The sequence below is a fragment of the Macaca thibetana genome, chromosome 13 (genome assembly GCF_024542745.1).
Source record: "Macaca thibetana thibetana isolate TM-01 chromosome 13, ASM2454274v1, whole genome shotgun sequence".
Classification (NCBI taxonomy): Eukaryota; Metazoa; Chordata; class Mammalia; order Primates; family Cercopithecidae; genus Macaca; species Macaca thibetana.
Genome location: NC_065590.1, coordinates 83,185,051 through 83,730,499, shown reverse-complemented (window position 1 = coordinate 83,730,499; position 545,449 = coordinate 83,185,051). Strand labels below are relative to the sequence as shown.

Sequence of the window (545,449 nt, the reverse complement as noted above, 5' to 3'; positions counted from 1 at the left end):
CCAGACTGCAAGTGATTTTATCCAAAGACTGTTGCTTTCTCCATGAACAAGAGTTGTGATTTGCCTTGTGATAAATTATCAGGGAACAATAATGCATTGTGAGATAACACAACCTGTGCACTTTAGTACTGAGCTAATGGATTTTGCCTGTACCTTAAGTTGCAGTTACAGTTTGATCATGTATTCATTGACTTAAAACCTACCTGTCAGTCACAAAGTGTGTACAAAATTGAAATGTCATGATTTCCAAAGCACCCATTTCAAAGCCTGCAGTTTGGGCTGAGTGGTCCGAACTTAAATTTCTGATTAAGGAGGCAAAAAGAGGGAAGAAGATGTATTTTGCCACATTTGTAAGAGACAAGCCTTAGTCTGGGCAAAAAAGGTCCATACATGGATTCCAAAATAAAGATATCCAAAGACTGCATTGACTGGAGCCAGTTGTGTGTGTAAGTTAGCTTTTGCTGCTTGATAATACCCCCAAAACCTGGTGTTTTAAAGCCATAACAGTTCTGTGGTTTGACTGGTCAATACTGGTCTGGGCTGGCTCAGCTGATCTCTGCTGGGCTGTCTCATTTATCTGTGGTCTGCTGTAGATTGGCTAGTGGCTGGGTGATCAGGGATGGTCTCACACACCTGTGATTGGCCAACTGTTGGCCAAGGTGCCTCAGTCCTTTGTGGCCTGTCATCCTCCATCCAGCTATCTCAGGCTCATTCACACGGTGGTCTCGGGGGACCAAGAGCAGCAAGAGAGCAAGGTTAATGCACAGATGTTTTTCCAACCTCTTCCTGGGGCATGTTTGCTAAAATCCCATTGGCCAAAGCAGGAGGCATGGCCAAGCCAGATTCAAGGAGTGGGCAAAGAGACCCCGCTTCTTGATGGGAGATACCGCAACACCACATTGCAAAGGGACAGGCATCTAAGGTTGGAAAGAATTGTGATCATTTTTGCAATCTACCCACGGAGTGTTCCCAGCATGTTTGTTTAGGCACAGTCATTCACCCTTCAGTTCTGGCCAAGGCTGGCATGCCTCAGGCAGAAAGGATTACTCTCTCATATGGCCTGATATAGATGTGGGACACTTAGGACCCATGCACATCTATCTACTCAAAGAACTGGCTAATGAGGTTGAAAAGAAGACACGCGGCAAGGATTATGCTGCTAGGGAATGGACTGTCCGGTTGGCTCTCAGGGGACCTCGCAGGTACACTGACCTTGGCTTCTAAGTTCAGAAGTGCCAATGCTTGATCCTGTCGCTGCTCCCGGGTTGGTGGGACTGGAACACTGCTGTCCCCAGGACATGCACAAGGACAGATAGATGCTAACCTATTGATTTGGAATTTAAAAATCACCCCAAGGAGGCCACCTTCATGGACTTTGACCAGAGGCTTTCTCCCTGTGAAAATCTACTTGGGAAAACAAATTCTGGTAGGGAGACTTCCTGATGAGTCTGAAATCAGGAAAGGGAGCCTGTTGCATGATGCAGTATTCATTAACCACAGATTCGGATAGCCCAGTGCCTGTTTCTCCTAATAGGATAAATCCTGTGCAGTTCCCCAAAAGCCCTTAGAAGGACCTCTTCTTAAATTAAATTAGGTTTTCTGCAAAGAGCATCACTCAAGATGAACATAAATCTACTTCTTATTCAGTTCTAATGGTTTTCTCTGTTTTGTTTAATTACTCATGTTGCAATTAAACAGTTTTTTTCCCTTGAGGAAGGACAGTATTTTAGCTACTGTATTTTAGCCTATTATGGGTTAAATAGGCTTTGGAGAACTAGCCTGGGAGTCTCATCACCATTTATAACATTGTTTTTTTATAGGGAAAGTATGTTCTAAAATCTAAACAGCCAAATTACAAATGAACTTTCAGAACCCAACCCATTTGTTAACTAGGAACTGTCTGTAATGCTAAAAATAACTTGGGGAAATAAACATAAAAAGGAGAGCTTAATGCATCTCAGTATCATTTATCTACCATCAGCCCCTACACAGTTAGTTTAATTTCATTGAGGGAATGTCCTCCAAACCCAGACTGACCCTATCCCTGTTCTTCTTACTTTCATGGTACAGCCAGCCACACTGGCCTGAGACTTCCAAAAGTGCAATGCCATGGGGAAGAGGCATTGTGGAAGTCTCTGCAGAGAAGAGCTGATGTAACTTAATGGATTACCAATCAGTTTCAACACTCCGTTTGTTGCCCTAAAAGGAAGGTTTAGGAGAATTCCGTGTACTGCTCTGGCTGCAGTCTCAACTAGTCGTGGCATATTAATTTGCATTGTGAATCTGCCTCTCTAGAACCCGTAGGCAAGAAACCTCATTTTCCTCTGGTAAATAAAGAGCCCTGAGAATTGAGCAGAGTGAGTGGGCCAGGCATCTGTATGCACTCAGAGACTGCTGTCACACGCCTTTCCTATTGATGGCAGCAAAATTCTGCATGCCCAGCTTCCCCTCCTCTGCTTCCCGGAAAAGGTGGGTGAATACTTTGTACCCTTCTGGAACTGTAAAAAGGAGTCCCGGGAGCTGGGGAATGGTGTGAGGTGCACGTCTCAATAGCAGAAGGCCAGTTGTCCGCACCTCTGTCCCTTGACTTAAATTGTTGGCTGCTGTTCCCTGCAGTCCCTTAAGAAAACACCCCTCAGCCACCCACGGGGCCACCCTTGCTAGACCTGCTCCCCAAGGCTCAAGTGTCAAGGTTAGGTTTGTGGTTCTCTGTCCCCCACTCCTGCCTTCCTTTGCCCTTAGAGGGCCACACAGTTTCCCCCTGGCCCCGCAACCCCAGGCTGCCAGCAGGTAGGGCTCTTGCCCGGCCCAGATGGAGCTGTGGATGGATAGAGAAAGTCACTCACATTCCACGTTCTTATTTTTTTTCACACCTGGAGGGGTGGAGACTCAAAACCCACCTGGGCCCCCCTTGTCTAAGGCAGTCGGCTAGGGTAGGGAATGGGGGGATCCTGTTGGGGTATCCCGGTGGCTCATGCTTTCAGATTTGATTGCTTTATTTTAAAAACATGGATTTGAATGACCGAGAGTCACCTGGGGCAGAAAGGACAAACCTTTGAGTCCAGCTTCATGGATGGCCAGATCCATCCGGAGCATCCTGAACTCGTTCTCTTCCCGCTGGCCGTGAGGTCAGGTCCTCCCAGTGTGACGCTTCTCTCCTTTGTCCAGAGTGGATCTGCCCAGCTCTCCCAGCATTCGGGCCAGCCCTGGGCCATGGCTCTGGTGTCTCTGTGATTATCTTTGCAATTCTAGAACAGCACTGGCCTTGAGGCTGCCCTCAGGAGGCTTCTCTGGCACGACAAAGGGACTCAGTATAGGACAGCCTCTTTACGAAAACACACCCAGTCGAGGGCCAGACTGATGGTGAACACGACCCAGATTCTTCACCTACTACTTAAAGTATCCCTAGTTCAGGTTAGAAGTGGCCCTCAGGCTGGAGGGTGGCAGGGGATGGAGGTAGGAATGGGGGCATGGGCTGAGCCTGCCTGGTGAGTTGGTTATGCCAGCTGCAGGCAGAGCTGGAGAATGAGCCAGGCCTGACAAAGTGACCTCGTGGTCTGTAATGGGCATTGCTGCCCATTTGTCCGACATTCATTTTCTCTCCTTCTCCCTTCCCAGTGGAACCCCCATTCTGCTTAGGTATCCACCACCTCGCATGCTCAAAGAAAAGTGAATCCCAGCCCCTGGTGAGAATATGATTCTGGCCAGGCACGGTGATGGCGCTTCCCCTCCCCGTCGTTAGTTTAGGAAAGGGTCATGTGAGGCAGTTCTGGAATAGAATATGAGGATAATCCCGCCTGGGGTTTCTGGAAAAGGTTTCCTTGCTTTTAAGGAAGAGTCACAAGAAAAAAAGTCATCCTTCGCCCTCCAGACATTGTCATGACTGGAATATGGTGCCTTGAACTGTTGTAACCTTCCTGCTACAAGCCTGAGGATGAAGCCAGCACATGAGCAGAGAGAAAGCAAGAGGAGAAAACATGAGGAGAAAACAGGAGAGTTCCAGATATACAAGAGAGTTCTCACATGAGGAGAAAACAAGAGAGTTCCAGATGTACCAAACCAGAGCCCTGGTTGCTCTGGGCTTCTTGTTGTGTGAGCCAATACATTTTCTAGTTGTGTGAAAAAGAAATAAAAAACAACCGCCTCCATTGCACAGACGGCTCCCAAGCGACAGCCGTGGGTGCCTCCTCTCTCTCCTAGACCTCACCAGGCGTGTCGGTTTGCTAAAAGCAGCTGCAGTGACCTTCGTGAGTACCCTCTCCTATTACTCATTCATCCCAGCACTCGCCGCTGCATACGGGGTTGCTGCTATCTGTTGCTTCCCTGAATGTCAATACCAGGACACAGCTTACTATCGCCACACTCCTATGTGTCAGTGGGTCTGTGTTTCTGTCTGAGGGAAATCCACTAACACACTGGTACGTGAGCCAGGAGGTCACTGGAGAGCGTCACCCCACCACCCGCTTTAGCCACCCTGAAATTCCCAAACATAGGAAGATCTCTCATGCCCCAGGGCCTTTGCACCTGCCACTCCGTCTTCCTAGCATTGTCATTTCCTCTCTTTCCTGCCCAGAAAAAGTTCACCCTACAACTGAGAACCTAAAGGTTACCACCCCCTATGATGGGGAAACATTTTTTGCTATTATTTCTCTTGTTCCTATAACACTTTTGTTTACGTTCCTATTATAATACCTCAATATTATGTGAAGCTTACCCATTTATTTATTTGTCTCCTTATGAGGCAGCGAACTCTGTAAAAATCAGCGGCTCATGATGCCCAGTCTATAGAGGCTCTCAGTATGTGTTGGAGGACAGAATGAATGGATTAATGTACATGAATATTTATTAATGTATTTAACCACTATTGTTGAGTTAGGGAAGTCGAATCCTTTGACATCATCTCAACTTGCCTACTAACTGAGAGAAGATAGTGGAGCAGCCTCCAAAAACAGTAATTTCTGTGGGTGCCATGATGAGGATGATGAAGACGTAACCCTGTGGTGAGCTAGCATGAAGCCCTCATGGGTTCATAGTTGGGGCCTGAGCCCGGATGATAAAGCTGTGTTGGGGGCGCAGATTTTACATCATCGGGGCTTTTGCTGTAGTTACTGTGCCCTTCCCATCTCTCGTAGAGCATTTGGAGTCACAGTATCACAACCCTTTCCTTCAAATATTTGCATCTTCTCAAGATTTTACTCTGACTTTCTTGTAATCCTCTGCAGCTTTTTGCATTTATTTATTTTATTTAAGGCACTCATCTAGTAATTACTTTGTTGCAGGCACTGTTGTAAGTACTTTACCAATGTGAACTTTTTTAATCCTCATTATAACTCTCCGAGTAATTATTATTAGCACCACTTCAGAGATGAGAAAGACTAAGAAACTTGCCCCAGATCACTCAGCAGAGTGGGATTCATCACCTAGAGCTGCTCTGGGTAGGCCCAGCCCAGGACAACCCTGGTGAAACTGGTTGGATGAGCAGCTGGATGCATACAGGTTCAAGGCACATCCTTCCCCAGTGCTGGCGACACCACCTGAAGGTGCAACCACACACTCCCCACAGGAACAGTTTTGCTCATAACGGTTTGAAACAACCAACAAATGTCAGGACCAAAAGGCACAAGGATTGCATGGTCGAGCCCCAGACCTCATAGACAGCCAGCTGCAGTCCTCTTCCTTTTGTCTGATCAGGCGACCTTTTTTCCTTAACAGCCAGGTGGGGTGGTACAGATAGCACTCACGTGCAGGATGCTTGGGCCTTAGAGCTCTGGCCTCTCTTTCTTTCTGAGGGTTTCTTGTTTTGCCCCCAAGACATAGTGCATGGCCAGTGTTTGCGCTCCAGTCCCCGCTTTCAGAGGCGTTGGCCCAGTTCCGTCGCAGAAGGGCAGTCACAGCCATCAAGACCGTCCGCAGGTGTTGCTGGGCAGGCCTTGAATATATCCAAGCTCAGGAAAGCAGCTGCCTCTCGCTGGTCCCTCAGTCGTTCTTGGTGGATTTGAACCTGGGCTGGGAATGGGAGGTACAGCAGAATCATTGGCAGGACGTTTGTGTATGTCGGGGGCAGGGCAGCCACAATTTGCCGCTGTCTTCCCTGTGAGCTCAGCACCACTTTGGAGGAGGAGAGGGAAGAAGGAAAAGGTCACTGTGGTTATGGCTTTCGTCTCAAGCCCTGTTTCCATGAGATCTTTCCTGGGATGGGGAAGGAGAGACCCTATTTGAGGAGGCTGCTCAGAGTGATGAAAAGCACCCTAGGCTGGGGTCAGGAGGTGGCAGTCAGGACCCATGTTCATACTTGACCGACTGAGTGACTTTAAGGTGCAACGCTGAAGCTCTCTGAGACTGTTTCCATATCTATAAGCTGTGCACAAGAATGTCCACCTCACCGGGCTGTTGTGGGGTCTAAGTGAAACAGCTGGGTGAAAGCGCTTTATTAAAATAAATGCCCTGGTTCGCGGAGACAAAAGGTAGATTAGAGGTTACCAGGGGCTAGTGTGGAGGGAAGGGACAGGGAGTTTTTGCTTAACGGGTAGAGTTTCTGTTTGGGATGATGCAAAAGCTTTGGAAATAGTGGTGACAGTCACATGGCACTGCGACTGCAGTGAATGCCACTAAACTGTATGCTTGAAAATGGGGAAAATGGCAAATTTTATGTTAGCACATTTTGCCACAGTGAAAAAAAGAAAACTCAAACCTAAAGAATAATGAATGAATGAATACCCACCATGGGAAGAGAGAAGCAATGTCTGAGCATAAATTCAGGGACAGCTGATGCACCACGCCATTTCCTTGATGAAGAGAAATAGGGTGTCGGTCACAGGGAGCAGAATGGAAGCCCATCAGATGACGGGTCTTCAGGCAGACCAGCGTGCGCTTGACTGAATATGAGGAAGGGCTTTTGAGGAATGGGCGGGGGGGTGGCCCAGCCCCCAGGGAAGGTTCCTGGGAAAATGTGGGATTGGCATGACTGAGGATCCCCATCAGGACTCACCAGGTAACCTGATCTGGGTAGAAAGGCTCTCCACTCTCCTATTTGCTCCTCCCCCAACAGCAGCAGCTCCGCAGGCTCAGAGCTACCCGGCCACAGGGTTACTGCCAAGCACAGTGGGCAGGCCCTTAAGAAAGAGAGTTATGGTGGACACCAGAGCTGTGGAGGAGCATCTTTGTGGTCCATTTCTCTAGCACCCCAGAAAGCGGGGCCGAAGGTGAGGCCTCAGCTATGCGTATTCAGAGGCAGGTTATATGTCTCACTAGCATCAAGCCCACCAGAGCCCAGCTCTGGGCTTGAAATATGCACCTGGCACAAGTGTGCGCTTTAACCCTGTGTACTCAGCAACCTTTCTAAGAAGCAAGTCTGGGCTGCCAGCCAGCCAGGACCTGAGATGTGTCCTTGGGGTTGCCGCCAGCATCATCATTGTCATTGTCACCATCACTGACATTTACTGAGTGCTCACTGGGAGCCAGCCACTGCTGCAAGTGTTTTTGCCTGTGAACCTCTCCACTCTCACAATTGCATGAGGTTGGGGCCATAACTGTCCTCATTAAATAACCTCGGGAGGTGGTATCATGTCCAGGGTCACAGAGCCCCAGAACCGGGTTCACGGCCTCTTTATGATGCTGCCGGTAATGTGGAGACACAGGCCTGCCTCAGGGCAGAAACAGCCCCTGCTTTGAAGATGAGTCTGATCCTGAGAAGAAAGTGACAGAGGAGGAGAGAGAGAGGGGAAAAGATGCAGGCCCCAGCAGCTCACCCACCGGAGCTCCGGAACCTGCCCACTCCACCCGGTGCAGGAACCTCCACCCAGCCAGTTGCTCAGAGCGTGGCAGATAGAGTCCCTGGTGGACGCCGGAGCCATGGAGGGGCATGTTTGTGGTCAATTCCTCTCGCACCCCCAAGAGCTGGGCTGAAAGTGAAGCCTCAGCTATACCGCGTCACCATCGCCTCTTCCATTGTAAATATGCTGAGAGGACTGGGCGCGGTGGCTCATGCCTGTAGTCCCAGCACCTTGGGAGGCCGAGGCAGGTGGATCACCTGAGGTCAGGAGTTGGAGACCAGCCTGACCAACAGTGAAACCCCGTCTCTAGTAAAAATTAGCTGGGCGTGGTGGTGGGCACCTGTACTCTCAGCTGCTTGGGAGGCTGAGGCAGGAGAATTGCTTGAACCCAGGAGGCGGAGGTTGCCGTGAGCCAAGATAGTGCCATTGTGCTCCAGCCTGGGCAACAGAGCAAGACTCTATCTCAAAACAACAACAACAACAAAAAAAACCCAGAAATATGCTGAGCGTGTAAGTTTTATTCTTCCACAATATTAGGCTGAGGAGATGATATTGAGCAAAATATATTATACCCATAACTCATATTAATGGGAATTCAATAGTGGCAACTTGTCATCTGCTGAGACTAGAAGGGAATATTATGAATATTGCATTATAATGGCGTTAAAAAGGCGTTATGAATTAGGTTCTATGTATCACATCGGGTTCCTTGTAAATAACTGAGGAAGAAACTGGTACTTGGAATTTGGGGTTATCCATTTTTGAGACCCCAGCAGTTCCCTCACCGAGCTGATGGGGCCCCATTGATCTGACCACTCACTGGGCCACAGGGGAAGTCTGCACCTGTCATGAGCGATGGCTTTGTAAAATGAGCACCGAGCAGAAATGAGTAACCGCCGCGTCCAGCAACGGACTGTGCGTTTTTCCTCCAAAATCTTCCCAAGTCCGGATATTCTGTGTCCCTCGCCTTCAGTCACTAGAACTCTGGTGGCATCTGAGTTGGCAGCAGCCTCCCCACCACCACTCACACCCGCCTCTGGCCCCCTCAGTGGCAAAGACTTGAGCCTTGATATACCCACGGTCAGACAGTCAGTCAGGCACCAGCATCTTTGTCCCTGGTGGAAGAGCCAGGGTGTCCAGCCACCACCCATCTTCACGTGGGCTTCTCTGTCCTGCTATTCTGTCCTGAAGGACTCCACCACCTGCTGGCTGTGCCTCCAGATCCTCAAGGCCCCGGGATGGAAGGCAGCCAGGAGCTTCACAGGCAGCTCCAGTGTAGTGCGTCTTCTTTAGTTCAGAACTGGTATCTCCACATGGTCCCATGAAAGATCAGTAGGAGCCGGTGCAGTGGCTCACGCCTATAATCCCAGCACTTTGGGAGGCCAAGGTGGGCGGATCACCTGAGGTTAGGAGTTCAAGACCAGCCTGGCCAACATGGTGAAACCCCCATCTCTACTAAAAATACACAAATTAGCTAGGCATGTTGGCATGAGTCTTTAATCTCAGCTCCTCGGGAGGCTGAGGCAGGAGAATTGCTTGAACCAAGGAGGCGGAGGTTGCAGTGAGCTGAGATCGCTCCATTGCACTCCAGCCTGGGCAATAGAGCAAGACTTTGTCTAAAAAAAGGGGGGCGGGCATGCACAGTGGCTCACACTGTAATCCCAACACTTTGGGAGGCCGAGGCAGGTGGATCACCTGTGATCAGGAGTTCAAGACCAGCCTGGCAAACATGACAAAACCCCCGTCTCTACTAAAAATACAAAAATTAGCTGGGTGTGGTGGTGGGCGCCTGTAATCCCAGCTACTCTGGAGGCTGAGGCAAGAGAATTGCTTGAACCTGGGAAGCAGAGGTTGCAATGAGCCAAGATCGCGCCATTGCACTCCTGCCTGGGCGACTAGGCGAAACTTCATCTCAAAAAAAAAAAGAAAAGAAAGATCAGTAGGGCTTCCTGGCTAGTCAGGTCTGTCATTTAGTTATCAAAGCCCAGAACTTGGCTTGGAGCAGGGGAGTGGCTGCCTCCAAGGAAAATCTGAAAGGAGAGTAGGGGAAGAGCAGGCAGACACTCATCTTGTCTCTCTTCGGAATGCCCTTGAGATCTGACCCTGTGCCATGGAGGGACTCCAGGAGCAGAAGAAAGCTTCCTGTGACCGTGGCCGACCCTGTGGGCCATTCTGAAGCCACTGAGCATCGGTAAATGATGTGATTCCTCCCTGTCATTGGGGTGTTGTTTGTCCCTGGATTTTCAGTTTGACTTCTGTCCTATGGCGTGCCTGAGGGTGCCAAGAGACAGGAAGAAGCTGCTGTGGTTTGAGAGGCAGTCAGGGCCAAAAGGTTTCTTTGCCTGCAGGTGAAACCGTCAGTCGCTTAGCCAACCACATTAATCCTAGCTGGGATACCACTGCACGCCAGCAACATAAGTTCTTAACATACCTCTTGGCCTGCACAGCGATGGGATTAGGAGCCCAGACTCTAGATTCAGACTACCCAAGATTGCATCCGGACTCTCCCACTTTCTGTGTGACCTTAGCAAGTTGCTTACCCTCTCCGAACATTGGTTTCCTCTTCTATAAAATGAGATCATAATACTATCCATTTCATTGGGTTGTGGGAAAGATTAAATGAGTTAATGATACAAAGCACTTACATCAGTGTCTGCATCCAGAACAGACTCCGTAAGTGTGATCCGTTATTATTACCCTGGTCTTCATTGGGTGACCTCCTCCTCTCTGCCTGTCTCTTTCCCTCCAGAATGAAGGTCCTTCAGACAAAAGACCTGTCCTCTTAGGTTCTGCATTGCTGGCACCTCCCGCTTGCCTGTCATGTGCTCAGTAAATATGTGTTGAATTATCAAGTTGAATTGTGGGTAGAAGGGGTAGTCATGGAAATCCACTCGCTTTACTGAAAAATAGCTGTGCACTTTTGAAAATTATGTTTCTTTTCCACGGTTGTATATTCTCATTTCAGAGGAGCCCTGTGGCCGCCTCTCGTCCTTTGTGTGGCTGGCATCTCGGCGACAGTGCTCAACAGTCTACAGATCAATTAGGCATGTATTGGCATGCATGTAGCGCCTCGCTAATTAAAGGAATCCCAAAGTCAGGCATTTTGCAGAGCACTTGCTGTGCCTGCATGAAATGGGAAATCATCACCTCTATCTGATGTTCTCAAACCCAGCACCGTGCCCCCCGTAGTCCTGGGCTCTGGCTCCCGTTCTGTTTGTTGGTGGTTGTAGTTATGGTTGTTTTTGTTGTCATTGTTCTTTTGTTTTGTTTTTTAAGCCATTTGTGGAGGGCCAGGCCCTGTGCCAAGAGCTTTATATGTTTTGTCTCCATTCTTAAAGCAACCCCATGTGGTAAGTCTATAGTTCTGCCCATTTACACAGAAGGAAACTGAGTTTTGAAAAGCCTGAGAACTTGCTCCATGTGCTAGCTCATACGTGGTATTACAGAAATGGGGCTTGAACTCAGACCTTTTTTACTTTGAAGCCTATGACTCTAACTCGCAATTCCTTTCCCCAGATGTCTGCCCTTAGGTATCTGCCCGAACCTCAAATATTAAATTCCCAGAACAGAGCTTCCTATCCTCAGCCTCAAAGCTGTGCCTTCTTCTGCACGCCTGGCTCAGGGCTCAGGCTTCCCGCCCACCCAACAGGTGCGGCCACATGACTTTTCCCTCCCTCGCCATCCTCATTACTGCCCATCAGTGAGCCGAGGTCCACCTTCGGAGATTTCTGGAATCCATCCTTTTCCCTCCAGTCCCCACTCCACTGCCATAGTCCAGGCCCATCATATCTCACTTGGGACAGAGATGGCCTCTCCTAGCTTCCTGCCTCCAATCTGCCCACTCTGTCACATCCATTCTTTTTTTTATTTTTTTGAAACAGAGTCTCGCTCTGTTGCCCAGGCTGGAGTGCAGTGGCGCCATCTCGGATCACTGCAAGCTCCGCCTCCCGGGTACACACTGTTCTCCTGCCTCAGCCTCCCGAGTAGCTGGGACTACAAGCACCCGCCACCACGCCCGGCTAATTTTTTGTATTTTTAGTAGAGGCGGGGTTTCACCGAGTTGGCCAGAATGGTCTCAATCTCCTGACCCTGTGATCTGCCCGCCTCAGCCTCCCAAAGTGCTGGGATTACAGGTGTGAGCCACTACGCCCAGCCCATCCTTTTTTTTCAAGTTTGCAGTTACTCCATATTTGCCCTGAAGGAAAAGTGGCTTAAGACCCTTGGCAATCCCACCTCTTCCAGCTTCACCAAGCCTCATCTGTCACTTCTGCACCCCCACCCCCGTTGGGTCTGACATTTCAGACCCATTTCAGACCCCTGACGTGGGTGAGTTCAACTGGCGCGTGTGTGAGTGACTCCTGGTCCTGTGTCAGGCAGAACACAAATCAGAAAGAACACTGTCCTTAAAGACAGGCAGCCTCGGGTTCATTCCACTGGTAAGCTGCTTAACCATTGTGTGGCCTCATTTTCCTCATCTATAAAATGGAGATAATAACAGTACTACCTTAAAAGAAGTTCCACATAAAAAATCTAGCCCAGGCCGGGCGCGGTGGCTCACACCTGTAATCCCAGCACTCTGGGAGGCCGAGGCGGGCGGATCACAAGGTCAGGAGATCAAGACCATCCTGTCTAACACAGTGAAACCTGGTCTCTACTAAAAATACAAAAAAAATTAGCCAGGCATGGTGGCAGGCGGCTATAGTCCCAGCTACTCGGGAGGCCAAGGCAGGAGAATGGCGTGAACCCAGGAGGCAGAACTTGCAGTGAGCCGAAATCACGCCACTGCACTCCAGCCTGGGCGACAGAGTGAGACTCCGTCTCAAAAAACAAACAAACAAAAAAAATATAGCCCATTAGGCTGGGCGCAGTGGCTCACACCTGTAATCCCGGTGCTTTGGGAGGCCAAGGCAGGCAGATCACGAGGTCAGGAGATCGAGACCATTCTGGCCAACATGGTGAAACCTCGTCTCTACTAAAAATACAAAAAATTAGCTTGGCGTGGTGGCACACACCTGTAGTGCCAGCTGCTCGGGAGGCTGAGGTGGGAGGATTGCTTGAACCCAGGAGGCGGAGGTTGCAGTGAGCCGAGATCGTGCCATTACACTCTAGCCTGGTGACAGAGCAACACTCCATCTCAAAAAAGAAAAAAAATTCTAGCCCATTACTAAGCAAACGATAAGTGTCCAATAAATGCTGGTGATCGTAGTGAAATACAAATTTTGTCTTAAGAATAAATTCCTGGAGGCTCATTTTTTTTTTTAAGAAATGGACTCACATCCGAGAAAATAAGGAGTGTAGCATTTAAACAATGACATCTTGCTGGTTTCTTCTGGGAGGAAGATATTTGTCTGTTCTTCTGAGGAAGTCAGACACCCCTTGCACCGTGGCACAGCTCGAGTACACTGCGGCATCTCCATGTATATGATTGGTCCTCCCTTCTGGTCCCCACTCCCCACCCTGCCTTCCTTCCCACCATTCTGAACATCACATGGATTCTCTTTCATGTATTCATTCAACAAACACTCATGCTTTGTTAACTTAGGAGGTTCTGTGGCTCAGCTGGTTGAGGATGAACTTCTGGGAAGGCAGCTTCCCTAATGTCAATGACTCCACTTGTGATACAGGGTGCGCTGAGTCCCAGGCAGTGACTCCTGATCCACCTTCCACTGTGGCCACACACACCTGGTACTGCATTGTGCTGGGGCTTTTTAAAAACTTTTAGGCTGGAGGCAGTGGCTCACGCCTATAATCCCAGCACTTTGGGAGGCCAAGGTGGGCGGATCACCTGAGGTCAGGACTTTGAGATCAGCCTGCCTAACATGGTGAAACCCCGTCTCTACTAAAAATACAAAAAAAATTAGCCGGGCGTGGTGATGCGTACCTATAATCCCAGGTAGTTGGGAGGCTGAGGCAGGAGAATCACTTGAACCTGGGAGGTGGAGGTTGCCGTGAGCCGAGACCACGCCATTGCACTCCAGCAACAAGAACGAAACTCTGCCTCAAAAAAATAAAAATAAAAAATAAAAAAAACATTTATTTGAGGTTCAGGGCTCGTTGTGCCGTTTTTAAGTGCTGGTGTTCACCTTCCAAGCTCCACCTTTGAAAAACTCTCCCACAAGACATCCACTGATCTAGTGGGTTGCATTCTGATTACCTGGAGGGTAGCTTGTCCTCCAGCCTTCTCCATCCAAGTCCAACCCTCTGGCTGCTCCAGCTTTGTGGCCTCAGACGCCATGCCAGGGTCTAGGAGCAAAGGCAGTGCTCAGGGGCAAAACGGCTCCTATCAGCCTCACGCCTGTAGTGACTCCCAGCGCCAACAGTTTTCTCATCAGGGCAGGCCACAAAATGAAGAAGAAAAATCTTTTTCGAATGGAAAAATAGGGCTGCTGCTGTGTTATGGTGGTGTGCTTTATGGTTTTCAAACATTTTAATTAGTTTCATTTTTTAATATAAATGCACCCTGATGTTTTGTGCAGGAAGGGCTCCGTTCTTAAAATCTCAGAAATAAAGTAGGAAAATGACAGATTGGCTATTAAAGCGTCACACTCAGATGTGTTATTATTATTATTGTTATTTAACATTTCTGAACGCCAACACTGAGCCAGGAGTGGGGGTGGAGGATGGGGGTGCTGAGAAGATCTGGAGACCCTATGACTCAGGGTGGTGGTGTCAGGGGTCCCCGGGGGCTTGGCAGTTGCTTTCTCAGCCACCTGAGATTGTTCTGCCCCTCCAGGAACTTCACAAGATGCCAGTCATCTGGTTTATAGGCTGAAGAGACAACTGGGTAGCCTAGGCTTTGTCTTCCAACCCTGTTCTTGGCTTACCTGTGAGCTTGCTACAATTTCCCAGTTCCACTCCCCATCACATCCAGGTAGGGATTTAAGCTATATTTTAGGGTGGTAAGGTGGGCCATTTCTAAAGGAACCCATCTCTTCTTGAAAACATTCAAATTGATGAGAAAGCAGAATTTTACTTTCAGGGCACTCCCCATGTAGCAGGTTAAATAGCGCCCCACCCCCAGCCAAATACATGTCCACCCAGCATCTCTAAATGTGACCTTGTTTGGAAATAGGGTCTTTGCAGAGGTAACTAAGGTAAGGCTCAAGATGAGCCCATCTAGATTGGGGTGGGCCCTAAATCCAATGACGAATGTCTATATAAGAGAACAGGGGGAGATTTGACAACACAGAGAAGGCCACGTGAAGACGGAGCAGAGAGGAATGATGCCACCACAAAGCAAGGAATGCCTGGAGCCACCAGAACTGGAAGAGGCAAAGGACCCTCCCCTGGAGCATCCAGAGGGGCTGTGGCCCTGCTGACAGCTTCACTTCAGACTTCAGACCTCCAGAACGGTGCGAAGGGACCTTTCTGTCCTGTAAACCACCCACTGTGTGGTCGTTTGTCGCCGCAGCCCCAGAAGAATCATACATCCCGTGGACACCCCATGGAAGTGTCTCTTCCTAGCATCTCCTTCAAGAAGGTCCATCTGAGTGGGGCTGGATTTTTGCAGAAGATGCTCTTGATGCTGTGAGTTTAATCCAGGAGCAGCGGGCTGACCTGCTGACCTCATCTCTGCTGGGTTGAAATGAAACTCCATCACACCTTCTTCCTCGGTGTCGAAAAATGTTTCTACAAGCTTCCTAATGACCACCTGCCTGCTTCCTATAACATATGGACTCCAATTTGGAAAAGTTTCAAAGGGCAATTAAAGCGAGAAGCTCTGGTACTCCCACATCCCTCTCAGAAGGGAAGGCGCTGGGTGCGTCGTTTACGTGCAGTGGTGTCTCCAAGGAGGGGCAGACGTCTGAGTGGGATCAGACGCTCATTGTGGCCTCCATTTAAAAGGAGCCGACATCGGGACTCTTATGTAGCTGGAGTAAGAAAATGGAAACAGACGTGCTGTACTGGTTATTCCCCTCGCAGAAAGCTCTTGATCAGACTCAGAGAGCATCAGGGAAATACTTTAAATCAAAAAACCGCATAAGCCAAATAAAAGCTCTGAGCCCCAACCACTCCCCTCTTCTCACAGACTTTAATTCAGAAGAAAATTCTCTTTGCTGCCATCTCTGCTCCTCTTTATCTCACTGTAATTGAAAGGAGAAAAAGTGGGCAGATTCATGGACTGGGACACTCCTTCCTGTTAAGGTCTGTGCTTTGACTGTGTTGTTGCCAGCAGGTCATTTTATAGAATTCCAGGAAGGAACGGCTTCCAGTGATCCACGGTGGGCCTTCTAGAAACAGAAGGCCTCCACAAACCCACACACCTGCCTGGAGGAAACTGAACCCAAATGTCAGCCAAGGCTTATGGGCCTATTTTAGAAGACAAGCGATCCCCAGGCAGGCTCCAGCCGGCCTCCTGGGTCTGCGCCATGTTCTTCTCCAGCTGCTCCCCTGGGCCTGGGTATGAAATTAGATGGCAGCCCACTGTTTACCCAGCTGTTGCTGGTGCCCAGAGCCCATACCAGGGCAGGCGGCAGTGCTGCTCAAAGGATATTTGTTCTTTAACCGACCAGGGATTGGGGGCAGAGCTGTGTACCCTGCTCCTGGAAACAGGCACCCTCCTCCGAGCTTCGCCCTCTGGGGATTAAGAACGGCAGAAACTCTGAGACTCGGGAGGATCCAAATTTGGAAAGTGTTGGCTCTGCCCAGCGGTGTTCATGCTGGTAATTTACGTCTTGGAAGTGATTTAATAACTTGAGTTTAATTTCTTTGGAGAAATATGGCAACAGCCTGAGCTCATCACGTCCTTCCAAGCCTTTGGCGACATTGTAATCCCAAACTGGCAGTGCTGGAGAAAGTGCCTAGACTTACTCTGGGCACAGAGGCTGGGGCAGGGGGGCGGTGCCCATGAGGGACAGAGGAAGTCAAGGGGCACAGCACTTGGTCTAGGAAGTTTTATTCAGCCTTTATTTTATTTTATTTTATTTTATTTATTATTGTTTCTTGTTTTGAGACAGAGTCTTGCTATGTTGCCCAGGCCGGAGTGCAATGGCACGATTTCGGCTCTCTGCAACCTCCGCCTCCAGGGTTCAAGTGATTCTCCCACATCAGCCTCCTAACTGGGATTACAGGTGCACGCCACCACACCTGGCTAATTTTTGTATTTTTAATAGAGATGAGGTTTCACCACATTGGCCGGGCTGGTCTCAAACACCTGATCTCAGGTGATCCACCTGCCTCAGCCTCCCAAAGTGCTGGGATTACAGGTATGAGCCACTGCAGCCAGCCTACTCAGCCTTTAAAACAAGGAGATTATGCAGAAGACCCAGACGGTAGCACCAGACCCCAAGAGCAGGAAACGGCCGTCAGAGCGCGTACACACCCGAGTGGGCTGAATGATCAGGCTCCGTCGGCCTAATCTGCAAGTGACTGCTCCCCAAGAAACCACGCCTGTAAAGGTTAGGACAGCTCTCCCACGTGCTCGGCAACATGGCAGCTGAAATCGGTATAAGAAAGGAGATGGATTACAGGAGGAGGAATCCGTTACTGAAAGATTCTTGGAGTCTAGCGGCGATAGCTGCAGCTCACTGCTAACTGGGAGATTTATGTGACAAGATTATCGATGGTATTAAGACATTTAGAAGAGAGGATTATACCTACTCCTGGGTCAGTTCTGTGCCACCAGGCCCTGTTCTGGCCAGCGTGTTAACAGATGGACTGCCGGCTGCACGAAGGTGAAGCTAAACATTTGCAGAGTCACGAGAAGAGGGGAGGCTCAGATGATGAGTTCATTGCTGGGTGGCTAAGTTCAAATCCAAGGGAAGGATCTGGTTTTGGGTCTCTGCCAAATCCTAGGAAAGCTCTGTTTTCACCTCCTCCTTTTCTGCTCCCCAAGCTCCCCACCACCATGCCCACCCCTGCCAGCCTGCCCGGATTTTTGGCTTGGTGAACTCCCTCACCAAGGGGAAGGGACCCGTATGTAACTAGAAGCAGGAGGGCGGTGTCAGAGGCTCTGAGGGGTGATAGGAAGGAAACAGTGCCAAGCCCACCAGCCACCCTCCCAGAAATGAACTTCTAAGCAATAGCAGACTCTCCTCCAGAGAAGGAGAAACACTTTATTTGCTTTACCACCAGGGAGAGTTTAAAATTAGACCAGGCAAAGCTCAGGAGGATATGCTGTTGGGAGCAGTTCTGGTGGCCTTTGGAAGGGTTGGCTGGGATGTGGCTTTTTTCATTCCCGATGTTTAAGCCTAGCCTGGAGCCAGGACTATGCAGAACAAGAGCACACAGAAGGCCTCTGGGGAGGCTTAACTATCTAGGGACACCCCTCAGCCCTGTCTCAGGAATTGTTGCAGAACCCTTGAAGTTGTAAGCAGAGCTTAAATGGAGTGTGACCTCCGAAAATGCTACTTAAAAAACCTGTGGTAAGCTATACATAACATAAAAGTTGTCATTTTAAAGTGTACAATTCAGGGGCGTTTCGTACGTTCCCAAGGCTGTGGGACCATCACCACTATCTAGTTCCGGAATGTCTTTATCACCCCAACAGGGATCCCCATACCCATTAAGCAGCCTCCCCCCATTCCCTCTATCTAAAAGCATTATTTTATTTTATTATTATTATTTTTTGAGACGGACTCTTGTTGTCCAGGCTGGAGTGCAATGGCATAGTCTTGGCTCACTGCAACCTCCATGTCCTGGGTTCAAGCAATCCTCCTGCCTCAGCCTCCAAGTTGCTGGGATTACAGGCACCTGCCACCATGCCCGGCTAATTTTTGTATTTTTTAGTAGAGATGGGATTTCACCATATTGGTCAGGCTGGTCTTGAACTCCTGACCTCAGGTGATCCATCTGCCTGGGCCTCCCAAAGTGCTGGGATTACAGGCATGAGCCACCGTGCCCAGCCAGCATTACTTTTTAAAGTAAGGGTCAGGGGATGACCTCAGGAAACGTCCATTTAGCTGATATAGGGGAGGGAGAAGCCCTTGTGCTTGAGCTGATCCCCTCCTTGGTGCCCCTCAGCCTCGAGAGGGCTGCTGCCCCTCTCCCTTGGCACACACCACATTGTAGTTAGTTGTCTAAATTCTCTCTTTCCCCTACGGGCACTGCCAGCGTCTGATTCCTCTCTGTGACCTCAGCTCCTAAAACAGCAGGGAGTACCTCGCAAGCCTCAGCGACATTCGTTGGCCGGAAGGATATAAAAACCAGTCATCCAGTAGCTGGTGTGCTCCGTCTTATTGTTGGGGGATGTAACTCTTTGTCCCAGAGTTGTCATACTTTTGATCCCTGCACAGAAAGAAGCAAACCCAGAGTAGGAAGAACAGGCCTTTCATGTTGCTCCTTTTAATTAGACGCCCTGTTAAATTGCAGCAATTTTGCACTGTGGTTCCCTCTCAGCATGTCGAGAAGCTCTGAAGAAGCTCTTAACCAGGAAAGCCAGGAGTTCATTTTATTCTTTTCCTCCTTATTTTCTTCCAAAGGCCAATTTACTTTTTTTTTTAGACGTTTTGCTTTTCGCCAGTGCTGTTCGTTGATATTTGTGTATATAACAATGCTCCTTTCATAAAGGAGGTGAGTGTGGTGGAGCGGAATCCTCAGGGCCCCCCACTAATCACTTTTGATGGAGTAAGACTTGGAGAATCAATGATTTTGCCTTAGAGTAGGAGGAAATTTGCTGTTCTCAAGCCCTCTTACATGGAAATATAAGCCACCAGGAGAGCCCAGCCTCCCCCGGGCTACCCAAGTCCCCCCTCCACTGCCTGGCAGGAGCTGGAAAGATCAAAGGGACAGATGACAGTGCTTGGCGCCCATTTGTCACTCCATTGGAGGGAACCAGTTGCAGTGTTAACAGTCAGGCCTGGTCCCATGTTTCATGAATATTTGAGAATGTTTGCTGGCAGAATTCTAACTGCGCTGTGTCCTCCACGGCGTACGTGTCACCCATATTCCAGAGCCTAATCGGAGCTCTGGGGGACGGAAGCACCACTTCTCCATTAGATTCCTTTATTATCCTAAAACATGCCTGCTAAGCGGTTCCGTGTCTGGGGTCTAAAGCCCGTGTGGTCCTTCTCATTCTTGCTCCTCCAAGAATCCTAACGCATAGGCAGGGAAAGTGTTTTATTTTTATGGACTAATAATTTAGAGGCTAGGGAAGGAATGGCCTTGTGTGCTGGCCTCGATGCAACAATTTTTCTCATGTGCCCTCCAGCCTGTTCATCTGTGGCGTTTGTTTCTGAAAAGTCCTCTCACCTGCCCTCTGCTCACACCAACCCCACCTGTCTTCTAATCCCATCCACGGCCCTCACCTCCCTCATCCTCTGTAACCTCTGACAATTCTGGATGGCCTGGTCCCCACCATGTACTCTGGGCTTGCCGCTGCCCCTATGAGTAGCCTGATGACCCTGCATGTGCCCCTGGGGTGGTGGCAGGGCCTGCTCCTCCTCCTGGCCTCCCTGCCACCCAGCCCAGCATGAAGCCGAACATGGAGTGGGCCCCAGGAGAGAGGCTGAGTTGGTATGGCCAGGACTCTCCCTTGGCCCAGTGGGAAGGTGCACCTGCCCACTTGGGAGCAGGCCTCAGCACCTCTCACCAGTTTCAGGTCGCCTCCTCTCAACAGCAGCTAAGCCAGAGCTCCGAGGGCTGCTCCCCACCCACCCTCGGCCTCCCAGTCCTCCCCTTACCCACCTGGGCCCTGGAGACGCATACTTCAGCCACAGGCGAGTCTGTTTCCCTTCCACGGGGTTTTCTCCACACCACGGCAGTGGTACCTCTGGGCTTCTCTCCCTGGCCCCTGCCCCAAGGAGCCCAGATCCAGTGTGGTGCTTCTCAGACTGTGGTCTGAGGCCTCCTGCTTGTAGAACAGGCAGATTCCCAGACATCGCCTCTTCCCCAACCAAAGTTTATTGATTCTGAGTCTCTAGGGCTGTGGCCTAGATTTGCATTTTTAGCAATCTCCCTCGGGACTTTTTATGCACTGAGATTTGAGCCCAGGGTTGTTCTAGGCCGTACCGGCAGGTGGACTGGAGGCCACGGAGAAGAGGCAGAGTGAAATTGTGCTGGGCCTGGCTTGGAGCACCCACCAGCCCCCAGAGGACACATCTCACCTGGAGCTCTCCGGTTAAGCCTGCCGAGAGCGAGGCGCCAGGAGGCTATCTCCACACTCTCAGACACCAGCTGTACCCAAAGATTGATGGTTTCAGACACCGGGCCTCCCGGCCGCATCCTCACTGCCTCACTCACGCGTCACACCATAGCTCTTGGTTTATGTGTTTGTCTCCTGGTTACACGTGTGTTCCTCAAGGCCCAGGATGCGTCTTATTCATTCTTCTCTCCACCCGCCCACTGGGGTTTGATATGTTGAAGTTGCTCAATAAATGTCTGTTGAATTTAATATAATCAAATGGCTGAATTGAGGCAGAGATGAGCCAGGCAGCGTTTGTGCCCCATCCCTGGGCTTGCGCCTTGCCTGCAGGAATGGAGAAAGGCCTGGCCTGCCTACACCTCCCCTGGTGAAGGAAATATTGATTTTGCTGTTTGTTTTGCAAGGAAGCTGTCCCCACTGGGACAGCCAGATCTAGAGCACATGAAATGGAAACTGAAGAAGGCAGGGCTCTTGCAGCTGGTCTATTAATAGGGCGGCCTGGGTGTGTCCAGGCAGAGGCAGCCCTGGGCCTGTGGGGCACCCTTGGAGCTGTGGACTTGGGGACCAGGGTTATCCTGGAATCCTGCCACCCACCCACCTCGGTTTAGCTCCACTCCACACTGCTGTGGAGATGTGAAACGTGGCAAAGTCATTTGCAGGTTGCCTTTTCAGTGGGAGCCAAGTTGAGCAGCCTTGGCCCCAGGACCCCAGAGAAGATCTCCTGCCACCCCTGTTGGTTGGAACACAAGGGTCAGCAGACAGAAAGCCAATTTGGGACCTGCAGAGAAGTAGGCTTTTCCTCTCTGCCTCAGGGGAAAGTTTGAGTTGAGCAAACAGTCCACCTCAGCAGCCATCTGGATGTTACATGGTCCAGAAGCTAAATCCAGCACTCTCGTTACTCAGAACAATTCTCTGAGGAGCCTTCCCAAAATTTGGAACTCAGTGACCTTTAAAGGGGGTGCTAGATCTGTAAGCACAGGGTAGGTGAGGCTGCCATGTACAGCTGTACAAGCTGTGCACTGAACAACTGTCAACATCTATTCTGGGTCCTGCCATATTATGATAACTTGCAAAGGCACACAGCTGGCATCCTGGGAGAGTCCAGCCAGCCCTTCCAAAGGGAGGCTGCCTAAAGACCAGGAAATGGAGTAGCCAACTGAGCTGGAAGGCCTAGTGTTCAGACCCCTCACTTTAGACAAAAGCAGAGGGCTAGAGAGGGAAGAGAGATGTTCAAGGTCACACAGCATCTATGGAAGAGCCAACTGCGAGGCTGGGCTTCCTGGCCCCAAGCCCGCTCCTGCCTCTTGCCGCCTTTTCTGTTGTATTGCTCTGATACTCTCCCTGCCCTGGGACCAGGAAGGGATACAGCTTTGAGGGAAGCACACATTCTGGAGTTTTTGGTTTTTTGCCTCTGCCTAAGCGGTGTTCTAGCTTCTGGTTTTTCTCGAAGGCCCTCGGTCGGGCAGGCCCTTCTCCCTACTGTTTGTTCCGGCTCAGGCCCATATGTTTTGTCCATTTCACTCTCCACTTCCTGCTCTCCCCAGATTGTTTCTTGTAGGTTTTATTTTTGCATCTGCCCCTGCCAAAGTATGTGGGTTGGCGTTGAAGACCTGAACACTCTGGGAGCCTTTGGAGCAAGTATGGATTTATTCCGTTCAGGCAGCGGACGCCCTGCCCAGGCCCTGGTTCTGCTCCAGACCTGTGCGAGGCCCCGGGCATGGCCCAGTGCATGCTAAAATCCCCGCCACACAGAGGCTGCGGATCCGTCCCCGAACTTCAGGGGCAGCTTCTGAAGTCCAGGCCACATAGAGCCAGGGTCCCCAGCACCCTTCTGGAACCCAATCCCTTCCACGGCCCAGGCCCCAAGCAAGGCTGGGAGAGTGCACTGTGAGACAGCAGCAGACCAAGTGGTCTTTATTCAGGGGCGATGACAGCCAGAGGCCCGCATCCATTCATTCACTACATACATAAGTGTTTATTTAGGATTTATTGTGTGCCTGTGCTGAAGTGAGAGTCCCTGATCGCCACGAACATCCCTGCCGCTGGGAGCTCGCATGCTAATGGTTGAAAACAGATGACAAAATAAGTCAGGAAATCTCAGATGGGCTAACGACACCCCGAGGAATAAAGCAGGAAAAGAAGTCCCAGAGTGCCAGGTCGGAAGGTGGGGAGCGTGCGACTTTAAACGGCACATTTAGGGGACTCTGAGCAAAGACCTGGCAAGGTGAGGGGCAGCCACCTGGGTATCTGGACAAGCATGTTGAGGCCAGGGGTGTAAAGGAGCAACGGCCCTGAGGGAGGGGTGAGGAACAGACAGGAGGCCGGTGCCCTTGGGGCAATTTAGCTGTATCCCTCTGGCTGCCTTGCAGACTGAACAGGACAAGGAATGAGCCTGGACACAGTCCGCAGGCTCGTGTGTCCTGTCCCATCCCAGGCCAGCCCTGTCTGTGCTCCCGAGCCGCACGACAGCAGCTTCCTGGGCCGAGTCTTGGGCGTCCACAGCACTTCAGACTCACTTCTTCCCCCACGTGACTCTTCCCATCTCAGCCCCTCCCCCTGGGTTTCCTGATGTGGATCCCACAATCCAACTCCCATGTTCCCACCCACGTGTCCCTGACTCCTCCTGCACCTTACCCAACTCCAGCCAGTGACTACTCTAGGTTCGTCCATTCTGTTGTTAAACCTGTCCACCGTCGATCCCGTCACTGCATCTGCTCAGCCACCGTGCTGGCCAAGGTCCTCGCCCAGTCTCCCCTGGACCGCTGTAAAGCCTCCCATGGGTCTCCCAGCATTCCATCCTGCCCCTCCAGCCTGCCCTCTCCACCCTCCAGAGACCCCCGCCCACAATCAAGATAGAACTCGCCTTTCTCGTGGCGTTCCAGCCTCATCTGCTGCCCCCCCACCTGCCCCTCAGGGCTGCCCCCTGGGAGTGGCGCACATTCCCATGCTGCCCATTTCAGCCTTTGCCCTCACTCCTTCCTCTTTCTTCATCTCCAGAAACCTGGTCCTAACCATCTCTTCCCTGAAGTCGTTCTTGTCAAGCCCGTTTAGCCTTGGAGCAGCTCCCCTTGGGACTGCCAAACAAGCATCTGCCATGACTGGGGAGCACAGAAGGTTTTCAGCAAACGTTTGTTGAATGAGTGAATGATGGGCTTTTCCTGAGCACCTACTGGAAGCACGCTGCACCCACTCACTGCTGTGGAAAGAAAGAAATTAGAGACCCTCTGGAGAGGGGCCCATCCTCATCAGTGGATGGCAGTCCCAGCTGGCCTGCGGAGCAGTGGCATTCACAAAGGGAGCCAGCCAAGGGCGCAGGAGCATGTCAGAAGCACAGCAGGCTGCATGACCCCAGCTCCAGGGCCCCATTAGTCCTGAGGGTGCTGATTCCTATCCTGAGCCCCTGGTTGCCCACCCAAAGCTCCGGGCCACTCTGACCCTAAGACCCAGGAGTCCTGGAAGCTGAGCCCCGCTGTCTCTGAGCTCTGCTTCCTGGAGCTGTCATTTGTGTCCTGGGGCAGCTGCTCGGGAACATACTGACCTGGGGGAACCAAGCAGGGACCTAGCAGTTGAGCTGCCCAGAGAGAGGCCCAGGGTCCACGTGGCCGCAGGCCAGGGGCCTCTCCAGGAGCACAGAGACGTGTGCAGGCCCTGCCAGGCCGGCTGCGGCCTGGGTTTCCTCTGAAGTCAGCCCTGCTTTGGGGTCACATGGAATTTGTAGTGGGAAGGAAGAATCCATCCTCTTTCCGTAGTAGACATGACAGGGTTGTGGCTTATCTGCCCAAAAGAGAGGGAAGAACTGAGAGCTTGCAATGCCCTTGCTCCTTCTCAGGGACAGCCAAGAGGACATGATTCTTTATGAATCTGTTGGAGCAAACAGACTGTCTCCTGGCCCCCAAAGGGGAATGGGAGTCCCCGTGACCTTCTGCAGGTAAGCTGGTGTCCCCTCCCTGCAGGCACGTTGGTCCAGGAGCTTTACGCTTGACCCGAAAGTCTTTCTTGGGAGATTTTCACCATTTGGTTATGCAGGTCTTTAAGACTTCCCAGCTACCCCACTGGTCTTCTCAGGGCTTCATTGTTCTCTGCTCAAGCCCTGTGGTTTGTGTCCACCATGGAGTCACATGGAAATTAGCAAGCAGGAGCGGGTGGGGATATCGACGTCCTAGATGAGTTGGAGCAGAGTAGAGTTGTCCTTTGGAAAGGGGGCTGCCCCTGCTTCCGGGAGTCCTTGGGCTGGAGGTTGTCAAGCAGGCTGGAGAAACAACATCTTCGTCACCAGGGTGCCTCCTCTGGTGGCTTGTTGACTGTCCAGGACTTCCAGTGTGATCCTGAGGCTCAAAAATGAAGAAAATCAGTCACTGATCCCAATGTTTTCTTTACTAACCCTGTGGATACTTGGGAGCGTTCAGACACTGGAGGGTGTGCGTTGGATTTTTCCCATGCTGTCCTGTGTGGAAGAGTGGGGGTGGTCATACAAGAAGGGTGAAAACAGGGCCTGCGTGAATAGATGCACAGCCCTTCTACTCTCCCCAAGCCCAGTCTCCAGGCCCGTGTGTCTAATAGATGCTTCTATTCAGTGCATCTGTTTGGTGCTGGTGCTTCTGGGTCCCCTTGGACAGCAGAATGTATGGGGGTCCCCCTTTCCTGTGGGGTGGTTCCTCTCACCACTCCTTTGGGGCAGTGGTGAGGGGAAGAAGTGATGGAAGGACGTCAGACCCCTTGGTCAGGACCAGGGTGGTCCAGGGAGCCTGCTCCCATCTACTATGCCTTGACCCCTAAAACTCAGCGTGAAATGCAGCGTCTGCACCTCAGAAAGGCCTCCCAGGGGCTGCTCTTACAGTTTCGGTATCTCAGCCTGCACAACTCCAAGGCAGTGAATTCTAAGGGAGGACCCTCATTTTACACATAAGAGGTGGGAGGACCAGGGCACCTTTTGGCCAGGCATGTCGCTTACGTGCTCCTTGTCCACAAGCTTTTCCTTCAGAGCCCCTCCCTCCCTGATTACACAGAGCACCGGCCTGGGAGAAGGGTCTGATCATTTCCCGGCCACGTCTTCTCTGTGAGCCCTTGTGCCTCAGTGTCCCTACCTGTCAAACAGGAATAACCGTGTCTTCCTCGTCCACTTCACAAGGTAGTTATGAGACTGAAATTAAAGGCTGTGTGTGGCAGCCCTTGGAGGAAGGGATTTAATGAAAAGGGTGTCTAGGAGTTGATTATACAGCAGAGGTGGGAAGGTTCTGGTTTCTCTGCCTGGCGCGTTACCCTGTGGTTTACCAGACTGGCCTTATTTGGGAGCGCTCCGGGGAGCCGCCGCCTTCATGGAACATGCAGCGATTTCATGGTAAAGCCGGGCACTGGGAGGTGGAGGTGTCACCATCTGGAACCAATTCGCATTTTCCTGAAGTCTGAGGCTGCCCGCAGACTTCCTGGCCGGCTCCTCCGGGCCCTGGAATGGCTCCCACCTGGACCCAAGACCAGGGACATTTCGTTCCTCCTGGATTGGTCAAATCCCAGACACTCAAGAGCTCACCCCCAGCCAACACCAGTGCCCTTCTTCGCTGACTTCTTTTCACCGTGTTTCTGTAAACACATTAAAAATGGCCTTCCTGCGTTTCAGTTCTCCGCCTCTCCTGCCGTTTTCTCTGTCTCCTGATTTCAGCCTCCAGGATTGAAATTCTTTCTCCTGGTCTCCATGAGGAATTGGTGAAACAGAAAAAGCAGGAAATTAATGTCCCAGCCTCCAGGCTCCACACAGCATTAGATGGAATTAAAGTAGAATAATGAGTCAATGCACACACAACTCTGTTGTTCTTTGATTTTTCCTTTCAAAATTCATGTAGTGAACACTGCTCCCATTCTACATCATCTTGGGCTGAGAGACGCACTAGTGTCCTGAATGAATTTACATACCAAATGGGTTTTAATTTTATATTTTTGCTTAAGGTCAGGACATTTATTTATTATCATTATTTATTACTGAAGCACGAGTGGTTTTAATTATTTTAGTGTTCCTCCTACAAAGCAGGATAGCTGCTGGCTACGGACCATTTTCCGTTTCCGCTCACATAAATAATATAGTTTTTAATTTCATGAAGATTTAGCATTCGTCTGCTTTGTAAATTAAAGTCATCGTTTACCACAACAGAGATGGAGTGTTTGGAATGTCTGGGTGGACTTCTCTGTCAGTTTCTGGAGGATCACTTTTCCTAACTTTGATTTCCTGATGCAGGTGCCCAGAAAGAGGCACCCACAGAGGGCCTGGGAAGGGAAGGGGCTGTGGGGTGTGGAAAGGAGAGGGGAAGGAACCCTTCTTTCCTGCAATGTCATTTGCCTTTCCATGTATTATTCTATCTCATTTCTCCCACAAAACCCTACCGAAGCCAGCATTTTTGTCTCTATTTTATGGATAAGGAAACTGAGGTCCCAGCATGTTAACTAACTTGCCCAAGGTCACTCAAATCCAAGTGACAGGTTCAAATGCTAATATTCCTGACCCAAGGCATAGCCCTTTGTTCTCCTACCTGCCCTCTCTGTGCCAAGGCTTGGGAAGGTTGGCAGGTGTCTCTACACAGGCCTGGATCTAGACGCTGGCAGAGGTGCAGTCAGCGGTAGAAGGATGAGAGATGGACGCAGAGAAGGAGTGGGCAGGAAGGGTGGCAGGCAGCGGGCACTGCCAGGCTGTGGTGTGACTGTGTGGATGCAAGTAGAGGGGAGCAGTGTCCTGGTCACTTGGGGGGCAGAGGACGTGACCTCCTAGGAGGCAGTGTCCCCAACACACAGCCAGGGGACTCCGTCTGGACACCCTAGAGCCACCAAATCTTGCAGACTCCCCTCTGCAGGTCCTTCTCCATCCCTTCCCACGCTCTCTCTCCACTGGGATCCCAGCTGTCCCAGGGTGGTTGCCAGGCCAGTGAATTGTGAGCTCCCTAGCGCAAGGAGCCTGCCCCTTCCGGACACTGTGACTCTCTGTCTGTAAATCACTCTCCTGCATCCCAGTCCCATCCCCAGCTATCCCTGGGCCGGCCTCTTCCTCAGAAGCATTCCAGAAGGTTTTCACACTCCCCGTGGTTTGTCAGGAGGACACCGTTTTGTGGCATTGGGTCCACGTTTGCTGCCAGCATAGCCTCTGGAATGCACAGGCTGCTTGGGGTTGCCATGGAGAAGCTGGGTCCGTTGGTGGTTTGAACTGAGCCGCATACAATAGAGGACCCTCGGCAGCCAGCCGGATGGGCAGGCCTGGGGCGGGGCGGGGCAGCAGCCTCGCACCCTGCTGCCATCTGCTTTGACCCTGCCAGGCAGCTGCAGCCCTATCCCTTAGGGTTGTTAGCAGATTAAAAACGTAATGGATTTAAATCATGCCCATCTCATTTTGCAAGGGTTTTCTTGAGTTCTCCTCCAGGCTCCAGCTACCAGTCTGCCCCTATGAGTCTCTGTCTCCAAGCAGAGGTCTTGGTGTCCTGGTGGCTGCATCCCAGGGGAGAGGAAGGAACCCGTTTCATAAGCGCACTCACGTTGGAGCAGAACAGAGTCGCTAGGAGGCTCGCTGTGATTTATCAGGGGCCATGCCACACTGTCCTTGCGCACAACGTGGCTTAAGTCTAAACAGAAAATAGACCTCACGCTGAGTCATCTTTCTCCATCATGGAAGATGAGATTGTGCTGGCGGGAACACATCGTGTCTGGGGACGCACGCTGCCGTCATGGGAATGTGCCTCTTTAGAACGCCTTTAATCCCTCTCCTGCGAGCATCTCCCTCTAAAACGAGGGCGATAGGAAGACTCCGACGCTGGGGCAGAGCCGTCTCTTACACACAACGGCGAAATTATTTTCTTCATCTCAGAAACAGGCTCCCCCAGGAGGACATAAATAAATAAGAGATTCCTGGTACATACTTTACCCATTTTTCAGATTTTCTTCCTTCTTACTCATGGAACTAATGTAAGTGCTACTTCTGGAGTGGTCCCAGCCAGATAGGTGCCTAGGGATACAGGAAAGCTCAGGGCTGCGTTTAGAATCAAACAGAGCTAATAGTGAAGTCTCTTCCCGCTGAAAAGAGAAGCAAAATACTTCTCAGCGCTGGATCGCTTGCTGCTTTATATAGAGGGCTCTGCTTTGGGGGGACGAGCTGTCTCTGAAACCCAGACCCACATATTTTTAAAGTCTTCAGGGAAGGCTGTCTTTTAAAAAGGTGCAATTAGGCAGGCATTTGCTTATCGTTTTTCCAATATAATAGGTGGAGAGATTGAGGTCACATCTCTGGGAAGAGTCTGGTGAGGGCACTGTTTCCTCTGGGCCAGGTTGCAGACTTGCTGCGTGTCTGTTCACCTCTCTCTCTCTCTCTCTCTCTCTCTCTCTCTCTCTCTATATATATATATATATATATATATATATATATATATATGTATATATGGATTTTTTTCCAAGTCAGAGTCTCGCTGTGTCACCCAGGCTGGAGTGCAGTGGCGCGATCTTGGCTCACTGCAACCTCTGCCTCCCAGGTTCAAGCGATTCTCCTGCCTCAGCCTCCCAAGTAGCTGGGATTATAGGCATGCGCCACCATGCTTAGCTAACTTTTGTATTTTTAGTAGAGATGGGGTTTCACAGTGTCGGCCAGACTGGTCTTGAACTCCTGGCCTCAAGTGATCTGCCCACCTTGGCCTCGCAAAGTGATGGGATTACAGGCGTGAGCCACCGCGCCCAGCCCTGTTCACCCATCTCTAAAATGAGTCTCTGTAAGGTTCCTTCCAGCCCTGACATGCTCTCAGTCTAGAGAAGGAGATGGGGAGCTCTTGTAGGTTCTTCTGCAGAGAAGATGCGTCTTCCTGGTCTCCATCCCCGACCTATGGTCTTTCCGCAACCCTGCCCATTCATGGCCTCTGGGCTGGTCCCCCTCACTCCTCCATCTCAGTGGGAGAGATGCACAGGATGCCTCTGGAGCTGGTGCCACGAGTAAGGCCTCTTCCCATGCAGGGAGCACTTGGTTCTGCAGGGCTTGGAGGCATCCGAAAGTCAGTGAGAGATGAGGCTGGGTCGCTCTGAAGTTCAAGGGTTTGGAAACGGTGTCCTGGGTACAAATAATAACCAGCCTGAGTACCTAAGAGGTTGGTAATAAGAGGCACAGTAATAATGCCTGGCATGTATTAAATCTTTACTACCTGCTAGGCATGAGTAAGTGCCTTGCACACATTTTGCATCAAATCCTGTAGGGCAGGTATTATCATCCCTATTTTAAGATGAAAAAACCGAGGGTTAGGGAAGTTCATTTACCAAGATCATTTGCAAAGTAAGTGACCTTGCAGGATGTTGAAGTCAGGTCCATCTGACTTCAGGACAGAGTGGAAGAGTTTAACATCCTTGTGTTTGCCTCAAGCAAAAAGGAAAATTCAGATGACGTTCATTGTACTGCATGTGCGCACAGTCACATATACGCTGTGCACAAGCACATACATGCCTGCCCTGGCTGTTCCCTGCCAGTCACGTTCCCTGGTGCACAGTGCCTGCTACAGCCATGGACAGCTGTGCGGAAGTCATCACTACACGGTCACAAAAAGAGTTGATCACCTCTCTCCAAGGACTGATCACAAATTCACAAGCACAGTGGGGTCTGCCGCAGAGAAGACTTCCAGGCTGCTCATCCAGAGCACCTGTCTGCAGCCCGTGGTGGCCCAGGGCAGGGCGTTAGCGGAGTCCGAGGCTCCCTGTGTTTTGCTTATGACTGCGAGTGTTCATCATGCGTGGCCCCTGGGCTGTCTTTCTTCCAATAATGGGATGCAGCCTGATAGCGCCGAGCGGCTAGCATTGAGATTAGGCTGGAGGGTCTAGAACTGCAGTGTCTGTGTCCCCCAAATCACAGGGGTGGACCTCTTCAGGCCCAGAAGGCTGGGGGTAGAGCGGTGTGGGCAAGGGAAAGCCAGGCTTGGCCTGGAGCCCCATGGAGCTGCCATCCCCCAGCCCAGCTTGCATGAAAGAAGGGTCATGGGAAACTCCAGGATTCCCATCCCAGGCATTCTTTCCTATTTAAGGAGTATTTTTTACTTAAGCAGCCACTTTGGAGCAGACAGGGGCAAAAGAAGTAGAAAATGTTGGGTTTCTCAGCCTCAGAGGATGATGAAGATAAATGCATATCCCACAGAATCATCTGACGCCGGCGGCAAGGACTCTGGGCTGAGCTCCAAGATGTGGGTTCAAGGCCCGTGTTGCCCCCAGCCTTGCCTAAGTTCTTGGCGTGCCCTGGTCCCTGTTTCTTCATTTATCAAGTAGGGAAAGTAAAACAGCCCTGAGAAATCAATGTAGAAAATGTCGGCCGGGCGCGGTGGCTCAAGCCTGTAATCCCAGCACTTTGGGAGGCCGAGGCGGGCGGATCACGAGGTCAGGAGATCGAGACCATCCTGGCTGACACGGTGGAACCCCGTCTCTACTAAAAAATACAAAAACCTAGCCGGGCGAGGTGGCGGGCGCCTGTAGTCCCAGCTACTGGGGAGGCTGAGGCAGGAGAATGGCGTGAACCCGGGAGGCGGAGCTTGCAGTGAGCTGAGATCCGGCCACTGCACTCCAGCCTGGGCGACAGAGCGAGACTCCGTCTCAAAAAAAAAAAAAAAAAAAAGAAATGTCAAGGAGCTCTCCCAATGAGGAAACCAGGGCTTTTCTCATCCGTAATAACAAGAAGAAAAATTATAGAAGGAAACGTCTGTTTATTTAGTCATCTTTTCAATTATCATTGACTCCTAAAGTAGTGAAATATCTTTGAATAGGTATTTTAAAAATATATACCTAATCTAATGAAATATAATTTTCTATATTGCATTCTATATAAATATTTCTATATTTAATAATTTATCATATTATGATATGTAAATATTTACATATATAAATATTTATATACTTTAGTCCATGTGTGTACATATACACAGACACAGACACATATGCATATGTATTTTGGAAAAGTCAGAACAAGAAGAATTATAAATGAAGATATTGGCATTCTTAATAGCATGCATAGTTTTTTTCCTCCAGCATTTTCTGTTCCGTGGATAGGGAGTGTGTGCGTTACTGTTTGTAATTTAAAGACAAAGGAAACATGAGCCCAGCTTCTTTGTGTGGTGCCCACTGGATGCCACATCCCTCCTCCTGTGCCTCCATCCATGTGCTGGTTTACACAGAACAGCTCTGGGTCAGCCATGGCTGCCCGGGTTCCTCATACCAGGGTCCTCCTTAGGATGTACCCCAAAGGCCCAAACCCCCGATTCACTTCTTTCATTCTGCAGGGTGTGCATATGCATGTGCAGGAGATACGCCACACTAACCAGAAACTTGCTCCGTGTTTCAACTTGAGGCTAGGCTAGGAGGGAAGAGGACATGTGTCCCCGTGTGTTAGCTAGAATGCAGCCCAAGCTGGAGGTTGGTGACACTGCAGTAATTGGAGGTAAGAGCTCTGAAGCCATTCAGATAAATTTTTGACATAAAAATGTAGGCTGGTTCATAAAAGGTTGCAGTGACAATAGGTTATAGTGACAGCTTTTCAACAATTGTCTAAGCTGCCAGATGGAAGGGGATTCAGCATAAGGAATTATGGGTGGTCTGGACAACACAGTATCCTTTCATAGGGATGGATCTAAGGGAAGAATAAAGTTATCCAGGATGGCCCACATTGAATAACACTATTGTTAAAACATGGACTGGAGAAGGAGAAAAAAGATTAGACGCTTGAAAGACTCAGTGACTGTAGCTGCAAGGCCTTGGTCTTGCGACCTGAGCACTGGGTGTTCGCAGCTCCCATCCTCTGGTGTAATGAACGCTTTATCTGCCAGATTCCAGGTTGAACATCACGCCTGTCTGGCAGGGCTCCCGGGCTTTCCTGCAAAGGGGGCGTTGTTCCTCTACCAGCGCAGCTGTTTGTGCGGTTTTGCCCTTTTGATTAAATTGCCTCTCTCAGCTCCTGGATGGGACTTGTGGGACCCTTCCTAAGTGGATGTCTTCTGGAGGGGAGACTTTGCCAGAAGGAGGGGGGCTCAAAGAAGGAGTGGGATCCATCAGGTTGGGAGAGGGGGAAAGCCCTGGCTCCCACAGAGTCCTCTCTGCCAGAATCCACCCTTGGCCTCTGATCAGGTACCGGCTGCTCGGTCGGAGAGCAGAAGCAGCCACCTTTGATCCTGTCTTTACTTAGGTGAGAATAATAACAGCCGCTGTGATAACATAATGACAACCATCACTTACTGAGTGCCTACAGTGTATGTGAAACTAAGCACTTGCATCATCTCATTTAAACTGAACTCACAACAACCCTGTGATGTAGGTATTACCATTCCCATTTCATAGATAAGAAAACTGAGGCCTAGGGAAGCTAATCTGTATCTCACAGATGTTCAAATCGTTTGGAGGTGAAACTGGGGTCTGTCCTGCCCCCAGGTTTGCGCTCCTGGCCACTCATTGTGCTGTACTAACTCCTGAACACTCACGCTCCAAGACTAAACAAAAAGGCCTCGTCAAAAGCGGAGAGGAGTTTGTGAGTGCCTCCTAGGACCATTGAGGGGGTTCGGCAAGTAGGGGTACGAGATTTGCTCAGCAGAGAAAATTCATTTTAAATGGGTTTTGGCTGGGAGTAAAGCGTCCTTGGGAGTGAAATGTCTGCATTCAGTGACTTCAAGCTGGGCTTGTGAATTTACATGAATAATTTGTTAATGGCAGTTTCAGGAGATGAAGTAATTTACGTGGTCATAAAGGAGTAAAATTCTGCCCTGGAATGCGCATGTGTATTCAAGCCTCCCGCTCTGTGGTTTGCCACGGGAAAGCATGGCAGGTCTGAGGTTTTTTGAAGCCTTGCTCGTGATTGCAAACGAGACCAGGCCACGGTCTATGAGAGCTTAGCCATGCATCCAACCTCATCATGATGTCCTGCCATCTTCTAGACTCTAAACATCAACATGTTCCTTTAGGCAAGACCCGTGGGGTGAGAGGGTTACTCTTAGCTCTGAGGTACCCAGTGAGAAGCGTGAGGGCACCTCCCCCACTCAATAGTGCATCTGAGGTTGGTAGGTTCCCAGGCTAGCCCACCACACTGGCTGACATGATCTTGTCTGATGGGGACCCAGGGGTTTCCATCCCACATCCTAGCATGTTGTTATTCATGCCCCAGCCTCTGCACAGGGCCGTGCTGTTGGCACACCAAGCCCTCTGCAGTGTTGGGCACGTGGTGGGGGTTGGGGGTGGCAGTGGAGGGCTCAGTTAATAGCTGCTGCTTTGATATCAGGCTGTGAAGGACACTCTTGGGGCGCTGGGGCCAGGGGAGGACAATTGGCTGGGGCTGAGGCAGGGCAGAGGGAGCAGAATCCAGTGGCTATGGCAGTCACTGCCCTGGAGAAACTCACGCAGGGGCAGGGGCCACAGCAAGGGTCCCCCAGTGCATCCCTGGTCCCCTTGTGCCAAGATGAGCACAGAGCATCCACTGCTCATTTTCCCCAGAATTTGGAGACAACCAGAGTGTGGGGCCTTTTCATCCTAACACACCAGAGACAGCCCGTGCCCATCGGCAAGACATGACATCGTTCCTGTGCCTCCCGGAGCATCTCCTGAGTCATCCGTCCCACCCCGCTTGCCCCAGGGCCTGCCCAAAGCAGGCGTGTTGTGTTACCCTTTCTCCTTGCACTTTTCTTAGTAACAGCATTGGCTGTGGCTCCTGCACAGAGGCCTCCTGGAGACATTCTGTCCTGGTCGGCCCCAAAGGCTGGCTTTGAGTCAGCACGTCCATCCCCACCCTGCAAGCTCTTCCTCACTCTGCCCAGAGTCCTTTGTGAGGCCAGTGGGGAACTTTCAGGAAACCACAACGGGGGTCGGGGGTCAGGAAAGCTGTGACTGTGGCTTAAAAGCAGGTGAATGTCCCTCCTGGCCAAGGGGCAGTTCCAGGCAGCTGCTCTATATCTCTATGTGAATTTTCTTTTTTTTTTTTTTTTTTTTTTTTTTTTTTTTTTTAGCAACCCGGTCTTGCCGTATTGTCCAGACTGGTCTCGAACTCCTGGGCTCCAAGCAGTCCACCCATCTCAGCCTCCAAAAGTGCCGGGATTACAGGCATCAGGCACCACTCCTGACCTCTACATGGGAGAGTTCTGTCCTGAGGGTCTGAATCCCGGGTCGAGGGAAGGCCTGGAAGTGTGTGAGGTTGGATCTCAGGTGCTACTCAGGCCAAGCCCAGGGGAGCCATACCCCATTGGCTCAGAGAGATCAGGAAGCAGGAGAGGGTCTGCCCAGCCTGGGCCAACTTGGACTTGCCAGCAATTCTGGGGCTTCATAGATCCCTCAGATTTCTTAGGAAAAGACATCACAGCTCTTGCCAATCCATGAGTCACTGAGTATGGTGTGAGCCACCCTCTGTGCCCGGCCCAATGGTGGGCAGTCGGGTGAGGTCAGGACAGTGCCTCTCTTCAGGGTAGGTCAAAGTCAGGGAAGTGACCCCCCCCCCACCCCAGGGCAAACAAGGGCTCGAGAAAGCAGGTTTGAGGTCAGAGGTGAAGTTGGACAGCCTTCCCCGGACCCTGGAACTGTGAGGAATGCCCACCCTGTGGGAGTTTCTGTAGTTGCTGGAGCCAGAAAAGGCAACCAGAAGTAGGGCCTCAACCCAGAAACCCTGTTCATCCCACGTGGCTGGATCCCACCTCCAACCAGCAGTCAAGGCATTTCCTGGGCCGGAAGATGAAGGCTGCAGCGTGGGGGGAGTGGGAGGGGTAGTCAGGGTCTGACAGCAGGATAGTGCATGTCTTCTGAGTTCTAGGGGGACCTCTGCTGGGCCCTGAGCTCTGTGTCTCAGGACAAAAATCCCAGATTCCAGAACTGATGGCGCTTCCCAGGTCTCCTACCCAGCCACTTGCTTTCCAGGTGGGGTCTGAGGCCCAGGCCTTTTGAAAGGCCTTGGCATGTTTGGAATAAGAATTCTGAAAGTACTGATTTTCTAAAAGAGGGAGATTGAGGAGGCTGGCCGGGAAAGCATACCGTTCCTCAGGTGCTGGAGCCCAGGAAAGCCGTAAACACTGTGAGTCCACACCCTACCCCTTCCCTGTCTCCAGACCAGCCAGCATTGTGCCCAGCCCTGGGGAGCAGGCCAGGCCAAGGAGCCCTGGTGGACTCCATCAGAGGCCCTGGTGCAGCTGCATTCACGGTCCAGTGGGAAAGGGAGGCTGCACTCAGCCCATCCCCGAGCTCAGTGCAGGAACAGCTCTTACGGGGTCCCCCCCGGCCACGCAATGTTGCCCTGTCTCCTCCTGAGGGACTGTGCCCAGAGGAGGTGCCTGGATTTGTGGCAAGGTTAACCACAGCACCATGAAGTCAGTTCTGTGAGCTCAGGCCTGGGTACTGGGTGCACAGTTCTAGTGTGGGTCTGGTCTTCAGTGCCCAGGGTCTAGGGCAGCCCCCGAGGGGACCGTGTTACTATCCAGCATGAAGCATCTAGACAAAGGACCATTAGACAACAGTAAGATCATTTCTTTTTTTTTTTTTTTTTTGAGACAGAGTCTCACTCTCTTGCCCAGGCTGGAGTGCAGTGGTGCAATCTTGGCCTCCTGAGTAGCTGGGACTACAGGCGCCCACCACCACCCCCGGCTAATTTTTTTTTTGTATTTTTAGTAGAGACGGGGTTTCACCATGTTAGCCAAGGTGATCTCAATCTCCTGACCTCGTGATCCGCCCACCTCGGCCTCCCAAAGTGCTGGGATTACAGGCGTGAGCCACCGTGCCCAGCCTGGAAGATCATTTCTGTTCTCTATAACTGAGGCAGTTGCTGCTGGTTACAGGGCTTGCTGATAAATGGCCCCATTGGGATGCAGGTGTCACAGGGGGAAACACTGGACAGGGATGAAAATGACTGATTTCCTGGGAGACCGCATCCCCTTCAGCAGCAGCAGGAGCCCCGGAGGTGGCCTTGGGGGACTTTTCCTTCTGGTTCTGACACTAACCATGTCCTGAGAGCTCAGGCCCCTGGAGCACTGAGTGCCCATCTGCAAAATGGAGAGACCAAGTCACTTTGAGTCATTTTAGACCATCGTAGATGTAAGCAAGAGGCAGGGTGAGAACAGAAAGGACACTCTGAGGTTAGAGGGGACCCCTTCCCTGGAGGTGGTATCCTCCCACGCCTCTCCAGTGCCTCCTCCGCTCTGCTCCTTGCTGCCTGTTGGCCTGAGGTTCCCATCCTGACCCATGCTTCCTGCCCCTCAGCCATGGGCTGCAGCCAAGGCCAGGGAAGCAGTTGTCCTCTCAGCCATTTGCAGTACAAGGGCCAGGCCCCTCTGATGGGGAAACAGGAAGGGCTGTTGGGAGGGTCCGCTGAGTGCCCCAACTCCACCTGGCCCTGCCTGCTAGATCAGGCCTGATCCGACCCGCCACCGCCTTCCCTGGAGCAAGGCCTCAGCCACTGGGGGGACAGCATGGCCTGTTCCTTTTCCTTTATTATTTTTTTTTTTTTTGGAGACAAGGGTCACTCTGTCACCCAGATTGCAGTGCAGTGGCACCGTCTCAGCTCACTACAACCTCCGCTTCCCAGGCTCAAGGGATCTTCCCACCTCAGCCTCCTAAGTAGCTGGGACTACACAGCCAGCTAATTTTTTAATTTTTTGAAGAGACGAAGTCTCACTGTACTGCTCAGGCTGGTCTTGAACTCCTGGGCTCAAGCAATCCTCCCACCTCAACCTCCCAAAGTACTGGGATTACAGGCGTGAGCCACCACGCCCCACCTGCCTGCCCCTTATGGAACGATTTCCACGCGACTCTTGTGTCACAGCTGAAGGAGGCTCCACGGGGCCCAGACCAGGCCTTCCACAGAACACAGCCCCTGGTGCCCCAGGAACTGCGCACAGTGAAGGACCATAAGAAGCCCTCGCCATTCATCTTCTCTCAGTATTTTTTGAGCTATAAAGTCGATTTGGTCATATTTCAGAACATGTAACTCCTTAGTGATTAGACTGCCCATGAAAATAGACACATATCCTAGCCTCTGGGCCCAAAAGAAAGAGGAACTATAATAAAAGCAAAGAAGTCATTCAAGCCCTCCTCCTTCTCAGATGCTTAGCACACATGAAATCCAAATCCTTAGGAATGGGGAAAACCTTTTTATTTATTTATTTATTTATTTATTTTGAGACGGAGTCTCACTCTGTTGCCCAGGCTGGAGTGCAGTGGTATGATCTTGGCTTACTGCAAGCTCCGCCTCCTGGGTTCAAGTGATTCTCGTGCCTCAGCCTCCCAAGTAGCTGGGATTATAGGCGCCTGCCAACACGCCCGGTCAATTTTTGTATTTTTAGTAGAGACAGGGTTTTGCCATGTTGGCCAGGCTGGTCACGAATTCCTGACCTCGGGAGATCCACTGGCCTCGGCCTCCCAAAGTGCTGGGATTACAGGCATGAACCACAGCACCTGGCCAAGGGAAAACCTTTCTTAAAGGAAGAGTGGCAGTATGGGAGTTTCAGGTAGGGGGTCAATCTGTGGGCGAGTGTGTGTGTGTGTGTGTATATGTGTGTTTGTGTGTGAGAGAGAGAGAGGGAGAGAGACAGAGAAAGGAGAGAGGGAAGAATGGAAAGAGATGATTGATTCCAGAACATTCCCAGGCCTTGCACACAGTTTGCTCAGGAAGGCTGGAAGGTCCTCCTCCCAGCTGCTCTGCTGCTGGGTGCAGGGGTCTCTGGCCTCGTTTGTTTCATGTCCCTTGTGTGATTGCAAGGTGCCCTTCCTGTGACTCACTGTGTCCTTGCCTTTCCTGATTTCCAACTCAGTTTAGCCAAGGGATCTAAGGCACGGGGTTAGGCACTGCCTCATAGCATCTTAAGGAATCTGCCCAAAATTTCCTGTTCATCCTGACCGATTTAACAATTAAAGGATCACTTTATGAAATTCCTTGTCTTATAAATGCAATTAGCAGTTTTAATCTCCTGAGGGAACAAATCATTCACTACTTGATGGGAGTTGGTTTTATCGGAGAATTTTGCTTCTAAAGTTAAACTGAAATAAAAGCAGAGGGGAAGAGGAGAGTCATTTATGGGGCATCTGAGGGCACTTGTGGGCAGCTCAGGGAGAGCAGAAGGGAGTTTGATGCTTGCAGAACCCACACTTAATGGCAGACAGTGTCCTAGTCCCTTAGACACCCTTAACTAGGGCTTATCTTAGCCCATTCAGGCTGCCATAACAAAATACTGTAAACAGCATGGCTTAGAAACAACATAAATGTATTTCTCATAGTCTTGGAAGATGAGAATTCTATGATCAAGGCACTGGCCAATGTGGTGCCTGGTAAGGGCTGGGACTGGCTTATGGACAGCACCTTCTCACTATCCTCCATGGTGGAAGGGGCAAGCTCTGGTCTCATGAACCCCATACGAGGGCACTAACCCATTGGTGAGGGCCCCACCCTCATGACCTAATCACTTCCCTAAGGCTTCCCCTTTTCACACCATCACACCAGGGGTTAGGTTTCAACATGGATTTTGAGGAGACACAAATATTCAGAGCACAGCAGGGCTCTGCCACCCACAGACCAGGAGGTGGTGATTCTGAGAGGGCCTGCAAACTGCCCAGACTACACAGAAGCTCAGAGATCAGCTGGGGATTTGAAAGGAGGTCACTCTGACCCCAGAGAAGAATCTCTTCCCACTGTCCCAAGCTGGGAACACCAAAAGGAAGATGGGATTGAGAAAGGTTTGAGAAGCAGAGGGGATGCAGACAAGGCCGCAGGAGACCATCAGCAATCCATTTTGGTTTTTTAGTCTTGAGCCAAATGGAAAAGTTACTTTTAATGAAATATCTGAAATCCAGTCATACCCTATCTTTTACATATTTGGGACTACATTCTTTAGAGCAGGGGTCACCCACCCCCACAAACTGGTACAGTCCATGGCCTGTTAGGAACCAGCTACATAGCAGGTGAGTGGCAGGCAAGCCAGCATGACCGCCCAAGATCCACCTCCTGTCAGATCAGCAATGACAATAGATTCTCATAGGAGCGCAAACCCTATTGTGAACTGTGCATGTGAGGGATCTAGGTTGCATGCTCCTTGTGAGAATCTAATGCCTAATGATCTGAGGTGGAGCAGTTTCATCCCAGAACCATCTCCCCACACCCCCAGCCCCGTCCATGGAAAAACTGTCATCCATAAAAGTGGTGCCTGCTGCCAAAAAGTTTGGGGACCGCTGCTTTAGAGAGCTCTGAACTTGTTTCTTTTGTGAGCAAGCCTCTGTCATGTGAAGTGCTGTTCCCCCAACTTATATGTTTAGTCACTTTAGATTCTCTCACACTCATCTCTTTCTAGGGACCCTGGAATTGTCCCAGGATGAGGAAGGAGGGAGGGCGGGAGGGTGATTCTCCAGCCTACAGGTTGTCAGTAGTTGACCCAAAATGTCACCTTTTGGTGTCCACACAAGGACAGTAATTTCCGTCTCCATTCCCAGCATGATGGGAGGGAAAAAGGAATGCACAGAAGTCATTTGGAGGAAGTTCCCACATACAGAAGAGAGTAAAACTGTGTCTGTAAACGTGAAAATAACAGCATCTGCTGGTGAAGTTTTGGTCTTTTATTTTGTTTTCTCCCAAACATGTCTATAGCTTACTGTCTGCACCAGGAACTCCCACACGCCCATGAGGTCTCTTGCCTGTTGCCCTGACTTACAGTTGAATATTTCGTTTTTGTGTTCATCCTTCTTCCCCCGCAAGACTGCAGTCTCCTTGGAGGTAGGGCCCAGTCTTTTTTTTTTTTCCTCTGTCTTATCTTCTATGCCTAGAATATCATAAGAGCTCAGAAAATGTTTGTTGTTTTGTTTTTATTCAAAGTTAGAGCTATAATTCACAAAATACACACCTCACATTTACTCTGTTAAATTCTTCCTTTAATTGAAATGCATTCATTTGGAGAAAGCGATGCTGATAGGAACCAGATAACTGGAGAACTGATGATTTTCTAAGTGCTGTGGGCCCCTTAGGATGTGAATTACAATATGGAGCGTTTAGATACCAAACCCACTGGGGGAGGCACTGAGGATTATCCATTCTCGCACAGAGCACTCAATACAAACCCCAATTCATATTAATTAAAAATTCTAAATCACACAATTGTTTTTTTCTGCAAATCCTTATATGCTCTGTTTTATTTATCACCATTAATAATAACAATAAAGATAATAATAATAATATAACTACTATGTGATTAAGGTGCAGATAAGCAATTAGGAAACAAAATATTTACAGGTTTTTAGGGAGCCCTGTGCTCAGAATGGGAATAGGATAATTACAACGGAGGTTTAGTATGAGAGCTCGTTCCAGAAGATTCTCCACTGAGAGTTGAAGTCAGTCACTGGGTTCTATTTTGTCTGTGATTCTATCAACCTGTTCCCCTGATATCAATCATGTAGTCACTCATTCATTTGACACAAATGTATTAAGTGTCTCGAGCATGCCAGGCAGCGTGCTAGATGCTGGAACACAAGGGTAAACAGAACATTCCCCACTCCTGTGGTCTGGGGGTGCTTATGTCATTACAGCCAGGAGGGAGATGGCCGGCAGTGGCAGGGCACTATGTCTAAGCCCAGTCCTGTAGGATGAGTTGGAGATCTCCAGGAGAAAGTGTGGGAGAGAGAATTCCCTGGAGAGACCTGGTGAAGAGTTGCAAGCTTGGTACTTGTGAGGACTGAAAAGTCATTGAGCCCTTTTGCTGGAGAAGGCAGCAATCAGAGATGAGCTGGAGAGGTCAGCTGGGACCACATTCTGAGGGCTGTGGGGAGCCACAGATGGGTTTTTGTGAAATAGAGAGCAGGTGTGCTCTTCAGAATGCCTGCCCCTCCCCGCACCTCGGCTGATTGTGGAGTGAGGGAATAGGAATCAAGGATGCCTGTGTGGAGCCGGGCACAGAATTTCATGATAGCTGTGGCCTAGAGATAGGTAATAGTGAGAAAAGGGGGAATGGGAGAATTTCAGAAATTCAGGACAGATGATGGTAGTAATGATGAAAAATACATAATACGCACTTACCATGTGCCAGAGCCTATTGCAAGCACTTTGCATGTTTGTTTGGTTCAACCTTCCAACAAAACCTATGAGGTAGTGACTGTTATCCCCATTGTATGGGCGAGGAGACTGAGACACAAAGAGATTAAATAGTTGGTGCAAGACTACACTACTAATCTAAGTAGCAAATGGGAATCAGACTCCTGTTTGAATGTGAACCCATCCCCCACCCCCCATTTATTTCCAGAACCCATGGTCCACACTACTGTCGTCAGTGACCTGGGGCGATGTGAAGTCTGCTACTCAGGTAGGGAGGGTGGGCTGAGCAGATGAGTTGCTTTTGTGACACATACCCCCGACAGTCCCTCGGGGATCACGTGGTATCAGAAGCAGTGGAGAGTCCTCATCCCTGGCTGGCCATCTCCCTCCCCACAAAGCCCTTCTTCCCAACACTTGGAAATCAAGCCTTTGAACTAGATGCTAGTAGTCAGGGACTGTCTTGGGGCGGCGTGAGGGGATACTGCTGCTGGGCCTGTTGGGCCCATGGCCAGTCCTCAGCTCCAAACCCAACTCTTGCTGGCCTCTCGGTACTGAATTGCACCTTGCTGTATTCGTTCTGGTGTGCTTTGGAGAACCAATTGATTTCCCAGCTCCCTAACTTGTCACTATCTGAGTGAGCTTTTATGGAGAATCTGCTACTTTTTGAGAAGTTTCATGGACATTTTCTTCATCTTTTGCCTGGAATGAAGTTCATAAATTGGTGCTTTAAGAGGTTTGGTCTGGAATGAGCTGCAGGGAATGGCTAAAGACGTGGTCATCTCTCCTCAGTTCCCCACTTCCCCATAGGCCCTCTGTCTGCATTTTCACCGTGGGACTTATGTGGTTTCTGACTCTGAAATTTTTGGTTTCATCCGCCATCTGATCAGCAGATTGCCTCTTGCCATCACTCCAGCCTTGTCCTTTGTAAGGCTTGGTCCTGGGATAAGAAATAGCCCTGTGGGGTGGGGCAGGTGCCCTGAAATGCTATGCAGGAAGCCTGGGTCCTAACTGTGTCTCAATTCACTACAGAAACTTGGCCCAGATCACCTTCCATTCTCGACCTCACTTGCCTCTGCAAAAGTAGAAATGCAAGTTCATGTTGTTGAGTAAATATTTGCAGCAGTAAAGTCAGATAATAGATTCATGTATTTATTCACCATTTATTGATCACTTATTCTGTGCCAAGCACAGTTTCAGGTGCTTTGGTTAGAGTAATAATTAGCAAGATAAACAGAAATTACTGCCCACATGGAGCTTACCTTCAAGTGGATGGAAAGACAACGAATAAGTAACAAAAATATCTAGTATGTTAGATGTTAGTAAGTTTTGGCAAGTTCCATGTTCAAAATGATCAACTAGGAAATGCTGAGCAAGCCTTGTGTTGAAGACAGTTAGAAAAGCAGGCAATGTCTAATAACCATTGTCTTGAAGGTACTGGAGAGGTAACAAGACACAGTGAGCTGCTATTCGATTAGGGTCTGGGAAGGATAGAGGCCTGTGGAGGTGAGCCTTATGCTTACAGCCAGTTTTCCTCTAGGAGTATTTGGCAGTTCTGAAGGGACAGATGATAGCTGAGCAGGGTGCTCAACAGCAGGCTTGCAGGGTCAGAGGACCAGGATTGGAACCCAGAGTCTGCCAAGGGGACTAGCAGGTTTCACTGACCCCTCCACTTTCTTTGGCCTGGGACTCTGAAGGGCTGTACACTGGGCCCTCTGAGGAGCTGCCTCTCTGCTTCAAATCCTCTGGGTTCTCCAAAATGAATTAAGGTGATCCCATATTGCTAGTATCCCTAGGTGCCCAGCAGAAGCAGACAAATAATCTTAGGAGAAAGATACCATCTTGACCTCAAATTATTTCTAAAAACAATGTGCAAAGGTAGAATCTGTAACATAATTTTAAAAATAACCAGATACAAGGAGACCACATTAACAAATATCAGTAGAAACAACAGAAAATAGAGAGACCCATAGGGGTTCCAGATACATTGGAATTCTCAGACACAGACTTTAAAATAACTCTGCCTTACTATGTTCCAGATGTGAAAAGATCAAAATTGTAATTTTCATTAGAGAACCAGAAACTATATATCTTTTTTCAAAGCCAAATGTAAATAACCACATAATACCCCAAATGAAGAATTCAATGACAAGTTTAACAGATGCAACCAAAAAAAAAAGAATTATGAACTGAAAGATTGATTAGAAAAAAAATCCGCATTAAGTACAGAGAGACCAGAGAAAAAATGCAAAAAAAAGGCAGGGAGGTGGGGCAGTAGGAGTTACAGTGAAAATGTCTAACACACGTATAACTGGAATTCCAGAAAGAGAGGAGGAGGAAACTGTGTCAGAAGCAGTATTTCAAGAAAATGGGTGAGAACATTTCTCAACTGTTGAAAGATATCAAGTCATAGATTCAAGAAACACTCTAAACTACAAGCAGGATAAATGAAATCTACACCAAGGCACTCAGAGTAAAACTGCTGAAAATTAAAGACAACGAAAAATCTAAAAAGTAGGTGGAAGGGAAAGACAGATTACTTTGAAAGGTACAGTGATGAAATATATAACTGACTTCTCAATAAAACATTGAAAGTCAGAAGTCAGTGGTGTGATATCTTTAAAGTGCTGAAAGAAATTGCCAGCTCAGAATTCTATACCCGGTGAAAATGCCCTTAGAAGAAAGAACAAAGATGAGATTTTTTAAAAGTTCAGACAAACCGTGAAATAATTTGTCACCAAAAAGCCTGGCTGGGTGTGGTGGCTCATGCCTGTAATCCCAGCACTTTGGGAGGCCAAAGCGGGTCGATCACCTGAGGTCAGGAGTTGGAGACCAGCCTGGCCAACATGGGGAAACCATGTCTCTACTGCAAATACAAAAATTAGGTGGTCATGGTGGCGAACACCTGTAATACCAGCTACTCAGTAGGTTGAGGCAGGAGAACTGCTTGAACCCAGGAGGCAGAGATTGCAGTGAGCCAAGGTCGCACCATTGCACACCAGCCTGGGCAACAGAGCAAGACTCCATCTCAAAAAAGAAAAGAAAAGGGAAAAAAGCCTGCACTGAAGGAAATCCAAAAGTATGTTTTTCAGGCAGATGAAATTAATTCAAAAGAAAGGTTAGAGTTTCAGGAAGCAATGAAAAAGCAACAAAAAAATGTAAAAATAAGGCTATATCAATTGTACACAAAGATAAAAAAACTCTCATGAAACAACATGTATAGAGAGAAATAAAATAAATGAAAAAAAGGTTTAGAAATGGGGTGGGAAACAAATGAAATGAAATTATTTTAAGGCCCTTGAATTATTTTAAGGCCAAGGAAGAGAGTATAAGTATCTACATTACACTTCAATAAGTCAAGGATGAGGGATGTAATATCTATGGATATTACAATGAAATACAAAATACCTAATCCAAAAGAAGACAAAGGAGAAAAGAAACAAGGAACATAGAGCAAGTGAGACACAGAAAGCATTTAGCAAAATGATCAATTTAAACCCGAGTACATCAGTAATTACGTCAAATGTATATGCTCTAACCAAAAGATAAAGCTTTCCAGACTGAAATTTTAAATTCTCACTCTATGCTATTTATAAAAAACACATTAAAAGAGAAAAGGTATAGAAAGATTAAAGGGAAAAGGATGAAGGAAGGCAAAAAGATACACTGTGCATAAAAGCAGGTGTAGCTACATCAGTATCACACAAAATTGTCTAAGACAAGAAGCAATACTTCATAATTACTATTTTTTAAAAACCCACCCTTGGCCGGGCACAGTGGCTCATGCCTGTAATCCCAGCACTTTGGGAGGCTGAGGTGGATGGATCACAAGGTCAGGAGTTCAAGACCAGCCTGGTCAACATGGTGAAATCCCATCTCTATTAAAAATACAAAAATTAGCTGGGTGTGGTGACGCGCGCCTGTAATCCCAGCTACTCAGGAGGCTGAAGCAGGAGAATGGTTTGAACCCGGGAGGTGGAGGTTGCAGTGAGCCAAGATCGCACCACTGCACTCCAGCCTGGACAACAAGGCGAGACTCCATCTCAAAAAAAAAAAAAAAAAAAAAAAAAAAAAAAAACACCACCCTCAGCTCACCAGGAAGATGCAACAATTGTGTGCATCTAAGAACTGCGAAAGGAAAATAAATCTTGGGACCCCAAAATCACTAAGCTGAAAGGAAAAGTCAAGCTTAGAGCCAACCTGCCTCTCATTCTATCCCTTTAAAAAAGATAACTACTAAGATTTTAAAAACAAGCTACAGCTGGGCACGGTGGCTCACACCTGTAATCTCAGCACTTTGGGAGGCCAAGGCAGGTGGATCACGAGGTCAGGAGTTCAAGACCAGCCTGGCCAAGATGGTGAAACCCTGTCTCTACTAAAAATACAAAAAATTAGCCGGGCGTGGTGGCAGGTGCCTGTAATCCCAGCTACTTGGGAGGCTGAGGCAGAGAATTCCTTGAACCCAGAAGGCAGAGGTTGCAGTGAGCCAAGACCGTACCACTGCACTCCAGCCTGGGCGACAGAGTGAGACTCTGTCTCAAAAAAAATAAATAAATAAAAATAAAAATGAAAAAATAAAAACAGGCTTCATACCTCCCTCACAAAGAATTTCCTTGTGGACAAAGGACAGATAGAACTCAAAGTCACCCCTCTGCTCACTGAGATAGATGCATATCTGACTGCCTCCTTTGGAAAGGCTAATCAGAAACTCAAAAGAATGCACCCATTTGTCGCTTACCTACCTATGACTTGGAAGCCCCCTTCCCGCTTGGAGTTGTCCCACCCCTTTCCAGGCAGAACCAATGTACATCTTACATGTATTGATTGATGTCTCATGTCTCCCTAAAATGTATAAAACCAACCTGTGCCCCGACCACCCTGGACACATGCCATCAGGACCTCCTGAGGCTGTGTCACTGGCATGCGTCCTTAACTTTGGCAAAATAAATTTCCTAAATTGAGACACGTCTCAGATACCCAAAGGGTTCACAGAACATAGAACATAGCCTCAAAATATAAAAGGCAGAAATTGACAGAACTAGAAGGGAAAAAATAAATTCACAGTCACATTTAACACATTCTCTAAATAACAAGACAAACAGACAAAAATAATGATAAAAATAAAGGTATAGAAGATTTGCAAACACAATTAGTAAACATGACAATGGCATAGAGAATATTGTACATAAAATCTAGAGAATATACATTCTTCAGAATCACACACATAATGTTGATAAGTGCAATGGAGAAAAATGAACACGGAGTGTTAGCTGTGAGATTTGAAATAGCAGCGTTTGGAAGGAGCTCTCTGTGTTTGCCTTTGGGCAGAGGCCTGAGGAGGTAAGAAAGGAGGTCACTCAGGTCGCTGATGGCTGAGGGAGGAACATTGCAGGCTCCAGGCTGAGGCAGGGTGGGCTGGTGTATTCAGGAAATAGCAGGGACCGCAAAGCCATCGGGGGATGGGAAGATGTGGGCTGTAAGCCCCCCAGGTGAGGGACGCCCTGGGATCTGGGCATTGATGATGGGAATGGAGCCTGCTGCTCACTGTAGCCCCAGGCCAGCTCCGCCTCCAGCAAAACAAGACTCCTCGAAAGCCCATTCCAGCCATCAGGTCCCTCTCTCTCTGTCTGCTTGGCCCCTCCCTAGAACCTGCACTACCTTTCACAGCTCCGCGCTTCTTCCATGTCTTATCCAGTCGCCTTTTCAGGAAAGACACTAAACCTGTTGCCTGGGGAGCAGCACTGCGGGTCTGCAGTGAGCCAGGCCTTCCCCAGGGCTTCAGCTCGTCCTCACAAGCCCAGGGGCAGGCTTTGTTATTAGCATTTTGCAGATGAGAAAACTGCTGCCTCGACTTCTGCTCTTGTATAAATGCAACCTCCTCTTAGAGGCTCACTCTCACTTCCATTTTCACTGAACCAGGTGCTGCTGGGGACCCCACTTCCAGAGGAGGTTGCTGCCCTCCATCCACCCTGGACCATCCAACCTGGGATCCTGAGACCCTGGGTCATATCTCTGGGACCAGAGAATAAGTCAGGACCCTCAGAGCGTCTCCTGTGTGTCTCCGCTGCAGGGAGCTCTGAGTCAGCCTGTAGAAAGGGGTGCAGTGGCCAGGGAGGCGTGTCCGGGCTCTGTGCGAGCCCCGCTGCCTCTCACCGTGGACCCGCGAGCCAGGCTGGAGCAGGTGCTCTGGGTGGAGGGAAGTTGCTGGAGTTGCACCTTCTGCGAGCTGCCCACCCCAGCTCCTGGGGCCCTTTGAGAAATCCCATTATTCCAGTCTAGGGGGCTTCACATCCATAGACCCCTTGTTTGCTGCCTGATGGTTATGCACCTGTTAGAGTCACTGCGTGGACACAGCCTGTGCTGAGAATGTCAGATTAGAGTGAAGTGACCGTGACCTGGTTCAGCTGCGCCAGCCTTCTTGCATGTCAGCATCACTGTTCCTTTCTGATCAGCGTAGCCAGTGCCTGTGTCTGTCCCCTGTCAGATGAAAGATGGCAGATATTCCCTCCCCAGACCCCCTCTGCTTCTCTTTTGGGAATCAGGCTTGCTGTGGCCTCTGGGCTTCCAGTCCTGGTGGCCTTGATCCCTCCTCCTAAGGGATCCAGGGGTCAGTCCCCTTGGAGCTCTCAGCAAGGAAGACCTCGCTGGGCCTATGGGTCCTGGCCTGGAGGGTGGACCTCTCTGCTTCTGGCCACTGAGCCAGGTCTGCTTCTGCCATGCCCCCCGAGTGGCAGCCTGACCACGAGGTTGCACCCCCTACCCTGCCCTCCCACACTCCAAGTCTGCCCCTCCCTCCTCAGCTTGGGGTTCTGTTCTCTTGAGCCCTACAAAAAGTTCATACTCAGCCTGGGGTTCATTCTGCTCTTCGAGCCTGTGACAGAAAGGCTGCGGAGGTTGTGGGAGCCTTGTAATGCTCATTTTACCTAAACTAACCTTTCTTAAATTGAGGGAGCGAGGGAAAGATGAAAGGAGAAAAACACGCACACACACGGCAATGTAAGTGAAAGAAGAAAACATTTACCAAGTCTCTAAATATTGTCTTCACCCCGCGTCCTATTCTGCTGAATAAAAAAAACAGAGGTGCCTTCGGGCTTTTTAAAATCAAGATTTTATTAAAAAGAAACAAGTTTCAATCAAGCAAACAATTCACAAAGATATTTTCTAGAATAATGAGAATAATAAAAACCATCATTTTTGGAAAGGCTGATTCCTTTCCAGGGCCTGGGGTGGTGGGCTTGGCACCCATCGTTCTTGCCCACCCCCTGAACTGTCAGAGAGATCTTACCCCTTCCTGGAAATGAGCAAACGGGTTCAGAGAAGTCTAGTGACCTGTCCAAAGACACAGGGCCCCTGAAAGGGAGCTCTGTGGTCCGCACCAAGTCTGCGTGGCTCTGGCACTGTTCCCAGGGTCATTCACAGCAGGGCCCGGCTCAGACCTCAGCGGGCGGCGAGAAGAACACACGGGGTGTCTGACTTCCAGCACGAAGGGGCATCCTGCCTTGCGTTTCTATTTCCCATTTCTGAGCATTCTCTCTGGATTATAGCCGTGACCGCCGTATCGCAGCGTGTTTGCCCAGCCCGGTTTGAGTTGTAAGCTGGTGAAATAGAAAAATCCTTGTGAAAATATGAACACACTTTTATTTACCAAAGGTAAATGAAACCTTTCACTGTTCTGAAGGGTTTCCATTTTTCTGTCTTTTGTCTCCTCCCTTTGATTACCCATAACATTAACCTTCAAACAACCTGGCAAATTCAAGTCTCTGATTTCCCGGCAGCCTCCTCCTTCAGCCAGTCAGGGCACCTGTTGCCGGTCCTCTTGGGATCACCAGGCAGAGAAGCCTCCCCGTGCCTCACACCCACCCACACCTGTCCCCCCGTCCTGGGGGAAGGCAGTTCCTGGCTGGCCCATGGTCACTGTGAAGCGCTCCTACTTAACAATGCAAGTAGCCATTCCTCTGTCCAGCTGGCTTTGACGAGGCTCCGCTGCCACAGCTTCTTGCCTGTGGCTCTGTGGTGGGGAAAAACGGAAGGAAAAATGCGTTCCATGCAGGGCCTGTCACTGCTGTAGAAACAGCAGTATTATTTTCAGGGATGTTGCGTTAATAGGGGAAGGCTATTTCTTGGAAAATACTGCCTTCAAGTACTGTGACTCTTTTCAGGTTATATAAAAGGGCATTAGGCAAACACTCAGAAATTCAGCAGCTTCCCTGGTTGGGAGTGTGGAGGGTGGGTGGACCAGCTCCTGTGCACCTCCAGCGGCAGCCACGCAGAATACGAATTGGCTGCAGTCACCGTCCTCATCAGCCCGCAGTCTGGATAGTATCAGCAATAGGAAAGGTTACAGCTTTTCCTGTGATGTATTGCTTCTTCAGAGAGTATTAAAGATGTTTTGAATCTATTTTTTTAGGAATCTTGAAACCACCAGTGGAACATTTTTGCTGTTGTGGGTAATGCACAACGTAGCAGCGTAGGAAGGCCGGGCCGCGAGGAGGACCCGAGGGTGTTGGAAGCACTGAAGACAGCGCCCGTTGTCATTTTAACAGTGAGGAAGCAAGCGAGGCAGAGCATATGCTGAGGTGTGGAGCAGCTGCGACTGGGAAGCGTGTTATTTCTTTTATTTGCTGGGGGGCGGAGAAGAGGCAGACACCGCATCTCCTGGGAGTGGGCAGGATTTATTTATTGGGAAGGGAGTGCCAGAGGAAAAGTTCCGTCATCATGGAAGGAATTCTCCAGCCCTGCTTAGTGTTCTTACTGTTTGGGCTTTTTTTTTTTTTTCCCCCTGCCTGGACGCTCCCTGCCCAAAGGACAGATTCAAAGAAAAATTGTAGCCAGAGCCGACGTCTTTGTAGTAGATGGTGGGACAGTGAATTTTACACGTCAACTTGACCAGTCCACAAGGTGCCCAGATATTTGGGCCAAAGATGATTCTGGGTGTGTCCGTGACGGGGTTTCTGGATGAGATTAAGATTCGAATCAGTAGACTGAGTAAAGCAGCTCGCCGTCCCCGGTGTGGGAGGGCCTCATCCAATCAGTCAGTCGGCCTGAATAGAACAAAAGCTGACCCTGCTGTAAGTAAGAGGGGTTTCTCCCGACCGCCTTTGAGTCGGGCCATTGGTCTTTTGCTGCCTTCGGACTGGAACTGAAACATCCGCCCTTCTTGGGTCTCCAGCCTGCAGGCTTTTGGACTGGAACTATACCAGTTCCCGCTCCTGGGTCTCCAGCTTGCTAACTGCAGATCTCAGGACTTCTCGGCCTCCATGATTACAGGAGCTGATTCCTTATAATAAATCCTACATTATATATATAATTTATGTCCTATTAGTTCTGTTTCTCTGGAGAACCCTGGCTGACATAGAAGGCATCCATTAAGGCAGGAGTTGAAATCTTAACATCCTTCCTGAACCCATAGCTTGATCAGGCTACCTGTGTCCTCTAGGAGAAGAAAGGGTGACTGAATCCCAAAGTATTTGGAAGGAGGCCAGAGAAAAGCTCTGCAGCCACCACTTCTCTCTGCTGAGAACATCAGAGGCCATGAACTGTATGAATGGAAATGAGGATGCTTTGCCAGAGATCCCCCTTTACAGGCAAATGCTGGTCCTTCCCCTCTAGGAGACCAAGGCTTGGAGCACCCTGGTCCCTCCTCCAAGGCAGCCAGATACAAGCCTGGCAGCCACAGGCCCCTCGGCCCAGGGAAAGGCAGCCTCTCTGTTGCAGGAGGCTCCAGCTACAGCCTCCAGCCATTGCTCCCTAGACATGGTGTCCACTCCTTGCTCACCCCCTGCTAGAAGGTAAAGGAAAGCATACATGAAATGGTTTTAAGCAGCAGGTTTGTGACTGTTCCTGCAGCAGGTGAGGCTCTGAGCTGAATACGTCACACCTGGGGTCTTCTGTGGGCCTGGATCGAGAGCTGGCTTCTCCTGCAGTGTTAAGGGTCTGGTTCCAGCCTGGGCTGTTGGGGAAATCTTGAGGCTGGTGGGTGTTCTCGGAGGGGTCTGGTGCCTCACAGTGATTGGCAGTGATAGGAGAGCGGGAAGAAATGGGTGAGGGAAATGGGTCCACTCATGAAGGCCTTAGCTGTGATTCCTCTTGAAATCTGAGCATCCCAGGGATGGGGGCACTGACACTGATGTGAGGAAATTAGGCCCCAGGGCAGCTGAAGCAGGCCGTGCCCATGATAATAGGAGAGACTGCAGCCTAAAAATCTGAATTGACTGCTGGGGTGCAGAACACAGAGGGGAAGCCTCCTCCCCTTTGGCGAAAAATCAATGCCTGATGTCAGGACTCCCCTATTGACAGCTTGATTAGAAAGGACTCAGAAGTTCCTTTGCCCTGGAATTGCATCAGGAAAAGAGAGATGGAAGCATGTGTGGGGTGCTGGTAAAGTTAACAAGGATGTTGATGGAAGCATGTCTGGGGTAGTGATAAAGCTAGCAAGGGTGTTAAGTCCAGACTGCCTCTTCCCAGCCTGTTAGTGCCTAGTTCACACTCCCAACTTTTACTGACCACCTACTATGTACCAGGCCTTATCCTGGAAATAAGGCATGGTTTGTCCTTCAAGGAATTCATAGTGTAAAGTATGGGGATAAGCAAATAGGACTTTGAGTCCAGTAGCTCATACAGGCTCCAGGGATCCCCATGGGGTGTGCTGGGGAACCAGGGGAAATGCATCCGACCCAGATAAAGGGAGGCCAGAGAAGGGAGCTGTCGGGGGAGGCTTCTCCGAGGGGAGGCCACTGAGCTGAGTCCCTGAGGATAAGACAGAGCGAGCCTCGGTGAGGGGGCCCAGTGGACACACAGAGGCCAGGCTTAGGCTGATGTGTGGAGACAGGACGCAGCAGACCACATGAGGGTGCTGGCAGAGCATGAAGTGCCAGCCCAGGAGTGGTGAGAGGGGGCACCAGGAGGCCAGTGGGGCCCATCAGGGGGTTGGCACTTGATCCCTTTGACTATGGGATTGGAAGCTGTTAGGGAGGAGGGTGACATGGTCATATTTACATTTTAGGAAAAGAACTGCCTTGCCACACCAAGGACAGCTTCCGGTAGACCCCCCAGCTGACACCTCTTGGAGGTCAGGAGAAGGCAGAGGTGAGGGTCAGGGAGGTCAGGGCTGCTAGAAGAAATATTAAGGAGGGCATCAGCAAGGCTGCTGGGGCGAGGGGCGGGGGAGACAGTTAAAGCCAAGTCCTGAATTCCTGCCTTGGGAACAGGGTGGTGAGGCCAGCTCTGGGACAGAGCATACAGTGGAGGGAGCTGACCCAGGGTGGGGAGGGAGAGAGCAGAGGCCAGTCCCAGACGCACAGAGTGTGAGGTGCAGGCACGACGTCCCGGACGCACAGAGTGTGAAGTACAGGCAGGACGTCACAGATACACAGAGTGTGAGGTGCAGGCAGGACGTCCCAGACACACAGAGCGTGAGGTGCAGGCAGGACGTCCCGGACACACACAGTGTGAGGTGCAGGTACAGGCAGGACGTCCTGGACACACAAAGTGTGAGGTGCAGGCAGGACATCCCGGACACACAGAGTGTGAGCTGCAGGTGCAGGCAGGATGTCCCGGACACACAGAGTGTGAGGTGCAGGCAGGACATCCCGGACACACAGTGTGCGCAGTGCAGGCAGGACGTCCCAGACACACAGAGTGTGAGGTGCAGGCAGGACGTCCCGGACACACAGAGTGTGCGGTGCAGGCAGGACGTCCCGGACACACAGAGCGTGAGGTGCAGGCAGTACGTCCCGGACACACAGAGTGTGAGGTGCAGGTGCAGGCAGGACGTCCTGGACACACAGAGTGTGAGGTGCAGGCAGGACATCCCGGACACACAGAGTGTGAGCTGCAGGTGCAGGCAGGACGTCCCAGACCCACAGAGTGTGAGGTGCAGGCAGGACGTCCCAGACACACAGTGTGCGCGGTGCAGGCAGGACGTCCCAGACACACAGAGCGTGAAGTGCAGGCAGGACGTCCCGGACACACAGAGTGTGAGGTGCAGGCAGGACATCCCGGACACACAGAGCGTGAGGTGGAAGTGCAGGTAGGATGTCCCAAACACACAGAGTGTGAGGTGCAGGTGCAGGCAGGATGTCCCAGACGCACAGAGTGTGAGGTGCAGGCAGGACATCCCGGACACACAGAGTGTGAGGTGCAGGCAGGACGTCCCAGACACACAGAGTATGAAGTGCAGGCAGGATGTCCCAGACACACAGAGTGTGAGGTGGAAGTGCAGGTAGGATGTCCCAGACACACAGAGTGTGAGGTGCAGGTGCAGGCAGGACGTCCCAGACGCACAGAGTGTGAGGTGCAGGCAGGACGTCCCGGATGCACAGAGTGTGAGGTGCAGGCAGGACATCCCGGACACACAGAGTGTGAGGTGCAGGTGCAGGCAGGACGTCCTGGACACACAGAGTGTGAATTGCAGGTGCAAGCAGGACGTCCTGGACACACAGAGTGTGAGGTGCAGGTGCAGGCAGGACGTCCTGGACGCACAGAGTGTGAGGTGCAGGCAGGATGTCCCGGACACACAAGAGTGTGAGGTGGAGGTGCAGGCAGGACGTCCCGGACGCACAGAGTGTGAGGTGCAGGCAGCACGTCCCGGACGCACAGAGTGTGAGGTGCAGGCAGCACGTCCCGGACGCACAGAGTGTGAGGTGCAGGCAGGATGTCCCGGACACACAAGAGTGTGAGGTGGAGGTGCAGGCAGGATGTCCCGGACACACAGAGTGTGAGGTGCAGGTATAGCCAGGACGTCTCGGACACACAGAGTGTGAGGTGCAGGTCCAGGCAGGACGTCCCGGACGCACAGAGTGTGAGGTGCAGGCAGCACGTCCCGGACGCACAGAGTGTGAGGTGCAGGCAGCACGTCCCGGACGCACAGAGTGTGAGGTGCAGGCAGGACGTCCCGGACGCACAGAGTGTGAGGTGCAGGCAGGACGTCCCGGACACACACAGTGTGAGGTGCAGGCAGCACGTCCCGGAACCACAGGGTGTGAGCTGCAGGTCCAGGCAGGACGTCCCGGACGCACAGAGTGTGAGGTGCAGGCAGGACGTCCCAGACACACAGAGTGTGAGGTGCAGGCAGGACGTCCTGGATGCACAGAGTGTGAGGTGCAGGCAGGACGTCCCAGACACACAGAGTGTGAGGTGCAGGCAGGACGTCCTGGATGCACAGAGTGTGAGGTGCAGGCAGGACGTCCCGGACACACACAGTGTGAGCTGCAGGTGCAGGCAGGACGTCCCGGACACACACAGTGTGAGGTGCAGGCAGGATGTCCCGGACACACACAGTGTGAGGTGCAGGCAGGACGTCCCGGACACACACAGTGTGAGGTGCAGGCAGGACGTCCCGGACACACACAGTGTGAGGTGCAGGCAGGACGTCCCGGACACACACAGTGTGAGGTGCAGGCAGGATGTCCCGGACACACACAGTGTGAGGTGCAGGCAGGACGTCCCAGACACACAGAGTGTGAGGTGCAGGCAGGACATCCCGGACACACAGAGTGTGAGGTGCAGGTGCAGGCAGGATGTCCTGGACACACAGAGTGTGAGGTGCAGGTGCAGGCAGGACGTCCCGGACGCACAGAGTGTGAGCTACAGGTGCAGGCAGGACGTCCAAGCGGAGGCGTTGAGTGGGCTTGTGAGCATCTGGAAAGGTGACAGTGATGTGGCAATTAGGCAACAAGACCAGACACAGGAACAGGGTCCCTGTCCAGAGGTGGGAGAGGGAGGCAGGAGAAGAACGTTACAGAACGCAGATAAACATCATTGAAAGAGAAAAGGCCAAGCCTGCAGAGCCGGGTGTATAAACAGGCCAGCGTGTGCCGCTGTGATGGGAACTCAGCATCCTGCTGGCCGGAGCGCTGCTGCCACTCTGACCAGTGCCTTCTACCCACAGGGATGACCCTGCACGGGAAGCCGGACTCCCGTCATGAAACCAGTGTTCAGGGAGCCGGGGGAAGGTCTTTCTCGTTGCTCAGGCTGGCAGCTTGAGGCACACACTTCCACTGCAGAAACACCTTTGGCTGGGGGACTGCAGTGCTCCAAGCCCTGGTCCCCTGGCGGGGAAGCATTTGCCTGTGAAGGGGACTTGTATTGGAAAGCGTCCAGTCTGTGGGGCCCAGTTCTCACCCAGCAGCAGCAGCAGCAGCAGCAGCAACTGAGGAACTCTGCAGCAGAGTCCCGGGTCCCACCTGCAGCCTGCCTGAGCCAGACCTCCCAGGGAAGACTGGGGAAGCCCAGCCGGGTTAAGACCTGCTGCCGACTTCCATCTGCTGATTCTCACGTGAGACCCAGCAGGGAAAAGCCTCTTGTCCAGGTTAGCTCAGGCCTCCCAAGTCCCTGCCCTCCTGAGCACGTTTGGCAATGGCCTTGGCAGGGGCTGAAGCAGCAGTAACTGCAGTTAGGAGCACCTAGGGAGAAAAAAGGAAGAGAGGAGGGTGAGGAGAGGTAAGGGAGGAGAAGACACGGAGGAAGAGGAAGAGCTGAGGAGGAGGAAGAGGAGGAGATAAGGAGGAGGGGAGCTGGAGGAGGAGGAGTTGAGGAGGATGGAGAGGAAATGGGGAGATGAGGAGGGGAGATGGGGAGGAGGGGGAAGAGATGAGGAGGAGAGAAGGAGGAGGAGGAGGGGAGGTGAGGGAGGAGGAGATGAGTGGGAGGGGAGGTGAGGGAGGAGGAGATGAGTGGGAGGGGAGATGGGGAGGAGATGAGGATGGGAGAAGTGGGGAGGAGGAGGAGAGAAGGAGGAGGAAGAGGAGAGGAGGGGAGGAGCACGCTCACGCCCTGGTGCTAACGGGACAGACCCACCAGACAGGAAATGCAGACTGGAGAGAATGGAGATGCTGAGCCCCCAGGAGAATAAGTGAGGGCATCAGTATATTTCAAGATGAAGAAAAGGCACTGCCAAAATGAAATGCAGCAGAAAGCTGCCCCTCTCCACTTTGGGAGTGCCTAGACAAGCTGCTGTGCACATTGGCATCAAGTAGGCACCAAGGGGGGTCTGGCATACCCTTCTCCCTGTGGTGGTTAAATGCAGCTTGCTGTATCCAGGAGTCCAAATAGGGGCAGCTACTGCATATCCCTGGGAGCATAAAGGTGGGGACACTGTGGCCACTGGCACGACAGCTTGTGTGTAAATGTATGTAAGAACAGGACACATGAGAGAGAAAGTCTGGTCCAAAAGGCAGGTGCACAGTGGCCCCTGCATTGATCCCCTTGGGACATGCTGGGAGCCAGCTGGGTACCTGCGATGCACATCCTTCCAACACCCCCTCATCAGGCCTGGGACACAGGGAACTGTGATTCTCATTGTGTGGATGAGGAAACTGAGGCTCAGAGACATTAAATCCTTGCCTGGGGCACTCAAGTAATGAAGGAACATGGACTCAAACCCCTCACCCTTGATGCCCTGTTGTTCTGGCCCCCAAAGGCATCACACTCCCTGTGCCCAGCACAATGCATCATGCTCTCTGTTCATGCCCACACCCCTTGTCCTGAAGTCAGGACTCAGCCCCCTCCTCCAGGCAGCTTTCCTGGACTCACAAGGCCAGGATAGGCCACCACCACCCCACTCACATCACAGCATGTAATTTCTCTGGGTTGCACCTGTTTTCTTACCTGACTCCACCCATCTGATCTGCTGGAGAGCAGAGCCTTTGTCCTACCTAATCACAAAGGATGGACAAATGCAAACGGTGGTTCCCAAGAGGGAAGGAGCATGGAAAACTCCCACTCAGGACCCCGGACCCTGGCCATCTCTCCTGGACTCTCCCAACAACAGGGGTGACTCCTCCCAGCCCTGAAGTCAGTGCAGGGCTTCCTCTGCCTGGAATGCTCAGTCTTTCCTTCATGGCCCAGCCTAAGGCCTGCCCCTCATCCCTGCACTCGGGGGCCTTTAGGACGCCTGCTGAGCATTCAACGAGACGCTGGACATCTGCATGGGTAGTAACACTGGGAGCTTCCACATATAGCACCCGCGTGTTCTGGGCATGGTTCTAAGTCCTTTGTGCGTATTAATTCATAATTCTATGGTGTAGATACTTGAATTATCTCTGTTTTAGAGGTGAGAAAAGGAGGGCACGGAGTGGTCTGTGAGCTTGCTTGGCTTTCCTTACTTGAAAGTAGCAGAGGCCGGGCACGGTGGCTCACGCCTATAATCCCAGCACTTTGGGAAGCCGAGGAGGGTGGATCACGAGGTCAGGAGATCGAGACCATCCTGGCTAACATGGTGAAACCCCGTCTCTACTAAAAATACAAAAAAATTAGCCAGGCGTGGTGGCGGGTGCCTGTAGTCCTAGCTGCTGGGGAGACTGAGGCAGGAGAATGACGTGAACCCAGGAGGCGGAGCTTGCAGTGAGCCGAGATTGCGCCACTGCACTCCAGCCTGGGTGATAGAGCGAGACTCCGTCTCAAAAAAAAAAAGAAAGTGGTAGAACTTGGATTTGAACCAGGCAGCCAGGCTCCAGAGTCCTACTCCTATCCACCACCCTGAGTGAGAAACCTCGTCCTGCCCTCAGGAGCTCACAGTCCTGGGTGAGACAGGCTTCTGCACAGTGACATGAGGAGGTGACAAGAGCTGGTTACAGGTGGACCCAGTGTGCAGAGGAAGAAGCTGTCCCACCCTGATCTCGGGTCTTGGATGTGGCATGTCTCATGTGAGGTGGCCTGGGATGTGCTGGAATGTCTTTCCTTCCCCACCCTGGGGACCTGGCAGGTCCCAGGTTCCAGTGGACCCGCCTGGTGGTGCCCAGCATCGCTCATGGACCCTACAGTGCTGGCCTATCCCCTGCAGTGGCGATGAGCCCTGGGAGCCTTGCACCCAGGTTTACACATTAGTGGCAGGAGGACAGTCCGCTGTCTGGGGAACAATATGTTTGCCTGCCCCTTGTAGAGGGAGCAAGCTCTGTTTTCTCCCTCCTGTAATTGTTACCATCTGTTTCCCTCCATCATGTTTGTTGATGTTTTCTTGTTTTAAAACTGAAATGAGTCAGATTGGAAGCTGATTTAGGAAAAAGTATCTGGGAGGAAAGCTCAAAGTGGCCATGGGGGACTCTGTGTTCTGGAGCCATTGGAAAAGAAAAGATTCTGTGGGGCCAGCAGCTAGGGTGTCTGCCAGCTACTCCTGCCCTGTGGGGGCCGGAGTCCCCCCGCAGCCCAAGAAGGCTGGGGCTGTGTGGGTTTGTGTGGAATGCATGTGTGTGGGCTCAGTTATGTAAGTAGGTGAGTGGACATGTGCACACTTGTGCACCTGTGTGATAGTGTGTGTATATGTGAATGTGAATATCATCCCGGGAGTGGGGTTGTACAGCATGGACTGTGTGAGAGGTTGGAGTCTTGTATTCAGAAGGAGGCAGACGCAGAAGGAGAGAGCTGCCAGCTAGCTGTGACCAAGGTCTGGGTTTGGAGGGTCCCCCATTTCTGCAGCTGACTTAAATGTGACCTCAAGTGAATCCATGAACTAACTCCCCATGAATAACCAATAGAAGAGAATTTTGATGCCAGTGCTAACTCCAGATGAAGATGAGTGGGTTGGCTGGGCTTACTTGGAGGTATTTATAGATGTGTCTCCAGGGAGAATGGCCCCTGGAGGTGATCCCCAGGCGTCTCACAAGGGGCCATTGGTATTCCACATGAGCTGCGCATGGCTGGAAGTCTAGCAATTACTACCTGGACTGTTGATCTCTGGGGCAGTTATGACCCAAAATATTTGACCTGCACTCCCCTGCCTGCCCCACCCAGCCCCAGATGTACGCTTAGGGTTCCTCTGTGGTACAGGAGGTTTCAGGGTCCTAGAAGGACCAGGTACCAGATAGGAACTGGCTTCCTGAGCCATTAAAACAGGGTTTCAACTGCCTTCTTCTCAGGGATTTTACATCTCTGCCACACCCCTTCCCAATCCCATGCTGGTATCCACCAATTACCTGGACTCTTGCTTCTTCATTGTCATTATTTAGCCAAAGAAAGATGCCCTGAGGCATTGCCCCTCACTGTCTATATCTATGAGCCTGGCTCAGCTGTTTCTTGACCTGCAATTCAGACCACCCACCACCAGAGGTCGTGATGCTTTGGTCTCACAGCCAACCGCTACATTTCCCATAGATGTGGTTTTGAATCAGCATCCAGCCTGCTTTCCAGTCCTTTGCTTTTGTTTCTTGATAATCCACAGCCTGTGGAGGAGTCTCTGGCTGCAGCGACCCAGAGAAAACTGATGGAGAAAGACTGTGCCTCTGGCACAGCATCCTTCTTATAAAAGGCTACTTAATATTCCTGCATTCTCGGGTCCCCTAAAAGTAATAATAGCTGCCATTTGCTGAGCCCCTGCCTTGTCCCAGGTACTTCGCTAGGTCCTGGAAGTAGAAGATTCCCACTGCTTGTTGAAATCAGCCTTTCAAAGGAGGGATTGTCCTGCCTACTTTATAGATGAAGGAGAGAAGCAGGGGCTCAGAGAGGTGGAGTGACTTGTGCAAGGTCACAAGGCCAGTTAGGAGTGGGCCAGGTCTCAAATCCAGACCTGCTGAATGCTGGCCACAGCTCTGATCATTATGAAGAAGGGAGGCAAGTCCAGGAGAGCCAGGGTGCTGTCAATTGGGAAATATGAGCTATGGTCATCCAGGCTGGTTGGGTTTTCACCAGAAGTTCTCAGATCCTGCTCCTGCCCTTGAGCCTTTGATCCAGAGTTTCTCCTTCCTGGGAAGCCACATGGTCTGCGCTCAGCCTTATAGCAGGACATGGGGTATAACTCATTCCACTTACTGTGATGTTTAGGAGCAAGCTAAGGAAACTTCTCGTGTCTGCATATTTAAATGCTTTTATTAAGTGGAACAAGCTATTTCTGAACACGAGAGTGGCCAACAGCCTTAGAGGAAATTAAAATGAACCATGACAATGGAAAATTGCACAGGGGCACGGTGGATTCTCCGGAGATAAATACAACAAGCCTTTCAACAGCATTCGGGAAAGACTAGAGATCATGGAGATTATGTCGTGAGAGGAAAAAAGCAAACCATCAGAAAATTAGAGCTCAGGCTGGTAGGAGGACCAACTGGCATGCTAGTCAGGTCTGTGGGTGTCTGTCTCCATTCAACACTCCCTGGGGTCTAGTGGGCAAGGTGGAGCCAGAGAAACAACAGGCGGATTGATCTCCACTCGATTTGGCCAGCATTTCTGAACACCTACTTTGTGCAGGCTGCGTGGATCTTATGGACTGAATTGTGCCCCCAGCAAAATTCACAGGTTGAAGCCCTAATTACCGTTGTGATGGCATTTGGAGATGGGGCCTTTGGGAGATAATTAGGTTTTGGTGAGATTGTGAGGGTGGGGCCCTCCTGATGGGATTAGTACTCTTGTAAGATGAACAAGAGACACCAGAGCTCACTGCCCAGTGAGGACACAGCAAGAAGGCAGCAGTCTGCAAGCCAGGAAGAGAGCCATCCCCAGAACCTGCCCATGCTAGTCCCCCCACCCTGATCTCAGAGGTCCCAGCCTCCTTGACTGTGAGGAATGCATTTCTGTTGTTTAAGCCAGTGGTCCCCAACCTTTTTGGCACCAGGGACCGGTTTCATGGAAGACAATATTTCCATGCACAGGGGTAGGAGGGCGGGGGGCAGTTTCTGGATGAAACTGTTCCACCTCTGATCATCAGGCATTAGATTCTCATAAGGAGTACACAACCTGGATCCCTCGCATGCACAGTTCACAACAGGGTTCGTGCTCCTATGGGAATCTAATGCTGCAACTGATCTGACAGGAGGCACAGCTCAGGCAGTAATGCCAGCAATGGGGAGCAGTTGCAAATACAGATGAAGCTTCACTCACTTGCCCATCACTCGCCTCCTGCTGTGTGGCCTAGTTCCTAAGAGGCCACAGGGTGGTACTGGTCTGTGGCCCAGAGGTTGGGGACCCCTGGTTTAAGCCATCCAGTGATATTTTGTTTTGGCAGCCTGAGCTGACTAATGTAGTGAGGAGCAGAGCTGGGCCCTTAGATCTTGGCCTCAGAGAACTGCCAGGCCTCGAGGGGCTGTCAACTGGACCATCTAAAGTTTCCATAGATATCAGCTGTTGTAATTATGATCCTGACTCTCCTACTAGCCTGTGCACTCCCCTAGGCCAGAGACTATTGATAGCTGTGTCTGCAGAACAGGATTGCCTCTCAGTAAGTGTGGGGTGGGAGGGGGACTGGATGGATGGATGACGCCCCTGCAGGCGATGGGCCCCAGCACTGAGGGAGTGGAGCTGTGGTAGCCGGACCACAGTGCACATGCAGACAGAAGCCCTCCCTTGGACATGAAGGGAGGAAACCTTGGCCTAGGCAGTCCGGGTTCCTGCTGAGGAGGGGACATCAGTGGAGGGCATTTGTCTGGGATCCCATCTCCAAGGGTGGGCCAGGCCCAGCCTCTTGAGGAGTTGGCACCGTGGCTACCCAGCCTCTTGCAGAGAAGACCAGAGCCTCATGCTGCCCTGGTTACCCACAGCCCCTGTGTGCAATGCCCATCCCCGCCCCGCTACTCCCCAGCACCACACCCAGGGAAGGGAAGTATCTGTCTGTCTGCCCCAAGAGGGCTGTTTCTGTGTCCCCTGCCTCTTCCACCGCTGCTTAAGATCTCTCCGCCGTGCCTCTTGCTGTGGGCCTCCAGTGAATGTAGATGGCATCTGGCTGCCCCCGTGTTTCCTGAAGGCTGAAGAGCTGGACTGCTGCTAAATACCAGTTCTTTTTAAACATCACTTTAACCACCTCAATTCTGAACCAAGATGGGGCCAAAGAGAATGCCTCTGCCTCAAGACCCTGCCTGGCCACACGTGGCTCTCATTACAGACAGCCTAAGCAGGCACAAAGCAGCCAGCACCCAGGAGCTGGAGGAAGGCACGCCGAGGCCCTCGCTGCGTCTTCTGGAACATTCCCACCGAAGAGCGGTCATTTCTGCCCAGCTCCGACCCCTATACCATGTCAGAATCTAGGCTTCCGTCCTGAGACCCGCACTCAGGTGCTGACTTGCTTGGGTGAGTCTTGAAGTCCCCACAATAAAACTGCTGTATCTCCTTCGGCGCGCCTTGCGTCTGAGGAGCCGCCTCCGAGGTCGTGTGTGCTGCCCTGTTTGTCTCTTTGTCTCGCTGCCCCTCGGTGTGACTCTGCCGCGTTCCCTCTCTTGTTAGGCCTCTAATGAGGTCGCTGAGGATGTCGTGTCAGGACTGTTGTTTGGCGTCAAGAGTCGAGCTCTCCGTCGACTCCGTGCTCTGGGTGTCAGTGCCGCGAGTCACACAGCAGAGGTTTTAGAACGTGGAGCTGTTCCCTCTTCCCAGTGAGTGTGTTTGCAATTAAAAAAAAAAAAAAAAAAAAAAAAGAGGAACGCTCTGCCCCCGACTAGAAGGGAGGAGGCCAGGAGTCTTTTTTCTTTTTTTTTTTTTTTTTTTTTGAGATGGAGTCTCGCTCTTGTCACCCAGGCTGGAGTACAATGGCACGATCTCAGCTCACCGCAACCTCCACCTCCCAGGGAGCAGGGCAGCAATTCTCCTGCCTCAGCCTCCTGAGTAGCTGGGATTACAGGCACCTGCCACTGTGCCCGGCTAATTTTTGTATTTTTAGTAGAGATGAGGTTTCGCCATCTTGGCCAGGCTGGTCTTGAACTCCTGACCTCGTGATCCACCCGCATAGGCCTCCCAAAGGGCTGGAATTACAGACATAAGCCACCGCACCCAGCGCGAGCCCAGCAGTCTTAATGAGTGTGTTAAGCGACTACTGAGGAAGGTCACAAAGGGAGTCACAGACAATGGGGACTTGGTCTTGGGGTTTTTCTGGCTCTGGGAGGTCCTGCACACAAGAGGGCTTAGTTAATCCTAGAATGCCCTCTGGGGAGGCACTGGGAAGGCCCTGGGGGTGGGGCAGAGGGGCCAGGGCAGCCCCTAGCCAAGCCGTTGGAAACAGCCTGCTGCTTCTTCTGGGGTCATTGCGAGTCATCTCCATGCAGGCCCAAGTAGCTGGGCTCACAATTAATGTTGAGGCCAGGCATGGTGGCTCACACCTGTAATCCCAGTGTTTTGGGAGGCCAAGGTAGGAGGATCGCTTTAGCCCAGGAGTTCGAGGCTGCACTAAGCTGTGATGGCACCACCACACTCCAGCCTGGATGACAGATCCAGACCCTGTATCAAAAATAGTAATAATAATGTTGGCTGTTCAGACTGTAGTCTCTGAGGGCCAGGCCCCATCCACAAATGGTTCAGTAAGGGAGTCCACCTGTGGCCCCACACCGGCCCATAGCCCTGTACAGCGGACTTTTCCTCACCACCTTCACTACGGATTTCAAATCTGAAAATAACAAAGGCTCCCGGAAATGGGCGTTGTGTGATGTGCGTCTGCGAGTCTGCAGCTGACCCTGGGGAGGGCGGGGGGTGGGCCCGGAGTCACTGCCCACAGGGCCGGCAGTTGGAAAATGTCCTATCAAAGGCCAGAGCGGGGGCTGCCCCTGCCGTGCCCACCTCCCCGCCCACTCTGGCGACACGAATGGAGAGGGTCGCCGTGCTCAGGAGGGCGCTGCCTTGTCACCAATGCCACGGTGACCAGAAACAGGCAGGGCGGCGGGGCCTCTGAGCAGGCCGGACCGCTACAAGGAACGCGGCTGTTGGGGGAGCGGTGCGGCCTGATTGAACGGGGATGAAAGGCCCGGCCCTGCTCTGTGAGAGGTGCCCCTCGCGCTCCTCCGCGTCCCTGTCTGTCCGTCTGGGCCACTGGCTCCCGCACATCACAGGCATCTGCTGAGGGCCAGGCCTGCCCTGCACCTTTCCGCAGAATGAAAGGGAAACTGGTATCAGAGGGGAGCTGAAGCACAGGAAAGGGCCTCTTTCTTTTCAAAGACTTCCGTTTGTGATGGGCTTTTTTTTTCTAGGTGATCTTATTTCAAAGCCCCTTTGAAAATTTTGTGGGTTTTGTAATGGATGAAAAGTTACTTGGAAATGGGACTAAGAAGTTTTCGGTTGAAAGTTGTTAGAGGAAAGTTGAAAGCTTTTGAGTTGTAAGGTTCTGCCAGATTTATCATTTCCTTTGTCCACAAGGCCCATCCACTGGGAGGGGGGCTTGGAGGAAGGGGCTGGGGGCCCGGACAGGGCACATTCCAGAGCACGGTGCAAAAACCAGCCCCATCTGTGGTTGCTTTATGTGTGCAAGGGAGGCCATCTGTGCTGCACTTTCAGCAAAAGTGTCTCCAAGGTATAGACTTTGATGTTGGAAAAGGGAAAAGCAAACATACTTCCAGGATACTATAGAAAGCTGGGTTCTATCAAAGATGCGGGCTACCACACAGGTGTTTCACATCAGAAACATCATTAAGAAAGAAGACAGGGCCCCAACAATCCTGAGAGAGGCCTGGCACGAGCCTGGAGCACGTCCATGCTTGAGATCCGAGGAGAGGAGACACCGGCGAACAGCACCGGGAGGAGGCGCTGGGAAGAGGTTTAGGTCAAGAACCAGGAAAAGCATTGTTGCTGAAAATGGAGGGGCAGGGAGCTTCCAGAAGGAAGGAGGAGGAAGCCATTGTTAGGGATCAGAGAAAGAGGATGTGAAATGCTCCCATATTTGGCATCAGAAGGTGATTGTTCATTTAAAGGGGGTGGTTTCACTGAAGTACAGAGGTGGGCGGCACCAGGAGTGCAACCCAGGGAGATAACAGATAGCCCCAGTGGGCTGGCAGAGTCACAGCAGGAGGCCCCATCGGGCTGACACAGTGTGGGAAGGAGAGGCCGTGGCCCGTGTGCTTGCAGGTACCTAGGGTGGGCTTTAGTATTATCCTGACAGAATGGCGTGGGCACAGCCTTAATATGGCTGAGTCTGTTTATGGGGCTACCGGCCACAGCCGGGGAGGCTGGGGAAGAGGTAGCCTGGGAACGTTCCAGCCATCCTAGAGCACCTCTGAAGGTCTTGTGATAAAATAGTAGACATGGGTTAGAGTCCCAGGCTTGCCATGCCTTGAGTTTTTTGTTTGGTTTTGTTTTTGAAATGGAGTCTCTCTTTGTCACCCAGGCTGGAGGGCAATGGTGCTATTTTGGCTCACTGCAACCTCCACCTCCCAGGTTCAAGTGATTCTCCTGCCTCAGTCTCCCAAGTAGCTAGGACTACAGGTGCACACCACCATGCCCAGCAGATTTTTTTGTATTTTTAGTAAAGATGGGGTTTCAGCATGTTGGCCAGGCTGGTCTCGAACTCCCGACCTCCAGTGACCCACCTGCCTCAACCTCCCAAAGTACTGAGATTATAGGCATGAGCCACCACACCTGGCTGCCCTGAGTACTTTTGAGCTTCTCTGGGCCTTATTACTCTCATCTGTGAAATGAAGGTAAGAACGCAGAATTCGTCATGGAAGGAAATCAGCACATGCTGGCACCTGGCATGGAAGAGGCTGTTAGGACAGTGGCTGGCCAGGGAGGACCAGTTCATCTGTGCCTGGCATCCGTTTATGGCTTGGGTCTTCACGGTGATCCAGTGAGAAAGGGCATAGGAAGTGACTGGTGGTTTCCACTTAAAGTATTTACAGATGACCCTCGGGGCTGGACACCAAGCCCAGGATCACAGGGCAAGGACAGGGCCAGGCCTGGGGCCCAGACGGGATCTGCAGTTGTAGCTCCCAGCCCAGCACGTGGCTGCCCTCACCAAGCCTGTCCTCTGTCTCTCACTTGCTACTCAGCCCCTCATACCACCTGCCCCATCACGTCCTCTGTCCCCACCTAGGCTCTCAGCAGGACCATTTAGCCTCCAAAGACATCATCATATTCTGTAATATGATTGGAATCTGAATATATATTTTAAATGACAAGATTGAAATTAAAATTTAAATAAAGAATTACTTTTCTGTAAGTTGCTCCAAAAGCAGTAATTTAGCAGCAAATTGATAGAGAAAGGTAAGCACTGGTCCTTTAAACCATCATGCAGTTTCCGGCATGCGAGCCAGAAGTGTCTCAATTTAACACATCATTGGTTAGTATTATTAGAAATTTCATCAGGCACCGGAGCGCATTATGGCAGGGCTCTGAAGGGGAGGCCGAGGGTGCAGACCTGGGGCCAGGGGGCCAGAGAGGGCAGCCTCATTAATGAGGGCAGGTGGGGCTCGGGAGACCCTCCCCTGGCCCCACGTAGGGATTTGACTGCGATTATCTTCTCATTTGTAGTTCAGTAGCAATCAGGAAATGAGAATGAAGAGAACCGTAAATGTCATTTGCACTTCCCGGAGACCACAGATTTCCAGCTTTGGCGGCTCTCAACATGTCCTTCTGACCCCCTGAAACCTAGGCTCAGAACAGAAGTCCTCAGACGTGGCCTCGTGAAGGAGCTGGTTCCCATGAGCCACATAAGCAAGACCCAGAACTCTCCCAGTCAGGACCTGATGAGCAGCATCAACCCTGCGGTCCCCATGCACAGGCCCAAGAACTTAAACGCGAAGACTTTCATTGATCCCCAGAGCGAGTCCATGGACTACCTGCCGAGCATCCCCTGTAGGTTTATTAAAGGGGCACATTTTGGGGTCCCTCACCCCACACCAACTGAATCAGAACCTTCAGGGTAGGGTCCAGAAACTTCCATTCCTCTAGTCTTCCAGATGCTGCTTTTGTGCACTCACATTGGAGATCCCCGTGGTGGTGGTCGGAAGCCCTCCCTAAGTGATCTTGGAATCAGTGTTCTCAGTGATAACCTGCCAACACTAGAAAGCCTAACAGCCCAGCTATAAACCTATGAACTGTCATCTGAAAGATCCCAGACACCAAGATATCTCCCTAAGCCTGACTTTCTACCATTGGAACGTAATTCCTTTCAAGTAAGAACTGTCTTCCTGGGGCTTCACCTTTGTAGTGCAAGAGCCCCTGAGAGGCCCACATGCTCAGTCCCCAACACCCTGGTCTGAATATGTTTGCCAAAAGCTGGATGCCATCATTCCCCACAGGTGGACCTGGCACCATGAAGACCTCAAGTGCCCTGCAGAGGGAGGGAAGCTGAAAGAAAGTGAAATATCCACTCTTTGCAGGGAATGGCCTGCCCAGCGATGCCCCCTCCTGGAGCTCATATCTGGTGTGATATGATTCCCCCCAGGGCAAGCCAGGGCCCGGTGGTCAGAGGTGCCTGCAACAAATGCACTTCTGCTAGGAGCACTGTGCAAATTTGCTCTTGCTATTCTCAGAAGAGCCCTGGGAATAACCCTGCAGAGTGAGAAGAAAAAGGAAATGACAGCATTCACCCCCCAGTGCTGGGCTGAGGACACTAGAGCCTCCCCCACCCATGTGCTCCCAAATCCCTGTTCCTCTGCCACCAGCCTCTGCAGAGCATGGATTCTGAGCAGTGCTGGCCTCCTCATGTCACCCAGCTTTCCAGACTGCAGTCTCACCTAAGTGGGTTTGAGTTACAGGTCACATGCCATGCCCTAGCTGCAAGGGAAGCTGGTAGAGCAAGTTTTCTGATGTAGGGAGTTCCAAACACGTGGGGCAATCAGAACCATGCCAGAGTTGCAGGGAGGGCCAGCGCATGTGAGCATCCCTTGCCAGAAGGAGCCATCAGAACTCAGAGCCAGGTGGGTGGGATGGGCACACCAAAGCTTGTCTTCCCCAAATGAGCTGGGTGTTGTGGGGAGTCCAGAGATGCAAACAAGGCTCCAGATGAAGCTCCGGGTACAGGGAACTCCAGGCTACTCCCGGCATTGTCCTCCCTGGGGCTCCTCAAGTTTTCATCCAAGACCACTTCACACCCACCACCCAGCTGGGCTGTGTAGGGAAATGCTGCACTAACTTTAGTTTTGGCATTTATGTAATTAGAGTCCCACTATATTTATGCTGCCCCCAATCCTCTACAGAACGCAAAGAGATGCATGTAACACTATGCATTTTTATGTCCAGGATAAGGCACAAATGACTTTACCCTTTACTATTTTGCAATACATACAAAATAGTAAGATACACACACAGTAGACTGTGTATCCTTTTTTTTTTTTTTTTACCTGTTTCTTTTTTAGTGGCTGTAAATGACACATTTTATAATATCTCCCAAATTTGTGCACAGGAATTCTGAGAGAGCTTGGCTGAACAGTTCTGCTGAGCCCATGATGTTGACTAGTAACCCTTGGTGATGTTCAGCTGATTTGCTGATGGTCTGGAGGGTCTAAGATACCAAGGCAGAAGCTTCAAGCCTCTTAAAAACATAGGCCCAGGACTGTCATAGTGTCGCATCTGACATATTATGTCAAGAGTCACAGGACTGTGTGTGTGTGCATGTGTGTGTGTGTGTGTGTGTGTGTGTTTTAATTTGGCTACATGGAAGCTCCGTGCTATGCTGAAGGCTCCACTGTAGCAGTTCCAGGAGCCCCGTGGCCTGCATGTGTGCAGTGTTCTCTCTCCCCATGTTCCCTGGTCTGGTCTCCCCTTTGCATTTCGTCGTGATTTTACTGTACCTTTTCTTAACGGTAGCACCAGTCTCTCTGTTAACAGGGGTGGGAGTGAGACAACATCATGGGTCTGTTCCTTGGGGTCTCTCTCCAAGCCTGTGTCACCCCCACGGCTCCCTGGTGCAGGTGTCCCATTATACTGGTTGTAAATTCCTCCAGGGCAGGACTTTGCCCAGTACGGATCCCTGGTACCTGATGGTGCCTCTGGCCCAGAGAGGGTGCTCAGTGATGCTCAGCAGAAGGCCGCCCTGCCAGCCGTGTCTGCACCACATGGTACAGGGCATTGTGGCCTGCAGGTTCCGGTCTGGGAGACAGTTTCCTTGGCAGGAGAGAGCTGTGGGTGCTGGCATCATCATCCCTCCAGAAAAGGCCCATGTGTACCCCGGAAGTGGACTCTGAAGCCTGTCTCTGCCAGATGTATCTAGGCTGAAAGTGCACTGTTTGCTGTGGGGTCCTTTGGTGACTTGGGTCCCAATCCATCTGCCAGATTGAATCCTGCCTAGCTTTTGTGGCCCAGCCCCAGCCCATCTCTTCTGGAAGCTTCTTCTCGAGGCTTCATTGATTCACCCTCTTCTGACATCCTTGGGCAAATAGTGGAGGGTGCTGTGTTCTGTTTTCTCCAGGAGACTCCCCCAGGTCCCCCCAGCTCAACAGAGGCAGTAGTCACCCCTCAGTGTCCATGCCTTGATTGTATCCAGGCATCCGGAGGGGCTGACGGGTTCTGCTGGTCAGTGGATTGGGCCATCCAGGGCTCCAGCAGCATCCAGGACAACGGTGTTAAGGGCCCCAGCATACACAGCCCCCATGATATGGAAACCTCAGCCCCCCAGTGAGGGAACCGTGCTGTTTCACTGCTCTGCTCTGTGACTCGTGTCATTCACTCTCCCTGGAGTCCACCCTGTGTATTCATTCATTCATCGAGCCAACAGTGATGCATGCTTCTTCCATTGGCCAACACTGTAGCTCAGAGACCCTGCCCTCTTGGAGTTATGGAGCTTTGCCTGCAAAGATGGGGCAGAAACAAGGTCCTGGGGGTAGTGCGCTAAGTACTGTGGTCATTGGGTGCACAGAGAGTAGAAGTGAGAACAAGTGAGGCCTGGGAGGACCCCAGGGGAGTCCCTGCCATCTCTCAAACCTCAAACCTCCCTTGCCACGCAGGACACTGCTAGTCTATGCGGTACCTTTCTGCAAAGTAGAAAAAGGGGTTTCCTCTGGGCGGACAAATTAGCAAAAGCATCTCAGGGCTACGTGTCACAGACTCCTGGGTCCACAGCCTGCTGAGCAAAGGGTACTCCATGGGCATCCACTGCTCCTGCCTCCCCGGGTGAGTGTCAGCCCCTCGCCCTCTACTAGGCATCTTTCATTGCACACCACCTACGGCCCTACACACTTTTCCCTAAATTAAGCAGGTCCCTCAGAGCAGCTCTGTGGGCCGTGCACGGCTGGTTCCCCCCAAGCTGGTGGAGTGAACCCACGTGTCCTCTGAGACTGCTGCAATGTGGAGGCCCCCAGCCCCCATGGTCAGCAGGTGCCTCCCGCTCTGCACTGCCTCACAGAGAGCTTCAACCACACAGGCCCTGGGTCTTTAGTGTTCTTCAGTTGCTGAAAGAAGCAGGATGCTGTCAGCTGCCATAAAACTGTGACCTTTGAAAATTTACAAGAGCTCAGGGTTTAAAAAGCGTCTGCGTTAATGATGCATCCCATTAGCATCTCATTAAAGGAAAGCCAAGAGAAGCCTGCTCAGGCCCGATGATGGGCAGATAGGGCCACTCCGTGGGGCCAGGCACGGAGAGGCTCTCCTGGTCTGCCTCTCTCTGCCAAGTGCCATCATGTCACTGGAGCAGAAGGCATGGCAAGGAACACTGGGGAACGGCCAAAGGTCTGGGTGGCTTCACTGGTGTCCCAGATGATGGCAGTGGGAGGGCATGAGGTGAGGCTTGCTCAACTCTGCCTTCCTCCCTGCTGCCCAGGCTAAGTTCTCCTGGTTGGTTTTCATGGCATTCTTGTGTCGTCAGCACCCCCCGACCAGGAGGCATGGAAATCAGGGTGGCCTGGGCTTGCGGGGATTGTGAACCATGGGAGGCAAGAGTTAGCAGGAGCTCGGCTCAGAGCTGGACCCACGGACCTGAACATGGTCCCCTAGAAGCTTCCAGAACCCAGGGACCATGTGGCTTTACTGAGGGCCTGGAACTCATTGCAAGAGGGGGCTGTGGTCAGGCTGCGCTGACGCACATCACCAGTGGCTCTGCATGTCACCCACCCGGGGGCCCAGGCTCCTCGGCAAAGGGCACACCCCGTGTCCAGGTTTTTTCTGGAGAAAGTGGAGGAAGGAATGTCATTGCATTATTTTAATAAAATAAATAAAATTCCTGAACTACAGGTTGCTTGTAGCTTCAGATGTTGTGAGTGCTTAGTAGAAAATGGGTAGCCTTGTGTATCTTTCCTAAAGAAGAAAAAAAAAAGACTTTTGGTTCTCACCACAGAGCTGCTTTCTTATACATAAGAAATTGCTTGTAGTATTCATGAACGACACAGCCAAATAGCAGGCCGGTTGTAGCCCACTTCGCCTGCTCACAGCCCATCTGGGCCCGCCTCTGCACACCCGGGACACCCCAGCGTCTTTGCCTCAAGCTGTTCATGTATCGAGTCCTCCCACTGTGACGCAGCAGCCACTTGAGGGCAGGGCTGAGTCTCGGTCATCCGCATCCCCAGTGCCTAGAGCGGTGCCCGATATAGACCTAAGGCAGAAGAAACAAACTAAATGAATGAGCGGCAGGAGTGCTCTGAAGCCAAGGGGCTGAGCAATCTGTGTTGGAAAAGTGAGATTTTTTCAAGTTCAGAAACTCCAACAATTTTAGGGTGACCGTTGGAACTCCTGAAGTTTTAGTGCTCAGAACATGAGGACCCAAACTTGAGGAGACCCCAACCTCCTCTCCTGGAGGCAGGGGCTATTCCAGGGCAAGTTTCCAGATGCTTCCCTTCCCTGTCAAGTTGCCAGGCCGGAGCGTGATTCAAGAGGGGAGAAGAGTGTCTGTCGGAGGATGTTGAAAACCTCAACAGCCTCTTGCCTGGGACACCTCCAGGATCGCGCACGGCGGAGAGGGGCTGCAGCACCTCCTCCAGGCAGGAGGGGCTTCTGTGCTGTCCGTGAAGGGAGTGCTGGTCATGAGGCTGGGATCTTAGCATTCACACTTTGCTGCCGGGGACGGCATTGGACTTGGCATAGGCTCCTTCTCCCTCGGATGCCTCTGATTCCGAGGAAAGCAGTCTCCCCACCTCTGAGCCACCAGGACCTGAGAGCCTGGAAATACAACGAAAGCTGCAGAGTGGACAGATCCTTCAGACAGGGCACACGTTAAAAGCTGTCTATTTGGAGAATGCTGGAAAAACCATGCTATTGTTCCCTAAGACTATTAGTGAGTGCAGCGAAGTCCCCAGCCCCCTCTCCTCCCAGCTTCTGCCTGTCCCACAGATAGAAATGGGGCAGGCCCTCTGATAAGGAAGCTTGTCCCTTGAATTGTTCTTTTCTCAGGAGATTCACCCTTTTCCTTTGTTTCTTGCTCTGTTCACAGAAGCAAAGCATCTGAAATGCAGGCCAGAGATAAAGTGCAGCCTGATGCAATTAGCAGAGCGCAGCCCACAGGTCCTAATGGGATACGGCTCCCGCTCCTCCAGCAGGCCCTTATGGAGGCGCTGTGTGTCGTCTGCACTATGCGTCAAAGCCCCAAGTGTTGCCCAGCCTCCCTATCCACACCCCCTCTCTGTGCCTGGCACAGAACCCAGGAGAGCCACTCTGGTCAGAGGGGCTCAGCAGCAGGCCCTGCCTCCCACCAGCTGGGTTCCTGGGTCAGGTTTCATCAGAAGTCACGGTAAGGACCATGGTCGTCACCTGAGAGGCCTGCAGATGCCCCTGGAGGCTCCTGTGTTCTTCTGTGGCTGTTCCCGGTGGGCTTCCGTGTCCACCCCTCATCCCACACCTGGTTGGGCTCTGGCTGTGCTCTGGGGAACTGTGCTCACTCTTCCCAGGGCCACCTGTCCTGACACCCACACCCCCGCATATCCCAGGTATCTTATCCCAACCTCTCCAGCATGTTTCCAGGAGTATTTTCATTTGTTTGTTTGTTTTTTGCCTATATATATAATGGCCATAGTAAAAAAAAAAAAAAAAAAAAAAGGAAAATACGGAAAAGTATAGATAATAAAATAAGTTACCCATAATCCCCTCACCCAAGAATAACATCCCTGTTAACATTTTGGTCATTTCCCTCCTACATATATTGTCTGACACAGGCGTGTTTGCATAGGGAGGCCATTTGTGTGTCATTCTGGGGCCTGTTTTTCTCATTAAACATTATAGTGTAAGCATTTTGTCATCAAGAATTCTTCACACATGATTTTTGATAGCTATATAATATTCCGTTATAAGGCTGTGGCTCAGGGAGACAAATGCTGTCCTGGTGGTTTTGGTTTTTGTTTTTGTTTTTTCACTCTGAGGTTTATTTTTTCATTCATCTGCAAATCTGAGCTAGAGAGTGGGCTCACAGAGCGGAAAGCCTGCCTCCTTCCTGCACAGAGGAGCTGAGGGTCCCACCGTCCACCTAGGAGCAGTATCTGAGCTGTCCCCGCCATGGGCCTCAGCTCCCACCTTCCCCACGCCTCCTCCATAGGACGACTGGGCCTCAGAGGCTGGAGTGGGGGCAGGATGGGAAAGGTATAAAGTCCCTCACCTGCTGCCTGCCGGTGGCCCCTTGGAAAGCTGTCCTCTCCCGTGTCCAAGAGCCAGCCAGTGGTGACACAGAGGCTGGGCTGGGCACACAGTGCTCAGCACATGCCCTGATAAGTTGGTAGCATCTGTGTGCCTGTGGTTTGTGGATGGTCCGAGGGCCGGAGATCCCATCTCATAGCTCAGAATGCTCTTCGCATTGTGATAGGGCTGGTAGAGTGAGTGGCCACGGAGGGTGTCCAGGGAGGCACTAGCCTGGGTGTTCTTAGAGGCAGGAGCTTAGCAGAGGTCCCAGCTGCTACTACTATGGCAGAACCATAGTAGGCTCTGTCTCTGACCCTGTGCTCAGTGGGCGAAGCTTAGGCAACGGGAGGCTTGTTTCGGAGGCTAGGTCCCTCCTAGGGAGTCTTGTTCTGGAGAATGGTCCCTGGCCAGGCCATGCTCACCTCCTCATCTGCTTCCCACAGGCTCCTGGCATCTCCAAGGCAGACAGTCAGTCCCAGGGACTGGCGACCAGCATCCGGTGGGGGCAGACGCCTATCAATCAGTCCACACCCTGGGACACTGATGAGCCACCCTCCAAACAGATGAGGGAGAGTGACAATCCAGGTACGTCCCTCGTCAGCAGATAGAAACGACTGAGCCCAGGGCTTGGTGGGAAGCTAGGGGCTTCCTGGGGACCCCAACTCCTGCACAGCAGGTCTTGACCCCAGGGCCTTCAGAAGCCCCCTCGTCAGGTTCGGGGGAAAGGCACTGTGTGTAATTCCCTGTGAAGGAGCTGTCTCTCTACTTCTTTCTCTGCTACTCAAGGACTCCAGAGAGCAAAGGGAGTGAGAATGACATTATCGGGGTGACTTTGAATTGGCTCCGGATTCTTTTGAATCATCGTTCCCAAACCTGGGTACTCTGATTCATAACAAATTTCTCGAGACATGCCTTCCAGTAAGGTTTTTCCTTGCTAATGGTTGTATGACAACTGGGGTGTTCTACCCTCGGGAACTGGGAATTAACTCACCAGCTCGTACAACATCCCAGCCCTTCTTTGGACAGCTCCAGCCATAATGAATGCCCTCTCTTTTATCTCCCGTTGGCCCCAGAGCCCCCCCTTAGGATCCACAGAACACCTCAGTTTGCCCCTCCACACAACAGCCCCACAGGTGCCAGGAGACCCCTTTCATGCCCCTCTCAAAGTCTTAGGATAAACACCCCAGGCCATTCAGCCATGCCCCACAGCCCATAGATTCCAGGCCCTTTGCCTTCCAGGGCTTTGCTCTGCCCCCTGCATCCCTCTTGAAGTGCAGCGTCCAGAACTCAATGCAAATAGCCCATGAGTGCTCTGCCCGGCACGTGCTTCCTTCAGCACCTCTGGTCTCATCACTGCTCAGCTAGTAGCCCCGTCACATGCTGCCTCAACAGTACCCCAAGATGCCCCAGCAGCTACAGTTACCCCTGTTCATATCCTCACAGTTGGGCTTAGGCAGCTGGGTTTGGGGACCCGATAGCAAGCCCTCATCAGTGTCCCCCTGTTTGCTGTTAGGATCTCTTAGACACCAGCCTCTGTTGCTGACCCCACCCCTCCCAAGTATGTTCCCTGCAGACGTGGTCCTGTCTTCCACGTCAGGACCAAGTCACGGATTAAAATGCTGGGAGCTTGCCACATATAACTAGAGGCTTCTCTTTAGGTCTCTTGTACCCTTGGACCATTCACCACATCATAAGTAAATCACCTCCATGGCACTGTGTCTCTGTGTCTCCGCCACAGAGTCCCCTGGGGCCCCGCCCATTGTGCTCTGAAGTTGTGACGCATTTTTCCAGGCTCCCTGGCTAATCCTGGAAAGAGCAGAGCTTGGGATGACATGCCTCGTGCCTAAGACACCCAGGCTGGCTCATAATGACACCACCTCCCCTCTTCAGGTTTGGGGACAGTTCTCATCAGCAGCCCGTTCTGGAATCTTGCCATGACTTCACTGAAGTTTCTTGGCTTCCAGTTCTCCCTGACCTCTCTCATTATCAAAATCATAAATATGTGTTGCACATGTATCGCGTGTCCTGTTCTGTGCATCATCGCAATGCTTACGGAACTGGCTCGGGAAAAGCTTGGGCCTACGGTCCCTCGGCTGGGAAGGGGCGACCCAGGCCTCGTACCGTGGTCTATGTGACTCTGAGCCTCGCTCCTCACCACCAGCCAGTGGCTCTCCCTTGGACAGTGGTCTGGTAGTGACCCGCCATCTTAGCTCCTGCCCCACGTTGGCGCCATTTTCTTTCTGAGAGGGAGCTCCCAGCTCCACATTCTATCCTGTGGGGCTTGTGGTGCTGAGTGGCCCTCTGCCCCCTACTCCCTCTCTCTCCCCATCCTCAGTCTACACTGCCACCCCAGAGCAGCTGTGAAAGCCAAGGTAGCATTTGGGCCATGGAGACCTGGACCCAGGCCCATTCAGTCAGAGGCAGCCCAGATTGGCCTCCCCTGTCATGGTATCTCCCAGTTTCCCTCACAAGCCCCCTTAGGTCACCCCGCCTGGCACAGCTGACCTCGCCTCTGTGTCGGCTCTCAAGAGGTGTATCTGGACCCCACCTTGTTCAGCCAAAGTTCTCTTAAGGACTAAAGTGGAGTTCTCTTGTTTCCCCCAGGGCTGGCCGTGCCTACATTGCCTAGCACAAGGCCCGCCCTCCCCAGCAAGGCCTGGCCAGCCTTTCCACACGTCCCCCACCCGGGCCCCTCCCTTCCTGCGAGGACCAGGCTCCAGTGCCCTCACCTGAGGGCCCAGCGAACACCCCCGTCTCCACCATCCCCTTCCCCTGCCTCCCTCAGAGGCGAGCTTGCAGAAAGGGAGGAGAAACCCCAGCATTTATGGAGAATTCACCACCTGCCAGACACTCTGCTAGTTTTGTTTTGTTTTGTTCTGAATACATCTTCCTCATTCAGTTCTTCCCAGTAGTCCCCCGAGGTAGGTATTGCTAATGGCATTTAATAGATGAGAAGAATGAGGCTCAGAGGAAATAAGAACTTGCTGAGGTCAGGCGCGGTGGCTCATACCTGTAGTCCCAGCACTTTGGGAAGCTGAGGTGGGCAGATCACCTGAGCTCAGGAGTTCGAGACTAGCCCGGCCAACATGGAAAAATCCCGTCTCTACTAAAAATACAAAAATTAAGCAGGCATGGTGGTGCACACCTGTAATCCCAGCTACTCAGGAGGCTGAGGCAGGAGAATCACTTGAACCTAGAAGGTGGAGGTTGCAGTGAGCTGAGATCACACCACTGTACTCCAGCCTGGGCAACAGAGTGAGACTCTGTCTCAAAAAATAAAATAAAAAAGAACTTGCTCCTGAGGCTCTTAACTACTAAATGGCAGAGCTGAGAGTGGAACCCAAGTCCCCAAGTCTCTCAAAGGGCTCTGCTTCCTTCTCTCTGCTCTGCTGCCTCGCACCTCTCCCAGGCATGCCTTGCTTCCTCCTCTGAGCCCCAATAGCTGTTTGTTCATAGACCCCCAGCACACTTATCCTGGGCTGCCACGATCACAGATTCCTAATCGGTCAGTTCCTGTTCGCAGGTGTCTCATTCACCTCTGTGACCCAGCACCCAGTGCAGGGCCTGGGGTGGTCAGTGTTTGTTGAGTGAATATGTAACCGGCAGATGACGTTTCTTCCATCTCCCTTGCAGGCACAGGGCCATGGGTGACCACGGTGGCCGCCGGGAACCAGCCCACCCTGATCGCACACTCCTATGGAGTGGCCCAGCCTCCCACCTTCAGCCCGGCTGTGAACGTCCAGGCCCCGGTCATTGGGGTGACCCCCTCACTGCCTCCCCACGTGGGGCCCCAACTCCCGCTGATGCCAGGCCACTACTCGCTCCCTCAGCCGCCCTCTCAGCCACTGAGCAGCGTGGTGGTGAACATGCCCGCCCAGGCCCTGTATGCCAGCCCTCAGCCCCTGGCCGTGTCCACACTGCCCGGTGTGGGGCAGGTGGCCCGCCCAGGACCCACCGCTGTGGGCAACGGCCACATGGCAGGGCCCCTGCTGCCTCCACCGCCGCCAGCCCAGCCGTCCGCCACTCTCCCCAGTGGTGCCCCTGCCACCAATGGGCCCCCCACAACTGACTCGGCCCACGGGCTGCAGATGCTGCGGACCATTGGCGTGGGGAAGTATGAGTTCACCGACCCAGGGCACCCCAGAGGTAAGTCCTGCTGCCACGTGCCTGCCCACAGGCCTGCGTCTGCACCTCCCTGCGCGGTCACTGCAACACCACCAGGACAGGAGTGTGCTTCATGCCAGCTCCTTCACTGGCCTCCCCAACCCAGAGGCTGCAGTGGAGCCTCTGCCTGCCCAAGACAACTGGCCTGAGATGGGGGAAGGAGGGGAAAAGTGTGGAGGGCGGGACAAGGAAGGTGGGGAAATGCGCCTGGGTAAGAAGAGGGAGCCTGGGAAGAGGAAGGAAGGGAGAGCCTGCAAAGCCCAGAGCCCGCCCCCTCCAGCCCAAGCCCTGGCCATTCTCACCTCCAACCCCCAAGGTCAGGCCAAGATGCAAAAGGGTGAGAGTCATCCACTCTTAGGGCACCACAGAACAGTCCCTTTTGGGGCCTTCTCCATGTTCCCACGAGGAAATTCAGAGCATGAACTGTGTCCTTCCCAGGGAAAGCACCCTCGGTCATGCCATCAGATGAGAGCAGTGCCCAAGGCAATTTAGTTAGGCCCAGGAGACGTTCCCAGACCATCTTGAGGCACTTGAATGTTTCGTTTCAAGGATCCAGGGGTGACTTTGTGAGACCTTGGGAAAGAGCACCTCCAGCCTCAGCCTTCAGTTAACCCTCTTCCCCCAGCCTCAGAGGAGTTTCACTCCAGGGAACTTGAAGGTAAAGCCTTCAGAACAGAGCCTCTGGAAGGATGCATGCTGGACTTGGTCCTAGCTGGAGTTCCCAGTCTCAGGATTACGGTTCTTGATGTCTGTATGAGGGATCAGTCCAGACTGGAAGGCAGAAGGGGACAGGAGGACCAGGGCACACATATGAGGCTTGCTGGGTTCCTCTGCTATATGTTTGCCTAGCCCTTAGCGCCCCAGACAAGCCAAGTCCCTGCTCCTGCTGGATGCGGTGGGGAAGGCTGCTGGGCCACTGCCAGGTACAGGCAGCTCCCTAGCGGGAGGGGGCAGGAGAGTCCGCGGCAAGCAGTCTGCCCCAGTGGGGTATCTACATCTCCTTTGAAAGAGGAGACTAGACGGTCCTAGAAAGTATGCATCTCTGGGCACAGCTTCCCAGCCTTCCCACATAAAACCCCTCGAGATAGCATTTTGGGGGGCTCTGCCTCTCAGCAGAGCAAGGAACCCCACTGGCCACTCTCCTGTGTTCTCTCCCAAGTCTCTTCCTTTGTCATTTTAAGCAATTTTCAGGCCTTGTCAAGCATCCCAACAATAAAGCTCGTGTCTGGTTGCGGTCGGGTTTAATTCCCAATCTGACTGAGCCCTGACTGCTTTTGTTTTGGAAATCAGCACTAGTTTTAAATGACGAAATTATAGAAAATTACCTCTAAATTCTGGTAAACTCTTGCTTTAAGATCTTTTTTAAAAAATGACTAAATTGATTTTTTGTTTGAATTGTTTTGGTTAAGCTCCGTCTCCCTTTAAAAAAAGAAAAAGAAAGAAAGAAAGAAACTTACTCCCAGCTCCAGTTCATGAGTCACCAACTCTGACAACTGGGCAGTGGGAATCCTGCTTCCAAGGCTATGCCAAAGCCCAAGGCACCAGGAGGCATATTCTCTCCCCACATCGCCCCTCTGGGGTCTTCTAGGGCTAATGCAAGATCTTGCTGGCTTGCCACGTTCCAGGCATGCATCTAGGAAAAGGAGCTGTTTTGTGCAAAAAGATAACTAGCTGAGATAGGACTGGAGTCCCTAGTTTGGGGCTCAGCACCAAGCTGGGATCCACCCCACTGAAGCTGCTGGGTGCAGGCAGCTAAACATTGTCAGCCCTGAGCCCATGAGATCAGAAAGACGCAGGTGGCAGGGACAGGACCTTGTAGGACTTCTGTGCCCACGGGGTCCATGACCATTGCAGAGCTGTTCCTGTAACCTCTGTGTGGGGGTCTGAGGGTGTGAACCATCCTCTGTGGTCCTGAGCCAATAGACAGGAGGGGACAAGAAATAGGGGCCCTGCTAATATTCCCTCTGCCAGGCCCCACTGGGCAGACTGAGGGCCAGGTGAGGGTCAGGGATGGGGTGGACCTAGAAAGTGTGGTGCAGCCCTGCCTTCTGGTGAGCCAGCGAGACCCACCAGTCAGTGACAACAACTGACCCGTCCATCACCCTGATTTCCAGAGGTTGCCAGCACACTGGCTCTTTCCTTGAAATTCCATGTGACTCGCTTCTCTATTTACGGCCTCATCAGTTGATTTATCCCCTTGTATTTGTGGGGAAGAAAGAGTGATGCATGCGCCTACAAATGCCTCCAAACTCAAGCCTGGGTGGGTTTTGTTTTGTTTTTTTTTTAAATGTATAAGTAAATCTCTTTTCATTTCTAATCTTAAAAGCCTTTATTGCTGAAGCTATAATTTGTCTGTCAGACCTAATGTCAAACAACTGCATATTTTTTAAAATAAGAAACCCGAATTTTGAAACTAAATCTTTGAAACTTGCCGTGTGAGAGTCATGCTCCTAACAGGACCACGTGGGCTTGGATTTGGGTCACTTTTAATTTTGCCCCTTAGGATTTTACATCTCTGAAGCCCAATTGATTTCACACTCCTAAATGACAGACAGCTGGCTCCAGGCGGGAACAGGAGGCTCTGCGTGATGGCGTCAACACAAGTCAGAACTCCACTTTGGAAAAGAAAAGAACTTTCCTTTTCTCCTGTTCTCTGTTTGAAACCTTGCCCAGCATTATAATAAGATCCACCATGCAACGCCTTGAGATCTAGCTCATTAAAGTCCCTGATTTTCCCGGCGATTGTTTGACGTGACAACCTGGCCTCTCCCAGGGTTGAGTAATTATGGGGAGATTCCCCTCCATGAAGAACAGGTCTTGCTAGCCAGAGGGATGGGCCACTGGTATTTTTAGACTTCATTAGTGCCCTGATTTAAAATTTCACATTTTGTTTCTTGTAATTATCTTCCGATCCACTGAGCTAAAATTTCAGTTGGGGTCCTACTAGTCTGCTTTTCCAAAAAGGGCATTGGGACTTTAATTTAAAACTTAACCAGTTGAAAAATAAAGGTGGCGTGGAAATGCTTTTTGATTTGCAATAGGTCAAGCGATTGTCTCTCATCTGTGACTAGAGAAGCCAGCTTGTGCGCCGTTCACTTTAATGAGTGTTATTTAAATGCATTGAGCACATATAGATTTTCTTAAGAAACGTACAAGACAAATCTTTCTCTAAGAACAATTTGGGGGTGGGAGCAAGCTGTAGGATTTTTTTTTAGATGATATATTGAAAGCTAATTAAAAATAGATTTCATGTGTGCAAAGTGATAAGGGAGGAAAAAAGAATTCGTTCCATTTGAATCCTGTTATGAAGTACCTAAGACATTTGTCTCGTCGTTGGATTGGAACCGCTGAGCTAACACGTGGGGAGAGGTGTGGCCAAGCTCAGGCCTGGGTGAGACCTGGAGTCAGTGTTACTACGCCTGGGACCCCGTGAACCCAGCTGTGCGTGCCTGATGCCATAGCACGGGCTATGAATGTAGCTATTTCTACCCCTGCCGCCTTTGGCAGACAGTTTTTGGTGGCTCAGAGGATGCATGGGGACCTTTTAAAGTACCAGGCTCCAGGCCTAGTGGAGCGTCGCAGAAAGGCTATTGTGTCTTCACCTGCCTGGCTTGGAGTGAAAGGCCAGGCTGCACCTGCTCCCACCTGCTTCTAGACCAGAAAGCAAAGCCCGTGTCAACCTGAGCAGGGAAAGGTATCTCTTCTTACTTTATATTTTGCAGGCCTAGGGTGAGGGGTCATGAGGATCCATCTACAGGCTTGGCCTCCCTTCTGGGAAGCCGTACTGGAAGAGAGGGATGGCTCAGCCCCTTCCTTTGGTTCTCCAGCTCCTCCCTTCCCATGTTGGCACTGGACCTCCACCCCATGGCACGGTGTTCATCCTCGCTGCCACATTCGCCCCTGTCTTCACAGGTAACAGTGATGAGATCTTGTGAAAATACTCTGAGGCACAGGGAATAGCCGTGTGACTGGGACAAGCCTCCTCACTTCTCTGATCCTTTCTTTCCTCGTCTTTAGAGTGGGGGTGACAGTACCACCCTCATAGGGCCTCGGGGAGGATTGAGTGAGATTGTGGACATGACCGTACGTAGCACTGTGCCTGCTTACCACCAAAAGCAGCTCTGACTGTTGCCTCTGGCCCAGGATCTAGAGAGTTCAGCAGAGAAGGAGGCTAGGGAAGGGGCAGAAGGCCAGGCCCTCCCCAGCGCAGAGGAGATGGAAGAAGCCCATGCTTGTTCACAGGGCTGGCAATCCCTGTCAAGCCATTTAACTTAGGGATGGGGACCCCTTCCCTAAAAGGGAGGTTGGATGCATCCCTTTTCTGGCAGGAGGACTCAGGATGGCTTTCCCCAGGCATGAGGCCTGGCACTGATCTCATCTCTCCTTGCCCCACACTCTGACATGTCCAGGGCACATTGTTCTTCCGCAGCCTCCATAAATATTCTGGAAGAAGCTGGGAATGCATGATAAAGCTGTTCGCCTACACTCAGGCCAGAGGCACAGAATGTTATCCAGACGGAAATTGTCTTCCCACAGACCTATTCTTCCTGTGTCTGTGCCTTAGAAGTGCCAACATGAATTCATCCAGGGTTCAAACTCAAGGCCTGCGTCGTCTGTGGCCAGCCCTGTGTCCACCTCTAGCACTAAGTCTGAAAACTCAATTAATTCAGGTTTCTACGTATCTCTCCTCTGCTCTTCTGTTCCCTCACCAGCCCACCATCAGGCCATCGTCACCTCTGGCCTGCACGCTGGCCTCCCAGCCCACAGTACATTCCTTCCAGTCCGGCTCTATGGTGCAGCCAGAGTGATTTTTCAAAATGCAGGTCTGGCCCTGCCACACGCTGTCCAACGACCCAGCTGCTCTGGGGATGATGACCAGTGCTGACTCGTCCTTTGCTGTTCTGCTCGCAGGCTGCCTACAGCACCCCAGGCCTTGGCTCTCCAGTCTAGCTGTGCGCTAGCTGTGCGCTTGGTCGAGTGCCTGTGAGACTGTTCGACTGTGAGCCCCTGAGGTCAGGGGCAGCAAGGACGCTATCTCATCCCCACTCCCCGCTCAGCATCCGAGCCAGTGCTCGCACTCAGAGATGCCCCAGAAGCATCTGATGAATGTGAGCACAAAGCACTGGGCTGAGAATTACCCACCAGGGTTCTGTGACTTCCCACTTCCCTTCACATGAAAGCAGGTCAGTGCTCAGGGCCCCAGGCATACGAGGATGGAAAGTGCCCTTAGGAGAGCTTGTTCTGCAACCCGTCACCCACCTACACCTGACCCACACCTCTAGGAACAGAAGTCCATCTGTTTCAGACTTCCTTCTGTACCCAAGCACCTCCACTACATCCTGCCCCAGACCGTACAGGCTCTGGAACTCTGCCTCAGTTTCCTCATCTGTAAAGGGGGGAGAAGAATAGAACCCACTTCTTACAGTTGTGAGGATTGAGTTATTTTACGTACTCCTAGGCTTAGTATATTGCCTAGCATGCAGGAATCACTATAAAACTGTTCACTGTGATTATTTTACTGGTACCAGGGCCATCTTTCAGTGTCCATGGCCTTTTAGCATCCCAGGTTGATGAGTCCCAGGAGATATCATGATATTTAAAGCATCTAGCTCCCAGGGCATCCACCGTGAACAGAAGAAAATCCCCTTCTCCCATTGTAATGTTTGACAATCCTCCACTGGCCATAACAACCAGCAGGAAGCAGCCTGTTGCTAGGAGCTTCTCCCTAATTCTGGGAGCTATCTGTCTTGAGAGAGCTCCTCCTACCTCCACCCAGGGGCTCTCAGTATCCCGTGGCATTCAGCTTGATAATCAGGGTTCCAGGGACCCCGCCGGGGCCAGGTCCTCCATGGCCACATCAATAGATGGGACCAAAAGAATTCTCTGGCTCCTCCAGACCAAACAGCCAAAGCTGCAGGCAGAGAGAGTTGAATAGGAGGGTGTGGCTGGCAGCATGGATGGTGGTTGAGAGCCCAGATTCTGCAGCAGACTGCTTGGGTAGAATTCAAACTCCACTTCCCACTAACCCCATGAACTTCTGCTAGAAAATGGGTGTTTCTAAGCCTCAGTTTCCACATCTATAACTTGGAGGTAATAGTGCCATCCTCATAGACATGCTTTGAGGATTTAATAATGTATGTAAAGTCTTAGCCCAGTGCCTGGCACACAGTAGGCTCAAATAATATTAGCCGTTGTTATGACCACTACTGTAAATCCTAAAGACTTCTGGAGAAGAAAGCAGGTCTGGAGCACCTTAACCTCAGGACCACCACTGCTTTTAAAGCAGGGTTGTCCAAAATAATCTCCAAGTCTGACTAAATGGCTCACAACATGGATCTGAAACCAAACTGCCATCCCACCCTTGCCCTGACTTTCCAGCCCCGACCCCTGACACACACACCCTCCTGCAGGCAGTGTGTGTCTCAGAGCCTGTGGAATTCAAAACTCCATCTGCACAAGGCTCTTCGTCCTCGCCTGAGCTGTACCTGCCCCAGCCCTGCTCAGGAAGCCTCCCCTCCTCGCGGGGCTCTGTCCTCACGGGGCTTGTTCATCAGTAATTGGAGAGTTGTCCAGGGCTTAACAGTTTTGTTAACAGATCATTTGACTATGAGTGAACCAGGCAAGCGGAAAGATGCCGCAAAGGCCGCTGGACCACCCAGGAACAGTGTCATCCTGGGAGCAGGAGGTGACCCCTGGCTGCCCCAGCCTGCTCAGCAGGGCACAGGCAGAGCGAGGCACCCAGGGCCCGCTCTCTATGGGGCTGCGGGAGCATATGGCCTTTCAGCCCCAAATCTCTACTGAGTATCTTCAAGGTCAGAAGCCCTGCTCTGGCCCCAGTTGTCTGACAGGGCCAGAGGTCACGCTGCCCATGGGGATGAGAGGGCTCTTCCGACGGGAGCCAAGGGCGGGGACATTTCCTTCCTGGGGGCTTCAGGTGATGGTGCTGACCCGCGGCAGGAAGCCAGCTGCCCTGATCCTAGACACTGTCTTCCCTCAGGAGCAGCAGGCCCCAGCAGACACCGGCAGGGTAACCCGTGAGGTTCCAGGTCAGTGACACGCAGAGGCCACTCAGGAGCTTGAGTCCTGTCCCCTCCCTCCCTGCTGCACCACCAAGTTTTTACTGAGCCATCACGTTGTGGTCTTAGGCACCTCCTGTGCACAGAGCCCACACGTGGCTTCTCTCCTGAGCCAGGCAAAAGAAACAGGCAGGGTGCCAGCTGCATGCCCCAGGCAGTCTGCGCTCCTGTGCACATGAGCCCTGTGGCCATGCCAGGCCCTGGGAGAGAGGTGCAAGTCTGCCCTGGGGGAGCTGGGGAGACCAGGGGGTGCCAGCAATAAGGGCTCAGGGGCTGGAGAAAAGAGGGGCCAGGTTAGACAGAGCCTGCAGGAAAGTTAAGGGGACAGTGAGTGGTTCTACAAATGCCCGATCTTAGGAAAGAATGCTTGAGGGAAGTGCCAGAGACACAGAATTATGATTTTCCAATAGATCCATCTATCATAGAGTCACACACACACGTGTGTGCACACAGTTTGCAGGGCCTGTCCTGATTTGAGACAGGGTCAGCTAGTGAGTTAAGCACAAAGGCCCAAGCCATCCCTTTCTCTGAATGCTTGGCACGCCAAGCCCAGGGAGCCTGCTCGGGCTACTTGGCTGACTTCTTAGCCTCATCAGTCAGTGTTTGCTGGGGTAACAACCCAAGATCTTGCACAAGAGTCCATCGTCTCCGAGGCCATCCTGGTCTTGCAAGGTGAAGACCTCCTTGATCCTCAGGGGCTTTGAGCTGGGTAGAAAACACTGGGGGCCATTAACCCCCGACAGGGAAATCAGGTGCATATCCATGGGCAGCAAGTTCTCTGTGCACCCCGCTCTCTCCTGTCATGACAGGGGTTTAATGGCGAGTTTCCCATTGCCTAACCACTATTTAAATATCTGGCATCTGCTGTCTGTGCCAGGAAAAGCATGCCATGCTGGACTGAGCCCTAGAGTTTTCTAGAGGTTGGGAGGAGTTTTGCGAGAAGGTGAGCTGGGCCACGGCGTGGGATGTGTGCTGCTTGTCCCCGTGTGATGGGGAGGGAAGGACATCATGGCACCCCAAATAGGAAACAAAACTGGAGAAAACATGGCACAAAACTGGTTCAATGAGAAACGATCTGGTTGAAATTACATTCCATTCAGGAGAACACTCACTATTCTAGAAATATAAGGGGTAAAAATAATACAAGCAGAGTATTTTAGGAGCACAAAACATTGTGTAAATTGCTTGAAGAAAAAATGGCTGAAAGGTCGCCATCCATTGAAATCGTTGTCATTGCCTGTTTTCTTCGTGTAACTCTCTTCTTTGAAAAAGAATATATGTTTATATTTTTAAACCATTTGTATTATGTCTGTGTTCAAGGGAAGCCCAAGTGTTTTCAGTACACCACAAGGCAAATGCTCCTTCCTTTTACAGTGTCCTGGCAGCCTCTTGGATGACTAAGCACAGCACTGTGAACAGTCTGGTTCTGCCCACAGGCCTCTCACTACCTTGCCCTCCCCTCCTCCAAATGACCTCTCAGTGTCATTGCTTAATGCCCTAGATCCAGGGCTACACACAATGCCAGTGTATATTCATTTTCACCAACATCAGCAAAGTCAACACCATGGCTACATCTTAGTCTGCTAAGGTGTGTCTTCCCTGGTCATGCTCCAGCCTGTCAAGTGCCTTTTAAAGGGACACGAGGAGACAGGCTAGGTGGCCTAGGGAGAGGGACTATCACCTCCTTGGTCTTGAGCATCACACTGCAGATATTCTAACTTTTCATTTTGTGCTGCCATCACAAAATACCACAAATTGGGTGGCTTAAACAACAGAAATGTATTTTCTCACAGTTCTGCAGGCTGGAAGTCCAACATGAAGGCGCGGGCAGGGTTGGCTTCTGGTGAGGCCTCGATTCTTGGCTTGCAAACAGCCGCCTTCTCGCTGTATCCTCACATGGCCTTTCCTCTGTGCATGAGCACTCCTGGTGTCTCTTCCTGGTCTTAGAAGGACACCAGTCCGACTGGGTAGGGACCCACCCTATGACCTCATTTAACCTTAATTTCCTCTTTAAAGGCTCTTTCTCCAGACACAGTCACACTGGGGATTAGGGCTTTGACATAGGAATTTGGGATGGGAGGGTACACGTTTCAGTCCATAACAGTCTACGAGTCTGTCTAGCTGGTGGATGGAAAGGGTAGCCCCTCACAAGGCACAGTTCCCATGTAGTTACAATGTCTGACTTCTACCTGTGGGTGTTTTCAGTGGTTAGCTTGAACCTTTTCATAAGTGCACTTTTGCCATTTTTATCCTGGTTTAGCTACAGGCTGCTCCCTCTGCTTTGTTAACTAAGCATTGAATATATTTCCCATGATTAGAATCATCCACACTTGGGGTTAATTGTTTTTCCATAGAACTTTCATGCTGGGAGGGAATCTACCGTCACCACTGGGAACTAAGCAGGAACCACCGATTGCTAGACAGTCTGTCCTGTTAAATGGTTAAGAGCTGTCTCTTCCTGTCACTCCATGGCCCTGCCCTCTGGAGCCATCCAGAGCAAAGCTGGTTCCTGTTCTACATGACAGCCCTTCAGCTTTGGGAGGATGGCAGAATTTCCTTCTCTCCAGACCAAAAATCTCCAGTGGCCTCAGCTGCCCATCCTGCGAAGGACCCATTTACCATGTGCATGTCCTCCCTGGTCATGCTCCAGCCTGTCAAGTGCCTCTTAAAGGGATACCAGGCGACAGTTGAGGTGGCCCAGGGAGAGGGACTGTCACTTCCTTGGTCTTGAGCATCACACTGCAGATATTCTAACTTTTCTCTAATAATTGTGGCTTATTTGGTTAAAACACACATTTATACACACAGAGATATACAAATACACACTTAAACTTCCAAATGAAATGAAAAGAGAAAAAATTCTCTCCAAAGTCCTGCTGTCCACTCTGCTGGTTTCTTCGGTGTCCCCACCTCCTCCTTTTTATCAGGATCGAGACACCCCCAACCCCACCTTCATTCCAGCAGCTTTTTGCCCCTAACTTGGGAGCAAGCGAACTTTCCCTCTGAATTTTTGAATTATTTCCTTTTGAAGTCTAGGAGGTAGGTGTGTCTCAGCCCACCTACCCTACTCCCATGCTCCAGCTGTGCACACTGAAGCAACTCACCACCTTCCTCTCTGCTGATGGGAGTTTACTCCTGAGCAGCAACACATCTGCTCCGTTCAAACCCTTCTACCTCCGTCCTTCACCACCATAGTGCGTGTCAGAGTAGGATGCTACCCACGGTCATCCAGGAAAACCTCACTTTACAGGTGAGGAAACTGAGGCTCAGAAGTATCACCTAGCTGTCACATTTCCCCCAGAATCTGTCACTGGAAAGCTCCCTGTGAAACCACCCCTATGCCATGGTGCCCTGTGGAATTGCTTCATTTGCTGCTAGGAGTTGTCCATCTGAGACCCCTTCTCTCCTCCCACAGACCGAGAACTCCACAGGGACAAGCCCCGCATCTGCATGGGCCGCACTGGGCCAGCTCTTGAGCCTCTCCAAGCTTGCCCATGTGGTGCACACTGCCAGCCGCTGGGATCAGAGCAGCGCATCCCACCGGGAGCCCTCTGTACTCACTGGCAGCTCCACAAGGAATGAATGGGAGGAAGAGCAGGGACAAGACACGCACGACTCACAGGGGCCAAGTCACACATGACGCCACATGGGCAAGGTCAGCCAGGGCCGCAGAGGATGATTTGATGAGGGAGGAGACATCGTCCCAAAAGGAGAGGAAAAGGTGACAAGGGCAAACTCTCACTCGAGAATACGGGAGCCCCCACCTCATCACTTCCCATGTCAGCGGCTTCTCTGGAATTCCTGCCTGGCGAACTCTCCTGGGCGGATTCCCACCCTCCAGGTCTCTACAAATATCAGATGAGTGTTTTTTGTGGCGACAGTGGTTTCCAAAAACGGCCCTTATATCCTGGTTAAATTGCCCAGCTTCGGCCGGGTGCGGTGGTTTGCAACCTGTAATCCCAGCACTTTGGGAGGCTGAGGCGGGTAGATTGCTTGAGGTCAGGAGTTCAAGACCAGCCTGGCCAACATGGCAAAACCCCATCTCTACTAAAAATACAAAAATTAGCCGGGTATGGTGACAGGTTCCTGTAATCCCAGCTACCTGGGAGGCTGAGACACGAGAATCGCTTGAACCCAGGAGGTAGAGGTTGCAGTGAGCCAAGATTGCACCACTGCACTCTGGCCTGAGTAACAGAGTGAGACTCTAACTCAAAATATAAATTTAAAAAAAACTAAATCACCCAGCTCCTTCCTGGGAGCCATGTTTCTCCAGTGGAGGCCAGAGCACCTTCAAGAGCCAGGCCCTGGCCCAGTTAGCATCCCCGGCTTGCCTTGCTTTCTTTTCAGACCCCAAATAGAACCTGTTGCTGCAGACCTCACACGCCCCTCAGTTTAGGAATTGCCATGGTGATTCTGAAGGCTCCTGATCCATCTGCTCATGTGAACAGGCAGGTTTCAGAAATTCTGATTGATCCAAAAATAATTTCTATGTTTTCAGTCTTTCTTTTGTATGGAGATATTCATTACCTTCAAGATTCCTAGTTGATGGCACTGATCCCAGAAAGCAGAGACGTGGACATGTGGCCTCCCCCTGGGTCTTTGTAGTAGTGATGCCGCCTGAGGATTTGAAGTGATGCCGCCTGAGGAACCCTGCTGTTGGTCTCAGGCTGGGGTCGGGAGTGCCGTTCCAGGGAAGCTGGTGGGCAGAGCTGGGAGATGCAGCCTTATCTTCCGGAAGGGAACAGAGGTGGGGGTGGATGTTTTGTAGGTGCCTACCACTTTATATTACTTGTATATTCACCCCGTATTTATGTATTCCTTGCTTCTGCCCTGTGAGGCAGAGTCATGGATGCAAAACCAAGGCCTGGCTTAAGACCCTGCCCAGGTATAGCTGGTAACGTGGGTCAGCCTCAAGGCTGCCTGCCTCCAGTGCCCATACCCTATCCACCTCACCACACCTTGAGGCTTACTGTTGTAGCCTGTGTGGTCACCAGGCATGTCTGGGCTAAGGACGGGCAAGTCCCACAAGTGGCTGTTTCACGTCTCCTACAGTCTCGTGGCTGATATTTCTCTGTATAAGCTGGCGATTCTCGGGCTCTTTCCTCATCTCCAAAACTGTTGTTGGAATGGTTGGGTGGATGGATGGGTGGGTAGGTAGATGGAATTCCCAAAGTAGCACAGGGGGCATTGGGCCATTTGAGGAAGCTGCAGACAGAGCACTGGCCACCGCCAAAGCCACTGGAGCTTGGGAGTCCGGCGGCCCTGGGGAGTCCTTGCTGTTGCTCCGTCTCCCACGCCTTAATCAGAGCGTCGCCAATGCAGTAAAGTTAATGGAGCCAGTCATCCTGTGAAGGAGCCAATTCCGTGCAAAGATGATACGTCTTTGAAGTTGATGAGGCCTATTAATTGAGCTTATGCCCTTTAAAATGAATTGAATTCTTGAAATCTACCAGACAGCAGTACATCCATTTAGTGTTCCTGTCACCGATGAATGAGGAGCCACCAGCACAGAGCTCTAGGAACTGGCTTCCCGCCGACATCTAGCACAGCCTACGGCTCCTTGGGAGCTCCACAGATGTCTTGCCTGGCCAGCCATTCTTGTTCTTAGCAAGGTCCCCAAATCGGCATAAATAGCTCCAGGAAGAAAGTGATACCAATGGTCCGTGGGCCTCTGGAAGAGCATCCACCCAGCCCTCAGCCTTTAGCCCCTACCTCAGGATCAGCTAGCAGAGCTGCACAAGAGTACAGCTAGACTGCCAGCACTTCAGAAATGGCCACTGCACAGGCGGAACTGGTGCGGGGCGGTCCCCGGGCTCTGGTAGGGTAAGCAGACATGGTTTCCAGGAAGTGTGTAGACCTGGAACTGCCTGAGCAGAGACGTGAGATCTGACTGCAGCCTGAACGGGAATCGTCATGCGACAGCCCCTAGACCCCCAAAGATGCACCAAAGCTCTGCCCAGTCTCAGACTCCTCCCGGTTACCACCACTCGCAGTTGCTTAAGAGCACAAAGTGGCACTTGTTGTGCCCACAGAACATCTGCTGAAGACAAAACTTGTGTTTATAGCTCTTCACTTCAAAAGACTGGCCGTGTTATAAAAAGAAAGGGACCATCTGTCCCTCTTCTGGACCCCAGCGCCTCTTGGAAGAGATTTCTGTGCAAGAAGGCAGTGAGAAGTCAGCGTCGACTTCAGGGAACTATTTTGGGGCCGGAAAAGAATAGTGCCTACCCGCCAAGGGGACCGTCACCGGCAGATGAAAGCCGGCTTTGAGGAGGCCACGCGATGGGAGATGCTGGCCCGGAGGAGGTGGGCTGTGCTCCAGTGATGCTGCCCAGATGTTGCAGCAGAGCAGAGGCCCTGGAGCAGAGGGCCAACTGGTAGGACCGAAGGATGTGAGGGAAGGTGAAGGGGAAGGGCTGTGAGGCACTGCAGCTCCCCGGAGCAGGAATGAGAAATGTCAGCAGCAGCTTGCTGCCACGCAGAGTCAGATATCATGTTCGCATCATCCATGTGCGTTCCTCCACCCAACTTCTGGGGCCATTCTTGTCTGCAGAGCCCCTTAGGACAGTTCTGCCTCTTTGGAACACCTTAGGCTGAGTGATCGCCTTCCCATGGCTGACAGCTGAGAAGTTCTTCCAGACTGCACAGGTGTCCAGTCTGTCTGCGATGCCCGCTTAAGACTCGTCTGCCTTAAGCTCCTGGGCACCAATATAGAAAAGTCATGTGAGTCCAGGAGAAGCTGGGCGGAGGTGAGGTGGAGCCAGGATTAGCACGGGGTGGGGCTTGCAGAGGGGAGGAATTTCCCAGGCTTTCTGGCTGGCATCTCCCAGGCTGAGCATCTTCCACACTGAAACTCCCTAAGAAGGGCTTGGCCCTCCCCACCTGCATGGTGTTTCATCAGTTTGGAGCAGTCCTGTTTCCTTCCCCTCCGCTCGTCCCCAACAGGAAAAAAAATTAAAAACTGGTTTCTACCATCCTCCGTGAACATTCCAGAAATCTTTGGTCTATGAACCTCTAGTCTTAGGGCTTACTTTGTTTCAGATCAAAACCTGCTTCTGTCCTAGGGTGGAAATGGGGGTTTGGGGAGTAGAGGCCAGAAGTGGGGTCCTCTGAGGACACCCCTTACTCCCTTTTCCTGCTTGTCTCTGACAAGGCACCCCTGCCAGCTCTTCCTGGGCTGAACAAATTTGAGGCTTCCTGAGGAAGGTTTACAAGTTTTCAGCATCATCCTTAAATGTACTGAATTCCCCCAACCCGGGCACATGCATTTAGATTCTCAGGACAAAGGCAGTTTGCGGTGTAGCATATTCAGGGCTCTCCGTATCCTAAAAGGGCACAGTCCTTTTATTCTTGCCTCTTTTCACTTCTTTACTGTTCTTATTGATTTCTCCTGGCACATAAGAAAACACAGTAGGCAAAGCCCACTACTTCTATTGAAATAAAGTATTCTGCAGTCAAACCACACACCATAAAGAAATAATTGCCGTCTGTATATATTGCTAATGGACATCTCTCAGCAATTCTCTGTCTCATAAGCTTTAAACACAGACATTAGTATAAATATGCAGAAATCCCCATTCGGGCAAATTACTCTGCATTTCTGAACGGAAGGAAGATTAACCATGTGCTGATAGCTTTGAAGGAGCCCAGTAGAGCAGGAAGAACTCACTGGCGCTCTCTGGGAGGGAGGTTGGGACTCCCTGAGAGAGTCCTGGCTGCCATCTCCTCACCCCCTGGGCCCGGTGCTCCCCCGGAGCACTGAGAGCTATGCCTCGGGAGTAGGGGACCAGTCTCGCCTGAGAAGGCTGGTTGGTCACCGGGGTGTCCTTGCTGAGCCTTCCAGGCTTCTGAGGCTCTGACAGCAGCAGGAGCAAGAAGGCTAAAGGTGGATGCTTTGGCCTGGTCTCTCAGCTGCCTAACAGAAGCCGTTAGGGTTGGTCCAGGCCTCTGAGACCAATGGGCCTTGAGGAGCCATGGGGCAGTGTAGCCAGCTGGCTGTGCATCTCGGCCCCTCAAGCTCCACGGCACCCAGAACAGCCTGTGAGCTCCCTTTCTGTGTGCCCTGTCCACACTTGGCCCTCCTCCCTCCTCCCCCTCCTGCCCACTCATCCGCCTCTTCCCATCCTTCCTCTACCCTCCTCCCCATCGTCCTCCCCAACCCTACTCACTCCCTTCAAGGGTTCCACCCTCCCCCACCAAGGCCAGCTCCAGGATGGGGGTCTGCATCTTCCAGAGCTCCCCGCCTGTGCCACCAGAGCCAAAGCCCTGCCTGAGCGTCAGAGGCTGGTGAGGAAAAGCCCCTGAGCCCTGGACACCAGGGTGGGGAAGATGCCCCCGTCAGCACAGGCTGCTGAGTCTGTGGGTGACAGAGTGACAAGGTCTGGCCTCGCCGATTGCTGGGGGGCAGCAGATTAGAGGGCAAGCAGCCTCACTCTGGCTCCCCACAAGGCTCACAGAAGCGCCTCCCAGGTGCTCAGCACAGGCCCCACGTCCCCTTGACACCGGCCGAGGCTCCTCTGCGCAGAGCCACGAGGTTCCGTTCTCCTGGGCTGAAGCAGCCTGGAGGGGCAGGGGAGGTGGCCGTCCATGAGGGGCCGTCCCGTTGTCCGTCATGGGAGGTGAATGATGAGCCATTCAGGGGCCGCCGCTGCTGAGAGGCCTTCCGGTTGTTGAGTTTGTGTCCGCCTGCCTCTCCCACGGCGGAACTGAGTGCAGAGGCGGAGGAACTGAGTGCAGAGGCGGAGGAACTGAGTGCAGAGGCGGAGGAACTGAGTGCAGAGGCGGAGGAACTGAGTGCAGAGGCGGAGGAACTCACACTGACACGCTGACACAGAGGAAAGGGGACTTCAGCCTCTGGGAACTGAAGCCACAGCCTCACGGCCTGGCCCCGCTCAAATTGCTGGGCCGGTCGGAGGGCCTGGGAACCAGGTCTCCTCAGGAGAGACCTGTGAGGCCCAGGGTGTCTGTGACATCCCGGTTTTCTGGTCAGAATTGAGAGGCCCCAGCCTCAGCGTGGAAGAGTAAGCCTCTCCTCAGCTCACCCCAGCGCAGCGCAGCCTTCACTCATCCTCCCCACCAGCCAGCATCTTGATGGTCTATTTTCATGTCTGTCTCCCCCACTCAACTGAGTGACTTTAGAACACCCCCGCCGCTGACCAATTTAGCAACTGTGTATGAAATGTAAAAAGGTACCCTTTTCTAGGACCCTTGCCTGCCACCTACCAGAAAATTGTCATGATAACGAAGGAAACCTAGGATGTGGGTGAGCTGAATGGCACCCCCTGGAGTTGTGCAGTGTGTAACTTGAGCAACCCGTCGGCAGTGGCGCTGGGGGACTTACTGAGCTTATTACCTTCCAGACACTCTTCTAGCATGTTCCATGTGTTGACCCATTTAATTCTTACAACTCTGAAGTGGGTACGTTCATGACCTCCGTTTACAGGGGAGGAAACTTCGGTTCAGAAATGTCAGATAACTTTCCCATGCTTACCCAGTGGGTCAGCGGGTGGACACCAGGCAGTTGAGTGACAGCAGGGCCCTCACCCCAGAGCCTTGTCCTCAACCCCATATTCACTGTTCCATTCTCAGCGCTGAGTCCCAGGTCTGGTCATTTGGGTAGTTGGCAGGTGCATGTCCGGTGTGAGGACAGAGGGGCCTGGCTTCGGCTCAGTTCAGCTCCTGCTTCCCTTCCCCATTTGGAAAATGAGCAGCTGGTCCCAGATCAGAGGCGGTGCCCTCACTCGTGCCCAACTGTGCCTGGTGCTAAAGAGCCCTGAGCCTCCCATGAGATCATCCAGCCCACCAGGCTTCCTCCCCAGGGCCTCCTGCAGCCAGGCCCTCCTCCAGGCCTGGCCAGCCTCTGTGGTCTCAGTTCTCCCTCCCACCTCTCAGGGTTCCCTGAGTGGCGTGCTGCCTCCTCATTTCCTCCAGCCTCCGTGGTCGGAGCAATCCTCCTAATGCGCCACTGGCCAGGCCCTCCCCTGATTGGAGCCCTTCAGGGGTCCTCCTTTCTCACTAAGCCCCTCACCTGTTGCTCAGGCCACCTGTGCGCCGCAGCGCTGCACCTGCTCACAGGGCCCCTCACATCACTCCTATCTAGACCTGTGTTTAGCCTGTTCCTCCTCCAGAAAGCTTCCCTGGACCCTCACACCATGTGGAAGCCCCCAGGCCCAAGTGCCAGCCTAGGGCAGACAGGTCTTTTCTCTGTGACTCACTCTTCTCTCCCAGGTGGAGGGTCCTGGGGACATGGCCTGGGCCAGAGACCAGGCAGGCATGGACCACCCCCTGCCTCACCAACTGAGAGACAGTATGCTGACATCACATCTGGCTTTACCCAAGGTGGCTCAGGTCACCTCAGCTCCCTGCCGCCTCCCCCTCAGCCCGTCTCTTCTGATTTACACAGGTGCTCCCACCCGAGCCAAGGCAGCTTGTCCTCCCTGGGAAAGTCGGGTGTGGGCTCATCAGGGTTCCCAGCCACCATCCCCGGAACCCCTGCAGCTGCCAAACAGAAACCAGAGCTTCCACATGAGGAGCTGCCAAAAACAAGTGTTCAAGCCCCACCAGAGAGGCCTGGGGAGGCAGGAGAATTCCAGGAAGGCGAACACTCCATCCCAACAAGAGCTGGTTCTCATAGCCCAAAAGGGACAAGGGGCACAGGTTACTGTCCCCACAATCCCCAGCTCATCAGGCTCCAGCCTTCTGGGAGTCCAGCCCCTCCCCTGTGGCAGGTGGCAGTTGGGGCTCACGTGGAAGCTGGGGGTTCCACAGCCTCTTCCCAGGTCAGTAAGGAGAGAAGCTGGCCGGGCATGGTGGCTCATGCCTGTAATCCCAGCACTTTGGGAGGCCGAGGTGGGTGGATCACTTGAGATCAGGAGTTCAAGATCAGCCTGGCCACCATGGTGAAACCCACCTCTACTAAAAATACAAAAAAAAAAAAAAAATAGCCAGGCGTGGTGGCAGGCGCTTGTAATCCCAGCTACTTGGGAGGCTGAGGCAGGAGAATCACTTGGACTTGGGAGGTGGAGGTTGCAGTAAGCTGAGATCAAGCCATTGCACTCCAGCCTAGGCAACAAGAGCAAAACTCTATCTCAGAAAAAAAAAAAAAAAAAAAAAAAAGAGAGAGAGAAAAGAGAAGCCAGGCATGATGTCTCACACCTGTCATGCCAGCACTTTGGGAGGCTGAGGTGGGAGGATCACTTGAAGCCAGGAGTTTAAGACCAGCCTGGGCAACATAGCAAGACCCCATCTCTACAAAAAACTTAAACATTTAGCTGGGTATGGTGGCATGCATCTGTAGTCCCAACTACTTGGGAAGCTGAAGTGGAAGTATTGCCTGAGCCGAGGAGTTTGAGGTTACAGTGAGCTATGATCACACTATTGCACTCCAGTCTGGGTGACAGAACAAGACCCTGTCTCAAAAAAAAAAAAAAAACATGAAAAATGTTTCAACAGGAGAGAAGCCCAACCTCAGAAGGTCCCACACGCCTGATAAGGGGCCCGCTGTATCCCCACCCGCAGACAGACTGCACCTGCACACCTGGCATGGCCTCGCCCTGCGTGCGTTCATCACAGGGCCAGGCCCCTGCCCTGCTGAGCTGCACCTGGGGCTGGGCCTGAATCCCTCCTGGCATGGGCAGTGGCAGAAGGACAATGAGTGTGTAATCCTGCTCCTGGGACTAGGTCAGTTTTCTGGAAGGACATGGCCTTACTCGTGGTGGAGTAGAGGTGCCCCCACAGTGCCCCCCGGGCACTTGTCCTGGGAAGGATCTCCAAACCCATGAGCAACCCCCAGGCCCACTAGGAAGAGGGAAAGAGAGATGATGAGTCACTGACGCTTGAGACCCTGAAAAGCTATTTACTGGGAGCTCTGGAACCAACTGCCCCCAAATGCATGCTCGAGGGCCTCTCTCTGCCTGGCTGCCCTGCGCTTCTGAGCCAGCCGAACTGTGCCTGCCCTTGTATAGGACGAGACCTTGGGCAGGTCGCCAGGTATCCTCTAGAATCCAAGCTCCAAGGGGACAGCCAGTTGCTGTATCCAGTGCTTGGCACATGACAGATGCTCAGTAAACACTTGTTGAGTGTATGAGTGAATGAATGCCTCCAGCTGAAAGGATCAGTGCTGCCCACAGTACTGAAGCACAAGCTCCAGGTGCTCTGTAGGCACCAGAGCAGGGAGGGTAGAACCCAGGAGGAGGGGACAGCTTCAGCAAGGGTGCAGAGGGGGCTCTCTGGGCCCTTAGGGGGTCTTTCAGCAAAAGTCATCCTGAAAAAATTTGACTTTCAGTCATCAGCTTCAATGGTCTTAACACAAAGTTAATTCAGTTTTTCTGCCCTCTCACATTGTCTCGTCCAGATATTTTTGTAGGATTTAACCTCACTGTCTTACTATCACCCACTGACCATAGGAAATTCCCTTTTTGATGGATCTTCGCTCTGTGCAGGGCCACATCGTGCTCTGAGCAGTGATCAGTGTTCCTCTTTCTCCTGGAGGCATTTGTTGTTTGTTGATCGATCGATCGATAGATGGTGGGGGCTTTGGCCAAGATAAGCCCTTGGCCATGTGAGGCCTTGACAGTTTCTAGGACTGCAGCTTCTCATCTCTGGCGGTTGAGTTCACCAGCCCCTCCTGGGGTTCCAGCGCCTCCTGGTAGGTGCTTCTGGCCTTCCCTCCCTCCCAAAGGCAAGAGGCCCCCTTACCACCTAAGGACAGAGCCCTGCCCTGTCCCCACTTCCAGATCCCCCTGGGTTTTGCCTTGGCTCCTCCATCCAGCTTCTGCTCCTTCCAGGGGTCCCACCCAGCTCGCCTCCCGAGCCACCTCTCCTCAGCCTGGACCCACCTACAGACTGTCGGTGGTGCTCCTTGGACTTGGGCTTCACCTTCCCAAGGGACCCCTAAATCTTCCTGGGGCCCGAGCTTGCCTTCCCGGGGCAGGGTGAGCAGGAAGCAGGGAAACACAGTGGTGGGTTGAAAGCCATACATGCAGGGCTTTGAATTAAGCAGAACCTGATTCAAATCTCCGCTCTGCCACTCACTTGCTGTGTGGCCTGGGACCAGTGACACTCTGCGCCTCATTTTCCTGGCCTGTACCATGGGGGCAATCTGTCATAGAGCTGCCCTGAGGATTCCAAGAGTGGATCTCATCAGCAGTCTGGTCTCTGAGAGGGTGGCAGGTGGGAGGAAGCGTTTCAAAGTGCTGGGCTTCCCCTGCCCCGCCCTGCTCCTGACCACTCCCAGTCCCCAAACTCCCCAGCTGAGGACGAATGCTATGGAGTGAGATAGATGGTTGCAGGCACGAGGCGGGGGTCATCAAAGCGCCCCTTTGGACCATTAGCAAGCAACCAGAAGTGTGCTTGTTATCTTGAGCTTATTGGGGTTTCCAAGTAGGGGTCCCCTCCTCGCCTGCCTTACGCCCCAGTCCTAGACCCGCGGGCTGGGGCGGGGTTGCTTGTGCCCGGCAGGAGAAGGAGGTGGTGACGAGTCCACTCGGGCCGCCCCGCCCCGCGGCGCCCCGCCCCGCGGCCCCGCCGTCACGTGCGCCGGGGAGGGGACCACCGGGAGGTTCCCGGGCGCGCGGAGGTGGCGCGTCTGTGAGCGCCTATTTGCATATGCGCACCCTGGATATTTATAACTTCTCTTCAGCCAGTTCCAAGTTATTGATGTCTTAAAGTGACTTTAATCTGAGCCTTCTTTTCTCCAAATGGGCTTTTGATTTCCGGAGTGATATTATACATGGCTGTAAGCTATTGACTGAGCGATTGCCGTTGTGTTCTCAATGTGCTGATGCTGAAAATCTGCGATATAAATAAACTTCCTCTGGTAGAATCATTATAAAGCACAAGCAGCAGAAATTTATGGAAAGAACAGATTAAATGCTTAGACTTAAATTCTTCAGTGTGCTGGTTGCCCTAAACTGCTGTGTCTGGAGTTTGGGCTGCTGATTCAGGTGGAAAAAATCAAACGGACACATCGCTTGTCGGTGCATTTTTACTATGATGTATTGTGTTGCCAAAAGAGAAAGCTCAAAAGCTGCCATTGATAATCCTGGTTAAAACTTGGAACATAAATTATTAAGACGTGTAGTTTCTTTTCCGAGTGGTTGGGGACTGAGGCACATAGCACACTAAAGAAATATAACATCAATATGCGCTTATGCATTGTAATGCGGGACATTTTTATGCTCATAATAAAACATTGCGCCTACAACTATGTTTATGAAAGCAACAGATAGAAAGATCCATAATGCCACTTAATAGAGTTAATCACCTCCCATCGGAACGTTTTAAAAAGCTTTTTATTGCATGTTGAAAAGCTCTGACCATAATTAATACAATGCACACTGTCAGGTGCCAGTCAGAGGGCTCAAGGCAGCAAAAGGAACTTTCCAGCACACTGGGGCAGGGAGGGTTTTCGGGACTCTGTCCAGGTGTCTCAGCGCCAGGATTTTAGGTCGACTTTAGCCTCTGGTTGAACTGTGTCACACATTGGGCTCTGGCTGGGCCTTTGGGTTCTAAATTTTAAGCTCTGAGCTGTAGATGTAAATTCTGAGTTTGCTTCTGTTTCTGGCTTCTGGGCTTTGGACTGGATCCTGGGTGCGCCCCCCCCTCGGTCCCTGGGTCCTGAGCAAGATCGCCACACAGAACATGTTTACCCAGGGCCAGGAGGCAGGGATAGATGTTTCCTAACAGTCTTGGGTTTGTTTGCCATCGATTTGATGAGTCCGGTTGACCATAAAAAAGGATCCAGTGGGCCCTCCCTGCACCTCTCCCCTTCCAGCCAGTTTTCCACAAAGGGGAGGGCAGCACCCGCTGTGCCCAGGGCTGGCATGTGGGTGAGGGCCAGTCCCTCAAGACAGTAGCCTGCCATGGGACAGACCCCAGAGTCACTGGCAGGGCCAACCTCACCAACCAGCCAGGAGGCTCCGGGGCCAATCACTCCCCTTCCCCTCCAAAGGAGATGCTTTATCTCCTTTTTCCCTTTTCCCACAACCATGGAGTGACAGGAGCCACTGGGAATCTCCCAAACAGCCCAGAAAAGCTGAGGAGGTAAAGGGCCAGCCTGAGGTAATAAAATAATAAAATGGTCTTTTAAAAGTGCACGGAGAGGGCCAGATGCGGTGGCTCACGCTTGTAATCCCAGCACTTTGGGAGGCCGAGGCAGGCAGGTCACGAGGTCAGGAGACCGAGACCATCCTGGCTAACATGGTGAAACCCCGTCTCTACTAAAACTACAAAAAAATTAGCCAGGCGTGGTGGTGGGCACCTGTAGTCCCAGCTACTCAGGAGACTGAGGCAGGAGAATGGCATGAACCTGGGAGGTGGAGCTTGCAGTGAGCCAAGATTGCGCTGCTGGACTCCAGCCTGGGCGACAGAGCGAGACTCTGTCTCAAAAAAAAAAAAAAAAAAAAGTACACGGAGATAGTGCTCCCCATGGCCTGGGCCTCGCTCCCATGCCTGGGTGGTGACTCGGGTGGCTGGTGGCTGAGCTAGGGCCTCTGGTACTCAGACAGGGAATGTTCTGAGTGTGAGAGCTCTTTTTCTTCCTGAAAAGTTGGACCAACAAGAACTGGGAGTGAGGACAGTGAGGCCAGGCTTGTCTCCCAACACCACGTGGCGGATTTCTCTCCACTGGACTGGAATCCACCGTGTGTTACAACTCGAAGGGCTGGGTTGCCACCAGGGGCCCAGGGTTTGGAGGGATGTGTTGTCACCAGGGCCCAGAGATTTCTATGCTTGAAAAGTTGCTGTCACAGGCCTTTGGTGAGACAGAGTCATACCTGAACTGACTTCTGGTGCCCAATAGGACACTAGTCACTGAATTTCCATCATGGCCTGAAGGGTTTGACACCCCTCTGCCATCTCCCTACCACCAGTACCCCTGCCAAAAGTGAGACCCATGCTGAAATGAACTTACCTTTTCAACTAGGGAACTATCTTGGTCCATTTTGCATTGCTATAAAGGAAGACCTAAGGCTGGGTAATTTATAAAGAAAAGAGGTTGATTTGGCTCATGGTTCTGCAGGCTGTACGGAAGCGTGACACCAGCATCTGCTTCTTTAGAGGCCTCAGGGAGAGGCCTCTAAAGGGGTTGCAGATGAGTGCTGGATATGCAAGAAGCGTCCATTGAGGAAATAGGCATGGGGCACTCACCTCTGATCATGACTGGGTGAGTTTCCTTCTGAAGTCCAGTGCCTCCTGCTTTATGAAAGTGAGCCATAGGGTGTGGTCAGGCTCCCCTCATGGTGGAGAGCACAGGGGAGCAGGCATCACAAGGTGAGGGTGGACGGAAGAGAGAGGGAAGGAGCACCATGCTTCTTTAAACAACCAGGCCTAGCATGAACTAATAGAGGGAGAGGCCTCTCAAGACAGTGAGAGGTGCACCAAGCTATTCACCAGGGGTCCGCACCCATAACCCAGACACCTCCCACCAGGCCCCACCTCCAACACATTTCCACGTGAGATTTGGAGGGGACAAATATCCAAACCATATCAATAACCTTTTCCAAATCGAGCTGTATACTGGGTCCATGGGGGACACTGTCCATTCTTGCCCTCTTGGAGGTGAGTACCATGGTGGGACAGGCCCACACCTCACCCCAAGTTGTGCATGAAGTCACAAGGACAACTGGAGAAAATATTGAGGCATAGGTGTTGCAGAGGAAAAACTCATTCTATGCATCAGTCAACAAAACTGTACTGAGCACCTACCCTGCATAACAAGCCAACCTCCCTGCCCTCAGGGGGCTCACATTCGAGCTCCCCAGAGCCTCCCAAATGATGACGGCAACCACATCCCAGATGCAGCAACTAGAGAAATAACAAGTTGCATGTGCCTTTTCCAAGGCTGCCTAAGACAGGCTGAGCTACAATCCCCGAAACCAGGGCAGGGGTCTCGGGTGGATCTTCAGAGCCACATCCCAACCCCCTTGCCAAGCTCCCTCCGCCCCAGGCAGCAACTAGAGAAGTGTGCCCAGCCTCGGCTCAGGAAGGACAGTGTGTGGTGACCCTGTGGGAAGAGAGCAGTTCCTCTCAGTCTTTCTCGGGGACCAAGGCCAAAAGCCAGAAGGTTGCAGAAGTTGCTTATCCTGGAGGCAACAAAGCGAGGGTGCCTTGAAGTTATGCAGATCATGACTGTTCCACAAAGCCTGGCAGAAGGGGTTGCAAATGAGTGCTGGATATGCAAGGAGCGTCCATTGAGGAAATAGGCATGGGGCACTCACCTCTGATCGTGACTGGGTGAGTTTCCTTCTGAAGTCCAGCGCCTCCTGCTTTATGAAAGTGAGCCGTAGGGTGTGGTCAGGCAGACAGCGCATGTGGAGCACCCAAGACCAAGTGCTCAACCACAAGCTGGCCCACCCAGACTGGCACAGAGGTAAAGGCAGCCCGACCCTCAGTAGTCACAGCTGTCCTCCCAGCAGCGATCAGGCACCTGGCAGTTGCCAGGGCCCCTCTCTCTCTGCCCAGCCCTGGTGGCCTTGGAGTGCCTGCTGGACAGTTGCTCCCAATTCCTCCCTGGCCAGTGGCCTTGAAAGAGTCCTGAGTCCTGAGTGAGTAGGGGAGGCGGTTGTAGTGGGCAGAGCCAGGCTCAATGAGGTTCCCTGGGGGACTTCTGGGATGAGTTTGCTAATAGAGACGTCTGTTCTGGGAGGTCGTGATACCACCTGTCATTAACCCAGGCACTCCGCCCGGGGTTCTCAACCAAGAATTCGTAGGTGGCTGCTTGCAGGCGGGTGAGTGATTTGCAAGGACCACAAGAATATTTGCATAAACATATGTATGGAAGTGTGTATTTATTTGCATTCATTTGCATAAATTGCTGGCTCTTTGAGCTGTTGTTCCTTAATTTTATATTTTTTAGTAAATTTCTTTGAGCTCTGAGCACAGATCCAGACACTTCAGGAGTGAGAATAAAAAGGCAAAAACATACTTGTGAATCAGAAACTTGGGGGGTGAAGCCTGAGCCTCTGTATATTTTTAAAGCCTTCAGGTGAGCCCAGTACACTGGCCAGGAACCAACGCGAGACAGGACAGGCCTATGTCAGATCAGATCAGCCTCCCTCCACTGGGCAGGTCACCTCACCTCTCCCAAAACTCAAAAGCAATGAGGAGTGTGAAGTGCCAGTGCCATGCCAGCCCGCGGCGATCACCCAGCAAGCACTCACTGGGCCCTGCTCAGCATCACCACCACTGCACGGTGCCATCCTGTGTAGACCCGGCTGCTCCTCCTGGCCCTGCCACCCAGTGGCCCTGGACTCCACCCCTAGGACCCTGAGCTCTTGGGTAGTGAGTGCTCCACGCTGAGGCCTGGGGTCTGTTCTGTCTGAGGCACACGGTCATTTCTCCTTCGAGGTGACTTCCAGGCTGACAATTCCATCACTGCCCAGATGCCTGGGAAATGTATGCTTGTGATCAGGAGACCACCCAGCCCTGCTGGCCTCCCTCTGTTCCTCTTTCCAGGCCAGGAGAGGGCCAGGCACTGAACGACCCTGAAGCTTGCAGGCTTTTGCTTTCCCTTGCAGGCGCTGCCCAGGGGAGAAGAACACTGGATTTCTGGAAATGTCTAAAGCACTTCAGTGCAATTGTTGCCAGGGTCCTGCCCCTCTCTGCGTAATTTTTTTCTCCTCCTCCCTGTTCGACATCTTCCCTCCATCGTCCCCCACCCAGCTGGCCCAGCTGTAGCATCCCTGGTCACTCTGTGCTTCTCTACCTTGAGTCTCTGCTTGTGGACAGCCCTTCCTCCATGGCTGATGGCTCAAACCCTGTCCATTCAAGACCCAACTCAGTGCCTTCTATCCCACAGCACCTTCTCCAAGCCAGCACCTGTTTCCCTCAATCACTCATTCAAACCTTACCTGAAACCTGCTTGAGGCCAGAAGCTATGCTAGGCACTGGGGTGCAGAGACCGGTCAGATGCAGGCTTTGCTTTTGAGAGCTTTCCTGAGGAGTGAGAGCTTTTCGGAGTGGTGAGCAAGTCCATGACTTCCCCTGCCCCAGCGCCTACCTGTGCACCCCTGTCGAACAGGTGCACCACATTGGAGGTTGCTGCTCAGAGCAATGCTGCAGACCTTGCTAACGGGAGACAGAGCAGTCATACCTTGGCCTGCAAAAGTCCACGGAGGAGGGAAGTGGTTTCAGAAGCTCCAGGGGCAGAGGGGAACAGATAGGAGCTGAAGGGGCAGCTTCTGGTGGCAGCCGAGGTGGCCAAGCCCACTCCTCTCTTGGATCCACCTTTGCTGGGACAGGCGGGGTTCTTCCTAGAACCTCAAGGAGTCCCAGAGCTTGATTCGCAGACCCTCCTGATCCCCCAGGCCAGCCAGGCTGGGGAAAAGGCTGTCCCCAGCCTGCCCCAGGCCTGGCTGCAGCCCCCACTTACCCAGACCCTCAGATGTGCGTGGTCCCCACTGCTGCTCCAGCAAGGCCCCTCAGGGCCATCCTTAGTCCCTTCCCCTCACCTCCACCCTCCAGAGGCAGCACCCACCCTGAGAGGGAGCCAGCCTGGGCCTCCGCAGCAGAGCGTGGGAGCCCAGAGAGCCCGGAAGTGGCACAGCAGGGGCAGCGTGATTCACCACCAAGGCTGAGCTGAGCAGGAAGGCCGTGGCCCATGGTGGGCAGCGGCCACTCCCATGTCAGGCCGAGCAGCACCTTCCTCATCCCCGGGCTGGCGACTGTGGAGTCTAGGAGGACCTGGTCCTGTGTGACCACAGGGGACTGCAGACTCAGCTGGTGACGACCCCCACACGGCCAGCCTGCAGCGTCTCAGTGCCCCCAGGCCAGGAAGGCCCCTGTCTTCCCATTTGGTCAGGGTCGTTCACTCAGCCAGCAGATACCTCTCTGCCCCTGCTGGGTGCTCAGTGCTGGAAGTCCCTGTCCATGAGCCACCCCCGGTCCAGAGAGAAGCAAACGGACTCAGCAGAGTGCTGAGCCAAGCGTGGTGGGACCACAGAGTGGCAGCCGATCTTACCGAATGGGCAGATGTTTTCTGAACGAGGACGAAGGAATTCCCAGGCGGAGGGAATAGCCTAGGTGCCACCCTCGTCTTCCAGGCTCCCACGCAGCCTCCGTTTCCCTTCTGCACAGTCCTGCCCCCCTGAATGGATAACCGTACATGCAGAGAAGGCTCCGAGAGGGCAGAAAGCCAGGTTGTTGCGTCCCTTCTGCCCCCTGCACAGGGCCTGGCGCACAGCGGGGGCCCTGCCCCGTGAGCCGCGCCCGTGGCCGGTGCTAGACGCAGCCTGCTGGGGACACTGGTCCTTCTCAGCGTTTGTGTTCACGCAGGGGGTGGTCCCCCCACCGTGTGGCTGCCCTGCCACCCCCGGTCAGCCTCTGAGCACAGTGGCCGGTGCCCGGCTCACTTAGAGCTGAGGCCCCCAGAACCCGGGGCTGCAACCGAGTACACCGGCCTGGCCACGCCAGTGCAGGACAGCAACTCTTGGGTAACTGTGTCCAATGGATTTGTAAAAACAGGGCCGTGGTATTATCACAGAATCTGGTAGGTTCTGCTTCCCAAGAAAAACAGACTGTCACGTTAAATACATATGGGGAGGGACCCAGGCAGAGACGGGTGTCAGTAAAACCGGAAGCTCAGCTGAAATGGTAGGGACACATGAATGGTCCCAGGCGGGGAGAATTGAGCCAGAAGGCCGTGGAGCATGGGCCGTGTGCCCAGTCAGGCCTCTCCTTCCTGCATCTGGGGTATCAGTCGTGTTGATCGTCACGTGGAGCCCAGTGAGTGTCAGAGGCTGCAGAGGGCTCTGGGAGTATCGGGGGAGGGAAAGGCGGCGGCTCCACCTGCCTGAGCTGGCAGGCTAACTGGAAGATAGGATTCAGCAGGCAGAGATTACACACCCAGGAGGAGGGATTGGCCTGGGACGAGGGGAGACCAGGCACAACCTGGGGGTTGGGAGGAGGGGGGTGTCAGTACAGCCCATCTGTTGGTTCTTTCTGGGACCTCATGGAACCAGGCCGGGTGCCTCCTCACAGGCTGGGGAACAACATGGACTCGCCGACCGGTGTGATGGGCAGGGGGCATGCTGGGCACTGTGTCTGCTACATGGGGGCACTGCAGCAGCGTGTCACCCTTGGCAGGATGAGGGGCTGACTCCCCGCCGTTGCATGATCCCCCCGGCCCCTAGGCCTGACATAGGCCTTCTAAGGCAGACCTGACGCCCTGACTCTGCGCCAGGGCCTGCGGCAGGGGGCGGATCACCTGGAGGGCACAATTCCACTTTCCTCTTTCATGCCTGTAAAGATTTTCTAATATTCCTATAATGATGTGGAGATTACTTGTATCGTCTTAAAAGGTCGTTAGAAATATGAAAAACTAGAAATGACTCTTGGGCTTTTACCGCCCCCTGAAATGGCAGGAGGCAGGTGTATTGTCCTAAACTGACCCGGGCCAGGATGGGCAGGAGGGGTGGGCACAGAGAACCAGGGGCAGACACTCCTCCTGGAAGACCATGAAGGGCACAGGGTGGGCAGCGAGGGGAGGGGTCTCTACACACACACACTCACACACTCACACACACACACTCTCTCTTCTCCCCTCTCTCCTAACCCCACATCCTCTCAGCTGTGACTCCTCCCTGGATGGGATTCACAGTGTGACATGAGCTGACATTAGCTCCTGGCATCTGGGGTTTCCATCTCATTTCCCTCTTTACCTAGGTAACTAAACTGATTGTACTCCTGGCTCTGGTTCACTAATTCTTGCAAATCCTTTAAAACTATTGATTTATTTACTGGGACTATGGCTCTCAGAATTCTTGGGAAATAATGGCTTTTACTGAAGCAGGAGGAGGAGACCCATGTTTTCCCGTCTCCTGTGACTCTCTCCTGCCTGCCCCTATCCCCAGTTCTCCCTGAATCTCTTTCCACTCCTTCTCTAAACCGGCCTGTCACCTGGCGCAGGTGGCTGACTTTCCCAAAGCCGTAGCTGGCCAGATCTTGGAAAGATTAGGTCTCCAGGAAGAATACAACAAAGTGAGGTTTCATGAGCACATGAGAATTTAGGCTTTGGGTTTGCATCTGTGGCTGTCGGGCTCCTCATCCCTTATGGAGGAATACCATTTCCTCGTCCAGGTCCCTGTGGCCCTTCTATTTCCAAAGTACACCATTCTTGTGGGTCTGCAGCTTTGGATGCCAAAGTCCTGAGGCTGCTCACTCGGCCTCTTCCCAGCCAGCCCCTCCCCACACCCCACAACAGCTGTTCACCCAGCTCCCCAGGACCCCCAGTGGAGGCCAGTCAGCCAGGGCCTCTGAATGGATAGAGAGTAGGGGGTGGTCTCATGGTAGCTGCAGAGCCACGCACTCCTGGAACCCAGGGCTGCCCGCTGGCTGGGAATGGAGGGCAGCAGGCTCCCGGGGGAGACTGTGCCTGTATAGGACCCCAGGGGGACTGTCTCTGTGACAGACCTGGCTGCACTGCCTCAATTCCTGCCCCAATTCCCAGCCTCGTTCACCAGCCTCCAATATATACCTTTCTGCTTCGCTGTCAGAACTGGGTCCTGTGGTTGGCATCCCAGGCCCTGACTGGGACAGATGCATGGATATGTCAGGCCTATGATAAATGCCACTTATGGCAGAGCCTGCCCAGGTCCTGGGGGAGCATAGCTTTGCAAGTTCATCACAGCCAACATGGTCATCGCTGTCTTTGCACTCCTGAAGGAACTTCGAAGTCTGGGGCCGGAGCACCCAACCGGCCAAGCCCAGGCCTCATGACCACACGCCAGCTACCAGGGAGCTACCTCCCCTGGGCCCCACAGTGACGGGGCCCAGATCCCCACATCTTGGGATTGTCCCCAGTAGGAAGGGGTTCCAGCGCTGAGCAGCCAAACTCACCTCTGTCTACTCCAGTGGCTCCTTTCCTATCAGATTTGAGCTCCTTGGGGACAGAAGGTGGCTTCCTCTCCATGGTCCAGGCCTGGCATGAAGGAGGCCTGTAAACACGCACTGAGGTGTTGAGCTAGTTGATTCGGAGTGACTCACCCCTCTCACGTGTCCGGTTCTCCACTGGAGACAGCCAGCGGTTGCCCCGCAGTCCTGCGCTTCCTGGCCCCACTCCTGGCCCCCCGGTCCTGGCCACCCACCCCTCTTTCCTCAGAAGGCTTCTAGCACCACAGCTGACCATCCTGCAGCTCTCTCATCCAGCTCCTCACTGTGGGCACCTGTGTCTGCACTGAGCTGCGTCCTCCCCCGGGACAGGAGCTGTCTTGCTCACCTCTTGCCCCCTCTTCCTCCGAAGCTCTCACCCCACCCCAGCTCCAGGTGTCGGCCTGGGGCCCTGTGCCTGTGGCACCTGATGATATGCTTTGGGTGCTTGCCTAAGGCCTGGGAAATTCAGAGGAGGGGTCAGAATGGGCTGGAATGGCAGGGGCAGCCCGGAAGAAGGGAGCTCATGATGGTGTGAGAAAGAAAGCCCCAGGCCAGGGGAGCGTGGGGAGGTGGGCCCGCACGTGCAGGGGCAGGCCACTCGCAGCTGCTTCCCAGCAACCTTTCCAGTGTCAGAGACAAACCTGACGCTCTCAGCCTCCCTCGTGAAATCCACCAGTGGCCCCCAGCCTCCTGTGGGAAAAAGAAGATGGGTTGGTTTGCTTGGTTCACTGTCAGATACGGGTTTGCCTTGATCTGCAACTTTTCCCTCTGCTTCTCATATGCAGAGGCCTCATGCTCACACACACATATACAAGGGCGTAGACACGCACCCATGCCACATGCTGTCTCCCACACACAACTACACAGACACAGGCACAGACACACACCCACACCACGTGCTCACATGCACTATGCACACGAGGACACACATACACCCATCCTCACACACACAGACACAGACACATACACAGGGGTGCGTGCATGCTTGCATGTACATACCACATGCTTGCATGTACATATACATACAGGCACGTGCTGTCTCACACACACACACATACACACACGGGCATATTCACAGGGGTGCATACAGATCCCCATACCACATACTTACATACACACACACACACACACACCCCTACATGGGCAATACACAGGGGTGCGTACACACACCCATACCACATGCTCACACACACACCCCTATATGGGCACATACACAGGGGTGCGTACACAGACCCATACCACATCCTCTCTCACACACACACACCTACACAGGCACATACACAGGGGTGCATACACACACCCATACCACATGCTCACATGCACAACACACCCCTACACAGGCACATACACAGGGGTGCATGCACACACCCACACAACATGCTCTCACACACACACACACACACATTGGCACACATGGCTGCATACACACGCCCACCCACGGGCTTGCACACACCATATGTTCACACCCACATCTTTGTACCCACCACATGCTTGAACACACATGTAGATACACATGCGTGCACACACACAGCCATGTGTGCACACAGCACATGCCAGCCATACCAGTGACCTTCAGTCCCTAACGTGGCCCTCTCACACCTCAGCCTGTGTGTTCACATCTCGCCCCTGCAGCTAGCTGGGGCGCTCCTGCTCACCTTTTGAGTCTTCCCTTGACTGTCACCTTCCCTGTGGACACTCTCCTCAGCTCCGTCGGGTAGAACCAGCCATCCCCTCCTCGTTGCCACATCCGCCCAGCACTTGCCCCAGTCAGACTCCTCTTGCAGGGCATTCCAGGCAGACACACACTCTGTGAGTGTGTCTCCTGTTAAACTGTGAGCTCCCCCAGCTCTGCACACGTGCCGATTTCCATGTGACCCCAGCACCCCCTTCTCCCCCAACCAGTGCCCGGCACACAGGAAACAGCAGTTTAATGAATAAACGAAGGGGCCAAACAGACACAAGCCATCTGAGGTTCCCAGAACTCGGGGTCTGAGTCTGCCTCTGAAGGAGGATGTCAGGGCCCCAGCCCCACTCAGCGGTGGACGTCGTCAGCTGCTCCAGGGCACCCTCTAACCTCTATAGAGTTCCCCTGTCGTTCTGGCCTGACCCCAGGGCACTCAGAGCTCTCCAAAGTGCTGAACTTGGCTCTTGCATTTGGCCCCAACTATCTATCCTGGCTTCTTCAATCCCTCCAGCCAAGAACCACCCCATCTTCCAAGAGCCCACCCTCCAATGGAAAAGAAGCAGTACCTCTAAATAAATAACGCTGTAGACAGAACACAGTTCTTCCACATGAAGACGTGGAGAGCTATGAGCACGGGGGAGGAGTGAGACCCACCCACCCTCACCCCCACCCCAGACATTGGATTCAGTTCAGTTTCTGAGGCCAGATTCGAGTCTTTTCCTCTTCTGGCCCTGAGGACCAAGGCACCTCAGGATACCTCGCTTCCTGGTAACAAGTTCTAACCCCTGGTGGGGCCAGCTACCTCACAAAAGGATGGTAGGGCCACCCTGCCCCTAAATGCCTGCCCCTCTGTCTGCTCCCATCTGCCTTGGCCCCTCACCTGGCCCTCCCCCAGCCCACCTTCAGGCTTCCAGGCCCCACAGAGCTCTTCCAGGTCCTGCCTTGAATCCCCTGGATGTTTAATTCCCCACACAAAGTCCCCTCCACCTCCAGCTCTGGCCACTCTAGAACTCTTCACACTACTGGCCTTGACCCTATTTCTCACCCAAGTCTCCTGAGCCCTGGCCTTCTCCCAAGGTCTCTCAGCCCTGCCCTCACCCCATGACATGTTCCTTCTCTCCTGCTCGGAATATTCCCATCATCCCTCGGCCTCCATCCTCCAAGCAGGGGAAGGAGCCAAGCGGCAGCCTTTTTGCTGGAGGCAGGAGGGACTACATGCTGCTAGTGTCAACCAAACCAGGCACTTGCTCCAGCGGCAGCCACAGAATTTGCCCATGGCCTTCCCTGCTTAGCTCAGGACCCACCCCCACCTCTGCAGTGCCCACCCTCTGGCCAGGTTCCTTGGGCTGGGGATGGGATCCTGACACTCTGCCCCCGTCCTCCTCCATTCCTTCCTAAACAAGAGACCATACCCTTTGACTCCTACTCTGAGCCCACAAGGCACGAGTTGTCCAGGAAGATTATCTGTTTTTGGCTTTCTTTTTTTTTGGGGGGGGGGTCGAGGGGTAGATCTTATGATCCAGGCAGCTAGGACCCAAAGCCTGGAGAGAACCCTGTTCTGCAGAGTGGCCTCAAGGGCTCCAGGCTGCACCTGTATTCGGCGGCTGCTGGGGTGGTCATTTCTTCCCAGGAAGACCATTTAAGGCTCTTCAAAGCCATTGGAGCTGAACAGATAATTAAATCTCTCCCCAAGGAGGACCTAAATAATTAATGTGCCAATGCTTTAGCAACTGTAGATTGCATACGAATTGCAGGGTTATCGCCGTTATTAGCACCAATGTTGCCTGAAGTTAGAGGGGCTTGACTTTTACATTCTGTCCATCCAATTCCACACAACTGTGGTATTTCAAATAGTTCCAGTAGATCACATTTGAGGGAATGTCATCTAACTCCCTAGCACACATCTGCATGTGGTCTGTAACCCACAATGAATTCCAATCGGAAAGGAACTTTTTGTGCAAAACATGGTGCCAGGTGTTCAGGGGGCCAGAGAGACAAGCCCTCCAGAAGATCAAAAACTAGAAAGGAGATGGACAGACAGACAGACATTCCTCCGTAATAAGGCAGCCAAAGGTCTCTACTCCAATGAAGGTACCAGGTCTCATGGGACCACAGGAGAGGGTGAAGTTAATGGCAACTGGAGAATTCTGTAAGAATTTTTGGAGGATGGGATTTTAAGCGAGGCTTACAGCCAGGCATGGTGGCTCACACCTGTAATCCCAATGCTTTGAGAAGCCGAGCCAGGAGAATCACTTGAGGTCAGGAGTTTGAGACCAGCCTGTGCAACATGGCGAGACCCTGTCTCTACAAAATAATAATAATAATAGAGTGAGGCTTAAGGAATGGATGGGACCCTAGGAAGCAAGTGTAGGAGAAACCTTGGCCAAGGCAGAAAGAGAAACATTCAAAGTGAAGGAACAGGATGAACTGGGTGTGAACTTAGAGTGAGGGATGTGTGGAACATGATAGAATATGAAGCTGTGAGCACAGATCAGGTCAGGTCATAGAAGCCTACAGGAGCCCACAGTACAGAGTTTGGAAGTAAGGGATCCAGGCAGTCGTTGGTCTGGTGGACCCTAGATGAAGAAAGAGCTCCCACTCAAGGTCACAGGAGGATTGAGGTGAATCTGTGACTAGATCTAGGTCTCCCAGTCGCACTACCCACGGCCCAAGCTGGCAGCTGCCTCTGTTCAGTCCTTGGACCTAAGGGTCAAGGGCACAAACCCAGGGAAAGAGAAGGGAATATTTCTGTTAGTTTTATGATGATTTCAAAAAATGTTAAGGAGAAAAATAGAAGTGAATTTTCTATCATCTTAGAGGACATGAGAATGTTCCAGCTGGAAGGCAGTCTTCAGTCCCACCCACACCCACGGGTGTGCAGCCCTGGGTCAGGGGCTGTAGGCACAGAGGGGACCTCTGGGGCCAGCTATCACTGCTCAGTAAATAGGCCTTGTCATCCAGTGTCATCAGTTTGGAAACGGCAGGCTAGTGGGAGAGGTTGTGACTGTTCCTAGGACTTTGGCTCCCTTTTAGACAAATGGCAGAAATTCCCATTTAGACAACAGGAAAGCCAGAAGGGCTCCTCACTAAAACCCTAAGTCCAGGCAAGAAGTCAGAGTGTTTCACGGTTCCTAGGAGGGTTTGCCTGCGTGGGGCCTCAGGTGTCACACGTCCGACTCAGGCTGGATGAGGGATCCACAGGTACCGCCCACAGGTGGTTTCATTCTGTCTCATCTGGAAGCTGGAGCCTGCTCTTGGCCTCCAAGGTTCATTCTGAGGCCAACTCTTCTTTGGAAAAGAAGTAGGGGAAGAAATGCATATCTGATCAGACGGGGGAGGGAGGGCAACGTTCCGCTCGGGAGGCGCGTGGAGCAGCAGTGGGATGCTCTGTTTGCGTAAAGCCTCCATTTGTCCCCACAGTGTCAGCATGCGTCGGCCTCACTGCTGCTGGATGAATTGCCCTATGGGCCCGCCTGACACTGTCTTCGCTGGGCCTTCTCAGTATATTTCACAACTGCTCTGAGTTTATGATTTTTTCAGGTCCTTTATCAAATATGTGTCATACATACCAATGGGATGGGAAGCATTTATCACCTAGCTGGGTTCTTACTTGAGCTCTGAAAAAAATGATTTGGCCACACAACCTTTCTCAAGGCTCTGATTTAATGGACTTCTCTGTGGCAAAGCCACTGAAATTCTTTGCCTTTTAATATTGACATCTCTTCCTCTTTATTACCATCTCACACAGCTCTTGTAGTCCAGCCGGAACGAGCCCATTAGTCTCTGACAAATAACTTATGTCGTTTGGTGAAAAATATGCAGAAGTTTGGCTGCAACTTCATCTCCAGCCTTGGTTCTGTTTGTGGCTTCACTCTCCTCTAGGCAAAGCATCCAGCCCCAGGCAGAGCCTCCTCAAGTCCCCATTCCCTCATGCCCATTGCTGCTGCATCCACAGAGCCATTTCATACTAACCACTTAGAATGAACGGGGTTCGAGATGGGTCGCGAGAGGGGATATCTGGTCCGTAACTCGGGGGTGAGAACTGAACGTGAGCCATGGCCTCAAGAAGCTTTGCTCACTTTCACTCACTCTCCAGGGACCCCTGGCACCACCACCATAGAAACGAGCCTGGGCTAGCCTGTTGGAGCATGAGAGACTGCGTGGAGGAGAAATGAGCTGTCCCAGATGAGACATTTAGACCAGCCAGTCTCTGCCAATATCAGCCAGGCCTGACCTAGATCTGCTGAATGTAGCCCAAACTGCCAAACCAGAATCACAATCTAAATAAGTGCCCATAGCAGCATTGTTTACAACAGCAAAATGGTGGCAGCAACCCAAGTGTCCATCAAAGGATGAATGTTAAACAGTATGTGGTATCTACATACAGTGGAATATTAGCCAGCCTTAAAAAGGAGGGAAATCCTGATGCATGCTACCATGTGGGTGAACCTTAAGGACATTATGCTAGGTGAAATAAAGCCACTCACAGAAGGACAAATATTGCATAATTTCACTTATAAGAGGGTCTAAAATAGTCAAACTCATAGAGACAGGAAGTAGAATGATGGTTGCCAGGGCTGGGTGGAGGGGAGGTGGGGAGTGGTTGTTTAATGGGTGTGGAGTTTCTGTTCGTGAAGATGAAAAGGATTCCAGTGGTTTGCCCAACAGTGTGAATATACTTAACACTACTGAGCTGGACACTTTAAAATGGGTACATTTTACCAAAACTTAAAAAAAAAAAAAAGAATTAGCCTCAAACTGTACTAGCAAAGGTGAAACCAACACAGGGAAAGTTCCCTGAGCACTGGAGTCCATCATCTATTCATGCTTTGTGTATCAGTTAGCTCTTGCTGTTTAACGAACAATTCTAAATTGAGTGACTTAAAATTGAGTGTTTCAACAACAGCCACTTACTTAGACTGTGATCCTGGCCTGGCAGTTTGGGATACACTCAGCCGATCTAGGTCAGCCTGGCTGATACTGGCAGAGACTGGCTGGTCTAAATGTCTCATCTGGGACCGCTCGTTTCTGCTCCATGTGGTCTCTCATGCTCCAACAGGTTAGCCCAGGCTCGCTCCTATGGTGGTGGTGCCAGGGGGCCCTGGAGAGTGAGTGAAAGTGAGCAAAGCTTCTTGAGGCCATGGCTCACATTTACACAGGGTCAACTTCCACCACTTTCTGTGGTCCAAAGCAAATCACAAAGCCAGCCAAGATTCAAAGGGTGGGGAAATCATCTCCACCTCTTGACGGGGGAAGCTACAAAGAATTTTTGCTATCCATCACACCAGCTATATATATGCCAGGCCCTGTGCTGAGTGTTGAAGATAAAAATATAAATAAAACACAGTCTAGTGCAGGAGGCAGACATGTAAATAAATAATTACAACTCCTAGTATCTATAAAGAAGTGAGCACAGGTTGCTCTGCCAGCCTGCGAAAGGGGGTGGAGGGCAGGGGTATGGGAGGAAGAGGGGAAGGAGGCAAAGAGGCCCAGGACAAAATAACACTTTCCCTGGTGGTGAAGGATAAATACTGTTTGGCCAGATGGAGGAAGGGGATGGAAGATCCAGGCAGAGAGGAGTGGGGACATGTGTGGGGTGCATGGAAGCTTTGTTGGGGAGCAAAGGGCCCCCTGGGAGTGGAGGAGGAGCTGAGGGAACGGGGAGACCCCCAGAGAGCCGTGCTGCCCCTGCTCAGCCCCGAAGGATTTGTGCGGCCGGAGGCTGTGAGGAGCTGCAGTGTGGAGGTGGCCTGGAGGGGGACAGGCTGGAAACAGGGAGACGTCCTCAGAGGCTGTTGCAGTGACTCAGGTGAAAGATGAGGGCAGCTCACTCAGGGTGCTGAAGGGCCTGGGGCAGGGGCGGCTGGATCCTGAGAATTCTAGGAGGTGAAAAGATGGGACTTGGTGTGATGAGGGGTGGGAGGAGTCCGGGGAAGGCCTGCAGCATGCGGGCGGTGGACTGTCTTCTGCGGGAAGAGAAGCTCCATGCTGAGTCGGGCATCTTGGGCGTGCGGGAGGAAGTGGGAAAAGGGGCAAAGAGGCCTGGGACAAAAATCTGAGCCTGGGGGCAGCCACTTCAGTGAGCAGCACCAGGGTGTGCAGTCCCACAGGCGCAGGTGGGCGGCCCACTCGAAGCCGAGGAGACCCAAAAACAACCCCTGGGGCTGGCCAACAGGGACGGATGCTGAGGCCAAGTCTTCACCCCACCTGGTAGGCTCAGCTGCCAGCACTCCGCTCGCCAGACCCCAACGAGCCTCCATCCAGGGAAGGCCATAGCGTCTCTGGGCCATCTTCTCCCGCGGAAACCTGGAGCAGCAGAATAGTGCAGGGTGCCAGGTGCTTCTGGAAGTCTGCTCTGAAGGCCCAGCCCTGAGGCCTGCAGACCTCCCCACACCTGGGAACAGGCCTGGTTGCTGGAGGCCTCCTCACAGCGCCCCACACACCTCACTGGGAAGCTCCTCAGAAATCAGGGAGTGTCCTTTGCCAAAACATGGGGCAGGGAGGAGGGCAGCCTGTGCCCGGCGGGTCCTGGTGCCCCCTTGTGGATTCTGGGTCTGCCGCCCCCCAAAAGGCACAGCCTGAGAGCCTGCTTTGCCAGCTGGGCAGGCGATGGGCAGCAGCCCGCACACACCAGCCGATCGATACCTGGAATGCACTTGGGGCCTGCTGGGAAAAGGAGTCCCCTGGTGAGCACTTTCATAAATTGACAAATTCTTCTGAAAGTGAATAAATAATCTTCCCCAACTATTAAATCCAGATTTCCACCAAGTGAGATTCAGAGAGAACAGAAAGCACCTACATTAGGAGGGGGACACCTGAACCTCCAAGCGCCTTCCAGGTCTGGCTGCAGAATTCCTGGAGCAGCAGGTGTCACGGCCGGGGCTGGGGCTGCTGATAGAATCACTGCCGGGACCTCGATTTGAAGGGAAGGTCTTCAGAAACCCTCGGGATGCCTCGGGCCCAGAAGGAGTAGGCATGTGTGTGCTGCTGTGTTTTCCAGGCCCCTAAGCACTGATTAACTCAGCAGGCATGTGGGGCCACATCTGTCACTCTCTGCAGTGTGACACCCAGGGGGTTACCGAGCAGTTATCTCTGCCCTCCTGTGCTAGAGGAAATGGAGGCCCAGAAAGCTGGGGTGGCTGGCCCAGGGTCACACACCAATTAGTGGCAATGCTGGAACAAGAACCAGGATCCAGGTCTTCAGAATCCCAGCCCAGAATTCTCTCCCCTCCCCTACCACTTCACTCAAAAAGGTGACATCATCTACCTCGCTTCACTCAAAAAGGTGATGTCATCTACCTGGCTCGTGGTTTGGGCATTAATTCAGCTGGTGACTTTCTGGAGACGCGTGTGAGTGCGGCAGCTGAGCCTTATCCAGCCTGGCCCTACAACTGGCCCTGTGCTGTCTCCCCTGCGCCCCGGCTGTCTGAGGCACCGCCAGGCTCTCTCCAGCCCAGGCCTCTATCCACTGCCTCCTACCCCAAACCCCGGGTGTCCCACAGGCCCCACCCCACAACTGATCTTCTAGTTCCCTCCCTTCCTGATGTCCCACCACCATCCCCTCCAAAATCCTGTCAATGGTCTCCACGCCTCCCCCTCCCCGCTTCCTTCCTGCACTGAGCCCCACGGGGTCCACACACTCCTGTTTCTCTGTCGTGCTGCTGCTGTGTAATTCCGGCCTTCTCACCTCTCCCTTGGAAAGACCGTCACCGTCACCAGCACTGCACTCGCCCCCACGCTGAGCTCCCTGTGTGCCCGCCACATGCTGTCTTACGGAACCTTCAACAAGGGCGGACCCCGAGGCTCTGAGAATGTAGGTCCCCTTTCTCAAGGTCACACAGCTGATAGGAGGCCCAGTGCAGGTTCACCCTCAGGTCTGGCTTCGAGGCTCAACTCTCCGCACGTCACTTTCTTGCCTCCCATTGGCTTCCTAAGCCACTCCCCATCCTGCCTCTGTGTGGATTTGTCTGAAACCCAAGTCTAACCTCACCACTTCCTATCCAGAATCCCCTGTGGCTCCCTGGTGCCCTGGATGAAGCTGGAGCTCCCAGGCAAGACTGCTGCGATCTGGCCCCACCCAGCGCCTCATTGTGTTCCCTGTTGCCTGTGGCCCTTTTGGCCACCAGCACCTGCCCCCTCGTGCTTCTGCGCCCTCCCGCACCCTCCCGCTGGTGATCTGAGCCTGTTGGTCTCTGTCTTAGCTCCCACCCTCTTTGCTCCGGGTCTGAGCTCACCCCATGTAGATCCTTCCTGAAGTCCCAGCCAGAGCCCCCTTCCGCACCCCTGGAGATGCTCTGCTACGACTCCAGACTCAGTGTGACTTGGGGTTGGCAGGGTCAGTGATTCGGCCTTGCCCATGGCTCCCAGAAGGCAGGGCCCCAGACCCCACTCCCTGAACATGCATGTGGCATGTTCTCCAGGAGCCCCTCCCACTGTCTTCCTTGGTCTTCAGCAGAGCCCAGTGTGTCCTCACCAAAAGGGCCTGCCTGGCAGTCAGGGAGCAGAAGCAGGATCCTCAATCCCCATGTTATAGATACAGAAGTAGAGGCTAAGAGAAACAAAGGGGCTTGGCCAAGTGTCAGAAGCAGGACTGGGGCCAAGAAGAAGTCCTGGCGGGCAGCCAGCCCTGGCCCATGTGGACAGCGATAGCCAATGAGGCTGGAGCATGGGCGATGGCAGGGGGTGCTGAAGAGCAGGGCTCAGCTCTGCAGGCCACCCTCTCCCATACATCTGCTAAGGGAAATCGCCTGGCCTGAAGACAGGTCATTCTGGCCCAAAGATCAGGGGCCTTAGGCACAGCTACCAGCAACATTAAGGGCAGTCCTGGAGGCAGGCAGATGAGGCAAGGCTGTGGGAAGCAGTGGTCACATGAAGGCCCTAACTTTGGCCAGTGAAAGAGAGTGTGCAACCCCAACAGGGTGGCTGGCAGGCTCTTCCCTCCTTCTCCTTTCTAAGCCTTGGGGTGGGTCTGGGAGAAGCTTCTGACATCCCCAGGTCTGGAGCCCATGGGCCCGGGCACTGTCTGTGCCAGCCCCAGGTCCGAGACACCGGGCACAGGTAGGTGCGCAGCACAGTGGGAGCCTCCGAGGCCACTTCCTGGGACCTGCTGGGCTGTAAAGCAGGCTCTGCCCAATGTCAAAGCCCCAGGAGAGGGTGGGCGTCCTGAGAGACTCGCCTGGGACATGGGAGGAGGCGCAGAGGGTCCCTGTCCCTTGCTTGCTTGCTTTCCCGAAAAGTCCCCACAAATGTGAAACAGAAGGAGGTGTTTGCCAGTTCTCCCATGGCCCCCTCCTTTCTCGGGGTCCGCTGCCATGCCATGGCTGTGAGTGTCTAACATAAGGGACGCTGTTTTTGCAGGTTTTGTGGTTGTGATTCCTTTGAACCATATCCAGCCCATCTTACATCACAATGCCATGCTTGACTTGGTCTCCAATACATCGGCACCCATTGGCATTTGGAGAACTTGCTCCGTGGTTATTTAACAGTTTTTAGTTGTCTGTGATAATGTATTCTCTATGTTTCCAATCGTCAGTATGGGAATCTCTCCCCCAACCTTTCAATTTCTGGGTTTGATTTTTTGTATCATATTTGGTTTTTTTGCTTTTTGAAGTTGTGATGCCTTTGGTTATTAGCCCCTCCCAGTGGCTGCTTGTTTATGCATTATGTTTGTGACTTCTTTTGACTGTCAGTGTTGAGCCAGTCTTGCCAAGAAACAATATCAAGTATTTCCTATTTCTCTACTTCTTGAAAGAAAAAAAAAATACTTTTTTTAATTTAAAAAAAAAAAAAAAACTCTTAATGGGAACCTGGCCCTGTCTGTCTTCTCTGTTCTGCAGAAATGTTGAAGGAATTGAACCAGCAACGCAGAGCGAAAGCGTTTACAGACCTGAAAATTGTTGTTGAAGGCAGAGAGTTTGAAGTCCACCAAAATGTTCTAGCTTCCTGCAGCTTGTATTTCAAGGACCTGATTCAAAGGTTTGCCTTCCTTCCAGCTGTGGTCGGGTCTGTTCCTTTGTAGGACGCTTTTGTGTCGCTTTTCTCTTCCCCTCTCTTGCAGGTTCCTGAAGCGTGACTCCCTGTCACAGAGCCAGTAGCCATCTCTCCTCCTCCTCCTCCCCAGTACCCTCTCACACACAGCCTCAGAGCAGCCACTGCCCCCAGCATCTGCCCCCACCCACAGCTTTGCTGGTCACCAGGGGCCTCTGCCAGCAGTAGACAACACCCCGCCCCACCCCTGAGATCCCAGGTTCTCAGTGGCTCACAAGCCCTCCCTGAGATTAGGGGGACTGTAGGCTCCATTTTAAGGGATCACTGCACACTGCCCCCACTGGACCAGAGCAGGATCCCCAGTGCCATCGTCCCTGCTGTCAGTGATGACTAATGCCAGGAAAGCACATCGATCAGGCCATCCCTGCTGAGGAGCACAGGGTGCCCCCGGGGCCGCTTTTCCCCAGCCCAAGTCGGGGAGAAGAGACTTGTAGCAAAGCCTGGGCAACACTGCATGTCTGATCCTTGTGCACTGAGCCTAAACCGGCGCTGTGGAGCATAGACCAGGTGTGTCCTAAACACGGTCTCTCTCAACCCTTGCTCCCTCCCTCCTGCCCTCTGCCCTGGCTATTTCTACCTGAATGAGTCTTATTGGTGCATGAGCATCTTTTTTTTTTTTTTCTCCATTATGTTGATTTTTTTAATTTGTCTGCTTCATACCTTTGCAAAGAAGTCAGGGGCCACCTTCCAGCTCCGTAGTAAGGGAGAGCAGCCAAGGGGCCAGCCCAGGGTAACGCTCACATTTCTCTCAGCCCTCAGCAGATTAACGCCGCTGCTCCTCTTGCCTTGCAGCCTCTCCGGGGCAGACGCTGAGCCAGGACTGTGCTCAGAGGGAGGACAGGACCTCTGCTTCCCAATGCCGTGTTTGGACTTGCCAACTAACCCCGGAGTGACTGTGTTTTGTTTCAGGATGGATCCCTGGCTGGCATCTCCTCTCCGATCCGTCCTTTCACATAGAGCCCAGCTGCCCTGTGGGCGGGCTCCGCCTGGCCCCATGCCGGCCCTCAGCCTCGCAGGAAGGGGCAGGCTCTTTGGGACTTCCCATCTCATGGACACCTCGGGTCTCCTGCCCCCGGTGCTTGGGCTCTCTCTGTCCAAGCACAGGGGTTAGGGGCATGTGGTCTGGGGTGAAGGGATATGTCTAGTGCCCTCACCAGGCCAGGGACGACTTTGTGCTTCCACTCTTGACAAATCCTGGAAGCAGGGGCCCGCATCTGGCTGCTGGATCACGGATGAGCGTCCTAGGGTCTTGGGCCTGGCTCCAAACCAGCTGGAGAGGACAGAAAGGGGGCAGGTCAGTGCTGAGCGGCAGCCTCATCCCCAGCTAGAACGTGGTGGGCGAGAGGAGCACAGCGCCCTCCGATGGCTTTCAGAGACCACACATGGAAAGCCAGACTTGCACGCAACAGAGAAGAACACGTGCTAGGTGGGAACCCAAAGTAGTGAAGGCTTCTTGGGCTGATAAGAGGGAGGAAGAGCATTCCAGGCCAGGGGTGGGGCATGAGTGGGGAAGGGCAGGGTGGGGCAGATGGCCCTCCCAGAGTGGGCTGCGCTGGGGCAGGCAAGCCCTGACCCCATGCTAGGACCTGGGCATGGTCTGAGGTGGGTAATGTCAAGAGCAGTGAGGAAGGGACACCCACCTGAAGGCGGGAGAACAGTAGGATGTGTCTCGGTGGCCCTGATCAGAAAGGATGGGGCTGGAGGAGAGAGGACATCCACGCCTTGGCAGGTCGGAGACCTGGGTCCTACACCTGACTCTGCCACTTGTCCTGTGACCTCAGACTGGTCACTTCCTCTCCTGCACCCTGGGCTTTCTCATCTATAAATCAGAATTGGTTCACGTGATGCCCAGGTCTCCTGCAGCTCTGACACCTCAGAGTGATGGGCAGAGGATGGGCAGGACCAGGACAGAGAGGCTTCCCACGTGCAAGCACCAGGACCCAAGAAGCTGAGGTGTCATGGGCATCAGAGGTCACAGGGAGGAGAGCAGGTCCACAGGCCAGCGTTGGGAAAGCTGGGGAGATGAGCAGTTGAGCATCTGGCGTGTCAAGCTGAGCAGCCTGATGGACGCCCAGGTCCCCAGGTTGGGCCGCCTGTAGGCAGCCAGGTGCATGGATCTGAACCCAGAGCGGTCTGAGGTTTGTAGAGTCGGGGCTGGGGGGCCTTCAGCATACAGGAGGGTCACACGGGAAAAAGGAGGGAAGCCAAAGCCAAGCCCCAGGGTGCCCTGTGACGGAAGGTCGCCGTGTGAGTTTGCAGCCACAGAGCACACGTTACCATTGGTGCTGATGAGTGCAAACAAGTGCCTTCTCAGGAGGAAAGCCAGGTCTTTACAGGAAGATGGTTTCCTTTCCCGCCGTGTAAAATCACAGAGAATTTCACATTCTTGGTGGTCAAGAGAGAAGCTGATGTCACCATGTCTTTTCAGTCCCCTTCACATCCGTGACCCTGGAGACTTACTGTGCAGCAGCCGGACTGGCCCAGTGCGGAGCTGTGGCCCTGCCCTTTAACCCCAAGCAGTGGCTCCCCCCTCAGGCAGCTGCACTCTTGTAAGGGAGGGAGTAGGGACCATTTCTGGGACCTCTGCTCTGTGGGGATCAACATTGGCCCTCCCTGGGTGAGCCCTGCCAGGGGCAGGTGACCCCTCCCTGCTGTCCCAGCATCCCTGAGCCTCCTGTCTGGAGGCTCAGGCTAGACTCCCACCCCCAGCCTGGGACAGGTGATGTGTCTACCACTCCAGCCCCAGGGAGGACAATGACCCAGCACCCGAGCCTGGCAAGGACAGTGCCTGCCAGACCCAACCCCAGTGCAGACACCCTGCCCTGGAGCCACAGGACAGAATGTGGGAATCCAAGTCATTCACTCGCTGGTCACTCAGCAAACACACGGGAGCCCCTCCTGGGGCCAGGACTCACACCAAACACCAGCAGAGCCCACAGTCTGGTGGGGACACGCTGCAGACAGGCAAGGAGACGAGCGGAGATGACACTTCAGAGACTCGTGGGCCAAGGGCCTGGCTGTGGGGGAGGGGCATTCAGGGAGGCACCTTGGAGAGGTGGCATCTGATGTGGGTTATGAAGAACAGGCATCGGCCGGGCAGACACGTGGGGGAGAGCAAGGTCGAAAGGCAGGAGGGGGTCTCAGGTCCCACAGGTGACTCCACGTTGCTGCAGGGCCAGGCATGACGGTGGCTTGCAGGGGACACGGCTGGAGGGAGGCTGGACCTGGGTCACAGGAGCCTGGGGGTGTTGCGACCAGATGTGTGTTTTGTAGAGATGACGGGCAGACCGTGACTGAGAGCGCTGGATCTCAGTGTCCTCTCCCAGGGTGCGGCCAAGTCCCTTTGGGCTTGGCTGCCCCCCATGGCCATGCAGAAGGGTCCCAGCAAAGTCCTGCCCAGAGCCCCACACCCTTCACCCTCTTCCCTGAGCATGTGTGGGTGGCAGCGCCTGCCACCTTGCTTGGTAGACAGGTGTGGCTTGGAAGCCAGATAACGAGACTCCCATGTCTCACTTTGGATGCTGGCACAATGGCATGACCCACACCTGTCACCAAGTTACCAAGGGTGGGCCTGAGCCACACAAATCCCCAAGACCCAGGGAAACTCGTGCATGCCCATGCATGTGTCCTGCAGCTGAGGACATGCCCAGGTGTTCATTCACGGGCAGAGTCCTCTCTTCTGAGCAGAGCTGGGTACCAGCCACCTGCCCCATGCCTGTGCCTCACCCGCCGCTGCCCACGGATTCTGCCCATCGCTCCAGACGGTGCCCAGTTCCACCTTGCAAAATGAACATCTGACCTCCGAGGTGCGTGAGGGTGGATGAGGGCCTCCAACCTGGTGTCTGAAAGGAAGGGCATTTCTAATCCTGGATGAGTCCATGGCTAATGGTGGGATTGCAAACATCCCGGTAGTTGGACCTAGCCATTCCTCTGCTAAGCAGAGGCTTCATCTCGAACTCTGGCCTCTCCTGGGCATCCCCAACCTGAGAAGGAAGTGACTCTAGGAAGCTCTGGTCTTCTGACAGACCCCATGGGGCCCGTGTGGCTGGGCAGCACCAGCCTGCCCCTCACTCTGCACCCCAGCCCCTTTGTCAGCTTCATAGAGAAGGTTAGTGCTGCCCGTCTGCCCTGCTGCAGTCCCTCCAAAGCCACGTCGTGACCTGGCGGGCCAGCAGCACCCCACACCGTTCACTCCATGGAGCCCAGTAGGACAGGACAAGAAATGGCTCAGGGCAGGGACGGAACAGCCACCTGTACCCCCCCTCAGGGACCAGGGTCACCCATCACAGGGGTGTCCCTCTGGGGTCCCTGCTCAGAGGGAAGAGGCCTAAGGAGCGCTGGGGTCCAGTCCCAAGACCGTCTGGGGTTCAGGGATAGAGAGGCGCCCCCACCCCCTCACAGCTCTCCAGGCCACGCACAAAGGCCTGTGTGGATGAGAACCATGTGTGTTGGTAAGAGGCACAGGCCTCGCCCTTTGAGGCCTCATCTCCTCCTTGAACTCAGATTCTGACAGAGCCCCCATCACATTCCCCTGTGCCTCTATGGCCATTCCCTGCAGATCATCTGCCCAGCACCCCCTCCACCCCATAGGTGGCCCTCACAAGGGGCCAGGAGGAACAGAGCCACAGCCATGCCTCCTGTGGTCAAGGGTCCTCCTCAGTCTAGACAGCACCTGCGATGCTCTACGGCACCTGGTGCCCCTCCTCCTGCGCCTGGCGGCCAGGACCCACTCCCTAGCTCAGACTGTGGGCAAGACAGGCAGCACCCCTCAGCAGCCATGTGGGTCCCATCGCACCTGTCACTCAGCCATGGACTGTCCATCTGCCCAGCACCCCTCCCCACAGTGCATCTGTGTGCGTGTGTGCTCACACATCCTGAAGTCCCCTGGGCTCAGCCCTTCACTGGCTTTGAGCTCCTCCACCTGAGGACTCCTGGGTAGACAAGTGAGCTGGCCAGAGGTGAAGGCAGCAGTGACTGGGGGCCTCGGGAGCAGGCTGTGGCCCCGTGTGACCGCCACAGGGCAGAGGAGAGGCCAGGCAGCAGCTTGCAGGAATGAAGGCCCGGGCAGCAAAGACAGGAGTATGAGGTTGACCAGATGGCTCTGGGGCTGGGGGTGTTAAGGATTTCTGTGGTTTCAAGTGATCACGTAGTAGATTACTTTTACACTTAACAAAGCCACCGAGGTATGGAAATCCATCCCAACAGCAGAAGACTAGGTGTGTGAAGTCACTTTAGGAGTCACTCTGTGTTGCAGGGGTTTGGAGGGGCCTCTGTGGAGCCCACACCTTGCCCCCTCTGCCTTCTGGGCTGGCCCAGGGCTTGGAGGCAGAGGCCCCTTGGGGTCCTGGTGAGATGAGCCGTTGTGTGGGGACGGCCTACCGTGGCCGCCCTGGGAGGGAGCCTGGACGCCGGCTCTGTGGCAGGATTGCATCTCCCCCTCTCCTCCTGGCCATGCCTTCGCTGAGGCTCTGGGAGGGCAGTGCCTGACCTGAGAGAATGTCGCTCTAATGATGGAGTTTCAGGTACTGCCACATAGAGAAGAGTCTCATGGGGAACGGCATTTTCCAGCCTCTGCCACAAAATCTCCACGGGAGTTCAGACCTCATCTAGGTCCACCCTCTTGTTTTGCAGAAGAGGAGGCTGAGGGCCTGGGAGGCCAAGGCTGCCCACCTGTTGGTGGCAGAGCCCGGGCACCCAGCGCCCCCAGCTCTCTGCCCTGTGCTCTTTCCGCTCACCCACACACCCAGCAGCTGGTCTGTCTGCAGCCAGCCTGCCCGCTTGCTGGACACCTCGACAGCCCCACCGCCAGCCACAGGTGCACGCAAGGGACCCATCACAAGCATCTTGCCCTGTGGCCTCCTCGGAAGCTAGTGAGTGGACCACAGAGGTCATTTCCCAGCCATGTGGCCAAGCCCAGCCCCAGGCAGGACCGGGCTCTGGGCAGGAAGCAAGGCTGCTCGGAGGAGCCAGGACAGGGCAGCCAAGCCGACGGCCTACGAGGCCTCCAGACTCCCGACGCGCCGGGTGTTTTTACTCCTGCTGTCACTTATGCATCGGTGTCACTCTTGCTTCATCTTATCTGTTTCCTTCCAGGTCCAGCTTTAGGGGCGGCTGCCAGGCCTTAGGAGCCTTTGCAATGGTTTTGTATTCCTGTAGACACCAGATATAAACAGATTGATATATTTGTGTCCCTCCCCTGCTCCCCCCAGTTCCCAAGCCCGATGCACACTCTACACGCAGGCCACTCTGACCTCTGACCCCGTGTTCCATGTGGCAGGAGGGCCCCGCCCCGGGCCAGGCCCCAGGTCATGGCTGCTGGCTGTCTGTGGCGGAAGTCCTTGGTTGTTTCCTCTCCCCTCCTCCCGGCTCTGACCATTCTGTCCGTCTATCTCGTCTTGTCCTCAGTTTCAAAGCAATGTCATGAAGGGCTTCCTTTCCATGCCTAAAAGGAAACAATATGTTTTTGGAAAGAGGTGGGGTTGGAGAAGGTTCTGGGGCAACTTGGGGCCCTCGGTCTTGGGGCGATCAGAGGATATCTCTGGATTGGCTGGGATCACAGCCAGTTGGGAGCCTCCCAAGCCTGGGTCACATTGGAGAATCTGCCACCCAAGGCAGGCAAGGCCGGGCTGGGATGCATCGGCCTGCTTTGGTGGAGATGCCAGGGCCTGCAGTGGGCTGAACCGTATTGTTTCCCTTTGAGGCCAGTCCTGGTCCTCGTCCCCATCCATAGCTCATGCTTTTTGATTTGCATCTTTTTTTGCATGGACATGCCGAGTAGTGATAAGCAGGGTTTTCTGTTCTTTTGGGCGTCTCTGGTCAGACTCTTCTCTTTCAGATCCCGTGTCAGAGCATTAGGTTCAGGTGTGTCATTGCTGTGTCCTTTGAGTCCTAAAACCAAGGGCGTGACCAAGGTGTGCAGGGAGATCTAGCCCTGTGAGGAAGCGGCACGATGGCCGCGGGGCAGCAGGTAAGGACACCCTGGTCTCTGTGCCTAGGTCCGTGCAAGACAGCGGCCAGGGTGGCCGGGAGAAGTTGGAGCTCGTCCTGTCGAACCTGCAAGCAGACGTCCTGGAGTTGCTGCTGGAGTTTGTCTACACGGGCTCCCTGGTCATCGACTCGGCCAACGCCAAGACACTGCTGGAGGCGGCCAGCAAGTTCCAGTTCCACACCTTCTGCAAAGTCTGTGTGTCCTTTCTCGGTGAGCCCGGAGGCCATGTGTGTCACTTGCAGGGAGGAGTGCAGATGGGCAGACAACTCCATAAACAGGAAGGACTGAGCAGGGAGGACTGAGCAGGGAGGGCTGTGTGTGCACACCCGAAGCTCCCTCACATGTGGCTGGGTTTGGCAGGGCTGTTTTAAGATGGTAATTTGGATACACATGCAAAGACTCTTTCCCTGGCATGAAATGAAGGGGATTCCGTGTCATTTCTCTGTAGGTGGGAGAGGCACACTGTGCCCCGCCAGGCCTTGTGGGAACAAATGGTACCATGAGGGCTGTGCACGTGCTCTGCTTGTGGGGAGAGGCTGTGGCCCTGGCCTCACCGCCCTGTTCTCTAGACCCGGAACAAAGCAGCCCAAACTTGCTTTCCCTTTACCTTATTCATACCTGGGCTGCCCCAGATGTCTGCCCAGGCCTAGACATCTGAACTGTCCCTTGAGTACCCATGTCTGCTGCCCAGGATGGGGACTGAGTGTCAGGAGCTCCCGGGGGGTCCCTGAGCCAAACAACATGCTGCCTTTACACTTGATGCTGCCCCGCATGGGCGACGGCAAGGTGAGGGAGGGACAAAGACGAAAGCCCCCAAAGAACCAGTGGCCTGGGGTATGGAGTGCAGAGAGAAAGCCAGAGCCCAGCCTAGCGATGGGGCAGATCCGTGAGGACAGAGGGGGACCAGGCAGTCTCGAAGTGCCGGGAACCACGGCAGCGATGAGGCTCGCACACAGATAGGCCTCCAAGAACCCAGACACACCTAGGCTGGAAGAACTACTAGTATGAAGGGGGGAAGAGTGTGAGGTCCTGGGAGGGACAGTATTGGGTAAACAGGGTATGGAGATGGCTCCCACCCTGGACCTAGCCACTGAGCCCAGGAGAGCTGGCCAGATGGACCCCAGAGCCTAGCCGGCCAGATTGGGTGGGGCAGAAGCCTATGCAAGAAGCTGGGAGGTGGACAAGGGGCACTACAGCTGACACAGCTTAACGAAGGAGTCTGGGACCGCAGACATGCCTGGCATGGAAGACATACAACATGGAAGATGCTGTAAGCCTCAGTGCTACCCTCAACCTCAGCGACAGTGTGACTCCTGGCCCCAGCCCAGGCCCAGGCTCTGAGCAGGACTCACACTCCATGCCTCCCAGTCTCGGTCCTTCTGCCAGGACCTGTACACACAGAGGGAGGCCCCTGGGAATCAGCATGAGATGGGATAAGGGAGAACCCAGGAGAAGGATCGAAGGCTCCAGACACCCAGGAAGGGGGCCTGCAGGGACTCTGAATGCTGGGTCCCCAGGATGTGGATTCAGAGAAGGATCCAGGGTGACAGCGATGGGAACAGGTGGAAACTGCTTCCAAGGCCCTTGGCTCAGTGGTCCTGTGCTCTTGCCCCCAGAGAAGCAGCTGACGGCCAGCAACTGCCTGGGTGTGCTGGCCATGGCCGAGGCCATGCAGTGCAGCGAGCTCTACCACATGGCCAAGGCCTTCGCACTGCAGATCTTCCCCGAAGTGGCCGCCCAGGAGGAGATCCTCAGCATCTCCAAGGACGACTTCATTGCCTACGTCTCTAACGACAGCCTCAACACCAAGGCCGAGGAGCTGGTGTATGAGACGGTCATCAAGTGGATCAAGAAGGACCCCGCGACACGCACACAGGTGGGGCCTGCCCTGCCCCCGCCCCTTCTCTCTGGGTTTGGGCTCCCGCTGCAGCAATGGGGTCTGCATCAAGGGTGAAGGAAGTGAACTTTCCTTGTCCTGCTCCCCCTGAGTGGCAGAGAGGAGAAGGGAGGGCAGAGAGATGAGAACCCAGTCACCAAAGGATCCTCAAGGGCTGGCATTCCACCCCAAAGGAGACCCAAGTGGGCCAAGAGCCGCAGCACCTGCACTCTGCAGGGAGAAGTGGGTGCCTGAGCCAGGGGGCTCTGGGGCTCCCAGGAACACGGACCCAGCTGGAGGAGCCCACACCTGCTCCAGTTGTTGAGGGGACGGACAGCCCCTGATGGACCAAATGGAAACCTCTGTACTCAGGAAGGGGGAGAATGCGAGGTCCTGGGGAGACTGTGTTGGATAAACAGAGGATACAGAGAGGGCTCCTGCCCCAGACCTAGCCACTGAGCCCCGGAGAAAGGGGTCCTCAGATCAGGTGGGAAAGCAGGGTTTCTTTTCAGAGGTAGGAAGTTAGATGGGGCAGCTAATAACAGTGACGGCCACAATTCCCTATGACCCCCAGATCTGTGTCTCGGGCTCAGAACCCTCTCCTGAGCTCCAGACCCCTCTGCTCAGTGGCCTTCTGGGCCTCTCCAGCAGAATGTCCCGCAGATCCATCTAATTCACCAAGCCCAAAGCCTACACTTCTTCCTGTGCTCCTGATTTCAGCCACGCCTGGTCCCCAAAACTGAAGCCTGTCTTCTTCCCATGTCTCCCACAGCCATTTGGCTACACAGCGCGCGTTCCTGCCTCCTTCCTCCCCTTTAAGTGAATCGACTTCCCTCTCCCCATCGAGACCTTCCTCCTCTCGCCAGGATTACTGCAGCACCTCCTAAGTGGTTTCCCTGCCTCTGTCTTGCTCCCTCCAAATCCATTTTCCACCCTCCAGCCTGAGCGGTCTCTCTAAAAGCACACTGAACATCTCATCCGTCTGCTCAAAACCCTCGTCAGTTGCCTGATCGACTCCGCAGGGGAAACTGTGCCGTCCTTGTTGAGCATGAGCCGGCCTCCCCAGCCTCTCTCCTCTCACTTCTCCCTGTCTCCCTAAATGCCTCCTCAACAAAATCCTGTTGCATCTCGTAAGAATAAACCCCATACAATTCTCCAGACGCACCATTCTCTTTCACTCTCTGACACCTCTACACAGGCTTCAAATGTCCGCCCTCCCCTCCACCTTGTGCCTGGCAGAAGTCTGCCCATTTTGCATACCCCATCCAGACGCCACTCCCTCTGCAAAACCTCTTACTCCTGCATCCACTACAAACCCTCACTACACCCTCCTCTTGCCCCCCGTGAATTTTTTGTAGCAGATCCCCTCCCTTTAAACTGTGTACCCCTTGAGGTCAGAGACTGGGTCGCATTGGTCCTTGTACCCCCAGTGATGAGCTTCATGCCTGGCCTATGGTGGTCGCCAGTTACTCATGGGATAAAACGAAAGGGGAGTGATGAGCAGAGTCTGTTAGGAGGGGAGATTCAAGTGAGCCTCTGAAACCTCCTCGGTGCAGGGCGACAGTTTGAGGCCGTGGGACGTGGGACACCACTGAAACAGTTTTCGGTGCTGGGGAGACACAGGCTTCCACGGTTGGAACTTGGCAAGCTCAACAGTCGCCATCTTCTTGAAGCTTTCGTGGGTCCTCCCACCTGTTCCTGAGTCCTTGCCATACTCACGGCTCTTTAATAATCGTGTCTTCCTCATTTTAACCACCCCGCCCCTACCCCCAGTGGCCTGATCTGCAGCGGGGGTCCACGGCCCAGGGTGGAGTGCGAGAATGGGGTGCTGGGGGGATGAACAGGTGCTCCCACTCCTGCAGGGCTGGCTGCTGCCTGCCAGCCTCCCCTCCCCATCCCTGTGCTCCCTGCCCTCCCCTCCACACCTCCAGCTAACAGTACCTGCCTTTACCTCTGTCTAGGCTAGCAGAACATCTACACTCCCAAGCCCGACACAGCCTGGAATTACGCGTTCTTGTGCAGCCACACACCGTTTCTTTCCTTCCAGGAGGTGGCTCTCTCTTGCTAGTCTAAGAAGATTCCATGTCTCCTTTACCCTGCAGTATGCAGCCGAGCTTCTGGCCGTGGTCCGCCTCCCCTTCATCCACCCCAGCTATCTGCTCAATGTGGTTGACAATGAAGAGCTGATCAAGTCATCAGAAGCCTGCCGGGACCTGGTGAACGAGGCCAAACGCTACCATATGCTGCCCCATGCCCGCCAGGAGATGCAGACGCCCAGAACCCGGCCACGCCTCTCCGCAGGTTTGAAGGGGCACGCCCCGAACCTCCCCAGAAGCAGTGTCTTAGGCTCAGTGGTCCCAGTGAGGTGCCAGGCACAGATGCCGACAGTCTTCGGGTGTGTCCCAAGGGCGCCCATCCATGTCCCTGCAGGTGTGGCTGAGGTCATCGTCCTGGTTGGGGGCCGTCAGATGGTGGGGATGACCCAGCGCTCGCTGGTGGCCGTCACCTGCTGGAACCCGCAGAACAACAAGTGGTACCCCTTAGCCTCGCTGCCCTTCTACGACCGCGAGTTCTTCAGTGTAGTGAGTGCCGGGGACAACATCTACCTCTCAGGTGAGGCCCCCCGGGGCTGGGGCGGGACCAGGCATGGGGATCCCAAGGAGACTGCTCCCCATGTCAGGGCCGAGGAAGGCTGCAGCCCAGAAGTGTCTACTTTGCAGATGAAGGCTTCCTCTGCCCCTGGGGCTGGGCTTGCTGACCCCAGGCCCCTCCTCACCCCGCCTGCTCTCTCTGCCTCCCACACTGCCTCCAGGTGGGATGGAATCAGGGGTGACGCTGGCTGATGTCTGGTGCTACATGTCCCTGCTTGATAACTGGAACCTCGTCTCCAGAATGACAGTCCCCCGCTGTCGGCACAATAGCCTCGTCTACGATGGGAAGATTTACACCCTCGGGGGACTTGGCGTGGCGGGCAACGTGGACCACGTGGAGAGGTAACGAGGCCATGGTCAGGACAGGGGCATGCTCTATGCTCACCAAGAACTGAAATCACATCACTGTACCTCCTGACACCCACTCAGTGGCGATGGAGCACAGCCTGGACCATTCATAAGGGCAGTCATCCCAGGCTCTTCAATCATAGCACCAGGGGGCACCAGGGTGTGGGGTACAAGCAGGCGGGAGGACATCTGTGTCACCTTTGCAGTCGCTGAGATGGGAGATGGGGCGCTTCTGTCCCGACAGCCCATTTAGGTGTCAGACAAGCTGGAGGCCCAAGATCCAGTTGCAGAAGGCCTGGGATGAGCCAGACCCTCCCGGCCAGGCAGTCAGGGAACACCCTGCACATGAGCACCAGCCCAGAGACCACTGGGGTTTCGGGCAAAGCTGGAAGCAATGTTTAAAATGAGGGTCATGCCGGTGGCAGTGCCTCCTTGTCCTGCCAAGCGGGGGTCCTACACCAGGGAGCTCCCTTCCTCCCTCTAGCCACACACATACTAGGACATCTGTTCATAATACAGGGAAAGGCCACTGCACACAAACTAAGCAATTTAGGGAGCACATTCTTGCCAACCCTCTAGAACTTTCCAGAAGAAAAAAGCCAAAGGACCACGTGTGTGAACCTGCCCTCTGCTGGGAGTCCCCGGCTGGCTTCCTCCCGAGGCCATTGTGGAGGGTTAGATACAGGCATGAGGGGTGTGGGCTGAAGCGCGTGCTTCCAGGTGAGAATACAAAATCCTTTTCCCTTGAGCCAGGGAGACTGTTCTTACACAGAACGGACGCCTGGGGGAAGAGCTCAGGAAGCTTCGTCAGGCAGCAGAATGGAAGCTTAGTCCTGCTTTTGGAGAAACTAGTGCCTGGAGGGTAACCCATCAGGCTGACCTGGCCCAAAGCACAACACAGGGGAGACAGCTAAGATCGCCAGAGCCCTTCCTGCACCTGAGCCCACCACCCCCACCGCCACGTGCCACCAGAAAGCACATCTTCCCGTGGGACATTATGTTGCCTATGAAGCCACACATACCCCTCAATTTGTATTTTTCCCCCTTGGTGGCTAATTGGACACTTGACAAATGTTACAGCAAAGATGGCTTACAGAGTGAGACAGGCTCTGAATGCTCATTGTGGGCTTTTAACTCCCCCAAGTGGAGCCCAGAGACAGCTCAGTAACAACATTTAATTGTCCTATTGATCTGGCAATCGTGGGCATTCCTGGGTGATGATGAGGATATTAGCGCTGTTGCTGGACCTGGGTTGGCCCCGGTGCTGGCGGCCTTCAGTGTGACCCACTGCCCAGCTATGCATACCCCAAGCATTCTGGAAGCATCCGCTTCCGATCATTTGTCATCCAATAATAAATACATGAAAAAGGAGACATTTTCTCTGTAGGAGTAAACTGAGCTGGATCCGTCATTCTGTCTTGCTTTTGTCAGCTATTTTTAATCTCCTAAGACACTGATTACTCATTTTGCAAACTTATACTTGTTGATAAATATAGAGATTTGTTCAAGGATCAAATGTACCAACTAAGCAGTGAGACAAGCTCAGCTTTTCTGGGGTCCTGGAGCAGTCTGCAAGGCCCAGGGGTTGCCTGTTAGGGCCTTCCCTGGGGGGCGAGGCCTTACTTCTGGCCGTGAAAGGTCAGCATGGGCACAGTGTGAGCAAGACCACCCCGGGAGCCCCAAGAGATGATGGAGCCATCCAGGACGAAAGGGTGCCCTGAAGGGCCCTGAGCCCTTCCTCAGCCCACCGGACTCTGCCAGCTATCCTTGCAGGGGTAGTGCAGGCTTGAAGACCCCTGGGCAGTGTGCATGCAAGTTGGTTGGAGGGTGCAGGCAAAGGAGCACTCACTGCTTTCCAAGAAGTGTAGCTAGACCCCCTTCGGGTGAGTTGCTTTCTGTGGCACACAGTGGCAATGATGAGAATTCAGGGTGACAGGAAGGTCAGGGTAATGGGGATAGACACGAGGGTGCTTTGTTCCCCAGGAAGCACTAATGGTACAAATGGCTATTATATTGATAATGAATGAGATATATGGTGCATTATAATTATATTACATTACGGTATTACAGAAATAGAGCAAGATTATATAATTATAGATTAAGACAACAGCGCAATAGACAAACCTGTATTATATCATTATATAAATAACTGGGTCTAATATTTTATAGCAATATATTGCAGTCGCTGTGGTTACTGGATAAATGATAGCAGAGCGCCTCACTCGGCGGGGTCATTTGCATGTCATTAGCATATCCTTCTCAAGCAGGAAGCTGACAGATTGAGCTGACGGGAGGGCTCATGGCTTGGCAATCAGCCACCTGGAATAACAAGCTCTCAGGAAATTCACATTTGGTGCAATGTGCCATCATACTGAAAGACTGAGGACTAACAGCCACATAATCTTCCACTGTCTCCCAGCTCCTTCTGCAGGAGCTCTTTGGAGCCCTGCCATATTGGCTTAAAAAGCAGATATCTGAACTTCTGACACTGTCCAAAAAGACACTTACTCCATTGCATATAAGCCACATGTCATTCGTCTGGGGCTTAATTGAATCTGCCCCACTGCTGCCCTTTGAGACATTCCAGCCTCTTCTCAAATCCAAGTACAGAACTGGACGTCATATCACCCTCGCTTGGAGGCAGACGCACGGGCTCTGGGAGGCCAGCTTCCTGGGGCTCTGGGCTGTGACCGAGGCTCACAGAAAGAAAGCAGGCCCCGTGTGCCTCCCAGGAAAGATGTGCTGGGGACAGACCCAACCCTGGTGGCACAGCACGCCATGCCCAGGCCTCAAGTTGCATCCAGGCACTCACCGAACAGTGAGCAGCGTGGTGGGTGGTAGATGTGTCCCCTGCTGGGAGGGCCTAAGTATGGAGGCAACTGGAGTTGGGAGAGCAGCCCCCAAGGAACCCAACAGAAACACTGAGGACCAATATTCCAGCTTCCCCATGAAGTAAGACCTCAAACCTCCCAGTGACCTGGCTAGGCTGCTGAACCTCAAGTCTGCTTTTCCCAGCAGCTGCCTCCTGTTGTCCTTTCTCCCATCTTGTCTGGAACTCATGTTGTCATTTCATCCTCTTCCTCTGCTGCTTTGTCCTGCACCCCACATCAGCAGATCTGTTCAATCCAACCGTTTGCATTCTCGGCGCCCAGCCTTGGGGGCTGAATGGTGATGGAGGAAATCCCACTCCACAACACACTGGCCCCACCACGCGGGAAGGGAAGGCCCCCATCTGCTACTGGCTCCTTCACGCTACAAGGCAGCCTTTCTGGGTTTCCTTCTTTAGCACTTTCTCCCACTCTCAAGAGCAGTTATTTCTTGTCTTGACCTCTCTCCTCAGAGAGCTGACCCTACAGACTCCTCCACTACTTTGGTCAACCCTGACTCCTGCTTCACAAAGAAAATGGAGCCATCAGTCAAGAACTTGCTCACCTTCCTGTGGTCACTCCTGCAAATACAGCTACACTCATGCCATCCTTGACTTCCTTTCTCCTGTGCAAATGGACTCCACATTCCCTCCACACTTTGGATTCCATTTGCATCCACCTCCTGAAAGCTTCCATCATCAGCTCTCCCCTCTCTTTCATATACACTTAATCTTTCACTATCCAGTTGGACTCCTTCCTATTTTAGCACGTACATACACACAAGTAAACATTCCCCTTAAAAGTTAAAACAAGACCTGTTTTTCACTGGCTCGTGAGATCTGAATGTTAAAATTACAGGAACTCTGAGCCAGTTGTTAACCACAAAAATTTAACAATTTCTAATTATTAAAAATTATGTACACAATATTAAAAACAAAGGTAATTCATACAATTCATCACTTCCTAATTTTTTACTACATTTTACTGCTCTCTTGGGCCTTGAGGTTTATATATGCCCATTGCACCTCTCCAGGGAGGAGATTCCAGAGAATGGTGGCCACAGCACATCTCTTTCCAACTCCATGTTCAGCAACATCCCTATGGTAGCTTGAAATCAACCAAGTGGGAGGAGTGACATCACAGAAACCAGCAAATGCTGCAAACCATGACGTTTTCCCTAGAGAGCTGGCTGTTAAACATTCATCAGCATTCCATTGACCCCTCTCAGCTCCGGATTCTTTTCTAGGTCCTACCTTCTGTGCCTCTTCATAGCTAAGTTTCTTCCAAAAGAAGTCTACACCCACGGTCTCCACTGACACAAATGGCTTCTGCACCTCTTGTTCCAGTTGAAGTGCCCTTGACTACAGAGCAGTGGCCTGCTGGAGATTCCATCCTCCATCCTTGAAGCCCTCGCCTTTGGGGGCATAGCCACTCACTCGCTGTTGGGACCTTGGCTGCCCTCCGAGGATACCTCTCAGCTCCCCTCTTAAAGGCTGCATTTCCCCAGTTTGTCCTCAGCCCCCACGCACTTCACATCTCCCCAACGCACTCCTGAGCTTCCATTTCCAGCTTTGTGCCAGAGATCCCACAGCTGAATATTTAATCCACACCCAAATATCTGACTGTCTGCTGCACATCCCCAGTCTGTTGCCCACAAATACTGTAAATTTCCTGTGAAAAAAACTGAAATCACCCTCCTCCCTCAACCTCCCCATCCCACCAGTAGTGTCACCATCCACCAGTCTCCCAAGCCAGACCCTGAACCATTCTTGGCAACTGTCTCCTTTAGCACCAGCATCTCATCAATGAGCAGCCACACCCATTCGCCTCTCCTTCTGTTCCTGTGTCCTCATACTCTTGTCATCCCTTGGTCCCAGGCACTGTCGCATCTCACCAAATTTCTTTTTTTTTTTTTTTTTTTGAGACGGAGTCTTGCTCTGTCGCCCAGGCTGGGGTGCAGTGGCCGGATCTCAGCTCACTTCAAGCTCCACCTCCTGGGTTTACGCCATTCTCCTGCCTCAGCCTCCTGAGTAGCTGGGACTACAGGCGCCCGCCACCTCGCCCGGCTAGTTTTTTTTGTATTTTTTAGTAGAGATGGGGTTTCACCATGTTAGCCAGGATGGTCTCGATCTCCTGACCTCGTGATCCACCCGTCTCGGCCTCCCAAAGTGCTGGGATTACAGGCTTGAGCCACCGCGCCCGGCCCCCAAATTTCTTATGCAGATTAGTCTAACTAGTCTCCCTGCTTCTGACCTCCTCACTCCAGGACATACTCCACCCTGCAGACACAGTGATCTCTCTAGAGGCCAAATTTGATCACATTATTTCCCTGCTTAAAACCTTCAGGACAGCCAGGCACTGTGGCTCACATCTGTAATCCCAGCACTTTAGGAGGCCAAGGTGGGAGGATTGCTTAAGCTCAAGGGTTAAAGACCAGCCTGGGCAACATAGGGAGACCTCATCTCTATGAAAAATCAAAAAATTAGCCAGGCATGATGCTGCACACCTGTAGTCCCAGCTACTCAGGAGGCTGAGGTGGGAGAATTGCTTAAGACCAGAAGATCAAGGCTGCAGTGAGCTGTGACCATGCTGCTGCATTCTAGCCTGGGCGACAGAGCAAGACCCTGTCTCAAACAAACAAACCTTCACCCACTGCACTCTAGATAAAGCCCAACTCCCTTAGCTTTGCACACATGGCCATTTTGTTTTTGTTTTTGTTTTTTTGAGACAGAGTTTTGCTCTTGTTGCCCAGGCTGGAGTGTAATGGCGCAACCTTGGTTCACCGCAGCCTCTGCCTCCCAGGTTTCAGCAGTTCTCCTGCCTCAGCCTCTGGAGTAGCTGGGATTACAGGCATGTGCCACCACGCCCAGCTAATTTTTTTTTTTTTTTTTTTTTTTTTTTTTTTTGGATTTTTAGTAGAGACGGTGTTTCTCCATGTTGGTCAGGCTGGTCTCAAACTCTCGACTCAACTCAGGTGATCAAACTCAGGTGATCCACCCGCCTCGGCCTCTCAAAGTGCTGGGATTACAGGCATGAGCCACCGCACCTGGCCCTTTTTAACTTTTTAACTAACCCCCACTTCTAACTTTTAACTTTTTAACTAACCCCTGGCCCTTTTTAACTAACCCCCACTTCCAGCCATTCCATACTATGGAAGCACCTTGACTGACGATGGGGTTATTTCCTGATAAACTCATTAAAAGTTGAAAATATTCTAAATCAAAAATACATCTAATACACCTGCCCTACTGAACATCATAGTTTAGCCAGCTTACCTTAAACATGCTCTGAACACTTACATTAACCTACAGCTGGGCAAGAGCATCTAACACAAAGCCTATTTTATAATAAAATGTCAAATATCTCATGGATTTTACTGAACACTGCACATTACATCAAAATTGCAATCGTTTTGCACCATCATAAAGTTGAAAAATCGAAAGTCGGGGACTGTCTGTACTCTAAATTCTCCCAAAATGCCACCTTTGCCTACTGCTCTCCCTTCACCTGTAATGCTTTCCCTGTGCCCGCTCAGCCCTGCTTCCCATCCACCTAGCTAGTAGCTTATTCACCCTTCAAGGCCCAGCCTGGTTATCGGCACCTCTAGGAAGCTAATATGACCTATTGGAGCTGCTGGGTGCTCCCTGCCATGTGCACCTTGGGTTTCTCGCCTTCAGACCACTCAGCATCCTGCATGTAATTGTTCTTTGTGTGTTTTATTTGGCTTGCCTTCTTCATGAGGCCATAAGCGCCTTGAGGGCAGGAATGGTACTTCATCCAGCACATTTCTCCAGTTTCCAGCCCAGGGCCTAGCTATAAAGCACATGCTCAGTGCAGCATTGCCAAATGCAAGGGCAGGATTGAGCTGGATAGAGAGGAGGGGAGCACTGTGTGAGCAACGGGATGGTGACAGGAATTCTGCAGAGGCTGCCACAGGCAGAAAGAGCCCACTGATGTTCCAGAGGAAGGCTGAGAGGGCTAATTTGGACCAGACCCTACAAGGCCTTGAGTGTCTCATCGCAGTACCTCCCATCGCTGTGTGATCTCAGGCTATGCTGGCCATGCTGAGGGCAAGGAGCAAATGGTAGTCTGCTGCCCTTGCCTGTGACCTCTGCCCCGCGCAAGGTCCATCTTGACCCTGGGCTCTTTTTCTCCTCTCCTGCAGGTATGACACCATCACAAACCAATGGGAGGCCGTGGCCCCTCTGCCCAAGGCAGTGCACTCTGCTGCAGCCACAGTGTGTGGTGGCAAGATCTACGTGTTTGGTGGGGTGAATGAGGCAGGCCGAGCTGCCGGTGTCCTCCAGTCTTACGTTCCTCAGACCAACACGTGGAGCTTCATCGAGTCCCCAATGATTGGTGAGAACCAGTGGTGTCCTCAGCCCAGGGCCAGGGTCGCACCCCTGCCTCGCTGATTTGTTCAGTATCCATGCCCAGAAGTCAGGCTAAGCCCGACAGCTCTGCAGACCCAGATCTAGAGGGTGGCAGGAGTTGCTGAGCCCCCAGTTCAGGTGTCTGGAGAAGGGCAAGTGAGTCAAGGCTCCAGGTTCCCCTGGGCCCCAGACCTGTCTCCAGGCCAGTCAGTCACTTGTTGGAAGTCTTTCCAGCTTCCTTCCCTGGAGGGTCTGCTGGGAAAGAAAAGGAGAGGGAAGTCCAAGACAAGATGCCGTGACCTGCCTGCTCTGCTCTCCTCACAGACAACAAGTATGCCCCCGCTGTCACACTCAATGGCTTCGTTTTCATCCTGGGCGGGGCTTATGCCAGAGCCACCACCATCTACGACCCTGAGAAAGGAAACATTAAGGCGGGCCCAAACATGAACCACTCTCGCCAGTTTTGCAGGTGAGAGGCTGTGGCACCTTGGTTAGGGCTGGGACGGAGGAGCGGGAGGAGGAGGGGTGTGACCACAATGATTTCCCACCATTCAGTGACCATAATGATTCCCAGGCCCAGAGCAGTGGCCCTCCCCATCCAACCACAGGAGTGGGCATTAGCCCAGACCAGTAGGGTGGAGCACCCAAAGCAGCCCACAGCAGCCTCTGGCCCAGGAGCCTATCCCCAGGGCTCCAGCTGACCCCAGCTCCAGCAGAAAGGAACTATTTCCTGAAGGCATCAAGGCTACCCTGTTCTCAGTGAGAGGTGAGGTCTGCTTCCCCCAGGACCACCTGCCCCATCACAGACGGGAGGCAGTGCCAGGCCAGAGCAGTGCCAGGCCAGTGTGATGCCCTACAGGGACAAGTGATTTCTTGGGGGAATGCTCTGACAGCATGAATGACAGCATGAATGATCCTGATGGCCTTGGGAGCTGTGCTTGGGGCTCAGAGTCCCAAAGGCTGACTGGGTAAAAGCACACACAAACCTGCCCCTGCAGGCAGAGAAGGTAGAGGGCCAAGTGTGGCTCGGTCCCCAGGCTTCCTGGCCCTGTGGCAATGAGACACCAGTCCCTGCTCTTCCAACCCCATCCTTTCCTGGACTAAGAGGAACAAGGAATAAGAAGGGGCCCCAAGGCCGGGCACAGTGGCTCACGTCTATAATCCCAGCACTTTGGGAGGCCGAGGTAGGTGGATAACTTGAGATCAGGAGTTCGAGACCAGCCTGACCAACATGGTAAAACCCCGACTCTACTAAAAATACAAAAATTTGCCAAGCGTGGTGGTGTGTGCCTGTAATCCTAGCTACTCAGGAGGCTGAGGCAGGAGAATCGCTTGAACCCGGGAGGCGGAGGTTGCAGTGAGCCGAGATCATGCCACAGCACTCCAGCCTGGGTGACAGAACGAGACACCGTCTAAAAAAAGAAAAAGGGGGGCCTCAGAAACCCCATTGTCAGGACTCCCATAGCAGATGCTTCCTGAAGATATCTTGTGCCTGTGCAGAGGTAACTGCAGAATCTTCAGTGTGGGAATAGCATGAAGTACTTACTGAGTGCCCATTGTCTGTGTAGCATAGCTAGAAAAGATACAACCTACTAGCACGTCAGTGACCTTGGACACATCCCTTCCCCTCTCTGGGGAAGTTCTGTCTATAAAACAGGCAGTTGGACCAGACAACTGCTAAGCTCCTGTTGGACTGAGATTTTACAATTCCTGAGCCATACTTCCATGTCACATACCCTAATGGTGGCAGTGTGCAGAGCACAGTCTGACTGCCCTGTCCACTGATGCAGACAACTGGAGCATTACGCTTCACTTGGGAGGATGCCCGCACCTCCTCTGAGACTAGAAATGAATGGGAAACGGCCAGGTATGGTGGCTCATGCCTGTAATCCCAGCACTTTGGGAGGCTGAGGTGGACGATTCACAAGGTCAGGAGTTTGAGACCAGCCTGGCCAACATGGTGAAACCCCATCTCTAATAACAATACAAAAATTAGCTGGGGTGGTGACACATGCCTGTAATCCCAGCTACTTGGGAGGCTAAGGCAGGAGAATCGCTTGAACCCAGGAGGTGGAGGTTGCAGTGAGATTGCACCATTGCACTCCAGCCTGAGCAACAAGAGCGAAACTCCATATTAAAAAAAAAAAAAAAACAAAAAACACAGAGGCTGGGTGCGGTGGCTCATGCCTGTAATCCCAGCACTTTGGGAGGCCAAGGTGGATGGATCACAAGGTCAGGAGTTCAAGACCAGCCTGACCAACATGGTGAAACCCCGTCTCTACTAAAAATACAAAAATTAGCCAGGTGTGGTGGCAGTCACCTGTAATCCCAGCTACTCAGGAGGCTGAGGCAGGAGAATTGCTTGAACCCGGCAGGCAGAGGTTGTAGTGAGCCAAGATCACACCACTACACTCCAGCCAGAGTGACACAGCATGACTCTATGTCAAAAAAAAAAAAAAAAAAAAATGGGAAAGACTTAATGGCAAATGGGAGAGTTAAGCTAGGTCTTGCAAGAGAATCAGGGAATAGGTGCACCACAGAAGGAAAATATGAGGGCCCCAGATGGCAGGAAACTAAGGGAGAGAAGACTAGAAGCTCCAGGGTCTGGTAAGAAGTCCCTCTTTAAGACATTTCAGAAACGGGTGGAGCCTTTGAAAAGGTATATGTCCAATGTCAGGGAATAGCCAAGAAGAAATGGCCCTTAGCTAAAAGAGATTCAGGGCCAGTAACAAGATGTGGATGTCAGTGCAAAGAGGTAGCTGAAATGCATTAAGGAATTCCGTCAGTGCAGAGAGGGGCCAGATGCTGAGCCCTCATGATGAAACTGACTGAGACAACAGGAGCAAGCCAGTGAGTGTCACACAGGGAAGGGGTCCAGGCACAACCATCGGTCACCCTGCAGAGCATGCTCGGCCCTTGCAATCCTGGGTGGGCAGCAGCACCAGGTCACACAGGAGCACCTTGGCAGGTGGAGCTCCCAGTCAAGTGGCTGACGTTCAATTCCAGCTGAGCTCCTTATTATTCTCTCCCGTCATTCTTGTGAGTCATGTTCCCAATTTGATTTGAGCAGTAGGAAGGCTGCGTGTGCCACACACAAGAGACTCCAGAAAGCCTCAGTGACCTGAGCTGAGTGCCTGCACAGAGATCTTTCCTCTCCCAGCCATGGTTAGTCACTCTGGCGGGGCAGGGAGGGAGCGCCTTCTGCCGCTCGCAGGGTGGCATAGCACAGCTTCCTGACTGGCCCTAGAGGACAGGTGTTTTTCATGTCAGCCCGGGTCAGAGGGCAAAGAAGGGCAGCAAGATCCCAGATGACTTTTGCAAAAGGCACAGGCAACCTACAACAGGACACGATGTTGAGAACCTATCTCCAGGGCCAAGTTGGAAGTGAAATGCCTAACTCTGTCCTTGCTTTCCCCCAACAGTGCCGTGGTGCTTGATGGCAAGATTTATGCAACTGGAGGCATTGTCAGCAGTGAGGGGCCCGCACTGGGCAACATGGAGGCCTATGAGCCCACAACCAACACCTGGACCCTCCTCCCCCACATGCCCTGCCCTGTCTTCAGACACGGCTGCGTCGTGATAAAGAAATATATTCAAAGCGGCTGACATCAGCAGAAAGCCCATGATAAGACTGTGGACAAGTCTGGTGAGGCAAGTGCCACGCAATGATAATTTTCCAGCGACACCAACAAGAGGCCAACAAAACACAATCAAGGAACTCACTGCGCTCAACATGTTGAATATTCTCTACACTGAATGTAGAAAATCATCCTCACCTTTGGGTGAAACCGAGGCACCATGCATGGAGCCGCAGGAACCACAATCCCACTGTGGGGCTGGCTGCCTCCTGACCAGGCGCCCGCCCTGAACAGGGGCACCCGCTCTGCCAGGTGCAATAGAGTTTCACATATTTTTCAACTGGGAGAGAGAAGCCGTCTTTTCCTTCCTGCAGAGCAAGCTTGATCCCTAAACAACCATAGATCAGTTATCTTATGACGACATTAGGCATCAGGCTCTCTTGGAATAAGATCAAAGTGTCCTTATCACTTTGATTCCTACTTTTGTTTTTTAACCAATCTACACTTTCAGTGGCCGACAGAAAACAAGGGACAATACTGTGCATCACAAGGCCTAGGAGGCTGCTGGTCCCCACTGGGGCCGAAGACAAGCCCAGCTGCCCACGCTGAGCCAGGGGTGGCAGCCGTGGGAGAGCCGGGGAGCGAGGACAGTGGTCTGTCCTTCACAGGTTTTTCTATTGTGTTTTTGCTGGAGAAGGACAAAGTGATTGCGCTAGCTTTCTCTTACCCAGTATGAATTATTTAGATTTCTGAGGCATTTTCTTGATAAACAAAAGGCTATTTTTAAGTACTGAGAGGAGAAGCAGGCCACAAGAGGGATAATGTTGTGGGAATTCCCAAAGCTCTTTGTAGGTAGTGCCAGAGGGGGGCTTTTGCTCTCATTTTTCTATGTGCAGAATAGAGGATCTCTCCTGGGGTGGGCAATGCCCCCATTTTATTTTTAGAAAAAGTAACTCCCAGACAGCCCCATAAAAGCTGTGCCCAAGGAAGAAGAGTCTGCTCTAGAAGGAGCCCGGTTCTGGCTCAGGACACCGGCCCAGCTCCCTCCATGAGGTCAAGCTGAGGACCCAGGCCAGTGGGAAGGGAAGGAGGGAGAATAAGCATCTATAAAGCACAGGAGACTATTTTTGATATTCATAGCTATATATTAAGGCACCTGCCGCAAGAGCTCTCAGGATGGGGACAGCCTTCTTAGTGGAGCCATGGCAGCAAGGCCTGAGGGCATGAGCAGAACCACTCTTCTTGTCACATATGAACCTGAGAAAAGGGAAGCCAGGAGGGAGGTCACACCGTGGCTCAAAAGGGAAAGGCCTTCCCGCTAGTCCTTAGCCCCTCAAACCTCACACAGTCAACAGTTTCCATTCCAGGGCAGGAAGAATGCTGCCGCCACCACCGCCACCACTGCGCTGTTGAGTTGAAGTTGGTACCAAATACACATTTACCACTTTTATATCTGGGAAGTCAACTTGCCATCGTTTCATGATGATAACCATTTATAAGAGAAAAAGACAGGACATGCTTTCCATCTTTTAGTATTTGATGACACAAAATTCCAGTTCTAATGCTGGGCATCAACTTCTAGCACTACGAGTGTGGCTCCCACTTGGACAAGATACCGAGCTTCGTTATGCAGTTTTTAATATTATTTATTATTTTAAAAAGTAATAAGCACAAAACTACATACATTGTATGTCATTTAAAGTATTTATGTCAAACAGGGTGCAAGTGTGAACCCAAGGACTGGAGCACAAATTCCTAACTGCCTGGGGCAGGGCTAATGTTAGCATTGGTGTGCGTCTGCCTCCAAAGGAGGTTCTAGTGGTCAGCGAGACTCAACACAGATGACATTGAAATTCCGTTTCTCTCCTCATCTATCACACTGGAGCAAAACTGGCTATTTCTGTGAATGATATAAAACAGGGTTCTCTGTAATGGTATTGTACATAGTATATGTTTATTGTTAAGTTCTTGTTATATTATAATAAATATATTTATAGATCTAGACTTGGAAGCCAGCGTAATCTTTGTGTGCCATCATCCTGCCACAGGGATGCAAAACCTGTTCTACCCCTCATATATCAGCTGTACGGGTTCTCTTATAGACTTTAGTGCAGATCTTGATGATTAGAAAGGATAGGACTCCATATTGAGGGAAGGTTTAGAGTTGAAAAGCCAAGAAGAAAAGACAATTGAAGGTCAAAGTTGAAAGGGACTTGCAAACACGCTGACACTGACTCTGAGGCTCTTTCTTTCATTGAAGTGCTCTTCTTATTACACCTGTGCAACTGAAAGCTTCAAAACTGTTAGCTTCCCACTGGTATCACTCCTGTGCTGGGGACCGACTTAGAGCCACATGGCAATTCCAGCTCATGAGCCTAAGAAGAGACGCAACACACTTTCTCTAGGAAGAGGAATACAGGGTGATTTCTTTTCTTTTCTTTTTTTTTTTTTTTTTTGAGATGGAGTTTCACTCTTGTTGCCCAAGCTGGAGTGCAATGGCGCAATCTCAGGCTCACCACAACCTCTGCCTCCCAGGTTCAAGCGATTCTCCTGCCTCAGCTTCCTGAGTAGCTGGGATTACAAGCCTGTGCCACCACACCCGGCTAATTTTGTATTTTTAGTAGAGACAGGGGTTTCTCCATGTTGGTCAGGGTGGTCTCAAACTCCCAACCTCAGGTGATCCGCCCGCCTCAGCCTCCCAAAGTGCTGGGCTTACAGGCATGAGCCACTGCGCCCAGCCAGGGTGATTTCCATCCTATCCTAAAATCCAGTCAGGGGGCCTCACTGCCTTCTTCAGTCATGGCTGGGGCTGCTCTCTAGGCTGCTGTATAGACCTGTCTTGCTATGCTAAGGACTCCATGCCAGGCTCCCCAGGAAGAAAAGGTAGAGCACCAGATGGGAGTGCCTATCCTCTGGCAAGGAAAGAAGTTTAGATTTCACAGATTCACAGAAGGCAGATTGGCCAGCTTTGTCATCCCTGTGAAGAGCCTCACACCATTAATCCACAAATCTCACCAAGACTAAGGGTCTCCTTGCCACAAAAAAAAAAAAAAAAAAAAAATCGGAAGGCAGTGGTCAGGGTAGGTGAGAGAGGGAGATGTTGAGAGAACTTGGCCGAGGCTTTATGATGAGTGGACCATACTCTTGTCAAATAAATATTTGCAGTGATACCTTCAGTCCTAAAGGATGGAGAATGTCTAGAGGATGCCAGTCATGAAGAGCTGAAATTATAACTTGAGACAAAAATCAAGCAATCGTCCTGTTAACTCCTTTCCTGTCTACCTCATTTCCCTAAATCAAGAGAAACATGTTCTCTGAGTCTATGAAGAGTCTGTGTATTTCAGACTTAACTCAGGGACGGGGGGTGGGTGAATAAACTGCATTTTGCCATAAAAGCCATGTATGTCCACTATATCAGGAGTCTGTGAGAAAAGGGGAGGGTCCAGGTGCAACCATCAGAGCTGACATGGATAGTGAAAAAGTTCACTGTGGTGGCTACAAACAGGACATGGTTCACATTATGCATCTGTATGATTTTTTTAAAACCCAGAGCCAAAGTAAGAAGAGAACAGTCAAGAAAAATATTTGCAGTCTATATGACAAAGGATTTGTATCTTTATTAAAGAACCCATGTAATTCAATAAGAAAAGGCTAAGTGATTCCAACAGTTGAAGAGAATAGGTCTTAAACAGACCTAACAAAGAAGAAACGTTACCAGTAAACATACAACAAAAAAGCTCAACAATGGTAGTTGTTAAATATGAAAATCATAACAATGAGGTAGTAACATCTTTTAGCTACTAGATTAGCTCCCCAAACCTCAGACAAATGAGGGGGAGAGAGACTCCAAGTGCTCATGAGCTGTGAACCCCGTGAGCAGTGAAGGGTTCTGTCAACCAAAACAGCACTTTTAGAGAGCAGTGAGGCAGGGGCCAGGTATCAGGAGCCACAGGAGCATTCACACCTGACCTGGTGAATCCACTCTGAGCATCCATGAGGAAATCATAAAACTATGAGAAAAGTCATACACAGCTGCCCTCCGTATCCACAGGTTTCCCATCCAGATTCAACCAACCATGCATGGAAAAACTTGGGGGGCAAAAAACCAATACAGACTAATACAAATGAAAAAACAGTATAGTGTAACAACCATCTACATTGCCTTTACGTTGTATTAGGTATTATAAGTAATCTAGAGATGATTTAACGTACACTGGAGGATGTGCAGAGGTTATATGCAAATACTACCCAATTTAATATCAGGGACTTGAGCATCCAGGGTTTTGGTATCCCTGGGGGTCCAGGAACCAATCCCCTGTGGATGCTGAGGGATAACCATCACAATAACTTGCTCTCATTTACTGACACTAACAACATGCCCGACACTGTGCTAAGCACTGGCAGCATGAAGTGCTGTGTCCGTGAGACAGGTAATACTAAAGACATGCCACCATATGGAAAACACTTAGAAAAGGGAAAACAATGTATATTTTTATATGATTGTGGGTATGTGATATATGTATATAAAGATATATAAGATACACATCTAAAGATAGGTAAGATATGTATATTTTTAATGACCAGATTTGCAGTCAGAAAAAAAAACTATTAGTTGTATTCATGGAATTGTGGGCAATTTTTCTTCTTTCTCGTCCAGAATTTCTATAATGACATTATTTTTATTATAAAGACATATATTTAAAAAAATGGGTAGTGAGGGACAGAGAGTAATCTTTCCCCAGAATTTTTTTTCTTTTTTTTTTTTTTTTTTTTTTTTTTTGGAGACAGAGTCTCGCTCTGTCGCCCAAGCTGGAGTGCAATGGCATGATCTTGGCTCATTGCAACCTCCGCCTCCCGGGTTCAAGCGATTCTCCTGCCTCAGCCTCCCACGTTTACAAGCCCCTGCCACCACGTCTGGCTAATTTTTGTATTTTTAGTAGAGATGGGGGTTTTACTATGTTGGCCAGACTGGTCTTGAACTCCTGACCTCAGGTGATTCACCCACCTCACAATCCCAAAATGCTGGGATTACAGGAGTGAGCCACTGCGTCTGGCCCTTTCCCCAGAATTTCAGTCTGAGATTCTCTTTTGTGAAGATCACCTCCTATTTTGGGTACCACAAGCAATGGAGAAGTTGGAGAGGGTTCACTATCAAGTAGCAAAGAGAATTACAAATAAAAAATATGCTGCCATGTATTCGTGCTAAAACTCTGGAATGGGTTATTAAGATCCCTGTACGTCTCCTCTAATTGAACCTTAATGTATGTATATAACATAATTACACACATTAACTCATTCTATCCTCTCAACTACCCTAAAAGGCATAGGGCCTCTTCACCCTTTAAGAAGAGGAAACAGTCTCAGAAAAGTGGCTTGCCCGGTTATAGTTAGGCCGTGCCCCAAGTGCTCTATGTACACTGTTGAGTTTCATGCTCATTACAGTCTTGCACAGGATGGTCATCCCCACTGCAGGCATGAGGCCGCGGAGCCCTGAGACCTTAAGCAGAGAGCAGGTTTACAGCATCTCAGCCTTCAAACCCAGCTCAGTGAGACTCCAGGAGCTCACACTACACAGCCCCTCCAAATCTGCCTGGAGTTTTTAAGGCACAATCCTCTTCCCCAAGCTACCTCAAAAATCCGTAATAAGGAAACAGAGAACTCTGTGAATGGGATAGACATTCAGCTCTGTTAAAAAGTCCTCTTTATAAGTGCTTTTAAAAACACCTGGTAAGAGTCTCAGCAACATAATGAAGGCTTTGACTTTAAACAGAAAACCTGGGACTGAGGTAAGGAAAGAGTCCACTCACTGAGATGTCAGACCATCCACTGCCGCCTCATTAGAAACTCCTGCTGTGAGCCTGCACTGTGTGATGGACTCTCAAGGAGTTCCTCACATTCTTGTGGAACCACAACCCCGGCCTGGGAGAGCAGAGGAGAGGAGAGAACAGCGTGACCACAGCAGCCTTGGTCCCAAAGGGAATATCATGACTTTGGCATCCAAGGATACAGAAAGTTTTCCCAGCTGGGTCAAGGAGCTGAATAACATAAGGACTCAACTCCAAGAAGCCTGCTGTTTTCATACAATGGTAAAAAGAGTGAGATGTGCTGTTGGGAGGAGACACAGAGGAATCCCATGGATCTCTTTACAAAAAAAAATAAGACTCCAAGAATGTGTGTTTACCATCCAAACTTGCCATGCATATGCTCTGCTGCCCACTCTGGAACATATGCAGGTCATTTGGGTGTGTTTCCTCCTAGAAAATGAGCACAGCCTTTGAGTGGCTCATAGTAGGTCGAAAAGACTGCCTTTTCCACCTCCCACCGTGGGCCGCCTCACCCCGGTGCGCAGCGCCAGCCAGATTACCCCAACTCCATTGGCGACAGCACCTGAAAAAGTATAAGCAAGTGTGCTGCTGTAGCCAGCCCTGCAGTCTACAGATGACTGAAGAAGTATTAGGTTTGTGCACAAGTAGTGGCATTTTTTGCCATAAGAAGTTTTAGTTAAAGGGTTTTCATTCACTCTGTGTACGGAATTCCTTCATTCTCGGTGAAGCTGGCCACTGCTCAAATGCAAACCTGGGCACCAGAGGACCCATGAGCACTGTCTCCTTAGGGTGTTAGCCCTGGGACTTTACATTCCTGTGAGTATAAATCAGTCACTGATGCTCTTCAAGTCACCCCCTAAATTCTCCAGTCCCTTTCTATCACCACTGCCTTATTTTTAAACCCTTATCACTTCTTGCCCTAATTGTTGCTATAACCCCTTTTTTATGGATTTTTTTAAGTAACAGCTTTATTGACATATAATTCACATACCATACACTTCACCCTTTTAAAGTGATTTTTCAGTATATTCACTAATTGAGCAACAATAACCACTAATTGCAGAACACTTTCATTACCCCAAAAAGAAACCTGTACCCATTAGCATACTCCTCATTCTCCCTCACCCCTAACCCTGAACAACCACTAATTTACTTTCTGTCTCTGTGGATTGCCCACTGCAAATGTTTCATAAAAATTGAATCATACAATACTTGGCCTTGTGTTTCTGGCTTCTTTCACTTAACAAAGTGTTCTCAAGGTTCATCCATGCTGGAACATATGTCAGCATTTCATTCTTTTATGGCTCCATACTATTCCACTATACAGATACACACAATGGATATATACAAAAATGAATACATTTTGTTTATCCATTAATCAGTTATTGAACATTTGGGTTATTTCTACATTTTGGGTATTATTAATAATGCTGCTACGAACAGTGATATACAAGGTTTTGAGATTAAATAAATTTGGGAAATGCTGGGTTTATCAAGGTTAAATAGGTTTTTTTACTGCAGATTTCTCAGAATCAAAAACAGACTAACAGTCACTCTAACTTTACTAAACTGGATAGAAAAGGCAGAGTTTTCCCAATGTATCTGGCCATTATCCCCAACCCGAAGTTTTCTTCTCTTCTAAATTATGACACAAGCTCAAATAATCATGGAATTCTGAGGTCAACACATTCTGCCCTCATTCCTGAAAGAAGCAAAACAGAAAGTAATTGTAATCTTGTGAAGACTCAGAAGCAAATTCTAATTTAGAATTCTCAAAATATTTCTTAAGAAAAATTGATAGAGGGTCCAGGCACAGTGGCTCACACCTATAATCCCAGCACTTTGGGAGGTCAAGGCAGGTGAATCACTTGAGGTCAGGAGTTCAAGACCAGCTTGGCCAACATGGTGAAACCTGTCTCTACTAAAAATGCAAAAATTAGCCAGGCGTGGTAATACATGCTTGTAATCCCAGCTACTCAGGAGGCTGAGGCAGGAGAATCACTTAAACCCAGGAGGCGGAGCTACAGTGAGCCAAGATTGTACCACTGTACTCCAGCCTGAGTGACAGAGCAAGACTCTGTCTCAAAAATGTTTCATAGGAATCATCTGTCCAGAAGACTTCAGTCTCTCTCTACTCATACTGTAATATTTTTAATTGAAAAAATTCCAATACACACACCTACAATAACTACTCTACATATAAACTAAAACACCCAACCCACATATCCAATGACAGCTGCAAAAGTGTGACCCGACAATTTCTGGAAAAGGCTCTTAGATATTTTATATTTTGTTAATTTTGAACATGACAATCTTTTTAAGTCACCTGCAGCAAAGAATAGAGAAATCAGTCATTTGTCCCACCTATATTTAAGCATTGAAAACTTTCACGTTAACTCCAGTATTATCATTAAAATATCATATTAAAGGCCAGGCATGGTGGCTTATGCCTGTAATCCCAGCACTTTGGGAGGCCAAGGTGGGCATATCACAAGGTCAGGAGATCGAGACCATCCTGGTTGACATGGTGAAATCCCATCTCGACTAAAAATACAAAAAATTAGCCCGGCGTGGTGGTGGGTGTCTGTAGTCCCAGCTACTCAAGAGGCTGAGGCAGAAGAATGGCATGAACCCAGAGGGCAGAGCTTGCAGTGAGCCGAGATCACGCCAGTGCACTCCAGCCTGGGTGACAGAGCAAGACTTTGTCTCAAAAAAAAAAAAAAAAAAAAAAAAAACCATATTAAAGCATAAATTTTTTTTTAATATTTGTATTTAGATTAACATTGGTAGTAATAGACAGCCAAAGTCGCATCCAATTCTAGCCATAAAATCTTGAGAACGTAGGGTTGATTTTCTGTTTCTGTGGTTAAACACTGAAGTTCAAACAATGTGGAAATTAGTGTAAAGAAACATTCCAAAGATCTGTAACTGATTTTTTACAGTGTGATAGGCAATTACTCCTTTCTTTGCTCCATTTTAAACATAATCTGTTAAATTTCTTTATTAAAGTATGATAAACTACAGAACTGACAGCTTACTGATGTTTCCATTAAATATGTGACATAAGTTGAGACTCCCCACCACAAATAGCCTTTATTTCAGTAACATACTAAGTATAATGTTACTGCATATTGTCACATTTCTTTCTAAAGGGATGTTCTGTTTGCAAAGTCTTGTTAAAATACTTGCACTCATTAAAAGGCTAAAATAGAAATTTGTAATTAATTTCCAACACTTTCTCAAGAAATGTTCAGCTATAAGGGTAACCATACACAATGTTTAGAAAGAGTATTATCTCATATCAAAATTAACTTTGCTTTGTTGCCACAGTGAAAATGTTAGAAAAGCTCTGTGCTCTATGTAGATACCATATTATAGACATATGACTAGGGCTATTTATGTATTTTCAGGAATACTTGCAAAGTTTCTTGAGCCTATGATCTTCTTTGTGGCTCTTAAACTGCTGTGATGATACACAGGCAAGGTTTACTGATTTACCATTTGCTGAGAAATTGGAAATTCCAGGGCATCTAATAATTTACAGAGATCAGGTATATTAGCCCGCACCTAACGTGGGACCTTTTGTTGTTGTTGCTGTTGTTGTTACCCACGAAATCTCTGGCAGGCCTCCATCCAGCACGTTCACAAGGTCTACGACTACATTTGCTCTTTAGTTTCATTAGAGACATTCAGTTTCTTGATCCTTTCCATTGCCTCCGAATTTAGCAGCCCCACCCTGGTTTCACTTCCCAAGAATGGAATTCTTCTCCCCTAAATTATCTGACTTTCCTAACATTGTCGTCTTTCTGTTGGATAAACAAGACAAAACTTCAATACTAACTTAATTCAACTTTCAGCCTCCTCTGATGTTTCATTTGGGGTGACAGTTGCAAGCAGGGGGAAAAGCCCATATTCACACAGACTGGTGCTGGTGCCACCATGAATACATGGCCCCCACCCCCAACTGTGCCCTCGCCTTACTCTCAGATAGCTCTTTTTCCTATTTCCATCAGTGACTGTGCTAATCTTCACTTCTCTCCCGTGAGTTTCCTACCTAGAACCTGTGCTTGGCAGAAGAACACACTTTTTCACCAAAATAACTTAGGAGGATGGAGGCAGTGGCCACGCAGTGTTTTTAATCGTCCAGAATTGCCCATTAAAAACAGAGAAACCAGGATGAAAAAGACTCCTGGACAACATTGAAAACAAAATTAAATAGTAAAGACTCCCTGGAACTCCAAATCCCAAGTGAGTAGGAACGCGCCACTGATACCTGTGAGACTCTGTGGTACACCTGTGTGAGGAAGAAAGTAGAGACAAGTAATTGGCATGGAATGGAACTGAGAACCTAACAGGGACTCACGGGAATGCTCAGGGGCCACGCTGAGGAGGGCAGCGGGCAGTGAGAGGAGCTTTGTGCCCCAGCACTCAGGGTAGTGCAAGGGTTCCATGGCAAGGATGAGCCTTGTGAATCCTCAAAACTAACCAGCTCAAGCCTTCTTCCAGGACAGAGCCTAGATTAAGGAAAAACTACCAGGGAGAGAATCTGAATTGAACAGCATGGGGACAGAAGAAACAAAGAAAAAAGAAGTCCAAATAGAAGGAGGCAAGGGGAGCAAAGTGAGATTTCAGAAAGTCAGCAGCCATGTATTTCAACACTTCACAAAAATAACAGGAGAGAGAGCTCCAGAGCCTTGAAATCCAGGCTTCCTTCTAAAAGTTCAAGAAACATAATTCCATGTAAAAATAAGCAACAAAAGGATTGAGAGGAAATACTATATAAATATAAGAAAAGACTTCAAAAGGAGAAGGCTACCCCATAGGCAATAAAAGCACTGCAGAAAGACATGGCTACAAAAGGAAACGATAACCTAATATCTTCAACACAAGCAAAAGGGCATATGACAATAATCTAGGAAATGAAAGAACAATATAACCCCAAAATTGGAAAAACTCACAAATGAAGTAAAACAGCTCAGGGAGAATTAGCAAAAAAAATATTTTAGAAATGCAGGCTAAACTAGAAAGGACACAACCGTGAATAAAAAAACAAATAATGCCTTAAGACAGAAGGGGAAAAAGAAGGGCAGGAAGTAACAAAGAAATGAAGAAACTTCTGGTTCTGGTTAAGATGTTATAGGTACATTCTACTGCATCTTTCCCATTGATTACAGCTAAAAATCTTGAACAGAAGATAGAAAACAATTATCAATGGGCTCTGAGAAATTTTTTTTTAAAAAGCCAATAAACTGGGTAGGAAAATGAAGTCAAAGAATGACCCACATGGTGGTGACTTCCCTGGGTTTGCCTTTTACTCCTTATCTCCTAGTTTATTCTCTAGGGCAGCCAGAACCCCAGAAGAAAAACGCTCTCTCATTAGACTCTCCAGACCCAGACCCAGATGAGCCCTAGGAAAGCATTCATCTCCTCACAGCAGCAGTGGCCATGATAGCAGAAGTATCCCTAAGAGTTCTTGTCTCTCTGGCCAAACCACCAGGAAAGGGGTCTTGTAGGAGCCTGAGAGTCAGGGGAAGATCATAGAGAGTAAGGAGCTGGAGAAAGAGGTCCTTTCAATTATGACACAAAATCCTGAGCTGCACATGTGTAGAACTGACCAGGACCGAGACGGAAAAGGCTGTGAGATCTGAACTATGATGTAAGCCACCACCAGGTTCTTAGACTTACCCCTGCGTGGTGCACATGGAGAACTGTATTAGTTTCCTAGGATTGCTATAAAGAAAATCACCGCAAACTTAGTGGCTTTAAGACAACACATTTATTATCTTACGATTTGGGAGGTCAGAAGTCTAAAATGGGACTTAGGAGCTAAAACCAAGGTGTTGGCAGACCTGTGTTCTGGAGGCTCTAGGAAAGAATCCACTTGCCTTTTCTAACTTCCAGAGGCTGCATGCACTCCATGGCTCCTGGCCCCTTCTTCCATCGTCAGATCACATCACGCCAACCTCTGCTTTGGCCATCACATCTCCGTTTCCTCATTCTCCTGTCTCTCTCCTATGAGGATCCTTGTGATTACACTGGGTCCACACACTAATCCACAATAATCTCCCATATTAAGATCCTTTATCACATCTGCAAGGTCCCCTTTACCACTAAGACAACATATTCACAGGTTCTGGGGATTCGGCCATGGACACCTTTGGGGAACCATTATTCAGCCTAACACAGAGACTGAACATAAAGGCACTATACAGTTTTGGAAACTAAACTGACAATGGAAACACCGCCCACAGGAACTAGGCCAGGACTTTTGGTCTGAACCTAGCCGGGTTGACTGCTAAAACAAAAAAGGTCAGCCTTCTCCCCAAGACTGTAACAGGGCCCAGAACAGTATAAAAAATATTCAAAATGTTCAGGACACAATCCAAAATGACTTGACATGCAAGGAACTAGGAATACATTAAACAACCCTCAAGAGGAAAAGCAATCAACAAAGCTAACCACAAGACTGCTCAGATGCTGAAATAATTAAAAACTTTAAAAGAAATTCTCAGCTCCAAAATGGCAGCATAGAAGCAAGCTTGTTTCACTTCCCCCACTCCATCCAGAAAACCAAAAACAAATATACACTGCCAAGACCATCACCAGAAATATCCCAGAACTCATATATGAAAATGAGACAGTTCCCAGGGTTGCAGAGAAGGGAAAAAACTCCAAGCAGATGGTAAGAGAATAGGACTTCCACATCCATGACACCCTTTCCCCCATTCTGCCTGGCACCAAGCATGTGGAAAACTTCCCCCCAACTCACTGTTTCTACACCAGGAAAAGTGAGATTAAGGTAGACAACCAGCTTCCCCACCATCCTGGGTTCCTGGCAGGAGTCCTGTCCTTATCTTAACCCACAGAAAGCATCACAAGTACCTACAGGGAGGAATATCCCTGAGGACTGGCAGAGACAAAGTGGGAAGGCAGGACATCCCCAGCCCTGGAAACTGCTCTGTAACTCTGTCAAATGAGACACCAAAGCAAATGTCTGTTAAGCAGCGCCATGCTGTAGGAGGTTTTTCCCACACGTCCCCTGGGCATGAGTTCTTAGCCAACCTTCCCACACGTCCTGGATATCCCCTTTAGGACCTCCCTCATTTGAAAGGGCAGCTCTCCAATCATTTACTAGGGCTGAGGTAAACCTGGGCTTAAGGTGCTACCAAAAGCCAGAAAGGAGGCAGTGACCTAGCAGCAAAAAACCTCTGAGCTCAGGAGCAAAATGACTGACTAGAGATATCTGGCATTCATTCTTCCCATAAGAAAGGGCAAAAACAACAAATAAACAGCTAAGAATTGACTGGAGTGTCAAAGGGAGAGTGCTGGAGTACAACAGGGGAGTGTAGACCTACCTATGGTGATCAAAAGTCCAGGAGGGCAGGCCAGGCATGGTGGCTCATGCCTGTAATCCCAGCACTTTGGGAGGCTGAGGCGGGTGAATCAGCTGAGGTCAGGAGTTTGAGACCAGCCCAGCCAACATAGTGAAACCCCATCCCTATTAAAAGTGCAAAAATTAGCTGGACATGATGGCACATGACTGTAATCCCAGCTATTCAGGAGGCTGAAGCAGGAGAATCACTTGAACCCAGGAGACAGAGGTTGCAAGATCTCTACAAGAGATTGCCCCACTGCACTCCGGCCTAGGCGACAGAGTAAGACTCTGTCTCAAAAAAAAAAAAAAAAAAAAAGTTTAGAGGGCAGCATGGTGGCACCCAGTGTCTGCAGCCCTGTCTCCCATGCCCAAATCAGATCTGCCTGGAGTCAGGAGGGACTTCCCATCACAGAGAAAAGGTAAGCAGAAGATCCCCATCAACCCCACTGCCACTGTTGATGCCTACAGTCCTTAGAAAAAGAGAATCCCATGGTCTCCCAGTTTGGAGAGCTGCCAGGAATTCATCCAGTTGCACTGCCCCGGATTAGGAACACAAAGTGTGCCATCCATACCCCCAACCCCACCCGCTGTGAGCCAAGCTACTGCAGCACTCTACTATCTTGAGACCAGAGCCACCTCTGAAGTGCACCCTCCTCTGCAGGCCAGTAGCCACTGCACCTCTCCAGCACCAGGGCTCCATCTTCATTCCACCAATCCCACACTGGCGGCTTAACACCACATCCCAGCAGCATAAAGCCCCAGTATCAGCTGTAACACTGGTCCTGCACAATAGGAAACTGACTCCCACCACCCTCATTTCCAGCCAGAGGAACAGTGTGGGAGTCCTGCCCAGGGTGAACATGCTCTTGAGCCAGCCAAACTGCTACGTGCCCTACCCCTCAAGCCTCCAAGCAACTGACATACTTCTAGGCCAGAAGAGCAGCTAAACTTTTAGCCTGTACCCAGGGCCAATGTAATAGCCCTGAGGTGCCCCACCCCATGCAGACAAGTCCTTGATCTGCTCAACAATCAGAACATGAGAAGCAGCTCCACAGATTACCCCTGGCAGAAATGGCCCCAGGCCAGCTGAGCAGCTATGTGCCCATACCCAGGACTAAGAAACAGCTCCACAGGCTGCTCCTGGAGGTTAAGCCCCAAGGCCAGCCGAGTAGCTGTGCACCAATGTTCCTGGCCTAAGAAACAGCCCAATGGGTCACCCCCTGCAGACACATCCCCAGGCCAGCTGAACCTATGTGCCTGTGTACCTACATCCCAGGCCTAAGAAATAGCCCCACGAGCGGCCGCAGGCAGACATACCCCCAGGTCAGCCAAGCAGCTGTGCAACCATATTCTACCATATCCTAGACCTGAGAAGCATCCCTCTGGGCCACTACCCACTAGACACACTCCAGGCCAACCAAGCAGCTATATGCCCACACGCTAAGCCAGAGAAACAGTCCCACGGGCCACGCTCAGCAGACATGTCTCCAGGCCAACTGAGCAGTCATGCAGCTGTGTCCCAAGCCTGAAAAACAGCCTTGTGGGCCTGCCCCCAGGCCAGCCAAGTGACCAATAACAGGGAGCCCGACCCCAAGCTGGCTGACCCACCATGTGCACACACACACCCTCAATCTGAGAAACAGGCTGGTAAGCCCATCCCTGGCAAGGCTGGGCCACTATTGCCACAAACTCTCTCGGCCTAGGCCACTGAGAAATTTGCAAACACCACTAGTGTGGACTGCAGCTGAAGAAACTATATGGAGACTACACTACTGTGTCCACCTAGAACCAAGGCCAAGGACCCTCACCAAACTGATAAGAACCCATTCATACAAATAAATCTTTCCCTGTGAAACCTACTCCATAAAATTGGAAGAGGCAACTTGTCTACCAGATCCATAGAAATCAGCATAAGGACACATCAACCATGAAAATGCAAGGAAACATGTAACCTCCAAAGAAAACAATAATTCTATAGGAACAGACCCCAATTATAAGGAAATATATACATATGAAATGCCAGAAAAAGAATTCAAAATAATCTTAAGGAAACTCAGTGAGATACAAGAAAATAAAGATAGATAACAAAATCAGAAAAACAATTCATTATTTGAATGAGAAGTTTAATAAAGAGGTAGTTAACACAAAGAACCAAACAGAAATCCTAGAGCTGAAGATTTCAGTGAATGAAAAAATACAACTGAGAGCTTTAACAACAAACTAGACCAAGCAGAATTTCTGAACTTGAAGACAGGTCTTTTGAAATAACACAGACAAAATAAATAATAATAAAGAACAAAAAAGAATGAAGAAGATTTATAGGACACCATTAAGCAAACAAATATTCACATCATGGGCATTCCAGAAGATAAAAAGGGAAAAGTTGAGTAAAATGTATTTAATGAAATAATAGCAGAAAACTTTCCAAGTCTTGGGAGAAAGATGGACATTTAGGCCCAGGAAGCTCAAAGAAATTCAAACAGATTCAACGCAAACAGGTCCTCACCAAGACACATTATAATAAAATTGACAGGCCGGGTGCAGTGGCTCAAGCCTGTAATCCCAGCACTTTGGGAGGCCGAGATGGGCGGATCACGAGGTCAGGAGATCGAGACCATCCTGGCTAACCTGGTGAAACCCCGTCTCTACTAAAAAATACAAAAAAACTAGCCAGGCGAGGTGGCGGGCACCTGTAGTCCCAGCTACTCAGGAGGCTGAGGCAGGAGAATGGCGTAAACCCAGGAGGCGGAGCTTGCAGTGAGCTGAGATCCGGCCACTGCACTCCAGCCTGGGCGACAGAGCGAGACTCCGTCTCAAAATAAATAAATAAATAAATAAATAAATAAATAAATAAATAAATAAATAAAATTGACAAACTTTAAAAAAGAAAAAATTTTTAAAAGCGGCAAGAGAAAACTGTCAAGTCACAAAAAAGGGAATCTCCGTTAGACTAACAGCAGATTTCTTAGAAGAAACCTTACAGGCTTTGCGAACTACTCATCTGACAGGGGATTAATATCTAGAATATACAAGGAACTGAAATATCTTAACAGGAAAAAGACAAACTATCTGATTTAAAATTGGGCAAACAGCCAGGCACAGTGGCTCACACCTGTAATCCCAGCACTTTGGGAGGCTGAGGTGGGTGGATCATGAGGTCAGGAGATCGAGACCATCCTGGCTAACACAGTGAAACCCCGTCTCTACTAAAAATACAAAAAATTAGCTGGGCGTGGTGGCAGGCACCTGTAGTCCCAGCTACTCGGGAGGCTGAGGCAGGAGAATGGCGTGAACCCAGGAGGCAGAGCTTGCAGTGAGCTGAGACCATGCCACTGCACTCCAGCCTGGGCGACAGAGTGAGACTCCATCTCAAAAAAAAAAAAACGGGCAAATAGCCAGGTACAGGGGCTCATATCTGTAATCTCATCACTTTGGGAGGCCAAGGTGGGAGGATCACATGAGCCCAGGAGTTTGAGACAAGCCTGGGCAACATAGCGAAACCCCACCTCTACAAAAAGTACAAAAAATTAGCCAGACATGGTGGCATGTGCCTAGAGTCCCAGCTCCCCAGAGGGCTGAGATGGGAGAATCACCTGAGGCCAGGAAGCTGAGACTGTGGTGAGCTATGACTGCACCACTGCATTCCAGCCTGGGTGACAGAGTGAGAGAACCTGTCTCAACCAAAAAACAACAACAACAACAACAAAGGAAAGAGAAGAAGAGAAAGGAAAGGAAGAGGAAGGAATGGGAGGAGAGGGGAAGGGAAGGGCAGAAGGATAGGGAGGGGAGGGGCAGGGAGAGGAGAGGCAGGGAGAGGAGGGGAGAGGAGGAAAAGGAGGAAGGAGGGAAGGAGGGAAGGAGAAAGGGAGGGAGGGAGGGAAAGGGAAGGAAGAAAGGGAGAAGAAGAGGCAGGGAGGGAGGGAGGGAATCTGAACAGATGTTTTTCAAAATAACACATACAAATGGCCAACAAATATATGAAAAAATGCTCAACATCCGTAATCCTCAGGAAAATACAAATCAAAACCACAGTGAGGATGTAAAGAAAAGGGAATTCTTATACACCATTGGTGGGAATGCAAACTAGTACAGTCACAATGGAGAATAGTATGGAGGGTCCTCACTGAAAATGAATTACCATATGATCCAGGAATCCCACTACTGGGAATTTACTTAAAGGAAAGGAAATCATTATATTGGAAAGACATCTGCACTCCCATATTTACTGCAGCACTATTGACAATAACCAAGATACAGAATCAGATACAGAATCAATCCAAATGTCCAACAACAGATGAACAAATAAAGAAAATGTGGTATATACACACCATGGAATATTATTCAGCCATAATAAAGAATGAAATCCTGCCATTTGCAGCAACATGGATGGAATTTGGAATTTGAGGACATTATGTTAAGTGAAGTAAGCCAGGAACAAAAAGTTAAACACCACATATTCTCCTGTATCTGTGGAAGTTAAAAAAAAAAAGTTTATCTCATGAAAACGAAAAGTAGAATAGCAGATACTACAGACTGGGAAGGGTAGAGGGAAGGGAGGAATAGGGAGAGATTTGTTAAGGATTCAAAATCACAGCTAGATAGGAGGAACAGGTTCTAGTGTTCTATACCAGTTCAGGATGACTATAGATGTAACAATAATATATAGTTTCAAATAGCTAGAAGAATATTGAATGTTCCCAACATAAAAAAAGATAAATGTCTGATACGATGAATATATTAATTATCCTGATCTGATCACCATACATTGTATGTGCTGAAACATCCCCATGTACCCAATGAATATGTACAATTATTGCCAATTTAAAATAAATAAATAAAAAATAAAAGTAAAAAGAAAATTCTGTATTCTGAATAACAGAGAAAGATATATAAGGCCGGGCGCGGTGGCTCAAGCCTGTAATCCCAGCACTTTGGGAGGCCGAGACGGGCGGATCACGAGGTCAGGAGATCGAGACCATCCTGGCTAACACGGTGAAACCCCGTCTCTACTAAAAATACAAAAAACTAGCCGGGCGAGGTGGCGGGCACCTGTAGTCCCAGCTACTCAGGAGGCTGAGGCAGGAGAATGGCGCAAACCCGGGAGGCGGAGCTTGCAGTGAGCTGAGATCCGGCCACTGCACTCCAGCCCGGGCTACAGAGCAAGACTCCGTCTCAAAAAAAAAAAAAAGATATATATATTTTTTAAATTGAAAAGAGCCTCAGAGACCTGCAAGACAATACTGAAAGGTCTAACATTCATGTCACTGAAATTACAACAGGAAAGGAGAAAGATATTGGTACAGACAGAGGATTTAAAGAAATGATGACTGAAAACTTCCCAAGCTTGGTAGAATGTATTAACTTATAGATTTACAAAGATCAACAAATCCCAAACAGGTTAAACTCAAAGAAATCTATGCCTAGATACATCATAATCAAGTGGCTGAATATCAAGATAGAAAAAAAAAATCTTTAAAAGCAGCCAGAGGAAAACAATGCATTATATGTAAATCATAATTCAAATGACTGTGAATTTCTCATTAGAAACCATGAAGGCTAGAAGGCCATGAAATAACATTTTAAAGTGCTGACAGGGCAGAATTGTCAACCCAGAATTCTAGATCCAGTGAACATATTATTCGGAAATAAAGGCAAAATAAAGAAATTCTCAAATGAAGGAAAACTAAGAATTTGTCACTACTAGACCTTCTCCAAAAGAAATGCTAAAGGAAATTCTTTAGGTGGAAGGAGAATAAAACCTGGACTTCAGCAACAAAGGAAGAGCAACACAAACAATAAATGTCTGTGTAAATATAACGGATTATGTCTTACCCTTTAAGTTCTTAAAAATATTTGTGGCTATTGGAAGCAAAAATTATAACCTTGTCTAGTAGAGTTTTCAATGTATGTAAATGTAATTCATATGTCAATTATAACATATGGCTGGAAGATTTCCACATATTACTTAAGGTAGAAAAATATTAACTTTAGGTATATTGTGAAAAGTTAGGTATATATATTGTAAGCCCCAGAGAAACCCCTAAAAGCTATATGAAGAAATATAGCCAAAAAGTCAATAAAGAAATAAAAGGAAATACTACAACTTTAAATAATTTGAAAGAATCCAGAGGAATAAGAAACAGATGAGACGAACAGAAAACCTACAATACAATGGTAGAGTTAAATCTAAACACATAAATAATTACATTAAATGTAAACATGGAAACCACCTAACAACCATTAGGATGGCTGCTATATGAAACACACACACAAACAAAACTCCAGAAAATAAGTATCAGTGAGATTATGGAGAAATTAGAACCTTGTGCACTGTTGGTGGGAAAGTAAAATGACACAGCTGCTATGGAAAACAGCATGACAATTCCTTAAAAAAATAAAATGGGAGTGACACTACACACACACACCCAAAAAAACTAAAAATGGAAATACTCTATGATCCATAAAAATGGAATTCCATTTCTGGGATATACACACAAAAGAAATGAAAGTGGGAACTTCACACTCATGCACACTCATGTTATATTTGTATACTCATGTTCATAGCATTATTTCCAACAGCCAAAAACTGGAAGCAACCCAAGCGTCCATCAAAGGATGAGTGGATAAACAAAATTTGTTATATACAGCTGACTCTTCCACAACATGAGGTTTAAGGGTACTGACTCGTGTGTAGTCAAAAAATCTATGTGTAACTTTTGACTCCCCCAAAATTACTAATAGCCTGCTGTTGACTGATAGCCTTACTGATAGCATAAACAGTTGATTAGTACATTTTGTGTGTTAATATCTGAATATACTGTATTCTTACAATAAAGTAAGCTAGAGAAAAGAAAGTACTATTAAGAAAATGATAATGAAGAGAAAATGTATTTACTTTTCATTAGCTGAAGTATCATCCTTGTCATCTTCATGTTGAGCAGGCTGAGGGTGAGAGGCAGGAGGAACGGGTTGGTCTTGCTGTCTCAGGGGTGGCAGTGGTGAAAGAAACTCCACATAATAAGTGGAAATGCATGATTCAAACGCATGTTGTTCAAGGGTCAACTATACATAAAATGAAATATTATTCAACCTTAAAAAGGAAGGAAATTCTGACATGTGCTACAACATAGATGAAACCTAAGGACACTATGCTAAATTAAATAAGCCGGACACAAAAGGAAAAATACTACCTGAGTCCACTTACATGAAGGTCAAATGGACAGTTTTTGTGTAATGAGTACAAAGCTTCAGTTTTACAAGATGAAAAGTGTTCCGGAGACAGATGCTGCTGATGGCTGCACAACAATGTGAATGTCCTTAATGCCACTGAACTATACACTTAAAAATGGTTAAGATGGTAAATTTTATGCTATGTGTATTTTACCAAAAACTTTAAAAAATACATTAAATGTAAATTATCTAAACACCAATTAAAAAGCAGATTGTTAGATTTAAAAAAAAAGAAGATCAAGGTTTCTTTCTAAAAGCAATCTACTTGAAATACAATAATATAGATAAGCTAAAAAGTAAAAGTAAAATGACAAAGACTGCAAAGAGAATGAAAAGACGAGCCCCAGACTGGCAGAAAATATCTGCAAAATACATATGTGATAAAAAGACTAATATCCAAAACAAAGAACTCTAAAAACTCAACAAATGCCACAATTTAAAAATAGGTAAAAGATCTAACCAGACACCTTACCATCCACAGACAGCAAGTAAGCATATGAGAACATGCTCAACATCATATATCATTAGAGAATTACAAACTAAAACAACAAAACACTACCTCACACCTATTAGAATGGCCAAAATCCAAACCACACATAGCACCAACTGCTGATAAGAATGTGGGACAAACGAGAACACTGTTGGTGGGAATGCAAAATGGCACAGCAACTTTGGAAGGCAGTTTGGCTCTTATGAAACTAAACCTACCCTTTCCAAATAACCCAGCAATCATGATACTTGAGTTGAAAACATGCCCACACACACACACAAAAAAAAACCTGCACATGTGTAGCAGCTTTATTCATAATTGACAAAACCTGGAAACAACCAAGATATGCTTCAACAGGTGAATGGATAACAGACTCTGGCATATCCATACAATGGAATATTACTCAGTGCTAAAAAAAAAATGAGCTATCAAGCCACAAAAAGACATGAAGGAACCTTAAATGCATATTGCTAAGTGAATGAACAAATCTGAAAAGCCTACATACTCTATGATTCTAACTATACAACATTCTGGAAAGACAAAACTATGATGACAGTAAAAATATTAGTGGTTGTCAGGGGCAGGAAGGGAGGAACGAATAGGTGGAAAACAAGGGATTTTTAGGGCAGCAAAACTATTCTGAATGATACTGCAATAATGGTACATGGTATCAAACATTTGTCAAAGCCCACAGAATGTAAAACACAGAGTGAGCCCTAATGCAAACTATGGGCCTTAGTTAATAATGATGTATGAATATTTGCTTATCAATTGTAACAAATGCATCACACTAATGCAAGATGTTAATAATAGGGGAAATAGGGCAGGGGGTGGAGCAGGAGACGAGATATAAGGGAACTTTCAGTATGTTATGTTCAATTTTTCTGTAAATCTAAAACTGCTTTTAAAAAGGTCTATTAAGTTTTTTTGAAACTATGCAAAGGAGTATCTATATAATAGTTCCATTTTGTATAAACAAAGCGGGGAAATAAAATATGCATGTACAACACTTGTTTATTTTCACAAAAGAAACATCAGGTAGATAAACTAATGAGACTGGTACATGGTAGAGGGGTTGGGACACTGACACTTCTCTGGATCTAACTTGTTGGCATAGTTATGACTTTTGTGACTATGTTAATATTTTACATACTACAAAAAAAATCAACAAAGATAGGAGGAACATTAAAACCTAACATGAACTAAAACAAAAGTAAACTAAATTTTGTTTCAAAGAATAACATAATCAGAGTAAATGGTGCTGGAGAGGGAGACTAAGCCAAGTAACTTTTGAAAACAATATTTACACTATATGTCCTCGGACTAAAGACAAAAAACACTAACTAGAGTTCAAATTTTGAACTCGTTAGTAGGGGGCGTTCTTTGTTCCTTTGTTTGTTTTGGTGATATGGGTTAATTCTTATTTAGTACTTCATATGTATTTGGGGAATTAAAAAATTCCAAAATATATATGAAGGATAATAAGAGACATAATTATCCTTGTTGAAGAAGGAAATTGTATTAGTTCATTCTTGCACTGCTATAAAGAAATACCTGAGACTGGGTAATTTATAAAGAAAAGAGGTTTTAATTGGCTTATGGTTATGCAAACATGGCTCGGGAGGCCTCAGGAAACTTACAATCATGGCGGAAGGTGAAGAGGAAGCAGGCATGTCTTACATGGCAGGAGTAGGAGGAAGAAAAAGCAAGGGGAGGTGCTATACACTTTTACACAACCAAATATTGTGAGAACTCACTATCACAAGAACAGTGAGGGGGATGTCTGTCCCCATGACCCAATCACCTCTCACCAGGTCCTTCCTCCAACATTGGGGATTAAAATTCAACATGAGATTTGGGTGGGGACACAAATCCAAACCATATCAGAAATTAAATATGCTAAATGAATTTTGTGGGACGCTATTGTTTTGGACTGAGCTCCTGTCCAAAGATCAGACTAAACCAGAATGGAGTCACTCATATTAAGTGCAAGGTAATCACAGTGAACTTTGAAATGAGCCAATTAAAACAAAATGAAACAGGAGACTCACAGCAACTAATCAGAAGGGGACTCAGCTTGTCTGAACTAGCATAAGGAAGTCCCCCTCTGTTTTTACCGTGTAAGAAAGTAACCTGAAGTAACTGATGCTAATAATCCCCTTTTGTTCCATTTCTGCTTTCTGCAGCCCTTTTCTGCTTGTAAAGCCAGCCTCCTCTGCGCAACTCATCAGAATATCCATTCTGTTTTATGGAATAAGATGTTGCCCCATTCTAGAATTGCCAATAAAAGCGAATTAAGTATTTGCACTAAATTTGTTGTAATTTTGACTTCTGACACATATATGGAAAGATGAAAGTCTAGAGGGGAAAAAAGCAAAATGATGGGGAAAGCTGTATCATCCAAATATTCATTGTTTAAAAAAGAATGAGGTAGCTATATTAGTAACAAAGTAGAATCTGAACAAGGACAATTACCAGGGATAAAGAATATTACATTATAATAAAATGTTCAATTCACCAAGAACTCATAACAATCCAAAATGTGATACAACTAACAACAGAGCTTCAAGATATATGAAGCAAAAACTGATAGAACTGAAAACAGAAACAGACAAATCCACAATTATACTTGGAGATTTCGATACTTCTCTCTCAGTAACTGGTATAAGTAGACAGAAAATCAGCAAGGATATGGAAGACCTGAACAACACGAGCAATCAATGCGATATAACTGCTACTAAAAGAACACTCCACTCAATGACAACAGAATACACAGTTTTTTTTCAAGTGCATGTAAAACATTCACCAAGACAGATTGCATTCTGGGTAACAAAACAAACCAGAATAAATTTAAATTAATTAAAATAATACATAGTATATTCTTTGACTATCACATAATTAAATGAGAAATTGGTAACACAATATCTGAGAAATCCTAAATATTTAAAAATTAAACAATACACATCTAAATTTTTCAGAGGTCAAAGAAGAAATCTCAAGGGAAAGTAGAAAATAATCTGAACTGAATGAAAATGAAAATACAACATGTCAGGCCAGGTGCGGTGGCTCACGGCCTGTAATCCCAGCACTTTGGGAGGCAGAGGCAGCTGGATCACAAGGTCAGGAGATCGAGACCATCCTAGCCAACACGGTGAAACCCCGTCTCTACTAAAAATACAAAAAATTAGCCGGGTGTGGTAGTGGGCACCTGTAGTCCCAGCTACTTGGGAGGCTGAGGCAGGAAAATGGCGTGAACCCAAGAGGCGGAGCTTGCAGTGAGCCGAAATCGTGCCACTGCACTCCAGCCTGGGCAACAGAGTGAGACTCCGTCTCAAAAAAAAAAAAAAAAAAACCATGTCAAAATGTATGGAATACAGGTAAAGCAGTGTTTAGAAATTTTCAACATTAAATGTTTACATTAGAAAAGATGAAAGGTCTCAAACCAATAATCTAATCTTTCAGCTTAAGAATCTAAGCATAAAGCAAGCAGAAGTGTAGAAATCAGAAAACGAAAGAAACAATACCAAAAAAATTCATGAAATCAAAAACTAGGTTTTTTTTTTTTAAAAAAAAAAAAGATAAATAAAAAGAGACCAATCAAGGAAAAAAAAAAAAGAGAGAGAGAGAGAAGAGATACAAATTGCCAATATCAGGAACAAAAGAGGGGATATCACTACAGATGAAACAGAGATTACAAACTTACAAAGATTACTAGAGTTGTGTCAATAGGACTCGGGGCAATTTGAAAAGACTCTGAGAGGCCAAAAATGGTACCATTTTAGCAGTAATAAGCATCATAATAGCGATGCATTGTAATACATCAAATATATTTAAATCTATGAATTCATAATGATACCGAAGAAACTAACTCATCACCTTTGGATTGGTAAGGAAATAATTCATTAAATTCATTGAAAACTAGTTAATGAAGGCAAAGAATCTTTCATTAATCCTACCTTTCCTATATGACTTGCACTATTAGATAAGCAGATAATAAACATTTCTTTGTAGCATTTTCCACTAATAAATGAGTAAGGAATAAGATTACTTTAGAACTCACCATTCTGCAGGTTCTAATGAATTTGGGCATCAAGTATCAATCACTGATGACATCACAATAAGGAGGATAGCCAGACTTTATGTGCCTCCTAATGAGAACACACAACCACTTATGAAGTAGTCTTACAAAAACCAATAATAAAACCAGAGTTAAGTCTCTAGATAAGTGCTATCCAATAGAAATACAATGCCAGCTACACATATATTTAAATCTTCTAGTAGCTGCATTATTAATAGTAAAAATAACAAGGTGGAAATTATTTTTAATAAATGTAACCCAATATATCCAAAATATTATTTCAATGCAATCAATAAAGAAACTATTAAGGGCAGGGTGCAGTTGTTCATGCATATAATCCTTCTGGGCTCAAGCACTTTGGGATTGAGGCCAGAAGTTCAAGACCAGTTTGGGCAATACAGTAAGACCCCACCTCTGTGAAAAATTTAAAAATTAGCTGGGCATTGGTGGCATGTGCCTTTAGTCCTAGCCACTTGGGAGGCTGAGGCAGGAAAATCATTTGAGCCCAGGAGTTTCAGGTTACAGTGAGCTACGATTGTACAACTACACTCCAGTATGGGTGACAAAGCAAGACTGTCTCCTAGGACGGGGAAAAAAAACTATTAATGAGATATTTCATATTATTTTTTGTAATGAATCTTCAAAATTAGTGTGCATTTTGACACAGCACATCTCAATTTGTACTAGCCACATTTCGAGTGCTCAGTAGCTACCATATGAAACAGCACAGCTCTAGATCCAAGTACCAGTTTATGAGAAATACAAAAGATAAATGAATATAGCCTCACCATAGGGATTCAATCAGTAAAATCCAGACTGTGGGAAATTCAATAAGTCAAAACCTGGTTTCCTCAACAAATTAATAGCAAAGAAAAAGGAGAGATTGAGGAGGAATTTGTAGATTAAGAGATTTAAATGATAAAGGAGAAAAAAATTGAAATGTGTTTAGAAATGCACACAGGTGATAAAACTATTAAGAAAAGCAAAAAAGTCATTACCATAACTGTTAGGATAGTGGTTACATTTGGAGGAAAAAAGATTTCAATTGGAGTAGAGCACAGGCAGCACTTTTGGATTGTCTAACAATGTTATTTTCTGTACCTGAGTAGTGGTTACATCTTATAAATTCATGATTAACCTATACATTTGTTTCAAGCAGTTTTCCAGGTATGTGTTACATTTTATAATAAAAAGGTGTTAATTCATAAATATTTGATGGAAAAAATTGATGTCATTACATATAAATTTCCTAAACTTCACAATATCCCACTGTACCCCCAAACTTACCATCTCTATCTATACCCCCAGTTTCTGATCTTCTGGAATAAAATACTCTTACTCTTTCTTATTCAAGACCAACACTCCTTCTGGACTCTTTTGGAATCTTGACTCATTAATATCACTCCTCTTTCCCATCTTCAATCTCCATCTTTCTATCAAGGCAATATAGGACAGCGGTAAATAACTAGGCTCTTTCGTCAGAATCCCAGGGTTCAAATCCTGGTTACGCTGTTTAACTAGCTGTCTCATCTTCAGCAAGTAAAAATCGCTCTGTGACTAGCTCTCCTCATTAGCAGAAGGGTGATAACAGTATCTAATTCACAGGGCCGATATCAAAATTAAAAGAGTTAACAGATGCAAAGCCCTTTAAAGAAGGCCTGGACATTTTCACTAAGTATTAGTTGCTATCATTATTCTCACCAACCCTAGCATCTCCATTCTCTCAGTGTATGAACATGCTCAGTTTTTTCACTTTTATCAAAATCTTTTCCTCAACCCTGTGTCCCTGTCTAGTTATGTGCTCACTCCTTCCCTTTTTCCTCAAAGCAACAAAGATCACCCAACTGCCACACCTCCTGGCAGCATTTTAGTACCTCTAATATCTTACTGACCTGCACTGGAGCATTTGACACTGTTGTCCATTTTGAACATAAAATCATCTCCTCGAGTTCTGTGACCCCACTCTTTTGGCTGTCCCACTTTTGAGAAGGTATGATTAGTCTCAATTGTTAGACATCCTCTACCTGCTGCTTAAACTTTGCTGTTTCTCTACTTGCCATTTTCATTTCATTTCAAAAGCTGCCTAAGTGATCTGATTTGCACTCATGGTTTGAACAATCATTTATAAGTAGCTAACCTGAAAAGTCTCCAGTTCTGAACCTCTCAAGCTTTAGATATATTTATCTAAATGTGTGCTGAACCTGGATGCCAAAATGCCTAATACTGTATTCACTACAGACTGGGTCCTCCCTCTCATTCATTCTCAGTTAACATCTAATCACCCAGGCAGAAACCTAAGAGCAATTCCAGGCCCTTTCTTTATCCTCATCCCCAACATCCAATTGCTGAGTCCTACTGATTCTACCTCTAAATTTCCTAGAAATGATCTTTTTCTCACCATCCCTACTATACCTTCCCCAGTCCCGGCCTACAGCATCTCTCACCTGGAATACAGGAACAATATATAAAGTCTTTACTGACCTCTAATGCTACTTTCTTCCTTACTTTGCTTTATTCTAAAGTAAACTAGAAACACCCATAGTTGCCTAAACTTGTTTGCCTGTTTCTACGCCTTTCTACTGTTTCCCCTGCCTGGAGTGTTCTTCCCTGATTTTTACTGCATTCTTTCATTTTTTGAGATGCTGTTAAGATAACTTATCCACAGGGGGGAAAAAAAGCCTTCCATGAATTACTAGGTTGGGTTAAGTTCCTGTATTAGTCTGTTTACACACTGCTATAAGAGAACTACCAGATACTGGGTAACTCACTTATTTTTGAGACAGAGTCTTACTCGTCACCCAGGCTGGACTGCAGTGGCATGATCTCAGCTCACTGCAACCTCCACCTCCCAGGTTCAAGTGATTCTCCTGCCTCAGTCTCCTGAGTAGCTGGGACTACAGGCTCATGTCACCACGCCCGGCTAATTCTTTTTTGTATTTTTTAATAGAGACGGGGTTTCACCATGTTGGCCAGGCTGGTCTCGAACTCCTGACCTCAAGTGATCTGCCCACCTTGGCCTCCCAAAGTGCTGGGATTACATGCATGAGCCACTGCACCCAGTCAATACTGGGTAATTTATAAAGAAAAGAGGTTTGATTGACTCACAGTTCCACAGGCTATACAGGAAGCATGGCTGGGGAGGCCTCAGGAAACTTACAATCATGGCAAAGATGCAGGAGAAGCAGGCACGTCTTACATGGCCAGAGAAGGAGGAAGAGAGAAAGTGGGAGGTGCTACACACTTTTAAAACCATCAGATCTTGTGGGAATCCCTTCACTATCATGAGAACAGCAGGGGGAAGTCGGCCTCCATGTTCCAATCGCCTCCCGCCAGGTCCCTCCTCCAACACTGGAGATTACAATTCAACATGAGATTTGGGTGGGGACACAGACCCAAACCATATCAGTTCTTTTCCTCTATGCTCCCACAGCACCTCACCCAAACCATTATCATTGTATTTAACCAAATTTATTCATAATTTTTCTTAATATGTCTTTTACTGAACAGTTATTTCCAAGGGCAGACACTGTGTTTTACTTAGCTTTGTAACTTCAGTGTCTATCATACTTGGCAAATGGTAGGTAGTTACTATATCTTGTTGAAAGGAAGTCATTACTTTCCATTTCATATATTACTGCCAAATTAATATTTCTAAAATTATATTTTCATCATGTCATGGTGCTGTTCAAAAACACTGTCACACGATAAAGTACAAATATATTTACACTTGTCCTCCATAATAAGACCCCAAACTACCTATACAGCATTATCTTCCACCATAATCCCTTGTATTTACTCTTGATTCTAAACTGGTCTACTCAGTTTTCCAAACTGAGTTTTTTACCTCTAACTCTTCAAACCATTACAACTCATAAAAATGTTGGCCCTTTAAATTCAATACTTACTTAGCAACTTACTAGCAATTAATCTATGATGCTGTGTGATATTAAAAGCATTGTTGTGATGCACACCTAAATGGAATGGTCACTAGTAACTTCCATATCATCAGCAGATGAGTGGTACGAAAAAGGCCTAGATAACTTTTTGTTCAACTTATAAAATACATCACAAACGCAAGAAAAACATTAAACTTTTATTTTCCATTTTACCCACCTCTTTTTCCTCCAATCTCGCCTTCCTTTACCTTCCATGGCTTGAAGCTCATCAGAGAAGAGAAGGACTAGCTGACACAGAATTTCTTTCCCTAAAGCAAAGAGATGAAGTTTGCTTCATCTGTTAATCAAAATACTACCTTGAAAAGATTCTAGACAACCAGAATTCCAGTAAGGAGGAGAAATTTCAGTAGGAAAATCAGGATGTCTTATGACCCAAGTGGTCCTACACAGACCAATCATTTGTTTCTGGAACAAGAGGAGCTGTCAGGAAAACACATGGCATTAAGTCAAGGAAAGGTGAAAGAAAGCCCGACTCCATCACCTCCAAGCACTCTGAAGGTAACTCTTGCTCCTATAGACTAGGAGGATGGGACCATCTGTGTAAAATCTTGCAAAGAACTCTTTAATTCCCTGTGAGTTCTTCTATCTAATATACTGGCCTAATGGAAGGAAAATAAGGGTAGGAGGGCAAAGGTGGGAGAGAACAAAAGGATTACATCTAAGTATTCAAAAATCTCAAAATCATTTGTAAAAATAATACGACACTAAGCATTCCCACTGAGAGGCTTCTATTGTGATAATCAAGCAAACTACCAAGTTTCAGGGTCAGTTCTTAAAACAGAGAATACTATTAAAGTAGCCAATATTTATGCAACTTTGCATAAATTATTTCTCATCTATACAACTCTGTCAGCTGATCGCTATAGCTGAACAGTTCCATAAAGGAACCCCCTCAATGTTACTATCTTCAGCATTCTTCTCTTGGGCTGGTTTTATTTCCCAGGGAAGACTCTGCTACTCTCCTGTCTGGAGAATTTTGCCTTCTGAAAGCAGCTTTTCAGTCCCCAACTCTTAAATAGGAGCAGAAAGCAAAGAATTACCAAATATTTGAGGAAAACTTGTAATACTAAACAGGAACCAAAACAAACAAGAAAAGCAACTTGGAGGAAAAAGGGACTATGCAAGGAAAAGAAAACCAAAGAAAAAATCATCATGAATACCCTCAGAGAGATTAGCTGATCTTGCACCCATGAAACAAAATCAAAATGCTACTTAAAAAATCAAGAGAACTCCAAATGGCTCTTAAAACCTAATACCGAAGTAAAAATTAGGAAGGAATAATAGAACAGTGTAGAAGGGCCAAGATCTGAATAACAGTAGTTCTAGAAATGAAAAATTAACTCAAGAAAATTTCTCAGAATAAAAGGCATGATTTTCCAGAGTAGAGAGGCCCAAGAAAAGTGTAACATTTAGACACACACCCAGACAGGTCTGTGAAATTCCAGAGCATCAGAGGAAAACTGAAAATTACAAAAGCCTTAGAAGGAAACAAATCAGGAAAATGAAACACTAAGCAGAAAAGCACCAACTTCTCAGCAGCAATATAGGATATAAATGAGAAAAGTCCAGATACAGGATTCAGTATAAGAGAAAGGTGAAGGATGTTAGTCCCCCCTCCAAAAACAAAAAAAAAAATGGCTATGCAAGACCTTGGTATACACCAATGCAAAATTGGAAAGGGTTAGAATGTTCCAGGAGACATCTTCTCAAGAAAAAGAAATGCTAGAATACCTTACACGTTTGGTGATACTAAGAAGAGGGTTGGGGCCAGGCGCAGTGGCTCATGCCTGTAATCTCAGCACTCTGGGAGGCTGAGAGAGGTGGATCATTTGAGGTCAGGAGTTCGAGACCAGCCTGATCAACATGGTGAAATTCCACCTCTACGAAATGAAAATAAATAAATAATAGCTGAGTGTGGTGGCACATGCCTGTAATGCCAGCTACTTGGGAGGCTGAGGCAGGAGAATCGCTCGAACCCGGGAGGTGGAGGTTACAGTGAGCCGATACTGCGCCACTGCACTCCAGCCTGGGCAATAGAGCGAAAATTCGTCTCAAAAAAAAAAAAGAGAAAGAGAGAGAGAGTTGGATTGCTGGGGATGAACTGAGGAACAAACTAGTTTTTAAAATTATTTTTTTGAGACAGAGTCTCACTCTGTCACTCAGGCTGGAGTGCAGGTGCTGCGATCTTGGGTCACTGGAGCCTCAAACTCCCGAGTTCAAGTGGTCCTCCCACCTTAGCCTCCTAAGTGGCTGAAACTACAGGTGCATGCCACCAAGCCCGGCTAATTTTTTAATTTTTCTGTAGAGACAAGGTCTCATTATGTTACCCAGGCTGGTCTTGAACTCCTGGGCTCAAGGATCCTTCTGCCTCTGCCTCCCAAAGTGCTGGGAATAAAGGCGTTCTTGGCTCAAACTCATGATTATACATAAAAAAACAGGTAAATAAATACAATGAAGACTATTATTAACAAAAAGGTGTACAAGAAAGGAAACATCATCATAGTATACTAAATAGTTCCACTGTCAATAATTTTTACATAGTCATAATCATGCAAATACTGAATAATGATCTGACCAAAATTATAACCAACTGGGAGGATGAGAGGACAAGAAGTGTGAAATGTGTGGTGAAGGCAGACATGACTATATTTTAAATGGTAGGAAATCAAAAGAAAATGACTAAAACTGGAAAATAAAAAGTAGCCATCTAAGAATAGTATTTAGAAACATCAAATAATCAGTTACAGGTGTTGAAAACAGCTCCTGGGAGAATATGTCTTTTTTTTTTTTTTTTTTTTTTTTTTGGAGAAGGAATGTTCTAGAATCAGGGAACTGCTGGTTTTTATAACAAGCCTTCTAGAACTACTTCATTCTTTATATACATGTGTTTCTGACTTTAAAATATATAAATTTTAAAGATGTTAATTAATCCCATGTATAGACATTTTTAAACCCACAAAACAATGTTTATAGACACATACAAATGTTTAGAATGATGACTGAAATTTCTTGAACACTTACTATGTGCCTGGTACTGCTCTAAGTGCTTTACCTATATTCACTCATATATGTAATCATTGCAGTAACCACCATGGAGTTGGTGCTATCACTGTGTCCCATCTTATGGATAAGTACACTGACCTGCAGAGGGGTGAAATAATTTGTCACATGTTGCACAGCCAAGAAAGAACATAACCAGGATTCAAACTCAGACAGTCTGGCTCCAGCTGCATACTATTACCTTCTCAAATAAAAGAATTTAAAACACAGACAGGATATTCATCAAAATCATCACAGTGGCTGCCACTAGTAAAGAAAGAAAATGAATGGGATTGGGAATGGGTAGAAAGTAGACTTAAATCTTCTCTGAAAGTTTTTCTTTTCAAAAAAGAACTAAAACGAGTATGACAAATTGTTAACATTTAACACTGGGTGGTAGGAACATGTATGTTACATTATTCTCTGTGGTATTCTACTATTTAAAAACGCTCATTCATAGAAAAACTTGAGGCCAGGCGCGGTGGCTTACGCTTGTAATCCCAGCACTCTGGAAGGCCAAGGCGGACCTGAGGCCAGGAGTTCAAGACCAACCTGGCCAACATGGTGAAACCCAGTCCCTACAAAAAGTATGAAAATTAGCCAGGGGTGGCGGCACATGCCTCTAATCCTAGCTACCCAGGAAGCTGAGGCAGGAGAATCGCTGGAACCTGGGAGGCAGAGGTTGCAGTGAGTCGAGATCATGCCACTGCACTTCAGTCTGGGCAACAGAGCCAGACTCCATCTCAAGAAAAAAAAAAAAAAAAACAAAGAAAACTTGAATAAGGGCAAAGGAATTTATCATTCACCTTAATGATTGAGGGGTTAAGAATTCAAGCTCTAAAGCCACACCACAAGATAAGACCCCCCAACCTGATGTTAGCTGTGTAACCTTGGGCAAGTTGCCTAAGCATTCTCTATTTCAGTTTCCCCTTCTGTTAAACGGGACCAACAACAGTACCTACCTCCCACAGTTGCTGTGATAATTAAATGGTTAATGCCTGTAATAATACCTGGCACTCAGTTGTCTGCTGCTACTAATACTACTGCTGTATTTATTGTCATCCAAGCATTTACCACTGTTAGGTAACATGTTGCTTGTTTACTCTTTGATGACTAGATTGTAAGCTCCAAAAAGCAAGGACCTTGCTGTCCTGTCCTCAGCTGTAAGTCCCTTGCCAAGAATGGTGCTTTGGCAAATGGCAGTTGCTCAAATAAATTTGTGAAACAGATGTTGACCTGTGATGACAGAGAACTGCCTGTACTTTCCCCTGCAGCTGTCATGCTATTTCACTTCTCAGCCTAGGCTTCTGTTGTTCCTTCTGCCTGGAAGTCCTTTCCCATCCTGATGCCTCAGCTCAGGCAAGGAACCAGAAAGGCTTCCTTGAGGTTAGGCTACATCCTCCCGCTTTGTATACCTACAGTGCCTAACACAAAATTCAATCTTAACACATGCCATATTAGACTGAAATTATGTTTGTGTATCTGTCTACCCCCACAAGAAGCAGTCAAGCATAGTGATTAAAAGCATCAACTCTGGAGCCAAACTGCTTACATTTGAATCCTGGATGTGTGACCTTGAGCAAATTAATCTATAACTCAGTTTCCTGGTCTATAAAATGGGGATAATAATAGCACCTATCTCATAAGGTTCTTGTAAGGATTAAAAGAATTTGCATTTGTGTCTGTACAGCACTCAGAATAGTCTCCAGCACCTAGTAAACATGATATAAGTATGTTAAATTACATTATAAAAATCTCCTTGAAGACAGACACAATGTCTTGCTCATCTTTATGCTCCCTCAATGCCTAGCACTCTGTAGGCACTGAATAAATGCTTAAATGTTTACTGAACTGACAGCTATTACACTAGTCCAGACAAAAGGATTAGTGCCCAAACTAAGATAACAGCAATGGAGAAAGGGTGATAGGTATGAGACATGCTGAGGGGGAAAATAAATCAACAAAATGTACTGCATGATTAGAATGAGATGGGTCACAAAGAAGATAAAGTTCAGGTTGACAGCTAGGTTTCTCACCAAGATAGGGAATATAAGGGAAGCAAGAAGGAAAAAGCAGAGTTCCTGGCAAGTTTTTAATAACAAAGTGCTTCATTCACTGCTTAATGAAATTTAAAAGTGCTTTAAGAGTGTTTAAGAGCACCACACTTTTAAAAAATAATGTGAACTCTGATCAACCATGACAGAAACCTGGCACACAACATCAGAAAGAATTTAAGCTCCATGAAGACAAGGACTTTTTCTGTTTAGTTTGCTGCTTTATTTCTAGCACCTGCAACAGTGCCTGGTACATGGTAGGCACTCACTATGTATTTTATAAATGAATGAAAAAATGATTAAGGTAACTTTGAGCCTTCTATGTCATGAAAATCAAAAGGAATTAAATAAGTATCTACTGAATCCTGCACTGCTTCAAATTCCTATAGGGAATACAGAAGAAATATAATACTTTTCTATCTCCCCTTCCCTCATGAATAAACTACTAAGTTTTATATATTATATTTACATAGTAACTTACTATGTAATGCAGTACAAAACATAGCTAATTTCTGAAGATCAGCATATGCCATATATATACATATATGTGTGTAATACATATATCACACACATATATATATGTATATTATATATATAATACTATACAGCCCTGAAATATGCGCAGGGTTTAGATTCTATAATAATACATCTGATGTAATATGAAAGGTCACACACATAAAAAAACAAGAACAAATTTTGGTGAAGCGGGGATAAGAGTCTAGAAAAGCCAGAGAGAGATGAAGAGCAAATATAATACCAACTTTCTCTGAAGTCTTTCCTTATTTTCCCCATTCCTAAACATAATTAATTGGTTCCCTTCTCAGAACTCTGAACATTGTGTCCCTTCTGTTAAAGCACTTATTCCGTGGAATCATTACTATTGGTATATACACCAACTCCCTGGCAGACTCTAAGCTACCTGAGGACAGGAATACATTATTTGTGTATCCCACATGCCTGGCATAATGCTAGGCACATAACAAACATATGAATGTGGGGGTAAAAGAGGGAATGTATATGTTTTTAAATAGTCACTAGATAACTTTGTAGGTGTCAGGGTACAGGGATAACATGAAATAGATTTAAAGATTTGCCTCCGATTTTACTGTAGTTTTGAGTCTTATGGAAACTAAAACTGGATAAATAAAACTTAACTTCATCTCCAAAGTCCAAAAAACTTGATTGAGCCTCAAATTATAAGCTCTTTATCTAAACATTCAGTGTTAAAAATATGTTTTGCAGGTTTATTATTACCAATCTTTTGATACAGATAAAAGTTGAAATTACAGAATCTGAGAAATCAAGCAAAACAAGGTCTTAAAAATCCATCTTTTTTACTGTGATTCAAAAAACAAAAGTAAGGATTTATATTGAGGAAGATCAGTGTACTACAGGAACATGAAAAGGTATCTCAAGGCACACAGGAAAAATAGGTATTCTGAAGCCAAGAACATTCTATTCACTTGAAGTAAGCCCTTCAAAACTCTGGTATGAAATCTCTGTCCATATTATGTGCTATACTGTACAAAGTATGCTGATAACAACCCGATAAAAAGGAAAACATTTTAAACTAAATGAACCATATAACCTGATTATATGTTATCGTATAGTCTTCCAGTTAGAAAAACAAATCTCAGAAGTAATCCATTTGCTTCTACACAATGTATTTTAGACAATCTTCAACTAAAAGTAAAACCATACTTTCTCAACATAAAAAGCTTTCAGCTAAAAAATCGTGAGGGGTACTTAAAATCTAAAAGGAACATATAACACGACTTTGTGGGTGCTTAATAAACAGCAATATGCCTCTCTGTAAAACAGTCTAAATCGGCTAGAAAAGTAGCACTGCATTTGTAGCCAACAGTGATCATAATTAAGCTAAAGAAAGACATGTTTTTCTTGTCATCTTTATTCAAGTATTTCACAGCAGTTATATTACAAATTACAGTAAATGTTCAAATTCCAGAATTCAAAAATTAAATAATTTACTTCAACTAACGTAAAATGAAGTCAAATGCAAAACATCAATTTAACACAATTCTAAATTAAAACTACAAACCCAAAATAGACCATAGTTGATGAAGTCTACTTAAACTACAAAGTAGACATACATGACTGAAACCAAATGGGACTCCCAAAGTCTAAGTAACCAGATGTACAGAATACAAAAGATGCAGGTACAAGCCCAAATTCAAGCTTACAATGTGATTACAAATAATAATTATAATAACAATGGCATTCAGCTACGGGACCTGACACTGAAGATACCTACTGAATAGCACCATAGCTGAACCAACTTAATCAAAAATGGGAAGAAATTACCCACTCCCTAAAAATAAAATCCAGTAAACCTACAAATACATTGGCTTATGAGAAAAATCAAGTCATGAAACAACATTAAAAAAAAAAAATCACAGGTGAGATTCAAGCTCGAAAACACAATTAACTCCACAGCCATCAGTTTCAACCCTAGTGCGGTTCCATCATCTTCAAAAAGCTCCCAGGGTCCTCACAGCTGAGCATGAACTATTGCTGAGCTATGCTGTGATACATATTTTACTCATCTGAGAGCAAGGTTTTACATAGGAGCTTATCATTTATAATGCTCACAATAGGAAATAAGAACAGAGGTCAATTTGTACATATTTTTGCCAATGCTATACAGCAAAAATGAAGAACTTACAGAAAGGTAAACAAAATTGAGTCCACTTAGATAATTTCACAAGCTGCTTTAAACTATAGAACCACCAGATATCTGTAAAATAAGCAAAACTGGTAAGTGTGTTTTTTTAATTGAGGGAAAGAGGGCCAGAGGAGTTGGTACAATTTCAGCTCATTGTTCTCCCCTTGGCATTAGACTGACTTTTTCTTTAAGAACTAAACTGTTCAAAGTGGCAGTTCCTATACTGAGGTTGCCTCCGATTTCTGCAACTACATTACAGTTAAAAAAACAAACAAAAGCAACTTGATCTTTTGGAAGCATTTTAATGCTGAAAATAAATACATTTCCCTTGTCAAACTCACTGATGGCTAAAATCTTAATTAATTGTACAAATTTAGTAACCTAATAAGAAACGTGTGCGTTTTTTTTCCTTTCACAAGTGCTGCTGTTACTTGAAAAGAATGCTTCTGAATTAGAATAACTGGAATAAATATTTAAAAAAAAATAGTGCAGCAAGAACCTGAGACTTGCAAAAAACCCTTTTACCAGAAACTTGCTACAAAAAATCTGCTACATCTTATTTCATCAAATCTTTAAATTCTGTAACAATTTCCATCAAAATACAAAATGCTAATGTATTAGACAATAAAATAGTCTGAATCGGTATGATGGTAATAAATACTAAAGAAAGCATGAAAATCCTCCCAATAATCAAATTAGAGGTTTCAAATAACCTCCCCTTTAAAATTGTTCATCGTTAATCGCACTTGCCCACCTTAAAAATACAGTGTGTCTACATGGGTAGCATCTTGACTTACATGACTAACTGGATATTACGGAAACTTCACAGACTAGGTACAAAGAAAACACGTGGCATTTAAAAAAAAATTAAGCTAGAATTAGAAGGCATTAGATGTAAATGTAAATGCAAAGAAGCACTTTGGATTACTGCAGTAGGCTACGGCCAAAGTATGCTTTCTGCACACTACAAACAGCCAGAGACAAGGAGACAAGTACCTTAGCTTCAGGATGTAAACGGTGGCAAAGTGATTACAGGACTCTGTAAACACTGTTGGTAACTAAAATACAAAAAGCTGAGGTAGCTCAGAATCTCTGCAGTAGTCCAAGACCATTTGCCCTAATTAAAACCCAAACTACATGTGTTGCATATATTGGAAAGACACACCTGCAGCTAACGGCTACAATGAATGAAGCTATCAAGCCAACTTGTCGGCAAAATTTTCTTTTTGTTTAAAAATCATCTGATAAAAAAAGTCACTGCACCCTTTGCCTCTTCGCAACTGCCTAGACTGTGTCTCCAAATCTGTAGAAAGTTTTTTGTAAAACTAGTAACCCATAATTAATTTCGGATACGTACAATTCACAGAAATCACTCAACAAGATTCAAAATGGTTTCCAATCAAAATGAAGAGTTGTGAAGGTAAGCTTAGGAGATGGGATTTAAACATTAATACTGTTATTCAAGGACCATACCAGAGCTCACTTGCAATTAAGCATACAGAAAATGAATTTTATGGAGCTTCTGACGAATTCCTCTCTTTTCTGTCCATTTGGCAAGTCCTGGCTTTAAAACAAAAATAACAATTTACTACATATGAAAACCATTTTTCTCTGGGAACTCAAACATGAGTAACTATTAAATTGCCACTGACAGAAGAAAGAATGGCCACTATCTATTTATTTTCTACTCATCATTGTCAGCAATACCAAAATGTGTGGAGTTTTGTTTTTTGTTTTTTTGTGTGTGGACTGTGTATTATTCATTGTTGTTATTACATGTTTCTTAAACCAAAACAGATCTTACAAGAAAACTTACCATTTTAGTATATTATGTGGCTTACTGGGTGTCTTGATTGAGCTTTGAGAATAAGACAGGCATTTCATACCTAAACACTGGTTGTCTCTTAATGACATACAGTATCAAAACTTATTTTCAAGGTGGTGACCAAAGAAAGATTTCTAATTTATTTGCTTCAAACAGCCCATCCTTTTAGCCTTATCTTCCTCAAATGAATAAAAAGGCACGTTAAAGGCAGTTCTAAAGAGCCTGACCTAATTTCATCCAGTTTCTTCAGCTTCCCACCAGAATAGACCATAGCCAACTCTAAAACAGGTTTCAGTCCATTACCCAGATGGGGGAAAAATATGATTAAAGGGATAAAATGGAGGGGAAAAAAAAAAGTTGCCCACTGTTTAAACAATTCAACACAGTTAGAACTGCCCCATCCAGTTTCCTCCTGTTTGCTGGTCTGCTCCCTAAGAGAGGAGTCTCCAAAAGAGAGTGCACAAAAAGAGGAGCAGAAGCGAGAGCAGTTTCTGTAGCACCAAAATCTCCAAGCTGTGGGGTTGTATTTTTTATTTGTGGAAAATACAACATGTTTCTGAAGTTCTGTTTGGTTCTTGTAGGCTGGTTGGTTTCAGGTACCTGAGACAATAGCACCAAATTCAACAGAGAAAAAGAATGAGTGAGAGAGCACTTTACACCAAGGCTCTGCACGTAATTGGTGCAATTTGAAATTGAATGGCTCAGAAGACTGCTCTGTCAGGAGCAGATTGGAGAGGATAAACCACTCATCTTGAAAAGTTCATAGGAATGTCTCAAACATATGAACTGTTCTTTCCATCTCCTATAAAAGGAAAAAAAATGCATGTTATCTATTAAGGGAAAGACAAAAGTGTTCCTCATTATGGAAGAATTCACTTTAAATTTTTAGGGAATGAATTTGAGATACAGGTTAAACTTTGAATATTTCCCTGATTACAATACCATAGCTAATTAAGACTATCTCCCCTAGACACTTCCAAGTACCTCCTATTTTATATTTAGGCCAATAAGGATGATGATGATGGTCACACTCAACAAATAACTAACTTATTATGCCAGCAGTATCAGTATGAGGTAGGATATGAATAATATGAATATAAGGATGATGATAGCAACACTCGATGAGTAACTTATTACACCAGATACTTACTAAGAAATTTCTATATATAAAATACATAAATATAAGTAAATATTTGTATTTATATGTATGCATATATATATATATATAATTTATATATATAGTTTTAACTCCCATAACATTGAAGGTTGAACATAGGTATTACTATGAGGCCCATTTTACAGACAAAGAAACAGAGGCACAGAGGGGATAAATAATTTGACAGCTAACAGGTGGCAGTCAGGATTTGAATACAGGCAGCCTCACTCCAGAGACTGAGCCCTTCCTTCCTCATTATATTTCACTAACTCCCAAAGCAAAATGAACGCATTCAGTATTAGTGAAACTTATGGCAAAAATTCACTCCAACCAGAGCTGAAAAGACAGGGTTAAAAAAAAAGCCAGAATGAGTGGCTTCCATCACCACCACCATGAAAGCCACTCACTGCTGATTCTGTTATCAATCCCTTCCCTCCCTAAACTAGGCCTCTAGATTATTAGGGTTCCACACTGAGATGTTTCACTGGTGACGAGTATTTAATGCATTCAAGCTAATAAAACTGCAACCATATGAACAAAGAAGTTCTAGAATTTTAAAAAATTGTGAAGAACTCTACCCCGCACATTTTACTCAGGTGGGCAAATGTCAAATACATCTAAGACACTTGCACTTTTTCCTTCCCTTTAAACATCTCCAAAGAAATTCTATTCTACATCTCTGAAGAACTAATAGGCTGTATTAACAGATCATCATCTGATCAACACGTTCTTCCATGTGGTCAACAAAAATCACTCCTGCTAAATGTTTTATCATATACTGCCAAATAAGAAAAGAAAATTACACATGAGAAATAACTATATCCTTTACATATACATCTTTAATATACTAAAAGTATTCTTTGAGAGCAGAGACTTTGTCTTACTCATTTTTTGCATTCGAAACACCCAGCACAGCATCTGGCACTGCAGGTACTCGATAAACATTTAATAGATAGACCCCCCAGATAAACAAACAAACAGGAAAATCAACAAAGAGAGCTGAATTAAGTCATTTAGCCATTTTGTGAGTAGATGAGTGATTACATTTGCTCAGATGACCTGAAAAGGCAGAAGTATGGTTTAATGATGGAACTTATATAAACAAAGATATAAGCTCATACTTATATGGGAAGAAGTTCCCTTGGTTCAGAGTTGTCTAGAAAGGGAATGCCTCATCTCTAAAAGTATCTAAGCAAAAGGACAGTCACTTCTTCATATGGCTAATTTACAGGACTAGATTTAACTAAAATAAGATGACTTTTGAGTTATCTTCCAACCATTAATGGCAAATAGGTCTCACTGCCCATGCCAATGCCTTTACATTGGCAGTGGCTACCTAGAAAGCAGTGATAAGGAGTGTGTGGCCATGACCACATCCAACAAGCCCAAGTGATAGGCTCAGTTGGCATGTCAGTTATAAGCAAGTAGGGAAAGAACTGTGATATACTACTTCTCCATATTTACCAACCCAGAACCATGGATGTCTGTGTTTTGACCAAAAAAAAAAAAAGGAACCCCAGATTACTTCTTTCCAGAGACAAAATGGTACAGAAAGGCTTTATTCTTCAAACTGTAACTCTTAAAGATTCTTGTCTTAAATCTTCAAAACATTTTTCAGTTACTTGGTGAAAGACATAGATGTAGGCAAAATAACTTTTTTTTCTCTTTTCTTTGGAACAAGTAAAAGCAAATATTTGTTTATTCTACTGATAAACTGAACACTTACCTCTACAAGTTGTGATTTGTCATAATCTTTACGATGACGGTAGATGCACTGACTAAGAAGAGAATATAGTCTCTCAAGCTGATCAACTGCCAGATTGTTGCTTTTATCCACCAACAAATCAAGCAATTTCTAAGAAAAAATAGAAGAGAATAAAATGTAATTTGATTTCACTGGTCAAACTGAAATTGTATATGCAAATGGCCGGTCAATAAACACCATAAAGCTAGGATGTAACAGTGAACATGAAATTAAAAGATTCGAGGGCTTAAAATTATTCCCTTAGAATATCCTGGACTATTCCCGTATCTTTCAACTCCTTAAAATACACGTAACTCTTTTTTACTAGAAGCTCTGAGGCATTTATATTTCAGGGTTAAAGCAGGAAAACTAGTTTTATTCAATTGCCTACAAATACATTCAAATCTCCGTCCATTCATTTAAAACTGACTGGGAATAGCTAAGCTTACCTTCAATCTCTCACGATCAACTATAAGAGGAGGCACAGGCTCAGATGGCTCTTCTGGAACCAGTTCCAGACTTGTCGTTTTTGCCTGCTCTAAAATTAATTTACGGTATTTCTTTACTTTAGAAGCACCTACAATTGAGACAAAAAATATACTGCAGCAAGTAAAAGTTAAGAAAAATCAGTCTTGAGCAGCTATAAATTCTTTTACCTACCACAAATCCCTTTTGGAATGAGGAAGGGTGTATTCTTAAGTGATGTTTTTTAAAGCAACCCAATGTGGTAGATTTTTTTTTATTGGTAAGACTAAGTAAGCCAAATTAAAGAAAACTAAGCTACAACTTAAAAAGTCAAGTCATACTAGAATACCACTTAATAAGCATATCCATGAAAAGGAAGATAAAAGCAATCTTCACCTCTAAGCACTGACTTACAAACAGCCTTCACTCTACGACAGCTATCATTTTACAATTGGGAGCTTTCAGAACCAGAAGAAGGGAAGCAACCTAGAAAAGTAGATACTAACAAAAGTGGGGCCCACCTGTCTACATATTTGCCTCCCAACCTAAAACATTGCCTGAAATTTCTTATATGTTACACTGCCTAAAATTCTATTAGAAATTGATCCAAAGTTTACCATTTTTTTCTTAAAAATATAAACCCATTAAAAGTGTAAAAGGGCTGGTGTTCTTTCCTACCTTAGAGTAAATCAGTATAATCTAATTACTTTCCTTCTAACATTTTGCTGAGACCAGCCACACTAAACAAACAGAAATTTTAAGGTGGCTAAGCATAATTTCATGGACCAAGGCACTCTGAGGGGTAGACCATGGAGCCCTGTGCTCCCCTAAGTAGGACTACTCTTAAGAGGAGGGTGAGGGAGGGGAAGGAACACAAAGACAAACTTGGACTGTTTCAGAATTTCATACAGGATGCGGCCCATGTCAGGGACACTAAGGAGAACGTATTTATTAAGTGTCCCAATGCAGGGACCTGCCTCCATCCTACATTAGTCCTCTTATTTCTTACACCCAAGTCTTTAAACTCCTCCTCCTTCTCAATGCCTGCTTTATAAAACAAACAGCAAAAGAACCAAAGTATTACCTTCAAAAACATGTATCATGATATATCAGAGAAATTTTATATTTCAGGCTGCCTTTAATGTGAAAGACTTTATAGTTCAATTACCATATGCTAGGAGTTTTGTTAAAATCATATTGATCCTCATTACTACATCCATGGACTTCTAGAGGCCTGAAAACTCAGATTAGGATACTGTCCTGATAATTCCAAATGAAAGTTTCAGGTCAAACTTTTACACAATTATCTTTACAGTTTTTAGATCACCAACTGAACACAATGTTAATTTAAGCCTTTTTCAGCACGCTTATGGAAATCTCATAGAAATCAGCATTAAAAAAGACTCCTCTATCCTCACCCATTTGGTCTCATACCAGATTCCTTCTCTACTTTTCCCATGCTGTTATATTCATTACTTAACCCTAGCTTTAACATATTTTTAAAGTTCTGTCTATCTGATAGCCCAGAATGAATACCACTCTGAAAACTATTTTAGTATTAAATATTGAAGAATAAGATAAATGTTTAACAGGTGGCATTTAAGAACAGTAAATTTCTCTTTATCCATTAAAGGAATTCTTAGACTTTGAATATTTTCCTGCTTCCTAACTCTGCGAAAGGACTTAAAATACTGGCAGAAAAAAAAAAAAAAACCTTTCCCACATAGCCCAAATCCCAGGCTGTAGCTGTGCACTTCACTCCACACAATTTAGAGAAAATAATACAATTTCAAGATAGCCTCCTATAATAGTACCTATCCAGGAAGGAAATGTATATTGAGCAGGTTAGATAGCAACTCACCCCAGACCCTGCTATGGGCTAAAGAATAATGATAAACAAAGACAGGCTAGAAAACCTTAACTCCCTCTTTCTGCTGCTTCTTAAATGAATCATGTAGCCATAAGAAGTCAGAAGCTGGGAGAGCACTCTGATTCCCTGAGAACAAGGTAAACTTGACAATGGTGCTCTGCTTCTTTATTCCACTACTGGACTTATAAAGCAATGAAGGCTTTTAGACTGAACAGCCCTTGGATTCAACTAACAATGACTGCCTGGAATGAATATACCTTAGTATGTGCCAGTTACCACGAGAGGCAATTAAAATACACGATTTATTTAATCCCTGCAACACCACCATTCTAAAGTTGAATAAATAGGCTTGGAGAGTGTAAATAATGAGCTCAAAGTCACATGATTATAATGAACAAAAGTGGTAATTTAATCTAGGTCTATATTACTCCTCCGAATATATCATACTGCTATTATGACCAAGTCTTCTCTGCCCACACCCAGCCCATGCCAATAATTCTTCTTGGAATTCCATCTTCTTAACACCTGTGGATTTACGTAGCTTTCAGTCATAAATCCCTGAGGCTAGGGGTGATAATCAGGCAGGAGGCAGAAGAGTAAGTGGCCAGTAAAGCAATGCATTCGAAACGATACACCCTCTGAAACTTACAGTGAAATTTGGTGCATGCCTCTGTGTGTGTGTGTGTGTGTGTGTGTGTGTGTGTGTGCACGCGCGCGCTTTTCTAGAGAACAGGATGAAAACTTTAACAGATTCTCAGAGGGGTATAATTATTCATCAACTATTACTACTGGGAACTAGATAAAATACGCAATGAATTAACTCTGGAGTTTAAACCTTCAGAAGATTTTTCAAATATTAGCTCTACCTTCTTTATCCAGTTCTGCATCTTTAACCTCCACATCAGGGCCAGGTTCTAACTTCTCATTATTGCTACATTCCAGTGCCTCTAGTTTCTCAGGATCATCTCCATGATTTTCAATCGAAGTTTCTGGTTTTTCTTTTGACTGGTCCTCCAGAAGAATCTTTTGTTCAGAACTACATTTATCTCCACTATCACAGAAAGAAACTACTTCAAGCTTGCCATTCTGACATTCCAGAACTGGTATTCCTTCAAAACTGTCAGTGGAAGCCTCACCATTTAGACAATTTCCTTTAAGGAAAGTCTCTTTCCTGGAGGTCTGCTCCGGGTTTAAGGAACTGCTGCTGTTGACGAGTAGAGATTCATTTGAACTTTCCTCCTCAGTAGAGGCAAAGTTCTCTTTTGTGCCTGCTCCATTGTTAAGCCTCTGCCCCTGGTCCATGTCCATGATGTCACAGGATGATTCGTCATTGGTCATAGATAAGTCTCCAGTCTCTTCTCCATTTTCCTCATGGCAGTCAGTGCTTACCTCAAACTCTCCATTCTCTAATAATTTCCTGTCCTCCGCATGGTTCTCATAGTCTGCAAATTTGGTGTCTTCTTCATCTTTTTTTAAATTATTAACTTTCCTTTTCTTAATAATTCCTTTACCCCACTGTGATCGCCGCCTTGATTTTCTCCGAACCCGAACTGTTTTACAAGGAAGGAAAAAAGATATGTAGAACTTGGAATGCAATACCAATTTTACATACGTTTATTAAACAGGACCCAAAAGAAAGTAAACCCATGCTGATGAACTTACAAACAAAAACTACTTAGCTCTTAACATTCATGCTGACTAATCCTTGCAACCTACAAATGGAATGGATATGAAGTCAGGGATGAACTCTACAGAATAAAACATTTTTGAATGTATTTCCTGTTATGAGTTTATTCAGCACTAATCTATTCTACTATCCTAGATCCTACTTTACAATTGTTCCTAATTTTCAACATCCAGAAGCCATACATGTAATATACACATTTAAAGAATGACCACATTACCAGGCTGCCAGAAAGTATGGGGTCAAAGCCCTGGATTTCCACCAGGAAGGTGGATGTTTTTGCTAGCAAAAGGTAGCTCCTAAATCATGAAAGAAAATAAAGACATGATTCAATACAGCATAAGAGAACAGTTAAAGGTATCCTCACAAAGAAACCTCTCCTTTCAGAAAAAGGAATCACTCAAAGTAAAGTATGACCATGGACAGATGCCTTATGAAGGTTATTTGGACAATTTGGTGAACCAACTGTTAATCTCTTCTAGCACAAACAGTTCACCCAGCGGCATCAATTTCTTGCAAAGTTATTTGAGAATATGTAGGAAAACTAAGCCCTTTGCTATCAAGGCAACAAGAACAACATAAACAAAACATTGAAAATAAATACTTGGTCACTTATGTGAAAAGGGAGGCCTACAAAAGTTGTAAGGACTATACACTTAGATGCTCGAAACTATCCTGAGCTTTATGAGTAGGCAGCTGGGGCCTCCAGGTGTTAATGGACCCTGGAATTTTTAATTTCTCACATGTATCAAATTGAGGTAGATGGTTAAGCAAGTCTAGCTCATTGTCCCTTAAATAAACAAAAAGTTAACTTTTATTTTATAATTTGGGACACTTGCATATACAGTTAAGTGTTCTTCAGAACACTTAAATATAAAAATTATTAAAGCACACCACTTAAGCTAGAGCTGAATCACTTCTGGTATCGCACCCCAAATTCTAAATACTAGTTTGTTGAAAGTATCAGAGAATAAAAATATTCACTTTTTCTGTGGTTATGAACGTAATAATTTTAACTTTAAAAAAAGACTATATATGTTTAATACATCAAAGCTGAAAAGCTTCCTGGGCAAAGATATTTTTTAAAGAAAATATAAATATGAAATCATTAACTGTAGGCTGTTTAATCTGTAATTTAAAAATTGCTTTATAGAGACAGAAAGGAATATAGTCTTTTAATGACAACCCTTGTTTCTTATATTCACACTGCTTAATATGAATTTAGAATCTATCAACAGTATATAGCATATTTACATACTACTTTTATCCTTTCATCTTTAATCCCTGCTGCATCTTTGTAAATTCACAAGAAATGGATAAATTTATTTATAAATATTACTCCTTTCTTACCTAAGAATGTATCTTCTAAAGGTTTCTCTTATTTAGTCATTTGGCTCAACATGTATTTTTCCTTCAAAACTGTAATCCTGTTAGCACTAACTCTTCATTCTTTTCCCCTATTTATTTCTATTTATATAATTTAAAGTTACAGGGTAATTATCATAGAGAAGAAAATTTCTGTATTAATCTACTGTTAAAATCCGGTACACAGGCTCAGATGATAGGCATTTGTAAACATCCCATTAGCTAGAAGAAAAACTAATCTAGTCCATATAAAAAATAAAAAGCATTCAGCTTGCTCTGACTCTGAAAGTTAAGAGTATTAGGTTTTTACCACCTGATAGGCCATTCCTGACACTGTAACCTCTCTTATTCTCCAACCATGTAACTGAAAGTACAATAGGTCCCCTTTTTCTTTCCTAAGCCATGAAACTAGAGCAAAATGAAGCTGAACTCTGCTCAATCAAGAGTCACCTCAACTACCTGACATGCAGTACATAAGCAAAGGCTGGGAGCCCCACTGAAGCAAGTTACTCCAGGATGCTTTCATCCTGGCTAATATGTAAGAGAAAATGTTCTTAATCTTTGGGAAGTAGGACTAGAGGTATTTTTCTCTTCCTTACATAATTATTTCTAATGGTTGGTATAATTTTAGCAAAATAAGAGAAACAGATCACATTAGCTCCACAAGAAGAGATTTTTGTTTTAGTCACTGATGTATCTTCACAGTACCTGGCATGTGGCAAGAGTATATACGAGTATTTGTGGACCTAATGCTTAATATATCATTTCCAGCTAGGCACGGTGGCTCACGCCTGTACTCCCAGAGCTTTGGGAGGCCAAGGCAGGCGGATCACTTGAAGTCTGGAGTTTGAGACCTGCCTGACCAACATGGTGAAACCCCATCTCTACTAAAAATACAAAAAATAAGCCAGGCGTGGTGATGGGTGCCTGTAGTCCCAGTCGCTTGGGAAGCTGAGGTGGGAGAATTGCTTGAACCCAAGGAGGCGGAGGTTGCAGTGAGGTAAGACTGTGCCACTGCACTCCAGCCAGGGCAACAGAGAGAGACTCTGTCTCAAGAAAAAACAAATAATTATATATATATACATAAACACACACACACACACACACATCCACACACATCCACACACATCCACACCCACTTCCTTCATCAGGGTGCTCTGTGTGAAAAGTCCATTTAGAGACACGATCTTTAGAGTCAATTTTTTATAGCATCACTGAGTTTGTTTCCAAAACCAAGGCCTTAGGAAAGCAACTATGCCTTAGGGACATTCAGATTTATTATTTAAGTTAATGTAAAACAGAAAAATGATGGGTCACATATGCCATCTACTGGTAAGAAAAAACAAAACTCATATTTGTAGATTCAAACAGTTTTTAAAATATTTAAAGGCACTTAAAACTTCTTAAAGTGAATATTCAATGCATTTTCATTCATCAATATTTATAGCAGATGCATAGAATGCAAAGAATTTCAAAGTTTAAAGAGAGTAAGTACTATGCTACACAATCCAAGTCATGATCTGAAATACAACTAGGCCAAACAGGCTTAATCAGTTTCATGGCATCGTTAAGTCCTTTCTCAAACTTTCTCACATACAAATGCCACTTACCAAAAGGGGACAAGCTTTAAAAAGACGGGTATAGTTTATTCATTCAAATTCAATGCCACATATTATAGCTAGCTTTACTGACATAGTACAGGTTGCGTATCCAAAATCCAACACTTTTTGAGCACTGACATGTCGTTCAAAGTAACTGCTCATTAGAGCATTTCAGATATCTGATTTTTGGATTAGGGATGCTGAACCGGTTAAGTACAATGCAAATATTCCAAAATCCAAAAAAATACAAAATCCAAAACGCTTGTGGGTCCCAAGCATTTTGGATAAGGGAACTTAACCTGGATTATCACCTTTATACCAGAATAACAGCATGTATCTTCCAAGGAAGGCTATCTTCAGTGAAACAGAAGGACGCTATTAGAAAGACGCTGAATGAGTACAAAAAATCTCCGAATTTTCCCGTTAAATACATCTCACAAAAACTACAAAGAAGGCTGTGCCAATTTTTCACACTGAACACAAAGTAGTCTCTCAGAAAAATCAATTTCCTGCTGCCAGATAAGACACACCCACACGCAGGAGTGTCCATTTCCCACCCTAAGGAGAACATCCTGCATTGTGTACAAGAAGGAGTGGAGGGGCCAGGTGCGGTGGCTCACGCCTGTAATCCCAGCACTTTGGGAGGCCGAGGCAGGCGGATTACGAGGTCAGGAGATCAAGACCATCCTGGCGAGCACGGTGAAACCCCGTCTCTACTAAAAATACAAAAAAATTAGCCGGGCGTGGTGGCAGGCGCCTGTAGTCCCAGCTTCTAGGGAGGCTGAGGCAGGAGAATGGCATGAACCCAGGAGGCGGCGGAGCTTGCAGTGAGCCGAGATCGCGCCACTGCACTCCAGCCTGGGCGACAGAGCCAGACTCCATCTCAAAGTAAAAAGGAGGAGTGGAGGATAAGGACAGGGGCGGATAAAAATTCTACTGGCTCCACATAGCTATCCGAAAACTAAAGTTTAAAACTGAAAATATTCAAGCCTAGTCCAACTGTCATAGCAAATAATATTGAATAGGGATAGAAAACATCAAATAGAGTTAAAGAAATATATTTCTGATTCAGCATTTACCCCACAAGCTCTTCTTCACCTCTGAAAAGAGATTAAAAGAGCTGTGGGAAAACAGCAGCACTTTGGTTTGTACCAAATTCCTAACATATCTACATCATTCTCAGTTGTTCTCACTACTGGATAACATGAGCTCAAATACTCACATGCACATTTATTTGCAGAGTTGTGCCAGACATCCATTGGATTTCTTTGTTTGTGCCGAAATGCCTCTTCAACTCTAGTTTCTGTCTTCCGAGCTCCAGTACTATGAGGATTTATTTGTTCTGATGTTACTGATAAGCCTGCAAGCAGAAGATAAGCAATACCTCTTTAAATATTCCCAGCTACATAAACCAAAAGGTTTTTTAAAAATCTCAAATACAAAACTGAGTTTTAAAGTCATTAGTTATACTTGGGCAGTTTGCAATTCCAATGAAAGCAGTGTCTTTTGTTTTAAGATGGGTAAGAAAGTTAGATACAAAATCATAAAAATCAAACAATCTGGCAGGCCATGTTTACCCTTAATGCCCAAAGGGGCCCTATTTTCATTCATTTTAATTCACAAAGGGGCACATTTTACATTATTATGACTGTAGAACAATAAGATTATACATTATCCAAAAACATGATCTCTGCCATCTTAGAATGTACAACAGTCTACTGGGCCACTAAACCCCATTCCCACGAACTGTTTCAAAATGCTATTTGCTTCCTGTCGCACCACACAGCAGTCAGTTTGGTTGACCTGCATTATAATCCTAAGACTAATCATTCTATCTTAATTTTCTTCACTAGAGATTTATTTCTTCTATGTGGTCCTTAAGTTGGTTTTTCTTCAGGTTCTCTCTGTAACCACTTTTCTTCTTACTCTAATCTACACGTTCCCCAACAAAGTATCGTGTTCAGGTTCGATTACTATTATACAATAATTCTCAAATCTGTATCTTTAGCCCAAACATTTCTGATCCATATATACAACTTCTGATCTATATATACAACTCCTTAGTTAATATCTCCAACTGAATTTCCTAAAGATAGATCAAATTAAAGATAACTGGTTTATCTTTCCCTACAAAACAAAACAGTTCATTCCTATATATTCCCTATCTAGATTGGGAGTATTAGCATCTACTAAGTCACTCAACCAGCAATATCACAGCCAGTTTTTACTCTTCCTTCACTTCACAGTGCTCTCCATCCCTGCAGCTACATATCACTTACATTAATCTCTTCTATCTCCCTTCCTACTTCATTTTTGTTCCCCAACAGCTTTACTGAGATACAATTTATATAACATAAAAATCACCTGTTTTAACTGTACAGTAAATAGTTTTTAGTAGATGTACAGAGTTGTAAAATTACCACAGCAATCCAATTTTAGATAACTGTCCCAGGCAACCACTACTCCACTTTTTGTCTCTGTAAACTTGCCTTTTCTGGACATTTTATATAAAAGAAATCATACAATATGTAGTCTTCTGGGTCTGGCTATTTTTATTTAGCATAATGTTTTGGGGTTTTTTTTGTTGAGACAACATCTTGCTCTGTCACCCAGGATGGACTGCAGTGGCATGAACATGGCTCACTGCAGCCTCAACCTTCTGGGCTCAAGCAATCCTCCCAACTCGGCCTTCCAAATGGCTGGGATCACAAGTGTACACCACCACACCCAGCTAATATTTTTCATTTTTTGTAGAGATGGTATCTCGCCATGTTGCCCAGGCCGGTCTCAAACTCCTTGGCTCAAGCGATTCTCCAACCTCTGCCACCGAAAATGCTGGGATTACAGGCATGAGCCACCATGTTCAGCCAGCATGTTTTTGAAATTTGTCCATGTTGTACTGTGTATCAGTACTTTGTTCCCTTTTATTACTAAGTAGTACGCACTCATATGGGTATCCTGTGCTTTCCTTACCCATTCACCAGCTGACAGACATCTGGGATGTTTCCAGTTTGTGGTTATTATAAACAATGGTCCTATGAACATACAAGTGTTTGTGTGGACATGTATTTTCATTTTTCTTGGGTAGATTCCTAAGAGTAGAATCACTGGGTCATATAGTAAATCCATGTTTAATTTTTTAGAAATTGCCAAACCCTTTTCAAATGGGCTCCAACAGCTTTTAAACTGATCTCTCATCTTCCTACTCTGGCACATTGGAACTATGCTACTTCTTCCCACCAAGGCAATTCGACCAATTCATTTCACTGCTTAAAATCCTTCAATTATTTCTATTGCCTATGGCTATCAAACTGTAGTGTACATAAAATCTCTTAGGTAGTTTGTTCAAATAAAGATTTCTTGGCCTTAATATTCTCAGAGAATCTAATTCATAGGTCTAAGCTAATGGTAATAGGCAGACATTTTTGAAAACACTGATCTACAAGATAAAGTACAAACTCCTTAGCATGGCATTGATTTATTCAAATATTTACCAAAAACCTGTTTTATATCAGACTGGGTTCTAGGGATTGAAGTAAAGCTATAAACAAGACATCTGAAGTGCTGATACCCTAAATAAGGAGGACATGACAAAAAATAATAATAATAATATAATGCCAAATGCTACCAAAGCCTCTATTAGATTAGGTGGTCAGGGAAAAGCTCTCTAAAAAGGTAGAAGAAAAGTTTCTTCATAATCTTTGTGTCCTGGACCCCGCACCTCTTGAGCCCTATTTCCAGCATTCTGTATATCTTTAGCAATACCAGTTTAAAGATCTTCTAACACACATCAAGCTATTTCACACCTGTGTGCCTTTACATATGCTATTGTTTTCTCTGTTTGCAATACACCTCCTCCTCCTCTGTCACTGCCTCCCTAGTCCATTAAAAAGAACACTTCTATATTCACTCCTTACTCTGGTTCCCTACTAGGAGGTCTCTCGTCTCTGTGATCTGAACATGCTTCAACTAGTGCATACAACACACTGTACTTGATTTGTTTTACATTTCTCTCTCTCCTACTAAAACGTGAGTTCCTCAAGGACAAGATTATAAACTGAATCAACAAACCACAATTGCTAATTCTGTGTTTCTAATAACAAAATTGCATATAAATTTCACTAGAGTGGGAAAAACAGTATTCCTAAACATGTTTTTAAAGTACCAGAAAGTAAACTGATGAAAAATAAAACCTTTCCATATCTAATATCTAAATCCATTTAGAAATCAATTCTTAAAAAAGATATGCTCCTACAAAACAAATTTCACTAAGAAACACTTCATTTCTGTAATACTCACCATCACACTAAAACTTTCACAGTAGGTAAAGTTGGAAAGTATCTTTGAGAATTTACATAACACATTAGTATCAGAAATTAAATACATACATTAAATACGTTACTTTCATAATACCAGCAACCCTAAAGAAACATCATTGAAGGACTCTTGGCCTGAACAGAGCACACGAGGCTTCAGTGCCAAGTTTATTTCTACAACTTACCTCTTTTTATTCTTGCTTCCTTAATTTCCTCACAAAGTTTATTAAATTCTGGATCTAATTCAGCCGCAATGATAGCATGTGCAGTGTCCTTCAGGGTACAAGCCCTGTGCCTAATTATTTTATCTGTTAAAACAGTTGGCATACATTTATTATAGAAACAAAATAACATTAACAAAGGACATCTTAAAAAGTAAAAGAATACAAACAAAATTATAAAAAGCATTGCTAGGTGAGAAAAAGTTCATTTAAAGTATGGGTAAAAAATAAATATACTAAGCTACTCAGTCAGGTTAGTAATTCTCTGAAAATTATACTTGAAGAACCTGGAAGGACTAAACCTATTACCATTTCTGAAGCAGTGTGGAGAATTACAAGAAAAAGATACCTACGGCTTTTAAATTTCTGAAAACAGAAATATGTGATTTTCAGTAAAAATTTAAAAAGTTTAGAGGATATTCACTAAATGCCCAGCCCCAGAGTTGTCAGAGATTAATATTAAGAATTCAAAAAATCTTAAATTTCTCCTAAGTTGACATTGGTCAAAACTATGATAAAGAATGCAATATATCCTAAAGGTGACTTATTTTTTTAAATGTGACAAAAACAGAGACATACAGAAAGACTTTCTAAGCTAAAGGGCGCAAGATGGTATATACATTGTAGGCAATCCAGGAGAGAAGCATAAACACAGTTCCAGGCAAACTATACCTAAAAATGGTACTAAAAGAAGAGTCTCTGCTTCACACTAATCCAGAAGTTCCCATTCATAAACAATACAATATAAACAGTGCCCCCTATGCCTGCGCAACTCAGAAATATGAAAAGGCAAGTAATATATCAAGTAACTAATATTCTAACAGTATCAAGAGCAAGAATCCAAAGTTCCAAAACATCATTTGCTTTTTCCTCTCTAGTAAAGGCAAACAGTATACACAAAGTTACAGAGATACTTTATAACTTTTCTGATTTGAAAGTGATTATGGCTCACTGTGGTAATCTTACAAAACCAAACATGCACCACTCAAAGGCAACCACTGATATATTTACTTCCAACACATTTTCTCTAAACATTCACTCAACAAATGTTGATTGCACCAGGGAAAGCTGGATGGTGGCCACCCGCAGCAGTGAACAAAACATACATGATATCAACTTTCAAGGACTTTTTCAGACCACTACAGGAACAAATAATCTCCCATACATCCAACTTAACACCTCCTCCCTCCAAAAAAGAAAAAACCCAGAAGCAAAACACCCTGAATAACAGCTATGAAGAAAACCTACAGGGTACTGGTGTGGGTTCCAATCTAGATTGAGCAAGTCAGGAAGAAGTCTCTCTGAAGAAGAGGCATTTAAACTGACACTTGAAGCACAGACTGAAGTAGCTACTGAAAGATTAAGCGAGGAAAAAAAAATACTAGTGCAGGTTCAGAAAATACCATGTGAGAAAATCCTGTAGTAAAAAGAGTTTGGAGATTTCAAGAAACTGAAATGCAGCCAGTGTAGTATTATGAGTTCTAAATTTCTTTTCAAAGAATCAGTATGTCAGCATGTTCAATTCTCTGCCTTCTACTTACATACTTAACTTCCTCATAAAGCAAGCTTTTTCATTACCTGCTCCACCCTGACTCATTCTGATTATCTACTCCACTCTGACTCATTCCGATTACCTGATCCACCCTGACTCATTCCAGTTACCTACTCCATCCTGACTCATTTTGATTACCTGCTCTGTCATACCCATTTTTCCCGCCAAACCACTTACCCGGTCATTCTCCTTAGCCAATCAGAATTAGTTTAGCCTGTGCGGTCTAACCCTAGCCAATAAGGGAACAACACAGAAGCAGGGGCTACATGCATCAGGAATAAGAACCCCTTCCCCTCCCTTGTCCAAGTGGGTGCCCACCATTGCTCCATTTATAAGGGCGCACCCTTCTATAGAAGTACCTTGCCTTGCTGAGAATTAAAAAGAAAATTTTATATTTGAGTGCTATTTTTTTTGCAGCACTGAAACTTTATTTATAACAGTAGTCAGAACATAATAAGCAAGAGGAAAAGAGGAACTGATCATATTAAAATGATTTTAGATTGTATCCTAAGAGCAATGCAAATCGTTGAAAAGATCTGCTGTGGCTGTTTTCTGATCACTGGATTGAGGGGAGTCAAGAATAACACCAAGGGGCTTTTAGTGAGAGGATGATGACTTGAACTGGGGTAATGGTAGTGGTGAAAGACGAGATTACAAATTTGAAATGTGCTCTCAATGACACAACTTGGTGATAAAGTAGATAAGAGGTTAACATAAATATCAAAGATGATTTCCTAGCTTCTTGCATGAAAAACGGGGAGATGGGCATACTATTTATAAAGATGCAAAAAAAAAAAAAAAAACCCACAAGAAAACAAAACCAGAATAGAGAGGAAAGGAGGAAAAGAAGTTAGAGATTAATTTTAAAGAGTTTAGCTTCAGGGATTTCAGTGTGGAGATGCCTAAAAAATATCCCACTGGAGATACCATGTAGGCACATGAATATGTGTCTCAACAATTCTCTTTATGAACAAAAAACACAATGATTTTGTAATCTGATTTAGTACACATTGTACTTCCCTAAGTTTGCTTAAAAATAGATCTATTGAAGCATAATAGACATATAAGTTGCTCATACTTGAAGTATATAATTTGATACATTTTGACATAAGCACACATCCATAACATTACCACAACAATAAAGATAACAAATGGGCCAGGGAGGTGGTAGTTCCTGTAGTCAAAGTACTTTGGGAGGGAAAGGCAGGAGGACTGCTTAAGCCCAGGAGTTTGAGACCAGCCTGGGCAACATGGCGAGCCACCATGTCTACAAAAACTACAAAACTTAGGCAAGCATGGTGGTGCATGGCTGTGGTCCCAGCTACTTGAGAGGCTGAAGCATGAGGATCGCTTGAGCCCAAGGAAGTCGAGGCTGCAGTGAGTCACGTTCATACCACTGCACTCCAACCTGGGCAACAAGGCAAGATCCTGTCTCATGAAAAAAAAAAAAAAAAAGGCCAATGAGCATATCTATCATCACCAAAAGTTTCCTGGGACCCTTGGTCTTCCTCCCTTTGCCCTTCCCCATAGCCCTCTATTCCCAAGCAATGAAGGATCTGCTTTCTCTTGCTATAGATCAGTTTATATTTTCTAGAATTATATATACGAGTGGAATCACAAAGATTATTTTTAATCAGGATTCTTTCACTCAGCATAATTATTTAAGCACAAAAATAATTATTTGTCCCTATTTTTGCATGTATCTGTACTTCATTATTTGTTAGTGCTGAATACTAATCCATTATATGGGTATAACACAATTTGTTTATCCATTCACATGCTGGTGGACATTAGGGATAATTCTGGGTTTTGGCTATTATAAACAAAGTCACTATAAACACTGATGAACAAACCTTTGTATGGAAATATACATGTTAATTTTCCTTGTGTTAATACTAAGGGGTGGAATGGCTAGGTCAAATGATAAGTACGGCTCTCCAGCAACCGCAGGGGATTGGTTCCAGGACTCCATCTCCCCTTGGATATCAAATTCCCAGACGCTTACATCTCTCATATAAAATGAGGTAGTGGCCGGGCACAGGGGCTCATGCCTATAATCCCAGCACTTTGGGAGGCTGAGATGGGTGGATCACGAGGTCAGGAGTTCAAGACCAGCCTGGACAATTTGGTGAAACCCCATCTCTACTAAAAATGCAAAAAAATTAGCCGGACATGGAGGCAGGCACCTGTAATCCCAGCTACTCAGGAGGCTGAGGCAGAGAATTGCCTGAACCTGGGAGGCGGAGGTTGTAGTGAGCCGAGATCACGCCACTGCACTCCAGCCTGGGTGAAAGCAAAACAGAATCTCTAAATAAATAAATAAATAAATAAAAAGAGGTAGTACAGTCAGCCCTTTGTATCCACAGGTTCCAAAGCAGATATGGAGAGACGACTATAATGCATGTTAAACGTTCTAAGAAACTTCTAGATTGTTTTCCAAGTCAGTTGTACCATTTTACATTCCTACCACAGTGCATCACAGTTCCAGTTACTCCATATCCTTGATTATATTTGATATGGTCTTCTCAGTTTCAGACGATCCTTAGAGGTGTTTAATGGTGTCTCATTCTGTTGCCCAGGATGGAGTACAGTGGCACAATCTCAGCTCACTGCATCCTCTGCCTCCTGAGTAGCTGGGATTACAAGTGTGTGCCACCCCACCCAGCTAATTTTTGTATATTTAGTAGAGACAGGGATTCACCATGTTGTCCAGGCTGGTCTTGAACCCCTGACCTCAGCTGATCCGCCCACCTTGGCCTCCCAAAGTGCTAGGATTACAGGCATGAGCAACCGCACCCGGCCTCATTGTGGTCTTAATTTGCATTTCACTAAAGATTAATGAGGTCAGCTGGGTGAGGTAGCTCACACCTGTAATCCCAGCACTTTGGAAGACCAAGGCGGGTGGATCACCCGAGGTCAGGAGTTTGAGACCAGCCTGGCCAAAACGGTGAAACCCCATCTCTACTAAAAATATATTTTAAAAAAGCCGGGCATGGTGGTGTGTGCCTGTAATCTCAGCTACTTGGGAGGCTGAGGCAGGAGAATCGCTTGAACCCAGGAGGTGGAGGTTGCTGTGAGCTGAGATCACACCACTGCACTCCAGCCTAGGTGACAGAGTGAGACTCCGTCTCCATAAATAAATAAATAAGATTAATGAGGTTGAGTATCTTTTCATGTGTATATTTGTCTTCTGTATATCTTCTTTGGTAAAGTGTCTTCAGCTCTTATGTCCATTATTTAAATTGGGTTATTATTAAATTCTGAGACTTAATATTCTGGCTATAGGTTTTAAGCTCTTGTATTTAGGTATGTGATCCATTGTGAGTCAACTTTTGTATACAAAGGTCTTTTTTTGCATGCTGATATCCAATTGTTCCAACACTATCTGTTGAAATTAATCTACTTTCTTAATTGAACTGACTTTATATCTTTGTTAAAAAGCAATTGATCCTCTATGTGTGCATCTATTTCAGGACTCTATGCTATTTCATTGACCTACTTGTCAAACTTCATGCCAATATACACTGTCTAGATTAGTGTAACTTTGTGAGTCTTACAATAAAGTAGTATTAAGTCTTCCAACTGTTTTTATTTTTCAAAGTTGTTTTGACTATTCTAGGTCCTTTTCATCTTTATATGAATTTTAGAATCAGTTTGTCAATTTCTATCAAATGCCTGCTGGAATTCTGATTGGATGGTGTTGAACCTGTGGTTCAATCTGGGGAGAAATTACATCTTCATAATGGTTAGTCTTCCAATCCATAAGCCATGACATATATCTCCATTTATTTGGGTCTTCTTTAATTTTTCTCATCAAAGTTTTATAGTTTTTAATGTATAAGTCTTACTTACATGCCTTTTGTCAGATTTATCTATATTTCATGTTATTGTTTGATGTTATTTCAATTTTCTGTTTGTTGCTAGTATATAGAAAAACAAGTGTTTTACATACTGATCCTGTCTCCTGCAACCCTAACTTCACTTATATGTTCTAATAGCTTCTTTAAATATTCCATAGGATTTTCTATGTAGACATCATATGTCTACAAACAACAGTTTTACTTCTTTCTTTCTGGAAGTAGGGATGCCTTTATTTCTTTTTCTTACCTTATTGCATTGGCTGAAAGCTCCGGTTTAATGTTGGATAGAATTGGTAAAAGCAGACATCCTGGTCATGCTTCTGATCTTAAGGAGAAAGTACTTACTCTTTCATCACTAGTATGATGAGAACTGTAGGCTTTTTGTAGACATCATTTATCATTGAACTGAAAAGCGGGGATGGGGGAAAAATTTTGTTCCAGTAAAAACATTTGACTTACAAATACAGGCTGTCAGCTTGATGATAGTCTGCTGACCCCTGGTTTAGAGCATTTACTTTTAATGTGATATATGTGATTGTTGATATGGTCGCTATTTATTTTCTACTCGTCTTATATGTTCTTTGTTCCCCTTTTCCTCTTTTTCTCACTTCTCTTGGAATTACTATATACCTTTTTATTATTCCATTTTATCTCCTTGTTGATTTATTAGCTCTAACTCTATTGCAGCCCCTGTGTGAACTTCAAGGAATATTCCCTCTCCTTTTCTGGCCTCAGATAGGTTTCTCACACATATGCACTAACCAGTACTTAGTTAAACACTAGGGTAGGACCTCCTGGAGATAGCCGCAGTGTTCTCTCTGTGCAGCTTTCTTCTTTCTGGTAATCTTCCCTACAAACGCAAACCACCGTGGCCTCTTCAGATTCCCAGGTCTGGCTCCTCAATTCAGAGGATCTCCAGAATATGCCTGGGTTGCTCCTCCTGGGGCTGGTATCTGGAAATTGTCTCCAGGCAACCACACTGCTCCTCTTACTTGTTTCTATCTTTTGGGAATCACTGTCCTGTGTTGCCTGGTGTCTAATGCTTTCCAAAGAGTTTTTCTTTAAATATATTTTGTTCATTTTTTTTTTTCATTGTTTCATGTGAGGGGGTAAATAAATCGAATCCCTTTTACTCCATCTTGGCCTGAAGAAGAAAAGAAGAAGTCTCCTGGTGTCTTTTAAATACTCTTTGAAAACCAAACTTTAATAGTTGTCCAACAATCCAAAGTAGGATGTGCTTTAATTTTTCAAAAGTATTGTTCTCTTTTTGGAAGTTTTAAATTACTTCTAATTCTAGCTACTATAAATAAAAAAACTACAATGAACGTCAACATCCTTAGAAGTAGCTATACTTTCAAGTAGACAATACAATGTGTGTAGACTATGCAATACCACAACTTTCCACCACTGGCTTTCTACCTCGGCTTGAATGAAGAGAAACTAAAAAAGAGGTAAGATTAAATCTAAAGGCATGGATCTGGCATATTATCTCTAAAATAACTCAATGATTGGTCTTTCTGCTTTTTATAAAGTATATCTTCTATCCCAACACTACCCTAAATTAAGCAAGAAAAAAGAATAAATGAAGGAAAAAAAAATTCCATAAAAATTTCCCACTAGTATGGAAGACAAGGAATATATTCTTTTAAAAAAATCTGCATTTGAGAGGGGACACTCCTTTTTTGGGGAGATGGGGGTGGAGGTACAAGGTCTCACTCTGTTACCCAAGCTAGAATGCAGTGGAACGATCATGGCTTATAGCAGCATCAACCTCCTGGGCTCAAACAATCCTCTCTGCCTTAGTGCCCCGAGCAGCTATTAATAGGACCACAGGCATGCGCCACCACGCCCGGCTAATTTTTGTATTTTTTGTAGAGATGGTGTCTGGCCATGTTGCCCAGGTCACATGCTGGTCTCACATTCCTGGGCTCAAGCGATCTGCCCACCTCGGTCTCCCAAAGTGCTGGGATTACAGGTGTGGGCCACTGCGCCTGGCCAGGGCATTGCTTTTTCATGTGCCTATCATTACAGTTTTCAATCATTGTTTAGAAGAGTGTCTAAGATTACACATAGCATATAATCACAAACTTAAAGAATATTAAAACTAGAAGGGATGTCTATGATAATCCTAGGTTCTTAATCTTTTTGACCTGGATCCTTATAAGAACAGAATATGGCTGGGCATCATGGCTCACATCTGTAATCTCAACACTTTAGGAAACTGAGGCAGGAGGATTGCTTGAGGCCAGGAGTTTGAGACCAGCCTGGGCAACATATGGAGACTCCATCTCTACAAAAAATTAAAAAGTTAGCCAGTATTGGTGGCTCATATGGTCCCAGCTATTCAGGAGGCTGAAGTGGGAAGATAACTTGAGCCAGGGAGGTCGGTGGCTCAAGTCAGCTATGATGGCTACAGTGAGCGATGATCGCACCACTGCACTCCAGACTAGGCAACAGAGTGAGACCCCATCTTGGGGGAGGGAAAAAAAAGAAGAGAATAAAAGTTGAAAACTGCACATGAATATAATTTTGTTTGCGGATTCAAAGACTCATTCATCATTTAAAACTCTAGGTTTAAAATCATGTGGGAATAGAAACTACATATTTATGAGTTTCTACTCTGTCTCATACTTTAAGATTTTAAGATTGTACAAATCCATGAAATTTGCAAGTTACATGAGCACAGCAAAAAAAACCCACATATTGGCTTTGAAGTCAAGACAGCTCTCAATCCATTCAGTTGTGCCATATAACATCTGTGGGTTTGCACACGGATTATATAACCTTTCTGAGCCCCAATCTCCTCATCTATAAAATAAAGATATTACCACTTACATTTGTCTTCAGCAAAAAGTAATTGCTACTTAGGACATATAGATGAGTATCTATAAAATTAACAGAAGCACTACTTTAATGAAAGTAACAGCAATTTCACTGTGTTGATGTTTCTTTTGTAATTGGTAAACTTTTACTTTTAGTTCATTATGAAGAAAAAAAAAATCCCAGAAGTACATTAGCTGAGGTTTTGTTCAATAAAATTATTAAGAGTAACCATATTTTTAAGAAAAGCTAATTTTCATGTTATGATTTTTCATCCCAAATAATTTCATAAATAAGAAATTTGGCTGGGCATGGTGGCTCACACCTGTAATCTCAACACTTTGGGAGGATGCAGCAAGAGGATCACTTGAAGAGTTTGAGACCAGCATAGTCAACATAGCAAGACCCCATCTATACAAAAATATTTTAAAATTAGCCAGGCATGGTGGTAAGTCCTGTAGCTGTAGTCCTAGCTACTCGAGGGGGCTGAGGTGGGAGGATCACTGGTGCCCAGGAGGTCAAGGCTGCAGTGAACCAAGATCATGCCATTGCACTCAGGTCCAGGCAACAGCGTGAGACCTTGTCTCCAAAAAAACAAAAAATAAAAAAAAATTTAACTATATTTACTGGTTCGGGTCATATTTACATATTATTAGCATTTGTGCATATTTCTACATAATGTTACCATGTCTCCATTTTATAATTTCTACCTAATCTGAGATTCCTTGAGTTAGTATCTAAAAATAGAGGTTAGGCACAGAGGCTCACATCTGTAATCTCAACACTTTGGAAGGCCGAGGCGGGTGGATCACCTGAGGACCGGAGTTCGAGACCAGCCTGACCAACATGGTGAAATCCCATCTCTACTAAAAATACAAAAATTAGCCGGACATGGTGGCGCATGCCTATAATCCCAGGTACTCAGGAGGTTGAGGCAGGAGAACTGCTTGAACCTGGGAGGTGGGGATTGCAGTGAGCTGAGATCGTGCCACTGTGCTCCAGCCTGGGCAACAAGAGCAAAACTCTGTCTCAAATAAGTAAATAAAATAAAAATAGAATAATGAATAACATTTACTCATTGGCCACATTTATTAAGAATATGCTCTACACAAGATGCCTATATAGATCCTGTTCTCAATAGGCTTTGAGTCTAAAACAAGGGGTAAGGATACGTAAACAAATAACTATGGGTAAAAAAGGAATAAACGTCTCAGAAAAGTTACATTATGAGATTCAGAGATGAAGGGGTTACTTACAACTGGAAGGAAATCAGAAAAATCTTTCATGAACTTAGCATTTTAGTATTCCTTGAAAGGTAGGTGAATTTTTTTTTTTTTTTTAAGACGGAGTCTTGCTCTGTCGCCAGGCTGGAGGGCAATCTTGGCTAACTGCAACCTCCGCCTCCTGGATTCAAGCGATTCTCCTGCCTCAGCAGGAGTACAGGCACACACCACCACACCCAGCTAATTTTTGTATTTTTAGTAGATATGCGATTTCACCATGTTAGCCAGGATGGTCTCGACCTCTTGCCCTCATGATCCGCCCGCCTTGAGCTCCCAAACTGCTGGGCGTGAGCCACCGCGCCCGGCCAGGTAGGTGAAATTTAAAAAATATAGGTGCTTTCAAAAGCTACGTGCTTTTCAAAAGTACATTTTCTTGTATGTTACTTATACCTCAATAAAACTGATTTAAAAAGAAAAACATGTAAATACTCCCAGTAGAGGGGACACATTTGACAAAAGTACTGAAAGAATAAGACTGGGACTTACACTGGGCAAGAACTGGGACCCATATTTCCCAGAAAAGGGGCCCTCCTGGGCGCCTCTCTCTTCTCATTCTACACACTGTCTATGAAATCTCATTCACTCCTCCTCAATGATGACTCCCAACTATACCTCCTGCCCACTTCTTTTAACCTCCAGAACCACATATACAACTAGTAATCTCAGCAGTTTGGGAAGCCAAGACGGGCGGATCACGAGGTCAAGAGATCGAGACCATCCTGGCCAACATGGTGAAACCCCATCTCTACTAAAAATACAAAAATTAGCTAGGCATGGCAGTACACGCCTGTAGTCCCAGCTACTGGGGAGGCTGAGGCAGGAGAATTACTTGAACCCAGGAGGCAGAGGGTGCAGTCAGCCAAGATCGCACCACTGTACTCCAGCCTGGCAACAGAACAAGACTCTGTCTCATAAATAAATAAATAAATAAATAAATAAATAAATAAATAAAGTCTGCATTTTGTCTGGGTGTACCAAATATAACTCATACTAACACGTCCCAAATTGAATTTCACATCCTGCCCATAAATCTGTTCCTCCATTGGTTTACCTTCCCAGATTTCCTCTATCCAGACCAAAACCTCAAGGATCATTCTAGGTTTTTGTCCGCCATATTTAAATGGTTGATCACTAAGACCTCTACATTCAATCCCTGCAGCCACTGCAATTAAATCTTAACTGATGTTCCAACCTCCATCAAGTGGTAACTCCCTTGACCTCTACCCCAAATTTGATACTAAAAGGTCAAGGCTGTGTCTTAACCATCTGTATATCTCTAGCCTTAAATAGGATTTATACACAGAGAATATTTAATAAATAGAGGCTCAATAAATGTTGAGTCAGTGAGTAGAGAAGTAAATTAGTTTCCCACTACTCCTCCATGGAGGCACTCTATTCTCCAGATTTGTTGTTTTCATACCTTTGTTTCCTCAGCCTGGAATCAATGCCCTTCCCAATCTTGCTAATCTCCAAGTAGTGTCTTCTCTTCTGTGCTCCACTAACCCAGTAACATATTTCTAATAAAGTCCTTATGATACTGTCTTATAATTATCTGCTGGCACCTTAAGACATTATTCATGATTGCCACCTCTATGATATCCCTTTATCTTAATATTTATTACAATCACCAATAATTTGATTAGTGTATTTATCATCTCTAAAAATTGATGACTTTCTATATAGTAGGGATTGTGTTTCATATATCTGTTACAGGCTGAACTGCGTCTCCTCAAAATTTATATGTGGAAAGCTTAACTCCCAGTACCTTAAAATATGACTGTATTTGGAGACAAGGCCTTTAAAAAGATAATTAAAATAAAATGAGGACATATGGGTGGGTTCCAATCTGACTGATGTCCTTATAAGGAGAGAAAATTTGGATACACCAAGAGACACCAAGGGCACACAGGCATAGGGAAAAGGCCATGTAAGGACAAAGAGAGAAGGAGGCCGCCATCTGCAAGCCAAGAAAAGAGGCCTCAGGAGAAACCAAACTTGCTGACACTTTTATTTTGAATTGATAACCTCCAGAACTGTGAGAAAATTAATTTCTGTTATATTTTGTTATGGTAGCGCTAGTAAGCTAATACAATTACATACAGAATAAAGCCTGCCACATAGTAGTTATCCAGTAGGCATTATGGATCTACCATAACACTGATTTTATATATATATAAATATATATATATAAATAAATATATATATAAATATATATATATATATATATAAAAATCTTTATATATATATAAATAAAATCTTGGTCTCAAAAGGCAAGAATTGTCATAGTCATCTTTGTAGTCTAGGCATCCAGCTCAGTAATTAGCAGATAGTATTCATAAACACTAATGGAAAAATGAATGAGTTTGGTTGAAACAACTCATGAAATAGAACTATGGCAGATAAATTTAGAAATGTATTAAGAGCAGAACACAGAGGGCTCCAAAATTTTGGGTGAATCTGGGGGCTTTAATCCTATGCAATTGGTACAACACAGAAGATTCTGAGGAAACTAAAAGATTAGGGCCAAAATTTCAGCAAAACTTGTCAAATGATGGTATGTAGCATATGAACAGGCCTGGGGAATATAGGAGGGGTACACTGCAAGACCAAAAACGGGGATGAGCCAAACATAATATATCATGTATCTATGTATCTATAGTGTAGTAATTAGGGCCAAATATCTGATACTGGTCACATTTAGAACACAGGTCAATTTCTCCTTGTTCCCATCATTTAATTTCTGTTCCCATCATCCTCAAGGGAGAGAATCTGGGTCAATAGTTAGGCAACATGTATATCTTTCAAAATGTTGGCTTCTGTCTTCTATGTATATGTTAGTTTTTCCCCCAAATGGCCAAGTGTTCTGCAAAAGAGAACACTATAAGCTTCCAAATACTCATGAGAACTTGTAAACGTAATACAACATTCATGTAATTTCCACTTGCTATACAACACACCCTGAGGATGTTTTTCTGGAATATAACAAGTGGTTCTGTTGCTAAGAAAAAAAAAAAAAGAGGTTGCTTGATGAAAGATATGAAAAAAATCTAAACACAGCCAAAATAATACCTTTGAACTATACCACTTTTTATATCAGAACAAGTGAAGGAAGAAAGTTACAAGTGTACCGTGTTAACTCTGTGAGACAGAGCCATATTCTTTCATTGTGGAACTGCATTTTGTAGCAGAATGTTATTATGCACCAGAAATCATTACTTCTTCCTTAAAATATTAATATCAACATGGTTATAACTAATTACTTAGGGGGGGAAAATATGGATTGATCTTCTCAACTGGCTTTTTCTAAGCACTTAAATTCATTTTCACTACCAGCTCTTAGATTTGTTTCAAAATGAACTAAATTTAAAGTATGGTCCAGGGAATGTAATAAGGACAAAGTATAGAGGGTCATTCTAGAGCAAATACGTAGGTACCTGCTAAGAAATCAACTTATAAAAAAATTAAAGCACAATTTAAATAATTATGATCATAAGAATACAAATACCAACAGCTAACCTTTATGGAACTCTTACCATGTCCCAGCTACCCCACTCAAGGCTTAAGATATTTAGGATGAACCATATGAAAACAGCAATTTCATAAGGTTCAACCTAATACACTTTCTCATTTAATTCTTACAACTACCCCAATTAAAGAATGTTGTTATCATCCCCATTTTACAGATGAGGAAACTAAAATTTAGAGGGCTTAACTTGATCAAAGTTAAAGAGCTAGGAAATAGGAGAAATGGGACTAAAACCTAGGTCTGAATCCAAAGCCCACATTCTCATTACATATTACACAATAACAGCAGTCTCTGTGTCTTGAAAACCAGGCTGAAGGTGTAGGTACACACTGCCCAAAGCCACTACATAGACAGTTGTGCGGGCTGTACCCTCACAAAGGACCCCAGCAAGGGAAGGGAGTGAAATGGGGCTGACATCCAGCCCATGCTTCACTATCCATCCTGTTACAGGATGGCATCCAACTGAAGAATGAGGTTCTCTCACTTACCAAAAATTGCTACATTGGCTTACAGTGGCCCTGATGCTGTTGGTATAATTTTTCTTTTTCTTTTTTTGGAGACAGAGTCTCGCTCTGTCGCCCAGGCCAGAGTGCAGTGGCGCAATCTCAGCTCACTGCAAGCTCCGCCTCCCAGGTTCATGCTATTCTCCTGCCTCAGCCTCCCGAGTAGCTGTGACTACAGGTGCCCACCACCACGCCCAGCTAATTTTTTGCATTTTTAGTAGAGGTGTGGTTTCACAGTGTTAGCCAGGATGGTCTCGATCTCCTGACCTCGTGATCTGCCTGCCTCGGCCTCCCAAAGTGCTGGGATTACAGGTGTGAGCCACCGCACCCAGTCTGCTGCTGGTATAATTTTTTTAATTTTTAGAGAAAATTTTAATAGTACAGATTAAAAGCCTTAAAAGATATATATTCTTTGATCCAGAAATTTCACTTTAAGGAACTTATTCTAAGGAAATAATTAAGAATCAACACAAAATTTGCATTACAAAGATATTTATCAGTGTTTATAAAAGAGGAAAAAACTAAAAAATCTAATATGTCCAACAATAGGGTATTAGCTGTTATATGAGATCTAATACGATTAAAATAATGTTGGAGAAATACATTCATTAACTAATAAGCTTTTCACAAAATATTATGGGAATGACAAAATTTACAAAAATCCTAGTCATTTTAGTAAAACTAAGATGCATGTATATATTCTACATGCACTATATCCGTGGATGGGGAAGGAAACAGAGGAAAAACACTAAGTGATGGAATTATACGTTTTTAATGTTCTTCTTTGTTCTACTTTCATATATTTTTCTATAAGATATATATAAGCCAGGTGCACTGGCTCACATGGGTAATACCAGCACTTCGGGAGGCCGAGGTGGGCAGATCACTTGAACCCAGGAGTTTGAGACCAGCCTGGGCAACATGGCGAGACCTCTTCTCTACAAACAAAAATACAAAAATTAGCCAGGTGTGGTGGTGTGTGCCTGTATTACCCAGCTACTGAGAGGCTAAGGTGGGAGGATCGCTCGAGCCCAGGAGGCAGAGGTTGCAGTGAGCTGAGGTCACACAGCTGCATTCCAGCCTGAGCAACAGAACAAGATGCTGTGTCCAAATAAAAAGTGTGTATGTGTGTGTGTGTGTGTGTTATATAAAATAACTCGAAAACAGGTAAAGTAAACAAACAACAAAAACTACAAGAGGTAAATAACATAAAGCTGAAAAACTGTTACATACAAAGTCCAGCCACACAAAATTTTATTCTGCCTCCTAACTTGGAAATTACTGGATTGGTGCAAAAGAAATTGCAGTTTTTCCCATTATAGAATCTGTGATATATTATGGTTGAAACTGAAGCAAAAAATACCTAATTTCATGTGAAACTGAGAAATCTAAGTCATTTTACCATATGGCCTGGGTTGAGAAGCTCTGCCTCAAAATACAGATACAAAACAAAGCACAGGCCAGGTGCCGTAGCTCACACCTATAATTCCAGCACTCTGGGAGGTCGAGAGGGGCAGATTACCTGGGGTCAGGACTTCAAGACCAGCCTGGCCAACATGACAAAATCCCATCTCTACTAAAAATACAAAAATTAGCTGGATGTAGTGGCACGTGCCTGTAGTCCCAGCTACTTGGGAGGGTGAGGCACGAGAATCACTTGAATCCAGGAGGCGGAGGTTACACTGAGCTGCTATCACGCCACTGCACTCCAGCCTGGGTGACACAATGAGACTCTGTCTCAAACAAAAAACAAAACAAAGCAAAAATTGTATTCTAACTATCTTTAGATAACAAAAACTTAAATGAATGTTTTAAAAACAAGAAGCATTTTATTTTTAGTATTACTTATCAAATAAATAGAATTCTCAATAGAGTAAAAAAGCAAAAAGTGGCTCCTGATAGCCAGGAGTTGGCCTGGCACTATCAGCTACGCCTCAGGGTACTACAATTAAACATAAACAATTTCACAGAACACTAATATCAGACAAGGCCACAATGTGCCCATGACGGGTCAAGAGAAAAATTAGACCACTCTGTCTAATCATGTCTAAACACAGACAAAACATGAACATTGTCCTGACCACCAAAAAAAACAATAATCAGGCTGGGCGTGGTGGCCCAGGCCTGTAATCCCAGCACTTTGAGAGACTGAGGCAGGTAGACCACTTGAGATTACAAGTTTGAGACCAGCCTGGCCAACATGGTGAAACCCCGTGTCTACTAAAAACACAAAAAATCAGCTGGATATGGTGGCAGGCACCTGTAATCCCAGCTACTCGGGAGGCTGAGCTAGGATAATCACTTGAACCCAGGAGGTGGAGGTTGCAGGAAGCAGAGATCATGCCACTGTACTCCAACTTGGGCAACAGAGGGAGATTCCATTTCAAAAAAGTAAAAATAAATAATAATAGCCAATGACCAAACACAATCCTGACTAATATGAATGACTGCTGTTTCTTTCTTTTTTTTTTTTTTTTTTCTTTTTTCTTTTTTTTCCTTTTATTTCCTTTTTATTTTGAGAAAGGCTATCACTCTGTTTCCCAGGCTGGAGTACAGTGGCATGATCACAGCTCACTGCAGCCTCAACCTCCAGGGCTCAAGTGATCCTCCCATCTCAGCCTCTCAAGTAGCTAGGACTACAGGTGTGCAACCACCACACACAGCTGATTTTTGTAATTTTTTGTAGAGAGGGGGTTTTGCCATGTTACTCAGGCTGGCCTGCAAACTCCTGAGCTCAAGTGATCTACTCGCCCCAGTCTCCCAAAGTGCTGGGATTACAGGCATGAGCCACCACACCCAGCCAACTGCTGTTTCTTTATCAATCATAGCTTTAGCCTTGCTCCATTTTCTTGCCTTCTAGGTTCTTAAAATTATTCCTACTTTCCAATAGCATCTAATCCACTGCAAAGCCCCACTTCCTTATACTCTAACCAAAATCACCTAACACAAGCCCAAATCTTGTATGGTTCCCTATGACACATATTCTCCCTCAGTATAATAAATCACCTCATCTTGTTTCACTGCAGATATACTCCTGGTGGTCTTCCAGGATATATCTGTTATCAACCAGATAACAAAAGTTGGGACTATACACTTGAATACAGGATGGATTAGGAATAAAATAATTACATAAAAATACCAATAATCAAAAGAACAGATAACATTCTACATAAAAGGATCTTTTGACACATAAACTTATCCTATCATGGATTTCCATGAATTCGAAATTCCCAGTGTTTATCAGCACTGTGATTGTTGACTAATAAATTTTCAATTAAATTCGCAAATCACAATGTAAATATAAAAAGTAGAATGTAAATGAAGAAACGAACCCCTGAAAATAATATCTGTAACCATACAATTCTCTACTTTAAACACATTATTTTTATGTAGACTATGAGTTTCTTATTAACAAGTTTTGAAAAACAACAGGTCGTGAAAATTAATCTATCTAGAACACAGGCATGAGTTAGTATTTAAATGGTAAACTGCCTTCTGACTGATTTTCAAGGGAAACCTTGCCCTATGCATCCTTACCTCCTGGGTCCTTGTCTGGATTATACTCTAAAGCATTGCTACAGATGAGGTCAATATCTTTCAGGAAATCCTTTGCAGTTAGGTAATTATGTTTATCAATTTTAGTTATTACTGTTGATAAGTCCATTGGTTCCTTGATTACTTCAAGATAATCTGAAACCTAAAACAAATAAGATATTTTAATAAAAATTAGTTCTGGTTTTTCATATCATCTCAGTTCGTAAAAACACAAAATAAAAACAAAGTTCTTTAAAAATTAAATCTAAATATCAAATAAATAATTTATAAAGATAAAACTGCAGTGCTGTTTATGCTACCAAAGTTACTATCTGCCATACTTTCCATGAAAGCTTCAGTTTCCAAGTCATACCTAAATCAACTCTGAAATGTTTCTGTTCTTAAAATTTGAAACTATGTCTGTTTTGTTTTTTTTTTTTAACCCTTTGGGCATATCTGAGAAGAGAATGTATGGACAAAAATACCCAATGAGCATCAATAAATGTGACCTCAAGAAAAAGAAAAGGAAAATAAAAAGCAAAGACTTTTCATACTATGAGATAAGTTATTCTGATAAATCTCTTTAAATTTTCAACAAAAATTTTCTTTTTCAGTTTTCTAGAGTGAACTATTTCATGGAAAGTATTTTCCACTCCTTTGGAGTCATCACAAACATTTAGAGTCAATTACATAAGAAAATTAAGTATAGTTTTCCTAACCAGTATGAGATTTGCTGGATTTGTCCCTAGGTATAAAGAAATCTACAAACAAACAAACAAAAACAAACATGCTGCTTTCTGTGCTGATTTTCTGTGAGATAACCCTAAACAAGAGATATTAAGTCTTGATTTGCCCAATAAATTGTGTATCCCCGACCAATAAGAAAGTGCTAGCAACTTATGTATCTACTGCCTTCCCCAATGCAAATCTCAAATCAAGTAAATAGGTTTGCTATAAAAGCAGTCTTAGCAGTAATGTCTAAAATTAGTCCAGGAAAGATTTCTAGGGAGATGGTTAAGTTCTACTCTATGATCGTAGGGTTAGTTTTCTCACAGTTTCAGAGGGCATCTATACCATTATTTTTAAATTTACACATTCACACACACGCATGCACATATACATAATTTATATGTTTTTTAATGTTTAGGATTACGTATAAAAAATATTAAGTAGAAGTGTATGTGTGTTTTAATTCATTTTTCACCCTTTAGGAGCTGAAAAACCAGTCAATCTCCCTATAAGAGAAGTAGCAGAGTTATACTGAAACAAACTACCTCAGAAGATATTAGCTGGATTCCTAGTTCTGGTATTTGACACAAATGCCTGTGTACAAGTGGAAACTGTTTTATAAACTAAAAAGCACTCTAAAATGTATATTATTAAAGACTATAAATGTGACCACCCTATGCTTAATTTTAAATTTAACATTTGTTTTCTAAAGTTTTGTTTTCTCTGCAGTCTGCTTTGGAATTTGATAAAGTTTTCAGACACTTTAAATTCATTAGTTAAATAAAAACTTTAGTTTTAGGTTATCTTATTTCCCCCTCTCGATCCTTCCCAGAGACTCCTATGTTTTCAGCTTAAGAGCTGAATGAACCTGAGAAGAAAAACAAAGGAGAAAACAAGAGAAACATAAGCCTAAATAAAATATTTATCTGACCAACATTTTCTGTCCCTTTGTACTATCTTACCATCATTTATAAAACTATTACAGATGGGATTTGAAAATCTGACAAATCTTTTCTGATTGGAAAGAAAAGAGTTTTCCTGAGCAAAAGCAAAACTGGTTTACTCTCAGCATGGGAGGCTGAGTTGGGGGCAAGCCCTTATCCTTTAAGAAGTGTTAAGAGTCCAAATATACCAAATAGGGGAGTGGAAGGAAGGGCACGCACACATATCACATTTATTTAAAATAATTTTTTAATCAGCTGATAGTTTTAAGATTATCTAAAAACACTATGGGGGGGGGGAAATTCCCACAAATATAAACGGATATTTATTAATTAAAAAAGCAAATTAGGCATGTCCTGTTATCCTGTTGGAAAGATATAAAGTAGCTATGATAATGAACGTGGGCTTTGAATTTTAAAAAACTTTCAAGTCTTGGCTATGTCACTTGCCAACAAGTCTGTTTCCTCAGCTGCAAAGTAAGAATAATAATAATGATCCTACAAGGTTGATAAGAGGACCAAATGGAAAAAACAGTGTATTGTGGATAAAGGTACAAATAAAATCAGTCTCTTTATTCCAAAAAGGGGGGAAAGTATTTATTTTCAGACTTGCCGGGGGCGGGCGGAATGTAAATGCTAGCTCATTCTTCCCAGCAACAGATGAGGTAATGGTTTCAAAGGAATCCACTCAGGTCCAAAAGCACAGATTTCACAATTAGGATACAACATTAAATTCTGAATCACTCATAATTCAATTTTTTTTTAAAAAAAGAAATGAATAAAAAACTAAAAACACCAAAGCTGTTCAAACATGGAGTCTGAACTATAAGAAGGAGGCCAGTAAAGATTACACTGTGTTCATCCACACACTACATTATCCCAGGATAAAACAAAAACCAAAAATGTAGTTGACAGTATTGGATTCCCAAATGGAAAATTTCTTTTCTCATCATCACAAACCATGCTCCCACAAGCACACAAAATAATACACATATAAAGTGAGAAATTTTCCACTGGGAGCAGAGAAAACCCTTAGAAAGAAAAATAATTTAGTTGCACAGGATGTTTTAACTTCAAACAGCATTCCAGCCACAGGCATTCTCAAAATATGAAAGACAAAGAAACTTCAGGTTTTTAGCTACCTCTTTTGATGAGGTAAACATAATTTGGGAAATGCCAGTATTAACTGGTATTGATTGGTTAACACCAATATACTCTTTGAGAGCAGAATTTATCCTGGAATAAAAATAGTCTAGTATGGATATTTGACTAAGGCAACTTTTAATCCTCTTCTTAAATCGAAGAGTAAGAGACCACAAAGATTAATAATAATTAAGAGGACATATATAAATTGGTTGCTAATTTCATCCAAAAGTCACCAGATATTTGCTGATGACATAGGTAGTTATCACATGGATTAAAATTTTATAGGCTAGGGGTAATATTCATCCATGCCTTTGCTTTTTTTTCCTTCCAAAAAAAGATGTCAATATTTTTTTCTTTTAGCCAGTTCAACTTCACTGTTTGCACACTACTGAAACAAGACCTCTTCAATATCCACCGGTTTGCTGAAGATGTTAAAGCGTTTATCTGTGGCCAGCCTCTTGGTTACATCCCTGAGAAACAACCGCAATTCTCTTAAAGTATTTTCCTCCTGGTCCTCCATTCGATTTTTTTCTGATTCTGATAATTGACGAGGTGGAGAAGGTAGTGCAAGAGGAAGCACTTCCATAGCACAAAGAGCTAGAGAAAACAGAAGAAAATGTTAAGATTCCAACATGATGGGCCAGGATCCTTTTTTGGCATTCTCTCAAAATGTTCTTTAAAGAAAAGAATTACAAATACAGTCATGTGTTGCTTAACAACAGGGATACATTCTAAGAAATGTGCAGTTAGGCAATTCTGTCATTGTGTGAACATCATACGAGTATACCTGCACAAACCTAGATGGTATAGCCTATGACATACCTAGGCTATACGGTAAAGTCTATTACTCCTAGGCTATCAACCTGGACAGCATGCGACTATACTGAATACTGTAGGCAATTGTAGCACAGTCATATTTGTGTATCTAAACATAGAAAAGGTATAGTAAAAATACAGTATTATAATTTTACGAGGCCACCATCATACATGCAGTCCATCGTTGACCAAAATGTCATTATGCAGCGCATGACTATATGTGTGAAACATGCAAATCCAGCAAGTAAAAATTTGCATAGAAACAAAAAGGAAATAGCTTCACTTTATAAAATAACTCACAACAGGACCCCTTTAAAAAACAAAATCATTTGATTTTGAAATATTATTTACATATAACTTACAAGAAATAATTCAAATCAACACAAATATCTCCAAGTAAAAAAGTATTGCATACTGATTTTCTCAAGTCAACCTTGTTTAAAAACTGCTTCTTAAAATGAGATTGCCTTATATGCATAAAAAGTATAATGGGCAAGTAATATTTGATCCTTCCTATCCCCAAAAGAATTCTGATTTTAGGCAGGTCTCCTGCCCTCATATTCTGAGTACAACAGAGTAGGGACAGTGAATGGCACCTGCAGGAAGGGAGGGAAAAAAAAAAAAAAGAACAAAAAAAGGAATTCCACGGTCATGAAGGAGATGGAAAACCAGTCCTAAGTGTTATATGTAAAATCCATGGTACTCACTACCTATCCTAAGAAAAACCAAAAATCTTCTTAAAAGGTAAAGTATTAACTTTCCTAATTATAATGTTCTCTAATTTTAAAAGACTTCCCTGATATCACACTAAAGCTCAGAATTAAAATTCTAAGTATTTTTCTCTGATTTCTAAATAGCTCCTAAGATGAAAACTGAAAGTCAACAGAAACAACTGAAAAAGAATATCAATGGTAAACACAGAAAATTCAAATCTATGAGATTAAAATATATCTAGAAGCATGAAAGACTGAAATAAATCATTTTCATAATGAAATATTTAGATTAACAGGAAGCAACAAAATAAACCATAATTTACATATTAAACTTCCCAAGGTTTTGGGAGGGAAAAAACCAAAACTACAGCAATTTGATAGGTGTTCATTTTTAAAACACCAATAAAATTTGGAAAGGAGCCACTAAAGAACAATAAAATTACTAAAATGTTACATAATATAACCAGTGAAAAACAAAGCAAAAAGAATATGGAAAAATAAGGACTTGGCAGGGATGGGGAATGTATTGAGTGTCCTCCAAGAAGGGCTCTAAGAAACATAAAAGATGGAACGAGGGTAAAGAGGCTTAAAAATTTTTACCAAACAGGATTGTTACTTCCTAGAAGAGGCTAAAAGATTAAGCGAGTAGATCTTATCCTTTACGCATCTTTAAGATTAGGAAAATAAAACCTCTTTCGAATGACTTAGAATGCAGCCCTTACTATGTCAAGGAACTGAAATCTGACAAATTCTTGAGGTACCTCGTAAAGCTCAATTCTAGAGTCTAAAATTATTGAGTCCAAACCCAAGAAAAATCTAACACTTAAAACAAAGCCAGAATAGATTTTCAAATGGCTAGAATAAAATGTTAAATGTAATGGGTCCTAACTAAGTCTCTGAAAAGTCAATCAATAAATAAACTAGAAATGGCAAATGTTCTAACCAGCCCATCAAATCTACCATGGCCCAACAAGGAATGAGCACAACACCTGGTGTTCACAACCTGCCAGTTCAAGTCCTGGGTACTTACTGTGACTAAAGCATAGGAGAACTGAAGACTTTTTTTCTATGACTTTTTGAGCCCCATAATGTGAAATCTACCAGAGGAAGTGGTTGAAGTCATAAGAAGAAGTCCTATTTAGTAAAGCTTTAACAAGGCTATACTTCCCAATCTCAAGTCAGATGAACACAATGGACACTTCCACATGTCATCTAAAGATAAACAGAAACTGACAAACTCTCCTCACTTCCATGAAGAAAGGGCTAAAATAAACTGACTCCAAGAAAGGGCATTTCTTAACTCCATCCCCCCCCATTTTCCTAAAGGCTTTACAAACTTTACCAGCATGTTTCCTTCGTGGTGGAGCCATTGATGCCTGATTGAGAATCAATTCTTGAAAAAATTTTCTTCTGTCTTCTTCAATAGGCCTTTGAATATACAAGACCTCTTCATACTGTATTCTAAAGATACATTTAACCTACACATATACACACACACAAAGACATTAAATATATAAAGAATTAAAAGCTTACATATCATACCAAATTGCAATGTCTTCATCTTCCAGTATCATGTTCAATATTCATAGACCATTCACATGGGGTTATAGTTAACCTAGTCCTAGGCTATGCTGTTGAAGGGTTCAACCTCATGGGCCAAACAGGAATGGTAGAATGTCCAGTTGCCCAAGTCATTAATGAATGATACTATATATCGAGTAAGAGTCATCAGACAATAGCAAAAAGGATAGCTGGTTGTAACAGATGGCAACAATCTCAAAGGGCTTTTACATAAGAGCTGAAAAGTAATTACTTAGAATCTATAATAGAGAGCTGGAAGAATGTTAACACTGCCATCTATTATCCTCATATTTCTTTGTATTCCCTATTCATTGACTTCCCTTCCTGTGCTCTTTCCCTACAAAGTCTATTTCACTGTAATCTCTGGAATCCTGGTTCCACTGCAAATAAACTATACCTCTGGTCTAGTTTATGTTCCATGACACACTCCAAAAAGATTAAGCCAATTATTCTCATATCTTTCAGCTCCATCCACTTGGTGATTACTCACCTCTTCTGTTTACCTACTCAGACTTTGACCCCAGGTGTCCACCTTCCAAGATATGCTGTTTAAATCCTCTTTACCTCATCCAAATTTGTCTACTATGACATTAAACACTGTATTTAATTTTTATGGTTTTTCTAGAATGTCTACTTTCTACCTTCTAGACACCACACTCCCTGAGAACAGAGATCACTTCTTATTCATCTGTTTTCCTACACCTATCCCAGTGCCTGGTATTTAGCATGCCTAATAAGCATGTACTGAAAGAGTTAACCTTGTGATTTTTGTTACCCAGCCCAAATCAAATTGGAAACTGCAAATAAAAAAAGGGAGGTGGTCACTAGTATGGAAAGATATACCAACCATGATACTGAGAAAATATGGATTAGAATCGAAGACATCATATTCTTGCCCATTTAGCCACACGTTTGTGGTCTAAATTTGAATAATTCATTGAATTTGTCATTTCTAACCACTTACTGGATTAAGCCTATGAACTGAACCCTTAAAAATTCCATAAATATTATGTCATTCAATCTTTATAACAATGAGGTAAGTATTATTTCCTCATTTTACAGATGAGGAAACTGGGGCTTAGAAAGATTTAAGTAATTGGCTTAAGGTAATAAAGTGAATAAAGAAAACTAGATTATATAAACTCTAAATGCCTTTTCCAGCTCTGAAATTCTAAGAGAAGAAACAATGAAAAGTAAACATCAGAATTCAAAAACTGGATGGGGAATTATTTATCTCAACCTAAAGTCAAATCATTTAAGTTTATAAAATTTCACCTTGTGTCCTGCCAGTGCTTTTGTAGACTACCTTCATGCACGGTTCCCTCCAACTCTTTAATCTACGCTTTGCTGGCCTTTCTTTGAAAATTCTGGAAGTAAGTTTACTACTGAACATATTTTGTATGCCAAACATCATGCCAGACACTGCAGTTATAAAACTAAAGAAAATGTGTTTGTTCTCTGCTGTCACAGATCTTAAGAGTCTCAGAAGAAAAGCATTATGATACTATGCTGGGAGTACTATAACAGAGGTAGCAAAACACAGAGAAGAGACCTTGCAAGGGATGAAAAGACTCTAGGTAAGATGTAGCAGAAATCACTTACATCAACTGGGTCTTGAAAAATAGTAGAACTTAATATCCTAGACATACCATGATTTCGTTCAAGAATGGCAAAACATTTCATTTTAACTATTCTCTCTGATAACTTTCAAAACTATGTTAACACTTTATGAATACAAAAGCATACCAAGGACAGGCCTACAATAATCCATGGATATTCTTACCAGGTTACTACCAACACCTCTGAATCCAACATTTTATAAGTGGGATAAATTATACTTCTCTAAGTTCACTCCTAACCTTATCTTCTGACAGTCCTAGCCTCAAACCTTATGCTGTACCAAAGACAAGTCTTCCATAATTCCCAGAACAAATCACGCTGTCTTTCACATTGGTTCACACTGGTTGTGATAGATACTATTCACTCATTTCTGACCACTTCTTTAATGCACCACTCAAGCTGATGCTTTCTGTGTGATGCCTTCCCTAACTTTCCTAGACACACTTAGGCACACCTTCCAGTATTTATCATTAAACTTTTTTTTGAAAAAACAGTTCAATAAAGTTCAGTAAATTTTTACAGTTGTGCAGCCATCACAAGCACACTTTAGAACATTTCCATTACCCCAAAAAGTTTCCTCATGCCTACCTGCAGTCAATCCCCACTCCCACTCCCATGTCCCAGCCTAACAACCACTGATAATGCTTTCTGTCTCTAGAGAATTGCCTCTTCTAGACATTTCGTATCATACAACTGATAGTCTTTTATGCCTGGCATTTGTCAATTAATACTTCAGGTTTTTCCAAGTTGTAGTATGTATTAGTATTTCATTCCATTTATTGTTGAATAGTATTTCATCACATTTTGTTTAACCATTCACCAATTAAAGAACATTTGGATTGCTTCCACTTTTTACTAGAATTAGTACAACAACTAGAAACATTCCCATACAAATGTCTTTCTGTGAACGTATGTTTTCATTTCTTTTGTGTAGATAACTAGGAGTGGAATTGCTGAGTCAAACCATAAATTTATGTTTAACTTTGGAAAGTGGCTGCACCATTTACAATCCCACCAGCAGTATATAAGGACTCCAGCTTCTATATCCTATCCAATACTTGGTATTGTGTATTTTTGATTATAGCTATTAGGTTGGTGTAAAAGCACTTTTTTTTTTTTTTTTTTTTTTTGGGCAGCTTTTAATGGCAAAAAACTCTTGCCCCAACCTACACTTTAGTAGGTTGCAGTGGTATTTCATTCCTGAATGACTGATAATGAGCATCTTTTCATATGCTTATCATCCATTTACACATACTCTAAGGAACCTCATATAAAAGGAATTATACAAAATTTGTCCTATGACTAATTTAGCCTAATGTCTTCAAGCTTCATCCATGTTGCAACATGCATCAAAATTTCCTTCTTTTTAAGGCTAAATAATGTTCCATTGTATATGCTACATTTTGTTTATCCTTTCAACTATCGATGGACACTGAGGATGTTTCCACCTTTTGGTTAATGTGAATGATGCTATTGTGAACATGGTGTACAAATACCTGTTCGAGTCCTGCTTTCGATTCTTTTGAGTAAATGCCTAGAACTTGATTTGCTGGATCATATGGCAATTATATATTTAAGATAATGTCATACTGTTTTCCACAGTGGCTATACAATTTTACATTCCCACCAGCAATGCAAAAAGGCTCCCATTTTTCCACATCCTCATCAACATTTGTTAATTTCTGTTTTTTTAATAATAGCCATCTTTTTTTTTTTTTGAGACTGAGTCTTGCTATGTCGCCCAGGCTGGAGTACAGTGGCGCGATTTCGGCTCACTGCAAGTCTCCGCCTCCTGGGTTCCCGCCATTCCCTTGCCTCAGCCTCCTGAGTAGCTGGGACTACAGGCGCCCACCACCACGCCCGGCTAATTTTTGTATTTGTAGTAGAGACGGGATTTCACAGTGTTGGCCAGGATGGTCTCGATCTCCTGACCTCGTGATCCGCCTGCCTTGGCCTCCCAAAGTGCTGGGATTACAGGAGTGAGCCACCACGCCCAACCTAATCTGAGTTTTCAACGCCCTTACTTGATTTTTCTACTTGAAGTTACTGATTTTCCTCTCCCAGGTCCTACTATAAACCTAAAGACACAACTACATGAAACAAGTTGACAGAATGCTATATGTAATCTTATTTTCATCAGCAGAGTTGAGGAATATTTCTTTAAATAAAATTAATTTCCAATATACTGAATTATATAATCTGAAACTTGCTCATAATAATTTAATAACAAAGCAGATACTGTGAATGTCTTCAGAAACAGAAGTACAATTCTGGCCAAGGTTTATAATCCTTCCTACAAATATCTCTACTTTATCTGCTTCCTCCCTTAAGAGTCTTTTTTCTGTGCTCAACCTTAAATTAGCTCTCTTCTCTAATTCTCCATAAATATCTTGCAATTCCCATATATCTCAACTAAAATTCTCCAAGTATCTTCAGAAAGGGTTTATAAAAGTAAATTTACTTACACTACAATTCTGCATGGTTCTCAAGTGGTCAAAAATTTAAAGAAAAAATATTTTAAAAGAAAAAGAATTCTGCAGAAAGGGAGTGAGGCTGGGCAAAGGTTATTTGAATTCTATGTGATGATTCAACTCTTAGTTCCTTTTTTCATGCAGTAAACTTTTACTGAGTAATTCCCATGTGTTAGCACTGTGCTAGGAATGGGAGAAGTGATGGGTAGTAACACCTTAAAGAGCTAGTGGTCTAGAGACCAGAGGTTCACAAAGTTTTGGTCTCAGGACCCCAAAAAAGCTTTTATGTATGTGAGCTATATGCATCAATATTTACATATTTTAAATAAACCCATTACATATTAACATTAAAAGAATAAAACATACATTATTTTGAAAAATATGTTTTTCCAAAATATAGAGAGAACATAAAACACACAAAATATAAAACAAAATTTAGTGAGAAAAGTGGCACTGTTTAATCTTACTTTTTTGAGACAGAGTCTCACTCTGTCACCCAGGCTGGAGTGCAGTGGTGCAGTCTTGGCTCACTGCATCCTCCACCTCCCAGGCTTAAGCAATCCTCCCACCTCAGCTTCCTGAATAGCTGGGACTACAGGCACGCGCCACCATACCTAACTGATCTTTGTATTTTTTGTAGAGATGGGTGTTTCGCCATGTTGCCTAGGCTGGTCTTGTACTCCTAGGCTCAAGTGATCCGCTTGCCTTAGCCTTTCAAAGTGCTGGGATTACAGGCATGAGCCACCACACCCAGCCAGCACTGCTTTAAATGTTTTCAATTCTCTTTTGTGTCTGGCTTAATGGAAGACCACTGGATTCTCATTTCTGCTTCTGTATTCAATCTGTTACAATATGTTGTTTGACTGAAGTATATGATGAAAACCCAGACTCAGCAGATATGTAGTTGGAAATGAAACTTGATAATCCCCTGCAAAAGTCTTGGGGACTCCTCAGGGGTCCTTGGACCACACTTTGATAACAGCTGGTCTGGTGCAATGATTTCTGACATTTCTTGATCAAACACCTCATCAGTAAAAAATCTGAAAATATTCCCATCACTATATGCATATTTATTTAAATATACTATTTTGCTAATATACTACTCGGAAATAATATATTATAAACCATATACACATGAAATATACTGTACTATTAAATATACTATTTTGCTATACTATTATTAAATATACTATTAGCAAAACAGTATATTTAAGAGTACGGTATATTTTTTGTGTATATGGTTTATAGTATTATTTATTACAAACCAATACACATGAAATATTTAATACGAAAAATAAAAATGAACAGAAATGCTAATGTTTTTCCCAGGATACTAACGCACTGAGTACAAACTCATTGTGGGGACTATTGAACTACGAGAGACAGATACATACAAAGAGACGCAAGAGAATGTCAAAGAGGTTCTAAAAGATGAACTTGTCACTTTGTCCCCCTAATAAGACACAAATCATGGAAGGACTAATTATTTTGGGGTTTTCTTCTATTTTAAAAATAAGGTAGGGAAACTTCCTTTCTCCTTCATCTGTGAATAATGGGGTTTATTTTCTGATTATAATGGTATTTATTATGGAAGATACAGAAAATAAGACAATAAAAAACTAAAATGACTACAACCTTTATATCCACAGATAATTACTATTAACATTTCTATGTATATCCTTCCAGTTGTATATTTATAAACTGGAATAATATCATACATATTGATTTATTACCTGCATTTTTTAAAACAATACATTTAAACATATTTTCATGACATTAAATTTTCTTTTGTTTTTTGAGACAGGGCCTCACTCTGCTGCCCAGGCTGGAGTACAGTAGCACAACTGTGGTAATAGGCTATTTTTTTCTCTGAGAATTGGTTTTGTACTGCCCACTCTCTACCTCATTTCTTCCATAGATCTGGCAACTTGCTAACCTACAGCTACTTGGTCTACAACTCTCTGTGCTGCTCATTCATTCACCAAATATTTATCAATATGTGCTAAATATTAGAGACTACTATCTTAGCTTGTGACCTAAAGAAAGCAAGCAGGCTAGGTGCAGTGGCTCATGCCTGTAATCCTAGTACTTTGGGAGGCCAAGATGGGCAGATCACCTGAGGTCAGGAGTTCAAGACCACCTGAGGTCAGGAGTTCAGTCTGGCCAACGTGGTGAAACCCCGTCTCTACCAAAATACAAAAATTAGCTGGGTATGATGGCAGGTGTCTGTAATCCCAGCTACTCGGGAGGCTGAGACGGGAGAATCGCTTGAACCTGGGAGACAGTGGTTGCAGTGAGCCAAGATCATGCCACTGCACTCAAGCCTGGGCGGCTAAGTGAGACTCCGTCTCAAAAAAAAGAAAAAAGAAAAAAGAAAAAAGAAAGCAAGCATTCTAATGGTAGACTTGAAATTAAAATGAAAGGCTTAGCTGGACATGGTGGCTCACACCTATAATCCCAGCATTTTGGGAGGCTGAGGCAGGAGGATCGCTTGAGACCAGGAGTCAAGACCAGCCTGGGCAACATAATGAGACTTCGTCTCTACAAAAATAAGTAAACAAATAAAATAAAATGTAAGACTTGGGAACAGAGGAGAATTTCCTACAAGCTATTAGTATAAAACATGTTATATAATCAAAAGAGAATTCCCATAATCTTCAGCCCACAAATATGATATCCATGATAGCTTTAATAACTACTTATAAAGACAAAAGCGAGAGGGAAAGGAGCTGAAATTTCAGAATTCAATGCTGGCAAATTTCTACTATTTTAGATAGTAATTAAGGGTATTGGTAAATAAATACTGAAAAAGTTTACTAGTCAGTAGGCTTTCTGAATCCATTAAAAGTTATGACAACAGTATAACATTGAAAATGTATATGATATAATGTTAGCTTTAAAATACTAAACCAACAGTAAAATTACACTTGCATATGGGCAACAGAAGTAGGCAACATAAAAACTGCTTATCAAGAAGTCAGACTCATAGAACATTTATTTAAAAATTTTTCAACCAATATAGAGGGAAATTTTCAGGGAATATTCTCTATATATTCCCAACTAGAATCCTTATTTATCCCACATTTTAACTCTTTTCTTTCTTTTCATAAAATTATAATAAAACTGAGAAAGAGGATCTAACTTGTAAAGTGGCTCCTAGGTTATATCCAGGTTCAGGCCATTCTTCTAAATCAACTTCAGCTGCATTCCTATTTTATAATACTAATACCAAACATTTAACAGCTCCATAATTTCAAAAGAAATTCACATATACTGTCTCACACCAATGACCCTGTCTGTTATTATCCACATGTCATAGATGAAAATGAAGCAATTATAGGTTAAGTACTTATCTAAGATCAAAAGACTAGTAAGTCAATACCCTGGTTTTTCTAACTCTTGCTACATACAGCATTCTGTTAAACTTTATTGGACTCTATCACAAACATTGTGATTAGTGGTCTTCATATTCTATCAGATACTGAATAATCAAAAATGAATTACTCTACATTTAACGTATTTTCCTTACAAAAAGCAGTAAATTATACAAATCTATTTTAGCAAGATAATGAAAGCTGACACATAAAAGAACTCAGTAAACAAACACTTTAATCATAAAATTCTAAATAATCAAGATTTATATTATAGCATTTAAAACATGTAAATCTTTCATATAAACATCATTCCTACTTTGTCTCCTGGGAAAAATATTTCTAAGCATTTCTAAAGGAGAGTATTTCAAGACCTCGTAAGCTCGGGGTATTAAAACAATTTTTAAAAAATCAATTTCACTCAAGTAAGATGATCTACTAATTTTTTCTGAATCGACTGTGATTTTACCTTAGATATGAACTCAAAGTTAGATTTCTGATTTGAAAAATACGCATATTAGAAATAACGTTCAAGTTAACATGATGCTATCAATGAAAGAGCTGAAAGGTCAAATCTCATCAAATGACCTCACAGATGATAAGGATGAGAAGGATATAACTGATAGTGATATAGCCACAATTGTCTTAGAAAGCTGAGTAACCCTTTTCCAAAATGCTTGAGACTAGATGTGTTTCAGATTTCAAACGTTTTCAGATTTTAAAATATATGCACATATATAATGAGATTATCTTGGGGATGGGACCCAAGTCTAAACAAAATTCATTTAAGTTTCATAAAAACCTTACACACATAACCTGAAGGTAATTTTATACATTTTTAATAATTTTGTGCATGAAACAAAGTTTTGACTGCAACCCATCGAGTGAGGTCAGGTGTCAAATTTTCCATTTGTGGCTTCATGTCAGTACTCAAAGAAGTTTCAGGTTTTGAATTTTTTAATTAGAGATGCTGAATCTGTATATATACATGTCAGGTTCTGTTCTAAGCATAAATTATCTCAATCTTTATAACAACACTGTGGAATACCACTATACCCAAAAAGAAACTAAAACTTAAAACAATAAATAATTTACCTACATCACACAGCTAATAGGCAGTTACACGCAGGATATAAACCCTGACAGTATTGATTTTATAATAATTAAAAGGTATCCAATTTACAGGGTCAACTATTTTAGAACAATAAGGAAAGATAAATACTTAATCAGTTCTTACCTCTTCAGGCAGTTCACTGTACATGGTTTCAGAGGTAGACAATAAAAATATAGGTGAAAATGATGGTATATCTTGTAGCAATGTCAGAAAAGTTGCTCTCACAGTTTCACTGACAGCTTCCCACCAATCTCCAATGTGAGGCATGTAAACAATACTAGGTACTGTTCTTCGAGCTTCACGAAAAATCTGATTAAGGAAAAAAACCAGCATTAAACAACTCAAATTGATTATTCTAAAGTCTACCCAGTAATCTCCAAATATATGAAATGTGTCAGGCCTATTACAGTCATTAGTTTCAGCCTCAAAATTTAAGTTCAAGAAATGATACACAAGCCTTACACAGCTTCAGTCTACCCTTGCTCCACCAAAAAAAAGTACGTTTTGCCCTTTAATTATTCTTATTCAGTATATATTAACAGTGGAAGGTATCAAATTGCTCCACTTATCTAGCATGTAAAGATAATAAAGCAAAATACCACTGTAAAATATGCTGCAAATAAAGAGATAAATATACACCTATGGCACTCATGCGATATCCATAAACTTTACACAAAGAATAACAACACAGCTTACGTTTTTGAGCACCTTGACTAAAATCATACAATATATAAATTAATCATTTTAACCAAGATGTACCACCCTAGAGCTTAAAATTAATGAACTACCTGCTGAACCAGTCATTCACCTCCTCCCATTATCTTAGTTCAATATTTTATAAAATAGTCACAAAATACTCTAACTTACCTAAAGAGCAAATGATTAGCAAAGAGCTCTGGGACACTTCCATTGTTGGAAAATACAAAATGAAGTTTTCCCCAGGTGTTAAAAAGAGTCTTAACCATAGTTTCAATCACGCTCTACCAACACACACCAGTAGGGACCAGCTTGGCTATTAGTAAGCTGCCAAGCTGAATTAATGCCCCTTACTTATTAAGTCGACAGTTTAATATCACACCAACAAATTCTGACATGTTAATAGGACATTTCTCATTATCTTTAACAAGTTGAATTATAAAAATCTTTCTTCCATTTTGAGAATTCTATTCCTAAAATGCTCTACTTATTTTCCCTTATTTTTAACACATTTCAATTAGCCTATGTAATATACAAGATACAGAAATAAGAATTAAGCTGGGCACCGTGGCTCACACCTGTAATCCCAGCACTTTGGGAGGCTGAGACAGGCAGATCACTTGAGGTCAGGAGTTCAAGACCAGCCTGTCCAACATGGTGAAATTCCATCTCTACTAAAAATCCAAAAATTAGCCAGGTGTGGTGGCGCACGCCTGTAGTCCCAGCTACTCAGGAGGCTGAGGCAGGAGAATCGCTTGAACCCAGGAGGCGGAGGTCACAGTGAGCCGAGATCGCACCACTGCACTCTAGCCTGGGAGACAGTGAAACTCCATCTCAAAAAAAAAAAAAAAAAGAAAGAAGAATTTAATATTTAAAATTATTGGGATTATCGGAAACTATCCTAAGAATCAAAAGTATTATTTTTCTTTAATGAGTAAGCTTACCACTTACATACATTTCTTAAATAGTGTATTTTATACAGCTTTCAACCTTCTGTGTAAAATAAAAGATACTGCCAATTGAATAATAAACCAGTTGAAAGAGGCTCAAATAGTAATTGGAAAAAATGTAGATGTTATGATCACTCACATCAAAAGTAATATTTGCTCCTTCCCTTCCTTAATATTTGCATATCCACCAATCCAGAACAGTTGTACAGTACAACTCCTTCAGGACTCTCAAATTTTGACCTTTTCTGCAAACACGTACCCTCCTATCCTGGATCTTGGAAATCCAAGGATTATTTTTTTCCAAAGTTCTTGTAGAAAATTCATAAGAGAAAAACAAGCATAAATATTGGCAAAAGGAAAGCACCATGCAGAAGCACAAAGGCAACTGAGGCATTTATTTAAAAAAAAAAAAATTACATGCCACCCAAATCAGGCATGGTTACATGGAAGACAGTGACCAACTCCTTTTGTCACTTTACAGTTCCCCACTCTGTGCTGGTAAAACAAGAGACAGTCAGCAAAGAAAGAAAGGTGATCATATGAAAGACTAACCAACTATAGGTTACTAAGAAACCTCACAAAGCCAATCACTTAATTCGGCCATGCAAGCTACCACATACATGCCCAGGGTATGAGAGAAGACAGGAAAACATGCCTTTAAAAAAAATGAAATTTTGCCTTTGATTTTAGTACTTCTAGGTTAGATTTTCCAGGAACATGTGCTGAGAACATCTAGCCATTAAAAAATATCAAAGAGGATGAGCAAAGCAACAGAAGGTTAAGTGATAATAATTTGACAGACTCAGAGGTTAACTACAGGTATCTTAACTGTATTTGCAAGGGTGAACTGCATACAATCATCACCAGCTCTAAGAGGTGAGGTTTGTTTTTTCTATTTCTTTTTTTCCTCCAATTGTCTCAAAATTAACATGATACTGAACTCAAATTGAACATGATAGCGTATTGACCCCATTTAAAAATTTAGAAATTTTTCCACATTTCCAAAAAATTTCTTATTTTCATCTCATCTTCTCAAAATCAACAAATTGAACGTGACATCCTACTAGTCCAATAAAAAAAATCTGGAGGCTTTTTACTTCCAAAGCTTTTAGGAAAATGTCCTTCTTGACAAAAAAATTTTTAAACTATATTTGAAAACTTACTGGGGAAAAAAAATCAGGCAAGTCTAAGATGAACATGGAAAAATAAAAAGGCTTCGCCTTTCTGATCTATGAGTGTATAATTACATGAATTGAGAATTAACCTAACTACATGAAATACCACCATCTATGAAATATTTTTGTAATTTTTCTCCTAAGCCTTTAGAGGAAAACCATCCTTAATTTCTAGAAATACTAAAAAGCACTATTAAAACAAGCTTTCTTTTTAATTCCTTGTTCTATGTCATCTCAGAATATTAAAATAAACTTTTATATTTTCTTTAGATCTATAACCAGTCTGTTCTAATTCCCATTTTGTAATAAAAATTCAAAAAGAACAGAGTTTGAGAATAGCATTTAAAAATTCTTAGCATATAAGCAATAGGAAAAAAAAAAGTTTAATCCTAGTATGATTTTTTTCTGCAACATAAAAACAGCTCTTGAGCAGTTTGCTGGTAACTTTTAAAGTGTGGAGTAAAATACACTCTGTGAAATCAAATACCAGATAATTCAGAGTAGAAAAATATAGCCTAGTTTCAATGAAGCGGCAACTGGCTTGGGAACAAGTGATGCCATTTGAGAACTAGAAAAATACTCACCTATAGGGTGTCTTGGATTGGTGGATGTGCAAGGTGTAGTAGAAAACAGAAAAACTGTTATAGAAAAAAAAAAAAAAGACAGTAGGCCAAATTACTGAACCAACCGTTTCAAAATACCTCTGACATGACCAGCACTCTTGCACAAGTAAAATGAACAAACACCAGCATATGTGAACTGTTCATTTTGATTCTTTATTACATTATACTGCATTTCCTTCTGACCTCCTTCTTGCCACAGACATTATAAGGACCTTAGATAACAAATTTTTTAAAAACTTTCTTTATTTAAAAAAAAATCACAAACTACTTCCTCTAAATATTAAAGATATTAAAGGCAAAAATCAGGCCACCGAAGTTAGAAGTAGCCATCCAAGGAAGCAGTCATGATATAAATTGCACTTATAGTTACAAGAGTTCTAATCATCTCAAAAGCTAAACTTTGAAGTCAGCATTTTAGCCATCAAATTAAAATGTTCCATCCATGAAAATTTAGTGTATTTTTAAGAATTTGTAGTCCCACAACAAGCCATTTCCTTTAGAAAGTGAAAACTATACAATTTTTAAACCCAAATGTGAATGAAGCAGAAAGCTCAAAGCCAGTATCACTTTTACCTGCCTAAAGAGGGCAATATAGAAAAGAAACAACTTTAGTCATCAAGAAACTTCCAGAACTTGTCTCAGTCACTTAATAGTATTATAAATATATTAAAATTATAAAACACAGGTAAAAGAAAAATGTTGGGACCTACAACATCCTCAATGTTTATAAAAATTAAAAGGCACTAATAAGTTTAATTCTTTGTGCCATGCTATCAGAAATTATTAAAATAAATAATATCTTTGCATTGCTGGTGGCTTTATTCCATTTTTATCCCTTTACTCTATCTATTTATATTCCCTTTATCTAAGATTTATTGAGAATCTCTTGTGAAAAGAAAGCACTGTCTGGATTCTAAAGATTCAGGATTCAATAAATAAGGTACAAATGTCTTTACATGCACACAAAATAAGCCTGTTATAAAACACATCTGTACTAGTTACTGAACTATGGTAGTAACACAAATTAGCATTTTATGAAAATTAAATCACTTAAATTCTTTTTCTTTTTCTAATATTTTCATTCCCTAAGGACTTCAAGAATTTCAGTAAGTATGATACACTCCAGGTCAGGATAATTTAACTTGTCTACAACTCAAAAAAAAAATCATTTTTTAAGTGTTGCTATGGAAAAACTCAGATACCCATGTGAGCAAACACAAAAGCATCCAAAGTACACACAGACTCCTACAGAGAAATCCAGAAATCTATAAGCACAAACACAAGAGCAACCAAAGTATACACACAGGTAAGTACATTAATGCCTTCAAGCTATTCAACCAAAAAGAATTTCCCCTGGGAAATTCTAGATAACAATTTCTCTCTGGGGAAATAAATGCATTTAAATTTTCATCAAGAAAAGACCTTATTCACCTTTTGAAATTATTCCCAACACCACACAGTACCTAAACTCCAAAGCTTTTCAGACCATATATAAATGCATTAATTGAATCAAACCTGTCTAATAATTAAAAAGATAAAATACAGCACACTTATCAGTCCCTTTTTTCTAAACCAACAATAGAAATATACAGGAGGCAAAAAATTATATTTGAGGATGTCAGAAAAGGAGAATCATAGTTTTGTTTTGTTTTTTAAGAGTGTTAATACCAAAGGTCTTTTACTACCAATATTAACATCTCCTGCCTTGCTGTAGGACTCAATAATTACTTGTGAACTTAAGGGGGCAACCATAAATTTTCCAGGCTATACCAAGGGTTCTCATTCTCCTTCCAAAGCCCTTGGAAGACTGTGAAATGCTCAGTGACATATGTGTGAACACACACACACACACGCACATGCGTGCACATTTGTTTCAGTAATAAATGTTGGACTAATGTCTAGTGACCAGCTAAAGTACTATAGCTCAAAGTGAGAGCTACTGAAAACCTAGAATAGTAATATCTGAGATGCATTTTTACAAAGTACAGATTCCTGGGACTCATTCCAAATTGAGTGAATCACAATCTATGGGCGTGGAGCCAGAAAATCAGAAATTTGTATAAGTACACTCAGGTGATTCTTATGCACACTAAATCTTAAGAAACAATAAGAAAAACATTGCTTTTAATATAGTAGACACTAACTCTGTCATTTTTTACTCCAACTGATGATATTAATCAATAGCTGAGTCCGTCAGAAGGAGAAAAGAAAGTTCTGTCACGTATATTCCTGTGCATGTATGTTTTAAAGGACAGACATAAAATGAAACATGATCCCCACAATACAAAAAATACCAAGTAGGGGTCTCCCACCTTACCACATATATACATACGGCCCTTTAAAAGTGATTTAAGATTCCCTTTAAGACTGCCTTTCATGTTCATGTTACACTACTAAATACCAAACTTAATTGATATTAGGTATTTTAGAGCCTGGGGAAAAGAGAAAATATGCAAGAATAACTTACCAGACTAAACCCTTATATTACACATCGATCTAGAGAGAGAACTCTGAGTACAGGAGGACTAGCTCCCAAGAAAGGTGAAGCAAAAAGGAAGAAATGAAAAGGAATACAGAAGAAAAGATAATCTTTTTCAATCTTTCCAGTGTTTCACCACCTGACTCATGCACTCTCTTTCCTACAGCTTTTGTACCCACTTATAACCTGGTTTGCCAACCTCTACCAATTATTTTAAAATTCCTCTTACATTACATAACAGCTTCTTTTTGCAGAATTTGTTAGCAAAGACAGTGTTATATTTATGAATGTAAAATAATTTTAAATATGCACTTAAGACACATATAATCACAGATTAGCCAAGACATCCGGTCTCTGGCCAGTGTTGCAGATAGAGTGTGGGTGTCTGCTACCACGACTGCACTTCATTGCTCAGGTCCTGGCAGACTGACTATCCAGGAGGAGTCACTCTAGAGTAAGCTCGACTTCTAACCCAGAAGCTCTTAGGTATACACTGAAAAGATGAGAAGCCTTAATGTACTAGAGAAAGTGAAATACGACCAAAATGATAGTGAGTTTTTGTTGTTTTTCACTATCAAGTGACACCTCTCTCCTTCCCACCAAAACAAAACAGTAGTAAAAGACAAGAAGTGTACAAGAGACCAGAGGATGTAGAATTCAAAGTTGGCCAAGCAGGATTCTGAAAGACGCCATGAAAAACATCAGAAAAAAGAAAAGAAAAAAAAAAAAAAAAAAAACCCTGTAACATCAATATATAGTTCACTACAATGCTTCCTAAGTGTTTCCTTACCTTTACTTAAATAACATTAAACCAGTAATGTTTGTGAATATATATACAAATTAGCCATAAGGAACAACTATAAACAAAAATAAAAAAACCTTTCTCACTTTGAAAATATTTCTCTTGGCCGGGCTCAGAGGCGCACGCCTAGATTACAACCAGCACTTTGGGAGGCAAAGGCAGGTGGATCACCTGAGGTCAGGAGTTCGAAACTAGCCTGACCAACATGGTGAAACCCCGTCTGTACTAAAAATACAAAAATTAGCTGGGCATGGTGGCGGGTGCCTATAATCCCACCTACTAGGGAGGCTTAGGCAGGAGAATCGCTTGAACCTGGAAGGTGGAGGTTGCAGTGAGCCGAGATCACGCCATTGTACTCCAGCCCAGACAACAAGAGCAAAACCCTGTCCCAAAAAAAAAAGAAAGAAAAAAAAGAAAGAAAAGAAAATATTTCTCTTTTAAAGTGATTTTTCTCATCTTTAGTTTGCTTGATATAGTCAAATAAAAACTTCAAAAAAGAGAATTTTCAAAACAATATAGCATAAACTAAAAAGGCAAAGTTCACACATTTTCCAATCTTCCAGAGTCCTTCTCCCCAAGTCAAAGCAACCATATTAACATTTTTGGGGGATACTTGCTTTTTTCACTAATGTCATCTTCATTTTTCCGAATCAGCCCATGTAAATCTACATCATTCGTGTTAACGGCTAGACAGTATTCCTCTGTATGTCAAGATACACCATAACTAATTTTAGCTGGTCCCACGTGAAGGGATATTCAGTTTGTTTGCCTTTGTGTTTTGTGTGGCAATTACACATGACACCGTGATAAATATACTTGTTCATTTAGCATTGAATACTTGTAGCTAACATATCTTTAGGAAAAATTCCTAAACATAGAATTTCTGGGTCAAAGGGTATATGTACTTGAAATGTTATTTTCTTTTCTCACACTACACCAATGTGGTACTTGAAATTTTAAAAGACGGTGCCAGATTACACTCCAAAAACATCAAATAAATTTACATTTCCACTAAGTAAGTATGAGCATTCCACATCTCCAACGGGGCATTATCAAGCTTTTAAAAAAACACACACACAAATCTGATACTTTATTTTCACTTAAGTGAAGCTTAGAATCTTTTCACATTTGTTATTGGTTGCTTTTTCTTTTCCCCCATAAATATCATGTTTCTACTTTGCCAATTTTTATATTAGATTGCTATTCTTTCTTCTTACTGATTTTAAGGCATTTGTCCATATTTAGGAAACCTGTTCTCAACATACCTGCTACAAATATACTTTTTCCCAGACTATATCTATTAATTTAAGGAATGCTTTCTGTCATGTGTAATTTAAAATTTTATATAATCAAATTCCTTCATATCTTTATGTTTTCTAGCTTTTGTGCATTGCTTAGAAATTACTTTCACACATAAGATAATAAATACACTGACCTTGTGAATTTTTCCAGTACTTTTATAGTTCCACTGACCAAGTCGAGTTCATTTTGGGCTATAGAAAAAGGTAGGAAATCCTAGTTTTATTTTGTTTTGCTTTTTCCCCTATTGGAGGAACTTGCTAGTTTTCCAAGACCATTTGGTAAATAATCCATTTCTTCCATCTACTGATATGAAATGTCATCGCCATTGTGGTCATCACCATTAAATTCTACTTATACAAAAGTCTAAGCATGAATTGTCTCTTCTAATACTTTTGTCTATTCTTGCACAGGCACACATTCTTTATTACTGTAACTCTATTACACCCTTAAAATTTTGGTAGGGCCCCCAATGACACTTTTTCCTCTAGAATTCTCCTTGCTAGTCTCATACTTATTTTCTAGAAGAAACACAGAACTCTTTTTTTTAACTTCTCTCCCTAAGTCTTGAGGAGATTATAATTGGAACTTAATTTATACATTAATTTAGGAAAAAAACCTCACAGTCTTTGAATTTAAAGCCTTACCATTTAGTTGTAAGCAGTAGCAGTGGCAGCAACGGTAGTAGAAATAAGCATGAATATAACTAACTTTCATTGAGGACTATATGTCAAGCGTATTTGATAACCTCATGGTGTCATCTCTGTTTCACAGATGAGAAAATTAAGGCTCAGAGTGTTAAGCTACTTGCCCAAGGTCACAACCACAACTGAGATTTTAGTCTGCATAATTTGACTTGAGTCTACACTCTGAATTAAATAAGTTTAACACAGTAATTACACACAAGGTGTGCTTCTTCCTCTAAAGCTCCACATATTAACACATTATCATTAGTATGAAAACACCATAAGTATTCTAGCCAGGCATGGCTCTCTCTACGAAGATGGCACTGTGAAGTATTCACTGAGATATGCCCATCCCAAATCCCCAGACTTTCTTGTTCCTATATAGTGGTTCACTCCCAATGCAGAGATCTGCAGCAATGATCAGATCATGGGAGCTGAGAGTAAGAGGTGATGAGAATATTGACATTTAATTGATATCTTAAGCAGAGAAACCATCTAAACTTTGCTATTTCTTAATATAAAGATTAATAGTAGTGTGTACACACACATGCACACACATACACACACTAGAAGTACATTCACATATGGAGTTGAATGCTCAACAGGTTTTTAACTGCCCAAATACATTTGAAATTTATCTATGTAGAACATTCCAACCCTCCTGCCTCAAAAGAGTCGATCAGAAGACTGAAGATAACAAACAGAATTCTTGGCTTTTGGTTTACCAAATAAGCTTCTGAGTTCTCAAGGTAGAGATTTTAGTTTGAGACAACCAAATTTTGAAGTCTACAAGCTTGGTTTGAGACCGAAATGCCAAATCTCTACAGCTATATTTACGTCTTTGGGAGGCCAAGGAGGGCGGATCACGAGGTCAGCAGATCGAGGCCATCCTGGCTAACATGGTGAAACACCGTCTCTACTAAAAATACAAAAAATTAGCTGGGCATGGTGGCACGTGCCTGTAGTCTGAGCTACTCGGGGGGCTTAGGCAGGAGAATCGCTTGAACCCTGGAGGCGGAGGTTGCAGTGAGCTGAAATGGCGCCACTGCACTCCAGCCTGGGCAACAGAGTGTGACTCCGTCTCAAAAAACAAACAAACAAACAAACATATATTTACTTTAGGGATATGGGAAGAATACAAGAGACTAGCCCACCTCTGGCCTCCTTAATAAAGATGGCTTCCTCCCCCCGCCAAGAAGAAGACTGATGATACTATGAAAGGCAGAGAGCATTCCTAGCGGGAGGCTTCTCTGGCCTTTGGGTTGGCAAACAAACAAACAAGCTATGTCTTTCATATAGTCAACTGTCCCCCTCAGCAACTTTTAGTTTTCTTCTCATAGTCCCTTCATACTGTTTCTGCTAATTCTTAGGTAAACTTAGTTGCTATTTTAATTGGGACCTCTTCTTCTATTATATTTCTAACATTATAGTATTTATAAGAGAAAAGTATCATTTTAAAACATTAACTTTGAAAGTGTCCACCTTACGGAATTCCTTTATTGTCTTTCATCATTCTTTAGTTGACACTGTAAGTTTTCCATATAATTAATCATATCATAGGCAAATGCTTACAAATTCAATGTATCCTTTCCAATACTTGTATCTCTCAATGTCTAACTGAATTAATCTTACATGCTTTAGTAATGTTATATTACTCTTTTGTTGCGCTACTAGATTTCATTTGTAATAGTTTCTTTGTGATCATTGCTTAAATGAGATTGGCCTACAGTTTTATTTTGTATTTCCCTGAAAGATGTGATATTGTTGGTTTTGCCAATTTCATAGCTTTCCTCCTATTCCTATGCCTTGGAACAGTTCGACTAGCATTAAAATGATCTTATCCTTTAAGATTAAAATAATTCACCTGTGAAACCATCTATGTTTAATGGCTTTAAGATACGTGCTGAATTTCTTCTTCCACAGTGATTTTAGATTCTCTCCTCTCTGGGGTCAATTTTGTTGATTTATATTTTTCTACTAAATCATTTGGGTTTATTTTAAATGGTACTGAGTAATTCTCTTACTTGCATACAACCTGCAGTAATTTTGTCTCTCTAAAAAGAAAAATACGAGTAAATATATAAATCAACATTATTGGAAAACACATCCAGGATGAGTTAAATGTGTCAAACTGGGAGCAAAATACTGGAGGATAGCATTTAATTCAGGGGTTTTGGAAAGAAACCTTTAAATAGGGCTTTAAAAGTGATAAAGTGCTGGTAGGGTGTTCATATCCAGAGACTGTGAGTAAAAGACAAACTAAATCAATACTACTATGAATTGTTTAAAAAATGCATATTTCTTGCTACAATGTAGGAAATGGCCAATTATAGTATATGTATTATTTGGAAAACGTAACTGGGAAAAAAACAACAAAATTGTGTGAAATGTTTTAAGTGTTACTACTCCAGTTATCTAACTCTAAAAGTAGGCTAAGTAGCAAACTACAAAGTGGCATTCCTTTCTCTAATTTATTTATTTGAAACACTATTATTCAAACATTTAATGACCACTATCAGCTGGACACCGTGTCAGAGTTACAGAAATGGCTTAGATATGGTTCCTTAGCTCAAAAAATGTATTACCCTCATCCCTAGTTTCAATATGATATAATATATCCATGGTTATATATAACAACCTCAAGAAATATAAACAGCCCCACTAGAACTTTGCTTCACAAACCAGTAAATATAAAATAATTGAAAGTCAAATATCAAACACACAACTATCAACACAAATATCTATAATTTTTGAACAGCTATCACTATTCTAATATGAATATTAAATTCTGATATCTCAAACTGGATATCATTTCCCTTTCTGTGATAAGGCTCTAAGAAAAGACAAAAGTCTGAAACTGCTGTGAGACCACAGCTTTGAACAGAGGGTCAGAAAAAGGCAAAATAAACTCCCTTTCTACATACAATGCATAATGAAACAGGGTATTAAAATTTCAGTAAGGAAGATCATGAGAAAGACAATGAGCTCACCTAAAAAACTGTATGCATCAAAAGGATCCTTTACACTAATACTAGAATGCTAATGAATAACCAACAAAAAGTTAATATTCATACCATACTCTGAAAAATCTTATCTGTAAACACTACACACTAGAAATATTACCAAAATATAAGCAATAAGAAAGTCAGAAGTGCTCTGATGTGATACAAACCTACCTGTGCACATGATTCCTCAGGTGTTTTGGCACTAACTGAATAAAGTGCTGGGAGATCTAGTCTATGCACAGAGAATCTTTCTAGAGTGTGCAAAAGTGCTGGAGCAAGGTGAGAAGTTTGACCTGAGCCCCGTTCTCCAGATAGCAGTAAGCGTGGCCTGTATGAGGTTGGCTGATGATACGGTGACCTGTAATACATGTAAGACACAATTATTTCAAAATCATACATTCTGAAGATAAATATGAAATATCAGGCAAAATTTTTACATTAAAACAATTTAACTCAAAATTAACAGAACTTTCCTATATTATTTTAGTACAGTGATTTATTTTTTCATTAATTATGGTTTTAAAATGTTGGTATCTCTGACCATATTAATAACCAAGATATAAAGGTATAAAATCCACTTTACGGGCCCGGTGTGGCAGCTCACGCCTGTAATCCTAGTGCTTTGGGAGGCCAAGGCTGGCAGATCACCTGAGGTCAGGAGTTCAAGACCAGCCTGGCCAACATGGTAAAACCCTGTCTCTACTAAAAATACAAAAATTAGCTGGTTGTGGTGGGAGGCATCTGTAATCCCAGCTACTTGGGAGGCTGAGGCAGGAGAATCACTTGAACCCGGGAGGCGGAGGTTGCAGTGTGTTGAGATTGCACCACTGCACTCCAGCCTGGGCAACAAGAGCAAAACTCTACCTAAACAAACAAACAAATAATGAAATAAATCCACTTGGTATTCCTGCTATCATACCATATATATTAACTTGAAGATGCATTAAACTCCAGTATCATTTGGTTATTAATTATTCAAGGTTAAATGTTAGGAATCTCACTTTTTGACAAAGAGGTAGATCTGAAGATTATTCCAAATGCAGGACTCAATTAATAGGCAGGGCCTTTAGGAGGTGATTAAGTCATGAGCGGTCAGCCCTCATGAATGGATTAGTTATATTATCAAAGGGCTTGATAATAAAACTAGCTAGCTAGTCCCTTCAATCCCTTCTGCCATGTGAAGACATTACTGGTCACCTCCAGAGGAAGCAGTGCTCAAGGTATCATCTTAGAGGCAGAAACCAAGCCCTCACCAGACACCAAATCTGCCAGAGCCTTGATCTTAGACTTTCAGCCTCCATAACTGTGTATAAATTTATGTTGTTATGTTCTCACTCATAAGTGGGAGCTGAACAATGAGAACACATGGACACAGGGAGGGGAACATCACACACCGGGGCCTGTCTCGGGGTGGGAGACCAGGGGAGGGATAGATAGCATCAGGAGAAATACCTAATGCAGATAATGGGTTGATGGGTGCTGCAAACCACCTTGGTAGGTGTATACCTACGTAACAAACCTGCACATTCTGCACATGTATCCCAAAACTTAAAGTATAATAAAAATAACTAAATAAATTTAGGTTGTTTATAAATTACTCTGTTTAAGGTATTTTGTTATAGCAGCAGGAACAAACTAAAACAATCACAATTTTTAAAATAACAAATATATATAAACTTCTTCCAACACATATTATTTCTGTAACAACAAAAACTAACTGTTCCTACCCTGACAGATGACATCTAAAGCCCCATACCAGAGAAGGAAAATATATTAAACCAAACTTGAACTTGTCATTTCGAGATTCTACAGCACCATTAAAATAACAAATGAAACAAAGTTTACTCTCACTGTGGGTAGTCCTAGACATTCTAAGGCAATACAATAAGAATAAAGCAAATCTAAAATGGAACGAATAGAAAGCAATAAAGGAAAAAATTGACACCTCTAAAGCATATGATTATGTAGTAGCAAATCCAAGAAATCAACCAAAAACTGTCAGAATCTACAAGCAAAGTAACAAGACAGAAGAAATAGAAAAATCAATAGATTTCCTAAACACCATCAATAACCAATGTAAAAAAGGAAAGGAGATCCTATTCACTGCAAAAAAATAAAAAAATTAAAAGGTAAAACAAGCATTATCAAATTATAGTCTTAGCAAGAAAAGAGTAAAACTGAGCCTGAACACAAAGACTAACTATATAAAGACCTCAATTCTTCCTAATCCATTTACTTTTTCATTTTATACGCATAGGATTTTCAAGTTGAAATCCCAAAAGAATTTTTGGGAGGAGGGGAGTTTCAACTTATTCACAACTTTAACTGAAAGAATAATCAAGTAAGAACATCGAGAAAACTTTTTAAAAACATGCTACCACCTGGGCGAGGTGGTTCACGCCTGTAATCCCAGCACTTTGGGCGGCTGAGGCTGGTAGATCACGAGGTCAGGAGATTGAGGCCATCTTGGCTAATACAGTGAAACCCCGTCTCTACTAAAAATACAAAAAATTAGCTGAGCATGGTGGCACGTGCCTGTAGTCCCAGCTACTCAGAAGGCTGAGGCAGGAGAATCATTTGAACCTGGGAGGCAGAGGTTGCAGTGAGCCGAGATCGCGCCACTGCGACAGAGCGAGACTCAGTCTCAAAAAAAAAAGCTTCCAATTTTAATGCATTCAAACATGTTTTAGTAACAAGCACTTCACAGAGATTTCTTGTTCAATTTTCTTAACAATTCTGTGAAACACATAGTTTCATTTTATTAAACAGATAAGAAACCAGGGTGCGTGGAGGTTAGCTATAAAGTTGTATAACCAGATAGAAGAGTTCAAATTGTCATTCAAGCCCATTTGACAGCAAAGCCCAGGTTCTGAACTCATTATGTTAAGATGTGTCCTACTTTATACTGAAACACATTATAGAATAACAATTAATAGAATGTAGAATACACCAAAGAAACAGAATTAAACATAAAAGGCAGCCTAGGAAATGATTAATCGTAATCATTATATGAAGGAATTTCATATAAAATGAAATAATGTATATGCATATAAATGTATAATACTTTATATGAATAAAATAGTTATGATTCATAGTATAATTCATATAAAATATTTTATTATTTTATACTATAAGATAATATGAATTATAATATATAATATATACATTTATAGTAATATAAATTTATAAAATTTATAAGAATTTGTATTTTCTTATATGAAATAATTTCATATAAGAAAAGAATCATAAAAAACAAATGAGGGCAACACAGTGGCTCACACCTGTAATCCCAGCACTTGGGAGATTCAGGTAGGCAGATCATTTGAGCCCAGGTGTTCTGAGACAAGCCTGGGCAACATGGCAAAACCCCATCTCTACAAAAAATTTAAAAACAAAAAAATCAGCCAGGCTTGGTGGTGTGCACCTGTAGTCCCAGCCACCAGGAGGCTGAGGTGGGAGGATCACATGTGTCCAGGAAGTCAAGGCTGCGGTGAGCCATGATGGTGCAACTGCACCCCAGCCAGGGTGACAGAGTGAGACCTTATCTCGAAAAATAAAATAAAAAGAACAGAAATGGATGATAAAATAAACGTTTAAAAACGGAGGAGTCAGGTCATTTCATAGCATAAGCAAAATGAATTCTAACACAAAATTTAAATTAAAAGATTCACATATTTTTAATTCATAATAATCTAAAAACGTCTGTAGCTCAAAAATTATAATCTGAACCAAACAGTAAACAACCAAATGGCATAAAGAATTTGTCATACAGCAGGGCACGGTAGCACGTGCCTGTAATCCCAGCTACTTGGGAGGCTGAGTTGGGAGGATGACTTGAGCTCAGGAGTTCAAGACGCCTGGGCAACACAGAGATCCCATCTGAAAAAAAAAAATTGATAGAGAAAGCATAAAAAGAAAATTTAATAAAAAGAATTTGTCATAAACAGGAATGGTTCTTAATGTATAAAGAGTTTATATGCATAGTTTTTTTAAAAAACCTCCATGGGCAAAGGACGAAAACAGACAATTCAAAAAGAAAATAGAAACAGGAAACTTTTTAAAATGTTTATTTAATTATATAACTATAGAATGTCTCCCATGCTGAATGCCTTAGCCCTAAGTATCAAACAATACCAGTGTTGTCATAGAGCATATAATTGAGTGGTATTTAGTAAAAAAGTTAATACACAAATTACCATAATTCAATGTGATTAGTAAGTGGTACTGTTTAAGTACACAGTGCTATGGAAGATACCAATTAGAGACTCATAGAAGGCATTCCTGGAAAACTGTTACCAAGACAGAAACCCAACAGACTGGAGGTACAAGAGATGAATTCCAAGACTGCAAAACAGGATGCGCAAAGGACCAAAGGTTAAAAAGAACATGGCTCTTTGGGGTAACTGATACAGTTCATATAGCCAGTTTTGGTTTTGTTTGTTTGTTTGTTTATTTTGAAGTACTGGGGACAAGTTGTGGAGGGTGCGGTAAAGGTACTAGGGTGGGGAGAGAAAAAGGAAGGTAAGTTAGACTACGAAGGGCTACAAGGGTTTTGTAAGCCATGTTAAAAGTTTGGAATGTGGCCGGGCACGGTGGCTTACGCCCGTAATCCCAACACTTTGGGAGGCCAAGGCGGGCAGATCACGAGGTCAAGAGATCGAGACCATCCTGGCCAACATGGTGAAACCCCGTCTCTACTAAAAATACAAAAAAATTAGCCAGGCGTGGTAGCAGACACCTGTAGTACCAGCTACTCGGGAGGCTGAGGCAGGAGAATGGTGTGAACCCGGGAGACACAGCTTGCAGTGAGCCAAGATCGCGCCACTGCACTCCACCCTGGGCAACAGAGCAAGACTCCGTCTCAAAAAAATAAAAATAAAAGTTTGGAATGTGTACTGAAGACAATGGGGAAGCACTAAGATACTTTAGAGCAGCAAGATAATCATATACAAGTTTAGGGCAGATAACTCTATCTCAGCATGTCAGTATGGGAAAGGGTTTTGAAAGAAGGCAAATGAGAGAAAAGATAATCAGGCATCTGCTATAGTAACCCAAGCATGAGATGTGAATGACAGTTCAACAAGAATAGTGTTAGAGGAAGAAGGAATAGCCTGCAATGAGACTTATTTAGTAAGAAAAATAAAAAAGACTTGGTCATTGACTAGACAAAGAAAGAAATAAAAGGAAAGAAGTTGGGAATGATGTCAAATTCTAGCTGAGACAACTGAATGAATGGTGACTCATAGGAGTCACAGGGAGAGAAGGAGCGATATAGTCCAGCTATGTATGAAAAGATCCATGGTACAACCAAGGGGAGATGGGTCACTGGTCAGGGTCTGAAGATCAAGAGCAATCTAGGCTTGAGAACGAAACGGTAGTCATCAACACAGAGATTAAAAAATTGAGAAAACAGAAATGAAAATAATGATAGACATCTTTTATCTGTTAGATGAATAAACCAAAAATTAATTTCAACACCCATTATCAATGAGAGGATGGGAAAATTGATATCCTCATAACCAGTAGAAGAAAAGCACAACTTTTCTGAAATTATATGTGATAGATCTAAAGATGCCAAAATGTATGCCCAAAAGTATTCAGTAACTCACTCCACTCCTAGGGACTCCCCAACCTCTTACTATCTTCTGCATTTTTTCCCATAGTACTTATCTTCTAACATTTTATCTATCTAGCAAGCTATTACATTTATTGTTTTACTGTCCATCTCCTCTATTTAAAAATATAAGTTCAATGAGGGCCAGGATCTTACCCTATTTTGTTCACTGCCCTATCCCAAGTACCAAAGACAATGTCTGGAACGTGATGGGCACTTTCACAAAACATTTGAATGAGTGAATGAATATATGAAAGAACAAATGAACAATTCAACCAAACAAAAAGGTACTATATTCATCTATCTGGTTTGTAAAGCTTTTAAAAGACAGTGCTCAGAACTGACAATGGTATAAGAAAAATACCACTCTCATACATTAGTATGAAAAATGTAAACTAGTACAAGCCTTCTGGAACGCAATTTAACAATCTGTGTCAACATGTTAAATGTATACGCTCTGACACAGCAATTGCAGTTCTTAAAAATTTATCTTACACTTTGAATCAGATAGTGGTGTAAAGATGTATACTTAGAAACAAGTCTATTGTTTATAAAAGAAGCTTGAAACCTTCAAATTTTACCAATAAGGGTCTATAAATTGTGGAATATCCAAAGTGTAAGATAATATGCAGCTATCTTAAAATAGTGGTATCAAACATATGCTGATATGAAATAATATTCCCAACATAGTGAAAAAGTAAGTTATATTAACAACTTAGAGAAGGATATAATCCAGATAATGTATGGGTCTATACATTATACATGCATAGAGAGAACATGGAAGTGTGGTCACCAAAACTTTAACAAATATTACCTGCAGGTGCTGGGGCTTTAATTTTTACTTTCTTCTTTATGCTCTTCTTTATTACTTGAATTTTCTACAGTGTATATCATCTTTCTAATCAGAAAAAACAAAGCTATTTTCATTTGAAAAACCTCAGAAAGCTCTGTTTCTAATCACCCTTATGGTAATATAAAGTAAGAAAGAAAATTTATTTTCCATCACAAGGCTTCTCTACCAGATTGGTAAACCTTAACTATCTTGACTTCTCCTTTATATCAAATGTAAAAAAAAAAGAAAAGGTTTCAACACTGTTTCAGGAGACTATTTCCAGAAATCCACCAGCAATACCCAGGCTAGTGTGACTAAAAACCAGCACTAAAGTTACATTTTCTTCTGGCCAAGCAGTTTTTTTTCTGCATTCATCTGTAATACTAATACATCTTGCTCAAACAGAAAACTAAACCAACCAAACAAAAAAGACCACATGTTGCCCATCTTAAAGGCCTTAATTCTACAGTGTATGCTTCTTGGAGAGTGTGAAATATATTGCTCAACTTACCTAAAGAAGCAATGCAATTCCCTAGCTACTTACTAAGCTCAGAAATAATTTGGAAAAATATGATCTTAGGAAACAAACAGCACAGAGTCTGGCTCTGCCACCTGCTAGCAACATGATCATGGGCAACTTATTTAACTTCTGTGTGCTTCAGTTTCCTCATCTATAAAATGAAGATACCACAAATGCAGTATGATTGTTGAGAGGCCTATATATATTACTGAATATGAAGCACAGATCTTTACATACCAAACGTGTATCTAATTTGTAAAAAGCACTCAGATGCAAACTCCTAACCCTTCTTAATGAAAAGGACAGCAAATATCACTTTCTCCTGTGAGAACTTCCCAGACTTTCAGCAGAATTAGTTCTGCTTTCATAGCACTTTCACAGTATTGAAATGTTTGTCACCCCCAATAGTGAGACCTTCTCCAAAGAAAGAACTATGTTATATCTTATTCATGCTTAGGTTTTCAGTATCTCATACAATGCCTGGCATAGGGTAAAAAAAGAAAAATTGGACAAATGGGTAGGTGAACAAAGAAATAAGTGAATAAATATTACTAAAACATCTAAAAAATGCTTATTCTAGAATATAGTTGTCTCATTACTTAATGAAAGTCAAATCAATGAACTCGAAAAGCTTACGTAAAGGAAGCTAAAATTAAACCAATTCTTTCAGAAAAGCTAAAACAAAATGAGCCATACCAATGTCTCACATTAAATCAGTGGCAGGAAATGTCCTCAATAAAAAGTTAAAACTTAACACTGGACATGATACTTTCTAATATCAAAATCTATTTCTGTATTCCTTTATTGACAATAATTATCTTATAAAATTAAACACGTCTTTTGATAGTTTCTTTGTTTCTGCTACTACATAACACAAATTCAAATAACTATAACTGTCAAACACACATACACACACACAGAGAGAGAGAGGGAGGGATAGAGAAGGAGGGAGGGAAGAAGAGAGGGAGAGGGAGAGAGAAGGAAGGAGAGAGAATGAGGGAGGGAAGGAGAGAGAATGAGGGAGGGAAGGAGAGAGGGAGGGAGAGGGAGGGGGAGAGAGAGAGAGAGAGAGACAGGCTAGCCAGGTGAAAGGCAAAAAAAAAAAAAAAATGGCTTTCCCATAACTATCGATAAAACAAATTTGTAAAATGGTGAAATAGCCTATAAAAAAACTTCCCCGAGAGCATAAAAGGAAGGATCTGGAGAAGAAGAAAAAAACTTACAAAGAGTTTGCTATTAAAGAACATATGAAGAAAAAAAGAGAAGATGAAAGTAATTTAGCCTCATTTTAAAATACGAAAAACAAGAAAGGGTTATCAATGCAAATAATCAACATTTCACCAAAATCTACACAGGAAAACTTCAAGTTGGAGACTTAAATTTGTTCAAAATATTAAAAGTACACACAATCCAGCCTCTTCTAATAGAAGTGCTATTAGATCTACCTAACGGAAGCTTTATGGTTCTTCAACTATGGGCTAATTATGTAAATGCAAGTAAAGATGCTGTTAGTGTTTGAACACTACTTGGCCTCTTAATTTAAAATCAGATTTGCACTAAAAGTGTTTACCTAGCATAGCGCACAGCAAAAGTTGCTTTAACACAGATAATAAAAGGATAAATGTAAATTGAAAAACCATGAAATCCAAATTATAAAAGTATGTTTCTAGAAAATCAAAAAGTTATTTAATTACTGAACAATTTCTAAATCAAAATCTCTTTTAGTAGCCTTAGAGACCTAAATGATCATCTAAAGTTTATTACAAATTAAAGTACTCCAGATCATGGCTAATATTTCATTTCTGCCCATTAAATAAAAAGCAATAAAGTTGGGGCTCATGACTTGACTTTCTAAGGGTAAGCCTTCCTCTGCCTCCATGGGGGAAAAAAAATTCACACCATCACTTTTAAAAAAAGTAAACTTGGCTGAGTGCAGTGGCGTATGCCTATAATCCCAGCACTTCAGGAGGCCGAAGCAGGCAGAGCACCCGAGGTTTGAGACCAGCCTGGACAACATAGTGAAACCCCATCTCTACTAAAAATACAAAAATTAGCTGGGCATGGTAGCGCACACCTGTAATCCCAGCTACAGAGGAGGCTGAGGCACAAGAATAGCTTAAACTCAGGAGGCAGAGGTTGCAGCGAGCTGAGATCGTGCCACTGCACTCTACGCTAGGCGACAGAGTGAGACTCTTGTCTCAAAAAAAAAAAAAAAAGAAAAAAAAAAAGAAAAGTAGCAGGAAAGATTCTTCTAGTTGGAGGAAAAAAACACCTAAGTACTTAACCAACAAGCTATTACCACATGAATAAGAATACATAGTAAAAGTTTTCCAGAATTGTGTCCAAACAACAGAAAAACAATATCCTCACAGTTACAACCATAAGTAAAAATATACTATAATTCTAATCATAAAGTATCAAAAATCGCTCTAAATACAAAGAAATTTGATATAAATCACTCACATTGTAAAATGAAGGTAGGGTTTATGTATAGCAGCAGCTGATGACTGTTTCTTTGGTGATCCTGAGTGACAATGGGTCTCAAAAATTGATAAAGCATTTTCATCTTCACTATCCTCTAAAATTAAAGTTTCTATATCTGTTTAAAAAAATCACAATGTTATGAGGCTCATAAAGTCATTTAATATTAGTGCCTTACCAAAGCTAAGAAAAATTGGGTTAAAAAATCAAATGACATTAATAAGTGATCTATCAAATAATACAGGCAAATTGACAAACTGCAGCTTTTAAAATAACCTATAAACAAAATTAATAAAACATTTTCACCTTTACAGACTATTTACTTAAGTATTATGAGAGATAATTTGGAAGAACTCACTGACTGGCTTAAAAAAAAAAAACAAGTCTGGAAAAGAAGTGGCACTCTCATAAAATCCCACCCTATTTAACTAAAAATCTCTGAGTTAATTATGACCAAAACCAGTCCATTTCATATTTGGTTTAATTAGTAGGTTAGCTGAATCAAGGCCAGTTCTTATAAAAGCAACAAGGAACAAACTGACCCTTATTTTTTAAAGAGGATACACCTTTTCAAGGAAGACTTAGTCTAGTTAAGATGGAGTCAGAAATTCCATCCAAGCTAATCTTAAAAATATACTCATTCATACAGCATTATTCTCTCTATGGGCCTTCAGTTACCACTCAGGGAACTAACTAGAACTAAAATCTCTACTGGGAATGCAACACTTAAAGCCTCACCTGGACTACCAACAGCTATACTTCAAACATGCCTAATCAGAAGTGACAATTCATTCAATAAAAAGTAATGCTACATGTGTACGGGATATGAGAGAGAATTAAGATTAAGAGAAATCATACCCTTTCAAAACAAAAAATATGCAGATGCATTCTAAAATTAGATACTAAATTATGCTGGCAGATAGAGATCTCACGTGGCTTTTAAAAGCTAAATATTTAATCGAGACCATCCTGGCTAACACAGTGAAACCCCATCTCTACTAAAAATACAAAAAAAAATTAGCCGGGCATGGTGGCAGGCGCCTATAGTCCCAGCTACTAGGGAGGCTGAGACAGAAGAATGGTGTGAACCCAGGAGGCAGAGCTTGCAGTGAGCTGAGATAGCACCACTGCACTCCAGCCTGGGTGACAGAGCGAAGACTCTGTCTCAAAAAAAACAAAAAAAAAGCTAAATATTTAGTACAAGTCATATTTTAATCTGGGAAATAACTGAGTATCTTTTGAGTGATAATTTCATACACAAAGAAATGATATTTATCTAAGAAAAACATTAAAGGTCAAAACAAGCCAGAATAAATAATATGACTAAATAGCTAAAAACCAATTACTGATAATCAAATAAAATTTGGTTGCTCTTCTGCACTGGTCATGTCAACTAGTTCTACCAACTGAAACTAAAGCATACTTTACATTTACACACAAAAAAGCTATAAGAAAACATAGATAATAATACTATAAAATGGTAATTCACAAATGGAGATAAAAAGCTATGATGAAAGAAAAGGTTTTTATGATTTTCTAAAGGTGATGTAAGTTTTTTGGGAAGTTTTGGTACATAAAATACATATGAAATACATTTCCAGTTATAAAATTCAGAAATAAAAAATACACAAATCATGGTATGGTGCCTGGCTCACAGATATTCAGTAAAATATTCATTCCCCTCTGCCAAATTTAAGAAATCAGGTATTCCATGTGATATCTTATGTGACTCTGTCACTAAACAATTAAAGTTTCTGAAAAATATATTTATGACAGAAAAATTCATTGAACATTCATAATTTTTACTATTTTTTTTAATGTTAGTGTAATTCTCTGAATAATTTTCTATTTGGTGCGGACTGCACTCCAGACAAAGTGCTAGGAACTGGAGAAATTAAGATAATCAAAAGACATTACTTTCCCTTCAAAGTTTATGAGCTTTATACTCTGATTAGAATGTTAATCTAATTTTAAAATTTTTTTCCTGTAAATGAGTGATGTTTTTAATTTGATTTATTTATTTATTTATTTGTTTTTTAAAGAGACAGGGTTTCACCATGTTGGCCAGGCTGGTCTCGAACTCCTAACCTCAGGTGATCCGCCTGCCTTGGCCTCCCAAAATGCTGGGATTACACAGGCGTGACTCACCGCATCCAACCATGAGTGATGTTTTTCAAAGTAGTGTTCTGTTTTTATCTCAGGTGCAAAGTACTATCTAGAGGCTTGATAAAACTCAAGACCCTCTACAACGGGGTTCTCATTTACTCCCTTATCAATACCTTACACTCCTATGAGCACTGCACACTGCAGAATGCCCCACCAATAACAACAAAATGATTAGTTTAATCCAAAGAAGCAGTATAGCAACATAGGTAAAAGCAAGGGCTGTCATCAGGCTCCCTGGGTTGGAGCAGGCCCCAGAACTTATTCAATGACCTTATATTAACTAAATTACCAGGCTGGGCACGGTGACTCAAGTCTCCAATCCCAGCACTTTGGGAGGCCAAGGTGGGTGGATCACCTGAGGTCAGAAGTTCGAGACCAGCCTGACCAATATGGTGAAACCCCATATCTATTAAACAAACAAACAAATACAAAAATTAGCTGGGCGTGGTGGCACACACCTGCTATCCCAGCTACTTGGGGGGCTGAGGCAGGAGAATTGCTTGAACCTGGGAGGCAGATGCTGCAGTGAGCTGAGATCAGGCCACTGCATTCCAACCTGGGTGACAGAGACACTGTCTCAAAAAAAATAAATTACCAGCCTGTATCTCCCACTCCCCCGCTCTATATAATCAGAGTGCTTACCTGCAAGCCTGTTAAGAGGATTAATAAGCCGGGCACGGTGGCTCACACCTGTAATCCCAGCACTTTGGGAGTTCGAGGCCGGTGTATCATCTGAGGTCAGGAGTTGGAAACCAGCCTGGCCAACATGGTGAAACCCTGTCTCTACTAAAAATATTTTAAAAATTAGCCGGGCATGGTGGCAGGCACCTGAAATCCCAGCTACTCGGGAGGCTGAGGCAGGAGAATCGCTTGTACCCGGAAGGCGGAGGTTGCAGTGATCCAAGACAGCACCATTACACTCCAGCCTGGGCAACAAGCGCAAAACTCCATCTCAAATAAAAAAAAATAAAATAAAAAAGGATTAATAGGTGACAATTTGGGGCTTTAAAGGTTAACCTATTATTATAGTCAACTTTCTAAAGATAGTAATAGCACTACATTAAGATGATCAGAACGTCCCAAAAGTGAACATTCACTCATTTGTCTTACAAACATTCACCAGGCAACTACCATATGCCAGGTAATATGCCAGGCCTGGAATATACAGTACTGAATAAACAGATATATTACAAAAGTGACACATAAATAATCTTGTGAGGAAACTATATTTATTTATTCCTGTATTTGTTTCATCTTAATAATATGAAAAAGTAGTTTAGAGTACCTTCTTTTTTGTCACTCTGGCTAATTTCAGCATGAGGAAACACTTTTTGCAAGACCGCTAGGATGTTGTTGAAGCTTCTTTCCAGCAGTGGCCTTATGATGGGAGATAGTGCATGCCCTGAAGACATCACAGCACGTTGCGAAGCAGGCACAATATTCTGCATTGCATGGTAAAAGTCTTGAGCACTAAGCACTATTGAGGAAACATCCAGCTGCAGTTTATGACTGCTAGCATAGATCTGGGGATAACGCCTCCGCAGCGCAATCAGGGCGGCTTCAGTGCACAGGGCCTTGATATCAGCTCCACAGTAGCCTAATGCACAAAAGGAGAAGGACAGCAAAGGTACATTCATTATTCCATGCACCAACTTTAGCTAACGTCATCATCAATACTAAATCAATAACTATGTGCAATTTTACCAGCAAAATGAAAACTAGCCATTTAAAATCACCAAACAAAACTGCTGAATAAAGGGCTGAATGCTTACATTAAGATTAAAAATGTTTTGAATATTTTTAATTAACAAAAACATAAGCTAACAATATTAAAACAAGCTATGTATCTTAAGTATGTCCTCGATATAAGCTTTAAAACAAAAGCCGTGTATTATGTGATTAACTGATTACAATGTACAACTTTTTTTTTTTTTTAAGAGACAGGGTCTCATAAAAATAAATAGATAAGAGACAGGGTCTCACTCTGTTGCCCACCCAGGCTGGAGTGCAGTGGTGCAATCCGGCTCACTGCAGCCTCTACCTCCCACCCTCAAGCGGTCCTCCCACTTCAGCCTTCTGAGTAGCTGGGACTACAGGCATGTGCCACCACACTTGTGTAATTTTTTTCTTTTCTTTTATTTATTTTGTAGCGATGAGGTCTCACTATATTGCCTAGGCTGGTCTCAAACTCCTGGGCTCAAGTGATCCACCCGCCTCGGCACCCTGAAATGCTGGGATTACAGGCATGAGCCACCACAGCTGGCCTACAACATACAACTTTCTTTAGAAAAAAAGTTTTAAAAGAATAATAGTTTCATTTCAGTCCTTCATCAATATTCACAATCATTAGGTTAGTCCTCATGACATTATACTTACTTATAAATGATTTTTTCTAATATTAACTTCCAAACACGTATAAAATAGTATATAAAAAGAAACTTCAAAAACAAAGCTATTCTACTACCAACTCTGAGTGCAACCAACTATTAACATTCAGTTACTCCCATAATTATCATTTAAAATTGTAATTCATCTGATAGTTCCAAATATATTAAAGTAAATAAGAACATTAAAAAATATTTCCATTGATGTTCCACATTAATTTTCTTTGTTTAGTTTAAAATGACTGATAATCTAATTCTAAGCGTTATACCAACATGGGGTATTATTACCCATGTTTAATGGATGATACAATCAAACAACAGATCAAGCCCCAGTGTTTTTAAGTCATTTCATTCATCTGAGTAACAAATACATACAAAAACACATGCTCTGTTGCATCCTCGTCACAAAAAGGAAGAAAAGCTCAAACTAGCCACACTGTTTTTCCTGTTAGCAATTAAACTTGCATTTGGCCACAATTATCAGTTATGCCAGTAGGGGGAACCATTCGAATAGTTATAGAATATTAGACCCTAACTAAGCTCCTCAACAAACAATACCAGGTTTATTTTTATTTTATTTTTGGGAGACAGCATATCGCTCTGTTGCCCAGGCTGAAGTGCAGTGGATGATCATGGCTCACTGCAGCCTTGAGTTCCTGAGCTCAAGAAATCCTTCTGCCTCAGCCTGCTGAGTAGCTGAGACTACAGTGTGTACCATCACATCAGGCTAATTTTTTTATTTTTTTTTTTTGTAGAGATAGGGGTCTCACTTTGCCCAGGCTGGTCTCGAACTCCTGGCCTCAAGCAATCCTCCTGCCTCACCCTCCCAAAGTGCTGGTGTTATAGGCATGAGCCATCACATCTGAACTATTTATCTTTTTACACCTCACAATGACCTTACAGAACATTTAAATACTCAACTAAAAATGGTGATTACAAAGGAAAACTTATTAAAAGTTAGGGAAAAACTTAATATGACCTAGAAGAACTTAATTCAGAAGACTATAAGCAGATTAAGCACTAACATTGTTCCATGACAGCAATCTGTCTCACAAATAATTCTCTGGATAACCAAATTTACCACTAGTGTCTCATTTTATTTTCTATTTCTCAAAGAATAAACCTGGAAAAAAATTACCTTTTCCTTTTGCATATATACCTGTTTCATTAATTCAATAATGTATAGAACACTAGCTCAAAGTTATAAACAGTTAATAAAATAATCCAAGGATCTGATTATAGAATGTGAATTCTGTCTTCCATTTCAGAGGAAATAAGGAATATACTACCATCTTCAAACAATATAAACAATTACGTTTCTATTTCTTCCTTAAAAGGATATACACAGTTAATGAACATACTATATGGTCCTATTTTAAGTGCAAAAGCCTAAGTTTAAAAAAATTAAAACTCAGAAACTATTAAGGCAAAACAAATAATTAGCCACTAGAAGGTATTTTACATAGTAAATGTTACCCATAACATTTATGTTTGCCATAACATGTTAATTACATATATAACAGCAATGTATTATTGTTCATCTTTCCCTCATTTATTCCAGACAAAGAAATGATCAATAGACCCCATTTAATGAGGTAGATTTTCACATTAATTATTATAACCAACAGACTTATAAAGGAGGAAATTTTTTTACATTAGCTTATAAGTAAGAATTACCAGTTTATATCTGTGGTTCTCACCTTGATTATCCACCTGAATAAACACTGAAACTTAAACAAAAAAACGGATTCCCAAGCCCCACAATAAACCTAGTGAATCAGAATCTCTGGGGGCTTGATGATATGTGCATTTCAAGAAAGCTTTAGAAGTGATTCTGATACACACAAAATTGAGAACTACTGATTTAACATACTTCCTTCTAAAACTTTAAAAGTGCATCATAACCATGGCTAAATGGGTTACACTTAGGGTAACCACATGTGCTGGTTAAGCCTCTTGTTCTGCCATAATTAATAGCACACCTTTTCACTCTCAAAGAGTCCTTGTTTAGACAATAAATAATATGATCATTCTAGTAATACTGAAAATATACTACAGCCTTTTAGGAGTTAAAAGTTAATATTTTAAAAAGTATAAACATCCCTTTCATAACCATACTAAATCTACCATTACAATTCTAATACTCTGTGAACACATTTAGATATCAAATAAAGAGCATTCCTGAATACTGCTATTAAGATAGAAATTGTCCTGAAAGACTGAAAACACAGCTACTAAAGAGGTTAGACTAGAAACAAGGTCATAACAAAATTTTATGAAGTTTTAAGTACAGCATCACACATAATGAAGGCCCACAAGACAGATACTTCATTGAGACTCTTTCATTGTTTTAGCCCTCTCATTGAAAATGGAATAGAAAAATATGATTAGAGTGTTTCATTAATCGTAAGTTCCTACTATTTATGCAAATGTTCCTGATATCAATGTATATTGAGTTTTTCACTATGCAAAAATCACACCCAATATGCATGCAAAAACCTCTAAGAACTTGGGAATTTCAAGGTAAAAGTTACCAAATCCATAACCTCTAACAAAAGGTCAGCTATCTTCACAGATGTTCATCAAGACTACACACTCTTTTATTAGGCATAAATGTCAATGAACTGAACCTATTCATGTTAAAACATGTTTGGCATACATACACTAAGTGAGTTTGTAATGGATTTAAAATTACTATTTCACTCCCGTTTGATGATCTGAATTTTTTTTTTTTTTTTTTTTTTTTTTAATGTGAACCGGTTTCTCAGATGGAATGAATGTCTTAACAAAAAACAGAAGTCATTTAATTATAATGGATTTTTATGTCACTGTCCAGGAAGAAAATGGTATATAAGCAGAGTCTGCAGACATACTACCACCCCACAGAGGGGAAGAAAAACAAGGTAAGAGAAATTTATCAGTCTTGTAAGAAATTATACCATGAAAATTTAAAAACTTAAGAAACTGCCTAAAAGTTAAAAAAAATCACTTGGAAAAATGAGAAGTATTGTCTTTGGAAATGCAAAAGGAAACTAAGATTCTATTATTTGGGATGAAGAATTAAACTAGAGTGTATAATATTTCAGATGGTAGACAGGATAATAGAAAGTAATTTAGAATACCTATCTCTTAGGGAATTTCCAAAATGATTTGACAACTTGACTTCTGCTTATTTCAGTTAAGGATCATTCTGTGACAAATTTACAGAAAAATCGACAGATTTCCCAGTCTGATCTGAACTCTAGTAAAATATCATCATAAATAAAAGGGGTCTATTTTCAAAAAGGGAAAAGACTGGATTTTATACCAAATACCACCCTCTCCCATAAAGCAGCACAAGGCTTTGCAAAGGTCAAGCCAAATTAACATGAAATGTGTTTGGCGCATGCTCTCTTATACCAGGCAAAGCTTAAACTGAAGTAGTGCTGGAGAGATTTACGTTTTCTCCTCACCAGAAGATGTCGAGGTCTTTGTGGTTCAAAAGCTGAGGGATGCTGCTTCGGAGATGGAAGTCCCTGTGGATGAAGAGGATAATTTGGATGTAGCTAACTGAATGGACTAATGTTCTATTTAAGTTTTAATTATTTGATGGTGGATCACAATGATTTTTTAAATTAAGTTGTTCTTTTTGGCTTTGGTAACTTTAAAGTTTTCCCAAGTAAGTTATTGTCAGTGGACTTATTTGGGGGATTTCTTCACAATGCTTAAAAAGTTCATGAAGATTGGTTTTTTTTTTTTTAATTTATATTTTTCAGAGTATGAGAGGAAAACAGACAAAAGACGGGGAAAGAATGAAGGAGAAATACCTGTGTGTATTTTCAGCTGCCTAATATTGTATGCCTTTTTATTTCAGACCTAATTAGAGTCAAAACCCTGAATTCCATCTCCTATGTGTGATCATCTGTGCAGATAAAACACTCTCACCACGTCCTAGCAGGACAGTAGCGTTCATTCACTCTGTGGAGAGATCTTCCACTCTGTGAAAAATTTAAAGTTAAATTGGAAAGTTTTATATTTGGGGAAATACTACCAAATACCATTAACTATTTTCTTTGAAGACCTCTCCCACCCAACTTCTTTTTAGACCACAGGAATGAAAATGAGCCCATTGTGTAATCTGCAAAGTAAAAGTAAAAGGCTGCAGTCCTGCTTTGACATGGACTTTTCTCTCTCAAGTTTAAGCTATTCTTCTTAGTAAAATTTCTAAGAGGGAATGATATTCAAAAGGAGACCCTGTATTAATATTATAGATACCCAGCACTCAGTGAAAGGCATGTTATTATTGAGCTTTGTTAACTAAACACCTAATGGCAGTTAAAATTCTTATTTACAAGTACTCAAACTTTTAAGTGAAACAGTTAAAATAACTCTAAAATATAAAGGCAGAGCCAATCTACCCCACAATCAAAAACATAACTATGCTTATTCATACTCCAAACATAAGGGGAAAGGGAGGTTGAGCAGAATAAACAATGACAATCAAATAATTCAAACAGTAACACTCACCAACACATTTTTCAGCCAGTTCACCTAAAAATGCATCTGACAATTTTGGATTCCAGTCCCTGGTATGGATCTGTAAGATGTGTTTTCTTGCCTAAGATGAAAAGCACAGATATATAAAATCTTGCCCAAGAAGAAAAGTACAGATAAAATATTATCAATCCTTCAAATACGTTAGGTGGAACAAATTTTGACTAACCATATCTCATTAAAACTTTTATTTTTAAAAAATTTAAACACCTTAGCATCTATCTACATCAACTCTGATTCCAACAATAAATCTGGGAGACATGTAGTAGAGATCTTTTCTGTGTTTCACAACCTAAGACATTTAATGTTGTGATAGGTGAAGAAAATTGACTGGCAGCATATAACAACTAAGTGACTCATGTGGGACTAGAATTCAAAATTATATTTCACTTTTCCACCATACCACTTTTACCATTTGAAAATATATGAACAAAAAACTTTCATGTTATAAAAGTTATAGTCATAATTTTAAACAAACTTTACATTTCATAGAATTTGTGGTATTATGATCAACAATGAGCAAAATAACAAGTAACTTAAACTTGAAAAAAGCTTTTAATTTGAAAAGTATTCAAGTTTAAGTAAATATCATGCATGCCAGTTGTGGTGGCTCACACCTGCAATCTTAGCACTTTGGGATGCTGAGGCGGGAGGATCGCTTGTGTCCAGGAGTTCAAGACTAGCCTGGACAACATAGTGACATCCTGTCTCTGCAAAAAAATTGTTTTTCAATTAATTGGGCATGGTGGTGCACGCCTGTGGTCCCAGGTACTCAGGAAGCTGAGGTGGGAAGAGTCCCTTGAGCCTGAGAGGTCGAGGCCTGCAGTGTGCTGTGATCACGCCACTGCACTCCAGCCTGGGTGGTAAGAGTGAGATCCTGTCTCAAAGGGAGAAAAGAATATATATATATATCATGCATATTATTACTTTGTCAGTTAGTTGATGCTTTGGCATTTAATACATGGTACTTCAATAAATTTCAATTAAATTCATTGAAAGATCAAAGTGTTATAAACAATTTTACACTGATTTCAACATTCTCTAGCTTAAATCTACAATCAAAATTTTAACGTCTTGCTTTCAAAACAAACAGAAATTCATTTTTCTAAAATAGTTTTTTTGTTTTTGAGACTGAGTCTCGCTCTGTCGCCCAGGCTGAAGTGCAGTGGCGTGATCTCACTCACTGCAACCTCAGCCTCCAAGGTTCAAGTGATTCTCGTGCCTCAGCCTCCTGAGCAGCTGGGATTACAGGCACTCGCCACCACACCTGGCTAATTTTTGTATGTTTAGTGAGACAGAGTTTCACCATATTGGCCAGGCTGGTTTTGAACTCCTGACCTCAAGTGATCCACCCGCCTCGGCCTCCCAAAGTGCTGGGATTACAGGTGTGAGCCACCGTGCCCAGCCTAAAATAGTTTTCTTAAAAAAACACTAACATATAAAAAATCTATAATCAGCTGATACTAACCACCACCAACAGTCAGATCAGAATTTTGTTTTCACATCTGCCTTCTTTGGAGAAAATTACAACACTTTTTAAAAACTGAATATGCTTGTTCCCTCAACACTGCTATCTAAGCTTCTTGAGATATGAAAAAGCAAATTATAACCAAGATGATAACATCTTACTGACTTGATGAGGAATTTGGGGACCAGCAACAAAACAGAACAACTACAAAGTCATCAAGATAAATCTTGCTCAAAAAGTTAACAAAATCTGGAATCAATCGCTACAGTTTCAATTCCAAGTTCTAAGTTAGGCATTCAGCTATGAAAGTTAAAGCAATGATATGACACTTATTTTCTTCCAACGTGAAGTATCTGTTTGAAGAGATACTAAAAAAAAAAAAAGTCCAAAAGAAATATCAACCTAACAGCATATATATTCTGTAAGATGACATTAAGAATCTATACAAACTTCATTAGCAGCACAGGTACTGTGCTGCTAAGGGTGATTACAAGACCCTTAAAATATTAAGAACATGTAAAAAAAAATTATGCTGGAAGATATCCCAAAAAGAGATCCATTCTTATCCTCTCATTTCCCTAAAAAGAGGTTTAAAGTAATGAAATTAATTATCAAAGGTTAGCAAGTTATTTTCAGGTCCCTAATAATGCTCTTTCCCTATATAATCCAATCAAAGTCACCTTCCTTTTGTCACACTAAAAACAAGACATGGAATGAAGAAAAAATTATTTAAATGTAGAAATCAAGAAATGTTCATTATGTATTTTACTCTATACGGCATACCAAATAGTAAGTCAAAGGGCTTCCTCTAATAGAAAGTAACTTCTATTAAACATCAAAGGCAAATTCAAGCCCCTCATTTTTCAGAATCTACAAGTACACATACAAATATATATTACTTATAACAATCATAAAAATGATGATAAAGGAAAATAAAAGAAATTAAAAAGCATTACTGCATATGGAAGGTGTGTACTATTTTATGCAAATAATTAACAAAATTATAAAAATTTGAAAACAAGATTTAGTTTTATTAATCTTTTACTTAATCAAATAGCAAGAGTCATGATATTCTACTGGCCAAACCACAGGACTGAGACACTGACCGGTATCACTTTAAATTAATGACCCAAATGGGTCCTTATTACTACTACCCTTAATACTTCCCTAGGTCATTCATTATGCCTTTCTCCTAGCAGACTATTTCACAGCACATCTTCGCATTCCACTGATGACCGTGCCTCCCAATTCACTGAGAAAATTGAAGCAATCAGAAAAAAACTTCCATAGATTCCCCACATCCTAATCACCAAAGATGTCCACCCATCAGCATGTGTGCCAACAATATTCTGTCTTCTCTCTATTGTCACAGATGAACTAGCCAGCTCCTATCTAAAGTCATTCATGCCACTTTTATGCTAAATCCTATCACTTTTTGCCTACTGACATCTCTCAATTTCACATAAAAATTTCCTTTTCTACTAGATTTCTTCCATCTTGAAAACAATGAAACACATTATCTTGCCCTGCTTCCTTCAATATCATATCACCTAAATTCTTTGCTTCCCTTTGCAGAAAAACTCTTTTTAAAACATATCTATATTCACTCCCTCCAATTCCTTCCCATTTTCTCTTGAACTAACACACTCCAATTAAGCTTTTGCACCCACTACTAACTGAAACTGTTCTCATCAGATTCACTGACGACCTACATAATGATAAATACAATGACCAATTTTCTGTCCTTAGCTGAATGGACTTGGCAACATGTGACATGGTTAATCACACCCTCCTCATTGATACATTTTCTTCACTTGGCTATCAGAACACCCCACTCTCTTAGTTTTCCTCTTATCTTACTGACTGCTCTGTAAGAGAGAAGACTTGGTAATCTCATCTAGTCTCAGGACCTTAAAAACTATTTAAGGGAAAAAGGTAAACAGCCAGCATAGGCCTTTCCACAGACCCAGGCCTGAGAATAACGACCTTATATTTCAGTCTCACAAAACTGTTTGCTCGAAATGTTAGAAAGAGAAAGTTAATGTGGAAAACTATGTTCAAGATCCATGCTGTGCAATATAGTAAGTCATGAGCCACACAATGCTATTTTATTTAAATTTTAAATTAACTAATACTAAACAAAATTTTAAATGCAGTTCTTTAGCCACACTAGCCACATTTTAAGTGTTCAATAGCTACATGTGGCTAGTGGCTACCACAATGCATACTGCCCAAAGAACAATGCCAAAATAGAACACTTCCATCATCACAGAAAATTATATTAGACAGTGCTGTTCTAAACTTTGTTTACTGTTAAACCCTTGATTTGCGTGAACTGAACCTGGACTGTGAGGGCTGTGATTGGCAATATAGACTCTGAAGCCTACTTAGCTAAGATAGTACAGAAGACAATTGGGAAATCAAGGAAATGGCTTTCCTGTGCTGTGTCTCAGAACTAAGCACATTTCCCCATGTACTGAAGAGTATAAAAGCTGTGCTTGGACTGTTGTTAGATGTCCCAAACAAAAAAGTTGATGCTTCCCCACAGTGAAGTAGACTGTACCTACTTCAGCCCTATCTGCTACAAATAAACACACCAATATGCACTCATACATTCCTGAAGGTTGCACTTGTGCAATGAAAATAATGCTGTATATGCTATGTTTCCTGTTCTGACAAAGCTAAATAAATCTGGTGCCAATTTAAAGCTTGTAAATTAGATTGTCAATCCAAATCTGAGTCAACTACTGGTGATTGTAGAGACTGATGTCAAACTGAGGAACGAACTGCTCTACACAGGGAAGCCATTGCCTTTGTTACTCTATGGTCTTCCATACAGTCCAAATCACTAAGACTTTCACATCTAGGTATATAAACCAGGCATTTCACATAGAGATCTAAGAATAAAGCTATACATATTCACATACAATATATCCTTTGCATGTATCTCTTCCTCTCAGATTTGAGTTTCTAATGAAAAGCCAGTCAGATTATACTAGTCAAACCAAGAATAACATTAAAAGTTTCAAGCTGAATTGCGGAAAAAAAAACGTCGTATATCATATTATATACTATTTACATAATCAATGATAAACATTGCCCTGTATTATTAATACATTCTTTTAAAAAAAACTTTATACCATAATGAGTAACGTTTGTTGTTTTTAATTAAATACAGCAATTTCTATGAAAATTTGGATACTGGGTCCTTATTCATAAACCCACTAATACTCTATAAAAACATTATTTTACGAGAATAAAGTTACATTGGCTAACTAGGGACACATAAACTGCCATACAGGACAACTACTACAACCTGGAGGACTAAAGCACAAGTAAGTATCTACAGTGACCTATCAAGAGCTTTCCTCTTACTATCTAAAAATCATAAACTTTCTTATAATTGTTAATAGAAAAAAACTGCTCCATAATTACATAGGTTTTTAAAGTATTAAGTAAGATATCCTATAAGCACAAAATCTGAACAATGAAAATTCATAAAATATCACCCTCAGAACATATGCCTTATAGTAGAATTACATATAAATATTAACATATTGAAAACAAAAACTCTTACCTTTTGATCAGGCAGGTTGAAGAGGAATTCTCTGTCAAAACGACCAGGTCTCCTGAGTGCAGGATCTATAGAGTCAAGTCTGTTTGTAGCACCAATAACAACAATTTCACCCCTATTATCTAATCCATCCATAAGAGCAAGGAGGGTTGATACTATAGAGCTGTAAAATAATTTTCAGGCAAAATTTTAAAAAAGAATTGTAAACACTGCTGCTTATGATAACTTTTATCAGTCTTTTTTTTTTTTTTTTTTTTTTTTTTTTGAAATGGAGTGTCACTCTGTTGCCCAGGCTGGAGTGCAGTGGTGCGATCTTGGCTTACTGCAACCTCTGCCTCCTGGGTTCAAGTGATTCTCCTGCCTCAGCCTCCCAAGTAGCTGGGACTACAGGCGCACTCTACCATGCCCAGCTGATTTTTGTATTTTTAGTAGAGATGGGGTTTCACCATATTGGTCAGGCTGGTCTCGAACTCCTGACCTCAGGCAATCCACCTGCCTCGGCCTCCCAAAGTGCTGGGATTACAGACATGAGCCACAGTGCCCGGCTTATCAGTCTTTAATGATAACAAAATAACTGCAGCATGATTATATTTTAATGCAGGATCAAGTTATTTACAAAAATTATTTTCAAAGGCATTCAGAAAATACAGTAGACACCTAAACCTTGGCAACCAAAAAAAAAAAAAAAAATGAACTTCATCAAAATTAAAAACTTTTCTGCTTCAAAGGATACTATTAAGAAAGTAAAAATATAACCTAAGAATATTTGTAAATCATACATTTGATAAAATATATAATAAACAATTACAACTGAACAACTAAACAATACAAAGACAAATAATAAAATTTTAAAGTAGGCAAAAGGGCCAGGCGCAGTGGTGCAATGCCTATAATCCCAGCACTTTGGGAGGCCAAGGTGGGCGGATTGCTTGAGCCCAGGAGTTTGAGATCAGCCTGGGAAACACAGCGAGACCCCATCTCTAAATAAGAAAAATATTTTTTAATAATTAGGCAAAAAATTTGTATAGACATTTCTCCAAAGACGATATACAAAACCACATCAATAGTCATTAAGCATAAGCAAATTAAACCAAATGAGATGCCACTTCAAAACCACCAGGATGACTATAATCAGACAGACAGATAATTAACAGCTTTTGATGAGGATGTAGAGAAGTTGGAACACTCATACACTGACTGATTGGTGGGAATGTAAAATGATGTTCCTCTTTGGAAAAAGAGTATTGCAGTTCCTCTGTTAAACATAAGAGTTATCAAATGATCCAGCAATGTCCACAAAAAAAACTTTTACACGAATGTTCACAACAACACTTTTCATAATAGCCAAAAAAGTGGAAGAAACCCAAATGCCCATCAACTGATAAATAAGTAGAATAAATGTGGTATATCCATACAATGGAATAGTATTCCTCAATAAAAATAAATGAAGTACGAACAGCTAAAACAACATGGATGAATCTTGAAATCACTTTGCTAAAGAAGCTAGACACAAAAGGCCACGTATTGTATGATTCCATGTATACAAGATATCCCAAACAGGCAAATCTATAAAAAACAAAGTATATTAGAAGTTGCCTAGAGCTTGGAAGGATGAGGGGAAGGTTGGGAGTGATGGCTAAAGGGTTTAAGGTTTCTGGGTGATGAAAACGTTCTAAAATTTATTGTAGTGATGGTTACACAACTTTGTAAATATACTGAAAGTCATTGAACTATGCAGTTTAAATGAGTGAACTAAGCTGGGCACGGTGGCTCACGCATATAATCCCAACACTTTGGGAGGCTGAGGCGGGTGGATTATCTGAAGTCAGGAATTCGAGACCAGCCTGGCCAACATGGTGAAACCCCATCTCTACTAAAAATACAAAAATTAGCTAGGCGCAGTGACAAGCACCTGTAATCCAGCTACTTGGGAGGCTGAGGCAGGAGAATCACTTGAACCCCGGAGACAGAGGTTGCAGCGAGCTGAGGTCGCACCATTGTACTCCAGACTGGGTGACAAGAGCGAAACTCCATCTCGGAAAAAAAAAAAAAAAAATGAGTGCACTGTACAGCTGTTATTATGGAGCCCTTGTGGGGGTCGCTTTTCTGGCTGGAAACCTGTGGCTGGTGGCACCTCTGCCTCAGTTTTGCTTAGACCTGCTGGGCTCATTCTGTCCACTCAACCTGACTGCGCTCGGCTCACACTACCAGCCTATATCCCATGCCTGCCAGGGGCAAGCCAGGCATGGGGCAGCAAGGGGTGTTTGAGTGAGCAAGTGTGAGGTCCAGCCACTGCGCACAGTCTGGCATGCCAGCTACTGCAGCAGGGCAGGCAGCTCCAGGTATTGGCACAGGTGCTGGCTCTCTGTGAGGCTGTGGCTGGACCAGGCACACTGCAAGCAGCTTCTATGGCTGCCACTGGGGAACGTGGCGGTTCCTGGAAGCTTGCAGACTCCAGGGACCACAGGGCCCCAAAGTCACAGCCCTGGCTCGGGGAGCTCCCAAGTCTCAGCTCCCTGAAGAGTTGCAGCTCTTCTCTCCTCTTCACCCACAAAATGGCGAGCAAGGGGCATGTTTCAGCCCTGTTTGTATTACAGCTTTTTCAGCCCTGTCATTTGACAGGTCCCAAGTTCTTGTCCTGCATCCAGGAAGAACAAGGTATGCAGACAAGTGGAGGGTGAGCAAGGCGAAAAGGAGCTTTATTGAGTGACAGAATAGTTCAGAAGAGATCCTGGAGTGGGCAGCTCCTCTCCACAGGCAGGTCGTCATGTTGAGTGTTCAGCTCTCAGCACAGAGGAGGTCCTGGAGTGGGTAGCTCCTCTCTGCGGTTGGTCATCCCGACATCTGCAGCTCTCAGCAGAGAGGTGGCCCTGGAGGGGGTAGCTCCTAACTGCAGTTGGTCTTCCTGATGTCCATTTAGCTCTAGCTGAGCCGGGGCTTTTCTGGGACTCAGAGGGAAAGAAGTGCACACCAACTGGTCCACGGGTGGCCATGGGCAGGCCCAGAAAAGGCATCACAACTTCCCACTCCAGTCTGTGGGACTGGCAGCCCAGCCCCCAACCTTCAGGCTCTCCCTAGCCTGAAGGTGGGTCTCACCAGGGACCCGCCCCCTTCTGCCCAGGAACCTTGTCTGCCTCCTGCTGCCATTCATGGTGTCCAAGCTGTTCGTGCCAAGGGGTGCCTGCAGGCCACTGCCAAGCTGCCCTCAGCCACCCCCTCAGTTTCCCTCCCATGCTCATCAGCACCCAAAGTCTGGAGGGGGCTGAGGCAGCAGGGGGTTGGCATGCAGCACTAACCCCAAGAGTGCACACAACCATCCAGACTGCAACAACGCCCAGGCTTGGCCCCAACCTTGCTCCAAGATCAGAGCAGGCGCCGGAGTGGGGAGAGGCCAGGCAGTGGAAGCAGACACTTCTGGGCCTGCGGGGACAAGGGAGGCCTTCCCAGACCCCCAGAGTGCAGGAATGCCAGGCTCCACAGTCATGACTTGGGCAGCTGTAGCTGCACCCAGAGGGCAGGACTCCTGCCTGCTCCCAGGCCCCTGCAAGAGCACAAGGAAGCCCAGGTCCACAGCCACAACTTGCAGCTGCACCCAGGGAGCTCCCATCCCACCAACTCAAAAGGGGTGGGATTCCCATTTGTCCCCAGCTTCCACCAGCTCTGTGGAATGTGCAGCCCCGGCTACACCTCCCCACTACAGCAGGTATGATGACAGTGGCCACTCCAGATGGGCTGCTGCTGCCATCACTGTGAACTGTATCTCAATAAACCTGTTTTTCTTAAAAGAAAAAAATACAATAATTTGTTTTTAATAGATAGCAATCTAGCGGGGGTTTAAATGTCTGGAAATGCATATGACATTTAGTTTCTTTTATATTAGATTTGCATTATCGTTATACTTTTGGACAAATTCTTTAGAATGGCTACCACTTTATGTTCAACTCAAAATTATTTTCTACGTATTTTAGAGTAGTTTTTGAAAAGTATGACTTAAACATTTCTGAATATAAGCGTTTCATGTCTAATTATAACAGAAACTGTAGTTCTAGTAACAATGTTCTTTCTAGTGTTTTCCAACTGCTCTCATTTCTATTCCTTTACTCTTATTGCTAACACCTGCCTGAAATAACTTCTCCAATATGTTCAACATGTTAAAGAAATCATTCTCCTTCCCAAACATACTGCTCTAGCTGTGTCTCCAAAATCTATAAGTGGAATCAAAACGCTAGATATCCAGTGTATGTTTGAAGGAAGGATGTGTGATTCTTCTTTTCAAATTGAATAACTGAAAATTAGTGACCTAGGTTTCCCATTCAAGATATAAAGGGGGTGAGGAGTATAAGTAGCCTCAAATATAAATTCATATTTAACCTCCAATTTTTCCTTAGTAGCTTCCAATTACAGACTGGCATTTCAAGTGTTTGTTGGAATTTACCTGCATTTTTAAGTGTCTTGAAACTGAAAAGTCATCAGATGATAGTCTCAGGCATGGCCAGAAACAGAATTACAATCTAACTTAAATTATACCAAAAGTTGTCTTTAAAAGAAAAAAAAAAAAACTGAATGGCCAACCCTTGGATCAAAATCCTTTAGCAACTCCTATGATGTAGGGAAATTAAAAGTCCAAACTATTTGACACGATATTCAAGGCCTACTTGCTTGTCCCAAATTCTCTTTCCTACATTATCTTCTAAAAGTGTTGTTTCACCTTTCAAATATAGATCTAAAATCCAATGAAATTAATTGTACTGTATGGTGTGTAGAGGAATCCAGGTTTTTTTCCCACCAAAAAGATATCCAATTTTCCCAGCATTATTTATAGAAAAGGTCATCTTTTCCTAACAGCATCTGCACTGCCTCTTTTACCATAAATTAGGCATCCATATGTGTGTGCATTTATTTATGGCTCTGGGCTCCGTTCCATTCATCTATTTGTCTAGTCTTCTGCCAATATCAAATTTTCTTAACCCTAAGAGGCCTTAATGACTAGTAGAGCAAGTGTTCCCACCTTATAGAAGAAAAGGTAATTGGAAAATATTTCTTTCCATTTATTTAATCTTTAATGTTTGCCAATCAAGTTTTAATATTTTCTGCATACACGTAACATGAGACTTCTTAGACTTACTCATAGAAACTTTTTGCTAATGAGATTGCAAATAGTAACTTTTCATTTTTACACAATTACTAGCAACAAAAATACAAAATTTGTTTATATTGATTGGTCTAAACTTCCTAACATCTATCTACAGATTGCTTTGCAATTCCTACATACATAATTGCATCATCTACAAATGATAAGAGTATTGTTTTTCCCTCTTCAATACGCATACCTCGTATAGCTTTGTCTGCAACAACGCCCAGGCTTGGCCCCAACCTTGCTCCAAGATCAGAGCAGGTGCCGGAGTGGGGAGAGGCCAGGCAGTGAAGCAGACACTTCTGGGCCTGGAGGGAAAAGGGAGGCCTTCCCAGACCCCCAGAGTGCAGGAATGCCAGGCTCCACAGTCATGACTTGGGCAGCTGTACTGCACCCAGAGGGCAGGACTCCTGCCTGCTCCCAGGCCCCTGCAAGAGCACAGGGAGGCCCAGGTCCACAGCCACAACTTGGGCGATCTATAGAACAGTATAGATATATACTGTGATCTATAGAATGTATTGGTCAGAAGTGTTCATAGCAAAACAAACACACTTGTCATATTCCCCATGTTATAAGAAAAGGTTTCATGTTTGAACATTAAGTCTGTTTGTTGTAAGTTTTTCTGTAGCTACCTTTAAGGAAACACTTTATATTCCTTGTTCTCTAAGATGAAGAGTTTATTATGACTAAGTATTGAATTGTATCAAACATTTCTTCCACATCTATTGAGGTGATCCTCTTGATTTTTCTATAATATGAAAATGTGATAAATTAACATTAACTGACTTCTCTCATATTAAATAAACCTTGTATATTTGAAATAAAATCAATTTAATCATAATATATTATCCTTTTTATATCTTCCTGATGTAAAGCTCTACCAATCTGTTTAGGATTTTTATATACATGTTCACAAGTGAGACTGGGTTCCAATGAATTTTCTCATACCAAGTTTTATGAAGGTATAATTGACATACAAAACCCCGCACATATTTAAAGTATACATTTTGTTAAGTGTTGAAGTATGTATACCCTGTGGAACCATCACCACAACTAAAATAAGTTAACATATCCATTATGTTCTTCCTCATACTCCTTAGTTCTCCATCCATACTGACCCTCCTTGTCCTCTTTTACCCAACCCCTGGGGAACCATTCATCTGTATTCTGTCACTACAGATTACTTTGCATTACTTAAAATTTTATATACATGGGATCATACAGTAAGTACTCTTTTTATTCCTGGATTCTTACATTCGGCATATTCTGAGATTCATCTATGTTACTGGTATGATAATAGTTTATTCTTTTTAATTGCTAAGTAATATTCCATTATGTGGATATACCACAATTTATTTATCCATTCATATGTTGATGGCCACCTGGATTGTTTTCAGTTCTGGGATATTACCAAAAACCTGCTATAAACATTGACATACAAGTCACAGAGATTTTCCCCTATGTTTTTTCTAAAAGATCTCCTTTCACCTCTTAAGCTTAGGCCTTTATGCTCTTAATCTTTGATGTCTTAAAAAACCAAAACATTACATTTTGCATTCCTAATATTGCTTATCTGTCTTCTTTTTATCATGACCAAGCATGCCAGAGGTTTGTCAGTTTTTTCAAAGAACCAACTTTATTAGTTTTTTTCAAAGAACCAACTTTTGGCCTCCTTGATTTCTACTATATCTTTGTTTTCAGTTCATATTGTTGGGTATGATTTTTGTCTTTACAACACAGGTCATTTAGACTTTGGAGCTATAGTTCTTAATTATGAACATAAAATTATCTGTTTTTTTGTTATTTTTCTGTTTTGCATATTACCAAACTTTAGAAAATTAGTTAAAATGTGCTTTAAGGCACAATATAGGATCAGTTTTCATAAACCTGGTATATGTTTGAAAAGAGTGTCCATTCTATATGTCTTAGATAAGAATGTCCATTAGATCAGATTCCTGAAATGTGGTGGTTCAAATTAATCTATAGAGCATTAAATCATTTTTTTGCTCAGCCTGATCTATCAATTACTGACAGATGCACAGGATCTCTCCCACAATGATTATCAATTTGACTCTTCTACCTCGTAGTTCTGTCAATTTTTGTTTTACATAGTTTGAACTATAGTTATTAGGGAATTACAGATTTTAAATTGTTACTTTTAAGACAGGGTCTCACTCTGTCATCCAGGATGGAGTGCAGTGGCACGATCATGGTTCACTGCAGCTTCGACCACCCAGGCTCAAGCAATCCTCCTACTCAGCCTCCTGAGTAGCTAGGACTACAGGCATGCACTACCAAGTATGGCTATTTTTTTTTCTTTTTGTATATATGGGTTCTCATTATGTTGCCCAGGCTGGTCTTGAACTCCTGGGCTCAAATGATCCTCCTACCCTTAGCCTCCCAGAGTGCTGGGATTATAGGCATGAGCCACCATGCCTGGCCTAATTGTTATATCTTCTAGTAAACTGAAACTTTTATCATTATAAGATTTCCTTTTTATATGCACAGTAATGCTTTCTGATTTATGGTCTATTTTGTCTAAAATTAATGTAGCAACACCAACTGTTAGTATTTATGTGATATAATTTTATACTATTTAATGGATTTAACTATTGTGGACATTTCATATAAACAGAATCATACAATGTGTGGCCTTTTGTGTCTGGCTTATTCCACATAGTATAACATCTTCAAGATTCATCCATGGTGTGGCATGTGCCAGAATTTTTCTTTTCTTTTCTTTGTGGAGGGATGGGGTCTCACTCTGTTGCCCAGGCTGGAGTACGGTAGTATCATCACAACACACTACTGCCTTGACCTTCTAGGCTCAAGCAATCCTCCCATCTCAGCCTCCCAAGTAGATGGGACCAGAGATAAAGGTCACAACACCCAGCTAATTTTTTTTAGTATTTGTAGAGACACTACCTCGTTATGCTGCCCAGGCTGATCTCAAACTTCTAGGCTCAAGCAATTCTCCCACCTTGGCTTCCCAAACTGCTGGAATTACAAGTGTGAGCCACCACACCCATCCAGAAGTGCATTCCTTTTTAAGGCTGAATAATATTTCATTGTATGGATATACCACATTTCATTTACCTATTCATTGGTTGATGGACATTTGGGTTATTTCTACTTTTTGGCTAGTGTGAGTAATGCTGCTATGAATATTTGTTTTTGTGCTATTTCTTTCCACTATTTTACTTCGAACCTTTTTGTATCCTCACATGTAGATGTCTTGATTATAAACAAAACATCATTATTATTTTGTTTTTTTGCCAATCTGACAATCTTTGTCTTTTAACAAGAACATTTACTCCCCTTATATTTCAGGTCATTATTGATATATTTGGGTTTAAATCTATAATCATATTTTGTGCTATTTTCCCCATTGGTTATATAATTTCCCTCACTTCTCTTCTTGATTGCTTTTGGATTGACTTTTAAAAATTATTCTATTTTCCCCCACTAACCGTTTTGGAATTACACATTATGTTTCTATTTTACCAATGATTACTCTAGAAATTCAAACCTGCATACTGGATACCCAAGAGTTCTACTTGCAGGTTATAATAAAGACCCAATCAGAGCATCCCTCAGAAAACAACTACAAAGCCTATGTATTATAATACAGGAACATACACCTGACGTTTCTGGTGAGTAAAGAGACAGATGGGTTCTGGTGGGAGTTCATGGTCACTCAGAGAATGGAAACATGGTGGGAGTTCTTAGTCACTTGGAGAAGAAAAAGTACGTTCCCTTCTCTCTAGCTTTTAGTCTGGGGACTAACTGCAGTGAGGGGGAGAGAGAATATGCAGTAGAGGTTCAGGGGGGTGCCTTATTAACTTTTCAGCATGAGAGTCTAGAAAAGAGAAGGTAGGAAGTTATTAATATTAAAGAATAAGGGTGATCACACAAGGGCAAGAGCTAGTAAGGACACTCCAAACTCAGTTTTCCCAGATTTCTAGCTGGTCCTGAACAACAAAGCAGGGAGCAGACTCAAAGATCTAGCTAAAGACAAAAGGTCTCAAAGGAGATCAAAGCTCCCAGTCAAGAAACTGAATGCATTCCAAGCCTAACTCAGAAAATTGTCTCCTAAGAAAATGTGGCTCATAAAATAAAAATAACAGAATCCAGAGTCTCCAAAAACTAACAATAACAATATCCAGGACACAATCCAAAACTGCCCAACAAATTAAGAATCAATAAAAGAACACGTTCTCAGGAGAAAAGAAAACCAAGTGGGTCTAACAGTGAGATAAACCAGATGTTGAAGCTAACACAAGATAATTTTAAAGCAACTACTGTAACTAAGCTCAATGAAATAAAATAAAACATGCTTAAATGCATGAAAATCACATTGGAAAAACAGAAACAATGAAAAACAAATGTAAGTCCTAGACCTGAAAAATACAATTTCCGAAATAAAAAAAATGTGTTGGATGAACATCACAAAATGGACATGACAAAGCAAAAATAAGTGAAGATTGACTAAAGACAGACAAATAAAAATTATCCAAGGTGAAAACAGAAAAGACTGAAAAATGACAAATTTGTAGATACAAAATGACAAGCACCATCAGAAAGAAAGCCACACAGAGGCATGTCATGGCTAAACTGTTGAAAGTAAAAGATATAGAGCAAGATATTGAAAGCAGCAAGAAAAAACCCAAGTATTACAAAATGTGGAAACAACAATCTAATTAATGGCTCTCCAATTATACGCTATGATGCAGGCAGATGGAATCCTGGCAGAGGCCAGCTAACTCACTAAGTGCAAGAGTTGGAGTTGAGATTCCAGGGAGAACAAGATGACTAGAGTCTACAGAAAGAGTACCACAGAGGAGACTGCTCCACAGAAAGAAAACTCAGGAAATGTGCAGAAAACTCCTCAGCTCTTCAATCAAATATAAATCAGTATATACATGTGATGAAACTACCCAAGGCTTGGGGGAAAAAAAACACTCAGAAGAACTAAAAGTAAGAGTACTCTACACTCACAGAGAACCAGGAATAGTGCCAGTTCCCACCCACCGAACTGGTAAACCTCATGACTCACAGGTCATTGCCCGTGAATACACAAAAGGATACTGCATCAGTAGCAGGGAACAATTAGTCCTACACTGAGGGCTACTCAAGATCCATATCACAAATCTTGTTTTTGTTTTTGTTTTTTTGAGATAGAGTCTCACTCTGTCAACCAGGCTGGAGTGCAGTGGTGCCATCTCAGCTCACCGCAACCTCCACTTCCTGGGTTCAAGTGATTTTCCTGCTTCAGCCTACCAAGTAGCGGGGATTACAGGCACCCGCTACCATGCCCGGCTAATTTTTTGTACTTTTAGTAGAGACAGCGTTTCACCATGTTGGCCAGGCTGGTCTCAAACTCCTGACCTCAGGTGATACAATCGCCTCGGCCTTCCAAAGTGCTGGGATTACTGGTGTGAGCCACTGCGCCCAGCCGACAAATCTTAAAAGCAAGACTCCAAAGAATCAAACTGTTTTCAAGTAGATTAACTGTGTCTCAAAAGGAAAAAAACAAAACAAAACACAACAAAACCACTTCAAGAATATCTACTTACAGAAACATAGCTAGCACTCAACAAGGTAAAATTTATATCTGGCATCCAATAAAAATTGCAAAGCATGCAATGAAACAGGAAAACACAATCCATGAGAAAAATCAATAAAATAAAACTAACCCAGAACTACAATATTAGAATTGGCAGACAAAGACATTAAAGTAGGCATTATAACTATATTCCAGATATTGAAAAGTTCTATATATATAGATGAAAACAGAAACATGAGGCAAAAACATAATGAATGGGATTAATAGCAGATTAGACATTTCAAAAGAAAAGATTAGTGAACTAAAAGTCACAGCAACAGAAACCAACCAAAATGAAACACAGAAAAGATAATTTAAAGCAAAATTAACAAAGTTTCAGCAAACTATGGGACAACATCAAGAAACTTAACATATGTGTAGTTAGAGGCCCAAAAGGAAAGAGGAGACAGGAGGTGGGGAGGACAGAAAAAATAATGAAGAAATAGCGGCCAAAAACTTCACAAGTTTGATGAAAAACACACCCAAGAAGTTCAATCCAAGAATGGGAAAAAGGGAGAAAACTCCACCAACATATATCATTAAATTGCACAAAACCAGTGAAGAAGGAAAAAAAAAATTAAATGTAACCAGAAAAAAGATACATACAAAGAAACACAAATAGAAATAAAAGCAGAATTCATTACCGAAGCAACACAAATGAAAAGAAGGAAGATCATCTTCAAAGTATGGAAAGAAAAAGAAAAAAGTGTCAACTTCAAATTCTATACCCAGAGAAAATACTCTTCAAAAACAAAGCCTAAGTTCTCAAAAAGTCAAACATAAAACTACCATACTGCCTAGCAGTTTCACTCCTTATCTCCACCCAAGAGCGATAAAAAATATATGTACTACACAAACACTTCCACTGAACATTCACAGTAATATTCATAATAGCCCAAACTGGAAACAACCTAAATGTCCATCCAGTGTGTTGTATAGTCATACAATAAGAATATTGTTCATCAATAAAAAAAGAACAAGGCCGGGCGCGGTGGCTCACGCCTGTAATCCCAGCACTTTGGGAGGCCGAGGCGGGCAGATCGTGAGGTCAGGAGATTGAGACCATCCTGGCTAACACGGTGAAACCCTGTCTCTACTAAAAATACAAAAAATTAGCCGGGCCTAGTGGCAGGTGCCTGTAGTCCCCGCTACTCGGGAGACTGAGGCAGGAGAATGGCGTGAACCCGGGAGGCGGAGCTTGCAGTGAGCCGAGATCACGCCACTACACTCCAGCCTGGGCAACACAGTGAGACTCCATCTCAAAAAGAAAAAAAAAAAGGAAAGAAAGAACAAAATACTGACCCATACTATATCATGGATGTTCCTCAAAACCATTATACTTAGCAAAAAAAGCCAGACACAAGAAACCATAGTATATGATTTTAATAACACAAAATGTCTAGAAAAGGCCAATCTATACAGAGATTAGATTAGTGGCTGGCTGTGGGCAGGAAAAGGAATTTACTGTAAACGGGCATGCTGGATTTTTTTTTTTTTTTCTGAGACAGGATCTCACTCTCTCACCCAGGCTAGAGTGCAGCGGTACAATCAAAGCACACTGCAGCCTTGACCTCCCGGGCTCAAGCAATCCTCCCATCTCAGCCTCCCCAGTAGTTGAGACCACAGGCGTGCACCACCACACCCAGCTAATTTTTGTAGTTTTTGTAGAGACCAGATTTCACAGTGTTGGCCAGGCTGGTCTCAAATTCCTGGGCTCAAGCGATCTGCCTGCCTCAGCCTCTCAAAGTGCTGGAATTACAAGCATGAGTCACCACACCCAAACTCATGCTGGATCTTATTAGGGGTAGAAAGATGTTCTAAAATTGATTTATATCAATAGTATTACCACTTCGTTGAGGTACTCTAAAAATTACTATAACTATACACTTGAAATGAGTAAATTTTATAACATAAATATACCTCAATAAAGCTGTTTTGGCCAGACGCAGGGGGTTATGCGGGCAGATCACTTAAGCCCAGGAGTTTGAGACTAGCCTGGGCAACCTGGTGAAACCTTATCACTACTAAAAATTCAAAAAGTGGCCGGGCACAGTGGTTCACGCCTGTAATCCCAGAACTTTGGGAGGCTGAGGCAGGTGGATCACAAGGTCAGGAGTTCGAGACTAGCCTGACCAATATGATGAAACCCTGTCTCTACTAAAAAATAAAAAAATTAGCCAGGCGTAGTGGTGCATGCCTGTAGTCCCAGCTACTTGGGAGGCTGAGGCAGGAGAATCACTTGAACCTGGGAGGCGGAGGTTGCCATGAGCAGAGATTGTGCCACTGCACTCCAGCCTGGGCAACAGAGCAAGACTCCATTTCCAAAAAAAAAAAGTTAGGTGGGTACAGTGGCACACATACCTGTGGCCCCAGCTATTTGGGAGGCTAAGGTGGGGGGATCAGTCGAGGCTACAGTGAGCCATGATTATGCCACTGCACTACAGCCTTGGTGAAGGGAATGAGATCCTGTCTCAAAAACAAAACTGTTTTTTCGTTTTTTTGTTTTTTGTTTTTTAATGTGTTTTCGGCCAGATGCGGTGGTTCACACCTGTAACCCCAGCACTTTGGGAGGCCGAGGCGGGTGGATCACGAGGTCAGGAGTTCGAGACCAACCTGGCCAATATGGTGAAACTGCATCTCTACTTAAAAAAATGCAAAAATTAGCCAGGTGTGGTGGCACGCACCTGTAGTACCAGCTACTCAGGAGGCTGAGGCAGGAGAATTGCTTGAAACCGGGAGGCACAGGTTGCAGTGAGCCGAGATCGCACTACTGCACTCTGACCTGGGCAACACAGTGAGACTTCATCCCAAAAAAAAAAGTGTTTTCAGATATGGAAAAGCCAAAAGAACTTGTCACTTGCAGGCCCACACTGTAAGAAACATATGCATAAAGAAACTGATACCAAATGGAAATATGAACATCTACAAAAGAATACAGAGCACCAGAAATGGTAAGTATAATAAATATTTAAGACATTTTCATTTACCTTTCTTCAAAAGTTTTTTTTTTTTTTTTTTTTGAGACGGAGTCTCGTTCATCACCCAGGCTGGAGTGCAGTGGCGCGAACCCAGCTCACTGCAAGCTCCACTTCCCAGGTTCACGCCATTCTCCTGCCTCAGACTTCTAAGTAGCTGGGACTACAAGCGTCCGCCACCACGCCCGGCTAAGTTTTTGTATTTTTTTTTTTAGTAGAGACGGGGTTTCACCATGTTAGCCAGGATGGTCTCGATCTCCTGACCTCATGATCCGCCCGCCTCAGCCTCCCAAAGTGCTGGGATTACAAGTGTGAGCCACCGCACCCGGCCTACATTTCTTCAAAAGGTTTTAAAGTTTTAAAAATAAAATGTATGAGGCCGGGCACAATGGCTCACGCCTGTAATCCCAGTACTTTGGTAGGCCAAGGCAGGCAGATCACTTGAGCTCAGGAGCTCAAGACCCTGTCACTACTAAAAATACAAAAATTAGCCGGGCATGGCGGCGTACACCTGTAATTCCAGCTACACAGGAGGCTCAGGCAGGAGAATCGCTTAAACCCAGGAGGTGGAGATGGCAGTGAGCCGAGACTGCGCCAATGCACTCCAGCCTGGGTGCCACAGCAAGACTCTGTCTCAAAAAATAAAAATGTATGACAATAGCACAAACCTCAGGAGAAGAAAAATGCAAGTATACTATTTCAAGGTTCCCATATTGTATATGAAATGGTCTATCATCAATTAAAGGTAGATGGTTACCAGTTAAAGACATATACCATAAACTCTAAAGTTACTACGAAAATAATAAACAGTAATGGCTAATAAGCCAGCAATGGAAACAAACTGGAATCATAAAAAATACTCAACTAATCCAAAGGTGGAACAATAGGAAAAGGGAAACAAGAATCAGATAGCCTAATAGAAAATCATCTAGATGATAAATTTAAACCTAACCATATCAACGATCACAATAAATGTGTAAGTGTCCATTTTGAAGGAAACGGTATTTTCATTGTGTTGATTGTAGTTATGGCTTCACAAGTACATATGTATGTTAAAGTCTTCCAAGTTTTACTCTTTATCAATGTCAGTATTGTGTACATATGTATCATATATATTTCATGTCAATTATACCTCAATAAAGCTCTTTTTAAAAATCAATAGCAAAATTGAGACCCTAAAAAAAAACTTTCAAAGTTTCAAAGTGTTTTTTAAAAAGGCAAAAAAGAAACAGAAAAAGAGCAGACACAAATAGAAAATGCAAATGCAATGATCCCCAATTCAAATATATTAATAATTACATTAAACACTGACTAAACAAATTAAAATTAAGAGACAGTGCAATTAAGAAAATAAGACCCAACTTTATACAGTCTATGAACAAGACAGGTTGAAAGCAAGTTAATGGCAAAAAATATACCACACAAACAGCATGAAGTCTAGAATAGGTGAATTATTATCTGATAAAAATAGATTTCAAAATTAAGTGCATTATGAGATAAACATGGACATTTCATAATACAGGAAAGCAACATCAACATAAAGACGCAATAAATGTGTATGAAACTAATATAGAATTTCAAAATATATGAGACAAAAACTGGCAGAATTAAAGGGACAAAGAAACAATTCATCATAGCTGGACATTTTAACATACTTGTCTCTGCAATCAATAGAATTAGACCAAAACATCTGTAAGAACACAGAAGAGGCCAGGTGCAGTGGCTCAGGCCTGTAATCCCAGCACTTTGGGAGGTCGAGTCAGGCAGATCACTTGAAGTCAGGAGTTCAAGACCAGCCTGGCCAACATGGTGAAACCTCATCTCTACAAAACTACAAAAATTAGCTGGGCATGGTGGTGCATGCCTGTAATCCCAGCTACTCAGGAGGCTGAGGCAGGAGAATCACTTGAACCTGGGAGATGGAGGTTGCAGTGAGCCAGACAGAGCCACTGCACTCGAGCCTGGGCGACAGAGTGAGACTCTATCTCAAAAAAACAAAAAAAACAAAAAACAAACAAGGAAAAAAACCCACAAAAGAGTCTGCATGACACTATTAACACCTTGTCTTATTTTATAATTATAGAAACTATGCCATAAATAGCAGAATACAAATTCACAGGACACACTGGGACATAAAAGAGAATGCAATAAATTTAAAAATGATTTTAATACAAAAAAAATTAGCCAGGCATGGTGGCATGCACCTGTAGTCCCAGCTACTCAGGAGGCTGAGGCAGGAGACTGGCATGAACCCTGGAGGCGGAGCTTACAGTGAGCTGAGATCATGCCACTGCACTCCGGCCTGGGCGACAGAGCAAGACTGTCTCAAAAAAAAAAAAAAAAGAAAAGACTTTTTAAGAGTTATGATCTCTAGATCACAATAAAACTAAACTAGAATAACAATAAAATAATCAGGAAAAATAACCACAGCTATTTGTATATTAAATACACATCTAAATTAAATACACAATGATTGCGTCAAAGAAAAAATGACAAGAGAAACTGGAAATTATTTTGAACTGAATGACAGTGAATACATGTCAAAAACTGTGGGATATAGCTAAAGCATTGCTTAGAGGGAAATTTTACAGGTTTCAATGCCTATATTAGAAAAAAAGAAAAGTTTCAATCAATTCCTAAGCTTCCATCTTAATCTGAAAAAGGGAGTTAAATTAAAAATAAACAAAAGACTTGGAAGACCTGAAATACGTATTGCTATATAAAAGAAGCCAATGTGAAAAAACTACATACTGTTTGATTCCAACTATATGACATTGTGGAAAAGGCAAAATTATGGAGATAGTAAAAAGATCAGTGGTTGCTGGGGAGAGAGGGATGGCTCTGCAGGGCACAAGAGAAGGAGGGATGAATGAATAGATAGAGCACAAAGGATTTGGGGGAAGTGAAAATATTTTGCATGATACTGTAAGAGCCGATACATGTCATTACACATTTGTTGAAACCCTAAAACTGCCTGCTATGAGTGGAATGTTTCTATTCCCCTAAAATTCATACATTGAAACCTAATCACCAAAGTAATGTTGTTAAGAGGTATTAAGAGTTAAGAGCTAAGGTGTTAAGAGTGTTAAGAGGTGGAACCTTTGGAAGGTAATTAGGTCATAAGGGCAAAACTCTCATAAAGAGGATTCCTTCCTTCATAAAAGAGACCTGAAAAAGCTAGCTGGTCTTTTCTACCATTTAAGGACACAAGAGAAGTCATCAGAACCAGAAAGCAGGTCCTCACCAGACACTAAATCTGCTGGCACCCTGATCTTGGACATCCCAGCCTCCAGAAATATGACAAATAATGTTCTGCTATTTCTAAGCTACCTAGTTTATAGAGATTTTTTGTTTTCCGAGACAGGGTCTCACTCTGTTACCTAGGCTGTAGTGCAGTGGCACGATCATGGCTCACTGCAGCCTTGACCTCCCCAGGCTCAAGTAATCCTCTCACCTCAGGCTCCCAAGTAGCTGGGACCAGAAGCACACCACACCCTACTAATTTTTGTACTTTTAGTAGAGACAGGGTTTCACCATGTTGCTCAGGCTGGTCTCAAACTGCTGAGCTCAAGAGATCCACTGTCCTTGGCCTCCCAAAGTGTTGGAACTACAGGTGTGAGCCACTGTGCCCAGTAATGAATAGTCTATTTTTAAGACCGTTTGTTAGAGCAGTTTAGGTTAACAGCCGAATTGAGAAGGAAATACAGAGAAATATAGAGACTTTTCATATGCCCCCCACCTGCCCCTTGATATGTATACACATGCCTCAACAAAGTGGTGCACTTATTTCAACTGATGAACCTACAATGACACATCACAATCTACAAAGTCCACAGTTTACATTAAGGTTCATGCTTGATGATAAGGTTCTGTGAGTCTGGACAAAGATATAATGACATGGATTCACTCTTACAATATAACACAGACTATTTTCACTGCCCTAAAAATCTTTTATACTCTGCCTATAAGTCTTCCTCAGTCTACTAATTTTTAAAAACATAAGGAAAAAGGTAGTATAAAATTGGAAACAAAAATAATAGTGGAAAATCTATGAAAACAGAAGCTGTCTCTTTGGGAGGGAAAGGACCAATAAAATTGATAATCCTCTAGCCAGAATAATCAAGGAAAAAAAAAAAAGGAGGGCCGGGTGCGGTGGCTCAAGTCTGTAATCCCAGCACTTTGGGAGGCCCAGGCGGGCGGATCATGAGGTCAGGAGCTCGAGACCATCCTGGCTAACATGGTGAAACCCCGTCTCTACTAAAAATACAAAAAAATTAGCTGGGCGTGGTGGCGGGCGCCTATAGTCCCAGCTACTCAGGAGGCTGAGGCAGGAGAATGGTGTGAACCTGGGAGGCGGAGCTTGCAGTGAGCCGAGATTGTGCCACTGCACTCCAGCCTGGGTGACAGAGCAAGACTCTGTCTCAAAAAAAAAAAAAAAAAAAAGGAGAAAACACACAGGTTATCACCATCAGGAATGAAAAGAATATTACCACAGACTATTTAGGCATTAAGGAAATAACAGAATAGTAGGAAAAAATGTATATAAATTTCATGACTTAGATGAAATGAACAAATTCCTTTAAAGATAAACTATCAAACTACCAAAACTGACCTAAGTGAAAATAGAAAACTTGAACAGCCCTGGATCAACTGAAGAAATTTAACTTGTAATCAAAAACCTTTCCATAAAGAAAACTCCATGCCCAGGTATTTTCACTGGTGAATTCTCTCAAATACTTAAGAAATGAATAACATCAAACTTACACAAACACTTTCAGAAAATATACAAAGAGAGAATGCCATCTCATCTAATTTTTTTAAGAGACAGGGTCTCATTATGTTGCCCAGGCTACTCTTGCACTCCTAGACTCAAGAGATCCTGCTGCCTCAGCCTCTCAAAGTGGTGGAATTACAGGCATGCACCATCACACCCAGTGTATATCTCGTCTAATACACATCAAAATTACCTGATTCCAAAACCAGATGCAGATATTTTAAGAGTAATTACAGATCAAAATCTCATTAATGTGGATAATAAAATACTTTTTATAATAGCAAGTTGAATCCAATAATTTTTTAGAAAGACAATATATTATGAGCAAGTGGGGTTTATTCTAAGAATACAAAGTTAGTTGTGATTCAGGCCAGGCGCAGTGGCTCACACTTGTAATCCCAGCACTTTGGGAGGCCAAGGCAGGTGGCTCACCTGAGGTCAGGAGTTCAACACAAGCCTAATCAACATGGTGAAACTCTGTCTCTACTAAAAACACAAAAATTAGCTGGGCATGGTGGCAGGCGCCTGTAATCCCAGGTACTCAGGAGGCTGAGACAAGAGAATCGCTTGAACCCAGGGGGTGGAGGTTGCAGTGAGCCGAGATCACGCCATTGCACTCCAGCATGGGTGACAGAGTAAGACTCCATCTCCAAAAAACCAAAAAACAAAAAATTCTAAAATTCAATCAAAATAATGTTCTACCTTAATAGAACACAGGAGAAATGCCATATGATCAATTCAAAAGAGACAGAAAAAAAGTATATGTATGTTACAAAGTTCAGTACTCTATCCCAGTAAAATAAACTCTCACAGCAAACTAGGAATGTAGTGGAAATCCCTCAATGTAATAAAGGGCATTGATGAAAAACTTAGTTAAAATCACATTCAACGGTAAAAGTCTCAATGTTTTATAGCCAATGAAGAAACCAGGCAGTTATATCCATTATCACCATTATTATTTAACTCTGAATTCTAGCCAAAGTAAGAAAGAGAAATAAAAGACATAGATTGGAAAGGAAGAAGTAAAAGTATCTTTATGTGCAGATAAGGTATATGTATAAAACCGTAAGGAAACCACAAAATAGCTAACAGAACTAACAAATGAATTTAGCAAGGTTGTGGAAACAAAGTCTATAAACTCAATTGTATTTTTATAAATCAGCAGTAATCAATTAGAAAATAAATTTTCTTTTAAAACTCCATTCACATTAAATGAACAATAAAGTATTTAGGGATGCATTAGATAAAAGATGCCTAAGATCCTTAGGCGAAAAACCATAAGACACAGGAAAAGGAAATTAAAGAATACCTAAATAAATGAACAGAATTACCATGTTCATAGACTGAAAGACGAATAAGGATGCAATTCTTCCCAAATAGATTGAAGGACTAAATGCAATCCCAAATAAATCCCAACAGTCTTTTCTAAAGAAACTGACAAGAGGCTTTAGAAATGTATATGGAAAGATAATAGATGACTACAACAATTTTGAAAAAGAACAAGGTTGGAAGACTTACATTAAAACGAACTAATGTAATGCAACATTAATCAAGACAGTGGTATAAGGATACACCTGTGGATCAATGGCATCAACTAACAAATCTAGGAATAGACACACATTTATATGGTCAATTTTTGACAAAGACGTGCCAAGAAGTTTAACAAAGTAAACTCTTCAATATATGGTTCTGGAACAAATGAGTATCTGTATAAAAAAACAGACTGGGCGTGGTGGCTCACGCCTGTAATATCAGCACTTTGGGAGGCTGAGGCAGGAGAATCACCTCAGGTCAGGAGTTGAAGACCAGCCTGGCTAACATGGTGAAAGATCATCTCTACTAAAAACACAAAAATTCGTCAGGCGTGGTGGCGCACACCTGTAATCCCAGCTACTCAGGAGGCTGAGGCACAATAATTGCTTGAACCTGGGAGGTGGAGGCTGCAGTGAGCTGAGATCGCACGACTGCACTCCAGCTTGGGCAACAGAGTGACACTCCATCTCAAAGAAAAAAAAAAAAGGCCGGGCACGGTGGGTCATGCATGTAATCACAGCACTTTGGGAGGCCGAGGCGGGCAGATCATGAGGTCAGGAGATCGAGACCATTCTGGCTAACACAGTGAAAACGTGTCTCTACTAAAAAATACAAAAAAATTAGCCGGGCATGGTGGCGGGCACCTGTAGTCCCAGCTACTCCAGAGGCTAAGGCAGAAGAATGTCGTGAACCCAGGAGGCGGAGCAAGCAGTGAGAGCATTTCCTTTGAGCCGAGATCGCGCCACTACACTCCAGCCTGGGCGACAGAGCGAGACACTGTCTCAAAAAAAAAAAAAAAAAAAAAAAGAATATCTGTATAAAAAAATAAACTTCAGTCCACACCTTAAACTATCTACAAAAATTAACTCAAACATTCACCTATCATTGATACATAAACTTAAAATGAATCATTAACTTAAATATTAAGAGCTAACACTGGCTGGGCATGGTGGCTCACGCCTGTAAGCCCAGCACTTTGGGAGGCCGAGGTGGGTGGATCACCTGAGGTCAGGAGTTCTAGACCAGCCTGGCCAACATGGTGAAACCCTATCTCTACTAAAAATACAAAAATTAGCCAGGTGTGGTGGCAAGCACCTGTAATCCCAGCTACTCAGGAAGCCGAGGCAGGAGAATGGCTTGAACCTGGGAGGTGGAGGTTGCAATGAGCCAAGATCATGCCATCGCACTCCAGATGGGGGACAAGAGCGAGACTTCATCTCAAAAAAAAAAAAAAAAAGGCTAATACTATTAATATTTTCAAAGACAATATCCAATAAAAATTATTGCCACACTTATTTAGGCAATTTTTCTCAAGCAGAACACAAAAGGCACAGATATATTTTTTAAATCTACATGGTGGCTTTATCAAAATTAAAATCCTTGACTCTTCAAAAGTCCTAACTAAGCAAACAAAGATACAAAGCACGACACTGGAAAAAAATTTCAAAACAAAGACTGGGCCAGGGTTGGTGTCTCATGCCTGTAATCCCAGCACTTTGGGAGGCCAAGGCAGGCGGGTCACTTGAGGTCAGGAGTTCAACACCAGTCTGATCAACATGGCAAAACCCTGTCTCTACTAAAAATACAAAATTAGCCGGGCATGGTGGCGCATGCCTGTAATCCCAGCTACTCGGGAGGCTGAGCCAGGAGAATCGCTTCAACCTGGGGCATGGAGGTTGCAGTGAGCCGAGATTGCACCACTGCACTCCAACAGGGCAAAAGAGCAAGACTCTGTCTCAAAAAAAAAAAAAATACAAGGACAACAAGACACACAATCTAATTTCTGGTCTCAAAAAGTGGGGCAAAAGATTTTAACAGACATTTCACAAATGAAAATATATAAACGGGCAATAAACACAAAGATGCTCAATATCACTGGATGAATATTAAAGCTTAATATTATTTGTATTACTATTAATGCAAATTAAATCCATTACTGTACACCCACTAGGATGGCTAAAGTTAAAGACAGTTAACAACATCAATTGTTGGCAAGGATGAGGAACAACTCAAATTATCATACATTTTAGGAAAATAAAAATGGTAAAACCACTTTGGAAAACAATACAGTGTTACCTTACAAACTTAAACACCCATTTACCATAGGCTCCAGAAATTCCTCTCTTAGGGATTTACTCAACAGAAAAGAAAACATGTCCACACAAAAACTTGTAAAGATGCTTTGAGAGGCCAAGATGGAGGGCTCGCTTGAGACTAGGTGTCAGAAATCAACCAGGGCAACATAGCAAGACTCCATCTCTACAAAAAATACAAAAATTAGCCAGGTGGGGTAATGCATGCCTGTAGTTCTAGCTACTCAGGAGGCTGAGGCAGTAGGATCACTTGGGCCTAGAAGTTTGAGGTTACAGTGAGGTATGATCACACCATTGCACTCCAGCCCAGGTAAAAGAACGAGACCCAGTCTCTTAAAAACGCTTGGGGCACAGCGGCTCATGCCTGTAATCCCAGCACTTCGGGAGCCTGAGGCGGGTGGATCACAACGTCAGGAGTTCGCGACCAGCCTGGCCAATATGGTGAAACCCCGTCTCTACTAAAAATACAAAAAATTCACCAGGCATGGTGGCGTGTGCCTGTAATCCCAGCTACTTGGGAGGCTGAGACAGGAGAACTGCTTGAACTCGGGAGGCGGAGGTTGCAGTGAGCCGAGATTGCACCACTGCACTCTAGCCTGGGTGACAGAGTGAGACTCCGTCTCAAAAAAAAAAAACAAAAAAAACAAAAAAACTTCAGACCAGAATTATTTCAATTTGGGATCTTTTTCAGATTTTGGGATATTTGCATTATATTTACCAGTGGAGCTTCCCAAATCCCAAAATCTAAAACTGAAAAAGCTTCAATGAGCATTTCCTTTGAGTGTCATGTGAGCATTCAAAAAGTTTCAAATGTTGGAACATTTCAGATTTCAGATTTTTGGATTTAGGATGCCCAACCTGTAGTAGCATTATCATAATAGCTAAAAATAAAAGCAAAACAAATCTCCCATCAGATGGTACATTGAAAAATAGAGGTATACACACACACATATACATTAAGGAATACTACTGAGGAGTGAAGAAGAATAAAATATTAGCATACATGACATGGAGGCCAGGCACAGTAGCTCACACCTATAACCCCAGCACTTTGAGAGGCTGAGGTGGGCGGATCATTTGAGGTCAGGAGTTCAAGACCAGCCTGGTCAACATGGTGAAACCCATCTCTACTAAAAATACAAAAATTAGCCGGGCGTGGTGGTGGGTGCCTATAGTCCCAGCTACTCAGTAGGCTGAGGCAGGAGAATCACTTGAGCCCAGGAGGCAGAGGTTGCAGTGATCAAGCCACCGCACTCCAGCCTGGATGACACAGTGAGACTCCATCTCAAAAAAAAAAAAAAAAAAAAAAAAAAAAAAAAAAAAAAGCATACATGACACGGAGAAATGTATTTTTTTTCTTTTGAGACGGAGTCTCGCTCTGTCACCCAGGCTGGAGTGCAGTGGTACAATCTCGGCTCACTGCAAGCTACGCCTCCCAGGTTCATACCATTCTCCTGCCTCAACCTCCTGAGTAGCTGGGGCTACAGGCGCCTGCCACCATGCCCGGCTAATTTTTTGTATTTTTAGTAGAGACGGAGTTTCACTGTGTTAGCCAGGATGGTCTTGATCTCCTGACCTCGTGATCCGCCCACCTAGGCCTCCCAAAGTGCTGGGATTACAAGTGTGAGCCACCACGCCCATGTATGGAGAAATTTCAAAGCATTATGCTACTGCCACGCACAGTGGCTCAGGCATATAATCCCAGCACTTTGGGAGGCGGAGGCAGGCAGATCACTTCAGGCCAGGAGTTAAAGACCAGCCTGGCCAATATGGCGAAACCCCACCTCTACTAAAAACACAAAAATTAGTCAGACGTGGCAGCACATGCCTGTAATCCCAGCTGCTTGGGAGGCTGAGGAACCAGAATCACTTGAACCCAGGAGGTGGAGGTTGCAGTGAGCCGCGACTGTGCCACTGCACTCCAGCCTGGGTGACAGGGTGAGACTGTGTCTCCAAAAACACCCAAAAAATTATGCTAAATTAGGATCAGACAACTTTTTCTGTAAAAGGTCAGATAGGCTGGACACAGTGGCTCATGCCTGTAATCTCAGCACTTCAGGAGGCTGATTGAGGAGGATGGTTTGAGGACAGGAGTTCAAAACCAGCCTAGGCAAGAGAGTAAGACCTCGTCTCTAAAATAAATTAAAAAAAAAAAAATTAAAAGCCCACATAGTAAATGTTTTAAACTTTGCAAGGCATTCGGTCTCTCTCTCACAGTTGCTCAACTCTACTCTTGTAGCACAAAAGAAACCACATACAATGCTTAAGGAATGAACATGGTTGTATTCCAATATAACTTCATTTACCAAAACACACCGAGGCCTGAATTTGGCTCACAGGCTGTGGTGTGCTGACCCCTGTACTAAGAGAAAGAAGTAGTCCTCACAGACACAGATTATGTTTTAAATTTCTTTGTAAGCCTCACAGCACTTAGCTAAGGGCTAAGGCTAACTGCCAAGTCAATGGGTAAAAAAGAACTCAAGATAATCAGATAAGGAAAAATTACCTGTGGATCTGATCTTGTCTGCTAGAGCGAACTGGAGCTAATCCATCTATTTCATCAAAAAATATTATAGAAGGTCTCATCAAATATGCCTAGTAAAAAGAAAACAAATGATATTTATTATATTTGTTTTCATTTTTAAAATTTATTATATTTTCTTAATAGGTAATAAAAGCAAATGGTACAACGTGCAGCAAGTATGAAGGAATATATAGCAAAGAGGAAATCTTACCACCCAGTCTCCAACAACCATGTCTCCCCCAGTAAGCAACCACTGTTTTCAGTTTGTTTATTCTTCCATACATACTTATACACAAACCAAAGTGTATTTTTTAAACACACATGATAGCACACTATACACATTCTTTTTATTTATTTATTTTAGGTTTTATTTTTGTTTTTTGGGTTTGTTTTTTTTTTTTTTTTTGAGACAGTCTTTCTCTGTCGCCCAGGCTAGAGTACAGTGGTGTAATATTGGCTCACTGTGACCTCCGCCTCCCAGGTTCAAGTGATTCTCCTGCCTCAGCCTCCCGAGTAGCTGGGATTACAGGCATGCCCCAGCATACCTGGCTAATTTTTGTATTTTTAGTAGAGATGGGGTTTCATCATGTTGGCCAGGCTGGTCTCAAACACCTGACCTCAGGTAATCCACCCACTTCAGCCTCCCAAAGTGCTGAGATTACAGGCGTGAACCACCGCACTCAGCCTACATATTCTTTTTATATAACAGTGTATGTTAAGTAATTTCCATATAAGTACATAAAGACCTGTCTCATTTGTTTTTTTTTTTTCTTTCCTCCAGACAGGGTCTTACTCTGTCACCCAGGCTTGAGTTCAGTGGAATGATCACAGCTCACTACAACCTCAAATGCAAGCAATCCTCTTGCTTCAGCCTCCAGAGTACCTGGGACTACAGGCAGGGACCAACATGCCCAGCTAATTTTTAAATATTTGGAGAGATGGGTTTTCGCTATGTTGCCCAGGATGGTCTCAAACTCTTGGGCTCAAGTGACCCACCTCGGCCTGCCAATGTGCTGGGATTATAGGCCTGAGATACTGCGCCCAGCCTGTCTCATTCTTTTTCAACAGCTACATGATGTCCCACTGTATGGATATGCCATAGTTAAACCTGTCCCCTTCTTATGGATACTTAGGCTGTTTTCAATATTTTCCTATTAGCAACAATATTGTAATAAACAATAGTAAAGAAATAACTGTATTTACCATTTCATATGAGTATAAACATATTAATATAATAAATCCTAAAAGTAGAACTACTGGCTCAGAAGGCATGTGCCATTTCTAATCTGGTTAGATATTTGCAAACTGCCATCCACTGAAGTACCATTTTACCCTCTAACCAGCAATACTTAAGGGTGCTCACCAGCAATGTATTATCAAACTTACTGACCTTTGCTAATTTTTTAGGATAAAGAATGCTATCTCATTTTATTTTCAGTTCTTATTTACAAGATGAATATGTTATATATCCATAAAAGTCATTTATATTGCTTTTCCTATGTTGCCCATCACTTCACAAGACCACTAGTCTTTTGCTTAGTGAGTTCTAGAAGCTATTTATTTATTTATTTATTTATTTTTAATTTTTGAGACAGGGTCTCACTCTCTTACCCAGGCTGGAGTGCAGTGATGTAATCACATCTTACCTCAGCCTCCACCCGCTAGCTCAATCAATTCTCCCGCCTCAGCCTCCTAAGTAGCTAGGACTACAGGTCCATGCCAACACACCTGGCTAATTTCTGTATTTTTATAGAGACAGGGTTTCACCATGTTGCCCAGGCTTATTTATTTATTTTAAAGGTGAATGCTCTGTCTGTAAAAGGAAATGCAAATATTTTTCTGAAAAGAGTATCATTAATCTTTTGAATTAGTATTGCTATGGTTTGAGTATGTCCCCTCCAAAACTCATGTTGAAATTTAATTGCCGGCCGGGCCTGGTGGCTCATGCCTGTAATCCCAGCACTTTGGGAGGTCGAGGCAGGCAGATCACTTGAGGTCAGGAGTTCGAGACCAGCCTGGCCAATATGGTGAAACCCCGTCTCTACTAAAAACACAAAAATGAGCCAAGCCTGGAGGTAGGCACCTGTAATCCCAGCTACTCGGGAGGCTGAGGCATGAGAATTGCTTGAACCCAGGAGGCAGAAGTTCCAGTCAGCCGAGATTGTGCCACTGTACTCCAGCCTGGGTGACAGAACGAGACTCAGTCTCAAAAAAAAAAAAAAGAAACAAAGAAAGAAAGAAAGAAATTTAATTGCCATTGTGATGGGTACTGGGAGGTAGGACCTTTAAAAATTATGTAGATCTTGAGACCTCCACCCTCATGAACGGACTAATGTGGCTGACATCAAAGGAGTAGATTCATTATTGTGAGAGTGGGTTCGACCCCATCTTGTGCATTCTCTCTCTCTCTCTCTCTTTGCCCTTCCGCTATGTGATGCTGTCTTCTGTCATGTTATGACACAGCAAGGCACTGACCAGATGCCTTGATATTGGACTTCCTTGTCTCCAGAACTATGAGTCAATAAATTACTGTTCATTCTAAATTACACAGTCTGTGATCTTCTAACAGCACAAAACAAAAGTAGGTATTTTGTTGCCAAGCAGAATCTTAAAATTTTTTTTATGTGCTAGATCTTTCCTTACATAGTTAGACCTCCCTACTCTGAGATTATAAACAAAATTCTCCCATGTTTTCATCTGGCACATTTACAGTGTCATTTTTCTCACTTAAGTATTAGATCTAGAAAGAATTTGATTTAAGGTGAATGAATATTAGATAACAAATGAGAAGTTTTTATCATATAATTTACTCAAATTTATGTGGCTTATGTTTCAAAATTAAAGCAAACTTTCAGTTCACAGGAAGGTCAGTTTGCTAAGGAAGACATACGAATTTTCCATTTCTCCTGACTAATTGCACTAAACTTTAATGTTTCCTAATAATTTGAAATGAAAGACAATTCAGGCTGGGCATGGTAGCTCATGCCTGTAATCCCAGCACTTTGGGAAACCAAGGCAGGTGGATCACCTGAGGTCAGGAGTTCCAGACTAGCCTGGCCAACATGGTGAAACCCCGTCTGTACTAAAAATACAAAAATTAGCTAGGCATGGTGGCACATGCTACGTAATCCCAGCTACGTGGGAGGCTGAGGCAGGAGAATCACTTGAACCCAGGAGGCAGAGGTTGCAGTGAGCCAAGATCGCGCCATTGCACTCCAGCCCGGGCAACAAGAGTGAAACTCTGTCTCAAAAAAATAAAAGATAATTCAATCACAAGATGGGGGTTTTGGGGGAAAAAAGTTTAAGGAACTGGAATTATGGCCCATTGCAATGGCTCACACCTGTAATCCCAGTGCTTTAGGAGTGTTGATCATTATTTTTATATACATGAAAACATGAAACAAACAGCTGGCTTTTTTTTTTTTTTTTTTTTTTTTTTTTTTATAGCTACACCCTCACAGAATTGCAAAAAGGAGGTAGGGCATATTACTTCAAATATTTTGTGTCCTCTCAGTGAAATCTCATAATAGTCTAGTAAGATAGGTATTCTTTCTACCATTGCACAAAAAAGGCCACTAAAGATTAAATGTTTTGATTTACTTAATGTTATATTCAATGGTAAAGATAAATATAAACATTTCTGTGACACAGAAGGCCACTCTCTTAGCCAATACACGGTAGTGCCTTCATTTCACTTCATGCATAGACCATATCCTTAACTTAGGAATGCAGAATCTTTCATAAAAAAAAAAAATCAGGAATACCAGCAATTTTCTTAAAAAATAAAGCAAACATTTCGACTATTCCTACCCACCAAGAAAACTACGAAACAGAAATAAAATAAATTTAGACAAAAGGAGTAGTATGATTTATGCTATGGTTTTAAATAAAACCAAGAGGTATCCCTAGTCCCAGTATGAAATGACTAAAAAGTATAACTTTAAAATTTTTAAATTAATTCACTGAGTAATATGCCAGCATTGCCAAGCCAATTTTTCCTTCATCTATAAATGTTTATTTTTTATTGTTTAATTATTAATGAATTCTCTTGAAGCATTCAGACTGCATGTTTGACTTGCCATTAGACACTGGACACTTTCAAGGTAAAAATCTTACTTACTCCTTTTTCTAAATCCATTACCTAGCAGTTTTTGATACTATTAATAATTTTAAAATAGTATTGGGCCAGACACAGAGGCTCATGCCTATAATCCCAACACTTTGGGAGGCCAAGGCGGGAGGATGGCTTAAGGCCAGGAGTTCAAGACCAGCCTAGGCAATAACTTGAGACCCTGTCTTTCCAAAAAGTTAAAAATTAGGCAAGTGTGGCAGTGCACACCTGTAGTTCTACCTAGAGAGGCCAAAGCCAGAAGATCACTTGAGCCCAGGAGTTTGAGGTTGCAGTGACCTATAATCACATCCCTGCACTCTAGCCTGGGTGGCAAAGCGCAACCCTTTCAAAAAAAAAAAGTGAAGTACTTTAGCAATTACAAAGGACTTTCACACACACCATCTTAGTAATGGGTGCTCAATGCTTGAAGTTATTTTTTATTTCATATGTATTTCCTCAGACATAATCAAATATATGCTGCATTGCCAAATATGAATGGCATCCTTCACTAACTCAATCAATCAAAAGTGAATTTATATAGGGACTGATTTTTAATTTTTTTTTTTTTTTTGAGAGACAGAGTCTCACTCTATCGCCCAGACTGTAGTACAGTGGTGTCATAATTGCTCACTGCGGCCTTGAACTCCTGGTCTCATGCAATCCATTTGCCGTGGCCTCTTAAAACACTGGGATTACAGGTGTGAGTCACTGTGCCCAGCTGGAATAATTCTTAAAATGTATAGGAAATAACATCTTTAAAGTTTTTGTTACAAATAAATAGTAGACATAGTCTACATGATATTTATTGACCTTACTCTGCCTTTTAAAAGCATTCACTCATGTCTGAATTCTTGTAGTACCGTATTTACAACTCATGAAAATAACACACTGCTTTGTGAGATTTCCTGCACAGACACTTAGGTTTTTATGCCTGTTGTAGTTCCTCAATTGGATTATAATCTAGCAATATATATGTTACATCCTGTGTTCTCTAAAGCACCTAACTTGGTATTATATACCAGGTAGGGACCTCAATAAATGTTTTATGAGCCATCATAAATATTCAAAAGTATCAGTGAAACTGCCATCAAATACTTCTAAGGCATACAATCACAGATTACTGATCCTAAATATAACATATTGGATGGAAAATATGCTTCCTCGTAAACAGTCTGTATATGCAGATTAAATGTATTAAACATTCTGAAGAAAATATTCTCAGCAGGCAGACTGCTTAAGCCCAGGAGTTCGAGACCAGCCTGGCCAACGTGGTGAAACCCCACCTCTATAAAAAATACAAAAATTAGCCAGGCATGGTGACACACACTTGTAATTCAGGCTACTGGGGTAGGGACTGATGCAGGAGAATTGCCAGAGCCCTGGATGTCGAGACTATAGTGAGACGAGATCACACTATTGTACTGACTCCAGCCTGGGTAAAAGAGAGAGGCCCTGTCTCTAAAAAGAAAAAAAGAAAGAAAAGAACAGAATAGAACAGAATAGGAAAGACTCTTGAATTAGATAATTTCTCTTACCTGATCAAAAAGAAGCCTAAGTTGCCTTTCAGATTCACCAACCCACTTGCTCAAACAATCTGCTCCTTTTCGCATAAAAAAAGCCACTTTTTTGTCTCCTTGGCTGCATTCATTAGCTAATGCTCTGGCAACCAAGGTTTTACCTGTGCCAGGAGGGCCATAAAACAAACAGCCCCTAGAAGAATAAAAAAAAATAAAAAAATCAAGAAGTGTAAATTATATTATCAATGCTGATAACCAATTTTAAAAAATGTCCCTCCCTCCCATAAAATTTTGTATTGAAGTATAATTATTAGACATTGATATAGCTTTTTCCAGTATATAGACAAAAGTTTTACTTTGCTAAGTCCTTAAATCACCAAGCTTTGGCAGACAAGAAATAAAGTACAGAGTAATTTGGCAAGATATACAGAAATTTTAAATGTGTTTCCCTATGACCCAGAAATTTCACATCTTTAGAATAAATAATGTAGAAATACTCAAAAGGAATGTATATAGATTTAAATGACTCTTTAATAAGATTTTCCATATCCTTAAAAACAAGAAAAATAAACTACAACCAAATCTGAAAAAGTGCCTCCTTAAAGAAAACAGACATTTATCAGTTTAAATCTAACAGCCTAGATGTGTATCTTCAGAATATTCTTTTTTTTTTTTTTTTTTTTTTTGAGATGGAGTCTCACTCTGTTACCCAGGCAAGATCTCGGCTCACTACAACCTCTGCTTCCTGGGTTCAAATGGTTCTGATGCCTCAGCCTCCCGAGTAGCTGGGATTCCAGGTGCACGACACCACCCCCAGCTAATTTTTGTATTTTCAGTAGAGACGAGGTTTCACCATGTTGGCCAGGCTGGTCTCGAATTCCTGATCTCAGGTGATCCACCCGCCTCGGCATCCCAAAGTACTGGGATTACAGGATTGAACCACTGTGCCCAGCCAGAATATTCTATTCTGCACAATCTTCTTTAACATAATTTGTCAGTCTTTTCTAATAGTTCACCAGCTATCCACCTCATGATCACACACAATCTGTTCCTAAAAATAAATTATCAAGCTCACCCTATTTCAAAAATACTCCATCATCAAGTCAAAGAAACACATCAATAAAACTGTGCTTCCAAGAGTAAATAACATACAGCATCAAACTCGATGCATTGGGAGCCAAATTCAGAAAAATCCATCTGGGCAATCTGGTTGTGTATTTAGGGCTCACAGAAAGAATCTTATCGAGTACCTGACTCAAATTCTAAGATATAAACTTCAAGAACATACTTAGTTCCATGGCCTCTGGACCCTAAACAATAACATTTCATTTCTAACTGTCATTGCTAGGACACATCAAATAAATATATATCAAATATTTGTATTTATAGTAATTTACTCAATTAACATTTGAGAAAGTAACGGTAATAACAATAATAAACATCTATGACACTGCTTACCTTGGAGGCTGAATTTTAAACTTTTCAAAAATTTCTGGATATAAAAGTGGGAATACTACCATTTCCTTTAGTGCATGAATATGATGGCTCAATCCACCTATGCTATCAAACCGTACCTTGGAAAGAAGGGGAAAAATTTTATATAAAACAGTTTTATGTGTTTTATAAAATTTTTAAAATTTATAAAAGAGTCTTACGATTCAGAAATATATGCCTTTAGCAGAAGCTTTTAAACGTAACCATAAATAACTGTAGAAAAATAAGGCTAACAATAAAATCCAAGTTTACATTTCAGTTCAGGCAAATTAAGCTACCATTATTTAATCTAGTAACTCAGAACCAGGATTAATTCCCAACCTAAAACTTTAATAGGTATCTATAAGAGATTTTTTATATTACACTAACACATACAATTTTTATATCATACCAGGTTCTAATGGGCCAGGCACAGTGGCTCACACCTGTAATCCCAGCACTTTGGGAGCCCGAGGTGGGCAGATCACCTGAGGTCAGGAGTTTGAGACCAGTCTGATCAACATGGTGAAGCCCTGTCTCTACTAAAAATACAAAAATTAGCTGGGCATGGTGGCGCATGCCTGTAATCCCAGCTACTTGGGAGGCTGAGGCAGGAGAATCACTTGCTCCCGGGAGGCGGGGGTTGCAGTGAGCCAAGATCGCACCATTGCACTATAACCTGGGCAACAAGAGTAAAACTCTGCCTCAAAAAAAAAAAAAAAAAAGTTTAAATGGCTTTAAAAATATATAATTATTTTGTACATATATTCTCAGAAGGGGGCAATATTGTCCTCACAGGGGCAAAAATTGGTTCAGGGATAGGGCAAGAAATAATCTTAGCTATTTACAATAGTTTGTAGCCCTCCCAAGGTCAATGTTACCTGACAAAATGTTATTCTTTAATATTTAATTTCTCTAGTCAGAAAGAAATTTACTTTTTTTCTTCTTTATGGGACAATGATGAAAAAATGATTTTAGAAACACTGATCTATCACAAGAAGCAGCAAAGACTGTTCCTCCCACCCATAATAGTTTAAATAGCTAGAAGGCTTTGTAAGAAAAAAAGTGTACAGAAAAAAATGCTTGAAGAAAATTTTGCCCAAAATGTTAACTGTGACCGCCTCTTCCTTGCTTCTTCATTCTGTTACGGTACTCGAAAATGTTTTACAATGGAAGTATTACTATGATAGAAAAAGTGAAAGTAAACTATTAACAGAAAAATAAAAACAGAAGTTAAATAACAGAAACATTCTAAGAGAAGCTAAATTTTAAAGAAATAAGTGGTCTGGCGTGGTAGCTCACACCTGTAATCCCAGCACTTTGGAAGGCCGAGGCAGGCGGATCACCTGAGCTTGGGAGTTCGAGACTAGCCTGACCAACATGGAGAAACTCCATCTCTACTAAAAAAAATACAAAATTAGCCAGGCATGGTGGCGCATGCTTGTAATCCCAGCTACTCGGGAGGCTAAGGCAGGAGAATTGCTTGAACCCAGGAGGTGGAGGTTGCAGTAAGCTGAGATCACACCATTGTATTCCAGCCTGGGCAACAAGAGCAAAACTAAGTCTCAAAAAAAAAAAAAAAAAAAAAAAAGAGAGAAAAGAATTCACTCTGCTTTGGCAGAGACATCTAAAGTTTACTAGATTCATCTGTAAATGGATAGATGAAAATAAATGAAAGGAAAATAAAAATGAAGAAAAAATTTTTTAAAAGACAAAAAAGAAATAAAACTAACTAGATTCAAAAGAGTAAAGTGCTGGTAAGCCAAATACGCAAAGATCATTAGGTAAGGTCTTCTGAGAAGATGCACTATTAGAAATGGGATTCTGGTCATATGTAATACTCTAAATATTTCCTTAGGGCCTGGTTAATAAAGTAAGACAAGCATTTTCCTCTATGACTTCAGATTAGAGATAGTTAAAATTTCATCTTCAAGTATATATGCAATTCTATTTGATAACTTATTTTAAATCCCTCTATGAAAATCACTTAAATTACATTGTATAGAGAGATTTTTAGGAACAAAAAAAAATACATCAAGTAAGCTCTTGGTTATGCAGTAACCTTATTTCAAAATATCCCCCCAAAATAAGATACTACTCACAATGAGAAAGAATCTACCATGTCCTCCGAGTCTTATGTCTGTTTTTGTCATCCATTTCCCAAAGTGACTTCACCACCACTCTTTATATTGATGACCCATATCTGAATTTCTAGTCCAGATATTTCTCCTTAATGCCAAACCTAAATAACCAATTACCTACAAGGTGCTTTCACTTGTAGTATACCTCAGATACCTAAACATGTATTAGTTAAATACAACTAATTAAATCATCTTCCTGCCTCAAACATTTATTCCTCTTCTTATGTTCCCTACTCAGAGAATCAAGCCATTTTCCACCCAGACCATCCATTATCTACCTAGTCACCTAAGCTAGAAACCTGGGTAATACTCTCAAGTTGTACCTTTCCCTCATTCCCAAAAAGGAATTAATTCACCAAATTCTGTCATTTCTGAATTCAATCCTCAATTCTTTCAAAACCATTTACTTCTTCAAATTGTTATCCTACTTTCTACCATGACCATTACCCCAGATTACTAGACTACAGGAACATCCAGTCTCCCTAATGCCAGCCTTGCTTACCCCAAATTCATTAACTATATCACAGCCAGAGTGATCTACCCAAAATACAAAATCATGAAACTAGGCAATTTCAACAATAGCCCATTGTTCATCATGGTTTATGAAGCGTTGCCCCTTATAACCTTCTCAGCCCCATTTCCTACCTGTTACATATTCCAGTAACACTGACATGAAAACACGTGACTAAGCACCACATGTGGCTAGGGTTCTTAGGTTTCAAAATATATACATCGAAACATTAACACTGTCATATCTGAATTTTCTAGTTCTACTATGTGCTGCTTTAGAAACAAGAAAAAAGCTTAAAAAAAAGAAAACTTCTAGAAAAACATTTACAAAACTTACTGATTTATCAATGTTCATTGGATCAACATCAGCCAAGCTTGCACCCACTTTCACTCGTTCTCGGAGAATACCGCTAGCTAAGTCCTCTGCTCTGAAGTTCATAGGCAAACACCTGAAATTTATAAAAGTGCAAGTGAAGTTGCATTAAAAGTTTCACATTTTTAATGTTAAAATAAGTTTACATTCCTTGATGTCTTCATCTTTCTCCTTTTTCTCATAACCCAGAAAATAATAGCAAAGAATTTCATTCTTTTACTCTACTTTTCTTACATTCTTGTCAAAGGCCAAAAATTAAGTTACTCACTAGATAAAGCAAACAAGATTGTTAATCTATTTGCCCAAAGAGCCCAATCTATTCCATTTTAGGAAAATATCTTAACATAACTGATTATCCCATGTCATACAACTATAAAAATAAACCTATATGTACTATAATATATGGGATTAAAATAAAATCAAGCTATTGACTGACTAAGGCAAGGTCTCACTCTGTTGCCCAGCATGGAGTGCAGTGGTGCAATCATAGCTCACTACAGCCTCAACCTCCTGGGCTCAAGTGATCCTCCCACCCCAGCCTTCCAAATAGCTGGAACTACAGACAGGCACCACTACACCTGGCTGAACTTTTATACAGACAAGGTCTCACTATGTTGCCTAGGCTGGTCTCAAATTCCTAGGCTCAGCCTCCCAAAATGCTGGGATTACAGGCATAAGCCACCAGCCCAACCTTTATTATAATATTTAAATCTATCCTCAGATATTACATGAATATGTCTACTCAGTTATATGATTGAAAAAACTGTCTTCCCCTTTTGTTCGAAAAAAATCAATTAGCGATCACATCTTGAATACTAAGCTTCATCTTTTGTGTAACTACCTTAAGAGAGATCTCTATACTACATTATTTAACACATTATTTAATATATTACATTATTTAATTTCCATAAATTAATATACTCAACTTCCTCTTTTAACCTTGGGTAAACACCAAACAGTGGCATTAACAGCCTCAAAAAAGTCTAGTATCTATAAGGAATGTAACTTCATTGATACTTCTGAACCCTAATTTATAAAAATATATTATCAAAGGAGATTATCAGAATAGTTCGGATTAAATAAGCATAAATTCTTTTATTTAAACTTGGGTTTTTCTCATTTTCTTTCCATCATTCACATGAGAAATTCTTTTTTAGTATACAATCTAATCAATCCAAACTTGTTTCCAAGACCTGCTAACTGAAAACTTGGTATTTCTACAATAAATAATAATTTGACACTTCAATTATTTACTCCTCCAATGAAAATTCTTTGAGGTTTTAGTGAGCCCAACAGTGATCAGTTAGTTACCCTAGTTAGGCAAAGATCACCATAGGCACTTGTTCAACCAACAACAAAAACAAAATAAATTTTTCCAATAAAAATCCAAGGTCTCCTGAGATACTTCTATTAGAAACCATGTCTTAACCTGACTGCTATAATACTGTAATCATTATAAGTACCTAAAATCAACCTCATTAAATGGATTTAGATTAGAGAGGAGGTACAGAGGAAAAGACAGATACTGCCATATAGGCTGGCCTGTTTCCCTTAGCTCTCCTTACTTTCCCTCTCCACAAATTATTTTATCATAAGTACTTTCAGACTAAGTAATTTGAGACTAAATTTCCCAAGGTTAGATTTCTATTGGAAGAAAAACTAATTAGAAACCAAGTCAACGTCTTCATCTAGTCTAAAATATGTGTTGAATATCAATGTTAGCAAAATGCCAGTATAGATAAGAAAATCATTCAAAAAAAAACTTATTTTTCCTTTTTTCTACCATGGAAATAGCACTAAAAATTTTACTAACCTATTTCTTGCTCTTGCCATGCTCTTTGATTTCCTTCTTTCAAAGCGTTCCTCATCAGAAGAAGTTGTGTCACTACTATGAATGGCATGCTTCTTTCTCCTATTTAAAGAGAATAAAATGCTTAAAACCATTATAATAGCAAACAACTTTTTAAAACACACTGTAATAGCTCAGAGGAAATTCAATCAGCAAATATTTATTAAGATTTGTATCCTCATACAGTTTACATGACGTATAAGTTCTTCATGTAGTAATTACATGAAGCAATAAGTTCTGCAGAAAAAAAAGAAAAAAAAAAAAGGCCTGCAATCCCAGCACTTTGGGCAGTCGAGGTGGGCGGATCATGAGGTCAGGAGTTCGAGACCAGCCTGGCCAACATGGTGAAACCTCATCTCTACTAAAAATACAAAAATTAGCCAGGCACGGGGTAGGCACCTGTAATCCCAGCTACTCGGGAGGCTGAGGAAGGAGAATTGCTTGAACCGGGGAGGCGGAGGTTGCAGTGAGCTGAGATTGCACCACTGCACTCCAGCCTGGGTAACAGAGCAAGACTCCTCCTCGGGAAAAAAAAAAAAAAAGGAGAATAGGAAAGCTAAAATTTTTTTGAAAGAAAAAATCAGGAAGGGAGTCAGTAACCAACTTTTTTTTTTTTTTTTTTGAGACAGTGTCTCACTCTGTCACCCAGGACGGAGTGCAGTGGCAAGGTCAGGGTTCACTACAGCCTCAACCTCCAGGGCTCAAGCGATCCTCCCACCTCAAACCCCTGAGTAAATGGGACTATAGGCACCCGCCACCACACTGGCTAGTTTTTGTACTTTTTGTAAAGAGGGGGTTTTACCATGTTGCCCAAGGTGGTCTCAAACTCCTGAGCTCAAGTGATCTACTCGCCTTGGACTCCCAAAGTGCTGGGGTTACAGACATTAGCCACCGCATGGGGCCAGCAACCAATTTAAATTACATCCAAATTTAGTGAATATCTGTCACTGTTTGATAAATAACATTAGAATCTCAGGAAAAAAAAAAGTTTATCTTTTTTTTTTTTTTAATTTTATCTTTCCCAAATAGTCACAGTCCAGACATTTAAAGAACAAAAGAAAAATAATACACTGGATTACAGAGAACAAGGGCTTTAACTTTCCACTTAAGATAGTTCCATCCTATTTGAACTTCTTATAAAATACATAAAATATTTTGAAGAAAAAAGTAGTTTATAATCAGAACTACTATGGAGAGATTAGGTAATATGCCAGGCTAAAGTCATCACAAAGGAGAAACAATATTTACTGAATGCCAGATTATTAGTATAACTCATGACATCTCTAAGAAACCTAAAAAAATACTATAATAAAACCACAACAAAACTATGTGCTCACAAAGTGTTCCAACTGAGTTCATCATATCCAAATCAAATGCTTCAACCACTTCTCTTAAACTGTACATTCAGTTAGCAATTCCACTAACCAGTAATTTGCCAAAAAAAAAAAAAAAAAAAAAAACCTCAAAAATCATCCTAAATCCCTTTTTGCCCACCACATAATCATTGCCATTGAGTCCTAGCCACACTCCCTGTAAATGTCCCTCATATCGTCTTTTTCTCCACCCCTACCTAGGTTTCACTTACCACCTGCCTAGCCATTTAATCACCCTCAGCTCTGCTTTACTGCAAAAAAAAAAAATTTGCCATGATCTTACCTCGGATCTTGTTACCGCATGAACTGCTCTCCACCTCTGCAATTTTAAAATGTAATGGCCTACTTTTTGAACATAACCTCCTAACATACCAACTTTCAACTCATCAAGGCCTACTATACCTGAGCACCCACTGACTCAGAGTCAACTCCCTTCGAAGCTTAATTTTCTGTCAAGACTCACAGGAAAAGCTATTACTTCAGTTTTTAATCCTCCTACCTGACTCTGTCTCCTTTTCCTTCCATTATACTTGCTAAATTTCAACTCTGTACCAATCCAAGTAATAAAAGTAGAATGCTGAACGGACTAATGAAAATCCACACAACCAGCCGGGCGTGGTGGCTCATGCCTGTAATCCCAGCACTTTGGGAGGCCGAGGCGGGCGGATCACAAGGTCAGGAGATCAAGACCATCCTGGCTAACATGGTGAAACCCCATCTCTACTAAAAATACAAAAAATTAGCCAGGTGTGGTGGCAGGCGCCTGTAGTCCCAGCTACTTGGGAGGCTGAGGCAGGAGAATGGTGTGAACCCAGCAGGCAGAGGTTGCAGCAAGCCGAGATCGTGCCACCGCACTCCAGCCTGGGCAACAGTGCAAGACTCTGTCTCAAAAAAAAAAATCCACACAACCATACAAGCTGGAATCATTGTCAGTAATTTTCTCCAAGCACAAGTAGCCTTCAAAGATGTCCCAAAATCTGTGCATCAGTACTCCACTTCAATGCCCACATGTCCCATTAGCAACCCAGATTTTCTCAACTTCTCCTTAAGATCTTTAGCCCACCTCCTACTCCTTCTCTACTAATCGGAATCCTTTCATTACCTTCTACACCTATTTTTTGTGGGGGAAGAGGGAATTGGTTTTGTTTTTTTTGTTTTTGCTTTCTTTTTTTTTGAGACGGAATCTCGCACTGCCGCCCAAGCTGGATGGAGGGCAATGGCGCGATCTCGGCTCACCGCAACCACCATCTCCCGGGTTCATGCGATTCTCTTGCCTCAATTTCCCAAGTAGCTGGGATTACAGGCACACACCACCATGCCCAGCTAATTTTTACATTTTTAGTAGAGACAGGGTTTCACTGTGTTGGCCAGACTGGTCTCCAACTCCTGACCTCATGATTCGCCTATCTCAGCCTCCCAAATTGCTGGGATTACAAGCATGAGCCACTGTGCCCAGCCTGTTTCTGTTTTCCTGTTTTTAGACAGAAGGTCTCACTCTGTCACCCAGGCTGAAGTGTAGTGGCATGATCATAGCTAATAGCAGGGAGCCACAGCATCCATAGCTTTACGCACAGTCTTTCACCCCCCAGGAACTGCATGCACCTGATGGTCTTCAAGTTCTTGTCAAATTCACAGACAATGGGAATACCAGTCGGCAGGTTCAGCTCCATGACAGCCTCTTCAGAGAGACCCTCCAAATGTTTCACAATGCCCTGAAGGCTGTTGCCATGGGCCACAATCAGTGCCCTTTTCCCTTCCTTTAGGAGGGGAACTATTTCTTCATTCCAAAAGGGTAGAGCTCTGGCTTCGAGAGTCCTTCAGACTCTCACAGGAGGGTAGCTGATCCTCTCTGAGGTCTGCATACCTGCGATCCTTACTAATGTTGCTGTAGAAAGGATGGTCAGGCTCCACTGGAGGTGGTGGAACATCATAGGAGAGCCTCCAGATCTTCACCTGGGCCTCACCATGCTTTGCAGCAGTTTCTGCTTTATTGAGACCAATCAGACCCCCATAGTGCTGCTCAATGAGGCACCAAGTCCTCACTACAGGCAACCACATCTGATCAATGGCATCTGGCACTGTCCAGAGGGTCCAGATTGCTCTCTTCTGCACTGAAGTGAAACAGATGTCAAACTCATAGCCAGCATCTCGCAGCGCCTGCCTGCAACTCTTCACCTCCTCATGGCCCATCGAGCTCAGGTTGGTGTTGTACCAGCCGCTGAAGCAGTTCTCCAGGTTCCAGGTGCTCTTGCTGGGCCGGATCAGCACCAGTTTGTAGGCGGCCATGCCAGTAGGCTGGGGAGGCCCTGCATCAATTTTTGATACTTCCCAATTCTCCAGGAAGATAGTTGCAAAAATTATCTACTTACTCTTTGCAATTTTGGTATTTATCCTCTCCTCTACTTCTTCCTCCCCATCAGGAAAGTTCCCAAGTTAATGTGTGTATTGGGTCTATAATTTATAGAAATGTAATTAATTTGCCAATAACAGCACAGAAGGAAGTTGGTGGGAGAAAAGTTGTATTGGTCTAAGAAAATGACTTCAGATAGTAAACTGAATGCATAAGAAAAAATAAAGAGAACCAAAAATGGTAAATAAATTTAGAAGTTAACAATACCTATAAATATATACAGTCATCCCTTAGTATCTACAGGGGAATGGTTCCAGGACCCTTGTGAGTACCAAATTCCAAGTATGCTTAAGTCCCTTACATAAAAATGGTATAGTGTTTGCACATTGCAAATGGCCTACACACATCCTCCCATATACTTTATTTGAAAATTTATCAAAGACTTAATTTAAGAGTTACCTCCTGTATACTTCAAATCATCTCTAAATTAATTATAATACCTAATACAACACATATGCTATGTAAATAGTCATCAAGCTGTATTTTTTGTTGTTGTATTGTTGGGGTTTTTTCTCAAATATTTTTGAGGCGTGGTTGGTTGCATTCACAGATACAGAACCTGTGGCTAAAGAGGGCCAACTGTACTTGCTAATATTTCTTCTCGTAGCTTCAGTAAAAGCCATTAAATCATATAAAGTAATAATTCCAACAATGTATTGTTAGATCTGTAACACTGTTAGGTGTTATACAAATAACAATAACACAACAAAAAGAGTTGTATACATAATTTCCCAATAAATAACTGAAAAGCCAAAATTCTAGTTGGGACTGGGCACAGTGGCTCATGCCTGTAATCCCAGCACTTTGGGAGGCTGAGGCAGGCAGATCACTTGAGGTCAGGAGTTGGAGACCAGCCTGGCCAACATGGTGAAACCCCGTATCTACTAAAAATACAAAAATTAGCCAGGCGTGGTGGTGCATGCCTGTAATCTCAGCTACTGAGGAGGCTGAGCCAGGAGAACTGCTTCAACTCAGGAGGCAGAGGTTGCAGTGAGCTGAGATCACATCACTGCGCTCCAGCCTGGGCGACTGAGTAAGGCTCTGTCTCAAAAAAAAAAAAAAAGAAAAAAGAGCTTAAAAGCCAAGGAGTATATATACAAAACTATACAAAACGAACTCAAATCATATACAAAAATTAACTAAGTAAATCAATGACCTAAACATAAGAGCTAAAACTATGAACTATTAGAGGAAACCACAGGAACAAATCTTCATGATCTCTGAGTTGGCAATGGATTCTTAGATAAAACAGTAAAAGCATAAGCACAAAACAAAAAATAGGTAACCTGAACTTCATAAAAATTAAAAGTTTGGCCGGGCACAGTGGCTCAGGCCTGTAATCCCAGCACTTTGGGATCACTTGAGCCCAGGAGTTCAAGACCAGCCTGGGCAAGGTGGCAAAATCCCATCTCTACAAACAATATAAAAATTAGCTGGGCATAGTGGCATGTGTCTGTAGTCCCAGTTACTCGGGAGGCTGACATGGGAGGATTGTTTGAGTCCAGGAGACTGAGGCTGCAATGAGCCATGATCATGCCACTGCACTCCAGCCTGGATGACAGAGCAAGACCCTGTCTCAAAAATAAAAAATAAACTTTTAAAAGTAGAAACCTTCCTTTATTTCTATTTTCTTCTACATGTAAAAGAAAGGATAATTAGGGCCAGGCGCAGTGGCTCATGACTGTAATCCCAGCACTTTGGGAGGCCAAGGTGGGCAGATCACAAGGTCAGGAGATCAAGACCATCCTGGCTAACACGGTGAAACCCCATCTCTACTAAAAATACGAAAAATTAGCCAGGTGTGGTGGTGGGTGCCTGTAGTCCCAGCTACTTGGGAGGCTGAGGCAGGAGAATGGCATGAATCCAGGAGGCAGAGCTTGCAGTGACCTAAGATTGCGCCACTGCACTCCAGCCTGGGCGACCTGAAATCCCAGCTACTCGGGAGGCTAAGACAGCAGAATTGGTTGAACCCAGGAGAAGAGGTTGCAGGGAGCCGAGATTGTGCCACTGCCCTCCAGCCTCCAGTCTGGGCGACAAAGCAAGACTCCACTTCAAAAAAAAAAAAAGTGGAAACCCTCCTTTGTACCTACATGTAAAAGAAAGGATAATTAGGGGGGAAAAATATTAAAGATTAACTCGAATCAATGCTTCAAATGAAAGCAATATGGGTCGCTTAGATTCAACTCTGCTAAGAGACCAAAGAGCTGTGTAGCTTCAGTGAACATAATTGTTAAAACGACAAACATTCCAGGCAAACTGTGAATCAGGAAGATAACAGTAGCATGTAGGATGACAACTACTAGTCACTAATTAAATAAAAAAAGACACAATTAGTCTCTTATTGACAAATGCAAATGTTTCCTTTCAAAAACAAACCTTACCTAATATGGCTTCTTCTTGCTGGAGATCTATGAATATCAAACAGCGTGTTTTCCCTCTTTTTTTGATGAGCTGGTACTAAAAGGGAAGAAAAGGATATAAAGAAATAATAAATTGATAAATTAATGTATTAAAGGAGTAGAAATGACTTCAGCTCACTTTTTTTTTGTTGTTATTTGACACGGAGTCTCGCTCTGCAGTGGCGTGATCTCTCGTTCACTGCAACCTCCCCCTCCTAAGTTCAAGCAATTCTCCTACCTCAGCCTCCCAAGCAGCTAAGACTACAAGTGCGTGCCACCACACCCAGCTAATTTTTGTATTTTTGGTAGAGACAGGTTTTCACCATGTTGGCCAGGATGGTCTCGATCTCCTGACCTCGTGATCTGCCCACTTTAGCCTCCCAAAATGCTGGGATTACAGGATAAGCCACCGCACGTAGCCCTGTTAACTTTTTTTTTGATATGGAGTCTCACTCTGTCTCCCAGACTGGAATGCAGTGGTGCGATCTCAGCTCACTGCAACCTCTGCCTCACAGGTCCAAGCGATTCTCCTGCCTCAGCCTCCTGGGTAGCTGGGATTACAGGCACCCGCAGTCATGCCCGACTAATTTTTGTATTTTTAGTATAAATGGGGTTTCACCATGTGGGCCAAGATGGTCTCAAACTCCTGACCTCATGATCTGCCCACCTAGGCCTCCCAAATTGCTGGGATTACAGGCGTGAGCCACTGTGCCTGGCCCCTGTTAACTTTTTAAATAAAACCTAGTCATGTGCCTTCAACTACCAAATGCTGTCTAGAAGCAAAACAAAAATAAAAATTTTGTGGCAATACTATGAAGTTGCAAATAAATATTCTAAACAGATGTTAACGTAATCTTTGTGACTATGAGTTACACAAAGATTTCTTAGGTACATGATCCATTTTTTAAAATGTAGCTGGGTGCGGGGGCTCACGCCTGTAATCCTAGCACTTTGGGAGGCCAAGGCGGGCGGATCACCTGAGGTGAGGAGTTCAAGACCAGCCTGACCAACATGGAGAAACCCTGTCTGTACTTAAAATACAAAATTAGCTGGGCATAGTGGCGCATGTCTGTAACCCCAGCTACTCGGGAGGCTGAGGCAGAAGAATCGCTTGAACCTGGGAGGCAGAGGCTGCAGTGAGCCAAGATCGCTCCATTGAACTCCAGCCTGGGCAACAAGAGCGAAACTCAGTCTCAAAAAAAAAAAAAAGAAAGAAAAAAAGAAATTTAGCACAATCCATTTAAGAAATGATTCATTAAAAAAAAAAATTGTTATAGGCTGGGCATGGTCCCGGGCCTTTGGAAGGCCAAGTCAGAGCATTGCTTTGAGCCCAGGAGTTCCAGACCAGCCTGGGCAACACGGTAAGAACCCAACTCTAGTTTGAGGCACGGCGGATCACTTAAGATCAGAAGTTTGAGACCAGCCTGACCAACATGGTTAAACCTCGTCTCTCTAAAAAATATATATATACAAAAATTAGCCAGGCATGTAGCATGCGCCTGTAATCCCAGCTACTCAAGAGGGTAAGGCAGGAGAATCACCTGATTCCGGGAGGCAGAGGTTAGAGTGAGCTGAGATCACACCACTGCACTCCAGCCTAGGTGACAGAGCAAGACTTTGTCACAAAAGAAGGAAGGAAGGAAGGGAGGGAGGGAGGGAGGGAGGGACAGACGGAGGGAGGAAGGGAGGAAGGAGAAAGGGAGAGAGAAAAAGAGAAAGGAAATAAGGGGTGAGGGGAGAGAGGGAAGGAGGGAAGGAGGGAGGGAAGGGCCGGGCGTGGTGGCTCACAACTTGTAATCCCAGCACTTTGGGAGGCTAAGGCAGGTGGATCAAGAGGTCAGGAGTTCAAGACCAGCCTGGCCAAGATAGTGAAACCCCGTCTCTAATAAAAATACAAAAATTAGCCAGGCACAGTGGCAGGTGCCTGTAATCCCAGCTACTCGGGAGGCTGAGGCAGGAGAATCACTTGAACCAGGGCAGCAGAGGCTGCAATGAGCCAAGAGCGCCACTGCACTCCAGCTTGGGTGACAGAGTGAGACTATCTCCAAAAAAAAAAAAAAAAAAAAAAAGAGAGAAAAAGAAAAGAAAAAAAGAACCCAACTCTACACAAATATTTTTTTAAATTAGCCAAGCATGGTGACATGCATCTCAGCAGGCTGAAGCAGGAGAAGGCTGCAGTGAGCCATGTTTGTGCCCCTGCACTCCAGCCTGGATGACCCTATCTCAAAAAAAAAAAAAAAAAAAAAAAAAAAAGCAAAATGTATAAATTGGAGTTCATTAAAAATTACAAATGGGCCAGGCATGGTGGCTCACACCTGTAATCACAGCATTTTAGGAGGCCAACACGGGTGGACCACCTAAGGGCAGGAGTTCGAGACCAGTCTGGCCAACATGGTAAAGCCCGTCTCTACTAAAAATACAAAAATTAGCTAGGTGTAGTAGCGCATGCCTGCAGTCCCAGCTACTTGGGAGGCTGAGGCAGGAGAATCGCTTGAACCCACGAGGTGGAGGTTGCGGTGAGCCAAGACTGCACCAATGCATTCCAGCCTGGGCAACAGAGTGAGACTCTGTCTCAAAAAATAAATAAACAGGCTGGTGCAGTGGCTCATACCTGTAATCCCAGTACTCTGGGAGGCCAAGGTGGGCAGATCACGAGGTCAGGAGATCGAGACCATCCTGGCCAACACGGAGAAACACCATCTCTACTAAAAATACAAAAAATTAGCCAGGTGTGCTGGTGGACACCTGTAGTCTCAGCTACTCAGGAGGCTGAGGCAGGAGAATGGCAGGAACCCAGGAGGAGGAGCTTGCAGTGAGCAGAGATTGCACCACTACACTCACTTCTGCTTTTCAAAAGATACTATTGAGAGAATAAAAAAGACAAGTAACAGACTGTCTTGTCTTAAAAATATTTGCAAATGACATATCTGTTAAAGGTCTAATATCCAGAACCTATAAGGAATCTCAAAACTCAATAATAAGAAAACAAACAACCCAATTGAAAAAATGGCAAGATATCTAAACAGACATTTTACCCAAGATTTACCACTGTCAAAAAAAACAAAAACAAAAACAAAAACACATGAAAAGATGCTCCAACACCATTAGGGAAATGCAAACTAAAACTATAATAGATACCTGTTAAAATTAATTAAATACTCTGAGTATAGCAAGTGTTGACAAGAATACAGAGCAACTACAGCTCTCATACACTCTTAGTGAAAGTGGTATAACCACTTTAAAAAGAGTTTGGTAACTTCTTATATCTCATCATAAAACCCAGCCTTTCTACTCCCTGGTATTTGTTAGAAATATACAAACGTATGTCCACACAAAGACCTGTTCATCACAACTTTATTTGTAATAGCCAAAAACTGGAATGGATCATAATGTCAAGTAACAAACGAATGGATAAACAAATTGTGATATATCCACACCACAGAATGCTATTCAGCAAAAAAAAAAAAAAGGAATACACAGCTGGGTACAGTGGTTCAAGCCATCACAGTGCTTTGGGAGGCAAAGGCAGGAGAATCCCTTGAGGCCAGGAGTTCAAAACCAACCTGGGCAACATAGCAAGAGCCTGTTTCTACAAAAAAAATTAATTAGCTAGGCATGGTGGTGTACACCTGTAGTTCTAGTTACACAAGGAATTGAGATAGGAGGATAGCTTGAGCTCAGGAGTTTGAGGCTGCAGTATGTTATATTTGTGCTTCCGAACAGCCACTACATCGCACCATGAACAACACAGTGAGATCCCTTCTCTAAAAGATAAACTTTTAATTTTTTCCTTCTCTCAGCAAAAAAAGAAAAAGAAAAAAAGAAAACAACTAAGTTATTGGCCAAGCTGCAGCCACATACTATTTTTGTGACCTCAGGTAAGTCGCTTAATCTCTTGGACCATAAAGATACTTTCCCTAGGCCGTGTACAGTGGCTCACACCTGTAATCCCAGCACTTTGGGAGGCCGAGGTGGGCCGATCACCTGAGGTCAGGAGTTCAGGACCAGCCTGGCCAGCATGGCGAAACCCTGTCTCTACTGAAAAAATACAAAAATTAGCCAGGTGTGGTTGCAAGCACCTATAATCCCAGCTACTCAGGAGGCTGAGGCAGGAGAACTGCTTGAACCCAGGAGATGGAGGCTGCAGTGCACTGAGATAATGCCACTGTACTACAGCCTGGGTGACTGCAGACTCTGTCTCAAAAAAAAAAAAAAAAAAAAAAAGAGAGAGATACTTTCCCTGAAGAATTGCTGTAAATTAAAGTGCTCAGTAAACTATACAGTGTAATACATTAATATGAGCAGTATTACTAAATACAAGGTTCTATAAATAAAATGTACATGCTGTATGTAAATCAATACTGCTACCACATACTTTGACTTTCTTTCAGTTGCATCTGTGTGCACAGAAGTATATGTAGTAAAAGATACAGTATATAAAACCCATAAGAGATTTCCTTCTTTTAAATTTGGCAATACTAATTTTTTAAAAAGCAGTGGCACATTTTTAGTAGAGACAGGGTTTCACCGTGTTAGCCAGGATAGTCTTGATCTCCCGACCTCGTGGTGGCAGGCACCTGTAGTCCCAGCTACTTGGGAGGCTGAAGCAGGAGAATGGGGTGAACTTGGGAGGCAGAGCTTGCAGTGAGCTGGGATCGTGCCACTGCACTCCAGCCTGGGCAACAGAGGAGTTGCCAAAAAAAAGCAGTGGGGCAGAATAAGTTACTCAACTAACAAAAATAAAAAAGTTATTTACAGTTGCCTACCTATTGGAGGTGCTTGGTATCGATCCACTGTTTTTCTCTGTCTCAAATTATATGGTCTATCATTTTCTTCTCCTTCTGCCTCTTCAACTTCTATATCTCCATCCTCCTCTTGAGATTCTAGTTTCCCACACACAAAAACAAAAGAAAAAAGCATTGTTTTAATCCAAAAGGATTAGTCTACTCTAGAACTGAATATTTACACTTTATCCATTACTCTTTTTGCACAGGTGACATTTAAGTGCCAACATACTATGTAAAGCATATGTAATTAAAAATCAACCTAAATGGATGTAAAAGAAAATACTTTCCCTGCCAGTGATCAATACAATTATCTGCTAAATAAATTAATGTGATCATATTTTATCTCTTGATTTACTTAGGAACTTTGATTCGCTTTGGTCATACAACGCAATAATAGAAAACAGACTTAAAATTTTATCCAACTACAGCAAACCTCAATCAATGCTCAATTAACCACTAAATTAGTATTCAAATACCCTTGGTAATTCAAAAAAATATGCTTATAGGTAATTACTAATGTTACAGCAAGAGCAACTTATGTTGGGAGTGTAATGATTTGTTAGACCTGTTGATCACAATTAAGCATGGATTAGTTACATTTTGGTAGCAAAGTGCATGTACGCATTGAGATGGAGCATGAAACAGACTTCTAGGGTATTGGTAATAGTTTATTTCTTGACATAAGTGATCATTTTATAATTCTTTTTTTTTTTTTTTTTTGAGACAGAGTCTTGCTGTGTCGCCAGGCTGGAGTACAGTGGCGTGATCTGGGCTCACTGCAACCTCTGCCTCCCGGGTTCAAGCAATTCTCCTGCCTCAGCCTCCCAAATATGTAGCTGGGACTACAGGCATGTATCACCATGCTTGGTTAATTTTATATTTTCAGTAGAGATGGGGTTTCGTCACACTGACCAAGCGGGTCTTGAACTCCTGACGTCAGGTGATCTGCCCGCCTCGGCCTCCCAAAGTGCTGGGATTACAGGCATGAGCCGAAATACTATTTTTTAAAAATGATTTGGCTATAGCTACAATGTAACATCTAAGTCCAGTTAAAATAAGAGTCTAGCTGGATGCTAAGGCACCTGCCTGTAGTCTCAATTACTTAGGAGGCTAAGGCAGGAGGATGGCTTGAGCCCAGGAGTTTGAGTTCAGTCTGGGATAACACAGCAAGACTCCATCTCTAATTTTTTTACTTTTTATTTTTTTGAGACAGAATCTCGCTCTGTCACCCAGGCTGGAGTGCATGATCTTGGCTCACTGAAACCTCTGCCTCCCGGGTTCAACCGATTCTCATATCTCAGCCTCCCAAGTAGCTGGGATTACAGGCATGCACCACAATGCCCAACTAATTTTTGTATTGTTGGTAGAGACAGGGTTTCACTATGTTGGCCAGGCTGGTCTCAAACTCCTGACCTCAAGTGATCCACCCGCCTCAGCCTCCCAAAGTGCTGGGATTACAGGGGTGAGCCACCACACCCGGCCTCTATTTAAAAAAAAAAAATTTTTGATGAAAATTAATAAGCATATGAACCCCCAAATGCAATATGTAACTTTTTAACCACAAGAACTGTCAATATAACACAATCATATTAAAGCATAGAAAAAAATATAAAGCTGGCAGTGATACTTAGGGAAGCAGAAGACTAAAATTGCAAAGGGCTGGACGTGGTGGTTTATGCCTATAAACCCAACACTTTGGGAGGCTGAGGCAGGAAGACTATTTGAGCTCAGGCGATTAAGACCAGCCTGCGCAACAAACATATTGACACCCCATCTCTATAAAAATTACAAACAATTTAGCCGAGCATGATGGCATGTGCTTATGGTCCCAGCTACTCAGGAGGCTGAGGTAGGAGGATTGCTTGAGCCTGGGAGGTCAAGGCTGCAGTGAACTGTGATTGTGACAATGCGCTCCAGCCTGGGTGACAGAGTGAAAAACTGTCCCAAAAAAAAAAATAAAGAACCTGCCAAGGACTTTATATTTTACTCATGACATCAGAAAGCATTATTTGAAAAATTTTTATTGTTAGGTTGTACAGAAAAATCAACACACACAGTATTTATCTAAATAATACTATAAAATACTTGTACCTAAATAAGTTATCTAAATATCCAAAACATTACTTTTTGAAAAATGTCTGTACCATAACACAATATTACAGGCAAAAATTCTAAATATGGCATATCTACTTTGGAAACTCTACAAAGATATTCAGTTAATGAAAAGGCAAAAATCACATTATAAATCTGTCTCACCTATACTGATTTTCTCCAAAGGAAGCAATTTAGAGGTTCTAGCTGTAACAACAATAATATTTGCTCAATAAAGTGCCTTCATTAGAAATATCACCTCTTCAAAACTGGCTAACAAAATATTAACTACAGAATTTTTTTAAAAAACACAGTCTTCTCAATCTAAACTACACAAATAATGGGAACTAGTAAGATTCCCCTATAAAGTACTACTAATTTGCATTTACAATACACCAAATCTTCTGAAAATCCAATTCAATAAAGATTAATGCCAGGCCGGGCGCGGTGGCTCACGCCGGTAATGCTAGCACTTTGGGAGGCCAAGGGAGGCGGATCACCTGAGGTCAGGAGTTCAACACAAGCCTGGACAACAAGGCGAAACCGCGTCTCTACTAAAAATACAAAAATTAGCCAGACGTGGTGGTGCACGCCTGTAATGCCAGGTATTCGAAAGGCTGAGGCAGGAGAATCGCTTGAGCCGGGAGGCAGTCTGCAGCGAGCCGAGATCGCGCTACTGCACCCTAGCCTGAGCAACAAGAACAAGACTCTGTCTCAAAAAAAAAAAGATTAATGCCTACAGAATTAAATCCTATAGGTATACTCTTCATCAATTTATAATCCACGGGGCCAATGTGCTGCTATCATGTTCCCAACTCCGGCCCTACAAATTCAGTCTGGGTTCTTCAGTTCAGAACCCACGAAGGCCTCAGAAAAGAATAGTATAGTCCCCTTCCACTGGTATTAGAAGTCTCTCTCTAAACTTTACTCTTTATTTCTCAGACCATACCTAAATTCAAGATCCACATAATCAGAGATTTAGAGGCCATGGATAACAAAGTAACCATCCAGTTAGAAGGTGCCTAAGTACAAAAAAGTCCTCATCTAAGAAGCAAATGAGCCCAAAGCAAATCCCATACCAGATCACTGAAGGACTACCAATGGCTACTAATGAAATACATTACATAATGTACAATGTGCACTTAAAAGGATTTTTCCAAATGAAGGAAATGAAACTCAGATTGCCAACTAAATTTAAATTATTTCAAATTATACAATATAGACCTAAAAATCCATTGTAGACTTGGTAATAGTCTACAAATATTACTTGTATATTTTATTTTTCCTCCCTCCCACCTGAACTTTCTAGAATTTCAAAAGATGCTTTACAAACCTTCTTCTTCACCCTCAGTAGAAACTTCATGATGATTTTGTATCCCATAACTATTTCTCCTTAGTGACTTTCTTCGCCTTTTCACTCTTGAATACATATCCATGTTTTCCTTTTAAAGAAAGAAATCTGTCAAATAGTAACATGACATTTATTCTCCACTATAAAAAAACAACCCAATGGGACACACCTGCTCAACAAAATTTATTGAGCACCTATTTGCATGCCATAGATTTGTGAAAATGGAGCTTCCTAAATTAAATAAACGTAAGAAATAAAAAGGAAAAAAACTTATAACAAACTTATAAAAATGTAAAACACATAATGCCAGCAACATACTTTCTCCCTCAAGCAAATTACAGCCTAGTAGGAGGGAAATAAGACAATCACAGGTAATTATAAAAGAAAGTAAAATAAGTTAAATGCCACAAAGAGAGGTATAAAGTACTCTAGAATTCAAAGAGAAGACCCTCCTTTTGTTATGGGGTAAAGGGAAGGGAGGCAGTGTCTGAAATGAACCTTGAAACAAAGATAGAACTGCATCAGTCACTAACTAGAAGTATTAACAAGAGTAAAGGTTATAGGAACAAGAATCATTTGTTTACACTTAGGCAATGGTATGTGAGAAAACAAAGTTGAAGCCAGATCATAAACATCAAGGTGTTTTTAATAAATTCAGTGCACAACAAAAAACCATTAATGGTTCAAATCAGAAGAGTAACAGAATCACAGTTGCACTTTAAGGTGACTCATACAGCAAAAATGAAGAGGGTTTTCTTGGGAAGGTTATAGCAAGAGGAGAATGAAGAAAAGAAGCAAGCAAGCAATAAAATCCCAAATAAGTTGGAAATGAAGAGGAAGGAATACTCGTGCTAATTCAAAAACATCCAACTGTTGCATTCTCCCTTTAAATTCCTCAATTAAAATAAAACGTATTTACAAAGATTGCTACAGCTAATATACTCACAAATTCTGTATCTGTCCACATTCGAAGTCGTTCTACTTCTCCTGATCGACGATTCCGTCGGATATTAATGTTGTCCATTTCCTGTAGCACAGCTTCAGCAGTGCTACAATCATATAATAAAATCAGGATTTAGACAATGGTGGCACCATATACATAAAAGAGCTCTTTGTGAAAGCGTAATCAAATCATCTCTGATGTGTAATTATACACAACTTTTTTTTCTTTTTTGTTTTTTTTAGATAGTGTCCCTCTGTCACCCAGGCTGGAGTACAGTGGCCTGTTCGTGGCTCACTGCAGCCTCAACCTCCTGGACTCAAATGATCCTCCCACCTCAGCCTCCCGAGTAGCTGAGACTACAGGCATGCACTACCATGCCCAGCTAATTTTTATATTTTTTTGTGGAGATAGGGTTTCACCATGTTGCCCAGGCTGTTCTTGAACTCCTGGGCTCAAGCGATTCATTCATCTCAGCTCCCAAAGTGCTGCAATTACAGTGGTGTGCCCCACTACATCCCAATTAAATACCTCTTTCATAACCAGCATCCATTATCAGAATACAGTGCCCAATAAGAAAAGCAAAACCAGGACATCTTCTACCTTAATATACACATTAAAATAAAACTTTTTAAATATAAGGCTTTTGTTAATAAGGTCCCAATAAAAAAATCCATAATGCCTCTATGAATAATTATCAGATATATGACACTGAAAAAATACTAATTCAATCTTTTTATTGAAGATGGTGTTAAGAATAACTTGTATAAAATAAGTGTATAAAATTATTTTATTTTTATTTGTATAAAAATAAGTAATTGTATAAAATAAAACAATTTGTAAAAAGTTTAAAGCCTTATAAAGTTTACTGGACTCTTTCAGAAATTCAAGTAAAACACTGACATTCAAGAAAAACATGCAAACATCTTAGCAATTTTTTTTTTTCTTTTTTAAGAGATGGGCTGCTGGGCACGGTGGCTCATGCCTGAAATCCCAGCACTTTGGGAGGCCGAGGCAGGTGGATCACGAGGTCAGGAGATTGAGACCATCCTGGCTAACATGGTGAAACCCCGTCTTTACTAAAAATACAATTAATCAGGCATGGTAGTACACGCCTATAGTTCCAGCTGCTCGGGAGGCTGGGGCAGGAGAATCGCTTGAACCCAGGAAGCAGAGGTTGCAGTGAGCCAAGATTGCATCACTGCACTCCAGCCTGGGCGAGAGATTGGGGTCTCACTATGTTGCCATGACTGGTCTTGAACTCCTAGGCTCAGGATCTTCCCACTTTAGCCTCCTGAGCAGCTATGACTACAGTCTCCAGTCACCACACTTGGCTATCTTGGCAATTTTTATTTTGTATTTTAAACAAATACTTACATAACAATTACTATGCATCTAGATACTGATCTAAGCATTTAACAATACTTAAGTTTTAATAATAACTTAAGCGCAAATATGATGTTACCACTGTAGAATATAATTTCCTCTCTTGTCAAATAGGGATTGTACTGACCACCCTCTCCAGGCTGTTGTAAGGATTAAGTAGGATGACATATTATCTGAGAAGAGTCAAGTTTTACAGATGCAGACGTTGAACGGACAGTCAGCTCACTGACTAGCTAAGAGACTCAATCCCACATACTCAGTCTCAAAACATCTTCAATTCAAACTCTTGAATTGACCCACCACACCCAGCTTCAAGTTAAGTTTTAAAAGAACTGTACTGATTGCTAAGTCGTTTCTTAAGCTATTTTTTTAAAATGTAACTGTCTTAAAAAGCAAATAATTAAATGAAATTGCTTAATACATAGCATTCATACCTATTTACTAGTTGATCAAATAACAAACTCTGGTTCACACTTTCAAATCTGTTTTTCCTGGAACGACAACTTTTTCTGACTTCCATGTCACCATTTATACAAGAAAGGTCCCCATCTCCCTTCTTTTCCCCTCGAAGGGGATGGCTTCGAAGGGCTACAAGAAGAGAGTTATTTACATTTCAAAGTACAGAATACAGAAAGAAAGAAAAGGAAAAAAAATGAAAAAATTACTTTTAAAAGACTACAAAAAGTTTAATATAACCTTTTAAAGGCTTTAATATTCAATAATCTAAAATTTCGATAAATTTTACAATGTCATAAATAATTTAAATTATTTCAGGTACGCTGATTTCCCAAAGTTTAACAATTACATATATTTTTTTACTATGACTGAAATTCAGCCATTTCCAACTGTATGCTCAGCACACTATTAAATCACTCTATTTTTCCCCACTTTACTGCCTTCTCTAACATTGCAAGAATTTTAATACTAACCAGTTTTATAATAGAATACTCACATAAACTACTATGTCCGTTTGGTAATGTAGCACCAGGCTGAGAAGTTAACCTAGAACACAATTATATTTAATATGCAAACACATCAACATTTGTTTATATAAGCAAGAAATGCAATACTGTTGGAATTATTTTAATCTTTAAAATGTTACTTTAATCTTTAAAACTTTTTTAAAAGATAACTTTTTTACTGTAAGATTGGTAATATGCCAATTAATAAAATATACTAGCTTAGTTAAAAGCCATTTTATTACTTCAAGAAAAGCTTTAATAACAGATTATAAACTAAGTTTACTCTGCCATCAACTTTACAAATTAAAACCCAAAAAAAAGGCTTAAGCTTAATATGGACCATAAAATTAACTGAGACCATAAGTAGCAGGGGTCACAGGCATTAACTATTGGTTTTGGTTGTTGAAATAAAATTGAAACAATGATAAATTTATTAACACAATAAACAGTAAGAAAAAAGTGCTTGCATACCTGTATCATTTAATAATTTCTTCAAAGTATGTTATTACACATCTAAACTGACAAATGAAAACAGCTGATTTATCAAAAGAGCCATTTTACAATTCTCCCTTTTGGGTGGAAGAAGAGAAACGTAAATCGCTGGAAAGTTACTAACAAGGCCATCAAAACATGAGGACTAGGAAAAAGTCACAGTACTTCTTAGTATAGTCAGAAAGTTCAAAAGTAAAAACTAAATTGCTGCATAATAAAAGAGTTGTCAATGCAAACTAAGATATTTTTGAAATATCCAACAATTATTAGTTTCGAAGATTAAAAAACTAGGGAAAGGACAGCCAGAAAATCACAAATATATGTGACTGTCTTTTTTTTTTTTTTTCCTCGAGACAGAGTCTTGCTCTGTCACCCAGGCTGGAGGTACAGTGGCACGATCTCGGCTCACTGCAACCTCCGCCTCCTGGGTTCAAGCGATTCTCCTGCCTCAGCCTCCCAAGTAGCTGGGATTACAGGCATGCACCACCATGCCTGGCTAATTTTTGTATTCTTAGTAGAGATGGGGTTTCACCATGTTCATCAGGCTGGTCTCGAACACCTGACCTCAGGTGATCTGCCCGCCTCTGCCTCCCAAAGTGCTGGGATTACAGGCGTGAGCCACCACGCCCGGCCCCTGTGACTGCCTTCTATGTGGTGTGCACAAACTTTTAATCAAAATAATCTAACATTTTTGGTTACTCTAGTACTCTTCATGTTAAATTATAAATATATTGTATATCACAATACCCCTGCCCAGCAAAGGTCACAGTTAAGATAACTAAAGGTTATAAACAGAAACGCAAGCCAGGCACAATGGCTCACGTGAGCCTGTAATCCCAGCACTTTGCGAGGCCGAGGCGGGTGGATCACCTGAGGTCAGGAGTTCGAGACCAGCCTGGCCAACATGGTGAAACCCCCTCTTTACTAAAAATATAAAAATTAGCTAGGCGTGGTGGTGGGCACCTGTAATCCCAGCTACTCAGGAGGCTGAGGCAGGAGAATTGCTTGAACCCAGGAGGCAGAAGTTGCAGTAAGTGGAGATCACACCACTGCACTCCAGCCTGGGTGACAGAGCAAGGATCCATCTTAAAAAAAAAAAAACAAAAAACAAAAAAAAACCTCTAACTACTATGCATCTTCAGATTGTCAAAAAACAACAACAAAAAATCTAGCCCCCCCTTTCCCCTAGAAAACAACAACAAAAAAACACCTTTTCCTAGTATACTGTCTTAGAGAAAATTTCATTTTTAGCACCATTGTATACAATGCACGATTCTCCAGGTATATGAGTGTGACTATAAAGTAACAAAATGGATGTAATACAGGTATTCTTAAAATGTTGTCACTGCACAATGCGTTTCTGGAATTCTTGAGAATCACTCTCAAAATCCACTTAAAACCACACAAAAAAACCAACTTTATTACTTCATAAATATACTTTGTCTTTAGACCCAACAAAGCATTAACTCAGCTTGATCAGTTTATTCACAAGTCTTGGCACCAACTGAATTCTGACTGTACACAAAGCCAAATGGTTGGAATTTCACATCACTTGAATTGTTCAAAAGAATAACATGCAGACCCTAAAGTCATTCCACAAAAGAAATCTAAAACTTTTTGGAACAATGGCAACATCATTGGGGAAAAAAGCACAACAAGCTTTTTGTCTGCTCTAAAGAAGACAATGCTTACTTGGCTTTTATTACTAATGAAAGATCTGTTTTAAGAAAAAATTTCAAAAAACTTGTTCTTCAATTGATCCAATTACCTTATAGTCACAGATTATTGTCATCATGATCTTTATAAAAGGGAGAGAGAGTGAAAAAGGAGACATGACATGAAATACATGAGTATATTAAGAGATTTAATATACTGAGATTTTTTTTTTTTTTTTTGAGACGGAGTCTTAGCCACCCAGGCTGGAGTGCAATGGTGCGATCTTGGCTCACTGCAACTACCGTCTCCCAGGTTCAACTGATTCTCTCGTCTCAGCCTCCCGAGTAGATGGGATTACAGGCACCCGCCATGATATCCAGCTAATTTTTGTATTTTAGTAGAGACAGAGTTTCACCATGTTGGTCAGGCTGATCTTGAACTCCTGACCTCAGATGATCCGCTCGCCTTGGCCTCCCAAAGTGCTATGATTACAGGTGTAAGCCACCATGCCCAGCCTATACTGAGATTTTGTAAGGGTTAGCCTGCTTAAACATATGTGCCTAAAAGTTTCCATATGTATCAATGTTCCCAAAAGTTGGTCACTTAAATTGAGTGTGTAGCTTTATTCTTTTGTTTATTTTATGAAAAGAAGGAAGGTGCGTTGGAGATTTTTTCCCTGTATCACTGTTTCCTGAATTTTTATTTATCATTTATTATTTTTTGAGGGGACAAAGCCTCACTCTGTCACCCAGGGTAGAATGCAGTGGCCCTACTTTGGCTCATTGCAACCTCTGCCTCCCCGATTCAAGCAATTCTCATGCCTCAGTCTCCCAAGTAGCTGGATTACAGGCGTGCACCACCATACCTGGCTAATTTTTGTATTTTTAGTGGTGACAAGGTTTCACCAGGTTGGCCAGGCTGGTCTCGAACTCCTAACCTCAGGTGATCCCCGCCAACCCCCGCCTCAGACTCCCAAAGTGCTGGGATTACAGGTGTGAGCTGCTGCGCCTAACCCTATTTCCTCAATTTTTAAATGGAAACTGTTTCACTTTGCATTAGGTGATTATTACATTAGAATTTTCTAGGCCGGGCGCGGTGGCTCAAACCTGTAATCCCAGCACTTTGGGAGGCCGAGACGGGCGGATCACGAGGTCAGGAGATCGACACCATCCTGGCTAACATGGTGAAACCCCGTCTCTACTAAAAAATACAAAAAACTAGCCGGGTGAGGTGGTGGGCGCCTGTAGTCCCAGCTACTCGGGAGGCTGAGGCAGGAGAATGGCATAAACCCGGGAGGCGGAGCTTGCAGTGAGCTGAGATCCGGCCACTGCACTCCAGCCTGGGCGACCGAGCGAGACTCCGTCTCAAAAAAAAAAAAAGAATTTTCTACAGCTTTAATTATCTGGGGCATAACCATTGCAATATCAGACTTAAAAATCATACTCATTCTCCCTTTCCCATATAAACTCAAGGCATTTAATGGTTTATGAGGGTTATAAACCTCAATTCAAAAAAGCCCCAGTTCTGACAGACCTCACTTAACCACTGCCACTCCTCAATTCTAATATGCCTCAGCAGTCCACATAAGTTTTATTACTAATGAAAGATCTGTTTTAAGAAAAAATTTCATATATTTCTGCCTCACCTCACTACTTCCTCATTACCTAATCACAAAAGGAAACTTTCAAGCATGCTACTACTTTTGAGTATACAGCAAATCTTTTTTTTTTTTTTTTTTTAAGACAGAGTCTCACTCTGTCGCCCAGGCTAGAGTGCAATGGTGCGATCTCGGCTCACTGCAACCTCCATCTCCTGGGTTCAAGCAATTCTCATGCCTCAGCCTCCCAACTAGCTGGGTACAGGCATGCACCGCCATGCTTGGCTAATTTTTGTATTTTTAGTAGAGATCAGATTTCACCATGTTGGCCAGACTGGTCTCGAACTTCTGGCCTCAGGTGATCCACGCCCCTTGGCCTCCCAAAGTGCTGGAATTACAGGCATGAGTCACCGCACCCAGCCAAGTGTACAGTAAGTCTTAGGAAAATTTCAATTTGTCTGTATCTTAGAGTATGACTATTATTCTAGATATACATCAGGTTAAATAAATGACTATTAGCTAAATAAATAACCGCTGACCAAAAAAGTCAATAAAATAGCATTCTCTACTCAAAGTATTTGTAAGCTACAACATCTGTCTATGTTAGTATGTATATTTGGGAATTTCTATATACAATATAAAAAATATATATTAAAAATATTTTTGACCAAAAACATCCTATTTTACTAAAAGTATCAATCATTAAAATTATGTTGATACACTTGGGCCTTAAACCCAGGTTTTAGCCCAAAAGAAAACTCATAATCTATCTCAAATCACTTATGAAGATTCAGAAGTTCTAGGTCCACTTTTATCTCTATCTTCATCCAATTATCTAACTCTAAAATGGAAATTTATTTTGCCAATTAACAGTAATTTCTTTGACCTTAGTGGTCTTTGCAAAGTTCTTTAGAATTCCTTGTTTTTCATAGCTAATACTAATTCTTATCTGTATTCAATTTTCCTCCATATGAATTATTACTTCTAACAAATTATTTTTTGTGAAAGCACTTTAATAAGTTTACCTTACATGCTTATAAGAGTTTAGATTACCAAAATAAAGGAATCAAGATTCTCAGGTTCATGACATACAAATACAAGTCTCCAAGTAATTCTTAATTTTTTGTACTTATATTATCTCAAAATCTGAAATATTTTTAACTACAAGTTTTCCTTAAAATTAAATTCTATTGAATCTAATAGGTCAAACTGCATTTTATTTTCAGGTCATCTGAAACATCAAAAGATTTTAATTCTAAAAGTTTAACTGTTACTCAGACTCCTAGATGAATAAACTAAAAAAAAAAAACTTTTTTTTTTTTTCCAGGAAGACAGGTCTCACTCTGCCACCCGGGGTGGAGTGCAATGGCGTGATCACAGCTCACTGTAGCCTCAAACTCCTGGGTTCACGGCATCCTCCAGCCTTAGCCTTTCGAGTAGATGGTACTACAAGCACATGCCACTGTAGCTAATTTTTTAATATTTCATAGAGATGAGGTCTCACTATGTTGCCCAGGCTGTTCTTGAACTCCTGGGCTCAAGCAATCCTCCCACCTTGGCCTACCAAAGTTCTGGGATTACAGCCATGAGCCACCATGCCTGGCCTCAAAAATCTTTTTAAATTCTGTGAGCTAGGCCGGGCGCGGTGGCTCAAGCCTGTAATCCCAGCACTTTGGGAGGCCGAGGCGGGCGGATCACAAGGTCAGGAGATCGAGACCACAGTGAAACCCCGTCTCTACTAAAAATACAAAAAATTAGCTGGGCGTGGTGGCGAGCGCCTGTAGTCCCAGCTACTCAGGAGGCTGAGGGAGGAGAATGGCGTGAACCCAGGAGGCGGAGCTTGCAGTGAGCCGAGATCGCGCCACTGCACTCCAGCCTGGGCAACAGCGAGAGACTCCGTCTCAAAAAAAAAAAAAAAAAAAAAAAAAAAATTCTGTGAGCTACTAAACATTGTCCTTTTGCCAAAACAGAAACAGTAAATGTATTAGTATTCATTATTTAAGTTTTTTACTTAAAATATATTTAGTATTTTTTTAAAGAAATACCTCACTCTAAGGTACCTAAATGATTCCTAAATGGAAGCATATCTTTCACATGCTCTCTTAAAATTTTTGAGGCCTTTTTATATGAAAGATTTCTATATGAAATATCGGCCAGGCGCGGTGGTTCATGCCTGTAATCCCAGCATTTTGGGAGGTCAAGGCGGGTGGATCACCTGAGGTCCAGAGTTCGAGACCAGCCTGGCCAACGTGGTGGAACCCTGTCTCTACTAAAACTAGAAAAATTAGGCCAGGCGTGGTGGCTCATGTCTGTAATCCCAGTACTTTGGGAGGCCGAGGCGGGTGGATCACCTGAGGTCAGGAGTTCAAGACTAGCCTGACCAACATGGAGAAACCCTGTCTCTACTAAAAATACAGAATTAGGTGGGCATGGTGGCGCATGCCTGTAACCCCAAGTATTTGGAAGGCTGAGGCAGGAGAATCACTTGAACCTGGGAGGCAGAGGTTGCAGTGAGCCAAGATAGCGTCATTGCACTCCAGCAAAACTCCATCTCAAAAAAAAAAGAAAAGAAATATCAAGATCAATTTATATAAAGGCCTGCTGGGTGGATAAAATAAGAGAAATCTAGTATATTACTTGCACTTGAATAAACTGTTAAAATCATCTTAAAAGTCCAATTTTAACACTAAAAGAACATTGTTAGGAATATTTATCTGGAAGATATTTGATTCACTCATTTAATAAATGCAAGATAGAGATTATAACAGGTAGATCAAGTCTAAAAGTATAATTACATGGCAGTACTAAAGTAACATCATCATAATGATCCAGACCTGTTTCATCTCACAGATGTATGGGTGTGGGAAAGAAAAATAAAAATAAAACTCAACAGACTATGATTCATGTATTTTTCTACTTAGCCCCCATATAATGCAAATTACAAAACATAAAATAAACTGGTACATCTTATGGAGTATATTTTAGTAAGTATAGAGACTCCTTAGGGACTAATAAATGTACGCAGCCTGTCAAAGTCTATATAACCCCAAAGATTTTTTTCCCTAGAGAATAAAAGTATCCAGAATTTACCTACACATATAAAATCAAAATATTTTTAAATACTTGAAGAATAAAAACAAAGGACTTCCCTTTTACTTCTGTTCAGTCACACATCATCAGCACTTCTACTTTAAAGAGTTTAAAGAACCCTTTAGTTCCCAGACCGATGTAAAAAAAAAATTGTTTTTAATTAGAAAAAAATAAAAATAAAGACTTTTAAGCTAACAAATCTGATTTCAATGTTTAAATCTTTTCTATGTGGGTGCCTAACCTAACTACCATTTGGGAGTAAATTAAACTTAATTTTAGTCAGTTTCAAAGTAAATGTTGGTAATTTACTCTGAAACTGACGAAAATTGTTTTCCTGATACATACTGAACCAGATACAAGCAAATTTAAGTTTAAAACAGGGTAAACAGATGAAAAGATGTCTTTAAAAATTAATTTAAATGTCATTATATCTTCATATATCAAGTGAAATAGTCAATAATCTTAAAAAAAGGGAGATTTTATTTTCAAGTAAAAATATAATTCTGACCATATGTTTTATTTAAATTTTCAGCACTATAAATACATATGCATACTCAAGAGTCATCAAAATCCTTATTGTTTTACTTATGGTAGTTTCTGTTACATACCATATATCTTTATAAAACAAATATATTTTAGAGTATTATCAGGAGAAAATAAAATTACATACAAAAATTATAAATAAGTTTAATTCAATTTACTTATAAGTATTTATAAGATACTTATTTTATAAGCTAAAAAAATTAGCATTAGTATCAGCCCTGAATCACATTCAGTAATTTAAGAAAAAACAATCAATGAGTTCTCCTTTCTCACCTGGCCTGTCCAGTTGATAAATTCCATTCCTCTCGCTGACCAGTACTTCGTGATTTTGATTTGTCTTTGCAAACAGAATCAGGTTGTTTCAAAGTGCGTTTGGCTGGAGGAGATACGTGGCTATCACTTAAACTACCATCAACTTCAGCTTTCTGAAAGACAATGTTAAAAATGTATTTATTATTCCTATTAAGACAAGTAAAATTGTTAATATTAGGGGCCAGGCTCAGTGGCTCACTCCTGTAATGCCAGCACTTTGGGTGGCTGAGGCAGGTAGATCACTTGAGGTCAGGAGTTTAAGACCACACTGGCCAACACGGCGAAACCCCGTCTCTACCAAAAAACAAAAAAAATTAGCTGGGTGTGGTGGCAGGCGCCTGTAATTCCAGCTACTTGGGAGGCTGAAGCAGGAGAATCGCTTTAACCCAGGAGGCGGAGGCTGCAGAGAGCCAAGATCCAGCCTGAATGACAGAGCAAGACTGTTTCAAAAAAAAAAGAATTGTTAATATTCTTGGAAAATCAAGCACAGTATTTTGTCAACCAATAAATATTTACTGAATTATACTACAAATATAGCAAAATGTATAATCTGTAAATATAAAAGCAAGAAAGATTACATTTATAATCAAAAAAATGTTGTTTTTTTGTTTTTATTTTGAAAAACGTTCAAGAAAGGGTGTGTGTTCTTAAACGTCTGGTGTGTATATGTATCTTTTTTGTATTGACACAATCCCTCAGACCCTCCTAAATACTCCAGTATATACCTCCCCAAACAAGGGCACTTTGCTACATTACCACCATACAACCCCCCCAATCAGTAAATGAACACTGGTATAATACAAAGTCAAACCACAGACATATTCAAATTTTACCAAATGTCCCACAACGCCTCTCTTTCTAAAGACAGGATACTAAACACATATTGCATTTAGTTAATGGACCTCCTCAGTCTCCCTTAATCAGTCTTTCCTTCTTTCCCTATCTTTCATGTCCTTGACTGTCAAGAGCATAGGCGAGCCAGGCGCAGTGGCTCATGCATGTAATCCCAACACTTTGGGAGGCCAAGGCGGGGCAAATCGCCCGAGGTCAGGAGTTCCAGACAAGCCTGGTGAACCCATCTCTACCAAAAATATATTTTTTTAAAGCCAGGTGTGGTGGTACACGCCTATAATCCCAGCTACTCGGGAGGCTGAAGCACAAGAATCCCTCAAACCCAGGAGGTGGAGGTTGCAGTGAGCAACCACTGCACTCCAGACTGGGTGACAGACCGAGACTCCGTCTAAAAAAAAAATAAAAGAGTACAGGCCTTTTATTCTCTAGGATGACCCCCAATCTGGGCCCAGCTGATGTTCCTAATGATCAGATTCAGGACACATATTCTTAAAAAGAATAGACAGATGTGATGCTGTGCATATTATACCTATCCTTCCCATCCCTAGGGATAACCCTCATCACTTGGTCAACCTGGTGTCTGCCAGGTTTCTTCACTGTAAAGTAACTATGTTTTCCTTTGTATTTGACTTATATATTACGGGGAATTATTTTGATAATTCACCAATATCCTGTTCCTCATCAAATCTCTACCAACCAGCCTTAGTATTCATTGACTACTCTTGCCATTATCAAATACCACAAAGATGGTGATTATCTAATTCCACCATTCCTTCTACATTTGTAGTTGGCATTTTAAGAAAGTTTACCCTGTCTCCATAAATTCATTTATTCATTTATATTTTTATCAGTATCATGGATTCCTATTTTATTCTACAAATTGTAATTCCCTACTCTATTTATTTTGCTGCTCAAATTATGTGAGATTTAGCCAGCATGAGCCCCTTCAAAGTAATTCCTGTGTCTTTTGACACATTCTCATCATTTTGAGTACTTCCTTACTTTCTGGAACAACTGAATGTAGACTCATTTTATACTTTCCCTCTGTGGCCCTAGATTAGCATTTCTCCAAGGAGCCTTGGTTCCTCTTAGTCAATGATAGTATTTAGGAACCAAAAGTTGGGCACTACATGTGCTCACTGTTACTGAGGTTTCACTGCAATTAAGTGCTCTCAGCAGAGGGAGCTAAGGAATGTATAAACATATAAACATAAACATGGTAAAACTCTAGCCGGGTGTGGTGGTACATGCCTGTAATCCCAGCTACTTGGGAGGCTGAGGCAGGAGAATCACTTGAACCTGGGAGGTGGAGGTTGCAGCGAGCCGAGATCATGCCATTGCACTCCAGCCGGGTGACAGAGCAAGACTCCGTCTCAAAAAAAAAAAAAAAAAAAACAGAAAATCTTTGAATCCACCTATCAGTTGTAAGCCCCCTATCTTTCCCGTCTTTCCAGATTGAACCGATGTATATCTCACATGTACTGATTGATGTCTTATGTCTTCCTAAAATGTATACAACAAAGCTATAACTCAACCACTTTGGGCACATGTTCTCAGGACCTCTTGAGACTGTGTCTTGGTCCATGGCCACTCATATTTGGCTCAGAATAAATCTCTTTAAATATTTTACTGAGTTTGACTCTTTTTGTCAACAAATATCTATAATCCTTTTCAATATGCTACCATATAGAAATATCTGTGGCCAGGCACAGTGGCTCACACATGAAATCCCAAAACTTTGGGAGGTCAAGGCAGGATGACTGCTTGAGGCCAGGAGTGCCAGACCAGCCTGGGCAACATAATGAGACCTTATCTCTACAAAAAAATTAAAAATAAAAATTAGTTAGGTCAGGCATGGTGGCTCATGCCTATAATCCCAGCACTTTGGGAGGCCGAGGCGGGTGGATCACCTGAGGTCAGGCGTTCCAGACCAGCCTGACCAACATGGTGAAACCCCATCTCTACTAAAAATACAAAAATCAGCCAGGCATAGTGGCACATGCCTGTAATCCCAGATACTGGGGAGGCTGAGGCAGAAGAATCGCTTGAACCCAGGAGGCAGAGGTTGCAGTGAGCCGAGATCATGCCATTGCACTCCAGCCTGGGCAACAAGAGGAAAACTCTGTCTCAAAAGAAAAATAATAATTAGTTGGGCATGGAGGTATGCACCAGTGGTTCCAGCTACTCAGAGAGAGTGAGGTGGGAAGATTGCTTGAGCACAGGCGGTCAAAGCTGCAGTGAGCTGTGATCACATCACAACGTGGGCAAAAGAGCAATACCCCATCTCAAAAAAAAAAAGCCACAAGGCCACACTGGTACTAAAAGGCACAAAAGAAAAAATACTTGAAATTCAAATATGAGCATGTATACAATTAAGATGGTATATTAGTTTCATAATACACCATCACTTATTAGGTTAAGTTCCCAAGAAAAGTTAGTTAGCTACTTCCAAACTATATTCAGTACAGGGTGGAAAATAATTTAAGAAATACTTCAATCTTATAATAATCCTTTGTTAGTCAACATACTATACTCAAATGAGTGTTTCTTAATTTAGTCCTTTCATTTTTTTTTTTTTCTGTGAGACGGAGTCTCGCTCTGTCACCCAAGCTGGAGTGCAGTGGCACGATCTTGGCTCACTACAAGCTCTGCCTCCCGGGTTCAGGCAATTCTCCTGCCTCAGCCTCCTGAGTAGCTGGGACTACAGGCGCCCGCCACCACGCCCAGCTAATTTTTGCATTTTTAGTAGAGATGGGGTTTCATCATATTGGCCAGGCTGGTCTCCAACTCCTGACCTCGAGATCCACCCACCTCAGCCTCCCAAAGTGCTGAGATTACAGGCGTCAGCCACTGCGCCCAACAGTCCTTTCATTTCTAATACAGTTTTCTGTTTTTTTTTTTTTTTTTTTTTTTTGAGACGTAGTCTAGCTCTGTCACCCAGGCTGGAGTGCAGTGGTCTTGGCTCACTGCAACCTCTACCTCCTGGTTCAAGCAATTCTCCTGCCTCAGCCTCCTGAGTAGCTGGGATTACAGGTGCATGCCACCTGCCTCAGCCTCCTGAGTAGCTGGGATTACAGGTGCATGCCACCATGCCCAGCTAAGTTTTGTATTTTTAGTAGAGACAACATTTCACTGTGTTGGCCAGGCTGGTCTCGAACTCCTGACCTCGTGATCTGCCCGCCTCGGCCTCCCAAAGTGCTGGGATTACAAGCATGAGCCACCGCGCCCGACCTCTTACTTTTTATTTCATATTTTTATTGTTTTATTTTATTTGAGACAGGGTCTCATTGCCAGGTTGTTCTCAAACTCCTGACCTCAGGAGATCCTCCCGCCTCGGCCCCACAAAGCACTGGGATTACAACCATGAGCCACTACGCCTAGCTTTAGTTTTTATACTATCTCACCCACTCCAACCTGGGATATTTACAGACTCCCAAGGTTAAAATGTGCATTAAAAGTCATCTAACTGAACTACAAATCCAAGACATCCTTTACTCCAAATCTGGTCTGTGAACCAACAACATGGGCATCATCTATTTGGGAGCTCCTTAGAAATGTAGAATCTCAGGCTCCACCCTCAGACCCACTGAATCAGAAACCATTTTAAAAAGATCCCCAGGTGATTCATGTGCACATTAGAGTTTGAAAAGCATTATTACACAACATATTCAAGACATTGTCACTGGACCGCCTGATTGCCACCATCATGAGTCGCATGCACACTCCTGGGAAGGGCCTGTCTCAATCGGCTCTGCCCCGTCACTGCAAGGTTCCCACTTGGCTGAAGTTGACATCTGATGACATGAAGGAGCAGACTTACAAACTGACCAAGAAGGGTCTGCCTCCCTCACAAATCAGTGTGATCCTGAGGCTCATACGGTGTTACACAAGTATGTTTTGTGACAGGCAATACAATCTTAAGAATCCTTAAGTCCAAAAGACTCGCTCCTGATCTCCCAGAGGATCACTACTGTTTAATTAAGCAAGCAGTTGCTATTCAAAAGCATCTTGAGAGGAACAGAAAGGATAAGGATGCCAAATTCCATCTGATTCTGATAGACGAATTCACCGACTGGCTCAATATTACTAATACATGACCAAGCAAATCCTCCCTCCCAACTGGAAATATGAGTCATCCACAGCCTCTGCCCTGGTTGCATAAGTTTGTCTATGTACTCAAGTAATAAAATGATTGTTCACTGAAAAAAAAGTAGTCACTGAGGAAGCAACATCATGTGTTTTAAGCTAGAGTATATCTGTGATACAGAAACTAGCACCTATAAACTACTATGCCAATTTAGATAGCCCAGGCCAGCATTACTCCTTCTAATCAAATTTGATCACTCACCTCAAGACCCATCTCAGGACCCTTTTTTTTTTTCCTTCATGAAATCTCCCTGAAGAATCTAGCCTAAATTAAGCTTATCTCCCCTGCTAGCTGCAGCCCTACCATACATTTGGGCACTTGATTATTTCAACTTAGCATTATATATTTATCATCTTTAAAGTGCCATGTCCAAGTCTTGAAATTCTAGCAAGATTTTAAGCTCCTGAATTATAAAAACATACCCTATTTTTTAAAATTCCACAGTAACAATGAAAAACAACAAACAAAATTTCTGGAAATTTGTTCACAAATTATTAATAGAAATTATTAGGGGAAAGAAAGGAGGGCTCATGGTGAATGAAGTTTGGGAAACAATGAGGTCCAAGGCTTTTTGCTGCGAAACTTCTAAGAGTATTATCATAACATGCAAAGTAAATCTCTAAGGATGGAATAAAGTATATAACATTTCACAAACTTATTAGATCAAGCTCTCTTTTTTCATGAAACATCTGCAGGTACTAGTTTCCCAAATATACTCTGGAAATAAGTACTATGTACCACTGAAATGAAGACAAAAAAAAAAAAAAGTAAAATATTTGAATTTTAAAAGAATCTGAGTATACAGTTACTTGAATATCAATTTAAGTGAGTTTTGCACATTTATTTATTGGCCATCTGCATATTCTACGGGCTTTCTTCAATTCCACTCAGAAGTATTACTCAAACTGTTGTTTACATACTACCTGAATCAAAAATCACCTGCATTACTCATTAAAAAATACAACCGGCTGGACTGGAATCTCTGGAGGTGAAACATTTTTAATGAGGGCTTCCAAATGATTCTTAGTACACGGAAGTCTGAGGACCTCTGGCATATAACATACTTCAAGTATAATACAAAGCACATCATCCTAACTGCTACAATGTTCTGGTATATTTACTTTTTTGTCACGGGAGGTTTCAATCTTGATTTGGCTCTAAGACAGAGACCTCAGAATAAAGAGCATTACCAAAGACTCCTTCTCTCCAAAGAAATCTGGGGATTTAAGTTAAGCAAGCAACCACAATGTAAACAGGTACAAAATAATTACTTCAGCACCATTTAATTAACTTCAAGCTTTGGGAAAGCTTCTATCTACAAACCTGATGCTAACAATTCATCCTTAATAGGATGATCATAATGCTCAACCTTAACTTCTTCATCTTCAAAGCCTTTTACTAGCTAATGATAACCTAACCCTTTGAGAGAAGGCGTTACCAGTTTCATGACAAAGATATTTAAAAGATTATGCAATCTACCCACAGCCATTTAGCAATCTGTGTCAGAGTGATTATAATCCATGAGTAGGAAAGTATCTCAGGCATAAGGGAAATAATTTCAATTAACTAACATTTATTGAGGACCTACTATGTACATAAGATGTGGAAGGCAGTGGTAAAAAAGATGAGTAAGAACTACTTGAGGCCAAGCACAGTGGTTCACATCTGTAATCCCAACATTTTGGGAGACCCAGGCAGGAGGATCCTTGTGGCCACGAGTTTGAAACCAGTCTGAGTAACACAGCAAGACCCATTTCTTAAAAAAAAAAAAAAAGATTATAGTAATACCTAATTCTGTGAAAGCAAAAAACAAAAAAACTATAACTGCTAGCAGAGACGAAGGAAGACATCATAAATGATGTGGACTTTAAAGGATGTTTTTGGCCAGGCATGGTGGCTCACACCTGTAATCTCAACACTGAGAGGCTGAGGGGGGCAGATTGTTTGAGCTCAGGAGTTCGAGCCCAGCCTGGGCAAAATGGCAAGACCTTGTCTCTACAGAAAAATAGAAAAATTAGCCAGGTGTGCTGCTCCACGCCTGCAGTCCCAGCAACTTGGGAGGCTGAAGTGGGAGAATCACCTGAGCCCCAGCAGTTGAGGCTGCAGTGAGCCATAATTTTGCATCACTGCACTCTAGTCTGGGCAACAGAGCAAGACCCTGTCTCAAAAATAAATAAATAAATAAATAAAGTTTTCAAGTTTTCTATAGAAATGGGAATATGTATTCCAACAACTTAATAATGGGGCACATAAAATACCAGAACACAATCCAAGGATGAGATAACTTCCAATAGAAGTATAATAATAATAATGTAAAATCCTACAGAAATTACATAAAAAAAGATACAGTCATCCCCACTTAAGTAACTTTTTAGTTTAATTCTAATCTCTTTAAATAGATAATTTTTTTCAATTTGTAAAAACCATTTTCTCCTTGACTTTTATAGTCCCTTAAACCATACTCATCAGCTACCATAAATAGTGACTATTATTGTCATAAATCTTATAAAGTGAGGCAAAAGAACTTGAGAATAACAGAAATGAATAGATGTTGCTCTGGTTTTCAAGGAAGGCTTCGTGCCCAGATCCAAATTTGTCAGAAATCTAAAAGCTGGATTTTAATCTAATGACAAAAAAGAATGAAGTCAAGTATAGCATTTTAAAATGAGAGATGCATGGAAATAAGTGAATTAGCAGACCACTAGATTAAATCAAAACTTGATGATGGCCTCATTTAGAATTGGGAAAATCAGAAAGAGGAAATTTAGTCCAGAAAACAAAATAACTAGATTAGTGATATCAGTGCTGTATTCAAAATAAATACAGTAAGGGCAAGTATAAAAAATGCTGCTTGTTGGTGGTGGTGGTGGTGGTAGTGGTGATGGTGGTGGTGGTGGTATGGGGAGCCAGGGAACAGGTGATGACAGGAGAAGTATAATGCTAAATTAAAAGTGGAAAGTTAGTTTGGAATTATAGCCAGAAATCTAGGGAGAGGTCTATCAGGCTATGGGAAATACACCTCTGAGATGAAGTGAGTTAAGGAGCAGATATGAAACATGGTCATAAAAGAAAATGATCACAGGTAATGTACAGAATATAAAAACAGAAGGGCAGAAGTCAAAACTTTTAAAAAAAGTCTAATTAATGGGGATAAGCACAAGAGATGTCATAAAAATCAAAGACAAATATAGTCTCTCACTAAAACAAGGGGAGTTAAACTGCTCCAAAAAGACTTAACAGAAGAAAGCTGATAAACCTGAGGATTTGTAAGTAAGAGATCATTGTAACTTCTGACAGGGCAATGTCTGTGAAATGAAGAGTGGAAATCACTAGGTGAATAATGGAGCAAGTGGTGAGCAAGTACAGGTAATGACTACAGAGCTAGTCTTACAAAAGTGTCAGAATTAAAAAAGAAAGAATAGTTTAGAGTTGGAGGAAAGGATTTTCTTTTTTTTTTTTTTTTTTAAGAAAAGACAACCCGGCTTCTTATAGAAAAAAAGGAAACCGTAAGAGAGAATAAAACAAATTATTTAAAGAGTAAGTAAATGATGAGAGAAAAAGCCTCAAAGAGACAAGAAAGAAAAAAACAGAATAGGAACATTTTCCCCCAAGTTAGATCAGAAAGTGTATGGGTGCAATCAATCTTTTCCGATTTCCTTATAGGACAGGCTTTTTGTATACTTTTTTTTTTAACAAGTAATCCTGTTTTCACAAGGAAAGCTTAGAAGTGCAGTCGATTTCTTTTTCTTTCATTTACAAAAAGAATGCACAGAGGCAGTGGTTACCATGACTGCAAAAAACAAACTCTGCACTGCTATTTGTTTATTTAGGGCCAACACTATTCTACAAAGTCCTGAAATGGCAAGCATACAAAATGTTCTAAATTTTCCTCAAATATTCCAAGAACAAGGGCTTACTAGTTTAGTATTTCTAAGCAATCATCATGAAAGAATACAAAAAGAAAAAAATACATACAAGCGACCTGTTAGTTTAGAAGATACAGAAAGATTAAAAAACAGTCTATAATAATTTAAAATGCACTTTTCTTCCAGATAAAAATTTCTAAAAGGTAGTTTCTAAAAATCTGAAAATTTTACATTATTTAAAATAAGAAAGAGATAATGTGGGTACTGAAAAATGCCACATGGTCAGGCATGGTGGCTCCTATCTATAATCCCAACACTTTGGGAGGCTGAAGTAAAAGGATCGCTTGAGCCCATGAGTTCAAGAACAACCTGGCCAACAAAGTAAGACTCTGAGACTTGTCTCTATAAAAACTTTAAAAATTAGCCATGGGGTAGTGGTACATGACTGTGACCCCAGATACTCAGGAGGCTGAGGTAGGTGGATCGCTCGAGCCAAGGAGGTCCAGGATGCAGTGAGCCATGATTACACCACTGCACTCCAGCTTGGGTGACAGAGTGAAACCCTGTTTCAAAAAAGAAAAAGAAAAGAAACGAAACGAAACATGCCACAGACTTTGAAGTTATACAAACAGGACCAATCTTACATTGCAGCACTACCACTATAACTCAGAAACTACCATTTACCTCATAAGATGGTTAGAAGAATCAAGGAGGTAGTATAAGTAACAAATTTTATACCTACTGCCTCACAGTAGATACAATCTCAAGTATGAATACTTGTTTGGCTTTATAGAGCTAATGTAACTTCATAAGCTTATTAATTATTTTCAATAATTCATTCCTTCCACAAACAAAATTTATTAAGTGCCTGTTTTTGTGTTAGATACTAAAGATACTTAGCGCTAAGGCAGTACCTGCCTTTCACGGAAGTTAAAATTTAACTCTTTAAATTAGCTGGTAAAGGTATACGAAAATAGTGCTGATAGTACTGGGGAATGGGGCACAAACTGGTTTAGTCTCAGTGTAAAGCAATTTGAGAAAATCTATGAAAATTTAAAATACACATTATCATTTGACCGAGTAATTCTACTTTATCTAAAAGAGAAAGGTCGGCTGGGTGTGGTGGCTCATGCCTGTAATCCCAACTTTGGGAAGCAGAGGCGGGAGAATCACTTGAGGTCAGGAGTTCAAGACCAGCCTCACTAACATGAGTATTCTCTACTAAAAATACAAAAAAAAACTGGCCGGGCATGGTGGTGGGCGCCTGTAATCCCAGCTACTCGGGAGGCTGAGACAGGAGAATCGCTTGAATCTGGGAGGCAGAGGTTGCATTGAGCCGAGATTGTGCCACCGCACTCCAGCCTGGGCAACAGAGGAAGACTGTCTCAAAAAAAAAAAAAAAGAAAGGTCATTTTCTGCTACACTATAAAGTTAAAAGTATGGAGAAAGCCTGTGTGCCAATAGGTTAAATATGTAGCAGTATAATGATACAAAGAAATATCAGAAATATTAGAAAGGCTCCTAGTCAACAGTGTGAGGAAAAAAAAGAAATATTAGAAAGCCATCAAGAAAAATGAAATAAGCCAGGTGTGGTGGCTCACACCTGTTATCTCAGCATTTTGGGAGACCTAAAGCATGGTGGCACATGCCTGTAGTCCCAGCTACTCAGGAGGCTGAGGTGGGAGATCACTTGAGTCTAGGAGGTCAAGGCTGCAGTGAGCCATGACTGCACCACTGCACTCTAGCCTGGGTGACAAAGTGAGACACTGTCTCCAAAAAATAAATTTTTTATATATATATATATATATACACACACACACACACACACACACACAAATATAAACACATATATATTATACATACACACATATTGCACATGTACCTATGGGTACAACCTATGGGTTGTTTATATGTGTGTATGTGTGTGTTATATGTGTGTGACACACATATAAACCCATGGTATACATGCAATGGTCAGAAGGATGTACAGCAGCTTTAACAGTGGTTATTCCTCAGAAGAACAAACTGGAGAAATTAGGGGAGCAGGGAAAGGCCCTTTTTTTCTGTGTATGTCCATATTATTTGAAATATTTATTTCATCATAACGTGTAGAAAATAAAACAAAACAAAGTAATATTTATTTCATACTTTTTAAGTAAGAATAAAATATTTCTCCAAACAGCTGAGGTTGAGTCTTGCGTAAGTTTCGGTTGCTTTTTTTTTTTTTTTTGGTTTTTAAGAGATGAGATTTCATCAGGCTGGAGTGCAGTGGTATGATCATAACTCGCTACAGCCTCAAACTCCTGGGCTCAAGTGATCCTCTCACCTTAGCTTCCCAAGTAGCTGGGACTAAAGGCACACACGACCATACCAGGTTAATTTTTTGTTTTTTTTTTTTTTTTTAATAGAGGTGAGGTCTCACTTTGTTTCCCAGACTGGTATCAAACTCCTGGCCTCAAGTGATCCTCCGACCTTCGCCTCCCAAAATGCTGGGATTACAGGTGTGAGCCACTGTCCACTCTTGCATACTTTTTTTTTTTTTTTTTTTGGAGACAGAGTTTTGCTCTTGTTGCCCAGGCTGGAATGCAATGGCGCAATCTCAGCTCACTGCAACCTCTACCTCCTGGGTTCAAGAGATTCTCCTGCCTCAACCTCCCGAATAGCTGGGATTACAAGCATGCACCACCACGCTTGGCTAATTTTGTATTTTTAGTACAGACGGGGTTTCTCCACGTTGGTCAGGGTGCTCTCGAACTCCTAACCTCAGGTGATCCACCTGCCTAGGCCTCCCAAAGTGCTGAGATTACAGGTGTGAGACACAGTGCCCAACCTGCAAACTCTCTTATCTTCATTGTCTGGTCACTCAATTGCAGCAATTAAAGAAAGGCACTTCCATTTCCAGTTGAAATGCTATGAATATTTTTTAAAGAGATGGTGTCGGCTGGGTGCAGTGGCTCACACCTGTAATCCCAGCAGTTTGGGAGGCCAAGGCAGGTGGATCATCTGAGGTCAGGAGTTTGAGACCAGCCTGACCAATATGATGAAACCCTGTCTCTACTAAAAATACAAAAATTAGCTGGGCATGGGGGAGCATGCCTGTAGTTCCAGCTACTTGGGAGGCTGAGGTACAATAATCGCTTGAACCTAGGAGGCAGAGGTTGCAGTGAGCCGAGGTCGCACCACTGCACTCCAGCCTGGACAACAGAGCAAGACTCTGTCTCAAAAAAATACACAGGGTAAGAAGAAGGGAAGAACCGTGGAGGAGCGTGTTAAAAAGTCTGCAGTAAAAGGTAACATAGGCCAGGCACGGTGGCTCACACCTGTAATCCCAGCACCTTGGGAGGCCGAGGTGGGCGGATCACCTGAGGTCAGGAGTTCAAGACCAGCCTGACCAACATGGAGAAACCCCATCTCTACTAAAAATACAAAATTAGTCGGTCATAGTGGTGCACGCCTGTAATCCCAGCTACTCAGGAGGCTGAGGCAGGAGAACTGTTTGAACCCAGGAGGCAGAGGTTGTGGTGAGCCGAGATTGCACCATTGCACTCCAGCCTGGGCAACAAGAGCGAAACTCCGTCTCAAAAAAAAAAAAAAAAGAGGTAACAATACTTTTTTAAAGAAAAAATGAGAGTTAATTCGCCAGGCACAGTGATTTACACCAGAGGCTGAGGTGGGAGGATCACCTGAGCCCAGGAGGTCAAGGCTGCAGTTAGCCTTGATCGTGCCTCTTCACTCCAGCCTGGATGACAGGGTGAGATCCTATCCCAAAAAGAAACAAGAAGAAGAGGAGGAGAAGAAGAGGAGAGGAGAGAAGAAGAGAAGAGAAGAGAAGAGGAGAGGAGAGGAGAGGAGAGGAGAGGAGAGGAGAGGAGAGGAGAGGAGAGGAGAGGAGAAGAAGAGGAGAAGAGGAGAAGAGGAGAAGAGGAGAAGAGGAGAAGAGAGAAGAAGAGAGAAGTGAGCAAATAAATACAAGTATAAGTCTTAAGAGCAATCACACATACACACACAAAGCAAAACATATAAGCTAAAACCAGCAGAAGGTCCAGGCACAGTGACTCAGTGACTCATGCTTGTAATCCCAGCACTTTAGGAGGCCAAGGCAGGTGGATCACCTGAGGTCAGGAGTTTGAATGCAGCCTGGCCAACATGGTGAAATCTCGTCTCTACTAAAAATACAAAAATTAGCCAGGTGTGGTGGTGCGTGCCTGTAACTCCAGCTACTCAGGAGGCTGGGGCAGGAGAATTGCTCTAACCTGGGAGGCGGCGGTTGCAGTAAGCCAAAATCGCGCCATTGCATACTCCAACCTGAGTGACAGAACAAGACTTCATCTCAAAAAAAGAAAAAAAGTAGAAGATGCACAAATTTGACTTAGTGAATATCTACAATCCTGCACCCCTAACTGCAGAATACATATTCTTTTCCAGTGTTCATGAAACATTTACCAAAATAACCATAAACAATGTTCTGACAAAATAAGTCAGAACAAATTTCAAAAGACTGAAATCATATGTAGTATGTTCTCTGAGCACAATGGAATTAAGCTAGAAGTAATTAATAAAACTATAAACAGAAAATAGGCCAGGTACAGTGGCTCATACCTGTGATTCAAGCACTTACGAAGGCCAAGGTGGGAGGATCGCTTGAGTCTAGGAATTTGAGGCCAGACTGGGCAACAAAGGGAGATAACAAGACCCTCTCTAACAAAAAAAAAAAATTTCAAATTACCCAGGCCTGGTGGCACACACCTGTAGTCCTAGCTATTTGGGAGGCTGAGACAGAAGGATCACTTGAGTCCAAGAGTTCAAGGCTACAGTGGGCTACAATCATGCCACTGTACTCCAGCCTGGGTGAGAGAGTAAGACCCCATCTCAAAAAAAAATGCAAGGAAAAGAAATGCCCAACTGTTTGGAAAGTAAGCAACATACTTCCAGATAACCAATGGATGAAAGAAGAAAGCAAATAGGAAATTAAAATATATTCTAAAATAAAAATTTACTTAAAAAAATACACCAGGAGAATTTGAAAAATAACAAAAATAATTTCAACAACAACAAAAACTAGGTAGAATCTTAATATGGGGCCGGGCACAGTGGCTCACATCTGTAATCCCAGCACTTTGGGAGGCTGAAGTAGGCGGATCACCTGAGGTCAAGAGTTCGAGACCAGCCTGGCCAACACAGTAAAACCCCCATCCCTACTAAAAATACAAAAATTAGCCAAGCATGCATGCTGGCCCATGCCTGTAATCTCAGCTACTCAGGAGGCTGAGACAGGAGAATCACTGGAAGCCGTAAGACGTAGGTTGTAGTGAGCCGAGATGGAGCCATTGCACTCTAGCCTAGGTGACACAGAAAGACTCTGTCTCAAAAATAAATAAATAAATAATAAAAAGAATCTTAACGTGGAACAAGAGATTTCTGAGTATCTGACTAATCAATAAGTTCACACTACAATATATCCCATCTCTTAATGTTTTCCATCACACATTTTTATTTTTCTACATTTAACAGAAAATACACATTTATCCCCAGTACACAATAAACATTTACCAAAACTGACAATATATTAGGCCACAAAGAAAGCATCCAATCCTACAAGAGAAATATAAAAACTATGTTAAGTGAGAGATGTTCCATGCTGTTAGGCTAACAATTTGAAGCTGTCAATTCTCTACAAATTAATCTATGAATTCAATATATTACTAATCAAAATTCTAGTTGGGGCCAGGCACGGTGGCTCACTCACGCCTGTAATCCCAGCACTTTGGGAAGTCAAGGCGGGCAGATCATTTGAGGTCAGGGGTTTGAGACCAGCCTGGCCAACATGGTGAAATCCCATCTCTACTAAAAATACAAAAATTAGCTAGGTATGGGTGCACATGCCTATAATCCCAGCTACTTGGGAGGCTGAAGCAGAAGTATCGCTTGAACCTGGGAGGTGGAGGTTGTAGTGAGCCGAGATCATGCCACTGCACTCCAGCCTGGGCAACAGAGCAAGATTCCGTCTCAAGGGAAAAAAAAAAAAAAAAAAATCTAGTTGGATCTTCTAAGTAACTCTATAATCATAGTTGAAATTAAAATTGAAAAACAACCCCCAGACATCTAAGTCAACCTTGAAAAATAACAAAGAGGAGAAACTTGTCCTTTAAGATATTAAGACATAACTCAAAACCATAGTATGAAAAATAGTATTGGCCTGGTAGAATGGCTCATGCCTGTAATCTCAACACTCTGGGAGGCTGACGCAAGAGGATTGCTTGAGCCTAGGTGGTCGAGGCTTCAGTGAGCTGTGATCACGCCAGGGCACTCTAGCCTGGGTGACACAGCAGGACCCTGGACAAAAAAAAAAACCACACCAGTATGGGCCAGGCATGGTGGCTTACACCTGTAATCCCAACACTTCAGGAGGCCAGGGCAGGAGGATTGCTTGACCCCAGGAGTTCAAGACTACCTGGGCAACACAGCAATAATCCTGTCTCTACAAAAAATTTAAAAAAACAATAAAACAGTATAGTATTTCCATAAGCATAAACAGACCAACAGAAAATAACAGAGATCAGAACACAACACACATGAGAACTTAATGTATTACAAAGTGGCACCACAAAGGACAAGTTGTCTAGCAGAATGAACAAAATGAATTAAAGGCCTAAATAGTAAAATTGTATGTATGTATAAAGTCACAATGTAAACAGTATCCTTTAGTGTGGGACCAAAAAAAGTCAAAAGTCACAAATCTCTAATTACTCTTGAAAAACAATAATAAAATAGCAACTCCAGTAGAAAATAGTGAAATGGGCAAAAACAAATCTTAACAGGCATTTCAGAGAGGAGGAAAGCAAAAAAAGTTAGCATGGACATAAAGAGTTACCCAAACTCATTAGTAACTAATGAAAGGCTATTAAAAAGGTAGCTGATGCCAAATATTGGCAGGGAAGTGGAGATACAAGAACTCTCATACGCTATACTCCTACCAATGGACACTACAGCAGCATATCTAGAGGTGATATTTATTTTAAGTACACATACACTCTTCCACTCTTGGTGTCTATCTCAAAGAAATTCCCACACCAAGTCCACGAGGGACATTGCATCAGGGTATTAACTGCAGCAATATTTGCAGTAGCAGAGAATAGGAAACAATTTAGGTACCTATCTCTTGAGGGTGAATAGTTAAAATGCAATGAATTGACCCTACAAAGTACTATGTAGCAGGTGGGAGTAGTGACTGTATGTATACAGAGTTACCACACAGATGAAAATATAATGGTTAAAAGAAAATAATAAAATAAGCTCTATAGCTAAATACCACTTATGAAAACTTAAAAGACATACATATAAACCAAAACAGTAACCAGGTATGCTATCATCTAAACATGTTAAATAGAGGGTTGAGGGCATTAGTAATTTTTTTGGGACAAGCATAAACTGTGCATGTGCCAGGCAGGTCAGTACTATCCTAGGTTAATGCAGACATATGGTCACCCTACATATTAACCACTATCCTCTGTAACCTAGGAAAACAAAGTCATCATTAAAAAAAAAAAATCCAACTCACCATGTAAAAAAAAAAAAAAAAGAGTACTGCTATGTTGTACAGGCTGGACTCAAACTCCTGGGCTCAAGCCATCCTTCCCTGCTTAGCCTCTAGAGTAGCTGGGATTACAGGTGTAAACAACCATGTCTGGCTACCAATTCTGTTTTGTTTGTTTTTTGAAACGGAGTCTTGCTCTGTCACCAGGTTAGAGTGCAGTGGCGCGATCTCAGCTCACTGCAACCTCCACCTCCTGGGTTCAAGCGATTCCCCTGCCTCAGTCTCCCAAGTAGCTGGGATTACAGGCACGCGCCACCACACTCAGCTAATTTTTTTGTATTTTAGTAGAGACGGGGTTTCACCATATTAGTCAGTCTGCTCTCGAACTCTTGACCTCATGATCCGCCTGCCTCAGCCTCCCAAAGTGCTGAGATTACAGGCATGAGCCACCACGCCCAGCCTCAATTCATTATTTTGCTTTTAACTATGCTGACTTCCCACACTTCAGAACATCAATGAAACATAAACCACAAAAATATGCTAAAACCCTTACATAACTTATTTGGAGGTTATGATCACTCATCAACATGGATACTTACAAACTAATTACATTAATAAGTAAAATTTTGTAACGTAATTTTATACCTTGTGTTACAATCTCAACCTAAGATCTCTCACAGAAAAATTCTTCCAAAAGTACATAATGCCCAAACATAAAGAGTTCAAATCCAAAGGGTCAGTATTCCACACAGTTGTAAAACAGGGAATAGTTTTAGGGTAGTCTAAAAGAGTTCACTATTCTTGGCCAGGCACGGCGGCTCACATCTGTAATCCCAGCACTTTGGGCGGCCGAGGCAGGCAGATCACGAGGTCAGGAGATCCAGACCATCCTGGCCAACATGGTGAAATCCCATATCTACTAAAAATGCAAACAAATTAGCTAGGCGTGGTGGCAGGCGCCTGTAGTCCCAGCTACTTGGGAGGCTAAGGCAGGAGAATGGCGTGAACTTGGTAGGCGGAGCTTGCAGTGAGCCAACAGGGCACCACTGCACTCCAGCCTGGGCGACAGAGCGAGACTCCATCTTAAAAAAAAAAAAAAAAAAAAAGAGTTCACTATTCTTTCATTATCTTTTTTTTTTTTTTTTTTTTTTTTTTTGAGGCAGAGTCTGGCTCTGTCACCCAGGCTGGAGTGCAGTGGCCGGATCTCAGCTCACTGCAAGCTCCGCCTCCCGGGTTTATGCCATTCTCCTGCCTCAGCCTCCCGAGTAGCTGGGACTACAGGCACCTGCCACCACGCCCGGCTAGCTTTTTGTATTTTTTAGTAGAGACGGGGTTTCACCGTGTTAGCCAGGATGGTCTCGATCTCCTGACCTAGTGATCCGCCCGTTTCGGCCTCCCAAAGTGCTGGGATTACAGGCTTGAGCCACCGCGCCCGGCCTTTCTTTCATTATCTTTTCAAGGGTCAAATTTATTCCATAACTGATTCATCTTCACCACTTTTAGAGGAAAAAGTTTCTTAACACTAAAAGTTTTAAATAACACATCAAAGTTTTAATCCAAGAAGTCTAATTTTCTACATTTCTCTGAAATTAGATTCCTACCAAAAACAAAACACAATGGTTGACAATTGCTTTAAGCAACTTCTAAATTTAAGTTCAAAAATAATGGCTGACAAGTTTTTAAAGTAACTTCTAAATTCAAGTCCAAAAATATCAGACCACTTCAATCATCCTAATTCTCCAAACCCTAATCACAAAACCAAATCTGAGTAAAGTCACTAACCACATAATATGCAAGAAAGTTGTTTGGCACATAAGAATAATTCCCTCTAACCATAGGTTTCTGCCAAATCTCTAAAATAATATCCTATTTCTTCACTTAATTCTAAATTTGCCACAAAAATATAGTGTTAGACCTTAAAGGCCCAAAAGGAGACAAGAATGGGTATAAACTTCAGATATAATGATTAAACAAAAGTAACTTTAGGGTGCTTTTGGCCCCTCTCTAAAACCCACACAGGAAGTGAGCCTGGAAACAGCAGCCCCTAGGCAGGCTGCTAAGTCACCTGAACAAATGTAGATGAAAGGGCACTAGACCTGAGGGAAGGGCTATTTTTTTACGGCATGTATTTGTCTCCTCCACTAGACTTTAAGTACATCCCATGAAGCAGGGACTGTGCTTCATTCTCTACCTTACTGAATGAATGAATGAATGAACGAACAAAGGAACAAGCAAGCCTCACCATCAAAAACTAGGCTCTGGATTACCTCCAAATTTCTGTCTGGCAAGACTAGAGAACATACTTTGTGGGTATTTTAAGCACCATTTCTTTCAGGATTCCAATTTGGGTCCTAGAATACAGATATAAACTAACAATGCTAAAGATGTTTAATTTACTAATGCAAATCTTCATATATAAATATGCTATATAATGTCTTTTCAAGAGGCTTAAAGTATGAAACATTTTTTCAAATGGAAAACACTTTAGTCCCCCTAGAGATAGTTTCCCAGAGCATAAAAGCAAATGTATACACTATAAATTAATATCACCAAGTAGAGGGAAAGATAGCAGCACAAGTATACCTCTAATAGAGACCACAAGGCCCAGACTTTCAGTCTGCTTACAGGGATTTACTTTTTCCCAAAGCCAACTTAAAAATACTGAGAAGAGCCAGGTGCAGTGGCTCATACCTGTAATCCCAGCTACTCAGCAGGCTGAGTCAGGAGAATTGGTTGAGGCCAGTAGTCCAAAACCAGCCTGGGCAACACAGTGAGACTCCTGTCTTGAAAAATAAAAATACAGCCGGGCACGGTGGCTCACGCCTGTAATCCCACCACTTTGGGAGGCCAAGGCGGGCGGATTACCTGAGGTCAGGAGTTCAAGACCAGCCTGACCAATATTGAGAAACCCCGTCTCTACTAAAAAAATACAAAATTAGCCATGCGTGGTGGTGGGCTCCTGTAATCACAGCTACTCGGGAGGCTGAGGGAGAAGAATCGCTTGAACCTGGGAGGTGGAGGTTGCAGTGAGCTGAGATCACGCCATTGCGCTCCAGCCTGGGCAACAAGAGTGAAACTCCATCTCAAAAAAAAAAGAAAGAAAAACTAAAATATAGGCCAGGAGCAGTAGCTCACTCCTGTAATCCCAGCACTTTAGGAAGCCAAGGCAGGAGGATTTCTTGAGCCCAAGAGTTTGAGATCAGCTTTGGCAACATAGCAAAACCTTGTCTCTACAAAAAAAAAAAAAAAAAAGCCAGGTGTGGTAACACATGCCTATAGTCCCAGCTGCTCAGAGGCTGTGGTGGGAGAATTCATTGAACTCAGGAGGTCAAGGTTGCAGTGAGCTGTGATTGCACTACTGCACTTCAGCCTGGGCAACAGAGCAAGATCCTGTCTCAAAAAATATATATATACTACATATATGCCTACTATGTACCCACAAAAAAAATTTTTAAATAAAAAATGCAACAAAAAATATAAATATACACATATATAATAAAATATTAAGGAAAAATATTGCAAAAACAATCTCTGCACAATATGCCTGCTCCTCTCCTTCCATACTGCCTCCTGAAATCAGGCTGCAGGAAATTACTGAAAATTATTGTCCTATATTTCATATCCCTATATGCTACTATTCCCACTTTCAGTCCCAATACACTTCTAGACACCACAATTCCAGACAGCCAGGTAGAAACTGTCTATAAACGGTAGGTACACTTACAGTATACAACAGCCGCTACCTTCACTTTTTCAGATGTTGGTGGAAACTACTGATTGAACAACATCAAAGAGTAATAAGTGAGGTAAAGAAATACAGATGAAATAAGATATACAAGTAGAGAAGACAGAACTAGATTTAAATATTACCTTTAGCCTTCCACAGGCCACTTAACTCTTAGGCAACTCAATTTCCTCAGTTGTAAAATGGGGGTACCATCACTTGCTTTATAGAGTTGTTACAAGGATTGAATGAGACAGCATTAAACAACACCTGGCATGTATAAGATGCTAAATAAACCTTGGTTTACTCTTCTCCTTATTAGGGTAAAATGCAACAAGTGAGTATAGCGAAAAAGAAAGATTGTCGGCTAGGCATGGTGGTGCACACCTGTAACCCTAACACTTTGGGAGGCCAAAGCGGGAGAACTGCTTGAGGCCAGTAGTTCAAGACTAGCCTGGGCAACAAAAGAAGACCCCCATCTCTATTTAAAAAAAAAAAAAAAGAGAGAGAGAGAGATTGTCAATGTGAAAATAATTTAAAATGAGTCATACTTTCCATTAATTCATTCAAAAAGTATTAATTGGCCAGGCACAGTGGCTGTAATCCCAGCACTTTGGGAGGCCAGGGTGGGCGGACTGCTCAAGCCCAGGAGTTCAAGACCAGCCTGGGCAATGTGGCAAAACCCCATCTCTACAAAAAATACAAAAATTAGCTGACTGTGGTGGCTTATGCCTGCAGGTATTCGGGAGGCTGAGGTGGCAGGATCACTTGAGCACAAGAGGCAAAGACTGCAGCAAGTCAAGATCATGCCACTGCACTCCAGCCTCGGAGACAAAGTGAGAGCTTCTCAAAAAAAAAAAAAAAGTATTAGGGGCCCAGTGCAGTGGCTCACGCCTGTAATCCCAGCACTTTGGGAGGCCGAGATGGGCGAATCACCTGAGGTCAGGAGTTCCAGACCAGCCTGTTCAACACAGTAAAACCCCATCTCTTCTAAAAATACAAAAATTAGCTGGGTGACGTGGCGCCTGTCTGTAATCCCAGCTACTCAGGAGGCTGACGCAGGAGAATCACTTGAATCCGGAAAGCGGGGGTTGCAGTGAGCTGAGGTGGCACCACTGTACTCCAGCCCGGGCAACAAGAGGGAAACTGTCTCAAAAAAAAAAAGTCTTAGGCCAGGCGCAGTAGCTCACGCCTGTAATCCCAGAACTTTCGGAGGCCAAGACAGGCAGATCTCCCGAGGTCAGGATTTCAAGACCAGCCTGGTCAACATGGCAAAACCTCGTCTCTACTAAAAATACAAAAATTAGCTGGACGTGGTGGCTCATGTCTGTAATCCTGGCTACTCAGGAGACTGAGGCAGGAGAATCGCTGGAACCCAGGAAGCGGAGGTTGCAGTGAGCCGAGATGGAGCCACTGTACTCCAGCCTTGGCAACAGAGTGAGACTCTGCCTTAAAAAAAAAAAGAAGTATTAATTGGGCACTGACTGACACATGCTGTTCTAGGCACTCAGAATACAGGTGTCAACATAATGGTCTCTGTCTTTAAAGCACACACACAAAAAAAGAGTTCCACCAAAACATTCAGTGAGTAGAGGACTAGAAGTCTTACCACACTAAGTACCTATGCCATTCATTTGGCACTTACTTTGAACGAATTTACCTTGTTAATAACTTCTCATTAGCATATCATGTGCACATTTACAGTACTGAGGGTTAAAACTGTGTTTTATTTATCCTCTATTCTCAAAGTTCTATAACCATGATATTCTCAAAATGGGTCAGCTCCCTGAAATGCTATTCATTCATTCATTCATTCACTCATTTAACAGATATTTATTGAGCATTTCCAACATCGTGTCAGGCACTGTATTTAGGCCCTGGGAATACAGCATTCAGGGGAAAAATAAAATATAGTGCCTGCCCTTGTGGCACTTACGGTCTACTCTAATAGAAGAGTTTAGGGGAGAAAGACTTTAGCCAAAGGTATATATCCTATCTCCAGATAAAACTACAAAACTTACTGCTCAAAAAAAAAAACTAACTTATATTTAAATAAAGTTAACACACATATATGATTTTCCCCCAAATATGTACTTCCATATAACTTTTTATCCAAAAATTCCCACTGCTTTTTACTCAGTAACTCATTGTTCATAGAATCCCCCTCCAGAGAGGAGGCATAAAAGAAGTATAAAATATTCCTACTGCAAGACCAAAAACCTAAGTACAAAGAAATCCACTTGGGCCAGGTACAGTGGTTCACACCTGTAACCTCAGAACTTTGGGAGACTGAGGCGGGCAGGTCGCCTGAGGTCAGGAGTTCAAGACCAGCCTGACCAACATGATGAAACCCCGTCTCTAATAAAAAATACAAAAATTAACCAGGTGTGGTGGCAGGCACCTGTAATGCCAGCTACTTGGGAGGCTGAGGCAGGAGAATTGCTTGAACCTGGGAGGCAGAGGTTGCAGTGAGCCGAGATTGTACCACTATACTCCAGCCTGAGCTACAGAATGAGACTCCATCTCAAAAAAAAAAAAGAAGAAAAGAAATCCACTCAAGTTGATTATGCACACAAACAAAACGGATAATGCACCCAAATGAAACTTCATTGTGTAAGTACTAAAAGAAATGCCGTGCTCGCTTCGGCAGCACATATACTAAAATTGGAACAACACAGAGAAGATTGGCATGGCCCCTGCGCAAGGATGACACGCAAATTCGTGAAGCGTTCCATATTTTAGGCCGGGCGCGGTGGCTCAAGCCTGTAATCCCAGCACTTTGGGAGGCTGAGACGAGCGGATCACGAGGTCAGGAGATCGAGACCATCCTGGCTAACCCGGTGAAACCCTGTCTCTACTAAAAAATATTTAAAAAAAAAAAAAAAAAAAAAAAAAAACTAGCTGGGCACGGTGGCAGGCGCCTGTAGTCCCACCTACTCGGGAGGCTGAGGCAGGAGAATGGCATAAACCCGGGAGGCGGAGCTTGCAGTGAGCTGAGATCCGGCCACTGCACTCCAGCCTGGGTGACAGAGCAAGACTACGTCTCAAAAAAAAAAAAAAAAAAGAAATGCCAAACATATCATTCAAAGTAATATGGTACTTAGATCCTTGAATAGACAGGATCACTCAACATTCAGGTGCAAACACTGGTTGGGCTTCTCAGTTCTCCTAACAGTAGTAATTCTACCACTTGTCCAGCTGGATTCCAAAAGTTATGAGTTTATCTATAATTGGGTATTTAGGAGACATGCAATAAAACATCTACCAAAGGATGGTTTAAAAGACTTATTGCCAGGGAAAATGATTTAAGGAATTAGTATGCATTCACTTCTATAGGCTTTATAAGTTTCATTCATGACCTAAACAACAGAATGTGTGTATATGTGGACTACAAAAATAGCCAGTAACTGAATTTAAGCTGCATTTTCACTTGGCTACCAGAGACAATCCTATGAACTCCACCATTGCTTTGGTTCGAAATTGTGGCAGGGAACATTGTCACGTTACAATATTACCTATATTGTACTCCATGTGAATCTGATACAGTATAAGGAAAAACTTGCTCTGTTCTGAGGAACTTATAGTTTCCCCTGCTCATCTGAGAGTTACATACATTATGAGATTTCCCCCTCAGACTTCTTTTACCTCTTTAACCCTCAACTTTGACCACTCTGCTTTGTTATGTTGGCAAATGCATGAGTGTTGGAAAGGGAAAAGCACAGGGTGATAAAAGTATACTAAAGAAGGACCTAGGGATTTTTTTAATTAAATAAAAATAAAGTAATACAGCATTTTACTTCTAAAGTTACTCAAAATATTTATTTTGATCTCACAAGATGGGGATTCACAGTCAATGATTATCTCAAAAATCCCAAAAAGCTAGCGAAAAAGTCAGAAATACCAGCAAACAGACCTAACAAGGAGAGGTAGAAAAAAGAGTTCAAATATTTTTCAAAGATTGCTGTCCAGTTTTGTGAATACAGTATTAGATTGTTTACTAGGAGTGACACCTAGGTGCAGCAAATAAACGCTAATGACTGAGGGCCAGATTAACCGACCTAAAAGAGGTCAAGCTTTATGAAAGCTTGGAGAAAAAAAAAAAGCCACAGTGTATAGGAGTAATTACATCTAACTGCATAGCACTAAAAGACAGCCTGACATTTTAAAAGTGTGGGCATTGTGGGTAATGATAAGGGAGGAAAAAAAAAATAAGAAAATTTAAAAGTGTGGGCACAAAGGCAATCTACAGAATGGGAGAAAAATCTGCAAACCATGTATCTGATAAGCAGTTAATTTCCAAAATACATAGGGTAGTCCTGCGACTCCACAGGAAGAAAACATTTGTTAATGGGCAAAGCAGGATTTTAAGGCTGCAGTGAACCACTCCTAAGACCCTGTCCCAAAAAAAATTAAAAAAAAAAGGTCCTAACTAAATAGACACTTCTCAAGTATATAAAAAGGGTGCTCAACATTACTAATCATCAGGGAAATGCAATTCAAAACCGCAATGATATATCACCTCACACCTGTCAAAATGGCTCTTGTCAAAAAGACAAGAGACAACAAATATTGGGGAGATGTGGAAAAAAGGGAATCCTGGTACATGTCAGTAGAAATGGAAAATGGTGCAGCCACTATGGAAAACAGTATGAAAGTTCCTCAAAAAAATTAAAAATAGAACTACCATATGATCCGGCAATCCCACTTCTGGGTATTTATCCAAAGGAATTGAAATCAGGATTTCGACGGACATCTGCACTCCCATGTTCGCAGTAGCATTATTCATAATAGCTAAGATATGGAAACAATCTAAATGTCCAACAAGAGATGAATGTAGTAAACGTGGTGTATATGTGTGCATGCCCAGTGGAATACTATTAAGCCTAAGAAGGAAATCCTGCCATTCACAACAACACAAATGCACCTAGATGACGTTACACTAAATCATATAAGCCAGTCCCAGAAACACAAATACTGTATGATCTCATTTATATGTGGAATCTAAACTAGCAAATTCACAGAAGCAGAGAGTAGAAGGGTGATTGCCAGGGTCTTGCGGGGAGGCAATCAAGTTTCACTTATGCCAGATAAATAAGTTCTGGAGATTTATATAGCATAGTGCCTACATCTAAGAATACTGCATTGCATACTTAAAATTGTCTAAGAGGGCAGATTTTATATCAAGTGTTCTTACCACAAAAATAATACTAATAATACATTCATAATAAAAGGGACAGGGAAACTTTAGGAATGATGGACATGTCTGTGGTGTTGATGGTGGTGGTGGTTTCACAAATATATACTTATCTCTAAACTCACAGAGTTATATACACTAACTACCACCTTTTACATGTCAAAAAAGAAATAAAGGCTTTTCATACTGAAAAAAAGAAAAAGAAAATAATTCCAATAATCTGCAGAATGCATATTTTCCCCCATCCTATGCATACACCACTTGGGAAGAAGACAAAACTATAAGAAAAGCTCATAGTGCTATGACTTTTTAAAGCAAATAAAATGTCTCTGGACACAGTGAAAGAAATAATCTAAAAACAGAGGGAAAAGAGGGGGAAATAGGCATCAAGTGTAGTTAGTTAAAAACATGGCACAAAAGCAGAAAAAGGAGAAACTCCTCAATTACAAACAGGAATATTATGTTACAAACAAGACTACATTTCTTTTTACAAAAATAAGGGTCTGCTAAAGCAACAACATGGGCAACCCCATTTTGCATCAAATAAGACTTTACAGACACTGGCAAATGTCTATTATAGATCCCACAGACATAGAGGGTGCCTTTAAGTACTTCACAAAGGGTGAACCAGGAGTGCTCAATTCCTACAAAACTAGAGAAGAGCTAACCATAAATATACAACCTGCTTCATAAATATGTAGTCCATAATCTTAACAAATTCAGAATTATAATTTATCCTCTTCTAAAGGTCCAATCGCTATGTAAGAGTAGTAAGTCTCTAAAAAACCTTTCAGAGAAAGCAATTAGATCACTCTATCATCTCCTAGAGCCATAACATAAATCTTCTTAAGACTGAAAAACAAATATTTCAAAGTAAATCTTTAGTAGCCTGTTATTTATGGTGCTTCAAAACATTTTAAAAGGATCTTTGAAACAAAGTTTCATTAGTACCCTTCTACAAAGAGCTCTCATATCTTTCATTCTTTTAGCAATTTAAAAGCTACCAAACGTTCATTTCCTCATTAGATTATTGATTCCTAGCCTTTTAACATCTCTATAACAGCTGCTTGACAAATTACCTCACCTTATTCCTCAGGGGGTAAGGACAGCATGATAGCCATGAATTCAAAAATGGGACCACAAACTGATGAGTGAAGATGAGCTAATTGCTGCAGATGAGTTAGACACTGCTCTAATAGACTAGGCACTCACATAGCATGATACAATTAAATGCTTACACCCTAAATATTTTCTTTGTCCTTAAATGTAGAGAAAAGATATTTTCTTAAATTGAGTTTTATTTTAAAATGTGATAGCCTCAGTAGGTCAAGAAGCTGGAACATGTTTGGAATAGTTTCTACCGAAAGCCTCGTCTTCAAAGTACTTATTCTCAATAGTTTGCACAACTTTCAGATTTAACCTTATTTCAACCTAAGAGATTCGTAAGCCCCCGAAATAGTCTATTACATAGGACAGTTATAATGCCCAAAATTTTATCAAATAAAAGCTAAGACGATTTTCAAAGATATAATAAAAATATTTCAGAGTAGTATCGTAAAATATTCCTGTTGTCTCTGCCTAGATCCGTTCTGTTAGTGTCAAAACAGTTTAAGACACAAAGAGAAAAAGCACACACAAACCGCGATCTTGTAGACCCCTAGAACATAAAATATTGCTTCCCCCCAGTAAGAACCACAAAATGGTATGGAATTAAAGAAGCATTTTAAATGAACAGCATTTTCCAGCCAAATTACTTAGCAAGTCAGTCTCTTTCAGACAGAAGCAATACACTCTTCTCTGAATTCAGAAACAATTTCATAGTAAAATAAACGTGTCAATTCCTTTTTAAAGCAATAAATATCTGTGCTTAGCTTTATACTGTAGGTAATAAAATTTCAAGATCTTTCAATCATTTTTTTAATTCAATCACCAGGGTCTTCAAATGTCATTTTTGCAACTGCATGACAACACTGGTGTTCATTCAACTTTTGTAATATAGTCCCATAACGAAAATGTAGACACCCAAGAAACCACACAGTTTTGGCACGATAGTGCTGACTATCCGAAACATTCCACTTGTTTCTTTCGACGTGCTCCTTCTGTGACCTGAAAGCTCTGGTTCCTACTAGCACCTTGGTGAGCTAGCTGGCTGGTTCCCCAGCCATAATATCATGTTTGATCTCTCCTGCCTGGAGAGGCGATAGCGTTGATTTTGTTTTTAAAGTTGGTGTCAGAGCAGCTACAAACTTTTTTCAGCATCCCTGCCTGGCTGCCAACTGGAGCTCTCTGTTCACTTCCTCACCAACTTGAACCACCCCCAAACTGAGAGTAAGCTGGAGTTAGACAGCGGCAGGAACTGACACACTTTCAAGAAGGGTTTGACACCGCAGAAAACTTTCACTTCTCCAACCCTTCCACCCAGGGGTTCTGGCCCTTCGCTCTTGCTTCCCCGCTAGAATTCCCCTCTGGGGCAGGACAAGGACAAGGACAGCAGATCGTTCGAATGACCCCGAAAGGGACCCCCAAAGCCCTCTCCCCTGGACTCATGGGTTGTTCTTTACACAAAAGAGCCGGGCCAGCTTGAAAAGCAAAGGGGACAGCGTCGCGGCCCTTCTCCTGGGTGCCACCCTCCACCGCGCCCGCAGACCCTGTCTCCAGCCGCCCGAGCAGTCTCCACTGGAGGCTTCCTGCCCCCAACCTGGCCAGACAAAGCCTCGGCAGCCGGGCCGGCACTTCCGAGCCTCCGGACTCGGGACGCCGCGCTCTTACCCTGGCCTCATCCAGAGTGACGCCGGCGCCACCGCTTCCACCGGCCTTGGCGGCGGGGCAGCTGGCGGCGCGGGTCTTGGAGGAGCGGGTCCGAGAGGAGATGAAATGGCTGCTGCCTCCGGTCGCCCCAGGCTCTGCTCCGGCCCCAGGCCCAGGCCCGGGACCAGGAGACTTGGACCCGAGAAGGCGGAGAGAGCTCTTCCGGGTGTTCACCATGGTCCAGCCAGGGGGACGGAGTCCACGCCGCGCCCGGGAGAGCCGAGCAAGGCCGGCCCGCCGGCCGGTCAGTCAGGGCCAGCGGAGCCGAGCCGGGCAGTGAGAGACGAGCCGGTCCGGAGCGTGCAGAGCGCAGACGAGCACAAGAGAGAGCCGGGCAGAGGAAGGGGAGTCGGCGTGAGCAAGCGGCGAGCGGGAAGCGGGGGCGGTGCTGCAGGCGGCAGCACAGACACTCCGCCGGCTTCGCCCTCCTCAGCGGGAGCTGAGCGGAGCCGCCATTTCTACCCCTTTCTCTCCCGTTCTCGCTCTCGAGCTCCGTGCGTCAGGGCTCCAGCGCCGCAGGGCCAACGAGACCGCTTCCGGCCGCAGCCGCGGCGGGGCGCTGCGAGGCCAGCCAGCCCTTCCCGGCAGCTCTCTCCTCTCCCCGCGGCCTCCAGCTGCCCCGCCCCCGGCGCGGCGTCAGCGCTCGGCGGCCGGGGAGCGACGCTCTGGGCTGTCAGCTCGATGGTTTCCAGGTCTCCGCTACCGCAAGGCTGGGGGGACCAGAAAAGCCAGACTGATCAGGACGAGTTCGGGCGTGGACTTGGGCCAGAAGCTCTCGTGCCCAGCCAGGCCTGGACGGCCGCAGACCCCACCGTCTCCCCCGTGGCCTGGATGGAGCAGGGGACGGCCGGCGAAGGCGCGGGGTGGAAGGGGAGCGGCGACGAAGTCGCGAGGAGCTGACTGGGAATCCCCGAGCTACCCGAGGCAAGACACTGAACTTGAGTCGCACTTTTCATGCCTGTAAAAATGAGAATGACAGCTGTGATAAAAAATTGATCTGGGCGGTATCTGGAACGTGGTAAGCTTAAGACGAAAAGGGTGGGGGGCGGGAAACACCACGCTAGAACCCTGCGTCTTTAAACAAAGCGAGGCAGGGTCGTTTTCTATCCCCTTAGCCAGATCTAAGGCGGAGTCAAAGAATGAGTTCCCTCTAAGAGCCGCCTCTATCACCGCCCCCTGCCCCTGGCCCGCTGAAGAATTAGAATTCAAAAAGCTGAGCCCAAAGATATAACATTTGCAATTTAACTTCCAAAGAAAAAAAAATTAAGCCACACAATTCATATGAAAAGCTCTGCTGCAGGCCGGGTGCGGCTGCTCACGCCTGTAATCCCAGCACTTTGGGAGGCCGGGGTGGGTGGATCACCTGAGGTCAGGAGTTCGAGGCCAACCTGACCAACATGGTGAAACCCTGTCTCTACTAAAAATACAAAAAAATAGACGGGTGTTGTGGCGGGCACCAGTAATCCCAGCTGCTCGGGAAGCTGAGGCATGAGAATCACTTGAACCCAGAAGACGGAGGTTGCAGTGAGCCGAAATGACGCCACTGCGCTCCAGCCTGAACGATAGAGCCAGACCCTGTCTCAAAAAAAAAAAAAAAAGAAAGAAAAGGAAGAAACGGAAGGAAGGAAAAAGAAAGGAAGAAAGGAAGGAGAGAAAAAACTTTGCTGTAAAGTAGGAATTAGGTTCATTTCAAAAATTCACAATACAGGTCGGGAGCAGTGGCTGAGGCCTGTAATCCCAGCACTTTGGGAGGCCGAGGCAGGTGGATCACTTGAGATCAGGAGTTCGAGACCAACCTGACCAACATGGTGAAACCCCATGTACTAAAAATACAAAAAATTAGCCAGGTGTGGTGCCACATGCCTGTAATCCCAACTACTTAGGAGGCTGAGGCAGGAGAATCGCTTGAACCCCGGAGGCAGAGGTTGCAGTGAGCCGAGATCGTGCCTCCAGCCTGGGTGACAGAATGAGACTCCGTCTCAAAAAAAAAAAAAAAAAAATTCACAGTACATTAGACATAGCCTACTGGTTATTGGGCAGAAGTTTATTAAACTCTTTATTAAACTAAGAAAAATTGAAGACTCAAGAACCGTCCTGAAAATGACCAAATGGCATCAAACTTAGAGCATTCTGGCCATCTAAGCTCCCAGTCATTCCAAAAAACTGTACGACACTGGGAATGAGAATGTTTTTTTCTGTTTGGGAACCAGTATGGATTCCAGAATAGATAAATCCTTCTGACACAATTTGCATGCCACATCCTCTCCTGGATACTTCACCTGCCACTTAGAGCTGGCATCTTAATGGGTGTGGATTCCTCATAATGGAACCATACCTGGATTTTCCTGGGTCAGGTAGCCATCACATCCATGAGCAGAATAAACAAGTATCAATTCCTGTGGAAAGAGACTGGTTTCGGCCAGGCACTGTAACTCGCACCTGTATTCTCAGCACTTAGAGGCCAAGGTGGGAGGATGGCTTGAGACCAGCCTGGGCGACATAGTGAGATCCTCTCTCTACCAAAAAGAGAGAGAGACAGGGTCTCACTCTGTCACCCAGGCTAGAGTGCAGTGGCACAACCTCAGCTCACTACAGCCTCGACCTCCCAGGCTCAAGCGATCCCCCTGCCTCAGCCTCCCCAGTCGCTGAGACTACTGGGTGTGGTGCCTGTGGTCCCAGCCACTCCTGAGGCTGAGGCGCCATCAATCACTTGAGCCCAGGATGACCAGGCGACAATGAGCCAAGTTCATGCCACTGTACTTTAGCCTGGGTGACAGAGTAACACCCTGTCTCAGAAAAGATTTTTTAAAAAGGGTAGGGTGCAGTGGCTGATGCCTGTAATCTCAGCACTTTGGGAGGCCAAGGCTGGCGGATCACTTGAGGTCAGGAGTTCGAGACCAGCCTGACCAACATGGTGAAACCCCATTTCTACTAAAATTACAAAAAATTAACTGGGCATGGTGGCAGATGCCTGTAATGTCAGCTATTCGGGAGGCTGAGGCAGAATAATCGCTTGAACCCAGGAGGTGGAGGTTGCAGTGAGCTGAGATTGCACCACTGCACTCCAGTCTGGGCAACAGTGCAAAACTCCATCTCAAAAAAAAAAAAAAAACAGGCTAGTGTCCTGCAGAGGTGTGTGGTATGCAAATTATATACAAAGGATTTGTGTGCTTTCCTCCTTTGTTTTTGTTTGTTTGTTTTTGTAGTCCTAAATTGGGAAGACCAAGTTACCATAACCTATACCATTTACTATCAACAAATGTTAACCTTATTTATTTATTTGAGATGGAGTCTTGCTCTGTCACTCAGGCTGGAGTGCAGTGGTTCGATCTGGGCTCACTGCAACCTCCACCTCCTGGGTTCAAGCGATTCTCCTGCCTCAGCCTCCCAAGTAGCTGGGGCTACAGGCGTGTGCCACCACACCCGGCTAATTTTTTGTAGTTTTTAATAGAGATGGGGTTTCACCGTGTTTGCCAGGATGGTCTTATCTCCTGACCTCGTGATCTGGCTGCCTCCGCCTCCCAAAGTGCTGGGATTACAGGCGTGAGCCACTGCGCCTGGAGGTAACAAAAGTTAATTTTAAATCCAACTAAGCTTGAGCCTAGGAGTTTGAGACCAGCCTGGGCAACATAGTGAGAACCTGTCTCTAGAAAATACGTAAGTAAATAAATAAATCCAACTGGTATTAGGTACTCTGCTAGGCCAGGAAATACACAGATTTTTAAAAATCAAGAACATTTAAACATTCTCAAAGAGGCGGGCGCGGTGGCTCACGCCTGTAATCCCAGCACTTTGGGAGGCCGAGGCGGGCGGATCATGAGATCAGGAGTTCAAGAGCAAGATCAGGAGTCAAGAGCTTGCTGTGAGCTAAGATAGCCTCACTGCACTCCAGCCTGGACAACAGAGCGAGACTCCGTCTCAAAAAAAAAAAAAAATCCTCAAAGAACACACAGACATAGAGGGAATGAATAAGATAGGGAAGAAACCGGTAAACTGCAATACAATGTGATAAGAATGAGGCAGAGGCCATTAATTCCAGCAGGGATTTTAGGGAAAACCTCTGAGAGATAATGAACCCTGAGATATGTGTTGAACCCCAAAATTGTAGATAAAAGAAAGAAAGACTTGAAAAAGATATGGCCAAGCAAGGTGACTCAGGCCTATAAATCCTAGCACTTTGGGAGGCTGAGGTGGGAGGATGGCTTGAGCTCAGGCGTTCAAGACCAGCCTGGGCAACATAGTGAGACCCCATCTCTATAAATTAAAATAAAATTTAAAAAGAAAGAAAAAGGGCTGGTTGCAGTGGCTCATGCCTGTAATCCCAGAATTTAGGGAGGCTGAGGTAGGAGAATCTCCTGAGCTCAGGATTTCAAGACTAGGCTGGGCAACATAGTGAGACCCCATCTCTATAAATTAAAATAAATTTTTTTTTAAAAAGGAGGCCAGGCGCAGTGGCTCACGCCTGTAATTCCAGCACTTTGGGAGGTTGAGGCAGGTGGATCATGAGATCAGGAGTTCAAGACCAACCTGGCCAAGATGGTGAAACCCTGTCTCTACTAAAAATACAAAAAAAAATTAGCTGGGTTTGGTGGTGGGCACCTGTAATCTCAGCTACTCTGGAGACTAAGGCAAGGAATTGCCTCAGATTGCAATGAGCCAAGATCACACCACTGCACTCCAGCCTGGGCGACAGAGTGAGATTGCATCTCAAAAAAAAGGGGGGCTGGGCGCAGTGGCTCTTGCCTGTAACCCCAGCACTTTGTGAGTCCAAGGCAGGCAGATCACTTGAGGCCAGGAGTTCAAGGTCAGCCTGGCCAACATGGCGAAACCCCATCTCTACTAAAAATACAAAAATGAGCTGGGCATGGTGGTGCATAACCTATAATGTAATCCCAGATACTCAGGAGGCTAAGGCATGAGAATCACTTGAACCCGAAAGGTGGAGGCTGCAGTAAGCCAAGACCTCATCACTGCACTCCAACCTAGGCAACAGAGTGAGACCCTGTCTCAGAAAGAAAATTAAGAAAAGAAAAGAGATATGGAAGAGTTGCCTGTTTTCTACAGTACATACTAGAGGAAATAACTAAAACGCTGGTTAAATATTTTTTGAACTTTAAAAAAAAAACCCTGCAGTACATGTAAGAGGTGGCAAGATACTAAGAAATGCTCAGATCAAAAGCTAAGTCACAGCAGGAACCCAGGACAAGTAAGCAAGGCTCTGAAGACAGCTTTCATTTCCAATGCATTTGCTCAACCCCAGAGAATTTGACCTATTTTCTCTGCTTTAAGAAATGCAAGGCCGGGCACAGTGGCTCACGCCTGTAATCCCAGCACTTTGGGAGGCTGAGGTGGGTGGATCATGAGGTCAGGATTTCGAGACCAGCCTGACCAACATAGTGAAACCCCGTCTCTACTACAAATACAAAAATTAGCCAGGCATTATGGCAGGCGACTGTAATCCCAGCTACTCAGGAGGCTGAGGCAGGAGAATCACTTGAACCCGGGAGGCAGAGGTTGCAGTGAGCCGAGATCACGCCATTGCACTCCAGCCTGGATGACAGAGCGAGACTCCGCCTCAAAAAAAAAAAGAAAAAAAAAAGCAGGCCAGGTGTGGTAGCTCATGCCTGTAATCCCAGAACTTTAGGAGGCTGAGGCAGGCGGATCAAGAGGTCAAGAGTTCGAGACCAGCCTGCCAACATGGTGAAACCCCATCTCTACTAAAAATACAAAAATTAGCGAGGCGTGGTGGCGGGCACCTGTAGTCCCAGCTACACGGGAGGCTGAGGCAGGAGAACTGATTGAACCCTGGAGGTGGAGGTTGCAGTGAGCTGAGAATATGCCACTGCACTCTAGCCTGGGTGACAGAGCAAGACTCCACCTCGGGGGTGGGGGGGAAGAAATACAAAAGACAGTAGTAAGGCCTAAAATCTGCTAAATATATGGAATCTAATGCAATCATCCTACCAAATCTGCTAAAATAAGGATATAGCTAAGTATGAGTAAATTAGAAATAAACCCACCAACCTTCCCATCACTCATCTCCAGGAGGACTGCCCACCTTTCCCAACACTGACACTAAGAGTGGGGAGTGAGGGGGCAGGGTGTGGGGGTGGGGGTCCCTTGAAAATTAATAACGACACACTGATCAACAGGTTTACAGCCCGAATTCACTAAGGCTAGGTATGAAGATCCTCACAACAATAATTCAGGTTAAATAGATTTGAGTCAACAGTGATCCTAAGCATAAAGCAGAAGCAAACATAAATCATCTCAGACAGAATATACCTTCAACAGAAGGCACAAAAATAAAGTCCCATGAATATGATTCACAGTAAAAACAGAAAATCACAAAAGAATCATCATGACAGCCAGCAAAAAAAACAGACAACAGAATGAGACCCACAGATTTATATTCAGATAAGTAATATAAATAAAGAGGATGGAAGGAATTATATCTAGTACTACTGAGCACTAGATATAATTATTAATATGCAATAACATGTATTAATACACAATAACTTACTGTATATTTCAAAATAAAAGAGTGGGTTTGGAATATTACTAATACAAAGAAACAAGACTTAAGGTGATGGATATCCTAATTACCTTGATTTGATCATTACACATTGTATGTTTGTATAAAAATATCACATGTGCTCCCTAAATACAAACAGCTAGGCTGGACACACCGGCTCACACCTGTAATCCCAGCACTTGGGAGGCTGAGGTAGGAAGATCACTTGAGCCCAGGAGTTCAAGACCAGCCTGGGCAACATAGTAAGACCCTGACTCTACAAAAACTTAAAAAAACAATTAGCCAGGCATGGTGGTGCATGTCTGTGTTCCCAGCTACTCAGGAGGCTGAGGTAGGAGGATCATGAGCCTGAGAGGTAGAGGCTGCAGTGAGCCATGATAGTGCCACTGCACTCCAGCCTGAGAGACAGAGGGAAACCCAGACTGGAAAAAAAAAAAAAAAAAAAAACCTGTTATGTAACTAATAATTTAAAATTAAATAAAGGAGAAATGGCTGGGCGTGGTGGCTCACGCCTGTAATCCCAGCACTTTGGGAGGCCAAGGCAGGTGGATCACAAGGTCAGGAGATAGAGACTATCCTGGCTAACAGTGAAACCCTGTCTCTACTACAAATACAAAAAAATTAGCTGGGCATGGTGGCACATGCCTGTAGTCCCAGCTACTCAGGAGGCTGAGGCAGGAGAATTGCTTGAACTCAGGAGGTGGAGGTTGCAGGAAGCCAAGATCCCATCACTGCCCTCCAGCCTGAGTGACAGAGCGAGACTCCATCTCAAAAAAATAAAATTAAATTAAAAAATAAAGGAGAGATTAAAAAGAACTAATGAGCAAAAAGTGACAAAACAAATTTTAAAAGAATGAAATAGATCTTAGAAAAATAATAGGCCGAGCGTGGGGGCTCACGCCTGTAATCCCAGCACTTTGGGAGGCCGAGGCAGGTGGATCACCTGAGGTCAGGAGCTCAAGACCAGCCTGACCAACATGGATAAACCCCGTCTCTACTAAAAACACAAAATTAGCTGGGCCTAGTGGTGCATGCCTATAATCCCAGCTACTCGGAAGGCTGAGGCAGAAGAATCACTTGAACCCAGGAGGCAGAGGTTGCGGTGAGCTGAGATCGTGCCATTGCACTCCAGCCTGGGCAACAAGAGCAAAACTCCGTCTCAAATAAATAAATAAATAATAAAAACAATAAAGTATTCTTAAACATGACATCAAAGCAAGAGCCATAAATTAGTTGGGCATGATGTAAGTACCTGTAGTCCCAGCCACTCAGGAGGCTGAGGCAGGAGGATCATTTGGGCCCAGGAGTCTGAGGCTGTAGTGAGCCTTGGTCACTCCACTGCACTCCAGCCTTGGCAGCAGGGCAAGACCCTGTCTCAAAAGAGAAAAAAAAAAAAAAAAAAAAAGCTGTACTTCCAATGGAGCTAAAGTGAGACACTGCAAGTCTATAGGGAGGCCATCAGTGAAGAGATGGTCCTGATTTGGGAGGTGTAGGATGCAATCCATGGGACTGCATCTTTAAGATCCATGAAACATTTGAGAAACACTTGAAATCAAGAGGCAAAATCAGAACTGTTGACATTAGGCCAGGAGTGGTGGCTCATGCCTATAATCCCAGCGCTTAGGGAGGCCGAGAGGGGCAGATCACCTGAGGTCAGGAGATTGAGACCAGCCTAGCTAACATGGTGAAACCCTGGCTCTACTAAAAATACAAAAATTAGCTGGGTGTGGTGGTGCGCTCCTGTAATCCCAGCTACTCAGAAGGCTGAGGCAAGAGAATCGCTTGAATGGGGGAGGTGGAGGTTGCAGTGAGCCAAGATCACACCACTGGACTCCAGCCTAGGCAACAGAACAAGACTCTGTGTAAAAAAAAAAAAAAAAAAAAAGAATTGTTTACATTAGAATTGTGCACTGTTCAGTGTGATTACTAGCACATGTAGTTATTTAAATTTCAAAAATTAAAAATTCATTTCCAGCCAGGCACAGTGGCTCATACCTGTAATCCCAGCACTTTGGGAGGCCGAGGCGAGCAGATCACGAGGTCAGGAGACCGACACCATCCTGGCTAACACGGTAAAACCCCATCTCTACTAAAAATACAAAAAATTAGCCGGGCATGGTGGCGGGCGCCTGTAGTCCCAGCTACTCGGGAGGCTGAGGCAGGAGAATGGCGTGAACCTGGGAGGCGGAGCTTGCAGTGAGCCGAGATCGCACCACTGCACTCCAGCCTGGGCGATGGAGTAAGACTCCGTCGCAAAAAAAAAAAAAAAAAACAAATTCATTTCCTCAGTTACACTACCACATTTCAAATATTCAATAAGCAAATGTTGCTAGTAGCCAATGTGTTGGATGATGCAGAAAGAGTTCCATCATCACAGAAAGTTCTACTGGACAGTGCTGACCTAGATATTCATCTCAAGGGAAGGAAATGCTCAAAGATGCTCACTTGGTTTCTGTCCTGAACTGGATGGTTGGCAGGGCTACCAATTGGTAAAGAGGACGCAGGATGAGGAGCAGATTGCTGAGTACCACCCATCATCCTTCTATGTCAATTCAAAAAGCATTCACTGAACTCTATTATGTACCTGTGAAATAGCTACTGTGAAAAGTACTTTGGAAAGTATCTAATAAACAAATTACTCAGTCTGTACCCTTAAGGAGCTTACAGTCCTGTTTGAGTGTTTGCACTTCTAACTAAAAAGTCAACAGAGAAAGAAATTAGAAAAAGAGCAAACTAAACCCAAGCCAACAGAAGGAAATAAAGAATAGAGTGGAGATAAATAGAGAATAGAAAAACAAGGCTGGGTGTGGTAGCTCATGCCTGTAATCCCAGCACTTTGGGAGCCCAAGGTGGGCAGATCACCTAAGGTCAGGAGTTCAAGACCAGCCTGGCCAACATGGTGAAACCCTGTCTCTGCTAAAAATACAAAAATTAGCTGGGTGTGGCGGTGCATACCCGTAATACCAGCTACTTGGGAGGCTGAGGCAGGAGAACCGCTTGAACCTGGGAGGCAGAGGTTGCAGTGAGCTGAGATGGTGCCACTGCACTCCAGCCCAGCCCGAGCAACAAAGCAAAACTCTGTCTCAAAACAACAACAACAACAACAACAAAAACTAAAATGGAGCAAACACCTAAATGTCAGAGCTAAAGTTATAAAATGCTTAGAAAAAAACAGAGAACTCTTCATGACATTGGATTTGGCAATAATTTCTTGGATATGACACCAAAAGTACAGGCAAAACAAGAATAAATTAATTTGACCGAAATTTTAAACTTTTGTGTATCAAAGGATACTGACCCCAGAGTGAAAAGACAATTCACAGGATCAGAGGAAAGATTCGCAAATCACATATCTGATAAGGGATTACTATCCATAATATATATTTTTTAAAACCCAAAAACTCCTGTAACTCAACAACAAAAAAAAACTATTTGAAAATTTGCAAGGAGTTAAATAGGCATTTCTCCAAAGAAAAATATACAAATAGCCAATAGGCACATGAAAAGATACTCAACATCACTAGTCAGCAGGGAAATGCAAATCAAAACCACAGTGAGATACACTTCATACTCATTAGGGCGGGGTGGTTATAAACACACATACACATACACACACACACACACACACAATAACAAGTGTTGGGAGGATGTAGAGAAATTGGAACATTGGTACATTGCTGGTAGGAATGTAAGATGGTGCTGCCATTTGGAAAACAATATGACTGTTCCTTGAAAAGTTAAACACAGAAGTACCGTATTCTACTTCTAGGTACATACTCAAAAAAAAATTGAAAGGGCCAGGCGCGGTGGCTCACACCTGTAATCCTAGCACTTTGGGAAGCGAAGGTGAGTGGATCGCCAGAGGTCAGGAGTTCAAGACCAGCCTGGTCAACATGGCAAAACCCCATCTCTACTCAAAATACAAAAATTAGCTGAACATGGTCGGGGGGCACCTTTAATCCCAGCTACTCAGAAAAGCTGAGGTGAGAGAATCACTTGAACCCAGGAGGGGCAGGTTGCAGTGAGCCAAGATTTCACCACTGCACTCCAGCCTGGGCAACAGAGGGAGGCTGTCTCAAAAATTAAATAAATAAATAAATATTCTTACCACAATAAAACAAAAATTTAAAAAAATTGAAAGTAAGGAGTCAGATACTTGTATACTAAAGTCCATACCAGCATTATTCAAGATAGCAGAAAGGTGGAAGCAACCCAAATGGCCATCAACATACGAGTGGATAAGCAAAATGTCATATGTACATACAATGGAATCTTATTCAACCATAAATGGGAATGATAATACTGACATATGCTATAACATGGATGAACTTGAAAATAATTATGCTAAGTGAAATAAGCCAGACACAAAAGAATAAATATTGTAGGAGTCCATGTATATGAGGTATCTAGAATAGGCAAATTCATAGAGACAGAAAGTAGAATAGGCTGTGCGTGGTAGCTGAGACCTGTAATCATAGGACTTTGGGAGGCCAAGGTGGGAGGATGGCTTTGAGTCCAGGAGTCTGAGACTGAGACTGGCCTGGGCAACCTGGTGAAAATCCCATCTCAAAAAAAAAAAATGAAAAAAAGAAAAAGAAAGTAGAATAGAGGTTACCATGGGCTGCAGGGATGGAGGGAGGCTCTGTCTCAAAGAAAAAAAAAAAGAAAAAGAAAAACATATAGCTAACATCATACTCAATGGTGAAAGACTGAAAGCTTTTTCTCTAAAATTAGGAACAAGACAAAGAAACCCACTCATCATTTTTTGAGACGGAGTCTTGCTCTGTCATCCAGACTAGAGTGCAGTGGCGTGATGTCGGCTCACTGCAACCTCCGCTGCCCGGGTTCAAGCAATTCTCCTGCCTCAGCCTCCTGAGTAGATGGGATTACAGGTGCCTGCCACCATGCCTGGCTAATTTTTGTATTTTTAGTAGAGACGGGGTTTCACCATGTTGGCCAGGCTGGTCTCAAACTCCTGGCCTCAAGTGATTCACCTGCCTAAGCCTCCCAAAGGCCTGGGATTAAAGGCGTGAGCCACCTTGCCTGGCCTCACCATTTCTTTTCTTTTTTTTTTTTTTTTTTTTTTGAGACGGAGTCTCGCTCTGTTGCCCAGGCTGGAGTGCAGTGGCCGGATCTCAGCTCACTGCAAGCTCTGCCTCCCGGGTTCACGCCATTCTCCTGCCTCAGCCTCCCGAGTAGCTGGGACTACAGGCGCCCGCCACCTCGCCTGGCTAGTTTTTTGTATTTTTTAGTAGAGACGGGGTTTCACCATGTTAGCCAGGATGGTCTCGATCTCCTGACCTCGTGATCCGCCCGTCTCGGCCTCCCAAAGTGCTGGGATTACAGGCTTGAGCCACCGCGCCCGGCCCATCATTCCTTTAAAAAAAAAAAAAAAAAAATAAGTCTAGTAACGGAGTCTCACTATGCTGCCCCAGGTTGGTCTCAAATTCCTGGGCTCAAGTAATTCTCCTGACTCAGCCTCCCAAAGTGCTGAGATTACAGGTGTAAGCCACCACACTCAGCCTCTTCATTTCTATTCAACATTGTACTGGGAAGTTCTAGCTAGATCAGTTAGATAACAAAAAGAAATAAAAGGCATCCACATTAGAAAGAAAGAAAGAAAACTGAGGCCAAGTGTGTTATCTCACACCTGTAATCTCAGTGCTTTGGGAAGCCCAAGCAGGAGGATAGTTTGAGGCCAGGGGTTTGAGACCAGCCTGGGCAACACAGTGAAAGTCCATCTCTACAAAAAAAAAAAAATTTTTTTTTTAATTGGTTGGGCATGGTGGCACACATCTGTGGTTCTAGCTACTCAGGACACTGTGGTGGAAGGATCACTTGAGCCCAGGAGTTCGATATTAACCTGGGTAACATAAGGAGACCCCATCTCTAGCAAATGATTAGAGCTAATAAATGAATTCAACAAAGTTGTTAGATATAAGGTCAATACACAAAATCAGTGGTATTTCCAAATACTGGCGATAAAAAAATCTAAAAAGGAAATAAACTCCTTTACAATAGCATTAAAAACAATAAAATACTTTGAAATATATTTAACCAAAGAGGTATGAGACTTGTACATGGAAAATTATAAAACACTGCTGAAAGAAATTAAAGAAGGTCTAAGTATGGTCATGTATTGCTTAACGATGGGAGTACTTTCTGAGAAATGTGTCGTGTAAGTGATTTTGTTGTTGTGTGAACATCACAGAGTGCACTTACATAAACCTGGATGGTATAGTGTACTACACATCTAGGCAACATGGCATAGCCTTGCTCCCGGGCTACAAACCTGGACAGCATGTTACTGTATTGAATACTGTAGACAATTGTAACACGATGGTTTTTGTGTATCTAAATATAGAAAAGATACAGGAAAAATATGGCCTTATAATCGTATGTGACCACCATCATATATGCTGTAAGTCATGGACCAAAATGTTATGTGGCACATGACTGTAAATGGAAAAATATTCATGCTTAAGGATTTGAAGACTTTATTTATATATATATAATATATATAATATATTATGTATATTTTTTGAGTTAGGGTCTCGCTTTGCGGCCCAGGCTGGAGTGCAATGGTGCTATCTTGGCTCACTGCAACATCTGCCTCCCAAGTTCAAGTGATTCTCCTGCCTCAGCCTCCTGAGTAGCTGGGATTACAGGCACGCACCACCATGCCCAGCTAATTTTTTTGTATTTTCAGTAGAGATAGGGTTTCACCATGTTGGTCAGGCTGGTCTCGAATTCCTGATCTCGTGATCCGTTTGCCTCAGCCTCCCAAAGTGCTGAGATTACAGGCGAGAGTCATCGCACCAGGTAGAAGACTTAATATTGTTAAGATATCAATACTCCGGCCGGGTGTGGTGGCTCACACCTGTAATCCCAGCACTTTGGGAAGTCGAGGCGGGCAGATCATCTAAGGTTGGGAGTTTGAGACCAGCCTGACCAACATGGTGAAACCCCGTCTCTATTAAAAATACAAAAATTAGCTGGGCATGGTGGTGCATATCTGTAATCCAGCTACTCTGGAGGCTGAGGCAGGCGAATTGCTAGAACTTGGGAGGCGGAGGTTGCAGTGAGCTGAGATCGTGCCATTGCACTCCAGTGTGGGCAACAAGAGCGAAACTCCATCTCAAAAAAAAAAAAAAATGAAGATATCAATACTCCTCCATTTCAAAGCAGTCCCTGTCAAAATCCCAGTGGCCCCCCTCCCTTTTTTTTTTTTTTTTTTAACAGCAGTGGAAAAGCTGAGCTAAAATTAATATGGAATTGCAAGGGACAAAACAATCTTGAAAAAGAAGAGCAAGTTGGAAGACTCGTAGTTCCTGATTTCAAAACCCACTACAAAGCTACAGTAATCAAAATAGTATGGTAGTAGCATAAAGATAAGATATATAATCAATGGAATCGAATTGAGAGTACAGAAATAAATTTATACATCCAAGGTCAATTGATTTTTGACAAGGGAAGAATCCTGTCTTCATTAAATGGTGCGGGGACCAAAAAATCGGAAGAGCTCTCGCAGAAGGGTCAAAGAAAAGTCTCTTTGCCCAAAGGGATCAATTTAACTCCTTATGCTTCAACAGACTCGGTCTCAGGAGCAGTGAGATTTGAACTCACCACGGGCTCCCAAAATTGCTGAACAGGAGATGAAGGAGGTGGTGGTGGGGGAAACGGCATGAGTCTGTAGGTGAGGATCAATCTCTGATTCCCAGCGCTAAAGACTTACAAATAAATCCCGATTTAGGCAAACCGAGACTTTATTCAGAAAGGATTATTGCAACAGGGGGGAAAAGGACTATTGCAATAAGGGCGGAGAACTATTGCAATAGGAAGGACTGTTGCAATAGGGAGAATGCTGGACTATAAAATAAAAAACAAATCTGGATATACGTAAGGAGAGAGTTCAGTGGAAGATATCCAAGAAAAGGGAAAGAAACTATTGCAACTGAGAGTGGGGGTTGTGGGAGGCTACCGCAACCGGGAGAACTCTCCAACCATGAGATCTGCAGCGATCTCCTGGGTCAGGCAGAAAAGGGCTTTCCTTTTACAGAGATGAGTGAACAGGGCTAGAAAGACCCGGGTGTGGGGAAGTGGGGAGAAGAATGGAGGTGGCAGCGATGAGACTACACAGATAATGTTTTCCCTGGGGTCCGTCCATTTTCGGATGAGGAGGGATGCGCGCTGGCTGCGGCTGAGGCTCGGTCACCGTGTAGAGAGGCCGGGTGGGGGAGAGCTGCTTCACTCAAGTCCTGTCAAGTCAAGGCAGCCGGGATTTGTCCACATTGTGAGTACAGACAGGTCAGCTAACCATTTGTGAGGCGAAGAACTGGAATTTAGAGGGTCTGGGCCTGACCTTGTCACAGCTAACCACGGGGGCATCCTTGAGTCGTGACTAAGTCACATGCGGAAGGGCGTTTGCGTGTAGTAAGTCCTTTTAGGAACACAAAGCGGCCGGGCGCGGTGGCTCACGCCTGTAATCCCAACACTTTGGGAGGCCGAGGTGTGCGGATCACCTGAGGTCAGGAGTTCGAGACCAGCCTGGAAAACATGGTGAAACCCCATCTCTACTAAAAACAAAAATTAGCCAGGCGTGGTGGCGGGCGCCTGTAGTCCCAGCTACTCAGGAGGCTGAGGCACGACAATCGCTTGAACCCGGGAGGCGGAGGTTGCGGTGAGCCAAGATCGCGCCGTTGCACTCCAGCCTGGGGGATAAGAGCGAGACTTCGTCTCAAAAAAAAAAAAGAAAGAAAGAAAGAAAGAAGGAAAGAACAAAGGTGGGTGAGGGTTTCTTCAACGTCGCTGTTAAGGGCCACAGGGCTCAGGTCAAGTTCAACATTGTCAGAATGCAGGGACGTCTCTCCACGGCTTCAGAGTCTGAGGAAGTACCTGGGTAAGCACACGCTGGGTTCTCTGGTGAGCACACACGGAGCTGCCTGCTTCTCACCAGTCCAGGGGGGTAGCCAGCCGCCGGGCCCGTGGCGGGAAGGGGAGGCCGCCATTACCGCAGTTCCCGCCGGGACCTGAAGCGCCCGGCAGGAACAAGCCCCGCCCCTCGGCGCGCTCCCGCGCCCGCTCGCCCTCTTCGGGTCTGCGCGAAGTCGGCGTCGGCGCGCGCTTGGGCGCCTGGAGAAGACCGAGAGAGGCTGGCGGGATCTCAGCGGCGCGGCCGCGGAACCTGAGACGGTCTGGGGCGGCGGCGCTCCGGATCTGAAGGGCTCCAGCCAAACGGAGCCCGCGGCCAAACGGTGCCCGCGGTGCCTAAGCTGAGTGAGGCCGAGGCCGGGAGGCCGTGCCCGGAGGTGAGCGTCCTGGGGCCGCACCGCGTCCAGTGGGGTGAGGGCGGGACGGGGCGGCCGCCTGCCGAGTGGGGCCGAGGGGTCGCGGCCTGTGGCCGGGTCGCCGCGGATCGTCGGTGTCGGGGGAGTCTCGCTCCGGAGGGCCGCGCGTTTGCGATTCGGGAAGTGGCACGGGCGGCGGAGCCCGGGCCAGGCTCCTGCCCAGTCCAGGTGAGCAGCGACCCCGAGCCCCTGCGGCTTGACTCGCCAGCTAGCTGAAGGCACAGCTCCCGGTTCTCTCGCAGGGCGTTCCGAAACTTGGAGTTATGCGCTACACAATGTTTCTATTTTCAAAGGCGAACGCTGCACGATTGCGGTCCAGTGATACAAAGTATGCCTATTAGTGACTTCAGCCGTCTCCCACAACTCACTTTCTCTGATGTTTTGAAGGCCTGCTGTTCGCTGATTTCACATTTCCTTATTTTCTTCTTTGTGCCTTTTTTTTCCCTTTTCGCTGCCTGTAATAAAAAAGTTTATTACTTGTCAGCAATGATGAATGTTCGTGTGGAGTCCAGCGTTGGTTCCTATGTACGTAATTTGAGATAAGTAAAGATAGGAAACTGCGGATTTGTTTTGATGCGAATGCAGAAAAGAATGTGGTAGTATGAAGTCTGCCCGGTTGTAGTTTGTTTTTAGGGGGGAAACTCTTTAAAAATTCATGTTGTGTCTTCTGTCTAAATATGCTGAAAGTCGGATTTATTTAAAAGGCAGTTAAATTCAGTGAATTAAGAGTATCTTTGTATAATACTAACGTTAGTGCTAGGCACTGACGGAGTCCAAAAATGTGTAAAAAATGTGTGCGGGAAGAGGGAGTGGTTAAGCACACTAACGATATGAGGCTGACTGCAGCGCGATATTAAGCTCACACACACTGAGCAGTTGTTTTCAGCTGGACACTGTGGAGGGTGCTTTACTTGCATTTTAATTTAATAATGTATAATAATAATTAGCATAGACTTGATTTAATATTTTTTCATTCAAAAAAATTTAGTACCTACTGTGTACTGAGTGCTAAGGATTTGATAGTGACAATTACAGACTCTGCCTTTAGACTATACAGTGTCGTTGGGCAAAACAAATATTAAGAAAATAATCAGGGCCCTGAGCGATGGCTCAGGCCTGTAATCCCAGCACTTGGAAAGGCTGAGGTGGGCGGATCACCTGAGGTCAGGAGTTACAGAGCAGCCTGGCCAACATGGTAAAACTCCATCTCTCTCTACTAAAAATACAAAAATTAGCTGGGCGTAGTGGGAGGCACCTGTAATCCCAGCTACTCAGAAAAAAACTAAGGCAGGAGAATCGCTTGAACCCGAGAGGCGGAGGTTGCAGTGAGCCGAGATGGTGCCACTGCACTCCAGCCTGGGTGACAGAGCGGGACTCCATCTCAAAAAATAAAATAAAATAAAATAAAATAAATAGTCACGCAAATAAATGCCAATAAGCCAAGACAGAGGCTAAAACAAAGAATGTAAGTTGTTTGTGAGAGAAGGTAACAGGGGGACTTATCCCAGCTGGGAAGGTTTTCCTAGGAAAGTAATCTTTGAGCTCAGATATTAGGGATAAATAGGAATTAGGGGAAGATGATTCCCAAAGGAGAGAAGAAAGGCTCAGGCAAAGGAAATAGATGGCATGGAGGCTAGGGAAGATGGTCATTTCAGGAACTTCAGCAGTTGGTGTGTGGGAAGCAAAAGGGTGCTGTGATAAAGTAGGTTAGGGCCAGAGAGATGATGCAGGGCTTTTTTTTTTTTTTTTTTTTTTTTTTTTTTTTTTTTTTTTTGATACAGAGTCTCACTCTGTCGCCCAGGCTAGAGTGGAGTGCAGTGGCACGATCTCTGCTCACTGCAACCTCTCTCGGGTTCAAGCGATTCTCCTGCCTCAGCCTCCCGAGTAGCTGGAACTATAGCACGCCACCATGCCCGGCTAATTTTTGTATTTTTAGTAGAGACGGGGTTTCACCATGTTTGCGAGACTGGTCTTGAAATCCTGACCTCTGGTGATCCACCCTCCTTGGCCTCCCGGAGTGCTGGGATTACAGATGTGAGCCACCACGTCCAGCTGATACAGGGCCTTTTAAGCAATGTTAAGGATTTGGGATCAGCTTTTTCTGTTTCTTTTTCTTTTTTTTTTTTTTTTAGCTTTCATAGAAAAATTTTCAAACCCCTCAAATGTAGGGAGAAAACAGTACAATGAACTCTCCTGTAATATTACCCAAATGACTTGGACATTTTTCTAACTAATAGGAAGTCATTTAAAGGTTTAACTTAGAAAAAAAAAAATTACAGCAGGATAAGTCCTACAAACAACTTTTTCTTTTCTTTTTTTTCTTTTTTTTTTTTTTGAGACGGAGTCTCGCACTGTCACTCAGGCAGGAGTGCAATGGTGCAATCTCTGCTCACTGCAACCCTGCCTCCCAGGTTCAGGCAATTCTCCTGCCTCAGCCTCCTGAGTAGCTGGATTACAGGCATGCACCACCATGCCTGGCTAAATTTTTTGTATTTTTGGTAGAGACGGGGTTTCAGCTGGTCTTGAACTCCTGACCTCAAGTGATCCGCCCACCTCGGCCTCCCAAAGTGCTGGGATTACAGGCATGAGCCACCCTACCTGGCCAACTTTTTATTTCAAAAAGTCGTCCTGACTACTGTGTAGAAACTGGATTGCATGGGGACAAGAATGGAAATGAGGAGACCACCTAGAGTTGATGGTGGTTGGGACTAGAGTTGTGGCAATGAAGGCATTGCAAATTTAAGAGTACCTAACTGATCTCTTCTCATGTTAATAATTTTATATTCACACCTATTGGAGAAATCATGGAAGGTTTTCAAAAGGAGTCGTATTTATTTATTTATTTGAGATGGAGTTTTGTTCTTGCCACCCAGATTGGAGTGCAATGACTCAATATTGGCTCATGGCAACTTCTGCCTCCCGGGTTCAAGCAATTCTCCTGCTTCAGCCTCGCAAGTATTTGAGATTAGAGGTATGCACCACCATGCCCATCTAATTTTGTATTTTTAGTAGAGAGAGACAGGGTTTCACCATGTTGGTCATGCTGGTCTCAAACTCCCGACCTCAGGTGACTGCCTGCCTTGGCCTCCCAAAGTGCTGGGATTACAGGTGTAAACCACCATGCCCAGCTAAGGGAGATTGTATTTAAAATGGGCTTTGCACTTCCATCCAGACCGGAACCCAAGATGGCTGCACTCTTGCTGAGACATGTTGGGGTCATCATTGCCTCTGAGCCTGCTTTAGCCCTCAGCTCTGTATAAGAAACGCTGCCCCTTTGGGAACCACGGCCAAAGAAGAGATGGAGTGGTTCTGGAATAAGAACACGGGTTCAAACCATCCCGTATCTCCCCACGTCACTATCTGCAGTTGGTCTCTTCCCACAGCAATGTCCATCTGCCACCATGGCACTGGTATTGCTTTGAGTGCAGGCATCTCTTTTTCTTCGCATGTCGACCTTGTTACTCCCTGGGAACTTTGAGTCTTATTTGGAACTCATTGGTCCCTGTGTCTGGGGCCAGTACTGATCGACACAACTAAGTTTGCACTCGTCTTCCCTCTCATGTATCATACCTGGAATGGGATCCAACACTTGATATGGGACCTAGGAAAAGGCCTGAAGATTCTCCAGCTATACCAGTCTGGAGTGGTTGTCCTGGTTCTTACTGTGTTATTTGTAGGGCTGGCAGCTGTGTGAAGAGCTGAGGTTTCCAGCATCATCTTCCTACATATTATATTCACCCGTCTTTCTGTTTGTCACTCTTGTCTCCAGCCTGGGAAAAGTTCTCCTTATTTATTTAGATCCTTTTGTGCTTTCAGGTCCCCTTGGAACAGTAGAGTACCTTCTATACCATAATAGTGGAAAAGGGTCTAGTTTTCCCCTTGTTTCTAAAGATGGGGTGGCTGCAAAAACTCCCCTTTTCTTGCCCACAGCTTGCCTAATCTGGGCCTAGAAGCAGTTATTCTCTCTCCATATTGGGCTTTGATTTGTGCTGAAGGTCAGCTTTTGGCTCCTTCCTGGGATATTGGAAACAATGCCAGCTCTGTGGCTTCGGCCCTGGGGACTGGGGGTGAGGCTTTGGGTGGCACTGCCTGTGAGTTGCTGGCTTAAAGGACAATTCTGTTCATTGGTGAGAGCCAGGCCATTAACACCTACACAGTGTTACTGAAAGAAGAGAGGTGGGAGTGGAGCGGAATTAGTCTATCCCAGCTAGAGAGAGATAAAGAGGGCTAGTTAGTTCTTGGAGCAGCTGCTTTGCGGGGAAAATATGTAGCTTTTGACACAAGAGGAAGATCCAGAAAATTATTGAATATATTAAAGGTTATTTCTTTTTCTTGCGTTTCCAGAAAAGCCTCTTAATTTTATGCTTTCTCATCCAAGTCATGTACCATTTTTTTCTGAAATTGAATTAAAATACTTATTTAAAAAAACGGGGTGGGGGGGCCCTTTGTGACATAACATAACATTTCAGTATGGAGCCCTGGAATGAGAATGTCCTGGAATGAGAATGTCTTGGTCAGCCCTGGAATGACTCAGTAAGTAACCTTGCCAGTCTCTGCCTAAGTGTCACCTTTCCCATAGGATTTTCTCATTTAAATTACTGTTGTCACTACCACTTTGGTCCTTGGAGTATTTAACTATCCCATTAAAAATTTCTAGGAAAGGACAAAAATATATTTGTTTCATTACTATGATTACAGCTAAAATAAGCTGAAACTTTCCAAAAGATTTCATTTTCTATCACTTAGTATGTTGTAAACCAGAATTCACAAAATATACAAATGAACTGTCTTTTAAGTATTTGGTTCTGATGCTATCATAGTTAGTTGCTCTTGGAGGCTTGGGGGTTTAATCACATTTCATAGAAGATCTAAGTAAAAGGACCCCAACACGGAAATGTGATCCATTGGTTTCTTTTCCCTCATATTTAATAGCTGGAATGGCCTTATCTTTAAAAAGAAACTTAAGCTTCTGTATAAAGATAGCATGTCTGGTTGTATAATACCTTGATACAAATCCATAATCTTAAAAAAAAGTGGCCAGTTTTTTGTTTTTACATTTTTTCCTCCTCAGATTCCTTTTGACCATTAAATATATGTTTAAAAAAATAAAATTGTAATATGCAATTTTTAATTTTTAATTATCCATTTAATTTTTTTTTTTTTTTTTTTTTTTTTTTTTTTTTTGAGACAGAGTCTCACTCTGTCACCCAGGCTGGGCTGGAGTGCAGTGACATGATCTCAGCTCACTGCAACCTCTGCCTCCCAGGTTCAAGCAATTTTCGTGCCTCAGCCTCCCGAGTAGCTAGGGATTACAGGTGTGTGTTCCCATACCCGGCTAGTTTTTGTATTTTTAGTAGACACAGGGTTTTGCCAGGTTGGCCAGTCTGGTCTCAAACTCCTGACCTCAAGTGATTCACTCCCTGGGCCTCCCAAAGTGCCGGGATTACAGGCATGAGCCACTGTGTCCAGGCACATTTAATTCTTTTTTTTTTTTTTTAAGACAGAGTTTCACTTTGACACTCAGGCTGGAGTGCAGTGGTGCAATCTCAGCTCACTGCAACCTTCGCTTCTGGGTTCAAGCAATTCTCCTGCCTCAGCCTCCTGAGTAGCTGGGACTACAGGCGTGCGCCATCATGCCTGGCTAATTTTTTTATTTATTTTTTATTTATTTTTTTTAGACATAGTCTCACTCTGTCTCCAGGCTGGAGTGCAGTGGCGCGATCTCGGCTTACTGCAACATCCGCCTCCCGGGTTCAAGTGATTTCCCTGCCTCAGCCTCCTGAGTAGCTGGGACTACGGGCGCGCATCGCCACACCTGGCTAATTTTTTTTGTATTTTAGTAGAAACGGGGTTTCACCATGTTGGCCAGGATGGTCTCCATCTCCTGACCTTGTGATCCACCTGCCTTAACCTCCCAAAGAGCTGGGATTATAGGCATGAGCCACCGCGCCCGGCCAATTTTTGTATTTTTAGTAGAGATGGAGTTTCTCCGTATTGGCCAGGCTGGTCTTGAACTCCTGACCTCAAGTGATCCACCTGCCTCGGCCTCCCCAAGTGCTGGGATTCAGGCGGGAGCCACCGCACCCAGCCCTATTTAGTTCTTAATATGCAGTTTTTGTATTTAGATTCTTATATACTTACTTAAAATTTTTGTTTATTGATTTTAAAAAGAAATCAGTCTCCCGAGCCAGAATAGTCTCAAACTCCCAATTTATTGATTTTTTTTTTTTTTTTTTTTTTTTTTTTTTTGAGACAGGGTCTCACTTTTACCCAGGCTGAAATTCAGTGGCACAGGTATAGTTCACTGCAGCCTTAAACTCCTGGACTCAGGCAACTCTCCTGCCTCAGCATCCTGAGTAGCCAGGACTACAGCCGTGTGCCATGATGCCCGGCTAATGTTTTTATTGGTAGTAGAGACAGGGTCTCGCTGTGTTGTAGGCTGATCTTGAACTCCTAGCATCAAGTGATTCCCACCACCTGAACCTCCTCAAGTGCTGAGGTTACAGGCGTGCGCCACTGTGCCTGGCCTAATATAAGCATTTTAAAATACCACATTCTTAGTAGTCCAAATCTATTTTGACTGGATTTTCCTGTTAGTGGACACGTTCCATAAAACTCAGTTTTCTCTGTCTCCTGACTGATTTCATCACTGTACTTTTTGGGATAATATTTGAGAAGATGTTTGGTAAACTGTGATATACTATATCAATGTAAGATGATGGTGATAGTTGGAAGTAGACTGAAGAAAAACGAAGGCAGTTCTTTTCATCTATTCATTCTTGTGCCAACTTTATGCTGATAACTTGGGTATTTGTCAGATGGCTCTTTTTATTCTCTGCAGTATAGTAGGTGACTTAGGTTCATTCATGTCATATGACTGTGATACATTTGTGGCAGCTCACTCAATTGATATAAATAAATTTTACCTGGTTCATTTGCATATTACTAAATTTATTGTAGAAAATGCCTGTGGTAATGGTGACTTTGGTGTCTCCATGTTAAAATTAATTTTTACTTCATAATTCTATGCCATGTTTACATTTAGTAATTCAGTATATTTTTTCCTTATAAGTCCATAAAATTGTGCTAATAGAAACTGTGTCTGTCATACTGATACTGACACTTTTATCATTAGTTTTAAATCAATGCCTTGCACACCTTGATGAGTGGTTCAATAAGTATATAAAAAAATTTTTTTAAGGTTTTTTTTTTTTGAGATGAAGTTTTGCTCTTGTTGCCCAGGCTTGAGTGCAATGGCACAGGCTTAGCTCACTGCAACCTCCTCCTCCCAGGTTCAAGTGATTCTCCTGCCTCAGCCTCCCAAGTAGCCAAGATTACAGGCACCCACCACCATGCCCGGCTAATTTTTGTATTTTTAGTAGAGACAGGGTTTGACCATGTTGGCCAGGCTAGTGTGGAACTCCTGGCCTCAGGTGATCTGCCTGCCTCGGCCTCCCGAAGTGCTGGGATTACAGGCATGAGCCACTGTACCAGGCTTTTAAAAAGTTTAATTCATGAAATCAGAAGTAAAATTTCACAATCATGTCAAAATCAGGACTTTTTAGATTAAGTCTGAAGATGTTTCTTTTTCTTTTTTTTTTTTTGAGGCAGTGTCTCACTCTTGTTGCCCAGGCTAGAGTGGTGCAGTGGCGCGATCTCGGCTCACTGCACCCTCCACCTCCCGGTTCAAGTGATTCTCCTGCCTCAGCCTCCCCAGCAGCTGGGATTACAGGCGCCTGCCACCATGCCTGGCTTATTTTTGTATTTTTAGTAGAGATGGGGTTTCACCATGTTGGCCAGGCTGGTCTTGAACTCCTGACCTCAGGCGATCCGCCCACCTCGGCCTCCCAAAGTGCTGGAATTACAGGCGTGAGCTTGAAGATGTTTCTTACCAATCTTTATAACAAATTATGATGGGGGATGAGGAAAGAGAAAGGAGCATAACGCTATTGTATTCTTAGTATCTTCTTTAGTCCTCAGAACAACCGGAGGGGGATAATTATGTCCATGCTATAAGTTAGGCAGCTGGGACTCAGAGAAGCTAAATGACGTATGTAAGGTTACCTAGCTCAAAAGTGATGTAGCCATTATTCCGGTAAAACTCAGTTTGAATTCAAGGTCTATTCTATCTTCATTCTCTTTTGCTGTCATAAAACAAGTAAAAACAATTTGTCAGTAGCTTATAATTGTAAAATGATGGAAAAAAGTATTTGTAATTTCCTAGACAACAGTAACCTATTATTGGAAACTTCGTGAATCCTTTAAGGAAGACTACTCTTGTAGCTTTTTTTTTTTTTTTTTTTTTTCAGACAGAATCTCTCTCTGTCACCCAGGCTAGAGCACATTGGCACTATCTCCCCTCCTGCAACCTCTGCCTCCCAGGTTCAAGTGATTCTCCTGCCTCAGCCTCCTGAGTAGCTGGGACTACAGGCGTGCGCCACCACGCCTGGCTAATTTTTTTTGTAGAGACGGGGTTTCACCACGTTGGCCAGGCTGGTCTCAAACTCCTGACCTCAGGTGATCCACCCCCCTCAGCCTCCCAAAGTGCTGGGATTACAGGCATGAGCCACCACGCCCAACCCTCTTGTAGCTTTTAAAAAAAAATTTATTTGCCAGGCGTGGTGGCTCATGCCTGTAATCCCAGCACTGTGGGAGGCCGAGGTGGGCAGATCATGAGGTCAGGAGATCGAGACCATCCTAGCTAACACAGTGAAACCCTGTCTCTACTAAAAATACAAAATATTAGCCGGGCATGATGGTACGCACCTGTAGTCCCAGCTACTCGGGAGGCTGAGGCAGCAGAATCACTTGAACCCAGGAGGTAGAGGTTACACTCCAGCCTGGGCAACAGAGCGAGACTTCGTCTCAAAAATAAATAAATAAATAAATAATAATAATAAAAATAAATGTATCTGTAGCTGGGTACGGTTACCCATGCCTATAATTCTAGCACTTTGGGAGGCCAAGGCAGGCGGATCACCTGAGGTCAGGAGTTCAAGACTAGCCCGGCCAATGTGGCGAAACCCCGTCTCTACTAAAAATACAAAAATTAGCCAGGTGTGGTGGCATATGCCAGTAATCCCAGCTACTCGAGAGGCTGAGGCAGAAGAATCGCTTGAACCCAGGAGGCGGAGGTTGCAGTGAGCCGAGATCTCGCCTGGGCGACAGAGCAAGACTCTATCTCAAAAAAAAAAATATATATATATATATATGTATGTATAAATTTGTAGGGTACAAGTATAATTTTGTTACATGGATATATTGTATAGTAGTAAAGTCAGGGCTTTTTAATGTATCCATCACTGGAATAATTTCTCATCATCCCCCCACCCCCACCCCAAGGATGGCTACTCTTTGCTTTGCACTTGCTGCACACTGTGAGGGATACAGGAAATGTGTAAGTCATGGTACTTATCCTCAGTGATGTTAGATCTGGTAAAGAGAGTGAAAAGAAACAATAATAAGCAGTATCAGACAATATGATTTAAATGCCAAAAATCTAAATGCTTAGGAGAAGACTATTACTAAGGGTCTAATATTTCATCTTTATGGTGGAAATGGATCTTGAGCTAGGACTTAAAGGATAGTTAGGATTTGAATGCCTAGGAGGATGATGACAATGTGAACAAAGTAGTAGAATGAACATGTTATACTTTTGAGATAATAAAGACCAGATCTAAATTATGGAATTATTTTATTTTATTTTATTTTATTTTATTTTATTTTATTTTTTGAGACAGAATCTCGCTCTGTCACCCAGGCTGGAGTGCAGTGGCATGATCTTGGCTCACTGCAACCTCCGACTCCTAGGTTCCAGTGATTCTCCCACCTCAGCCTCCTGGTAGCTGGGATGACAGGCACCTGCCACCGTGCCCGGCTAATTTTTTGTATTTTTAGTAGAGACAGGGTTTCATCATGTTGGCCGGGCTGGTCTCGAACTCCTGACCTCAAGTGATCCACCCACCTCGGTCTTCCAATGTGCTGGCATTACAGGCGTGAGCCACTGCACCTGGCCTATTTTGTTTTATTTTTTATTATTTTTTGAGACGAAGTTTTGCTCTTACGCCCAGGCTGGAGTGAAGTGGCACGATCTTGGCTCACTGCAATCTCTGCCCCCCGGGTTCAAGCGATTCTCCTGCCTCAGACTCCCAAGTAGTTGGGATTACAGGCATGCACCACCATGCCTGGCTAATTTTTGTATTTTTAGTAGAGACAGGTTTCACCATGTTGGCCAGGCTGGTTTCGAACTCCTGACCTGAGGTGATCCACCCACCGTGGCCTCCCAAAGTGCTAGGATTACAGGCATGAGCCACCACGCCCAGCCTATTCATTATTTTTTAATTGACAATAATTTTATATATTTATGGGATACATTGTGATGTTTCAGTACATATGTACATTATGGAATGGTCAAATCAGGCTAATTACCATGTCCCTCAGCTCAAATACGTACCATTTCTTTGTTGTGAGAACATTTAAAACCCATTCCTTTTGCTTTTTTGAAGTATACATTATTATTAACTGTAGGAGATTATTTTGAACTAGTTGAAAATGTTGGAGAACTGCCAAGTCAAAAACAAACAGCCCCACCAGATTGTAATGTCCAAAAGAGCTGGAATCTTTATCTATTTTGTTCAACATGTATCCCAAGCACCTAGAATCATTCATGCCTGATATATAGTAGGTGCTGAATAAGTATGCACTTTAGTTATTTTTAACAACTTTACATAGTTATAATTGATATACAGTAAGATGCATATACATGTATATTGTTTTCTTTTGTTTTGTTTTGAAACAGAGTTTTGCTCTTGTCACCCAGGCTGAAGTGCAGTGGTGCGAGCTTGGCTCACCGGAACCTCTGCCTCCCAGGTTCAAGTGATTCTCCTGCCTCAGCCTCTGGAGTACCTGGGATTACAGGTACCCGCCACCACGCTCAGCCAATTTTTGTGTTTTTAGTAGAGACGGGGTTTCACCGTGTTGGCCAGGCTGGTCTCAAACTCCTGACCTCAGGTGATCTGTGAGCCTCAACCTCCCAAAGTGTCATGATTAGAGGTGTAAGCCACCATGCCAGCCTAAAATGCACATATTTAAAGCATGCCATTTAATTTTTTGTGTGTATGATGGGCTCAGTTTATCACCCAGGCTGGAGTACAGTGGCACAATCTTGGCTCACTGTAGCCTCAACCTCCCAGGTTAAAGCAGTTCTCCTACCTCAACCCCCAAGTAGCTGGGACTACAGGCATGTGCCACCAGCTAATTTTGTATTTTTTTGTAGAGACAGGGTTTCTCCATGTTGCTCAGGCTGGTCTCCAACTCCTGAGGTCAAGGGATCCACCTGCCTCCCAAAGTGCTGGCATTATAAGCGTGAGCCGCTACCACTACACCCAGCCCATTTAATATTTTTAAATGAAATAATATTCAACTATGGTTGTTTTTTTTTTTTTTTTTTTTGAGACAGGGTTTCACTCTTGTTGCCCAGGCTGGAGTGCAATGGTGCAATCTTGGCTTACCGCAACCTATGCCTCCCGGGTTCAAGCTATTCTTCTGCCTCAGCCTCCTGAGTAGCTGGGATTACAGGCATGTGCCACCACGCCTGGCTAATTTTGTATTTTTAGTAGAGATGGGGTTTCTTCATGTTGGTCAGGCTGGTCTTGAACTCCTGACCTAAGGTGGTCTGTCCACCTCAGCCTCCCAAAGTGCTGGTATTACAGGTGTGAGCTACTGTGCCTGGCCATATTCAACTATCTTAATAATGCTTGCTTTTTTGTTGTTGTTGTTCTGAGACAGGGTCTCACCCAGGCTGGAGCACAGTGGCGTGATCGTGGCTTACTGCAGCCTCGACCTCCTGGGCTCAAGCGATCCTCCTGCCTCAGCCTCCCAAGTAGCTGGGACTACAGTTACATGCCATCACGCCTGGCTAATTTTTCAATTTTTTTTGTTGACACAAGATCTCACTATGTTGACCAAGCTAGTCTGGAACTCCTGGCCTGAAGTAATCCTCCTGCCTGGGCCTCCCAGAGAGCCGGGATTACAGGCATGAGCCACTGTACCACTTTATTTCTTAAAAAAGAAACAAATGAATCAAAATGTAAACATTTCTTAAATCTGAATGGTCAGGGTGGGTGTTTATATTTTTCTCTTTTCCTTTGTGTATGTTTGAAATATGTAGACATTTTTAAAGTGAAGCAATTAATATTAGGAATACTAGGTTTGAAGGAAGAAATCTTATGAGAAAATGTTAGTGGGCATAGAGTTATGATTTCCTGGATTTTTTGTTTTTTGTTTTTTGTTTTTGAGATGGAGTCTCACTGTGTCACCCAGGCTGGAGTGCAGTGGTACGATCTCGGCTTACTGCAACCTCCGCCTCCCGTGTTCAAGCAATTCTCCTGCCTCAGCCTCTCAAGTAGCTGAGACTACAGGCACTCGCCATCACACCGCCTAATTTTTGTATTTTTAGTAGAGATGGGGTTTGACTATGTTGTCCAGGCTGGTCTCAAACTCCTGACCTCAGGTGATGCACCTGCCTTGGCCTCCCAAAGTGCTGGGATTACAGGAGTGAGCCATCATACCAGGCTGCTGGGTTTTTTAAGACGGGGTATCCCTCTGTTGCCCAAGCTGGAATGTAGTGGAATGATCACAGGTCGCTGCAGCCTCAACTTCCTGGGCTCAAGCGATCATCCCATCTCAGCCTCTGGAGTAGCTGGGACTACAGCATATGCCACCATGCCTGGCTAAGTTGTCTTTTGTTTTGTTTTGTTTTGTTTTGTTTGAGACAGAGTCTTGCCCTGTCACCCAGGCTGGAGTGCAATGGCGCAATGTCAGCTGCTCACCGCAACCTCTGCCTCCCGGGTTAAAGCAATTCTCCTGCCTCAGCCTGCTGAGTAGCTGGGATTACAGGCGCGTGCTACCATGCGTAGCTAATTTTTTGTGTCTTTAGTAGAGACAGGTTTTACCATGTTGGCCAGGCTAGTCTCGAACTCCTGACCTCGTGATCTACCTGCCTCGGCCTCCCAAAGTGTTGGAATTACAGGCGTGAGCTACCACGCCCAGCCAAATTTTTGTATTTTTTAGAGAGATGAGGTCTGCCTGTGTTGCCAAGGCTGGTTTGGCACTCCTGGCCTCAAGCAATCCTCCCACTTTGACATCCCAAAGTGCTGAGATTACAGGTGTAAGCCACCATGCCTAGCCTGTTTATTTCATTTTAAAATTGTGAAAAAGTCATTGATTTTTTTTTTCAAGCCATAAATCAACCAAATGTCATATGAAGCTCTTTTGTTTTTTTTTTTTTACAAAGTAATCTTTATTGTGGTCATAATACATCTTTTCATAGTCATTAGTTTAAATGTGGATTTGCATTACTTTTCACAGCTTCAAATTTTTGGTTTGGAGAGTAAGAGGCAAGTTATATTTCATAAGGATTCAAATCTTTGAAATTACTGGTACTCTTAGGTTATTAAGAGTAATTTTATGATAGAGCAAAAGTACTGCCTTTTAAAAAAAAACGAATGAAATGGCGGTATAGCACTCTAGGTGTATATATTTTTAGGGTATAGTTTTTCATTCCAATTTTTATTATGAAAATTTTCAAGTGTGTATAAAAATGGAGAGAACAGTAAACTCTCATGTCTACTTATTACCCAGCTTGATGATTATCAAGTCGTGGCCATTTTCATTTTAATTATGTTCCATCCACTCCTCAATCCACTTGATTGTTTGAAGCAATTTCCAGTTATAGTATTCATCAGTCAGTATTTCAGTATGTATCTAAAGCAGTGACTTAAAAAAACTTACAGCTACAGTCCCATCGTCACACCCTAAAAATTAATCATCACTCCAAAATAACATCAGATATCCCATCACTATTCAGATGTTACTGATTCTTTTATAAGTTTTTTTACAGTTGATTTGTTTAAATCAAAATCTAAATATGGTCCATACATTGTAATACATTGATATGTTTCTGAAATATTTAAGGAATCTACTGTCATCTCTTTTTTCTCCCTAGTAATACATGTATTGAAGAAAATGGATCATTTTTCCTAAAGAATTTCCCACATTCTGGACTTTGTTGATTGCATTCTTGCGATATCATCTGATTATGCTCCTTTGTGCCCTATATTTCCTGTAATCTGGTAGTTAGATCTAGGGACTTGAATGGATTCAGATTCACATTTTTGGCAAGAATAGATGGTGGTACCAGCTTTTACACTGAGGCATGTTTTTTTGTCTGGTTATCTCTGTGATTTTAGCAGCCATTGATATCATTGCCTAGATTCATTATTGCATTAGAAGTTGCAAATTGAAGACATTCTAATTTTTTTTTTTTCTTTTTGTTTTGAGACTGAGTTTCACTCTTGTTGCCCAGGCTGGAGTGCAATGGCATGGTCTCAGCCCACTGCAACCTCCGCCTCCTGGGTACAAGTGATTCTCCTGCCTCAGCCTCCCGAGTAGCTGGGACTACCCATTAAATAACTGGTCCTTCCCCATTCATCTCAATCCCTAGTAACCTCTGTCCTACTTTCTGTCTTTATCAATCATCTATTCTAGATATTTTATATGTTTGGAATCATAAAGTATTTGTCCTTTTGTATCTGAGTTTTTTATTCATGTAGCATCATGTTTTCAGCATTCATCCATGTTATAGTATGTATCAGAATTTCACTCCTTCTATGACTGAATAATATTCCATTGCTTGTGTACACCTCATTTTGTTTATCCATTCATCTGTTGATGGATACTTGGGTTGTTTCCACCTTTTAGCTCTCATGAATATTGCTGTAGCCACCAAACTGTTTTCCTCAGAACTGTGGTATTTCACATTCCCACCAGCAGTGTACCAGGGTTTCAATTTCTTTACAACCTTGCCAACACTTGTTTTCTGCTTTTTGTTTTCTTTTTAATAGCCGTCCTAATGGGTGTGAAGTAGTATCTCATTATGGTTTTGATTTGTGTTTTCTAGGAACTATTGATTTTGAGCATCTTTTCATGTGCTTATTGGCCATTTTTATTTCTTCTTTGGAAAAATGTCTATTCACACAAGTCCTTTGCCCATTTTTGCATATCTTTTTTTTTTTTTTTTTTTTTTTTTTTTTTTTTTTTTAAAGAGACAGATTCTTGGTCTGTTTGCTCAGGCTGGAGCATGCTGACATGATCATGGCTCACTGCAGCCTCAAATTCCCTGGCTCAAATGATCTCCTGCCTCTCAGCCTCCCAAGTAGCTGGGGATACAGGGGTGTGCCACTGTGCCCAGCTTGCCTACCTTTTTTTTGAGACGGAGTCTAGCTTTGTCGCCAGACTGGAGTACAGTGGCTCAATTTCGGCTCACTGCAACCTCCACCTCCCAGGTTCAAGCAATTCTCCTGCCTCAGCCTCCCGAGTAGCTGGGATTACAGGCACGCGCCGCCACACGCAGCTAATTTTTGTATTTTTAGTAGAGACAGGGTTTCACCATGTCCAGGATGGTCTCGATCTCCTGACCTCGTGATTCACCCACCTCTGCCTCCCAAAGTGCTGGGATTACAGACGTGAGCCATCGCGCCCGGCCACTTGCCTACCATTTTTAAGTTGCCATTTTCTTGATTCAGCATTCCCTTGGTTGCTGTAACCCTTCTTTGACTATTTTCTAGAGTTTTGACAAAGTTGGTTCTAAGAGTTTCTGCTTGTCTTTCGATATTTCTGTAGAGGGGACAGGTGTCTGGACCTACCTATTCTTCCATTTTGCTGATGTCACCCTCAAGAGTTTAATTTTCCTTTTTCTTTTTCTCTCACTTTCTTTCAATAAGGAGTTTAAACATTTTAAATCTGTATATATAATCATGTGTCACTTAATGGAGGGGGTACATATTGAAAAGTGTGTCATTAGGCAGTTTTGTCATTGTGTGAATGTCATACAACGTATTTTCACAAACCTGATGGTACAGCCAACTGTACACATAGGCTGTATGGTGTAATATTGCTCCTAGGCTACAAACCTGTACAGCATGTTACTGTACCAAATACTGTAGGCAGTTATGATATAATGGTAAAGTATCATAACATATGGTATGTATGATATAATATTTGCATATCTAAACGTATCTCAACATAGAAAAGGCACAGTAAAGTATACTATTATAATCTTACGGGACCACCATTGTATATGCAGTCCGTCATTAACCAAAATGTTGTTACACAGTGTATTACTGTATTTGGAATGTATTTTGGTTATGGTAATGTCACATTACTGTTGAGTTTATTAAAGAGTTCATCTCAGGCTGGAGTGCTGTGGTGCAGTCTTAGCTTACTTCAACCTCTGCCTCCTGGGTTCAAGTAATTCTCGTGCCTCAGCCTCCCGAGTAGCAGGGATTACGGATATGTGTCATCATGCCAAGCTGATGTTTTTTTTTTTTTTTGGAGATGGAGTCTCACTCTGTCACCCAGGCTGGAGTGCAGTGGCGTGATCTCCGCTCACTGCAAGCTCCGCCTCCCAGGTTCACACCATTCTCCTGTCTCAGCCTCCCGAGTAGCTACAGGCACCCGCCACCATGCCCGGCTAATTTTTTATATTTTCTAGTAGAGACAGGGTTTCACTGTGTTAGCCAGGATGGTCTCTGTCTCTTGACCTCGTGATCTGCCTGCCTCGGCCTCCCAAAGGGCTGGGATTACAGGTGCGAGCCACTGCGCCTGGCCGCCAAGCTGATTTTTGTATTTTTAGTAGAGATGGGGTTTTCCCATGTTGGACAGGCTGGTCTCGAACTCCTGGCCTAAAGTAATCCAACTGCCTCGGCCTCCCAAAGTACTGGGAGTACAGGCATGAGCCACCATACCTGGCCTCATCTTTTTTATTTAAAAAAAAAAAAATCTAGTAGTATAGACTCACATATTTTTATTTTATTCAATGGAGCATAATCCACTAGTATTGTTATTTTTTTAGATGTTCAGTTTACCAGATTTACCCAATGGGAGCCCCTTCAGAGTGGCTTTGGAGTCACTTTTTCTTTTCATTTTTTCTTTTTAATTTATTATTTGTTTATTTTTTGAGACAGAGTCTCATTCACTCTGTTACGAGAGCTGGAGTGCAGTGGCGCAGTCTCGGCTCACTGCAAGCTCTGCCTCCAGGGTTGAAGTGATTCTCCTGCCTCAGCCTCCCAAGTAGCTGGGATTACTTGCGCCTGCCACCACGCCCGGCTAATTTTTATATTTTTAGTGGAGATGGGTTTTCACCGTGTTGGCCAGACTGGTCTCAAACTCCTGACCTCAGGTGATCCGCCCGCCTTGGCCTCCCAAATTTCTGGGATTACAGACATAACCCACCACGCCTGGCCTTGTCCTTATCATTCTTTGGGTACCTTTACTGGGGCAAAAGTGTTCTATGTTCATGTTTCTCTGCCCCCTCCTGAAGTTATCCTTTTCTCGAAGGAGCCATTTAGGAAAAACATTCTCCTTACACAGTAGAATATGTAGAAACCAAGATAAAGACACTTGGTGTGCTCATTGCTTCTGGTCTGTCTTTGCTTCCAGGCCTTCTCAGCAGACCAGTGGTTTGGACTACAGCTGTCACTTGGTGTCCCAGATTGGTTCCAGGACCCCCATAGATACCCAAATCTGCTGATGCTCAAGTCCCTTGCATAAAATAGCATATTATTTGCAGATAACGTATGCACATCCTCCTGTATACTGTAAATCACCTTTAAATTACTTATAATACCTAATACTATGTAAATAATGGTTATGTAATTTTTAAATTTGTATTAGTTTTTGCTGTATTGTTTTTCTTATTTTTTTTCCCTGAATATTTTTGATCCATGATTGGTTGAGCCTGCAGATGCATAGGGCTGTTGTCCAGGCTGGAGCACAGTGGCATGATGATGGCCCACTGCAGCCTTGAACTCCTGGGCTCAAGTGATCCTCTCACCTCAGCACCTCAACCTCCTGAGCAGCTGGAACCACAGGTGCACCATAATGCCTGGCTAATTTTTTTTTTTTTCTGAGACGGAGTCTTGTTCTGTTGCCCAGGCTGGAGTGCAGTGGTGTGATTTCAGCACACTGCAACCTCTGCCTCCCAGGTTCAAGTGATTCTCCTGCCTCAGCCTCCTGAATAACTGGGACTACAGGTGCATACCACCACACTCGGCTAATTTTTATATTTTTTAGAGGAGACAGGGTTTCACCACGTTGGCCAGGCTGATCTCTAACTCCTGGCCTCAAGTGATCCACCCACGGCCAGGCATGGTGGCTCACACCTGTAATCCCAGCACTTTGAGAGGCCGAGGCAGGCGGATCACCTGAGGTCAGGAGTTCGAGACCAGCCTGACCAACATGGAGAAACCCCGACTCTACTAAAAATACAAAATTAGCCAGGCATGGTGGTGCATGCCTGTAATCCCAGCTACTCGGGAGGCTGAGGCAGGAGAATCTCTGGAACTCGGGAGGCGGAGGTTGTGGTGAGCCAAGATTGTGCCATTGCAGTCCAGCCTGAGCAACAAGAGCGAAACTCCATCTCAAAAAAAAAAAAAGTGACCCACCCAACTTGGCCTTCCAAAGTGCTGGGATTACAGGTATGAGCCACTGCACCCAGCCATTTTTTATAGAGACAGTCTCACTATTTTACCCAGGCTAGTCTTGAACTCCTTGGCTTAAGCAATCCTCCTACCTTGGCCTCTCAAAGTGCTGGAATTACAGATGTGAGCCATACGCCCAGTTCATTGGCTAAGTCAAATGGTATATTATACTTTTTTTCATCATAAGTTTTAAGAAGTCTTTCTTTTTTCAGATTATCAGACTTGAAAATATATTTTCTATCATTGCTTTATTTTGTAGATGGAAATGACAGCTTTGAGTTTGCTCACTTTTTCTTTAGACCCTTTTAAGTAACATTTTAGGACTACATGGTAACTTACATATTAAGCTTCTTACTTTTTTTTTACTTACTTTCTTTTTACTTTTACAGTAAGGCAAAAGAGAATGAAAGACGTAGATAACCTCAAAAGTGTAAAACAAGAATGGTAAGTTAATTCAAACTGAATTGCTTTGTTAATGCCTTTGTTAATATCATTCTGTGTTTTTGTTACATTTCACTGGCAGAGATAGTAGATTAAGTTTTAACTATGTATGACTACTTCATTGTCATCTATTATGTTGAAGTAATTTTTTTACCATAGCTGCATTAAACAAATTTTATTGAAGTTACTGAATGTTTTTTGTTATTAATTTTAAAAAGTTAAATTATCTGTGTTCATACATTACTTCTGTTATTTGACAAATTAAATAACTGTTTACCTCATTAGCCTCTTGTGATAGATATACTATTTTAGTGTCATGGTGGAAATATGGCTTTGGAGTCAGATAAACCTAGGCTTGAATCCCATCTCTGCCTTGTATTATCTCTCTGGCCTTCAGGCAGCTTAGGTAAATTCTTTGAGCCTCAATATCTCATCTATAAAATGAGGATATAAATACCTACCTATCTGAAAGGTTTATGTGTGTATCTTTTTTTCTTTTTTCTTTTTTTTCTTTTCTTTTCTTTTTACAGACAAGTTGTCTGTTGCCCAGGCTAGAGTGCAGTGGTACAATCATAGCGTATTGAAGCCTTGAATTCCTGGGGTCAAGTGATCATCTCACCTTGACTTCCTGAGTAGCTAGGACCACAGGCTTATACCACTGCACCCAGTTAATTTTTAAATTTCTTGTAGCAGTGTGGTCTCACTATATTGCTCAGAACTCCTGGCTTCAAGCGATCCTCCTGCCACAGCCTCTCAAAATGCTGGGATTATAAGCGTGAGCCACCATGCTTGGCCTATTATTTATTTTTTCACTCAGGTGTTTATAGGCTTACATAAATATTTGATGCTAATTATATAATTGTGAGGTTGTTGGCCGGGCACAGTGGCTCACGCCTATAATCCCAGCACTTTGGGAGGCCGAGGCAGGTGGATCATCTGAGGTCAGGAGTTCAAGACCAGCCTGGACAACATGGCAAAATCCCATCTCTACTAAAAATACAAAAATTAGCTAGGCGTGGTGGTGGGAGCCAGTAATCCCAGCTACTCGGGAGGCTGAGGAAGGAGAATTGCTTGAACCTTAGAGGCAGAGGTTGCAGTGAGCCAAGATCACACCACTGCACTCCAGCCTGGGTGACAGAGCAAGACTCCTCCGTCTCAAAAAATAAATAAATAAATAATTGTGAAGTTGTGTCAGAGGTCTCCAAGACCACCCCTAGTTTTGATGATTTACTAGAAGAATTTGTAAGATTTAGCATGTAGTTATGCTCCTGATTATAATTTATTACAGTGAAGGGTTACAAAGCAAAATCAGCAAAGGGAAAAAGTGCATGGGGAAAACCAGGCACAAGCTTCCAGGGGTCCTCACCCAGTGGAGTCGCCCAGGATGTACTTAATTCCCCCAGTAACAAGTTGTGACAAATACATGTGAAATACTGTCTACCGGGAAAGTTCATTGGAGATGAGCCTAGAGTTTATAGTGGGAGCTAGTCACATCCTAAAATTTCAGACTCTCATAAGGAAAGTAGGAGTTCAATATAAATCACATTGTTTATACAAACTGTACATTGAGCCATCCTTACAAATTTAGGATGATGGGAACCTTCTAGAAATTCAAGTTTGCAGATGTGGCCAGGTGCGGTGGCTCATGCCTATAATCCCAGCACTTTGGGAGGCCAAGGTGGGTGGATCATGATGTCAGGAGATCGAGACCATCCTGGCTAACACGGTGAAACCCCGTCTCTAGTAAAAATACAAAAAAAAATTAGCCAGGCGTGGTGGCAGGCGCCTGTAGTCCCAGCTACTTGGGAGGCTGAGGCGGGAGAATGGCGTGAACCCGGGAGGCAGAGCTTGCACTGAGCCGAGATCGCACCACTGCACTCCAACCTGGCTGACAGAGCGAGACTCCGTCTTAAAAAAAAAAAAAAAAAAAAAAAAAATCCAAGTTTGCAGATGCCAGCCCAGGACTAACCTTGTAAGCAAGTCTTTCAAAAGATAGCAATCAGATCTGCTATATTAACTCATTTCTGCACAGCGATAAATTGAATGATTTGAAATGGTAAAATTAACTTAGAACAGGCCTGTTTTAAAATGGCTTTATTGAAATATAATTCACATACCATATAATTCATTCACTTAAAATATATAGTTCAATAGTTTTTAGTATGCTCACAGATTTGTGCAGTCATTACCATAGTCAATTTTAACGCGTTTATATTACCCCAAAGAGAAACCCCATATACGTTAGCAATCCCACCCATTGTCCTATGCCTTGCCCCTGACAACCATGAAACTGCTTTCTTTTTTTGAGACGGAATCTCACTTTTTGCTCAGGCTGGAGTGCAATGGCATGATCTCAGCTCACTGCAACCTCCACCTCCCAGGTTTAAGCAGTTCCCCTGCCTCAGCCTCCTGAGTAGCTGGGATTACAGGCACGCCCCACCATGCCCAGCTAATTTTTTTTGTATTGTTAATGGAGATGGGGTTTTACCATATTGGCCAGTCTGCTCTCAAACTCCTGACCTCAGGTGTTCTGCCCACCTCAGCCTGCCAGAGTTCTGGGATTACAAGTGTGAGCCACTGCGCCTGGCCCATCTGCTTTCTATTTCTACAGATTTACCTGTTCTGGACATTTCATATAAATGCAGTTATACAATATGTGGTCTTTCGTGACTGACTGCTTTCACTTAGCATAATGTTTTCAAGGTTCACCTATGTTGTAGAGCATGTATCAGTACTTTGAAATTTTTTTGATTTTGTTTTTTTTGAGATGGAGTTTTGCTCTTGTCACCTAAGCTGTGGTGCAGTGGCACACTCTTGGCTCACTGCAACCTCCACCTTCCAGGTTCAAGCGATTCTCCCGCCTCAGCCTCCCAAGTAGCTGGGACTGTAGGTGCTAACTTCTGTATTTTTAGTAGAGATGGGGTTTTACCATGTTGACCAGGATGGTCTTGATCTCTTGACCTCGTGATCTGCCCACCTCGGACTCCCATAGTGCTGGGATTACAGGCATGAATTACTGCACCCAGCCTCTTTTTTTTTTTTTTTTTTTTTTTTGAGACGGAGTCTTGCTCTGTCACCCAGACTGGAGAGCAGTGGCATGATCTCGGCTCACTGCAACCTCTGCCTCCCAGGTTCAAGCAATTCTCCTACCTAAAGTCTCCCGAGTAGTTGGGATTACAAGCGCCTGCCACCATGCCTGGCTAATTTTTGTACTTTTAGTAGAGATGGGGTTTCATCATGCTGTCCAAACTGGTCTTGGACTCCTGACCTCAGGTGATCTGTCCGCCTCGGCCTCCCAAAGTGCTGGGGTTACAGGCATGAGCCACCATGCCCGGCCAAAAAGTGCTTTTGGACTTACAGTTCCACATGGCTGGGGAAGCCTCACAATCCTGGCAGAAGGCAAGCAAGAGCAAGTTACGTCTTAAGATGGATGGCAGCAGGCAAAGAGAGAGAGTTTGTGCAGGGGAACTCCTCTTTTTAAAACCATCACATCTTGTGAGACTTATTCATTATCATGAGAACAGCATGGGAAAGACTTGCTCCCATGATTCAGTTACCTCCCACTGGTCCCTCCCACAACACATGGGAATTCAAGATGAGATTTGGGTGGGGACACAGCCAAACCATATCAATGACCCAACTGAAAAATGGAAGAAAATGCCAGGTTCAGTGGCTCACACCTGTAATCCCCGCACTTTGGGAGGCTGAGGCGGGCAGATCACGAGGTCAGAAGTTCAAGACCAGCCTGACCAACATGGTGAAACCCCATCTCTACTAAAAATACAAAAATAAGCTGGGCATGGTGGCGCATGCCTGTAATCCCAACTACTTGGGAGGCAGAGGCAAGATTGCGCCACTGCACTCCGGCCTGGGTGAAAAAGCGAGACAGTGTCTCAGAAAAAAAAAAAAAAGAAAGAAAGAAAAATGGAAGAAAACGTCTGAATAGACATTTCTCCAAAGAAGACATACAAATGATCAACAGGTGTGTATGTTCAATGTCACTGGTAATCATCAGGGAAATGCAAATCAAAATAAGAGTAATCACCTCACACCTATCAGGGTGGCTATTATCAAAAAACAAAAGAGTTAGTCCTGGTGAGGATATGGAGAAAAGAGAACCCTTGTCCACTGTTGATGGGGATGCAAAATGGTGCATCTACTATGAAAAACAATATGGAGATTCCTCAAAAAATTAAAAATAGAATTGCCACAGAATGGATTACTGAATAGATCCAGGAATCCCACCTCTGGATATTATCCAAAGGAGTTAGAATCAGGATCTTGAAGAGGCTGGGTGCAGTGGCTCACATCTATAATGCCAACACTTTGGAAAGCCAAGGCAGGAGGATCCCTTGAGGGAAGGACTTTGAAACCAGCCTGGTTCACATAGTGAGACCTCATCTCTACAAAAGAAAAATTAAAAAACTAGCCAGCTTGGTGACACATACCTGTAGACCCAGCTATTGAGGAGGCTGAGACAGGAGGATCATTTGAGCCTAGGAGTTTGAGGCTGCAGTGAGCCATGATCATGTCACTGCACTTCTCCATTCTGGGTGACAGAGCCAGATCCTGTCTCAAAAAAAAAAAAAAATCACGAAAAGAGATGAATGGGTAAAGAATATATAATACAGGCCGGGCGCGGTGGCTCAAGCCTGTAATCCCAGCACTTTGGGAGGCCGAGGCGGGCGGATCACAATGTCAGGTGATCGAGACCACAGTGAAACCCCGTCTCTACTAAAAATACAAAAAATTAGCCGGGCGCGGTGGCGGGCGCCTGTAGTCCCAGCTACTCAGGAGGCTGAGGCAGGAGAATGGCGGGAACCCGGGAGGCGGAGCTTGCAGTGAGCCGAGATCGCGCCACTGCACTCCAGCCTGGGCAACAGCGTGAGACTCCGTCTCAAAAAAAAAAAAAAAAAAAAAAAAAAAATATATAATACATACCCCAAATGGAATATTATCCAGTCTTTTTTTTTTTTTTGAGATAGAGTTTCGCTCTTCTTGCCTGGGCTGGAGTGCAATGGCACAATTTCAGCTCACTGCAACCTCTGCCTCCCAGGTTCAAGTGATTCTCCTGCCTCAGCCTCCCAAGTAGCTGGCATTACAATTGTGTGCAACCACGCCCGGCTAATTTTCTATTTTTAGTAGACACAGGGTTTCACCATGTTGGTCAGACTGGTCTCAAACTCCTGACCTCAAGTGATCTGCCCGCCTCGACCTCCCAAAGTACTGGGATTACAGGCGTGAGCCACCATGCCCGGCTATTCAGTCTTGAGAAAGAAGGAAATTCTGCAGTATGCAACAACATAGATGAACCTTGAGGATATAATGGTGGTTGCCAGGGGCTAGGGGAAAGTGAAAATGAGGAGTTGCTAATCAGTGGGCATAAAGTTTCAGTTAAGCAAGATGAATAGATCCTAGAGATATGCTGAGCAACATAGTACCTATAGTTAACCACACTTTATTGTTCACTTAAAAATATGTTAAGAGGTTAGGTCTCATTTTAAGTGTTCTTTTAGAAAGTCCCTCACCTGAAACTTCTGTACTTTTAGTGTTATGGGAACTCCTGACATTTTAAGACGTGTTTACTGGCTGAGCACAGTGGCTCACACCTGTAATCCTAGCACTTTGGGAGGCCAAGGCAGGCAGATTTCTTGACCCCAGGAGTTCAAGACTAGCCTGGGGCACATGGTAAACCCTCATCTCTACAAAATACAAAAATTAGCTATTGGAGAGACTGGAACTATAGGCATGTGCCACCATGCCTGGCTGATTTTTCTTATTTTTTTTTTATAGAGATGGGGTCTCCCTATGTTGCCCAGGCTGGTCTCAAACTCCTGGGCTCAAGGGATCCTCCCACCTCGGCCTCCTAAAGTGCTGGGATTATAGGCGTGAGCCACTGCACCCAGCCTTCTTTCCAATCTGTATACATTTTATTTCCTTTCTTTATCTTACTGGATTAGCTAGGACTTCCAGTACAACACTGATGAGGAATGGTGAGATGCAACATCCTTGTCTTGTTCCTGATCTTAGTGGGAAAGTGTCTAGTTTCTCGTGATTAAATATGATGTTAGATGGAGGCTTTTGCAGACATTCTTTACCAAGTTGAGGAAGTTCCCTTTCTATTCCTAGTTTGTGGGGGTTTTATTATGAATGGTTGTTAGATATTGTCTAATGCTGTTTCTGCATATGTTGATATGATTATATTATTTTTCTTCTTTAAGACTGGTGATGTGATAGATTACATGAATTGATTTTCAGTGTTAACCCACTGCAGCCTCACATACCTAGGATAAATCCTGCACGGTTGTGGTGTTTACTTTTTTTTTTATACATAGTTGTATTCTGTTTGGTAATACTTTGTTGAGTATTTTTGCATATATGTTCATGATAAATTTTCTGTAGCTTTCCTTTCTTGTAATGTCTTTGGTTTTAGTATTAGCATAGTGTTATCCTTGTAGCATGAGTTAAAAGTTCCCTCTGCGGCCGGGCGTGGTGGCTCAAGCCTGTAATCCCAGCACTTTGGGAGGCCGAGACGGGCGGATCACGAGGTCAGGAGATCGAGACCATCCTGGCGAACACGGTGAAACCCCGTCTCTACTAAAAAATAAAAAAAAAACTAGCCGGGCGAGGTGGCGGGCGCCTGTAGTCCCAGCTACTCGGGAGGGTGAGGCAGGAGAATGGTGTAAACCCGGGAGGCGGAGCTTGCAGTGAGCTGAGATCCGGCCACTGCACTCCAGCCTGGGCGACAGAGCGAGACTCTGTCTCAAAAAAAAAAAAAAAAAAAGTTCCCTCTGCTTCTATTTTCTGGAAGAGGTTATAGAGAATTGGTATTATTTCTTTCTTAAATTTTTGGTAGAATACTTCAGTGACATCATCCAGGCCCAGTGCTTCTGTTTTGGAAGGTTACATATTATTGATTTAATTCCCTTAGTATCCATAAGCCTGTTCATATTATCTGTTCCTTCTTGTGTGTGTTTTGATAGAGTGTGCCTTATAAAAAATTGGTTCATTTCATCTAAGTTATCAATTTTAGGGGCATAAATCAGTTCTTAATGCCTTTGCTACTGTTTCTTCCTGTGCGTATACACTCAAAAGTGAAACAAACCCATTACCACCTGTTCAATGGAGCCAGAGCGCCCCAGTTTTCTGAACTGTATTTTATATCTCTTATTGTAGTTATTTTCTTTCTTTTTTTTTTAAAGACGGACTCTCGCTCTGTTGCCAGGCTGGAGTGCAGTGGCGTGATCTTGGCTCACTACAACCTCTGCCTCCCAGGTTCAAGCATTTCTCCTGCCTCAGCCTCCCAAGCAGCTGGGACTACAGGCGCCTGCCACCATGCCCGGCTAATTTTTGTATTTTTAGTAGAGATAGAGTTTCACCATGTTGGCCAGATGGTCTTGATCTCTTAACCTCATGATCCGCCCACGTTGGCCTCCCAAAGTGCTGGGATTACAGGCATGAGCCACCGCACCCGGCCTACCAGTTATTTTCTCTCTCTCTCTCTCTTTTTTTTTTTTTTTTTAATGTTTTTGTTTTTCTTTAGAGACAGGGTCTTACTCTGTTGCCCAGGCCTGGAGTACATTGACATGATCTCAGTTCACTGCAACCTTGGCCTCCTGGGCTCAGCCTCCCAAGTCGCTGGGGCTACAGGCTGCACCACCATGCCCAGCTAATTATTTTCTTTTTTTATAGAGATGGGGTTTCGCCATGTTGCCCAGGCCGGTCTCCAATTCCTGGGCTCAAGCAATTCTCCCACTTTGACCTCCCAAAATGCTGGGATTACAGGCATGAGCCATTGTGCCTGGCTGTATTTTCTATTATAACTATTTCCTACTATACATCTCCACTCCACTCTACTGTACTCTGAACCTCTTATAAACATAGACTGTTTCTTACTCATCTTCATATCTCCCTGTCACCTAGCATGTAGTAGATACTCAATAAATATTTGAGTAATTTGAATTCACATGATGAAGTTTAATAGAATTTACACATTAAATAAATAACATGAAGGAATAAAATTTCAGCTACTCTGGATGCTCAGCTTTGTTGGCTTTGTATTTAGTAATTACTGATGGAGCACCAACTACCATCTGAACAGAAGAAACAGTTAAATACCAGAAAACATAAAATGGTTATAATGATATTACTAATATTTGAGAGTGTACTGTGTGCCAGTGTGTATACTGGTACTTACTATATACCATGTAAAGGCTTTTATATATGTTTTCATTTAATCTTCACAACAACCATGTGAAATAAGTGGTGGTATCTGTATTTTGCAAGCAAAGCAAATCACATAGAAGTTAAGTTTCTTACCCATTGTCAGTGTGACTAAATGAAGGCACTTAAATACAAACAGCAATGCCCAGACTTTTAGACAGTGTGCTATACTGCTATGTGACTATGCTGATTAAAGGGAGGGGAAAATCACTAGTGTTATAAGAAACCATCTTAGGGTGTAACTATTTCTGTGTAAGAGGTATCATGTCATTGCTTTGGAAAAGGCATAATACTTTGTGATAATGTGGAGTGTTTTAAGAGTATATACAAGAGGACTACCTAGGGAAGGAAAAAAATGTATACCTAAGTTAAAGCACTGCCCTGAGTATCAGCATTTTAGTAACAATATAGTGATGGCCTTTTTTTTTTTTTTTTAAGAGACAAGGTCTCACTATGTTGCCCAGGATAAAATGCAGTGGTTAGTCACTGCATTCTAGTGGGCTCAGTCAGAGCACACTACAGCCTCAAACTCCTGGCCTCAAGTGATGCTCCTCAAGTGACTACAGACGTGCACCACCACGCCAAGGCTCAGTGATGGCTGTTTTCCATGACAGTCTAGCATAGTGATTAAGAGCAGAGGCACTGGTAGCTTGAGTTCAGTTCCTAGCACTGCCTCCTAATAGCTTTGTGGTCTCTGGCAAATTACTTAAGCTTTTTCTTCATCTATTAAATGGGGATAAAAATAATACCTACCTTTTAGGGTCATTGTGAGGATTTGAATGAGTTGGCACACGTAAGGTACTTAGAATAGTTCTTTATAAGATGTCATGGTTAGGATCACAGACTTGGGAGACAGAGTAGTATGGTGGTAAGTTAACAGTTTCTAACTTATATTTCCTGGCACAGTATAAGAGGTATAAAAGTGTGATTGTTATTATTTATAGAATTTGAGAAATCATATTTCTGTACTTTTATAAAATTTCCTGTGTGATTTCAAAAGAGAACAACCAGAAACCATCTTTTCTAGCAAACAGAATCTTAGATAATGTTTCTTTTTTTTTTTTTTTTTTTTTTTTGAGACGGAGTGTCACTCTGTCGCCAGGCTGGAATGCCGTGGCATGATCTCGGCTCACTGCAGCCTCCGCCTCCCAGGTTCAAGCGATTCTTCTGCCTCAGCCTCCTGAGTAGCTGGGACTACAGGTATGCGCCACCACGCCTAGCTAATTTTTGTATTTTTAGTAGAGATGGGGTTTCATCACGTTGTCCAGGATGGTCTCGATCTCTTGACCCTGTGATCCACCCGCCTCAGCCTCCCAAAGTGCTGGGATTACAGGCAGGAGCCACTGTGCCCAGCCTCTCCAAAACATTCTTAAAACTCAGCCAGCTGTGGCAATGTGCGCCTATAGAACCAGCTACTTGGGGGAGAATCACTTGAGCCCAGGAGGTTGAGGCAGCAGTGAGCTGTAATCATGCACTCCATCCTGGGTGACAGAATGAGACTCTGTCTCAAAAATAAACAAATAAATCACTATAAATAAAGTCTTCAGTGGGAAATATTCTGAAGTGTGCAAAGGAGCAAAAATGCAATTGTTGCTGATGCATTATCCCCTTTAGTTCAAGAGTGTTTTCTGTTACCAAAAAATGCATAGTAATCCCTTTTAAACCCATTTTGAACCCTTTAAAAATAACACATTTTGGCCAGGAGCAATGGCTCACACCTGTAATCCCAGTACTTTGGGTGGCCAAGACAGGCGTATCACTGAAGCCCAGGAGTTTGAGAGCAGCCTGGGCAACATGGTGAAATCCCATCTCTACAAAAATTAGCTGGACATGGTGGTGCAAGCCTGTAGTCCCAGCTACTTGGGGGTCTGAAGTGGGAAGACTGGTTGAGCCCTGGAGGTTGCGACTGTAGTGAGCTGAAATCGCGCCACTACACTCCAGCCTGCGTGACAGAGAGGGACCTTGTCTCAAAAAAACCTGAAAAAACAAAGAAAACACCACACATTTTTTACTCCAGACCAGTGGTTTTTAACCTGGAGAGATTTTGCACCTAGACACATTTGGCAATGTGAAGAGATGTTTTTGGTTGTTACAACACTGGGGATTGGGGATGGGCCAGGGATGAGGATCCTACTTGTTGTATCTCATGGGTAAAGGCCAAGGATACTGTTAAACATCTGCAACAGTGATCCCCAACTTTTTTGGCACCAGCGACTGGTTTTGTGGAAGACAGTTTTTCCACCGACCTGTGGGGGGAGAAGAGGAGATGATTTTGGAATGATTCAAGCACATTACATTTATTTGCACTTTATTTCTATTATTATTACATTGTAATGTATAATGAAATAATTATACAGCTCACCATAATGTAGAATTAGTGGGAGCCCTAAGCTTGTTTTCCTGCAACTAGATGGTCCCATTTGGGGGCGATGGGAAACAGCGACAGATCATGAGGCATTAGAGTCTCATAAGGAGCATGCAGCCTAGATCCCTTGGATGCTCAGTTCACAGGTTCATGCTCCTATGGGAATCTAATGCCACCACTGATCTGACAGGAGGCAGAGCTCAGGTGGTAATGTGAGCGATGGGAGTGACAGTAAATACAGATGAAGCTTTGCTTGCTCGCCTGTCACTCACCACCTGCTGTACGACCTGGTTCCTGACAGGCCATGGGCCTAGGGATTGGGGATCCCAATCTCCAAGGCACAGGACACCTCAAACAGCAAAGCCTTATTCATTTCTAAATGTTAATAGAGCTGAAGTTGAGAAAACTCTGCTCTGAACTAAAAAGGGGTTAATGACTTCCCCAAGATTATATTAACTTAGAAGAGGGCCTGAACTACAGACATGCACATAGCATCTAAGTTCAATATCCTTAACTAGAACAAAGTAAGTAAATTTTTAGAGACCTAATAGTTAATAGTGCCTGTTTTTCTTTATCTTATTTAGGGTTTGTGAAACAGGATCTGATAATCAACCTCTTAGTAATAATCAACAATCAAATTGTGAATATTTTGTTGATAGCCTTTTTGAGGAAGCTCAGAAGGTTGGTTCCAAATGCGTGTCTCCCACTGAACAGAAGAAACAGGTAAATAAATGTCTATTACTTTTCTTTTTCTTCCAGTGTTTCTCAATATATGGATCTGTTAGAGGGTCCCTAAGGTCAAAATTGTTTTGTTTGACTGAGACAAGGTCTTTCTCTGTCACCAAGACTGGAGTGCAGTGGCTCGATCCGATCTTGGCCCACGGCAGCCTCAAGCTCCTGGGTTCAAGCAGTCCTCCTGCCTCGGCTTTCCTGGGTAGCCTGCAGCTCAGGCACACACCACCATGCCCAGCTAATTGTTTTGTTCTTTTGTAGAGACTGGGTCTTGCTTTGTTGCCCAGGCTGGTCTCAAATTCCTGGGCTCAAGTAGTTCTCCTGCCTTGGTTTCCCAAAGTGCTGGGATTATAGGTATGAGGCCAAAACTGTTTTCATAATAGATATTATTTCCCTTTTTCACTATGTTCACAAGCTAGGGACACCTATAATCCCAGCACTTTAGGAGGCTGAGGCAGAAGGATCACTTGAGCCTAGGAGTTAAAAACCAGTCTGGGCAATAAAGCAAGACCCATCTCTACAAAAGAATAAAAAAATTAACTGGGCATGGTGGCATGTGCCTGTAGTCCCAGGTTCTTGTGAGACTGAGTTGGGAGGATTGCTTGAGCTCAGGAGTTTGAGGCTGCAGTGAGCCATGACCGTACCACTGTACTCCAGCCTGGGTGACAGAGTGAGACCCTGACTGGTAAGGTAAGGGTAAGGTAAAGTAAAAAACTAACTGTTCATTTTGCACTGATACTGCAAAAGTAGTGGTGGGTAAAACTGCAACACCTTAGCAGGAATCAAGGCAGTGGCAACAAACTGCTGGCAGTTACAGGTTAACATCCCAAACCCACCGAATCCAAAAATCCAAAATGCTTCAAAATCCAAAATTTTTTTAGTGCTGACATGATGCTCAAAGGAGATGCTCATTGGGGGCATTTCAGATTTTGAGTTTTGAATTTGGAAAGCTCAACCAGCAAATATTTCAGAATCTGAAATTCAAAACCCTTCTGGTCCCAAGCATTTCAGATAAGGGATATTCAACCTGTACTTTATTCTTTGCATATACTTCCAAGGGGGAAAAAAAACTAATTTTAATTAAGAATGTCCTTGATGAAGCAGTAGAATTTATAAATTTTGTATCTCGGCCAGGCTTGGTGGCTCATGCCTGTAATCCCAGCACTTTGGAAGGCTGAGGCGGGCAGATCATGAGGTCAGGAGTTCAAGATCAGCCTAATCAACATGATGAAACCCGGTCTCTACTAAAAGTACAAAAATTAGCCAGGCATGGTGGCGCATGCCTATAGGCCCAGCTACTCAGGAGGCTGAGGCAGGAGAATTGCGTGAATCTGGGAGGTGGAGGTTGCAGTGAGCCAAGATTGCACCACTGCACTCCACCCTGGGCGACAGAGCTAGACTTGGTCTCAAAATAAATAAATAAATAATGTAATTAATTAATTATGTATCTCAAACCTTGAATATACATCTTAACATTCTGTGTGACAAAATGCAAAGTATACATAAAGTATTTCTATAATACACAGAAGTGTCTCAAGGAAAGGTGCAGTTATTTGAGATCAACAAACTGTCTGCTTTTTCATGGCATATTGTTTCTGCAAGAAAGAATGGTTTACATACAGACTATGGATATTCCAACTTGCTCTGTCACCCAGGCTGGAGTGCAATGGCAAGATCTCGGCTCATTGCAACCTCCGCCTCCCAGGTTCAAGCAATTCTTCTGCCTCAGCCTCCCTAGTAGCTGGGATTATAGGTGCGCACCACCATGCCTGGCTAATGATTTGTGTTTTTAGTAGAGATGGGGTTTCACCATGTTGGTAAGGTTGGTCTCGAACTCCTGACCTTGTGATCTGCCCACCTTGACTTCCCAAAGTTCTGGGATTACAGGCGTAAGCCACCACACCTGGCCTAGCAGATATTTTCTTTTTTTTTTTTTTGAGACAGAGTGTCGCTCCGTCACCCAAGCTGGAGTGCAGTGGTGCGATCTCGGCTCACTGCAAGCTCCGCCTTCCAGGTTCACGCCATTCTCCTGCCTCAGCCTCCCAAGTAGCTGGGACTATGGGCGCCCGCCACCACGCCTGGCTAATTTTTTGTATTTTTAGTAGAGACAGGGTTTCACAGTGTTAGCCAGGATGGTCTCGCTCTCCTGACCTTGCGATCCACCTGCCTTGGCCTCCCAAAGTGCTGGGATTACAGGTGTGAGCCTCCACGTCTGGCTTTTTTTTTATTTTTATTTTTTAAATTTTTTTATTTTTTGAGACAGAGTCTTGCTCTGTCACCCAGGATGGAGTGCAGTGGCACAATCGGCTCACTGCAACCTCCACCTCCTGGGTTCAAGCCATTCTCCTGCTTCAGCCTCCCCAGTAGCTGGGATTACAGGCATGCACCACCATGCCTAGCTAATTTTTACATTTTAGTAGAGATGGGGTTTCACCATGTTGGACAGGCTGGTCTCGAATTCCTGACCTTGTGATCCACCCGCCTCAGCCTCCCAAAGTACTGGGATTACAGGCATGAGCCACCGCGCCCAGCCCTGCCTGATAGATAGTTTCTAATAATGAATGAAGTGAGCCTGACACTTCAAGGAAAACAACTTACAGTAGCTGTTGAAAATGATAAATTTTTATTTAACCAACTTTTGTTTTTTGAGACGGAGTCGCGCTCTGTCGCCCAGGCTGGAGTGCAGTGGCATGATCTCGGCTAACTGCAAGCTTCGCCTCCCGGGTTCACACCATTCTCCTGCCTCAGCCTCCCCAGTAGCTGGGACTACAGGTGCCCGCCACCACACCTGGTTAATTTTTTTGTATTTTTAGTAGAGACAGGGTTTCACCGTGTTAGCCAGGATGGTCTCGATCTCTTGACCTTGTGATCTGCCCTCCTCGGCCTCCCAAAGTGCTGTGATTACAGGCATGAGCCACCGCGCCTGGCCTTAACCAACTTTTTAAGTGAAAATAACACTTTTAGAAAATTGCCACTATAGGCTGTGCTTGGTGGCTCACGCCTGTAATCCCACCACTTTGGGAGGCCAAGGTGGGTGAATCACTTGAGGCCAGGAGTTCAAGACTAGCCTGGCTAACATGGCGAAACTCTTTCTCTACTAAAAAATACAAAAAATTAGCTGGGCTTGGTGATGCACACCTGTAATCTCAGCTACTCAGGAGGTTAAGGCATGAGAATCACTTGAACCTGGGAGGCAGAGGTTGCAGTGAACCAAAATCGTGTCACTGCTCTCTAGCCTGGGTAACACAGCAAGACTGTCTCAAAAAAAAAAAAGAAAAGAAAAAGCCACCATACCTTGACAGTTTCTCAAAACTTAAGGAATTTCCTAGTGAGATTAGTGTCATTTTGATAAATATAAATTTTATTATGTAATTAAATGTGTCAGCAGTTGGAAGATCTGCATAATTAAGAAAACCAGTATTTTCCAAATGACCAATATATGATGTTATAAAGTGATGCATGAGTAAAAGAGCCAAAGAATCACATATACTAAAAGATTTTAATGTAACAAGTATATGAAAAGATGGTTGGTAAGTTTCAGATTCCACATTCAGATTCTCAACTAACTTTTGAGATACTACTACTACTTATTAAATTTTGATGAAGTGTCAAAGAATATCCTGGGAAGGCTATTAAAATACTTCTTTTTCTAACTGCATAACTGTAAGAGGTTTGGTTTTTTAAAAAAACATTTCAGCCAGGCATGGTGGCTCAAGCCTATAATCCTAGCACTTTGGTCAGGAGATCGAAACCATCCTGCCTAACCCGGTGAAACCCCGTCTCTACTAAAAAATACAAAAAACTAGCCGGGCGAAGTGGCGGGTGCCTGTAGTCCCAGCTACTCGAGAGGCTGAGGTAGGAGAATGGTGTAAACCTGGGAGGCGGAGCTTGCAGTGAGCTGAGATCTGGCCACTGCACTCCAGCCTGGGGGACAGAGCGAGACTCCGTCTCAAAAAAAAAAAAAAGAGAAAGAAAAAAAAAATTTTCAATCAAAATAACATGTCAAAGCAGACTGCGAATGGTACCAATTACGAGACCCCAGCTGATTTTTTGACTTGAGACATTTAAAAAAGTATTTATGAAAAATCCCTTCACTCTGATTTGGTTTTCAAATTAAAACTTAATCTATTAGTTGTAAAAGGCTTATGTTGAAAAGTAGCAGACTTGTTACTCCTTGGCCCTAGCATCTACTTTCTTTTTTCTTTTTTAAGTTGGCATTTCACTCCTGTTGCCCAGACTGGAGTGCAATGGTGCGACCTTGTCTCACCGCAGCTTCCGCCTCCCGGGTTCAAGCGATTCTCCTACCTCAGCCTGGGATTACAGGCATGCACCACCACGTCTGGCTAATTTGTATTTTTAGTAGAGACGGCGTTTCTCCATGTTGGTCAGGCTGGTCTTGAACTCCTGACCTCAGGTGATCCGCCTGCCTTGGCCTCCCAAAGTGCTAGGATTATAGGCATGAGCCACTGCATCCAGCCACATCTACTTTCCAGAGGCAACAAGTTATAACTCTTAGGTATTTCTACTGACACGAGCTTTCTGTTTCTGATAATATGCTAATAGTGATAGTTCTTGACTTTTCAGATTTTTGAATTATGTATTCACTTTGTATTATAGATAATAAGGATTTAACTCTTTTTCTACCTTCCCCCTCTCCCCAAATCACCTCTTCCCATTCTTTTTTTTTTTTTTTTTTTTTTTTTTTTTTTTTGAGACGGAGTCTCGCTCTGTCGCCCAGGCTGGAGGGCAGTGGCCGGATCTCAGCTCACTGCAAGCTCCGCCTCCCGGGTTCACGCCATTCTCCTGCCTCAGCCTCCCGAGTAGCTGGGACTACAGGCGCCCACCACCTCGCCCGGCTAGTTTTTTGTATTTTTTTAGTAGAGACGGGGTTTCACCGTGTTAGCCAGGATGGTCTCGATCTCCTGACCTCGTGATCCGCCTGTCTCGGCCTCCCAAAGTGCTGGGATTACAGGCTTGAGCCACCGCGCCCGGCCCCCATTCTTCTAACATAGTTATGTTACAATTGGGGATTAAATCAATTGTTATTTGTATCTGTAAAAGTATAAATACCATACAACTGTACAGCATAAGCGAAAGCCACCATGCCTGGCCCACAAGTTAAAATTTTTCTAAGAGAAGACTGTGGTGAAACCCTCCTTCCTTCAGCGGACTGGTTGTCCACTGGGGAACTCTACTGCTCTTGCTCTGGAATCTATAATCCTGAGTATTCTCCTCTCTCCTGATTACTCAATTCTATGCCTCGCCCAACATCACCTCCTCCTTATATTTTAATGTTTATGAAACCAGTTGTATTAGTCCATGTTTACGCTGCTGATAAAGACATACCCGAGACTGGGAAGAAAGGAAGTTTAATTTGACTTACAGTTCCACATGGCTGGGAGGTCTCATGATCATGGCACCAGCAGCAGAAAATGAGCAAGAAGCGAAAGTGGAAACTCCTCATAAACCCTCCAGATCTTGTGAGACTTACTCACTATCACAAGAATTGCATGAGAAAGATGGGCCCCCATGATTTAATTATCTCCCCCTTGGTCCCTCCCACAACACATGGGAATTCTGGGAGATACAATTCAGCTTGAGATTTTGGTGGGGACACAGCAAAACCATATCAATGATTTTAATTTTTTGTAGAAACTGGGTCTTGCTATGTTGCCAGGGCTGGTGTCCAACTCCTAGGCTCAAGCAGTCGTGCCTTGGCCTCCCAAAGTGCCCAAAGTGCTGGGATTACAGGAGTGAACCACCCTACCCAGCTTGAATAGTGATAGAAGAAATTTTCAAAGAACATTCAATCCTACTACATTTTATTAACATGATGCATTTTGTTTCCTACTGTTTTGCAGGTAGATGTAAATATAAAATTATGGAAAAACGGATTCACCGTCAACGATGATTTCAGAAGTTATTCCGATGGTGCCAGTCAGCAGTTTTTGAACTCCATCAAAAAAGGGTGAGTAGCCAGGTGTGGTGGCTCAAGCCTGTAATCCCAAAACTTTGGCAGGCTATGGCGAGAGGATTGCTTGAGCTCAGGAGTTCAAGGCCAGCCTGGGTAGTAACATAGCCAGACCTTATCTCTACTTAAAAAAAACATTACCCAGCCAGCCCAGCTACTCAGGATTGCTTGCACGTGGGAGATTGAGGCTACAGTGAGACATACTTGCATCCTGCACTCCAGCCTGGGCAACAGCACGAGGCCCTGTCTCCAAAAAAAAAAAAAAGGCAGGGGATGGGGGGCAGCGGGCATGGTGGCTCGTGCCTGTGATCCCAGCACTTTGGGAGGCCGAGGCGGGCAGATCACCTGAGGTTGGGAGTTCCAGACCAGCCTGACCAACATGGAGAAACCCCATCTCTACTAAAAATACAAAATTAGCCAAGTGTGGTGGCACATGCCTGTAATCCCAGCTACTCGGGAGGCTGAGGCAGGAGAATGGCTGAAATCCAAGAGGCGGAGGTTGCAGTGAGCCAAGATTGCACCATTGCACTCTAGCCTAGGCAACAAGAGCAAAACTCCATCTCAAAAACAAAACAAAACAAAAACAAGGTGGGGTAAGTAATCTTTGTAATAGGAAGATACTTTAGGCTTTTTTTTTTTTTTTTGGTGAAAGAATCTATGTTAATGTTCACACACCCCCTACACATTCACAGATACACTTTTTCTTTTGTACATTTACATTTTTATAAGATGAATTTTCTTAAGAGAACCACAACTACAGGTTTTTTTTCAAGATGGTGTCTCGCTCTTTCACTCAGGCTGGAGTACGGTGGCATGATCTCAGCTCAATGCAGCCTCCGCATTCTGGGGTCAAGTGATTCTCGTGCCTCAGCCTCCCGAGTAGGTGAGATTACAGGTGCCTGCCACGGTGCCCGTCTAATTTTTATATTTTTAGTAAAGAACAGGGTTTTACCATGTTGGCCAGGCTAGTCTCGAACTCCTTACCTCAAGTGATGATCTGCCTGCTCTGCCTCCCAAAGTGCTGAGATTACAGGCGTGAGCCACTACGCCCAGCCAACAACTATAATTTTGAAGAAAGTTTAGGAACTTGAATTCTGATCAACTCAAATCTTACTTAAACTAATTTACTAAGTATTTTCTAATACCTCATTTTCTTTATTATTTAATATTTATGTTTAAATATCTTTAAAGTCTTTAAAATAATCATGGTAGAACTCTCTCTGACCCTTCTCTGGCTTGGCAGGCTGCCCGATTAATGAATAAAAATTTTAAAAGAAAAAAAATTGTTGCCAGACACACTGGCTCACATCTGTAATCCCAGCACTTTGGGAGGCTGAGGCCGGTAGATCACAAGGTCAGGAGTTCGAGACCAGCCTGGCCAACATAGTGAAACCCCATCTCTACTAAAAATACAAAAATTAGCCGTGCATGTTGGCACATGCCTGTTAGTCCCAGCTACTCGGGAGGCTGAGGCAGGAGAATCGCTTGAACCCGCGAGGCAGAGGCTGTGGTGAGCCAAGATCATACCACTGCACCCTGGCCTGGGCAACAGAGCCAGACTCCATCTCAAAAAAAAAAAATTGTAATGTTTACTATATATTTATGAATCTTAAGTATTATACATGCTTGGTCTAGAAAATTTTTTTAAGTATTAAGAACTCAAAAATCAGCCAGGCGTTGTGGCTCATGCCTGTAATCGCAGCACTTTGGGAGGCCGAGGTGGGTGGATCACCTGTGGTCAGGAGTTCAAGACCAGCCTCGCCAACATGGCGAAACCCCATCTCTACTAAAATATACTAAAATTAGCCGGGCAAAGTAGCAGGTGCCTGTAATCTCAGCTACTTCAGAGGCTGAGGCAGGGAGAATTGCTTGAACCCAGGAGGCGGAGGTTGCAGTGAGCCAAGATGGTGCCACTGCGCTTCAGCCTGGGTGACAGAGCGAGATTCTGTCTCAAAAAAAAAGAACTTAAAAATCACTTATAATTTAACCACTCACAAGTAACTATTGTTAACATTTTTGTTGAATTTCATTCTATCATTTCTGTCCATAGATGCATATATATACTACATATATATTTATGTTTAAAACAATTTTAAAATCATCATCAAATATTTCAATATATCTGAATATTATTTTATCACAACAGTGCCCCATAATTTTTATATATACTTAAATGTTCTTGGCAGCATAGATTTTTTTGTTTTTATGTTTTTTGAGGCTGGAGTGCAGTGGCATGATCATAGCTCACTGCAGCTTCAAACTCCCCATCTCAAGTGGTCCTCCTACCTCGGCCTCCCAAATAACTGGAACTATAGGTGTGTGTCACCATGCCCAGCTAATTTTTTTAAAATTTTTAGTAGAGATGAAATCTTGCTATGTTACCCAGGCTGGTCTCAAACTCCCGAGCTCAAGCGATCCTCCTGCCTCGACCTGCCAAAGTGCTGGGATTACCAGCGTGAGCCACCATGCCCAGCCAAGTATTTTAAACTTTGCCACTATGAAAAATATTTTTGACTATTTTCTTGTACTTATGTAAAAAAAAAAAAAAACCCAGCTTTGTTTAGATATAATTAACCTACCATAAAATTCATCCCTTTGAAGTATATAGTTCAGTATTTTTAATACGTCTACAGAGTTTTACAGTCATCAGCACAGTCTAATTTCAGAATATCATTATCACCCCCAAAAGCCAAATATATTGCTGAAAGAAAAAAAAAATCAGATACTAGAAGTCACTCTCCATTTTTCCCTTCACTGCAGCCCTAACATAACCATGAATCCACTTTGTGTCTATCTCTATGGATTTCCGTCTCTATGTATTTGCCTGTTCAACTCATTTTCACATTTTGGGCTATTATGAATAATGCTACTATGAACATTTATATACAAGTTTTTGTGTGGTCATATGGTTTCATTTCTCTCAGGTATAAATCTAGGAGTGGAATTATTAACTCTTATGTTGACTTTATGAAGAACTGCCCAAATGTATTCCAAAGTGGCTGTACCATTTAACATTCCTACCAGCCATGTATGAGGGTTCCAATTTTCCACATCCTAATACATGTTAGCTTCTGTTTTTTTAAATTATAGCCATTTTAGTGGTTGTGAAGGGGTATGTCATTCTGGTTTTGATTTACATTTCTCTAATGACCAGTGATGTTGAGTGTCTTTTCATGTGCTTATTGGCCATTTGTACATCTTCTTTGGAGAAATGTCTGTTCAAATCCTCTGTCCAGTTTTTTGCTTCTTTTTTTTTTTTTTTTTTTTTTTTTTGAGACAGAGTCTTACTCTGTCGGCCAGGCTGGAGTGCAATGGCATGATCTCGGCTCACTGCAACCTCCACCTCCCAGGTTCAAGTGATTCTCCTGCCTCAGCCTCCCAAGTAGCTGGGATTACAGGCATGTACCACCACACCCGGCTAGGGTTTTACCATGTTGGCCAGGCTGGTCTTGAACTCCTGACCTCTGGTGATCCACCTGCCTGGGCCTTTCACATTGCTGGGATTAGAGGCGTGAGCCACTGTGCTTAGCCTGTTTATATTTTCAGGTGGGTTATTTGCCTTTTTGTTGTAAGAATTCTTCATTTTTTCTGAATACAAATTCCTTATCAGATACATGATTTGCGAATATTTTATCTCATTCTTTGAGTGCCTTTTAACTCAAACAGAAAAAAATAAAACAATTACATAGAATTGCGGTATGTATAGAGTGGTATTTATTCACTAAAATATTTTTTAAACTTTCTTATTGAAGTATGGCTTATCTACACAAAAATAAAGGCCAGGTAGGCCAGGTGCAGTGGCTAATGCCTGTAATCTCAGCACTTTGGGAGGCGAAGGCAGGAGGATTATTTGAGCCCAGGAATTAAACCAGCCCTGGCAACATAGCGAGAACCTTTCTCTACAAAAAAAAACCAAAAAAATCACCTGGGTGGCGCACGCCTGTAGTCTTGGCTACTCAGGCAGCTAAGATGGGACAATTGCTTGAGCCCAAGAGGTCGCAGCTACAGTGAGCCATGTTGGTGCCACTGGACTCCAGCCTGGGCAACAGAGTGAGTTCCTATCTCAAAAAAAAAAGAAAGAAAAAGAAAAAAGAAAAGTACAGAAATCATAAATATATACTAAATGAATTTGTGTTATTTCTGTTATCAGAATAAATCAACTACTTTATTAGAATTTGTTAAAATTTGTCCTTTGGCCAGGCGTGGTGGCTCACACCTGGAATCCCAACACTTTGGGAGGCTGAGGTGGGCAGATCACTTGAGCCTAGGAGTTCAGGACCAGCCTGGACAACATGGTGAAACCCCATCTTTACAAAAAATACAAAAATTAGCTGGGCATGGTGGCCTATAGTCCCAACTACTCAGGAGTCTGAGGCAGGAGGATCGCTTCAGCCCAGGAGGTCATGCAGTGAGCCATGATTGCACCTCTGCACTCCAGCCTGGGCAACAGAATGAGACCCTGTCCACCCCACCCCCACCAAAAACAAAAACAAAAAACTCAAATTGCTTAGTTAACAGCGATGTCCAGTCTTTTGGCTTCCTGGGTTACATTGGAAGAAGAAGAATGGTCTTGGGGCACACATAAAATACGAAAATACACTAATACTAACGATAGCCAATAAGCTTAAAAAAATTGCAAAAAAATCTCATAAATCTCATAATGTTTTAAGAAAGTTTACAAATTTTTGTTGGGTCATATTCAAAGCCATCCCAAGCCACCGGTTGGACAAGCTTGGTATAGTATATAGTCATCAAGTATTTCATGACTTTAGTACTATTCTAGGTACTGCTATAAAACTCATGCTGGTTGCGGGGCGGTGGTTCACGCCTATAATCCCAGCACTTTGGGAGGCTGAGGGAGGAAGATCGCTTGAGCCCAGGAGTTCAAGACCAGCCTGGACAAGATCCTGTCTCTACAGAAAATTTTAAAAATATATGTTTTCACAATAAAAAATAATAATAATTAAAACTCATGCTATTCATGAGCTTATGGTCTTAAAAATTATATTGTTCTTATGGGTTTTTGGTGTTGTTCATATTATTTAACTACATTGTTTTGAATATATTTGGTTATTTCATTGTAGGGAATATTATATATCTTATTTCTGTATATTTCTACGTATTATTCATTTTTTGTATGTACAGAATGTTTTTCAGAGAAATAAAATACCCGGGGAGCTTTATCATTTTATTTCTTTGTTTTCCAAGGGAATTACCTTCAGAATTACAGGGAATTTTTGATAAAGAGGAGGTGGACGTTAAAGTTGAAGACAAGAAAAATGAAATATGTTTGTCTACAAAGCCTGTGTTCCAGCCCTTTTCAGGACAGGGTCACAGACTAGGAAGGTAAGTATGCCTATTGTCTTGTTTTCCATAGATCAAGGCTTAACTAATATTCTGTCTATCATTATTTTACCCATGTAGACCACATGAATAGAGCTTATCATTTCTCCCATTGGAAATTAGATTTTTTTTAATGTTAATTTTTATGAGGACTCCTAAGTCATAGTTACCTAAGTGTATATTCACAATGCCTGGCCGGGTGCAATGGCTCATGCCTGTAATCCCAGCACTTTGGGAGGCCAAGGTGGGCGGATCACCTGAGGTCAGGAGTTCGAGACCAGCCAGACAAACATGGAGAAACCCTGTCTCTACTAAAAATACAAAAAAATTAGCCAGTCATGGTGGCACATGTCTGTAATCCCAGCTCCTCAGGAGGCTAAGGCAGGAGAATCGCTTGAACCCAGGAGGCAGAGGTTGCAGTGAGCCAAGATCGTGCCATTGCTCTCCAGTCTAGGCAACAAGAGTGAAACTCCATTTCAAAAAAAAAAAAAAAAATGCCAGCACCACACTAAAAAATCTTGGAGGTTTTTTTGGTTTTTTCAAATCAGAAGGGCTTGGCTCTTTATGGACAGAATTCAATTGGTAAGTTCTTTTCTCTCTCTTTCACTCACTACTATAGAGTACATGTGCTAGCTTTTGAATATTATTGTTCTTTTTTTTTTTCTTTTCTTTTTTTTTGAGACAGAGTCTCACTCTGTTGCCCAGGCTGGAGTGTAGCAGCATGATCTTGGCTCACTGCAACTTCTGCCTCCCTGGTTCAAGCAATCCTTCTGCCTCAGCCCTTCTAGTAGCTGGGATTACAGGCACACACCCCCATGCCCAGCCAATTTTTGTATTTTTAGTAGAGACAGGGTTTCGCCATGTTGGCCAGGCTGGTCTTGAACTCCTACCCTCAGGTGATCCACCCACCTCGGCCTCCCAAAGTGCTGGGATTACAGATGTGAGCCACCACGCCCAGCCTATTATTCTCTTTTATGGTTACCACTGCCTGCAACATTTTGTTCTATGATCTATGTATGAATTTTGAGGTAATAAAAATGAAAATCAGTGTCAGTATCAAAGCCTTAAATTATTTTCAAGTTTTACAGTTTCCATCCTATCTAACAGAATATGCAGAGAGATTAGATAGATATGGGAGCTCTTTGATTTTTATAAATTCTCATATTTTTAATTATCAAGATTGGTAAGGTGCATACATATTCATCCACATGTACAAATATATCTGGATGCACCCTTCAGAATGATCAGGAAGTACTTTATTTAGTTTCTTTTTCATTATAACCTAAGGACTAAGCTCAATAAAGAATTTATCATTTATTTTAGAAATTTAACCTGGGCAGTAGGTAAAGGTAAAGTCCATAGATCTGTGAACCTTCTTTAAAATTATCCATTCTGTAAAGCACTACTCAATAAATACCAGTAATAATATATGTAGCTTACAAATTACTTGGATATGTATAGTTTCATCAGATTATTAGAACCATCATACCATCATATATTGTGGACATAAATAATATATCTTTCGTTATTATTGAAGAAACAGATATAACTTAGAAAAATCTTCCTAAAAGCTATACTTGCTGTAATATTTTTATAGTAATTATTTAATGATAAAGGTTTATTGAATGGAAAAACATGTCTAACTTTGTTGTCTGGATTTCCTTAGTGCCACACCAAAAATTGTTTCTAAAGCAAAGAATATTGAAGTTGAAAATAAAAATAATTTGTCTGCTGTTCCGCTGAACAACTTGGAACCCATTACTAATATACAGATCTGGTTAGCCAATGGGAAAAGGATTGTTCAGAAATTTAACATTTCTCATAGGTGAGTCTTCAATTTCAGTATATGATTTTTTTTCACCAAGTTTAAATTTCATTTCTTCTTTTCAGTTTGGTCAACAGTTTAATTTTAGAGATAGAATCTTTGTTGCCCAGGCCAGAGTGCAGTAGCACAGTCATAGCCCACTGCAGTCTTGAAGTCCTGGATTCAAGCAGTCCTCCCACCTCAACCTCCTGAGTTATAGAACTACAGCCACATGCCACCATGCCCCGCTAACTTTTATTTTTTTTTATTTATGTATTGCCAGCTAATTTTAAAAACTGTTTTGTAGAAAGGGGGTCTCACTCTGTTGCCCAGATTGGTCTCAAACTCCTGGACTGAATTCATCCTCCTGCCTTAGCCTGGGCTTACAGGCATGAGCCATTGCATCCTGCCAAGCATTCTATCTATCTATCCAACTATCTATCTATCTATCTATCTATTTATTTATTTATTTTTGAGACAGAGTCTCGCTCTGTTGCCCAGGCTAGAGTGCAGTGGCGCAATATAGTGAGACCTCATCTCTACAAAAAAAAACTTTTTTAATTAGCTGAACATGGTGGTGCACATCCGCAGTCCCAGCTACTTGGGAGGAGAATCGCTTGAGCCTAAGAGGTAGACACTGCAGTGAGACGAATTGCACCACCACACTGCAAGTCTGGGTGACAGTGAGAACCTATCTCAAAAAATAATAATAATAACAATGAAGTATTTTCAGTCTGTTTTGGGATTTTGATTCTCATCATTTGATTCATTTTTCTGTTTAACTAGACACATAATTATAAAAGAATTATTTTTAATGTTTTAAATTAGTCATTAGCATTATATGCATACCCTTCTGTTAATTGTAGTGAAAGAATGAAAATACAGAAAAGCATTAAAAGAAATTGAAGTTCATATGAATTCCACTGCTCAGAGATAATCATTATCATCAGTTTGATGCAGTCTTTTATTTCTTCTTAAAAGCTTTTTTTTTTTTTTTTTTTGAGACAGAGTGTTCTCCAGGCTGGAGTGCAGTGGCACGATCTCGGCTCACTGCAACCTCCATCCCCCGAGTTCAAGTGATTATCCTGCCTCAGCCTCCTGAGTAGCTGGGATTACAGGCATGTGCCACCATGCCTGGCTAATTTTTGTATTTTTAGTAGAGATAGGGTTTCACCATGTTGCCCAAGCTGGTCTCAAACTCCTGACCTCAGGTGATCCGCCCACCTCAGCCTCCCAAAGTGCTGGGATTACAAGCATGAGCCACCATGCCCAGCCTTCTTAAAAGCTTTTTTTGGCTGGGTGTCGTGGCTCCTGCTTGTAGTCCCAGCAATTTGGGAGGCTAGGGACTATTCAGGAGGCTGAGATGGCAGAATCACCTGAGCCCAGGAGGTTGAGGCTGCAATGAGTCATGATCTCACCACTGTACTCCAGCCTGGGTGACAGAGCAAGACCCTGTCTCAAAAGGAAGAAAAAAAAAAGTTTGTTTTGTTTTAATTAAAAATAGAAACATACCATATATAGCATATGTCGTTTTTCCTTTTGTAAAAATTATTTATTTTTCAGGAAATGTAGCACAGATAAATAACAAATATACAGAGAAACTTAAAAGAATAAGAATAAAATACATATGTACCACCTACCTCAGAACATAGATTCTTATCAGTATACCTTATGTGTCTTTCTGTGATCATGTCTCTTTTCTTCTGGGGAAGAGAGAAATAACCACTGTCCTAAATTTGTGTTGATAATTTGCTGCTTTTATTTATAGCTTTACCTAGTATATACGTATTCCTAAAATATACTAAATTGTTTTTCTTATTTTCAAATAATTACTCCAAATTTCAAACCAGCAAAAACTTACAGAAAAGGTGGTCACGCCTATAATCCCAGCACTTTGGGAGGCTGAGATGGGCGGATCACGGGGTTAGGAGATCGAGACCATCCTGGCTAGCACAGTGAAACCCTGTCTCTACTGAAAGTACAAAAAATTAGCCAGGCGTGGTAGCGGCCGCCTGTAGTCCCAGCTACTCGGGAGGCTGAGACAGGAGAATGGCATGAACCTGGGAGGCGGAGCTTGCAGTGAGCCAAGATCACGCCATTGCACTCCAGCCTGGGTGACAGAGCGAGCCATCTCAAAAAAAAAAAAATAATAAATAAAAAATCACAGAAAAGGTTCAAGAACAATATAAAGAACTTTTCTTGACTGGGCTCAGTGACTCCTGCCTGTAATCCCAGCATTTTAGGAGGCCAAGGCAGGCAGATCACAAGGTCAGGAGTTTGAGACCAGCCTGACCAAAATGGCAAAACCCCTTCTCTACTAAAAAGACAAAAATTAGCCAGCTGTGGTGGCACATGTCTGTAATCCCAGCTATTCAGAAGGCTAAGGCAGGAGAATCACTTGAACCTGGGAGGCAGAGGTTAGGCTCCATCTCAAAAAAATAAAGCAACTTTTCTCCCTAAGCATTCAAGAATTAGTGCCAGTCTGATGACCCATCACTTGAAATACTTAGGTATAGATTATCTATAAACAAGGACCTTCTCCCACATAACCACAATACAGCCATTTAAATCAGGAAACTTAACCTTAATATGCTTGTGTCGACTAATAGACCCTAATTCAAGATCTTCCATTTTATCTAATAACTTCCTTTATAGCAAAAGGCCATTCAGAATTACACATTGCACTTAGTTGTGATATGTCAGCTTGAAATAGTTCCTTGTCTTCCTTTGATTTTTATAACCTTGACTTTTTTTTTTTTTTTTGAGATGGAGTCTCGCTCTGTCGCCCAGGCTGGAGTGCAGTGGCCAGATCTCAGCTCACTGCAAGCTCTGCCTCCCGAGTTCACACCATTCTGCTGCCTCAGCCTCACAAGTAGCTGGGACCACAGGCCTCCGCCACCACGCCTGGCTAGTTTTTTGTATTTTTTAGTAGAGACGGGGTTTCACCGTATTAGCCAGGATGGTCTCGATCTCCTGACCTCGTGATCCACCCGTCTCGGCCTCCCAAAGTGCTGGGATTACAGGCTTGAGCCACCGCGCCCGGCCAACCTTGACTTTTTAAAGTATTACAAGCCAATTTATCTTGTTTGATGCTTCCTTATATTTAGGTCACTAATTTTGGCAGGGTGTGACAGAACTAATGCTTTGTACGTCTCATTGTATTCCAACAGGTGGCATCATTTACATTTGTCCCATTATGATGATGTTAAATTTGACACTTGATTAAAGTAGTCTCTACCAGAGTTCTTTACTGTAAAGTTATTCATTTTCCCTTTGTAATTAATCTGTATTTTGTGGGGAAGGACTTTGAAATAGGATACTTATGTTCCTCACAAGACCTCAGATCGATTGATTGATTGATTGATTTATATCTATATCTACTCATAGTTTCCTATTTTATTCAACAGTTTATGAACTCTTACCATCATTATTTATTTTGATATGCACATTGTCTCAGGTAGTTTGTGAGACCTCCTTTAAACTGGTTCCTGTGTTATTTTGAAATGCTCCCATAATTCTTGAACATTTCCTTGTTTTCAGCACAAAATTTTTTTTCAAGTTCATTCTATGCTTTTCCAGGAATCCCTTGTTCTTTTTAGTGGACAGTGATATTGACAATCTAGGATCTGGGTAGTACTAGATACACTTATTGGGATACCACTGCTTCCAGGCCCTCGGTGTGGAAAGAATTGTGTGTGTGTGTGTGTGTGTGTGAGCGCGTGCACACACACACACACACACACACACGCAAAAAAGAAAACTATTTCAAAAATTGAAGAGGGGATACTTCCAAACTCATTCTGTGAGGCCAGCATTACCCTGATAGCAAAATCAACAAAGACACACACAAAAAAACCTATACATACACATACGTGTATGTGTGTGTGTATATATATGTATATATATGCACTTATGTTTGTATCTGTATTTATTCCTGGTTTTTTTTTTTGAGACAGGGTCTCACTCTGTCACCCAGGTTGGAGTGCAGTGATATAATTAGAGATCACTGCAGCCTCCACCTCCCCAGACTCAGGTGATCCTCCTTAGTTTTTGTACTTTTAGTAGTGATGGGGTTTCACCCTCTTGCCCAGGCTAGTCTCGAACTCCTGGACTCAAGCAATCCACCTGCCTCGGCCTCCCAAAGTGCTAGGATTACAGGCATGAGCCACCACACCCGGCCTTATTTCTGTATTTTTATATATCAAAAACCATGAGTCCACGTAGATACCTCCAATTTTAGTCTGGTAGGGCCAGGCATGGTGGCTTATACCTGTAATCCCAGCACTTTGGGAGGCCTAGGCAGACAGACCACTTGCGCCTAGGAGTTCAAAACCAGTCTTGGCGACATAGTGAAACTCTATCTCTACAAAAAACACAAAAAGTAGCCAGATGTGGTGGCACTCACCTGCGGTCTCAGGTACTCAGGAGACTGAAGTAGGAGGATCACCTGTGCCCTGGGGAGGTCAAGCACTTTGGGAGCTGTGATTGCACTACTGTACTCCAGCCTAGGCAACAGAACCAGACCTTGTCTCAAAAAAAAAAAACCATAAGGTTTGTTCTAATTTTCTCCTTTCCATATTTGTAACTAACTTCTACAGTGCAAGGCCTGGCTCCAGTTATAGTTAACATATTTATGTATGTAATCAGTTTTCCTATATGTGGCCAATGTCCTTTTTCCACTGCTGCCTCCTACCCCACATGTAAGCCCTCGTCACCCTGCTTGGGCTTTGACTCTCCTTGTTGAATTCCAATATGGGTTCCCTCCTCTTCCTACTAGACTCTCTGACACATCATCACCCCAGGGCCCCCCTTCATTGGAATGCCTTCTCACACTGCATGACTTCAGGACTCCATGCCAATGACCTCCTCCCCTTGGTAGACTGACACTCTGGGCTGCCTCTCCTCAGATGCTCTCCTCACCACTGTCTGGATCTGACACACTGCAGTCAACTGCTCTTCCATATGAATGCTTTTTTACTCTGCTTGGGACAACCTGCTCTGTTTTGATTTTTACTGGGCAATGGCTGACTGATAGAGCCATGTAAACTTGCACTGTTACCAATAAAGATAGACTGAATAATTATTTTCATGTAATGGAAGACAGTAATCAAAAAATATTTGCAGCTGGGCGCGGTGGTTCAGGCCTGAAATCCCAGCACTTTGGGAGGCCGAGGTGGGCAGATCACTTGAGGTCAGGAGTTCAAGACCAGCCTGGCCAACATGGTGAAACCCCGTCTCTACAAAAAATACAAAAATTAGCTGAGTGTGGTGGCCCGCTCCTGTAATCCCAGCTACTTGGGAGGCTGAAGCAGGAAAATGGCTTGAACCCAGGAGGTGGAGGTTGCAGTGAGCTGAGATTACACCACTGCACTCCAGTCTGGGTGATAGAGCAAGACTCCATCTCAGAAGGAAAAAAAGTATTTGCTATGGCTGCACCCATCAACATGAATGAGTCCCAAAAACATAATGTGGAGATTAAAAAGCTATAGAACACATACACTATGATTCCATTCATGTCAAGTTGAAAAAAGCAAAACTGTTCTTAAAAGCTACTAAGCCATGACCCTTCTTCTCCTACCCGCCAGCTTGGATATTTTCCTCACCCTACTTGGACTCTGACACCCTGCACTAGACAGCTCTTATATGGCCACCACAACCCCCAGCATTTCTGAAACACATGTCTTCCGTGTTCTGTCCTACTGATGGCTTGGTGGCTTTCGGACTCAATCATTTAAAAAATTGTGTTTTTCTTCCGTTTTTTCTGCTTATTTTATTAGTTACCAAGAGAATTGTGCTAAAATCTCCAACTTTGATTATGTATGGATTTGTCTATTTCTTATGTACTTCTGTTAACGTTTGCTTTATATATTTTAAAGTTATATAATTAGGTCCAGCAGAGATGAAATTGTGTTTTTCTGATTAATTGACCTTGTTGGGGAGAAAAGATTTTCTTCAACCATTGCCTAGATTCATGGCTGAGACCCCTTTAACAAAAGACAGATTAACAAAAGAAATGCATGCAATTTTATATTTTATTTTATACACACACGCACACACACACACATACATACATACATATATGTATGTGTGTATTTATATATATATATGGTTTGTTTTTTTTTTGAGACAGAGTCTCGCTCTGTCGCCCAGGCTGGAGTGCAGTGGTGCCATCTTGGCTCACTACAAGCTCCGCCTCCCAGGTTCACACCATTCTCCCTGCCCCAGGCTCCCAAGTAGCTGGGATCACAGGCACCTACCACCACACCTGGCTAATTTTTTTATATTTTTAGTAGAGAAAGGGTTTGGCCATGTTTGCCAGTCTGATCTGGAACTGCTGACCTCAGGTGATCCGCCCACCTTGACCTCCCAAAGTGCTAGGATTACAGGCATGAGCCACAGCGCCCGGCCTCCTTTGTTTTTGTTTTATTTTGTTTTATTTGTTTGTTTTCTTTGAGACAGTCTCTCTCTGTTGCCTAGGCTGGAGTGTAGTGGCATGATCTCGGCTCTGGGTTCAAGGGATTCTCGTGCCTCAGCCTCCCAAGTAGTTGGGATTATAGGCACCCGCCACCACGCCTGGCTAATTTTTGGTGTTTTTGTTTTGTTTTGTTTTATGAGATGGAGTCTCACTCTGTCCCCAGGCTGGAGTGCAGTGGAGAGATCTCAGCTCACTGCAGTCTCTGCCTCCCAGGTTCAAGCGATTCTCCTGCCTCAGCCTCCTGAGTAGCTGGGACTACAGGTGTGTGCCAACACGCCCAGCTAGATGAAAGGTGACATGATCTCAGCTCACTGCACCTTCGTCTCCCAGGCTCAATGTTCGTCTCCCACCTCAGCCTCCTGAGCAGCTGGACCTGTCTTTTAAGTCCACACTCCAATCCTTCCACCTCCAGAAATCTTTCCCTAGTTCTTTTAACCTTTGTTTTCTTGCTTTTTATGTTTATGTTCTTTGACATAAGCTTTAACCTTTGGTTATCCAATTTTTGGTACCCAAATGAATACACAGGACTGGGTCTTAGACTTTTTTGGTAGCCCTTTCAGGTTTAGTAAAGTGGCACGTAGTGAATTTTAGTGAATTGATTGAATGAGAGAATTATTTCTTACGTAATATGCGTATTTCATTAATTGTAAGTTGCATATTTTTTCACATTTTAGCATCTGTGAAATGAGGATGCGTTCTATAATCCATGGCTACATGACCATCATGTTACAATTGTGACAGCCTCTCTAAAACATAGCCATAATTCCTTTGTCTTACCTAAGATAATTAACAGTAGTAATTCCTTATTGTCATCAAATTTCTGGGAGTCAGACTTTAAAAGATAGTCCAAATAATCAGTTATATCACAATTCAGTTATTCTCTGTATTAACATATCCAGAGTCTGGGTGTTGTGGCTCATGCCTATAATCTCAGCACTTTGGGAGGCTGAGGCAGGAGGATCAGTTGAGCCCAGGAGTTATGATGGCACCACTGCATTCCATCCTGGATGACAAAGCAAGACACTATCTCTAAAAATAACAATAATAACATATCCAGATACTTTTACCAGTTGTTATTACTATAAATTAGCTAATTCAAATTTTCATAAAATTATATTAATAGTTTTTGCTGTTTTACAGAGTAAGCCATATCAAAGACTTCATTGAAAAATACCAAGGATCTCAAAGAAGTCCTCCGTTTTCCCTGGCAACAGCTCTTCCTGTCCTCAGGTTGCTAGATGAGACACTCACACTGGAAGAAGCAGATTTACAGAATGCCGTCATCATTCAGAGACTCCAAAAAACTGCTGCACCTTTTAGAGAACTTTCAGAGCACTGATTTTTGATAGACTAAGTGGAAACTTTGCAAAGAAATGATGGTTGTAAGTGGACATGCAAACCAAAATTGGGGACTGGAGAAGTCAGACTCACTAGACTTTTGGTTTGAGTACTGTTGAACTCTCTCCTAATGAGAAGATGTTTAGATAAGTACAAGTTAAGAAAGTAGCATACGACTGGAAACTATATTCAGTGCACTTTCTCCAAAAGGCTACTCAGAAAAATAGACTTATTTTCAAATACCAGTTATCAATATATATTAAGTAGCTGTATTATTTAGAGTCTTAATATGGTATAAATTAGCGAATGTGTTCACAATATTCGTTCAAACATCATTCCTGGACAGCAGGGATTTATTTAAATGTTAGCTGCCTCAGAGTTTTTAAAGAGCTAAATACGACTGGGCGCGGTGGCTCACACCTGTAATCCCAGCACTTTGGGAGGCCAAGACAGGCAGATCACAAGGTCAAGAGATTGAGACCATCCTGGCCAACATGGTGAAACCCCATCTCTACTAAAAATACAAAAATTACCTGGGCGTAGTGGTGCACATCTGTAGTCCCAGCTACTCGGGAGGCTGAGGCAGGAGAATCGCTTGAACTCAGGAGGGGTAGGTTGCAGTGAGCTGAGATTGAGCAACTGCACTCCAGCCTGGCGACAGAGCAAGACCCCCTCTCAAAAATAAATAAAATAAAATAAAATAAAATAAAATTGTGGCCGGGCGCAATGGCTCATGCATGTAATCCCAACACTTTGGGAGACTGAGTTGGGAGGATCACTTGAAGCCAGGAGTTTAAAATCAGAATGGTCACCAGAGTGAGACCCCTGTCTATATATTTTTTTAATTTAAAAAATAAAAATAAAATTGTGTAGCTTAGTATAGTGTCAAGGTTAATCTGCCTACTCACATTTCTACACTTTCTAAAAATGTAATAAAAGAAAATTCTTTCTAGAAAACCTATTCCCTTTCCATTTTATTTTCTTTCAAAAATTACAGATTTGTTTTTGGCTAACATTTGGGATTAGCCATTCATTTGCCACCACTCAGAATCTAATGCCTATATGTGTCACATTACTAATATTTTTTAAATGAATCACATAAAATATGGTTTTCTGTTTCTTTGTTTGTTTGTTTGTTTGTTTGAGACGGAGTTTCGCTCTTATTGCCCAGGCTGGAGTGCAGTGGTGCAATCTCGGCTCACCACAACCTCCGCCTCCTGGGTTTAAGCGATTGTCCTCCCTCAGCCTCCCAAGTAGCTGGGATTACAGGCATACGCCACCATGCTTGGCTAATTTTGTATTTTTAGTAGACACAGGGTTTCACCATGTTGGTCAGGCTGGTCTCGAACTCCTGACCTCAGGTGATCTTCCCGCCTAGGCCTCCCAAAGTGCTGGGATTACAGGTGTGAGCCACTGTGCCCAGCTGGTTTTCTGTTTCATACATCACAGTCAACTTGTGAATACATTTAAAGATTATTTCATTTTGATATCACGAAGAAAAACATGCTTTATATCTTAGACTTTTAACTAAATCCAGTTAGACCTCAATTTTTCACTGTCAGATTAAATCCCCATACCTGAAAATAAGTTTAACATTTTTTTTTGCAAATGATCTGTTGAATCAGATTCAAAATGAAGTATGCATTGAGTGTGCCAAGGAACTAAGTGGTCCATAGCAGCAGTAATGTTCATAGGGTGCGAGATGCATGCCATGAAGCAGCAATTCTCAAACATTTTTATCTCAAGACCATTTGTTTATGTGAGCTGTATATATTACCATATTAAATATTAAATGCTTAAAATAGTTATTTATGGGCTGGGCACAGTGGCTCACGCCTGTAATCCCAGCACTTTGGGAGGTTGAGGCGAGTGGATCACAAGATCAGGTGATCGAAACCATCCTGTCCAACGTGATGAAACCGCATCTCTACTAAAAATACAAAAAAAAATAGCTGGGTGTGGTGGCGTGTGCCTGTAATCCCAACTACATGGGAGGCTGAGGCAGGAGAATCACTTGAACCCAGGAGGCAGAGGTTTCAGTGAGCCGAGATTGCACCACTGCACTCCAGCCTGGCAACAGAGCGAGACTCTGTCTCAAAAAAAAAAAAAAAAAAAAAAAAAAATTCATTTAAAAATAATAACTTCTGGCTGGACGTGGTGGCTCACACCTGTAATCCCAGCACTTTGGGAGGCCAAGACAGGTGGATCACTTGAGCCCAGGAGTTTGAGACCAGCCTGGGCAATAAGGCAAAACCCCATCTATAAAAATTACAAAAATTAGTCCGATGTGGTGGCTCACACCTGTAATCCCAGCACTTTGGGAGACTAAAGCAGGCAGATCACCTGACGTCAGGAGTTCGAGACCAGCCTGGTCAATGTGGTAAAACCATATCTGTACTAAAAATAAAAAAATTAGCTGGGCGTGGTGGCATGCGCCTGTAATCTTAGCTACTAGGGAGGCTGAGGGAGGAGAATTGCTTGAACTCAGGAGGCAGGGGTTGTAGTGAGCTGAGATTGTGCCACTGCACTCTAGCTTAGGCAATAGAGTAAAACCCTGCCATAATAATTTTTTTTTTTTTTTTTTGAGATAGAGTTTTGCCCTTTCACCCAGGCTGGAGTGCCATGGCGCAATCTCGGCTCACTGCAACTTGCGCCCCCCAGGTTCAAGCAATTCTTCTGCCTCCCGAGTAGCTGGGATTATAGGCACCCACTACCACGCCTGGCTAATTTTTGTATTTTTAGTAGAGATGGGGTTTCGCCATTTGGCCTGGCTGGCCTCTTAACTCCTAACCTCAGGTGATCCACCCGCCTCAGCCTCCCAAAATGCTAGGATTATAGGCATGAGCCATTGTGCCCAGCCAATAATAACTTATAAAACATGAAACAATTTAGTGGGAAAAGCGGCCGGCTTTTTTTGGGGAATTACTTTCTGTCATAAAGAAGATAGATGGGTTCTCATGTCTTCTACATTCAGTCTGTTATGCAGTCACATATCATGTAGACTCTGGAAAAAACCACTGTACACTTGTGAAAGAGTGAAAAGGAGCAAATAACGCCTTAGTATGATTATGAAAAACATTTTGACTTCACAGTGCCCTGAATGGGTCTCGGGAACCTCCAGGGATCCCTCAGGCACACTTTGAGAACCAATCTATATAAAGTGATGGTTCACAATGATTCTCAAGCCTTAGTTTCAGAATCATTTGGGGCAGCTTTTCAAAAATGCTATTCCTGCCACCTACCACAAGGATTCTGATTCATTGTGTCTGTGATGGGTCTCAGATCTCTGCATTTTTAATCTTACGTGATTCTTAAGTATGAGGTAGAAGTACCTTTCTTCAGGAAATTCTGTTCTAAGCTTTTACCCTGAGAAAATAAAACCTGCCTGCTTTCACCAGGGACAGTGGAAGACTCCACTGAAACAGATCTGCTAGACCACTAAGTTTATCCTTGTCACCCAGTTTGCTCTTGGAAAGAGTCTGTTACCTTTTGTCGCTGAACCAATCGTGACATAAACTTGTGCTTTACCTCCTGTAGCACAGCCAAGACAAGGCTGGAACATTTAATTAAGGTTTTTACTAAGGACTCAGGAATAGCAACAGGGAAATATCTATGTAACTAAATGACCTGACATAAAATCTATCTTCTGATTGCAGTCTATTGTGAGAATGCTGCTTTTCCTAGCTCCCAGCCTGCCTTAGGGCAGAAGGCTGTCTTTTTATTAGGAAAAGAGGGGAGGACAAAGGAGAGCCTTTTCCTTTTGTCCGTTACTCTTAGAAATGAATAGGTACATAATAGAAAATAAATATTTATTGTTGGTAATGTTTACACAGCAATGTTAGAGCCTCTCTGTAGTGAAACAAAAATAATATTCTTACCAAAAATTAAAAATTAAAAAATGAGGCAATGGTAAAAATCAATGAACTTATCTTTCTGATATAGAAAATAACACGATGATTGTTAATACATGTTCAGGAATCTAAGAAAATGTTTCATATAGGCCTATCATGTAGCATTTTTATTTGCATAATTATGGTCAACATATGATTCTCCATGTAGGGGTCTCTCATTGAGAATGTTTCTTGTGTACCAATAGAAAAGCCTCTTTGGTAGATTTTCCGGTTTATAATTATTTAACCAGAAGATACACAGGAGGTTCTATTGTATGTACCTGTAGAATACATCCCAGTAAGGGTCCTATGGAGAAAGACCTGTTGTCAGCAATAACCTTCATTATTCTAACTGTGAAACGTTCATTAATGTGAATAATATTCTCAAAGGTTCTCTACAATGAGAATCATCCAGTAAAGCTTTTTACCTGACAATTTAAAAGTTGTAAAGTTGTTAGTTAAATATGTAGAATTATCAAAAGAGATTGACTTTGGAAAACAAACTGAATTTGCTAAGGGAAGGAAAACTTGAAAATAATCATCTTAGATGTGGAATACAATTTGACCTAAGCAATTGTTTCAAAACTGTCTTCAGTTTCTTGAAAAAAATAGTTAGGGATGATATACAGAAATACATATCTAGGCCAGGCACGGTGGCTCATGCCTGCAATCCCAGCCCTTTGGGAGGCCGAAGTGGATGGATCACGAGGTCAAGAGATCGAGACCATCCTGGTCAACATGGTGAAACCCTGTCTCTACTAAAAATACAAAAATCAGCTGGGCGTAGTGGTGCGTGCCTGTAGTCCCAGCTACTCAGGAGGCTGAGGCAGGAGAATCACTTGAGCGCCGGAGGCAGAGGGTGCAGTGAGCCGAGATCGCGCCACTGCACTCCAGCCTGGGCAACAGAGCGAGACTCGTCGCAAAAAAAAAGAAAAAAGAAATACATATCTAATGTTACAGATTCTGGTTTATTGGTTAATTACTATGCATTTTTTTCCGTTTAAAAAATAATCTTATTTTATATACTTCTCTCAGTATAATTTTTCATGACATTTCAGCATGTTGATAATATGTGTGCATCTATTTCAGTGCCTTAAAGTATTTTGAGAGCAATCTTTTGCTGACAGTTAAAGAACTGTTAAGAATGAAATACTGTTCATTAAAAGGATCTGTGAAATCATTTACCCTTGTTATAAAATAGTTATATGCAAATACACTTGTCATTTTATTTGGCAGAGTCATTCAGTTTGATAATCAAACATTTATTAGGTGCCTTTGCTTTAACCAACATTACTTTCATTTAATACTCAGAAATGTAAAGATGTGATATTTTTGAATACTAACTCAATGGCGTGTTTAATTTTTCAACTATTCTTTGTGTCATGAGCTGAACTAGCATGAAGACTCTTTAGTAGGGTTTACTCCTTTGTTCCTTCTTTTCCTAAGTACAAACCATTTTATGAAAAAATTGCTCATTGCACTAAATCTTCAAATGGAAATGGCTTATTCAGTAGACCAATATTTGGCTCTTTGTCATTTGTTTTAATGTATTTTTTGCACAGATAATTTATATTCATTATAGAAAATTATAATATGCAGATATGCTAAAATGATCCTTAAATCACCTATTATTCTGCCTTTCACATACAACCACTGCCAGTTCTAGTGGTGCGTGCCTGTTGTCCCAGCTACTCGGGAGACTGAGGCAGCAGGATCGCTTGAGCCCAGAAGTTCTGGGGTGTAGTGTGCTCTGCCAGTCGGTCAGGTGTCTGCACTAAGTTTGGCATCAATTTGGTGATCTCACTGGAACTGGGGACCACCAGGTTGCCCACTGGAAAAGGAGCAAGAACGAATGCTGATCAGTAGTGGTATTACACCTGTGAATAGTCACTGCATTCCAGCTTGAACAACACAGGGGGAACTTGTCTCTTTTAAAAAGTGAAAAAAAAAAAAGCCGGGCGCAGTGGCTCTTGCCTGTAATCCCAGCACTTTGTGAGGCCGAGGTGGGCTGATCAGGAGTTCAAGACCAGCCTGGCTAACATGGTGAAACCCCGTCTCTACTAAAAATACAAGAATTAGCCAGGCATGGTGGCGGGCGCCTGTAATCCCAGCTACTCGGGAGGCTGAGGCTGAAGAATCACTTGAACCTGGGAAGCAGAGGTTGCAGTGAGCCGAGATCATGCCATTGCACTCCAGCCTAAGCGACAGAGCAAGACTCTGTCTCGAAAAAAAGAAAAAGTAAAAAATAAAATTTAGAAATTAAAAACTACTAGTAACATTTTGATGTGCATCCTTTCAGATATTTTTTAGTGTAGCAGCTTTTAGTCTTGTTTTAATTAAAAGGCAGCTGCCTTTTTTATTTTAATCCTACTTTATTGAAATCTAATTTATTTGTCTTTTACATTAAAAATTACATTATGAACTTACCGTCACTTTAAATAGAATAATAACTGTTAGGGAAATGCCTTTTATTATAATTACATTTTTTGCTGTCCAAAAAAGTTATTTTTTTTTTTTTTGAGACGGAGTTTCACTCTTGTTGCCCAGGCTGGAGTGCAATGGCGCGATCTCAGCTCACTGCAACCTCCACCTCCCAGGTTCAAGTGATTCTCCTCCCTCAGCCTCCCGAGTAGCTGGGATTAAAGGAGCCCACCACCACGCCTGGCTAATTTTGTATTTTTTTAGTAGAGACGGGATTTCACCATGTTGGTCAGGCTGGTCTTGAACTCCTGACCTCAGGTGATCCACTCACCTCAGCCTCCCAAAGTGCTGGGATTACAGGTGTGAGCCACTACGCCTGGTCATTTTCTAATTTTTAAAATTGTTTTCACCTGCTGCCTTTCAAACTTAAAATTGCAGTAGTATAAACAACAAAGCACAAGTGTTGAGAATGCAGTATTTCCAAACCTATTAAAAATGCATATCAATAGGATGTGCTTGAAAGTAGGTTACCTAGCTGAGCTCAGTGGCTCACACCTGTAATTCCCAACACTTAAGGAGGCAGAGGCAGGAATATAGCTTGAGCTCACGAGTTCGAGAGCAGTCTGGGCAACATAGCAAGATCCTATTCTTCACAAAAAGGAAAAAAAAAACACAAATTATAGAAGTAGATTATCTGAAGAAACTTTGGCTTTAGTTTATGTTTAACTTCCAAGGAATTAAATATTTAGCGCATGCATTATCTAACCTTTCTTTGTATTTGCAATTAGGGAAACAAAATGTACCCATTTTGTAGATTAAGGAATTAAGACATAAAATGGAATGACTTGCTCTAAACTGGGTAGTGTATCCTTTAGGATTAGATTTAGCTATGACAGAAAATCCAGAAAAATAGTTGCTTACAAGGTCAAATTCTATTTCCCATGCAAAAGTTCAGAGGGAAGCAGTTCAGGGCTGGTAGATCAACCTCATAAAATCATCAGATTGCTGTACTGTTGATCTGCCAGTCTCATCACTCTGTAAACTTGGGGTCTCAAGGTAGTTGCACTGGCACCAGCCAACACATTTGTATTTCAGCCAGTAGGAAGAAGCAGATTCCTTCCCTTTTAAATTTAAACAGCTTTATTGACGTGATTTACATGCTGTGCAATTCACCCATTTAAAGTATACAATTCAGGCAAGGCGAATGGCTCACTGTAATCCCAGCACTTTGGGAGGCAGAGGTGGATCACCTGAGGATCAGGAGTTCAAGACCAGCCTGGCCAACATGGTGAAAGCCCATCTCTACTACAAATATATAAATTAGCCGGGCGTGGTGGCACATGCCTGTATTCCCAGCTACTCGGGAGGATGAAGCAGGAGAATCACTTGAACCCGGGAGGTGAGGTTGCAGTGAGCCGAGATCGTGCCACTGCACTCCAGCCAGGGCAACAAAACAAGACTCTGTCTCAAAAAAATAAATAAATAAAAATAAAGTATACAATTCAATGGGTTTTAGTGTATTTATAAGGTTGTACAACCATCACAATTTAATTTTAGAAAATATTCATCCATTCTAAAACCCCATACACATTAGCAGTCACTCCCTAGCCCAGTCCCAGGCAAATACAAATATACATTCTGTCTCTCTATATTTGCCTATTCTAGACATTTGACATAAATGGAATCATACGACTTGTAATCTTTTGTGACTGGCTGCTTTTATTTAGCATACTGTCATCAAGGTTCATCTGTGTTGTAGCATGCATTGGTCCTTCATTCCTTTTTCTTGCCCAATAGTAGTCCATTGTATGGCTATACCACATTATATTTATTCATTCATAACCTGATGGACATTGGCTTGTGTCCTCTTTGGCATATATATACACATATATATGTGTGTGTGTATATATATATGAATGCTGCTAATGAACATTCGTGTTCAAGATTTTATGTGAACATGTTTTCATTTCTGAAGGGTGTATACACCTAAGACTGAAATTGCGGGTCATGTGGTAATTCCACGTTTTACTTTGAGAGATTGCCAAACTTTCCCAAAGGACCATCCCTAGTTTCTATTCCCACTAGCAGCATATAGGGGTTCTGATTTCTCCACATCCTCCCCAGTACTTGTCTCATTTTAATTACGGCCACCCTGTGGATATGAAATGGTATCTCACTGTAGTTTCGATTTGTATTTCCATGTGCTTACTGTTCATTTGTATATCTTTAGAGAAATATCCAGATTCTTTGCCCATTTGAGAATTGGATTGTCTTTTAATTGTTAAGTTGTGAAAGTTGATGCCCGTACAAATCCCTTTCCTCCCATTCTGTGGGTTGTCTTTATACCCACTTGTTGGAATTGTTTACAGCACAAAGGTTTTCGTTTTGAAAACTTTCGTAGTTCATCCAGCTTGTGCTTTTGGCGTCCTAAGAAACGATTGCCTGGCCCAGTATGATGAAGAGTCGCTCCTGGGTTTTTTGTGTTTGGTTGGTTTTTGTTTTTGTTTTTGAGATGGAGTCTCCCTCTGTCGCCCAGGCTGGAGGTGCAATGGCACGATCTCAGCTCACTGCAATTTTCGTCTCCCAGGTTCAAGCAATTCTCTTGCCTCAGCCTCCCAAGTAGCTGGGATTACAGGCGTGAGCCACCGTACCTGGTCCTTTCTCCTGTTTTTTCATAGGAGTTTTATATTATAGGTCTATGATGCATTTTCAGTTAATGTGTGCCCTTGTTACTGGTGGACGGTATCTGAGTCACGTGGCACTAAAATATGTAAGTGGGAAGGAATCTATATGGGTCTGCAGCAACCTCAGTTCCTGCCTCCTCAGAAGAAAGAATTCCACTGAGGGGCATAAGGCAGAAGGAGAGACTGAGGCAAGTTTTAGAGCAGGAGTAAAAGTTTATTAAAAAGCTCTACAGCAGAAATGAAAGGAAGGAAAGTACACTTGGAAGAGGACCAAGCAGGTGACCTGAAAGACAAGTACACAGTTTGACCTTTTGACCTGAGGTCTTATACATTGGCATACTTCTGGGGTCTTGCATCCCTTCTCCCCTGATTCTTCTCTTGGGGGGCCTGTCTGCATGGACAGTGGCCTGCCAGCACTTGGGAGGGGAGTGTGCACACTGCGTTTCCTGGAGTTGTACCCATGCTCACTGGAGGCCTTCTTCCCTTACCAGTCCAGTGTCCTTGGAGGATCACATGTCAGTTCAACTCCGCAATTTGTGTAAGCTCACTTGCGCAGCTCCTGAGATCTTACCGAGAAGCTGATCACGAGTTTCAGGTTTTCTCTCTCTTTTGGGAGACGGCCTTTCCCTGGCCCCGCTGGATCAATTATCATTTTAGAGGGAGCATAACAACCGCCTGACTGTCGCCTGATGGTTGCCTGAGGCTCCTGGCTGGAAGCGTGGCCCTCTCCTGCCCTGTTCCAGTCTGACTAGCTACCTGCTGTCACCCGCCTTCCCTTTTAAGGACTTTTCTGGAATATTGTCTGTGCCACCTGCTTTTATTCGCTGGCCAGAACTTAGTTACTGGCCATCCCGTGGTCTGTATAGGAGACTGGACAATGTGTATTTCAGGCGTTGGGCGTCATGTGTAGCCGCCGGAATGCCTGTTCAGCCATGGTCCAGCCTGAACGAGCGGGCCTCTTGCTTCATTTTGCGGGGGAGCTGCTGCTTGACCGCGGTCACCCCAGCGGTCTGGCGGAGCCCTTAGCGCTCAGGGCCGCTCACGCCCCTCGGGGATCCGCCCCAAGGAGAGCGGTCCTGAGGACCTGCCGGGCCTTTACCCCCGCGGATTCTGGCTCTTCGCTGTTGCCCTTTGGAGAAGCAAAAGAAACGGTGCCCCTCGCGGTTTCTGCGTTTCCCCCGCGTTGCCAGCGTCCACTCGCGCCGCGCCCCTCGCCTGGAGCCGCCCCTCCCAAGGGCGATAACCCCGAGGGCAACGGCCGCGGGCGGCGCTGCGGTGGCAATGGCGGCGCCCCCTGCACCAGCCACCGAGGGGTCCCCGCAACCGGAGCCGCACGTCCGGGAGCCCGGCCCGGGGAGCGCCAGGCGAGGGCGAGAGGTGAGCGGGGCGGCGCGGGCCGGGAAGGGGCTGCGCCCCTGGGGAGCTCGAGGGCGTCGCCTCGTAGCCCCTTTTCCAGGTGGGTGCAGCCCGGCGGGGCTCGGCCCAAACCTGCCGGCTCAGGGGCTGCCCTCGCGGGGTTACACGGCTGGGAGCGGGGAGGCCGGGAGGTGCCGGCGCCGGATAGAAACTAGGACGGGAAGCCTAGCCCTAGCCAAGGAAACAGCTTGGGGATGCGTGGTCCCTGCTGTCCTGATTCCCGGCTTAGGGGTCTTGTCCGTGCCACCGCAGGTCCTGCCGGAGTCCCGAGCTCTGGGCAGGCAGGGCTTTCTGAAGCGCCTGGGGAGGCTGCGTCCTTCCCGACCTCAGGCAGCTGCTGTGGCCTCGGCCTCCCTCCCAGAACCTGGTCTCGCCGGGCACCAGGCTCCCCTTGGAGGCTGCCTCAGGGAAGGTCCTGGCCATGGGCTCCGACAAGAAGGGAGGAGGGCAGGTGGGAGCGGCGGGGTCTTCGGGGCCCCTTGTCCGTTGCCTGATGCGCTGGGCCGTGCTGGCCAGCGGGGCTGTGCTGGACGGGGCAAGGGGCCTGGGGCCTCCTAGGTCTCACTGAGTGCGCCTGCTCCCTGCTAGTGCCCAGGGCGTTCTGTGGCCTCCCCTGACACCTCAGCCCCCAGCCTGGTTCAGGGCGTCCTACCAGGCACCTCGGAGCACAGGATTGCGTCCCACAAGAAAGTGAGGTGAGATGAAGGGGCTCTCCGGGGACTCTCACTTCCCAGGGAAACTTAGAAATTCAGGGTGAGATTAACAGCAAGAGGGAAACACTCGCATTGCCAGTGACGCGGCGTCGGCGTGGAATCCTCTCTGAGGGGTGGCAGCCCCGGTCGCTCCAGACACCGATGCGCAGAGGCCGAGGTGCCTGCCCTGGGTCACGCAGCTACAGACAGCAGCGCTGCGCCTCTCACCCGGAGCCGCCCCTCCCAAGGGGCTTCTCCTTGTACAGCTCACTGTCCAGCTGTGCAGGACTTTTATGGCTTTCAGTAAAACTGTCATCCTCGAGACGGCAAGACGGGACCATATTCCTGGCTTCACTTGGAAGTTATTTCTAAAGTTCGAAAAACTTGCTAGGCCCGTTTTGGGGGATACAAGAGTCCCCACTGGGGGAGAGGGGGACTGTCACGTTGAATTCTGCCTGTTCTTAAATTTTTCTGGAAGCTGAAATGATGTTCACACAAATGTCAGGAAAGAATCCTCCTGCCCCCAGTGTGGTTTTCCCCTGTGGGTAGGAAGAGTGTGCAAAGTGTGATAATCCCTTATCTGGGGAGACCTTCCCTTCACAAGAGCCTGCTGGGGTGTCCTGCAAGATGTGGAAACGAGTGAAGCCGTGTCATCTCCACTCCCTCCGGCCCCCAGCAAAGGATGAGAAAAGATGCCCAGCTTCTTCCAAAGAAACAGCACTTTACACAGGGTCTTCATGGCCAATTTCTTGCTTCAACAGATATATACTGAGCACCTACTGTATACCAAGCTTTTTTCTAGGTACTGGAAACACCATGATAAATAAAAGAGTTCATGCTCTCAGAGAGCTTACACTCGTGTAGGGAGAGGCAGGAACTAAATGAGAACATAGCAGGCGCTAAGTACAACTGAGAGAGGTGAGTGGTTAGGGAATGCCTCTTGAAGGAGGTGACATTTAAGCTGGTGTCAAACCAGAATGACAAGGAGTCACCTTCCAGGCAGAGGAATGGGAAGTGCAAAGGCCCTGAGGCAGCAACAGACTTGATGATTTTGAGGAATAGGAAGGAGCCCGGTGTGGCTGAAGGAGAGCTATTTGAGGTGAGGTGGGTAGGGGGCCAACTGGGTGGACTGCTTAGCCATGATCGGGACTTGGAGTTTTGTTCAAACTGCAATGGCATTGACTGAATACCATGGATCTGGAAACAAACAAAACACACACACACACACACACACATATCACAAAAAAAAAAACCTGCAATAGCAAAGCCGTCAGAGGGCTTTAATCAGAGAGGAGATGGGATCTGATTATTTATTTGTGACTGAGTGTCTGTTGCCCAGGCTGGAGTGCAGTGGCGCCAATCTCAGCTCACTGCAATATCTGCCTCCCAGGTTCAAGCGATTCTCTTGCCTCAGCCTCCTGAGTAGCTGGGATTACAGCCAGCCACTATGCCTGGCTAAGTTTTGTGTTTTTAGTAGAGATGGGGTTTCGTCATGTTGGGCAGGCTGGTCTTGAACTCCTGGGCTCAAGCGATCCACCTACCTCCGCCTCCCAAAGTGCTGGGTTTATAGCGATGGGCCACCGTGCAATTTACGTTATTACAAGAGCACTGGCTGCTGGGTGGTGTGGATTGTAGGGAGCAAGGGCAGACACAGAGAAGCCACTTAGGAGGCACTCACTGACAGACAAGAATTGGAAAGAAGAATCAAAGATGACTCCTAAGTTTGTGGCCTGAGCCCCTTAGGGGACCAGCGGTGCCATTTGCTAGGAGCTGGATTAGACAATGGGATAGCCATCAGGAGCTGTATGTAGACCATGCTAAGCTGAGACGCCTGCCAGGCATCCCTGGAGGGCTGTGGGCAGGCAGGCTATGGGTAAATGAGCTACCGCCTCCTTTATTCATGAAACAACCTTGTGAAATTGGCAGGGATGTAGCATTTGACAGATGAGGAAAACAGGCTTGGAGAGATAATGTGATTTACTCAAGGTCACATAGAGGGGTAGGTGACAAAGGCAGGCTCAAGCCCAGGTCTCCTGACCTGCAGCTTACACAGCCGTGCTGACTCAGTAAATGACGGCGGCTTCAGCAGGAAGCCCAGGGTAAGAGGTCCAGAAGAACGTGCCCCTGGAAATGTTTAGAGGTCATGGTTTAAGATCTTTTTTCTCTTCTGTCTCACTTCCTCTTAGGATGACATGGGGGCAAAATGGGGCTGAGAGGTTGCTGGAAAAGCCCTGAAGACATCACAGGGACTCAGGACGTGTACTGAAGTCATAGGGTGTGGGGACCTGTTTTGTGTCTGTTGGGAGGCTTAGTTCCTGTGTCTCCTCCAGGACAGCAGAGCCAGTCGCCTCTCATTCTGTACGAAGGTGTGCTATGGCATTGGTGGGGTCCCCAACCAGATAGCCTCTAGCGCCACAGCCTTTTACCTGCAGCTCTTCCTGCTTGATATAGCACAGGTAAGTGTGGGCAGCTGCCCAGTCTCTGCTGGCATCTTCCTTGGGGTCTGGTCCTTCCACCCCCACCTCTGCTTCTGCTCCCACCATCCTTGTAGGCATCGCATCTGACTCAAGCTTAACAAAAAGCCAGAAGCTAATGAGGGCAAGGTCCTCAAGGATGTTTACTGCAGCCTGTTTGTAGTGGGAAAATGAGAAACAATGTGGATCCCCAACAATATAGAAGCAGTTGGCTAAGTAAGCTATGCCATAGCCACATAATAGACCAAGCCTGTCCAACCCACGGCGGGACGGCTTTGAGTGTGGTCCAACACAAATTTGTAAACTTTCTTAAAACATTATGAATTTTTTTGTGTTTTTTTTTTTTTAGCTCATTAGCTATCATTAGTGTTAGTGTATTTTATGTGTTTATATGTGGCCCAAGACAATTCTTTTTTTTTTTTTTTTTTTTTTTTTGAGACAGAGCCTCCCTCTGTCACCCAGGCTGGAGTGCAGTGGTGTGATCTCGGCTCACTGAAACCTCCGCCTCCCGGGTTCAAGCAATTCTCATGCCTCAGCCTCCCAAGTAGCTAGGATTACAGGTGCACACCACCACGATCGGCTACTTTTTTTTTTTTTTTTTTTGAGACGGAGTCTCACTCTGTCACCCAAGCTGGAGTGCAATGGCACAATCTTGGCTCACTGCAACCTCCGCCTCCCGGGTTTAGCAATTCTCCTGCCTCAGCCTCCAGAGTAGCTGGGATTACAGGTGCATGCCACCATGCCTGGCTAATTTTTTGTATTTTTGGTAGAGACAGGGTTTCACCATGCTGGCCAGGTTGGTCTTCAACTCCTGACCTCGTGATCCACCTGCCTCAGCCTCCCAAAGTGCTGGGATTATAGGTGTAAACCACCATGCCCGGCCTACAGCTTATTTTTGTATTTTTAGTAAAGACGGGGTTTCGCCATGTTGGTCAGGCTGGTCTCAAACTCCTGGCCTCAGGTGATCCATCCACCACAGCTTCCCATAGTGCTGGGATTACAGGCATGAGCCACCGTGCCTCACCAAGACAATTCTTCTTCTAATGTGGCCCACAGAAGCCAACAGATTGGACTAACCTCACTATCAAATAGACTGTCATGCAGCCATTCAAAAGAATGATCTATACCAGTTGACTTACAGCGATTTCCATGACGCTCTGGTGAAAAAGAAAATTAGTTTTAGAGAAGAGTATATAAAATGATCCCATTTTAGCAAATCAAAGGCTCCATGTGTGTGTGTGGATGGATATGTACGTATATATGTATTTGTCCATGTTTAAAATGTGAGCATGGAGAAAATTCTAGAAGGATCTACACCAACTCGTTAATGTTGCCTACAGGAGGGAATGATGGAGAATGGAGGGTAAGTAAAACCCAATTTTTAAAATGAGGTATCCAGCCAAGCATGGTGGCTCACAGCTGTAATCCCAGCACTTTTCAAGGCTGAGGAGGGAGGATCACTTGAGATAAGGAGTTCAAGACCAGCCTGGCCAATATGGTGAAACCCCATCTCTACTAAATATACAAAAATTAGCCGGGCATGGTGGCACACACCTGTAGTCCCAGCTACTCGAGAGGCTGAGGCAGGACAATCGCTTGAACCCGGGAGGTGGAGGTGGCAGTGAGCCGAGATTGCACCACCACATTCCAGCCTGGTCAACAGAGCAAGTCTCCCTCTCAAAAACAAAACAAAACAAAAACCAACAATAAAAAAATGAGGTATCCAGCCCGGTGTGGTGGCTCACACCTGTAATCCCAGCACTTTGGGAGGTCAAGGCGGGAGGACCATTTAAACTCAGGTATTCAAGACCAGCCTGGGCAACATGGCAAAACCCCACCTCCACAAAAAATTTAAAAATACAAAAATTAGCTGGGCATAGTGGCATGTGCCTGTGGTCCCAGCTACTTGGAAGGCTGAGGTGGAAGAATCACCTGAGCCCGAGAGGCGGTGGCTGCAGTGAGCTAAGACGGTGCCACTGCACTCCAGCCTGGGCAACAGAGAAAGGCCCTGTCTCAATTAAAAAATAATAATAATAAATGAAATGAGGTATCCACGAATGTTTAAGATGACACTCTGATATGATCCCATTTATATAAACTGATCAATCTCGGGCACACACGAAGAAGCCTATGAACGGCTGATCATCAAAACGATTCTGGCAGTTGTCTCGGGATGCTGGGATTTCAGATGAGCTTCGCTTAGTATTTTCCCACATTGTTTGAATGTTTTTCTAATTAGTGTATTATTTACATAGTCAGAAAAAACAATGAATCCTTTCCATTGTGAAACACAGTGTCCACCTCTGTCAGCCCAGAGGCACCCTCCTTGCTCTGAGCCAGCTCCAGATGAGGGCCCTGGAGTCCTCTCCGCAGTGGCGGAGTGTGCAGGGCGGCAGCATTCAGCTCCCTCCCCTGGGATCAGCGTCCTGGGGAAGGCTGAGGAGCCCCTGACACTGCGGCTCTGCCCCGGCCAGTCCTGGTTCCCAGGCCCCCCTCCTGATGGCAGGCAGGCCTGGATGGGCTCTCGGCTGCTGCCAGGCCTCAGCTCCTTATCCCCTCCCCTGTCTGTTTCAGATCCCTGCCGCCCAGGTGTCACTTGTTCTGTTTGGGGGAAAAGTGTCTGGGGCAGCGGCTGACCCTGTGGCTGGGTTCTTCATCAACAGGAGCCAGAGGACGGGGTCTGGACGGCTCATGCCTTGGTGAGCAACCGCTCAGTCCTTAGGATCCAGGCACCTGGTCCTGGCCCTCTGGTCGCTGTTTGTCACAGTCCTGTTTTCTAGCAGAAACCCGCTGGGTGGTTAGGAAACAAGCCTGGATAATGTCGCAGTTGCACTGGGGACCGACTATGAGTGATAAGGAGTTCAGAGACACTCATGGGGACTCTCCCTCCCCAGATGGAATGGGGCTGGATGAAGCCTCCAAGACTCCCAGGCCTGGCCTGGGGCTCTGAGTGTGGGATGGGTGGGATGGAGCCCACGCGAGGCCTCACAGAGGAAGTACAACTCAGTGTCCCAGTGTCCACACAGGGAGTGGCACCAGCGGCACCGAGTGTGCAGCCGGAGCTCCCACGAGGAGTGGCCGCCCACTGCCTGCATGGCCCATCGGCCACTTCTCCCCTGCTCTTGGCTCCCACCCAGGGAGCCTCAGCCTAGAGATTCTCAAGGGGCCGAGAAGGGGTGAGGTTCCTCCAGGCTGGGCCCTTCGTGTCCCCCTGTCCTGGTCCAGGGACCGCTTCACCTTGGCTGTGCTTCCGCAGGGTGCTGGGCTGCACCCCCTTCATCGCCCTGGCCTACTTCTTCCTGTGGTTCCTGCCCCCCTTCACCAGCCTGCGAGGCCTCTGGTACACCACCTTCTACTGCCTGTTCCAGGGCCTGGCCACGGTAAGCAGGGCCCCTTCCTGGGCCTGTGCTCTGGCGAAGCCCATTGCTTGCCGTGGCCACTCTGAAGTGTGCTGTGGGGGCAGGGTCACTGCCCTCCCCACCCGCCTGTGCCTGGACCATGCCATTGGCTCTCGCTGGCCTTGCGCGGGGCTGGCTGCCCCCTCCTGCCTTTGGGCCCCTAGCTTCGACTTCAGGTGGCCAGCTGGGATATGTCGGGTTGGCCTGTGGGTGCCGGGATATGACACCCAGGATTGGGGAGGTTGCCAGCTGTCACCAGGCAAAGCTGGGGGCGGTTCTAAGCTCTGCCGGCACCCCAGTTCTTCCAGGTACCCTACACGGCACTCACCATGCTGCTGACCCCCTGCCCAAGGGAGCGCGACTCGGCCACTGCCTACCGTAAGTGCAGCCATGGGTTTCGGGTTCCGGGGAGGGAACTGCCCCTGGTACCCTACTCCCTCTCAGTCACCGTAAGCAGCGCTCTGTTTCCAGGCATGACTGTGGAGATGGCGGGAACACTGATGGGGGCCACTGTCCACGGGCTCATCGTGTCTGGCGCCCACAAACACCACAGGTGCGAGGCCACTGTGACCCCGGGGCCAGTCACCGTCTCCCCCAATGCGGTAAGTGCACTGGATGGCCAGGCCCCAAACCTGGGGTCCCCTCTGCAAGGTCACCTCCTTCCTCTAGGACTGGTTCTCCAGCCCACACCGCTTTGCTGTCTTTTAGGGGGCTCACTGCCCCCCCTCATTCCTTCCCTGCTCCTCCAGTTGAACAGATGGCCCCCAAATCTAATGTCCTCTGCTAACCTGCCTCCTCCTGGGTTCCTTCTAGACGTAAAATAGAACAGACACTGGCCTGGCCACCTGGGCCACCTGCAGTGGAGGAGGCCGGCCCCAGAGGTGGGGCGAGGGTGGGGAAAGCTGCAGGGCAGGCTAGGGGAGGGGCAGCAGAGGGGTCTGGTGTCCTCCTGGAGCCAAAGCCCTTCCTATGACCCGTGCTCCCTGCCCCAGCCCTGACCGGGGGGAGCCCCCAACCCCCAGTGTGAAATGGTGGAGAGGGAGAAGCCCCTTCCTTCCCTTTCACAGCAGGTCCCTCGAGCATTGAGCAGATACACCTCTATTTTATCCACCACATTTACCTTCTCTTTTTCTACTTCCCCCTCTTTCCTCAAGTAATGACATTATCATCCTCCAGCACTGTCCTCTTCTCCCCTCTCTCAACCCTCCAACCTATGACTGAATCCTGCCCATTTTTTAGGCCAAAAGTCTTCTGGGATGCATCCAGCCATCTTGTACCCCACTGCCATGCCCTGGCCCGTGCCACCAGCTCCCTCCCTACCCCACAACTGCTGCCTCCGCCTCCTACACGCATCCCTGCCTCCCGCCACCTCCCCTGTGCGGTCAGGTGCCCTTTGAAAGGAGTTTGAGCATGGGTGGCCCTCGCTTTCAGGACTGGACATGGGCCACCCTCCACAGCCTTCATGTAGGCCTCCCCTCTGTGTGCCCTGTACCCTGCTGTCTTGGCCTTTTGTGCTTTTTTTTTTTTTTTTTTTTGAGACGGAATCTTATCTGTTGCCCAGGCTGGAGTGCAGGGGCGCAATCTCGGCTCACTGCAACCTCCGCCTCCCGGGTTCAGGCCATTCTCCTGCCTTAGCCTCCTGAGTAGCTGAGACTAAAGGCGCCCGCCACCACACCTGGCTAATTTTTGTATTTTTAGTAGAGATGGGGTTTGGCCACTTTGGCCAGGCTGGGTTTCGAACTCCTGACCTCAGGTGATCCGCCCACCTCGGCCTCCCAAAGTGCTAGGATTACAGGCGTGAGCCCCCACACCTGGCCTGTGCTTGTTTTTAATATTTCAGATTTATACAAAGGCAGAGAGGCACAGATCTTAGTGTGGTCCCTGGACCAGCAGCATCAACTCCTGGGACCTTGTTAGAAAGGTAGATCCTCATGATTACAGGCGTGAGCCACTGCTGGGATCACAGTGGTGGCTCACGCCTGTAATCCCAGCACTTTGGGAGGCTGAGGCGGGCGGATCACGAGGTCAGGAGTTCCAGACCATTCTGGCCAACATAGTGAAATCCAGTCTCTACTAAAAATACACAAAAAATTAGCTGGGCGTGGTGGTGTGCGCCTGTAATCCCAGCTACTCGGGAGGCTGAGGCAGAAGAATCGCGTGAACCCAGGAGGTAGAGGTTGCAGTGAGCTGAGATTGCGCCACTGCGATCTGCCTAGGCGATAGAAAGAGACTCTTGTCTCAAAAAAAAAAAAAAAAAAAATCTCAAGACAGTAACAGCAGAGCATTGAACCCCAGGGGCAATGCTCTTCAGCACATGAGGCCCAGGGTGGCTGCACAGGACAAGCGCCCTGCCCCGCCCCCTCTCCCTGCTCCTCTCCCCAGAGGCAGCCTCTCCCGAACTGGCTCTGGCTGTCGTTCTTGTGCATGTGTTTATAGGCATTTTAATGCACACGTATTCTTCCCTGAATGACAGGTAGCACTGTCCTGCTTCCTATATATACAGAGGCAGGGTCTTACTCTGCTACCCAGGCTGGAGTGCAATGGTGCAATCACAGCTCACTGCAACCCCAACCTCCCAGACTCAAGCGATTCTCCCGCCTCAGCCTCCCTAGTAGCTGGGACTGCAGGTGCACACCACCACACCTGGGTAATTGTTGTATTTTCTTTGGTAGATACAGGGTTTCACCATGTTGCCCAGGCTGATCTTGAACTCCTGGGCTCAAGGGATCCACCTGCCTCAGCCTCCCAAAGAGCTGGAATGACAGGCATGAGCCACCATTCCCGGCCCTGCTTCCTATATTAATCTTTTTTTTTTTTTTTTTTTTTTTTTTGAGACGAGAGTCTCGCTCTGTTGCTCAGGCTGGAGTGCAGTGGTGTGATCTCGGCTCACTGCAACCTCTGCCTCCCCAGTTCAAGTGATTCTCTTGCCTCAGCATCCTGAGTAGCTACGATGACAGGCACCCACCACCACGCCCAGCTAAATGTTTGTATTTTTAGTAGAGATGGGGTCTATGTTGGCCAGGCTGGTCTGGAACTCCTGACCTCAAATAATCCACCCACCTTGGCCTCCCAAAGTGCTGGGATGACAAGCATGAGCCACCGCGCCTGGCCCTGCTTCCTCCGTTAATCTGAGTTACCATGTATCTCACCATGCTGTAACCGCCTGCTCCTGGATCTGTCTTCCTCCCCACACTGAGCCCTGTGGATGGACAGGGCTCACTTATTCATCACTGGAGCCTCGGGGCCTAGCATGCAGAAGGCAGCAGCAGTCAATGTTTGCTTCATAGAATGTGGGAGGGAGCACTCTGGCTCCTGGGGCATCAGTGTCCTCTTTGCCATGCAGGGAACACAGGGTCAGCAGGGGGGGTACGTGGAAGGAGCAGCCCGGGCCCGGAGAGTGTGCTGTCCTGTGGGGTGATTGGGAGGTGGGGACCCAATGTCCTGGGCTTGGGCTGTGCCTCCCTCCTCTCCATTTGGGAGGCAGTCCTGCCCCGCCCCTCAGGTGTCACCACCTCCAGGGGTTGAAGACATCACCCACCCCAGTCCTGTCCTGTCCCACAGGCCCGTCTCTACTACATTGCGGCCGCCATGGTTGCGGTGACTTACCCCGTGTGCAGCAGTTTACTGTGCCTAGGGGTGAAGGAGCGGCCAGGTATGGGGTGTGGTGAGGAGGGAAGCAGAAGCTGGGGACAGGGCTCTGCTCGGGGGTGGGTTTTGGTTTTGAACTCTGCGAAGCCAAGGTGCCACCCTCCTGCATTGCAGACCCCTCCACCCCAGCCTCAGGCCCAGGCTTGAGTTTCCTGGCTGGGCTGGGCCTCACTACCCGGCACCCGCCCTACCTGAAGCTGGTGATCTCCTTCCTGTTCATCTCTGCTGCTGTTCAGGTACCTCTGGCCAGCTGCCCCCAACAGGCTTGGCGCTGGCCATGCAGACCTTGCTAGGTTCAGGGTGCAGTCTCAGCTTGAGTTTTACAGGGAGAAACCTATGGCTGGCACATGGCTCAGAGGGGCTGGTGCTGGGAGGGAGATCCCGGTAGGGCATGTGGGACTGGAGGGCCAGGGCCTGGGCACTAGGAGGCTGACAGTGTCCGGGTGATTTCCTCTCACATTACCGGAAGCGTAGTCAAGTCCACCTGATCACAGCTGTGCAGGTGATGAGGGTGGCCTAGGAGTGGTGTTTATCTCTGTGTTGGTGACAAGTGTCCTTTGTGGGGGAAGGGACTGTATGATGGTAGCAGCAAGTCAAAGTCCCAATGGAGAGGCCAGACTCGAGACCCTGTCCTTGCCCTTGACTTCTGAGCTCCTGCCATGCCCTGCACATACCCACTTCCTGTCCATCTCCTCAGGTGGAGCAGAGCTACCTGGTCCTGTTCTGTACACATGCCTCCCAGCTACACGACCACGTCCAGGGCCTGGTGCTAACCGTCCTGGTGAGGGGACCTGGGGTGGTGGAGGCTAGGTCACTTGGGGCCCTGAGTTGGGGACATGTGTGGCCAGAGTTCTGGTGGTCCACATTTTGGACTTTGCTTTGGTCTTGGTCACCCGCATTCCAGCAGAGGGTAGAATTGGGGCCAGGATTACAATGTTCATAGCCACTGGTTTGAATCGGGTGCAAGGCCAAGGCCAGGCATCCCATCTAAAAGCCAAGGCCTTGAGGTCCCGGGTGAAGGCGCTGGCAGCACGGCCCTGGCGTGATGACACTGTCTGCTCACAGGTCTCAGCCGTGCTGAGCACCCCGCTGTGGGAGTGGGTTCTCCAGCGCTTTGGGAAGAAGATGTCAGCCTTCGGGATCTCTGTGAGTGACGCAGGAATTAAGGGTTGGGAGTGGCTGGAGGGGAGAAGCAAGGGAGGTGACCGTGGTACCTGAGCCGGGGTGGATCTGTGTTCCCTTGAGTCTTCAAGGCCTAGCACAGGGCGAGGCACGGGGGTCATCAGTCAAGAGCCGTGTGTGAAGGAGCAGGCCCCGCGAAGTAGCAGGTGGCGGGACAGCTGGTGTGTGTGTCTCCCCAGGCGATGGTGCCCTTTGCGATCTTGCTGGCTGCTGTGCCCACAGCACCTGTGGCTTATGTCGTGGCCTTTGTATCTGGCGTGAGCATTGCTGTGTCCTTGCTGCTACCCTGGTAGGCTGGGTGTGGGGGCCTCATGTGTGTCCACAGTGGGTGTCGCCTCCTTCATGTCAACCTGCTGTCCCAGGTCCCCTGCACTCAGCCTGTGCAGGAGATGGAGGCCACCAGCTCTGTCCTCAGAGCCCTCCTGAGAGGATACCAGGCAGTAGGAATGGTGGGGGGCCCGGCAGGGGCCGGCGGGGGTACAAGCACACAGGCCATCTGCTTCTCTGGTGGCCAGTCTGGTCCTGGGCACAGAACTCAGGGATGAATCCACCTTGGCCTCCGTCGCCAGAGAGTTCACAGGCTGCTGGTGGCCAACGGGCTAGGAGGGCTAACTTGATGCCCCTGCCACAGGTCCATGCTGCCAGACGTGGTGGATGACTTTCAGCTGCAGCACCATCACGGGCCAGGCCTGGAGACCATCTTCTACTCCTCCTACGTCTTCTTCACCAAGCTGTCTGGTGCATGTGCCCTGGGCATCTCCACCCTCAGTCTGGAGTGAGTCCCAGGGTCAGGATACAGCAGAGGCACCAAGGACCAGTGGGCGGGAAGAGGGCAAAGCCCCCCACCTACCAAGCTCGGGGCACCCATGAGCCTGAGGGCTAAGCGCTGCTCTTTGGAGAGTGTGGGGAACCATTTCCCCATGTTTCTCCGCGCATGAGACTGAGAGGGCCAGCTCCCCCATTCTCCGTTTTCTCTAAACTCTCCCAGGTCAGCCTGTCTGTCCCCTTGACACTCCTCTCCTGATCTCGCCAGGAAATGAAGTCCACGTTTCAGGAGGGGATGGGGTGAGGTATCTGGGGCACCTCCACTCAGGGTGCCAGGCTTAGCAGGCCCTGCCCTAATGGCTGGGTGATGTTTCTCCAGGTTCTCGGGGTACAAGGCAGGGGCCTGCAAGCAGGCAGAGGAGGTAGTGGTCACCCTCAAGGTCCTCATCGGTGCCGTGCCCACTTGCATGATCCTTGCTGGGCTCTGCATCCTCATGGTCGGCTCCACTCCAAAGACGCCCAGTCAGGACGCCTCCAGCCGGCTGAGCCTTCGGAGGTAAGCCCCGCACGTCCCCTGCACCCAGGGAGGCACAGTGTGCGCTGCTGGGGGAATGACTAACACCAGTCTGCAGACGTCCCTGCTGTCACACAGTCCTGCCTCTGGGACACTCTTTCCTTAGCTCAGGGTCACCTTTTTCTCCTGGATTTTCTTCTCTTACCCTGGCCACCCCTTCTCAGTCTTCTTCCTTTGATCACCTGGTAGACTGTGGTATGTGAGGGTTCCCTCCTTGACCTCCTATTGGTTTTGCTCTCCAAAGCCCCCTCAGTACCTCATCTGCTAGCCTGACCCAACTCAGGCACCCCTTGTGCCTGTTGACTGCTAGAGCTGCCCCTCCAGCCTGAGCTTCCCTCAACTTCCAGAGCCGCATATCGCTGGCATGCGTACATTTCCACCTAGTAGCCCACAAGCCTGGCACTCAGTCTCGATGAACCTCAACGGAACTGATCTTGTCCCCCCAGCTGGCTCCTCCTTCTGTGTCCCTGTCTTGGTGAATGGCATCATGGTTCCCCCTGGGGTGGAAGCCTGGGAGTCTTTGGCTCTTGCCTCCCACGGGCAATGCTGAGCAGGTCTCTGACCTGGTCCTTCCCCTACCAGAACACCGACCCCACTGATGGGGAGGATCTACTCACTGTCTGATCTTCTGGGGAGGCTATGGGAACCCTGAAGGCTGGGGCTGGCTGTTTTATTCCTTTTTGTATCCCAAGAGCCCAGCACAGAGCCTGAGGCTAAGCAGGTACTAAGGAATCACTGCTGCAGCATCACCACATCTGGCCCAGCAGATGTGCATGAGCACCCAATGTTCACCCACATAAAGTCCTCAAGCATGCACACATCATGCAGGCCCACGCAGGACAGGCAGTGGGTGGTCCCATCATCAGCCACTCCCTGCCCAGGGTGACGGCCTCGGGCTCTGCAACAGAGAGATACCAAGGGCACACTTCCCAGTCAGGGAAGGCCAGGCGGATGGGGAACTGCTTGACGGCACCTGGAGAACCAGGGTTGTAGCTTATTTACAGGACTTGGGAGGGGAGGAATTGAAGAGGAGTTGTTGGGAAGACAAGGAGCAGCCACCAAACCTTCCGCGGGTTTCTGCGGCAGGACAGAGGGGAGGGCCCACACCACTTCCATCCTTCTCCTTGGCTTCCTTCCTTTCCCACAGGAGGACCAGCTACAGCCTGGCGTAAAGCTTGAGAGGGGGACTGTGAATGGACACAGGAGCCAGCACCCTTGGGGTCTGACATCGCCCTCCTCCACCCTTCAGCACCCGGCCTGGCAGTTTAGCACTCGGTCTTTTTCCCTGGGATGTGGAGTCTTTGGCAACATGTCCTGAAGGGACTGGCCTGTGCTTCAGGACCCCACTTGGCACTTCTTGTCTGTTGCCTTCAGACTATCTCAGATAGACCTGTGTCCCTGACTAGGCCAGTAGCACCTGCCTCTAGAAAAAGGAGGCTCCTGCCCAACCTGGCTTGTGGACCCTGTGGGAGCCCCAGGCCCAACAACCTGCGTGGACAGCAAAGCTCCCTGACAGAAGGACAGACACAAGGACTCTTGTTTGTCCCAGGGCTCCAGTGGACATCTGCTGAGGACACAGAGAGGTGAGAGTCACCACGTGAATGGGCAGAGTGTGGACAGGCAGACATGCCCAAGATGTATGATTAGGGAGACACAGACAGACCCAGGGAGGCCAACGGGCCCCAGGGAGAACGGGACAGCCATGGGGATGGGACTGAGCAGGGCGGGCGCTGAGGTGCTCCTCAAGCCTCTCCCAGTTCCCAACCATTGACGCGACTGTTTCTATCAGGGTCAGAAATGGCTATCGAGCCAGCAAAGATCCAGCATTTTCACAAATAAAAGCTATTTGTGTGGAAAGATTTTTCTGAAATTTTATCTTACAAAAGCACGGGAACTACAGTTTTTTAGAGGCCATGTTTTCAGGGAAAGAAAGATCCACGGAGGTTTTTATTTTTTCAAAAACAAATTCAAGGGTTGATCTGCTATTGAGTCTGTGTAGTGTGACTGTGGACAGCCCTCTCATCCCAACTGGAATCCCCAGAGGAGGGAAAGGGGAGAAAGCCTGGTGCCCTTGAACCTGGCTGCTCCCCCAGCCACACACCCCTGACTTGCATGTCCTTAGACCAGGGACACCATGTGGGAGCGGGGCGGGTTCCTCCTTCCCTTTGGAGGAGTCACAAAGTTAAGGCTCTAGAGTGGCTCAAAGCAGCAGGCCGCCGAGGTGGCTCATAGGGGCTGGGGCTGGGGGAGGGCTGGGGAAGCCATGGGGGGTGTTATGCTCCAGCAAGTCCTGCCTGGAGAAGTCTGGCACCTAAACAGGGGGCCTGAGTGCAGACTCGCCCCTACATTCCACCCCAGCCCCCACCCCTGCCTCCTTCATGGGTTCAGCTCTCCTGAGCCCACAGCTAGGCCCCGTCCACTCAAGATCTTCAGCCGTCTCTGAGGAGCAATCCCCCTGAGGCCCAGAACTCAGGTTTGTCCTTAGATATGACGCAGTCCTCAGAGCTGAAAGCATCTCACTGCTTCCACAAACACGGTGGCAGAAGGAACCCAACCTTGCCGGGGGCGTGTGGGGTCTGACCCGGTCTTTCTGATGCCTCAACTCTCTGGCCCTTATGACACTGACATGAGTATCTGGTTCCTGAGGTCACAGGGCACCAGAGAAAGAGCTGGGCTCAGCTTCGCTGCACTGCCCTTTCTGACAGGAAGCTCTGCCTCCCCGTACTGTGCATGGACACAAACACACACACAAGCAAGCACACATGCATGCTACTGAAAACAGGAGAGAACGTTTCTTAATGCTGGGATATCACGCGTCACGTGGAAACAGTACCCGGCAAGACAGAAGGCAATGTAGTTTCTACCATGTTATCATTTTATGTTATGCTTTGGCAACCTGGGCAATGCAGGCAGGATCAGAAGCTTGCGCCAGATTCTCTGCTATCGATTATTTCCTGGCAGTGCAGTGGCAGGAAGCAGAGCTATACGGTGCAAAGGCAGCTGCAGGGGCCCTCTGCAGAGTCAGAACCTCCAGGAGTCAGGAGTTAAAGCCCAGAGACAGGAGCTATCATGGGCTCGGAGCTGGGCAGATGCCCTGAAAGGCATCATTCCATTTCTTCTTCACAGCAGCCCTGCTGAGCATTATTCTCATTCTCAGATGAGGAAACAGGCTTAGAGAGATTAAGCCACTTGCCCAAGTTCAGTTGCTGGTAGAAATGAGTCTTTTTGTGTTTGTTTGAAGCAGAGTCTTGCTCTGCTGCCCAGGCTAGAGTGCAGTGTCACAATCATAGCTCACTGGAGCCTTGAACTCCTGGGTTCAAGTGATTCTCCCACCTCAGCCTCCTGAGTAGCTGGGACTACAGTGCACACCACCACGCCCAACTAATTTTTCTTTTTTTTGTAGCAATGAGAGTCTCACTATGTTGCCTAGACTGGTCTTGAACTTCTGGGCTTAAGCAATCCTCCCCCTTCGGCCTCCCAAAATGTTGGGATTACAGGCGTGAGCCACCGCGCCTGGCCCATTTACCGCTATAGCTCCTCAGAGCCCAGAAGTAAGTGTTCGATATGAATGTTTGCTGAATGAATGAGCAAATGTTCTTATCACCTTCATCCTAAAACAAACACCACCACCTTTTATTTGTTCCCTTAGCTTTCTGCTCTCCAAATAATCTGCTTTACTGTTCTCCTCTCACCCCTCCCATTCCTGTCTCCTTTTCCTCACCTGCTATTCACTCCTTAACCAGTTAAACCTGGGCTTGGCTTCCAACACTGAGACAGTGCAGCCTGACAGGATGAACCCCAGCATCAAAGAAAAGGAGATGGTAATCTCCTTTTACCATGGTTGACTTACTCAACAAAACTGAGCTTCCACTTCTTTTTTTTTTTTTTTTTTTGAGATGGAGTCTCACTCTGTTGCCCAGGCTGGAGTATAGTGGCGCGGTTTCGGCTCACCACAACCTCTGCCTCCCAGGTTCAAGCGATTCTCCTGCCTCAACCTCCAGAGTAGCTGGGATTACAGGCACCTGCCACCATGCCTGGCTAATTTTTTGTACTTTTAGTAGAGACAGGGTTTCACCATGTTGGCCAGGCTGGTCTTGAACTCCTGACCTCAGGTGATCTGCCTGTCTCGGCCTCCCAAAGTGCTGGGATTACAGGCATGAGCCACCGTGCCCAGTTTCTTTCTTTTTTTTTTTTTAACAAATGTAATACACTATTACATAAACCTCAGGATGGCTATAAGAGAAGACGTGACCAAGTACCAGACCAAGGAAACCCTTAGTGACCAGTCAATTAATGCTGACAACTCCTTTTCAAAACTCTGTGTTGGGCTGGGTGCCGTGTAAGTGTGTGAGCCTTTGGGAGGTCAAGGCAGATGGATCATACGAGATCAGGAGTTTGAGACCAGCCTGGCCAATATGGTGAAACCCCGTCTCTACCAAAAATATAAAAATTAGCTGGGCATGGTGGCAGGAGTTTGTCATCCCAGCTACTCAGGAGGCTGAGGCAGAAGAATCGCTTGAACCAGGAAGGCAGAGGTTGTAGTGAGCTGAGATAACACCACTGCACTCCAGCCTGGGCAATGGAGCCAGACCCTGTCTCAAAATAACAAAAAAAACCTGTCTTCCCCTGGACTGCATGACATCGCCCTCCTGGTTCTTCTGCAGCATCTCTGACCATTCATTTTCTGTCTTTTCCTTCACGTCTTTCTCCTTTGATGCTCCTTAGCCATTGTGGGCTTCTCAGGGCCACGTGATCCCACTCACTATCACCACCTATCCACTACTATAGACTCTTATTAACCCAGAGCTCTCTGCGGAGCTCCAGAGCCCCAGATCCAACTGCCTATCTCAGTGTTCAGGCAGTTAAAACATCATACATCCAAAATACATCACCTCTGCACACCTGCCTCCTGCATTTTCAATAAGTTACATCAGTGTTACTGAGCAAAACAGCTTGCTGCCTGATGCACACAGAGCCAATACTACGGCATCAGATTTTTGAGAGAAGAAAAGCCTTATTACAAATCAACCAACAAGCCAGGCATGGTGGCTCACACCTGTAATCCCAGAACTTTGAAAGGCCGAAGCGGGCGGATCACTTGAGCCCAGGAGTTTGAGACCAGCCTGGCCAACATGGTGAAACCCTGTCTCTACTAAGATACAAAAATTAGCCGGGCGTGGTGGCACACGCCTGTAATACTAGCTACCCGGGAGGCTGAGGTAAGTGAATTACTTGAACCTGGGAGGTTGCAGTGAGCTGAGATCATGCCACTGCACTCTGGCTTGGGCAACAGAGCAAGACTCCGTCTCAAATAAAAAACCAACCAACAAACAAAATCAACCAACAAGGAGACAGGAGTCCAGCTTGAATCTGTCCTTCCTGTGTTGGTCTTAAGGTAGCACTGATATCATATAAGGTTTAGACGGTGGGTTCTGGGATTAACAGGTGATTGGTGGAAGGAAAGGGAGGTCTGGAACGTCTCCAGGGATGCACACTTGTCTCCCCTTGGGTCACATGTGCAAATTCGGGGGGAAGTTAGTATGAAATGTGGTGGAAATTCAGGCTGTGACATCAGTAAGCATGTTCTACGCAAACTCTAGTCAGCCAACTGATTTCAGCCAATTTTGTTATATTACAAGTGGAGAGAGTTTCAGCAAGCTGTTTCTTTTCTTTTTTGAGACAGTTTCACTCTGTCACCCAGGCTGGAGTGCAGTGGCGTGATCTGTTCACTGCAACCTCCGCCTGCTGGGTTCAAACAATTCTCCTACCTCAGCCTCCCAAGTAGTTGGGAATACAGGCATAAGCCACCACACCCGGCTAATTTTTGTACTTTCAGTAGAGACAGGTTTCACCATGTCGGCCAGGCAACTCGGTCTCCCAAAGTGCTGGAATTACAGGTGTGAGCCACCGTGCCCTGCTCTATTTCTTTTCTTATCTGCCATCCTATAAGCTCAAGAATTCCTGCTGGTCACAGTTTCTTTAATCCTGTAGGGCACAGTTTCATCAGCATCTTTCCAATCTACCCAAAACCAAAAACTTGGTGTCTTCTTAGGTTCCTTTCTCCTTGATTAGCTCCAATTAACTCCACTGTCTCATCCCCGTATCTACTGAGTGTGGATTGAGCAAAGGAAGTCAAGGGCAGTCTATGGCCATACCACCCTGAATGCACCCGATCTCATCTGATCTCGGAAGCTAAGCAGGGTTGGGACTGGTTAGTACTTGGACAGGAGGAGGACAAGGGTTATGGTTTGTGGATTATCAAATGGTGAAAGTTATTTGACACTGGACAGAAAGTTGTAACACCAGATATGGATGGATGTGGCTCATTAACACATGGTGACCTGACATAGCTGCCTGCTATGTTAGAGGTGTAGGCATTTCTGTAGTCTATGGAACTCAGTTCAGCTGGGTACAGTTTTCTGTTACCTAGTGTTTGTGTGTGTGTTCTGTAGAGACAGGATCTCTCGCTTTGTTGCCCAGGCTGGTCTTAAACTCCTGGCCTCAGGTGATCCTACTGCCTCAGCCTCCTGAGTAGCTGGGATTACACACACAAGCCCCCGTTCCCAGCTCTAGTGTTTCTTAAGGACAAAACTGGTGTATAAGTAATAGGAAATTCACATTATGCTGTACTTGTTCTCTAATATCACAGCCATGTTAGAACAAATTTGGGTTTTCAAAGCAAACATAACTGAACAGAGTATATATGTGTATGTATATAAATATATACAAATCCTAAATGGTCCCTGTGACATAAGAAACACACATTTGGTCTCTGCCCCAGGTTCCTGGCACAGAGCTTCTAAAATGCTAGTAACTCCCTGAGTGGTAGGGGTGAGGGGAATATCTTTTGTTATACATAATAAGCACTTTTCAAACAGATCTGAGTTTATGCTAATGATGTGACTCGCAGAGGATGGGGGCTGGTTGCCAGAGAAACCAACCATGCGATTAGAAGGTTGAAACTTTCAGCCTTATCTCCCTACCGGGAGGGGACAAGGGCTGAGGACTGAGCTCATCATCAATGATTTCATCAATTGTGCCCATGAAATGGAGCCTCCACTTCCAAACGAAGGGGTTCAGAGAGCTTCTAGGTTGGTGAACACATCCATGTGCCAGGACGTCTACCCCACTCCACGGGGACAGAAACTCCTGTGTATGGGACCCTTTTAGACTTCATCCTATATACCTCTTCATCTGGCTGTTCATTCTATAATAAACCAATAAATGTTAAGTAAAGTGTTTCTCTGTGTTCTATGCATTATAGGAAATTATCAAATCTGAGGAGGGTTTTGTGGGAATCCCCTATTTGCAGCCAAGTTGGAGAGAAGTATGTATCACCTGGAGACCCACTACTTGCACATTTGATGCACTTGTAGTCCCAGCTACTTGGGGGGCTAAGGTGGGAGGACTGCTTGAGGCCAGGAGGTTGAGGCTGCAGTGAGCTGTGATAGTGCCACTCACTCCAGCCTGGGCGACAGAGCAAGCCCCTGTCTCAAAAATAAAAATACCCACTACTGGTATCAGAAGTGGGGACCAGCCTGTTGGACTGAGCCCATAACCTACTGGGTCTGCACTCACTCTGGGTAGTGTCAGAATTGAATGAAATTGTAGGTACCCAGTTCAAGTCCACAGAGAACTGAAGAATCACTTGTTGTGGAAAACCCGCACATTTGATGTCAGAAGTGTTCTGTGGTTATAGAAAAAAAAAGTTTCTCCTTTTAGTCTCATATATATTAAGGGAATTAAATAAATATTTTAAAATATACCCACAAAGAAAACACCAGACCCAAATGATTTTTCCAAGTTCTAGCAAACTTTCAATCAAGGATCATTCCTACCTCACACAAACTCCACCACAGAGCAGACAAAGAAGGCACGCTCTGCTACTCATTCTATCAAGCCAGAGTAAGCTTCTTACCAAAACCAGCCAAGCACATTAAAAAGGAAAGAGGCCAGGTGTGATGACTCAAGCCTGTAATCCTGAGACTTTAGGAGGCCAAGGTGGGAGGGTCACTTGAGCCCAGGAGTTCAAGAAAAGCCTGGGCAACAAAGGGAGACTCCATCTCTACCAAAAAAGTTTTTAAAAATTAGCTGGGTGTGGTGGCATGCACCTGTAGTCCCAGCTACTTAGGGGGCTAAGGTGGGAGGACTGCTTGAGGCCAGGAGGTTGAGGCTGCAGTGAGCTGTGATAGTGCCACTCACTCCAGCCTGGGCGACAGAGCAAAACAGAAAAAGGATTTACAGGCTAATCTTACCCGTTAACAGAGAAAGGAAGAATCTTAAACAAAATAATAGCAAAATGAGTCTAGCAATGTATAAAAAAATAAATATACCAGGAACATACTGGGTTTATTCCAAGAATGCAAGTTTAACATTAAAAAAACCTATCAGCCAGGCGTGGTGGCTCATGCCTGTAATCCCAGCACTTTGGGAGGCCAAGGCGGGTGGATCATGAGGTCAGGAGTTCAAGACCAGCCTGGCCAAGATGGTGAAACGCTGTCTGTACTAAAACTACAAAAATTAGCCAGGCATGGTGGCAGGTGTCTGTAATCCCAGCTACTTGGGAGGCTGAGGCAGGAGAATTGCTTGAACCCGGATGGCAGAGGTTGCAGTGAGCCAAGATCACGCCACTGCACTCCAGCCTGGGTGACAGAGAGAGACTCTGTCTCAAAAAAAGAACACAGAAAATCTATCAAATGAAATTTACCACACAGACCAATGCAGAGCATGAACTCTGGAGCTCTGCGGAGGGGCCCCTCAATTATCCAGCAGAGGCCGGGCTCAGTGGCTCATGCCTGTAATCCCAGCACTTGGGAGGCTGAGGTGGGCAGATCACTTGAGATCAGGAGTTTGAGACCAGCCTGGCAAAAATTAGATGGGTGTGGTTGGGGGGGGCACCTGTAATCCGAGCTACTCAGGAGGCTGAGACAGGAGAATGGTTTGAACCCGGGAGATGGAGGTTGCAGTGGGCCAAGATTGTGCCAATGCACTCCAGCCTGGGTGACAGAGCAAGACTCCATCTCAAAAAACAACAACCAAAACCCCCCAAACAAATAAAATTATCCAGCAGAATAATGATTACAGACATAAATGTGAAGACAAAACTTCCATAAAAGAGAAGATAGGTAAATGTGTGTCCTCCTTAAAATTACGATGCTTGTCCAACACACGAGGTATAAAGAAAGAGGAGGCCAGCAGGAGTTCGAGACTACCCTGGCCCACATGATGAAACCCCGTCTCTACTAAAAACACAAAAATTAGCCAGGCAAGGTGGCGCATGCCTGTAGTCCCAACTACTCAGGAGGCTGAGGTGGGAGAATTTCTTGAACCTGTGAGGTAGAGGTTGCAGTGAGCAGTGATCATGCCACCGCACTACAGCCTGCGAGACAGAACAAGACTAGGTCTCAAAAAAAAAAAAAAAAAAAAAAAAAAGGGAGGAAAGGCCAGGTGTTGTGGCTCAGGCCTGTAATCCAAGCACTTTGAAAGGCTAAGGCAGGAGGACAGCTTGAGTCTGGGAGTTCAAGACCAGCCTCAGCAACACAGTGAGACCCTGCTCTCTACAAAAAAAAAAGAGAGAGAGAGAGAGAAGGCAAAGATAGGTCCACAAAGTGGATGAAGACACTAGCAACATCTAGATATATAAAGAATCCTAACAACTCAACATGAAAATTGAGCCAATGATATAATCAAGAATTTTGCAAAAGAAAACTTGAACAGCCCATAAACATCTGTGAAATGATGCTCAAGCTCACTGCTGGTCTGTAAGTAAAACTAAGGGGCCGGGCGCGGTGGCTCACATCTGTAATCCCAGCACGTTGGGAGGCCGAGGCATGTGGATCGTTTGAGGTCAAGAGTTTGAGACAAGCCTAGCCAATATGGTGAAACCCCATCTCTACTAAAAATACAAAAATTAGCTAGGTGTGGTGGTGGGCGCCTGTAATCCCAGCTCAGGAGGCTGACAGGAGAATTCTTGAACCCGGGAGGCAGAGGTTGCAGTGAGCTGAGATTGTGCCATTGCAGTCCAGCCTGGGCAACAGAGCGAGACTCTGACTCAAAAAAACAAAAAAAAACAAAAACAAAATAAAAATAAAATAAAATAAGGGTGACAGTGAGACAGCATTTAAAACTCCTAGACAGTCCCAAGTTGAGAATGTAGAATAGGAGCTCTGATACATTGCTGTTGGGAGTGAAAGTGATATAACCATCTTGGAAAATAACTTGGTATTATCTCATCAAGGTGAACTTATACCTCGTGATCCAGCAATTCCATTTCTAGGTAAAAGACCCTAACGAGACTTTTCAAACACTTGGATCAGGAGGCATTTATGAGAATATTCAAAGCAGTATTGTTTATAACTTCAAAAATAAATCCAAGGAACAATCCAAATGTCCATGGCAGGAAAATGGATAAATTGTGGCAATTCAAAACAGTGAAAATAATATAACATGCACACAACAAGGATGAATCTTAGCACCAACGCTGAGAGAATAAAAAGTAAGTCACTGAAGACTATATATAATATACACCATTTGTATAAAGCTCAAAACAAGCAAAAATAAAAATCACATTGTTTCAGCCAATGTGTATATGTGGTTGTAAAACTCCTTTTATAAAGAAAGAAAAGGAATGAAGAACTGATAATTACAACAATCAGGATAGTTACATCTGAGGCAAAGTTATGGAGATAGGAACAAGGAGGGACAGCAGCTTGAGTGGTTTCTGGTCATGTTCTGGTTCTTCAGTTAGGCCATGGGTGGTTCATTTTATTTATTTATTTATTTTTATATATATATATTTTTTTCTTTCTTTTTTTTTTTTTTCTCGCTCTGTCGCCCAAGCTGGAGGGCAGTGGCACAATCTCGGCTCACTGCAACCTCTGCCTCCCGGGTTCACGTGATTCTCCTGCCTCAGCCTCCCAAGTACCTGGGATTACAGAGGCCTGTCACCACGCCTGGCTAATTTTTTGTATTTTCAGTAGAGACAGGGTTTCATCATGTTAGCCCAGGATGGTCTCAATCTCCTGACCTCATGATCCACCCGCCTCGGCCTCCAAAAGTGTTGGTATTACAGTCGTGAGCCACTGCGCCCGGCCTCATGTTATTATTTAAGCCTTCCTATACCTTATGTTACATATATATGTAATACGTATCACATAATACCCATTCAGAATTTAGAAAAACTTGAATGCAAAATGGGATTTGTAAAAATATCTTTATGATAAATATTTTCAGTAGAACATTAAACAATACTTTGAGGAATTTAGCTCTTCTCTCCCTGCCTCCAAAGCCAGCAAATACGGGATCATTTTCTATTGTTCCAGTGACTGCGATAATAGCAGAGGCCAAGGAAACATCTCTTGTATGAGAGTTGTCATGGAATCACATTTGTTGTAAAGAATCATTTATATTCTGGACTGTCCACCCGAAGAAGGAATACAGATAACATATGCATATATAACTTCAAGATTATTGCCAGTTCCTCTATAGCAGCAATAATCACAAAGAAAATACTACCAAAACATCCAAAACAGCCACAATAACCATTAGTGATTTTATTGAAGACTTATTCACAGTATTTTGACCTGAGAAATGGTGATTGTAACATACCCTTTTAGGCACCTACATTATCTTAGTTAACAGTCCTGTAGTCCCCTCTTAGGCTTCAAGATAATTGTGATTTCATCACACCCCAGATACTTCCAAGCGGAGACCTCAGACTGTTCTCAGTCACCGCTCTCCCACAGCTGATTACAGACATCGCCTCTGCTTCCATTACCCCAGCAGCTGTCTAGTGCACTTGAACCACAAAATGGGCCCTCACTTCTTTCCTAACCCAGCTCCATCTTGGTAAACTGTAACAGACAGACAGGAGTCCCCAAGGGCACAAAACAGTTTCTTTCCAGATGATTTTAAAGGAAGGGGGAAAAAGGAAGCGTATATGCTAATGGAGCTTCTACAGCTGAAACAATTTATCTGCAGACGCCCAGCCATACACTGATCAATTTGTTATGCTGCCCTGACTGAAATCTGTGATTCCATCTGAAGGCAGTCAGAAGTAGTGTGTCCATCTGAAGGGGGTCAGGGCTCTTACCTGACTAAGCTGATACTTTAGCCCATAAATGAAACAAAATGGCACTTTTTAGAACTACCTCAGATTCAGTTAAATTTCCAACATCCTGAAATACTTTCTCTCCCAGATTCTCTGCTGGTCTCTAAGATTTGAAAGTAGAGAAAATAAAAATACCAAATTAAAGTGACAAGTTGACTAAGGGAGCTGACTACTGGGAGAAAAACAGGAAACTTGTATGATCCCAAAACTAGATTTAAAAAAAAAAAAAAAAGGTATTTCAGGGACACTCATGAGTGGCCACAGCACAGGATCCTGCAGTAGGACTTCCCTGGGCTCGACAGTGTGCTAGCAGCACCGGCACAATCTCAGTGGAGCCCAGAGGGGACAAATTCCCTTGAAATTTCATTCAAAATTTTCCCAGGGTCAGTTTTTAAGAGTACCTGGACCTTTGTCAGCCAGAATTTGTTAAGGAAGCAAGAGTGTTAGGTTTAAATTCTGGGAGGTCCAGGCAACATCAGAGCCACTTCCTGTTCCTGGGAGCGGAAGCCAGTGGGTTTCTGGTCCTCCTTTGAGCTCTGCTAATTCTTGCTGGTTTGAGGTTAATATGCTAGAGCACATGCCCCCCAGCTGACTCCTCACCCTCCTCTTGAAGCCCGGAAAAAGACCTATAACAATGCCGAGGTATCTTTGAAGTGCGCCTAAGACAGCTTCAACGCAGCTTTGGACAAGGGACACAAAGTCTCAGAGAAACCATAAAATAATCCATATGGCACCATAATATTGTTTTGTTCTGGGAATTCTGCCCTTAGTCAAAACCACACAGTCATGAATACATAAACACCACTTTCGGAGCCATCTAATAAAGACTGAGCTCTGCTACACAGCAGCGAGCCTCAGCCCAGGGGAAACGGGGGGAAACCAGGAGAGCCAACCATAGCAAGTGCTTCGCCTGAGTGCAGTGCGAGTCTCATTGGTGAGTGTCCACAGTGGCAAGCAGGCCTTGTTTGTAATGGTCTCATCTGAAGAACTACACAGCAAGGACACTGCAGATATCAGGCCATGCCATCTACATGGTTAGAACAGCCAGTGGTATCTAAACTGGGGGCAGCAAGGCCTGTAAAGACTTTAAGAGAAGAAACAGAATCTGGACTGCGGGAAAAAGAGTCTCTGAAGACATCTGACCTGGACAGGCTGCCATCTCTTATGATTATTTCCTGTGTGGCTGTGAAGGTTAACGGGATAAAGCCCTCATTATCAGCAGTGAGAAGAATCCAGTGACAATCTGCAAATAAAAATAAATACATAGGCAATTTAGTATATATTATTCTTATGATGAAACATACGACTACAGGCCGGGCGTGGTGGCTCAAGCCTGTAATCCCAGCGTTTTGGGAGGCCGAGACGGGCGGATCATGAGGTCAGGAGATCGAGATCATCCTGGCTAGCACGGTGAAACCCCCTCTCTACTAAAAAATACAAAAAACTAGCCGGGCGAGGTGGCGGGCACCTGTAGTCCCAGCTACTCGGGAGGCTGAGGCAGGAGAATGGCGTAAACCTGGGAGGCAGAGCTTGCAGTGAGCTGAGATTCGGCCACTGCACTTCAGCCTGGGCGACAGAGCAAGACTCCGTCTCAAAAAAAAAAAAAAAGAAAAAAAAAAGAAACATATGACTACAAATTTTTTTTTTCTGAGTGAAGGAATACAGTAGTTGATAATATTCAACTCAATCCTTATCAGATTTTACAGAGAATGGGGTATTAGGAAGACTGGGCATTACTTAGGGTCAGGTAGGGGAAAAAGGGGAAAAAAATGAAATGATACTTGATGTTCAATGTGGTGGCTACTGTTACAAGAATGAGGCATAAGAAAACAACCATGCGCCACATCTGATGAATCTGGCATGACTCAGTCCCTTGCCACTTAGGAGTATCCTTTGAACATCCATGTTTACTCCATGTTAGAATGACAACTCTTCAAAGAAATATTCTGCAGGCTGGGTGTGGTGGCTTACGCCTAGAATCCACCACTTTGGGAGGCCAAGGTGGGCAGATCTTGAGGTCAGGAGATCAAGACCATCCTGGCTAACATGGTGAAACCCCATCTCTACTCAAAATATAAAAAATTAGCAGGGCGTGATGGCACGCACCTGTAGTCCCAGCTACTCGGGAGACTGAGGCAGGAGAACCACTTGAAACCAGGAGGCAGAGGTTGCAGTGAGCCAAGACCGTGCCACTGCACTCCAGCCTGGGTGACAGAGCGAGACTCGGTCTCAAAAAAAAAAAAAAAGAAAGAAATATTCTGCAATGCTGCTATGATCATTACATTTTAGTGCAATATAAATAAATACTGAGGCTTTCTGTTACTTTCTTGCAGTTGTTATACACTGCTTTGTAACTCTTTTCTAATTTTTTCATATATACATTTAACTTTTCCAGCTAGGCTGTAAGTTCCCTAAGGACAGGGTGTATATTTTCCATATGTTTTGGCACCTATACTAGGCCTGGGTATATAGTAGGCAATTAATAATACTTAAGGCTGGGTGTGGTGGCTTATGCCTGTAATCATAGCACTTTGGGAGGCCAAAGTGGGAGGATTACTTGAGGTCAGGAGTTCAAGACCAGCCTGGGCAACAGAGTGAGATCCCATTATCTACAAAATTTTTTTTTTTAAATTTGGCTGAGGCTGGGTGCGGTGGCTCACGTCTGTAATCCCAGCATTTTGAGAGGCCAAGGCGGGCAGATTGCCTTAGCTCAGGAGTTAGAGACCAGCCTGGGCAACACAGTGAAACCCCGTCTCTACTAAAATACAAAAAATTAGCCAGGTGTGACGGCGTGTGCCTGTAGTCCCAGCTACTCAGGAGGCTAAGACAGGAGAACTGCTTGAACCCGGGAGGCGGAGGTCGCAGTGAGCCGAGATTGCGCCACTGCACTCCAGCCTGGGTGACAGAGCAAGACTCCATCTCCAAAAAAAAGTAAAAAACAAAAAAAAAACTTGGCTGGGCATAGTGGTGAACACCTATAGTTCTCGCTAGGTAGGAGTCTGAGATGGGAGGATTGCTTGAGATCAGGAGTTCGCGGCTGCAGTGAGCTATGATCACACCACAGCACTCTGGCCTGGGCAACAGAGGAAGACCCTGTCTCAATAATAATAATAATAATAATAATAAATTACTTGTTAACTATCTAGAATTACTGAATGGTTGGTACCCCTCATTTTCATTACTGGCGTAGTTAAAATAGATGGTGGGGGAGGCAAGGATGTTAGGTAGGGTCAATTTCTGAACATGACCTACCATGCAGCATTTCAATGAGAGAAAGGCCAAAAGTCTGCTGAACTGTACTGAGCCTTAGTTTACCATCACAGAGAAGCACCGCTCTTTTTTCAACAACAGGACCTAGATAATAAGGTTTCTGCAAATAAAAAATAAAAGTTGTTAAACTGATTGCAGAAGTAATGGAGTTAACATTTCTTGAGAAAGGAATGTGTAAATACTTTTCAAAAAAAACTTATCTATTACCACTAATCAACTGGACTTCAGGTTTAAGGAGCTCTTTGCTACATTATTTAATACAACTAAAAAATCCAAACAAAATAGCCTTAATTTATTTTTCCTTTTGTTCTACTCTTTCCTCAGAGTTCTTCATCATTAGGAACTGGCTCTCCTAAAATACAACTAATAACACTAAAAGGATGATGGACAGCAGCCTGAGAGACACAATCTGACGGTGAGAACAGCTGCTTGGCTGTTTCAGATATAGCTTAGACACTTCATGGTTTACTAGGAAAAAAAATGCTGAGTGTCCTAAGTGGTAGAGTAGCAGAGGATTTACATAAAATAAACAAACTGTGGTCAAAATTCACACAGCTTAGAAAAAGCACTAATAAAAATAAATGATTTGTAAATTGTAAAGTCATTAAACATTGGCTGGGCACAGTGGCTCACCCCTTAGTCCCAAAAGTTTGGGAGGCTACGATGGACAGATGATTTGAGCCCAGAAGTTCAAGACCAGTCAGGGCAACATGGCACAACCATGTCTTTACAAAAAATAAAAAAGTTAGCCAGGTGTGGTGACACACGCTTGTAGTCCCAGCTACTCAGGAGGCTGAGGTAGGAGACTCACCAGAACCCAGGAGGCAGAGGTTGCAGTGAGCTGAGAAGGCGCCACTGTACTCCAGGCTGGGTGCCAGAGACAGACTCCATCTCAATAAATAAATAAATAAATAAATAAATAAACAAACAAATAAATAAATAAATATAAATAAAGGACAGTTGTATAAGTTATATGTCTAATTTATTTTGTTGTTAAGCACTTTGGGAGACCAAAGTATATGGATTGCTTGAGCCCAGGTGTTGGAGAGCAGCCTGGGCAACATGGCAAGACCCCATCTTGTAAAAAGAAAATAAATTATACGTCACTGTGGTAGGATGAACCACTCAAAAAATATGTCCACTAATTTTTTTTAAAATTATTATTATTATACTTTAAGTTCTAGGGTACATGTGCACAACGTGCAGGTTTGTTACATATGTATACCTATGCCATGTTGGTGTGCTGCAGCCCACTAATATTTTTAAATGAAGTCATAGGAATAAACTGTAAAAGTCAAAAACAACAAATCGTTTATTTCACCTCTTATGAAATGTAACTTCTGAAATTACAGGGGAAACTATTTCTTGCTTTTGATTATTTTGTTTTTTTAACTTTTACTTTTCTCATTACAAAAGGAAGACACGATCAATTTTTTAAAAGTATAATAGGGCCAGGTGTGGTGGCTCATGCCTAATCCCAACACTTTGGGAGGCCAAAGCCGGTGGATCACTTGAGGTCAGGAGTTTGAGACCAGCCTGGCCAACATGGTGAAACCTCGTCTCTACTATAAATACAAAAATTAGCTGGGCGTAGATGTGCACACCTGTAATCCCAGCTACCTGGGTGGCTGAGGCACGAGAATCGCTTGAACCCAGGAGGCGGATGTTGCAGTGAGCCAAGATCGCGCCACTGCACTCCAGCCTGGGTGACAAAGGGAGGCTGTATCTAAAAATAAATAAAATAAAATAAAAGTATAACAGAAAAATATAATGCAGACAGTAAAGTCCCCACAATTCTATCCTCCAGAGATAACTACTGACAACAGCTTAGTTGGATTACATCATTATAAACTAAAAAACTGAGGAATTGAAAGGGCAAGAAAACTTTTTTTTTGTTTTTTTTTTTGAGACATAACCTTGCTCTGTTTCCCAGGCTGGAGTGCAGTGGCATGATTACAGCTCACTGCAGCCTCAACCTCCTCAGCTTAGGTGATCCTCACACCTCAGCCTCCCAAGCAACTGGGAATATGGGTGGGTGCCATCATGGCTGGCTAATTTTTTTATTTTTTGGAAGAGATGGGGTTTTGCCATGTTGCCCAGGCTGGTCTTGAACTCCTGGACTCAAGTGATCTACCCATCTTGGCCTCCCAAAGTTCTGGGGTTACAGGTTGAAGCCACTGTGCCTGACCAAACATGGTTGTTTTAACCTTAGTTTTTAAAAATATAAAATTTTACATTTATAAATGTTTTAAAAATGAAAGATATATTATTGTTTGCAAGTAACATAGCCTATTTAAAGAAAAATTTTAAAATAATATATTTTTAAAATAAATTTAAAGTTTTTTTATTAGATACAGAAAAAATATGGAAATATTTACATCTAACATCTAATAAAATATCTAACTATATCTGTGATTTTCTCTAAAGGTTAGATTATGGAAAATTTTTACTTTCTGTAATGGTTAAATTTTTTTCTTCAACAAGTATATATTACTTTTGTAATTAGGAAAAAAAAATACTATGCAGCTGTGGAAAAAAAGATGAAAAAAGAGCTCTGTGTGCTGATATGAAGAGCTCTTTAGGACATACTATTAAATGGAAAATGAAAAGGTGTATATATCACCTTCCCTTTTGTGTAACGAAAGGGGAAATAAAAATACATAATTAGGCTGGGCGCGGTGGCTCAAGCCTGTAATCCCAGCACTTTGGGAGGCCAGGACGGGCGGATCACGAGGTCAGGAGATCGAGACCATCCTGACTAATACGGTGAAACCCCATCTCTACTAAAAATACAAAAAATTAGCGGGGCGTGGTGGCGGGCACCTGTAGTCCCAGCTACTTGGGAGGCTGAGGCAGGAGAATGGCGTGAACCTGGGAGGCGGAGCTTACAGTGATCCGAGATTCCGCCACTGCACTCCAGCCTGGGTGACAGACAGAGCGAGACTCTGCCTCAAAAAAAAAAAAAAAACAAAAAAAACATGACTAAAGTCTCCTAGTATCCGCATAAAGAAATAAAAATAAAAATGGTTACCTAAAGGAGGAAAGGAGAACAGGCTGAAGAAACATGGGGTAGGAGTAAGAGTTCTTAGTATACAGTTTTTATTAAAATAGTTTTGCTTTTTAAACCAAATAAATGAATTACCTATTAAAAAAAGATAGAAGAAAAAAAATTCTTTAAAAAGTCATAGTAGGAAAGAAATCCAAACCAGTTATCACATTTATAAATAAAATAATTTTTTAAAAAATCAAAACTACGCTGGGTGCAGTGGCTCACACCTGTAATCCCAGCGCTTTGGGAGGCTGAGGCAGGAGGACTGCTTGAGCCCAGGTCTTCCAAACCAGCCTGGGCAACATAGCAAGACCTTGTCTCTATAGTTTAAAAAAAAAAAAAAGTAAAAAAAAGTTTTTTAATTTAAAAAAAGTAAAACTCTATTACTGAAAACTTCATGTAGTTAATGTGGCAAAAATCCTCTTCAAAAAAACGTAGGGTTGGGGCCACATGCAGTGGCACACACCTGTAATCCCAGCACTTTTGGAGGCTGAGGCAAGACGATCACTTGAGCCTAGGAGGTCACGATCAGCCTAGACAACATAGCAAGATCCTGTCTCTGCTTTAAAAAAAAAAAAAAAAAAAATTAGCCAACTGTGGTGGCATGTGCCTGTGGTCTCAGCTGCTCAGGAGGCTGAAGCAGGGGGATCACTGATCAGATTGGTGACATATGAGGAAAAGGACAGCCTTATACATAGCTGGTAGGCGTGTGATGATGCATTGTTAAGTAAAAATCTTTGACAGGCAATCTGGCAATTCTATTAAAAGTAGAAACACATATACTCTTCAAATTTGCATTTCTACTTCTGGGAACAAATCCAACAGAAATAAAGGTACTAACACGAATGGATACATATAAGAGTACTACTGTAGCATTATTTGGAGTAGCTAAAAACTAAAAACAAAGTGAATGTCAATCGACAAGGGAATGGCTAAATAAAGAGCATACTCTCAGTAAGAAGTGAAGAGTGCATATCACCCCATTTTTGTAAAAACAATGACAAACCACTCCCACATACCTATACATCTATGTACACAAAGACCTGTGTTAGATCATATAAGCATGAAGAAAGTCACTAAAGGATCCATGTTAAGCTGCTGGTTACAGCAGATTAAGGGGAAGATGGGGCAAGGCCATACTTTATAAAGCAGGAAAGTGTCCATGATAAAAACATGTATAATATGATCCCATTTGTATGTTTGGATATGCATGCATAAAGAAATGCATCAAAACATTTTAAATGAACATAACCTTTTCCTTTTTTTTTTTGAGATGGAGTCTTTGTTGCCCAGGATGGAGTGCAGTGGCGCAGTCTCGGCTCACTGAAACCTCTCCCTCCCGGGGTCAAGTGATTCTCCTGCCTCAGCCTCCCAAGTAGCTGGGATTACAGGCGTCCATCATCATGCCCGGCTACTTTTTATATATTTTTTAGAGACAGGGTTTCACCACGTTGGTCAGGCTGGTCTCGAACTCCTGACCTCAGGTGATCCACTTGCCTCAGCTTCCCAAAGTGCTGGGATTACAGGCGTGAATCATGGCGCCCGGCAATATAAACTTATAAGTGGAGAAGTATCTCTATTATATAAGGAAAAGGTTGTCACAATGAATTAACATGATTAATTTTTTTTCTAAATATAAAGAATTATTGCAGACATTTATTTTTCCACACCATGTACCTGGTAAAATCATGATGTAGACTGATATGTGTGCCTATCTGGTTGGCAGGCTAAAAACCAACCAACCTGCAAAGGTGTACCAACTTGCCTGTAACAACATGCCCAGCTTAGTGAAGTTCAGTTAGAGCACCATCTTCCTCATCAATACGTTTCTTGCAGTACTCACCGGCTACAGGAGCTTTATGTATAGTGGTAGTTCCTCAAAGGAGAATTTACCTGGTAAATGATGTGAACGTAAGGAAGATCTTGAGAGAGTGGATACACTGAAGAGGATTTCCTCCCATCATGCAGACAGTTTGTGAGTTCAGAAAGACAACGCTGCATTTCAACCAGGTTCCTAGATAAAATTTCCACTTCCTTCGACAGCTTGTAAGTTTCCTTTTCACTTTGTAAGCTCTTTCTTTGAGGCAAATGAGGAGGCTCCAGTGTGCTGGTGTGGTCTGGTGTGCTGCTGTGTCTGGGCAGCGATGCTGGCTGGGTAACAGGCTCAGCATCTAGGGCTATGGAGTCATCACAGATACTAGACAGAGGACTCTGGATTTCTTTAATAAGTGTTCTTCCAGGCCTTCCAGTCTGACTACTGGTATTAGCTGTCAGCAACAGCCCTTTGTTTTGGTGACAAAAATCTGGGGAAAGACTTTCAATTAACTTTTTTCTATTTGCTTTATTTAATGGAGCACTGAAAGTAGAGTAGGTAGTATGGCTTTCACTTGATGTTATTGAAGGTTCTTCTTCCAACATTACTTCTCTAACAATCAAGCTAATCGCATACTGATCAGACTTTGAAGAAGGAAGAAACGTTGTATCAGTGAGTTTTTGTTTTCCTACCAAAATTAGTAATAGTTTGTCTGTCAAGAAACATATCCCTTTTGGTCTTTCAGTGTTCTCTAATCGAATTTGCTGGATGTTTGGGACTGAAGACGGAATGAGAGAGTAGATCAAAATTATATTACAAGTGTTGGAAGCCACTGCCACTACATGTGCTTTAAGATTAAATGCTATCAGATCAGGAACCAGAATGCCTGGAATAGTGACTTTTCTTGTCATGGTAACTGCTTTCTTAAAAGTCACAAGAACCAAATGTGAAGAATCTTGGCCAGTTCCTGTCAAGTAGTCCTTTTTTCTTAGACAAATAAGAGAATTACCCTCAGACTTATGTTGACTGAAATGTATGTGAGTTAGATCCAGAGGTTCTAAATAGGAAGAAGAAACTGATACTTCAGAATCTTTTTCAGAATCAGTTGCCTCTTTATCAATAGAGGGTACTTCACCAATAACTGGTAAAGCATAGAGAGTCGTGTCTTTACTGTTGGGTGGGACATTAAAGGTTTCAGATGCATTTAAGCCACAGATCTTATCCAGTGGAAGCTCAGTGGCTATAGCAACCTGTGAGTCCACAGTTGCCGTGATGGAGCAGACGTGGCTGTCCACATCAAACACCAGGCAGGAGGAGCACCTGTGAAGAGTCTTCTGAGCACTGTCCCAAATATAAGAATGCAGGCTGCTGCCTACTGCCACCACCAGCCTCAGGCCATCCTGGGTCCAACATGCACAGTGAATGCGGTCCTGGGTGTTGATATCTGCCTTTACCTGGGAATTGTCAGAGTGCACATTAGGGAAAATGGAGACATCCTGAGCAGTCAACACAGTCAGAATAGCACATTTTGGGTGCCACACACAGCCCTGGGGAAGGATAGGTAGTGATCCTCTAATCTCACAAGTCTGAGACGTCAGCCATCTGCTTGACTCCGTAGGGCTGGGACACAGCTGCCACACAGTGACACGCTTCTCCTGCTGGACCGCGAGTAGAACAGGTGTGTCATCTGCAACGGGTGGGGCCCAGGACAACCCACAGACACATTCAAATTGTCCAATGACTTTGGAGTCCCCAAACTTGACCTCTCCATTGTGAAGCTGTAAATTAGTTAGGACAACTTGATTCCCATCAGTCCAAGCAAGGCCATGGATCAGGTGCACTGCTTGATGCAATGCGTTCAGTCCAGTCCTGAGTAGTTTTCCTTTTCCCAGCTCCATCCTTTTGATAAAGGTTACCTGAAATGATTAAGAAGGAAAGTTACACCACGAGAAATCTAGACAAATCTAGAATGCAGGACATTTTGTAAGACAACTGGCTTAGCCCCTTCTCAGGTTAATAATGTGGAGAGACAAAAGGACGGGGGAGTATTGTAAATTAAGAGACTACTGAGCTGTAACAGGCGAATGCAATGTATATACTTTGGATCTTGAAGAAATAAAATCTTCTACCTAATGAAGACTTTTAGAACTGGGGAAATCTGAGTATGGAATGGATATCAGAAAATATTGTAGAGTTATTAATTTTCTTAAGTCTGAACATGGTATTGTGGTTATGCAAGACAAGGTCCTTATTAAAATACACATGTTGAAGTACTTGGGGTAAAATGTCATGATGCCTACAATGTGCTTTCAAATGGTTTGACAAAAAAAAACCCAAATTTTCTATAGACATACAGAAAGAAAACAAATACAGCAAAATGTTAATAATTGTTGAGTCTAGATTGAGGCTATGTTAGTATTTATGCTACTTTCAACTTTTAAGTTAGAAAACTTTCCAATTAAAAATTTGAGAAAAGTCTCCTCCATCATCTAATTCTATTCATCCTTTTACTGCCAAATCAATGAATAACTGATATGCACATCTCTGACTTTATTAGCACTTATTTCAAATCCTTCCAAAGTGGCTTTTATCTCTCTACTGAAATGACACTCAAAAATCACTGTTTCTACTTTATCACATTCAACAGCACTTAATAATTTTCAGAACATTTTCACATTCCCTATTGCATTTTATCTTACAACAATCCTTTACAATAATGTAAAGTAGGTTTGGCAAGTATTATCCTCATTTTTTCACCCTGAATGTTTTTCCCCCAGGCATCTGAATCACTAAAGAAATACATGCTTAGGGCTGGGAGTGGCAGCTCACGCCTACAATCCCAGCACTTTGGGAAGCTGAGGCAGGAGGATCACCTGAGGTTGGGAGTTTGAGACCAGCCTGACCAACATGCAGAAACCCCCGTCTCTACTAAACATACAAAATTAGCCAGGTGTGGTGGCGCGTGCCTGTACTCCCAGCTACTCAGGAGGCTGAGGCAGGAGAATCGTTTGAACATGGGAGGCAGAGGCTGCAGGGAGCTGAGATCGTGCCATTGCACTCCAGCCTGGGCAACATCAGAGAAACTCCACCTCAAAAAAAAGAAAAAAAGAAAAGAAAAAAAGAGAGAAGTACATGCTTAGGCTAGGCACGGTGGCTCACGCCTGTAATCCCAGCACTTTGGGAGGCCGAGGCGGGTGGATCACCTGAGGTCAGGAGTTTGAGACCAGCCTGGCCAACATGGTGTAACCCTGTCTCTAATAATAATACAAAAATTGGCCGGGCGTGGTGGTGCATACCTGTTATCCCAGCTACTCGTGAGGCTGAGGCAGGAGAATCACTTGAACCCAGCAGGTGGAGGCTGCATGCAGTGAGCCAAGATTGCCCCACTGCACTTCAGCCTGGGTGACAGGAGCAAAACTCTATCTCCAAAAAAAATTTAAAAACTGTTCCCTCCTACTCTGCGCTGGCCCCTCTTTAGCCCCTCCTCTCCCCCATTTCAAGGCCTTGATAAAAGCATCATTAACAATTTGGTGTGAAGCCTCTGAAAATGTTAAAGAAAGACACAAAGATATATAGGATTTTACATGTTATGGCTTTTCTTTTAAACAAAAAATGGGGTGGCCACGCATGGTGGTTCATGCCTGTAGTCCCAGCACTTTGGGAGGCCGAGGCGGGCAGATCACCCGAGGTCTGGAGCTCGAGACCAGCCTGGCCAACATTGTGAAACTCTATCTCTATTAAAAATACAAAAATTAGTTGGGCTCGGTGGCAGGTGCCTGTAATCCCAGCTACTCAGGAGGCTGAGGCTGGAGAATTGCTTGAACCCGGGAGGCGGGAGGCTGCAGTGAGCTGAGATCGCACCATTGCACTCCAGCCTGGGCAACGAAAGTGAAACTCTGTCTCAAAAAAAAAAAAAAAAAAAAAAAAAAGATACATATAGTCAGTAGACAGAATAAGGCACATTAAATTATATTTTGAAATCCTATCAATCAGTGGATACATAAATACATAATAATGGATATAAGAATAAAATGTTGCAATAATAAACACAGAGTGAGAAAGACTAATTTTAGTATAAAGGCTGGGCATGGGGGCTCACACCTGTAATCCCAGCACTTTGGGAGCCTGAGCAGGGCAGATCACCTGAGGTCAGGAGATCAAGACCAATCTGATCAACATGGAGAAACCCCATCTCTACTATAAATACAAAAAATTGGCCTGGTGCGGTGGCTCATGCCTGTAATCCCAGCACTTTGGGAGGCCGAGGCGGGCAGATCACAAGGTCAGGAGATCGAGACCATCCTGGCTATTATGGTGAAACCCTATCTCTACTAAAAATAAAAAAATTAGCCGGGCAAGGTGGTAGGCACCTGTAGTCCCAGCTACTAGGGAGGCTGAGGCAGGAGAATGGCGTGAACCCGGGAGGCGGAGCTTGCAGTGAGTGGAGATGGAGGCACTGCACTCCAGCCTGGGTGACAGAGTGAGACTCTGTCTCAAAAAGAAAAAAAAAAACTAGCTGGGCATGGTAGTGCATGCCTGTAATCCAAGCTACTTGGGAGGCTGAGACAGGACAATCACTTGAACCCGGGAGGCAGAGGTTGCAGTGAGCCGAGATCGTGCCATGGCACTCCAGCCTGGGCAACAAGAGTGAAACCCTGTCTCAAAAAAAAAAAAAAAAAAATTTCAGTATTAAAAAAATTACTGGGCCGGGCGCAGTGGCTCAAGCCTGTAATCCCAGCACTTTGGGAGGCCGAGACGGGCGGATCATGAGGTCAGGAGATCGAGACCACCCTGGCTAACACAGTGAAACCCCGTCTCTACTAAAAAAACACAAAAAACTAGCCAGGCGAGGTGGCGGGCACCTGTAGTCCCAGCTACTCGGGAGGCTGAGGCAGGAGAATGGTGTAAACCCGGGAGGCAGAGCTTGCAGTGAGCTGAGATCCGGCCACTGCACCCCAGCCTGGGCGACAGAGCGAGACTCCATCTCAAAAAAAAAAAAAAAAAATTACTGGGCCAGGTAGCTCATGTCTTTAATCCCAGCACTTTGGGAGGCAAAGGCAGGTGGATAACCTGAGGTGAGGAGTTTGAGACCAGCCTAGCCAACATGGCGAAACCTCGTTTCTACTAAAAATACAAAAAATTAGCCAGGAGTTGATGGCACACTCTTGTAATCCCAGTTACTTGGGAGGCTGAGACATGAGAATTCCTTGAACCCGGGAGGCGGATGTTACAGTAAGCCAAGATGGCACCACTGCACTGTAGCCTGGACGACAGAGTGGGACTCGAAACAAAACTAAACAAAATGACTATTGGCCAGGCACAGTGGCTCATGCCTGTAATCCCAACACTTTAGGAGGCCAAGGCAGAAGGATCACTTGAGCCCTGGAGTTGAAGATGAGAGACCAGCCTGGACAACACAGCAAGATACTGTCCCTACTTAAAACAAAACACCCCACAACAATCTACAAACATATATAAAGTGATGTTTAACCTTATTAGTTATCAAAGAACTGTGTAAACTGACAGTACTCATTTTTTTCACCACTCATTCTCTTCTAATATACTTAAAATGAATTCCATTCCAATCTCTTCTCCAAAACACCTCTCACCAGGCCACCAGTGCTTCCCTGTCACTGAATCTAAATGACATTTTTCAGCCTTGTTTTACTAAGTGTCAAAGGCAGAACTTGAGAAGTTGTCTTCAGACTCTAAATCCAAAGAAATGTATTCTCGGCCGGGCACGGTGGCTCAAGCCTGTAATCCCAGCACTTTGGGAGGCCGAGACGGGCGGATCGCAAGGTCAGGAGATCGAGACCATCCTGGCTAACGTGGTGAAACCCCGTCTCTACTAAAAAATACAAAAAATAGCCGGGCGAGGTGGCGGGCGCCTGTAGTCCCAGCTACTCGGGAGGCTGAGGCAGGAGAATGGCGTAAACCCGGGAGGCGGAGCTTGCAGTGAGCTGAGATCCGGCCACTGCACTCCAGCCTGGGTGACAGAGCGAGACTCCGTCTCAAAAAAAAAAAAAAAAAAAAAAAAGAAATGTATTCTCTACCAAGCTGGTGATTTGCTCATCTGTAAATTATTTCTCATATCTCCTTGCTAGCTTTGTCCTTGCTCTTAGGATCTTTTACTTTTTTTTTTTTTTTTTAAAAAAGGTCTATTATGCTTTTATATATAATGTCAGATTAAGTGGTTCTGCAGCGGCTTGCTAAATGGAGAAAAAAGTCCTGTCATTACTAACGAAGAACACTGTGATCTCTATCCCACTGGTCTTATGAAAGATAATAAATGTTTTCCCCCTAATATCTACTTATGTACTTTAAAAAGACTTTTATTGATAAATAATGCATGATACACTTTCATGGGCAGAGAAAATTCCTAATGGGCCAATTACATCCAAGTCAATTTATATATTTTAGGATACCAAGTTCAGTCTAATGTCAATGAGGGTGTGTGTGGCCAGGGTAGCACAAGACAAGGATTTGGGAATAAGAGAAAAACAAACATGGGAATAAGTTTACTGAGGTTATTTTTTTGGGGGGTAGGGGCATGGAGTCTTGCTCCGTCACCCAGGCTGTAGTGCAGTGGTATGATCTAGGCTCACTGCAACTTCTACTTCCTGGGTTCAAGTGACTCTTGTGCCTCAGCCTCCCAAGGAACTGGGATAGGCGCCCAACACCACGCCCAGCTAATTTTTATATTTTTAGTAGAGGCCAGGCTGAAACTCCTGACCTCAAGTGATCCTCCTGCCTTGGCTTCCCAAAGTGCTAGGATTACAGGCGTGAGCCACTGTAGAGGCCAGTTTACCGAGGTTTTTAGAAGAATGAATTTTAATATTGTCATCTTCAGTAACAAGAAGAAATGTGGCACATTTTTCTCAAAAATGCAATAATTACAAAAATCTGCTCCATTCCTTTCTACTCCTGTGTTAGCCCTGACTTCTCCCTTTTTATTAGGGTAAAACAAGGAGAGGTTCCCTTGATACCAGTCTCTACTTTCCAAATGAGCCTGCATACTATGTGTTGTTGGGTAGAATTATCTTTTTTTTTTTTTTTTTTTTTTGAGACGGAGTCTCGCTCTGTCGCCCAGGCTGGAGTGCAGTGGCCGGATCTCAGCTCACTGCAAGCTCCGCCTCCCGGGTTTACGCCATTCTCCTGCCTCAGCCTCCCGAGTAGCTGGGACTACAGGCGCCCGCCACCTCGCCCGGCTAGTTTTTTTTGTATTTTTAGTAGAGACGGGGTTTCACCATGTTAGCCAGGATGGTCTCGATCTCCTGACCCTGTGATCCGCCCGTCTCGGCCTCCCAAAGTGCTGGGATTACAGGCTTGAGCCACCGCGCCCAGCCGGGTAGAATTATCTTTTAAAAAAAAAAAAAAAAGCACAGCTGTGATCATTTTGCTCTTCTGCATAAACACCCTTGATGAATCCCCACATTTACAGTACATATAAAAAAGCCTCGAAATGTCTTAACAAGGCATTTAAAGTCTTATATTATCAGATATTGATATATCTTTCTAAGTTTATTCTCTGATCATAAAGGGCATACTGGGGAATTTGGAATCTTGGGGGAACCAGCATATATTCGAGTGACAATATGCAGAATGGACCTGAGAAGGAAGAAAGTTGACAAGTAATTTGAATGCCACAAAGTGAAAGTGAAGCAAGTTTGCAACTATTTCAGTAGAGAAAGAAGGCCATTATTCAGGAGATGCTTCTAAGGCAGATGGAATAGACAGTGATATCAGATAGAATATAAGTAGTGAGGAAGAAAACAGAATTAAGGATAACACCCAGATTTTTAGCTTGAGAAACTGCTGAACCATTAACCAGAGCATGTTTCAAAGGCAAGGAAGGCAGGGCAGGCTGGGTGCGATGCCTCATGCCTGTAATCTCAGCACTTTGGGAGGCTGAGGCAGGCAGATCACCTGAGGTCAGGAGTTTGAGACCAGCCTTGCCAACATGGTGAAACCCTGTCTCTACTAAAAATACAGTATTAGCTGGGCGTGGTGGTACGTGCCTGTAGTTCCAGCTACTTGGGAGGCTGCAGCAAGAGAATCGCTTGAACCTAGGAGGCGGAGGTTGCAGTGAGCCAAGATCGCACCACTGCACTCCAGCCTGGGTGACAGAGCAAGACTCCATCTCAAAAAAAAAAAAAGAAAAAAAGAAAGAAAGAAAGAGAAAGGAAGGGCAGGGCAGGACAGGCACAGTGGCTAACACTTGTAATTCCAGCACTTTGGTAGGAGTATCACTTGATGCCAGGATTTCAAGACCAGCCTAGGCAACACAGGGAGACTCCAATTCTACAGAAAAATTTTTTAAAATGAGGTGGGTGCTCACTTTGGCAGCACATATACTAAAATTGAAATGATACAGAGAGTAGCATGGCCCCTGCACAGGGATGACTTGCAAATTTGTGAAGTGTTCCATAAAAAAGAAAAAGAAAAAAAGAATAAAAATAAAAATTAGCTGGGTGCAGCGTCACACACCTGCAGTCCTAGTTATTCTGGAGGCTGAGAGGATTTGAGCTCAGGAGTTCAAGGCAGTAAGCTATGATCACACCACTGCACTCCAGCCTGGGTGACAGAGTGAAACCCTGCTGGGGGGGAGGAGTGGGCGGGGGCAGTAGGGGAGGAACGTGTGTAGTATGTGACCAATTGAAATTAACATGTGCTTCATGTAAGATGTCTACATGGTACCAATGTACCTTAGGCAGTCAGAGGTAAGGATCTGGAAATCACTGACTCAGGGTTAACAATTAAAAGTCAAGGTGGTGGAGAACCTCACTGTTAAAGATCAGAGGGCCAGGAGGACCAAGGTTTAAATGACCTTCACGCATTCCCCAACGCTACTGATTTTGCCTGAAACTAACTGTGTACCTATTGTTTCACAATCTCCAGAGTGTAAGTTTTCTGCAGAACATGAAATCAAGAACCCTGGGTGTTTTAGGAGGGAAAAGACCACTGTATTAGTTCAGGTCTCCGGAGAGGTGGTCAGAAAACCATGAGCCGGTGCTCAGTATATAACCATTTAATTGTGTTTTTCATCTTCTTTAAAGACAACTCATGATGAGAATCAAGGGATTCAGGTGAACTGGCATTTCCAGCAGGTTTAAACAAAAGTATATCCCTCCCCCCACTTGTTTTCCAAGTTTATTGTATTTCCACTATAAAATAATTTCAAGTCCTTTACACTTATTTGAAAACAAAAATCATACACAGGAAAAAATTAAGAAGAGTTAACGAAAAAACATTCATCCAAAAAAAATTACTACATCCCTCTAGACTCTTCTATGCATAGTTTGGCTGTCAAACTTTTTCAGTCATACTGTGCAACTTTGTATCACGGTTTTTTCACTTAACATTATATATTAGCATTTCCCCATGTTATTTAAAAGTTTTATAAATTAGTTTTAGAGGCCACTTCACATACACTCAGTGAAGTGACATAATGTACTGAACTGCTCCTAGCTGTACCCAACTTTATCCCGCTATAAATAACGCTGGGACCGAGGTCTTAAGGCTTAAAGCACTTCCTGACTTTGGATGACTTCCTTGGGACATATTCCCAGGAGTGTTATTCACTAGTCACAGTCATATTCCCTCGTTTCATCCACCCCCAGCTCGGTCCTCATCCCGCGACCCCGCACACGCGGCCCGCCCCATTCTTCTCATCCTCTCTGCACGCCTGAATCTCCTCCCTCCGGCCCCCCATCCCCCAAGAGCCGGTCCACTTCCCTCCCGACCCCCTACAGCCTCCCCACACCCGCCAGGCCCGGCAGCAGTGGAGACAAAATACCTTAGCTCTCACTGCCTCACAAAAACACCAGTGTCCCTGTGGCCGCCCAACCTCACGCCGCCGCAGATAAGCAGCTCTGGTCAGTCACCGGAAGCACCGGCCCTCAGTCCTCTGATAGGTGGGCGGTGATATCTGTCCTCTGATAGGTGAGTGGTCCTCTGATGGGATAGGCAATCTCCTAGATGGCCCCGTCTATTGGTTTTTGAATGTGCACATTAGGAGAGGGTTCATTCCACTGGCCAATAAGCTCTGACTGTACCGCATGGATCGCTGGGAGTTGTAGTCCCCATGAAACCACCGACCGCAAGCCCGCCACATTTTCCCTCCGTTAAGCACTTGAGCTCTTTCCCCACTTCTCCTCGGTTCTCTTGTCTAAGGAGTCCAGGAGCCCTAGGATCAACACGGCTTCTTAACCTTTAAAATCTGATAAAATCTGTCCAGGAAAATGTTCTTATCTGTACACAAAATATTGTGCATTCATCTGAAGTCGCTTCATGGGCCTGTCCCAGCTACAAATCCCTGTTCTACGCCCACCCTAAGTGTGCCTGCTCTGGCCACAGCCTGTGGAGTTAGTGCATCCCTTAGGCTTCTTTAGACCAGCCACACGCTTGGAAGACTGGGCCACATCTCGGAGCAGCGCATGAGGAATTCCAGGTCCTGACCTTCACAGTACAGTTGACCATCATCTTTCTTGAACAACACAGCCAGTCCACCTTCAGGGATGCAGACAACCTCATCTGGGAGCTAAGCATCCGGGAGAGTGGGGATGGGGAAATGGAGGAAGAACACCCTTGGGGTTCATTCTGGGCCCGTTTGCCAGGCTTTTCTCCCCATGCCTATCTTCCAGTGCCACTTAGCAGAATCATACCTTCACATCAGTTTTTATGTTTTTCTTTTTCTTTTCTTTTCTTTTTTTAAAAATAAAGATGGCGTGCCTGTAATCCCAGCACTTTGGGAGGCGAGGCGGGCGGATAACCTGAGATCCGCAGTTCAAGACCAGCCTGGCCAACATGGTGAAACCCGGTCTCTACTAAAAATTTAAAAATTAGCCGGACGCTGGTAGCTCACGCCTGTAATCCCAGCTACTTGGGAGGCTGAGGCACGAGAATCGCTTGAACTCGGGAGGCGGAGGTTGCAGTGAGCCGAGATTGTGCCACTGCATTCCAGCCTGGCGACAGAGTGAAGATTCTGTCTCAAAAAAAAAAAGAGAGAGGGAGAGAGAGGGACGGGATCTTGCTATGTTACCCAGGCTATTCTTGAACTCCTGGGCTCAAGCAATCCTCCTGCCTCGGTCTCCCACAGTGTTGAGATTACAGGTGTGAGCCATTGTTCCAAAAATTGATATGCCTGGCCTCACATCAATTTTTGGAACAATGCAGGTAATAACTAGCGGAAAAAAAAGTTTTAAAAGTCCCAAGTACCCTTCAAACAAATATTACCTCCTCCAAAAAATATTTTTCTAGATTCCTGATTGTCTTTTTAGGTGGAGGAGGAACTCAAAGTAGAATTCATTTACATATTCATTCATTCATTCCACAGCACTAATCACTCCATGCGGTAACTCTGTGTCCCCATCTCTCTCAGATTTAGTACCTGGAAAACAGCCATTCTGTCTTAATTCAATTGGTATCCCCAGGGCGCATTTCTTTGCCTTGAAAATTGAGTACCCAATAAATGTGCGTCGAGCAAAACTACATGAGATGGCGAACAGGGGTTTAAGGGTATGGGGGAGAGTCAGCAACGACTGGTGTTCTCCCTCCCTCCCCGAGCTCTGCTCCTACAGATCCAGGACGCCTAGCGAGGGTAGGAACCTCTTCGGTGCTTCCGCAACGCTCTGAACAGCACGGCACTGAGCGCATCTAATTAAAGTGATGGTTTCATTAGATAGCAACTCAGCGAGACCCTGTTTCTACAAAAAATAAAAAATTAGCTGGGCGTGGTTGCTCGAGCCTCTAGTCCCAGCTACTTGGGAGACTGAGGCAGAAGGATCGCTTGAGCCTAAGAGTTCGAGGTTGCTGTGAGCTATGATCGCGCCACTGGGCTCCAGCCTGGGCGACAGAGCAAGATCCTCTCTCTCTAAAAAAAAAAATAATAATAAATAAAATAATGGTTTAATTGCCGGCCTTTGCCCCTTCTGCCCCCCACCCCCCACAAGTCTGTAGGACCGGGTTGACTTCCCAGAGCTTAGTACAGATTAGATGCTAAATAAATGTGTGTTGGACGGATGGGCGAATGAATGGATGGATGGAGGATGTGGTTGTGCTTACCATGCTCCCCGGTCAGTGGGTTAATGTCGTCAGGCGGGGCCAGGCTCGCTAACAGCCGGGCGGGGTCCCTTCCCCCGGGCCCCGCCCCGGCCGACCCCACCTTTCCGCGCGGCTCCGCCCCGCCGCCCCCTTCCCAGTGGCCCCTCCCCGCGCAGGTCCCGACTCCAGCCGCACCTCCTCTGGCTCTGCAGTGGCGGCGGGGAGGCGAGCCGGAGCGACTGCGGGGCCGGGACCGGAGCAGAGCCGGGGTCGGGCAGCAGCAGGGACCCCCGGAGGCGGGGCCTGTGGGACCGCTATGGGCGTGGAGATCGAGACCATCTCCCCCGGAGACGGTACCGGGCTCCCTCCGGAGCCGGGGGAGGGGAGGGGTCCCCGGGCGGAGCCCGGAGGGCGGGGGTCTGATTCGGAGGTGGCGCGGAGGGTGCTGAAGGGTCGGGGGGCTGGATGGGGAGGGCAGGCGGAGACCCCGGACGGGATTCTTGGGGGTCTAGGAGACCATCCTCCACCATCCTCTTCCGCGACTCACCTAGGGGAATGTAGGTGGCAGCCTGGAGGCGGGGGTCTGCGGCCCGGAGCCGGGGGTCTGCGGCCCACCACCCCGGGCTGCTCCTGTCGCCGCTGCTACCGTTCGGTTATCCGCTGCTGCTGATACCCCAGGCTGGGTTTCGGCTTAGCTTTCCCTGCCCTGCTCGGCGAGCTCTGGAAAGCAGGACCTGCTCTCGGGTCTCCGCTGCTCCGGGACCTCCTCCTAGCGCGTCCCCCGCCGGGCCTCCTGTCGGTCGCTTCCCTGTGGGCCGGGCTGTGAGCGGCTGTGGGGACAGACCCAGGCTGGGAAAGGGGGAAGCGCTCCCTTGCCGGCTTCCGGATCTCGCTTTATCCTCCCGCCGCGTTCAGACTCCCTGGCCACCCTGTCCACTCCCATGGCCTCCACATTGAAGCTTCTAAGCCCAGCCCTGCGACCTGCGGCCGGACCTCTCCCTGGAGGTCCCAAGGTGCTCCCTAGTCAGCAAATCCAAAACAGAACTTGCGCTTCCCACCTTCTCCCCTAAGTGATCCTCCTCATCCCCCTTCCTTATCTCACTTTCCCAAGCCCTTGTATTACTGGGTCTGGGTGTGCAAGGAATAGCCATTTCTTTATTTCTTGAAATTTAATTCATACCAAAGCTCCCATTGTCTGCAGGGTTTGATGGGCAAACTTCATATCAGATATTATTAATATGAACAGCTCCCCTGCCCAGGAAATTGGAGAACTTCTTGGCTCCAGGCCATGCTCCTTGTCCAATCCCAACCACTACTTTGGATATCCCCTGGGGTACAGGATTCTTTGCCCACGCAGGAAACCTTGATGCTGGGTCCCAGAAAGCGTTTCCCTGAGGCCTTTTCATCCCCCAGCAGCCCCTGAGCTAATCTCCCCATCTTCAGCCTCTCCTCCCTGCCTTCAATCTCATCCCCAATCTCATATTCACTCCCTTTCTACATCATAGCCTGAAGACTCTTCTTAAAATGTGGTGGCTCATGCCTGTAATCCCACCACTTTGGGAGGCCGAGGCGGGTGGATCACAAGGTCAGGAGTTCAAGACCAGCCTGACCAACATGGTGAAACCCGTCTCTACTAAAAATACAAAAATTAGCTAGGCATGGTGGTGCATGCCTGTAATCCCAGCTACTGGGGAGGCTGAGGCAGGAGAATGGCTTGAACCCAGGAGGCAGAGGTTGCAGTGAGCCGATTGTGCCACTGCACTCCAGCCTGGGTGACAGAGTGAGACTCGTCTCAAAAATAAGAAGAAGAAGAAGAAGAAGAAGAAGAAAACAAATGCATATTTGACCATGCCCCTCCCTCAGGTAGAAGATGTTTTAATGATTCTTCCCTCTCCCCCAGGCAGAGGGGCCTTTGGTGCTGTGGTCTATTCTCATCTTCCACACTAGAGCTTCATCTCTCACCACCTGTCCTGAGCCCACCACCAACTTTTTCTCCAGCTTTCCCAAGCTGCCTGCAAGTTGTCGAACACACCACTCATTCAGCAAATATTTATTGAACGTGTGTGCTAGGCCCTAAGGTGACAGCGTTGAAACAGACAGGGTCCCCGCTATTGCTGGACTGAAGGCCTTTGAACATGTTACATGTCATTCCCTCTTCCCAGATGGTGTTTTTTTACTTCCTCTGGCAAATTCTTACTTGTCTTTCAAGACCTGGCTTCGCCATTCTCTCCTCTATGATATTTTCCTTGACTTCTGCAGTCAGTTAGCTGCTCCCTCCTCCAGGCTCCCATAAAGTCCTCTAAATGTTGGCTCTGTGGTTAGCCTTCCTTAGGCTTTGTTATCTAGCCCCATAGCTTTAAATTCCAGCCAAATTTATATCTCCAGTGCAGACTCTTCATCTGCCTACTTGCAATATAAACTCAGATGTCTAATAGGCATCTCAAGATTGCCACCCGCACAAATCTGTTCCTCCCGTCTTCCCTATCTCAGGAAATAGTTCCACTATTCATCCAGTTGCCCAAACAGAAAACCCAAGCATCGTTCTTGTTGTCTCCTTTGTCCTCATCCTGGACCCCATTTCCAATTTGATTGCATGCCCTGTCAGCTCTGCTTCCAAAATATATCTCCAGTCTATTTCACTCTCTTCTCTGCTGCCACCACCTTAAATCAAGCTATCATTGATTTCTTGTCTGGATTATTGCAACAGACGCCTTACTGTCCATCCTACACATAGCAGTCAGAGTGATGTTATAAAATCTTAATTCGGATTATGTCATTCTCTGGCTTAAAACCCTCCAGTGGTTTCCTATTGCACTTAGTATGAAATCCGGCTCTGCAAGCCCTGTATGATCCATCTCTTTCCCACCTCTGTCCTCCCTCCCTTCTTTCCACCTAACCTCCTTGCTCGCTGCAAATGGATTGATTCTGTGCACTTGTTACTCCTTCCCCAAGTGCTAATTCCCAGTATTTTGCTCATCCTTCAAGTCCTAGCTCCAGGGGCACCTTCTTCAAGAGGCCATCCTGGACCACTCTGTCTGAAATGGTCTGTCCCACTGCATCTCCCTTTAATACATCATTGTGTGTGTTTTCTTTAGAGTATTCATCATAATCCATAATCGTTTTGCATATTTAAGTATTGTCTCTGTCCATTAGAATATAAAGTCCATGGCAGGTGTGGTGGCTCATGCCTATAATCTCAACACTTTGGGAGGTTGAGATGGTAGGAGCTCTTGAGCCCAGGAGTTCAAGGCCAGCCTGGACAACATGTCAAGACCCTGTCTCTACAAATTTTTTTTTTTTTTAATTAGCTGGGCATGGCAGCATGCACTTGCAGTCCCAGCTACTCAGAAAGCAGAGGCAGAAAGATTGCTTGAGCCCATGAGGTCAAGGCTGCACTGAGCCAAGATCATGCTATTGCACTCCAGCCTGGGTGACACACTGAGACCCCTACTCTTAAAAAAGAAAAGTAAACTCTAAAAGAACAGGGATAGAGATCTTGTTTGTAGTGTTCACTGCTGTATCCCTGTGATCAGGCACAGGCGTGGCACCCCATAGGTACTCAGTAAATATTTGTGGTTTTGTTTTGTTTTGTTTTGTTTGTTTGTTGAGACAGGGTCTTACTCTGTCACCCAGGCTAGAGTGCAGTAGCATGAACACAGCTCACTGCAGCCTTGACCTCCTGGGCTCAAACAATCCTTCCACTTCAGTCTCTTGAGTAGCTGGGGCTATAGGTGTGCAGCATCACACCTGGCTAATTGAAAAGAATTTTTTTTTTTTTTTTTTTTTTTTTTAAGAGATGGGGTCTTCCTATGTTACCCAGGGTGATCCAGAACTCCTGGGCTCAAGTGATCCTCATGCCTCAGCCTCCCAGAGTGCTGGGATTACAGATGTGAGCCACCATGCCTGGCCTCTCAGCAAATATTTGTAAATGATTCCGTTTATTCATCCTTGATGGATGGATTATAATCTGCATTGTAATCTGGTATTTGTGTGTCTGTTTCCCTACCTTCCTCATGAGTTTATACATTGCTCTGCATGTCTGAAGTCTGGTCCAGGCCTGGCACATAGGAGGCCAACTGTAAATGTCTGTGGAGTGGATGATGTGAAGTAAAAGGGGCAATCAAAGAAAGTGGGGGTGGGTGGTGGGAAAGCCCAGGAGAGAGCAGAGTTGAGAAAACTCAGGGGGTAAAGTAAATCCAGGCCAGAGAGGTGACGTGATTCATTCTGGCTCGTACAGGGCCAGGAGCCAGAACTAGTTCCACAGGCATCTGCATGGCGTGGAGGGGAATGAAGGCTGGAGCTCTTGGTCAGGATCATACTTAATGTCCCAGGTGTTTTTCCAATACCCTAATCCTTCATCTGCCCTCATGTCTCCCTGCAGGAAGGACATTCCCCAAGAAGGGCCAGACGTGTGTGGTGCACTACACAGGTAAGTCTCACCCCTCAGCCCCCACTCCAGTCCTGCCCCTCCCAAGGCAGGGCTGTCCTCTGAGCTTCTCTCCAGAGGTGCCTGCCTCTGAATCAGACCTAAAGCCCAAGGCAGCAGGGTCTCCCTGTGACCAGCCATCCCCTACTCCTCCCAGCCAGTCTAGTGGCAATGACAAAGGAGGCTTGGAAGGCCAACTCTTTCCCTCTTCTTCCAGCAAGGGCCATCCATGGTGCCAGCTTCTAGGTGAGTCAAACACCTTCAGTCCCCTTCCTTCTGTTGCAGGCATGGTGGAGCCCCTGTCCCTGCTGGGTCTGTCTGATATTTAGAAATCCCTCCGAGAGCTCCCAGCAGACTCTCTCTCCATCCTGCAGTATCATTAGAGAAGAAGAGGAGGGGAGAGGACAGAGAAGTCACCCAGAGGCTCTGATGCCATTTGAGGTGTCAGGTGATGGCAGTGCTTGTCTCTGGGTGCCGGGGGAGCCCAGAGCGGGACTGATCCCTGTTGGATGCTCTTTATCTGCAGCTGAGGTAGAGCGAGTTCCTCAGGACTGCTGGCAGGAAGATCATGAGCAGGTGTTTGTTCCAAGGGGGGTGAGCACCCTGCCTTGTGACCTGCTTCCTAAAGTGGCAAACTCGATGACAGCCATTTAGCAGACAGCAAGGCCAGGTTAATTCCTAGGACATATTCGGATGGGGCTGTTTTTAGCAGTTCTGTGAGCCAGCGTGAAGCACAAGGTTAATTCTACACAGACGGTGTGGATGTTTTCAGCAGTTGTGTTGCTGGTCGCTGATGTCAGTGGGCTGGACCATGTTTTATCTCCTGGTGATGTGGCCTAATTACCATGGGTCCTCTGGGGCCTCTGACCTGTGTAATTGATTTTTTTTTTTTTTTTTTTTTTTTTTTGGAGACGGAGTCTCGCTGTGTCGCCCAGGCTGGAGTGCAGTGGCCGGATCTCAGCTCACTGCAAGCTCCGCCTCCCGGGTTTACGCCATTCTCCTGCCTCAGCCTCCCGAGTAGCTGGGACTACAGGTGCCCGCCACCTCGCCCGGCTAGTTTTTTTTGTATTTTTTAGTAGAGACGGGGTTTCACCGTGTTAGCCAGGATGGTCTCGATCTCCTGACCTCGTGATCCACCCGTCTCGGCCTCCCAAAGTGCTGGGATTACAGGCTTGAGCCACCGCGCCCGGCCGGTCTGTGTAATTGATTTAACAATTTTAAATGTTGTAGACAGACCAGTATTTATCAAGTTACTGAAACCACAACATCCTTTTGCAAAGTCCTTTCACAATACATACATAGGGCAGCAGCTCTGGTCTTGGGAGAGACTGTCTTATCAAACACAGCAGGAGACTGTGGGACTTTTGGGAAACTTTTAAGTTAAATATAAATATAGTAGAGAACATAATGTAAGATGTCCAGGTCAATGAATTTTTTCAAAGTGATCACACTTAGGTAACTACCACTCAGAGAAGCATAGAACATTACCAGCATCCGCAAAAGTCCCTCTGATGCCTTCTTCCAGTCATTTCACCTCCCTAAAGGTAGCTATCATTGTTTTTCTGGTTTGTTGTTGTTGTTGTTGTTTTGAGACAGGGTCTCACTCTGTGACTCAGGCTGAGTGCAGTGGTGATCACCGCTCACTGCAGCCTCGACCTCTCGGGCTCAAGTGATCCTCCTGCTTCAGTCTCCTGACTAGCTGGGACCACAGACACGAGCCACCATGCCTGGCTAATTTTTAATTTCTTGTAGAGATGAGGGTCTCACTATGTTGTCCAGGCTGGTCTCAAATTCCTGTATGCAAGTGATCCTTCCACCATGGCCTCCTAGTGCTGGAATTACAGGTGTGAGCCACTGTGCCTGGCTGGCAACTATTACTCTGACTTTTGTCTCCATGGATTGGTTTTGCCTACTTTTGCACTTCATCTTAATGGAACCATAGCATATGTACTCTTTTGTGTTTGGCTTATGTCACTCAATATTATGTCTGCGAGATATATCCAGAGTGGTTTATTCCTCTACAGTATTTTAATGTATGAGTATGTTGCAATTTATGTATCCTCTCTACCGCTGATGAACATTTTGGTTGTTCATAGTTTTTATTTATTACAAACAGTGTCACTTTGATCAGTCTTGCAGGCATCTCTTAGTGTACATGTGTACAAATATATGTGCATGTTGCTGTTGGGTATATACCTGGAAGTGGGGTACCTAGACTCAGCATTAGCAGTACTGTCCGACAGCTTTCCAAAGTCATTGTGCCAGTTTCCACTCTAAGCAGCTGTGTAGGAGAGTGCCAGTTACCCTGTGTCCTCCCCAACATTTGGTATTGTCAGGTTTTGTTTTGTTTATTTATTTTTTTCTTTTTTTGAGACAGAGTCTGTGTTGCCCAGGCTGGAGAGAAATAGCACAATCTTGGCTCACTGCAACCTCTGCCTCCTGGGTTCAAGCGATTCTCCTGCCTCAGCCTCCCGAGTAGCTGGGATTACAGGCACCCACCACCATACCTAATTTTTGTATTTCTAGTAGAGATGGGGTTTCACCATATTGGCCAGGCTGGTCTCAAACCCTTGACCTCAGGTGATCTGCCTGCCTCAGCCTCCCTAAGTGCTGGGATTACAGGAATGAGCCACCACGCCAGGCTTTGTTTTGGTTTTGGCCTGCTCTGGTGAGTATTCAGTACCATTTCATTGTGGGTTTTTTTTTTTTTTAGACAAGATCTTGCTCTTTCACCAAGGCTGGAGTGCAGTGGTAAGATCTCGGCTCACTGCAACCCTGCCTCCCGGGTTCAAGCAATTCTTGTGCTTCAGCCTCCCAAGTAGTTGGGATTACAGGTGCACACCACCACACCCAGCTAATTTTTGTATTTTTTGTAGAGACGGGGTTTTGCCATGTTGGCCAGACTGGTCGTTGTGGTTTTGATTTGTGTTTCCCTGATGATGAATGGCGTTGAGCACTTTTTCATGTGCCTACTGGCCATTTGGATATCCTCTTTAGACTGCTCTAATTTTGCCCATTAAAAAAAATTAGGTTGTCTTTTTCTTTTTCTTTTTTTGAGACGGAGTTTCACTCTTGTTGCTCAGGCTGGAGTGCAATGGTGCGATCTTCACTCACTGCAACCTACACCTCCCAGGTTCAAGTGATTCTCCTGCCTCAGCCTCCTGAGTGGCTGGAATTACAGGCGCGAGCCACCGTGCCCGGCTAATTTTTGGGTTTTTGCTAGAGACAGGGTTTCGCCATGTTGGCCAGGCTGGTCTCAAACTCCTGACCTCAGGTGGTCCACCTGCCTCGGCCTCCCAGAGTGCTGGGATTATAGGTATAAGTCACGGTGCCTGGCCGGTTGTCTTTTTCTTGTTGATTTATAGGAGTTTTGTATATGTTTTGGATATGAGTCTTTTGTTGGTTATATCTATCCCAAATATCTTCTCCCACACTGTGGCTTGCCTTTTTACTCTCTTAATAGTAGCTTTTGAATAGAAGTCCTTTTTTTATTGTTTATTTTTTCTTATTTTGTTTCTTTATAAAATTTTTTTCTTTCTTTTTTGTTTTTGAGATAGGATCTCACTCCCAAGGTGTTGGGATTACAGGCGTGAGCCACAGGGCCCGGCCATCTGTCTAATTTTTAATTTATCTGTAGAGAGGGCAGTCTCCCTATGTTGCCCAGGATGGTCTCGAACTCCTGGGCTCAACTGATCCTCCTACCTTGGCCTCCTAAAGTGCTAGTATTACAGGTGTGAGCCACTGCACCTGGCCTGAACAGAGTTCCTAATTTTGATGAAGTCTGACTTATCAATTGTTTTTTTTTGTTTTGTTTTGTTTTGTTTTTGAGACGGAGTCTCGCTCTCTCGCCCAGGCTGGAGTGCAGTGGCCGGATCTCAGCTCACTGCAAGCTCCGCCTCCCGGGTTCACGTCATTCTCCTGCCTCAGCCTCCTGAGTAGCTGGGACTATAGGCGCCCGCCACCTCACCCGGCTAGTTTTTTGTTGTTGTTTTTTTTTTTAGTAGAGACGGGGTTTCACCGTGTTAGCCAGGATGGTCTCGATCTCCTGACCTCGTGATCCGCCCGTCTCAGCCTCCCAAAGTGCTGGGATTATAGGCTTGAGCCACCGCACCCGGCCTAGATTTATCAATCTTTTCTTTTATGGTTAGTGCTTTCTGTGTTCAGTTTAAGAAATCTTCATCAGGCCGGGTGCAGTGGCTCATGCCTGTAATCCCAGCACTTTGGGAGGCCAAGGCGGGTGGATCACCTGAGGTCAGGAGTTTGAGACCAGCCTGGCCAACATGGTGAAACCCTGTCTCTACTAAAAATACAAAAACTAGCCAAGCATGGTGGTGCATGCCTGTAATCCCAGCTACTTGGGAGGCTGAGACAGGAGAATCTCTTGAACAACCCGGGAGGTGGAGGTTGCAGTGAGCTGAGATTGAGCCGCTGCACTCTAGCCTGGGTGACAGAGATGAGACTCCGTCTCAGAAAAAAAAAATAAATAAATAAATCTTTGTCTCTGGGTCATGAAGATATCCTTCTATTTATTATCTTGTAGAAGCTTTATTATTCTATCTTTCATATTTAGGTTTATGATTCATCTGGAATTGATTTTTTTGTGTGTGGATTTGGTAGGGGTTAAGGTTCATTTTTTTCCCCATATGAATATACTGTTTCCCATATGAATATACTGTTGACTCAACAACCTTAATGCAAAAAAAAAAAAAAAAATCCTTTATTTGCTGCATTGCAGTGGCATCTTTGTCCAATCAAATCACCGTATAAGTGGGTCTGTTTCTAGACTGCATGGTTTTGGCTGAACTTGTAGCAAGAGATAACTGAAGTTATTTATCCAAAGTAGATTAAGTCACATAAAACCTGAAGAAACTAAGGAATGAGAAAGGAAAGTTGGTGTATAAATAGTATGTGAATGTGTGCGTGTGTGTGCATATCCATGTGCATATTTGTACAAGTATGTATCTGTGTGAATGTATGTAGATCTATGTATCTAAATATTTTCTTAGCATCTCTTTGGCCACCAGAGCTTTTCTCCTGAGTGTGAGTGCATAAGAGCATGTGAGCATGCACAAGTATCTTTGTGTATTTGAATATCTTAGCAACCTTAGCAAATGCACGAGATTGTATTTGATCTTGTTAGCATCCACCTGCATGTACCTCTGTGTAGCCAGAAGGGTTTTCTCCTTTGCCTCATTTAGTACCCAGGGCAAAAGCCTGATGTATTTTACTGAGAGAGTAGTTAAATAAGTCTGTTTCTCTAATATACATTTTAGTTGAAGGAATTAGGAAGTGGCATCATAGATGCTCCAACACTAAGCTGGCCACGCTTCCTATGTTAAACATGACACATCTGAGGCCCTGGAAGAGGAAGTGATTTGCCCAATGTCACACAATGAGATAGTGCCAGAGTGAAGTAAAAACCCAGTCTCTGGACGTTCAAGCAAGGTCTTTTTCTAGTACCAAACGGCCTTTTGTGGTGGTCCAGGGACTGCCAGGAGCAGTCATGGAACCGCATCATTTACAGAAGGTCTGATCTTTGAGTCAGAGTCACAGAAGAATTGAGAATAGCTGTTGGGCCTTGAGTTGCTGAACTGAGATGACATGTGGACATGGGGATGACAAGGCTTCTGAAGCAGAAGCTGGGGGACCCGGAACTGCTGGACTAGCACCTGGGGGGGTTCTGGTTTCAAACAGCCCTATTAGTACAGAGTCTGGAGGCCACCTCTGACCAGCTAGGTCACCTGACACTGTTCCCTGCAGTAGGGGATGATGCAATCTTTGGGTTTTGCCTTTTGGAGGAAACTTAAGAAACCTTAGGAACCTTATGTGAGGACTCAACCTGAGGCTGGAATAGCTGGGAAAACAGACGTTTAGGCAGAGGAAGTGACATAAAAAAGTTGAAAAGTCTGGCTGGGCATGATAGCTCACGCCTGTAATCCCAGCACGTTGGGAGGCCAAGGTGGGCAGATCACCTGAGGTCAGGAGTTTGAGACCAGCCTGGCCAACATGGCAAAACCCCATCTCTACTAAAAATATGAAAAAAATTAGTGGGCGCAGTGGCAGGTACCTGTAGTCCCAGCTACTCAGGAAGCTGAGGCAGGAAAATCCCTTGAACCTGGTAGGTGGAGGTTGCAATGAACTGAGATCATACCACTGCACTCCAGCCTGGGCAACAGAGGGAGACTCCAACTCAGAAAAAAAAAAGTTGAAAAGTGCAGAGAAATTTGAGAAAGGCATGACCTGAATAGGACACAGAGGGAAGGGAAGGAAGGGGAGAACAGAGAGGGTTATAAGCAGGCAAGAGCTGGATCGTGAAGTGCCTGTATGCAAGGTAGGCATTTGAATTCTGCCCTGGGGAGCTATTGAAGTATTTTAAGCAGGGGAGTAATAGAATCAGATTTGTGTTTAAAGAAAAAAAAATCAGTCTGGATGCCAAGTGAACAACGAAATGGAGGCGGGTAAAAGAGGATCAAAAAGACCAGTTAGGAGGTTCTTCCTGTGTACAGGTGAAATAAGCTGGTTACTTGGTGGTGGTAATAGAAGCAAAGAAAAGGCCAGGAGCAGTGGCTCAGGCCTGTAATCCCAACACTGGGAGGCTGATGCAGGTGCTGTGGTCAGGAGTTCAAGACCAGCCTGGCCAACATGGCGAAATCCTGTTTCTACTAAAAATACAAAAATCAGCCGGGTGTGGTGGCATGCGCCTGTAATCCCAACAATGTGGGAGGCTGAGGCAGGAGAATCGCTTGAACCCGGGAAGTGGAGGTTGCAGTGAGCTGAGATTGTGCCACTGCACTCCAGCCTGGGTGACATAGCAAGATTCTGTCTCAAATAAATAAATAAATAAATAAAATAGAAATGAAGAAAATAGGTAGATTACAAAGATATGGAGGACTTAGTGATAGGTAGTATGTGGGGGTGAGGCAGAGGGAAGTGTCCAGATTTCCTGCCTGGGCAACAGGATGGATGGGGAGGATTGGAAGAGGAGCAGGTGTGTGCAGAAAAGGCATTCCATTTTAGACATGTGGAATCTGAATTGGGAGTTAACTCATGACCACAGCTCTATTGCACCCGATTCTTGCTTTGACAGGAATGCTCCAAAATGGGAAGAAATTTGATTCATCCAGAGACAGAAACAAACCTTTCAAGTTCAGAATTGGCAAACAGGAAGTCATCAAAGGTTTTGAAGAGGGCGCAGCCCAGGTAGGTGAGGATTCACATTAAAGGAGATCTGGAGACTTGGGGATCTGGGCTCAGCACTCTGCCCTCCACCTCCACCTTCACCTTCACCCACTCACAGACCACTACTGCTTTGACTCTACCGCCAGGGCATGGCAACGCCATCTGGTATCCCCTCCTGGCTTTGTGTCCCCACCCCTCTCCTTGCCAGCATGACTCTTTTGTGTCCCTGGGAGCTCTCATCCCAAGCACATCCCCTAGGCTTGCTTAGAACTACCTGAGAGGGCCAGGCATGGTGACTCATGCCTGTAATCCCAGCACTTTGGGAGGCCGAGTGTGGCAGATCACTTGAGGCCAGGAGTTCAAGACCAGACTCACCAACATGGTATAACCCCGTCCCTGCTGAAAATACAGGTGTGGTGGTGCACGCCTGCAATCGCAGCTACTTGGGAGGCTGCGACAGGAGAATCACTTGAACCCGGGAGGTGAAGGTTGCAGTGAGCAGAGATTGTGCCACTGTACTCCAACCCAGGCGATGGAGTGAGACGCTGTCTCAAAAAACAAAACAAAAAAATAAACTAGCTGAGGTCTACCAGTTGTCTGGGACTGAGGTGGCGGAAGAGTTGGGGTGGAGTAGGCCAAAAAGATTTTTTGTTTTTTTTGCTTTTTTGGAAAGAATTTCAGACTTACAAAATTATTACAGAAATAGTACAGAGTTCTTCTATACTCTATTCAGCTTCCCCTTCTTGCATAACCATAGTACAATTATCAAAACCAGGACATTCACACTGATACAATATTACTTACTTATTCAAATTTTTGATTATTCAAAATTCAAAAATAGATTTAAATTTCACCAATTGTCCTACTAATGCCGAGCGGGTTCTCAACAACTGCTGTGATGAGCCCTGGTTCAAGATCTTCTTCCTTGGTCTGTCTGTGAAGTCCTTATGATGCTCCCTTACAATAGGTCTTGTTTTTGGTGTTTTTTTTTAGACAGAGTCTCACTCTGTCACCGAGGCTGGAGTGCAGTGGCGCAATCTCAGCTCACTGCAACCTCCACCTCCTGGATTCAAGCGATTCTCCTGCCTCAGCCACCCAAGTAACTGGGATTACAGGCACCTGCCACCATGCCCAGCTACTGTTGTTTGTTTTTTTTTTTGAGACATAGTCTCACTTTGTTGCCTAGGCTGGAGTGCAGTGGCACAATCTCGGTTCACTGCAACCTCTGCCTCCCAGGTTCAAGCAATTCTCCTGCCCCAGCCTCCCGAGTAGCTGGGATTACAGGTGTGCACCGTCACCATCTGCCCGGCTAATTTTTGTATTTTTAGTACAGATGGGATTTCACCATGTTTGCCAGGCTTGTCTCCAACTCCTTGACCTCAGGTGATCCACCTGCCTCGGCCTCCCAAAGTGCTAGGATTACAGGCATGAGCCACCACACCGGCCTTTTTGTATTTTTTAGTAGAGACAGGGTTTTGCTGTATTAGCCAGGCTGGTCTTGAACTTCTAGACTCAAGTGATCCGCCCACCTTGGCCTCCCAAAGTGCTGAGATTACAGGTGTGAGCCACCATGGTTGGCCACAGTAGGTCCCCCTTGCCACCTTGCTGGTGACTCTAGTCTCTAAACCACTTTAATGAACTGCTCCTGTCACCTACTTGAGTATTTACATGTGCTATTCATATACCCTCTTTCCTAAAGAGGCCTATTCTTTGGAAGAGGGTGAACAAATGAAGGTGTTTCAGTCATATACAAATTGAATAACCAGTAATGTTTGTCAGATGCATGAATTTGAGAACGCTATGTGAGGGTTACTGCCCCACAGTCACATTTCTGCTGAAGCAGAATCTGCATTTGTTACAGCTCTTAGCAAAATTTCAATGTAACCCATGTAAAATTCATCTGAGATCTTCAGAGTTAACACTGAGGATGGTTTGGGAAAATGCCATAGTCATCTAACTTTTTTCTTTTAAATCAAGCTGCGTCCTCTTTCTCCTCTCCCCATCTGCCCCCATCCCTGCTAGATGAGCTTGGGGCAGAGGGCGAAGCTGACCTGCACCCCTGATGTGGCATATGGAGCCACGGGCCACCCCGGTGTCATCCCTCCCAATGCCACCCTCATCTTTGACGTGGAGCTGCTCAACTTAGAGTGAAGGCAGGAAGGAACTCAAGGTGGCTGGAGATGGCTGCTGCTCACCCTCCTAGCCTGCTCTGCCACTGGGACGGCTCCTCCCGTTTGGGGCTCTTGATCAGTGTGCTAACCTCACTGCCCCATGGCATCATCCATTCTCTCTGCCCAAGTTGCTCTGTATGTGTTCGTCAGTGTTCATGCGAATCCTTGCTTGAGGAAACTTCGGTTGCAGATTGAAGCATTTCAGGTTGTGCATTTTGTGTGATGCATGTAGTAGCCTTTCCTGATGACAGAACACAGATCTCTTGTTCGCACAATCTACACTGCCTTACCTTCACTTAAGCCACATACACAAGGTGCTCAGACATGAAATGTACATGGCGTACACAGAGGGACTTGAGCCAGTTACCTTTGCTGTCACTTTCTCTCATAAATTCTGTTGGCTGCTCACTTAAACAATGTCCTCTTTGGAAATATGTAAAATAAAGGCTCTGTGCTTGACAAACTCCTGTCCATCCTTATTTTAGGTAGGAAGTGCTCTGTGGACCACACAAGCCAGTTGCCCCTGGGAAAGAGTGGAAAGGAAACAGGGTTCCAAGTGGCTAGGCGAGTGATAAATATAATAGCTACAATGTGAGCATTTTACATGCTGGGCCTTGTTCTACATACTTTTTTATTTTTTTATTTATTTGAGATGGAGTCTTGCTCTGTCACTCAGGTTGGAATGCAGTGGCACAATCTTGGCTCACTGCAACCTCCGCCTCCTGGGTTCAAATGATTCTCATGCTCACCACAACGCCTGGCTAATTTTTGTATTTTTAGTAGAGACAGGGTTTTGTCATACTGACGAGGCTGATCTTGAACTCCCGACCTCAAGTGATCTACCTGCCTTGGCCTCTCAAAGTGATGGGATTACAGGTGTAAGCCACTATGCCTGGCTGTATATAGTTTTAAATTATTACCATTGATCCTCTAAGCAACCCTGCAAGGTAGATATTACCTGCCACTCATCTCAGGCTCAGAATCCTCCTCTACATAACTAAAGAAATACGGGCTCCAAATCTTGTAGCTTAGCAATCAGATGTGGTATTTGAGCACCTTATGTGCTCTTGCAATCTTTGTTTGGACTACAGCCAGAGGGATGAGCCCCACTCACCCAGATGGAAACAGAACACTTTGTGCGTCCAAACAAATAAAGGTGTATTAAGGGCTTGAAGTCATATACTAACTCACACTGGGAAGTTCCTTGTGAAAACAATGTGTGATTCTGAGCTTGTTTTCACATACACTGCTTAGTTTCACCTAGATTTGTTCTGACTTACACTGAGGAATTACTTTTGGGAAAAATGTATGATTCTGAACTTCTTTCCACATATAGTGCTTATTTCATCAACATTTATTGTAACTGACCAGAAACACCAGTTAGGTTTTAAAATCAACCCACTTATTGGTATAGGTTATGTATAGGTCAGAGGAGCCTGGGGCAATGTGCTCAAACATTTTTCTCTCTTTTTTTTTTTTTTTGAGACGCAGTCTCACTCTATTGCCCAGGCTGGAGTGCAGTGGGTAATCTTGGCTCACTGCAAGCTCTGCTTCCTGGGTTCACGCCATTCTCCTGCCTCAGCCTCCCGAGTAGCGGGGACTACAGGCGCCCGCCACCACACCCGGCTAATTTTTTGTGTTTTTGGTAGAGACGGGGTTTCACCATGTTAGCCAGGATGGTCTCAACCTCCTGACCTTGTGATCCGCCTGCCTCAGCCTCCCAAAGTGCTGGAATTACAGGCGTGAACCATTGCGTCCAGCCTCAAACATTTTTCTTTCAGTTGGTATAGGGTGAGAAAAACTCCTGGCCATAGTTGGGATTATTTTTTTTTTTTAAGCATTTATTTATTATTTAAAAAAAAATAGAGATGGGGGAATCTCACTATGTTGCCCAGGCTGGTCTCGAACTCCTGGCCTCAAGCTATCTTCTCTCCTCAGCCTCCCAAAGTGTTGGGATTACGGGTTTAAATCACTGCACTCAGCCAATAGGGTTTTCTATCAGTGACAACTTGGAATTGTTTCAAGATTGAGGAGGGAGGGGCTGGTAACAGGTACTGCTAGTGTTCCTCATAGACCCACTGATACATGTCACATGATGTCATATACATGCTATGAGGCCATATCATCTTGGCTACATGATCTACCTTTTTTGTCTCCAAGAAATCCTGGCTGTATTCCTTTGCTGAGGGTGGAGGAGCTAATGAAGAAGCAGAGGTTTAGGACGCACAAAATAAGAGAAAGGAACTGCCTTGCATTTTAGTCACCCAAAGTCTCTGTGCTCACCTCTACTGTGGGACTAGACCAGCCAGAAGGTATTTCCTTCAGAATGTCTTGGTTCCTGGCTTTCTTTGATGACACAAATGCCTACAATAATTTCTTAGAAGTCAGCCTGCATAAAAGACATATGCATATTTTCTCCTGTGACACCAATAACTAAATATGGCATCAAGGACTATTTCAGGTGCCCACTATGGGGTATATAAAAGATCTTGGTCTAGAGTATTTATAGCTGAGGTGGGTCAAAGAAGACACCCACTAAGAGAACTCCCCCAAAAGTGCAAACACATACTGGCTAGCACCTGGAGAGGACAGACTAGGCTCTGCAGGTAAACTGGGAAATGAACCATTTTACTGGAGCTTTAAAAGATGATGCAGAAAATTATGATGCAGCATACTAATGAGTTTGGACATTGGCCTGTGAAAGCCACTAAAGTTGTTAAACAGAAGAGCAATAATAAGATCAAGGTCGCCGGGCGCGGTGGCTCAAGCCTGCAATCCCAGCACTTTGGGAGGCCGAGACGGGCGGATCACGAGGTCAGGAGATCGAGACCATCCTGGCTAAGAGGGTGAAACCCTGTCTCTACTAAAAAATACAAAAAACTAGCCGGGCGAGGTGGCGGGCGCCTGTAGTCCCAGCTACTCGGGAGGCTGAGGCAGGAGAGTGGCGTAAACCCGAGAGGCGGAGCTTGCAGTGAGCTGAGATCCGGCCACTGCACTCCAGCCTGGGGGACAGAGCGAGACTCCGTCTCCAAAAATAAAAAAAAATAAAAAAATAAGATCAAGGTCACGTCAGTTGTTTTCAAACTTTCAGTCAATGAATTCTCTATTCATACAAATTTTTTCTTAGAAACTCAAAAATTTAACCTAGATGAAAGTCAAGCAGCTCTGGCACACATGTGTGCACATATAAACATAGTCATCTGCTGCACTCTTAAAAGCATTTGAAAAACTGAGCTTTGGATGCCTTGTGCAAAGGACTGATCGTAATTACATCCTCAGCATCTTGGTGCAGTACTGTGTGCAGAGTCGGGGGTCAGTGTTTGTCCACTGAGTGCAAGTTCTTGTAACTTAATTGGGACAGGATATGGAATTTCCAAATTAGAGGGAAGTTTTAAACGTCTTAACTTTAGGTCACGAAATTCAGCTAACATATATCAATCCAAATGATGGACTGGTCATGATTGCTAATAGAAGGAATTTCTCCTTGTTATTAAAACAACTACACCAGAGGCAAGCTAGCCTGCCACTTAGACAAATCACACTCTAAGTTTTAAAGTCTAATTTCAGTTTTTCTCTTACAAGAAAGTCTTTTAGAAAATTCTTTTTACGGCCGGGCGCGGTGGCTCAAGCCTGTAATCCCAGCACTTTGGGAGGCCGAGACGGGCGGATCACGAGTTCAGAGATCGAGACCATCCTGGCTAAAACGGTGAAACCCCGTCTCTACTAAAATACAAAAAAAATTAGCCGGGCGAGGTGGCGGGCGCCTGTACTCCCAGCTACTCGGGAGGCTGAGGCAGGAGAATGGCGTGAATCCGGGAGGCGGGGCTTGCAGTGAGCTGAGATCCGGCCATTGCACTCCAGCCTGGGCAACAGAGCTAGACTCCGTCTCAAAAAAAAAAAAAAAAAAAAAAGAAAATTCTTTTTACATTACCTAAAGGCACAACATGCATTACAAAAACCAATAATGCACTCATAAAAGCATTCAAAAGAAAATTACAGCTCTGGCTCCTTTCTTATCTGCCCACCCTTAGAAATGACTCTACTCTCTTACACTGCTTTCAAAAAACACTCAGATACAATTAAAAGCAGAATTGATGCTCTTTGTCCATTGAAATGATTCAGTGTATGTACCCTTCAAATTGATTTTAGGTTCCAATTACACACAAAACAATTAGTCCATGTCTCCCCATTTGGTCCATGCCTAAGCAATAAAAAGCAAATCATTGCTATATTCTCCTAAGCTGCCATGATGATGAATGGGGTAATAACCATACTATTTCCATGTCATGGGAACTTATAATAAGAATGAGCATTAAGTATTTTATTTATGGTAAAGATATATTATGAACTAAGGTCCAAAATATATACAGATGCTTAATAACTAAAGGAAAAGGCTACATAAATACAATCTTAGACATATAACAACCAACACCACTACCCAAGCAGCTTGCTCTCAAATTTCTACCAATGTGACAACCATTATGTACCCATAATAATTTTTTAAAAAATTTAAAGAGGCAAATCTAAGTTTCTAAAAATGTACTATCATCTAAGTGACCATTTCTATAACAGACCTCTGTTCTAAAGACAAGGGTACCCATATTGACAAAGGTGTTTTGTTAACTATAAAGCAAGCATTATTCACATGTAAAGGCTTGGTTAATAACTGGTTGTTATCACACCAGCTTTGTATGTTAGCATTTTATTCATTCAACCAACATCATGAGCTTTGGTTTCCTCACCTGCAAAATGCAAATACCTATCTTCACTGAGTTGTTATGAAGGTTTAATTATTAATAGACATTCAATAAACAGCAAGTTCCTTTGATGGCTAAGCATTGCACTGGGCCCTGGAGGCATTAAGAATTTACATTAAGAGGTCCTGTTCTCAAGAAGCACAGAATCCCTAGGAGCACCTACAATTGTTGATAAGCTTCGACTGTTTTTTCCTGGTATCAAACAGGAAGGGAAAGTTCAAGAGAAAAGATTGAGGTGTTTCACAAAAAGCTGTAAGTTTATTAACACAATGTATTCTAATATGTATCAAAGTTTCAAGTAGGTCATGTTGAACCTCAAATAAGAAATCACAATATTTAGTATTAATTAAAAAGGAAAAAAAAGTGGAAAATTGTCATTCATGGGATTTAGTCCAAAATGAAAATGTAGAAAACATTTATTTTGGTGGATCTGTGTTGATGCCATATTTCTCCTTGAGAAGCTTCAACTGTTCCTCCTTTTTCTTTGTGTCCATCTTCTGAAATGCCTGGAAATGTGGTAAGCACCAAAATTAAATTACCAATCTATAGCCAAATGAATTTCATCAATAGCATTAGCCAAAAAACAAAGTCACAGTAGACATATATCATCACAGTACAGTTCTACACTAATTCTCAAATGAGATCACTACACAATGAGAACTTACTTACCCTGTTGGCATTATAGTACAAAACCACAAGGTATCTGTTACAAACATTGAATCCCGATAGGTGATCACATGCATTCTTGGCATCAAAGATGTCCTCATAGACCACATAAGCTGTTCCTCTAGTTTCAGGTGTGTTCCCTCTGGAGAGTTAAATCAAATTTAATTAAGATATACATTTACCGAGCATTGATAGTTGACTTACAGAACTGTCTTTTAAAAACAGTAAATTGAAATATGTTTTTAGTTAAGTATTTTGAAATCAACCTGAAACCATTAGAGGAAATAAACATGGATAGATATACTGGATAAACCTGTAATTTCTTGAATTAGGTAATTTTGCTTTTTGCTTTTATCTTAAGTAAAATATCTATGGGTCAAGCTGACTGTCACATCAGGAATACTAAGAACACAGCTACTACACAGAACAGCCTCGCGAGTTGTGGGGACTACAAGTGCTCTTGCCACCCTGACTGGCTCTACGATGTCTTTGTTTTGTTTTGTTTTTGTTTTTTTTTAGATAGAATCTCACTCTGTTGCCTAGGCTAGAGTGCAAGTGGCATGATCTCAGCTCATTGCAACCTCTGCCTCTCAAGTGATTCTTGTGCCTCAGCCTCCCAGGTAGCTGGGACTGCAGGCATGTGCCACCAAGCCCAGCTAATTTTTGTATTTTTAGTAGAGACAGGGTTTTGTCATGTTCCCCAGGCTGGTCTCAAACTCCTGACCTCACATGATCCGCCTGCCTCACCCTCCCAAGGTGTTGGAATTACAGGCATGGGCCAACACAAACGGTCTACATTCATTTTTAATACAACTCAAATGCTAATGCATGATACAGCTGTGTGGCTAAGGAGAAGGGCTAGGCTTCTGCGAAGATGGGAGTGGAAGTGTGCTTGTGGACAGGGTTATCTGTGAGCCAGGGCAGAATGCTGGACGGTGGCTGGAAGTGGAAGCTGACTTTACTCATGGATACGGGGTTGCTGTTAGTGTAGGTATTCCTGGCTACTTCCTTCCTTCACCTCACCAACTTCCTCTGGGAGAGGTAGAGAGGTTTGAGGAGCAATGGAACACTAAACTGCAGGCAGCAGATGGCCATGTGACTGTTAGTGGAGACAATGGGTAGAGGTCTTACTCAGTTCAGGCTCTGGGTGACAAGATGGCCCCCTTGCCTCCATCTGTGTTCCAACTACCCAGTGCAACTACTGTGGAATGAGGTTTAAGACTGTGGGCTGACTCTCCATCTGCCACAGTCCCTACATAGGGTTGAGTAAAAGCAGTGGAGCCATGGGAAAAGGAGGTAGCTGCCTAGACTTGATCTAGGACAGGACTATAGTCTGGGCCCTGCTCAAGCTTGTGCTTCCTGTAAAATTGAAAAGGTATAGGGTACTGCGGGTGATTGGAGGGTGCCACTGTCAATGAATGTGCTCACTTTGTCAGGTTGTGTGGGCCTGACAAGGGGTTTTAGAATGTTCTTTAGGCTCTGGGAAGTCTTAACAACTTTCAGACTTTTGACTTTTAAAAACTTAACAAGATTTTCAGTTCCTTAAGAGCAAAGGTGATCTTATGTGTACTTCATTCACTCCTTTAGTGCCATGCATAAGGCAGATGCTAATATGCCTTTGAAAAGTGGAGATCTACTTTCTCCTATCAATTCTCTCACACACACTTTGTCCAGGAAGCTCAAAACAAAACAAAGCAACTCTCTTTCTTCCTCTTATATCTTCTTAGGAACTAGAACAGGGATAGACACTAACCCCACTTTAAAGACTCTCCATCTTAAGTTTCCCAGCCCTAATTATCAACCTCACACCTTGAGAGCCATACTATAATTTGAAATTTTAAAGGCATGTATTTGTACCTACCACGTATTGGACACTGAGCTAACATTATTTTCTTATTTTTTTGAGACAGAGTCAAGCAATTCTCGTGCAGGCGTGCGCCACCATGCCTGACTAATTTTTGTATTTTTAGTAGAGATGGGGTTTTGCCATGTTGGCCAGGCAGGTCTCAAACTCCTGGCCTCAAGTGATCCACCCGCCTCAGCCTCCCAAAGTGCTGCAATTTTCTTGACTGGCATTAAAATCTTAGAGTAGGAATAAGAACACCTAAGCATGTAACTTAGCCTCTCTGAGCTTCGGCTGCTTCACCTGTCCAGTGCCATCAGGCTCTATCACGTGCCCTACCTTCCATGTGGGTTTAATAATCAAAAGAGGTAACAAGTATGAAAGAGTTTTAAAAAATAAAAAGTACCAAGTGTCTGCTACATGCCAGGTAGGGTCAAACCAAATCATCCTGATTTGATTGGGACTGTCCAGGTTTTATCACTGAAAAGTCCAGTGTCCCAGAAAATCTCTCAGTACTGGGAAAACTGGGAAGGCTGGTCACCCTAGTGCCAGGTGCCAGGTATACAATAAAGCATGATCATAGTAATGGAACAGAAAAACAGCTGTTTCTCAATCTATAATTTAGACCTAAGCTCCTGTACCCTAAACTTCTATTAACCTATTCAACACATATAGACTATGTTCTTTCTGTGACAGGCACTAGAAATACAATAGTGAAAAAGACAAGCATCATCCCTTCCTTCCTTCAAGCTTATATTCAGGCAGTAGAAAGATATTACATAAATATGAAATCATTATAAATCTTTTTTGTTTGTTTGTTTTTGAGACGGAATCTCACTCTGTCACCCAGGCTGGAGTGCAGTGGCGCAATCTTGGCTCACTGCAACCTCCACCTCCTGGGTTCAAGCGATTCTCCTGCCTCAGCCTCCTGAGTAGCTGGGATTACAGACGCGCGCCACCACACCCAGCTAATTTTTGTGTTTTTAGTAGAGACAAGGTTTCACCATGTTGGTCAGGCTGGTCTCAAACTCCTGACCTTGTGATCTGCCCACTTTGGCCTCCCAAAGTGCTGGGATTACACGCGTGAGCCACTGCGCCCGGCCCTGAAATAATTATAAATCTTAGGGAATGTTTCGGCTTGGCATGGTGGCTCATGCTTGTAATCCCAGCACTTTAGGAAGCCGAGGTGGGAGGATCACCTGAGGTCAGGAGTTCAAGACCAGCCTGGCCAACATGGTGAAACCCCATCTCTACTTAAAATACAAAAATTAGCCAGGAATGGTGGTGGGTACCTGTAATCCCAGTAACTCGGGAGGCTGAGGCTGGAGAACCACTTGAACCTGGGAGGCAGAGTTTGTAGTGAGCCAAGATCATGCCATTGTACTCCAGCCTGGGCAACAAGAGCGAAACTCCATCTCAAAAAAAAAAAAAAAAAAAAAAAAAAAAGAAGTGTTTCATAAAAGAAGTAGAAAGCTCTGTAACAGATAGGGAAACAGGGAGCTACTTCAGCTAGGGTGGTCAGGGAAAACCTCTCTGAAAAGGTGACATTGAAGCTGAGACCCGAAGAATAAGAAGGAGCCAGGCATGAGATGAGCTGGTGAAAACCATTCCAGATACAAGGAAAATAGAAGCACAAACATTCTGAGCTGCTCTGCACTCTTCTTAAGATGCCCCTGCTTTATTCCGTCCTTTCATTTTGGCTTTCTGAAACATTCTCTAACTTCACTGATTTAAGCATCCCTTAATTGAGTACTATCAATAAACTTTATAATGCCTTTATAAACCAATCACAACCACTTTTTATATTATTATTCTATTTTCTTTTCTTTTTTTTGAAACAGGGTCTCACTCTGTCACCCAGAATGGAGTGCAGTGGTGTGATCTCAGCTCACTCACTGCAGCCTCAGCCTCCCAGGTTTAAGCGATTCTCCCACTTGAGCCTCCTGAGTAACTGCATTACAGGCACGTGCCACCATGCACAGCTAATTTTTGTATTTTTTTGGTAAAGACGGGGTTTCGCCATGTTGGCCAGGGTGGTTTTGAACTCCTAACCTCTGGTGATCTGCCTGTCTTGGCCTCCCAAAGTGCTGGGACTACAGGTGTGAGTCACCGCATCTGGCCTCTTCTACTATTTTCTATATTATTCATTTAGTATACATTGGGTGCTTACCATGTCTCGCGCAAGTGCTATCAACACAAAACCAAAAATAATATATGATATGAGCCCTGGAGGAACTCACAGTCTGCCCAGGGTGACAGATGAGTATAGAGACAACAGCAAAACCACGTGTTAACCTAGGAGAGACACATGGAAACGCTACAGGAGCAGAGGAGTGGCTAATGTACACTGGGAAGGAAAACTGATAAAGTACCTTCACAGACACTGTCTAATTTCATCCAAACTAAAATTCTTTTAAGACAGTAGGTTAGGAAGACTATTTCATAGATAACTGAAGCCCAGATAAGGTTAAATATTTTCTCCAGTTTCACAAGAGTAGGCAAGCCAGTATTTTAACCCAGGCCTTACAACCAATCCATGCTGTTTCCACATTAAAAGCTAAAAGGCCACCACCCAGATTATCTCATACATGAACAGAAAACCAAAAAATCTAGGCAACTAGTCACACACACGGCTAGTAACAAGGCCTGAAGTAGAATCTTGTCTCCTGATCCCCAAGTCAGGGATTCGCCATGTTGGCCAGGCAGGTCTTGAACTCCTGACCTTGTATACCATTCTTTATATATCTAGAGCAGGGTTTCTAAACCTAGAGTCCGTGTATCCCCTGAAATATATGCAACATGTGTGCGTTCTTCTGTGGAGTGGTCTAAAGCTTTTATCAGATGCTCAAAGGACTGAGACCTCCTAAAAAGGACAGCTGGTCTATAACTCGTTCACTTTCATCCCCATCTGAGTACCAATGATCATGTAGTTCCAGCTCTTGGTTTACTCTCTGGAGGGACCGTGTCATTCAAAAGGAGGGCCCTCAAGACCTAACAGTCCTAAAGCCAGGAAGGAGCTCTTAAGTCATACAACACAGAATTCTGACTAGAAATAAAAACTTTATATGTAGTCTTTTTTTTTTTTGAGACGGAGTCTCACGCTGTTGCCCAGGCTGGAGTGCAGTGGCGCGATCTCCGCTCACTGCAAGCTCCGCCTCCCGGGTTCCCGCCATTCTCCTGCCTCAGCCTCCTGAGTAGCTGGGACTACAGGCGCCCGCCACCGCGCCCGGCTAATTTTTTGTATTTTTAGTAGAGACGGGGTTTCACTGTGGTCTCGATCTCCTGACCTTGTGATCCGCCCGCCTCGGCCTCCCAAAGTGCTGGGATTACAGGCTTGAGCCACCGCGCCCGGCCTTATATGTAGTCATTACCGGGGTAAAATAATACTTTTTTTTAAAAATAAAAGCTTTAGAAATCCTTTCAGATGGACTCTTAAGTCACTAGCCTTTTCATATGAGTTAGGGTATCAGGGGCTATATATGGTACTGTGTTATGCAGAGGTTCAATTTAGAGTCAGACGAATTTATCACTAAGCACTGTAAGACTAGAAAGGTACTTTACTCTCAGGGCTATAGTTTTGTTGATCCAAATAAAAGCACTTATTATGGTTAATGGTATTCAGTAGATGTCCAGTAAATGTCACTTGAAGGTATGAGCCCCAATCTTTATATTAAAACATGAATGCTTGTAATTAGATGTTTTCCTCTATACTTTCAAATCTTCAATTGAAAGAGCTGTAGTTGAAAATATCATTTTTTTCTGTTACTTTTATACTTTTTTACTTATTCAGAAATTCTGGAGTTATTTAAAGAGACAGTGATGATTGTTGAGAAAATTACAGAGCTACTGCATACAAAAAACACAGTGTAACAGCTAGCTTTACAAATAATGGGTAGGCAATAAATGTTAGTTCTTTCCCTTCTCAACCAGTTTCCTCAAAGCATTCATTACTACTTCAACGAATGCTTTGAGGAAACTCAAATCCTCTTCTTGGCTCTCACTGAGCTGGATCATTAGGGTCTCAGTAGGTTTTTTCCCTCCTTCAAAAAGATCTCATCTCTTTGATCTCAATCTGTTAGTCTCTAGGCTCTTGGTAAGGGTTGCTGCATCGCACACAACACAGGGTGGCCTCATCGTCAGCTAAAATTCTGATTACAGATTATGCTATCATTTTCTTTAAATGACTCAGTAAGACTCACACTCTGATTTGACGAATAGGTCCATATTTCCCAAATATATCATACATTTCTTCAGCTGTGATTTTGTATGGCAAATTTCTTATATACAATATCCGATTTACTTCAGGTGGAAGTCGAATCTAAAATGAGAAATATGTATTGTTATTATAATTAGGGGCAGAAGTGCTACCATTTAAAAAAATTCTTAATGATACATAATAATAAGCCAAGAATAAGAGGTATAATTTGATGTTTCTGAAAATGGGAAGATCTTTGAAAAAGCAACAAGAGGCTGGGTGCAGTGGCTCATGCCTATAATCCCAGCACTTTGGGAGGCCAAAGTGGGAGGATCACTTGAGCCCAGGAGTTTGAGACCAGCCTGGACAACATAGTGAGACCCCCATAAAATTTTAAAAATTAGCCAGGCACGGTGGTAGGTACCTGTAGGCCTTCACAAACCTTACCACCATCACTCCTGCTAACACCTGAGTTGGGCTGTAGCCTCTTCCCTGCCCATCCCAGGAGATGACCCTGATTCTTGCTTCCTGGAGAAAATAGACATGACCAACTGGTAAATACTTTTCATCTATATCCAACTACTTTTCCTCTATTACTACGCCAACCTTCATCTACTAAAATCCTCCACTTCTGGACTTAACCTATCTTTCTTCCATATCGTGTTTCTTACACCCTGCTGGATTGCTCCCATTGGCATAAAAACACGCCTATATCACACATCTTTTAAAAAGTCAACTATCTGGCTGGGTGCGGTGGCTCATGCCTGTAATCCCAGCATTTTGGGAGGCCAAGGCAGGTGGATCACTTGAGGTCAGGAGTTCGAGACCAGCCCGTCCAACATGGAGAAATCCTGTCTCTACTAAAAATACAAAAATTAGCCGGGTGTGGCAGTGGGTACCTGTAATCCCAGTTACTCAGGAGGCTGAGGCAGGAGAATTGCTTGAACTCAGGAGACAGAGGTTGCAGTGAGCCAAGACTGCACCACTGCACTCCAGACTGGGCGACAGAGTGAGAGTCTCTCTCTCAAAAAAAAAGTCAACTATCATCCAATTTCCCTACTTCCTATTTACATGAGAACTCACAGACAGTGTCTTTGCTGTTTCCATTTTCTCAACTTTCACCATCTTTTCACCCCACTGCAATCAAGCTTTCATCCACTGAAATGATTCCTATCATCAAGGTCACCAAAAGTCTCCATTTACATATCCAATGGTCAATTGTCTGTCTTTTCTTTTTTCTTTTTTTTAAATTTTTTTTTTGAGTCAGGGTCTTGTTCTGTCTCTTGGCTGAAGTGCTGTGCAGTCGTACAATCATGGCTCAAGGCAGCCTTGAATTCCTGGGCTCAAGCAATCCTCCCACCTCAGCCTCCCAAACTGCAGGGATTACAGGCATGAGCCACCTCGCATGGCCTACCTTCATCTTATACCTCTAAGCGTTTTACAGTTGACTAATCTCTCTTTTGAGTTTTTTTTTTTAAGTTTCCATAACACTGCACTCTCAAACACTAGAATGTAAGCAGAAGGACTTGTTTTATTCACGGCTGTATTCCCAATACGTAAGACTAGTGTCTGCCACATAGTAGCTGTTCAATAAATATAACTGATGAATTATGTCCCACATGGCAAGCAGAATACATAGTAGGTGCTCAAAAAATATTGTTTTAATTAATATATTAATGAAGGATCCGAAAAGCTCCATGATCTGAGGGGAATCCCAGGCCCCAATTATTGGTGAACCATTAAGTTAGTTGAGAACTCTTCTGCGCTATCGAGTTTAAGCCAAGGAGATAATCCTAACGCCAGGTCCTTAGGTGCAGGTCAAGCAAAGAGGCTACAGGGGTAACACTATGACTGACACTAGGTTAGAGACTGAGGAACTCTCAAAAGGGGTGGGGGCAGAAATGTCGCTCAAGGAGCATATCTCCGAGGATGGGGCCAGGATAGTGTCTTCGCTGACAGGATAGGAATTCTGGAGTTCTCCGCTCTGGGGACGGAGGAGGGGCAAGAATGCTCCGATCCACGCGCTAATAAAGGCAAACCCGAAGTTCTCCCAACCTCTGCAGAACACCCGGTACTCACGTTCGCCCTCTTGGCCGCTTGCATCGCCATCTTGGCGGGCTGATAAGGTTACCGTAGCAGATACTGAAATTCCTCCGGACCTCTCCGGAGGTCGCTCGGTTTCAGGCGTTACACCGCGTTAGACGCAGGACATCAACATCCAGGACCCGCCGGAAGCTGTTACAGCGGAATAGCGCTGTCTCACGCCGAGACGCGCTGACGTAGCAGCCCCCTTCCAATACACTCCCGGGTAAAACCGAGAATGAGAGAGACGCGAGGCCGGAAGATGGAAACGCGAGTTCAAGACACTTCCGGGCTCTGTAGCGTAAAGGGCGGGGCGTAGCCACCAAAAGGCGGGATGTTCCGGTAGGGGAGGCCCTCCCTGACCAAAGGGAGCCGGGCGGAGGGGGCGGGGCCCGAGGAGGGCGGTGAGCTGGGGCGGGGCCCAGGTGAGTAATTGGGGAGCGAAGGAGGCGGGGGTTGAGGAGGGTTATGACAAATAGGGAGGGGCCCAAGTGAGTAGCGGGAGGGGGCGGGGCCTGAGGAGGGTGCTGAGAGCTGGAGCTGGGCCCAAGTGAGTATCGGGGAGGAAGCGGGGCCTGCGGAGCGAGGTGAGCTGGGGCGGGACCCAAGGGAGTAGCGGGAGGGGGCGGGGCCTGAGGAGGGCGGTGAGAGGTGGGGTGCGGCCCAGGTGAGTAGGGGAAGTGGTCGGGGCCTGAGGAGGGTGGTGGAGGTGCAGCGGAGCCCAGATGTGTAGCGGGAGGTGGTGGGGGCTGAGGAGGGCGGCGAGAGGTGGGGTGGGGCCCAGGTGAGTAGCCGGTAGGGCCAGGGCCTGCTGTGGTGCCCGTGCGGGGCGCGCGGGCAGGTGCGGGAGACGCGATGGTGGGCCTGAGCCTCTAGCCGTGCTCAAGGCGGAGTCTGCGGGGTTCTGGCGGCTTGTGTCACGGCTGACGCTGTAACTATACCCAGAACCTCCGACCTTGGAGGGGCGCTCAGGTGGAGCCTCAGCTGATCGGGCCTCTGAAATCCCCGCTGCGACGCCCGCCGGACTCCCTCCCCAACCCCGCCGCGGCGGCCGCAGTCCGCGTGCCACCCTTCCAGTCCACTCTTTATTTCCTTAGACCAACTTTGAACGGCTCTGGAGGAAGCACCGGGTTTCTTGCCTGTTTATTGTGAATCTTCTCCAGGTTTGCTCTAGAAAGGCCTGAGGTGGCCGCGTCCTGTCTTGCCCACTCCTCCTTCACTGGGGCAGTTCCAGGACGATCTTGCCTAGGTTTTTGTTGGTCTCCATGTACTTATGGGCCTCCTGGATTTCGGTCACTGGGTAGATTCTGTCCAGAACCGGCAGTAGACGTTGGGGGCCCTCCGTGGAGAAGTGAGGCAGAATTTGCTCCGTGAAAGCATTCACTAGCATTTGCTTGTACTAAGACAAGGGAAAGGAGAGCATCAGCCTGGGGAGAGAGCCTCACCCCGCCCTCCTCATCCTCCTCAGCCTTCTTGCTCTCTCTGAAACCACATATCTGAAAAAGAACACGGGGACACTTAACCCCTCACTTCCTAGCATGTGTGTGCAATACCCCTGAAGGAGTGATGTGCCATCTCAGAATATGTCTGATAGGTATATTGTTTATTTTGAGGTGAAAACATTGGAGAAATTGTAGTTTCAGAAAAGGATAGCTGACCTGTCTCTTCTTGCATGTAGCAAGTCATAAAGATTCCTGTGGGAGGGGCACCCTCCCCATACTAGGGCAAGAAAATAGCCTTTATCACCGGAGACTGGAAACAGGGCTACAGTGGAACTGAATAAATAAACTTAAGGAAGTAACCCTTATCTTCCACTAGTTTTACGCCCCCCACCCCCATATATCTCCTAGTGACTTCCCTAGAAATTTACTATCCCTAGCCCGATTTTGCCTTATTTCTTCTCAAATTTATTGTTCTTTGTCTAAAAATTACAAAAGCATCTTACTTTGGCCAGATCACTTGAGCCTGGGAGTTTGAGATCAGCCTGGGCAACATGGTGAAACCGTCTCTATAAAAAATACAAGCCAGGCATGGTGGTATGCCTTTGTCTTGGCTACCTAGGAGGCTGATTGTGCCACTGGACTTCAGCCTGGGTGACAGAGTAAGACCCTGTCTCCATAAAAAAAAAAAAAAGACATGCTTTTCTCCTGTCAATCTGCTGTTATCAATTTGGTTTCTAGATCCAGCCGAAGAGACCACATAGGAGGTAAAGGGGGGTTACAGGTGATCTCTGGCTCCCCTGTACCTCCAAATGTGTAACTTCTGTTCTGTACCAGATAAAGACTGAAGCCTGAAGTAAAATGTTAGTATCACTGACAGCCTAAGAATTGTTTTTTTTGTTTGTTTGTTTTTGTTTTTTTTTTTTTCTTTCTTTTTTTGAGACAGAGTCTCGCTCTGCAGCCCAGGCTGGAGAGCAGTGGTGCGATCTCGGCTCTCGGCTCACTGCAAGCTCCGCCTCCCGGGTTCACGCCATTCTCCTGCCTCAGCCTCCCGAGTAGCTGGGACTACAGACGCCCGCCACCACGCCCGGCTAATTTTTTTGTATTTTTAGTAGAGACGGGGTTTCACCGTGTTAAGTCAGGATGGTCTCGATCTCCTGACCTCGTGATCCGCCCGCCTCAGCCTCCCAAAGTGCTGGGATTACAGGCATGAGCCACCGCGCCTGGCCAAGAATTGTTTTTAAATAAACGGTCTTCACCCAGGAGGCAGCCACAGATAGGACTCATATAGGCTCAGTGCAAAAAGGATGCTTAAGTTCTCCTGTCCCCTCAGCTGGTGCAAAACCCTATGGTGGAAACATTCCCAAAGCTGGTACCTGCTAGACTGCCAGATGGAATATTTCAGGAGCATATAGTCTTTTTTTTTTTTTTTTTTTTTGAGATGTGTTTTTGCTATGTTGCCCACGCTGGGGTACAGTGTCTATGCACAGGTGCAATCATAGCTCACTGCAGCCTTGAAACTCCTGGACTCAAGCAATCCTCCACCTCAGCCTTCCAAGTACCTGGGACTACAGGCAAGTGCCACTGTGCCCGGCATGGAACCTATAATCTGTTGAAGGCCAAGGCTTACTTATTTTTTACTCACTTAAGAGTCTTTCTTAACACACTGAGATGAATTCTGCCTTTGAAAACAAAGTCTTGGAACTACTCGAAATACTTCCTAATATGGTCAGTGCTTTGTTCATTCTATTAGAATGTTCAGATAGCGCATGAAGCACCAACTACACTTCTTTTCATGATACTGAAGCCTCTATCGACCAATCTGAATCAGTTCTCTGAAATTGGGTTCCCTATTTATCTTCAGAGGGGGAGATTTCTTCATAGAAACTAACCTTCCTAACCTAAGGTAGAGCTTCCTTTCTCGGGGTAATGTAAATGAACCACACTTTTCTGGGTTAAATCACATGTTTTCTTTTCATTCATGTACTCACCTTATTGTCCCTAGATCTCAGCAAACTGGTGATCAGACTTCCTCGCTTATGAAGTAGCTTTGAAAGCAGGGGCCCATTGATGTCAGCTCCTCCCATCAGACCATAGAGAACCCAGCGACCATCAAGAGCCAGGCAGTTGACGTTCTTCTCCCAGTAGGATCCGCCTATGCAGTCTAGAATAAGATTAACTCCAGCACCTTCCATAGGAAACAGATTTGTGATGCTAGTCAGATATAGAAAGCTTGGTACAAAATAAGATACCATGGTATATTTGTGGATTATAGACATAAATACAGATGCAAGTGGTAAATCTATAGGTTGGAATTAGAAACACTGCTTGAAGAACTGTTGTAAATGGAGTTTAGATAGCGGAACTCTATCATAGCATGTGTGAAGATCACCCTTTATGATGCCTAGCTATAGCAAGAGGGAAATGGGGCACCATGGCCTAGAGTCTCCTCTCATGCCAAAATAAGTACCGTCCCACTGACACCCAGACATGATTTAAAACAGAATACAGGAGGCCCAACCTAGGCTAGTTGTTCACATAGAAGTTAGGAAGTATCCGCACTGGGTTATTGGAATTATAGGCTTTCTAACTTTGGTTTCATCTCTCCTTTCCTTCCTTCCTTCCTTCCTTCCTTCTTTCCTCCCTCCCTCCCTCCCTCCCTTCCTCCCTTCCTCCCTCCCTTCCTTTTTTCTTTCTTTCTTTCTTTTTTTTTTGATAGAGTCTTGCTCTGTCGCTCAGGCTGGAATGCAGTGGCGCGATCTCAGCCCACTGCAAGCTCTGCCTCCCGGGTTCACGCCATTCTTCTGCCTCAGCCTCCCGAGTAGCTGGGACTACAGGCGCCTGCCACCTCGCCCGGCTAATTTTTTGTATTTTTAGTAGAGACGGGGTTTTCACCATGTTAGCCAGGATGGTCTCGATCTCCTGACCTCGTGATCCACCCGCCTTGGCCTCCCAAAGTGCTGGGATTACAGGCGTGAGCCACAGTGCCCAGCCCTCCTTTCCTACTCACATGAAAAATGGAGGCCAGGCGCGGTGGCTCATGCCTGTAATCCCATTACTTTGGGAGGCTGAGGCAGGCAGATCACCTGAGGTAAGGAGTTCAAGACCAAACTGGCCAACATAGTGAAACCCCATCTCTACTAAAAATACAAAAATTAGCTGGGTGTGGTGGTGCACCCATGATCCCAGCTACTCAGGAGGCTAAGGCTGAAGAATTGCTTGAACCTGGGAGGCAGAGGTTGCAGTGAGCCGAGATCAAGCCACTGCACTCCATCCTCAGTGACAGAGCGAGACTCCATTTCAAAAAAAAAAAAGAAAGAAAAGAAAAATGGAAAGGGATGAGCCAAAAATAGACACATCTGGCTTTGGAATACAGCAGTGTGCACATCTACTCACTCATTTAGGGTGCTATCACCCAACCCTACCATGCCCGGCTCCAAACTTGTCTCTGCCTCCAAGCCTCCTATTAACTAAGTGTAGAATGGCTGGTTGGGAAGAAAAGGTGCTGGATAATTCTAGACCAAGTCTGCGTGGTCTAAAGTGTGGATGAATCTTATCTCTTGCAAGAATGCACATGGAAACCATCTTAGATATAAATATGACTGCCTGTCTCCAGTGGTCAAATACCATAGTACTAGAATTTGGCCAGGACAGCTGTTGAGCACTTAGTAGAGGTAAGACTGATAGACGGCATTGGCAACTTTGAGACTGGTGGGGATTTTATTTAATCATCTCTTAAATTCCTGCTGAACTGTAGAAACAGTTGTTTACCTTTGGTGAATTTCAGTGTTGCTTCAGAGAAATCCTCTTCTTTGTAATTGAATCCAGCAGCTGCTCCAAGCTTTTCTGCCATTTGAAGCTTCTGCTGGGAGCCAGCTGTGACCAGAGGAATAGCTCCAGCCATCCGGGTGAGTTGGATAGCAGCTGTGCCCACACCACTCAGTCCTGCATGGATTAGCACATAGTCTCCAGCCTGAACGTTTCCTGTGACAGAAAGTACAGGGTTCTCTTTACTTTGCAACTACTACATATTCCCCACACAGACATATTTTATCAAGATCACCTGGCCGTTGCACCAAATGCCAAATCGATCTTTTGCTTTTCCTTTTTTATTTGGTGGGGTGGGGGTGGGACACTGTGACTCAAATACAAACTGTCTTGTTCTTTGGAGAAAGAAAAAGCATACTGACAGTCCTTTTTTGTCTTATTTCCCCTGGCTAAAGTGGAAAACAGCCTTTTGAAACAGGGCTATAAGCAGTCACATCCATAATCTCTATTTTATCTATGATATAACACCAAAATGCACATCTCTGACCTACACCTGAATAAGTAAGAACAACTACCATTCCCATGGTCACCCACCACCCAAAGCCAGTCCTTGTAGAGCCTGAAATGCCTCCAGCTGGTCTTCCTGATCCAGGTAACAGATAACCACCAGGCTCTTCTTCCTAAGATGGCACTTTTATTACGTTATTCCTCCTCAAAATGTAAAGTGCTTCTCCATTGGCTTTTGCGTTGAGTCCAGACAGCTTGATATTCAAGGACACCATGATCTAGCCCCAGCCTCATTTTTCACAAATCACAATAGTCATCCTTCACTACTGAGTGCAGTGGCTGGTCTCACCTTGATACTCTTTCCTTTTTTTTTTGAGACAGACTCTCGCTTTGTCACCCAGGCTGGAGTACAGTGTCGTGATCTCAGCTCACTGCAAGCTCCACCCACCCGGGTTCACGCCATTCTCCTGCCTCAGCCTCCTGAGTAGCTGGGACTATAGGCACCCGCCACCACGCCCGGCTAATTTTTTGTATTTTTAGTAGAGACGAGGTTTCACTGTGTTAGCCAGGATGGTCTCGATCTCCTCACCTCGTGATCCGCCTGCCTTGGCCTCCCAAGGTAAGCTGAGGCCCGGCCCACTCTTACTTTTTCTTTGAGACAGAGTCTCACTCTACTGCCCAGGCTGGAGTACAGTGGCATGATCATGGCTCACTGCAGCCTTGACCTTCCTGGGCGCAGGTGATCCTCCCAACTCAGCCTCCTGAGTAACTGAGACAACAGGCGTGCACCATCATGCCTGGTTAATTTTTGTGTTTTGTGTAGAAACAGGGTTTTGCCATGTTGCCCAGGCTGGTCTCAAACTCCTGGGCTCAAGTGAGCTGTCTTCCAAACTGCTACTATTATAGATGTGAGCCACCTTGCCTGGCCGATACTCTTTCTTAGGCCACCTTGGCATGCCTATGTCCTTCACAAGTCTACCCACCCTTCAAAGCTTTCTCTTCCAAAAAGCCTTCTGACTACCCTTGTCCACACCATCTTTTCCCATCTCCAGTTTCTATTGTAGTTAGAGACAGGGCTATCCTTCTAAACTCTATGGTCATCTGATCTTATGCATATGTTGCCTTCTCAGTCACACTGCACTGTCTAAAGGCAAGGACCAAGTCTTCTTAGATTCCCTTATGTGAGTTCTTGACTGTCCTTAATGGGATTGAGGAGGAATAAATGAGTCAATTGGCCCCTTCTGTTGCACTGGGACACCAGGGAGAAGCTCAGCATGATTTTGAGAAGCTGGGACTGCTGCTGAGCCTCCGGGGTTAAGATGTACAGAGGTCTCCTATCTAGTGTTATCCAGACCTTCTATCTGCTAACCATGATTCTCAGCCTCAACATTAAACCCTTCTAACATGGTCTGAGGACCTGACAGTACAGGTGGTACAGCAGGGCCTGGGAGTGCCCTGGAGGATTGCTGGGATTCAAGGTGGCTGATTTATGAAGGTGTTGAGCCACATTGTGTGGAGTGAGCATGGAGGCCTCCTCACCCACAAGATGTAACAGCTGGAATGCGGTGAGCCAGGCCTCCGGGATGGCCGCAGCCTGGAGCAGGGTCAATCCCTCTGGGATAGGCATGAGGAGGCTTTCGGGGACAGTGACATACTGAGCCTGGCCCCCACCGGGGAGCAGAGCCATAGCTGCGTCCCCGATCTTCCAGTGTCCGTGGCAGCCAGGCCCCAGCTCTGCCACGTGTCCAGATGCTTCAAGTCCCAAAATGTTGCTGGCTCCTGGAGGTGGGTCATACTGGCCTTCTCTCTGCAGAAAAAGAAGTGCACTAAGTGGTGAGCATGATCAGAAATCTGTGTGTCACCACCCCTGGCCCCTCTTGCAATATCCCCTCTTTTTTTTTTTTTTTTTTGAGACGGAGTCTCACTCTGTCGCCCAGGCTGGAGTGCAGTGGGGCAATCTCGGCTCACTGCAAGCTCCGCCTCCCGGGTTCCTGCCATTCTCCTGCCTCAGCCTCCCCGTAGCTGGAACTACAGGCGCCGCCACCACAGCCAGCTAGTTTTTTGTATTTTTTAGTAGAGACGGGGTTTCACCATGTTAGCCAGGATGGTCTCGATCTCCTGACCTCGTGATCCACCCGTCTTGGCCTCCGAAAGTGCTGGGATTACAGGCTTGAGCCAACGCGCCCGGCCCCCTCTTTTTTTTTCAGAAATAAATTTCAGGATGAAGTCAGGTTTTTGTAAGTCAGGAGAAGAGAAAGGAGAGGCCATTAGTTTTATGCAAATAAACTGGAGGTCACATGATCAGTGGATGTTATAACTGGTAGAGTCCTTAGCTATTTACCTCATCTGAAGCCCTTGCTTTACAGATGGAGAAACTGAGTCCCAGACAGGGGAAAAAATAGTCGTGGGATTAGGAACCTTGATGATGGTTCCCATGCATCAAGTGCTAGGCTCTGTGCTCACTCACCCCAGTCCTCAGAAGCTGTAGAGCAGAGGGACCTAACCAGGAGTGTGTGGCAGAACCACCTGAGGAGTATTTCAAAGTACATGTGCCTGGGCCCCCATCACGTTTCTTTTGTGCCCCAGGGGATTCTGATGCACATTTCTGAATGACCACAACCAATGCAGCGGGCCTAGGTCAGTAAATCAGTAGCAGACAGAAGAAAATTCTTATAGAGTACTGCCAGCTGTCAGCTCTGGGACTCTCAGAGTGGAAAGAGTTAAGAGGTCCTTAGAGCCACAAAGACCTCAGCTTGAATCCCATCTCTTCTGCTTGCTAATGTCATGGCCTTAGGCATACTGCTTAACCTGGCCGACCTTCAGTTTCCTTATCTGTAGAAGGAAGAGGATGAACAGGGTAGCCTGGGGAGTAAGTGCGCCCACACCCCACAACAATGTTAGTTCCGCCCTCCTTATCTGGAGGCCTGAGTGGCTACGGATTAGCTCGGGGTGGATTCTGCTTTGCAAATACTCCCCCTTGTTTTGTATGAACAAAAGGGGAGCCCTGGGTTTAGGTCTGGGAAGCCCCAGCGCATGTGCCTGCTGGGTGTGGGGCGGTGCACGCCTTCACGTCTCATCAATGTCCACTGAATGCTGTTGAGAGGCAGTCCCGCCCAACCCGGCACAGTTGAGCCCTGGGTACCTGGATTAAGTCCGCCCGGTTCAGGGCGCTGGCCGCCACCTTCAGGAGGACTTCACCCTCCCCAGGGCTCGGCTTGGCCACCTCCTTCACGTAGAGGTTTTCCGGTCCTCCCGGCTTGTCAAAGTGCACGGCTAACATATTCTCTGAGGACACAGGGCAGAACAGGACAGGGCAGAGCAGGGCAGGGGCCGCTGCATCCTCGCGGAGCAGCCCAGCCTCAGGCTGGCACCGCGGTGTCCCCTGCCAGCCAGCGCCTCGCTGCCCTGGTCTCCCGCGGACCCGGCCTCTGCCCCGAGCTCCTGCCTGGGAAGTCGTCGACCGCCTCCAGACCGATCCCACCCAGAACACAGATGGGAACAGCGGGAAGTGGGATGGCGGTACAGGGCTGGATGCGGCAGAGCAGGACAACCCCGAAGAGGATCCGGCAAATCACACTCCCTCTGAGTTGGAATCCCCCAGCCCTACCCGGGTCCCCGGTGCCCGTATGAGGTACTTACTCCTGGCCCGGCTCCCCTCCCGTGCACCAGGCGGCGCCGAGCGGTTCTGGCTCCTGCGGGTCCCGGTGGCACAGCACGAGCCCCAGAGTCCCGGGACTGCCTCTGCCTCCACCGGAATGGACGGCGGGACTTGGGGCAGCCGGAGGGGTGGGGCTAAGCAGAACCACCCTCCCTCTCTTTCCTCCTCCCCCCTTTAAAACGCAAAGTTAGAAGCAAGCAAATCAGATTTTCTTGTCCTTTTAGTCTCTGGAAAAGAGTCTTTCTCTCAGCTTGGCAGAAAGTGCGATTCTAGCTCTCACTGCAAGGAGAGGAGACTTCCTTCTCTCTAGAGAACGAGACCCAACCTCTCGGCAGGCGAATCGGTCCATTTTCCAGGCAAGGCCAGGCTTTTGGCACATTTATGTAGCAGGCTGGCATCCTCCCCATCTTGAGTATGGGTGGGCAAGCTGGGTGCTGCTAAGAGAAGAGAAAGGAGCCGTTGAGAGTGGGGGTGGGGAAGGAAGGCAAAACGCAGTCCTGGGATCCTTATCACGCCCCCTCCTCCTGACAGTCCCGGGGGAGAGGTTCAGCCCCAGGAGAAGGATACTGGTGATTTTGACCTGGTAAAAGCTATATCCGTAAGCTACATGACGATTTCTCAACCTCAGTACTGTTGACATTTTGGACTAGCTAGTTCGTTGTTGTACGAGATTGTCCTGTGCATTGTAGGATGTTTAACAGCATCCCTGGCCTCCTCCCCACTACATATCCATAGCACTCCTTGTAAATTCCTGTTTTAGTAAGAACCTCCCATCCTTGACATCTGATCACCCTCAATATCTGATCAAGTTCCTCATCCTCCACCATCCCCCAAGTGATATCCGACCACCCTGGCCTGTCTTCAGTAAGAATCCTGTTAAGTCAGTTTAGATAGAATCCCCCTTACCCCTGATTGCTCTTCTTTTCCATCCACTGACCCCCAACACTGCCCCTTGGCTATACATTCCCACTTGTCCATGATGCATTCAGAGTTGATCCCGACCTGTCTCCTCCACTGCAATGGGTTGTTGCAGTGATGGTGCTAAATAAAGTCTTCCTTAATGCGCTTTAACAAGGATCATTGAATAATTATTTATTTAACACAACAGAGCAAAAGCCTATAGAGATGGAAATAATAAAATGATGGGACTTAAGGAAAAATTCAGGAGACCCTGCTATAAGAATAACAGGAATTTTAGAAGGAGGAAGAGGAATGGATGAAGAAGATTCAATAGTTAAACAAATAAAAGAATACAGTTTTCCTAAATTCTACCAGATTATTCAGATTGAAAACATTCACTAAAGGATGGATTCATGAGAACAAAAATGCATGCCTATATTTTATAAAATTTCAGGTTCTAACAAGTGTGGAAAGAATAAGTTACCCACAATTGGTTAAAAAATAAAAAAGGCTTCCTCCCTCCCTCCCTTCCTTCCTTCCTTCCCCCCACCTTTCTCTCTCTCTCTTTTTTGTAGTGTAGGGGTCTCACTATGTTGCTCAGGCTGGTCTCAAACTCTTATGCTCAAGCAATCCTCTGGCCTCAGCCTCCCAAAGTGCTAGGATTACACATATGAGCCACTGTGCCCAGCAAGTTGCTATCTGCAATCTGGAAACTAGAAGAGAGTAGACTAGCCTCTATTGACTAGAAGAAAAGGACTGTAACTCAATATACCCCATTAAGATATAATTCACTTGTTAGGGCAAAAAGCATGTTTGAGGATGTATAAGGATTCAGAGACGCATCATCTGGATATGCATCTGTCCAAAATTGAGGAAAGGTTTGAACCAAATAATAAATGTCCTAGAACAGAGGCAGATGGAAAGGAAATAGTCGTAAATAATGAACTTTGCAAAAATCTACACTAAAACTGATTGGATTAAGAAAATGGAATGGATTAAGATAGATGGGGAATGTGTAATGTAAGTGTTAAATAAGAACTTTTAAAATGCAAGGAATTACTTTAAAAAAAATTATAATAATACCAACCACTAAGTATACTAAAGTCTCCCAGTAAAACTAGGAGTTGAAAGTACCTAAGATTTTATCTTGGTGAGCCCTTGGTCGATGTAATCTTGCAGTGTGTAATAAGAAACATATATTTGGCCGGGCGCGGTGGCTCATGCCTGTAATCCCAGCACTTTGGGAGGCCGAGGCGGGTGGATCACGAGGTCAGGAGATCGAGACCATCCTGGCTAACACAATGAAACCCCATCTCTACCAAAAAATACAAAAAATTAGCCGGGTGTGGCGGGTGCCCGTAGTCCCAGCTGCTCAGGAGGCTGAGGCAGGAGAATGGCGTGAACCCAGGAGGCGGAGCTTGCAGTGAGCCAAGATCACGCCACTGCACTCCAGTCTGGGCCACAGAGCCAGACTCTGTCTCAAAAAAAAAACAAAACATATTTTTGGTCTTTGTCCTGGGTTCCTGCAATAGCACTCCTAAAACCTCTGTTATTTTCTGGATAAACATCTCTTTCTTTCTTTTTTAATTTTCTTTTGTTTTTAACTAGATATAGGGTCTTGCTACGTTGACCAGGCTGGTCATGAACTCCTGGACTCAAGCAATTCTCCCACCTCAGCCTAAAGAACTGGAATTGTAGGCATGAGCCACTCTGCCTGGCCAATAAGCGTCGTTTATCATAATATTTTGTTCTTGCCCAGAGCTCCTAAAACCCTTGGAATTTTGTATGTGATAGAAGTGACTTTTTATATTAATAACAAACCCTTATGAGCACACTCAAGTTTATGCTAATAAAGTGACTTAGGGTGGGGGCCCTAGATAACTTCAGGATGAGCTTGTAACCAGAAAGACCCTGGGAAGGGGAAGCAGGGACTGGAGGTTACGTACTATAAGAACTCTTTTTTGTTGTTGTTGTTGAGACTGAGTCATTCTGTTGCCCAGGCTGGAGTGCAGTGGCCTGATCTCAGTTCACTGCAACCTCCACCTCCTGGGTTCAAGCGAATCTCCTGCCTCAACCTCCCCAGTAGCTGGGACTACAGGTGTGAGCCACCACACCAGGGTAATTTTTGTGGGTTTTTTTTTTTTTTTTTTTTTTTTTTTGAGACAGAGTCTCACTCTGTCACCCAGCCTGGAGTCCAATGGCGTGATCTCGGCTCATTGCAACCTCAGCCTCCCAGGTTCAAGCAATTCTCCTGCCTCAGCCTCCCAAGTAGCTGGGACTACAGGCGCATGCGGCCACGCCCAGCTAATTTTTTGTATTTTAGTAGAGACAGGGTTTTACCAGCCCACGGTTTTACAACAGCCCGCTGTTCGTGAGCTCCTGAGCTCAGGCAGTCCGCTTGCCTTGGCCTTCCAAAGTGCTGGGATTACAGCCGTGAGCCACCAGGTCCAGCCAATTTTTGTGGTTTTAGTAGAGATGGGGTTTCTTCATGTTGGCAAGGCTGGTCTCGAACTCCTTACCTCAGGAGATCCATCTGCCTCGGCCTCCAAAAGTGCTGGGATTAGAGGTGTGAGTCACCGTGCCTGGCCCTAAAAACTCTGGAACAATGAAATTTGGTGAGCTTCCCAGCTGGTGAACACATCTACCATGGGAAGGTGGTGTGGTGTACCCCAATGCCTTGGGGGCAGAGGCTGCTGCACTTGGGATCCTTCTGGACCTCATTCTGCATACCTCTTCACCCGGCTGTTCATCACTTTATAATCTGTCTATCTATCTATGTATCTATCTATCTACTTTCCTATATCTTTTTCTGAGGCAGAGTCTGGCTCTGTCGCCCAGGCTGGAATGAGATGGTGTGATCTCGGCTCACTGCAACCTCTGTCTCCCAGGTTTACGTGATTCTCCTGCCTCAGTCTCCCAAGTAGCTAGGATTACAGGTGTGCACCACCAAGCCCAACTAATTTTTGCATTGTTAGTAGAGACAGGGTTTCGACATGTTGGCCAGACTGGTCTTGAACTCCTGACCTCAAGTGATCTGCCCACCTCGGCCTCCCAAAGTGCTGGGATTACAGGCGTGAGCCGCCATGCCCAGCCTATAATATTCCTTATAATAAACTAGTAAACATGTTTCCCTGAGTTTTGTGAACCATTCTAGCAAATTATCAAATCCAAGGAGGGAGACATGAGAATCCCTGATTTAGGAGGCTTGGATTTGCAGTTGGCATCTTTAATGGGGGCAACCTTGTGGGACTGAGCCCTTAATCTGTGAGATCTGACACTAACTCCAGGTAGAGAGTGTCAGAATTGAATTGTGGAACACCCAGCCTGTGTCAGAGAATTGGTTGATGTGGGATAAAACCTGCATATCTAGTGTCAGAAACAAAGTGTTCTGTGTGAGAGCGTAGAAACAGTGTGGTTTCCCAGATACGGGGAAAAATTGTATTTAGTAGAAATGTATCCAATTATGAAAGTTGGGAAATGGACTGGCTGCGGTGGCTTACACCTGTAATCCCAGCACTTTGGGAGGCTGAGAGGGGTGGATCACTTGAGGTCAGGAGTTCAAGGCCAGCCTGGCCAACATGATGAAACCCCATCTCTACTAAAAATGCAAAAATTAGCTGGGTGTGGTGGTGGGCGCCTGTAGTCCCAGCTTGTTCTTTATAAAAAGCAGTAACGTGAATGAAAATGTATTGTGAGTTAGAGCTGGGGAACAAGAGATAGCCAAAGTCTGAGAGACTGGGAATGAGAAAGGAGATATAACCACAGATGTAGGAGTGATTAAAAGAAGAATAAATTAAATTACGTGAAACTCTGCAGCAACAAGTTGTAAAGTCTAGAAAAAAATGGAAGATTTTTCAGCAAGATTACTCCTTTCTACCCAATGGGTGGAGTATTTTCCTCTCATTCTGTTGATGTTGGGTTTGGCCCTGTCTCTTACTTTGGTCAGTGATGAGTGAGGAAGGCATGGTCAGTTTCCATCAGTCCCCTTACCCTCCTGCCACCCACCGATAGCCTCTATTTCAGCTTGTCCCTGAGTGAGAAACACTCAGGGTAGCCCCGAATCCAACCTATTGTCTTGGGACCAGCCTAGCAGAGTCACAACCAAGGAAGAACTAAACATTTGTTGTTGTAAGCTGTTGCTGTTGTAAGCTGTTAAGATTTGGGGGTAGTTTATTTTTGCAGCAAAGGCTTGTTAATAAAGATAAAAATTGCTTTAAAAAATTAGCAAGGATACAAAATTAGCTGGGTGTGGTGGCGCATGCCGAGGCAGGAGAATCGCTTGAGGCAGAGGTTGCGGTGAGCCGAGATTGTGCCATTGCACTCCACCCTGGGGAACAAGAGCAAAACTCTGTCAAAAAAAAAAAAAAAAAAAAAAAGGCCAGGCATGGTGGCTCATGCCTGTAATTCTGGCATTTAGGGAGACCAAGGCGGGTGGATCACGAGGTCAGAAGATCGATACCATCCTGGCTAACACGGTGAAACCCCATCTCTACTAAAAGTACAAAAAACTAGCCGGGTGTAGCCAGGCGTGGTGGCGGGAGCCTGTAGTCCCAGCTACTCTGGAGGCTGCGGCAGGAGAATGGTGTGAACCCCGGAGGTGGAGCTTGCAGTGAGCCGAGATTGCCTCACTGCACTCCAACCTGGGTTACAGAGTGAGACTCCATCTCAAAAAAAAAAAAAAAAAAATTAGCAGGGGCCGGCACGGTGGCTTAACCCTGTAATCCCAGCACTTTGAGAGGCCAAGGCAGGTGGATCAGTTGAGGTCAGGAGTTCAAGACCAGCCTGGCCAACATGGTGAAAACCCATCTCTACTAAAAATACAAAAATTAGCCGGGCGTGGTGGTACACACCTGTAGTCCCAGGTACTTGGGAGGCTGAGGCAGGAGGATTGCTTGAACCTGGGAAGTGGAGGTTGCAGTGAGCTGTGATTACACCACTGCACTCCAGCCTTGGTGACAGAGACAGACTCCCACCTCAAAAAAAAAAAAAAAAATTAGCAAATGGAATTCAGCAACTTACATTCCCTATGACTATACAAAATCAGTATTGGAAAGTGTATCAATACAACCCCAAAACATCAACAAATTAAAGGAGAAAGCACCATATGAGCCAATCAATAGAGGCCAAAAAGGCATTGATTAAACCTAGAAGCCATTCATTATAAAACTTCCAAGCAAAATAGGGATAAAAGGAAAGTATAGTAGACTTTTTTTAAAAGACAAGGTCTCATTCCATTGCCCATGCTGGAGTGCAGTGTTGTGATCATAGCTCACTGCAGCCTTGGTATGGGTTCAATTGAACCTCCCACCTCAGACTCCCCAGTAACTAGCACTACAGGCTTGAGCCACCACACCCAGATAGTTTTTGTTTGTTTGTTTGTTGTTTGTTTTGTAGATATGAGGTTATGCCATGTTGTCCAGGCTGACATTATTATTTAACATTACTTTGGAAGTTTTAGTCAATACAATAAGACAAAAAAGGAGGTAATAGATAAAAATACTGGAAAAGTGATAAACCAGTCTCCTTTTGTTGTTATGATTGTAGACTTAGAAAACACAAGAGATGCTAATTTTTAAAATGAAGCAAACATTTTTGTTTGAGATAATGAGATAGTTTGTAAGGCTGTCCAGATGCAAGCTACATACACCAGAATCAATGGCTTTATTCTACTTCAGCTAAGCAACTAGAAATATTAATAAAAATGAGGAAAATAATCCTTTTACAGTACAAGCTGTAAAAGGATAAGCAATGTATTTAACAAGGAAGATACAAAAATTATATAATGAAGACTATAAAACTATATCAAAGAACAGAAACAAGATCTGAACAAATGAAACAGTACCATGTTTTTAGATGAGAATACAGTACCCAAAATGTCAGTTTTACCAAATTAGTATACAAATTCATTATAAATTTGGTTCTAATGCCAACAGTATATTTTTTGATTGGATAAAATGGTGTTAGAGTGTATGTGGAAGAACAAATTCCCCCAAATGGCCAAGAAATATATGAAAAGGATAGTAGGGTTGGGAGTGGTGGCTCACATCTGTAATCCCAGCACTTTGGGAGGCCAAGGTGGGCAGATCACCCGAACTCAGGAGTTCAAGACCAGCCTGGGCAACATAGCAAAACCCCATCCCTACAAAAAAATTAGCCAGGCGTGGTAGCATGTGCCTGTAGTTCTAGCTACTTGGGAGGCTGGGAGATGGGAAGATCACATGAGCCTGGGAGGCAGAGCTTGCAGTGATCATGCCACTTCACTCCAGCCTGGGAGTGAGACACAGTAAGACTCTGTCTCAAAAAAAAAAAAAAAAAAAAAAAAAAAGGAATAGTAGGGAAGACTTAAATTACCAGATGTCAGAAAATGAATTGGCTGAGCATGATGGCTCATGGTTGTAATCTCACCACTTTGGGAGGGCAAGGTGTGTGGATTATTTGAGGTCAGAAGTTCTAGACCAGCCTGGCCAACATGGTGAAACCCTGTCTCTACTAAAAATACAAAAATTAGCTGGGCGGTGGTGGCACGTGCCTGTAATCCCAACTATTCGCGAGGCTGAGGCAGGAGACTTGCTTGAGCCTGGGAGGTGGAGGTTGCAGTGAGCCAAGATTGCGCCACTGCACTCCAGCCTAGGTGACAGAGTAAGACCCTGTCTCAAAAAAAAAAAAAAAAAAAAAAGGCCGGGTGCGGTGGCTCATGCCTGTAATCCCAGCACTTTGGGAGCCCGAGGCAGGCGGATCACGAGGTCAGGAGATTGAGACCATCCTGGCTAACACGGTGAAACCTCGTCTCTACTAAAAATACAAAAATTAGCCAGGCGCAGTGGCGGGCGCCTGTAGTCCCAGCTACATGGGAGGCTGAGGCAGGAGAATGGCATGAACCCGGGAGGCGGAGCTTGCAGTGAGTGGAGATTGCGCCACTGCACTCCAGCCTGGGCGACAGACGACAGAGCAAGACTCCATCTCAAAAAAAAAAGGAAAAAAATTTATTTTCTTTGTTATCACTATTTGTTCATTACTATCACTAATAGTGATAGTAACAATGACAGTTTGAAACTTACTTCTAAGGAGTTTGTCCTGTAGAAATAAAACACACCAATTATACAGATGTATATACAGAGATGTTTATTGCAGCATTGATCATAGTAACAAAAATTTAGAAACAAAGTAGATCCCATCACTAAGGGAATGGCTGGATAAATCGTGAACTCTATGCATCCACTTGAAAAATGAACTAGAGCTATAGCAGTTGACATCGAGGGATTTCTGTGAAGCGTTTGTTTAACCAGAGTAACATTGTGGTAAAACAATAATAAAACATCCCTATACACATATACATGATTTTATGCGCACGCACACACACACACACACACACACACACCCCCCCATATACATACCCTGCCCCCCGCCACACTTACATGAGTGATATGAGCATGGAAAAAATATAGACTCTTTTTCTATGTAATTATATATAACTATATATGTATGTATATATACTCGATAATTTTGGCTTACTTTGGAGAGGATACTGTCAGAGGAGGTAGGGAACAAAATAAAAAAGGAATAAAGGGAAAGAATATAACTTTTAAGCACTTTATATGGGGAACTATGTAAAATAAATTAAGTAATAATTTTAAATTAAGACAAAAATTGAGGTAGATTGCTACACTCATGGCCCCAAAGAATCACTCCTCCCTGTAACCACACCTGCACCCTTTTCTAGTCCCCTAACACGTTGACTTTGGACTTGACAATATGACTTGCTTCCACCAAGGGAACAATGAAAAGTTGGGCTTGCCCTCTCTTGCTGCTGGGAAATTTCTGACCATCACATGAAGAAGCTTGAACTAGTCTGCCAGAGAATGAGACCAGGCAGAGAATCGCTTGAACCCAGGAGGCGGAGGTTGCAGTGAGCCGAGATCATGCCACTGCACTACAGCCTGGGTGACAGAGCAGGACTCTGTCTAAAAAAAAAAAAAAAAGACATTATTGGGTTCAGGTATTGTCAATTGGCTTACTTCGGTATGAAGTTCCCCCATTAACTTTTCTGCCTAATTGTTTCATTAGCTATTGATAATCATTGTCTAGATAGGTGCCTCTCCAACTTTATTGTGCATTTGCAATATAGGTTTGGTCTGGGTCCCTGCCCAAATCTCATGTTGAATTACAATGCCCAATGTTGGAAGAGGAGCATAGTGGGAGGTGTTTTGATTGTGGGGATTACTGTTCTCGTAATAGTGAATTCTCAAGAGATCTGGTTGTTTATAAAAGTGTGTAGTACTTCCCCCTTCTCTCTGTTTCTCCTTCTCCAGCCATGTAAGACGTGCCTGCTTCCCCTTTGCCTTCCGCATGATTGTGGGTTTCCTGAGGCCTCCCTAGCCATGCTTCCTGTACAGCCTATGAAACTGTGAGTCAGTTAAACCTCTTTTATTTATAAATTACCCAATCTCAGGTAGTTCTTTATAGCAATGCAAGAACAGACTAATAAAATATGTATCACCGGGGGTCTTGTTAAAGTGTATGTTCTGATTCAGTAGGTCTCGAATGAAGCATGATATTTTGCATTTTTTTTCTCTCTTCAACAACACAAAATAATACATTTTGCCTTTCTGTCTTTCTTCCCTCCCTCCCTCCCTTCCTTTCTTCTTTCTTTCCTTCCTTTCTTTCCTTTCTTTCTTTCTTTCTTTCTTTCTTTCTTTCTTTCTTTTTCTTTCTTTCTTTCTTTCTTTCTTTCCTTCCTTCCTTCCTTCCCTTCCTTCCTTCCTTCCCTTCCTTCCTTTCTTTCTTTCTTTCTTTCTTTCTTTCTTTCTCTCTCTCTCTCTTTCTTTCTTTCTTTCTTTCTTTCTTTCTTTCTTTCTTTCTTTCCTTCCTTCCTTCCTTCCTTCCTTCCTTCCTTCCTTCCTTCCTTCCTTCCTTCCTTCTTTCTGTCTCTCTCTCTCTTTCTTTCTTTTTTTTTCCCCCCAGTCTTGTTCTGTTTCCCAGGCTGGAGTGCAGTGGTGTGATCTCGGCTCACTGCAACCTCTACCTCCTGGGTTCAAGCGATTCTCTGCCTGGTCTCATTCTCTGGCAGACTAGTTCAAGCTTCTTCACGTGATGGTTAGAAATTTTGGATTTCTAACAAGCAAGGGTGTAGATTATTTCATTAGCGCTTTCTATTCTTTCATCAATTATTTGGTTATTCTGAGATATATAGCTTGAACATACAAAAAAGACATGATAAATGTTATTTGCCAAGCTTCAAAATAATAATCATCTTCCAAAGGTGATCAATGAATTTTAAAAAAATCAGTTATGTGCTCATAGACTTAAGTATAACTTACGTGTTTCAAGCCATTCAAGTTATTCTTTTTAAGGCTCAAATTGTCTCGTATTTGGCCAGTGGGCCCTGCGTTTTGGTTAGACAGATGTTTCAGCCTCATCTTGTGCATTTCCTGCCTCAAATCTGGCATCAATCATTTCTCAACAGAGCCTGGGTTCCTGTGATTGGAAAATGGTATTTAGAGACTACAGTCTATATACAAGGGGTGCTCATTGCTGAGATAGATATTTTCTAGCTCTATCCATTGAGAAGAACTAGAAACAATAACAAGAGGCTTCTAGTCCTTCTCAATGGATAGAGCTAGAAAATATCTTTTTATTTTTTAAGAGAAAATGCATCAAGAATTATGATAATTTCAATTTACATGGAGGGCTATAGGGCTTTAACTTAACTTCTTGTTTTTTTCTTCTGTTTTGAGACAGAGTCTCACTCTGTTGCCCAGGCTAGAGAGCAGTGGCACGATCTTGGCTAACTGCAAACTCTGTCTTCCGGGTTTAAGTGATTTTCATGCCTCAGCCTCCCAAGTAGCTGGGATTACAGTCCTGCGCCACTACGCCCGACTAATGTTTTTTTTTTTTTCTTTCTTTCTTTTTTTTTTTTGAGATAAGAGTCTCACCCGTCGCCCATGCTGTAGTGCAATGGTGCAATCTCAGCTTACTGCAACCTCCACCCGCTGGGTTCAAACGATTCTCTTGCTTCAGCCTCCCGAGTAGCTGGGATTACAGGCGCCTGCCACCATACCCAGCTAATTCTTGTATTTTTAGTAAAGATGGCATTTCACCATATTGGCCAGGCTGGTCTCGAATTCCTGACCTCGTGATCTGCCCACCTCAGCCTCCCAAAGTGCTGGGATTACAGGCATGAGCCACTGCACCCAGCCTAATTTTTGTATTTTTAGTAGAGACAGGGTTTCACCATGTTGGCCAGACAGGTCTCGAACTTCTGACCTCAAGTGATTCGCCTGCCTTGGCCTCCCAAGGAGTTGGGATTACAGGTGTGAGCCACTGCACCTGGCCTAACAACTTCTTTGAGGTTTTTCTCCTGAAAATCATGGCTTCTAATGATATAGGTATACTTATTTTTATTGATGTTGAGATAGGGTTTTGTTCTCAACCCAAGCTGGAGTGCAGTGGTGTAATCATAGTTCACTGCAGCCTTTACCTCCTAGGCTCAACTGACTCTTCTGCCTCAGCCTCCTGACTAGCTGGGAATACAGGTGCATGCCACCACACCTGGCTTTTTTTTTTTTTTTTTTTTTTTTTTCTGTAGAGATGAGGTCTTGCTATGTTGCCCAAGTTAGTCTCCAACTCTTGAGCTTGAGCAATCTTCCCACCTCAGCCTCCCAAAGTGCTGGGATTACAAGCATGAGCCACTGTGCCCTGCCAGTATAGCCAGTATACTTATTTATAGTAACAATTATTGAAAGTTTAAAATTTTCTTGGTATCTTTTTGTTCATAGGCTATACCCCCAAATAAGAACATACAGTCAAGTTCATTCAATTAATTAATTAATTTATTTATTTATTTATTTATTTTCAGACAGAGTCTCACTCTGTCGCCCAGGCTGGAGTGCAATGGCATGATCTCAGCTCACTGCAACCTCTGCCTCCCAGGTTCAAGGGATTCTCCTGCCTCAGCCTCCTGAGTAGCTAGAGTTACAGGTGCCTGCCACCACGCCCAGCGAAGTTTTGTATTTTTAGTAGAGACAGGGTTTCGCCATGTTGGCCAGGCTGGTCTCAAACTCCTGACCTCAGATGATCCACCCACCTCAGCCTCCCAAAGTTCTGGGATTACAGGTGTGGGCCACTGCACCCAGCAAGTTATTGTGTTCTTAATTTCACATTAGTTGAAATTATTCCTTTCTGTGTGGCTAATCTATTAATTAGAAATACAATTCAGTATATTTCCTTTTTTTTTTTTTTTTTTGAGATGGAGTTTTGCTCTTGTTGCCCAGGCTGGAGTGCAATGGCGTGATCTCGGCTCACTGCAACTTCCACCTCCCAAGTTGAAGTGATTCTCCTGCCTCAGCCTCCCCAATAGGTGGGATTACAGGTGCCAGCTACCATGCCCAGCTAACTTTTTGTATTTTTATAGAGACGGGGTTTCAACATGTTGGCCAAGCTGAACCCCTGACTTCAGGTGATCCTCTCTCCTTGGCCTCCCAAAGTGCTGGGATTACAGGCATGAACCACCGTGCTCAGCCTCAGTATATTTCTTTAATTTTGATTTTAGGGATTCCTTTTTTACATTTTTAATTTTGTTTCATATTCATGTAGAACATTTATATGGTACCCAAATCAAATCTTCAAAACAAAGTAATTCAGAGGAGTCTAGCTCCTACACCCATCCCTTCCATTCTGTCTCCTCCTCCTCATGAAGGTGAACATTGCTTTCCCTTAGGGTTTTTTTTTTTTTTTTTTTTTTTTTTGAGACAGAGTCTCACTCTGTTGCCTAGGCTGGAGTATGATCACAGCTCACTGCCTCTACCTCCTGAGCTCAAATGTTGCTCCCACCTCACCCTCCCAAATAGCTGGGACTACAGGTGTGTGGTACCACACCTGGCTAATTTTTAGATTTTTTTTTTTTTTGTAAAGATGGGATCTCCCTATGTTGCCCTAGTCTAGAACTCTTGCCCCAGCTTCCCAAAATGTTGGGATAATGGACATGAGCAGCTACACCTGGCCTTTTTTTCCCTTGAAATTTGTTTTCACCATTATTGAACTTGGCTGAAACACCTTTGTTTTTTATTCTCCTGTGAGAAAATATAAGAAAATGTGTGTGTGTGTGTGTGTATACACATACACACATGTTCATAAATTCCCTTTTCTAAGATAAAAGGTAGCAAATCATATTCCTTATTGCGTACCTCGCTTTTTTCACTTAACAACATATTCTGGAGATTACAGCAGTTCCCATGTCTTTATATAGTTACATAGTACTCTATTATGTGAATGTATCATAATTTATTAACTAAGTCCCCTCTTGATGGATATTTGGATTGTGGTAGAGAGATCTGAGATTAAAAATTATGTTTGAAGGGCCTATGGCGGGAGGGAGAGCCGTGGTAGAAAACGGGGCTGCAGAGACAGGCATGGGTCAGTCTATACAAAGACTTCTTGGCCTGTGAGGTTCTTATTACTGCTCTACCAAGAGTGGAAGGCTACGGAAGTATATTGAGCAAGGCTGTGACATGATTAAATTTGCATTTTGAAGAGATCACTTTTACTACTGCATAGAATATGGATTACAAGAGAAAAGAGTGGGTATAAGAAGACAAATTAGAGGCCGGGTGCAGTGGCTCACACCTGTAATCCCAGTACTTTGGGAGGCCGAGGCGGGTGGATCAGGAGGTCAAGAGATTAAGACCATCCTGGCCAACATGGTGAAACCCTGTCTCTACTAAAAATACAAAAATTAGCCAGGCGTGGTGGTGTGCACCTATAGTCCCAGCTACTTGGGAGGCTGAAGCAGGAGAATCACTTGAACCCAGGAGGCGAAGGTTGTAGTAAGCTGAGATTGCGCCACTGCACTCCAGCCTGGTGACAGAGCGAGACTCTGTCTCAAAAAAAAAAAAAAAAGAAAGAAAGAAAATAAATTAGAAAACCATTGCAATATTGCAATAGCCCAGGTAAAAGATGGATAGCAGCTTGGATTGCGAGAGATGGTGAAATGGAGAGAAAGGAAAAGATAAAAGAGATTTTAGAAAAGAAAATTGGCTACTTGGTGACCCATTGGACCTGAAGATGAGAGAGAGAAGGGGTATCAAGGATGACTTCTAGGTTTCTGGATTTTGCACCTGGATTGGTGGTTTGCTATTTATGGAGACAGGAAATCCTAGGAGAGGAGCAAGATAGTAGGTGATGATTATGTTTTAAATTTTGAACATGTCAAAGTAGAAGTACCTTTGAGATGTCTAAGTGTCAAGTCATCAGTTCGATATATGCATCTGGAACTCAGAGGAGGGATTAGGGCCAGGGCTGTGTGTTAATTCAGGCTAGTCCTTTGGTGTTCAGAACTGGCCTGAATCCCTAGACCATTTCTGAAGATCAAAGGACTATCCTGAATCTGCGGGAAGATTGGATGTAGTTTATTCCCCCAAATATGAGAATTTTGGCTATGGGAATAGCCAAACAGACCTAGGGTATAGCCATTGGAAAAAAAAAAACAGCCCCCTCCCCTCACCAAAATCTGTCTTAATATATTTATAATATATGAACACTCTGCAGCCTACCTGTAGTCTACAAGATTCCTACCTTGCCCGTTGCAATGTATTTGACAGCTCACGCAGTGCTCTTATCCCTGTGATCTCAGTTTAATTCTCTCAACATTGTTGTGAGGTAGCCTGGCCCCAGTTCTCTCTAGCCCGCCCCCTGGCCCAACTCAGCCCAGCTCCAGGCCTCCCCACACTCCCACATCCCTGACCCTGTCCCTGACAGTTCTCCTCAGGCTGGTGTCACTCATGGGCCACACCGTGTTTGAGTCAGGGCATCTCCAGGATAATTCTCCCCACATTCTGGTTGACCTCCATGTGAGAGTGGGCCTTCTGAATCTCAGCCATGGCAAAGACTTTATCGATGACAGGCTGCAGCTGCACAGCACTCCCAGGGGAGAAGTGGGCCAGGACTTGCTCCATGAAGGTCTTTACCAACATTTCCTTATGCTGAGGCAGAGAGAACAGCCCATTAACAGGATAAGGATGAGGTCTCCTTGGCCTCATACATCTTTGAGGGGAAAATCTTTGAGGGGAAAATGCCTGGTTGGCCCTGGTACTAGCCTTGACTCAAAGAGATCAGACGAAACCATGGATGAGGAAAGGTCATTTCATTTATCAGTCTAAATTCCCTTGGACACTGGAACCCCTGGAATATCAAGGGACCCTGCCACCCCCCAAATCTCCAAAAGCATGGGAGTCTCAATATGCATCCTGGACTTGGAAGACAGGAGGAGTCAGCCCGAGTCAAATGAGGAAGTAGGTGGCGGAAATGAGACTTCTGAGGGAGGAAGGGTCAAGCTAACCCTTAGGTTCCCACCCAGAGGAAGGAGAGCTGGCAATGTCAGCAAAGCTTCATAAGCAGGAATTCTATAAGCCAGGGCAGGTCAGAGTCATAACTCAAGAGCAGTGCCCAGAACCTGCTCAGCTCTCTCTGTCACCTACCTTCTGATCCCTGGACCTCAGCAGACTGGCCCACAGACTTCCTCACTTACACAACAGCTTGGAAAGCAGGGGTCCATTGACTTCTGCTCCCCCCATGACACCATACAGAACCCATCGGCCATCTGCAGCTAAACAGGGGAGATTCTTCTCCCAGTAGGAGCCATCAATGCAGTCAAGGATCGCGTTGACACCCACACCTTGGATAGTAGGTAGAAATGGCATAGATATCGTGGGAAGGCAGATGCCCAAACTCCTCCCCTCTGGATCTAGTTTTGCACATTCTCCTGTGGCCCAGGAAACAAAGTGGGAAGCAAAAGCACTATCTAGGAGGCAAGGTGCACTTAGTTCTCCTGGAGAGCTGAGGGAGAAGTGCTAAGCCATGTGGCTTTCAGAAGACCTCAAGCTAAGGAGATATGTCTCATGATAGTTCCAAACATCGACTAACACAGCCTTGAGTACTTTCTCTGGAGAGCAAGAGTATTGTTCTCCTCTGAAAAGTCAGTAAGCTTCCTCCTTAATCACCTCCTTTTTTGGTAATTAAAGCTATGTAATCACCTTGGGTACTGGAGCCCCTGGAGCTTCAAGGAACTCCCCAAATCTTTTTTTTTTTTTTTTTTTTTTTTTAGATAGTCTCAGTCTGTGGCCCAGGCTGGGGTGCAGTGGTGTGATCTCAGCTCACTGCAAGCTCTGCCTCCCAGGTTCAAGTGATTCTCATGCCTCAGTCTCTTGAGTAGCTGGGATTACAGGTGTGCACCACTACATCTGGCTAATATTTTATTTTTAGTACAGACAGGATTTCACCGTGTTGGCCAGGCTGGTCTCGAACTCCCAACCTCAGGTGATCTGCCCACTTCAGCCTCCCAAAATGCTGGGATTACAGGTGTGAGCTACTGCGCCCAGCCACCCAAATATTTTTTTTAACTCATCCTCACCATGGTTAAGATCCCTCAAATCTTTACAAGTATGAGAGTCCCAATCATTCTTCTTTCTCCTCCTCCTCCTCCTCCTCATTGTCCTTCTTCTTCCCCTTTCCCTTCTCCTTCTCTCCTACTGTTCCCCCTTTCTCCTCCTCTTTCTCCTCCTTCTCCTCTTTCTTTTTCTTCTCCTTCTTCTTCCTTCTCTTCCCCTTCTTCTCTCTTCCTGCTCCTCCTTCGCTGGGCATCCAGAAAGCTCAGAATCATGCATAATACTTGCTCACAGTTATTGTACTAACCTTTATGATGAACATGTTTTTTTCTTCTTTCCCTGGTACATATTTTCTAGTTCTAATTAATAATTTTGCTTCCATTGGTTAGACCATCTTCAGGCTTTGTGAAAGATGCAGTAGAGAGTGGGGATTGTAAAGGAGAAAGAAGAGAGGGTTGGGATGCAGAGGAGGAGAAGGAAGATGTGGCAGGCAGCCTCCAGAATGGTCCCCTGATGACCCTCTACCTTCCAGTATTTACACCTTCCGGTCCCTCCCTTTGAGTGTGGATTGGACTTACAGGCATACCTCTAACAAGAAGGATGTGGCAGAAGTGATGGGATGTCACTTCCAAGATTGGGTCACCAAAAGGTGGTGGCTTCCCTAAGGGACATGGGATACTTTCTTTCACTCTTGCTTGCTCTCTCTGAAGGAAACCACTGGCCATGTTTCATGCTGCCCTACAGAGAGGCTCATATGTCAAGGAACTGATGTCTCTGGCTAACATCTGACAAGAGCCTGAAGCCTGTGACAGCCATGAGAGTGAACTTGCAGGCCGATTGCTCCCCAGGTGAGCCTGGCAATGACCACAGGCCTGGCTGATGCCTTGAGAGAGATCTGGAGCTGAAGGACCCAGCTGAATTGCTCCCAGATTCCTGACCCACAGAAATGGTGGGGATAATAATATGCATTGTTTTAAGCCACTAAGTTTTGGGTAATTTGTTATGCAGCAATAGATAGCTACTAATAGAGGAGAGAAAGGAGGAGGAAAGGTTACAAAAGGGGAGAGGATAGGATAAGAGAGGGAGGGTTAAGCCAGGGAGTCAGGATCAGCTTGGGCTCTCCTCCAAACACACAGGCCCGTGCACATGCACATACACACACACATGCACATACCCTCCTAACACACAGGCCCGCACACACATGCATGCGCACACACACACCCTCCAAACACACAGGTCCCCCTCACACTCTCCTAACACACAGGCCCATGCACATGCACACACACACCCACCTTCCAAACACAGGCCTGAACACACACGCACACCCTGCAAACACACAGGCCCATACACACATACCCTCCAAAGACACACACACACATCCCCTCCAAACACATGGACAAAACCTCCAAACATACACACATACACACACACACACACACACACATCCCCTGTGTGGCCTTCAGAGCCCCCAGAGAAGCCCTGCTTCTTATAATCGAACCCAGCTGCAGCACCCAGCCTCTCAGCTTCTGCGCCATTTGAATGTTCTCCTTGGAGCTCATGGTCACTGGGGGGACGGCGTTGAACAGCCTGGTCGGCTGGATGACAGCTGTGCCCACATCGCCCATGCTGGCATGGATAAGCATGGTCTCCCCTTCTTGCACTCCTCCTGTAGCAACAACACCAGAGCATCCTGAGCCAGTGAGGGCGTGGGGATGGGAGGGCGCAGGGTTGGCTTTGGAAACATAAACCCTCTGTGCCCTGAGGGTGTGAGGAGAGACCAGGTTGAAGGTCATGGGGCCTGAGTCATGGAGGGCGCTGAGCGTGAGGAGCCATCGGAGGTTTTATAGCAGCAGGGGCCTTGGCCAGGGCTGGGCTTGGGCAAGATTAATCCATCGAACGGGGTGGATTGAGTGTCACAACTGTCCTGAAGGCAGCTCCTGAGCCAGGGTTAGAAGTGTCCAGAGCTCCTGGGATAGGGTTAGAACTGTCCAGAGCTCCTGAGCCAGGGTTAGAACTGTCTAGAGCTCCTGGTACAGGGTTAGAACTGTCCAGAGGTCCTGAGCCAGGGTCAGAACTGTCCAGAGCTCCTGGGATAGGGTTAGAACTGTCCAGAGGTCCTGAGCCAGGGTTAGAACTGTCCAGAGCTCCTGGGATAGGGTTAGAACTGTCCAGAGGTCCTGAGCCAGGGTTAGAACTGTCCAGAGCTCCTGGGATAGGGTTAGAACTGTCCAGAGCTCCTGAGCCAGGGTTAGAACTGTCCAGAGCTCCTGGGATAGGGTTAGAACTGTCCAGAGCTCCTGAGCCAGGGTTAGAACTGTCCAGAGCTCCTGAGCCAGGGTTAGAACTGTCCAGAGTTCCTGGGACAGAGTTAGAAATGTCCAGAGCTCTTGGGATAGGGAGGTCCCCAGGCCACATGTCTGGTCTACTCTGATACCTTTTTGTGTGAGGAATTAACCAACAGCATCTCCTCCACTGCCTGTGAGGGACCTAAGCAGAAGGGCAGTTTCCTCCCCTCTGGGGATGGGACAAGCAGCTGGAACTGCTCTGAGAACCTTGCTTTTGCCTCATATTGGTCATAAAACTGCCCATAGGCTGGGTGTGGTGGCTCACACCTAAAATCGCAGCACTTTGGGAGCCAAGGAAGGAGGATTGCTTGAGACCAGGAGTTTAAGACCAGCCTAGGCAATATAAGGAGACCACATCTCTACAAAAAATAAAAAAATTAGCTGAGCATGGTGGTCCACATCTGCAGTCCTAGCTACTTGGGAGACTGAGGTGGGAGGATTACTTGAGCACAGGAGGTCAAGGCTACAGTGAGCCACGATCGCACCACTGCACTCCAGCCTGGGCAATAGAGTGAAATCATGTCTCAAAAACAAAATGAAACAAATAAAAAACTGCCTGTAGTTGTCTCCATGGGGGACATGTCTGGGCTAGCTCTGGGATTAGCGGCTAGGGCATGTCAGGGTGTTGATGAAAGGCTCACATTTTCAGGGCCAGCAGATGCATGGTTTGGGGTCAGCAGTTGGCCTCAGGTGACAGGGCGGGGCTAGTGAGAGGGGATCTCTACAGGGTAGGGGTCCTCCTCACCCACACAGTGCAGCAGCTGGAAGGCGGTAAGCCAGGCCTCCGGGATGGCTGCAGCTTGGGGCAGGGTCAGTCCCTCTGGGATAGGCACGAGGAGCCCTTCAGGGACAGTGACGTACTGAGCCTGGCTCCCACCGGGCAGCAGAGCCATGGCTGCATCCCCAATCTTCCAGTGTCCCCGGCAGCCAGGCCCCAGTTTTGCCATGTGTCTAGATGCCCAAAATGTTGCTTTGTTGCTGGCTTCTGGGGATGGGGAATACTGGCCTGTCTCTGTAGAGGGAGGGGCTCACAGTAAGTGAGTCTGATAAGAGGGGTTAAATGTCAGCCCTCCCTGTTGCTGGAGAGAGAAGGTGGATTTTGGCTTGGAGTCTACTGCAGGTGGGAGTAAATTCTAGGGTGGGAGAAAATTCAGGTAGTCTCCAAATAACAGTAATTGCAGAAACAACTTCACCCCGGAGACAGCCCATCCGGGAGGTCTCCCCTGACACTCCCCTAGCCTGGCAGACAGTGCCGTGAGTCAGGGGGCTGAGGCAGCTGGGAGGAGGCATGGAGTGCAGCTTGCTGAGGTCTGAGACCCTGAGAGGTGGGGCTGGCGAGGGGACATCCTGCCATCTCAGCCCTTGTTTCTCCTACTCTGAACTCAGCTTCCACAAGAAGGTGGGCTATCGTGCCGTCTTTACCAGCTAGAAACTGGATCTGCAACAGGGATGTCATGCAAACTGGCTCTCTGATTCTCTCCAGCTGGGATGAAGGGGAGTCAGGAAGGGTGCTGGCTTGGCTCTGGGGCACAGGGACTCAGACCACGGCTTGCGAGGGGCTGCATTCATTGCTGCCTGACCCAACCTGGGACTTGGATCAGAACAGGCTCCAAATAAAGGGGCCTGGGACCCTCTGCTCTCACACTTCCCAAGTGCACACTAATCCCTTTCTTCCTGAGAGCCAGCTGTCTGGACTTGGGAGCCAAATGGATCTGGGTTAAAATTCTGTCTCTGCCATTTATTCAGTCTTATATCAAATACTACACATGCTTACTATGTGTCAGGCCCTGTGGTAGGCAGAGCAGATTGCTTCTGTCCTGGTGGAACTTACAGTCTAGTGGGGGAAGACAGACTTTAAAGAAGTACACACATACACACATGCACACACGCACACACATGCACGTACACACACGCACACACACGCACATACACACGTGCACACATAATCACATACACACGCACACACACAAACCAGATTTGTGGGAACTAACTGGCTGCTATGAGAGGAGAAGCCAGACATACAAAGAATGATTGAAGGGCATCCCAGGGAGAGGGAAGGGCAAGCTCAGGGCAGGCAGGCACGTGGAGTGCGGCTGGAGGGTGCTGAGCAAGGCACAGGAGCTACTGCTCAGGGGGAGGAGGTGTCAGCAGCCCAACCAGCAGGGCCCCATAGCGAGCAGACAGTTTCCATTTCGTCCTAAGTGCGTGGCCGTCTCTCTGGGGGTCGCTCTGGCTGCCACGTGGAGAGGGGGCTGAAGGAAGCACTGCGAGCATCCGGGTAAAATGGAACTGGCATGGCCCTGGATGGAGCAGTGGGGAGAAGAGGGCTGACTGGAGATCTTCTACAAGGGAGGCTCAGAGACCTAGGCTTATGAAGTGGATGAGGAGTGGAGAGACCTGGGGTCAATCCCAGGCTTCTGGCTTATGCAGTTTCCCGGGCGTCATTCACACTTTCCTCATTACTGGAATGGAGACACAAGGACCCATCTCCTTGGGTGGTTGTGAGGCTCAAATTAAAACATCCACTGAGCACAGTGCCTGGCACAGAGTGAGCACAAAACAACCCGCAGCACCTCTCCTTGCTGATGTCTGTGCCCACTCTCCCAGCATGGCCCCAGGGGTGGGGCTAGGTAAGGGGGTATCCCCGGCCGCCTCTGAGGGCACGATGGCAGGTGCTGCAGTCCTGCTCCTGAATCTGACACAGACACCAAGAATCCATGCCACCCATCTAGCCATGCTGGCCCAGCTCTGCCCAGCTCCCTTCAAAACTGGCTGACGGTCAGTCAGTTCCTGACCCAAGCAGCTCTGCCCCAGGAGCAGGCCCTGGTCCCTAGTGCCCCACCCCACAGTGACTGGGTACCTGCAGTAAGTCCGCGCGGTTCAAGGCGCTGGCCGCCACCTTTAGGAGGACTTCACCCTCCCCCAGGCTCGGCTTGGTCACCTCCTTCCCGTAGAGGTTTTCCGGTCCTCCTAGCTTGTCAAAATGCACAGCCAACATTTTACATGAGGACACGGGAGTGGAGGGATGGAAGAAAGGCGTGAAAACTGGGACAGATTTGAAAGGAACCCCCTTCTCCAAATTAGGATCTCCAGAAATCACCCGTCTCCACCTCCCGTTCTCTGTCTGCCGCCCCTCACCGTCCTCACTGCCCGTCTGGCTTCCCTAGCTACATCCCCAGCCATTGCTGCTCCCTGCGTCTTCTCTGGCTGTGAAGAGGGATTTGTGGAGCGGCTTTGGAATGAAAGAAATCGAGATTCACGTCTTAGGCAAGAATGGGACTAAAATATTACATAATGCGCTGTCCCGGGCCCAGGCAGAGCAGGGCCCGCAGACGGTCCCTCTTCCAGGGAGTTAGCCCACCTTTCTGGGGCTGGTGGCTCTGAGAGCACGGGGATGCCCAGCCCAGGAGGACGGAAGCCCCACCTGGAGCCATCCTGCTGGGGTCTCCCTCCCTCCGTCAGCACTGGGGTGCCTGCGCTTCCTGTCTCGGTGCTGCCTGCCCCTGCAGGCCTGGCTCGGGGAGGGACTATTTTATGTCCTGGGCAGGAAGGATCGGCAGGCCCATTGCCTGGGATGTGGGTGTGCCCTGTTTGTTCATTTTAGAAATCTAATGATCAAAGTAATCTCAATATGTTACACAAGTTTGGCCCTCAGGGGCGACGACCTGCCCTGTATCCCTTAACCTGAGGCTGTGGTGGCCGCATTCCTCCCTGCACCCCTCAAGCCGAGGCTGTGGTGGGCACATTCCTCCCTGCGCCCCTCAACCTGAGGCTGTGGTGGCCGCGTTCCTCCCTGCACCCCTCAAGCCGAGGCTGTGGTGGGCATATTCCTCCCTGCGCCCCTCAACCGGAGGCTGTGGTGGCCCAAGTTCCTCCCTGCACCCCTCAGGCCCAGGCTGTGGTGACCGCGTCCCTCCCTGCAGGGGGTCTGACAGGCTGTGTCCTGGGCTTGGGTAACTCTGGATGCTGCTTCTGTCCCAGGGCAGGAAGGTGGCTGAGTGCAGCTTTCCCTTAGGGGCAGATAACCCACATTTGGGGTGAAGGGGTGACCATCTTGTGTCCAGCTCTGTGCCAGCTGTGTGGTGGGCAGAGAAGGCGCAGTGCAGCCCTTGGGGGAGGGTGAAGAGGTGTAGGGATGGGCGCCCAAGGGACCTCTAAAGGCTGTGGGTGTGTAAGAGGGGAGAGTGCCTCAGGCTGGGGAAAGGTGCTTGGATGTGGCAGTGCCTACTTGAGACTCACAATGTCCCAAAGAGTCAGGTAGGTGATGCGCTCCATTTTCAGGTGGGAAAAGAGATTCAGAGAGGTAAAGGCCTCATCGAGGATCACAGAGCTCGCCCACAGCAGAGCAGCCACCAGAACCCAGGCTGTCTCATCACCCCTCCCACCTGAAGGCTGACAAGGAGAAGTGGAGGGTAGGAAGGGGACCATGGGTAGCTGGGCCTCACAGCAGGAGCGGAAAAGAGGGATTGCCACATATGGTGCGGAGCTTATGAGGTTTCCCTGTGTGCTGCGAAGGTGGTCTCCATCTCTGAGTGCCTGATTCCCCAAAAGGGGCAGCAATAGGTCTGTTGGAAACCCCACAAAAAAGTTTGCTTTTCTTGAAACAAAGCATCCCCTGTTGTAATCCCCTTTCTTTCAAGATCCAAATTTTCGGTTTGGGTGGTAATTTGCAGTGTCTGTTTCCACAGTCCCCCACTTTTCTGGCTTCAAAAGTCTCCCGAAAAGATCATGTTTTAGCAGAACAAACAATGTCTCTGTGTTAGGCATGGGTGGAGGCCTGTGCCCAGAAACCCAGCTGGTCTGAATGTGCAGTTGCTGCTGCTCATCCTGATAGTTAAATGGGTTTGGGGGGATAATCTCTCATCCAGTGGGCGCCCAGCTCCTCCAAAGGGTTCTGTGAAGTTCTGCTGAGTCACCTTGAGGCAGCAGCTTCTCTAATTCCAAGCCCAAGCTTGGGCAGCCCAACAGCTCGGGGGTGACTCATGGTCTGGAGCAGCACCAAGGTTGATACTTTTCCCACCAAGGAGCTGGAGTAGTTCAGCTCTGGGTACGGCGCCAGCTTCCGTGCCTGCAGGACCTTCCCTGGGCTCCTCCTCCCCTTCCTCGGAAGACGTCCCACCCTGACGCTGGTGGGCAAATCCCAGGACTGAAGACTTAGGAAGGCTCTGGGAGAGGGAAGGGCTTGGAATCTGCCCGATGGGCCCCTTGTTCGCCCTGACTTCTGGGGCTGTCTATTTGGCTACCTGCCTCTGCCATCTTCCTGGCCACCTGCCACCATGGCTCAGGGCTCAAGGCATTTCTCCTTACTCCAGGTGGTAGTCTGCACACAGTTTTATTCTGAAATAGGCAAAAAGCATGTCCCAAAACTATGTGTCCGCTCTCACTTTTTATTTTTATTTATTTTACTTTAAATTCTGGGATACATGTGTTGAAGGTACATGTTTGTTACACAGTTATACATGTGCCATGGTGGTTTGCTGCACCTATAAGCCTGTCATCTAGGCTTTAAGCCCGGCATGCATTAGGTATTTGTCCTAATGCTCTCCCTCCCCTTGCCCCCCAGCCCCCAATAGGCCCCGGTGTGTGATGTTCCCCTCCCTGTGTCCATGTGTTCTCATTGTTCAACTCCCACTTATGAGTGAGAACATGCACTATTTGGTTTTCTGTTCCTGTGTTAGTTTGCTGAGGATGATGGTTTACAGCTTCATCCATGTCCCTACAAAGGACATTATCTCATTCTTTTTTATGGCTGCATAGTATTCCATGGTGTATATGTGTCACATTTTCTTTATCCAGTCTATCATTGATGGGCATTTGGGTTGGTTCAGTGTCTTTGCTATTGTAAATAGTGCTGCAATAAACATATGTGTGCATGTGTCTTTCTTTCTTTCTTTTTTTTTTTTTTTTGGAGACAGAATCTCGCTGTGTCACTCAGGCTGGAGTGCAGTGGCATGATCTCGGCTCACTGCAACCTCCACCTCCCGGGTTCAAGTGATTCTCCTCAGCCTCCCAAGTAGCTGGGACTACAGGTGCCCGCCACCAAGCTGGGCTAATTTTTTTTTGTATTTTTAATAGAGATGGGTTTCACTATATTGGCCAGGCTGGTCTTGAACTCCTGACTTTGTGATCTGCCCACCTCAGCCTCCCAAAGTGCTGGGATTACAGGTGTGAGCCACTGCTCCTGGCTGCATGTGTCTTTATAGTAGAATGATTTATAAACCTTTGGGTACATACCCAGTAATGGGATTGCTGGGTTAAATGGTATTTCTGGGTCTAGATCCTTGAGGAATCGCCCATACTCTTTTTTTTTTTTTTAAAGACACGGTCTTGCTCTGTCACCCAGGCTGGAGTGCAGTGGCACCATCATAGCTTACTGCAGCCTTGACCTCTTGGATTCAAGTGATCCTCCTGCCTCAGCCTCCTGAATAACTGGGCCTTGGCCTCCCGAGTAGTCTCATGTGCCTGGGACTGCAGACACATGCCATCACACCTGGCTACTTTTTAAAGTTTTGGTAGAGACAAGATCTTTCATGTTGCTCAGGCTGGTCTTCAACTCTTGGGCTTAAGTGATCTTCCTGCCTCCATCTACCAAAGTGCAGGGATTACAGGTGTGAGCCACTGTTCCCAGCCTCCTCTCACATTTTTAAGTTGATATCTAAAATTATTCACCTGGAATATAAATAGTTCAAAAGATAAGGATTTCTTATTTCTTCAAATACTGACATTTTAAACTCTTACAACAGGCTTTTTTCCCCCCAAGAGACAGAGTCTCATTCTGTTGCCCAGGCTGGAGTGCAATGGTGTGATCATAACTCACTGTAACCTCAAACTCCTGAGCTCAAGGAATCCTCCCACCTCAGCCTTCCTAGTAGCTAGGACTACAGGCACATGACACCATGCCTGGCTAATTTTTCTATTTTTCATAGAAGCAGTATCACTATGTTGCCTCAGCTTGTCTTGAACTCTTGGCCTCAAGGGATCCTCCTGCCTTGGCCTCTCAAAATGTTGGGTTTACAGCCTCTCAAAATGTGGCACACACCTGTAGTCCCAGCCTACATCAGGCTTTTAAATATATCTGTTGGGCCAGGTGCAGTGACTCATGCCTGTAATCCTGGCACTTTGGGAGGCCTAGGTGTGCAGATCACTTGAGTTCACGAGTTGGAGACCAGCCCGGCCAACATGGTGAAACCCCATCTCTACTAAAAGTACCAAAAAACAGCCTGGCACGGTGGCACACACCTGTAGTCCCAGCTACTCCCGAGGATGAGGAAGGAGAATCACTTGAACCCGGGAGGCAGAGGTTGCAGTGAGCCGAGATTGCGCCACTGCACTCCAGTCTTATATTAGAGCAATTTGATATTTATTAATATAATCATCCACTAAGAAAGACCTGAACTCTTCTTTAACAGTTAAACCTTTTACAACTGGAACAGCTCCGGTCTGCAGCTCCCAGTGTGATCAACGCAGAAGATGGGTGATTTCTGCATTTCCAACTGAGGTACCTGGTTCATCTCACTGGGACTGGTTGGACAGTGGATGCAGCCCATGGAGGGTTAGCTGAAGGAGGGTGGGGCATCACCTTTCCCTGGAAGCACAAGGGGCGAGGGATTTCCCTTTCCTAGCCAAGGGAAGCCGTAACAGACTACCTGGAAAAATGGGACATTCCCACCCAAATACTGTGCTTTTCCCAAGGTCTTAGCAACTGGCAGACAAGGAGATTCTCTCCCATGCCTGGCTCGGTGGGTCCCACACCCACGGAGCCTTGCTCATTGCTAGTGCAGCAGTCTGAGATCGAACTGTGAGGCGGCAGCCTGACTGGGGGAGGGGTGTCCGCCATTGCTAAGGCTTGAATAGGTAAACAAAGCAGCTGGGAAGTTTCAACTGGGTGGAGCCCACTGCAGCTGAATAACGCCTACTGCCTCTAGATTGTACCTCTGTGGGCAGGGCATAGCTGAACAAAAGGCAGCAGACAACTTCTGCAGACTTAAAAGTCCCTGTCTGACCGCTCTGAAGACAGCAGTGGTTCTCCCATCACAGCGTTTAAGCTCTGAGAACGGACAGACTGCCTCCTCAAGTGGGTCCCTGACCCCCACGTAGCCTAACTGGGAGACACCTCCTAGTAGGGGCCAACAGACACCTCATATAGGTGGCTGCCTCTCTGGGATGAAGTCTCCAGAGGAAGGATCAGGCAGCAATATTTGCTGTTTTGCAATATTTGCTGTTCTGCAGCCTCCGCTGGTGATACCCAGGAAAACGGAGTCTGGGATGAACCTCCAGCAAACTCCAACAGACCTGCAGCTGAGGGACCTGACTGTTAGAAGGAAAACAAACAAAGCAATAGCATCAACATCACCAAAAAGGTCATCTACACCAAAACCCCATCTGTAGGTCACCAACATCAAAGACCAAAGGTAGATAAAACCACAAAAATGAGGAGAAACCAGAGCAGAAAAGCTGAAAATTCTAAAAATCAGACTGCCTCTTCTCCTCCAAAGGATCGTAGCTCCTTGCCAGCAAAGGAACAAAGCTGGATGGAGAATGACTTTGACGAGTTGACAGAAGTAGGCTTCAGATGGTCAGTAATAACAAACTTCTCCAAGCTAAAGGAGGATGTTCAAACCCATCTCAAGGAAGTAAAACCATTGAAAAAAGATGAGACAAATGGCTAACTGGAATAAACAGTGTAGAGAAGATCTTAAATGACCTGATAGAACTGAAAACCATGGCATGAGAACTTTGTGATGCATGCACAACCTTCAATAGCCGATTTGATCAAGTGGAAGAAAGGGTATCAGTGGTTGAAGATCAAATTAATGAAACAAAGTGATAAGACAAGGTCAGAGAAAAAAGAGTAAAAAGAAATGAACAAAACCTCCAGGCAATATGGGACTATGTGAAAAGACCATATCTATGTTTGATTGATTTCTGTACCTGAAAGTGATAAGGAGGATGGAACCAAGTTGGAAAATACTCTTCAGGATATTATGCAAGAGAACTTCCCCAACATAGCAAGGCAGGCCAACATTCAAATTCAGGAAATACAGAGAACACCACAAAGATACTCCTCGAGAAGAGCAACCCCAAAGCACATAATTGTCAGATTCACCAAGGTTGAAATGAAGGAAAAAGTGTTAAGGGCAACCAGAGAGAAAGGTTGAGTTACCCACAAAGGGAAGCCCATGATATTAACAGCAGATCTCTCGGCAGAAACCCACAAGAAGAGAGTAGGGGCCAATAGTCAACATTCTTAAAGGAAAGAATTTTCAACCCAGAATTTCATACCCAGCCAAACTAAGCTGCATAAGTGAAGGAGAAATAAAATCCTTTACAGACAAGCAAATGCTGACAGATTTTGTCACCACTAGGCCTGCCTTATGAGAGCTCCTGAAGGAAGCACTAAACATGGAAAGGAACAACTGGTACCAGCCACTGCAAAAACATGCCAAATTGTAAAGACCATTGATGCTATGAAGAAACTGCATGAATTAACGGGCAAAATAACCAGCAAACATCATAATGACAGGATCAAATTCACACATAACAATATTAACCTTAAATGTAAATGGGCTAAATGCCCCAATTAAAAGACACAGACTGGCACATTGGATAGAGTGAAGACTCATCAATGTGCTGTATTCAGGAGACCCATCTCACATGCAAAGATGCACATAGGCTCAAAATAAAGGGATGGAGGAAGATCTGCCAAGCAAATGGAAGGAAAAAAAAAAAAAAAAAAAAGCAGGGGTTGCAATCCTAGTCTCTGATAAAATAGACTTTAAACCAAGAAAGATCAAGAGACAAAGAAGGCCATTACATAATGGTAAAGGGATCAATTCAACAAGAAGAGCTAACTATCCTAAATATATATGCACCCAATAAAGGAGCACCCAGATTCATAAAGCAAGTCCTTAGAGACCTACAAAAAGACTTAGACTCCCACACAATAATAATGGGAGACTTTAACACCCCACTGTCAATATTAGACAGATCAACGAGATAGAAGGTTAACAAGGATATCCAGGACTTGAACTCAGCTCTGCAACAAGCAGACCTAATAGACATCTACAGAACTCTGCACCCCAGATCAACAGAATATACATTCTTCTCAGCACCACATTGCACTTATTCTAAAATTGACCACATAATTGGAAGTAAAGCACTCCTCAGCAAATGTAAAAGAACAGAAATCACAACAAACTGTCTCTCAGACCACAGTGCAATCAAATTAGAACTCAGGATTAAGAACTCATTCAAGGCCGGGCGCGGTGGCTCACGCCTGTAATCCCAGCGCTTTGGGAGGCCGAGGCGGGCGGATCACAAGGTCAGGAGATCGAGACCACGGTGAAACCCCATCTCTACTAAAAATACAAAAAATTAGCCGGGCGCGGTTGTGGGCGCCTGTAGTCCCAGCTACTCGGGAGGCTGAGGCAGGAGAATGGCGTGAACCCGGGAGGCGGAGCTTGCAGTGAGCCGAGATCGCGCCACTGCACTCCAGCCTGGGCGACAGAGCGAGACTCCGTCTCAAAAAAAAAAAAAAAAAAAAAAAAAGAACTCATTCAAATCCACACAACTACATGGAAACTGAACAACTTGCTTCTGAATGACTGCTGGGTAAATAGCGACATGAAGGCAGAAATAAAGATGTTCTTTGAAACCAATGAGAAGAAAGACACAACATACCAGAATCTCTGGGACACATTTAAAGCAGTGTGTAGAGGGAAATTTATAGCACTAAATGCCCACAAGAGAAAGCAGTAAAGATCTAAAATCGACACCCTAACATCACAATTAAAAGAACTAGAGAAGCAAGAGCAAACAAATTCAAAAGCTAGCAGAAGGCAAGAAATAACTAATATCAGAGCAGAGCTGAAAGAGATAGAGACACAAAAACCCTTCAAAAAATCAATGAATCCAGGAGCTGGTTTTTCGAAAAGATCAACAAAATTGATAGACTGCTAGCTAGACTAATGAAGAAGAAAAGAGAGAAGAATCAAATAGACACAATAAAAAATGATAAAGGGGATATCACCACTGATCCCACAGAAATACAAACTACCATCAGAGAATACTATAAACCCTCTACGCAAATAAACTAGAAAATCTAGAAGAAATGGATAAATTCCTGGAAATATACACCCTCCCAAGACTAAACCAGGAAGAAGTTGAATCTCTGAATAGAGCAATAACAGGCTCTGAAATTGAGGCAATAATTAATAGCCTACCAACCAAAAAAAGTGCAGGACCAGACAGATTCACAGCCAAATTCTACCAGAGGTACAAAGAGGAGCTGGTACCATTCCTTCTGAAACTATTCCAATCAACAGAAAAAGAGGGAATCCTCCCTAACTCATTTTATGAGGCCACCATAATCCTGATACCAAAGCCTGACAGAGACACAACAAAAAAAAGAGAATTTTAGACCAATATGCCTGATGAACATTGATGCGAAAATCCTCAATAAAATACTGGCAAACCGAATCCAGCAGCACATCAAAAAGCTTATCCACCACGATCAAGTTGACTTCATCCCTGGGATGTAAGGCTGGTTCAACATATGCATATCAATAAACATAATCCATCACATAAAGAGAACCAATGACAAAAAACCACATGATTATCTCAATAGATGCAGAAAAGGCCTTTGACAAAATTCAACAACCCTTCATGCTAAAAACTTTCAATAAACTAGGTATTGATGGAACATATCTCAAAATAATATGAGCTATTTATGACAAACCCACAGCCAATATCATACTGAATGGGGAAAAACTGGAAGCATTCCCTTTGAAAACTGGCACAAGACAAGGATGCCCTCTCTCACCACTCCTATTTAACATTGTGTTGGAATTTCTGGCCAGGGCAATCAGGCAAGAGAGGGAAATAAAGGGTATTGAATTAGGAAATGAGGAAGTCAAATTGTCCCTGTTTGCAGATGACATGATTGTATATTTAGAAAATTCCAGGCCGGGCGCGGTGGCTCAAGCCTGTAATCCCAGCACTTTGGGAGGCCGAGGCGGGTGGATCACGAGGTCAGGAGATCGAGACTATCCTGGCTAACATGGTGAAACCCCGTCTCTACTAAAAATACAAAAAACTAGCAGGGCGTGGTGGCGGGCGCCTGTAGTCCCAGCTACTTGGGAGGCTGAGGCGGGAGAATGGCGTGAACCCGGGAGGCGGAGCTTGCAGTGAGCCGAGATCACGCCACTGCACTCCAGCCTGGGAGACACAGCGAGACACCCGTCTCAAAAAAAAAAAAAAAAAAAAGAAAATTCCATCGTCTCAGCCCCAAATCTCCTTAAGCTGATAAGCGACTTCAGCAAAGTCTCGGGATACAAAATCAGTGTGCAAAAATCACAAGCATTCCTATACACCATTAACAGATAAACAGAGAGCCAAATCATGAGTGAACTCCCATTTACAACTGTTACAAAGATAATAAAATACCTAGGAATCCAACTTACAAGGGATGTGAAGGACTTCTTCAAGGAAAACTATAAACCACTGCTCAACGAAATAAAAGAGGACACAAACAAATGGAAGAATATTTCATGCTTATGGATAGGAAGAATCAATATCATGAAAATGGCCACACTGCCCAAAGTGTTTATAGATTCAATGACATCCCCATCAAGCTACCAATGACTTTCTTCACAGAATTGGAAAAAACTGCTTTAAAGTTCATATGGAACCAAAAAAGAGCCCACGTTGCCAAGACAATCCTAAGTCAAAAGAACTAAGCTGGAGGCATCACGCTACCTGACTTCAAACTATGCTATAAGGCTGCAGTAACCAAAACAGCATGGTACTGGTACCAAAACAGAGATATAGACCAATGGAACAGAACAGGGGCCTCAGAAATAACACCACACATCTACAACCATCTGGTCTTTGACAAACCTGGAAAAAACAAGAAATGGGGAAAGGATTCCCTATTTAATAAATGGTGCTGGGAAAACTGGTTAGCCATATGCAGAAAGCTGAAACTGGATCCCTTCCTTACACCTTATACAAAAATTAATTCAAGATGGATTAAAGACTTGAATGGTAGACCTAAAACCATAAAAACCCTAGAAGAAAACCTAGGCAATACCATTCAGGACATAGGCCTGGGCAAGGACTTCATGACTAAAACACCAAAAGCGATGGCAACAAAAGCCAAAATAGGCAAATGGGATCTAATTAAACTAAAGAGCTTCTGCATGGCAAAAGAAACTACCATTGGAGTGAACAGGCAACCTACAGAATGGGAGAAAATTTTTGCAATCTACCAATCTGACAAAGGTTAATATCCAGAATCTACAAAGAACTGAAACAAATTTACAAGAAGAAAACAAATAGCCCCATCAAAAAGTGGGCAAAGGATATGAACAGACATTTCTCAAAAGAAGACATCCATGCAGCCAACAGACACATGAAAAAAGCTTATCATCACTGGTCATCAGAGAAATGCAAATCAAAACCTCAATGAGATACCATCTCGTGCCAGTTAAAATGGCAGTCATTAAAAAGTTATGAAACAACAGATGCTGGAGAGAATGTGGAGAAATAGGAATGCTTTTACACTGTTGGCGGAAGCGTAAATTAGTTTAACCATTGTGGAAGACAGTGTGGCGATTCCTCAAGGATCTAGAACTAGAATTACCATTTGACTCAGCAATCCCATTACTGGGTATATACCCAAAGGATCATAAATCATGCTACTATAAAGACACATGCACATGTATGTTTATTGTGGCACTATTCACAATAGCAAAGACTTGGAACCAACCCAAATGTCCATCAATGACAGACTGGATTAAGAAAATGCGGCACATATACACCATGGAATACTATGCAGCCATAAAAAAGGATGAGTTCATGTCCTTTGCAAGGACATGGATGAAGCTGGAAATCATTATTCTCAGCGAACTATCACAAGGACAGAAAACCAAATAGCACATGTTTTCACTCATAGGTGGGAATTCAACAATGAGATCACTTGGACACAGGGTGGGGAACATCACACACCAGGGCCTGTCAGGTGGGGGCTGGTGGAGGGATAGCATCAGGAGAAATACCTAATGTGAATGAGTCGATGGGTGCAGCAAACCACCGTGGCACATGTATACCTACATATCAAACCTGCACGTTGTGTACATGTACCCTAGAACTTAAAGTATAATAATAAAAAAAAGTTTTACAACCTTATTTTTCTTCTACTACTCATATTTTCATTCCACTTTTTTCATTGAATCATATTCTGCTATATTTTATGCTTTACTGATCATTCTTATCTGCAACAAAAATACATATGTAAATTGACATTAATTTAAAAAATTATTTTCTGTGACCACAGGACTACTATAAGTATTACATTTCTTTTGGATTTATTATTATGATATTATTAGTCCACAATTGATCAAAACAATATGTATTATTTTAAATAATAATTATCAAACATAAAACGCAATTGGAAATACATTCTTTTTTTTTTTGTTTTTAGGGACGGAGTCTTGCTCTGTGGCCCAGGCTGGAGCGCAGTGGCGCGATTTTGGCTCACTGCAAGCTCCGCATCCCGGTTTCACGCCATTCTCCTGCCTCAGCCTCCTGAGTTGCTGGGACTACAGGCGCCTGCCACCACGCCCGGCTAATTTTTTGTATTTTTAGTAGAGATGGGGTTTCACCGTGTTAGCCAAGATGGTCTCGATCTCCTGACCTCATGATCCGCCCCTCTCAGCCTCCCAAAGTGCTGGGATTACAGGCGTAAGTCACCGTGCCCAGCCTGGAAATACATTCTTAATGGTAGTTGGTAGGGCTGAATTTTTCCCAATAGTTGTATATGTGGATGAATACTACTTATTGCTAGAATGGAACTGAGTTCGAAATTAATTATCTTCCTATTTTTTATTTTTAAATTAAATTAAATTAAATTTATTTTTTTTTAAGACAGAATCTCACACTGTCACCCAGAATGGAGCGCCGTGGTGCCATCTTGGCTTACTACAAGCTCCGCCTCCCGGATTTACACCATTCTCCTGCCTCAGCCTCTCGAGTAGCTGGGACTACAAGGGCCCGCCACCATGCCCGGCTTATTTTTGTGTATTTTTAGTAGAGATGGGGTTTCACAGTGTTAGCC

General features: G+C 44.7%; 8 protein-coding genes, 2 long non-coding RNA genes, 2 other non-coding genes and 3 pseudogenes across 25 annotated transcripts; 9 read left to right on the top strand and 6 right to left on the bottom strand.

Annotated features, from left to right (window-relative positions):
* Window positions 1-48,936: 48,936 nt before the first annotated feature.
* Window positions 48,937-50,306, bottom strand: LOC126933686 (uncharacterized). The gene is made up of 2 exons (XR_007718700.1): window positions 49,595-50,306; window positions 48,937-49,446 (listed from the first exon to the last, which is right to left on the bottom strand). It is a non-coding gene; the product is annotated as an uncharacterized LOC126933686 (long non-coding RNA).
* A 24,130-nt stretch (window positions 50,307-74,436) lies between these two features.
* On the top strand, window positions 74,437-133,104 carry LOC126933656 (kelch-like protein 29). The gene is made up of 8 exons (XM_050753658.1): window positions 74,437-74,578; window positions 77,627-78,139; window positions 119,620-119,758; window positions 126,826-127,028; window positions 128,435-128,694; window positions 130,797-130,995; window positions 131,125-131,307; window positions 131,507-133,104. The coding sequence occupies exons 1-8, from the start codon at window positions 74,557-74,559 to the stop codon at window positions 131,689-131,691; spliced, it is 1,704 nt and encodes a 567-aa protein (XP_050609615.1). The 5' UTR covers window positions 74,437-74,556; the 3' UTR covers window positions 131,692-133,104.
* Window positions 133,105-178,449: 45,345 nt separating this feature from the next.
* ATAD2B (ATPase family AAA domain containing 2B) lies at window positions 178,450-353,020 on the bottom strand. Of its 8 annotated transcripts, none has more exons than XM_050753568.1 (29): window positions 352,443-353,020; window positions 324,318-324,469; window positions 316,657-316,706; window positions 316,139-316,292; window positions 314,325-314,427; window positions 313,361-313,469; window positions 312,193-312,234; window positions 309,916-310,032; window positions 305,132-305,207; window positions 298,932-299,030; window positions 297,083-297,194; window positions 294,080-294,195; window positions 292,640-292,814; window positions 286,976-287,064; window positions 262,359-262,518; window positions 257,287-257,377; window positions 251,682-251,993; window positions 248,213-248,348; window positions 238,955-239,141; window positions 227,192-227,377; window positions 218,254-218,389; window positions 215,783-215,979; window positions 212,570-212,729; window positions 195,453-195,575; window positions 192,174-192,311; window positions 187,168-187,851; window positions 184,416-184,543; window positions 183,949-184,077; window positions 178,450-181,868 (listed from the first exon to the last, which is right to left on the bottom strand). In XM_050753568.1, the coding sequence occupies exons 1-29, from the start codon at window positions 352,656-352,658 to the stop codon at window positions 181,827-181,829; spliced, it is 4,419 nt and encodes a 1,472-aa protein (XP_050609525.1). In that variant the 5' UTR covers window positions 352,659-353,020; the 3' UTR covers window positions 178,450-181,826. The 8 variants fall into 8 exon arrangements, with proteins under 8 accessions (XP_050609525.1, XP_050609526.1, XP_050609521.1 ...); XM_050753569.1 differs by having other exon boundaries at window positions 215,798-215,979; XM_050753564.1 differs by having other exon boundaries at window positions 178,450-184,077.
* On the bottom strand, window positions 299,041-305,125 carry LOC126933668 (phosphoglycerate mutase 1-like; annotated as a pseudogene).
* LOC126933674 (40S ribosomal protein S13-like) lies at window positions 328,915-329,370 on the top strand (annotated as a pseudogene).
* On the top strand, window positions 347,114-347,220 carry LOC126934604 (U6 spliceosomal RNA). The gene has a single exon (XR_007719056.1). It is a non-coding gene; the product is annotated as a U6 spliceosomal RNA (small nuclear RNA).
* An 80-nt stretch (window positions 353,021-353,100) lies between the features above and the next one.
* On the top strand, window positions 353,101-424,696 carry UBXN2A (UBX domain protein 2A). Of its 5 annotated transcripts, none has more exons than XM_050753676.1 (7): window positions 353,101-353,499; window positions 387,292-387,346; window positions 398,516-398,654; window positions 404,525-404,631; window positions 409,843-409,980; window positions 411,644-411,802; window positions 419,397-424,696. In XM_050753676.1, the coding sequence occupies exons 2-7, from the start codon at window positions 387,306-387,308 to the stop codon at window positions 419,593-419,595; spliced, it is 783 nt and encodes a 260-aa protein (XP_050609633.1). In that variant the 5' UTR covers window positions 353,101-353,499; window positions 387,292-387,305; the 3' UTR covers window positions 419,596-424,696. The 5 variants fall into 5 exon arrangements, with proteins under 5 accessions (XP_050609633.1, XP_050609632.1, XP_050609634.1 ...); XM_050753675.1 differs by lacking the exon at window positions 353,101-353,499 and adding an exon at window positions 367,235-368,324; XM_050753677.1 differs by lacking the exon at window positions 353,101-353,499 and adding an exon at window positions 372,873-372,896.
* Window positions 357,187-489,260, top strand: FKBP1B (FKBP prolyl isomerase 1B). 2 transcript variants are annotated; one of them, XM_050753687.1, is made up of 5 exons: window positions 357,187-357,204; window positions 475,230-475,374; window positions 479,403-479,450; window positions 486,535-486,647; window positions 488,649-489,260. In XM_050753687.1, exons 2-5 carry the CDS (start codon window positions 475,338-475,340, stop codon window positions 488,775-488,777), a joined length of 327 nt encoding a protein of 108 aa, XP_050609644.1. In that variant the 5' UTR covers window positions 357,187-357,204; window positions 475,230-475,337; the 3' UTR covers window positions 488,778-489,260. The 2 variants fall into 2 exon arrangements, with proteins under 2 accessions (XP_050609644.1, XP_050609645.1); XM_050753688.1 differs by lacking the exon at window positions 357,187-357,204 and having other exon boundaries at window positions 475,181-475,374.
* Window positions 368,448-372,429, top strand: LOC126933675 (succinate dehydrogenase cytochrome b560 subunit, mitochondrial-like; annotated as a pseudogene).
* Window positions 429,871-444,575, top strand: MFSD2B (MFSD2 lysolipid transporter B, sphingolipid). The gene is made up of 14 exons (XM_050753698.1): window positions 429,871-429,966; window positions 433,028-433,153; window positions 435,746-435,870; window positions 436,428-436,551; window positions 436,869-436,947; window positions 437,041-437,171; window positions 440,131-440,221; window positions 440,332-440,453; window positions 440,915-440,998; window positions 441,283-441,363; window positions 441,579-441,688; window positions 442,031-442,174; window positions 442,544-442,720; window positions 443,886-444,575. Exons 1-14 carry the CDS (start codon window positions 429,871-429,873, stop codon window positions 443,908-443,910), a joined length of 1,515 nt encoding a protein of 504 aa, XP_050609655.1. The 3' UTR covers window positions 443,911-444,575.
* Window positions 454,276-472,888, bottom strand: WDCP (WD repeat and coiled coil containing). 2 transcript variants are annotated; one of them, XM_050753630.1, is made up of 4 exons: window positions 472,776-472,888; window positions 463,060-464,895; window positions 458,100-458,217; window positions 454,276-456,090 (listed from the first exon to the last, which is right to left on the bottom strand). In XM_050753630.1, exons 2-4 carry the CDS (start codon window positions 464,875-464,877, stop codon window positions 455,861-455,863), a joined length of 2,166 nt encoding a protein of 721 aa, XP_050609587.1. In that variant the 5' UTR covers window positions 464,878-464,895; window positions 472,776-472,888; the 3' UTR covers window positions 454,276-455,860. The 2 variants fall into 2 exon arrangements, with proteins under 2 accessions (XP_050609587.1, XP_050609589.1); XM_050753632.1 differs by lacking the exon at window positions 458,100-458,217.
* On the top strand, window positions 471,310-471,413 carry LOC126934496 (U6 spliceosomal RNA). The gene has a single exon (XR_007718969.1). It is a non-coding gene; the product is annotated as a U6 spliceosomal RNA (small nuclear RNA).
* Window positions 489,261-493,792: 4,532 nt separating the features above from the next.
* On the bottom strand, window positions 493,793-502,932 carry SF3B6 (splicing factor 3b subunit 6). The gene is made up of 4 exons (XM_050753694.1): window positions 502,338-502,932; window positions 500,263-500,381; window positions 494,224-494,362; window positions 493,793-494,060 (listed from the first exon to the last, which is right to left on the bottom strand). Exons 1-4 carry the CDS (start codon window positions 502,365-502,367, stop codon window positions 493,971-493,973), a joined length of 378 nt encoding a protein of 125 aa, XP_050609651.1. The 5' UTR covers window positions 502,368-502,932; the 3' UTR covers window positions 493,793-493,970.
* A 17-nt stretch (window positions 502,933-502,949) lies between these two features.
* Window positions 502,950-530,018, top strand: LOC126933685 (uncharacterized). Its single transcript, XR_007718699.1, has 4 exons — window positions 502,950-503,007; window positions 507,608-507,687; window positions 520,922-521,016; window positions 528,700-530,018. It is a non-coding gene; the product is annotated as an uncharacterized LOC126933685 (long non-coding RNA).
* TP53I3 (tumor protein p53 inducible protein 3) lies at window positions 503,412-512,173 on the bottom strand. Its single transcript, XM_050753666.1, has 6 exons — window positions 511,694-512,173; window positions 511,197-511,339; window positions 509,594-509,861; window positions 507,551-507,763; window positions 505,771-505,967; window positions 503,412-503,739 (listed from the first exon to the last, which is right to left on the bottom strand). The coding sequence occupies exons 2-6, from the start codon at window positions 511,332-511,334 to the stop codon at window positions 503,557-503,559; spliced, it is 999 nt and encodes a 332-aa protein (XP_050609623.1). The 5' UTR covers window positions 511,335-511,339; window positions 511,694-512,173; the 3' UTR covers window positions 503,412-503,556.
* Window positions 530,019-545,449: the final 15,431 nt, after the last annotated feature.

Excerpts from the sequence above, each read along its gene's own strand:
- LOC126933656 (XM_050753658.1), top strand. The coding sequence starts at position 74,557 with ATGAGGGAGAGTGACAATCCAG. Across the intron at positions 119,759-126,825 it reads TTCAAGGACCTGATTCAAAG|GTCCGTGCAAGACAGCGGCC; the intron begins GTTTGCCTTCCT and ends CTCTGTGCCTAG. Across the intron at positions 128,695-130,796 it reads ACCCCGCGACACGCACACAG|TATGCAGCCGAGCTTCTGGC; the intron begins GTGGGGCCTGCC and ends TTTACCCTGCAG.
- ATAD2B (XM_050753564.1), bottom strand. The coding sequence starts at position 352,658 with ATGGTGAACACCCGGAAGAGCTCTCTCCGCCTTCTCGGGTCCAAGTCT. Across the intron at positions 257,378-262,358 it reads TCAACCTGCCTGATCAAAAG|GCAAGAAAACACATCTTACA; the intron begins GTAAGAGTTTTT and ends TTTTCATCTTAG. Across the intron at positions 212,730-215,782 it reads AACCGGTGGATATTGAAGAG|GTTTCAGATTATCTTGAAGT; the intron begins GTCTTGTTTCAG and ends TATTTGTTTTAG.
- UBXN2A (XM_050753674.1), top strand. The coding sequence starts at position 396,675 with ATGCCGTGGCATGATCTCGGCTCACTGCAGCCTCCGCCTCCCAGGTTC. Across the intron at positions 396,767-398,515 it reads CTGAGTAGCTGGGACTACAG|GGTTTGTGAAACAGGATCTG; the intron begins GTATGCGCCACC and ends TATCTTATTTAG. Across the intron at positions 404,632-409,842 it reads TTGAACTCCATCAAAAAAGG|GGAATTACCTTCAGAATTAC; the intron begins GTGAGTAGCCAG and ends TTGTTTTCCAAG.
- MFSD2B (XM_050753698.1), top strand. The coding sequence starts at position 429,871 with ATGGCGGCGCCCCCTGCACCAGCCACCGAGGGGTCCCCGCAACCGGAG. Across the intron at positions 440,222-440,331 it reads AGGGGTGAAGGAGCGGCCAG|ACCCCTCCACCCCAGCCTCA; the intron begins GTATGGGGTGTG and ends CCTGCATTGCAG. Across the intron at positions 442,721-443,885 it reads AGCCGGCTGAGCCTTCGGAG|GAGGACCAGCTACAGCCTGG; the intron begins GTAAGCCCCGCA and ends CCTTTCCCACAG.
- WDCP (XM_050753630.1), bottom strand. The coding sequence starts at position 464,877 with ATGGAGCTGGGAAAAGGAAAACTACTCAGGACTGGACTGAACGCATTG. Across the intron at positions 458,218-463,059 it reads ACGTTCACATCATTTACCAG|AAACCTTATTATCTAGGTCC; the intron begins GTAAATTCTCCT and ends TTTTATTTGCAG. Across the intron at positions 456,091-458,099 it reads TCTCATTGAAATGCTGCATG|ATTGTCACTGGATTCTTCTC; the intron begins GTAGGTCATGTT and ends TTTTATTTGCAG.
- FKBP1B (XM_050753687.1), top strand. The coding sequence starts at position 475,338 with ATGGGCGTGGAGATCGAGACCATCTCCCCCGGAGACG. Across the intron at positions 475,375-479,402 it reads GACCATCTCCCCCGGAGACG|GAAGGACATTCCCCAAGAAG; the intron begins GTACCGGGCTCC and ends GTCTCCCTGCAG. Across the intron at positions 479,451-486,534 it reads GTGTGTGGTGCACTACACAG|GAATGCTCCAAAATGGGAAG; the intron begins GTAAGTCTCACC and ends TTGCTTTGACAG.
- SF3B6 (XM_050753694.1), bottom strand. The coding sequence starts at position 502,367 with ATGGCGATGCAAGCGGCCAAGAGGGCGAAC. Across the intron at positions 494,363-500,262 it reads CCTATTCGTCAAATCAGAGT|AGGGAACACACCTGAAACTA; the intron begins GTGAGTCTTACT and ends TTAACTCTCCAG. Across the intron at positions 494,061-494,223 it reads TGTACTATAATGCCAACAGG|GCATTTCAGAAGATGGACAC; the intron begins GTAAGTAAGTTC and ends CCACATTTCCAG.
- TP53I3 (XM_050753666.1), bottom strand. The coding sequence starts at position 511,334 with ATGTTAGCCGTGCACTTTGACAAGCCGGGAGGACCGGAAAACCTCTAC. Across the intron at positions 509,862-511,196 it reads ACCGGGCGGACTTAATCCAG|AGAGAAGGCCAGTATGACCC; the intron begins GTACCCAGGGCT and ends CTTTTTCTGCAG. Across the intron at positions 503,740-505,770 it reads TGAGATCTAGGGACAATAAG|TACAAGCAAATGCTAGTGAA; the intron begins GTGAGTACATGA and ends CCCTTGTCTTAG.